The 538,224-nt window shown below is 41.2% G+C and overlaps 4 protein-coding genes, 7 long non-coding RNA genes, 2 other non-coding genes and 10 pseudogenes across 29 annotated transcripts, besides 29 other annotated features; 13 read left to right on the top strand and 10 right to left on the bottom strand.

The window, feature by feature from the left end:
• Positions 14,961-15,704: an enhancer, noted in NCBI's record as "H3K27ac hESC enhancer chr7:64428091-64428834 (GRCh37/hg19 assembly coordinates)". NCBI's record gives its function as "activates a minimal SCP1, AML or CMV promoter by ChIP-STARR-seq in naive H9 embryonic stem cells {active_cell/tissue: H9 hESC(naive)}" and the evidence as "EXISTENCE:reporter gene assay evidence [ECO:0000049][PMID:30033119]".
• Positions 15,705-16,448: an enhancer, noted in NCBI's record as "H3K27ac hESC enhancer chr7:64428835-64429578 (GRCh37/hg19 assembly coordinates)". NCBI's record gives its function as "activates a minimal SCP1, AML or CMV promoter by ChIP-STARR-seq in naive H9 embryonic stem cells {active_cell/tissue: H9 hESC(naive)}" and the evidence as "EXISTENCE:reporter gene assay evidence [ECO:0000049][PMID:30033119]".
• Positions 16,546-16,746: a silencer, noted in NCBI's record as "peak6534 fragment used in MPRA reporter construct". NCBI's record gives its function as "represses an SCP1 promoter by STARR-seq MPRAs in K562 erythroleukemia cells {active_cell/tissue: K562}" and the evidence as "EXISTENCE:reporter gene assay evidence [ECO:0000049][PMID:32103011]".
• On the bottom strand, positions 19,020-38,284 carry ZNF117 (zinc finger protein 117). The gene is made up of 4 exons (NM_015852.5): positions 37,195-38,284; positions 29,232-29,364; positions 28,635-28,730; positions 19,020-26,784 (listed from the first exon to the last, which is right to left on the bottom strand). The coding sequence occupies exons 3-4, from the start codon at positions 28,666-28,668 to the stop codon at positions 25,367-25,369; spliced, it is 1,452 nt and encodes a 483-aa protein (NP_056936.2). The 5' UTR covers positions 28,669-28,730; positions 29,232-29,364; positions 37,195-38,284; the 3' UTR covers positions 19,020-25,366.
• Positions 19,024-53,994, bottom strand: ERV3-1-ZNF117 (ERV3-1-ZNF117 readthrough). The gene is made up of 4 exons (NM_001348050.2): positions 53,789-53,994; positions 29,232-29,364; positions 28,635-28,730; positions 19,024-26,784 (listed from the first exon to the last, which is right to left on the bottom strand). Exons 3-4 carry the CDS (start codon positions 28,666-28,668, stop codon positions 25,367-25,369), a joined length of 1,452 nt encoding a protein of 483 aa, NP_001334979.1. The 5' UTR covers positions 28,669-28,730; positions 29,232-29,364; positions 53,789-53,994; the 3' UTR covers positions 19,024-25,366.
• Positions 20,165-20,472, bottom strand: VN1R43P (vomeronasal 1 receptor 43 pseudogene; annotated as a pseudogene).
• ERV3-1 (endogenous retrovirus group 3 member 1, envelope) lies at positions 37,604-53,935 on the bottom strand. Of its 4 annotated transcripts, none has more exons than NM_001007253.4 (2): positions 53,789-53,935; positions 37,604-40,662 (listed from the first exon to the last, which is right to left on the bottom strand). In NM_001007253.4, exon 2 carries the CDS (start codon positions 40,272-40,274, stop codon positions 38,460-38,462), a length of 1,815 nt encoding a protein of 604 aa, NP_001007254.2. In that variant the 5' UTR covers positions 40,275-40,662; positions 53,789-53,935; the 3' UTR covers positions 37,604-38,459. The 4 variants fall into 4 exon arrangements, 2 of the variants coding, with proteins under 2 accessions (NP_001007254.2, NP_001382991.1); NM_001396062.1 differs by lacking the exon at positions 53,789-53,935 and adding an exon at positions 46,369-46,690; NR_145414.3 differs by lacking the exon at positions 37,604-40,662 and adding an exon at positions 50,954-52,442.
• Positions 46,894-46,943: an enhancer, noted in NCBI's record as "active region_26069". NCBI's record gives its function as "activates an Ori minimal core promoter by ATAC-STARR-seq in GM12878 lymphoblastoid cells {active_cell/tissue: GM12878}" and the evidence as "EXISTENCE:reporter gene assay evidence [ECO:0000049][PMID:35858748]".
• Positions 46,894-47,213: a biological region, named in NCBI's record as "Sharpr-MPRA regulatory region 12375".
• Positions 46,919-47,213: an enhancer, noted in NCBI's record as "tiled region #12375; K562 Activating DNase matched - State 5:Enh". NCBI's record gives its function as "activates a minimal TATA promoter and a strong SV40 promoter by Sharpr-MPRA in K562 cells {active_cell/tissue: K562}" and the evidence as "EXISTENCE:reporter gene assay evidence [ECO:0000049][PMID:27701403]".
• Positions 53,866-53,925: an enhancer, noted in NCBI's record as "active region_26070". NCBI's record gives its function as "activates an Ori minimal core promoter by ATAC-STARR-seq in GM12878 lymphoblastoid cells {active_cell/tissue: GM12878}" and the evidence as "EXISTENCE:reporter gene assay evidence [ECO:0000049][PMID:35858748]".
• Positions 54,026-54,195: a silencer, noted in NCBI's record as "silent region_18197". NCBI's record gives its function as "represses an Ori minimal core promoter by ATAC-STARR-seq in GM12878 lymphoblastoid cells {active_cell/tissue: GM12878}" and the evidence as "EXISTENCE:reporter gene assay evidence [ECO:0000049][PMID:35858748]".
• LOC105375330 (uncharacterized) lies at positions 55,922-85,509 on the bottom strand. Of its 2 annotated transcripts, XR_927607.1 has the most exons (6): positions 85,442-85,509; positions 83,968-84,174; positions 78,124-78,212; positions 56,517-56,571; positions 56,234-56,373; positions 55,922-55,959 (listed from the first exon to the last, which is right to left on the bottom strand). It is a non-coding gene; the product is annotated as an uncharacterized LOC105375330 (long non-coding RNA). The 2 variants fall into 2 exon arrangements; XR_001744932.2 differs by lacking the exons at positions 55,922-55,959; positions 56,234-56,373; positions 56,517-56,571 and adding an exon at positions 77,106-77,396.
• Positions 67,608-67,815: a silencer, noted in NCBI's record as "fragment chr7:64480738-64480945 (GRCh37/hg19 assembly coordinates)". NCBI's record gives its function as "represses an EF-1alpha promoter that drives an FKBP-Casp9 reporter gene in an ReSE screen in K562 erythroleukemia cells {active_cell/tissue: K562}" and the evidence as "EXISTENCE:reporter gene assay evidence [ECO:0000049][PMID:32094911]".
• On the bottom strand, positions 70,452-70,558 carry RNU6-1229P (RNA, U6 small nuclear 1229, pseudogene; annotated as a pseudogene).
• On the top strand, positions 73,988-76,674 carry LOC105375329 (uncharacterized). The gene is made up of 3 exons (XR_927606.2): positions 73,988-74,126; positions 75,757-75,972; positions 76,495-76,674. It is a non-coding gene; the product is annotated as an uncharacterized LOC105375329 (long non-coding RNA).
• Positions 81,276-81,476: a silencer, noted in NCBI's record as "peak6535 fragment used in MPRA reporter construct". NCBI's record gives its function as "represses an SCP1 promoter by STARR-seq MPRAs in K562 erythroleukemia cells {active_cell/tissue: K562}" and the evidence as "EXISTENCE:reporter gene assay evidence [ECO:0000049][PMID:32103011]".
• Positions 85,240-85,549: a silencer, noted in NCBI's record as "silent region_18198". NCBI's record gives its function as "represses an Ori minimal core promoter by ATAC-STARR-seq in GM12878 lymphoblastoid cells {active_cell/tissue: GM12878}" and the evidence as "EXISTENCE:reporter gene assay evidence [ECO:0000049][PMID:35858748]".
• On the top strand, positions 85,350-85,827 carry LOC441241 (vitamin K epoxide reductase complex subunit 1L1 pseudogene; annotated as a pseudogene).
• On the top strand, positions 85,602-121,961 carry CCT6P3 (chaperonin containing TCP1 subunit 6 pseudogene 3; annotated as a pseudogene). The gene is made up of 11 exons (NR_033416.1): positions 85,602-85,813; positions 112,247-112,381; positions 113,501-113,674; positions 114,193-114,298; positions 115,704-115,858; positions 115,957-116,038; positions 116,909-117,005; positions 117,594-117,732; positions 118,157-118,290; positions 120,689-120,762; positions 121,026-121,961. The product of NR_033416.1 is annotated as a chaperonin containing TCP1 subunit 6 pseudogene 3 (transcript).
• Positions 89,945-90,457: an enhancer, noted in NCBI's record as "NANOG hESC enhancer chr7:64503075-64503587 (GRCh37/hg19 assembly coordinates)". NCBI's record gives its function as "activates a minimal SCP1, AML or CMV promoter by ChIP-STARR-seq in primed H9 embryonic stem cells {active_cell/tissue: H9 hESC(primed)}" and the evidence as "EXISTENCE:reporter gene assay evidence [ECO:0000049][PMID:30033119]".
• Positions 94,086-94,286: a silencer, noted in NCBI's record as "peak6536 fragment used in MPRA reporter construct". NCBI's record gives its function as "represses an SCP1 promoter by STARR-seq MPRAs in K562 erythroleukemia cells {active_cell/tissue: K562}" and the evidence as "EXISTENCE:reporter gene assay evidence [ECO:0000049][PMID:32103011]".
• Positions 104,379-108,744, bottom strand: LOC124901663 (uncharacterized). Its single transcript, XR_007060369.1, has 2 exons — positions 108,703-108,744; positions 104,379-107,209 (listed from the first exon to the last, which is right to left on the bottom strand). It is a non-coding gene; the product is annotated as an uncharacterized LOC124901663 (long non-coding RNA).
• On the top strand, positions 113,247-113,380 carry SNORA22C (small nucleolar RNA, H/ACA box 22C). Its single transcript, NR_145729.1, has one exon. It is a non-coding gene; the product is annotated as a small nucleolar RNA, H/ACA box 22C (small nucleolar RNA).
• SNORA15B-1 (small nucleolar RNA, H/ACA box 15B-1) lies at positions 117,786-117,920 on the top strand. Its single transcript, NR_145716.1, has one exon. It is a non-coding gene; the product is annotated as a small nucleolar RNA, H/ACA box 15B-1 (small nucleolar RNA).
• Positions 127,843-128,737: an enhancer, noted in NCBI's record as "H3K27ac-H3K4me1 hESC enhancer chr7:64540973-64541867 (GRCh37/hg19 assembly coordinates)". NCBI's record gives its function as "activates a minimal SCP1, AML or CMV promoter by ChIP-STARR-seq in primed H9 embryonic stem cells {active_cell/tissue: H9 hESC(primed)}" and the evidence as "EXISTENCE:reporter gene assay evidence [ECO:0000049][PMID:30033119]".
• On the top strand, positions 131,351-147,480 carry GTF2IP14 (general transcription factor IIi pseudogene 14; annotated as a pseudogene).
• Positions 157,878-170,270, bottom strand: LOC124901662 (uncharacterized). The gene is made up of 2 exons (XR_007060368.1): positions 170,204-170,270; positions 157,878-158,240 (listed from the first exon to the last, which is right to left on the bottom strand). It is a non-coding gene; the product is annotated as an uncharacterized LOC124901662 (long non-coding RNA).
• An 18,007-nt stretch (positions 170,271-188,277) lies between these two features.
• On the top strand, positions 188,278-281,470 carry INTS4P1 (integrator complex subunit 4 pseudogene 1; annotated as a pseudogene). Of its 2 annotated transcripts, NR_146906.1 has the most exons (18): positions 188,278-188,656; positions 197,501-197,589; positions 200,265-200,385; positions 214,997-215,068; positions 217,435-217,609; positions 226,540-226,745; positions 230,222-230,364; positions 232,638-232,753; positions 233,638-233,758; positions 236,228-236,385; positions 247,866-247,946; positions 249,765-249,885; positions 257,002-257,061; positions 259,521-259,680; positions 259,899-260,042; positions 278,234-278,376; positions 278,789-279,184; positions 280,313-281,470. The product of NR_146906.1 is annotated as an integrator complex subunit 4 pseudogene 1, transcript variant 2 (transcript). The 2 variants fall into 2 exon arrangements; NR_146905.1 differs by lacking the exons at positions 197,501-197,589; positions 249,765-249,885; positions 259,521-259,680; positions 259,899-260,042; positions 278,234-278,376.
• LOC124901661 (uncharacterized) lies at positions 266,811-299,664 on the bottom strand. Of its 2 annotated transcripts, none has more exons than XR_007060366.1 (2): positions 299,551-299,664; positions 266,811-267,247 (listed from the first exon to the last, which is right to left on the bottom strand). It is a non-coding gene; the product is annotated as an uncharacterized LOC124901661 (long non-coding RNA). The 2 variants fall into 2 exon arrangements; XR_007060367.1 differs by lacking the exon at positions 299,551-299,664 and adding an exon at positions 278,253-278,383.
• Positions 277,992-278,555: an enhancer, noted in NCBI's record as "NANOG hESC enhancer chr7:64691122-64691685 (GRCh37/hg19 assembly coordinates)". NCBI's record gives its function as "activates a minimal SCP1, AML or CMV promoter by ChIP-STARR-seq in naive H9 embryonic stem cells {active_cell/tissue: H9 hESC(naive)}" and the evidence as "EXISTENCE:reporter gene assay evidence [ECO:0000049][PMID:30033119]".
• Positions 290,387-291,023: an enhancer, noted in NCBI's record as "NANOG-H3K27ac hESC enhancer chr7:64703502-64704138 (GRCh37/hg19 assembly coordinates)". NCBI's record gives its function as "activates a minimal SCP1, AML or CMV promoter by ChIP-STARR-seq in naive H9 embryonic stem cells {active_cell/tissue: H9 hESC(naive)}" and the evidence as "EXISTENCE:reporter gene assay evidence [ECO:0000049][PMID:30033119]".
• Positions 291,024-291,659: an enhancer, noted in NCBI's record as "NANOG-H3K27ac-H3K4me1 hESC enhancer chr7:64704139-64704774 (GRCh37/hg19 assembly coordinates)". NCBI's record gives its function as "activates a minimal SCP1, AML or CMV promoter by ChIP-STARR-seq in naive H9 embryonic stem cells {active_cell/tissue: H9 hESC(naive)}" and the evidence as "EXISTENCE:reporter gene assay evidence [ECO:0000049][PMID:30033119]".
• Positions 297,509-298,102: an enhancer, noted in NCBI's record as "H3K4me1 hESC enhancer chr7:64710613-64711206 (GRCh37/hg19 assembly coordinates)". NCBI's record gives its function as "activates a minimal SCP1, AML or CMV promoter by ChIP-STARR-seq in primed H9 embryonic stem cells {active_cell/tissue: H9 hESC(primed)}" and the evidence as "EXISTENCE:reporter gene assay evidence [ECO:0000049][PMID:30033119]".
• Positions 307,848-308,395: an enhancer, noted in NCBI's record as "OCT4-NANOG-H3K27ac hESC enhancer chr7:64725505-64726052 (GRCh37/hg19 assembly coordinates)". NCBI's record gives its function as "activates a minimal SCP1, AML or CMV promoter by ChIP-STARR-seq in naive H9 embryonic stem cells {active_cell/tissue: H9 hESC(naive)}" and the evidence as "EXISTENCE:reporter gene assay evidence [ECO:0000049][PMID:30033119]".
• Positions 307,918-308,118: a silencer, noted in NCBI's record as "peak6539 fragment used in MPRA reporter construct". NCBI's record gives its function as "represses an SCP1 promoter by STARR-seq MPRAs in K562 erythroleukemia cells {active_cell/tissue: K562}" and the evidence as "EXISTENCE:reporter gene assay evidence [ECO:0000049][PMID:32103011]".
• On the top strand, positions 309,642-310,230 carry CLUHP7 (clustered mitochondria homolog pseudogene 7; annotated as a pseudogene).
• Positions 310,032-310,566: an enhancer, noted in NCBI's record as "H3K4me1 hESC enhancer chr7:64727679-64728213 (GRCh37/hg19 assembly coordinates)". NCBI's record gives its function as "activates a minimal SCP1, AML or CMV promoter by ChIP-STARR-seq in primed H9 embryonic stem cells {active_cell/tissue: H9 hESC(primed)}" and the evidence as "EXISTENCE:reporter gene assay evidence [ECO:0000049][PMID:30033119]".
• Positions 310,567-311,100: an enhancer, noted in NCBI's record as "H3K4me1 hESC enhancer chr7:64728214-64728747 (GRCh37/hg19 assembly coordinates)". NCBI's record gives its function as "activates a minimal SCP1, AML or CMV promoter by ChIP-STARR-seq in primed H9 embryonic stem cells {active_cell/tissue: H9 hESC(primed)}" and the evidence as "EXISTENCE:reporter gene assay evidence [ECO:0000049][PMID:30033119]".
• Positions 311,149-311,763: an enhancer, noted in NCBI's record as "H3K4me1 hESC enhancer chr7:64728796-64729410 (GRCh37/hg19 assembly coordinates)". NCBI's record gives its function as "activates a minimal SCP1, AML or CMV promoter by ChIP-STARR-seq in primed H9 embryonic stem cells {active_cell/tissue: H9 hESC(primed)}" and the evidence as "EXISTENCE:reporter gene assay evidence [ECO:0000049][PMID:30033119]".
• Positions 316,345-316,932: an enhancer, noted in NCBI's record as "H3K27ac hESC enhancer chr7:64733992-64734579 (GRCh37/hg19 assembly coordinates)". NCBI's record gives its function as "activates a minimal SCP1, AML or CMV promoter by ChIP-STARR-seq in naive H9 embryonic stem cells {active_cell/tissue: H9 hESC(naive)}" and the evidence as "EXISTENCE:reporter gene assay evidence [ECO:0000049][PMID:30033119]".
• Positions 316,622-399,070, top strand: LOC105375334 (uncharacterized). 5 transcript variants are annotated; one of them, XR_001744938.2, is made up of 7 exons: positions 316,622-316,786; positions 350,777-355,450; positions 356,645-356,832; positions 360,818-361,001; positions 364,695-364,814; positions 385,780-385,864; positions 397,307-399,070. It is a non-coding gene; the product is annotated as an uncharacterized LOC105375334 (long non-coding RNA). The 5 variants fall into 5 exon arrangements; XR_007060361.1 differs by lacking the exon at positions 397,307-399,070 and adding an exon at positions 385,965-388,794; XR_927613.3 differs by lacking the exon at positions 356,645-356,832 and having other exon boundaries at positions 350,777-351,050.
• LOC100419781 (zinc finger protein 267 pseudogene) lies at positions 338,871-340,024 on the top strand (annotated as a pseudogene).
• On the bottom strand, positions 382,250-382,965 carry RSL24D1P3 (ribosomal L24 domain containing 1 pseudogene 3; annotated as a pseudogene).
• Positions 403,201-404,537, top strand: LOC100533634 (zinc finger protein 737 pseudogene; annotated as a pseudogene).
• Positions 420,968-421,238: a silencer, noted in NCBI's record as "fragment chr7:64838633-64838903 (GRCh37/hg19 assembly coordinates)". NCBI's record gives its function as "represses an EF-1alpha promoter that drives an FKBP-Casp9 reporter gene in an ReSE screen in K562 erythroleukemia cells {active_cell/tissue: K562}" and the evidence as "EXISTENCE:reporter gene assay evidence [ECO:0000049][PMID:32094911]".
• Positions 420,968-421,533: a biological region, named in NCBI's record as "ReSE screen-validated silencer GRCh37_chr7:64838633-64838903".
• ZNF92 (zinc finger protein 92) lies at positions 421,103-448,384 on the top strand. 5 transcript variants are annotated; one of them, NM_001287533.2, is made up of 5 exons: positions 421,103-421,248; positions 435,150-435,276; positions 436,054-436,149; positions 437,101-437,222; positions 445,589-448,384. In NM_001287533.2, exon 5 carries the CDS (start codon positions 445,591-445,593, stop codon positions 447,121-447,123), a length of 1,533 nt encoding a protein of 510 aa, NP_001274462.1. In that variant the 5' UTR covers positions 421,103-421,248; positions 435,150-435,276; positions 436,054-436,149; positions 437,101-437,222; positions 445,589-445,590; the 3' UTR covers positions 447,124-448,384. The 5 variants fall into 5 exon arrangements, with proteins under 5 accessions (NP_001274462.1, NP_689839.1, NP_001274461.1 ...); NM_152626.4 differs by lacking the exon at positions 437,101-437,222; NM_001287532.2 differs by lacking the exons at positions 436,054-436,149; positions 437,101-437,222.
• Positions 421,134-421,533: an enhancer, noted in NCBI's record as "active region_26071". NCBI's record gives its function as "activates an Ori minimal core promoter by ATAC-STARR-seq in GM12878 lymphoblastoid cells {active_cell/tissue: GM12878}" and the evidence as "EXISTENCE:reporter gene assay evidence [ECO:0000049][PMID:35858748]".
• Positions 451,350-451,550: a silencer, noted in NCBI's record as "peak6540 fragment used in MPRA reporter construct". NCBI's record gives its function as "represses an SCP1 promoter by STARR-seq MPRAs in K562 erythroleukemia cells {active_cell/tissue: K562}" and the evidence as "EXISTENCE:reporter gene assay evidence [ECO:0000049][PMID:32103011]".
• Positions 487,407-487,580: a silencer, noted in NCBI's record as "fragment chr7:64905072-64905245 (GRCh37/hg19 assembly coordinates)". NCBI's record gives its function as "represses an EF-1alpha promoter that drives an FKBP-Casp9 reporter gene in an ReSE screen in K562 erythroleukemia cells {active_cell/tissue: K562}" and the evidence as "EXISTENCE:reporter gene assay evidence [ECO:0000049][PMID:32094911]".
• On the top strand, positions 523,332-527,623 carry LOC124901660 (uncharacterized). The gene is made up of 3 exons (XR_007060365.1): positions 523,332-523,663; positions 524,681-525,859; positions 527,520-527,623. It is a non-coding gene; the product is annotated as an uncharacterized LOC124901660 (long non-coding RNA).
• The last annotated feature ends 10,601 nt before the right edge of the window (positions 527,624-538,224 follow it).

A 538,224-nucleotide genomic window follows, 5' to 3' on the forward strand; every position in this document is an offset into this window, starting at 1 on the left:
CATTGGCTTGAGGCTGGCAAATGGAGTTTGCCATCCTCTGTCCTCTGACTGTAGCCATCCTGAGAGATGAAAATATACCCTCAAGAAGCAGCCCATTCTATTTCCACAGAGAAATACTGAGGTTTATTTTCTCTTATGGAGCCTTCCTATATTCGAAGGGCTTGAAGTGTGTTAATTCTTTGAGGCTTCCTCACCTTTGACTTAGCTGTCTGATCAGATAACCTGTTTCCTTTGGCTACTTCATCTGTTCTCTTTTGATGTTCCTTACAATGTGTCCCTGCCATTTTTCATGGAAGGAAAACTGAGGATAATAACCAGTTAATTTCTGGTGATATTTTATAGGAGAAGCATTAGTGGTAAGATTTCTTTCTGCTTTTTATTATAAGTTGTATTTCATACAGGTATTCAATTTATATCACCCTCCTTCATTATTTTAATATAAAGCCTTCTCCACTTTATATCAGTGGAAAACAGGCCACCTGGTGCCAGGAAAGCACATGGATTGCCATTTTAATGATGATGATGAAAAGCACTTGTTTGGGTGGTACTCACGTGCCAAACACTGTTATTTGGCTCAAAGTACCAGTTTTTTATTCTTCTCTAAATGTAGTGATAAAATAAAATAAAATTCTTAGTTAAGAAGACTTTATCTCATTCAAGTATGTATTATGAAATTTTGTTGACACTTAAGTGTCTCTGACTTACCTAGAATATTGAAATTTTTCATGAATTCAATTTGAACACTGTAAAGAAACTTTTTTTTACTAAAAGCCTTTGTGAGGCAGAATAAGATTTATGAAATGTCTTTATAATATGGAAAAATGTGTTAATGATGTTTGTAGTAATCCCTCTGAACACAGCATTCTCAATTCCCGGTATTCACCCTGAGTTACTCAGGGGAAATTGGTATCTCTGTAAACAGGCAGAAGAAAGTGCAGAGTGAAGGTGCACAACATAGCACAGAAATGTTTTCCACATGCACCTATTAGGGTCTTAATGTAATGGACTGTTATTTGCGTGGCTACATACTTACTGAATCTAGTCATGCTATTTTCTGGCAGCTAAAGGCATCTGTTACCCATTAATTTTATATAATTATTTTCTTGGTGGAAAAATAAATCCTTTTTAAATTTACTGTAAATTAAGAGATTAGATTTGTAATCTTCAATTTTTTAATGTTAAAGCAAATCAGAGAAAAGCCATGTGTGTATATTGTATGCATTTTCCTACCTATCGAAATTCTTGTACTGCCCTGAAATATCAAGGACTTAATAACGGAGCAAATCCTAAATCTGGTCTTTGCTTCTTGTTAGTAATCTGTCCATTTCAAAAATCATGGCAATTATGCTAAGCCATTGAAAAGATGTGGTTTTGACTAATTTTATCTGATTTTAAATGTTTTGTTACTTTTATTATGTTAATCTAAGAGCAAATATCCACATAACTGTTCATGCTTTCAAGAAATACTCATATTATGGACAGATGCAGTGGCTCATATCTGTAATCCCAGCACTTTGGGAGGCTGAGGTGGGTGGATTACTTGAGGTCAGGAGTTCGAGACAAGCCTGGCAAACATGATGAAACCTCATCTCTACTAAAAATACAAAAATTAACCAGGTGTGGTGGTGCATGCCTGTAGTCCCAGCTACTCTGGAGGCTGAGGGAGGAGAAGGGCTTGAATCTGGGAAGTTGAGGTTGCAGTGAGCTGAGATCACACCACTGCACTTCAGTCTGGGTGATGGAGTGAGACTCTGTCTCCAAAAAAAAAAAAAAGAAATATATATGTTGGATTACAGTATAGTAGAATCCTCTAAAATTAGCAGAAGTTCATTATTAAATTTATTGTTTTCAAAATTTTTCAATTGTGAAAATGAAAAATTAGGTATGCTTTTTCATGATAATTTTAATTCTAGGAGGGTACCTAGGATAATGTAAAACAGGGTCATCAGAATGGTGCAGACATGCTGATTTAATTAGAATGAGTTCAGCCTTTTTGGTAGACTATTGGTATCCCAGAGGCTGACCATTCACTACAGCTTACTAAATGTTGCCTCATAAGGCTGATACAAGAGTGCTTGGGTGGCTCACGCCTGTAATCCCAGCACTTTGGGAGGCCGAGGCGGGTGGATCATGAGGTCAGGAGATCGAGACCATCCTGGCTAACAAGGTGAAACCCCGTCTCTACTAAAAATACAAAAAATTAGCCGGGCGCGGTGGCGGGCGCCTGTAGTCCCAGCTACTCGGGAGGCTGAGGCAGGAGAATGGCGTGAACCCGGGAAGCGGAGCTTGCAGTGAGCCGAGATTGCGCCACTGCAGTCCGCAGTCCGGCCTGGGCGACAGAGCGAGACTCCGTCTCAAAAAAAAAAAAAAAAAAAAAGTGCTTGGGAAGGGAAGAGCATGGTCCGTTTAAATAATATGGAAGTGGGGAAGGGAACTGCTGGGTAGAGGAGGGCGCTGTCACTGGCCAGGGCTCCACCCCCACGGACCTAAGTGAGGACAGGCACTTCTGCCCTTGTGCCCAAATGTATTTTCCAGGACCACCCTGGCCCACCATGCCCCCATCCTGGGCCTATAAAAACCCGGGACTCTAGCAAGGCAGAGACACAAGTGACCAGATGTGGAGAGGAGCACATCGGTAGAGGAAGATGCAAGTGGCTGGTCCTCAAGAGGACGTCGAGAGGAGCACGCTGGCAGAAGAGCACACCCGCAGGCACCAGCACACCAGCAGGCTATCAACTGGTAGGACTAGGCTGAGTTTGGTCCGGGCAGTCGGAGGAGAGCCAGGGCCACCAAGCGGCCCAACTCCAGGGAAAGAACATCTCCCTTCTGCCTCCCCCATTGGCTGAGAGCTATGCCACTCAATAAAACTTTACACTCATTCTCCAAGCCCACGTGTGATCCGATTATTCTGGTACACCAAGGCAAGAAACCACAGGATACAGAAATCCCCCTGTCCTGGTGATAAGGAAGGGGGTCTAATTGAGCTGGTTAATACGAGCTGCCTATAGACGGCAAACTAAGAGAGCGCCCTGTAACACATGCCCACTGGGGCTTCAGGAACTGTAAACATTTACCCCTAGACACTGCCGTGGGGTCGGTCTGCCTATCTGTATGCTTCCCTAGTGCAGTGGAGCACCAAAGAAGTGAACCACACCCGCATCACACACTTTGTGAGGGGAACAAGGGAACCTTTCCCGTTTCAATGCCAGTGGGCTCTTTCTTTTCTTTTTTTTTTTTTTTTTTTTTTGAGGCGGAGTTTCGCTCTGTCGCCCAGGCTGGAGTGCAGTGGCGCGATCTCGACTCACTGCAAGCTCCGCCTCCCGGGTTCACGCCATTCTCCTGCCTCAGCCTCCCGTGTAGCTGGGACTACAGGCGCGCGCCACCATGCCCGGCTAATTTTTGTATTTTTAGTAGAGACGGGGTTTCACCGTGTTAGCCAGGATGGTCTCGATCTCCTGACCTCGTGATCCGCCCGTCTCGGCCTCCCAAAGTGCTGGGATTACAGGCGTGAGCCACCGCGCCCGGCCGCCAGTGGGCTCTTTCAACCAGACTGCCTTTTTCCTCTCATTGATGTGGTTGTGTTGTGGTCTCCTCTGTTTATCTTAAGCTATCTCAGATAAGGTGATTATTTATTGCATGACTAAGACCCCCCTTTTTTTCCTCTGCAATGGGATTCTCCTTGTCCTCCCTACTGGAAGCAACATGTGGGAGGCAGAAATGATGACAATATACAAATATATTTCCTGCCATGTGTCCTCCATAAGCAGCTTACAGCATGGCCCATGTAGAAGTCACTTATTTCCAGGCCAGCTGGGATGTTTTTCTATCATGTATCCCTTTCTCTTAAAAGCGCCTCTGATTCACTTTAGCCCAATCAGGATAATCTCCCTTTTGATGAACACAAAAGCAACACATTAACAATCTGATTTTATGAATGATTTTCCAACACAGTCACACATTCTTTTGCAATCAAGGAAAAAGGATTCCACAGCAGGTGTGCAACAGACTGGCAATCCTGGGGAATATCTTAAAATTTTGCCTACCCACCTGAATAGACCTTTAAAATCATCTTTTAGTTGCTTTTGTTAGCAAAGCAAAGATATCTGCAAATAATAATTAACTACTTTCCAATTTTATTCATTAAAATATTAACTAACATTTTTTCTGGCTTATTTCTTATGTACCATTTGATACATTCACAAACACGCAGAACAATGAAAATGTATCTAATTATTCAATTTTTGTTAATTTTTATTAAAAGTGAGTGTTAATTATTTCCTTTCTGGTTAAAGAGGGTTTTTATTGTTGTACTCAGAAGTGCTATCTCTGGAGACATATTTGCCTGTGTTTTAATATTCTACTATTATGAGCAAGTCATTTCTACCCATAGCTCTGGTTCTTTCTCTGCAAAATAAGGATAAGTGTAATGCCTATGTTATCCAGTTACTGTGAGAATTAAATTTATTAACACATAAGTAGTATTATGGTTAGTGCTCAGTACAAATTAGCTATTAAGATATGTGTATACTGAATTATATTAACATGTTCTTTAACACAGAAATATCCTTCCATGAGTTTTTCAATCAATAAATATATTTAATTTTTTTTTTTTTTGAGATGGAGTTTCACTCTTGTTGCCCAGGCTAGAGTGCAATGGCACCATCTCGGCTCACTGCAACCTCCACCTCCTGGGTTCAAGCAATTCTCCTGCCTCAGCCTCCCAAGTCACTGGGGTTACGGGCACCTGCCACCACACCCAGCTAATTTTTGTTATTTTTAGTAGATAGGGTTTCACCATGTTGGCCATACTGGTCTCGAACTCCTGACCTCAGGCGATGCACCCCCCTCGGCCTCCCAAAGTGCTGGGATTACAGGTATGAGCCACCACACCTGGCCTTTTAAATTCATTTTTTAAAAAAAATATTGGATACACAATGGAATATTGTTCAGCCTTTAAAAAGGGGTAAATCCTATCATTTGAAACAATATAGATGAATTTAGAAGACATTATGCTAGATGGAATAACTGTGGCACAGAAAGACAAATACTGCAAGAATAAAGTTTAACTCAAAAAAGTAGAAAGTGGAATAATCTTTACCAGAGGCTGGGTGTGGTGGGAAGAAAACAGAGAGTTGTTGATCAAAGAATGCAAAGTTTCACATAGACAGGGTAAATATGTTTTGATATCTATTGCAAAGCAGGGTGACTACAATAAACAATAATTACTGTATATTTTAAAATAACTAAGAGTAAATTTCAAGTGTCTCACCACAAAAATGATAGGTGAGTTCATGTGTTATTTAACTCAACATAATCATATTATGTACATATACTCAAACTTCACATTGTACCTCATAATGTATATAACTCTTATTTGCCAATAAAAATATTAATAGTTTTTAAAAAAAGGATAGTATCATAAACATTCGACTACTATTACAGCCCCGGACTGACTAGAATAAACATGAGTTACAAATCACTGATGTGGCCACCTTGTTTTCAGGCTTAATATTGATCATGATCTAACAGAATCAACAAATAAGAGCTAATAAATTTCCTGTACACTTGTTATGTGCTGGGCAAACTTTGGGTACCCTTATTTGTACTAATTGCTTTAATTTTACCAAAACCCTAGGATTTAGGCAGTATGATCCTCACTGTACGGATGAAGAGTCAAGCACAGAGAGGTCAAGAAACTGTATTCATATCGTACAGCCCATAAATGGCAGAACTGGAATGCAATCAGGAACCACCTGATTCTAAGTTTCAATCTTAACCATATGCCCAACACCCTCTCATCCAATTATTATTCCTGATCTAACATTTTGGCTTTTAATTTTCTAATTTAGTAGAAATAAAGAGGAATTTTAAAATCAGTTTTTTGACAAAAATAGCAGACAGGAGGCAGAAATAGATTGCAGCTCCCACTCAGAGCAGTGTGTGGAAACTCGCATCATGAACTTTTGCTTCAGAACTACTGCAGGAATGAACCAGGAAAGCTGAGAGAACCCACAGACTTTCTGAAGGAAGCAAATTTCTCCTGCAGGATCTCAGAGACAGCCCAAATACTATGAGTGCCCAAGATGTGAAAGTGGGAAAAAGGAATCATCTGCTCTCATACACACACCCTCACTTGGGAACCTGAAAGTCTAGATCATGGGATAAGGACCTGACCTTACCTCGAGCTGAGTCAATTTAGAGAGATGAGCTAAATACAGAGGTAGAGGAAGCAGAAGAAGCCCTGTGGGCTCTCTGGGTCTTCAGGAAAGCTTTTAAAGACTTGTTTCAAAGGGGTCCTTGGAGAGGGCTGTCAAGGGAAGTGGGAAAAGACCACAGGGAGAAGGAAACTTCCAGCTGAACTTTCTAACAATTCTAACCAAACATGAATTCACCTGGCCAGAATTTGCAGGAGGGCATGAATCAGGTGTGCAGACTGCAAAGTCAGCAGGCACAAAAGGCCTGCTCGCTTTTGCAGCTAGGAGGCTGGTAGCCTTGGGCAAGTTCTCAGCCCTGCTCACCCACTGCCTGAAAGAAAACTCGGTGCTCTTGGTGCAGAGCATGGTGGGAGTGAGTCTGGTCTTTCAGGTTGTGTGGGAGCTGGGTGAGGACTGTAACTGCTGGCTTTCCCCACATCCCTGACAACCTTCATGACAGCAGGGGCAGCCATAATCCTCCTGGGAAAATAACTCCATTGACCTGGGAACAATGCCACCATTTCCTGCAGCAGCTGCAGCAAGCCCCGCCCAAAGAGAGTCTAAGCTCAGATATGCCTAACCATCCCCCACCTGATGGTCCCTCCCTACCTACTCTGGTAGCTGAAGACAAATAGCTTATACTCTTGGCAGTCTTAGGGCCCCACTCACCACCTGATCCTCCCTATACTACCAAAGCCATGCTCCCTTGAAAGCACCTCCTCCTGGCAGGTGGCCAACCAGCACAAAAATAGTGCATTAAACAACCAAACCTAAGTACCCTCAAGAAGTCCATTTCACCACCTGCCACCTCTACTGAAGCAGGTGCTAATATCCACATCTGAGAGACCTGAAGACAATTTACATCACAGGACTCTGTGCAGACAACCCCCACTACCAGCCCAGAGCTTGGTAGACTTGCTTGGGGGCTAGATCCAGAAGAGAAATAACAATCACTACAGCTCAGCTCTCAGGAAGCCACATCCCTAGGAAAAGGGGGAGAGTATTACATCAAGGGAATACCCCATGGGACAAAATAATCTGAACAAACAGCCTTGAACCTTAGAACTTCCCTCTAACATAGCCTACCCAAATGAGAAGGAACCAGAAAAACAATTCTGGTAATATGACAAAACAAGGTTCTTTAATATGCCCCCAAAATTATGCTAGCTCACCAGCAATGGATCCAAACCAAGAAGAAATCTCTGATTTATCTGAGAAAGAATTCAGAAGTTCAGTTATTAAACTAATCAAGGAGGCACCAGAGAAAATGAAGTCCAATTTAAGGAAATCAGAAAACATACAAAAATGAGGGAAGAAATCTTCAGTCAAATAGATAGCATAAATAAAAAACAATCACAACTTCAAGAAATAAGGAACTCACTTAGAGAAATGCAAAATGTTCTGGAAAGTCTCAGCAATAGAATCAAGCAAGTAGAAGAATGAACTTCTGAGCTCAAAGACAAGGTTTTTGGATTAACCCAATCCAACAATGACAAAGAAAAAAGAATAAAAAAAAAAAAAACTTCCAAGTAGTTTGGGACATGTTAAGTGACCAAACCTAAGAATAATTGGTAATTATTAGAAATAATTAGAAAGAAGACATATCTAAAAGTTTGTAAAACATATTTGGAGGAATAATTGAGGAAAACTTTCCTGGACTTGCTAGAGACCTAGCCATCCAAATACAAGAAGCTCAAAGAATATCAGGGAAATTCATCTAAAAAAGATCATCACCTAGGCATACTGTCATCAGGTTATCTAAATTCAAGATGAAGGAAAGAATCTTAACAGCTGTGAGGGAAAAGCACCAGGTAACTTATAAAGAAAAACTTATCAGATTAATGCCGATTTCTCAGCAGAGACCCTACAAGCTAAAAAGAATTGGGGCCCTATCTTCAAGCCTCCTTAAATAAAACAATAATTAGCCAAAAATTCTGAATCCAGTGAAACTAAGCTTCATAAATGAAGGAAATATACTGTCTTTTCCAGAAAAACAAATACTGAGAGCAGTCACTACTACCAAGCCAGCACTACAAGAACTGCTAAAAAGACCTCTACATTTTGAAACAAATTCTGGAAACACGTCAAAACAGAACCTCTTTAAAACATAAATCTCCCAGGATCTATAAAACCAAAATACAATAAAAAAAGGTATATAGACAACAAATAGCAAAATAAAAGGAATAGTACCTCACATCTCAATACTAACATCAAATGTAAATGGCCTAAACGCCCCACTTAAAAGATACAGAATTGCAGAATGGGTAAGAGTTCACCAGCCAGTTATCTGTTGCCTTCAAGAGACTCACCTAACATTAAGGACTCACATAAACTTAAGGTATTGGGGAGGAAAAGGATATTCCATGCAAATGGACACCAAAAGCAAGCAGGAGTAGCTATTCTTATATCAGATGGAACTTTAAAGCAATACCAGTTAAAAAGGACAAAGAGGGACATTTTATTTCGATGCAAGACTTTTTCCAACAGGAAAATACCACAATCCTAAATATGTATGCACCCAACACTGGAGCTCTCAAGTTTATAAAACAATTACTATTAGACCTAAAAAATAAGGCAGACAGCAACACGATAATAGTGGAAAACTTTAATACTCCACTGACAGCACTAGACAGGTCATCAAGAGAGAAAGTCAACAAAGAAACAATGGACTTTAGCTACACCCTAAACCAAATGGACTTAACAGATATTTACAGAACATTATACCCAACAACTGCAGAATATACATATATTTTTAATAGACACGTGGTTTCACCATGTAGGCCATGCTGGTCTTGAGCTTCTGACCTCTAGTGATTGTCCTGCTGTGGCCCCCCTAAGTGCTGAGATTACAGGCATGAGCCACAGGGCCCAGCCTATAGATGCAAAAATCCTTAACAAAATACTAGCTAACTGAATCCAACAACATATTAAAAAGATAATCCACCATAATCAAGTAGGTTTTATAGCTAATGATTCAGGGATGGTTTAACATACCCAAGTCAATAAATGTGATACACCACATAAACAGAATTTTTTTAAAAAATTACATAAGTATTTCAATAGATGGAGAAAAGCATTTGACAAAATCCAGCATCACTTTATGATTTAAACCATCAGCAAAACTGGCCTACCAAGGACATACCTTAATATAATAAAAGGCATCTATGACAAACCTACTGCCAACATAATACTAAATGGGGAAAAGTTGAAAGCATTTCCTCTGAGAACTGGAACAAGACAAAAATGCTTACTCTCACCACTTCTATTCAACATAGTACTGGACATCCTAGCCAGAATGATCAGACAAGAGAAAGAAATAAAGGGCATCCAAATCACTAAAGAGGAGCTGAAACTAATTGTTTCCTTATGATATAATTGTATACCCAGAAAACACTAAAGCCTCCTTCAAAAAGCTCCTAGAACCAATAAATAAATTAAGCAAAGTTTCAGAATACAAAATCCATGTGCACATATTAGTAGCTTTGCTATATACCAAAAGCGACCACGCTGAGAATCAAATTAAGAACTCAACCCCTTCTACAATAGCTGCACAAAAAATAAAATACTTAGGAATATACCTAACCAAGGAAGTGAAAGACCTCTACAAGAAAAACTACAAAATGCTGCTGAAAGCAATAGATGACACAAATAAAAACACATCCCATGCTCATAGATGGGTAGAATCAATACTCTAAAAATGACCATACTGCCAAAAGCAATCTACAAATTCAATACAATTCCCATCAGAGTACTGACATTATTCTTCAAATAACTATGAAAAAACAATCCTAAAATTCATATGGAACCAAAAAAAAAGCTTGCATAGCCAAAGCAAGACTAAGCAAAAGAAACAAATCAAAAGGCTTCGTATTACCCAACTTCAAACAACACAATAAGGCCACACTCACCAAAACAGCATGGTACCGGTATAAAAATAGGGACATAGACAAACAGAACAGAATGGAGAACCCAGAAATAAACACAAATAGTTACACCCAACTGATCTTTGACAAAGCAAACCAAAACATAAAGTGGGTAAAGGACACCCTATTCAACAAATGGTGCTGGGATACTTGGCAAGCCACATGTAGAAGAATGAAACTTGATCTCATCTCTCACCTTATACAAAAATCAACTCAAGATGGATCAAGGACTTAAATCTAAGACCTGAAACTATAAAAATTCTAGAAGATAACATCAGAAGAACCCTTCTAAACATTGGCTTAGTCAAGGATTTCATGACCGAGAACCCCAAAGCAAATGCAATGAAGACACAGATAAATAGCTGGGACTTAATTAAACTAAAGAGCTTTTGCATGGCCAAAGGAAGTGAGCAAAGTAAACAACAACCCACAGAGCGGGAGAAAATCTTCACAATTTATATATCTGACACAGGACTAATGTCCAGAATCTGCAACAAACTGAAACAAATTAGCCAGAAAAAAAAAATCTCGTCAAAAAGTGGGCTAAGGACATAAATAGACAATTCTCAAAAGAAGATATAAAAATGGCCAGGAAACACATGAAAAAATGCTCAACATCACTAATGATCAGGGAAATGCAAATCAAAACCATAACGTGATACCACCTTGCTCCTGTAAGAATGGCCATAATAAAAAAATAAAAAAATAATAAATGTTGGTGTGGATGGAGTGAAAAGGAAACACTTCTACACTGCTAGTGGGAATGTAAACTAGTACAACCACTATGGAAAACAGTGTGGAGATTCCTTAAAGAACTAAAGGGAGAACTACCATTTGATCCAGCAGTCCTACTATTGGGTATCTACCCAGAGGAAAAGAAGTTATTATTTAAAAAAAAAAAAAAAAACTTGCACACGCATGTTTATAGCAGCATAATTTGGAATTGCAAAAATGTGGAAACAACTCAAATGCCCATCAATCAACAAGTGGATAAAGAAACTGTGGATATATATACATATATATATATATATATGTATGTGTATATATATATATATGTATGTATATATATAATTGAATACTACTCAGAAATGGAAAATCAAACATTGTATGTTCTCACTCATAATTGGGAGCTAAACTATAAGGATGTAAAGGCATCAGGTAAAAGACTACAAATTGGGTTCAGTGTATACTACTCAGGTGATGGGTGCACCAAAATCTCAGAAATCACCACTAAAGAATTTACTCATGTAACCAAATACCACCTGTTAAACAAAATTTATGGAAATAAAAAACTTAAAAAAAAAAAAAAGACTGAAAGCGAACTCAGTTCATCCAGCCTTGTTTTCTCATTTTGCAGGAGAAAGGTTGGAGACAGTGCCAACTTCACATAGCCTTTAAGAGATCAACTCCAGACCTCAAATCACACCCTCTGACCCCAAGCCAATGGTCCTTTTTTGCCTCCCAGTATTACTCTGTCTCTTCAAACAAGAAGAAAGAGCCAAGTTGAGAAGGAGAGTGGTCACACCCACACCTAGATTCTATTCTCCTGGGCACTGCCTTCCCTGTGGGACCTACCTATTTAATTCCAGTGCTCATGTTATGCCCAAACCCTGGAAGAATGTGACCTTTAAATCTCTGTGCACCCCAGGAACTAGCAGACATTAAAAGTAATAATAATGGGCTGGGCACACAGGCTTGTGCTTGTGGTCTCAGCTATTCGGGAGGCTGAGGAGGGAGAATATGTTAAGCCCAGAAGTTCAAGGCTGCAATGAGCAATGTTTGCGCCATTGCACTCCAGCCTGAGTGCAGAAAAAGTAATAATGACAAAATAAAAAGAGAAATTTACCAATTACTAAGGAAGTCTAGAAAGGCTAGGTGTACCCCCTCTAAATCTAAAATAACAGTTTAAAAATAAAAATATTTTATTGGTAAAAATAAATAAGATAAAAACCACTTTCTTTTTACCCTGAGATAGTATGTAGAACTTGATTTTTGGTTGAAAGCACTTATTACTAAGCCTAACACAAATAATTTGGCAAATGGGTTCTAACAATAATATGTCTCTCATGACTTAAAAAAGCCACTAATTTTACTTTTGAAATATATTTAATTTTTATATTAAAGCTAAGATGAACCTATTATTACATAGAAAATTTGTGGTCTGCATATGCCTCCCCATCCACTGAGTGGTCTACAGTTTCTGAAAGTTTCAGAAACACTAATATAAGAATACTTTTTCTGATTGAATAATTTAAGGATATTGTTTTCTCAGTGACTAAAATGAAATAGATTGGAATTACAAATCAGTCACTTACAATGTAATTTTAAATGTTATTTAATGAACACGTGAAGTTTTTTAAAACTCATCTGAATAACTTATTTCGATTGACTTTTTTCTATTAGAAAATATATTAAAATTTCTGTTACTACAAGCCTATGAATTTTATTCAAATCTAAATATAGTGCTAATCTTAAAAGATCTCTTTGTTTAGGATTATGAAAGCCTATTCTCTACATACACTCAGAAGATAAATAACCGCTTTCCAGTAAACTCAATGGGGCAACTGTGACTCACAATCATAACCTATTAAAATATTAATACTATTATCTAGGTAAAACTTTTAGGTATCTGCATGTTCAGGTTGTTTAACTTATATAATTCAGAAACTATAAATTTTTATAATCTATAAAAACATTTAAAAAGATAAAGTATCAATTTCTTTTTGTCAGTTTTGAAATACTGACATTATTTCTAGTTGACATAACACTAGAATTCAGATGCTGTGGCTGTAGAAAATAGAAATGTCATGGTTTACTTGGTTTTACTTCCTACCTTCCTATTTCACACAAACAAAGCAGCACAAGGGAAGCCAGAAATGCTACACCTTGATTGCAAAAAAACCAGAACCCTTCTAGAGACAATATATGTGTCAGCATAATAACTTGAAATTCATGGCATCTTTTGTTGAAGTAGAGGCTCCAACAAGAGGCTGAATTAATCAACAAAAGGCTGAATTAATTTGCATTCTCACAAAGACTGTGTAAACATTCCCTATTCTCCACAACATGCTATTTTTTTTTTTACTTTTTAATAACAGCCATTTTAACTGGTGTGAGATGGTATCACATTGTCATTTTGATTTAATCTCTTTAATGGCTTGAGATGTTGGGCAACTTTTTGCATGTTTCTTGACAGCTTTTATATCTTCCTTTGAGAAGTATCTATTGATATATTCTGTGCTTTTTTCCTATTACATTTCTTATAGATTTTGTATATTAATTTTTTTGTTGTATGCAGTTTGCAAATATTTTTCTCCATGCTGTAGCTTGTCCATTTACTTTGTCAAATTTCTTTTGCTGTGCAGGAGATCTAGTTTAATTAGGTGTCAATTTATATTTTTGTTGCATTTACTTTTAAGGTGTTAGTCTCAAATTGTTTTCAGAGGCCAGTGTCCACAAGAGTACTTTCTAGGTGTTCATATAGGATTTTCATAGCTTGAAACTTCATGTTCAGTTTTTAATCTATCTTGAGTTACATTTTTTATATGCTGAGAGGTAAGAGTTGTTTTTTTCTTCTGCATGTGACTAACCATATAGTCCATTATTTATCAGTACCATTTATCAGATGGAAAGTTATTTCCCCTTTATTTCTGTTGACTTTGTCAAAAATAAGTTGGTTGTAGGAGTGTAGCTTTATTTCAAGTCTCTCTCTTCTGTTCCATTGGTCTACATGTTTATTTTTGTCCGAGAACCATGCTATATTGGTTACTGCCACTTGTAGTACAGTTTGAAGTCAGGTAAAGTGAGGCTTCCAGGTTTATTCATTTTGTTTAAAGATGCCTTGGCTATTTGGGCTCTTTTATTCAATATGAATTTAAAACCATTGTTTTTAATTCTACAAAAAATTGCATTGATAGTTTGATAGAAAGAGCATTTAATTTACAAGTTGCTTTAGGCATCATGGACATTTTAATTATATTGATTCTTCAAATCTATGAGCATGGAATGTTTTCCATTTGTATGTGTTGTCCCTGATATCTTTCAGCAGTGTTTTGTAGTTCTTTTTTTTTTTTTTTTTTTTTTATTGATCATTCTTGGGTGTTTCTCGCAGAGGGGGATTTGGCAGGGTCATAGGACAATAGTGGAGGGAAGGTCAGCAGATAAGTGAACAAAGGTCTCTGGTTTTCCTAGGCAGAGGACCCTGCGGCCTTCCGCAGTGTTTGTGTCCCTGGGTACTTGAGATTAGGGAGTGGTGATGACTCTTAACGAGCATGCTGCCTTCAAACATCTGTTTAACAAAGCACATCTTGCACCACCCTTAATCCATTCAACCCTGAGTGGACACAGCACATGTTTCAGAGAGCACAGGGTTGGGGGTAAGGTCACAGATCAACAGGATCCCAAGGCAGAAGAATTTTTCTTAGTACAGAACAAAATGAAAAGTCTCCCATGTCTACCTCTTTCTACACAGACACGGCAACCATCCGATTTCTCAATCTTTTCCCCACCTTTCCCCCCTTTCTATTCCACAAAACCACCATTGTCATCATGGCCCGTTCTCAATGAGCTGTTGAGTACACCTCCCAGACAGGGTGGTGGCCAGGCAGAGGGGCTCCTCACTTCCCAGTAGGGGCGGCCGGGCAGAGGCGCCCCTCACCTCCCGGACGGGACGGGGCGCCTGGCCGGGCGGGGGGCTGACCCCCCTGCCTCCCTCCCGGACGGGGCGGCTGACCGGGCTGGGGGCTGACCTCCCCGCCTCCCTCCTGGATGGGGCGGCTGGCCGGGTGGGGGCTGACCCCCCCCCCACCTCCTTCCCGGACGGGGCGGCTGGCCGGGCAGAGGGGCTCCTCTCTTCCCAGTAGGGGCGGCTGGGCAGAGGCGCCCCTCACCTCCCGGACGGGGCGTCTGGCTGGGCGGGGGGCTGACCCCCCCACCTCCCTCCCGGACAGGGCGGCTGGCCGGGCGGGGGGCTGACCCCCCCACCTCCTTCCCGGACGGGGCGGCTGGCTGGGCAGAGGGGCTCCTCTCTTCCCAGTAGGGGCGGCTGGGCAGAGGCGCCCCTCACCTCCCGGACGGGGCGTCTGGCTGGGCGGGGGGCTGACCCCCCCACCTCCCTCCCGGACGGGGCGGCTGGCCGGGCGGGGGGCTGACCTCCCCACCTCCCTCCCGGACGGGGTGGCTGGCCGGGCAGAGGGGCTCCTCACTTCCCAGTAGGGGCATCCGGGCAGAGGCGCCCCTCACCTCCCGGACGGGGCGGCTGGCCGGGCGGGGGCTGACCCCCCCACCTCACCTCCTGGACGGGGCGGCTGGCCAGGCGGGGGGCTGACCCCCCCACCTCCCTCCCGGACGGGCGGCTGGCCGGGCGGGGGGATGACCCCCCCCACCTCCCTCCCGGATGGGACGGCTGGCCGGGCGGGGGGCTGACCCCCACCTCCCTCCCAGACGGGGTGGCTGCCGGGCGGAGACGCTCCTCACTTCCCAGACGGAGTGGCTGCCGGGCGGAGGGGCTCCTCACTTCTCAGACGGGGCGGTTGCCAGGCAGAGGGTCTCCTCACTTCTCAGATGGGGCGGCCGGGCAGAGACGCTCCTCACATCCCACACGGGGCAGCAGGGCAGAGGCGCTCCCCACATCTCAGACGATGGGCGGCCTGGCAGAGACGCTCCTCACTTCCTAGATGGGATGGCGGCCGGGCAGAGACGCTCCTCACTTTCCAGACTGGGCAGCCAGGCAGAGAGGCTCCTCACATCCCAGACGATGGGCGGCCAGGCAGAGACGCTCCTCACTTCCCAGACGGGGTGGCGGCCGGGCAGAGGCTGCAATCTTGGCACTTTGGGGGGCCAAGGCAGGCAGCTGGGAGGTGGAGGTTGTAGCGAGCCGAGATCACGCCACTGCACTCCAGCCTGGTCACCATTGAGCACTGAGTGAACGCGACTCCGTCTGCCATCCTGGCACCTTGGGAGGCCGAGGCTGGCGGATCACTCGCGGTTTGGAGCTGGAGACCAGCCCGGCCAACACAGCGAAACCCTGTCTCCACCAAAAAAATACGAAAACCAGTCAGGTGTGGCAGTGCGCGCCTGCAATCGCAGGCACTCGGCAGGCTGAGGCAGGAGAGTCAGGCAGGGAGGTTGCAGTGAGCCGAGATGGCAGCAGTACAGTCCAGCTTTGGCTCGGCATCAGAGGGAGACCGTGGAAAGAGAGGGAGAGGGAGGCCGTGGGGAGAGGGAGACCGTGGGGAGAGGGAGAGGGAGAGAGAATTACAGTTTTTAAAAAGTAGACTGTAGTTCTCCTTCTAAAGATATTTTACCTCCTTGAGTCAATCCATTCCTAGGTATATTATTTTTTGTTTGTGGCTATTTTAAATAGAGCTCTGTTCTTGATTTTGTTCTCTGCTTAAATGTTATTCAAGTGTTGAATGTTATTCAAGGTGTATAGAAATGCCAGTCATTTGTGTACATTGATTTGGTATCCTGACACTTTGCTGAATCATTTTTTAGGCTTGGGAGTCTTTGGGAGAAATCTTTAACGTTTTTCAAGTAGAGAATTATATCATCAGTGAAGATAATTTGACTTCCTCTTTTCTTATTTGGATGCCTTTTTCTTTTTTCATCTTGTTGGATTGCTCTGGCTAGGACTTCCAGAACTATGTTGAATAGGAATATTTAGAGTGGACATTGATCTTATTTTTATTTGTAAGAATGCATCAAGCTTTTTCCTGTTCAGTATAATGTTGCCTGAGGATAATGTTGCCTGAGGATGGCTCTTATTATTGTGAGGTATTTTTTTCAATGCCTTGTATGTCGCATGTTGAGAATACTTTTATGAACATTAAATTTCCTTTAATGATTTTTCCACATCTAGTGTAATAATTATATGGTTTAATCATTTTAATTATCTTTATATGGTGAGTCACACTTATTGACTTGCATATGATAAAACATCCTTGCATTCATGAAATGAAACTCACATGATTGTGGCAAAATAACTTTTTGATTTGTTTATGAACTCAGCTTACTAGTATTTCATGAAAGATTTTTGTTTCAATGTTCATCAGGCATACTGAACTATAGATTTTTTTGTTGTCTTAACTAAATTTTGGTATCCAGATGATGCTGATTTCATATAACAACTTAGGAAGGATTAGCACAAGCTCAACTTTGGATATGTGGTAGAATTTAGCTGTGAATTCATCTGATCCAGGGCCTTTTATACTATGTAGGGTATTTTTAATTACAAATTTAATTTTGTTATAAATTTTTCCTCTGTTCAAGACTTCTCTTTCTTCTTGGTTCAGTCTCGGGAGATTGTGTATATGAAGTTTATCTATTTTTTAAAAAATTTTCTAGTTTGCATGCATAGAGATATTTATAGTAGTATCTGAGGATGTTCTGTATTTATATGGATTAGTTGTGATTTCACAAATCTAACATTCAAATAAATACAGAATAAAAGTTTCAAAAAAATTCAACATTCCCTCACAATAAATCTCTGAAAAAAATAGGTACAGGACAAATGCATCTCAAGCCAATAAATGCCATGTATAATAAAAAAATGCAAAGCTAACAACATACTAAACAGGAAAGTGTTGTAAGCTTTTACTCTAAGAACTAGAACAAGACAAGGATGCCCACTTCCTTCAGACTTACTGAATGTAGTACTAAATATTCAAGACAGAGAAATTAGAGAATAAAATAAAAGGAATCCAGATTGAAAAAACCAAAAAGTTAAATTATCCCTCTTTGCACATAACATAATCTACAGTATAGAAAAGACTAACACTTCACTAAGAACCACTAGAATAAACAAATTTATTAAACTTGCAGAATTTAAAATCAACATTAAATAGTATCAGCTTTATACATTAAAAATTAACTACCTCAAAATGAAATTTAAAAACAATCCCATCTACAATAACTGTAGTAACTATACTTTGAAATCAATTTAATCAAAATGTTAAAACACCATATATTATAATCTAAAGAACATTAAAGTAAAAATTAAATAATAAACAAATGGAAAAATAGTACTTATTCACAAATTTGCCTTATTAATACACTAAATATCTTTATTACACAAAATGATCTACAGATATAGTGCAAACTCTATCAAAATACCAATGACATACTTAATAGAAATTTTTTAAAAATATCTAAAATTTGGCAGGGCATGGTGGCTCATGCCTATAATCCCAGCACTTTGGGAGACTGAGGTGGGTGGATCACCTGAGGTTGGGAGTTCGAGACCAGCCTGACCAACATGGAGAAACCCCATCTCTAGTAAAAATACAAAATTAGCCAGGCATGGTGGCACATGCCTGTAATCCTGGCTACTCGGGAGACTGAGGCAGGAGAACTACTTGAACCTGGGAGGCAGATGTTGCGGTGAGGTGAGATCATGACATTGCACTCCAGCCTGGGCAACAAGAGTGAAACTGTCTCAATAAATAAATAAATAAATAAATAAATAAATAAATAAACAAACAAACAAACCTAAAATTTATATGGTACCACAAAAGACCCTGAATAGCTAAAGCAACCAAACAGAAAAAAAATAAAAAAATAAAAATAGGCTGAAGGTATCACTATACCTGACTTTGAAATATACTACAAAGTATAGTAACCAAAACAGTATAGTACTTGAATAAAAACAGACACATAGGCCAATGGAGCAGAAAAGAGATCAGAAATATATCCACGTATTTAAGCTAACTTATTTTATAATTTCTTTTAAAAAGGACAGTCTCTTCAACAAATGGGGTTGAGAAAACTTTATATCCACATGCAGAGAAATAAAATGAGATCCTCTTCTCACACCACATATAAAAATCAACTAAAATTAGATACTTAAATGTAAGGCTTAAAACTCAGAAATTACCATAAAAATATAGATTGAAAGCCCATAACATTGATCTAGGCTGTGACTTTTATTATTTAACCTCAAAATCCAAGGAAATCAAAAGAAAAATAGATACGTTAGATTACTTGAAATTAAAAAGCTGCTTCATGGAATCTGATACAATCAACAAAATGAGACAACTGAAAAAAATGGGAGAAAATATTTGCAAATCATACGTGGGACAAAGGGTTAATAACAGAAACATATAAACAACTTAAATGACTATACAACAGAAGACAAATAACTATTAAAAATGAGCAAAAGGCTTAAATATTTTTCAAGAAAAGACAAATGGTCAAGATATATAAAAAATGCTCAATATCAACTATAATCAGGAAAGCAAAAAGAAAAACCAGGAGATTATCAACTCACTCCTGTTAGAATTACTCTTACTAAAAAGAAAAGAAAGTGTTAGTCAAAGTATGAAGAAAAGGAATGCTTGCACACTGTTGGTTTGAATGTGAATGAGGAGAGTCACTATGAAAAACAAAAATTTGTCAAAAAATTTAAAATTAAACCACAATACAGCAATTTTACTGTATATATCCAAAACAAGTGAAATCAGAATGAAGAAACATTTATGCTTCTATGTTGTTTGCAACACTCTTCACAATTACCAAAATACACAATCAACAGTTCAACATTTATGAGTAAATAAAGACAATGTGGTACATATACACAATGGAATACTCTTCGTCTTTAAAAAAGAAATTTCTATTATTTTCAATCACATGAATTAACCTGGAGGACATCATATTTGTCTACATGAGCCAGACACAAAGATTATTTTTCATGATTTTACTTACACAGGGATTCTAAGAAACTTAATCCCATTAAAGTAGAGAGTAAAGTGGTGACCACCAGACACCAAGGTATTTAGAAAAAAGGGGGGTTTTGGAAGATGTTGGTCAAAGAATACATAATTATAGTTTAATAGGAGGAATAAGTTTAAGAGATCTTTTTGTACAGCATAGTGACTACAGATCATAATAATGTAGTTGTGTTTTTGAAAAACATTGACAATGTCACATACTCTGACCACAAAAATGTTAACGATGTGAGGTAAAGCCTTAATTACCTAGAATTAAGCATTTGACAACATATACTTCCAAACATCATGTTTTGCAGAATAAAGTACACATTTATTTATTACAGATGGTAATGGCATGAAAGACACTAAAAGGGCAGCTGTTGCTTATGGTCTCATGACTGGCCACCCTGTGAACACAATAAATGAATTTGCATAAAAATAACAGAAAATGTTTAATCAAAAAGCTGCCATAATCTTCAAAAGTTTTCTAGAGAAAATGACCAAGAAGCTGACTATAGTTAGGTGACAAAAAGCAATAACTGTACACTCACCTTCACCCACTAAAAAAATAATGAGTGAAAAATTCCTCGGAATTGTAATATCAATATAAAAAAGAAATATCATTCCAAATATCAAATCCACAGAAGTCATTTTATTATTTTGCAACCTTTAAATTTCACATTTAAAAATAAAAGATTCTGCATGGAAATGTATGTTATGCTATATCATAGAAAATTAAATTTAAAATTCTTCACTTACCATTTGCTCTCTTATAACTTAATTTCTAAGATGTATTTTCTAGCAAATTTTATATTTGCCACAATATATTTGCACTCCAGCCTGGGCAATAAGAGTGAAACTCTGTTTAATAACTCCGTTTAAAAATTTAATAAGTTTTTCCTTTTACAAACAGAAAAAAATAATGCTAACTGATTTAATCCTCTCACCTGTGGACAATGTATGCCTTTTATCTTAATTAACTGATCAGAAAGTTATATTGATAAGTACTCTCCAATAAAAAGCAATTTTTGAGTGCATTAAAAATACCAACTTTCTCATCAAAACCTACAAAGTACTGTATAAAATGACATGGCATGAAGACAACAGTGAGCAAAGTGTAGCCATCACATAGAAAAAGAAGGAGAAGGGCTGTGATGAATACACAGAAGTCACATAATAAGACAAACAAAACTAAAGGTAATTAGGAAATAAAAGAACCAAAATTTCTTTTTAAATTCAGCAAAATTTAGCTTTGCAGCATGGAAAAAAAATGTTATCTGCACATGAAGAATCAATGTTATTTCTTCACTATTGGTATTTTCCATCTCTGACTTGAAGTTACAAACTAACTCCAGCAGGAATGTTTACAGGTTATTATGGAACATCTGTTACACAGCAAGCACTGTCATATTTGTTTGCCACATATATATATAAAAACATCCTCATGACTTATGAAGCATTCCTAGTTCTTACCTGAACAAATTGGCTCAATAAATAAATAAATTTACTTATGTCAATTATAACAAGAGAAAAGAATAAGAAATATAGGCTTATATAGGATTCTCCAATTAAAAGAACAAATGGAATGTTCTAACTAAATATAATTAATACACAATTTTGGAAATACATCTAAAACTTATCTTGTGTGCAGTACTGAATTTTATAAAAATCATTCTTATAATCCATGAACAGCTCACATAATACCTCATAAAGTATAAAAGAAAAAAATGGTAAGAAACAAGAAAATTATAGGTCTAGCATGACTAACAGGCAAGTAAAAACATAATTTGCATGGAGAGATTCTGAATCATAAGTCAGAAGATTTGGCAGTAATGAATTCAATACAAAGCAGAGTATACATTTACTTTCAGCATTTTTGAAGTTTTCAGTTGTCTAGTACATTACTTTATTAAAATATTTGTTTTGCTCCAATATTGCTCTTTTCTTTTGAAAATAGGTACAAACTCACACTCACACAAAAACAGTCCATAACTTTCTTGCACTTAACATTTATTTTTAGAGTAATATATGGGTATAGTTAACTCTATGTAAACCAATACTAAAATTCTGTTATGTTTGCAGGCAGAGAGACATGTTCAAAGAAAAATACATAACAAAATTTTTAAAATGTTTAAGCAGGACTCAGAATTTTAAGACTCAGGATTTTATTTATACTTGTATATAATTTTTATTATACCCATGAAAATGACCCTATAGTCAATAGCAATTTACTTGTACATTTTAAAGTAACTAAAAGTGTAGAATCGGTTTGTAATACAAATGATAAATGCTGGAGTTGATGGATATTTCATTTGCCCTGATGTGATTAATACCTATTCATATGCCTGTATCAAAATATGCCATATATGGCATAAATATATACACACACTATGTACCCACAAAAGTTAAGAAAAATATGTTTAAATAAGAAAAAGAATAAAAATTTAACCTATGGGAACAATGTTCTTTAATTAAGTTCTTTAGTTTAAAGTCACTGGCAAGAGAAATTATTAGAGATGTTAGTCCACTCTGTTATTAAATAGTACATTGTTACTATCTTTTACCAACACCCTTGAGTAAGGTGGGATAGGTTGAAGTTAGTGGCATGATAATACTTCACTGAATGCACAATTGGTCTTAACATGTTAAAAAAAAAGTTTAATTAAAAAATTAAGTTCACAATAATCTAAAATTTTTTAAATGTGCTGCATTTTATTACATAAAAGTACAGTTAGTAAAATGATATACTACTAATTTTAATTTAATTTTAACTAAAATAAAAGATATTTTCACTAGAATGCAGAATATTCCTCTGAACACTTCCCTCATACATCATTCAATATTATAAATTAAACACAAAGAGCCTCTCCACTTAGATTTTTATCATGCATCCTACATTGTAATGTCTTTACTCTTCCATAGAAAAGGTAAAAAATATTGCCCACCTAACAAAAAAGAATGTCTCATATCTTTGATGAAGCAGCAATTGATCACATGCTTTCACATGTGAATACAATAGAATGAAAAGCATGAAGTAATTTGAGTTGAATTACATCATTCACTTTTTAAAAATTTTGTAATTTTTTCAAAGAAAAAAGTATACTTTAAATGTAATTATAACTAAAAATATTTCTACCTCTTTTAAAGTTATATATAAATAATTTATCTACCAACTTTAATTTTGGATTATTTTCTGTACTCAGCACACTGATTAGTTCAATGTCTAAAATGTCAGTGCCTTAGATATTTCTACTGTGAATTCTCTGATATTTACACACACTTAATTTTGGATTAAATTTCTTTTATACTTACTGCATCTGCAAAAATATATTTTAGTATAAATCCCCTGGTGTTTTCTAAGCAGTAGTTTTTGAAAAATGTTTTTCCAAATATATTACATTTGCAGTTTTTCTCCAATATAAACTCCCTGATGTTGATCAAAGTTTGAGCACTGCTTCAGGATTTTCCTTTAGTACATAATGTGTACAATAAAATCTGTGATACAAATAAAGACACTACAACCCTCTTTATGTACCTAATGTTTGTCTTCAAAATGAAAACCTTCTTCTCTTTAAAGGCTTATATTTGTCAGGCACAGTGACTCACACCTATAATCCCAGCACTTTGGGAGGCAGAGGCATGTGGATCACTTGAGGTCAGGAGTTCAAGATCAGCCTGGCCAACATGGTGATAGCCAGTCTCTACTAAAAATAAAAAAATTAGCCAAATGTGGTGGTGTGTGCCTGTAGTCTCAGCTACTCTGGAGGCTAAGGCAGGAGAATTGCTTGAACCTGGGAGGCAGAGGTTGCAGTGAGCCAAGATCACACCACTGCACTCCAGCCTGGGTGACAGAGCAAGACTCCATCTAAAAAAAAAAAAAAAACTTTCATTTTCTGATTTTACACTAATTGCTTTTATAATGCTTTTATTAAGCACTAACTCTCTAATGTTGAGTAAGATGTAAGCAGATATTAATGGCTTTTCCACATTTATATTTGTACAATTTTTCTGAAGTGCTTTCCTGTGCTATAAGGTGTGAAAAATTAAAAGTTTTGCCACATTCTTCACACTTCTGGGAGTTTCCTCCAGTATAAATTATCTTACCTACAATCAAGTGTGACAACCATTTAAAGGCTTTGTACCATTCTTCATATTTTTAAGATTTCTCACCAGTATGATTTATTTTATGTTTAGAAAAGTTTGAAGGTGTTGTCAAAATCATTGTCACATCTTTCAGGTTTGTAAAGTTTCCAGTATTAATTTTCTTATGTTTAGTAAAGTTTGAGATTTAGTTACAAGCATTGCCACATTCTTCACATTTGCAGGGTTTCTCTCAAATATGAATTGTCTTATGTGGAGTAAGGGTTGATGATAGGTTAGCTTTGCCACATTCTTCACATTTGTAGGGTTTCTCTCCAGTACGATTTTTCTTATGTGCAGTAAGGTTTGAGGATAAGTTAAAAGCTTTGCCACATTCTTCACATTTGTAGAGTTTCTCTCCAGTATGAATTATATTATGTATAGCAAGGTGTGAGAACTGTTTAAAAGCTTTACCACATTCTTTACATTTGTACAGTTTCTCTCCAGTATGAATTACCTTATGTTTAGTAAGCGTTGAGGACAGGTTAAAGGCCTTGTCACATTCTTCACATTTGTAGGATTTCTCTCCTGTATGAATTTTTTTATGGTCTGTAAGGTTTGAAGATCGGTTAAAAACTTTGCCACATTCTTCACATTTGTAGCATTTCTCTCCAGTGTGAATTATCTTATATGTAGAAAGGGTTGAAGACTGGCTAAAAGCTTTAGCACATTTTTCACATTTGTAAGGTTTCTCTCCTGTATGAATTTTCTTATGTGTAGTAAGTTTTGAGCATCGACTGAAAGTTTTGCCACATTCCTCACATTTGTAAGGTTTCTCTCCAGTATGAATTCTTTTATGTATAGTAAGAGTTGACACTTGGTTAAAAGCTTTGCCACATTCTTCACACTTGTAGGGTTTCTCTCCAGTATGAATTCTTTTATGTATAGTAAGAGTTGACACTTGGCTAAAAGCTTTGCCACATTCTTCACACTTGTAGGGTTTCTCTCCAGTATGAATTTTCTTATGTGTAGTAAGGTTTACGTATAGGTTGAAAGCTTTGCCACATTCTTCACATTTATATGGTTTCTCTCCAGTATGAATTATTTTATGTGTAGTAAGAGTTGAGAACTGGTTAAAAGCTTTTCCACATTCTTCACATTTGTAGGGTTTCTCTCCAATATGAATTTTCTTATGTTTAATAAGGTTTGATGATCAATTAAAAGCTCTGCCACATTCTTCACATTTGTAGGGTTTCTCTCCAGTATGAATTCTTTTATGTGTAGAAAGGGTTGAAGATTGGTTAAAAGCTTTGTCACATTCATCACATTTGTGTAACTTCTCTCCAGTATGAATCATCTTATGTTTAGTAAGGGTTGAGAAATGGTTAGAAGTTTTGCCACATTCTTCACACTTGTAAGGTTTCTCTCCAGTATGAATTTTCTTGTGTTCAATGAGTTTTGAGGATCAGGTAGAAGCTTTGCCACATTCATCACATTTGTACTGTTTCTCTTCAGTATGAATTATCTTATGTGTAGTAAGTGTTGAAGATTGGTTAAAAGCTTTGCCACATTCTTCACATTTGTAGGGTTTCTCTCCAGTATGAATTCTCTTATGTCCAATAAGGGTTGAAGATCGGTTAAAGGCTTTGCCACATTCTTCACATTTGTAGAGTTTCTCTCCAGTATGAATTTTCTTACATGTACTAAGTTTTGAGGATAGGTGGAAAACTTTGCCAGATTCTCTACATTTGTGGGGATTCTCTCCAGTATGGATTATCTTATGTGTATTAAGGGCTGAGGACTGGTTAAAGGCTTTGCCACATTCTCCACATTTGTAGGGTTTCTCTCCAGTATGAATTACCTTATGTCTAGTAAGGTTTGAGAGTTGGTTAAAAGCTTTGCCACATTCCTCACATTTGTAGGGTTTCTCTCCAGTATGAATTTTTTTATGGTCAGTAAGATTTGAAAATTGTTTAAAAGCTTTGCCACATTCTTCACATTTGTAGGGCTTCTCTCCACTATGAATTCTCTTATGTGTAGTAAGGGTTGAGGACTGGTTAAAGGCTTTACCACATTCTTCACATTTGTACAGCTTCTCTCCAGTATGAATGTACTTATGTTCAGTAAGTTTTGAGGATCGGTTAAAAGCTTTGCCGCATTCTTCACATTCATAACGTTTCTCTCCGGTATGAATTAACTTATGTTCAGTAAGCTTTGAGGCTTGGTTAAAAGCTCTAACACATTTCTCACATTTGTAGGGAATTTCCCCAGTATGAATTATATTATGTGTAGTAAGGGTCGATGACTGGTTAAAGGCTTTGCCACATTCTTCACATTTGTAGGGTTTCTCTTCAGTATGAATTCTCTTATGTCTAATAAGGTGTGAGGTCTGGTTAAAGGCTTTGCCACATTCTTTACATTTGTAAGGTTTTTCTCCAGTATGAATTCTCTTATGTTTATTAAGGGTTGAGGACCAGTTAAAGGCTCTTCCATATGCTTCACATTTGTAGAAATTCACTCTAGTTTGGATTCTTTTATGTTGAGTTAGGTGTGAAAGCATGCAAAATGTTTTGCGACATTCTTTACATTTAAAATGTTTATTTTCAGTATGTCTCATCTTGTGTCTATTTGAATTTGAAATTTTATGGAAAACTTCTACATATTTATTACATTGAAATATTTTGCTCAAGGTAGTTTTCAAACATTGGTTAAGTCCACTATAATCTCCTTTGTGCTGTTTACACTCAACCACACTTTTACAGCCTTTTCTTAACTGTAAATTCTCATATCCACATTTTCTATATCTTCTTAGGGTCACTTTCTGGAAAGAATCTCTTATGTTCTGCTCTGGCCAAAGGTGTTGGGCAAAATAATAAAACATAACTGAAAGAAATAAAAGTAACAAACTACTTCACTTGCTCGACTCAGATGAATATACTTTACAAATCTAACCCATAAAGTTACAGAAACTACATAAGCAAGATGGCATAGCAAAATACCACAGGTTCTAATTCCTTCATAGACATATAAATGTAACAAGAGCATATTGACCAAAATGCATTTATAGAAAATTTATAAATGAGTTACGTGTGTGCAGTGTTCCAGGTTATCACAATTCCAAAAGCCACATGGAAGGAAGAGAAAAGTTGGTTACATTTACCCAACACAGCTCTTTCTGCTCCTCAGTATAACATAGTGTCTTTAGAAGTACATTACCAACTTTTGCTTTCTTTTTCAACAGACAAGAAAAATAACACACCCACATCTTTATTTCTGGCTTTATTAGGTGCTTTGGCGGACACTGGTTTCTGTCTCCAATGACATAAAGTGCTGAAATTAACAGTGGTATACTTTGGAATGACATTTTGAGTCTGCTGAGATCAAAGGTAAATGTTACAGCAGGAAAGAGACTGTACTACAGACAGGGAACAGTTGTGGCAAGTGATGACTATTAAGAAGAAACATGAATAAAGTCTTTTAACTAAAAAACAACTAGAACATTTCAGACAAGACACATCCTAAGAACATGTTTGAAAGACTCTCAGGATCTCTAGCTAAGACAAATGGTTTCAGACTTTGCCAGGACAAAGCTACATTATAGACACTGTGACAGGTAGCTTGTTTTTAATGTTCAAATTTCAATTAAAGATTACAATGCATACAAAATTTTAGGGCAACATAGCTCTATCAGATATTATAAAATTTTCAGAAAGCAACCATTAAAAAATTAATTTTAAAAAGTTAACATAAATTGAATAATACTCCATGAATGAAATAGAAACACAGACAACTATTAAAAATCATAAAAATTGGGATAACAAAAATATTAAAAATATCAAAAAACAGATATTGTGGAGGTAAAAAATATAAAAAAGGAACTGAAAAATTATAAGAAAAACTGATGTAAAAATTAAAAAGGTTAACAAAGAAACTAGAATACACACAAAGATATTTACAACAAGAACATATATAAGCACAATTTTAAAAGTCACAGACAAGAGAATATTGTGAGTTGCAAGATAAAAGTGATATGTTATTTATAAGCATAGTCTTATGAGGTAATGAGTGAATTTCTCAAGAAAATTTGCAGGCCAGAAGGGAACTAACTGTGTGACATTGTCCAAGTCCTGAAGAAAATAGCTGTCAAGTGAGAATAATACCAGCAGCAAATCTGTCCTGCCAAATAAAAAGAAAAAGCCAATCCAAAATAGCCAAATCCTGAAAAGGTATATTGGCACTGCATATGCCTTACATATGTAACTATATTTCAAAGCTATAGTAGTAAAAACAGAATGGAATATACAGAAAAATAAACAACAACAAAAAAACCAATGGAACAGAAATCACTACTCACACATTTCAGACTTGATGCAAAAAGAGAATTTAAAAAACTGTTTAACATAGAGTTTCTCAAAATTATGCATATTTGTGTGTCCCCCAAAACAACAACAAAAAAAAACCAGTCAGATTGTGCAGTCTTTTATATCCCATGAAGAGGATGTTGGCTTTCACTGTGAAATTGAAGACAGATCACTAAAGGGAAAGAGGAATCCTTAGAGAATTGAAAAACAATACAAAATATGTTCTATGTGAGAGAAAAATAAAAAAAAACTCGGGCTTTCCAGAAACTATTTCCTTTGGAACACAGCTTACCAAATCACATTTTAAGCTGTGGCCTTCTCCTTGGCCTTTGACCTCTTCTCTGTGCCATCTGTGTATTCACTCTCACTTACCTAAATGTTTAGCTACCATCTCATGTCTCTTCATATTCCAGGGCTCTTTTCCTTGCTCCAGACAGGTAATCAGGTCTGGCTTAGAGACAGCAATACCTGTTTTATTGAAAATAAATAACATAAATCTTGCACATATTCTCCAATTACCAACTTGGTAATGTGCTCAGTAAAGAGAATGCAATAGAATATTCTAGTAAATTAATCCCCAAATGCTAATTTATAACAAAAATTTCTAAAGATTTAGAAAATATTTTAAATTTGTAGTTTCTTAATTTCACTACCTGGTACTACTGAATCAAAACAATTGTTGTTGGGAGTTAGATTTTAAGGTGTGGGCAACAATATTTTATGCCAATAAATTTCTAAAATTACCACTAATCAAGACTGAATGATAAAGATCATCTCAGGAATGTGGAAAGTTATGGTAAAGATGAAACATCTTGAATAAACTATTTTCTACAATGACAAATCTAAAAGATTTTTTTGAAAACAGGGATCTGAAACTCAATTTATGCAAAGCATAAATCACCAAAAACATTCTACAAAAAAGAGAATTAAAACCTTTAGGGTATATTAGAAAATGTGTATTGAAGTTACCTTCACCCAAGAAAACCAGGTTTCTGTAGTTCTCTCACATCACATGCCTATATAAATTCTGCTGTGCAGTGTCCAGGCATTGCCACTCCTCCAAAGAGAATTCTATGGCCACATCCATAAATGTCAATGGTCCCTGAAAAACACAAAAACACACACATACACAAAATCACATACATTTACCAAGTGGCCATGGGCATAATTTTAAATTTCAAGGTAAAATAAAACAGTAAAGAAAACTGGTTCTGACTTATAGGAGTGAATGAAACTATCCATAAAAGAATTTTTAACACAGAAATATTTTCTAATGTATTATCTAACCCTGAGAAAAGAAAGTGGTATAAGAAGATCCACAACATCTGTGTATATATGGTACTTTTCTGGATAATAAAGTATAAATTAGGGCATAAACGCCAACATGTCTATTTTTAAATGCTATATCTGCATCATACAGAATGAGTTGTGTGTATTTTTGAGATGAAAAAGACATGTTGAGTTAAAAGGTACCTCGCAAGTTTTAATGTGTATGATAAACTTCAGATCTCGTTAATGCAGATTATTTTTTCAGAAGATCTGGAACAGTCTGATATTCTAAATTTCTAAAAAGCTCACCAATAATGTCAATGTTTTTGGCCCAAGAAGAGTATTTTGTCAAACATCTAGTAGGTGGGTGAGCCTGTGTTTTTCCCAGTTTTTCTGGCCTGTAAAAAGGGATGACAGCTTTCATTTTCCTAAGGCAGATATACGCACAGAAAACCTAAGAAAGAAAGGCAGCTGCCAGATTAAATGTGATGGTTTACATGCACATCAGCAGCATAAAGATACTTAATAATGAAGAGAAAAATAATTATAGTAAAGAAATCTGTCCAAGAGCTCTTTAACCAATTGAATCATTAACATCAACTGCACTAGGACAAATTTTTGTAATGTGCTGATGCACACAGAAAAATGCAGCTTCACTGCTGCGATATTGATCTCAAAAGTAAATTAGAGTTTGAATTTAACCATAAAAAATCAGTTTTATGGAAACTTCAAGATACAGATAATTCATATGTTCTGTAATTTTTAATAGTGATTTTAAGTAGTTTTTCTTCAGCACCCTAAAGAGCAGGTATCTATCTCCTAATAATTTGTTTCAGAACTTTCTGGGTAATAAATGCCATTCTGTTTGAAAAAGCATTTTATTAATCGTGTTCTGCATAGAGCTAATGGAGAACAGAGATGGTACCTCAACGTTACATGTTCTCCTTCTTTACTAAAGACCCTAGCTTTTCCCCAATAGGAATCTTGAGTAGTCACACCTTCCCATGTTCAACAGCCACAGAGGGAACATTTTTCATGTTGCAGATTATAAATTCATAATGAGATTTCTACGTGGCATATAAAGAGCCGTGATGTAGAGATGTAGAGAAGCCTCTGGTATGTAGGAAAAAATATTTTTCAGAGACCCTTGACTATCATAAGAATTTTAAAAAGTAGTTGAAACAAACTCATTAGGGAGAAACAACACAATTAGAGAAGTAAAGGTTTGCAAGAACTAAATGCATGGCATTCCAGGAGGCAGAGTGGACACAGCTCTCTATCTGAGACATATTAAGCTTAAAAAAAGGTCATGTCTTCCTCTTTCTCCTGTTTCTCTGGGATTCCTTTTAAGATGAGATTCTATGGACAAATTACACCTGCATGCTGAGAATATGCTTTTAAAAGTGTCAGCACCACCTGTTTACCTGCTACCACCACACCCACAGAGATAGACAGAGATAGCTCTAAGAGCTCTGTGACAGCCCACCTCATTCACAGACACCATGGGATAGTAATGGGGCCTCTAAAACAGAAACCAAAAGCATTCAAGAGAAAAACAGCTCTCACTCTGAGAAAAATTGTATTGAGAGAAAAACAGTTAAAAGCATCTTTTAAAAACACAAGCTAGATATAAGTTTGATCAAGTCAGCCAGAAAATATTCTGCTAATCAATTTTTCTAAACACCCAAATTGCACAGCTACTCTCAGCATGAGAAACGTGAGCATTATGAAGAAAGGGGTCATATTCTCAGCAGAATTTTATAAGGATTCTCTTCCATCTCTGCTGCTCTCTCTTCTCCTAGCCATTAAATGAGAGATCTATAATGGAATATATTTGACAATTTCCAAAGAACACTTTTTTTTTTTGAGACGGAGTCTTGCTCTGTCATCCAGGCTGGAGTGTAGTGGTACAATCTCAGCTCACTGCAGCCTCCACCTCCAGGGTTCAAGGGATTCTCATGCCTCAGCGTCCAGAGTAGCTGGGATTACAGGCATGTGCCATCACGCCCAACTAATTTTTGTATTTTTAGTAGAGACAGGGTTTCACCATGTTGGCCAGGTTGGTCTTGAACTCCTGACCTCAAGTGACCCGCCTGCCTGGACCTCCCACCACCATAACTTTCCGATGAAGAATTAGAATATTACTTTATTCATATAGTGGAATACATTTGAGTTTGCATCATGGTGAACTGTAGAGCTATTATGGTTTTTGGGTGGCCAAATCATTCTTGTTTACTTTTCCCGTAATAGCACCATTCCAATTTAGTGAAATGATAGACACTAAAATCATGCTTACCTATAATTAACTCTACTGGATAAATTAGTAAGCATGTCATACTAATATTACTGTAATAGTTTGGTAGTAAATTTCCTTTGAATATTAGATATAAATATCTAAGTATAAATAATGTACTAGTCATAATGTACATAGGATTTTTAAAAATTGTCTACAACCATAATTCAATTAAAACAGTTTATATTTCAAAAGTATGAATATAACATTATTTTTTGTTTGTTTTTTTGTTTTGAAACAGTCTCGCTCTATTGCCCAGGCTGGAGTGCAGTGGTGCAATCTCAGCCCACTGCAACCTCTGCCTCCCAGGTTCAAGCGATTCACATGCCTCAGCCTCCTGAGTAGCTGGGATTACAGGCACGCGCCACCACGCCCGGCTAATTTTTGTATTTTTTAGTAGAGATGGAGTTTTGCCATGTCGGCAAGGCTGGTCTTGAACTCCTGACCTCAGGTGATCCACCCACCTTGGCATCCCAAAGTGCAGGGATTACAGGCATGAGCCACCACGCCCGGCCGAATATAACATTATTAAAATGACTAAGGGATTCAAAGTAAATATTGTAGTGTTATATTCACACTAGTATATAAAATACTGTTTATATGAATGCAGTTTGTCTACAAACACTACATATAACTATGCTAATTGTACTCAAGTAATAAATATAAACCAAAGCACAACTACAGACTCCACTGTTCAGTTCATACACTGAACCATGCTTTTGCAATAAAAGTACTTCGGCCTGCAAATATTACCTGATTACCTTGGATAATCTGTATTCTATCAAAGGAACTTAGTATCTTTTAGTCTTTAGCATTTTTTATTGCTAAATTTAATCCTATCTTCATGCTCAACTTTTGTGTGCTCTTAAAACAAACTTTAATCTAAACAAATCTGTGTCTACCTTAAAAGACAACAAATGGAGAAAATAAATCTTTGCCAAAGCAATGAACCTGAGGTCCTAGACAAAGACAATCCCAAGTCAAAAACAGTGACAAAAGGTTTAACTGTTAATATGATTTACATATCTTTCAAACAACAGAGAAAAAATATACATAAAATTTAAATGCTTTAAGGAAAAATAAATTAAGAAAATATACTCCTGGCAGGGTGCAGTGGCTCACACCTGTAATCCCAGCACTTTGGGAGGCTGAGGCTGGTGAATCATGAGGTCAGGAGTTTGAGGCCAGCCTAGCCAACATGGTGAAACCTCATCTCTACTGAAGATACAAAAAATTAGCCAGGTGTGGTGGTGTGTGCCTGTAACCCCAGCTACTCGGGAGGCTGAGTACACTTGAACCCAGGAGGTGGAGGTTGCAGTGAGCCAGATCATGCCATTGCACTCCAGCCTGGGCAACCAGGTGAGACTCCATCTCAAAAAAAAAAAAAAAAAAAAGAAAGAAAGAAAATATCCTCCCTTTTTTCATGTGGAGAATAAGGCTTCTTATTTCTAATTTGTATTTTCCACTATAACAGCCAGGTCTCTGGACATGTTTTTGAACTACTGGACATCTTAATTTTGCATGCCATGTGCACTTGAGAAATGTTTATGGGAAAAAAGCAGAAGAAAGAAAGGTGTTATAAAAAAAAAATCCATGGGTGTATCAATCAAGAAAAATGACAAGAAAAGTCTCAATCATTTTAGGAGATTTATTTCCCAAAGTTAAGAATGCACAGCTAGGAAAAAGGCCTATGTCTTTCTCCCAAGAAAATTTTGGGGGCTCCAAATTTAAAGGAGAAAGAATGAGATACTGAGAAGTACAAAACTGTTATGTAAGAGGGAGGTAGGGAAAAACAGTCATTCATGTCATTGTCTGTCAGTGAATCTGCATTTTTTTTAACATAAGATGATGCAGACAAATGGCACAGACAAAAAATGCAGGTAATCTGCATTTTTACATAAGATAACATAGACAAAAAGGGGCAGGGGAACAATCAGATATGCATTTATGTCTGGTGGAACGTGTAAAGATAAGCCATCAATTTATATTTCCATGGTATAATTTTAACAGAAACACCTTAGGGTAAAGATCTTGCAGCTCACTAGAAATTTTCTTGTGGGCAAAATATGAGGGAGTCATGTAACTTTTCATCTTGTAGCCATCTTATTTAAGAACCAAAAGGATAGGTGGGTTTGTGTGACCCAGTTCCCAGCCTAACTTTTCTTTTTGGTTTAATGAGTTTGGGCTCTGAAGATTTCATTTCCTTTCACAGGTACACATGAATAAGACCAGTTCTAAGAGATTTATATTTAGATTCTGACAGAATAATTTTGGGAGACTACAACACCCCACAGACACTATTAGACACATTTTTGAGGCAGAAAATTAACAAAGATATTAGGACCTAAACTCAATACTTGACCAAATAATCATAATAGACATCTACAAAAGTCTCCATCTAAAAGCAATATAATATACATTCTTCTCATCACCAAGTGGCCCATACTCTAAAATTGACCACACAATCAGAAATAAAACAATCCTCACCAAATTCAAACATCCCCAAATTATACCAACCACACACTCTGACCACAACTTGATACAAATATAAATCAAAACAAAGAAAACCACTTGAAACCATACAATTATGTGGAAATTAAACAACCTGCATCTGAATAACTTTTGGGTAAATAATAAAATTAAGGCAGAAATAAAAAAGTTCTTTGAAACAAATGAGAACAAAGTACAACATACCAGAATCTCTGCAACACAGCTAAGGCAGTGTTAAAAGAAGAATTTATAGCACTAAATGCTCACATAAAAAAGTTAAAAAGATCTCAATTTAACAATGTAATATCATAAATAAAATGAGAGATGCAAGACAAAACCAATCCCTAACTAGCAGAGGGCAAAAAGTAACTAATCTGATCTGTACTGAAGGAGATTTAGATGTGAAAAACTATACAAAAGATCAAGAAATCCAGGAGTTAAATCTTTGGAAAAAATTAATAAGCTAAATAAACCACGAGCCAGATTCATAAAGAAAGAAGATTCAAATAAAGAGAATTAGAAATGACAAAAGGAACATTAACCCTGACCCCACAAGAATACAAATAACTGTTGAAGTCTACTATAAACACTTCTATGAACACAAACTAAAAAATCTGAAAGAAATAGTAAATTCAGCTGGGTGCGGTGGCTCACATCTGTAGTCCCAGCTCTCAGGGAGGCAAAAGGTGGGAGGATAGCTTGAGCCCAGGAGTTTGAGACCTGCCTGGGCAATATAGTGAGACCCCGTTCTCCACAAAAAGGAAAAAAAAAAAAAAAAGACCAAAAAAATAGAAATAGTAAAGTCGTGGACAAATATATCCTCCCAAGACTGAACAAAAAAGAAATCGAATCTCTGAGTAGACCAATAACAAACTCCAAAACTGAATTAGTAATGAATAGCCTAGCAACCAAAAAAAGCCCAGGACGAGAGAGATTCACAACTGAATTCTACCAGATGTACAAAGAAGAGCTGGTACCATTCCTTCTAAAACTATTCCAAAAAATTGAGAAAAAAACACTCCCCTTCAACTCATTATATAAGAATGTCATCATTCTGACACCAAAACCTGACATAGGTATAACAAAAAAAGAAAACTTTAGGCCAATATCCTTGATGACCATTGATGCAAAAATCTTCAACAAAATATTGGCAAATTAAATTCAACAGCACATCAAAAAGCAAATCCATTATGATCAAGTAGGCTTTATCCCTGGGATATGAGGCTGGTTCAACATACACAAATTAATATATGTGATTCATTACAAAAACAAAAATAAGGATAAAAACCACCAGATTATCTCAATAGATGCAGAAAAAGCTTTCAAGAAAATTTAACATCTTTCACGTTAAAAACCTGCAACAAACTAGGCATAGAAGATACATACTTCAAAATAATGAATTCTGTATGACAAACCCACAACAAACATACTGAGTGGACAAAAGCTGGAAGCATTTCTCCATGAAAACTGGCACAAGACAAGGATGTTTTCTCTCACCACTCCTATTCAACATAGAATTGGCAGCCCTCACCAGAGCAATCAGACAAGAGACAAAATAAAAGGCATCCAAATAGGAAGAAAGGAAGTCAAACTTCCCATTTTTTGCAGATGTAATTCTATATATAGAAAACCCTATAGTCTCCACAGAAAAGCTCCTTAAACTGAAAAACTGAACCAAACTTCACAATACAAAGCAAATGTACAAAAATTAGTAGCATCCCTGTACATTAATAACATCCAAGCCGAAAGCCAAATCAAAAACACAATCCCCTTCACAACTGCCACAAAAAGAATAAAACATCTAGAGATACAGCTAACCAGGGAGGTGAAAGACCTCTACAACAAGAATTACAAAACACTGCTTAAATAAATCATATATGACACAAATAAATGGAGATTTATTTTATGCTCATGGATAAAAAAGATCAATATCATTAAAATGGCCATACTGCCAAAAGAAATTTACAGATCTAATGTAATTCCTATCAAACTACCAAAAACATTCTTAACAGAACTAAAAACAACTATTTTAAAATTCATATAGAACTAACAAAGAGCCCGAATACCCAAGGCAATGTATACACACACACACACACATATATACACATATACACACACACACACATATATATAAACGACTCATAGAACAAGAAACAGAATAGATAGCCAATAAATAATGCCACAATGCCACACACCTGCAACCATCTGATCTTCAACAAAGCTTACAAGAGCAATGCAGGAAGAATTCCCTATTTAATAAATGAGGTTGGAATAACTAGCTAGCACTATGCAGAAGATTGAAACTGGATGCCTTTCTTACATGATATATAAAAATCAATTCAAGATGAATTAAAGACTTAAATGTAGAACTTAAAATTATATATATATATATATATATATATATATATATATATATATATATATATATATATAAAACCTGAAAATAATCTAGAAAATAACCTAGAAAATTCTAAGACATAAAAACTGGCAAAGATTTTATGATGAAGATACCAAAAGCAATTGCAACAGAAGCAAAAATTGACAAATGGGACCTAATTAAACTAAAGAGCTATTTTGCAGCAATGGAAACAATCAACTGAATAAACAGACAACCTACAGACTAGAAGAAAATATTTGCAAACTATGCTTCTGACAAAGGTCTAAAATCTAGCATCCATAAGAAACTTAAACAAATTTATTTTAAAAAAAAAGAAGAAGAAGAATAAGCCAGGATCTGTGGCTCATGCTTGTAATCCCAGCACTTTGGGAAGCTGAGGCAGATGGATCATGAGGTCAAGAGATCCAGACCATCCTGGCCAACATGGTGAAACCCCATCTCTAATAAAAATACAAAAATTAGCTGGGTTTTGTGTCACGCACCTGTGATCCCAGCTACTCAGGAGACTGAAGCAGAAGAATCATCTGAACCTGGGAGGTGGAGGTTGCAGTGAGTCGAGATCATGCCACTGCACTCCATCCTGGTGACACAGCAAGACTCCATCTCAGAAAACAACAACAACAACAAAAAGAAAACCAAAAACCTAATTAAAAAGTAAGCAAAAACATGAACAGATACTTTTCAAAAGAAGACATACATGTGGCTGACAAGCATATGAAAACAAAATTCACGTTGTTAATTATTAGAAAAATGCAGAGAAAAACCACAGTGAGATACCATCTCATCCAGTCAGAATGCCTATTGTTAAAAAGTCAATGACAGATGCGGGCTAGGTTGCAGAGAAAAAGGAATGCTTATATGTTGTGGGAATCAGGAGGCCGGAGAGATCACTGGGTGCAACAGGAAGGTTTTATTTAGGTGGCCACTGGCCCAGCGGATTAACATCCAAAGGCTGAGCCCTGAACAAAGACAGGGCTTGACTTTTATACATGCATCAGGCAGGGGCAAGTCGGGTTTTTGGCGCAAAACCTGCGAGGTGAGAAAGCAGTCTTACAGAAGCAGAACAAAGGCAGTTAATCATACCGTGACAGGTTTTACAACAGGATTTGCAACATGAGCCTACCTTACTTAAACATGTCTTGTGACCTTGCCATGCTACAGAAAGAAAAACAAGAACTTACAAAATCTTTACAGACTTGCAGAAATAGTTACAAAAATAGTTGTGAGAGCAGAACAAAGAATAATGTTATGGGGAGAGAATTTCAAACAGGGAAACTGATAAGGAGAACTTGTTTTTCTCATCCCTGCTCCTGGAGCCCACTCCTTCGGAGCCCCTGCCTGGCCTTGCAGATAATTATCATAGCTCCAGCAGGACTTTGGAGTGAGTCAGACTGGTCAGGAAAGGACTTGTTTTCCCTTTACTTGTTTTTCCTTTTATATTTCCTGCTTCATTCCCCCCTTTGATGCTTTTTATAAGTAAAGTTTAAGAGAAAGCATCACTATCTTCATTTACTTCAAGAGGAAGTAGCTCTTTTCTTGGCAGGGGTTAATACTTAGTTAGGGCCATTAGTCGTGTGGTAGTCCGTCTGTCCACAAGAGCCTCTATGGCTGTTTGGATATTTTTGACAATGAGGGGTAAGAGACAAGGGAGTATAAGGCAAACTCCCAATATGGCTAGGACTATTTGTACTAAGGTTTTAAATCCTCCAAGGGATGAGAACCAACCTCTGAAAAGGGAATCTGGAGACTATCCTTTCCAAGTCTGAACTGGGATGTGAGCTAACTTTTGGATTTTAGCAGTTATTTCTTTGATGACCTTTCCTTCGTCATCAAGTTCCAGGCAGCAGTTAGTAAGGTTGAACTTTCCGCATACTCCCTCTTCCTGGGCTAGGAGGTAGTCTAAGGCCAGTCTATTTTGATAAATGACATTTCTCATTTTTGTGGCTTGCTGGGCAAGCAGATTCAAGGCCCCTGCAGTTTCATTGGTAATGATTTCTAGTACTGCCTGCAATCTTATAATGCGGTTAAGCATGTAAACTGGGGTGCGGTATCCCCACATTCCATCTTCTGCCCAGGTGGCTGGGCCATAATATTGAATTATTCTTTCAGGAGGCCATTCATTGTCCTTCCAATCTCCTATAGTTATGCCTCTTTTGCTTTTCCTTTTAGTTTCATCATAGATGGGGTATCCTAAGGCTTCTCCCTGTTTTAGGGGCATTAGGAAGAAGGACGGCCTAATTGTCCCCAGTACACAGGCCCCTGACCATTTAGCTGGCAGTTGTCGATATGCTTGTGGCCCACAGATCCAGTAGAGGCCAGAGGGTGCCTGCCAGGTATTTGGAGCTTCAAGTTGGTACCAAGAATGGTTTAAAGATGGGAAACGAGAGAATGGGCTTGGGTGTGGTGATTCAGAATTATTGCTTTTGCCCCTCCATAAAGTCTTTCCTAGTGTCTCGTTGTAATATTGTTGTCCTAGGCAAGTTAACTCTCCTACTGGGTCTGTAAAGGCCTTTCCCCAGCGAGCAATACAGAATTTTCCAATAATGGAGGTTTTTAAGAACCAGATGCTCTGACTTGATGGTGCAGGTTCGAGGGAAGAGGCGGTTAGTGTGAAATTATCTTGGGGCATTAGTTCCCTTGCTTCCCATGGCCATTGGTCTCCCATGTTCATTCCCCCACAGACATAACATGAAGCAACGTGCAGGCTGCTGGCTATGTTTTCAGCCAGTTGGGCGAATAAATTACTGGCCAAGGGAGGGGGCTCAGGCAATTTCTGGTTAACATGCTCATAGAATGACTCAAAAACTCGGAACTGTTGGGTTGAGCGGGTCCGAGTTTTCTTTATGATATATAGATAGACATAGGCTCCTGGGCCAATTTCTTCACCGCTGACTCGTGCCCCTAGCGGTGCTTTTAAACCTGTTGTCCATATGGGCTGATCTGGCTCTAAGATGGTAAGATTTACAGAATTGCAAGTGCTTGTTTTACAATCTGGTTCTAATGGTATTTTGGTAAGCATAATTGGCCCTAGTGATTGTTGGTTAGTGGACCACGTTGTGCAGTCCCAGCAAGTTGTTACTGGGGAATCGGTGGAACAAGCAGGGTGTGCATACCTATTTTTATGGCAGCTACTATAGTACTCCATGGAACTGAAGATTACGGGAAAGAGTGAGCCCATGGATACTATCTGGCAAACATCAAAGTATAAGGATACGACATCCTTGCCAGAGGGAAATACCTTGGTTTGGTTTAGAAGATCCCCTTCCTTTGACCCGACATGAATTTCAAACCAGGTCCCAGGTGAAGACTTAGGGTCATAACACACATAAGGCTGGCCCCTTCCTGGGTCACAGACTGAGTAGGTTGTCTGGTTGTGAGTACAAGTTCCTAGGCAGGTCCCAGCACACTCATAATAAGTGTGATACAACAGGGTTTTAGTCATGATGTTCCCCGACCACGTAGTGTGGGTGCAGTGGAGGCATCCCTCCCAGGGTTCTCCTTTTAACATGGATAAGGGGAGTAGCAAGAACAAAGTGATGAGTAGCATGTTCATACCCAGCATGGACAGAAAAGGCTTTTTCCTGGGGGGAGAAGGCTAAGCAAAGTGACAGCTTAATAGCAAAGTAATTAATATGACAAGGAAAATTACTGGACTTCAGATTTCTAACCACATTTACTTCCCTGATGATGACTCAAGCTTCGGCCGTGCATAGACTAGTCAGCTTCTGGGGTGACTAGAGCAGGGCTGTTGTCTCCTCAAGCTTCAGCCGTGTGTGGACTGGTCAGCTTCCGGAGTGACCAGAGCAGGGCTGTTGTCATCTCACTGGCACCTTGGTTCCATCGTAGGATCAGCTGGGTTGCATGGTCTAGGTCCTGTTGGCTGGTCCACTTGTCCTGGGCTGCTGGTTTCAGCTGACTGGATGGATGGATCCAAGGCACAATTCCTGCAACTTTAACAACAGTGGGAATAGACAAGATTACAGTATGGAGCCCATCCCATATGGGTCCCAGAGTGGTTGGGTTTTATTTTTTGACCCAAAGAGAGTCCCTGGGTTTAAAGGGGTGTATTGGATCTATCAGGCTTATGGGCATTCTTTCCTGTACCCAGCCATGGACACTTCACATGGCTATCCCTAAAGCCTGCATTTGCCTCCTTAAAGTTAATTCCCCTAGTTCACGGAGATTACCCTTAATTTGACTTATGATTGGGGATGGCTTGCCGAACAGTATTTCATAGGGCGAATACCCAGTTTGTTTGGTGGGGGTGCACCTAACTTGAAGGAGGACCATGGGCAGGACTTGATCCCATCTCAGAGGGGTTTCTTGGCAATATTTCTTCAGTAGCTGTTTGAGTGTCCAGTTCATGCACTCTACTTTTCCTAAGCTCTGCAGCCGGTAGGCTGTGTGTAATTTCCATTTTATTTTTAACACTCGTGTTAGTTCCTGAATTATTTCAGCTAGAAATGCCAGCCTGTTGTCTGACCCTAGAGTCACAGACAGTCCAAATCTGGGGATAATGTTTCTTAATAGTATTTTAGTCACTTCTCATGAGTTCTTGCTTCTGGTAGGGAAAGCCTTGGCCCATCCTGAAAAGGTGTAGACAAGTACTAACATGTACCGATAGCTCCCTGCCTGAGGCAACTCTGTAAGTCCATAAGCAGGTTTTCACAGGGCATGGTTCCTATTTCCTGAATTCCTGGGGGCCGAGTGGGCCATTGTCATGGGTTGTTCTGGGCACAGGTTAAATATTGTTCACAAACAGCTTGGGTGATGGCAGTGAGTCGCGGCACATAGAAATGGCGTCCTAGTAGCGTTTCTAGTGCTGTTTTTCCCACGAGTTCCATGATGCAATTACTTCACAAATTTGGGGGCCACCATTTTGGGAATGGCCGACCTCCCATCAGAAAATTTCCACCATCCTCCTTCAATATATTTTCCAGTTTTTTGGGCAAAACAGGCCTTCTCATTCGGAGAGTAACTTGAGACCTCCTGGAGGGGAGGCTCTGGGAGGAGGGGCATAGCTAAGGCTTCCTTTTTAAAATGAGGTGTAACCATTGCTGCCCATTTTGCCTCCCTGTCTGCCTTTCTGTTTCCTTTTGCCTCTGACGTCCCTGCCCTCTGGTGTCCCCTGCAGTGCATAGCTGCTACTTTCTCTGGGATCCATACAGCATCTAAGAGCTGTAGAATTCATTCTTTCCATTTTATTTCTTTGCCTGTGGCAGTTAAGAGTCCTCTTTCTTTATATATAGCTCCATGAACATGCAGTGTGGCAAAAGCATATTTGGAATCCGTGTAAACACTGATCTTTTTGTCTTCTGCCAGCTGGAGAACCCTCGTTAGGGCTGCTAGCTCTGCCTTCTGGGCTGATGTTCCAGCAGGCTGAGGCTACGCCTCCACCACTGAGTCTAAGGTCACCACTGCCTACCCAGCCCAGCAGACCCCTTCCAGCACAAAACTGCTTCCATCTATGAAGTATTCTACATCTGGGTCCTTGAAAGGCTGGTCTGTAAGGTCTCCTCGACTGGAGAATACCTCGTCCACTGTTGCCACAGTCACGGAAGGTGATTCCCGGTTTGACTGGGAGCAGGGTAGCTGGGTTAAGGGTGTTCACTGTTTCTAAAGTTATGCGTGGATTTTCACATAGGAGCCCTTGGTATCAAGTCATCGTTGGGTTTGATAACCAATGCTGCTCTCTCTGATCCATTAAAGTTATAACCGCATGTGGTACCTGGATGGTCAATTGTTGCCCCAGGGTCAGTTTGTCAGCTTCTTGTGTCAATAGGGTGGTAGTGGCTAGTGCTTTACAGCAAGGAGGCCACCCTAGCACCACAGAGTCAACTGTTTGGATAAGTACACCACTGGGCGATGCCATGATCCTATGATTTGAGTCAGGACCCCTATAGCCATTCCCTTTAATTCATGGACATATAGAAAGAAAGGCTTAGTAGTATCTGGCAGTCCTAAGGCTGGAGCCTGAGTTAGGGCTTCTTTGATTTGTTTAAACACCTTCTTCTGGTCAGCCTTTCAGAGGAGGGGTTCCTTTTCACCCTCCCTTGTGGCTTCATATAAGGGCCTGGCTATAAGTGAGAAATTTGGGATCCAGATATGGCAGAACCCTGCTGCCCCTAAGAATTCCCCTATTTGGCGCCAGGTGGTTGGAGTTGGAAGTGCACAAATGGCTTGCTTTCATCCATGGCCAAGCCAGCGTTCCCCTTGGCTTACTATGAAGCCTAAATATTTAACCTTTTCATGGCAAATTTGGGCCTTCTTTTTGGATACTCTATACCCTGCTTTCCATAAGAGATGGAGGAGGTCCTGGGTTCCCCAGTAACAGTCCTCTTGGGTTGGGGCTGCCAAAAGAAGGTTGTCTATGTACTGCAACAAGGCGCAGTTGTCATTTGGTGGGGTGTATGCCTTGAGGTCTGAGGCCAGTGCTTCCCCAAAGATTGTGGGAGAATTCTTGAACCCTTGTGGGAGACTAGTCCAGGCGAGCTGTCCCCCTGTGCCTGTGACTGAATTGTCCCATTAAAATGCAAAGATGGGCTGACTAACTGGTGCCAGGTAGAGACAGAAGAAAGCATCCTTTAAGTCCAGGACTGTAAACCAGGTGGCACTTGCTAGAATAAGTCCCATTAAAGTATACAGGTTTGGTACTACTGGATGTATGGTCACCGTGGCTTGGTTTACAGCATGCAAGCCCTGCACCGGTATATACTCATCAGATCCTGGTCCAGGCAATGGTTTTTGTACCAGCAAAAGTGGAGTGTTCCAGGGTGACTGGCATTGGATTATGATCCCATGGTCACAGAGCCACTTTAAATGCTTATAAATGCCCCAAATATCCTCTTGGGAAAGTGGGTACTGACAAACCTGAACTGGAGTTGCTCCTGGTTTTAATTCTACTACCAGTGCCTGATTTACAGCCAGCCCAGGTGGCTTGTCTTCAGCCCATACTCCAGGAATTTTATCAATTGGCCTAAATAATAATTTCTCTTCCTCCTGCGTACAAGGCTGCATTGGTGCCTGTACTTCATGTATAGTCTCCATTCCTCAGCCTGCGGGATGGTGAGGGTTAACACCATGGCCTTTGGTTGAGTTAGGCTTAAAGTAATATCTCCTTGTGACCCAAAGGTAATCTGTGCATGCAATTTTTGGAGTAGGTCTCTTCCTAGTAGAGGCACTGGATAATTGGGGAGATACAGGAATTTATGTTGGACCTCTCATCCTCCAAAGACACACCTCCTTGGCTGACAAAATGGCCTCTTCTCTGGGACCCCTGTAGCCCCAACAATAGTTGTATGATCTTTGGATGATGGCCCTATGGGCTGGGTCACTACCAAGTGTTCAGCCCCAGTGTCTACCATAAAGTTCATTAGCTGGCCTCCTACTTCTAATGTGACCATGGGCTCCTGGGGGGCTAAAGAGAAGGAGCCCAGTCTGGCCTAATCTTCATATTCTCCAGTTCCTGCCAGCCTGATCAAGTAGGTATCTGACTCCCTTGGGACACAATAGCCCTTGGCTGGCAGTTTTCCAGTTTTATAGTCTCTGTCATTTTCTTCATTGCCCTCTGGACATTCACCTTTCCAGTGTCCCCTCTTTTTGCATTGCGCACATTGATTCCTACATAGTCTTGGTTGACTTTCAGGTCTCTGCCTGGCCTGAACCCCTCCATGTCCATGGCTATGTCCACACCCACTCGCGATGCTAGTTTCCCTTCCTGTGAGGACTGCCACTAGCAGATCGGCCTTTTTCTTAAGTCTGATCAGCCTCTCTTTGTCTCCTGGTTACGGTTAACATACACCTTGGTGGCCACTTCTAAAAGCTGAGTGGCATTCATGCCCGTGAAACACTCTAGCTTTTGCAGCTTTCGCCTGATGTCTCCCTGGGCCTGTCCTACAAACTCTGCGTTCACCATGCACTGGTTCTCAGTAGCCTCAGTGTCAAACGGGGTGTAAAGCTAGAATGCTTTACAGAGTCTCTCATAAAACTGACCAGGACTTTAATTAGTCTCCTGCAGCACTTCCAAGATTTTCCCCGTGTTGACTGCCTTTTTCCCACCTTCCTTTAGCCCTTGCAGGAGTGCCTCCCAGTACCTCTGTAGGTACTGTAATTGGGCTGCATCATTTGGGTCCCAGTGTAGGCTGGCTTCTGGGAATTGGCCCTGAGCATATATGCCTGGACATTAAGTGTGCCTTCTGGTGCATTGTGTTCCAGCCAGTGGAGGGCTGCCTGGGTCACCCTTCGGCATTCCTCGGTGTTAAACAGTGTCAGGAGGAGCTGTTTGCAATCTGGCCACGTTGGATTTTGTGTCTGAAAAATGGACTGCATCAGATCTGTGAGGGCTTGGGGCTTCTCTGTGTAGGAGGGAGTAGGGAGTATGGTGTTTCCAGTTTAGGAGATCAGTGGTTGAAAAAGGCTGGTAAATAAAAGTCGGTTGCCCCCCCTTGAACCTGCCCCTGTTCATCATAATAGATAGGTCCCCGTGTTTCACGGAGGGGCATCTGCCACACTCTGGTGTGGCCAGGTCGAAGGCGGCCTGCTTGATCATCCTGACTTTCCTTCTTGACCTCCTGAGGTGGGGGCTCAGATTTCCCCCTTTGAGGTGTAGCCTGGAGTGTGTCACCATCTGAGTCTGGCTGCTCAGGGGCCGTCCTTGGTAAAGGGGGATAGATTGGCACATAGGGAGGAGGGGTTTCTATCTCCTCTGCTGGTTCCTGCAAAACTGGTTTTTCTTGTGGCTTTCCTTTTGTCTCTGTAGCTGACAGTGAAGCTGATTTTTCTTTTACTTTAGGCTTGGCTCGAGCTATGAGCGTTTTGCAATAAGAAGCCAGGCAAGGCTGCAGCCATGCAGGTTGAGTTTGAACTATATTTAGCCATGAGTCAATATAAGGAAATTGGTCTGGATGCCCTGGCTGTCCTCCGACCCCAGTCACCACCTTAAATACACGGCCAATTTTTTCCCTATCTATAGTTCCTTCGGCCAGCCATCCAACATTGAAAGAGGGCCATTCTATTTCACAGAGAGTTCTCAACCTCTGGGGGGTCAACTTGATCTCATAATCCCCTGTATAATCTTACTTAAAGTTCCTTAACATACATTCTAATGGGATGGGTTTTGATGACTTCCCTCCCATTTCCTCCCAGTTATGGCAGAACCCACTCACTCTTCCTTTCATTTCAGACTGATTAGACCGTGTCCCTTGCAGGAGTATTTCAGACACTTCTTAGATTTAATGGAGGGTTCATATGAGTCCTGAACCCGGACCACCACAATCTATAAGTTGTGGGGCACCTCCCTAAGCCATATGCCGTAGCCCCAAAGGATGTTTGCCACTAGTCTCGGTCGGTTCCACACTTCACTCAGATGGTACAGTCTATGCTAAGAGACCTGTGGCTCCACACACGTCACTCAGCATGTTGGTTCCTTTTGGAACCATCTCTTTCACATTTATTCACACACCTCCCCACTTCCAGTTTCCTTTCTTAACCAACTTAGTGAGCCACTCTCACGTCCTGGGTCAGTTGGGGTGTAGGTTTCTTCCAACTTTGCGAGCCCCTCTCATGTCCTGAGTCGGATTACTAGGTACACCCCAGGAGGTGATCAGGCTCCCCTTCCATCCTTATGGGACGGGTCCTGCCTTGGGCCCAAACCTTACTGCAGTCCTGTAGCGTGAAGTCCTGGAATCGTCCTGTAGCCCCTTAGGTTCCAATGCACTGTCAGGGAGGGGCGCCGGGTCATGGGAGAGCCAATCTCCCCTCCGGGTTGAAGGTCTCCCAATGGTGCCTTGGGTCACGGGTCTCCCCCAGCCCGGGGCTCCAGTCCCACAGCCAAAGGAGACAGTAAACCTGTAGTCTCCCCTCCTGGCTGGCTCGCCAAAATGTTGTGGGAATCAGGAGGCTGGAGAGACCACTTGGTGGAACAGGAGGATTTTATTTAGGTGACCACCAGCCCAGCCGATGAACATCCAAAGGCTGAGCCCTGAACAATGACAGGGCTTGACTTTTATACATGCAACCAACAGGGGCGGGTCAGGTTTTTGGCATGAAACCTGTGAGACAGGAAAGCAGTCTTACAGAAGCAGAACAAAGACAGTTAATCATACCGTGACAGGTTTTACAACAGGATTTGCAACATGACCCTATCTTACTTAAGCATGTCTTGTGACCTTGCCGTGCTACAGAAAGAAAAACAGGAACTTATGAAATCTTTGCAAACTTGCAGAAATAGTTACAAAAATAGTTGTGAGAGCAGAACAAAGAATAATGGTATGGGGAAAGAATTTCAAGGCGGAAACTGATAAGGAGAACTTGTTTTTCTCATCTCTGCTCCTGGAGCCCATTCTTTTGGGGTCCCTGCCTGGCCTTGCAGATAATGTTATCATAGCTCCAGCAGGACTTTGGAGTGAGTCAGACTGATCAGGGAAGGACTTGTTTTCCCTTTACTTGTTTTTCCTTTTATATTTCCTGCCTCATATACACTGCCTGTAGGAGTATAACTTAATTCAACCATTGTGAAAAGAATTGTGGCAATGACAGAACTAAAAACAGAATTACCATTTGACCCAGGCACCTCATAATTGGGTTTATACCCCAAAAAATATAAATTATTCTATCATAAAGATACAAAGACATGCATGTTCACTGCAGCACTACTCACAATAGAAAAGACATGGAATCACCATAAACACCTATCAATGGCAGACTGGATAAAGAAAGTATGGTATGGCACGGTGGCTCATGCCTGTAATCAAAGCACTTTCTTTTTTGTTTTTTTTTGAGATGGAGTCTCACGCTGTTGCCCAGGGTGGAGTGCAGTGGCTCAATCTCTGCTCACTGCAAGCTCCGCCTCCTGGGTTCACGCCATTCTCCTGCCTCAGCCTCCCAAGTAGCTGGGACTACAGGTGCCCACCACCACGCCTGGCTAATTTTTTGTATTTTTAGTAGAGACGGGGGTGTCATCGTGTTAGCCAGGATGGTCTTGATCTCCTGACCTTGTGATCTGCCCACCTCGGCCTCCCAAAGTGCTGTGATTACAGGCATGAGCCACTGCATCTGGCCAATCACAGCACTTTCATAGGCCAAGGCATGTAGATTGCCTGAGGTCATAAGTTTGAAACCAGCCTGGGCAACGTGGCAAAACCACATCTCTACAAAAAGTACAAAAAGAAAAATTAGCCAGGCATAATGGTATGCACCTGCAGTCCCAGCAACTTGGGGGGCTGAGGTAGAAGGATTGTTTGCACCAGGGAGATTGAGGCTGCAGTGAGCCAAGATCACATCACTGTACTTCAGCCTGGGTGACACAGTGAGACCCTGTCTCCAAAACTGAATAAAATAAAATAAAATATTTAATAAAAACAAAATATGGTACATAAATACAATGAATACCGTGTGGCCATAAAAAAGAAGATTGTGTCCTTTGCAGAAACATGGACAGAGTTGGAGACCATTATCCTTAGAAAACTAATGCAGAAACAGAAGACCAAATGCATGTTCTCATTTCTAAGTAAGAGCTAAATAATAAGAACACATGGACACAAAGAGAGAAACAACGGTCACTGAGGCCTAGTTTAGGGTGGAGGGTGAAAGGACAAAAAGGATCAAAGAATACCTGTTTGGTGCTATGCTTAGTACCTCAGTGACAAAATAATCTGCATGCCAAACCCCCCGTGACACAATTTCACCCACATAACAAATCTGCATGTGTACCCCTGAACCAAAAATAAAAAATTCGTGGGTGGGGGATAGCATAATGTACGTGTAAGGAATGGTTTGTGCTACAGATAGTGGTCCAGGTGGGATTGTCCTCTGATTTATTTCTGTGTCCATGCAGGCAGATGAGATTATGAACAGGTGGTCCAGAATCCTAGATTGGTGGAGAGAACAGGTTGCTGCTGCAGATTCAGTGTCTGGGAATAGGAATATGTCAGGAGACTCGTAGACACTTTTGTGGGTTTTTGGCAAGAAACACCAGGATGAAAAATGCTGTGGTGAAATTCCTAAGGTGGTGCCTAGTCCTGGGAGGTGTGAACACATCAATGTCTAGTGGGTATGTTTGTGAGTGGGTGGAAATCCTGAGGTGGCAGTGGTGGGAAAAGGAGGTCTGCTATAAGAGCTCCTTTCCTCTAAGTTTTCAGTCCTCTCTCACAGTGGGAGTGGGAGGAGACCTCAAATCCCAGGACAATGGGCAGTGTGACAGCCTGTGTACAGGAGAGCAGAGTCTCTCATTCCCAGACACCCAGAGTTCCATTCCAGGCCAGGCCTCTGAGATGTCTTTCTTCTGGCACCAAAACTGTAATGTTTGCTGAACACCAAGCAATTCTTCAAAACCAACACATTGTCTAAAATTTGAATTATGACCCCACTTAAGAGTCAGCACAGACCCTGATCCAGGGCTCAATCTCACAACACTGTCTTCACTGCAGACACCAGTCACAAACCCTATAGGTCCATCTATGCTTTTGAGCTACTGTTTAAAAATTCAGGACTCCCATAAATCTCTCAAGTTCAATAATTTTATAGAGCTGCTCACAGAACTCAGCAAAATACTGTAGTTATGTTTACCCATTTATTATACAAAATACAACCCAGAAAACTCAAGTGGAAAAAATGTATAGGACAAAGAAAAGACGTGGGGAAAGATGAAGCACATAGATAATCCTGGTAAATAGCGTTAATAAAATTCTCTATCCTTTGTGTTCTCCAGGAACAGTTTATGGAAAGAAACATCCTTTCATTATGACTTAGATGGTGCTCTCTTGTCTGACTTATCACATAACCAGACACTGACTCTGCACATTTTCTTCTTTTTTGTATTAAAAAATTAGCTAAATTTGTCTTCAGTGGTCAAAATAAAATGCTTTTTTGTTTGTTTTTTGAGATGGAGTCTCACTCTGTCGCCCAGACTAGAGTGTAGTGGCACGATCTTGGGTCACTGAAACCTCTGCCTCCAAGGTTCAAGCAATTCTCCTGCCTCAACCTCCAGAGTAGGTGGGATAACAGGCACATGCAACCATGCCTGGCTAATTTTTATATTTTTTTTTAGTAGAGATGGGGTTTCGTCATGTTGGCCAGGCTGGTCTCGAACTCCCGACCTCAAGTGATCCCCCGGCCTTGGCCTCCCAAAGTGCTGGGATTACAGGCATGAGCCATTGTGCCCAGCCTAAAATACTTCTTAATCAAACTTTACTTAAGTTTATCTCCTTTCCACAGGCTCCTGAACTTTGAGCTACTCTCAGTCTGAGCCAACATACAGCCCCATTTTATGTTCCTCCTAAAAACTTGCTGACTTCATGGTAAAACAATTTCTGATCTAAAATCTGATTTTTTTTCATCCTCCATTTGCTATTCCCCTCTGACCTTCTAATCTTTTTTGCTCCTCCCTAAGAAAGAAAGCCTTTATCTGTTTAAACTTTGCAATCCTTAAAGCTCTTATAGTTGGTACTTCGTTCTGTTGCAACACTCTTTTAGAATTCAATTTTTTTACATAAACCTAATTTAGCTCATTTTACAAAGTCTAGAAACTGCCTCAAAACAGTAACAATTTCATCTGCAGTAAGACCCTCCCAGTCCCATTCCATCTTAATGTTAACTGCATCTGTCTGTGGGTCCCCAGCTTTCCAGGGCTCTGTCACTTTTTTCAGTATAAAGGCTTCTTCCATGGCTAGAGTGAGCAGGCTGGGACATCTGCAGGGAAGGTTTCCTAGAAAGAATGAACTGAGCCTTTAATACCCTCCCTCCCTGGCTGGGTGCAGTGGCTCACACCTGTAACCCCAACATTTTGGGAGACCAAGGATCACCTGAGGTCAGGAGTTTGAGACCAGACTGGATAACATGGTGAAACCTCGTCTCTACTAAAAATACAAAAATTAGCTGGGTGTGGTGGCACCTGCCTGTAATCCCAGCTACCTGGGAGGCTGAGGCAAGAGATTTGCTGGAACCAGGAGGCAGAGGCTGCAGTGATCCAAGATCTCACCACTGCACTCCAGCCTGGGCAACAGAGCAAGGCTCTGTCAAGAAAAAAGAAAAAGAAAGAAAGAACCTCCCCGCTTTTTGCAGGCTCAATATTAGCATTAGCTTGGGGTCACTGGGCACAAGCTTTAATTTCCATGTCAGAGTTATTCACTTGGTTTTTGAAACTGAAAAATTCAGAAAAATTACTCAAACACATTGTTTATATAAGGGAAGGAAATTTTACGGTACTTACATTTCATACCTCAATAAGAAATACAAAAGCATTTATTCCTTTAAGACAATATGTTATTATTTCCATTAAAAATCATGTAGTAAACAATTAGTCATATGGGAGCACTTCTAGGAGATACCAAGTTTCCTCTCATAAAATTTAGCATTAACATCACATATCAAGATGATAGAGTACAGAACAGAGGTATTCCCTGTAACAAATGTACCCTGCAAAAAGAGGAACTGATGTTTTCATGAATGTAACTCACCAATTATCTACCACATTTTCTTATGGAAATGTATTCATTTTCTACAGCCAAAATGGAAGAGAGATTTTCCCTATTTTTTTCCTTTGTAGCACTCTAAAAACTAAGCCTTGGAATTCTGTTGGATGTCACCAAGTCATTAAAAAAACACACCTGGCTGGGCGCGGTGGCTCACGCCTGTAATCCCAGCACTTTGGGAGGCAAAGGCGGGCAGATCGGGCAGGTCACCTGAGGCAGGGAGTTCAAGACCAGCCTGACCAACATGGAAAAACGCTATCTCCACTAAAAATACAAAAAATTAGCTGGTGCATGGTGGCACATGCCAGTAATCCCAGCTACTTGGGAGGCTGAGGTAGGAGAATCACTTGAACCCAGAGGCAGAGGTTTCAGTGAGCTGATACTGAGCCATTGCACTCCAGCCTGGGCAACAAGAGCAAAACTCCGTCTCAAAACAAAACAAAACAAAAACAAAAACACACACCTGAGAAAATTTCTAAACTCGGTCTGGGAAAGAAAAAGGTAAATGAGTTTTGTTTTTGTTTTTGAGACAGAGTCTTCCTTAAATGAGTATTCTTAAGAATGGAATATAGGATTAGATATTTATTTTCTTCTGAGCCCCACCTCTTTTATGCCCTTTGTAAATATTTTCTTACCTTTTAAGCCCTACTAATAAAATGCAAGTTACAGTTAAAAAACTGTAGTCAAAATAAGTGAACAAACCTTTTCAAGGTGACAAACCCAGGGAGCTACGGTGCTCATTAAAAAACAGATGTGTTTGACTCATATGTCAAGTCAGGCCACCCAATCCCTTGAGAGATTCTCCCACCCCCATCCTGCTCACTTAAGTGCTCAGTGACCACCCTCTCCAGAGACACTGTACTAGGCCCCATTGAGTGCCCCAAGGTGCATTTCACTTTGCAAGTTGCTGCACCATCTCACTGGGGCCAGGTTTGATTTTTTTTTTTTTTTTTTTTTTGTCTTTTGGGATACTATTTTCTCTTTCATAATTCTTGGAGAATCCAGGTGGCAGTAATTATTTGTTTTTCCCTCATTACCACCATCTGATTGGCTGACCAGCAATGTGTCTTCGAGAAATGGAACCCGGGTTGCTTGAAGACAATCTTAACTTCTCTAAGGGTTTGCTTTTCAAAGGAAGAGTACCCCAGGAGACTCCTCTCAGCCTCAGGGCATCCACCTGCTCCCTTGAGAGGCTACACTCCAACTTCAGGCTGTCCTGTCTCCCATTCCCAGATATGCGAAGTTTCATTCCAGGCCAGGAGCTGAAATTTACTAGACATTGTAGCATACACAGCCACAGTGGATATCTTGATTTATCCCCAGACAGTACTGAAACCCAGAACCAGGGAAAAAACTGAAGGGTGGCTGAGGACACATTACCTTATAAAGTTTCCAAAGGGAAACCCTGACCCAAAAATATTCTGATAAGGTTTCTGTGGCTAGAGGCAATAAAAGGAAAGGAGGCACAGAACATTTTTTACAATACAGTGTCAGGGGATTATTCTTTGCTTTCTTCTCTTGGGAAATCTTTACAAACAGAAAACAAATCTTTTTTAAAATGCCAGCCAATGCTTTGTCAAAAAATGATTAATTAAAATATGGTACCTAAAATGTACACTAAAGTGTACATTAAAGGACAAATAGTTGATAATGTGAATTAGGGAGGGGAAATTGGCATTTGGGAATGTCAGAAGGAACTGGAAATTTAGTATTTTACTGCAAGCCAGAGTTAGGCTGGAGGAATGGGAAATGGGGAGAAGTCTTGAGACCCTGCTTGAGACAGAAGTGAAAAATGCAGAGGAAAATCAGTGCCCTGTGGAGTGTGAAAATAATTAAGTGGCAGGCAATTAGACTGAGGTGGCTCCAGTCCTAGGGTTGCTACTTGCAAAAAAATCTAACTCGAATGATTTTTTTCTAAAGTATTACATTGGGGGAAAATAAAATTCAGGCTTAACCAACTATAAACTGCCAATTAACCTCTCATTACATGACCAGGGAATTTCCACCTTGATCGTACAAATTAAGAAACTACATAACTTTACCTAACCAATTATTGAATTTGCTTTCCTTTATCATGCACTTTATAAAAGTGTTTTCTTCAAGCCCCTTCCATAAACCACAAACTACAAAACATAGCTTGGTGCTCTACAATTCTTGAATTACTCTTTAATTAAATTCTTTAATATTTCTGCGGAGACTTCCACAAATTTTTAATAGAAAAAAAGGGGGACTGGGAACCCCGCAGACCAAAGCTCTTCCCATTCATGAACTCTGCATCCTGAGTCAGTATTCTCCCCTGACGACCGTCCAGTGGTCCCTGCACAATCGGGGAGAGCTGCGGCAGTGGGGGCAGAGCTGCCCACAGAGGACTCCAGAACAAGGCACAGTCACTGCGCAGGGAGGAGACAGGATGCCCGGGGTCCGAGCTGTCAGCCCGGCCGCCATCCTATGGCTGAAGGGGACTGAGGGCCGAGCTGCGCCAAGGAGAACTCGGGGCCGCGGATTTTGGAGCCAGCTGCGGGGAGGCCAGAGTCCCGCCACAGCCACTTCCCACCAGTTCCAACCAGCCCCGCCCCCTCTCTCGGGATGTCGGACCCGGCACTCTCACCATTTCTAGGCTTCCAGTGGGTCCTGGCGTCTTAGCTGTGGATCTCCCAATACCTGCAGGTAACGAGGCCACAGAAGCTGGGCCTCTAGGAGCAGAAGACACAGAGCAGTGAAGACTACACCAGAAGCTCCGGCTGCCGCCAGAGACAAAGGCCCCACCAAACCCGGAAGCCGTCCTGTCTGCTCCAGCTGAGTGCCTGATTGGACGGGTCCCAGCCCAGCGTCCCTGATTGGATAATGTTTAGGGCCCCACCCTCTCAGGCCTTGATTGACAGAAGACGTGCTCAGATGCTGGGCTGAATGTAGAGTGAACCCTAAGCCTTTTCAGGCAGAGCTTCCTCCCTGAGCTGACCCAGGCCCTCCCCAGACGGCATTTGCCTTGTAAGGCAACCGTCTGAAATAAAATGTGAGCCATGTGTGAATTCTAAATTTTCTAGTAGTTAAGAAGAAAGAAGAAACAGGTGAAATTCATTCTAACCATTTAATAACCCAATATATCCAAAATATTATTTTAGTATAGGAGCAATATGTAATTATTAATGTAGTGTATATATTCTTGGAACTAAATCTTTAAATCTAACCCTGTATTTTACCTTTCTAGCACATCGCAGTTCAGACCAGCCATATTCCAGCTATCCTGTAGCCACACATGGCCAATAGCCACCACATTGAAGTGCAGCTCTGATTTCATACTTCCTCTCTCTCTCTCCTCAAACCTCCTGTGCTTCCTTCCCTCCCTCCCTTCTGCTAAGCTGATGCTCACTTCTCCAACGTTACTAGAAGCCCTCAGAGTGAATGTTCTTATCTTCCCACCATCCACCGACTGTGTCTCTGTTCCTTCCACTGTCACTGTGTAATAATTGCCCTTCTGCGGCTGGGCATGGTGGCTCATGCCTGTAATCCCAGCACTTTGGGAGGCTGAGGTGGGAGGACTGCTTGAAGCCAGGAGCTTGAGACCAGCCTGGGCAACATAGTGAGACTCCATCTCTACAAAAAAGTTTAAAAATTAGCCATGGGCTGGGTACGGTGGCTCACGCCTGTAATCTCAGCACTTTGGGAGGCTGAGGTGGGCGGATCACCTGAGGTCAGGAGTTCAAGACCAGCCTGGCCAACATGGTGAAACCCTGTCTCTATAAAAATACAAAAATTAGCTGGGCCTGGTGGCGTGCACCTGTAATTCCAGCTACTTGGGAGGCTGAGGCAGGAGGGTCACTTGAACCCAGGAGGTGGAGGTTGCAGTGAGCCAAGAACGCACCATTGCACTCCAGCCTGGGTGACAGAGCGAGACTGTGTCTCAAAAATAAAAATAAAAGTTAGCAAGGCGTGTTGGTGTGCACCTGTGGTCCCAGCTACTCAGGAGGCTGAGCTGGGAGGATAACTTGAGCTCACGAGTTCAAGGCTACAGTGAGGCATGATTGGGTCACTGCACACCAGCCTGGGTGATGGAGTGAGACCTTATCTCTTAAAAAAAAAATGTCCTTTTGATTTATGAAGCCTCGGCCCGGCCTGAGCTGTGGTTCCTATTCCTTCTGGCTTTCCCAAGCTTTTCTTGCCCACTGGAAGTTTCACTGGAGGGTAGAGGACTGGCTCTGTAGTTGGGGACCTAATTGATGCTCTGTTTTCTGTAAAGAGGAATTTTTCTAATTGTCACTTAGCAGGGAGCCTGGCTAGGAATGGAATCTGGGGGCATTACTATTGGTTTACCCTCCTGGGGACCCCTCATCTTTGGTCCATGCATATTCTCCTTGGGGTGGCATCCTGTAATTAATGATCTCTTACATATCACAGCACCTCGAAGCTCCCCCAGACACATCCTCATCCAGCCTCTCACTCTGATGCCATCATTGTCTAGGGACACCTCCGCATAGGTCCATACCATGTCTCAAGCTGCTCATCTCAACAACATTTGTGCTCTAGGAGGTGGAGGTGCCCTAGGGGGCTCCTCACCAAGGGAGTGGGCAGGTGATCCCAGCACTTTGGGAGGCTGGGGCAGGTGATCCCAGCACTTTGGGAGGCCGAGGCAGGTGGGTTATTTGAGGTCAGGAGTTCATGATCAGCCTGACCAACATGGTGAAACCCCATTTCTGCTAAAAATACAAAAAAATTAGCCAGGTCTGGTGGTGCATGCCTGTAGTCCCAGCTACTCAGGAGGCTGAAGAGAATCGCTTGAACCTGTAAAGCGGAGCTTGCAGTGAGCCAAGATCATGCCACTGCACTCCAGCCTGGGTGACAGAGTGAGATTTAATAAAAGTGTATGCATTGAATCCATTGGGAGGTTTATCTGTTGGGGGAATGGGAATAACTGGGAATCACACAGACAGAGAGACAGGAGTGGGGCCTTCCATGGGGCCATGATGCCGTGGCCCGTGGGTCTGGGTGGGGGAATGTGATGCACTCTGCCCTCCCCCTAGGCCTCATCCCTCCTGTCTAACTCAGTTGTCCTTACCTGTGGCTCTCAGGCTCCCCTGCAAAGGCACATTGTGGCTGCAGCTTCCAGCTTCCTCAGAAGCAAACATACTTTGGTAATAGCCAAGAGGTCAGGCCGGGCTTGGTGGTTCACTCCTGTAATCCCAGCACTTTGGGAGGCTGAGGATCACGAGGTCAGGAGTTCAAGACCAGTCTGGCCAACATAGTATAACAGTATAATGTATAATAGTCAAATGCATAAAAAAAATTACAATGACAGCAAAAAACCAAAACAAGACCAAAAAAAGACAAATCAAACTTACCTTTCTCCAGTGCTAGATTTCTAGGAGGCCACACTCTTCTCTTCCTGTTCCTCCCCTAAATAAAAATGGAGCACAAAATTATGACTACAGATTTCTTCAAGAAAGACCTGTAGATTCTGTAAGAGCAAGATACTAGAAAGAGAGAATGAGGAAATGAACATTGAAGTCCAGACACAAAACAGGAAAGAGGGAGACTGGCTTCACTCTCTCCTGGTGGGACTGACACAAAAAAGAGTCAGAGGCAAAATTTCCTAAGACTGCTTCCTCTAGGTAATGCTTTATTTTTACCCCCTTCAAGCACTGCAGAGTCAGCATATTCTTTTCTGTGGCTTCAATTCTGCAAGATTCAGGTCTGATAGGAAATCATGTAAACCTGATTAGCAGAGTACAAAGAAAAGAGAGAGGGAGAGGGAGAGGGAAAGAGAATCTCTTGGGAGAACTAAATGCATAGACACAGAAGCAGACTCAGGTGGGCGCAGTACCTCACGCCTGTAATCCCAGCACTGGGAGGCCAAGGCTGGTGGATCACTTGAGATCAGGAGTCCGAGACAAGCCTGGCCAACATGGTGAAACCCACTTGCTACTAAAAATACAAAAATATTAGCCAAGTGGTAGTAGCATGTGCCTGTAAGCCCAGCTATTTGGGAGGCTGAGGAAGGAGAATCGCCGAACCCAGGGGGCAGAGGTTGCAGTAAGCCCAGAACACGCCACTGCACTCCAGCCTGGGCAATAGAGAGACACTCCGTTTCAAAAGAAAAAAAAAATTCACCGGATGTGGTGGCACATGCCTGTGGTCCCAGCTACTCGGGAGGCTGAGGCAGGATAATTACTTGAATGCCAGAGGTGGAGTTTGCAGTGAGCCAAGATCATGCCTCTGCTCTCCAGCCTGGGTGATAGAGCGAGACTCCATCTCAAAAATAAATAAATATATAAATACAGGGGACAGAGACAACAGCATTCCAAGATGAATCAGAGAAAGGATCTGCTGCCCAATTACAAGAAAGCAAAGACAACAGCTGTTTGTGTGTGTGTGTGTGTGTGTGTGTGTGTGTGTGTGTGTGTGTGTGTGTCTGAGACAGGGTCTTGCTCTGTCACCCAGGCTGGAGTGCAGCAGTGCAATCATAGCCCACTGCAGCCTAGAACTCCTGGGCTTAAGCAATCCTCCTACCTCAGCCTCCTGAGTAGCGGGCACTACGGATGCACACCACCATGCCCAGCTAATTTTTTATTTTTTGTAGAAACAGGGTCTCGCTATGTTGCCCAGGCTGACCTTGAACTCATGGCCTCAAGGAATCCTCCCGCACTGGCCTCCCAAAGTGCTGAGATAACAGCCGTGAGCCACCACACTGGGACTGCAGTTTCTTATAAAGTTAAACATATACTTATCATAGGACCCACCAAGGCTGGGCGCGGTGGCTCATGCCTGTAATCCCAGCACTTTGGGAGGCTGAGGCAGGTGGATCACCTGAGGTCAGGAGTTCAAAACCAGCCTAGCCAACATGGTGAAACCCCCGTCTCTACTAAAAATACAAAATTTCCAGGCATGGTGGCACATGCCTGTAATCCCAGCTACTAGGGAGGCTGAGGCAGGAGAATTGCTTGAACCCAGAAGGCAGAGGTTGCGGTGAGCCGAGATTGCGCCATTGCACTCCAGCCTGGGCAGCAAGAGTGAAACTCCATCTCAAAAAATAAAAATTAAAAAAAACCCCAGCAATCCCAATCTTGGAGTTTTATCCAAGAGAAATGAAAACATATTCATAGCAGCTTTATTTGTGACTGCCCAACACGACAAAAAAACCCAAATATTCACCAACAGATAAATAGCTAAACAAATTGTGGTATATCCCTATGATGGAACACTACTCAGTAATAAAAAGAAATGAATTACTGATACATGCTACAACATGGATAAATATTTTAAAAAATATACCAATAGGGCCGGGTGCGGCGGCTTATGCCTGTAATCCCAGCACTTTGGGAGGCCGAGGTGGGTGGATCACGAAGTCAGGAGATTGAGACCATCCTCACCAACATGGTGAAACCCCATCTCTACTAAACATACAAAAATTAGCCGGCCATGGTGGCTTGTGCCTGTAGTCCCAGCTACTCAGGAGGCTGAGGCAGCAGAATCACTTGAACCTGAGTGGTGGAGGTTGCAGTGAGCTGAGATTGGGCTACTGCACTCCAGCCTGGGTGACAGAGCAAGACTCTGTCTCAAAAAAAAATAAAAAATCTAGTTTATCTTCCCTTGAATATGAACTTAGTCCCCTGCTTCTATAAGTAGAATACAATGGAAGTGTTGCTCATGATCTGCCAAAGTTAGGTCATAAAAGATGTTTCCACTTGGCTGTCCTTCCTGGGATGGATGCACTTAGAACCCATTCACCATTTTGTGAGAAAGCCCAGGCCACGTATGGAGGTGATGTGTGGGTGTTCCACCAGATAGCCCCAGCTGAGGCCCTAGCTAACAGCCCACATTAACCAGGAGATATTTGAGCAAGGAAACCATTGAGACTATTCTAACTGCATACTGTTTGAAGGCAACCACATAAAACATACAAAGGCAGAACTGCCTAGGTGAGTCTAGTCAGCCTTCAGTATTGTGAGAAGACTAATAAGCATCATTGTAACTTTATACCATTACGCTTGGAGTGGTTTGTTACACAGCAATAGATAGCTGATATACAAAGTGATCTTCCAATACGAATATTATGTCAGTTCTCCACTTGACAGCATTTAATGATTTAGAATTGAGTGTAAAAGTCAAAACCCAATTCTGAATCCATCTGACAAGGGATTAATAACTAGAGTACATAAAGAGCTCAGGTGGAAAAAAAAATAAATGGGAAAAAATATAATAAACTGATTTTAAAATGGGCAAAAGATCAGAATAGATATTTCTCAAAAGAAGACATACAAATTGCAAACAGATATATAAAAAGGTGCTCAACATCATCGATCATCAGAGAAATGCAAATCAAAACTACAATGAGCTATCATCCTACCCCAGTTAAAATGGCTTATATCCAAAAGACAGGCAATACCAAATGCTATTGAGGATGTGGAGAAAAGGGAACCCTGATACACTGTTGATGGGAACGTAAATTAGTACAACCACTACGGAGAACGGTTTGGAGGGTCCTCAAAAAATGAAAAATAGAGTTACTTTATGATGCAATAATCTTACTGCTAGATATATACCCAAAAGGAAGAAAATCAGTATATTGAAGAAATATCTGCATTTCTATATTTATTACAACACTATTCACAATAGCCAAGATTTGGAAGCAATTTAAGTGTCCATCAACAGGTGAATGGATAGAAAAAATGTGGTATATATACACAATGGAATATTATTCAGCCATGAGAAAGAATATAATCCTGTTATTTGCAACAACATGGGTAGAACTGGAGATCATTATGTTAACTAAAATAAGCCAGACACAGAAAGACAAATTTTGCATGTTCTCAGTCATTTGTGGGTGCTAAGAATTAAAATAATTGAACTTATGAAGATAGAGAACAGGATGATGGTTACCAGAGGCTGGGAAGGGTAGTGGGCTGGAGGGGGTGCACAGGAATGATTAATGGGTACAAAAATACAGTTAGAATGAATAAGATGTAGTATTTGGCAGTACAACAGCATGACTATAGTAAACAATAATTTATTGTATATTTAAAAATAGCTTAAATAGGCCAGGTGTGGTGGCTTATGCCTGTAATCCCAGCACTTTGGGAGGCCAAGGGGGGCTGATAACCTGAGGTCAGAAGTTCAAGACCAGCCTGGCCAACACGGAGAAACCCCATCTCTACTAAAAATACAAAAATTCGCAGGGTGTGGTGGTACATGCCTGTAGTCCCAGCTACTCAGGAGGCTGAGGCAGGGGAATCACTTGAACTGAGGGGGCAGAGGTTGCAGTTAGCCAAGATTGTGCGACTGCACTCCAGTTCCGGTAACAGAGCTGGACTTTGTCTCAAAAAAAAAAAAAAAAAAAAGCATAATTGGAGATTGTTTGTAAAACAAAGAAAGGACAAATGCTTGAGGTGATGGGCATCCCATTCACCCCGATGTGATTATTACACATTACATGCCTGTGTCAAAACGTCTCATGCACCCCATGAATATATACACCTACTGTATATCCACAAAAATTAAAAGTAAAGCATTTTTTAAACCCCCAATCTTGGCCAGATGTAGTGTCCCACACCTGTAATTCCAGTGCTTTTTTAGGCCAGGATGGGAGGATCACTTGGGTCCAGGAGTTTGATACCCACCTAGGCAACATAGCAAGACTGTCATCTCTAATAACAATAAAAAAACTTAGCCAGGCATGGTGGGGCTCAGGCCTATAGTCCCAGCTACTTGGGAGCTGAGATGACAGGATCCCTTGAACCCAGGAGGTTGAGGCTGCAGTGAGCTATGATTGCCCCACTGCACTCCAGCCTGGGTGACAGAGTGAGACCATGTCTCTTAAAAAACAAACCAATCCCAGCATGATCGGACCCTGTCTGCCACCCTCTATTCCTTTCCTCTTGCTCATTGCGCATCAGGCATCTGGGCTTCTTTTCTGCTCCTGTAAATGCCAAGTGGTTTCCCTCTTCAGGACCTTTGCACATGCTCTCCCCTGCCCGAAATGGACTTCCCATACCTCCTGCCATAGCTGGATTTTTCTCATGTTTCAGACCTCAGCTCACACATCATCTCTGCAGAGAAATCCTCCCTCATCCTGTGAAGAGGGAATCATCATCCTTTTCATTGCCTCGTCCTGCCTGGTTCTCTCAAAGCAGATATCACACTCAAAAATCAACTTGTTTTTTATTGAACTGCTTGTCTGCATGTCCTCCTCCCAAACTCATGGCAAATCAGAACAGAGGCTCCCTATGGCAGGAGTCCTATCTTGTTCATTCTCAGAACCTAATATAGTACTTGGCACATAGTAGGCACACAACAAATGTCATTAGAATGAATAAGTATCAAGGGGCCAGGCACAGTGGCTCATGCCTGTAATCCCAGCCCTTTGGGAGGCCGAGGCAGGTGAATCACCTCAGGTCAGAAGTTCGAGACCAGCCTGGCCAACATGGTGAAACCTTGTCTCTGCTAAAAATACAAAAGTTAGCTGGGCATGGTGATGCACACCTGTAATCCCAGCTACTTGGGAGGCTGAGGCAGGAGAACTGCTTGAATTTGGGAGGCAGAGGTTGCAGTGGGCCAAGATTGGGCCACTACACCCCAGCCTGGGTGACAGAGTGAGATTCCATCTCAAAAAAAAAAAAAAAAAAAAAAAGAATGAATGCATAAGTATCAAGGAAGGGAGATTTTGTGATTTGCCACCTTTACATGGAAAGCCTACTTAACATTGACATTTTCTATTTGATGGTATTTTTATAATAGGAAATTGAAACTGAGCTAATTAAAAAAGAATAAGGCTGGGCATGTTGATTTATGCCTGCAATTCCAGCACTTTGGGAGGCTGAAGAGGGAGGATCACTTGAGGGTAGCAGTTTCAGACCAGCGTGGGCAACATACAGAGACCCCTGTCTCTGTAAAAACAACTTTTTTTTTTTTTTGAGATAGAATTTCGCTCTCGTTGCCCAGGCTGGAGTGCAGTGGCATGATCTCAGTTCACCAACCTCTGCCTCCCAGGTTCAAGCAATTCTCCTGCCTCAGCCTCCCAAATAGCTGGTACTACAGGCATGCACCACCACACCTGGCTAATTTTGTATTTTTAGTAGAGATGGGGTTTCTCCATGTTGGTCAGGCTGGTCTGGAACTCCCGACCTCATCTGATCCACCTGTCTTGGCCTCCCAAAGTGCTGGGATTACAGGCATGAGCCACCTCACCTGGCCAAAAATAACTTTTAAAAAATAAACCAGGTGTGCCAGGTGCAGTGGCTCATGTCTGTATTCCCAGCACTTTGGGAGGCTGAGGGGGGCAGATCACCTGAGGTCAGGAGTTCGAGACCAGCCTGGCCAGCATGGTGAAACGTCATCTCTACTAAAAATACAAAAATTAGCTGGGCATGGTGGCAGGCACCTGTAATCCCAGCTACTCAGGAGGCCGAGGCACAAGAATCACTTGAACCCGGGAGGCAGAGTTTGCAGTGAGCTGATATCAGGCCATTGCACTCCAGCCTAGACAACAAGAGTGAAACTCCATCTTGAAAAAAAAATTAACCAGATGTGGTGGCACATGCCTGTAGTCCCAGCTCCTCCAGAGGCTGAGGTGGGAGGATCACTTGAGCCCAGGAGATAGAGGCTGCAGTGAGCCATGATTGCCCCACTGTACTCCAGCCTGAGCAACAGAGTTAGACCTTATCTCTGAAATAAACAAAAACAAAAAAAAGGCCAGGCGCGGTGGCTCACACCTGTAATCCCAGCACTTTGAAAGGCTGAAGTGGGTGGATTACCTGAGGTCAGGAGTTCAAGACCAGCCTGGCCAACATGGTGAAACCCTGTCTCTACTAAAAAATACAAAAATTAGCCGGGCATGGTGGCAGGCACCTGTAATCCCAGCTACTCAGGAGGCTGAGGCACAAGAATTGCTTGAACCCGGGAGGCAGAGGTTGCAGTGAGCAGAGATCATGCCACTGCACTCCAGCCTGGGCAACAGAGCAAGACTCCATCTCAAAGAAAAAACAAAACAAAAACACTAAAAAGAACATTTCAGCTCTTGTCAAGAGACTGGACATGGAAGGGCAAGAGTTGGAGCAGGACATCTGGTGAGGAGCTGCCACATCAACATCTTTTGATCACCCCAGGCCACGTTTTGAGTGGGGCCTCTACTAGAATGTGGCCCAGCCTCAGATGCCTTAATTCTGACACTCAGTGCCGGTAGAGGCCCTGTGAGGTCACACTGTGGAGGCTTCTTGGGAAAGTGTTGGCTCTAAAATCAACATCTTGTTTCATTCCTTTGATGCTGGAGACAATGACCTCTGTCTCCTCATATGTCTGCTCAAGACTGTTACAAACAGGGTGGAGTGTCTCTTAGTCTAGGAGCTTGGGCTGCTCTGGAGTTTGCACAAACACAAATAATCATCACAGGCTCTCAGGCCATGTGTCTTGGTTATGACACAAAACAGCCCTTCAGCAGTGGACGTCTACATACTGGAAGTTCCCAAACACCTCTTTTTTTAAAAAAAAATATAGAGACAGGGTATCACTATGTTGCCCAGGCTGGTCTCGAATTCCTGGCCTCAAGAGATCCTCCTGCCTCAGCCTCCCAAAGTGCTGGGATTACAGGTGTGAGCCACTGAGTCTGGCCCTTTTTTGTTGTTGTTTTTAGACAGGGTCTTGCTCTGTCACGCAGGCTGGAGTGCAGTGGCATGATTACAGCTCACTGCAGCTTCAAATTCCTGGGCTAAAGTGATCCTCCTGCCTCACCCTCCTGAGAAGCTGGGACCACAGGCATACAGCCACACCCAGCTAAGTAAAAAAAAAAAAAAAAAAATTTCTGGAGACAAGGTCTCACTATATTGACCAGGCTGGTCTTGAACTCCTGATCTAAAGCCATCCTCCTGCCTCCGCCTCCCACCTTGAACCCCTCTTTTCCCCAGTTTGAAAATGAAATCCACACTTTGAGAAGGAGGAACAAATGGGGAAGACAGGAAGCCAAGAAGCCAACCAGGCTTGCCTGACTAAACACTAAATCCCTCACATTGGTTTTACTTCAATGATACAGCTAATTAAGGGTTGTTGATTTTTTTAAGTTCCTATTTGGCAAGTGAACAGTTTCTTCCTCAGTAAATTTGAACATCAAGTATCTGTTCTGTGATTGAATGAAGCAAATATTTTACACATGGGAAACAATTGTTAAATGATTGTATTATAGAAAGGGATGAACGGGACGGGGGCAATGCAGAGGCGGATGTCAGTGCCTGTGTCCCTGTGCTCCCCACCCACCTCCTCTGTCCCTGCTCCCCATGGTGTTTGTCAAGGGGCATAGTGCGCTGAAGGAGGGGTTACCAGGTGGAATATCCAGAAGACATCATTCTCGGCTACATGGAATCCACTTACTTTGATCTAATTTCTTTACTCATAGAATTCATTAAACATTCACATCAGCAGCTTCTGAATATCTAAGCCAATTGTTAAACATAGTGATGTTACTGGATTCTTAAAACAAGCTGGAGGCCGGCCGGGCACAGTGGCTCACACCTGCAATCCTAACACTTTGGGAGGCTGAGGGTGGATCATCTGAGGTCAGCAGTCAGAGACCAACCTGGCCAACATGGCGAAACCCCATCTTTACTAAAAAAAATACAAAAAAATTAGCCGGGCATGGTGGCAGGCCTGTAATCCCAGATACTCTGGAGGCTGAGGCAGGAAAATCGCCGGAACCCTGGGGTCAGAGGTTGCAGTTAGCCGAGATCGCACCACTGTACTCCAGCCTAGGTGATAGAGCGAGACTCCGTCTCAGAAAAAAGCAAAACAAGTTAGAGAAGGGTTTTTTTTTTAACTTCATTTTGAAATTGTGAAGACAGGCAGTGAGAGTGAGTGAGTTGTCCAAATTCAGGCCGCAAGCTGGAGAGCATGCGATTCCTGGCCTTTTGCAGCCAGAGTGTGTGGGCCAGCTGTGTGGTGGTGTGCACTCCCCTCTCCGTCTGGTATATGGCAGTATATATGGTATATACGGTATATGGCACTACCATATACCAGGTCTGGCCTTGTCACCTGGAGACCTGGGAGTCTTCTTTTGTTTTCCCTGACTTTTGTCACCAGATCTGCTTACTTACAAGTCCCGTTGGTTGTGCCCCTCCCAGCCTTTCCCGTCTTCCTCCTTTTTATCTTGGTCATTATTTCAACCCAGCTAGAATCATATCTGGCCCAGATTACTGCATTAGTTCCTAGTTGGAGTCCTTTAAACTCTCTTTTTTAAAAAAAGATGGCTGAACATGTGGTTCCTGCCTGTAATCCAAGCACTTTGGGAAGCTGAGGCAGGAGGATCACTTGAGGCCAAGAGTTCAAGACAACCCTGGGCATCAGAGTGAGACCCCCATCTCTACAAAAAAAATTTAAAGTTATCTGGGTAAAGGAAATAATGTATACAGTGGTCCATTTCCAAGACAAAGTGCCTTAAATCAGATTAGGTCAGCAAACTACAGAAGAAACAGGGTATACACGGCTCGGCATGGTGACTCACACCTGCAATCCCAGCACTATGGGGGGCCGAGGTGGGTGGATCATGAGGTCAGGAGATCAAGACCATCCTGGCTAACACGGTGAAACCCCGTATCTACTAAAAACACACACAAAAAAATAGCTGGGCGTGGTGGCGGACACATGTAATACAAGCTACTCAGGAGGCTGAGGCAGGAGAATGGCATAAACCTGGGAGGCGGAGGTTGCAGTGAGCCGAGATTGCGCCACTGCACTCCCACCTGTATGACAGAGCAAGACTCCATCTTAAAAAAACAAACAAAAAAAACCACCTAAAGCTCCTACCCAACAACCAATAGGTGACATCCAGGAAGATTGTGACCCCATAGTACTCAGCCTATGTATAAGGAAATGGGAGGGACCTGCACACAAGAGGATAAATTGCTTGTTGAAACTGTTCTGAGTGTGCCTGCCTATCAGACACCCGATCCTGCAAGACCATCGTTAAAAGTCTTACTTTCGCTCTTCTCTGGGTATCCGAGTCCATTCTTTGTGTTTGGACAGGGGAGATTGTTTCTCACACTGGGCGCGGTGGTGCAACCTCCACCTCCCGGGTTCAAGTGATTCTCCCTTCCTCAGCCTCCCGAGTAGCTGGGACTACAGGCACCCACCACCATGCCCAGCTAATTTTTGTATTTTTAGTAAAGACGGGGTTTTACCATGTTGGCCATGCTGGTCTTGAGCTCCTGATCTCAGGTGATCTGCCTGCCTCAGGCTCCCAAAGTGCTGGGATTACAGGTGTGAGCCACCGCCCCTGGCCCAGTTGTGAAGTCTTATACAGAGTATCAGTCAGTCAATGTTATTCCCTGGTTTTGAATGTATTTGTTTTACTTCAATAGTAAGTTGCTGGGCACGGTTGGTCACGCCTCTAATCCCAGCATTTTGGGAGGCTGAGGCAGGTGGATCACTTGAGGTCAGGAGTTTGAGACCAGCCTGGCCAACATGGTAAAACACTGTCTCTACTAAAAATACAAAAATTAACCAGGCACAGTGGTGGGTGCCTGTAATCCCACCTACTTGGGAGAGTTTGAGGCAGGAGAATCACTCAACCCAGGAGGCGGAAGTTGCAGTGAGCTGAGATCATGCCACTGCGCTCCAGCCTGGGGGATAGAGTGACACTCTGTCTCCAGGAAAAAAAAAAAGAAGGGAAGTTGTATCTAGAGGAATTAAATGAAATTTGATGCTAAGAGATAAAGGGAGAAAATTGAGAGTGTAAAGAAGCAACATTTAAAGAGTTTAGCTGGTGTTTTTATCAGAAATAGTGTTTCTTGGACTCTTCTCCATTAAAAAAGTGGCCAGGTATAGTGACTCATTCCTGTAATCCTAACAATTTGGGAAGCCAAGGCAGGAGAAAAGCTTGAGGCCAGGAGTTCAAGACCCAGCCTGGGCAACATAGCAAAACTCCGTTGCTCCAAAAAGGATGTTTTTCAGATTAGCCGAGTGCAGTGGCACACACCTGTAGTCCCAACTTCTTGGGAGGTTGAGGTGTGAGGATCACTTGAGCCCAGGAGGCAGAGGTTACAGTGAGCCAAGATCTCACCACTGCACTCCAGCCTGGGTGATAGAGCAAGGCCCTGGCTCTAAAGGAAATTTTAAAGATTGCCCTTGGAATTAAGATTAATATGTATTCCCTGTGGTTTCCAGGGTATCAAGAAAAAAAAAAAGGAGGCAGAAAGACAGAGAAGAAGAAAAGGAAAATTTGAGCAAGAATGGAAGAAGGGCTGTTTGTGGTGGCTCATGCCTATAATTTCAGCACTTTGGGAGGCCTAGACGGGCGGATCACCTGAGGTCAGGAGTTCGAGACCAGCCTGACCAACATGGCAAAACCCCATCTCCACTAAAAATACAAAAATTAGCAGGCATGGTGGTGGGTGCCTGCAATCCTAGCTACTCAGGAGGCTGAGGCAGGAGAACCATTTGAAAACAGGAGGCGGAGGTTGCAGTGAGCTGAGATCATGCCATTGCACTCCATCCTGGGTGACAGAGCAAGATTCTGTCTCAAAAAAAAAAAAAAAAGTTGTCTGAGCCCGGGTGCAGTGTTTCATGCCTATAATCCCAGCACTTGGGGAGGCTGAGGCAGGCAGATCATTTGAGGTCAGGAGTTTGACACCAGCCTGGCCAACATGGTGAAATCCCATCTCTACTAAAAAATACAAAAATTAGTTGGGCATGGCAGTGGGTGCCTGTAATCCTAGCTACTTGGGAGGCTGAGGAAGGGAGAATCACTTGAACCCAGGAGGTGGAGGTTGCAGTGAGCTAAGATCGCGCCATTGCTCTCCAGCCTGGGTGATGAGTAAAACTCTGTCTCGAAAAAAATTAAAATAAAAATAAGTCAGTAAAATAAATAAATAAAAATACAAAAATTAGCTGGGCGTGGTGGTGGACACCTGTAATCCCAGCTACTTGGAAGGCTGAGGCAGGAGAATCACTTGAACCCGGGAAATGGGAGGTTGCAGTGAGCCAAGATAGCTCCATTGCACTCCAGCCTGGGCAACAAGAGTGAAACTCCATCTCAAAAAAAAAAATTTTTTTAAATATATATATAGTGAGAGAGAGACAGAGAAAGTTTACCTCTACTTGATGAGCCAAGTCTCTTCAGTGTGTGAAAAATAAATGCTTTTTTTTTTCAGGCACCCCAGACTTCTGGGAAAGGACCTTGGAGCTGTGCCCAAGCATCCCAGCCTTTGCCCTCAATTGCAAACAGAGTGGAGTGTCTCTTAGCTAAGAAGTTTGTGCTGCTCAAGGGTTTGCACAAATACAAAGTTGAGAAATACTCCTTGCTGAAAGGGGTGTAAAAGGCAAAGGACAAACCGGTTGTCCTCTGAAGTGGAGACATTTCTATTCTATGTTGGGCTATGATCTTGGAGAATGCAGGCAAGGAACGAGTTTCGCTGGTTTTTCAGTGAGAGACCCCTTGTAGTAAGAGAGGCTCTTCTCTCTCTACCTGGTGAGTTATTTTCATCTCTTTGGTACCCATTTCCTCATGTTTAAACTTAGGAGTGAAACCACACGTCCCCTAAGATCCTTTTCTCTTAGCTGTTCTGTGAGTTAATTAATGAGATTTGTTTTCCCATTAGCATATATCCAAAAAGGTAATCAGGATAGGTTTTCCATGTTTCCTGGAATCTTGTAATTGCCCCAAATGAAGTGGGAGTATTTGGAGGAGAATCCCTTCCTTGCTTCCTTTATTTCATTTTTAGAGACAAAATCTCTCTGTCACCCAGGCTGGAGAGCAGTGGTGCAATCCTGGCTCACTGCAACCTCCAATTCTTGGCCTCAAGTGATGCTCCCATCCCAGCCTCTGGAGTAGCTGGGACAACAGGCTCACACCACCATGCCGAGCTATTTTTTTTTTTTTTTGAGACCGAGTCTCGCTCTGTCGACCAGGCTGGAGTGCAGTGGCGTGATCTCGGCTCACTGCCTCACTGCAAGCTCCGCCTCCCAGGTTCACGCCATTTTCCTGTCTCAGCCTCCTGAGTAGCTGGGACTACAGGCACCCGCCACCATGCCCAGCTAATTTTTTGTATTTTTAGTAGAGACAGGGTTTCACCATGTTAGCCAGGATGGTCTCGATCTGCTGACCTTGTGATCCGCCCGCCTCGGCCTCCCAAAGTGCTGGGATTACAGGCGTGAGCCACCACACCCGGCCAACCAGCTAATTTTTAAAATTATTTTGTTGAGACAGGGTCTCACTATGTTGCCCAGGCTGGTCTCAAACTCCTGGCCTCAAGTGATCCTTCTGCTGCAGCCTCCCAAAGTGCTGGGATTACAGGCATGAGACATTGTGCCTGGCCCTTCATTGCTTTTTAATAACCTTAATTCTTTTGAATATCTTTAGAACTACAGTGGTTTTGTCTTTTGAGGCTAGAGTTGATTTCCATAAATAGTCATTTTGAGCCAGGTCTTTTGAATAAAGTGAGTGGCCAGAGAAGATGCCACAACTTTGGCGAAAAGAGTTTCCCAAGGATTACACCATGAACTCTAAAATGCTGTGTGCCGGTCACTGGGCCACAGTTCACTCTTCTTGCCAAATTCAGAATTGCAGATGAGAACTTTATTTTATTTTATTTTATTTATTTATTTAATTTTTTAGACAGAGTCTTGCTCTGTCACACAGGCTGGAGTGCAGTGGTGTGATCTCAGCTCACTGCAACCTCCGCCTCCCGGGTTCAAGAGATTCTCCTGCTTCAGCCTCCCATGTAACTGGGATTACAGGCATGTGCCACCATGCCCAGCTAATTTTTGTAGTTTATTTATTTATTTATTTATTTATTTTTTGAGATGGAGTCTTGCCCTGTCACCCCAGCTGGAGTGCAATGGTGCGATCTCAGCTCACTGCAACCTCTACCTCCTGGGTTCAAGTGATTCTCCCTGCCTCTGACTCCTGAGTAGCTGGGATTACAAGTGCCCACCACCACACCCGGCTAATTTTTGTATTTTTATTAAAGACAAGGTTTCACCATGTTGGCCAGGCTGGTCTCAAACTCCTGATCTCAAGTGATCCGCCCGCCTTGGCCTCCCAAAGTGCTAGGATTACAGGCATGAGCCACGGCACCTGGCCTAATTTTTGGACTTTTAGTAGATACAGAGTTTCACCATGTTGGTCAGGCTGGTCTCCAACTCCTGACCTCAAATGATCTGCCCACCTTGGTCTCCCAAAGTGCTGGGATTACAGGCATGAGCCACTGTGCCCGGCCGATTTTTTCTGATATCAAAGGAATCACCAAGGTCTTCCCTTTCTTTTGATTCATTTATTTTCTTGGTTCTGAAATATTTTTTAAAATATGGAATGCTTCATGAATTTGTTTGTCATCCTTTCACAGGGACTATGCTTATCTTCTCCATGTCATGCCAATTTTTGTATATGTGCTGCCGAAGTGAGCACTGGTTCTGGATTGATTGATTGATTTGTTTGTTTATCTGTTTTTGAGACAGGGTTTCACTGTGTCTTCCAGGCTGGAATACTGTGGTATTATCGTGGCTCACTGCAACCTCTGCCCCCCAGGGCTCAAGCAGTCCTCCTGCATGGGCCTCCCAAAGTGTTGAGATTACAGGCATGAGCCACTGTGCCCAGCCTGGAATGTTTAACTGCTGACTTTGATGCCTGGTTTTGGTTGTACTAGACATTCCCACTACTTTTTTCTTTAAAAAGTACTGGTTTCTTTAGCTCCTTAAAAAGATCTTTGGTGTTTTATATATCAAAATATGTGAGGCCAGGTGTGGTGGCTCATGCCTGTAATCCCAGCATTTGAGGAAGCCAAGGTGGGAGGATCTCTTGAGCCCAAGAGTTCAAAACCAGTCTGGGCAACATAGTGAGACCCCTGTCTGTATAAGAACTAAAAAATTAGCTGGGCACGATGGTGCATGCATGTAGTCCCAGCTCTTGGAAGGCTGAGGCAGGAAGATCGCGTAAGCCCAAGAGGGTGAGGCTATAGTGAGCCATGATCATGACACTGCAGTCCAGCTTGGGTGACAGAGTGAGACCCTGTCTCAAAAAAAAAAAAAAGATTAATAATTGCAGAAACATTTTCTATGCTCCAGATTACTTTAAAAATTGGACCTAATCTTGGCCAGGCATGGTGGCTTACACCTGTAATCAGCACTTTAGGAGACCAAGGCAGGTGGATCACTTGAGGTCAGAAGTTGGAGACCAGTCTGGCCAACATGATGAAAGCCTGTGGGTGAAAGTAAAGTTGGGTGCAGTGGCTCTCCCTGGATTCCTTGATGCTTTTAATACCCTGAGTCCTCTACCCCACTCTGAGCCACACTGACACTTGTGCACCAAGGTGCGTGGTGTGGCCCCAGTGCCCACAGGATCGCTTGTAAGAACTGCTCCTTCAGCCCCCACCTGTGGCCTTTCCTCCAGGGTGAAGTCTGGTTCCTGATGTTCACACCATGCTCCTTCTCACCAGGGTGCACGGGCATCACTGCCTACAAAACATTTGATTGAAACCTGTTCCTTGGGGGGCCACCTTACCTGTCCAGGATGGCTTTCTCTGAAGCCAGTTCTCCCACCACAGTGGGAAGTAAAGAAAATTATGAAAATTGGCCAGGCATGGTGGCTCATGCCTGTAATCCCAGCACTTTGGGAGGCCAAGTGGGACAGATCACTCAAGGTCAGGAGTTCGAGACCAGCCTGGCCAACATGGCAAAACCTGGTCTCTAATAAAAATACAAAAAATTAGTCAGGCATAGTGGTGTGCACCTGCAATCCCAGCTTCTCAGGAGGCTGAGTCAGGAGAATTGCTTGAGCCTGGGAGGTAGAGGTTGCAGTGAGCTGAGATCATGTCACTGCACTCCAGCCTGTGCGACAGAGCAAGAGACTCTGTCTCAAAAAAAAAAAAAAAAAAAAAGAAAAGAAAAGAAAAAGAAAATTATGAACACTCTCTCTTGAATACATGGGCATCTCCTGAACAGGGAGGTGGTTGAGGGGAGGTCCTGGCAGGTGGGACAGGGAATCCTGGCAGAGCAGCAGCTGGGACTTCAGTGTATTCAGTGTCTGGACCACAATGGTTCCCTTTGTCACAAGTATCCATCTACATTCACTGACTTATATGGGGGAACCTGGGGAAAAACCAGTGATATGGTTTGGCTGTGTCCCCACCCAAATCTCATCTTTAATTTTAGCTCCCATAATCCCCACATGTTGTGGCAGGGACCCAGTAGGAGGTAATTGAATCATGGGAGTGTGTTTTTCCCATGCTGTTCTCATTGATAGTGAATAAGTCTCAGGAGATCTGTTAGTTTTATAAAAGGGCAGTTCCCCTGCACATGCTTTCTTGCTTGCCACCATGGAAGATGTGCCTTTGGTCTTCCTTTGCCTTTGGTCATAATTGTGAGGCCTCTCCAGCCATGCTGAACAGAGTCCATTAAACCTCTTTCCTTTATAAATTACCCAGTCTCAGGTATGTCTTTGTTAGCAGTGTGAGAATAGATGAATACAATCAACTTCAACAGCTTAAGTGGGTCTAGCCACCACTCCAGAAGAGATACAGGATTATAAACCATGGTGGCATCCACACAGTGCTAACTCAGCATATGTGCAGAGTATATGAACTGTGGGGCTATGGTGGGCTCCACCTAGATTTCTTTCTTTTTTCTTTTTGAGATAGAGTCTTGCTCTGTTGCCCAGGCTGGAGTGCAGTGGCTCGATCTCAGCTCACACTGCAAGCTCCACCTCCCAGGTTCACACCATTCTCCTGCCTCAGCCTCCCAAGTAGCTGGGACTACAGGTGCCTGCCACCACACCCGTCTAATTTTTTGTATTTTTAGTAGAGACGGGGTTTCACTGTGTTAGACAAGATGGTCTCGATTTTCTGACCTCGTGATCCACCCGCCTCGGCCTCCCAAAGTGCTGGGATTATAGGCATGAGCCACCGCTCCCAGCCCTCCACCTAGATTTCAAAACATGTATTGAACAGCTGGGTGCCTCAGGCAGAAGTTTGTCACAGAGGTGGAGCTCATGCCTGTAATCCCAGCACTTTGGGAGGCCGAGGAGGGTGGATCACGAGGTCAGGAGATCGAGACCATCCTGGCTAACATGGTGAAACCCCATCTCTCCTAAAAAAAAAAAAAAAAAAAAAAAAATTAGCTGGGCGTGGTGGCGGGCACCTGTAGTCCCAGCTACTCAGGAGGCTGAGGCAGGTGAATGGTGTGAACCCAGGAGGCAGAGCTTGCAGTGAGCCGAGATATAGCCACTGCACTCCAGCCTGGGTGACAGAGCGAGACTCCATCTCAAAAGAAAAAAAAAAAAAAAACTTAGCTGGGTGTGATGTCGGGCACCTGTAATCCCAGCTACTCAGGAGGCCAAGGCAGGAGAATCGCTTGAAATCAGGAGGTGGAGGTTGCAGTGAGCCGAAATTGTGCCATTGCACTCCAGCCTGGGCAACGAGCAAAACTCCGTCTCAAAAAAAAAAAAAAAAAAAAAAAAGTGGCCGGGCGTGGTGGCTCATGCCTGTAATCCCAGCACTTTGGGAGGCCGAGGAGGGCGGATCACGAGGTCAGGAGATCGAGACCATCCTGGCTAACATGGTGAAACCCCGTCTCTACTAAAAATACAAAACATTAGCTGGGTGTGGTGGCGGGAGCCTGTAGTCCCAGCTACTCGGGAGGCTGAGGCAAGAGAATGGCGTGAACCCGGGAGGCGGAGCTTGCAGTGAGCCGAGATCCTGCCACTGCACTCCAGCCTGGGAGACAGGGCTAGACTCCGTCTCAAAAACAAAAACAAAGAAAGAAAATGTCTGCCTTATATCTGTCCTACCATTGAATTTTGGAGGCACCTTTTTTTTTTTTTTAAATTTCACAGGCTCACAGCTGTTGCCTCAGAATGAATTGTGCGGTGGGTCTCATCCATATCTGATTTAGATAGGACTCTGAACTTTAAACTTTTGAGTTGGTCCTGAAACAAATTAAGACTTTTGCAGCTATTGGGATGGAATGAATGTATTTTGCAGGTGAGAAGGACATGAATTTGGGTGGTTGGGGCAGAATGCTATGGTTTGAATATATCCTCCAAAGTTCATGTGTTGGAAACTTAATCCCCAATGCAACAATGTTGAGCGGTGCAACCTTTAAGAGATAATTAGGTCAGGAAGACTTTGCCTTCAGGAATGGATTAATGTTGTTATGGTGGGAGTGGGGTTCATTATGATGCGAGCGAGTTTCTTATGAAGGATGAGTTCTGCCCCCTTCCTGCTCTCTCTCACCATGTGATACTTTCTGCCATTGTCTGATATAGCAAGAAGGCCCTCACCAGATGTAGCCCCTCTACTCAGACTTCCCAACCTCCAGAACCCTGAGTCAAATAAATTTCTGTTCATTATAAATTACCTGTTATAGCAGCACAGGATGAACACAAGTGCCTCTGAATTATTCACCCTGGAGAGAAGAAACTGGTTTAAAAAATGCAGATATTTTAGTGTCTCCCAGAGCTCTGAATCTAAATCTCTGGATATCTAAACCTCTGGACATGTAATTTTTAACAATTTTCCTGGTGATTCTTAAGCACTTCAAATTTGAGAACTGCTGCTCTATACCCAATATCATTTTAACCTGGAAAATATGCACTCACCAACCGTTCAATGTTATTACCTGAGTTTGCCTGATCTTAAAGGTCACTAGAGGGCTTGATAAAAAACCAAACACCGAATGTTCTCACTCATAGGTGGGCACTGAACAATGAGAACACATGGACACAGGAAGGGGAGCATCACACACCGGGGCCTGTTGTGGGGTGGGGGGAGGGGGGAGGGATAGCATTAGGAGATATACCTAATGTTAAATGACGAGTTAATGGGTGCAGCACACCAACATGGCACACGTATACATATGTAACAAATCTGCACGTTGTGCACATGTACCCTAAAACTTAAACTGTAATAAAAAAATAGAACTAAGAAGTTACATAGTATAATATGCCATGAAAGTAAATGTATTTAATAAGGGAAGAAATGGAAAATATCAAATAAAGCAATATAATAATTTCAAAAAAAATACATATATATATACATTGTTAGGTAGCTCTGCTGGTGGCAATCATGAATAAAACAAAGCCCAAGAGTTTACATTTATTTATTTATTTGCTCTTTTTGAAATGGAGTCTCTGTCACCCAGGCTGAAGTGCAGTGGTGTGATCTCAGCTCACTGCAACCTCCACCTCCTGGGTTCAAATGATTCTCTGGCCTTAGCCTCCTGAGTGGCTGGGATTACAGATGCCCGCCAACATGCCCAACTAATTTTTGTATTTTTAGTAGAGACAGGGTTTCACAATGTTGGCCAGGCTGGTCTCAAACTCCTAACCTCAGGTGATCCACCCAACTTGGCCTCCCAAATTTCTGGGATTCGAGGTGTGAGCCACCATGCCCAGCCAAGAATCTACATTTAAATGCAGTTGTTAAATGTTCTTCTAAGTAACTGTGTACACATTTATCTATTTTGTGGAATTACTGGAAGATAGATCACTTACATTTTGGATAGCTTTAGCCCAGTATGATAATTTTAGTTTTTGAATAGCAGTTTATTTTAAGCCATTGCTTCCAGAAGAATTTAATCTGATCCAATGTTGCATTTTTCTTTCACCCATAGAGACAAGAATGAAGATAATAGCTATAGCATTTATTGAACATTAACTATGTGCCTGTCACCATGTAACTGATTCTCCTCAAACCCTCAGAGGCATGGACCACTGTACTACTGCCATCCCCATTTTATGGAGAAGATACTGAGGCAAAGGGGAGTTAAGTACCTTGCTAGGCACAGGCAGTTATTAACGCGGTAGAGCTGGGATTCCAAACCATTCTTGTAAGCAACGCAACACTGCGTCTCTGGACTTAATCCAGACCAATTTCTCTGATGCTCAAAAGTTGCCTGCATTAAATGCGCTTTTGTGAAATTCCTTCCTTCCTTCCTTCTTTTTTTTTTTTTTGTTTTGTTTTGAGATGGAGTCTCTCTCTGTCACCCAGGCTGGAGTGCAATGGCACAAAGTCCGCTTACTGTAACCTCCACCTCCTGGTTCAAGCGATTCTCCTGCCTCAGCCTCCCGAGTAGCTGCAATTATGGGTGCCCACCACTACACTCGGCTAATTTTTGTATTTTTAGTAGAGACAGGGCTTCATCTTGTTGGCCAAGCTGGTCTCAAACTCATGACCTCAGGTGATCTGCCTGCTTTGGCCTCCCAAAGTGCTGGGATTACCGGCGTGAGCCACCACGCCCGGCCAAAATATATTTCTTATATAAAAGAGAAAGTTTTCCTTGTGTTGTGTTCTACTCATGGTTAAAATGTTCCTAAAATGGGCCTTGTTGTTTTCTCTTCTTCTTCTCTAGAGCAGCTAGAAAGAAAGACACTTGTTCTTAACCCAAAGAGGCCTCTTCTAAAAATGTTTTCTATATTGGTGAGACTAATTAAACTGGAAAAGTTCATCAACTAAATGATGAAACAAGGTAAAGCCTTTTGTTAATTATTTTTGAATAATTTATTCCTGGCCTGCCACCGTGGCTCACGCCTATAATCCCAGCATTTTGGGAGGCTGAGGTGGGAGGATCACGAGGTCAAGAGATCGAGACCATCCTGGCCAACATGGTGAAATCCTGTCTCTACTAAAAGTACAAAAATTAGCTCAGTGTGGTGGCACATGCCTGTAATCCCAGCTACTCGGGGGGCTAAGAAGGGAGAATCACTTGAACCTGGGAGGTAGAGGTTGCAGTGAGCTGAGATGGTGCCACTGCACTCTAGCCTGGCGATAGAGTGGGACTCCGTCTCAAAAAAAAAATTATTCCTGGGCTCCCTATGACTTGTTGAGGAATTGCAAGATACTGGGAAGTCTCTAATTAGGGAGTTTTAGAATAAACAGAAGTATAAACATTCATAGGAGTTAGATTTGAAGACAACTGCTTTTAACACACAGACCCACCAGGAAGTGAGCATCTTGGTGGGGTTTATTTATTATGTGTTTTACTTTGAACAGAGAACATGCACGTTCATTAGCTCAAAAGTGTTCTTGTCCTCGCATAGTGAAGGAAATGTGTGCAAGATAAGGATGAATGTGGTATGCAGGGAGATCCAGGCACGGCTGGCGTTTGGCTTTGCTGATGGCTGCAATGTGGACTGTGGACTGTGGGCAAATTAACTCACCACTTTTTGAATGGCCTTTAGAGAGGAAATCCTAAAAAGATTCCAGGACTTGCAGCAGCCACACAGGAGATTGAGTATTCAAGGGAATAGAATGCTGAAGAACACAGAGACAGTTAGGTTAACTAAAGAAGATGAAAAATTAGTCTGGGCTCAGTGCTTCATACTTGTAATCCCAACACTGTGGGAGGCTGAGGCAGGAGCATCACTTGAGCCCAAAAGGTTGAGGCTGGCCTGAGTGACATAGTGAGACCCCCATCTTTACAAAAAATAAAAAGAAATCAACTGGGTACGGTGGCACGCACATGCGGTCACAGCTACTCAGGAGGCTGAGGTGGGAGAATCGCTGGAGCCTGGGGAGGTGAGACCCTGTCAAGGAGGAAGAGGAGGATGAAGAGGAAGAAGGAGGAGGAGGGGGAAGAGGAGGAGGAAGAAGGAATAGAAGAAGAGCTGGGTGCGGTGGCTCATGCCTGTAATCCCAGCACTTTTGGAGGCTGAGGCGGGCAGATCATGAGGTCAACAGATCAAGACCATCCTGGCCAACATGATGAAACCCTATCTATACTAAAAATACAAAAATTAGCTGGGCATGGTGGCTTGTGCCTGTAGTCCCAGCTATTCAGGAGGTTGAGGCAGGAGAATCACTTGAACCCAGGAAGCAGAGGTTGCAGTGAGCTGAGATTGTGCCACTGTGCTCCAGTCTGGTGACAGAGGGAGACTCCATCACTAAAAAAAGAAAGAAGAAGGAGAAGGAGTAGGAGAAGAAGAAGAAGAAGAAATGGTCTCTGAGCAGCCATGAAGAGTAGGAAGATAACCCAACCTACCTCTCACTGGGTCTATGGGGAAAATATTGATTAAGGCAGAGCAGGTCTTCACAGAGAGACTAGGTTTGGTGAGTAAGAGATTCAAAAAGCTAGAAGGGAATGAGGATATTTAAGTTACTCTTATTGCATAATATATAACCACAAAACTTTAGGTGCTTAAAATAATCTTTTTTTTTTTCATGGTTCTGGGAGTTGACTGGGTTCAGGTAGGTGATTTTCACTCGAGGTGTCTCATGCTGTTGCAGTGGCTGGGGCTGGAATCTTCACAAAGCCTTCTTCAGTCCCATGTCTGGCAACTGATGTTGGCTGTCATCTGAAACCTGTGCTGGGACTGTTGATTGGAACATCAAAATGTGGCCTCTCCCTGTGATCTGGGCTTCCTCACAGCATGGTAGCTGGGTTCAAAGAGCAAGCATCCCAGGAAGACCACGGAGAAAAGATGTCTCCTTTTATGACCTACCTTGAATCACTTCTGCCAGTCACAGACCTTCTTGAATTCAAGGGAGAGGAGCATAGGCCTGACCTCACCATGGGAGCAATGTTAAAGTTATGTTGAAGAAGAGCACATGCTATTATTATTATTATGTCTTGCTCTGTCACCCAGGCTGGAGTCCAGGTGTGCAATCTCGACTCACTGCAAATTCCACCTCCCAGATTCAAGTGATTCTCCGGCCTCAGCCTCCCAAGTAGCTGGTATTACAGGCACATGCCACCACACCCAGCTAATTTTTGTACTTTTAGTAGAGACAGGGTTTCACCATGTTGGCCAGGCTGGTATCAAACTCCTGACATCAGGTGATTCACCCGCCTAGGCCTCCCAAAGTGCTGGGATTACAGGTGTCAGCCACCACACCTAGCACATGCTATTAGTAAAAAGTCAGAAAACAGTCAGGTGAGATGGCTTGCACCTGTAACCTCGCACTTTGGGAGGCTGAGGTGGGCAGGTCACTTGAGGTCAGGAGTTCGAGACCAGCCTCGGCAACATAATGAGACCCCCCCCATCTCTATAAAAATAAAAAATTGAAAGTCAGAAAACAAAAGATGTTGGTGAGGGTTCAGAGAAAAAAGGAACACTTATACACCGTTGGTGGGAATGTAAATTAGTACAACCATTACAGACAACAGTAGGGAGATTTCTCAAAAAACTAAAAATAGAACTGCAATCCAACCAGCAATCTCACTACTAGGTATCTACCCAAAGGGAAAGAAATCAATATATCAAAAAGTACCTGTACTCATACGTTTATCACAGCACTATTCATAGTAGCAAAGATATGGAATCAACCTAAGTGTCCATCAACAGATGACTGGATAAAGAAAATATGGTACATGTACGCCACGGAACATGACCTAGCCACATAAAGAATGAAATCATGTCTTTTGCACCACTGTGGATAGAACTGGAGGCCATTCTCCTCAGTGAAATAATTCAGAAACAAAGTCAAATACTGAATGTTCTCATGCATGGGAGTTAAACAATAGGTACACATGGGGAGCAATAGATATTGGAGACTCCAAAAGATGGGAGGATGGGAGGAGGGTGAGGGGTGAAAATTTCCTATTGAGTACAATGTTCACTATTTGAATCATGGCTACACACAAAGCCCAGACCTCAGCACTCCACAATATATGCATATAGCACTCCACAATATTTGCCCCTGGTCCAGTTGTGAAGTCTCATACAGAGTATCAATCAGTCAATGTTCTCCCTTGGTTTTGAATGTATTTCTTTTACTTCAAGAGTAAGTTGTCAAGCGTGGTGGCTCACACCTGTAATCCCAGCACTTTGGGAGGCCGAGGCGGGCAGATCACTTGAGGTCAGGAGATCAAGACCAGCCTGGCCAACATGATGAAAACCTGTCTTTACTAAAAATACAAAAATTAGCCAGGCATGGTGGCAGGCACCTGTAGTCTCAGCTACTCAAAGGCTGAGGCAGGAGAATCTCTTCAACCTGGCTGATGGAGGTTGCAGTGAGTCAAGATCACACCACTGCACTCCAGCCTGTGTGACAGAGCTAAAAAAAATTTTATAAAAATAAAAATAGCCCTCTCCCTCTCCCTCTCCCCACGGTCTCCCTCTCCCTCTCCCCATGGTCTCCCTCTCCCTCTCTTTCCACGGTCTCCCTCTGATGCCGAGCCAAAGCTGGACTGTACTGCTGCCATCTCCACTCACTGCAACCTCCCTGCCTGATTCTCCTGCCTCAGCCTGACGAGTGCCTGCGATTGCAGGCGCGTGCCGCCACCCCTGACTGGTTTTCGTATTTTTTTGTGGAGACGGGGTTTCGCTGTGTCGGCCGGGCTGGTCTCCAGCTCCTAACCGTGAGTGATCTGACAGCCTCGGCCTCCCAAGGTGCCAGGATTGCAGACGGAGTCTTGTTCACTCAGTGCTCAATGTTGCCCAGGCTGGAGTGCAGTGGCGTGATCTCCGCTCACTACAACCTCCACCTCCCAGCCGCCTGCCTTGGCCTCCCAAAGTGCCGAGATTGCAGCCTCTGCCCGGCCGCCACCCCGTCTGGGAAGTGAGGAGCGTCTCTGCCTGGCTGCCCATTGTCTGGGATGTGAGGAGCCCCTCTGCCCGACTGCCCAGTCTGGGAAGTGAGGAGCGCCTCTTCCCGGCTGCCATCCCGTCCAGGAAGTGAGGAGCGTCTCTGCCTGGCCGCCCATCGTCTGAGATGTGGGGAGCGCCTCTGCCCCACCACCCTGTCTGGGATGTGAGGAGCGCCTCTGCCCGGCCGTGACCCCGTCTGGGAGGTGAGGAGCGTTTCTGCCCGGCCGCCCCGTCTGAGAAGTGAGGAGCCCCTCCGCCCGGCAGCCGCCCCGTCTGGGAGGTGAGGAGTGTCTCCGCCCGGCAGCCGCCCCGTCCAGGAGGGAGGTGGGGGGCAGCCCCCGCCCGGCCGCCACCCCGTCCGGGAGGTGGGGGGCCCCTCTGCCCGGCCGCCCCTTCTGGGAAGTGAGGAGCCCCTCTGCCTGGCTGCCACCCTGTCTGGGAGGTGTACCCAACAGCTCATTGAGAACGGGCCATGATGACAATGGCGGTTTTGTCGAATAGAAAAGGGAGAAATGTGGGGAAAAGATAGAGAAATCAGATTGTTGCTGTGTCTGTGTAGAAAGAAGTACACATAGGAGACTCCATTTTGTTCTGTACTAAGAAAAATTCTTCTGCCTTGGGATGCTGTTGATCTATGACCTTACCCCCAACCCGGTGCTCTCTGAAACATGTGCTGTGTCCACTCAGGGTTAAATGGGTTAAGGGCGGTGCAAGATGCACTTTGTTAAACAGATGCTTGAAGGCAGCATGCTCGTTAAGAGTCATCACCACTCCCTAATCTCAAGTACCCAGGGACACAAACACTGCGGAAGGCCGCAGGGTCCTCTGCCTAGGAAAACCAGAGACCTTTGTTCACTTGTTTATCTGCTGACCTTCCCTCCACGATTGTCCTATGACCCTGCCATATTCCCCTCTGCGAGAAACACCCAAGAATGATCAATAAAAAAATAAATAAATAAAAATAAAAATAAATAAATAAAAAATTTAAAAAACACATGGGATGGCAGAACTTGTTGCAGCCACCTTGGAATATAGAATTTGCCACAGAGGGCAAGTAGAAAGTATGTCAGAGTTTAAGATTTCAGAAATCTAGCCATCCAAAAGGATCACAAGAGCCATTCCTGTGGCGGCTTTGAGGAGTGGAAGCAAAGGTCATCAGAGCTGAGAAAGACGTGGGATGATGAGTCAGGCGAATTGCATGCTCATCCACATGGATGCTGACATCCTCAGGAAAGCAGAAGGACTTCAGATAACAGAGGGCAAAACAAGATTTCATTCTTTTTTTTTTTTTTTTTTTAGAGACAGGGTCTTTCTCTGTCACCCAGGCTGGAGTGCAGTGGCGTGATCTTAGCTCACTGTAGCCTTGAACTCCTGGGCTCAAGCAATCCTTCCGCCTCGGCCTCCTGAATAGTTAGGGCTACAGTGTGTGCCCCCACGCCTGGCTAATGTTGTATTTTTATTTTTTGTAGAGATGGGGTCTTGCTATGTTGCCCAGGCTGGTTGATAACTCCTGGCCTCAAGCGATTCTCCCACATTGGCCTCCCAAAGCATTGGGATTACAAGCGTGAGCCACTGTGCTCTGCCTCAAAACACTCTTTTAAAAGCTTTTGTTTTTTTTTTCTGGAGTGGTGAAATAATTAATCTCTGTGGTGAGGACTTCCTTTTTATTTGGGAAAAGATATTTGCTGTGGGCCTATTGTTTCTGCAAAAATACTAGTAGCTAACATTTTTTGAGTGCCCATTCATTCATTCAAAATATATATATGGGGGCCAGACATGGTGGCTCACACCTGTAATCCCAAGGCCAAAGCGGGTGGATCACCTGAGGTCAGGAGTTCGAGACCAGCCTGACCAATATGGTGAAACCCCATCTCTACTAAGTACAGAAAAAAAAAAAAAAAGCCAGGCGTTGTGGCACATGCCTCTAATCCCAGTTACTTGGGAGGCTGAGGCAGGAGAATCACTTGAACATGGGAGGTGGAGGTTGCAGTGAGTCGAGATTACATCATTGCCCTCCAGCCTGGGCAACAAGAGCAAAACTCTGTCTCAAATTAAAAAATAAAAATAAAAATAAGTGAGGGCTTATGAGGCATCAAAGGTCATTTATAGAATGTTGTTAGCAATTTAATTCATGATAGCTAAAAATGGGCCAGATGTCCATCTGTAGTAGAATGGACAAGTAAAATTGTGGATATCTACTATAATGGACTATTATACAGTAATGAAAAATAACAATCACTATTTGCAATAGCATGGGTAAACCTCCCAGACCTATTGATGAAAGAAGCCAGATGATCAAGAGATCTCATCAACTGAGTAAAGGAATCTATAAGAAGGGAAGATGCAGGAGTCCACTTAGATTTATTAAAATCATTAGGGATGTAGAGTAAGGTTTTTGTTTTTTGTTTTTGTTTTTGTTTCTTAATCAGTGTGTCACTCTGTCATCCAGGCTGGAGTGCAGTGAGGCAATGTTGGCTCATTGCAGCCTCAGTCCACACCCCTGCCCCAAGCCCTCTGGGCTCAATCAGTCCTCCCCCTTCAGCCTCTCAAGTAGCTGGAACAACAGGCATGCACCACACCTTGCTAATTTTGTATATATTTTTGCAGAGACCAGGGCTCCCTATGTTGCTCAGACTGGTCTTGAACTGCTGGCCTCAAGCAATCCTCCTGCCTCAGCCTCTCAAAATGTTGTGAGCCACCCCACCCGGGCAGAGCGAAGATGTTTTTGAGGACTGTGGTAGATAGCTTCCTCATATTCATGTCCTGTGTAATCCTCTCCCTCTGAGCATGGGCTGGACCTAGGAACTATTTTCTTTTTCTTTCTTTCTTTCTTTTTTTTCTTCTTTTTTTGAGATGGAGTTTCTCCTTGTAAGCCAGGCTGGAGTGCAATGGTGTGAGCTCGGCTCACTGCAACCTCCACCTCCCAGGTTCAAGTGAGTCTCATGCCTCAGCTTCCCAAGTAGCTGAGTTTACAGGCATGTGCCACCACATCCAGCTAATTGTGGTATTTTTAGTAGAGACGGGGTTTCACCATGCTGGTCAGCTGGTCTCGAACTCCTGACCTCAGGTGCTCTACCCACCTCGGCCTCCCAAAATTCTGGGATTACAGGTGTGAGCCACCATGACTGGCTGGACCTAGAGACTATTTTCTAAGTAGCAATAGACTACGTAAAAGTGATGGGATGTCACTTCTGGGATTAGGTTTCAAAAAAGGACTGTGATCTCACTCTCATTTTCTTTTTCTGTCTCTTCCTCTTTCTCCTCCCTCTCCCCGGGGTAAGCCTGCTGCTTCTTACCAAGAGGTGGAAGTGGACAGGAAATGATGTCTCCAGCCAACAGCCAGAGAGGACCTCAGGCCTGCCAGCAGCAGTGGAAGTGAGTTTGAAAGAGGATTCTGAAGCCTTGAGAGAGCTGCAGCCCTGGCTGACAGCTTGATTGTATCCTCATGAGAGCCTGAGCCAGAGGACACAGCTAACCTCACCCAGATTCCTAGCCCATGGAAACTGTGAGGGAAAAAAAAGTTTATTGTTTATTAACTGCTAAATTTGGGGTGATTTTTACCCAAGAATAGATAACGAATACAAGGATATTGCTTATTACTCAAAATCACTATATAAAGCCCCTGAAAAATTGAAAGCTGCAACCAGGGAAACACTGAAAATCTCCAAGAACACTGTGTTTCTTCTTAAAGACAGTGAGAAAAAGCACATACATCTGTTTTCCTTTTAGTGTTGGCCACCAGGAAGCTCAGAGCCAAATTTATGATGCAATTTTAATAACTATGTAAGCCCCTATGGCCTGCTTATCTGTGTTCTTATTCCTGGCCTTTCATTTTATTCTGACTTTTCTTTTTCTTCATCCTGATTGTATTAGCTCATCTTTATTTTTCTATATTATATGAGTTATGGTAAGCAACTTCAAATTCAGCTTACGGAGAAGCAAGGCATTCGTAAATCTTTTTTTTTTTTTTTTTTTTTTTTTTCTGAGACTCTTACTCTATCGCCCAGGCTGGAGTGCAGTGGCACGATCTTGGCTCACTGCAACCTCCACCTCCCGGGTTCCAGCAATTCTCATGCCTCAGTCTCCCGAGTAGCTGGGATTAGAGGCGCCCACCACGACACCGGGCTAATTGTTTTTGGTTTGTTTTTTGTATTTTTAGTAGAGACGAGGTTACACCATGTAGGCCAGGCTGGTCTTGAACTCCTGACCTCAAGTGATCCACCTGCCTCGGCATCCCAAAGTGTTGGGATTTGGCGTGAGCCACTGTACCCGGTCCATGAATCATTTTTTAAAAATAGTTTTTAAATTTAAAACATAGTTTTGCACATTAAAAAAAAAAGTTTTGCACAGGTCGAACAGAGTGTCCCCGGAGGTGGTGGTGGGAAGATCAGGTCATAGGTGTGTGTCTCTGGAGCTCCAAGCACTGGCCAGGGTTGATTTGGATTGGGTCAGAAAAATACAACGAAAAAAGGAAAAAGGATGGCAATTGATTGCCATCCCCAGAGGGAGGGGCCGAGGGTTCGCCCAGTCACCCACAGTGGCATCCTTGCAAGGTGCTAGTTGCACCGCTCCTCTAAGTCCCTCCCGCACTGGCGCGCTCGGCCCCGCCCCTACCCTGCCCCGCCCCTGCCCCACCCCTTTCTCCCCCGGGCTCCACCCCTCGCGCGCGTCGCCTCAATCTCCGCCCGCAGATCCGGCCTCCCCGGCGGTTGCGCACTCCGCCCCCACCCTCCGCGCCCGCCCGCTCTTTCCCCGCCCCGTCCAGCTCACTCCTTTCGGGGCGGTTGGGCCGCGCGCCTGTGGGGGCGGGGCCCGGAGCAGGCGACCGAGCCAATGGGGCGCGGCGGCGGCCGCGGCAGCTGGGTCGGGTCCCGACGGGCGGCGGCGGCTGAGGTGGAGGCGGAGGGAGGCGGTGGAGGCGGAGGGAGGCGGTGGCGGCGGCGGCAGGATGGCGACGGCCGTCCTGCTGAGCGTGTCGGTGCCGCGGTGGGAGCGGGTGGCCCGGTATGCAGTGTGCGCTGCCGGAATCCTGCTCTCCATCTACGCCTACCATGTGGAGAGGCAGAAGGAGCGGGACCCCGAGCACCGGGCCCTCTGCGACCTGGGGCCCTGGGTGAAGTGCTCCGTCGCCCTTGCCTCCAGGTAGCCGGCTTTGGGGAGTGGGCCGGGAGCGGCCGAGCGGGGCAAGGGCGGAGTCTCGGGGTGGGGAGCGCGCGGCGGGAGCTCAGGCCTGGGGGCGGCGGGGACCGGGCCGCTGGGGAACTTACGGGGTCGGGTCGGGGCCGGGTGGGGGGTGGCGGCGGGGCGCTCCTGCCCGGGGGGCGGCATGAGCCCAGGCCGCGGGGCGGAGGTGGCGGGGCCGCGAGGCAGCCGGGGAGGGATGAGGTGGCAGAGTGCAGCCGGGAGGCCGGGGCGGACGCGGAGCGGTCGGGTGGGCCGGGGCCGGGCTGGGCAGGAGCGCGAGGGGGCTGCGGAGGGTGGGTGCAGGCTGGCTTGACAGGTTTCCTGGTTCTCGGGAGGCGGGCCGGGGGTGTGGGACCTTGTCCGCCGCACCCGTGAGACCAGCGGCAGCGGGCCTCTTGTTCCCCCGATCGCTGCAGCCGAGGCTTTGGGGCCGGCGCGGAGACGGGGTTGCCTTTCCCACTGTTTTCCTGGTGCTAGGACAGGTGTTTCCGTGGTCAGGCCTCTTTGCACTCCAGCGCTAGTGAGAATTTGCAGACTTACTGGGACGGTGACATTAGCTGGCAAACACAAATTTGACCCTACTGTGGAAGAAGATACCAGCACTTAACATATCTGATTTCTTGGATTCCCTCTCGTATGTTTCAGTGTGCCAGGAGAAGGAAATGGTCTGAGTTTGGGTCTAGTTTAAGCTTCATTGGAGTAAAGGACAAGTATGTTATGTATATGGCGGTGTTTTAGGCATTGGGATGACTTTTAAACGTTGTTGCCTATTAGTATAATAGGATACCCACAACAGATTAAAAACACACCCTTTGCTAAACTGGAGCGATTGGTTTGTGTTACTCATCATTTTAGTTTTTTCTTTAATGTTGTAATTGGTTTGTCTGTTATGTTTTATTTTAATGCATTACATTTTCCTAGGCAAGTTACTTTGAAAAAGGGGGGAATTTACTTTTAAAAGTGGCTGCTTTTTTTTTAATGGGGCGATTAAAAACATAAAAGTCGAAGGAATGATTTCAAAATGGATAGGTTACGATTTTAATAGAGACTATGTCTGATATTTAGATGTTTGTTAACAGTAGTCACATTTGAGCGATTTCTTCCCCTCCTGTTGATTGGTAAATTGGTATATATCAGAAATGTATAGCTCACTAGTTTATTTCAACTCATATATTGTTGATTACATGAACAAGGTAGCATTGGAGTTTCTCTTGTTATTGGTTACAAACTTCAGGGAACTGATCTTTCCACTTAGCCTTTTTCATGGACCAGATACTCTGTCTCATTTGCTCTTAAACCAAAATCCTTTCGCTTTTTAGAGGGGAAATAATTATCATAGGGCCAAATGGAACATTTTAAAAATGCATTTAAAATGTAGGTATCAGTTTACAGGGGAAAATGCATAGATGTGACAAAAAGCTCACATTTGTTGTTGGTTATTCAGAACAAAGTTAATAGGCTGATTAGACTCTCAGATACGCTTTGAGAACCATTGAGTGTCTTTTATGCAAACATTGTTATGTTATTTCCACTTTCAGAAAGGACTTTTAAACTTACAAGTACCTTCCACCCAAAGTTAGTTGAATGAATAAATATTTAAGGAAAACATTATGCAGCAGCACATTTCAAGTATTTTAAGAAACAAGAAGAACTAAAAATGACTTTTGATCCTAGTTTAATATGGAATTTAAGCAGAATTATTACCAATTTTAGATTTTTTTTTTTTTGAAACAAGTAGTCTATAATAAATGGACCTTTTAATATTGGGGCATGGAAAGAGTACTTACTGTATGCTTAAGTTCTTTTTTTTTTTTTTTTTTGAGACGGAGTCTTGTTCTTGTCACCCAGGCTGGAGTGCAATAGCATGATCTCGGCTCACTGCAACCCCCGCCTCCCAGGTTCAAGTGATTCTCCTGCCTCAGCCTCCCGAGTAGCTGGGATTGCAGACATCCGCCATCATGCCTGGCTAATTTTTGTATTTTTAGTAGAGATGGGGTTTCACCATATTGGTCAGGCTGGTCTCGAACTCCTGACCTCAGGTAATCCACCCACCTCTGCCTCCCAAAGTGCTGGGAATCAAGCATGAGCCACCGCGCCTGGCCTGCTTAAGTGCTTAAAATTGACTTGGCCGGGCACAGTGGCTCACGCCTGTAATCCCAGCACTTTGGGAGGCCGAGGTGGGTGGATCATGAGGTCAGGAGTTCAAGACCATCCTGACCAGCATGGTGAAACCCTGTCTCTACCAAAAATACAAAAATTAGCTGGGTGTGGTGGCATGTGCCTATAGTCCCAGCTACTTGGGAGGCTGAGGCAGGAGAATTGCTTGAACCTGGGAGGCAGAGGTTGCAGTGAGCCAAGACCACACCATGGCACCCCAGCCTGGGCAACAGAATGAGACTCCATCTCAAATAAATAAATAAATAAATAAATAAAAATAATTTAAAAAATTGACTTTTCTTTAAAAAGGTGTATTTAGCATACACTCTAAATATTCTCATAGTTATATCCTGCTAGAGCTGCGTGTTTGTGCATAAAACATCAAGTAGTATATTAAAAATATGTATAAGTACATGTAAGACTAAAGGTAACTGGATCTCTTTATAGTTTTAAATGTGAATTTAATATGTTGTGACTGAAAGTGATGTTTCATTGTGTAGCTGTGGACGTAAAATAGTTTAACTTAGATGCTTGCCAAAGGAGGGTAGGTAAAAATAAGATTTGCTAATAAGAAGAGTAGATAACTTATTTGCCATGTATACAGTGAAATTAAGAAATTTGTTCAATTTGATCAGCCTGTTTATAAACTACTTGCAAAAATCAAGTAGCTTATAAACTACTCATTTAATAAATGAATTTACAAATCAACTTGTTTTGCAGGTAGTTTATAAGCAGGCTGATCAAAATCACATATGTATATATATATATATAATCACATATATGTACATATATAGACTCATTTTCTTTTGGAAGTGCGTAGACAAAACATCATTGAAAGTTTTTATTTTGTCAAGCTGAAGGATACTTTTCTTTTTTTTTTTTTGAGACAGAGTCTTGCTCTGTCGCCCAGGCTGGAGTGCAGTGGCGCGATCTCGACTCACTGCAACCTCCACCTCCCGGGTTCACTCCATTCTCCTGCCTCAGCCTCCTGAGTAGCTGGGACTACAGGCGCCCGCCACAATGCCCGGCTAATTTTTTCTATTTTTGGTAGAGACGGGGTTTCACCATGTTAGCCAGGATGGTCTCAATCTCCTGACCTCGTGATCCGCCCTCCTCGGCATCCCAAAGTGCTGGGATTACAGACGTGAGCCACCGCGCCTAGCCTGAAAGAGACTTTAAATGAAAGCTGATTATTGGACACCTCAAGTTAGTTTCTTTTGAGTAGTGATTGCCGTGTAGCAGTAGTACTCAAATATGTAACTCTTTTAGGAAAACAAAGTTTAAGTCCAGAGGAAAGTTAACAGATAAAGATTCTGAAGAAAGTCATCTTCCAGGATCCAGAGTCAGCACGTGGTTTTGGATTGCTCAAACTCACTTTATTCTCATTTCACAAGCCCTAAGTGTCTTAATCCAAACACAATAAGGTAGAGATTAATGAGAGAATCTTGAGAGGCAGGTGTTATCTGTGTGTAAAGTCCTCTATTATTTTGGGGAGGCATAATGATGGAAAGTTCCAGATTTTATATTTCTAAAGAAATATTTCACTGAAATTAGTAGGCTACAATAGAAATGCTGATTTTTCAATTCTACCAGGTACAGCCAATAAAAACAATAACACACCACTATCTCCTGTCATCATCGTTTCATTTAACAAAAGGATATTTCCATTCAAACAATTTGAAAGAACAGAATCTCTCAGAATAGAAGATTTTTAAATGGAATCATTTAGCTATATGGAAAAGTTTACTTTCCGACCAGCCTGGCCAACATGCTGAAACCCCGTCTCTACTAAAAACACAAAACGAGCTGGGCATGGTAGCATGCACCTGTAATCCCAGCTACTCGGGAGGCTGAGGCAGGAGAATCACTTGAACCTGGGATGTGGAGGTTGCAGTAAGCCGAGATCGCGCCATTGCACTCCAGCCTGTGTGACAGAACGAGACTGTCTCAAAAAAAAAAAAAAAGTTTACTTTCGTGTCCTTACTTTTTCCCATTTTCCCATAAATCGGTGAAAACTCTGCTGCAAACCTGCACCAGCCTGCCAGCTAACATTCAGTTAGCAGTCCCTGCCCCTTGGTTTGGTACACTGAGCTCAAATCTAAGGGATCTGGGTGGGCTACCACCTCTCCCAGTTCTTAGGCTTGTGGCCTTATCTTCATGGTGCCTCAGTTTCTTATGTTAAATAGGGCTTTTAACACCTACTTAGGGCCTGGTGCAGTGGCTCACACCTGTAATCCCAGCACTTTGGGACGCTGACACCTGGCAGACCTCTTGAGCTCAGGAGTTTCAGACCAGCCTGGGCAACAGGGCAAAACCGTGTCTTTACAAAAAATACAAACGTTAACCGGGCATGGTGGCGCATGCCTGTATTTCCAGCTTCTTGGGAGGCTGAGGTGTGAGGATCACTTGAGCCTGAGAGGCAGAGGTCTGCAGTGAGCCATGATGGTGCCACTGCACTCCAGCCTGGGTGGTAGAGAGAGACCCTGTCTCAAAAAAAGAAAAACAAAAAAACCTACTTTGCCAGATTAGTGTTATGATGAAAAGTGATACATGTATGTTCCTGAAATAAAGCCTGTCCTCAGTTATAGCTGTTACCATTGATTGGAGATGTTCTTTTTTTTCCAGTGTTTGATAATAAATGCCTTTAAGTTAAGTTTCTTGTACATACTTGTTTATATCTTTAAACATTAATTGTTTTAATGTAGTTTATTGCTGACTTCATAGCATAGTATAAAGATGTGTTCATTTAAAACAATTTTGAAGTTGTGCAAGAGAAACTAATATGCAGAATATTCTTTTTTTTTTTTCTTTTTAGATATGGAGTCTCGCTGCTCTGTCACCAGGACTGGAGTGCAGTGGCATGATCTCAGCTCACTGCAACCTCCACCTTCCGGGTTCAAGTGATTCTCCTACCTCAGCCTCCCAAGTAGCTGGGATTACAGGCGCCCACCACCATGCCCGGCTAATTTTTGTATTTTTAGTAGAGACAGGGTCTTGCCATGTTGGCCAGGCTGGTCTTGAACTCCTGACCTCAGGTGATCTGCCTGCCTCAGCCTCCGAAAGTGCTGAGATTATAGGCATCAGCCACCGCGTCCGGCTGTAATATGCAGAATATTCTATGTAGGTATTTTCTATATATAAGACCCCCTCTAAGAAGGGTTTCTATGTAAGAATAGTACAAATGATCTGGAAAGGTTAATAGGCTTGACAAATCTACGTTTCTTAAAACTGTAAAAATAGTCCAGTTGTCCTATGGTATATGTAAAGAACATATACCATAGGGGATTGGTTCCAGGACCCCTGTTTTTACTGAAATCCTGGCATACCCAAGTCCACACTGTGGGCCCTGCAGAACCTGAATGTGAAAATTTGGGCCTCCATATATGCCGGTTTCGGTCTGCATTTGGTTGAAAAAGATCCACATATAAGTGAGCTCACGCAGCTTAAACCCGTGTTGTTCAAGGGTCCACTGCATTTGAAAATCAAGTCCATAAAAAAGTTGCCTTATTTTACAAAATGTTGGATTACTACCTCTCCCGTATCTTAAAAGTACCATCTATTTACTATCCCATTGAGATAATAAAACTTTTAGAATTAGAATAGAACCTAGGGCTGGGCATAGTGGTTCACGCCTGTAATCCCAGCACTTTGGGAGGCTGAGGTGGGTGGATCACCTGAGTTCAGGAGTTCAGGACCAGCCTGGCCAATATGGTGAAACCCCCTGTCTACTAAAAATACAAAAAATTAGCCGGGCGTGGTGGTGGGCACCTGTAATTCCAGCTACTCGGGAGGCTGAGGCAGGAGAATTGCTGGAACCCGGGAGGTGGAGGTAGCAGTAAGCCGAGATTGTGCCACTGCCCTCCTGCCTGGGCAACAAGAGGGAAACTCTGTCTTTAAAAAAAAAAAAAAAAAGAACCTAGAACTATTTACTGCTCCTTGCTTTGTCTGAGACTCAGAGGTTAAGTGACTTGCCCAAGGTAGCACAGGTAGTAGCAAATTGAGACTTGACACCTGGCTTCCAGAGTACTTATTTAAAGTCCCCTTTGCACCCCCATTTTAAAAATTAAATTCTTGGCCGGACACAGTGGCTCACGCCTGTAATCTCAGCACTTTGGGAGGCCGAGGTGGGCGGATCATGAGGTCGGGAGATCAAGACCATCCTGGCTAACATGGTGAAACCCCGTCTCTACTAAAAATACAAAAAAAAATTAGCCAGACATGGTGGCGCATGCCTGTAGTCCCAGCTACTTGAGAGGCTGAGGCAGGAGAATCACTTGAACCCAGGAGGTGGAGGTTGCGGTGAGCCGAGATCGTGCCACTGCACTCCGGCCTAGGTGACAGAGTGAGACTCTGTCTCAAAAAAAAAAAAAATTAAATTCTTGTCTAGGTAATGCATTCGCTGCTTCGGATTTGAAAGATAACAAAGCATGTACAGTGAAAAGTCTCCTTCATATCCCTTCCACCAAACAGACAGTTCTCCCTCTCAGTAGACCGCTGTGAAACTTTTCAGAGCCGTTTGACACATAGACAAACATCCATGTGACCATATGATTCCCTTTTTTTAACATGGGTGTATCGTGTATGCGTCCTTATTGATAGCCTGCTTTTTGCTTGGCATTTGTTCCATTGCTCCCATACTTTAAATGCTTATGTTCATATTTAGTGAAATGTTAATAACTGCTAGTACGTAAAAGAGAATTTGTTCTAGTAGTTTTGACTAACCAAGATAAATTTCAGAAATAAAATTCTTAACATTATCATTGTTTCTTGGTATGGAAATTTCAGAAGCAGGTTGAACTGAAAAGAGTCCAAGAGGAATAGAGAAATATCACAAGGAAGTGAATCTGGACTGTAGTAGAGATAAATGTTAATACTTACAGATAATGCTCACTATGTGCTAGGCAGTGTTCTAAATGTTTTGCATACATTATTGAAGTCTCTCAAGAGTCCCATGAGGCAGGTAGCTTTTATCACCATTTTACAGATGGGAAAACTGAGCCACTCAGACTAACATTTGATCCAGGTAGTACAGTGGCAGAGGCCTAATTCTAACCCACGCAGTCTGGCTCAAGAGTCCAAGCTCTTTACCACTACTCTTTCGTCTTCCTTTCTTCCTTTCCCTCCCACCCTCCTTCTTCCTTTCCTTTCCTTTCCTTTCTTTTCTCTCTTTCTTTTCCTTCCTTCCTCTTTAATTTTTTGAGACATTGTCTCACTCTGTCTCCCCAGGCTGAGTGCAGTGGTGCAATCATGGCTCACTGCAGCCTCAACCTCCCTAGGTCAAGTGATCCTCCCACCTCAGCTTCCTGAGTAGCTGGGTCTACAGTTGCGCACCCCACCATGCCTAGCTAATTTTTTCTATTTTTCATAGTGACCAGGTCTCACTTTGTTGCCTGAGTTGGTCTCAAACTCCTGGCCTCAAGCAGTCTTCCCACTTGGCCTCCCAAAGTGCTGAGATTACAGGTGTGAGCCACCACGCCCAGCCTTTTACCACTACTTTAAATTCCATTTAGATCTAATATTGATAGAGTGATAACCATATCAACCAGATTTTTAAAATATGCAAACGATGGTGCCAGTTTCTGTATCTGTGACAAAAATATATAGAGTTTGTATTATAGCTTTTACCTGTTTAGAGCACTCTTTGGAAAGGCAGGGAAATTACTGTGAAGGTATTGGTATTCCAGAAGTAAGTTCCTGGAGTGTTTTGCCTTCTAAGGTGTGAGGACGTGGTTTGTCACACCCAGTTAGCTATCAGATAGTGTAGTGAGCTATCCGGAAGACTTAGCAGGTTAGCCTAGGGAGGAAGGAGAAAGGGGTTCTGGGCACATGGAGGGAGGGGGAGGGAAAAGAGTTTGTTTTTGTCCTAGATTGGGGTAGCTTTTTCTGAGGGAGGCCTTGTCCTGTGGACCTGCTGCATATAAAGACAGGAGAATTGGACCTGAGGTGTGGTGCTAGCTAAAGCGCCACACAGATCTGGGAATTTAAGAGGAGTTCATTTCCTCAATCATTAGGAAGAACTTGAAGGGGTAGCAAACTGTGGTCATTTGAGAAGAATAGCAAGTGGTCATATTTGAATGTAACATACTCAACTGGGTTGGGAAAGAACCAGAATCTAGATCTTGCCCATAACAAGTGCAAAACCAGGCGTTCTTGTAAACCATGTACTCTTGTAAACACTGATAAGACATAGCACTGAGTCTTGGGCTTTTCTTCTATAAAGTTGTTGTACTGGTTGAGGATCCCTAATCCAAAAATCCAAAATCTGAAATGCCCCTGTGAGCATTTCCGTTGAGTGTCATATTGGCACTCAAAGTTTTGGATTTTGAACCATTTCAGATTTTGGACTTTCAGATTTGGGATGCTCAACCCGGTATATAATGCACATATTCCCAAATCTGAAAAAATCCCAAATCCAAAGTATTTCAGCTCCAAAGCTGTTTCAGATAAGGAATACTCAACCTGTACTACATTGTACTAGGCTTGTATTAGATTCCCAGTTTTCAAAATTTGTATCTCAGAATCCCTGTTCTCTGTCAATGAAACAGGGATTTCATACACCTTTGATTCACATTTTAATGTTTTAACTTTAAAATATTATAAATGTTTAAACACAGTCAAATGCATCTCATGCTAAATTTTAATATATTAGAGACAACTGATTTGTACTGCCAGGTTATCTCAAGAGAGTTATACTGAGTGAAAACAAGTGAGAACCCTAGAAGGTTATATACTGTATGATTGCATTTATGTAACATTATTGAAATAACAAACCTGCAGAGATGGAGAACAGATTTAGTGGTTGCTAGGAGTTAGGAATGGGAGGTGAGGGGTGGTGTGGTTATAAAGTGGTAGCATGAGGGAGCTGTGTAGGGATGGAACAGTTCTGTGTCTCAGGTGTGATTATACAAAGCTGCAAACGTGATAAAAACTTCATACAACCACACACACACATACTGCATATAAATCCTAGCGTACTCAAGTCCCATTTGCATACAAAACTGGTGAAACCTGAATAAACTCAGGATTGGAGGAATTTGGGCGAGGGTACTTGGGACCTCCCTGTGTACTTTTTTGTAAATTCCTGTGATTTATAGTTATAGTAATTTTAAAATAAAAAGTTGGCCAGGCACGGTGGCTCATGCCTGTAATCCCAGCACTTTGGGAGGCTGAGGCGGATGTATCACGTGAGGTCAGGAGTTCAAGACCAGCCTGGCCAACATGGTGAAACCCCATCTCTACTAAAAATACAAAAATTAGCCGGGCATGGTAGTGGGTGCTTGTAGTCTGAGCTACCTGGGAGGCTGAGGCAGGAGAATCACTTGAACCTGGGAGGCAGAGGTTGCAGTGAGCTGAGATCATGCCACTGCACTCCAGCCTGAGCGACAGAGCAAACTCTGTCTCAAGAAAATAAAATAAAATAGACTGGGTGCAGTGGCTCACGCCTGTAACCCCAGCACTTTGGGAGGCTGAGGTGGGTGGATCACCTGAGGTCAGGAGTTGGAGACCAGCCTGACCAACATGGTGAAACCCCATCTCTACTAAAAATACAAAATTAGCCGGGCATGGTGGTGCATGCCTGTAATCTCAGCTACTCGGGAGGCTGAGGCAGGAGAGTTGCTTGAACCCAGGAGGCGGAGGTTGCAGTGAGCCAAGATCACGCCATTGCACTCCAGCCTGGGCAACAAGAGTGAAACTCCATCTCAAAAATAAAATAAAATAAAATAAAAAGTAAAAAAGCACACACAAAAAAGTGCATTTAGAATATTTGAGAGAAAATAAGCAAAAGGAAGAAAATGTAAATTATCTATAATGCTTACACCCAGGACAACAATCCTTGGAATAGAGTGTCTCACTTTGTATATAGAAATGAAACTTTTAAAATGCCATTTTATTTTTTAATTAAAATTTTTTCTTTCCTTTTTTTTCCTCAGAGTTAGAAAGGATAAAAATGTTATTGATTAGTAAGACTGTATCTTTATGTTGATATTTTGAAATTTTAGGCTAGTGCTTGTTTGTTCATATAACATTATATAAGCACATTCAGTACTATTAGAACTGTTGCATTATGCAATAACATGACTGCCTAATGCATATATCAGGATTAGTACATATTGTAAAGTTTTTATTTTTTACCAAAATGTTTACGACTACCAAGTATTCATTCCTTAACACTATTACATAATTAATTTAGAAATGTTTTACTTTTAAAACTTCTGGATAGGTGTAATTAAATTCTTAGATAGCGTTAATGTACTATTTAAAAAACACACACAAAACATTATCATTTGTAAAACATGCTTTATCATCTATTCATCTTTGTGAATCCGGTTTTTCTTGATACCATGCCATCAAAACAAATTTGACATAAGACTGCCCAATCATCCATAATTTAAAGTTGGTGTTTGTCAGAAGAATTTTATTGTTCTCATTATACATGTTATACATTTGAGCTTTTTTTTTTTTTTTTTTTTTTTTTTGGAGATGCAGTCTCACTCTGTCACCCAGGCTGGAATGCATGCAGTGGTGCCATCTCGGCTCAATGCAACCTCCACCTCCCAGCTTCAAGTGATTTTCCTGCTTCAGCCTCCTGAGTAGCTGGAACTACAGGCACGTGCCACCATGCCTGGCTTTTTTTTGTGTGTATGTTTTTACTAGAGATGGGGTTTCACCATGTTGGTCAGGCTCGTCTCGAACTCCTGACCTCAAATGATCCACCCCCCGCCTTGGCCTCCCAAAGTGCTGGAATTACCGGCATGAGCCACCACACCCGGCCACGTTTGAGCTTTGAAATACATTGATAGAATAAAATACTGCTTTATTCTTTTTTTGTTTGTTTTTTGAGATGGAGTTTCACTCTTTAACCCAGGCTGGAGTGCAGTGGCAGGATCTCAGCTCACTGCAACCTCTGCCTTCCAGCTTCAAGTGATTCTCCTGCCTCAGGCTCCCGAGTAGCTGGGATTACAGGCACCTGCCACCAAACCCTGCTAATTTTTGTATTTTTAGTAGAGATGGGGTTTCACCATGTTGGCCAGGCTGGTGTCGACCTCCTGACCTCGTAATCTGCCCTCCTCAGCCTCCCAAAGTGCTGGGATTACAGGTGCAAGCCACCACACCCAGCCTAATCTGTTTCTTATGTTATAGATGCACATAAAATTTCATTTAGAAAAATGTTCTTGTACTACAATATTTAAAGCTATTGAATTATGATTCATAAGTTTTATTTTGTAGTTAGCATCTCTAGGGGAATTTCAGGGACACTGTTGGCTGTCTTGTGATTACCGATCCTTTTAAAAACTCGTTGTATTTGAGAAGTAAAATAGTAGAATATATATGACAAAATCGGGAATTAAAGTAGACAGTATACTCAATTCCACTGTGTTTAAAGAGTTTGATTAATTTCTATACATTGTGCCAGTGGTTAAGATCTGGGACTCTAGAGTCAACCTGAGTTGAAATCTTGGCTCTGTCACTTGATCTCTTGTCTCAGCTTCTTCCTCCATAAAATGAGGGTAGTAATAGCGTTAACTCATAGGATTATTGTGAATATGAAGTGTACCAGTACATGTAAATAGTCCTGGTGTCTGGCATAAAGGTACTCATAAAACATAGTTACTATTATTTTAGAACATGGTTTAGATCTTCCTGTATGTTTAATTTGTCTTTTCCTCACTTAACATATCACGGCAGGGCACGGTGGCCATAATCCCAGCACTTTGGGAGGCTGAGGCAGGTGGATCATCTGAGGTCAGGAGTTTGAGACCAGCCTGGCCAACGTGGTGAAACCCCATCTCTACAGCCTGGCCAACGTGGTGAAACCCCATCTCTACTAAAAATACAAAAATTAGCTGGGCATGGTAATGCACACTGATGGTCCCAGCTACTTGGGAGGCTGAGGCAGGAGAATTGCTTGAACTGGGGAGGCAGAAGTTGCAGTGAGCCGAGATCATGCCATTGTACTTCAGCCTGGGCGACAGAGTGAGACTGTCTCAAAAAAAAAGAAAATATTACCACTATTTTCCCATGTTGTTAAAAATTCCACCAGTAATGGAAGAGAATATTGGGTGCCCTGTGCCCTTGCCAAATTGGGCATTCTCATTTTTTAGATATTTGCCAATATGATTTATGAAAATTGTCATGTTATTGTTTTGATTTGCATTTTCCCCAAGCATCAGCAAGATTTAATGGTTTCACATTTAAAAAATTTATTTTTTAATTTATAATCACCTTGTTTGATAATGAGGTTTTCATGTTTTTATTAACTGTGTTTCTTCTCCTGCCTGGATAAATTTTAGAATTTTTCACATCGATTTAGACGAATGCTAGTACAAAGGTTTTTTTAAGTCTATGATAATTTTAATGATTTTTCTTGGTAATTTTTGTCTGTAGATTCAAGTTCAGACAGGCACTTCCCATTCTGATATTGTGTAAATATATGTAATTTGTTAGTTCTGAAAAACATGACTTCTTTAACCTCCTAGAATGTAGTTTACTGGGTGTTACATGAATCTACAACATAATTTTTGTACAGACAAAAATTTTGCATTTCTTCTGGATATTGCCTGTTCATACCTTTGCCCATTTTTTCCCTTTCTGGGTTGTTTATCTTTTCTTCTTATTGCTTTATAGGAGTTCTTTAGATGTCACAATGGTTAATCTTTTGTTATATGTGTTACACATTTTCTCTTCATTTGTTATTTGTCTTTTAATTTTGTGTTATGGTGTCTTTACATAGAAGTGTTAACTTAGGTGGTCAGATCTTTCACTTAAAAAAATTCTTCATTATTCAACTGGAAAATCTTTCACATATTTATAGTTTTTTTTTTTTTCTGGTTTAGCAAAATCTCTACCATCCCAAGATTATCTTTAAAATATTTTCATATACTTTATATGAAAAAATTTTTTTCACACTGAGCTCTTTTAGTTTGTATGGAATTTCCTTTTGTATCTAGTGTAAGGGTAGGGATCTAAATTTTTCCTAAATGGATAGGCTTTTGCCTCTCTCAGTTCATTGACTTGTTCATATTTCAAATGCCACAAGGCTTTTCTGCATACATAAGGCCTCTTTCTGGATTCTCAGTTCTGTTCCAGTGACAGGTCGGTCTGTGTTTATTCCATTACCACCCCTCCCCCGTGGCTTTTTATAGAAGTTTGATATCTGATAGGGCAAATATGCTCATTTCCAAATTTTTCTTTGCTATTGTCATGAATTTACTGTTTCCGGTGAATTTTAGAATAATTTTGATGAGTTCTAAGACAAATCCCACTGAGATTTTGATTAGAATTGTGCTAAATTTATAGACGAATATGGGAAGGAGTCAGTTCTCACTAGCAGGTCTTTCCATCAAGGAGCATATTGTATCTGTTTATTCTGGAATTGCCTCTCTGATAACGGTTTTAACTTAGATGCTCATTGTGGCATTGTTTTGTTCTAAACACATGTATTACAAAGATAGTGTTAGAGTAAATTAGTTGAGGGAAAAGCCTTATATCATCTATCCCTGTTTTCATTTCTCTTTTCACCTTTACTTTTGGTCTAAAGAGTCTTTATCATGATATATGGTATATGTATACTCAGGTTCTTGTAATAATCGGCAGTATATTATGATCTCTTTTTCTTATAGTCATTAATTTAATGATTAAGGACCATTTAATCAAGTTGATACCTGTACTTAACTCTTATTGTTAGATATGAAGGATGTTTCCAGTTTCTGAAGGTACACATTGAGATAGTGCCTTTACTTTTGTTTTATTTGAAAAATGTTTCAGGAGGGGTTGTTTTATTTTTTCAAAAAACCTCTTTGAGGTAATACGCAATTGTTGTGAAAATGTCATACAATATTGCAGCATATAAAGAAGAAGGTGCCTTTTGAGAAGGTGAGAGCTTTTTGTTTTTTTATTTTTTTATTTTTTTGAGATGGAGTCTCACTCTGTCGCCCAGGCTGGAGTGCAGTGGTGCGATCTCGGCTCACTGCCACCTCCGCCTCCCGGGTTCACGCCGTTCTCCTGCCTCAGCATCCCGAGTAGCTGGGACTACAGGCGTCCGCCACCACGCCTGGCTAATTTTTTATATTTTTAGTAGAGACAGGGTTTCACCATGTTAGCCAGGATGGTCTCAATCTCCTGACCTTGTGATCCACCCACCTTGGCCTCCCAGAGTGCTGGGATTACAGGCGTGAGCCACTGTTTTTGTTTTTTTTTTTCTGAGACAGAGTCTTACTCTGTCACCCAAGCTGAAGTGCAGTGGCGCAATCTTGGCTCACTGAAACCTCTGCCTCCCGGGTTCAAGCTATTCTCCTGCCTCAGCCTCCCAAGTAGCTGGGATTACAGGTGCATGCCACCACCCCTGGCTAATTTTACATATTTTTAGTAGAGACGGGGGTTTCACCGTGTTAGCCAGGATGGTCTCGATCTCCTGACCCCATGATCTGCCCGCCTTAGCCTCCCAAAGTGCTGGGATTACACGCATGAGCCACCATGCCTGGCCGGGAAGGTAAGAGTTTTGTTCTCTAAACTTTCAGTCATTGGAGTACCTCCTTGTTACTTTTGCCATATGCTTGTATCATCTGTACTGTTAATTCATAACACTTTTCTTAAAATTTACTAAAGAAACCCAGAAATCCTTAGTGATAAGAGCTGTGAACTCTTGATCTATATTAGATAAATACATAACTTTGATATTATGTACATTGCTGTATATTAAAGAAATATAACATTGATCCATATTAAATAAATGAGTTTTTCAAAAGTATGTATACTTTATGACACACTGGCACAGTGAGTGGAAGTGTAGGTTCTGAAATCAAGGTTTCGTGGTTTTAGATCCTAATTGTGCTATGTCCTCCCTCAGTGATACTAGATAATAAACTTAAGCCTCCACTTCCATTTTATTTGTTAAATGAGGTTAGTATGCCACCTGCCTTGTAAGGTTATTGTAAAATTAAACAGCAAGTGTACAAGCAGTCAGCACAGCCCTAGTACATAGGTGTTGCACAAATGCTATCATTCAATAGAATAATTTGTAAATACCTTGCGCCTCCTTCAAAGTTAGTTCTCACACAAGCATCTCATTTTTAAAGTGTTTACATAGTATATATTGTAAGAATGTATTGTGATTTATGAAACATAGCCTTTTTAAATTTTGTTTCTTTCTGTCATTTAAAAATAAAAGCAACAAATAACAGGATAGCTTCCTACTATGTATCACCATATTTCCCTCCCAAAGGACTGTACTAATTTGCTGTTCTGTCAGTTTAGACTTTATCACTTAAATATTTGGTGAGGGGTGATAGTGGGTTTAAAAATAAAAGTTGTTTTTGTTTTAGTTAACATTTTATTATTATTCACCAGCCATTAAGGAACACATTAATTACTATTTATTCTTTCTTGTTGAATCTGTGCAATTTTCTGAGAAGTAGGTAAACCCGCCCCTGTGTGTGTATGTGTCTGTGTGTGTGAGATGCAATTTGTGTGGTGCTAGAAATTGAGAAATTATGGTAATTTCTTATTATTCTGGTCAGGGATCCCTGGAATATCAAAATTGTCTGCAATCTATAGCCACTATTTTCAAGTCTATAGGGTCCCTGGGAGAAATATTTATATTAAATATTTGCACTGACAAATGGACAACAAAAGGACTCTACATTTTATTCTTAACTAGGACTTGGGCACCAAACTCCAGGGTAAAAGACTGGAATGAACCCAGCTGGTTCAGGTGGAAATGCTGTTTTTTTGGAATCTAGTTAAGCTTAAATTGTTTCAAACTAAAGCAGGCCATGAGATGAACCCTTTTCATCTTCCCAGTTCTCAAACACACTGAGATCTTCCCCACATTTCACTCCTTTCTGTCAGTTGCTTGAGGTCATGTAACCAGAGTGAGCCCATTTGCCCTGGCTGACTGCTGATCTGGCCTTGGACACCTGCCCTGGCCTCTTCTACCCAAGCTGCAGGTTTGGCCCTGTCTCTCCCTTACTGCGGTGGTGAGGGGGGTGCAGGGGGGAGTTGACAACCTTCTTAACCACTTCAGTCACATGAAAGAAGCAGACAAGTGAGCTCGCATCTGTGTACTGACCTTTTAACAGTGATGCTGCCCAGTACACTCAGACCCAATCAGTGTTCTCATATCTGCCTTCCTCCTTCCTGAGAATTAGGAGAAAGAAGAGCTCAGCCTTGATTTCTTACCTCAAAAGACAGCAAAAAAAAAAAACTTGCAGCCATTCTCAGAAATATTGGTTTTCTGTTGGGTTGTTGCTTGTGTCAAGTCAGCCAGAAAGAGGTGGAGTAAAAACTAGCCTGCTGAGTAGTACACATAATCCATGTCCCCCTCTAACCCCCCAACTACACATCAACCTGCAGGGAGTGACTTCTTACTCTTGAGACGCTCTTTCCTCTTGCTTAATGGTTCGTGACAGTTCTTCATTTTCCTCCTACCACTCTCAATTTTTTTTTTTTTTTGCTGGCTTATTCTGTATCTGGCCATTAAATGTTGATGTCCCACCAAGCAGCCTTAGGCCCTTCTGTCATTCTTCTTTCCCTTAACAGTCACAGCCATGTCCATGGTCTCACTCATGGGTGAATCCAACATTTTTATCTCTACCCCAACCTCTGCTATTGAGTACTTCATTTGCTAATATCTAATTGCCTACTAGACATCTCTACTTAGATGTCCCAAAACTAATAAATTCAGTATGTCCAAGATTTATTTCATACTCTTCCTCCAAAAATGCTGTTGGCTATCTCAGTGAAAGGCATCACCACCTAAGCAATTGTGCAAGTCAGAAACCTGGGACTTGTCCATGATTCTCTTCCTCCCCTCCCCCACCAAATTCAATCAATCACCAGGCCCCATTGATTGTTTTTCACGTTCTTTTATTGTGAACTATAACTTACAGAAAAATCATTGAGTGGTGCATCTTTTTGTTGTTGTAATCACCAAAGTATAACCCTGTAACCAACATTCCGGTCATTAAATAGACCAATGCCAGCACTCCAGAAAGCCCTCCCTTAACTTCCCCCTAATCAACTATATGCGTACGCCTTCTCAAAAGTTACCTCTGTCCTGACTTTTTATGGAATCATTTTCTTACTTTTCTAAGATCGCACCCAAACTTGGTAGTTTAGTTTTACTATTTGAACTTTATATAAATGGAGCCATTTAGTTTGTTTTCTTTACTTGGCTGCTTTCACTCAGTGTCATTTTGTGAGATTCACCTGTGTTTTATGGAGCTGTAGTTTGTGCATTAGTCATTGCTGAATAATACTCTATTATGAATATAACACAATTGATATATTCATTCTCTCTCTTTTTTTTGTTTTTGTTTTTGGAGACTGAGTTTCACTCTTGTCACCCAGGCTGGAGTGCAATGGCATGATCTCAGCTCACTGCAACCTCTGCTTCATGGGTTCAAGCGATTCTCCTGCCTCAGCCTCCCAAGTAGCTGGGACTACAGGTGCACACCACCACACCCGGTTAATTTTTTTTTTTTTTTTTGAGACAGAGTCTTGCTCTGTTGCCCAGGCTGGAGTGCAGTGGTGCGATCTCGGCTTACTGCAACCTCCACCTCCTGGGTTCACACCATTCTCCTGCCTCAGCCTCCCGAGTAACTGGGACGACAGGCTCCCACCACCATGCCCGGCTAATGTTTTTGTATTTTTAGTAAAGGCGGAGTTTCACCTTGTTAGCCAGGATGGTCTCTATCTCCTGACCTCGTGATCTGCCCGCTTTGGCCTCCCAAAATGCTGGGATTTCAGGCGTGAGCCACCACGCCCGGCCCCTAATTATTGTCTTTTTAGTAGAGATGGCATTTCACCATGTTGGCCAGGCTGGTCTCAAACTCCTCACCTCAGGTGATCCACCTGCCTTGGCCTCCCAGAGTGCTGGGATTACAGACGTGAGCCACCACATCCAGCCTTCACTCTCTTTTTGATGGATATTTGTCTCCAGTTTGCAGCAATTATGAATACTGCAGCTATAAACATTTTTGTATATCTTCAGTTTTACTTGGTAATGCCAGACTATTTTCCAAAGTGGTTGCACTAGTTTAGATTCCTACCAACAGTGTGTGAGAATTCCTGTTTATCCACCTCTTTGCCAAGGCTTAGAATTGTCAATCTGTTAAATTTTATTAACCATTCTGGTAGGTACATAATGGGTTTTTGTGTGTAACTGAGGTATATGTCATACACAATAAAAACAAAAATGTACAGCCTGAAGAGTATTTTACCTATAAATGTATCTATAACCACTACCCAGATGAAGATATAGGATATTTCCGTCACCCAGAAAGTTCTTTCATGGTAATTTCCAGAAAGAAGCTGCTATTCTAACCACACTGTTTTGACTTTGGCCACTATACATGCGTTTGGCCTGTTTTTGAACTTCATATGAATGGGCTCAGACAGTAAGGACTCTGCTGTGTCTGGCTTTTGCCCAGCATAATTTTTTTTTTTTTTTTTGCAATTTATCCAACTTGGCGGTGGTATGAGTTACTCTTTTTTTCTTGCTGAGTTCTGTTGTATGATTATATTACCCTTTGTTTATTCATTTTCTTATTGATTGTTTCTAGGTTTTGGCTATTGTGAATTAAGCTGCTATGAACATTCTCATATATACTAATTTCTCTTGTGTATATATCTAGGAGTGGATTTCTGGGTCATGGGATAGGTGAGTGTTTAACTTTATTAGAAACGACAGAGGCAAGAGGATCGCTTTAACCCGGGAGGCGGAGGTTGCAGTGAGCTGAGATCGCAACATTGCGCTGCACTCCAGCCGGGGCAACAGAGCAAGACCCCTCATCTCATAAATAAATAAACAAACAAACAGACAACCTAGACATGGCAAAAACTAGTATAAACAAAATTGGGACTCCAGTGATAAGCTGGGAAGAAATAGTTGCCATGCAGCATGTTCAAAGGGCTAATTTCCTTTAAAAAGCAAGATCGCTTGCTGATAGAAAAGACCAACAACTCAGTAGACAAGTGGGCACATTCAGAGACAGTTCAAAGGAAAGACAAGTGGCTCCTAAATGTATGAAATGATCCTCAGTTGCAGTCAATGTAAGAGTTAAGCAAATTGAAACTATACTGAAAGCATTTTAAAAATACCCGATTAACATGATTAAGAAGTTTGATTAGCTATTGACTAAGGTGTAGGAAGACAGCTACTTCCGTATATTAATGGTAAGTTTCTAAACTCTATGGAGAGCAGTTGAATAATATCCATTAAAATTTAAGAATGCACATACCTTATGTAGTGTAGTATAGTTTAGATCAGTTGTGATGTATTTACACAATGGGATATTATAGAGCAATAAGAATGAATGAATTACAGTTCACCCAACATGAATGACTCACAATCATAATGTTGGGTGAAAGAGCCAAACACAAATATAAATTCAAAAAAAGACAAAATTGTGGTGTTAGAAGTCAGGGTAGTATTACTCTTGGGGAGCTCACTGGATGGAGACATGAAGGGCTTTTGGAGGCTTATAATCTTTTTTTTTTTTTTAATCTCTGTGTTAGGTGTAATTATATTGAGAAAATTCATTAAGCTATGAACTTAAGAATTATGTACTGTTCTGAATGTATGCTATACTTCAATACACATTTTAATATAAATAAAAATAGTGTGTATACATCAAGTCACACATCACACACATCACACAATCACACATAAAGAATGCACATAACTTTTGTTTTAGCAGTTTCATCCTAGGCATGTAACATATATTTACACACACTCTTGTATATGTGGGGCTTAAAAATAGCATGAAGGTATTCATTGCTGTGTTTATAAGCACAAAAACTCATGCAAAACCTAATTACCCATTAGTAGGGAACTGGTAAAATAATTGATATAGTCATGCAGTAAATTTGTAGCAGGTTTTTTTTTTTTTTTTTTTTTTTTGAGACAGAGTCTCGCTTTGTTGCCCAGGCTGGAGTGTAGTGGCACGATCTTGGCTCACTGCAACCTCTGCCTCCTGGGTTCAAGCAATTCTCTGACTTAGCCTCCTGAGTATATGGGTTACAGGCACCTGCCATCATGCCCGGCCAATTTTTGTATTTTTAGTAGAGATGGGGTTTCACCATCTTGGCCAGGCTGGTCTTGAACTCCTGACCTCGTGATCCACCCACCTCGGCCTCCCAAAGTGTTGGGATTACAAGCATGAGCCACTACGCCCGGCCAGGTAGCAGCTCCTAAAAGGAGTAAGGCAGTTGTATATGAAGTAATTTAGAAAAGTCTCTAAGATACGTTAAATGAAAAGACCGAAGTGCATGAACAGTACGTGTAATATGCCACTGTTTGTGTATGGGTGTGTTTTATCTCTATAGGCATATATTTGCAAGCATATATAATTAGAATGTATTTCTAATGTATTCCCAAATGGAAAGATGGGAAGATATACTAACACTGGCTGTCTCTGAGGAGTGGAACCGAGTGGCCAGAAGGCAGAATTGGGTGATACTTTCTACACTAATTTGTGACTTAAAATTTTTAAAAATTTTTAATTGTGATAAAATACATGTAGCAAAACTTACTATCTTAAACATTTTTAAGGGTACTGCTCAGTAGTTTAAAGTATATTCATATTGTTGTACAACCAGCCTCCAAAACTTTTTCCTAGCCATTAAACAAGTACTTAATACTTCCCCTACCCTTGGCAGTCACCATTCTACTTTCTGTTTCTATGAATTTGACTACTCTAGATAGCTCATGCAAGTGGAATCATATAGTGTTTGTCCTTTTGTAACTGGTTTGTTTCACTTAGCACAATGTTCTCACGGTCCATACTATTTTGTGACTTTTGAATATTTTGTTTATTACCCATTTTCAAAAGAGCACTAAAGTAAAAAGACATGTCCTTATTCAGAGCTGGTTAATTACATGGTAAAAAGTTGATGGCTGGCATGTCTTATTCATTTCAACCAATATTAAATGCCAGTTTGGGCAGCAAAACAACTTTCTGCCAAAGCGCCATTTGAAGCCTAGTTTATGACATGTTTCTCCTTTTGTCATCTTTGGGTGCCACCCAAAATGCAGGCTCAAGGCCTCAGCCTCTTGACTCTCTTCAACAGTTTCCCCCCTTGGCTTATTGTCCAACTTTGGCCTACTCTTCCAAATCCACCTCTTTATCCCAGGAACAAGCGGCTTCTATGCCAAGGGCATGGCTTCCTCTTTGCAGATTGTCTCATATCTCTGACCTGGAAAAAAGGGGATTTTTCATTCTGCTAGCTGTTTAGTGCTGCTTTGAGATCATTATTCTAGAGCCCTCTGCAGTAATGTTTTTTCTCATGGATTGAAATTCATTGTTTCCAGTAGGATTTTTGACTAGATGTGGAAACAGAAGGACAAATTGAAATGACTCAAGCTTATGGGACGACTGAATATCATTAACTGGCACAGAGGGAGAAAGGCAGGCTCTAGGTGGAAGATATGTGACTTGCTTTTGAAAACAGTGGTGTGAGATTCTGGCCTGTGAAAACAGCTGGAGTTATGAGCTAGAAATGGGGACTTAAAAAATAGCTTCGTACCAGACATGGTGGCTCATGCCTGTAATCCCAGCACATTGGGAGGCTGAGACAGGCGGATCATCTTAGGTCAGGAGTTTGAGACCAGCCTGACCAACATGGAAAAACCCCATCTCTACTAAAAATACAAAAATTAGCCGGGCGTGGTGGTACATGACTGTAATCCCCGCTACTCGGGAGGCTGAGGCAGGAGAATCACTTGAACTCGGGCGGCAGAGGTTGCAGTGACCCAAGATCATGCCATTGCACTCCAGCCTGGGCAACAAGAGTGAAACTGTCACACACACACACACACAAAAATAGCTTCGTGTGTGTGTGTGTGTGTGCGCGCGCACGCACGCGTGTATGTGTATGTGTGTGTGTATTGAAAATACAGAAAAATAGCCAGGTGTGGTGGCTCATGCCTGTAATCCCAGCATTTTGGGAGGCTGAGGTGGGCAGATCACAAGGTCCGGAGATCGAGACAATCCTGGCTAACACGGTGAAACCCCGTCTCTACTAAAAATACAAAAAAATTAGCCAGGCGTGGTGGGCACCCGTAGTCCCAGCTACTCAGGAGGCTGTGAGGCAGGAGAATGGCATGAACCCGGGAGGGGTGGCAGAGCTTGCAGTGAGCTGAGATCGTGCCACTGCACTCCAGCCTGGGTGACAGAGCAAGGCTCTGTCTCAAAAAAAAAAAGAAAGAAAGAAAATATAGAAAAATAAAGAAAATGTTACCCACAAAACAGATCATCATTCTTAATACCTTAAGTGAATTAACTGCTGTTTTTTCCTCTGGTTGTATATGTATAAAACTACATATATAGCTGGGCATGGTGGCTCACGCCTGTAATCCCAGCACTTTGGGAGGCTGAGGCTGGTGGATCACTTAAGGCCAGGAGTTCAAGACCAGCCTGGCCAACAAGGTGAAACCCCATCTCTACTAAAAATACAAATATTAGAACTGGGTGTTGTGGCACATGCCTGTAGTCCCAGCTACTCGGGAGGCTAAGGCATGAGAATCGCTTGAACCCCAGAGGCAGAGGTTGCCCTGAGCCAAGATTGCACCATTGAACTCCTGCCTGGGTGACAGAGCAAGACTCTGCTAAAAATAATAATAAAAATAATAATAATAGAAGTACATACATAAATTTTAAAGTGTAGTAGAAATTATATTTTGTATTCACCCTTTTCCCCTCTGTGAATGAAGAAGTCCAAGGCCAGTCACGTAGACTTCTGCAAAAGAGGTTATGAATGAATTTGTGGGACTTGTTGAAATTTCACTGGTGAGATCCTACACAGATGGAGAAGAAAATGCGGCAAGAATAGGATTTTGGAAACTTGCCTAGAACTTTCAAGATTCAAGAATCAGAAATGATAATCAAAGAGGTAGGAGAATTAAGAGTTGAGTGTCAAACTAAGAAGAGCAAATTCCAAGAAAAAAAGGAGGAAAATTTTTTTTTGGTGTTATAAAGAGGTAGAGCTGGATGAAGGCTAAGCATTTAAATACTAAGTTGAGGGCATAGTGGCTGGCACGTGCCTATAATCCCAATGCTTTGGGAGGCCTAGGTGGGAGGATGCCTTGAGACCAGGAAATTGAAGCTGCAGTGAGTTATGAGCCAATGCACTCCAGCCTGGGTGAGAGTGAGACCCTATCTCAAAACAGCAACAACAACAAGATACAAATTGAGAAACTGTTACTTGATTTGCGATATATATTCTGTCCAGCAGTGATAGAATAACAAGGACTGGATTTACCTTGCTATTTTAAGCAACAATATATGAAATAGCAATTTGTGGGCATTGGGTAACAGGCAAAGCAAGACTGTGGTCACTGAAAGATGGGAAACAAACCTACTGAGCTCTATGGTTGCCCCAATTTATTATCTGGAGGTAGTTTTCAGGCTGCAGAGCAGGGATGGGGAAGTCAAATAGAGCATGGTGTCTTAGAATTGGGAGGACAAGATGGGGGTTGGCAGGAAGGGAAGGTTGTCATCATTCGTGGGGCAGAGTACCAGAGGGGTGGGAGTTGTACACAGAACTCCAGAGATAGGTGGAGGAGTCTCCTGAAATCTGGTTGAGTCCTGATCTACAGGTGCATGAGAGGAGAGCACCTGAGGCCAGAGAAAGAACCCCACTGGAAAGCAGCAGGCCAAACAATTCCTGGGACTCACACAGAGCTGGGAATAGTCTGTGTTCCCATTAGCCAGAGTATATGCAAGGGCATCAAAAGGGCATTGTAATGAGGCTAAATTCGCCCTAAGTTAAAGGCTACTCTGGATCTACTCTAACAATGAAAAAGCAAGTCTTGGAAGATACAGCCGATTTAAAGAATCTTACCTGTGTGTGAGAACAAAGTCCAGCCCTATTTAAAGAAAAACACAAAATCCAACACCCAAAACACAAAACTCATAATGTTTGGCATTCAGTAAAATGACCAAGCATGCAAAGAACCAGGAAAATATGATGTAATCAGGAGAACAATCAACAGAACTAGATCCAGAAATGACAGAGATGATGGAATTAACAGACGAAGACATGAAAACAGCAATTATAAATATGCTGTCAGTTCAAAAAAGTAGAGGAAATGGTTAACATAATGGAAAGAGAAGTGGAAGGTGTACTTTAAAAGTGACATGTAACAGTGACAGTAATAGTACTGACTGTGCCTGGAGTCTGACAGCCCTGTCTTTGAATCCCTGCTTTTTTGCCATTCACAGTCTGGGCTAAAGGACTGTAATTGTACATTAATTATAATAAAATTTGAAAAAGTAAGGGTGGTTGACACAATCACATGGGCAAAATGCATGAGGATGGTTTTTCTCTTTATGGTTTTTTTTAAAGACAGAATCTCACTCTGTCGCCCAGCCTGGAGTCCAGTGGTTCACTGCAACCTCCGCCTCCTGGGTTCAAGTGATTCTCCTGTCTCAGCCTCCCAAGTAGCTGGGATTACAGGCTTGCTCCACCATGCCCAGCTAATTTTTGTATTTTTTGTAGAGATGGTATTTCACCATGTTGGCCAGGCCGGTCTTGAACTCATGACTTCAGGTGATCCGCCTGAGTCAGCCTACCAAAGTGCTGGGATTACCAGGCATGAGCCACCACATCTGGCCAGGTTTTCTCTTTTTAAAACAGCAATTTCTCTGTTATGTCTCATCTCCATCTCCAACTGGAGGGGAGAGAAATCTCTTTGCTTTAACATTTTTAAAGTCTTAGGGGATGGAGAATATGAGATTATTGAAGGGAGTATGCATTTTACTCATCCCGAAATTCCCAAAACTTAGCAGTTCAAATCCAAGAAAGGGAAATGATTTCCTGCTGATTTGAGTTCAGAATAATTAGGGTTTTGCTAGTAGTATACCATGCTATCAACATCCAGATGAAATATCTTTAATAAAGACTTGCTAATCTAGGAGGTGTTTTTGTTTTTACTGGGTTCAGTGGTGGCCCATGTTAGCAGAAAAGTGGAGCCACGGTTAAACTTGACGTCAGAATTGTTTTGGGGCTGGGTGCAGTGGCTCATTCTTGTAATCTCAGCACTTTGGAAGGCCGAGGTAGGTGGATCACTTGAGGCCAGGAGTTCACGAACAGCCCTGGCCAACATGGTGAAACTCCGTCTCTACTGAAAATACAAAAATTAGCCAGGCATGGTTCTGTATGCCTGTAGTCCCAGCTACTCCAGAGGCTGAGGCAGGAGAATCGATTGCTTGAAGCTGGGAGGCTGAGGTTTCAGTGAGCCAAGATTGTGCCACTGCACTCTCCAGCCTAGGCGACAGAGTGAGACTGTCACCAACAACAACAAAAAAAATTATTTGGGTTTTAGTGTTTGAGAAATACAGCATAAGCACATAGAACATTTACAATTTAGGAAATAATTATGAAGTGGACACACACAACCACCATTGTAGTTAAGAAATAAATTGTTGCTACCACCTCAGAAGTCCCCTCCCACTGGAACCTCTCTCCAATCTCCAGAAGTCTGTTTTTCAGTTTTCATTGAAAAAATTACAAACCTGTGAAAATAATAATTATATTGTGTGTGCCCTTTACCTAGATTCACCAATTGTTTACATGTTGCTCCATTTCTTTTCTATTTTTCCTCTGAATCATTTGAAGGTAAGCTGCAGACATGTCATTTTACCTCTAAAATACAATTTTTTTCCGCTTTTTTTTTTTTTTTTTTTTTTAAGAGACAGGATTTTGCCATGTAGCTCAGGCTGGTTTTGAATTCCTGAGTTCAAGGGATCCATCTGCTGTGGCCTCCCAAAGTGCTGGGATTACAGGCATGAGCTAACGCACCTGACCTTTCCTTTTAAATTATTTGGCCATTGCAGAGTAACAGTGGAGGCTGCTGAGCTTTCATTTTAGGAGATACCTGGCTTATTGTCACTAGAGCCCTACACTTGCCTAAAGAGGCAAGGATGTAAAATTATCTGTTACTGTTAACTGTTAGCTGTCATCTTGAGTAAACTTTTACTGAGCCTCAAGCTTCCTCATCTGTAAAGTAGAGATAACCTGGGAAATAAATTACACATAAAAATGTTTCCATCATTATAATTTCATGCACGTGATAGCTAATTGTGACTTTTTAATCTTAGTAATTTGTAGCCAAACACTTGGGTAGCTTTTTCAAGTAGATAGTACTTAAAGAGGCCCTTCATGCATTTTATTTGTGGTATTTTTAGACTGTTTCATATTGTTTTAAGTGATTCATTCTTTTTCTACTTTCAGCAAATTCAACACCCAACAGCTTCCTTAATAGCAAAGGTAGCAACAGCCCAGGATGATATAACTGGTGATGGTACGACTTCCAACGTCCTAATCATTGGAGAGCTGCTGAAACAGGCGGATCTCTACATTTCTGAAGTATGCACAACTTTTTTTTGTTTTGTTTTTTTGAGATGGGGTTTTACTCTTGTTGTCCAGGCTGGAGTGCAATGGCATCTCGGCTCACTGCAACGTCCGTCTCCTGGGTTCAAGCAATTCCCAGCCTCAGCCTCCCGAGTAGCTAGGATTACAGGCATGCGCCACCACGCCCGGCTAATTTTGTATTTTTTGTAGAGACGGGGTTTCTCCACGTTGGTCAGGCTGGTCTCAAACTCCTGACCTCAGGTGATCCACCTGTCTTGGCCTCCCAAAGTGCTGGGATTAAAGGCGTGAGCCACCACGCCCGGCACACAACTCTTGTTTCTGTAATATTTTATTGTATATAGGATGTGTCAGATACTTATTTATACAAATTGATGTGTTAATACTAGCGGAGGCCATACAGTAGAATTAGGGGGCTTAAATCTGGGTCTTTGTCTTGGTCTAAAACAAATTTGTTGTGAGCTTGGACAGGTTATGGAAACTTTTTTGGCCTGAAAATAATTTTGTAATCAAGTTGAATTGCCTATGTGATTTGTATCTGTCTTTAGATTAATAATGGAGATTTTAAAATGGGATGTTTAGGACTAGGCATATTTATTTGTTAGGAAAAATACAACCAAAAGCTTACATTTAGATAAATTCCACTTTTTTAGCCCTGACTAGTTCCAAGGTTTAAAACAAACCTCAGTGACTACGAATCTATTGTCAGAATTTTCTGGTAAAAGAGAGCAGACAGTCTTTATTTATTTTTATTAGTAAATGATGTGAATTAGTTTGAGATTACCTATAGAAAAGATAGAATAATGCTACCATCTGTGAGTTGTTGGGACACAGTGTCGGTTTTGACATGATTCGGAGTGGTTTGCACAGTGAACACCCAAGTGTGCTTTATAGTTCCCTTGGCTTTGACCCTGTGCTAGAGCATTGCCTGCTCTTCTCCTCTGCATTGAAAGGAATATTTATCCCTTTAAATGTATTCAGAAAGCCAGCACATTATATTACCTCGTGTTCAAAGATATGATGATCAGAATATCCCTCCAAGAATTATCTGAACTTTATCATGAACTATAGTTGCACCTAATTGAAGATGCAAGTGTTATTGTGTGTTTACTGTAGGGCCTTCATCCCAGAATAATCACTGAAGGATTTGAAGCTGTGAAGGAAAAGGCCCTTCATTTTTTGGAAGAAGTCAAAGTAAGCAGAGAGATGGACAAGGAAACACTTAAAGATGTGGCCAGGGCATCTCTTTGTACTAAAGTTCATGCTGAACTTGCAGATGTCTTAACAGAGGTATGTATTAAATTTTGTCTGTGTCTCGTATGGTACACCTGTATAGAAAATCTCTGATAGTAGAAACGTGAATATAATTACCAATTTCAATCACAAGGTGCTATGTAGCTTCATTTTTGTGGCAGTGATACCTAATCTGTGTCTCTAAAAAGTAAAATGAGGAAATTCAAATAATAGTATACCTAACCGGGTTTTAAAAGTAAAATTGGAGCTTTCATTAAACGGTTTATAAAGTGGAGATTTTGTTATTAGAAAGCGTCCAGTTATCAGTATTTTTAATGAAACACCAGGAGGAATATTAATGTTAAGGAATGTTAATGTTTGGGAATTACAGATTGAGATTTCAGAAATGTAACAGCTGTTCATATATAATGTATTCTATCTGCTTATAGAAAAAGACTTATATCAGTGTAGAGATTATAAAATGAAGAAACTGTCTACTTTAGCCTTCTGAAAAGCAACATGTTTCTGCTGCTGCAAATTGAATTTACTTAATGGTTATCCTTCTCCTATTGCAGGCTGTAGTGGGCTCCATTTTGGCCATTAAAAGAAAAGATGAACCTATTGATCTCTTCATGATTTTGTGATCATTGACAAGAAACATAAATCTGAAACTGATACGAGGTAGGTGGTAGAAGACTATGAAATACTAACGGTGGGGCCTGGTGGCTCAGGCATGTAATCCCAGCACTTTGGGAAGCTGAGGTGGGTAGATCACCTGAGGTCAGGAGTTCGAGACCAGCCTGGCCAACATGGGGAAACCCCGTCTCTACTAAAATTACAAAAATTAGCCAGGCATGGTGGCGGGCTCATGTAATCCCAGCTACTTGGGAGGCTGAGGCAGGAGAATTGCTTGAAACTGGGAGGCAGAGGTTGCAGTGAGCCAAGACCACACCATTGCACTCCAGCCTGGGTGATAAGAGCAAAACTCCATCTCAAAAAAAAAAAAAAAACTAATAAAGTGTGTTTTGAAATTTAGGGGTGCTTTGTACAATATATATTGTTGGCAAAATTTTTAATATATTTGGATATAAAATGTTGTATATTTACCTGAAGGTATCAGTTGGATAAATTGCTCGGTGAAGATATAAGTTGGATAAATTGCTAGGTGAAGATTGTTTTTACTTTTAGTAATATTTTCTCCTGAAATAAGGTGAATGTTATGTTGTATTTATGGGTAGAATTATTCCGAAAGGTGAACAACATCAGTCATTTGGCGTTTATTGAATTGCTAGGTACAAAGCATAATGAGAAGCAGTAGAGGAATTAAAAAAATTTTTTTTTCTAAAGACTTAGTTAGAAAACATGTATATGTTCATTTTTCCTTTCTTTTTATGGAGAATGGAGTCTCCTTATGTTGCATAGCCTGGTTTTGAATTCCTGGGATTAAGGTGTCCTCTCACCTCTGCCTCCCCAAGTGCTGGCATTACAGGCACTTGGCAGAAAACATGTTTTTAAAAGATATCATCACAGTTTGACAGCCTATCAGGGAGACTATCTCTGCAGACTTTTCTGTACAGCATAGGATCTTCAAGTAATTCAAGAAACAACGCTGACTGCATGAAAATTATCAGTGCCTTCTCAGTTCGGTGTTTAACGTACACCCATCTGGAAATCAATAACCATAATTTTGTGTATGTTTGAACAGCTTAATCAGAGGGCTTGTTTTGGACCATGGAGCATAGCATCTTGATAGGAAGAAAAGGGTGGAGGATGCATATATCCTCATTTGTAACGTGTCATTAGAATATGAAAAAACTTAAGTTTATAGCCCCTTAACTTAAATGGAGGAGCTTCGTGTTTTAGGTGAGTTACTTTTTTGTGAAACTTCGTTTCCCACTCTAAGGACAATAATCCTCAAATTGGTTTGGGAGAGTTATAGGAAACAGCCTCTGAAGATGTGCAAGGGGTAGGATTGGAGCTCAGTGAGCTGTTTGTTAAATCTTAGGACTAATCCAGTTTCAGAAGCTATTTTCTCAAAAAATAAATGTTTCCCTGCTTTCTGTAACTTTTTTTTTTTTCTTAATAGAGAAGTGAATTCTGGCTTTTTTTACAAGAGTGCAGAAAGAGAAAAACTCATAAAAGCTGAAAGAAAATTCATTGAAGATAGAGTTAAAACAAATAATAGAACTGAAAAGGAAAGTCTGTGGTGATTCAGATAAAGGATTTGTTATTAATCAAAAGGTGAGAATGAAAATCCAGTGTATAAACTAAATAGTATGTATCATCCTTTTTACTTTTAAGGTGAAAGATGTTGAAACTAATTTTTATTTTTGTTATAGGGAATTGACCCCTTTTCCTTAGATGCTCTTTCAAAGAAGGCATAGTCGCTCTTCACAGAGCTAAAAGGAGGAATATGGAGAGGTATGAGTAGCAGATTTATCCAAGTAATTTGACTTTTACTTATTTTGCAAATGAATTGGGATTATTTGTTTTTCCTTATACTTTATTTTTGGGTTTTCAACTGTACAATTAATTGGCATTAACTATATTCGCGTTATTTTGCACCCATCAGCACTGTCCATCTCTAGGATTTTTTTTATCATCACAAACTGAAACTGTATACCCATTAAATAGTTACTCCCCATTTCTCATTCCCTCTATGCCCTTGTAAACATTATTTTACTTTTTGTCTCTGAATTCAGTATACTTTCTCCCAAAGAGCTCACCACAATAAAAGTTTTTTTAAAAATATTATTTTATTATTTTTTTGAGACAGTCTTGCTCTGTTGTACAGTGGCATGATCGTGGTTCATTGCAACTTCTACTTCCTGGGTTCTTAGGATTCTTGTGCCTCAGCCTCCCGAGTAGCTAGGATTACGGGTGTCTGCCACCATGCCCGTTGAATGTTTCGTTTTCGTTTTGCTTTTTTGGTAGAGGTGGGGTTTTGCCATGTTGGCTAGGCTGGTCTCAAACTCCTGGCCTCAAGTGATCCACCCACCTCAGCCTCCCAAGGTGTTGGGATTACAGGCGTGAGCCACCATGCCTGGCCAATAAAGAGCTCTTGTCCATCTTTAGATTTCATTTGCTGACTTGGGGAGAGTGGTTTAAATGGAGGGTTAAAAGACTGGTTTTCAGCTGGTTGATGGCAAATGAAAAGGCTTAGGTTAAAGTACATTTTAAACTGTAATTTTGTGTGTAATTCTGAAAAATTCCTTCCTAGAAATTACTGGTCTTCTCTTTGAACTTCACTGGTAACATTGCTTATTCATTTCCCTTAAAATGCTATTTCAGGCTGACTCTTGCTTGTGGTGGGGTGGCCCTGAATTCTTTTGAGGACCTAAGTCCTGACTGCTTGGGACATGCAGGACTTGTATATGAGTATACATTGGTAAGTGTATTTTCTTCCTGAGGGTAATAGAACTTTTTAGCTCATGAATTATTTTTGTTTTGTTTGAGATGGGTTCTCACTCCTGCCCGGGCTGGAGTGCAGTGGTGTGATCACAGCTCACTGTAGCCTCCTCATCCTGGGCTCAAGTGATCCTCCTGCTTCAGGCTCCTGAGCAAATGGGACCACAGACATGTGCTACCATGCCTGGCTAAATTTTTTTTGTAATTTTTGTAGAAACAGGGTGGTATTGTGTTGCCCAGGCTGGTCTTAAACTCTCGGGCTCAGGCTGTCCTTCACCCTCAGCCTCCCAAAGTGCTGAGATTACAGGCAGGAGCCACTGTGCCTGGTTCATGAAGTCTTTAGCAGAAAAATCAATTGAAATTCAGGATCAGATTTTTGTTTATATACATTTTGAAGGTTTATGTGTAGTAATGGGAAGCCATTTATATGTGATTTTTCAAAAAGATAATTTGGTTTGATGTGATCAAGTTTGTTCCTTATTAATATGCTGCTTGTCATTCTCTGTAAGTCCCTCTTCTCTCTTTGCACACATCGTGTTTTTGAAAATCATGTTTCTTCTACACAAAGGGAGAAGTTCACCTTTATTGAGAAGTGTAACAACCCTCGTTCTATCACATTATTGATCAAAGGACCAAATAAGCCCACACTTAGATCAAAGATGCAGTAAGGGATGGCTTGAGGGCTGTCAAAAATGCTGTTGATGATGGTAAGATCCTCACCATATTTCAATTCTATTAAATTGTTTTGCTGGTCTGAAAAGCATGGCTGAATACTGTGTTCTTTTATCAGTAGTTTACACAGCCAGACACCATGCAAAAGCAGTCTTCCCTTTAGAATGACTGATGGTATGCTAAGGTTTTTCATAGCATATCATTATTAAAGGTGAATACAAATAAATGAACTAATACTGATCTGCTGAAAGGCTGCCAGTGGCCAGTGAAGCCATTCTGGTTGGACCATTCTCCTATTTGATATGTTAGTCGCTTGTATTGTGGCTTTCACATGCAGTACTTAAATTGATGTGGTCATAGTGAATTTGTAAGAAATTAATGGCTTTCATATGTATATTTTGTTATTCATAATTAGTTCTACAGTTTTCTTAGCATTTTTCTTTTTCCCCCATCCAACAGGCTGTGTGGTTCCGGGTGCTGGTGCTGTGGAAGTGGCAATGGCAGAAGCCCTGAATAAATATAAGCTCAGTGTAAAGGGCAAGGCACAGCTTGGAGTCCAAGCATTTGCTGATGCGTTGCTCGTTATTCCCAAGGTGTGTATGCCTTAAACAGTCAATCTTCCAAAAGATTCAGCTGATCAAACCCTTTTGATAATGTAGGCTTTATTCATTCATAATACGGATTTTGGATAAACAGGATTGATCAGTTTTCTTCCTGACTCTGGAACATCCAAATGTATTTGGTTTCTCTGGGAGGCCTGAATAGCTGACGTTTCAGATGGCAAGAGAGAACCTGTAGCTTAATATTTGCAGTATTAGGGGTTATACTTGAGTACAAACTTGCTTTTTGTTTTGGTTTTAGCTAAACTGATATCATTGTTTTTTATTATATACTAATTTTGAAGTATAGCTTATGACTCGTGTATTGCTGCTGGGTTTGGGGTAGATGAGACAGTTGATCAGTAACTTGTGTCTGGTTATTCTCTGAAGGGAACATAAATGTTCTGTCTTCATGCAATGAGATTCTTTTTTTGTTTTGTTTTGCTTTTAAGAATTTTGAGAGTTTTGCTCTTGTTGTCCAGGCTGGAGTGCAATGGTGTGATCTCGGCCCACTGCAACCTCAGCCTCCCCAGTAGCTGGGATTACAGGCGCCTGCCACCACACCCGGCTAGGTTTCTTTTGTATTTGTAGTAGAGGTGGGGTTTCACCATGATGGCCAGACTGGTCTCATACTCCTGGCCTCAGGCGATCCACCTGGCTTGGCCTCCCAAAGTGCTGGGATTACAGGCGTGAGCCACTGCATCTGGCCGAGATTTTCTTTTGCTCTTTTTTTTTTTTTTTTTTTTTGAGATGCAGTCTCTTGTCGCCCAGGCTGGAGTGCAGTGGCATGATCTCGGCTCACGGCAACCTCCACCTCTCAGTTTCAAGCGATTCTCCGGCCTCAGCCTCCTGAGTAGCTGGGACTACAGGCACGTGTCACAATGCCCAGCTAATTTTTTGTATTTGTAGTAGAGACAGGGTTTCACCATGTTGGCCAGGATAGTCTCGATCTCTTGACCTTGTGATCCACCCGCCTCGGCCTCTCAGAGTGCTGGGATTACAGGTGTGAGCCACTATGCCCAGCCTTTTTTTTTTTTTTTTTTTTTTAAATATCAATTCTTCCTGTTTTCTCAGGAATTAAATTTGTTTACTTTAGGTTCTTGCTCAGAATTCTGGTTTTGACCTTCAGGAAACATTAGTTAAAATTTAAGCAGAACATTCAGAATCAGGTCAGCTCGTGGGTGTGGACCTGAACACAGGTAAGAGAATGCAACTGTTTGTAGAGGAAAAACTAGATGTAGTACATGTGAGTTGAAGCCAGGAAAGATTCAAAATGGGGACCAAAAAAAAAAATCTTTTGCTTTGCAATTTGACACCAGTACTATTAGGGAAGTCTGGGTTCTAAAATGGGATAAAATAGGATATTAATAAAAAATGGAATGACTAAGTATAATAATTAAGGGAGTAGAGTAGACTGAGTAATTTTGGTATAGTTTTGTTGGAGATGTTGAGTGGTGGTAGGTGGTTCAGATTAATGTTGAAGGATTTTCATATTGCATTTGCCTTAAACTCAGTTGTTTCTTTTTTTTTCTTTTTTTTTTTTTTTTTGAGACGGAGTCTTGCTCTGTTGCCCAGGCTGGAGTGCAGTGGCAAGATCTTGGCTCACTGCAACTGCTGCCTCCCAGGTTCACGCCATTCTCCTGCCTCAGCCTCCCGAGTAGCTGGGACTACAGGCACCTGCCACCACGCCTGGCTAATTTTTTGTATTTTTAGTTGAGATGGGGTTTCACCGTGTTAGCCAGGATGGTCTCGATCTCCTGACCTCGTGATCTGCCCGCCTCAGCCTCCCAAAATGCTGGGATTACAGGCGTGAAGCACCGCACCCGGCCACCTTACTCAGTTTTTAATCAAGTACTATGATAAGAAAATAGATTGGGTGATTATATTCATGGGTGAAAAACAGCTAAAGATAGCAAATAATGCCAGAAGAGGGGATCTAGAAATCTAATGAAATGGTGACAGCCCTGATCTTAGGCCCCTGTAACAAAACAACACAAATTAAGTACAAAGTAGGAGACAGATAACAGGTACATCCATGCAGTATGTGCAAGACCTATTGCTGTCAACATTATTATTTAATAAAAAAGATTTCTGGAATGAGGGAAATGATCAGTCCATTTTAGCCAGATTAGAGTTGCAGTGCTGTACTTTAGTATGGGTAAACAGAAATGTATCCAGAAGGAGAGAGGGGTGTTCAGGTCTTCTAAGTAGAAGTCAGACACTCCTCAAATATTGTGGACAGGGGTCATGGTTTAGAGTAGAAAATTGGGCTAACAGAGAAGCTTTGAATTCCCATAGTTAATACTGGAGGAAATGAGTCATCGGTGATAAGCAAAGCCACACACAGTATTGTTGGTTCTTATTGACTGAACTTACTTTGGTTGCCTTTTAGGTGAGCCCGTGGTAGCAGCAGAAGCAGGCATTATGGGATAACGATTGTGTAAAGAAACAGCTTCTTCATTCCTGGTAAGTTTGGGAAAATGAAAACTAAACTGTTAGAGAATCATCATACTCTTTTCATTTGGTGTTTTCTGTTTAGTCGCTCATTTTCCCCCATGAATAATGTAATCAGCTGAAAAGTATGGAAACCGAACTCGCCCTCTGATGTGTAGAGGGGAAGGGGGAAATTTAATTGGATGTTAACGTGTGCAGCTTAGTTGGAAGTGGGAAGTTGAGTCGAATTAGGGCTCCTAATCATCTGAGCTATCTAATTTTTATCCCCCTTTCAGCACTGATTGCCACCAACATTCTCTTGGTTGATGAGATCATGCGAGCTGGAATGTCTTCTCTGAAAGGTTGAATTGAAGCTTCCTCTGTATCTGAGTCTTGAAGACTCTGCAAAGTGATCCTGAAGAATACAGCTGTGGAATTTTTGTCCAAGCTTCAAATGAGTTTCAAGGGAATTTTCCCATGTGAAAAAAGGAGAGAACACTGGCATCTGTGGAAGTTCTGAAATTATAATTACAGTATTTTTTAAAAATTGCACTGAAGTGTACACAGATAAAGCAGGTCTTTCACCCAGTGAACAGGATGTTTTGCTTTAGCAGCAGTGACATAAAATTCCATGTTAAATAAGCATATATTACCTACCTTATTAAATATTCCTTGAAAAAGCAGATTTTAATGGTTTAATTTTATGTGGACATATGTTAAATTATTCAGCAGTACCCTATTGTTAAGCATCTGGTTTTAAAATTTTTATGCTAATATAAATAACGCTTAGTAATTTAAAATTTTGGAAGCATCCCGTTAGTGTAAATTTCTGAGTAAATTTATTGATCAGTTGGACTTTTCACGCTTTTGAAATAGCTTTGCTAAAATGCTCCCCCTACAAAGTTGTAGGAAATGGGAAGAGGAGTAAACTAGAGGCAAGGGAGTTGAGAGAGCTGGAAGGCATGGTGGCTAAGGGCTACGGTTATCAGGTGAAATTTGAGATTTGTAGGCTGACTATATTTTCAAGCTTCTGAACTTTTGCTTATGCAAAATATTCATCCCAAAGCCTCTAGCGTCATAGTTTCCTCACCCAAATTACTATGTTTCCACAAGATTTATATAGTTGGTCTATCTCTGCGGTCCTTGAAAGTGAAGTTGGTGTTACTAGGCTGTGGGTTTTGGGGGCTCAGCAGTGACCTGGAGTGTGCAAATAAATGTTAAGTTGAAACCTCCTTTGTGGTCTTGCAATGGTTTGACACACAGAAGCAATCTTAAAGGGAATGAAAGCTGTCCAAAGGTTCAAAAAGTAGTGAAGGGGCCTCTAGGGACCCTCAACCTGCTTTTCCTTACTTCCCTGGGCAGCCTTGCAGGTGGTATGGCCAGTCCTACACCTCGTGTCCGTCAGTTTCCCCCGCTGAACCGTTGGGTGAGGGGCGGTGGTGGAGCAGCATGCGCATGTGTGGAGGAGGCGACTGCCACCGTGGTGCGTGAGGGCGGATGAGCAGCGGGGCCGTGGGTGTGCGCGGCGTGGCGCGCCAGTCCTGATGCCAGCATGGGTTGTTCATCACCGCTGCTGTCCCTGCTGTCGCTCCTGGTTGGTGCGTGGCTCAGGCTAGGTCATTGAACCGCCGGCCACGCCGGGGGCGCTGGGAAAGGGGATGGGGCCCTCCGCCCTGGCGGGAGAGAGCCTGAGGCCCCTCTGCCCGCTTCCGGGATGCGCCTGCAGCCGCCGGCTGGGGAGGTCGCTCTCGGTGCGCAGGGTGCCTCACCGCCTTGTGCTTTCAACTTCTTGCTCTGGAATCTTTCAAACTTATAAAAGGGAAAGAGAGGCCGGGCGCGGTGGCTCATGCCTATAATCCCAGCACTTTGGGAGGCCGAGACGGGTGGATCACTTGAGGTTAGGAGTTGGAGACCAGCCTGGCCAACATGGTGAAACCCCGTCTCCACAAAAATACAAAAAATCAGCCGGGCGTGGTGGCGTAGGCCTGTAATCCCAGCTACTCAGGAAGCTGAGGCAGGGGAATCGCTTGAAGCCAGGGGGCGGAGGCTGCAGTGAGCCGAGATTGTGACACTGCACTCCAGCCTGGGAGATAGAGCGAGACTTCATCTCAAAAAAAAAAAAAAGGGAAAGAGGAGAATGTAACGAGGAACGACCCCTGCCCTCACGTACTCGTGGGCCACCTTAAAGAGCTGCCAGTTTGTGGCCAGTCCTGCTCCTGTGGAATCGCACTCTCCCCGTCTCCTGGAGCCATTTTGAAGTGGGTCCAGACATAACCCATTTTATTCTAAACCTTCAGCTGGAATAGTCAAAAGAAGTCACGAAAAAATAATTACCCTTTCTCAACTAAAAAACTGGCAGTGCTGCTTAATAATATATCCAATCTGTTCAAATTCATCTATTATCTCATAAAGGGTTTTTAACGTTTGCTGGCTGAATTAGGGACAAAATAAAGCTCATACATTGCAATTGTATGTTATTTCTTAATTCTGATTCAATCTGATTATTTCCCTACTTACTCCTTTTATTTATTTGTTTTTTTGGTGGGGCGGGGGGACAAGGTCTCACTGTGTTGCCCAGGCTGGAGTGCAGTGGTGCCATCATAGCTCACTGTGGCCTCAAGCAATCCCTGCCTCAGCTTCCCAAAGTGCTGGGATTACAGGCCTGAGACACCATGCCAGGATGATCCATTTTTTCCCCTTGGTGATATATTTGTTGAAGAAACTGAAAATAGGCCAGGCGCGGTGGCTCAAGCCTGTCATCCCAGCACTTTGAGAGGCCAAGGCGGGTGGATCACAAGGTCAGGAGTTCAAGACCAGCCTGGCCAATATGGTGAAACCCCATCTCTACTAAAAATACAAAAAATTAGCTGGGAGTGTTGGCACGCACCTGTAGTCTTAGCTACTCAGGAGGCTGAGGCAGGAGAATCGCTTAAACCCAGGAGACAGAGGTTGCAGTGAGCCGAGATCATGCCACTGCACTCTGGCCTGGGCAACAGGGCAAGGCTCTGCCTCAAAAAAAAAAAAACAAAAAGAAAGAAAAAAAATGGATGAAATCAGTGTGAATGTGTCAGAATAAGAGAGCCAAAGACAGGATCTTGAGGAACATCAAAAGACCAGGACTCTGCCTTGAAAGAAGTTACAGTGCTTAGACATCCTTTCTTGTAAAGACACTGAAGTGGTGCATCAAGCTGAAGAAGTGTGGCCTATTGGAAACAGTACTGTAAAGAGACCCGAATCTAGTCCTGTCAGCTGCTAACCAGCTCTTTAAGTCATATTTCTTTTTTGGGTCTTGGTTTCCTCCTGTGGAATAAGGAGTTTGAAGCACAGACCCTTTTTTATTTATTTTGAGACAGAGTCTCGCTCTGTCCCCCAAGCTGGAGTGCAGTGGCACGATCTTGGCTCACTATAACCTCCGCCTCCCAGGTTCAAGTGATTCTCCTGCCTCAGCCTCCCAAGTAGCTGGGATTACTGGTGTGCACCATCATGCCTGGCTTTTTTTTTTTTTTTTTTGAGATGGAGTCTCGCTCTGTTGCCCAGGCTGGAGTGCAGTGGCACGATCTTAGCTCACTGCAAGCTCCACCTCCCGGGTTCACACCATTCTCCTGCCTCAGCCTCCCGAGTAGCTGGGACTACAGGTGCCCGCCACCAGGCCCAGCTAATTTTTTTGTAGTTTTTAGTAGAGATGGGGTTTCACCTTGTTAGCCAGGATGGTCTTGATCTCCTGACCTCGTGATCCGCCCACCTTGGCCTCCCAAAGTGCTGGGATTACAGGTGTGAGCCACCGCACCCAGCCTAATTTTTGTATTTTTAATAGAGATGGGGTTTCGCCATGTTGGCCAGGCTGGTCTTTAACTCTTGACCTCAGGTGATTTGCCCACCTCTGCCTCCCAAAGTGCTGGGATTCCAGACGTGAGCCACCATGCCTGGCCGGTCCTTTTTAATTCTATGATATTTCTGAGGCATTCAAACAAGTCTAAAGGTGCTCATTTAACTATTTGGCGATAATCATTGCGCATTTATGGCAGGGACCAGGTATATACTGTCAAAAATATATATGTATTATATACTTCCCTTCTGGAGCATATAATGGTGAGAATCACCAAGAACTGTAAGAGTTCAGTAAATGGAGAGGAAGAGGCAGAGAAACAGCATGAGCAGAAGGATGGGTAGAAAGTGCTAGATGTATTTTAGGGTAGAGTGTCTAAATTCGCCTAGTTGGGGCAAGGGTTTGTGTAGAGGAAGAAAGAGGTAAGTGCAAATCTATCATGTGCGCAACATTTCACCCATGCTATTTTATTACTATCTTTTTATTTTTTATTTTTTGAGACAGGATCTCACTCTGTCACCCAGGCTGGAGTGCAGTGACATGATCATAGCTTACCGCAACCTTGAACTCCTGGGCTCAAGCAATCCTCCTGCCTTCGCTTCTGCACCCTGTCTCTGAGCCATTGAACCTGGTTCCATGTTACTTTAATTGATACAGCTACTACCTAAGAGATAGTGAGATAGTATCCCCATTTTTCATACTTATTTTTTTTTTCTTTTATGAACAAGCTACAGTTGTCCATAGGTATCCTCATTTTTCAGATGAAGAAATTGAATCTCAGCCGGGCGTGTTGGCTCACACCTGTAATCCCAGCACTTTGGGAGGCTGAGGTGGAAGGATCACTTGATCTCAGGAGTTTGAGACCAGCCTGGGCAACATAACAAAACCCCATCTCTACAAAAAATACAAAAATTAGCCAGGCGTGGTGGTGCACACTTGTGGTCCCAGCTCTTAGGAGGCTGAGGTGGGAGGACTGCTTGAGCCCACGGGGGCAGAGGCTGTAGTGAGCCAAGACTGCATGACTGCACTCCAGCCTGGGTGACAGAGTGAGATCCCGTCACAAAAAAAAAAAGAAAAAAGAAAAGAAATTGAATCTCAGATTAAGAAATTTGCCTAAGGTTTCCCATCAAACTAAGTGGCAGAACAAGAATGTGAAGGCAAACAAAATGCAAAAGGAATTTAAAGCCAGATTTTTAAACCTCCACATTTTTTGTTTTGTTTTGTCATACCATCATGAGTATTGCATACGATCCAAATATTACCACTTGTTTTATATATATGCATGTATTACCGATACCTCTCTTTTTTATCTGCAGGAAATGGACAGGCTACTAGCATGGTCCCACTGCCAGGTGGGAGATTCCTGATGGGAACAAATTCTCCAGATGACAGAGATGGTGAAGGCCCTGTGTGGGAGGCAACAGTGAAACCCTATGCTATCGACATATTTCCTGTCACCAACAAAGATTTCAGGTACATCAGGTGTTCTTCCAGGAGGAATGAAGGCCCTCTCTAATCTCATTCTTTTTTCCTTTCTTTTTTTTAGACTGAGTCTCACTCTGTCACCCAGGCGCTGGAGTGCAGTGGCGCAATTTCGCTCACTGCAACCTCTGCCTCCCGGGTTCAAGCGACTCTCTTGCCTCAGCCTCCCAAGTAGCTGGGATTAGAGGCGCCCACCACCACACCCACCTAATTTTTGTATTTTTAGTAGAGACAGGGTTTCACCATATTGGCCAGGCTGGTCTCGAACTCCTGACCTTGTGATCCACTCGCCTCGACCTCCCAAAGTGTTGGGGTTACAGGTGTGAGCCACTGCGCCTGGCCTAATTCTTAATATTTAAACGGAAACTAACTTGTTCACTGTCACGTGTCATCTTTGCAGTGTACTATGGGATAAGTGTTATCTACGTTATTCAGATGAAGAATCTGAAATCCAAACAAGTTTGACTGACTCTGTCAGTCAGTGGATGAGCTTGGCCTGGAACTGAAATCCCTGGGCTCTTGAGCCAGTCTGTGCCTTTTCCATTACACTGGGCATAGCACTGAGAAATATAAGCAAATGCCAGTCACTCAACAGAACCCTCTTCTACATGCGGAAAGGGATTGGGAGAAGGGACATCATAGTAGAGAGTCCCTTAAATTCCCCTTATAGGCCAGGTGTGGTGGCTCACACCTCCAATGTGAGCTTCCTTTAGGAACCCGAGGCAGGATTGCTTGAGCTCAGGAGTCTAAGACCAGCCTGGCAACATAGGGAGACCCTATCTCTGCTAAAATAAATAAGTATATAAATATACATATTATATATATAAATGTATATATAACAATCCATCTTACCCTGACAATCTGCCTGCTGAAACTTACTAAACCATACCAAACTATATGAATTTATTTTTATTGTTATTATTTTTTTTTGAGACGGGGTCTGGCTCGTCACCCAGGCTGAAGTTCAGTGGTATGATCTCAGCTCAATACAGCCTCTGCCTCCCGGGCTCAAACCATCCTCCCATCTCAGCCTCCTGAGTAGCTCGGACTACAGGTGTGCACTATAATGCCCAGCTTATTTTGTGCTTTTGATAGAGACAGGGTTTTGCCCTGTTGCCCAGGCTGGTCTCGAACTCCTGGGCTCAAGCAATCCTTCTGCCTTGGCCTCCCAAAGTGCTGGGATTATAGGTGTGACCCACTATGCCTGGCCTTGAAAATCCATTTTATTTTATTTTTTTAATTTATTTATTTTTTTGAGACGGAGTCTCGCTGTCACCCAGGCTGAAGTGCAGTGGCACGGTCTCGGCTCATTGCAAACTATGCCTCCCGGGTTCACGCCATTCTCCTGCCTCAGCCTTCCCAGTAGCTGGGACTACAGGCGCGCGCCATCACGCCTGGGTAATTTTTTTTTGTGTGTATTTTCAGTAGAGACGGGGTTTCACCGTGTTAGCCAGGATGGTCTCGATCTCCTGACCTCATGAACCGCCCGCCTCGGCCTCCCAAAGTGCTGGGATTACAGGCGTGAGCCACCATGCCCAGCCGAAAATCCATTTTATTTATTTATTTACTTATTTAGGTGTGACCCACCATGCCTCGCCTTGAAAATCTTATTTATTTATTTAGAGACGGAGTTTTGCTCTTGTTGCCCAGGCTGGAGTGCAATGGCGCGATCTCGGCTCACTGCAACCTCCACCTCCCGGGTTCAAGCAATTCTCTGCCTCAGCCTCCCGAGTAGCTGGGATTACAGGCGCCCGCCACCACGCCTAGCTAATTTTTGTATTTTTAGTAGAGACGGGGTTTCACCATGCTGGCCAGGCTGGTCTTCAACTCCTGACCTGGTGATCCACCCACTCGGCCTCCTAAAGTGCTGGGATTACAGGTGTGAGCCACCGCACCCGGCCAGTCCCTTATATAAATTTTTAAAAAGATGTTTTCTTCGTTTCCTAGCCCCTTCTACCCACCTACAAAGTTCCAAAGGCTTTAATGCTATTGCAACGGCAGTCAGAGGTCAAGCTGGTGGGGGTGCGGTGCAGCTCCCTAACGCGGGGCAGCCTCAAAGGGGGCCGACCCTGCCCAGCACGAATGGCACCGGGCGGTGGGGGACGCTCCCGAGGTCCCGGGAACATGGCTGGGGGAAGTGTTGGGGGGTGCACATACCCAGGCTCAGCTGAGGCGAGTGCGCGGCCAGGGCTGCAGCTGGCGCTGGCTGGCACTTGCGCCGGCCATTGAGGAGCTTCTGGGCGACCCTGCACTCGTGCCTACCAGGCGCCAGCCGGTAGGTGCGCAGCGCCTGCTCCAGCAGCGTCAGGCCTTTGCTGCGCGGACCCCTCAGGCCGGGAAGTCACGCAGGTGGTAGTAGTCCAGGTGGTCGTAAACTCCTCCTCATAGCTTATGGGTGGTGGCGGCTGGGCTGAAGACGGCGGACAGGACATCCCGCCCGGCCGCCTGTGGTCACCCTCCCGCGCAGGCGCTCTCCTGGAAGACCCAGCACCTGGAGTTCCGATTGGCTCTGCGTGAGGGGCGGGCCTTTGCGACATCTTGGGGGGCGCCTTCGGTGACGTCACAGGGGCGGGCCTTCTGTCACGTCACAAGGGCTGTACAGTGCCTGGAGCTGGGCAGTCTTCTCAGAGTGGAGCCTGGTAACCGCGACCTCCCCGCCAGTTCCTGTGTGTTGCTGGCTGGAAAGGGGTAGTTGACAAACTCCCACCCAGCACAGTATTTATGTCGGTCAAAAATGGAAAACTATGTGTCCGGGCGTGGCCAGGAAGGAGGATCCCTTCAGGCCAAGAGCAGCCTAGCAATATGGCGCAACCCCACCTCTGTAGTCCAACCTCAGCCTCCCAGCTACTTGAACCCCAAGATTCAAGGCTCCAATGATCTGTGATCTCACCACAGCACTCCTGCCTGCGAGACTGAGGTAAACCCTGTATAAAAAAATAAAAAAGAAAACTATGCAAGTGTACAACCGGGAGGGACTGCTTAAAGAACACATGAGGCTGCCTGGGCCGTGCTATCCCGGCACTTTGGGAGGCCGAGGCAGGAGGATGGCTTGTGTTCAGGAGTTCGAGATGCGCCTGGGCAACATGACGCAACCCCGTCTCTACGGAAGATACAAAGATTAGCCAGGCGCGGTGCACGCTTGGCCTAATTTTTGTATCTTTCGTAGAGATGGGGGGGTCTTGCTATGTTGCCCGGGCCGGTCTCGAACTCCTGGGTTCAAGCGATCTTCTCACCTTGGCCTTTAGAGTTGTTGGGATTACAGGCGTGAGCCACCGCACCCTCCTGGGCTAGGCTATTTAATAACATAAGAAAGTGCGGTGGCTCACGCCTGTAATCCCAACACTTTGGGAGGCCGAGGCGGGTGGATCACCTGAGGTCAGGAGTTTGAGACCATCCTTGCCAATATGGTGAAACCCAGTCTCTACAAAAAAATACAAAAATTAGGCCGAGCGCGGTGGCTCACACCTGTAATCTCAGCACTTTGGGAAGCTGAGGCGGGCTGATCACCTGAGGTTGGGAGTTCAAGACCAGCCTGACCAACATGGAGAAATCCCATCTCTACTAAAAATACAAAATTAGCCGGGCATGGTGGTGCATGCCTGTAGTCCCAGCTACTCAGGAGGTTAAGACAGGAGAATCTCTTGAACCCAGGTGGCGGAGGTTGCAGTGAGCCGAGAAGCATCACTGCACCCTAGTCAGGGCGACAGAGCAAGACTCCAGAGCTTGAGACCAGCCTGGGCCATGTAGTGAAACCCTGTTTATACAAAACAAACAAAAAAAGCCAGGTGTACCTGTGTCCACCTGTGGCCCTGCTACTTAAGAGGCTGAGGCAGGAGGATAAGTTGAGGCCAGGAGCTGAAGGCTGCAGTGAGCTATGGTCATCCCACTGCTCTCCATCCTGAGCAATAGAATGAAACCTTGTCTCTAGATAGCTAGCTAGCTAGGTAATTGATACGTAGTTTTCTATCGGAAATCTTTTTCCTAGACTTGAACATGTTTTTCTAAAGTAGCATTCAACACATCAGCATTTTACAGTGTTATTAGTTGTTAATATGATTATGTTTTTCTGAAATACAGTATTCTTTACCAAAGCAGTGTTGTCTTTCAAAGCACATACATAGGTCCTCCAGTGAATTTGTCTGATGTTGGCGACCTTCACTTTCTGGTGACTGAGTCAACAGTATCTGTTTCATAAATAATGTAGCCCTATTTTTTTTGAGACAGGGTCTTGTTCTGTTACCTGGGCTGGAGTGCAGTGGCATGATCTCTGCTCACCATAACTACCGCCTCCTGGGTTCAAGCGATTCTCCTGCCTCAGCTTCCTGAATAACTGGGATTACAGGCGCCACCACATCTGGCTAATATCTTTTTGTTTTTGTTTTTGAAACGGAGTTCGCTCTTGTTGCCCAGGCTAGAGTGCAATGTCGCCATCTCGGCTTACTGCAACCTCCACCTCCCGGGTTCAAGCGATTCTCCTGCCTCAGCCTCCCGAGTAGCTGGGATTACAGGCATGCGCCACCATGCCTGGCTAATTTTGTATTTTTAGTAGAGACAGGGTTTCTCCATGTTGGTCAGGCTGGTCTTGAACTCCCTACCTCAGGTGATCCGGCCACCTCAGCTTCCCAAAGTGACAGGTGTGAGCCACCGCGCCCAGCCTAATTTTTGTATTTTTAGTAGAGATGGGGTTTCACCATGTTGGCCAGGATGGTCTTGAATTCCTGACCTCAAGTGACCTGCCTGCCTTGGCCTCCTAAAGTGTTGGAATTACAGGCATAAGCCAACATGCCCGGCCAACCCTATTTCTTTAAGCATATACATTTTGCACTTGTTAAAAGTATTTGAACATAAAATTATCCAGCTTCCCTTGTTTATGTATGTTTGAATTTTGTATAAGCTTAAATATTTTTTCCAATCTAAGCTTAATTATATTCCCTTTCTTCTATATTTGTATAACTTCAGGTGACTGTCTTTGTTGAAAGTTTTTTCTGAAAAGCCTTAAAACAATATAGTTATTGGCAGCAATTTCAGAGTTACTTGAGGGCAAGGGAAGATTTATAATGATGATTCAAATGAAGCAAACTAAAAAGTAATGAAGCAAGACAGAGGATAAAGCAGTATTCACTTGAGCACATCCCAAAAGAATAAAATTTCAAATGTAACTAGAAAAAGGCATGCTAAAGATCATAGTACAGGAATAATTATTAATATTCAAAATAGCTTTAAAGCTGCTCACCTTTTGAATGTTGGGAATTGACCAGGAGGTGGCTGTAACCTAGGATTGTTCCTTCATTAATGACCATTTTCTTTTTCAACATGATGATGATTCTCCACCTTCTAAGAGACCAAAGACCAACGAACTACCACAGCTGGCAGGCAGTGACACACAGCCTGTTCCGGAGCCTGCCAATGATGGGCAGTTCCGGAACCTGCCAATGATGGGCAATGGAAAGTGAGGGAGTTCAACTCTGGTAAGTTCTCAGTGAAATCCACAACCTTTTCCCTCATCTTCTGGACTCTCAATGTGGCTGATGAAAGTTACAACATGCTCATCTGCAGGGGGAAATGCTTTAGCATGTATTACTATGTTATAATCTCACCTTTGTAAAGCCAGGAGCTTTTTGAAAGTCACTTTATAGCCATTGTTTAAACATGGTTTGAATTTACCAAAGCATAGGACGTTGTTTCATCTCATATTAATTAGTTGGCTCAAAATTAGTGCTAATGACTTAGTAATTCAATGGTTTCTCTTAGCTTTAAAACTTTCTTTATTTCAGAACTATTTCACCTGTTGGTTTTCGTTTTTGCTGTGTGTCACTGCCTGCCAGCTGCTATTGTGTTAACTCCCAGTGGATCATGTGTCCTGTGAAGGGACTGAATGAGATATTAATGGCAAATTATGTTGATGATTCATATTTTGAATATAAATAGATCATTAAGCTTGTATACATTTTGAAAATAGTATGTTAATATTCTGTTGTGTCATAGTCACAATGATTGGCTACATATTGAATTTATATGTACATTAAGTTGTTGTATGTTTATGTTCTTTAACATTCTAACTTGCAACTGTATATCTGTTAAGTCTTTTTTTTTTTTTTCGAGAAGATCAGACTCTGATTTATTGAGGCATCTGTTTGATGCCAAGTTAAGTGGCCCAGGCTCTGTGTAGGGGGTGAGGTTAACGCAGGAAGAAAGATGGTGAGGGGCAAGGGTGCAAGGATTATGTTGGAATGAGGCTCCCCAAGTTTCCCTGGCCCTGGCTGGTTGTGCTGCTGGCCTGAACATCTGATGAGCTTGCAAGGGTGACTCCGAGAGGTGGGTGGTCCAGGGGCTAGGGCAGGGATTTTGGAGTCACGCTGTTGGCTTTGAATCCAGACTCCTACACTTGGTAGCTGTGACCTTTCCATGCCTCAGTGACCTGCAGAACTGAGCTCTGTCTGAGCCAGGTCCCATCCAGGCACTGCAGATCCATCCAGAGTTAAACCACCCCAGGTTGCTGACTATCTGCTGCCTTCTCAAGCAGATCCTTGTCTCCTTGGAGGCCTTCACAATCCAGTGGAGGAGGCGAAACTCATCTGCCTCTGTCCCTCTGGGTGCGCCTCATGCCAGGTGCATCTGTGGGCACGGGCCATGCTCCTGGGCTTCCAAAGCTGGAGAAAGTTGCCAGGCTCAGGTGGCTATATCAGAGCAGCTGCTACCCTCTGGACACAGTGACAAAAGAACACTCTGGGCCTAGAGTCCTGGTCTGGGGCACTGGGCAAGGCTCTTGCACCTCTCTGAGCCCGTTTCCCCATCTGGAAAGTGTGCTGATTGAGTCTCCCTTTGGGCACTGAGGGCTCAGTGTTAGTTTGAGAGCCAGCATCTGGGGTTTGGGCTGTAATTCCCCTTCAGCCCCATAGCTGGGGGGAGACAGGGACTTTGTCGGGATTACCCTAGGCATCAGTCCAGCTTCCTGCTCCTGGCTTGGGCTCAGCATCTGAAGTAGTTTGGGGGGCAGGTGGTCCTGGTGGGGGTTGGGGCTTTTCCCCAGACTTAGGTCACACCCAGAGCCAGAAATCTTGGCACCTGCTCTAGGCTAAGGATGCATCTGGCCCCCAGGGTGCAGGTAACTGCCCACCTTTCCTGGTTTCTGCCTGCCAGGGCCAATCTTCAGACCTCAGGACTTCCCAGCCTATCCCATCTCCCTCTCTGGCCAGCCTTGAACCCTCGTGGGTCCAGCACTTTTTCCAGGCCGTCTCCTGGTTGTCCTCCTGCCCCGAGGCCTGGCTCATGCTGCTCCCCCTCCCACTCACCATGACCCACAAGGACCACTCCACACCCAGCTCAGCCCCAACCCCTTGGATAGTCCTTTCTCTTTCCTCAGGTGACCAGGTGCATATCTTGGTGTCAGGACCTTCCCTGCACCTGGGAATGCCTACTGGTCACCTCGGTCACAGAGACCAAGGCATTTACTTGATATGGGTGCCTTTGGTTCATTGTCTACATGGCCAGGGAGGGAGTCAATGTTAGGCTTTTCACTTGCTGCAAGGGCCAGTTCTCCTGGCCCCATGGCCCTAGGAATGGAGGATGCTGCAGGATACACACCCCTCACTTCCCAGCTGAGTGCTGTGGGTCATCTCAAGGCGATTTCACAGTCCCACATGCCCCACCCCCTCAGCTCTGCAAATACCAAGCAGCACAGCCTACCTAAGGGACAGTGGGCTCAGGACTGCCCAGGTGGGCTCAAGACTGCCCAGGTAGTCCCCAGAGTGCCCTTGGCAGGCCCCTCACCTAGCTGCTCCCACAGCTCTGTAGCAAGAGTCTAACCTTTTTTGAGTGTGGAGCCTGCTGAGAATGAGAGCTGTGGGCTGTTTTCCCGGAAACGCATGTGCACACTCTCCACACAAAACCTTGCATCGTTTCAGGGGGCTCACACCTCCCTAAGGGCCCAGTTATTGAACCCCTCGGACCTGAGAATGAGAAACCTTGCCTCAATAGAGTCTTGCTCTGTTGCCCAGGCTGGAGTGCAGTGGCCCAACCTCAGCTCACTGCAACCTCCGCCTGCTGGGTTCACGCAATTCTCCTGCCTCAGCCTCCTGAGTAGCTGGGACTACAGGTGCGCACCTACCACTCTCAGCTAATTTTTTGTATTTTTAGTAGAGATAGGGTTTCACCATGTTGGCCAGGATGGTCTAGATCTCTTGACTTCGTGATCCGCCTGCCTCGGCCTCCCAAAGTCCCAGGCATGAGCCACCACGCTGAGTCAGGGTCCCTCTTAAACTTGTATTTTTAAGGTCTGGTGTCCCTCTTACTTAATCTTTTTTTTTTTTTTTTTTCTTTTTTGAGACAGAGTCTTGCTCTGTCACCCAGGCTGGCAGTGGCACGGCCTCGGCTCACTGAAACGTCCGCCTCCTGGGTTCAAGTGATTCTCCTGCCTCAACCTCCTGAGTAGCTGGGACTACAGGCACCTGCCACCATGTCTGGCTAAGTTTTGTATTTTTGGTATAGACGGGGGCGGAGGCAGGGGGTTGGGGAGGGGAGGGGGGATTTTGCTTTGTTGCCCGGAGCTCGAAGTGATCTGCCCACCTCTGCTCTCAAAGTGCTAGGATTACAGGCCTGCACCACTGCACCCAGCTGCTGTAAAGCCTTATTTCCACACAGCTGAGACATGTTTTAGGAAGTTTGCGAAAAGGCCTCTGGAGACCTCCTCATTGTGGCCTCCCTGTTGTCGTGTTTAATTTGATTGATCTTTTCTGCCCTCCTGCTTTTCAGAAATTAAAGGCTAAAAAGAGGCATTAAACTTTAAAACTTCTCTTGTAGTCTCCTATTAAACTAATTCTAAGAACCACCAAAAAAGGGAAAAATGTTTTCGAAAGCAGTAAAATGATATGGACTGTTAGTATGTAAAATATAGGAAATAAGTCATTATATATTAGTGCTGCTCTGACATAGGGACATATTATTGAGAATCAACTTTTGCTCAGTTTTCAGAGAAATGGAATAATCATATCGCTGATCTATGTAAACAAGTTGAAGAATTGTCTGACAGAAAATACGGTATGTTTAAATTGGAAAAGTCCTGTAATACTTTGTTCATAAGCATTTACACAATGGAGTTATTGTTCATCATGGGGGTACTGTGGACAAGCCCAGGGCTGCTGGTGAATCTTGCCATCCTTACACGTCTCTCCTTGTAAGGTGCTTTGTAGTTTCTGTCTAAATATTAGAAACATTCTTTGTTTCTAGATTACTGCAAAACTAAGGAAAAGTTTTATTTCTTTAGCATTTCTTTTAAACTTTCAGCATGGATATTGGTGATTTATTTACATATTTATTGCAAAGCCCTGGATCTTAGAGATTTAATGGAATATTATTTTTTGAAACTAATTGTTTCTCTTAATCTGCTTTGTTAAATTCGGTATTCACCAAGATGCCCCTATTGTCTCTACTTTTATCCTTTTTTTTTTTTTTTGAGTTAGAGTCTCACACTGTTGCCCAGACTGCAGTGTATTGGTGCAATCTCAGCTCACTAAAACCTCCACCTCCTGGGTTCAAGCGATTCTCCTGCCTCAGCCTCCCAAATAGTTGGGATTACAGGCAATTCTGCTGCCTCATCCTCCCAAGTAGCTGGGATTACAGGGGTGTGTCACCAGGCCCAGCTAATTTTTATATTTTTGTAGAGACAGGGTTTCACCATGTTGGCCAGGCTGGTCTCGAACTCCTGACCTCAAATGATCCATTCTCCTCGGCCTCCCAAAGTGCTGGGATTACAGGTGTGAGCCACAACACCCGGCCTATGTTTTTATTATATTGTTAATTTAGTACTATTCTGAGTAAAAATAATTTGCTATTACAGTTTTATAAATTGACTATGACAATTTTATAAATGTCAGTGCTTTTTATAAAATGAAACAGATTATGTTGTGGGGCTCTTGTTGTGATGGTGATTTACTATTTAAAGACATTAATATTCAGTTGTTGTGAAACTATAAAAACAATCTTCACATTTTATATATATATATATTTTTTGAGACAGTTTCGCTTTTGTTGTTCTGGCTGGAGTGCAATGGCGCAATCTCGGCTCACCGCAACCTCCGCCTCCCAGGTTCAAGCGATTCTCCTGCCTCAACCTCCAGAGTAGCTAGGACTACAGGTGTGCACCACCACGCGCAGGTAATTTTTGTACTTTTAGTAGAGACAGGGTTTCACCATGTTGGCCAGGATGGTCTTGATCTCTTGATCTCTTGATCTACCTGCCCCGGTCTCCCAAAGTGCTGAGATTACAGGCGCGAGCCACCACACCTGGCCCACATTTTGTAATTTTAAAGCAGTATTAATGGTAATTGCCTTAGAGAAAGATACATTTGTTGTGATATATAAGTATGATATTCAAGTATAGTGTACAGCAAAGGACATTAAACCTAAGTCAGCACTAATGTGTTATAGGATACACTTGAAACTTTAGTACAAATAGTAATGTTTAGCAAATAGACCTTAACACATAATGATAGCAAAAAAATGGAGCTGTTCAGATGAGAGACCATTGGTTATGTCTGTTTTAATACTCCCTATGCTCTTGACTTTTTCTTTTTTTCCTTTGAGACAGAGTCTTGCTTTGTCACCCAGGCTGGAGTGCAGCAGCGTGATCATGGCTCACTGCAACCTCCACCTCTCAGGTTTAAGCGATCCTGCCGCCTCAGCCTCCCTAGTAGCTGGGACTACAGGTGAGAGCCACCATGCCCAACTAATTTTTGTATTTATAGTAGAGACGGGGTTTTGCCATGTTGGCCAGGCTGGTCTCAAACTCCTGACCTCAGGTGCTCCACCCGCCTTGGCCCCCCAGAGTGCTGGGGTTACAGGCATGAGTCACTGCACCTGGCCATCACTTGACTTTTTATAGTTGTTGTAGTATTTTAATCATGAGTAAATAAATGCTAGTTGAAATGATGCAGTTCAGGAGAATCTTCTGCTTCTCTTACTAAAAAAAAATATTTTTTTAAGTCCAATAAAGTTACACTAATGTTTATGTGTGGAAAATATTACCTTTTCCAGCCAGGTGCGGTAGCTCACACCTGTAATCCCAGCACTTTGGGAAGCTGAGGTGGGTGGATCACCTGAGGTCAGGAGTTCAAGACTAGCCTGACCAATATGGTGATACCCAATCTCTACTAAAAATAAAAAAAACTAGTCGGGCATGGTGGTGGGCACCTGTAGTCCCAGCTACTCGAGAGGCTGAAACAGGAGAATTGCTTGAACCCAGGAGGCAGAGGTTGCAGTGAGCCAAGATCGTGCCATTGCACTCCAAGACTCTGTATCAAAAAAAAAAAAAAAAAAAAACACGAAAATATTACCTATTCCATTTAGTACTATATATTTTAAATGATATTAGCTGGTTTTTTTTTTGGGGTTTATAATGTGGTTCAGATTTCTGTAGAAATTCTGGCTGTATCTACATTGCCTTAAAGTAATGGGATATTTTTTTTTTTCTTTTTCTTTTTTTCTTCAGCTGGAGTTCCACTGTTGTCGCCCATGCTGGAGTGCAACGGTGTGATCTCGGCTCACTGTAACCCCTGCTTCCCAAGTTCAAGTGATTCTCCTAGCTCAGCCTCCTGAGTAGCTGGGATTACAAGCACCTGCCACAATGCCTGGGTAATTTTTGAATTTTTAGTAGAGATGGGTCTTACCATGTTGGCCAGGCTGGTCTCGAACTCCTGACCTCATGATCTGCCTGCCTCAGCCTTTCAAAGTGTTGGGATTACAGTCATGAGCCACCGTTCCCAGCCTGTCTTTTCTTTCCAAAGCCACCCTTGGTGATTAAATGTTAAATATGTACTAGTGGATATTACTTTGCTGAATATTGCCTAGTGAATATTAAGTATTTATTCTCACTTACAGACATGAACTTGTGAATTCAACAAGTGAAGATTTACAACTTGATAAACCAGCTGCAGGAGGTAGGTCTTCAGTCTTAAGTCAGATTAGAAGATTATGTGAAATAATTATTTAATGCTTAACATTGATTTTTTAATGGTATCTTCCACATGAAATAATATTCCTCTAACATTTAATTACATGCCAGGACAGGAGAATTCATGTTGTCAAAATTCTAATACTCTCTAGAACAGTAAACTCATTTTATTTGTATTAACCCATTATAAATACATGTAAATGTTGCATTTATGGGTAGACAGAACTAAAAGAACAATATTTTTCCTACTTTTGAGATGCAGAATTTGTCTGGCATAATGCATTGAACAGGTTATTATTGAAGCTTGCACCAGACAACTGAACAAACATTCCTCAAATGTCCATGATACCCAGGACATAAGAGGCTTCCTTTTAGAGTATGGAGCCATGCATATCATCTCTTAATTGTTAGATGTGTTTTGAAAGAAATAGAAATATAACGGATTTTCTTATTTGTTTTGGCTCTGGAGTAGAGTGGGGACAAAACAGAATGGAATCACACTGTTTAGATTTACTAAAATGGAAGGATTGCTGCAAGATTATATCCCTAGTCTCCCCATAGCAAATGGCACCTGCTAGCTGTTTTTTGTTTGTTTGTTTGTTTGTTTGTTTGTTTGAGATGGAGTTTTGCTTTGTCGCCCATGCTGGAGTGCAGTGGTGTGATCTCAACTCATTGCACCCTCCACCTCCCAGGTTCAAGCAATTCTTCCTGCCTCAGGCTCCCACGTAGCTGGGATTACAGGCACCTGCCACCACGCCTGCCTAATTTTTGTATTTGTAGTAGAGCTGGGGTGTCACCATGTTGGCCAGGCTCTTCTTGAACTCCCAACCTCAGGTGATCTGTCCGCCTCAGCCTCCCAAAGTGCTGGGATTACAGGTGTGAGCCACTGCACCCGGCCTGCTAGTGGTTCTTGAGCACACTGAGTTCTGCTTTTTCCCAGCTTTCATGAATGTCTGGTTCTTCCTTTTTTGTGCAGTGTGTGTCAGCATTGTTTCAGTAATAAATACATTCTGGATATTAGAAATAATTTTAGTCACAGGAAAAGAAAAAATAATACTGTCTATTTTATAATAATAATATTTAATAACCCAAGCTATTAAGCCCATTAAATTGAGAAAACTTGTATTCCTGTGATTTCGACAGTAAAGGAAGAATGGTATGCCAGAATCACTAAATGAAGAAAGATGGTGGATCAGCTTTTCTGCAAAAAAATTTGGTAAGTCTCTTTTTTCCCCTTTCAACTAAAGTATATTACTGAGTAATGTTTTTTATAATGTTGTTTTATTTTAGGAAAGTAAATATAATGAGCAGGACTCAGCTCCAGTTTTTTCTTACTGTTTTGTTTTTGAGACGGAGTTTCGCTCATGTTACCCAGGCTGGAGTGCAGTGGCGCAGTCTCAGGTCACTGCAACCTCCGCCTCCCAGATTCAAGCAATTCTCCTGCCTCAGTCTCCCAAGTAGCCGGGATTACTGGCACCTGCCACCATGCCCAGCTAATTTTTGTATTTTTAGTAGAGATGTAGTTTCACCTTGTGGGCCAAGCTGGTCTCGAATTCCTGACCTCAGGTGATCTACCCACCTCAGCCTCCCAACGTGCTGGAATTACAGTTGTGAGCCACCACGCCCAGCCTCTGTTACTATTTTTTTTTTTTTTTTTGAGATGGAGTCCAGGCCGGAGTGCAGTGGTGTGATCTTGGCTCACTGCAACCTCCGCCTCCTGGGTTCAAGCAATTCTCCTGCCTCAGCCTCCCTAGTAGCTGGGATCACAGGTGCATACCACAACACCCAACTAATTTGTTTTTGTATTTTTAGTAGAGACGGGGTTTTACCACGTTGCCAGGCTGGTCTCAAACTCCTGACCTCAGGTGATCCACCTACCTTGGCATCCCAGAATGCTGAGATTACAGGTGTGAGCCACCGCACCTGGCCAGGAGTGGATTATTTTTATGGTTCCCCTTTTTAGACCATATAGGGTAACTTCCTGATGTTGCCATGGCATTTGTAAACTGTCATGGTGTTGGTGGGAGTGTAGCTTTGAGGACAACCAGAGGTCACTCTTGTCACCATCTTGGTTTCGGTGGGTTTTGGCTGAATTCTTTACTGCAACCCATTTTATCAACAAGGTCTTTATGACCTGTATCTTGTGCTGATCTCCTCTCTCACCCTGTGACTTAGAATGCCTTAACCATCTAGGAATGCAGCTCAGTAGGTCTCAGCCTCATTTTACCCAGCTTCTATTTAAGATCGAGTTGTTCTTGTTCAAACACCTCTGACAGTATTGCTGCTTTCTTTAAGTTTCCTGAAAGGGAGAGAGGAAATCTTAGGTTTGTCATTGCTGGGAACCACTGCAAGTATTCAGGAAATATTCACTACTTCCAACCTCATAATCCTGAAGTCATTTGGCACCTCTGAGTCAGGTGCGGGGGGAACTGGGCAGTGCAGAAGACAGTGGCCTGCCCCGTGCATTCTGGAGCATTCAATCTGGTGGGGAAATGTGTAGTAAGTAGGAGATATTTACTCTGTAAGAAGGTATAAGGTCTGGGAAAGAATTAAGTGGATTAAGGGAAATGGGGAGGCAGGGGGTGTGATTGGGGCAGCCTTGATGATATGTGATGAGCACGTTCTGTAGTTGGCCTCGCCTCTTTCTAAACTTCCACTTTTCACTTTCAACTCCAATTGGTTCTTTTTTATTTTATAAAAACTTTGTTAGAATTAGGTTTATATATTTCCTTGTTGAATTAACAGAATAATTTTATTTAACATCACTCTCTAGTGTGACTGAAAGCCTCTAATCCTTTACTATGATTTGTTTATGGGCATATTTCTTTTTACAGCTATGATAATTATTTCATTTTGTGTGGTTTCTCAAAAATACATGTGTTTCTGATCTCAGAGAGTTCCTGTACTAGAGCCCTTCAGATTTGGTGCTAATATCATGAAGTTAGAATTTAAGACAAATCTCGAGATGTTAGAGGAAAGCCAATCTAAGAACAAAGACATTAATTATTAATAAATAATTAAATTATTTATTAATTAATTTCAAGTTGACATTTAAGTTGAGGCGTGGAGGTGAAGGAGACAGTTGGATAAATAAGTCTGGAAGTAAGGAGAAAGATCTGGCAATAGACATAATTTTGGATTTTGTTTTTTTGTTTTTGTTTTTTTGTTTTGTTTTTTTTGAGACGGAGTCTCGCTCTGTCGCCCAGGCTGGAGTGCAGTGGTGCGATCTCGGCTCACTGCAAGTTCCGCCTCCTGGGTTCACCCCATTCCCCTGCCTCAGCCTCCCAAGTAGCTGGGACTACAGGTGCCCACCACATGCCCGGCTAATTTTTTTTTGTATTTTTAGTAGAGACGGGGTTTCACTGTGTTAGCCAAGATGATCTCGATCTCCGGACCTCGTGATCCGCCTGCCTCAGCCTCCCAAAGTGCTGGGATTACAGGTGTGAGCCACAATGCCCGGCCTATAATTTTGGATTTTATAGTTGTGTTTTGATAGCAATTGTTGATATCACCAAAATAATTCATCAGTGAGCTCCCTGACAGCTCCCTGACTTTTCTTTTTAAAGAAACAGGGTCCACTGGGTGCGGTGGCTCACACCTGTAATCCCAGCATTTTGGGAGGCTGAGGTGGGTGGATCACCTGAAGTGGGGGGTTCGAGACCAGCCTGACCAACATGGAGAAACCCCATCTCTACTAAAAATACTCAGTTAGCTGGGCATGGTGGCGTGCGCCTGTAATCCCAACTAGTTGGGAGGCTGAGGCAGGAGAATCACTTGAACCCAGGAGGCAGAGGTTGCAGTGAGCCAAGATTGCACCATTACACTCCAGCCTGGACAACAAGAGTGAAACTCCATCTCAAAAAAAAAAACAAAGAAAAAAATAAAAAGAAAAGAAAAGAAACAAAGAAACAGGGTCTTATGTTGTCTGGGATGGACTAGAACTCCTGGGCTCAAGTTATCCTCCTGCCTCAGTCTCCTAAGTAGCTGGGGCTACAGGCACATGACACCATGCCCAGCTTTGAGCCACTCCCAACCATCAGGTTACAAAATATTTAAATGTTACATACAGGGGTGCAGGGGAGATCTATATATAAATAGCACGATATAAATTGCTTGAATCTTTCTTTTTAGAGTTTTGTTTGGATGTGGCTTCAGAGCAGGGATTAGTCAATTCATTTTTACTTTTCTTTTTTTTGGTGGATTCTCACTCTGTCACCCAGGCTGGAGTGCAGTGTCACGATCTTGGCTCACTGCAGCCTCTGCCTCCCAGGTTCAAGCAATTCTCTTGCCTCAGCCTTCTGAGTAGCTGGGACTACAGGTGCCTGCCACAACACCCAGCTGATTTTTTTTTTTTGGTAGAGACAGGCTTTCACCATGTTGGCCAGGCTGGTCTTGAACTCCTGACCCAAGTGATCCACATGGCTCAGCCTCCCAAAGTGTTGGGATTACAGGCATGAGCCATCGCTCCTGGCACTTTTTTTACATTTTTAAATTACAGTTTTTATACCTATTCAAAAGTAGAGAAAATAGTACAGTGAACACTAAAATACCCATTCCTCAATTTCTGTGATCATTAAGATTGTCCTACGTTTTGTTCTTCTATTCCTTTACCTCCCTTTGCAGGAATATTGTAAAGCAAATCAGTCATCACCATCATTTTATCTGTTCAGTGTGCATCCCCGAACAGCATTAACATTTTCTTACACAGCTACTATCTCATCACATCTGACAAAATTACAATGATTTTTTGGTGTCAGCTCATCTGTAACCCTTAGTTGAGTTTCCTCACTCTTTTTTTTTTTTTTTTTCAGACAAAGTCTTGCTGTATCACCCTAGGCTGGAGTGCAATCTCAGCTCACAGCAGCCTCTGCCCCCCGGGCTCCAGCAATTCTCCTGCCTCAGCCTCCTGGGTAGCTGGGATTACAGGCGCACGCCACCATGCCCGGCTAATTTTTGTATTTTTAGTAGAGACAGGGTTTCACCATGTTGGCCAGGCTGGTCTCGAACTCCTGACCTCAGGTAATCTGCCCACCTCGTCCTCCCCAAGTGCTGCGATTACAGGTGTGAGCCACTGCGCCTGGCCAAGTTTCCTTACTCTTACCTGAACAGTATCTCATTTCCTCATTATCTGAAAAATTTTGCTTTAAATCTGGGTCCAAACAATCTTCATGTGCTAACTTTGGTTGTTATGCCTCTTTTAATCAAAACTGGCCTCTGCTTACTATTTTTATTTCCCATTTCATGAATTCTTTGTGGAAAGTTATTTCTTTTAAAACAGCATACTCATGAGGTTGAAGGGGTAAAGAACATTGATCTTGTGGTTGCAGTGTGGATGAAAATTCAGCCTGAAATATGCCTGTTTGCAGCAGCCAGTGGAGGAGGGTTATTAATTTCACAAGCAGATAGTGGCAAAAGGCTGCTTCCAAATAGTATTTGCAGGCCAGCTGCGGTGGCTCACACCTGTAATCCCAGCACTTTGGGAGGTCAAGGTGAGCAGATCGCTTGAGGTCAGGAGTTTGAGACCAGCCTGGCCAACATGGTAAAACCCCATCTCTACTGATAAGTACAAAAATTAGCCAGGCATGGTGGCGGGCACCTGTAATCTTAGCTACTCAGGAGGCTGAGGCAGGAGAATCACTTGAACCCAGGAGGCGGAGCTTGCAATGAACTGAGATCATGCCACTGAACTCCAGCCTGGGTGACAGAGCGAGACTCCGTCTCAGAAACAAAACAAAACAAAACAAACAAACAAAAAAAAACAAATAGTATTCAGGTTGTGTTCTTTATTGTCTATAATTTTTTTCTCTTCTTCCTAAGAATATTGAAAAACAAAGTTTAATCTTTTAAGATCTTAGAGTTATTAAGATTGTCTTAGGATCAGGACACTTAAATCTGCCAAAATCTGATTGGTAATGATGGGTCATTTATTTTTATTATTTTTTTTAATTTTTAAAATTTTTATTTCTCAGCCTTGGGATTCTGATATGTAAAAATGCAAGTATCTTCAAAGATAGAAAACATATACAGATATCATTAAGATGGCAGAACTCAGTATATACAATCATGGAGCAGTGCCTTCTACCAGCCCTCCAGCTAACTGCAGCTGCAAGCATGATTCTCATGCTGTCTTGTACTTAGTGTTCAACTAGTGACCCAGCTTCCTCAATCATAGGGAAGGGCCATCAGCAAATGGCACTCAGACATGGGGGCTTGAGAAAAGATCCCACACACTCGAGGCCATGTTAGACATTTCATGAAAGGATTAGGTGTGTTATCCCCGGCTTTCTCCCCCAGAGTTTATCGAGAGTGATAATAAAGTAAATGCATTATAAGCCACACATACAAGTTGTGGAGTCAAGGAAACAGAGTGACTTTTCTGTGTGTCCTATTTTATAGGCTTTAATTAAATTATTTGTGGCCTTGGATTGGGGGCAGGATTTGGTTATTATTATTTTTTATTATACTTTAAGTTCTGGGGTACATGTGCAGAACGTGCAGGTTTGTTACACGTGCCATGGTGGTTTGCTGCACCCATCAGCCCATCATCTACATTAGGTATTTCTCCTAATGCTGTCCCTCCCCTAACCCCGCACTCCCCGACAGGCCCTGGTGTGTGATGTTCCCCTCCGTGTCCATGTGTTCTCATTGTTCAACTCCCACTTATGAGTGAGAACATGCAGTTGTTGGTTTTCTGTTCTTGTGTTAGTTTGCTGAGAATGATGGTTTCCAGCTTCATCCATGTTCCTGCAAAGGACATGAACTTATCCTTTTTTATGTCTGCATAGTATTTCATAGTGTATATGTGCCACATTTTCTTTATCCAGTCTATCATTGATGGGCATTTAGGTTGGTTCCAAGTTTTTGCTATTGTGAATAGTGCCGCAATAAACATACATGTGCATGTGTCTTTATGGTAGAATGATTTATAATCCTTTGGGTATATACCCAGTAATGGGATTGCTGGGTCAAATGTTATTTCTGGTTCTAGATCCTTGAGGGATCATTACACTGTCTTCCACAATGATTGAACTAATTTACACTCCCACCAAAAGTATAAAAGCATTCCTATTTCTCCACATCCTCTCCAGCATCTGTTGTTTCCTGACTTTTTATTGTTTCCCATTTTAACTGACATGAGATGGTATCTCATTGTTTTTGATTTGCATTTCTCTAATGACCAGTGATGAGCATTTTTTCATGTTTGTTAGCTGCATAAATATTATATTTTAGATTATTCCTGCTTTCTCTTGTGGGCATTTAGTGCATTAGTCACTTAGTGCTATAAATTTCCCTCTAAACACTGCTTTAAATGTGTCCCAGAGATTCTGATATGTTGTGTCTTTGTTCTTACTGGTTTCAAATGACATCTTTATTTCTGCCTTAATTTCGTTATTTACCCAGTTCTCATTCAGCAGCAGGTTGTTCAGTTTCCATGTAGTTGTGCGGTTTTGAGTGAGTTTCTTAATTTTGAGTTCTAATTTAATTGCACTATGCAGCGAGAGCCTGTTTGTTATTATTTCCATTCTTTTGCATTTGCTGAGGAGTGTTTTACTTCTAATTATGTGGTCAGTTGTAGAATAAATGTGATGTGGTACTGAGAAGAACATATATTCTGTGGATTTGGGGGTGGAGAATTCTGTAGATGTCTATTAAGTCCGCTTGGTCCAGAACTGACTTCAAGTCCTTAATATCCTTGTTAATTTTCTGTCTCATTGATCTGTCTAATAATGGGTCATTTATACTTGCCTTTGCTTTAAGCCTGCTTCAATAGTTAGTAAATATGTTTCTAGACTTTTTCCAATTTAAAAAAATTGACCTGCACCTTGCTTTGGATTGTACTAAAATCTGATTTCAACACAAGCATAGTCTCCTGAATTGCTTTGGTTTTGTTCAGCTGAGGCCTTGGGGAGCGCTGAGGCCTTGGGGAGCACTGAAGCCAAGGCTCTACTGTACCAAAAATTTGAAGGCCATGCGAATGATCTGTATGTGGAAGGACTACCAGAAAACATTCCTTTCAGAAGTCCCTCGTGGTATGGAATCGCAAGGCTGGAAAACATCATTCAAGTGGGCAATCGAATTAAATTTCTTATTAAAAGGTAAGATGATAATCTGCAGAAACAAATTCAGTGTCTTCCCTAAGGAGAGATTAATTCGATGAGGAAGGGCCTTTTGTTCCCCTCTCATTATGACTTCCTTATATTTACAATTAACATTTAGATTCACTTATTGAACAAACATGTATTTAGTATAAGTATCAGATGTGCAAAATTGGGTCTAGCAAGAACCCTGTCCTTGGGAGGCTTAATATTATGAAAAATGCAATGAAGAGTTATTGAGCATTTTTAGGGGAGAAGGCAAGGATGGCATACCCAGATCAGTCATTTGTGCATCCAGAAGGGAGGGAACGTGTTCCAAATATGAGTAAAGGCAGGGAGATGTCAAATATGCCCACATATTCACATACCTCACCCATTCTGTGTGGAGTGAGGAGTGCCATGTGGGCATGGTGGGATTGCATAGACTTGGGTGGCCAAATGGAGGAAGGCCTTAGATCCTACAAAAGCAGTGGCAGTCATTAAATGGTCTCATAGCAGTTCCCTCTTAAAATAATTTGGATCTGCCCTTTAGAAAGGTTATTCTGGCTTAATTTTGAAGGGTAATACATGGGTAGTTTGAGTGTTGGGGATAGGAACAGAAGGCCTCTCTCTACTCATGAAAGGAATGTTGAAGTGGGTTGAGTCTTGCTTACTGATTGAGGTTGTGCATCTGTGTATATTCATTGGGAATGAGTTGTATATGGAGAGGAAAGGTTTAAGATGATACAGCAAGCTGCTTCTGGCTCTGCTGTGACACAGTTCATCTAAGATTCAGAAACAGAATTGAGCTGGTTTGGGGGAAATGTGACTCTTGCATATTTATCTTTAAAAAAGATGACTTTGGAGACATCCAGCTGGTCTCACCTGAATATCTGAAAATTGCTATTTTCAAAATTCAAGTCACCAAAATGATTATTTTCACTATAAAATGAAGGCAGAATGGATTATGTTTAAAAATTGGCCAGGCACAGTGGCTTACGCTTGTAATCCCAGCACTTTGGGAGGCTGAGTTGGGTGGATCACCTGAGGTGAGGAGTTCGAGACCAGCCTTGCCAACATTGCAAAACCCCGTGTCTACTAAAAATACAAAAATTAGCCAGGTGTGGTGGCGTGTACTTGTAGTTCCAGCTACTCGGGAGGCTGAGGCAGGATAATTGCTTGAACCTGGGAGGCGGAAGTTGCAGTGAGTCGAGATCGCACCACTGTACTCCAGCCTGGACAACAGGATGAGACTCTGTCTCAAATAATAATAATAATAATTAGCAGTGCACAGCTGTGTGAGAAAGGCCTGTAAATTTCTTCTAAATGCTTTATTATAATATTAATATCAACTATGTATTTATGGTCCAGAACTTCTTACTCACAATACAACTGTAGTTACTCAGCCAAGAACAAATACAACAGGTAAAATAGTTGTGAAATCCTTTTTAAAAGTACAGATTAATCTTGAAGCTTTTAAAAATTAATCTTTTAAAATGATGGAACTGCTCCTTCCTTCACCTCCCCAAAAAATCTTTTGCAGAAGCTCAATACAGGCACTTCTTGATTTATCAATATGCACATATGCAGTGTAGGGATAACTGAAGCTTTTTTTCTTTCTTCCTTTTTTTGATACAGAGTCTCACTCTGTCACCCAGGCTGGAGTGCAGTGGTGTGATCTCGGCTCACTGCAACCAGGCTCAAGCAATTCTCCTTCCTCAGCCTCCTGAGTAGCTGGGATTACAGGCGTGCGCCACCATGCCTGGCTAAGTTTTGTATTTTGTGTAGAGACAAGGTTTCACCATTTTGGCCAGGCTGGTCTCAAACTCCTAGGCTCAGGTGATCCTTCTGCCTGAGCCTCCCAAGGTGCTGGGATTATAGATGTGAGTCACCACACCCGGCATTAAGCTTTGAACTTTGGCCAGTGGTATCCAAGAGAAATACAATGTGTGCTGCAAATGCAAGCCACATACATAATTTTACATTTTCGAATTCAACCTGAAATCATTATAAATAAATACACAATGAAGTATTTCACATTCTTCACTTCATTTGCATATGTTCTTTTTGTTGAGAATTGATGTGTCTTTCATACTCACAGCATATTTCAGTTTCAAGTAGCCACACAACTGTTCAGGGATAGCAGTTACTGTCCGCATTTGAACCTTAATGTTTATTCATATGAGCCCTGTTCCTAAAATGGCAAATACTGTAACTCTGGCCTGCACACGAATATCACAGCCTAATAGGAAAGATCTAAGAAGTCCCCATTGAACAAATAATGTTCTTTTCTTTCTTTCTTTTTTTTTTTTTTTGAGACAAAGTTTTGCTCTTGTTTCCCAGGCTGGAGTACAATGGTGCGATCTTGGCTCACCACAACCTCCGCCTCCTGCGTTCAAGCAATTCTCCTGCCTCAGCCTCCCAAGTACCTGGGATTACAGGCCTGTGCCACCATAATTTTTGTATTTTTGGTAGAGGCAGGGTTTCGCCATGTTGGACAGGCTGGTCTCGGACCCCTGACCTCAGGTGATCTGCCCACCTTGGCCTCCCAAAGTGTAAGATTACAGGTGTGAACCACCGTGCCCAGCCTATTTTCTTTGTTAGAGCTCTTTATTAGAGCTTTCTTTCTTTCCCATCTTTTTGTTTGCCATTGTGCACTGTCAGAGTAAGTGACCACAATTTGTAGATTATCTACCACCTTAGGAACTTAAGTTGCCAAGAACCAATAACTAGCCATTTAGTATGAAGTTTTGTATTGTCAGGAAATAAGTGTTGGGAATCAAGTATGAATTATGTGTGCATATTAGGTGTTTACAAATTTGTGCAGTTAATCATTCTCATTAATACTACAGTGAATAAATGTTCTCAAGTTGGGTTAATGGGTGTGTCCTGAAATATTGCTCCTTCAGCTCTCACAGTACCTTGGGGCAATTAGTGAAGGTCAGTCAGTGTGCCCAATAGATTTTGTGTGGATTATGGCATGGAAAGTGGTTGAGAAATTCTGTAGTAGGGTAAGAAAATAATCCTTGTCCAGGAGTCCTGCAGTGGAGAAGACAAAACTCAGTGCTTAACTCATAGGTTAAGCATGTTTTTTCTTTCTTTTTTTTTGTTTGAGACAGAGTCTTGCTTTGTTGCCCAGGCTGGAGTGCAGTGGCATGATTTTGGCTCACTGTAACCTTCACTTCCTGGGTTCAAGCAGTTCTCTTGCCTCAGCCTCCCAGTACCTGGGATTACAGGTGCACACCACCATGCTGGCTAATTTTTGTATTTTTAGAAGAGATGGGGTTTCACCATGTTGGCCTGGCTGGTCTTGAGCTCCTGACCTTGTGATCAGCCTGCCTTAGTCTCCCGAAGTGCTGAGATTACAGGTGTGAACCACTGTGCCTGGCCCTCAGCATGCGTTTGATTTAGCCAAAGAATCAAAGCATTGGTGAAGAATTGAAGATTGGAAGTTACACATTTTTTGCTAAGGGAAGTAATAGAGAAAGAAAAATATTCCTGGAGGTAAATCTTCAGTTTGGATTAATGTGAACATGAAGAAACCTGTAGAAACCTTCATTTCTCAAGACAAAGCTCAAATTCAAGGTTGTGAGGAATGCAGTCACTGCTTTTGTTAGGGGCAGTTGTGACAGTGATTGCAGAAACTGAGATTGCAAAGCCCGTATTATATAAAGAATGTGCAAGTGCCATAGAAGACACTGCAAGGATTGGGTGCTGGAGCAGTGCTGGACCTGCCGTCATCACCAGAGTGCAGCAGAGAGAATCTCCTCCTTTGCCATCACTAACCCAGCACTTGACTTTGTCCCACTCCTAAAAGATCTTGGAAGGAATTAAAGGTGCTTGGTGGTTTCTCATTCCAGCATAACCTTACTTGGCCTGACCATGAACCATGCATTAGTCTTTGGACAGGGCAATTCAAATCACAGACCACATAACAAAAGAATTTTGTGGCCATCAGAACTGTCTCCTTAAACACACCATGGGTGCACTGTGTCCTCAGCTTGGTGAAAGGTAGATGTCACACGCGAGAAGGTGGTGGAGCCAGGCACGTGATGGAGCCTCGAAGAGTGGGAGGTGGCAGCTGGCTCTGTGAGGAGGGTGTGAAGTCCTCCCTGGGAGGAGCAGATGCCAGAAAAGGAGGTGAGGGTGGGCAGAAGAGGAGGCTGAGCAGCAAGTGAATAGACGTGCTCGACCTCAGAGGAGGAGAGTCCCGTGTCTTTATTGGTAATATTTAAATGTGGTTGATACCAGAGTTATTTTCTGTGGCTGAATGGTTCAACTACTCTGAAATCCATGGGGAAAAACAAAACAAAACAAAACAAAACAAAAACTCATACTAAAAACCCTTGAGATGCTAAGTTTTAAAGTAAAGGAAATGTTACAAGATTTTCTGAAACCACCAACCTTTAGCAGTATTTTCAGACCTTCTCCAACATTTTCCACTGCCTTTGTCAGCAATCAGAGATGACCTTCACACTGAGGCAATCTTCCACTTCCCTTACCCTTTTCCTTTTCTCTCTCTTTCTCTCCTTTCCTCATCCAGTAACTCCAGTCAAACTCCATTGTCTCCAAGTCGACTTTCGTCCTCACCCACAACTCCTCCACACAAGCCCTGAACATGTGTCCATGTAAGTGACATCCTTTATGTCTTTATTTTTGTATTTGATTTGATTTGATTTGATTTTGAGTGCAGTGGCACAATCTTGGCTTACTGCAACCCCCAACTCCCGGGTTCCAGCATTTCTCTGCCTCAGCCTCCTGAGTAGCTGGGATTACAGGCACCCACCACCACACCTGGCTAATTTTTGTATTTTTAGTAGAGACGGGGGTTTCACCATGTTGGCCAGGCTGGTCTTGAACTCTTGACCTCGTGATCCACCCGCCTCAGCCTCCCAAAGTGCTGGGATTACAGGCGTGAGCCACCGTGCCCGGCCCATGATTTACTATTTATAAGAACATGGGCTTACTACTTGTGTAATACTTATCCCTGTATTTTAGGTGGGAGTTGCTGAGGTTTGGTGACTACATCTGGCCTCTCAGGGAAATGGCCAAGTTGTTCACATCTCACCTGTATAATGTGAAGTTGTTTGTCAGCTTCATTGGTTACTACTGTGAAATGAGTTATAAAGGGAAATTTTTATTTTTATTTTTTTATTTTTAGTAGAGATGGGGTTTCACCGTGTTAGCCAGGATGGTCTCAATCTCCTGACCTCATGATATGCCCGCTTCGGCCTCCCAAAGTGCTAGGATTACAGGCGTGAGCTACCGTGTCCGGCCATAGTAAGGGAAATTTTTTATAAAAAGAAATAGATTTAGGCTGAGCGCTGTGGCTCACACCTGTAATCCTAGCACTTTGGGAGGCCAAGGTGGGTGGATTGCCTGAGCTCAGGAGTTTGAGACCACCCTCGGCAACATGGTGAAACCCCATCTCTACTAAAATACAAAAATCAAAACAAAACAAAAAAATTAGCTGGGCATGGTGGTGAGTGCCTGTAGTCCCAGCTACTGGGGAGGCTGAGGCATGAGAATTGCTTGAGCCTGGGAGGCGGAGGTTGCAGTGAGCTGACATTACGCCATTGCCAGCCTGGGCGACAGGGAAAGACTCTGTTAGTAAAATATGTCTAGTACCAGATGCTTTTTGGTCTCCTAATGACCTATCAAACTGCAGGTTTTTTGGCTTTGTAATATATTCAGTTCCACATTTATTCAAGAATTGAGGACTTTTTATATCTTCATTATGTGCCAAGTACTGGGTGGGACACTAGGTGACAGAGATGAACAAATCCCTGATCCCAGGATTTCACAGTGGATGTTGGAATTTAGTGCCATTTAGCTTCATTCAATTCTGCAGAAGTCCCAAGATTTTCCAAGATCATCCTGTCCTCCAGTGTCCTGTTGATTCAACTTCAGAATATATCCCAGAGTCTGTCCCTCTTCATTCCTCACTGCTGCCACCCTGGACCCATCTGCCATCATCTCTCACCTGGTTTATCTCAGTAGTCTCCTAACTGGTTTTCTTGTTTCCATGCTTGCCTCCTTCAGTCTATTCTGTCTTTTTTTTTTTTCTTTTTTGAGACAGAGTCTTGCTGTCTCGCCAAGGCTGGAGTACAATGCTGTGATCTCTGCTCACTGTAACCTCCGCCTCCCAGGTTCAAGTGATTCTCCTGCCTCAGCCTCCCTAGTAGCTGGGATTACAGGCACGAACCACCATGCCCGGCTAATTTTTTTGTATTTTTAGTAGAGACAGGGTTTCGACATGTTGGCCAGACTGGTCTTGAACTCCTGGCCTCTAGTGATCCGCCTGCCTCAGCCTCCCAAAGTGTTGGGATTACAGGTGTGAGTCACCGCACCCAGCCTGTCTACTCTCAGTACAACAGCTAGAACAGTCCTCTTTCAGTGGAATTTAGATCATGTTTACCCCTCTGTTCAAACTCTCCAGTGGCTTTCTGTTTTCTACATGATCTTGCCCCCTACTACCTGTCTCACTGTGCTTCCTGCTATTCTCCTGCTCTTACTCCTCTGTATAAACATTTAACATGCCAGGCATGCTTGTCTCTGTCCTGTCTCTGGGCCTTGCTGTTCCCTCTGCCTGGAACATTCTTCCCCTAGTGTCTGCATGGCTCACTGTCTCACTGCTTTGGATTGAGGCTCAAAAATCACCTTATCAAAAGTGCCTCCAGGGTGCTCTGCATAAAATGTATCCTCAACTCATTTCCTATTTGATGTCTGACACCCCCACTCTTCTTCACTAAAACGTAAGCTCCATAAGGAAAGGGATTTTGTCTGTTTTGTTCTGTTGTATCCCTAAATACCTAGAAGGTTTTCAGTAATATTTGTTGGTTGAATGACTAAATCAGCCTATTATTGAATCAGTCAATGTCCTCTGTAGGAGGGACTTCTCATACCAGTGGTGCATATCTGTATATTAGCTGGTGTAGGGAGGGACATGGTCAGAATGGCCCTGTCTGTGTGGAATAGTTTTGTGTAGCATAATCCCAGCAGGCTCCTATTGGGGTTAAGCCACAGTTTTAGCCTTATTAGTATCACTCTTTAATCATAAAGTCAGAGGATGTTAAAATTGAAAGGGATTTGGGAGACTATTCAGTTTGCTTTCTCATTATTGATGTGAGAATAACAGAGCCTAGCAAAAGTAAGTTAATTACTCACAATCATAAAGCTGTACAGGTCAATCTGAAATTAGGCTTCTGACATCACTCTGTAGTCTTTCCTACGTGTGTTCTCCCCTGGCTGAGACAGTTCATGGGCTTTCAGGTTTGACAATTTTCTCTCCAGTCACTAAACAGGAGCTTTTATCTGGACATTCTAGGTTAGCCTAGATGGATGATGACCCTGTGAGGTGTGGAAAATCCCAAAGGTTGACCACTGTGAATAGGAACTACCCTAGATGTGTCAGGAGCACCGCAGGCACACTCACTCCTCCATTTGCTGGAGCCGTGTAGGGTGGAAGGAAACCCACATCAAGACCATTTGCTGTTTCAGTTCTTTTATTGCATGTGACAGTCCAATGTGTCTCCATTTAAATTCAGATTTTTTGATGAATGGTCAGACCAGCTGCAGGCCCTTTGGGCCAGAAGTCTTGATCTCGCCAACTGTTCATATTCTTTTCTTTTTTCTTTTCTTTTCTTTTTCCTTTCCTTTTCCTTTTTCCTTTTTCTTTTCCTTTCCTTTCCTTTCCTTTCTTTTCCTTTCCTTTCTTCTTTCCTTGGTCTTGAACTCCTGATATCAGGTGACCCACCAAGCCTCGGCTCAAGTGAATTGACACACAGGCTCAAGAAATTGGCAAAAAAACCCACAAATATCCACCTTGGGGATGAAAGTGTGATTCTAAATTTGGTAATCCAATAATATTAATAATCGTATTGCTTAGCCCAAATAAAAAATAAATAGGGTATTCTCAGTACATGCAAAAATATATTTGTCAAAAGGTAATATTCATGTCTTTAAAGATTTTAAATGCTATAAAGAGTCTGATATTCTATATGCAAACATGTGTATGTCCATTAGAAGAAGAGAGGCCTGATTTTCATATGTTACTACATAGAGATAGAGAAGTGGATAGATTAATTTGCATATGCATAGAGAAAGCATAAAATAGAAATTTACTATCATACTTAAAGGAATTTAAATTCAACAATAAAATAATTCAAAGGTACAATTTTAAACATTTTTAACAGTTCCGTTATTAATATTAGATATTTATAATAATTGTGAAAATATTCAATGCTAAAATAAGATAGAATGTCTAAATCTCAGTATTAAAACTAGTATAAATATTTGTTTGTTTATACAAGGAAAATTCAAGCTCAACCTAAAATTATATAGGAAATAAAAGAAAAATTTTAAGGGAGCTCTTTAATAACACAAACAAATATATATACACACACATATAACATGTATACATGTTATATGGGATAGATATAGATTTAACATGTTATATCTATATTTGTATCTATCTATAACTACAGCTGTATGTATCTACATTTCTATATATTTACTCAGTGATATAAATATAGACTGGAATAAATATAAAGGCACATATGATTCTTGGATAAAAAGGATTTAGTATCATAAAGACAAATTCTTTCCAAATTCACCTATGAATTCACAACAATATATAGTTCCATTAGTATAATTTAAAATTTTTAAATAAATTCCAAGATTCATTTAAAGGAATATACATGTATACCAGCAGTAAAGAAAGAAGCAAGAGTGCACTAAACTAACTTGCTATTAAAATACATTTTTAAACTTAGTAACTAAAACTGAGCAGTACTGATTTGGAGTACTGGAATTTAGGTATATGGGATCTCAAAAGCACAGAGCTCAAAGGAGACCCCTGTATGCACCAGAGCTTAGGATGTGCTTTAGAAGGCATTACCAAACCACGGGCAAAGTTACTTTAGTGTCTTAGTCTTACTAGGTTTGAAAAGCCAGAGAAAAGACTCAAGGCCACCATATAAGAGCAAAACAAAAGGACAGGGAGAGAATGTGAAGATACTGAAACATTTTACATAAAGTTGTATAAAACATACTTTAAAGAAAATGTAAAGTTTAGGATATACATCAAAATCAGCAGAACCACTAAATAAATAGGCACTGTAAAATAGCAAGAGAAAATTTAAATGGATTTCTAAAAAATATTGACACCTATGATTTTTAAAATATGTTTAAGAAATCCTGTATTTCACAGGGCAGCCTTTCACAACATAGAAATATTAGGACATAAATTTTTAATTTACTAGCGTTTATAGGGTTAAAAATGTCTTCTACCCTTGTCGTTTGTCTGATGGTGCAAAAAATTTTCATAAGCATGTAATTCTGAATGCCTGATGGATTGACATATATAATATGCTGCCAGTATTAAAATATGTGACAGAAAACGCATCTAATCTTCTCACTGTTTACATAAATTCTAGGTTTCTCCTATTTACCTCAAGCACGTATGGAGTGAATTCTTACCTTTTAATATTGCCATGGCATTCACATTGAATGTAAGTTGAACTCTCTCATATGGTAGCTGGGTTCAGATTCCCTTGACAATTTCCAGTTCTAACCCTCACAGTTCCTCAGTGTGGCTGGCCCAGATACTGACCCTACACAGTTGCCTCCCCCTGGTGACTACCCGCCATGGAACCGTTGGATACAATCTGCATGACTCACCCCACAGACCTCACAGCCCACTTGGACAGCCCCCACACGCCAGAGTGACCTGCTCAGTTGCAGCGGAAGCCAAGAAATGTGCCTGCTGGCACTCACCCCACCGACTAGAGCCCCGTGGAAAACTTATTTGGGTACTGTTCTGGGCCCAATAAAGGCTGGAGTCCCACAGACCCCTTTTCTCTCTCTTGCTCCCCACTCATCTTCTCCGTTTTGTTCAGCCCTATGAGGTGTGCTACTGTATTTGTCCATTTTCACACCGCTGGTAAAGACATGCCCGACTGGGTAATTTCTAGAAGAAAGAGGTTTAATAGATGCACAGTTCCACATGGCTGGGTAGGCCTCACAATCATGGTGGAAGGTGAAAGGCAGTCTCACATGGCAGCAGACAAGATGAGAGAGCTTGTGCAGGGAAACTCCCCTTTGTAAAACCATCAGATCTTGTGAGACTTATTCACTATCAGAAGAACAGCATGGGAAAGACCTGCCCCCATGATTCAATTACCTCCCACCTGTTCCCTCCCACAACATGTGGGAATTCAAGATGAGATTTGGCTGGGGACACAGCTAAACCCTCTTCTCAGCTACCCTCTTCTCTCTGGATCTGTGAGTAATTAAACTACTTCTGTGATTTCCCATGTTTGGTCCTGTGGCCTCCATGTGTCTGATCTGACCTATACTGGAACCTAACTCTCCTCCTGGCCAGGGTCTCTGAGAGTGGCTCTTGTCAGAAATACACAGGACACAGGTCAGGCAACAGTCACCAGGCATCTCCTAGTCTCAACAGATGTTCTGTGAGAGGGAGGCCTGGTTGTGGGATGGACACCTGGCCATTGCTGGGGTAAGGAAGTGTCCTGTGAAAGGCACATGTTAAGCATCCACAACCCCCTGCCCAGAACCCCAGAAAGGCAGGGCTCCAATTGACAGTCACTCTCCAGAGACAAACCTCAAGCCCTAACTGGAGGAAAATAAAACAATGTAAAAATTTGAATTTATCTTACTATTTCAATGATCCAGTAAAGACATTCTATGCCTGTACACCACATATTTTCGTCGATTGTGGATATATTTTAGATAGAATTTTATGTCTGGCTTTCACTTAAGCCTGGTCCCTATCTCAAGCATAAGGTAAAGATTTTCCATGGGTTCTTTTCTGGTACTACTACCTGCCAGTGTGGGGTCATGTCCTAGTCTATCTTCAGGGAACCCCCCTATTCATTATTGTCAGAGTGAGACTGTTAAGTCTTGATTTCCCTGGACAACTTCATTGCATGACTTTTAATATGATTTTTAAATATAACCTTTACTGGACAATAAATTATATAGTTATCTGAGTAAGAGATATGGTCAGGAAGAGGCATTGCCTCATTCAGCTTTTCTGTTTGGTGAACTCGCATATGTTCTCCTCACCCACCAGTCACCTCTAAACCGAATTGTTCCAAGACAACAAACAGAACTCGAGTGTGTATCTTTCACCACTGGATTTGTCTTTGCTCCATAAAGCTTAATGCTTAATAGGGTTTCTGTTAGCATTTTCTCTATTTTCCCATAAAATATCACAGGCCTTCTTAATGTGGAATTATGGGTGATTTCCTTCAATCTGCATCATATCAAGTTGAGGTTCATGTTGATGGAAAGTAAAACATCCGTTTAAAATATCAGTAATGATGTTTTCCCCTCCTTTTTAGCACATGTGCTTGTGATACAAGCACATTGTAATACAATTCTAGTCTCATGCTTTGATCATTCCTAAGATGAAAATAACATTTTTAGATAAAATATCTGAGTTTTATGAGGCCTTTAGTATATGATGTGATAGAATATCAGAAGACCATACTTTTTTCTAGTTTTCCATGCAATTCTATCATTGTTTCATCTTTTCTCCTACCAGAGTAATTTTCCAAAATAGATATCTTGTCATTCTTCATGTTGTTATCAGTAAATAAGTGAAACGAAAAGCTAGATTATATAATTTATGTAGAACAAGAAAGTAGAATTGAATCTATATTCATTAATGAGACTAACCAGTCAATTACACAGATAGGCATTTTACATTTTAAGATCATATGGGCCCGTTGTCAGATATATTATTATTTATGTCTATATGGACATCACCTGTGCATATTTATGCAGAAATCAATGAGAGCTGATTTTTATTTTTATTATATATATTTTTTGAGATAGGGTCTTGCTTTGTTGCCCAGGCTGGAGTGCAGTGGTGCAATCACTGCTCACTGCAGCCTCAACCTCCCAAGCTCAAGCAATCCTTCCACCTTGGCCTCCCAAATAGCTAGGACAACAGGTGCACATCACCATGCCGACCTTTTTTTTTTAACTTTTGATAGAGACTGGGTCTTGCTGCGTTGCCCAGGTTGCTCTTGAACTCCTGGGTGCAAAGAATCCTCTCATTTCAGCCTCTTCAACTGCTGGTATTACAAGCATGAGCCACCATATGGGCTGGAAGCTGATTTTTAAAATACTGAGATCATATAGATGACAGCACCTGAAAAGTAAACACCAAGCTTTATGTTAAAAGGTGTGAGGGTATAAATATTGTTGTGGCTATTGGGGAGGAAAACATTAGTAAAACCAGTGAGTTAAAGCTGTTGCTTTAAACTTTGGTTTTAATTTAACAAATGTTCTCTGGGGCGACAGTATATATGTAACCATGCTATGGCCATTTACAGATGCAGTAGAGGGAAGAATTTCTCAAAGACAACTGTTCTAAAATTGAAATTAAACCATACTGGGTTTGAAAAGAGAAAGTCCAGAAATTACCAAGTATTTTAGATGTCAGATAAAAGAGAATGCCAGGTATGCGATGATAATCAGCAATGGTTGTTCACACAATACATCAAATCAGGATTTGAATTAGCTTTTGAATTACAAGGACAAATGGATAAATTCTTGACTCTTTAGTAGATAAATCTTATTAGGCTGAGATGTGTTTTCCCCTGTTTTTCCACAAGGAGATTACAAATTTGCAAACCTCAGCTGCTCTCATTTTATGCTCTCACCAAGCCAAAAGCTGAAGTTCATAAATCAGTGTGTCTAAGTGTTCACCAGTTATATAACATTTTGTAGTTTAAGCTAACTTTCCAACTTCCTAAATCATCACCTTCATTTGATCTTGTTTTTTTCCACTATCACTTCTTTATTGACCATATAAAGAATATAAGTAAGTTCTTATTTTGTTATTGTTCATTTTAGTCTAATTTCATCAAAATATCATAATCCTTTAATTTCATTTTAATTTCAAAGATTAAATGAAACCTACATAGAAATGAAAGATTTGCATTTGCGTTATTTTGGCATCAATTTGCTATCCTCCCTCATTCAGATAGAGATCATTTCCATGTATGTGATTTCAAACATCCAAGTGCAGTATTAAAAGCAGTTGTAAATTATGGTTCTCATTTTCATGATACAATTACTATATAAACTTCCTCTTGCTGCTGTAACAAAGTACCACAAACTTCATATCTTACAATAAATTGACTGTTAAGCCTGCAGTTCTGGAGGTCAGAGCCTTAACTGAGACTCACAGGGCTAACATCAAGTTTTGGGCAGGGCTGCAGTCTTTCTGAGGGCTATGTGGCAGAATCTATGTACTTGATATTTTTCAGCATCCAGAGGCCACCTTTATTCCTTGGAACATGACTTCATTCTTATATCTTTTTTTTTTTTTGAGATGGAGTCTCCTTCCGTCACCCAGGCTGGAGTGCAGTGGCACAATCTCAGCTCACTGCAACCTCTGCCTCCCAGGCTCAAGTGATTCTCCTGCCTCAGCTTCCTGAGTAGCTTGGACTACAGGCACGTGCCACCATGTTCAGTTAATTTTTTGTATTTTTAGTAGGGATGGGGTTTCACCATGTTATCCAGGATGGTCTCAATCTCCTGACCTCGTGATCCATCCACCCCAGCCTCCCAAAGTGCTGGGATTAGGCATGAGCCACCGCGCTGGGTCCTCATTCTTGTATCTTAAAAGTCAGTGATGTTGAGTAATTTCTCATGCTGCGACCTCCATGGTTGCCTTTCTTCTGCCTTCTTCTCTCACTTATAAGGAAGCTTGTGATTTCGTTGATCCCACCCATTTAAGATAATCTCTCCATCATTTTATTGCAACCTTAATTTCACTTGAAATCTAATTTCCCACTGCCATGCAACCTAACATATTTGTATGTTAGACTCTGGGAATTAGGACATGAACATTTTTGGGAGGCCATTCTTTTGTCTGCAGCAGACATAATCTATTTACCTGCAGATTAAAGTGTTCTTTATTTTTCTGCCTCCCCCTCTTAATTTTTTTTAAATAATATGAATTGTAGTAAAGAGAAAGAAAGAAAAGAAAAGAAAGAAAAAAGAAGGAAGGAAGGAAAGAAAGAAAGAAAAGAAGGAGGAAATGAGAGAAGGAAGGGAGGGAAGGAGGAAGGGAGAAAGGCAGGAAGGGACTAAAAAGAAAGCAAGAACACAAGAAAGAAAGAGAAAGAAAGAAGAGAAAGTGAGAAAGAAAGGAAGGGAGGAAGGAAAGGAGGAAGAGAGAATGGGAAAAGGGAGGAAGGCAAAGAAACAAAGAAAATAAATAGAAGGAAGGAAGGAAAAAGGAGGAAAGGAAGGGAGCGAGGAAGGAATAAAAGGAGGGAGGGAGGAAAGGAGAAAAGGAAAGAAAACAAGAAAGTGAGAAAGAAAGAATAAGAGAAAAGAAGGAAGAAAAGGGAGGGAGAAAGGAAGGGAGGGAGGAGGGAAGGAAGAATAAGAGAAAAGGAAGGAAGGAGAAAAGAAAGAGGAAAAGAAAAAGGAAAAGAAAAGGAAGAGGAAAAGAAGAAAGGAAGGAAGGCAAGGGAAGGGAAGAGAAGAGAAAGGAAGATGGAAAGAAGGAAGGAAGACCGCAAATATTAGAAATTCTGGGTTTGTTAGAGAATATGCCATACTGTTTTTTTTTTTTTCACTTGAAAGAGTATCTGCCATTGAAGATTGGATGTCTTGTTGGTGATATTGTTGTTCTTATCTTCCATATGATTACTGAGTTTGTGCCTAGTCTGTCCATTACTAAGACAAAAGTGTTGAAGTCTGCAAATATAATTTTGGATTTTTCTAGTTCGCCTTTGATTTCCTTCCTGTTTTGCCTCATGTATTTGGAGGTTCTGTTGTTAGCTGCGTACCCTAATTAGTAGGATGTTTACATCTTCTTGAGAATTGATTATTCTATTATCTATTATCTCTCATCTCTGATACTATTTCTTGTTCTGAACTCTGTTGTGTCTAATATCAATGTAGTCTTTCCACAGCTTTATTTTAGTGTTTCCATGATATGGCTTTCTCCATATCTTGATGATAACCTATTTATATCTCTATATATTTGGAGCAAGATATAAAATTTAGACTTGATTTTTTAAAGATTTTTCAAGATGTAATTCTTATTTATTTTTGTTCTATTTGACATTCTCTGAGTTTCCTATATCTGAAGTTTGATTTTCTGTCACTTCTTTTAGAATATTTTTGGCAGTTATTTTGAAAAATATTTCTTTTGCTCCGTTATTTTTTCCTCTTTTCTTTTTGGGATTTCAATTGTAACTAGGGTAGGTAATTTCATCTCAGTCTTATGCAGGTACTTTTTCTCAGGGTCCCAGGAATGTGGCCTTCTCACACTTCTGTTCTTTTCCTGGCTGTGTTGGTGAGCTCAGTGGTATTCCTCCTTCACCTTCAAGAGCAGTTTTGTTTTTCCTGTTTTCATACTCCCAGCATCAGGAGTATTCTAAGTGTGGCAGTTTTTGTTGCCTTCCCCTATATATTAAGTGGAATATCTTGGTCTATTTGGACTCTTATAACAAAATAACATGAACTGGGTGACTAAAAAACAACAGATATTTCTTTTTTCACACTTCTTGAGGCTGTAAGATCTCAGGTCAAGATGCTCACAAATTCAGTGTTGATGAGAGCCCATTTCATGGTTCATAGATGGTGCCTTCTTTCTATGTCCTCACATAGTGGAAGGCACACAAGAACTCCATTGAGCTTCTTTTATAAAGGCACTAATCCCATTCATAAGGGCTCGGCCCCCAAGACCTGGTCACCTCCCAAGTGTTCTGCTCTCCCTGATCTGTATCATATACAGACTCTCTTGGATTCCTTACCAATTGCTTGAGAGATCACAGTGGGTTTGGGGGGAAAAGTTTTCAAGATGATGGATCTTTCCCAACTTCTGCAGCTGTCAGCGGTCTCCCAATCTGACCGGCCCCACTTTGTCTTCAGGAATTTATTGATTATTCCAGCTTTACTTGTCATAGTGGTGTCTATTTGCATCTGTCCTATGTAAGTGCATCTGTCCTCTTTCTCCTTGCAGGTGCTTGTTTTCCCTCACATTTTGACTCAGTTCTTGGCAACCTGGTTGCTATAAAAATAAAGTCATGACTTTGAAGTTAGTTGGGTTCTTTCATTGTTGTAAGGTTAGGAGCCCTATTCCATCCCAGCTCTCCAAAACCCAGAATTTTTGGGGGGTTGAAATTTTAGGCTTTCTCTTTGAATTGTAGTTTTATCTTATTTCAGTTACAATTTGCATTTCCATAATGATTAATGAGACTAAGCTTTTTTTGTGTAGTTGACTGTACCTTTGGATTTTTTTCCCAAATCCCTTTTCATTTCTTATTTTCTTTATGGTTTTAGAAAATGTAGTTTACATAATTGCAGCTGGATTTTTTCCTCAGTTAATGGCATGCTTAGTGGAGAGAAAAAAGATTAACTATATTTCCCTTTTTAATTACTGTGCTTTTTTCTTTTTTAAGGTAATATTTCATTACATTAAATTTTAGTGTTATTCTACTGAGCTATTCCTTAAATATTATAGTATTTTGGATTTCACATATAAATTTGTAACACATCTTGAGTTTATTATGTATAGAGTAAGGCTATTTTCTTTTTTTTTTGTTTTTTAAGGTAAAAATCACATAGTATAAAATTAATAACAACCATTTTAAAGCATACAATGCAGTTGCTTTTAGTATATTCACAATGTTCCAGGACAATTTCATCATGTCCCTTCTAAAAACCCATTATCCATAAAGTTGTTACACCCTATTCTGCTTCCCTGAGCCCTAATGACCACTAATCTGATTTATATCCCAATTGATTTGCCAATTCCTGATGTTTCATCTGAATAAAATCAGGTAATATTTGTCTTTTTGTGCACTTAATGCTTTCAAATTTCACCCACATTATACCATGTATAAGTACTTCTTTCTTTGTTATAGCTAAAAATTGGGTGTCCATTTATGAGTCAACAAGCATATGGATTGTTTCCACTTTTTGACTGTATGATTATTACTGCTGTAAATATTCATGCACATGTTTGTTATTTGAGCACCTATGTTTTGTAAGATTAACAGCTGACTTAACAGAAACAATGGAAGGCAAGAGGCAGTAGAATAATATATTCAAAAGATGCAAAGGAAAAAAAACTGTCAGCCACCAATTCCTTATCCAGCAATTATTTTTCAAAAATGAAGATAACACAAAGACTTTGCCAGATAAACAGAAATATTAACTGAAGTTGTTGCTGCCAGACCTATCATACCAAAAAAAAAAAAAAAACCAAAAACACCAAAATAAATTCCTAAGGCTAAAAGCAAGTTACACAAGACAGTCATTTGAATCCACATTTTTAAAAAAGCACTGGTATAGGTAATATTAACATTATAAAAGACAGTAGAAATGCATGTTTTCTCTTTATCATAAATTGTTTATAAAATAATATGTGTATAATGGCCGGGTACGATGGCTCACGCCTGTAATCTCAGCACTTTGGGAGGCTGAGGCGGGTGTATTACGAGGCCAGGAGATCGAGACCATCCTGGCTAACACAGTGAAACCCCGTCTCTACTAAAAATACAAAAAATTAGCCGGGCGTGATGGCGGGCGCCTGTAGTCCCAGCTACTCAGGAGGCTGAAGCAGAAGAATGGCATGAAGCCGGGGGATGCAGCTTGCAGTGAGCGGAGCTCACTGGAGTGGCACTGGAGTGCCACTGCACTCCAGCCTGGGTGACAGAGGGAGACTCCGTCTCAATGATAATAATAATAATAATATGTGCATAATGTATTGCTGAGTATTTGACATGTAGAAATGTAATATGTCTATAACATATTTCCCAGTAACATCAAAAAGGAGGTGGTTGGAAGAAAAATGTATCGTGATAAGATAATCACTCTAGATGGTAAAGTGATAATTACTAAAATGTATTGTTGGCTTTGTAACTTTAATAGATGTAATGTGTAAAGTGATAATACTTTCAAATGGAGGAAATAAAAGAGATTTGTATAAGAATGATGTTTCTATGTATTACTAAAAGTTTACTAGTATAAATTGGAAGATGATTTGAGTAATTAATTTTCCATATACCTACATGGTAAACTTACAACAACAACAAAAATTCTCAAAAATATATAGTAAAATATTTCGTTAGTAATCTAAAGTTCCCTATTTTAGAAAATATTCATTCATTGCAAAATAAAGCAATAAAGAAAAATATTTGAGAAATATACAAAACAAATAGTAAAATGGCAGACAAATAGAATTATACCAATTATAATATTAAATGTGAGCAGATTAAAATCCAATCAACAGGCAGAGATTGTCAGACTGGATTAAAACAAGTGATCCCAATATACGCTGAGATGCAAGGATACTAATGGATTGAAAGTAAAAAGATGACAAAAAATATGCAAAGAGCAATCGTAAAAACACTGAACTCATTATACTCATAACACAATATAGACTATTAAAAATGTGAATAGGATTTTTAAAATTTTTATTGTAGGAATAAGGGGGTCAACGCTTTAGGAAGACATAGCTATTACAATCATGTATGCACAGATTTGAGCTAAATTGTTTCCTCTATACAGATGCTGAAATCCTAACCACTGAATATGACCTCATTAGGAAATAGGTTCCTTGCAGGTGATCAAGTTAAGATAATATGAGATGAGCCTGAATTCAATATGACTGATGTCCTTATAAAAAGAAGAAATTTGAGTAGAGGGAGACATACACACAGGGAGAGTTCCATGTGATTATGAGGGCAGAGGTTAGCCAAGGAATGCCAAAGACTGCCACAAAACCACCAGAAGCTAGAAACAAGGCATAGAACAGACTTTCTCTCGTAGCCCTTGAAGGGACCATCCCTGCCGACACCTCAATCTCAGACTTTTAGCTTCCAGGACTATAAGGCAATAAATGTATGTTGTTCAAGGCACCCAGTTTGTGTTACTTGGTTATGGCAGCCCTAGAAAACTAATACATGAACTAATAACAAAGCATAAGAACATGAAGCAAAAATTCACAAAAGAGGAGCATCAGCAAAATGGCAGTGGAGACAGCTGCAATCTTTCATTTCCCCACAGAAACATCACACAACTAAGAGAAACTGTCCGAATAAACTTTGCCAAAACTCTGGAAAATGGTCAAAAGATTACAACAACCAAGTGAAAGCAGACTCAAGGAAAAGACAACTGGAAAACTTTACGACATTTTTAACTTGCCTTTGCCCCAGCAAATTGGCAGTTCTGAAGTGTCAGAAGCCCACGTTCCCAGTGAGGAAGCCTGGTCCATCGCCCAAAGGAACAAGAGAAGATCTTACCCGCAAATTATTATGTGTCTGTTCTGACTGGTCTGGGGGATACCTGAAGGACTAGTGAAAGGCTTTTTTTTTTTTTTCTGTGTTGCTAGAATACAGAACAGATAAGGAATGGACATTATTAAGAAACTCAGCAAGGAGACCTAACAAACCACAGACGCTTAGGGCAAAAATTAGAGTTTACACATATAGTAGATCACCTTCGGCACAGGAAGAAAAGTTGGAGAAGAGTATTTGGAAAACTAAGACATTCAAAATCATTCACGTACATGGGAGAGTCTAGAAAGTCACATGTATGCATAGGTTAAGCCACATGATGACAAATGTCATAAGAAGAGCCTACACTTTTACCTTGGCCGATTCCTCCCCTCAGTGCAAGCTCTGTGCAAGAGTGAACTTGAACTTCACTCAGTGCAAGAGTGAACATACACTTTGTGCCGGCTTTAAAGAACCCAGCACAAAGCCAGTCTGCATGGCCTAGAGACATATTTTGCTGGCTAATGATTACTTGTTTTTCTTTTTGTTTTTGTTGTATTTGCCTGTTTGCTTAGTTCCTGACATACAAGAAAATCACTGTCAAAACATTAGCTTAACATTTGTTAAGGAAACAAAAAGACTTCGGTGACCGCACCTTATAAAGCAAACAGTTTTGTAAATCACTTTGGAAAATTTCACTAAAAATAGAAACTTTAACAATATAATAAGTAAATAAAATTTAGAACCACAAAACATTAGTGTGTTTGTAGGGGGGGGTCTGCCCAGAGTAACCACATAGTAATTATAATTATTATAATGTCCAGTTTTCAAAAAAAGTTACAAGGCATACAAAGAATGGGAAAGTATGGCTCATTCAAAGGAACAAAATAAGTTGACAGAAAATATCTCTAAGGAAACCCAGACATCAAACTTACTACACAAAGACTTTTAAACAACTCTCTTAATTATACTCAAATGTCAAAAAGAAAACATAAACAGAGAAATAAAGGAATTAGAAAAAATATTAAAAAGTAGGAATATCAACAAAGAGATAACAGAAATTCCTGAGTGGAAAACTACAATGATAAAAATTAAAAAATCAACAGAGGGATTTAAGAGTACATTTGCACACGCAGAAGAAGTCATGAACTTGAAGATAAGAAAATGGAAAATACTGACTCTGAGAAACAGAAAGAATAAAAAATAAAAAATGAGCAGAGACTAAGGAATCTGTGGGACACCATCAAATAGACCAACATTCATATTCCAGAAGGATACATTATGTTAAAAACTTTACCATTCTTTCTTTCCACCTTTCTTTCTTCCTCCCTCCCCCTCCTCTTTTTACTTTTCTTCCTCTTCCTTTCTCTTCTTCTCTCCTTCATTATCCCTTTCGCTCTGTTTCTTTCTCCCTTTCTCTTTTTTCTTTTCTTTCAACTTTCCCAATTACTAAGAGATGTTTAAATACCCTTACCATGTTAGTAGATATGGTTATTTCTCCCTTTAGTTCTCTTTTGAGATTTATAGTCATTCTAAGTAAAGAGATAACCCAAACATAAGCCTCACAAACAGGCTTCCATACCATTCTTAATTTGGTCCTGTAATTCTTCATTGCTGTATTAACTTTCTGATGCTTTTAAGGATGTTTTATAACAAATTGTTTAGTTTTTTCCAATGGAATGTTTATTCTGAATTCTCTAATTCATATTGTACGTATATAGGGAGTTTAATATAAAATTATTCAACTAACACTTCTGAAAGAATGTATTTGTGCATTTAACAAATATGTTAATCCTCAAACTGTTATTGGGCAGCTGAGCATACAGCAGTAAAAATAGCATAATTTTTAGGTGTACAATATTTATGGAATACATTACTGGAACAAATAAATAATTTAGTTAATGACATGACAAAGAACAGTTGTATACACTATAGAGCATAGTAATGGAATAATGAGTGATTACAGTTATTAATATTAGGTAGAAAATGAAGGGTATCTTTGAGAGCAGAACTCAAGGAAGCAAGCAATTCACCTTGTGAGGAAAGAGTTACCTGTGGATAAAGAAGAAACTGAAAAATTTACAAGTCAAGACTTTTTGAACAAAAACAAAAATATGACTATTAGTCACCAATTCAGTACAGTGAAAAAAAATTTGAAGAGATATCTTGGAAGTAAACCATGTTGTGGAAGAGCATGTAGGGTTTTGATAATCATGGGATGATTCTGAATTAATTTTAAATGCGATAGGAATGTATGAGATAATTTCACCAGAGAATAACATGATTGTGTTTGCATTTCAAAGGGGTGTATCTGGTGCACTGTGTAGAATAAATGGTTATGTGAGCAAATAAATTGGGAGGCTATTGTAATCCAGAGAAAAAAGGTAGTGACTTAGGTGAGAATGCTGTGAGTATGAGTGGTATTAGTGGTGAGAAGTCGTTAGGCCAGGATGTATTTCATAGGACTGGCCAAGAGAACTGCAGCTAAATTGGAGTGTAGGGAGTGAAATGGAGAACTCAAAGATGACTCTCAGCACTGGAAGGTGACATCTGTCACTGAAGCATGCTGATGCCTCTTATTAAGAGAGTTACTTGGGAATGGCAAGATCAAAACTTCTCACTTTCAATTTTATGAAAAATATTGTTTTCAGAATGAATGACTTTGGGATCAGAAAGCCATCATTCTAATTGATGGTTCCACGACTACACAGGCTCACACTCCTAAGAGCAAAAGTAAATCATCACAAAGGTGCTTCCTGATAATTCTAGAGAATGGAGAATTACTGTAACATCTTTCTGATTTTAGGAGAGGTAGCAGTTCCCTTTTTAGCCTAAACGCTATTTTTTTTTAAAGCTCAGCCAAGAGACTCCATTGTAATTTTCAAATATGTGTAACTTAAATTCTCATATTAAATACCACTATGCTTAAATTAGTCAAAACATTTTCCCCATCTACAACTCTATCTTTTCACTGCAATCATTTTCACAAAAGTGACTGCAGCTAACAGACCCTAAAAGGGGAAAATCTAGGGTAGGTTATCTGATCTAGTTAGTTTTGAAGACAGGATCTAGAGATTATTTCACATGAAATAGGTCACCTGAAATGAAGTGTTTACTGAAAACAGCTTGGATCAGCCCAGTTTTCTACCACTGAACCATGCATTTGGTTTAAAAAACACAACAACTCTAGGGAATATTTGCTGCTTCCAACTGTGTTGAAGGTGTAAAAGAAAAGAGCATAAAATTATAAATGATCGTCTGAGGGCTTTATAGTCTTTGCTCAAGAGACTAGAGTCTTCCATTCTTAACGAAACACCCAAATATCTTAATAATCGGGCAAAATCTAAATATCAGAGAGATAATTTTATCTTGAAGATTGTTAAATTATAATGGTGATTCACTACCTTGCCACGTCTCTGAGTCAAAAATTAGATCTTTGTTTAGGAATCAATAGTACTCTGCAACTTGGAAATAGGAAGATTTTAGAAGACTCAAACATTGACTTTCTTGTGTGCAAAAAAAAGACGTATTGAGATAAGACAAGTCTTTCCTTGCAAGGATACCTCTAATGCTCATACACCACCTCCCCTGACGTTAATATAACTTCCAGATCACTAACCAGTGTCAGAGAGCAGCCTATGCAACTACAAATTCAAAAGATGTCGAACACAGGGTCAAGCCTAGAATAAGAAGTCTTAGCTAATTAAGTATGCTTTTTTCCCCAGATCCATATTAACAAAAACTTGGATATGTCAGAGAATGCATTCTAAGTTCACTCAACCTAGGAGGGACAAACATAATTTTAAATTAAGAGCTGAAGCATTCTTGTCCTAACAAAAAGCAAGGAAAACGAAATATCACACCGCAAGAGGGATTTCACAAGTTAGTGTCAACATCCAAACCTTAAAATAGGCAAGGAAAATGCAGATTCACAATTAACTCTTGTACTTGTTTTGTTCAGAGAAGAGATGGTTCTGAGAGAATGACAGTGAATTAACCCTAGCTGGTTTAGTTGGTACTTTCAATTGCTGCTTCTGATAAACTCCTTTAGCTAGAATAAATCTATGAGGATTTTGGCATGTGGTATTAGAGATGGTTATTAATTTTTTCCTCTTATTTGCATTGTTCAATGTAGTAAATACTAGCTGTATATGGCTACTTAAATTCAAATTAATTACAATGAAATATACTTAAATATTGAATTTTTTAGTCACTGTCGGTTCATTACTGAATATCTTCAGCTAAGATTTCCCAACTAAATACACTAAGAGGTGGCTTAGTTAACTGGTCCTCCACAAATATCGAGGCTGTTGTTAACTCCTGATATATTCTCTGCAAATAGTATATTCATGAACAACCTCCTGAAACCAGCAGCCTAGAGATAATTTTATAAATTGGACACAAGTTGGAAATCTATACTCTTAAAGTTTTTGAAATATCAGCTTCCCAGGGAAGACAATCAAATTCATAAGATATGTTAGGACAATTTAACTCAAGATGTTCAAAACTGAAATGACATATTCTACAATTTGTGATAAAACCACCCCCTAACAACTTAAAGCAAAACAGGGATTGACCTTAAAGACCTGCCTTTTCCTCATCCCCTAGCCAATCAGTTTTCAAATCTTGCATTTTATTTTGAAAGGTCTTTATTCCCCTAGTCTCTTGTTTCTAGACTTGGCACATGTTTAAGTTTGTTACCTCTATCTACTGACTTTCCTCTCTTCAAACAGTATCTATGCCTGCCAAATGTGAACATACAAAAAACAAATCAGAATGTGCCATTCGGATTTAAACTGCTTATTAGTTAATACCCTCAAGATAACATCTGGGTTCTTAGCTGCACTGAGTCAAGCCTACTTACATCTTTTTTTGTCTTCGGCTGCACTTTTCCTATCACATCACACTCCAGCAATGCCAAGCCGTGCCGGCCTTCTACCCCATTTCCACTATTTTGCCCCCGCCGCCATGGCTTTTTGCCCCCACAGCCGCGGCTTTCTCCCGCTGCGGCTTTCTGCCCCCACACCGCGGCTTTTGCAGCTTTTTGCCTCCGCCGCCGCGGCGTTTTGGTCCCCGCCGCCGCGGCTTTTTGCCCCCGCCGCCGCGCCTTTTTGCCGCCGCGGCTTTCTGCCCGTCGCGGCTTTTGGCCCCCCGCTGCCGCGGCTTTTCGCCCGCTGCGGCTTTTTGCATTTTCTAAAAAATTATTACCTTATTAGGGTTTTTTTTTTTTTTTTTTTACCCTGCAAGAACATGAGCTTTATGTAGGAAGAGATTTTGTTTCATTCACAGCTGCATCTCAGTGCCTTGGGTGGCATCTGGCACAAATAGGCTTCCTTAAAATATTTGTGGAATAAATGAAAGAATTAAATTCAGCTTATTTTCTGCTCTTTGTCAAGCACTAGCTATTAGATGTCAAGGACATGTTCGTGAGCAAAACGAAAATGGTTATTGTCCTCATGGGGCTTATAGTCTAATTGGGAAGGTGAATAATTTAGCACAGTTCCTGCAATGCAATGTGTTATGTTAACTGAATAGCCAGCATATAGCAGGGAGAACTGATGTAGCCTAAGGGCGAAGATGGGTGTCATTGAAGTTGAGACTAAAATATGAGCAGAATTAAGAAAAAGAGGTTATCAGTAGTAGTATTATTTTAACCAGAGGGTGGCACAAAGAGCAGTGGGCAAGAGAAAGGATGGCAGTTGTAGAGACTAGGAGAGGGGGATAGTAAGAGAGTAAGGATAGAGACCTAGGCAAGGGACAGATCATATAAGACTTTATATGTGTCAAGAGGCAGTTGAAAAATGTTTTGAAAGTCAATGAATGGGCACCAGAAGGTATTAAGCAGAATAATAGAATCACCATCTTAGAAAGATTATTCTGGCTGTAGTATGGATAATGTATTGGTGAGGCATAACACTGGAGGAAGGGAGACCCATGAGATACTACAGTAATTTTCCAGAAATGATAGTGGCCCAGCCTATGATGGTTGCACTGTACTAGGAATGGACAGAAGTAGATGGATATATTAATAAAAAGACATTTTAGGGATATATGTAGGGCTTGGCAATTAATTGGATGTTTAAGGAGAGGACAAATCAAGGATGATGCCTTGATTCTTGGCATGGGAAATTCGGTCATTGATTGAAAGAGCATTCCTGATATAATGAATGATTGGGGAAGAGGGGGAAGGAGGATGATGAATTTTGTGGGATATACTGAGTTTAAGGAGCCTATGAGATATACAGCTGCAGATGTCTGGGAAAGGTTAGTTGGTTATGTGAGTCTGAAGCTAAGAATACAAGGTCTTGCTGAGACAGAGAATTGGGGCCTCACTAGTATATTAATGGGACTTGGTGAGACAGATTCAGAAAGTATGTGGGGTGGAAATTGCAGAGGGCCTGAGATAGAGCCTTGAGGACTCAGAAATGTGTTGAAGGAGAGGACCCTGGCATTCCAGTTTCTCTAGAAATCGTTTTCCCTGTCCATAAGTGGAGCCCCTCCGGCCATGTCTCTATTCTACAACCCTGATCCTCTCCCTGGTGTCTCTTCAGCCACAACTGATTGATTTAACACTGAGCTCTTCACTAAAGCTAAATTATCAGAGTCCTTCCGAGTAATATCTAAAATGGGAGTGAAAGGAGGAGGATCATTCTCTCTCAGGGGGTGGGAGGCAGTAGTTTGAGGCTGTGAGATATGAGGCTGGGAAGTTTCCACCACAAGGGGGAAGCTGACCTGGAAGAATAATACTGACTTGTGCAACAGAATAAAGGTGGCAGATGGAAAGAGTTCTGATGGTGATGAGGACCTTAACCAGGCTTTTCTTGTAGATATGTGAGATAGTTCAAGGTTCTCCTAATTATGTTTTCCCATTTTTAGCTAGCAACCTAGAGTCCAGACTAGTACATTATAATAATAGTTGCCTCATAGAGCGGTTGGGAAGTTAAAGGAAATAATATGCATAAAGATTATTGCCTGCTACATAGGGAATATAACAGATACTGTTGCTTACTGATTTAACAACTTCCTTTTCTTTGAAGCCAGCACTGTCTAATAGAACTTTCTGAGGTGAAGAAGATTTTTCCATATCTGCATTGTTTAATAGAGCAGCCATTAGTGACATGTGGCTATTGGTCACTTGATGGAATATGGCTAGTGCAAACTGAAAAAATTGAATTTCAAATTGTATTTAACTTTAATTACTTTACACTTAAATGTAAATGTAACTTTGATTTCTTTACATTTAAATGTGGCTAATGACTATCATATTGGACAGCAGAAGTCTAGGGTGATAGACCTAAAGAACAACAATTTTTAAAGCCATTTTGGATTGGATTTTCTATCATTTGCAGCTGCAAGCATCCTAACTAATACTATGTATTAAAAATAAGTGGAAATGATTTATTTAACATGGCATGAACATCCCTCATTTTAAGATGATATTAAAGAATTAAATTTTTGTTTTTATATAGAAATTCTGAATTAAGTCAGAAGGTGAATGTTTGCCATACACACAAATTATTAAAGTAATTTCTCACAGGTTTCCTAAATACCAACTTCTCAGTCAGTGAATATAAAATGTGACTCGATTTATTAAAATTAAAATGATATACAGCTTTTCAACAACATTTCATTCAGATATATTTCTACATAAGTTGCAGAATTATAAAACACACATACTAGAGATTGTCCCTAACTTTATCAAAATAATTCTCCTTTGGGTTCCTTTAACAACATGCCCTCTAGTCTACCAAAATATTATTTTACAGATGGTGGGGGTGTGCTACTTGCAACCCAGACAGACAATAATTCAGCTAAGCATTTTTCTTTGCAGTAAGTGAAAATCTGTTCAAAGTGCTGGAAGTTTTATCAACTGGACCATAAGACCCAAGAGGAACTAAGTGTTTCTGTTACGCTTTCTGTGTTTAATAATTCCCAGCCTTGTTAGTAGACACTCAAACACTGCATCCTAGCTGTGGAATCTTGGGTAGGTAACATAGTCTCTGAGAAATTTTGATAAATGCTAATTTTCCGTGTTTTTAGATTTTGGTGGTGAGACTGGTGGTTGCTACCTCTATGCCTGTCTTTCACAAAGGTCACTCAAATTGCTCTGGTTTCTTTTTATGTTACCAAAATGCTCTATAGCTAAACTATTGAGCTTAAATGTCAAACTTGCATTATGTTTAGAAATGGGTACTTATCTCTTTATGCACCTTTCCCTTACACCCCAACGGTGGGCCGACACAGGATATGGTAGAGGAGTTAGTATTCTGACAAATAGGTGATGTCATTCCACCCATGTATCACTTTCCATTAAATCTTCGACCCGTATATAACCTTTAGCTGCAGGTTTGTTTGCTTACATCACTGTGATCAAATGGTTAGAACTGTAGATTTTCATTTGGGAAAATGATGATTATTTTTTATTAAGGACATTATTGCTGGTTTGAATTATCCTTTTGTTCATGGTTCATGCACAACAAAGCTTTCCCTAGCCCTTCTGTGGGAGGTGGAAAGATGCTCTACACCTGCCTCCTACCCAGATCTTTTTCAGAAAGAAAATAGACAGTGCTAGCTAAGCCGTTGGATGGGAGCAATATTCAGTTCTTTGCCAAGAGAGATCCTAGACTCCGGATACGCCAATTCAGCAAACCTCAGGGAGACTATCTAAAACTGAAAAAGGGCTCAAGAATCCATCAGAATATGAGATAATTTAAATAAAATTTGAATCCTACTCGCCAACAGAGAACCAGAGGACATTAGAGAAGGAAGGAAACTTGGAGGTCATCGTGTCCGATATTTTGCTGAGCGTCACCTCTCTGGCTGATGTAAAATGAGGACAGGGAGTACATAGAAACATTTCGGTTTTTCTGATTCAGTAGTACTCTTGAAGGCCGTTATTGGTGGTGCAAAATGAGGCTTTCTCATTGACTCTAAATAGGCTTATTAGCAGCACACAGAAGGATTTCCACTGTGATCTTTTCTTTGTCCCTAGTCAGAGTGAAGGCATAGGTCTGAAGCAGGCTGATAGCTTTGGAAGTGAAAAGTACTGGCAGGCTGAGGGCACAGAACGGGCTGGCTGCCAGTGTTGGGTCCAGCACCCTGAGGAGTGTCATTTGTCGGAGCCACTTTTATGAAACAGAAGCCCTCTTTTGTGTATTTGTACCTGTGAAAGGGAGCAGTGGTATAGCTGATCCAAAGTAGCAGAAAAACAAACAATTCATATTGACTCAGGATGCTCACCTACCCCCTCTTTTGCAGGAGTGTTAGTTTGCGTGTCAGTACATGGCCAGCCTCCTTGGATTCTGGCATGATGCTTTCCATAGGGGTTTCATTAATTGGTGCAAAAGTTTATTTCAGTAGAGTCCAGGAAACTGTTAGCTTTTTGTTCTCTGCCTAATGACAGAAAATGTCCCTGTGACTGATTTCTTTGTGGGACCAGTCTGCATCATTCCTAAGACTGACACAAAGCCCCGCTCGAGCGTGTGGGATGAACGGCATGACTCACACATTCCCCTGGAGGACTGCAGGTTTGATTAAATGTTTAAATGACATTTTAGGACAGATGATTATGAGGATGGGCAAACAATTTGTTCTTTTAATTCTTAATAACTTCAGTGTGTATTTGGGCGGGGAGGTATATGTAGACAGTTTGGAGGAGTGTGAACAAGAGACTTGGGTAATCACTGGAGATAAGGGTGATGATGATGATAATTTGATATAAATAAGCAGAGAGTAAGATTTGTCAAAAAGGGGCAAACTCATTGCTGTTCTCAATATCTCCCTTCTTTCACTTCAAACACAGACACTCACAGCATGTTCTGTTTCTGATAACTTCCTAATCACACAGGAGCTCCAGGATTTCTGAAGGACCACAGCCCTGTGGCCAAAAATCTTTTTTCCTTGACTGTTCTCTGGGCAGCTCAGTAGTATCTTTAACATGGCAAATATAAAGATAGTAGATTCACTACAAGGACACTTCGAGAAAAATACTACCTGCCTTTGTAAACCATACACAGTCTTATTATTCAATTTGTCTTTATGGAAGCTATCAGTTAGCTACAGGTTTCCTTTCCTATGTCTGATGTACCTATCTCTAGTTGATTCTTTCTCTCTAACTCTAGTTCTTGAAACACTCTCTGCTGGTTTGATTTTCGGGTGCATTCATCCTCTTTTCAGATTCCAGAATGAAAACTTCCTTTTTGAGACACCCAGATAGACTACCTCTTCCTTAGTCCACCTGGCCCTTATCCACATCCCTTGAATGAGTTTTCTTTGTCTGGACACATTTCTGAAGTAATGCTTCTCTGCACTCCCAAAATATAGCTCTTCCTTCTTTCGGCCTTTTGCTGTGTTTTATTACATTATTTCATTGCCACTCAGAATAAGCACTAGACAGACGTCTAAGGTTTAACTTTACATTTTATATATTTTATTATATCAAAAACTGGTCACATATAAACTATAGTACTTGGGAATTGAGGGTATTTCTTGAGTATTACAAGAAAGTATTACTTTCTTGAGAAGATATTACTCAAAAATATATACATTTTGGATAAAGAAATTTTGATAGTATAAGATGAATTAGCAATGATGCTTTTCAGAAAACACGTATGCAGTAACTTCATTTATATGACCATGTTATTAATCGGTAGACATTAATGGATTTATGTAGCCTGTTCAGAAATTAATGAAGCCTGTTTATTCTGTGGATTTTGTTATTAGCTCCTTCCCTCTTCTTTTGTCTTCTTGGCATCACTGTTGACATCACTGATGGGAATCCCACTACTGCAGCCATTGCAAGTGTTTTTGGTGATTATTATCCACTTAGGCACCTTTGTGCACTGGATCTCTGATCAAATTATTTTGAAATTTTAATATGAAATACATAGGAGAAAAAATTGAAAATGTGTAGAGGTAGGCAAGCTTTTCTTTGTTAAAAAAGCGTAATTTAATAGAGTAAGAGGTGTGAAATATGTCAGGAATTTTACTAACATAAAATTTCATCATTTGTCCAGTTGTGTACTTAATGGATTCATGTTAAGTATACAGTAATTCCTGGCAATAATGTGGGGCAGCTCAGATTTACTTTTCAGTGCATGTTAGTATGTAAAGTGACCCCTATCTTCAATATCTCTATGTTTTAACACCTGCTTTGTTTTTACAATAGAGGCCCTTGTTTGGAACAAAGCCACTTAAGTTAAGCTGAACATCATTGTACCTGCACAGTTACCTGGGTTATCTGTGGTTGTGATGAAAATTACACCACCATAATCACCCCAGGCTACTTACAAGCCACCTTCACAGAAATGATACTGTGCCAAGTGCCACAAAGAATATCAAAATGCAGCCCCTGCTTCAGGCACTTATGTTTCCAAGGGGAAAAAGAAACTGGCCTTTGGATTTAGATAAGAAACTTTATTGTGATTACAAATTGGATTTCCTGTCTTTATTTCAGGAAAGTTGTAGAAGATAGCTAGAATTGCCCTTTCTCTCACCCCCGGAGGGTTTGAAACCATTCTTGAATGAGTAAATGTATTCAAAAATTTAAAATTAAATCAGATTTGTTATATGGAATCATTTAAACCTAATTTCTTAATTAAAGGCATTTTAAGTTCACTTTCTGTTCCTTAGGTGTAAACACCTCAAGCTACAAAAAACAAGAATAGATTCCACTGCTGGGGTGAAAAGCCACGACTTTTCTTCCTGTGTTCTGTTTCCCAGGCCTATCAAAGATATTTAAGTACTGAGTTAGGTCTGGCCAGGGAACTCCCCTGACTTCTTTAGGGGCACAGATGATAGGGAAGAAAAGAGTAGACTGTGGGGTTAGTCTTGGATTGATTTCTATACTCCCCTTTGATGTTGATAGCTGCTTCCTGTTAGGAACTTCTGTTGGAAGCATACTTCTTACCTGAAGAAAGTTCTGAGTTGAGACAGTTCTACCTTGACTTATTTACCAAGGCTCCTAAACCATATAGCACATCACTATGAATACATTCAGGGTGGGGGCAATGGATCCTACCCAGATCCCTGTAAAGCCAGCGTGGTTCTGCAACCATCATTCACGGATAAGGACCAAGACTGAGCTGCTCTGGTTGAAGAAGCTGTTGGATGATACGGGGTTTGTGCCACAGTGTGGTGAATTCATTTTCCATGATATGCTGGGCTCACTCTCAGCAAGGCCAGCTGAAAGCTGAGTCTGCTTTGGATGCAGAGGTACGTAGTCAGTGGCTGTGCACAGGACGGGACTTTGGGATGTACAGGAGGATATATTATCCTTACAAATACTTCCTTCACCTGTTTGCCGATGAGCAAGACTCCAGGAATAGGATACAAGGCCCCTAACTTGTCTTAACTCTCTGATTAGGTCAGATCTCCCTACTGTATGCCCATAGTGCACCATACTCATTTTAGCTTTTATTACAGTTACAGTTGTACATTTATTTGTGGGGTTGTTTGATGGATATTTATCTCTTATTAAATTGTAAGCTCCATGAAGATAAGGAGCATATCTTTTTGCTTATCTTTGTGGCCACTGCGCCTGTCACATAGAAGGCACTGGATAATCCTTTGTTAAATGAATAACTAGACCTAAAAAATACTTCAAGGTAGGTGATGCAGTCATTAAGTTCACACTACAATGAAAGACAGTTCTTCCCAACAGGACATTATATGTTTTTTCTACTGTCATTTCTATTTGCTAAATTGACTTTGAGTTTGAGAAATTGGGCTATGACGCAATATGTGCATAAAATGTTCAACAAATACTGTGTTCCATTTTTTTAAAGCAAGGATAAGGATGAAAAAAATAAAACGATGAAAGAGTTTATTTAAGCTACTGATATCCAGTTGTTGGTTGAAAAAATATGTGGCTGTTTGCATTTTGTTTAGCCACAGAACTCCCATATAAACATTTCTATCTTTGACAAAGGTTTACGCAATTGATCTGGCTGCTCATTTTTCCCCCTTGATTTCCTTTTTTTAATTCACAGGTGAATGACATTTAGTTCTTGGTTGTGGAAAATGCTCTTAATGCCTCCATCTTTTAAGGAGATGTTCCTATAGCTCAGTTACTTTGAATATAGTTTTTTGTTTTCTTTTTAATTTATGGCATCAGCAAGTGATTTACACCATAGTGTTAACCAGTGCTCCTGAGGATGCTGATTTTAGCAGAATCCTAGGGAACTAACAGAAAAAAATCACAGCTAATTTTAGTATTTGTAGGGCCTTGTGACAGATATATCTGAATACTATTATTCACCCTTAATAACTTCTTGCTAAGTTATCTGTATTGTCTCCTGTCTAATTTTATTTCTTTCCTGAATACACATATTTTATACATCTGATATTTCAGAAAATGTGCTTAAAAAATGTCTATTTTTCCATTTCTCCATTGATTATCAGTTTATCTAATCTGTGTATCATCCATCTCTAAACCTAATTTTTGAATACATATACAACCAATAGACGTGGGATATACCAACAATATAATTGCATGATAGTCTTAGTTAAAAAGTTTAGTCTGTCTCTGTGAATTTGATTGTTCTGCTTTGCATGATTCTGGCTGAGTCCTTTCATCTGGTGCTGGTTTTTGAATACATATTAGGCTGCTTCCAATCCATCTGAAATGCAGTCTCATGAGAACATAGGTCTACAATCTAAAAAAATATACTTTGATTATTCTTGATACATATAACAATAGCTATTTTTATAGAGTTAGAAGGAATATTAGAGATTATTTATCTTATATCCCTTTTTTACAGATTGAAAAGCTGGAATCAATTGGAGTAAGTAACTTACAAAAGGGACAAAGAAAAGAACCAGGATGAGAAATTCCATATGTCTTCTTATCATACAATTCAATCCTGTGAATTGTTGATTATTTGCTTTACTACTCTAAATGACTTATGCATGTCGTTTTATTTGTCTTTCTACCATCAAAATAGAAGAAGGCCTATTTCTTCTTCTTCTACCAGTTGCAGAGTTAAAATGAGGCTGAACATTCTCTTGTAAATTCAGGGTGTTTACCTAGCCCAGGAAAATCAGTCCTAAGCAGACAAAGGAGACTTGGAATGATTTATCTAAACACCTAAATTAGTTACATCATTATTTATCTGCGAAGCTTCTTGAGTTTTGTTATCATACTCTGGATGGAGGCCAATCAGAAATGACCCTTAAGATCTGACTCTGTCTAGCCAGTCTCCCCTTGACCAAGGAGAACATCTGGGCATGAACTGTAGTTTTCATTGTCCTCTGACCAACTCAGATTAGAAACAGCTACCTGAGGCCAGCCTTTAGTTCTATTTTGATCAAACTGTCTTATAGACACAGCCTTCAGCCTTCCCCATGACCTTTGAAAACTGCCCCAGGGTAAAGGCGAATTACAAATACTATTAAGGTTGATGAGTAATCAACTCAGTAATGAGGATACTATTTCACATTCTTAGGGGTAGATGCTTTTTCTCTGTGGGATGCCTGAGTAGGAAATTTTGATGGCTCCAAATGTGGCCACAACAAACATCAGGAGGCTCTCCTATTGTAGAGATTTCCCTGAAACTGAACTCTGGAGGATGAAACATTTGGTGTAGATACTTGACCTTCTGAAAATAAAGCTTTATGTATGTGTGTATCTATCTATTATTCTCATAGCAGCAATTAGTCTGAAATCTAATGCCTTGTCAGTGAACATAACAATTTTTGTAAATGTTCTCCTCTTAGCTTTTAAGGTTTTTTTTAGCGATGAGTCAAATTTTACTCAGATTTTTATAGGTTATCCCTAGTATTCTTGTTTCTTGTTATTGAAGATATTCAAATGTTAATATATGGTAATAAGAAGTAGCTCAAAAAGAGCAGAATGACCTCTTCCTTACCCCCTTAGTGATACAGACAAATAGAGTATTTGTTCATGTTATATTTTGGCTTTTATTGTTAAATCAAGGAGGTTGAATTAGAGACAGAGCAAAATAAGCAAAAACCTGAAGCTATAAATTTCTAGGTCAATCCAAATACATAAAGCATTAAAAAATGTCAGATGCGAAGCTAGATGCAAACTGACAGGGAAAAAAAAAAACCTCTTTGTGTACTTAAAGCCCCAAACCAAAAGCAAAATTAAAATTTGTGCTGACCCTTCTCCCTTGGGGCTGCAGATGTCACTGCTGTCCAGGGCGCCGTCTGTTACTGAGTGGAAGGAAGAGGAATGGCATCCAAGTCACTAGTGTAAAATAAATCATCTGCCTGCCAAATCCTGAAGATGTCCTGCCATATTTGTTAAGGCCAGGGGATGGAGGGTAGAGGTGAGCAACAAAGGTGACCATTAACACTCATTGATTCTTGTCTTTTATGACTCATTCTTTTATTATTACATGTTTTGTAAGAGGTTTTATACTTATACATATATAATTTTTATTTAGTCAGTCACAGCAGTAGTTACAATTTATTTAGCACTTATGGGACAAGATATTTTATACACATTTTTTCACTGGATGTCCAGGACTATTATACAAACTGAGTATTACTCTTATATTAAAGGTAAGGAAATAGCTTCTAACTAAGCAAAGTTGCTCAAAGTGGCACATAGAGTGAGGTCTGCGGCTGTTCTCTTACTCCAAATGTGGGGTATCTCAGAAATTGCCATCCTCCAGAAGGCTACAGTCTAGCTCAGACTGTGCAAATTGTTCTCCATTTGCCATGCCCCCATGCACTCAACACTATTCCATGTCTTCCGTGTGCTCTGGGAAGCTGACCCTTGTCATTTGCATGACTGGGACTCTCTGCTCTCTGTGTTTGTCTTGGGTGGGGCCTATGGAAGGCTTTAGCAGGATATTGGAGGGCAGGAAGAGAAAGAAGTCAGGGTATTTCTTCTTCATGTCCTACTTCGGCCCTGTGCGCTGGCCGTGATCATGTCCTTTCAGGATATAACTCCCTTCGCCCTGTTCTCCTCTGTACCTCTTCTGATGCAGGGCTTCTAAGGAAACACTGCTCCTTTTCCTTGACTGTTTATCCCTAGGGGTAGTATTATATTCTCACCATTGCTATCCTTTGGGTGCCCTGCCACCTTGTTTGCTCCTTAAGTCTGTCTACAATTAATGCAAATAACTCCTTTATTAAAATCTCTTTATTTGAACACTCTGGGATGAATTCTGTTTTTTTCTGGGACCCTGACTAATACAGAGGCTGATACTACACCCATATGAAAATACATCAAAGATAATTTGCAAAGCATGTTTGAAAGCTCTACGTTAGGATCACTAGCACTGGCATGCCAAAAGGCACAGAAAAGAAAATACAGGGCATAGCAAAATATTGTTTCTTCTTAATAGAGAAACTGCCTCAGGGAGAGACTAGGCTGGTGAGAAGGGGGAAAGACTTTAAGAGTCTTATAGACCAGGCATTAGAGAATTGTGATAGGTTTTTGAGCCTGTGATAAAAGCTGTGTTTGGGGAAGATTTTTCTAGCAACCATTTGTAGGAGCAGTGGAATTAGGAAAAAAGGGTGACAGTAAGGAGAACAGTTAAAAGGCTTTTAAAATAAGCCAGTGTAAAGTGATTGGAGGCAGGTTCACAAAGTGGCAACAAGTATGAAAAATAAGGAATGAAATAAATAGTGAAAGAAACATTATTACTATTGGAATTTGCATTCTTGCTCATGTGATGCATTTGCTTCAAATTGGTGTAAGCTCTTCACATGCAGAGGGCTCATGTGCCTTGATGTAACATTAGATCAAGTGGCAGAAGCTAAATTTGGAATTAAGGCAATATTTGGTTGTAGGGAACATCATTCTCGTTTCTAGCTCTTGGACTTTATGTGGAAGCACTTTAAGTCCTAAGAGGCTAATTTTAGTTCAATCTATTTAGTTAACAATATTTCAGATCCTTAATTTTTAGTTTCCAGATGATCAGACTCCTCAGCTTGAAATGCAAGGGCATTATAGACTTCAAGCAAATTGCATGTGCATTAAGACTATCGAACTTGGGACGAGTAATCCTATAAAAGCAAAATCATTGCTGAAGCATTTTTGTAATCATGTATTCCTCCTGCATGTTCATTTGAAAATGTTCTCTTTTGGTGTGGAGGCAAATGAGCTGATTATATTGAGCTCCGTCCACCAATTTATTTATTTATCTAATAAACATTTTAATGAAGGGGTATCAGGCACGTTTATGTTTTACCCAAGAGACTTATTTAACAGTCATTCAACCATTTGGTCATTAATAGTGAAAAGGTCACAGGCTTTGGCATGAGGCAGGCCTGGGTTTGAAACAGATCTTCGCCATTTCCTAGAAGGGTTGTCTTAAGGCAAATTATTTTTTTAGACATGTTTTCAGTTTTTCTGTTAAAGGAAAAATTGTTTGTAAAGACTGCATTGTGACTGAGAAAGGGCACGCAAACTAGATGAGTTTAATCCTATCTCTCACTCCTGACTAACCTTATATGTATACACAAATACAAAATGCTCCAAGTTGGATGTGAAACAAATGGTGGTATAATACTCGCCCTTAAATATAATTGCAGATAGCCACAAAATATAAAACCATTTACGGATGTGAGAAAATTAGTATAATAAAGAAGAAAATACAGAATAACTTTTTCTTCTGTTATTTAACTGGTGTAAAATTAATTCCTTGACTCTCATATTTGTCAACAAATATGATAATGTATGTGGTGATGTACTGTTTTGCCTTGAGAAGGAAAAAATTATAGCCATAAAATATTTAAGAAAATTCTGGAAATAAGAGTAATAGAATTACTTTTTTCAGACATTTCCCAAATGTGTTTTAAATGGCTTTCCTGAAGGAGAAATAGAGAGGGAGAGAAAAAAAGAGAACATTTAGATATAATTACAGATAAGACCTATGCATAATATTAGTGGACTTAAAAATAATCATGCATATTCATAACTGAATTGCTAATTAACATTCTCAGAATTTTGTTTAATGTAAGCAAGTTATCCTAATAGGGTTAGGGCAAAAACAATATGATAAAGATTGAAATCTGTGGCTATTTAAAAGCACTGAAAACTTGACTAAATTGCCTCTCCCCCTCCCTTAGACATAAACACTTAAGCCTCATCATGTTGTTTTTTCTTCCCCGCCGCCCCCTCCCCCCACCCCACCCCAAGACAGAGTCTCACTACTCTGTGGCCCAGGCTGGAGTGCAATGGCGCCATCTTGGCTCACTGCAACCTCCGCCTTCTGAGTTCAAGCAATTCTCCTGCCTCAGCCTCCCGAGTAGCTGAGATTACAGGGGCCCACCACTGCAATCTCAAAAAATACAAAAACTAAAAATAATTTTTGTATTTTTAGTAGAGATAGGGTTTCCCCATATTGGCCAGGCTGGTCTCGAACTCCTGACCTCAGGTGATCCACCTGTCTCCACCTCCCAAAGTGCTGGGATTACAGGCGTGAGCCACCGTGCCCGGCCTCATCATGTTTTTTAAACAATAAAAAGGGCAAGTTTTAGAAGACAGTATCTTAAGGCTGGGTGCGGTGGCTCATGCCTGTAATCCCAGCACTTTGGGAGGCCAAAATGGGTGGATAACTTGAGGTCAGGAGTTCGGGAACAGCCTGACCAACATGGTGAAACCCTATCCCATCTCTGCTAAAAGCACAAATGAATTAGCCAGGCATGATGGCGGGTGCCCATAATCCCAGCTATTCGGGAGGCTGAGGCTGGAGAATCGCTTGAACCCAGGAAATGGAGGTTGCAGTGAGCCGAGATGGCGCCACTGCACTCCCGCCTGTGCGACAGAGCAAGACTCTGTCTCAAAAAAACAACAAAAAAGACATATTAAGATACAATAACACTTTGAGCCTTTGCTGATTGTTGATGAGTTTCAAACTCACAGAGGGTTTTGAAGAAAGGCTGGCAGAACTTGAAGGCAGAACACGTGGGCTGAAGTCCTGTCTATGCCTGTTACTAAATAGCAATGTGAGCTTCTGGAGGACTCTGAACTCTCTCAGCCTCTGTGAAATGGAGATAACATTTCCTGTGGAGCTGCGTCAGAGATGTTGGGGAAATCATATGGAAATCAAGTATAGCTGTCAACAAGTTTTGTGAATTGTAAATGACCTTAAGCATACGAAGTATTAGTCATCTATTCACTCATCACACATGGAGCATGCCTAGTGTTAGGAGGCACGTGGTGGGGTTGGCGGGGGTGTGGTCATTAACATGGTGAATGAGATCTTCAGAAGCAGTGTGTTCCCCTGGGTAAGGGCATGGGCTTTGGAGTTAAACCCACCTAGAGTAATTCAGGGCTCATCACTCCGTGACCTCCTGTCCTGAGACCTTAATTTGTCCAATGTTACATCATTGTAAATCCCAGTTTCTTTAACGCGGATATGAAAAAACACCATATATTTCACAGGGGAGTTATGAGGATGTGAGAACTATGATCAAGCACTTAACTTCACATGTTCAAAGTGCTCAATGACAGTTGGCAACTATCAATCAACTCTTCACACATTATATCTCTAATCAAGGAAAGCAGGCATTTGCACCAATAATGACAGAACAAAACAACATGGGGGAGAGTAGTAGTATAAACAACTTTGAGAGTTCATAGGTGGGCTGCCATACTTTCAGCTAGAGTGATAAGTAAAGACTTTGGAGACAGGTAAATATTAAGAATAAATCTTGAAGAACGAGTCATACCTCAATAGGAAGAGATATGATTGGTGGACAGCATTTTAGGTAGACAGAGAATAGAATGAGCTAAAGTGTAGAGATGAGAAATTTGAGTACTCCAGTTGTCTAGACTAGCACTGTCTGATAGAACTTTTGTCCATGAAGGCAATGTTGTATGAACGTTCTGTCCAATATGGTAGCCACTAGTGGCTGTTGAACACTTGACATGTGGATAGTGTGACTGAGGAGTTGAATTTTTTATTCTATTTAATTTTAATTAGTATACATTTTAAAACCACATCTGACGAGTGCCAGCTCAAATCATAGGATACACGGAGAGGAGTTTAGTGTGATAAGTTCCAAACAGATTGGCAAATTTCGAAGAACTTTACTGCTAGGCCAACAAGTTTAGATTCCAAAATAGAACAAACATATTTAGAAGCAGGCAAAACAAAAGAATACGTTTATGAAGGAGACCAAAAAGTTGCAGAGAGAGAAATAGGAAGGCCAGGAATCCAACAAGGAATGGGCATTGAAGAAAGACTTGCCTCGTACTGTTAGTTAGAAGCCAATGGATATGGGAAGAAAATTTGTTAGATTTGGTAATTCAGAGCTTCTTTGTGACTTTCAGAAAAAAAGTTTCCCCTGAGTGGTAGAGGTGAAGAGAGTATTGCAGGAAATTAGGAGTAAGGTATGCTGAATAGAGGCAACATGGAACAGCCTTTTTTTTTTTTTTTAAATGTTTGTATTCCTAGAGTTATAGGATAAAGCATTACACACTAAGTTAGTCTCAGCAAGTACTGTATATTTGCCAAGTAAGTGGAGTTCTTGCAGGCAAACTAGGTAGTTTCAATGCCAGGTGTGAAATTATAATGGTTTAGATAAAATTTTGAAGCAATTCTACAAATAAGTACTCTGAGTCATGACATTTTTAGGCCACATTGAAAACGCTAGCTGAAAGAATACAAACAATGTTGAAATCATATTTAAGCCCCTTGCTGAGTTTATATTCTGAGCTAAGGATAGATTAGCCTCATGCCCTTATATGATGAAAAATTGTTTTGTTTTTCTTGCACAGCACAGTTAGGTATCAGATAAAGGGGGAGGAGTATCCTCATGGATACCTCAAAAACAAGTAACCCATGGACGGAGGACAGAGAAATTTCATGCAAAGACAGATTTTCCTATCTCTTATGATTAAATTCTCTCAGTTTCCTCATTATGAAAATCATTTGGGATACCTGATAAATGTACAAAATCTTCTGCCTCAATTCATACTGGTCAATATAAATCTTAGCTTGGCGATCTGAATTTTTAATTAGCACCTGAGCGATTCTTAGTATCAGGCAATTTTAGGAAATGTTTATTTATTCATCCTTTGAACAAACACCAGTGGAGTGTTTTTTCCATATTGCAGACATTCAGATACTAGGACACAAAGATAATTAAGACATGGTTTCTAGTCTTAAGAAATTGTTCTAGGAGAGGAGACAGTAAATGCCATGTAAGAAATGGCTTGGTAGCTGTTGCAAAAGGACCACAGAGAAGGGCAGCTCAGCATTGAGGAGACCATGGAAAACTGTGCTTGGGGAAGGTAAAGTTTGAGTAGGGTATTCAAGGATAAGCCAACCAGATATACAGGGAGTGTGAGAGAAAAGCACTCTTTTCAGGATAAACGTCACATTAAAGACAAGAAGAGATTGTGTTGGGTCTATGAATACTACTGAATTCAACACAGCTGGAAAACAGGTTTTCCATGAGATAATGGCCTGTGTGGCAACAGACAAAGGCATTTTTTGTACCAGAGCACAAAAATAAGAGCCTAGTTATTTTCAAGGTAATGTGAAATCATTAAAGGGTAATCTGGGGTTGGTGAGATTGGAGATAGGGAGACCCATTAAAAACTTAATACATTAATTCAGGTGAGAGGTGATGGTGTCTGACCTAAGGCAATAACCACAGAGGTAGAATGGAAAGAACAGTTTTTGATAAATAGTTGGTGCTTTGTTGTGTATGACATAATCAGACGATAGTTCTTTTGATCCTTTTATTAATATTGTCTCAATGAAATGAACTGAATTGCTGAATAATTGATTTTGTAGATGGCTCACATATGGCTCACATGATACATTTAGCCATGATGGGGAACATATAATTGTTTGCTATTTATACCTATGGTGACTTCTTAAATTGGATTGCTATTGGACAAGATTTTCAGTATTTATCCCATTGATTTAAGGAGACACCAACACAGAGGATGGTCTCAGAGGTTTTCACAGTCGCTTCTGTGGGTATCCCAAACTCTTTGATATTATATAGGTGAGGAAGTATGTATTGCTTACTACTTTTTAAGTTCTTCCTAGTATTCTGGCCCTTTGACAGTTTATTCTGTTTGTTTGTTTTTCCTTCTTTGATTACTTACAGTTGTAATACCTTTTAAAGACATTTTATATCTCTTCCTTGACTTATTCCAAATTTAAATTAATACATAGAATATGTATATTTACAAAATATGTTAACTAAATGAATTATTTTTGAATTATTTTGAGACTTTCTAAAATAGTTTAAAGTATCTTGAGTCGTCATGAAACTAACTTTGAAAGGTGCTGATTTAAAGTGACAATATTTGTGGCCATGCAAGAAAAGAGGCACTGGACATTTTAATAAGCAGTTTAATAGAATTTAAATATATGACATCCAATTACCGACAGAATACAAAGCATCATAAAGTATGATTTGCAGACATATTTTATAAATTGGAACACCTTAAGGATTCATGGCATTTGTGTAAAATGTGTGGTCGTTAACACATTTTAATACATTGATTCTATTGTGGAAGGTCGTGTGACATGGAATGTTAAACAATTAAAATGGTCAAATGTACTTCCATGTTTATGTGATTTGCATTCACAGGAAGAAAATGGGTAATGCCGAAGGAACATTGGCCTAGAGAAGCTTACTGAAGCAAGGGAATTTGGAGTGAGACTTTCTCCCGCTGCGGCTTTCTGCCCCCACACCGCGGCTTTTGCAGCTTTTTGCCTCCGCTGCCGCGGCGTTTTGGTCCCCGCCGCCGCGGCTTTTTGTGGTTTTTTTGCCCCAGCTCCCACTGCTTTTTGTCCCCCCCGCCGCGGCTTTTTGCCCCCGCCCCGGCGGCTTTCTTCCGCCGCGGCTTTTTGCCCCGCCGCCGCGCATTTTTGCCGCCGCGGCTTTTTGCCCCCGCCGCCTAAGCTTTTTGCCTGCGCCGCCGCGGCTTTTTGCCCCCCGTCGCCGCGGCTTTTTGCCGCCGCGGCTTTCTGCTCCCGCCGCCACGGCTCTGAGGGCGGGAGCGGCAGACTCCGCTGCCAGCTCTACTGGCGTCCTGGCAAGGGCAGCGCCGAGGGGCGCTCCCGGTCCAGCTCTCCCGGCTCGGGGGTTCCTTGCCTAGGCGCCAGAGCCCCGGGCTCCCTGCCTCGGCCGCTGTGGCCTGCATAGAGCGGCACTGCGCGCGGAGGCGATGGGAGAGAAGAAGGAGGGCGGTGGCGGGGGTGATGCAGCGGCCGCTGAGGGTGGCGCAGGGGCCCCGGCCAGCCCGGGGCTGCAGCAGTGCAGACAGCTCCAGAAGCTCATCGGCATCTCCATTGGCAGCCTGCGCGGGCTGGGCACCAAGTGCGCTGTGTCCAACGACCTCACCGAGCAGGAGATACGGACCCTGGAGGTAAGGGGTTTGGGGACCCGGGCTGGGCTCGAGGAGCGGCCCGGACACCTCCCTTGAGGCCCCAGTTCACTCCTGGCCGAGTTGCATCCTTGAGCCCGCGTCGCGCCCTTGGAGGCTTCCCCTCCCTCCTGCACTCGCTGATGGGGCAGCCGAGAGACCCGGGACCAGCCCTCACCTTGGGCAGGATTTGTGGGGCGAGTGCTTGGTGGGAACTGGGATGGAGGCTCTAGGGTCCCGTGGGGCGGGGAGGGTGGGGGTGGGCTGCGCGCGGACATCCCCTTACCCCCGAATTTCCATCTGGTCCGGCCCTCTCATCTTGTAGGTGAGGAAACCAAAGGCCTGAGGGAGAACTGACTTGCCAGGAACCCCTGTTAAGGAGAATTACCAAAGTGTGGTTATTAAAGGAGAACTGAGTTGGGAGTCAGACCTGGAGTCCCACACCCTTGGTTAAGTCATTATACCACCTTGAGTCTGGCCTGTTGACTGAGGGTGAGCCACTCCATCCTCGTCTGATTGTGGGGTCTTGACCTCAAGGGGTTTCGTGCAGGAAGAAGCAAATGGGTTTGCTTTCCTAGCTCTGTCCAGTACCTTAGGGACCCTGAGGACTGAAGCGATTCTTGGAGAGCCATCTGGTGTATGTCATGCGTGGGCCTTTCTTGAAGGTCTATCTGCCCAGTGGGCTGGCTCAGCCCGAATGAACTGTCTTGAATCTTTGGAGTTGTCTGTGTACTTTTAAGGGCTTCTCATCCTTGCACCAAAAGATCCCCTGGAAATTAGGTGGGAAAACCTTACCTGTTGTGGGGCCTTGTGTTTGTCTTAAAAGTTCGTGCACATGACCAGGTGTGGTGGCTCACACCTGTTATCCTGTCCTGGATCCCTTGAGTCAAAGAGTTTGAGACCAACCTGGACAATACAGTGAGACCCCGTCTCTACAAAAGATAAAATATTAGCCAGGGGTGGCTGCGCGCATCTGTAGTCCCAGCTAGTACTGTGGCTGAGGCAGGAGGAGCACTTGAGCCTGCACTGAGCTGTGATCTCACCAGTGTACTCCAGCCTGGGCCACAGAGCAAGACCTTGACTCAAAAACAACAACAACAACAACAAAAATTCTTGAAGATTTTGCATTCTGTCCCACTATCCATTGGTTTTCATGTCAAGATAATGTGAGAAATTCTTTACAATTGCTTCCAGAAGGAATAGCCTTTTGATTTAGTGCACAGGTGTCCAGTCTTTTGGCTTCTCAGGCCCACATTGGAAGAAGAATGCTCCTGAGCCACACATAAAATACACTAATGCTAACAACAGCTGATGAGCTTAAAAAAAAAAAAAAAAAAAGGTTTGTGCAGAATTTTGATGATACCCACCACCAAAGATAGGCGGAAAAGTCCTTGTAGTCACAGGGTTGGACACGGCTGATCTAGTGTCTTGTCGTCCGTTTTGGCTTTCTCCCGGTTTCCAGAATGCAGGTAGAGATGTAGAGACGTGCTCTCAGGACAGATGTTGAGATAAAAAAATTCGTTGTCATTTATTCCCAAGGACAGCTGTTTGTCATTTGCATTGAAAAAGTCTCCATTCAAACTGCTGTCACATATAAAATCTATTTATATAAGTCTGTATTTTTCTGTTGTCTTGGCCTTTGTGGGCAGTAGTGTGTTTTAACCGAGCAAACTGTCCTTCCAAATAATGAAGCCGAAGTCAGCCTGCCTGCTTGCCATTTTTCTTCCCCTTCCATTTTTCTAACCCCAGGATAGTTGTAAGAATGAATTAAGATTTGTGTTTAAGGCCGGGCACAGTGTCTCAGGCCTGTAATCCCAGCACTTTGGGAGGCGGAGACGGATGTATCACTTGAGCTCAGGAGTCCAAGACCAGCCTGGGCAACATACTGAGACTCCGTCTTGTATAATTAAATTAAAATTTAAAAAAAGAAGAGAAAAAGACCTGTGCTTAAAATTTAAAAAAAGGGGGGAAAGTGTAATGCAAAATGTGGACTATGCCAGCCATGATTGGGAAAAATAATTTTTCATACAGCATTATCTGTAGACTTGTATTAGCAGCATACTGGTCATAAGCGTTTTGCTTTCCTCAAATATGATGAGGTAAGCTACTTTAAAGTGTGGTGGGGCTTTCTTCCATGTGGCTCCTGGAGGTGTTGAGTCCCAATTCAGCCAATTAATTTGGGTTTAGTTTTGATATGGATAAGGGAATCCAGCTTCATTCATGGTGCACACACAGTTTTGCCAATAAGGAAAAAAAAAAGCCACCTGAATGTTCCTACTCATTAGATGCTATCTGGAGAGCTCCTTCCCCACCCGCACCAAGGCCTGGGCCCTTAAAAAGACTCAGTGCAGCCTTTCTGTATCTCATACTGTATTCTGCAAGATGCTCCTGTGAAAGAAAGTTGTGCTGCACCAGCCATCTCCCTCCTGAAGATCCCTGCGGATGAGGATTTGTGTTTTAAAGGTTCTGAGAAGTCCTGCAACAACAGTTCTCAAACTTATTTGTCCAGGGGATCTTTTCTTCCACTGAACGTAGTTGGGGAGACACGGCCTTAAGCCTTGAGCAGAGAAAGAGACAAGAAACTGTTGGCTCACTTACAACCAAGTGTTGTGTTTATGTTTTAGGTTTTTATGAAACTGAGGTGCTGTTTGAGGTTCTAAATCAAACTGGGTGGTTGAAGAGAGGCTGGTATCCCTGTAGACTTAGCCAGCCATGAGAGGTTGCCTTTTGTTGAAGGAGGTGTTTTACAAAGGGAAATAGGGTGTCTCCTGGGCATCACATTAGCACTTAAATACATGTATCACTGAAATGAAATGAAATGATGAAATGATGAAATGATCAAATGAAGAAACGAAATGATGAAATGATGAAATGAAATGAAATGATGAAATGATGAAATGAAATGATGAGATGAGATGAAATGAAATGATGAGATGAAATGACATGATAAAATGATGAAATGAAATGATGAAATCGAATGATGAAATGAAATAATGAAATGATGAAACAAAATGGTGAAATGAAATGAGGAAATGAAATGAAATGATGAAATGAACTGATGAAGTGAAATAATGAAATGAAATGATGAAAAGAAAAGATGAAATGATGAAATGAAGAAATGATATGAAATGATGAAATGATGAAGTGAAACAATGAAATGAAAAGATGAAATGATGAAATGAACAAATGATATGAAATGATGAGATGAAATGTAATGAAGTGATGAAGTGAAATGATGAAATGATGAAATAATGAAATGAAATGATGAATTGATGACATGAAATGATGAAATGAAATGACGAGATTAAAAGGTGAAATGAAACGAAATGATTAAATGAAATGATGAGATGAAAAGATGAAATGATGAGATGAAATGAAATCATTAGATGAAATGATGAAATCATGAGATGAAGTGAAATGATGAAATGAAATGATAAGATGAAATGAGAAATGGAATGATGATGAAATGGTGAAATGAAGTGAAATGAAATGATGAAGAAATGATATGAAATGATGGAATGAAATGATGAAATGAAGTGAAATAATGAAATGATGAAATAAGGAAATGAAATGAATTGACAAAATGAAATGATGAAATGAATGACGAAATGAAAAGATGAAATGAAATAAATGAGATGAAAAGATGCTATAAATTGATGAGATGAAATGAAATCATGAGATGAAATGATGAGATGAAGTGAAATGATGAAATGATGAGATGAAATGATGAAATGAAATAATGAAAGGATGAAATGATGAGATGAAATGATGAAATGGAATGATGAAATGAAATGATGAAATGGTGAAATGAAATGAGGAAATGAAATGAAGAAATGAAGTGAAATGATGAAATGAAATGAAATGATGAAATGAAAAGATCAAATGATGAAATGAAGAAATGATATGAAATGATGAAGTGAAGTGAAATGATTAATGAAATAATGAAATGATGAATTGATGAAATGAAATGATGAGATGAAAAGATGAAATGAAATGATGAAATGAGATGAAAAGATGAAATGAAATGAGATGAAATGAAATCATGAGATGAAATGAAATCATGAGATGAAATTATGAAATGATGAGATGAAGTGAAATGATGAAATGAGGAAATGCAATGATGAGATGAAATGAAATGAAATAATGAAATGAAAGGATGAAATGAGATGAAATGATGAAAGGATGAAATGAAATGATGAAATGATGAAATGAAATGATAAGTCAAATGATGAAATGATGAAATGGAAAGATGAAATGATGAAATGATATGAAATGCAATGATGAAATGATATTAAATGATGAAATGATGAAATGAAGTCAAATGATGAAATGATGAAGTAAATGAAATGAATTGATGAAATAATGAAATGATGAGATGAAATGATGAAATGATGAAATGGAATGATGAAATGATGAAATGGTGAAATGAAATGAGGAAATGAAAGGAAGAAATGAAATGATGCAGTGAAATGATGAAATGAAATGAAATGAAAAGATCAAATGATGAAATGAAGAAATGATATGAAATGATGAAATGAAGTGAAATGATTAATGAAATGATGAAATGATGAATTGATGAAATGATGAGATGAAAAGATGAAATGATGAAATGAGATGAAAAGATGAAATGAGATGAAATGAAATCATGAGATGAAATCATGAGATGAAATTATGAAATGAGATGAAGTGAAATGATGAAATGAGGAAATGCAATGATGAAATGATGAAATGAAATAATGAAATGAAAGGATGAAATGAGATGAAATGATGAAAGGATGCAATGAAATGAAATGATGAAATGAGGAAATGAAATGATGAAATGAAATGATAAGTCAAATGATGAAATGATGAAATGGAAAGATGAAATGATGAAATGATATGAAATGATGAAATGATATTAAATGATGAAATGAAGTCAAATGATGAAAAGATGAAATGAAATAAGTGAAATGAAATGAATTGATGAAAAATGAATTGAGATGAAAAGATGCAATGATGAAATGAAATGACGAAAAGATGAAATAAAATGAGATGAAATGAAATGATGAGATGAAGTGAAATGATGAAATGTTGAGATGAAATGATGAAATGAAATGAAAGAATGAAATGAAATGATGAGATGAAATGATGCAATAAAATGATGAAAGGATGAAATAATGAAATGAGATGAAAAGATGAAATGAGATGAAAAGATGAAATGAGATGAAATGAAATCATGAGATGAAATGATGAAATGATGAGATGAAGTGAAATGATGAAATGAAATGTTGAGATGAAATGATGAAATGAAAGAATGAAATGAAATGATGAGATGAAATGATGAAATGAAATGATGCAACGAAATGATGAAAGGATGAAATGAAATGAGGAAATTAAATGAAATGATGAAATAGATGAACCAAAAATACTTATTCATTTTTTTTCTTGGCATCCTTCTAAGAGTATTTTAGTGAGGTTAATTTCTAAAACTAAATTGCTATTCAATGGCTTTACAGTTGGCCTTTGCACCACAGGGGTTTGAACTGTGCAGGTCCACTTAGCAAAACCAACAATTCTACATCCTTCTCCACACCCTGCCCATGAAAAGGATGAGGATGAAGACCTGTTTGATCATGTACTTCCATTTAATAACTAGTAAATATATTTTCCTTATGATTTTCTTTTTCTTTTCTCTGGCATGTTTGTTAAGAATACAGTATATAAGACATATAACATATTAAATATGTGTTAATTGACTGCTTGTGTTATTTGTAAGGCTTACAGTAGGCTATTAGTAGTTAAGTTTTGGGGGAGTCAAAGTTATAGTGGATTTTCTACTGTGTAGGGGGGCCAGCACCCCAACCTCTGTGTTGCTTAAGGGTCAACTGTACATGTTATTTCCTTTCCTGTAAGAGAAAAATGATGAGAAGGTCTTTTCTCCAATAAGTGTATTCAAAATGTAGCAGACTTGAAATGTGTTGGCGCCACCATTTTGCGTCTCACTTTGAAAACTTATTATTAAAAATCGTACTAAAGCCTTACTTTTCCAACCTTAGAAAAAATGTTACAAAGAAAAGGAGTGAAACCATGCTAGTTTGCCCTGAAATTTGAAATTATCTTGTAAAAATATATTTTTACATTAATTGCTTCCAAAATAGAGATCAGTTGCATACAAATGGCAGGTCACCCTAATCCACCCTATGACTGCACTTAGATTCATGAGGAATTGTGCCATCTAGAAAGGGCAGAGAAGAGGAGCCACATGCTTTGATTCTGTTGTCACTGTGTACTTACTGCTAGGAAGAGGGCATGTTTGTGTATTTTTATGCTAATTATTATGCAAGTTGTTAAGGATTTAGGCTTTCAGAACCATATAAAGGTTTTTTCCTTTCAGATATAAACTATCTTGCATTGTTCTTCTGATCATATGAGGGATAAATTTGCCTAAATATTCTTCAGACCATAATGTTATGTCCATATAAATGCCAGTAGCAAGAGTAGAATCAACCACAACTGCCTTTGTAATTATTAAAAGCATGTGTGCCTATAAGTAATTGGCATTTTATATAATCAAGAATCTTTGATATAATAATCTCTCAACTATTTGAAACATGGCTCACATATATTAATTTTATATGCAAATATATGTATAATATCATTGTATATGAAACTAAATTTTGGACTGTAGAACAGCTTCTTAGAATCTTGACTTAAATGTCCACAGTAATATTTGACTGAAAAAAATTTAGCACACTGTCACTATGATGAAAAAATTACTATAAAATTATTTTAAAAATTTTCCACCCTAACGTTTAGAACATTCTCACATTTGTGGTTAAAACCTATTGTGATTGTTCCTAGAATTTAGATAAAAAATGTTCCAGAAAGTTTGAAGAGAAGCACTTTAGTCAATTTGTATTTGTTCAAGCATGAAGAAATGGCATTTCATTGACATTTTAAAAACTATTCAGATTCCCTCTTTGAATTCAAGTGTTTCAAAGATATCTTATTTTTAAATACCAAAATAGGAATAGAATATGAAGGGCTGGTTATGAGTAATATGATACACTTTTATGAGAGGATGAGATTACAATAACAATACCTCCTCTCATAGAATAGCCAGCAAGTCTCCACTAAATAACAGTGCCTTGATTTTATAGATGTTTAATCTTGGATATTGAGTTAATGTGAACCATTTGTAGACACAGGAGTTTATTAAAGAGTTATATAATATCTTTCAAGTATTTAGAATAGTGTTGAAATTAAGCCTGCATCCCCACGATTTTCAGAGGTGCTGATGCCTAATAAACTCAACCCCTTGCATGCCAAAATTGGCTTAAAGCCCACCCGTTACCCAAGCTACACTTCAAGCATCAAGGCTCAAAAATGTAATTTTAAATATGCAAGAGTTTGAGGAATTCACTACTCACACTTTCTTGAACAGTCTATCCAAGTGCATCAAGCAAAATGTGAGTAAAGAAATTTTGACCAAAGGATTGATAGTAATGTTGAATACTTTTAATAGTAGATCTAAGATTAAAAGGTGAGAGTGAGGGTGAGAAGAGTGTATGAATGCTTTGTGTTCTGACAAAGAGAATGTAGCACCCATGTCCTACGTGCTCGGTTGCATTGCCAGTGCCCACGGTAGGCTATTTTATCCCAGTTTTTAGTTTTTTTTGTTTTGTTTTGTTTTTTTCTTTTCAGGAGAATTAGTCCAAGACCAATAACTCCATAACTGGTAGAATTGGAAGACTTCAATAGTGCTTAACATTTTGTACATAGCTTTATAACAGTTTTCTTTTTCTTTTTTTCTGAGAGATTCTTTTCAATATACCCAATCATGGTCGAACTCAAAGTCATTGCTTATTTAAAATCTACAACTGCTGACGTTTTGTATCCTTCACATTCCAGGTAATTGGTTTTTTTGTGCATTTTCTGTATTTTTCTCCATCAATCTGCCTAGATATTTGTTAGATTTAATATTTTAATATTTTTCTGAAAAAGTGAGCTTTTGCAGTTTTAAACATATACTCAGTTGTTTTAATTCTGCTTTTTCATGTACTATTTCCTCGTTTTTTTTTTTTTTTTTTGATACTATGTGGGAAGCCAAATAATTTAAAGGAAACTTGGATAGTAAGGACTCAGAGGAACGGAAGTTAGTTGGCTGATTCAGATGTTTGGTGGCATAAGACTCTGTTAGTAATCTAGGCAAGCAGTAATGACAGCATCAAGGGAGTGAGGATGGACTGATAGTGTAGAATTTAAGATATAAGGTAGAATTTGCTTCCTTAATGAGTTCAGGTTTGCGTGTGTTGGGTACAAAAGTTTGATGGGACATCCGTGAAGAGAATTCCAGCCATAAGTAGTTATAAAGGTCTGGAGATCAGGAGAAATCAGAGCTAAGGGTAGGTATTCGGAGCCATCAGTATTTAGGGAGAAATGGGGCTACCCAGAAAGAGTGAGTGGATTGAAACAGAGGCCATTGATTTCAGACCAAGGTAAACAGAAGTGTGCGCTTTGATTTTTACAGGGGGAGGAAAAACCCATAATTGGTGTTTGAGCCTGTGAGAACAGTACTGTGGGCTCCCAGCATGCTTTGCTGGGTTTGATCTGTTCTAGATGTTTTTATGCTGTCAGTCTGTGATTCTCCTTCCAGACGTGGGGTAGAGTGCATAGTCAGAATATAGCCAGAGCAGCTGACAGAGGTCAAGATTCATTTTTAAGCAAAGATTCAAGAAGTTAAAAACCACACACAAGTGTTTTACTGGGCATCCTTATCCAACTACCCTATATCTTCACTTTGAAAATAGTTTAAACATTGCCTGAGAGGACACAGAACTAATAGACTTTTGGAATTCTTCTTTGCAGGCCTGTAAATTACTCTCTGATGACTATGAACAAGTGCGCAGTGCTGCAGTCTAGCTTATCTGGGTTGTCAGTCAGCTCTATCCTGAAAGGTCAGTGCGGGTGTAAGCTGGCTTTTGTTGATTGTGAAGCCGTTTTCCTCTCCTCTCACCATGCAAAAAGCCCACTTCTAGAAAAGAAATGTTGGTTAGATTTTTGGAAGGCAATGGGGAGTAAGGGAAAAGCACAGGCCCTGAAAATCAGATTGCCTGGTCCTCATTTTTCATCTCTGATAGGAACTTTCTGTACACCTTCGGAAAGACACTTCTTTTGTCCTAATCTTCTCATCCATAAGTGAAGAAATTGGAATATCTTTCTTAAATGGTTTTCAGTACTTTACAATAAAATCTTTAAAATTGTTTGGGACCCATTTTAGTTTGGCTTGCGCCAAATGCCAAAGATACCAGATGAGTTTGAGAATAATGATCTCTTATGTAGTTTTCCTGGTTAAAAATATTTTCACAGCAATTAAATTAACCACAGTGATTCTTTGAGGAGGTAGGCAATATTATTTATTATATTTTGTAAGATAGAATATTATATTTATAAATATTTATCTTTTATTTATAAATATTTATAGAATATTTTATTTTTCCTTGTATAGGAAAAAGAGGTGTTTTTTCCTCTTCATTAAACTGCCAAAATTTGAAAACCAGAATGGATTAATAAACCTGTAGGAGTAGGCTCCATTTGTAGTAGACTCCATTTTAGGACTTAGACATATACAAAGAAAAGGGCTAAGTGGAAATTGTCTCTTCTTTTAGGACTGGATTGATAAGTAAGTTTTATATTGATTTATTCTGAGATTTAATGTATTTATAGAAGTTCAGTCTGGACACGGTGGTGCCTGTAATCCCAGCACTTTTGGAGGCCGAGGTGGGCGGATCACCTCGGGTCAGGAGTTCAAGACCAGCCTGGCCAGCATGGTGAAACCTCATCTCTACTGAAAATACAAAAATTAGCCGGGCATGGTGGCACACGCCTGTAATCCCAGCTACTAGGGAGGCTAAGGCAGGAGAATCGCTTGAACCCGGGAAGTGGAGATTGCAGTGAGCTGAGATCGCACCACTGCACTCCAGCCTGGGTCACAGAGCAAGACACTTTCTCTCAAAAAAAAAAAAGAAGAAGAAGAAGAATTTCAGTTACAGAAGATAATAAACTTAAGGATATGAAATATTCGGTGGAAGCTAGTTTTTGATAATTTCATAAATCTTTGAACCTTTGGTGGGTTACGTACTTTTTTTTTAAGGCAGGGTCTTGCTCTGTGGCCCAGGCTGCAGTGCAGTGATGTGATCTCGGCTTACTGCAACCTCCAACTCCTGGGTTGAAGCAATTCTCATGCCTGAGCCTCCCAAATAGCCGGAATTACAGTTGCGCCCCACCACACCCAGCTCATTTTTTGTATTTTTAGTAGAGATGAGGTTTTGCCATGTTGGGTAGGCTAGTCTTGAACCCCTGGCTTCAGGTAATCTGCCCACCTCAGTATCTCAGTGTGCTGGGATTACACGCCTGGCTGAACCTTTGGTGGGTTACACACTTTTATTCAATACATTGAAAATTTGCACCTGATTGCAGTGGCTCAGCCCTGTAATCCTAGCACTTTGGGAGGTGAGGCGGGCGGATTGCTTGATCTCAGGAGTTTGAGATCAACCTGGGCAACATGGTGAACCGTCTCTACTAAAAATATAAAAAATTAGCTGGGTGTGGTGGCATGCTTTTGTAGTCCCAGCTACTCAGAAGAGTGAACTGGGAGGATCACCTGAGCCCAGGAAGTTGACACTGCGGTGAGCAGTGCTCATGCCAACTGCACTCCAGCCTGGGTGACAGAAGTGAGACCCTGTCTCAAAAAAAAAGCATAATTTGCAATGCAACTGAAAGAGTTGGTTTGTACTCCTAGAGTGATTTGTTTATTTCAAACTGTATTTAATCATTCTAGGATTTGAACTATTCAATTATCATTTTTGTGTGTGTCAGTCTTCATTGACTGTTCTCAGTTTATTGAGCCTGCAGCCTTACTTACTTATGTATTTATTTGTTTATTATTATTATTATTATTATTATTATTATTATTATTATTATTATTTGAGATGGAGTCTCGCTCTGTTGCCCAGGCTGGAGTGTAGTGGCACTATCTCGGATCACTGCAACCTCCACCTTCCAGGTTCAAGCGATTCTCCTGCCTCAGCCTCCTGAGTAGCTGGGATTGCAGACATGTGTCACCGTGCCTGGCTAGCTTTTATATTTTCAGTAGAGAGGAGGTTTCACCATGTTGGCCAGGCTGGTCTCGAACTCTTGACCTCAAGTTATCCACCTGCCTCAGCCTCCCAAAGTGCTGGGATTACAGGCGTGAGCCATTGCACCCAGACTGTATTTATTTTTTGAGACAGGGTCTTGCTCCGTCATCCAGGCTGGAGTGCCGGGGTGTGATCTCAGCTCACTGCAACCTTCACCTCCAGAGCTAAAGTTATGTTCCCACTTCAGCCTCCCAAGTAGCTGGGACTATCAGCGCATGCCACCATGCCTAGCTAATTTTTGTATTTTTTTTGTAGAGATGAGGTTTTGCCATATTGCTCAGGTTGGTCTTGAACTCTTGGGCTCAAGCAATCTACCTGCCTGGGCCTCCCAAAGTGTTGGGATTATAGATGTGAGCCACTGTGCATGGCCTGAATCTGCAGACTTAGATTCATGTTTTGTTCTAAGTGATTTCATTTCTTTTCTTTTAATTTAGCATTGTCCCAATTCCTTCTTCTAATGAAGAAATACGCTTAGTTGATGATGCGTTTGGAAAAATTTGTCACATGGTCAGTGATGGCTCTTGGGTGGTTCATGTTCAGGCAGCAAAACTGTTGGTAAGTTATACTTTTTATGTATGTATGAATGCATGTATATATTTATTTGTTTTCTTTTCTGTAGAAATGAGGCCTGTGTGGCCCAGGTTGGTCTCAAACTCTTGGCCTCAAGCAGTCCTCCTGCCTCAGCCTCCCAAAAGACTGGGATTATAGGCTGGGTGCGGTGACTCACACCTGTAATTCCAGCACTTTGGGAGGCGAAGGCGGGTGGATCACGAGGTCAGGAGATTGAGACCATCCTGGCCAACATGGTAAAACCCCGTCTCTACTAAAAATACAAAAATTAGCTGGGGCATGGTGGCGCACGCCTGTAATCCCAGCTACTTGGGAGGCTGAGGCAGGAGAATCGCTTGAACCCGGAGGTGGAAGTTGCAGCGAGCCAAGATCACGCTGCTGGACTCCGGCCTGGTGACAAGGAGGAGACTCTCATCTTAAAAAAAAAAAAAAGGCTGGGATTATAGATGTGAGCCACTACACCCAGCCAATAATCCTTTTTTTAAATGAACACATTGCTTGTTAAGTTTTTACAAACATTTTGAGAAACTACAGATGGGGCAGTGTGACCTGAATTTAAAACCCCAGAATTTCTTTTTCTTTTTCTTTTCTTGAGACAGGGTCTTCCTCTGTTGCTCAGGCAGGAGTGCAATGGGGCAGTCACGGCTCACTGCAGCCTCGACCTGCCAGGCTCAAGCGATCCTTCCACCTCAGCCTCCTGAGTAGCTGGGACTACAGGCATGTGCCACCCTGCCTAGCTAATTTGTATTTTTTGTAGAGATGGGGTCTTGCTTTGTGCCCAGGCTGGTCTTGAATTCCTAGGCTCAAGTGATCCTTCTGCCTTGGCCTCCCAAATTGTTGGGATTACAGGTTTAAGCCACTACTCCCAGCCCCAGAATTTCTTAATATAGAAAGAAATAGTTCACTCTCCTGTTCACTTTTAGAACTAGAAAGAATCTTAAAACATAATTCTATTAACCCTACTAGGAATTAAGATAGCCGGAGCCTAGAGAAAAAGGAAAACAATAAAAAAAAAGTTTTTCCCATTTATTAAGCACTTGTTATGTCCTAGTTCAGGAGGCTCAAACCCCCAGGCTGTGGACCAGTCCTGGTCCATGGCTTGTTAGGAACCAGGCCACACAACAGGAGGTGAGTGGTAGATGAGCAAGTATTACTGCCTGAGTGCTGCCTGCTGTCAGATCAGCAGCTGCATTAGATTATCATAGGAGTGTGAACCCTATTGTGAACTGAGCATGTGTGGGATCTAGGTTTCATGCTCCTTGTGAGAGTCTAATTCCTGATGATCTGAGGTGGAACAGTTTCATCCTAAAACCACCCTGCTTCACCACCCTCTCTGGTTTCTTCAATGAAGCTGAACCCAGATGCCAAAAAGGTGGGGGACCACTATCTTAGATAATTTGAAGGAGGCCCCTTACATATATTTTCTCATTTTCTCTTTACAGTAATCCTGCAAGATAGATGCCATTATCCAGTTGGGGCATGGTGGCTCATGCCCATAATCCTAGCACTTTAGGAGGCCGAGGTGGGTGGGTCACTTGAGCCCAGGAGTTCAAGACCAGCCTGGGCAACACAGCTAGATCCCATCTCTATTTTTCAAAAAATAAAATTTTAAAAAATTTAAGAAAAATTTTTTTAAATGCTGTTATCATTTTCTAGATGAGAAAACTAAGGCTCTGAGGAGTTAAGTAAGTTATCCAGCTTATACAGACAGAAAATTGTAGAGTGAGGTCAGATCCTGATCTTGCATCTTTTAGCCTGGTACTTTTCTGTTTTCTTTTTGAGGACTCAGCACATTTATTGAAAATTTTTAACTTTTGTGGCTCACGCCTGTAATCCCAGTACTTTGGGAGGCCAAGGTGGGCGGATCACGAGGTCAAGAGATTGAGACCATCCTGGCCGACATGGTGAAACCCCGTCTCTACTAAAAATATAAAAATTAGCTGGGCGTGGTGGTGCACGCCTCTAGTCCTAGCTACTTGGGAAGCTGAGACAGGAGAATCGCTTGAACCCGGGAGGCAGAGGTTACCCGGGAGGCAGAGGTTACCCGGGAGGCAGAGGCGCAGTGGCTCACACCTATAATCCCAGCACTTTGGGAGGCCGAAGCGGGCAAATCACTTGAGGTCAGGAGTTCGAGACCAGCCTGGCCAACATGGTGAAACCCCATCTCTACTAAAAATACAAAAACTAGCCTGGTGTGATGACACACACCTGTAGTTCCAGCTATTCTGGAGGCTGAGGTGGGAGAATCACTTGAACCTGGGAGGCAGGGGTTGCAGTGAGCTGAGATTGTGCCATTGCACTCCAGCCTGTGCAAAAGAGCGAGACCCTGTCTCAAAAAAAAAATTGTTTAACTTTTAAGGGATAAAATTGTTTTGTAATAGAGTGTTGGCCTAATAGCCTTATTTTATATCTGTGTTACCTTGTATATGTCACTTGATATTAGTCTCAGTTTCCTCATCTGTTAAGTGGGGTTCTAATATCTCTCATATTTACCTGACAGTGTTGTCATGATGCTCAAATGAGATACAGTCTATGAAAATGTTTATAAACTAAAAAGTACTATACTATGTAGGGTGGATGGGGGCATAGTATATAACTATATGTGTGTGTAAGTATCTATAAAAATTTGTATACGTGTCACAGCAGGAAAATCTGTGATTCTTTTTGGACACTTCCCCTTTGAGTGCCCCCAGCCCTGCCACTCTTGGTGAGACTGTTGGCTGAATGCTTTGTTTCTGACTGTACTGGACACTGATCCAGTGATAGCTTTAGTCCTGTGACCAGTATTTATGGGAGTACTTGCTGAAACCTGTGTGAAGCATTTTCATGAGATATAGTAATGGATGATTGGAGTATTTCCACTCTTGTGCATATTAGAGTTAAACAAGCCAGCTGTTACTGATTTTATTTCTGAATTCATATTTTAAAACTTTCTTTTGGGTTATGAATGTTTTAAAATTCAGAACAGTCTAATCATTCATCAGATCCTTTCATTTGGCATTTACAGAGGATCTACAACGAACTCTAGGTGGGAGTGGGGAAGAGAAAGATGTTTTAGAGGAGTAAATTAATGATATATCTTTACCTGAATAGGCAGTTTTAAAAAGTAATCCTTAAAGTAAGAATCATTCAAAATTTTCAGTTTTGTACTCTATAGGATCTGAAATTTATTTGCATAAAGTTGTATGTATAACATATGGTACATTGAAAGGATTTCTACTTGAATGACTCTAACTTGAGTCACATGCCTTGTGTTATAATTCCATGTTAAATCCAAACAGCTTCAAATTATATAAGTAATTATGTTTGTATTCAGAAATAATAATCATTCTTACCTTGCTGATAATAATAATTACTACTATGTATAGAGTTCCTGGCCTACTAAATGAGGCATTTTTAGTCATACATACACACATAAATACACACATATTCACATATAAATATTAACCCACTTCTTTATATACAAGCACACATGCCTAACTCATTTGCATACTTTTGCAAGTAACTTTTAATCTTTTTAAACTCTCTGAGGTAAATGTATTACTTATAAATAACAAAATTAAAATTTAGGAATGTGGTATAATTTTTCTGAGACCACACAGATAGTAAATGATAGATGAGGACTTCAAACTTCATAATCTAAAGCCCATGTATAATCCTTTCCTGGTGAGTATCCAGTTACACATTGGGATTGGCCAGTTAAGGCCCTGCTGGTTTATTAGTATCTCTGTGCAAGCTAAGAGGTAAAGCTGCCCTACTCCAGCTCTCCAGTAGATGAACCTGTGATCAAGTGATTTGTGTATAATCTTTCATTAAAAATTAATTAATTTTTAAAAATTGACACATTGGTTGAACTAGTTTACAGTCCCACCAACAGTGTAAAAGTGTTCCTATTTCTCCACATCCTCTCCAGCACCTGTTGTTTCCTGACTTGTTAATGATCACCATTCTAACTGGTGTGAGATGGTATCTCATTATGGTTTTGATTTGCATTTCTCTGATGGCCAGGGATGATGAGCATGTTTTCCTGTGTCTTTTGGCTGCATAAATGTCTTCTTTTGAGAAGTGTCTGTTCATATCCTTTGCCCACTTTTTCATGGGGCTGTTTGTTTTCTTCTTGTAGATTTGTTTGAGTTCATTGTAGATTCTGGATATTAGCCCTTTGTCAGATGAGTAGATTGCAACAATTTTCTCCCATTCTGTAGGTTGCCTGTTCACTCTGATGGTAGTTTCTTTTGCTGTGCAGAAGCTCTTTAGTTTAATTAGATCCCATTTGTCAATTTTGGCCTTTGTTGCCATTGCTTTTGGTGTTTTAGATATGAAGTCCTTGCCCATGCCTGGGTCCTGAATGGTATTGCCTAGGTTTTCTTCTAGGGTTTTTATGGTTTTAGTTCTAACATGTAAGTCTTTCATCCATCTTGAATTAATTTTTGTCTAAGGTGTAAGGAAGGGATCCAGTTTCAGCTTTCTACATATGGCTAGCCAGTTTTCCCGTCACCATTTATTAAATAGGGAATCCTTTCCCCATTTCTTGTTTTTGTCAGATTTGTCAAAGATCAGATGGTTGTAGATATGCGGCATTATTTCTGAGGGCTCTGTTCTGTTCCATTGATCTATATCTCTGTTTTGGTACCTGTGGCGATTCCTCAGGGATCTTGAACTAGAAATACCATTTGACCCAGCAATCCCATTACTTGGTATATACCCAAAGGATTATAAATCACACTGCTATAAAGACACAAGCACACGTATGTTTATTGTGGCACTATTCACAATAGCAAAGACTTGGAACCAAGCCAAATGTCCAACAATGACAGACTGGATTAAGAAAATGTGGCACATATACACCATAGAATACTATGCAGCCATAAAAAAGGATGAGTTCATTTCCTTTGTAGGGACATGGATGAAGCTGGAAACCATCATTCTCAGCAAACTATCGCAAGGACAAAAAACCAAACACCGCATATTCTCACTCATAGGTGGGAATTGAACAATGAGAACACATGGACACAGGAAGGGGAACATCACACACCAGCGCCTGTTGTGGGGTGGGGGGAGGGGGAGGTATAGCACTAGGAGATATACCTAATGTTAAATGACGAGTTGATGGGTGCAGCACACCAACATGGCATATGTATACATATGTAACTAACCTGCACATTGTGCACATGTACCCTAAAACTTAAAGTATAATGAAACAAACAAACAAACAAACAAAAATTGACACATTGTATATATGGGGCACAAGTTGATGTTTTGATACACATCTATGTTGAATATTAATCCAATCAGGATAGTTAGTATAGTTATCACATCATACATTTATCATTTCTTTGCCATGAACTTTCAACAGCCTCTCTTACAGCTATAATATTGTATATTTTGTAATATACAATATTTTACTGTTAATCATAGTCACCTTTATGTGCAGTTGAACACCAGAATTTATTTCTCTTAATTGTGACTTTGTATCTGTTGTCCAGTCTCTTCCCATTCTCTCCTACTCCCTCCCCTCCCCAGTGTCTGCTAACCACTGTTATACTCTCTGCCTCTATGATATCAATTTTTTTCTGAATACTTTAAGTTCTGGGATACATGTGCAGAACGTGCAGGTTTGTGACATAGGTATACATGTGCCATGGTAGTTTGCTGCACCCGTCTACCTATCATCTACATTAGGTATTTCTCCTAATGCTGTTCCTCCCCGAGCCCCCCACCCTCTGACAGTCCCTGGTGTGTGATGTTTCCCTCCTTGTGTCCATGTGTTCACATTGTTCAACTCTCACTTATAAGTGAGAACATGTGGTATTTGGTTTTCTGTTCTTGTGTTAGTTTGCTGAGAATGATGGTTTCCAGCTTCATCCATGTCCCTGCACAGAACATGAACTCATCCTTTTTTATGGCTGCATGGTATTCCATGGTGTATATGCGCCACATTTTCTTTGTCCAGTCTATCATTGATGGGCCTTTGGGTTGGTTCCAAGTCTTTGCTGTTGTGAACAGTGCTGCAATAAACATACGTGTGCATGTGTTTTTATAGTAGAATGATTTATAATCCTTTGGGTATATACCCAGTAATGGGATTGCTGGGTCAAATGGTATTTCTGGTTCTAGATCCTTGAGGAATCGCCATGCTGTCTTCCACAATGGCTGAACTAATTTACACTCCCACCAACAGTGTGAAAGTGTTCCTGTTTCTCCACATCCTCTCCAGCACCTGTGGTTTTCTGTCTTTTTAATGATTGCCATTCTAACTGGTGTGAGATGGTATCTCATTGTGGTTTTGATTTGCATTTCTCTAATGACCAGTGATGATGAGCTTTCTTTCATATGTTTGTCGGTCACATAAATGTCTTCTTTTAAGAAGTGTCTGTTCATATCCTTCACCCACTTTTTGATGGGGTTTTGTTGTGTTTTTTTTTTTGTAAATTTGTTTAAGTTCTTTTTAGATTCTGGATATTAGCTCTTTGTCAGATGGATAGATTGCAAAAACTTTCTCCCATTCTGTAGGTTGCCTGTTCACTCTGATGATAGTTTCTTTTGCTGTGCAGAAGCTCTTTAGTTTAATTAGAACCTATTTCTCAATTTTGGCTTCGTTGCCATTGCTTTTGGTGTTTTAGTCATGAAGTCTTTGCCCATGCCTATGTCCTGAATGGTATTGCCTAGGTTTTCTTCTAGGGTTTTTATGGTTTTAGGTCTTATGTTTAAGTCTTAGATCAGGCAGTATTTGTCTTTCCATGTCTGGCTTATTTCACTTTACATGATGTCCTCCAGGTTAATCGATGTGGCAAATTACAAGATTTTATTCTTTTTTTATTTTCTTTAAGTCAGGGTCTTGCTCTGTTGCCTAGGCTGGAGTGCGGTTCCACGATTGCACAGTCATAGCTCACAGCAACCTCAAACTCCTGGGGACTCCATCCTGGACAACAGCAAAACTGTCCCTAAAAAAAATTAAAAACCAGATTGTTCTTCTTTTTTGATGTAGCCATTTATTGCTGTATACTTATCTCTTAGAACTGCTTTTGTTGCATACCATAGGTTTTGGTATATGTTTTGATTCTTGCTTGTGAAGCGTGTTTCTTCTAGGCAATGTATACTTAGATTTTGTGTTTTAATCTATTCAACCAATGTATACCTTTTTTTTTTTTCTTTCTTTGAGACAGGGTGTCTGTCTCTCTGTTGCCCAGGCTGTAGTGTACCTTTTAATTGAAGAACTTAATCCATTTATATTCAAGATTTTTTTCTACTTCTTCTTCTTCTTTTTTTTTTTTTTTTGTTTCTTTGAGACAGGGTCTCACTCCGTCACCTAGGCTGGAATGCACTGGTGTGATCTCAACTCACTGCAACCTTCACCTCCTGGGTTCAAGTGATTCTCGTGCCCCAACCTCCCCAGTACCGGGATTACAGGCATGTGCCACCATGCCCAACTAATTTTTTTGCATTTTTATTAGAGACGGGTTTTGCCATGTCGGCCATGCTGGTCTCAAACTCCTGGCCTCAAGTGATTCGCTTGCCTTGGCCTCCCAAGGTGCTGGGATTACAGGCATGAGCCACCATGTCCAGCTATATTCAAGATTGTTATTGATAGATAAGGTCTTATTCCTGCCATTTTGTTAATTACTTTTTGGTGGTTTTGGAGATCCTTTGTTCTTGTCTTCCTTTCTTGTTGTTTACCTCTGATTTAGTGGTTTTCTGTGGGGCCAAGCTTTGTTTTCATTCTCTTTCTTGTTTGTGTATCTGCTGTAACTTTTTTCTACATAGACTATAGAGTCTTCAGTTAGGCTGGTGTGGTGGCTCTTGCCTATTATCCCAGCACTTTGGGAGGCTGAGGCAGGCAGATCGCTTGAGCTCATGAGTTTGAGACCAGCCTGGGCAACATAGTGAGACCTCGTTTCTACTAAATAAAGAAAAAAGAAATCAGCCGGGCATGGTGGCACACACCTGTAGTCTCAGCTACCCAGGAGGCTGAGGTGGGAGGACCACTTGAGCCTGGAAGATTGAGGCTGCAGTGAGCCATGATCAGGCCACTATGCTCTAGCGTGGGCATCAGAGTAAGACTGTCTCAAAGGGGAAAAACAGTTACAATAGAATGTTTTAAGCTGATAGCAACTCAACTTTGGTTACATAAAAGGACCCTAGGTTTTTTCCCTCCCCCCTTCAATTTATATTTTTGTTGCCTTAATTTTCTTCTTCATCTGTTATGTGTTCCTTAGCTACTATTTGTAGCTGTTGTAGTTTTTGACCATTTTAAATTTAACCTTCATACTAGCAGATTGAATATTTTATATGACATATTGTATCACTGGGGTTTGATCTGTTTGATTTATGAGTTTACCTTTACTGGTGAGTTTTATACTTTTGTGTGTTGTTATGATAGTGATTATTGTCCTTTTGTTTCTAGTTGTAGCATTCAATACCTTGAATATATTAATTCTATCCCATTCTCTGCTGGTCTACAAGGTTTCTACTGAGAAATCTATTGATAGTAATGGAGATTCTCTTGACAATTTTCTCTTGCAGCTTTGAAAGTCTTACTCTTTGACTTTCGATAGTTTGATTATAATGCACCTTGGAGAGGATCTTTTTGGGTTGAATGTAATTGCGAACCTTTGAACTTCCTGAATCTGGATGTCCGTATTTCTCCCACTACTTGGCAAGTTTTCAGCTATCATTTCATCAAATAGGTTTTCTGCGCCTTTCTCTATCTCTTCTCCATCAGGCAGTCTTCAATGCAAGTATTTGTTTGCCTATTGATGTCCCATATGTTCCAAGGCTTTCTTTTTTATTCTTATTTGTTTTTTTTTTTCCCTCTTAATGGGTTATTTCAAAAGACCTGTCTTCAAGGTCAGAAATTCTTTCTTCTGCTTGATCCTAGTCTATTGTTGAAGCTCTCAACTGTATACTATTTTTATTTTTTTCATTGAATTCTTCAGTTCCAAGATTTCTGTTTGGTTCTTTTTTATGATATTGATTTTGTTGAATTTCTCATTCGGATCATGAATTGTTTTCCTGATTTCATTTAATTGTTTGTCTGTATTCTCTTGTATCTCACTGAGTTTCCTTTAGATCACTATTTTGAATTCCTTTTCAGGCATTTTGTAAGTGTCCTTTTCTTTGGGGTCTGTCATTGGAGACTTTTTTCCTTTTTTTTTTTTTTTTGAGACAGGGTCTTGCTCTGTCACCCAAGCTGAAGTGCAGTGGCATGATCTCAGCTCACTGCAACCTTCTCCTCCTGGGTTTAAGTGATCCTCCCACCTCAGCCTGCTGAGTAGCTAGGACTACAGGCGCATGCCACCACACCCGACTAATTTTTTTATATTTTGTAGAGACGGGTTTTGCCATGTTGCCCAGAATGGTCTTGAACTCCTGAGCTCATGCTATCTGGCTGTCTTGGCCTCCCAGAGTGCTGGGATTACAGATGTGAGCCACTGCCTCCAGCCAGGAGACTTAACCGTATTCCTTTGAGGGTGTCATGTTTCCTTGATTTTCATTTATCGTGTGCAAGATACTGGATGTTGATATGTGTGCATTTAGTAGCGTAGTTGCTCTTTTCAATTTTATTGAGTAGCTAGTATATAGTAACAGTCTTTTTCTGTAGATGGTTTTAGGGTATTAGCTGGGTATGGTGTGTTGCCTTTGGTTCTGGGTGGACTCAATGGGTGGTGTAATAATCCTTGTCAGCTTCAGCTGTAATCTTCAGCTATAATCCTAGTCATTGATGTTTGCAATTGCCTCAGTTGCCTAGGCTGTGGGAGTTTGTGATGGCAATGCTATAGATGAGGGTACCGAGCTGATTTTTGGCCAAGACATGTACAGGCTAAAATGGCTGCCGGGCTGTCTATCTGGTTTTCCAGGGAGGCGGTAGTTACTGCTGTGGTGGCTGTCGTGCTGGGCTCAGGCCTTTGCTGCAGCGGCCTGCTGGGCAGCTCTGTGGCTACGTAGGGAGATGGGGCTACTGCCTGGTTGGCTGTTGCTTTGGGCTAGGCTCAAATGCTTTTGTGCAGTGGGGCTGGGCAGTTTGGCAGCAGTCTATGGTAGGGGGCCAGGGCTACCACAGGACCAGTTGGACTGTGTGCTGTGGGACTGTGGGACTCTATTGTGGCCTGTTTTAGGGGACAGGACCACTGAATTGCCAGCTATCAGGCAGGGCGTGGGCAGGTGGTTCTGTGATGGGTTGTGAGGAAGTAGGGCTGCCGCAGGATTGGCTTTTTGGCTGAGTACTGGCGCATGCATACTTGGCAGCCCAGATGGTTGTATGGAACAGGGGTGTTGGGTAAAGCGCTGCCAGCTGTCTATTTGATGGCTTCCTTGCTGTGCAGGTCTGCCTGTTTTCTGGGTGGTTGGTAGCGCTGTGTGGGGTCTGATGCTGAAATCATCGTCACTCTGTTTGACCTAGACTCTATGTGGATGGGGTTATGGTGCTGCAGGCCATCGTGTGATCACGGTAAAATGATGGCTGGTTCTCAGGGATGAAGAGAGTCAGTTGCTACTGGTCCCCAGGGCAGGATGCACACTAGTAGTGAGTCTAGCTTCAACTTGGTGCCATGCTACAGCAGCTTAGGACAAGGTGGGCTCCCACTCTGAGGCAATACAGCTGAATGATCTCTTGGCTACTCTCCAGACTGGATTTGTGGCCACTGAGGACTTAAGGACTGTCCTTTATCAAGAATTGCTGGTGCCTGTGGCAGCAGTGGGGACCACTGATAGGTATCTCCAGCTTACTCTTTCCCTGTAAGAAGTTCCTCTGATTTTAAGCTGATTTTGGCAAGGGAGACAATGTGGCAGGTAGGAAGCCTCACCCTGTGGTGCTATCCTGAGGCTTCCATGTTCCACAGGGATTTTGCCCTTTCTCTGGTGCTCTGCAGCATATATCTACAGTCATTTTAGTTGAAATATAGTTATTTGTTATTTTGGTCTCTTTTGTTGTGGGTGATGTGTGCCAGGTAACTCTGGTGAGCCATTTTTTTTAAACAAATCTGCATACAGATTGAGTATCCCCTATCCAAAATGCTTGAGACCAGAAGTGTTTTGGATTTTGTTTTGTTTTGTTTTGTTTTTGGATTTTGGAATATTTTATTTGTATTAGACTTACTTGTTGGGCATCCCAAATCTGAAATATGCTCCAAAATCCAAAATCTGAAGTGCTCCAGTGAACATTTCCTTTGAGCATCATGTTGGTACTCAAAAAGTTTTGGATTTTGGAGCATTTTGGATTTCAGATTTTTGGAATTGGGATGTTCAACCTGTATAATCTTTAGATCACCTGTTCAGCAAATCGACAAACACCGAGGACAGTTTCTGTCTGCAACGAAGTTGACAGTCAGGTAGCCAGGGATAGCTAATCAGTGAATAACAATACCTGGTACTGGTAGGAAAGAGCACCAACCACAACCACAGAAGCCTTCTTGGAGGAGCTGATCTCTGAACTGAGTTTTGAAGGATGAGTAACTAGGTAGCAATGCAGAGAAAGAGAAAATATGAGCAGGGATATAAAAGCAGTACATTATCATGCATAGCAATATACTAAGCTGCAATATCATACTAAACTACAAGCAGTCTAGTGCTTTCTAGTTGGGGGGTAATGTTCAATATAGGGGATCTGTAATGAGGTAAGTTGGAGAGGAAAACAGAAGCCAGGTTCTGCAACAACTTAGCTTTGTAGCCTCGAGTCTATCTTGCTTAAAAAGTGAATAGTTTCCAATCCCTTTGGCTTATAGCGTATGAAAAATTTTCTGATATGTGTTATATCAGAAAATTCAAAACCATGTAAAAGAGGTTAGCTTTTACTTATTTATAACTGCCCTCTTTGTGGGGCAAAGAAACTTGAGGTCCCAGTAAGCAGATTCATGGGACTATTTAGAATACAATCACTACTTTTATAAGCCTTAAGAAGTCATTGACCTTGAAAATTACAACATTTTCAGACTGTTAGGTTATAGACTTTTATGCCTGTAAGTCTGCCCATGACTGGTCTTTCCCAGGGTAAATGCAGATATTCCTAGTTAGTGGCAGTTTTATGTCTGATGTACTTATCACCCAGTTGCATAGACTTATGTTATTTATACCAGTTGAGCAGTTTTTGCTCTTCAAGCAGGTGTGATAATTGTTAAATATCTTGTATCTAAATTTCACATACATTTAATAAGGCTCTCAAGTGAAATGGTTTTCTCAGTGTTAAGTAAGGTTTTCATAGCATTAACTACCTAAATTTAGGTTGTTAAGTAGTGCTAGTAGTACAGTTGGAGAGATTCCATCTTAATCTAAACATATTTGTCTTGGTTAAAGTATACCAGAATGTAGCTTTTTTTCTCATTGGTGAGGTGCACTTTATAATGAACTCATTATCTTTTTGGTCCAAATCTGTTTCTCTATGTTTTCGTAAGTGATACTATCATCTGCTAAGTCATGAACCAGAGGAATTTAGGAATAGTTTTTCTATGTCTTACATCCATTGAGTCACAACTCATATCAGTTCTTCCTTCTTGACATCCCCTAAATCCATCCCTTCTCCATTTCCACTGGTCCTGCAGTAATAGACATCTCACCATTTTTCAAGTGGATTACTATGCTATAGGACTCTGTGTCTGTGGACTTAAAATGGAAAGCTTCACCTATTCTTAGGTGACATTGAAAATTTATTTCAAGTAATGATATTTAATTTTGGGGGGCACAAATTTGCATAGTACTCCCTCTGTGCTGCTGTGTTGGTTGAGCGTGCAGCTGAGGGCATTGGAGGAGGGCACTGGGAATTATGGATGAAGCAACTTACTGTGAAGTCATGAAAACTTTTATTCTAGTAGAAAAAAGCCAACAGCTAATGCTGGTGGTAAAAGTAGAGAGAGATTTAGGAGGTCTTAAGCGTTTATAGTTCTTATTTATAAAATTGTTGTTGGGATTTAAAAAATGGATGTTAGATATGACATTGACTCAGATCTGTGTAACAAAAGAAAAAGTGGTTTTGAAACTACTTTAGTCAAAATAGTACAGCAGTTGTTTTTGTGGAATCATAGGAAAGGTGTTAACTTGAGTAAGGACATTCCCCAGGAACATGTCATTTTCTGTGAAAAATTTGGTTAGAGAAAAGATCTGAGCCTGTATAAGCATTTCCGCATTTATTAACTTAGGAATTAGAGAAGATCTCAGATAAATTTCTTAACGTCTAGGACCTGCTCCAACAGCCTCTGAAACTAGTCTTTTTGCTTTCATTTTGATTCCTTATGGTCCATTAGTCATACTGTTGCAAGATGGGCTTTATGAAATATAAATCTATGTTCTCCCTTACTTAAAATGAGTAAGTTGACTAATCTCAGCCTCGTTTGTCATCTAGAAAATGGGGATGAGAGGTATATGGGATTATTGGGAAGAATAAATTGGAAAAATATAAGTAAAATATTTTATACATTGTTAAGCTCATTAGATGTTTAACAGGGATTATGTAATAATTATTTATAAGGCAAACCCCTTACTATGGCAAATAAGGCTCTTTATTATCCTATCTCTACTGCCTCATTTTCAGGAGCCCTATCTTACGTTCCATTCGTAAAACCACTTAATATTTCCCACTTGGCATTTGCACTGTGATTTTCATTTCTCCAAGTATACCTCTCCCTGCCTGTACCTTAATACTGCTTGTTCTCTCCATTCCCGTGTCATCATTCATAGATGTGTATTACAGCATTGCATACCTTGTCAGTTTCCCTTACTAGTCTGTGAGATTGTTGAGTGTACAGCTGTTGTCTTTTTATTTTTGTATTCTTGTTCCTGGTAACTGTAGACATATAATTGAATGGTTGCTAAATATTTGTTTAATTGAATGCATGAATGAATGAACAGATGAATGGAAAGAAGAATGAAAAGGAGTGGAGAGTAGTCGTTAAGGGAAAGGATTTTGGAGGCTGGATTTATCTCCTAGCTCTGGAATTTATTCTTTGTGACCGTCAATATGTTATTTAATCTTTTTGTGTCTTTTCTCCATATATAAAATGGGACTAATATAGTATTTACTTCTCAGGGTTATAGTGAGGATTTAAATGAGTTAATATACGTCTAAAGCCCTTAGAATAGTACATGACACATAGTGGCCGGGCGTGGTGGCTCACGCCTGTAATCCCAGCACTTTGGGAGGCCGAGGCAGGCAGATCACCTGAGGTCAGGAGTTTGAGACTAGCCTGCTCAACGTGGTGAAACCCCGTCTCTACTAAAAATACAAAAAAATTAGCTGGACATGGTGGCGGGCACCTGTAATCCAGCTACTCAGGAGGCTGAGGCAGGAGAATTGCTTGAACCTGGGTGGCGGAGGTTGCAATGAGCTGAGATCATGCCACTGCACTCCAGCCTGGGTGACAAGAGCAAAACTCCATCTCAGGAAGAAAAAAAAGAAGAAAGAAAGCACAGTAGGTGACACATAGTAAGCTCTATTTAGGTGTTAGCTGCTGCTAATATTTTTATTTTCCTGCTGATTCAGAACCCATAGCATCTTTACTGTCATGAATAATATTATCTTTATGCACTTAAATTGGCTATAGACTGAATTTTAAGATAATGTTCAAATCATAAAAGTTGTTTTATATGCTCTGGATTTTTCTTTTTATAGGGCTCTATGGAGCAAGTCAGTTCTCATTTCTTGGAGCAGACCCTTGACAAGAAGCTGATGTCAGATCTGAGGGTACCTTTTATTCTTCGTTGTTTAAACTGGGTTTCTGTAACCAATGTAGGGGGGCAGTATTGTGAGTTGTGTTGATTTAACTTAGCAGCATTTGTTAAATTAACGTATGAGAACTGTATTACATTTTAATTTAAAATCTTAGTAAATTGAAGCAAATAACAAGTGACTTCATTAAATTTCGTATTATTGTAATGAAATACTTTGCACAGGTTATGCTTTACAAAAAAGAGGCAAGATTAATTTTCTAAGCCAGGTGCAGTGGCTCACACCTGTAATCCCAGCACTTTGGGAGGCTGAGGCAGGTAGATCACTTGCGGCCGGGAGTTTGAGACCAGTCCGGCCAACATGATGAACTCCGTCTCAACTAAAAAACAAAAATTAGCTAGGTGTGGTGGCATGTGCCTGTAGTCCCAGCTACTTGGGTGACTGAGGCAGAGAATCACTTGAACCCTGGAGACCAGAGGTTGCAGTGAGCCGAGATCGCACCACTGCACTCCAGCCTAGGCAACAGAGTGGGACTCTGTCTCAAAAAACAAAACCCAAAAAACAACAACAAAAAACCCCCAGAAAACCCCAAAAGATTAATTTTCTATTTGTTAGGAACTACAAAGGCCCATTCTCATTTTGTGAGATGGTATGACATTTTAGGACTCCTTTTCAGCAGCAGTTACCATGGAAGACTGAGTAAAGCCTTTCTCCAAACAGTAACAAAATACCCCCCACCCCACGCCATTTTTTCTTCTTTTTTTTTTGAAACTGGGTCTCACTCTGTTGCCCAGGCTGGAACGCAGTGGCACAATCATTACTCAATGCAACTTTGATCTCCTGGGCTCAAGCATTCCTCCCACCTCACCCTCCTGAGTAGCTGGGACTACAAGCATACCTCACCATGCCCAGCTAATTTTTTTTATCTTTAGTAGAGATGAGGTCTTGCTCTGTTCCTCATGTTGGTCTTGAACTCCTGAGCCCAGGCAGTCTTCTTGCCTCTGCCTCCCAAAGTGCTGGGATTACAGATGTGAGCCATTGTGCCCGGCCCCAAATGCCTCTTATGAAATGCCCTTAAGCTTTGATTGTGATGGTTCACTAACGTGGTTTGCAGAACCAAATTTGAGTCTGAGAAAATAATATGTACATTCATTGTTAGTACCTCAATTTTGAAATTATAAAAGTGATATTATAGAGTTGTAGAATTTTTGATAAGGGAAAGGAAAACAATTTACCCATATGCCTGCTACCCTAATATAATGACTTTGGTCATTTTGGTATATGTCTCTCAGCTCTTTTTCTGGTGCGTGGTTTTTTTGTTTGTTTGTTTGTTTTGTTTTGTTTTGTTTTGTTTTGTTTGAGACAGGGTCTCGCTCTGTCGCCCAGGCTGGAGTGCAGTGGTGCGATCTTGGTTCACTGCAACCTCTGCCTCCTGGGCTCAAGTGATCCTCTCACGTCGGCCTCCTGAGTAGCTGGGACTACAGGTGTGTACCACCACACCCGGCTAATTTTTTGTAGTTTTTTAGAGATGGGGTTTCATGAGAGGCTGATGTATAAAGCAGAGTGCCAGGTCATTCATTTGTGATGAGAACCATAACTGTCAAGTGGACTGGATACACTAACCGGTATATTCCACCTTAGGCAATCTCTGTGTAAAGTGAGTTTACTAGATTATTTAGTGACTGTACTGTAGCTGAAATAGAACGCAATGTTGCCAAATAGAAAAATACTTTTACTGGGACTGAAGATAATTTTTTTTTTTGAGGCAGAGTCTCACTCTGTCGCCAGGCTGGAGTGCAGTGGCATGATCTCGGCTCACTGCAACCTCCACCTCCTGAGTAGCTGGGACTACAGGCACGTGCCACCACGCCCAGCTAATTTTTGTACTTAGAGTAAAGATGGAGTTTCAACATGTTGGCCAGGATGGTCTCAATCTCCTGACCTCATGATCAGCCTGCCTTGGCCTCCCAAAGTGCTGGGATTACAGGTGTGAGCCACCTGCTCCCTGCCCGATAATTGTTTTCTTAGAGTCAATGTATTGTCTACCCAAGATGGTTTTTTGGAGGGGCACTGCCATTATTTGCCTCTCTGGCTCTCTCTTTTCCTATGTTGCTGCCACAGCAAACATAACCAACTTTCTTAACACATTCTTCAGCTATCTTTATCCTCTTTAATTAGGTACTTTCAGCTATTATAGACCAGCAAGGCTTTGGTTTCATTTTAAGTTGAATTTGCATTTCTCTTGTATGAACTACTGATAATTTTTACAAACGTAACTCTCAAAGAGCAGTTTTATTTTCTGCCTTCCCATGTTCTCAGGGTTCATCTTAGTGTTCCTTCATGAACCTCCTACAATTGGTAATTGTTGTTGTCCTCTGCAGAGGAAACGTACTGCACATGAGCGTGCCAAGGAACTTTACAGTTCAGGGGAGTTTTCCAGTGGCAGAAAGTGGGAAGATGATGCTCCCAAGGAAGAAGTAGATACCGGGGCTGTGAACTTGATTGAGTCAGGAGCTTGTGGAGCTTTTGTTCATGGGTTGGAAGATGAGATGTATGGTAAGTATGACTGTATAATAGCAATAGCACTCTTTAAGTGACTGCTGTGTGTCAGGCATTGTACTGGGTGATACACATGTATCGTTTCATTTAGTCCTCACAGTAACTCTGGGAAGTACTTACTATGCTTTTTATTTTACACACAGAAGAGACTGAGGCCCCAGTAGTATGAGACAATGGTAAAGAGCAAGAGATTTGGGTTCAGTCAATCTATATTTAAATTCCAGCATTTTTATAAAACAGGGATAATAATAACTATCTTTCTGAGTTGTGAGAATTAAATGAGGTTCTGTATACATAAAGCACTTGGCATAATACATGTGCCTATTTATAATAAGCACTTAATAATTGGTAATTAAAATTGATATTAATAAAAATAATAACTTGATATTACTTACCCAGCTAGTAAGAGACAGAGCAAGATTTAAACCTAGGTATGTCTGACTGCCAAACCTTTATATGACTGATGAATATTTTATTTCACCTTCATTTTTGAAAGATATTTTTGGGCCAGGCGTGGTGGCTCACACCTGTAATCCCAGCACTTTGGGAGGCTGAGGCTGGAGGATCACTTGAGGCCAGGAGTTCAAGACCAGCCTGGTTAACATGGTGAAACCCTGGATCTACTAAAAATACAAAAAATAGCTGGTATGGTGGCATGCACCTGTAATCTCAACTGCTAGAGAGGCTCAGACACAAGAATCACTTGAACTCAGGAGGCAGAGGTTGCAGTGAGCTGAGATCGTGCCACAGCACTCCAGCCTGGGCAAGCAACAGAGCAAAACTCTGTCTCAAAAAATAAATAAATAAATAAATAAATAAATATAGAAAGATATTTTTGTGGGAATCCAATTCTAGATTAATAAGTTTTTTTTTTCCAAGAGACTTTTTTGTTTTTTGAGACAGGGTCTCACTGTGTCACCCAGGCTAGAGTGTAGTGGTGTGATCACAGCTCACTGAAGCCTTGACTTCCTGGACCCAAGCAATCCTCCCACCTCAGCCTCTCGAGTAGCTGGGACCAGAAGCACATGTCACCATGCCCGGCTAATTTTTTAATTTTTTGCAGAGACAGGGCCTCCCTATATTGTCCAAGCCAGTCTTGAACTCCTGGGCTCAAGTGATCCTTTTGCCTTGGCCTCCTAAAGTGTTGAGATTGCGGGCGTGAGCCACTGTGCGTGGCCTCTACCAGTCTTTTAATGATATTGCTCCATAGTTTTCTGTTGAGAAATCTGCTGTCGTTTTTATCTTCCTCTGTATATAATGTGTCTTTTTATCTCAAGCTGCTTTTAAGATTTCTCTTTATCACTGGTTTTAAACAATTTGATTATGATATGCCTAGGTATAGTATAGTTCATGTCATGTTTCTTTTGTTTGGAGTTTGTTGAGCTTCTTGAATCAAATAGTTTTCATCACAGTTGGAAATTTTTTTTTGCTATTATTTCTTTCTCTCTCTTTTTTTTTCGGGGGGTGTGGCGGGGACAGAGTTTTGCCCAGGCTGAAGTGCAGTGGTGTGATCTTGGCTCACTGCAATCTCTGCATCCTGAGTTCAGGCAATTCTCGTGCTTCAGCCTCCCCAGTAGTTGGGACTGCAGGTGCCCACCACCACTCTCGGCTAATTTCTGTATTTTTAGTAGAGACGGGGTTTTGCCATGTTGCCGAGGCTGGTCTCAAACCCCTGAGCTCAACTTATCTGCGCGCTTCAGCCTCCCAAAGTGCCGGGATTACAGGTGTGAGCCACCATACCCAGCCACTATTATTTTTTTAAATTTCTCTGACTCTACAGGCCCTTTGGCGACTTTCATTACACATGCATTAGGATACTGACATTGTTTTGCAGCTCACTGATGTTCTATTCTTCCTTCCTTCCTTCCTTCCTTTCTTTCTCCAGTTTTTATTTTCTCTTTGTGTTTGATTTTGGATAGTATCTATTGCTTTGTCTTTGAGTGTTGCAAGATATAATCTGATGTTAATCCCACCCAGTATATTTTTCATCTCGGACATGTAGTTTCTGTCTCTAGAAGTTTGATTAGAATTTGGGTTTTTTCCACCCTGGACCACATAAGGAGACCCTATCTCTACAAAAAATTTAAAATTAGCCAGACATGGTTGTGCATTGCCTTTAGTCCCAGCTACTTGGGAGGCTGAGGCAGGAGGATTGCTTGAGCCCAGGAGTTAGAGGTTGCAGGGAGCCATGATCACACAAGTGCACTCCAGTCTGGGTGACAGAGCAAGACCCTGTCTCAAAAAAAAAAGAAGAAAGAGTTTGGGTCTTTTTAGTATCTACCATGTCTTTCTTAACATACTTAATCTTTCCTCTAGCTTTGTCAACAGATAATATGTTTATAATTGTCTTACTATCCTTGTTTACTAGGACTATTATTTCTGTGATTCCTAGGTTGGTTTTGATTGATTTTTTTTCCTCCAGTATTATATATTCATCCTGTGTATATTCCATCCTGTGTCTTTTCATGTCTGATAATTTTTAATTGGATGCCAGACATTATAGATTTCACTTTATTGGATACTGAACATTATTTTATTCCTATAAATATTTTTGAGCTTTGTTCTGGGATCCATTTTTTCAGGTCTTATACTTTGTTAGGCAGGATTAGAGTAGCATTTAGCCTACAGCTTACTTTTCTCCACTAGTGAAGCAAAAAACTCTTCTTTTTCACTACTTGAAGCACAAAACCTCTTCTTTTCTTTTTTCTCTCTCTCTTTTTTTTTTTTTTTTTTTGAGACAGGATCTTGCTCTGTTGCCCAGGCTGGAGTGCCAAGGTACAGTCACGGCTCGCTGCAGCCTTGACCTCCTGGGCTCAAACAACCTTCCCACCTCAGCCTCCTGAGTAACTAGGACCACAGGTGGGCACCACCACACCTGGCTAATTTTTGTATTTTTTGTAGAGATGAGTTTTGCCATGTTGCCCAGGCCAGGCTTGAAGTCCTGGCCTCAAGCAATCCGGCCACCTCGGCCTCCCAGAGTTTTAGGATGACAGACATAAGCCACCACACCTGGCTGCAAAATTCTTCTAAGTTAACTGTGGTTTTATAGGCCCTGTGTGACCTCTGGAGATTGTTTCCTCTCATTGTTTTGAGTGGTTCTTTTCCAGGCCTCAGATGGTCTCTGTCGCACAGATCAGAATTCAGCTGAAGACTTGAGGCGACCATCTGCAGATCTCCCAAGCTCTCTGTCTCTCTGTGTAGTTCTCTCCTTTCCAGAAATTTGCTCTATGAACTCTAGCCACATTGGACTTCCCAAACTCCTAGCTCAATCTTCTCAACTCAGGGAGAGAAGACCTAGTGCCTGGAGTCTCTCTAAACGGAATTGTAATCATTGAGATCACCTCATTTATTTCCCATCTCTCAGGGATTGCAGTCCTTTATTGCCAGATGCCCAGTGTCTGGAATGCTGTTGTTTCATATATTTTGTCTCTGTCTCATCCTTGGAGGATAAAGCCGGTCCTCATTACTCCATCTTGTAATAGACATCCTATAAAGCCCATGTGATTTCCATATGCTGTCTGTCTCACGTACATCTCAGAATTTCAGTGCTTTGAGATGATTGACTCCAGCCTCTTCATTATCAGCAAGGGTAACAGACCTGGTGAGGTAATGTTGATTGTCCACGTTTTACAGTAAATTTGTGCCAGAGACCTGTGCCAGGTCTTAAAAATGCCTATACAATCATACCTCAGGATAGAACTGCTTCTTAGAAGGGCAAGAATATTATTTTTGAAAGAAAGTTTTTCATCAGTAGATGTAAGAATTGGGTTATCCTATCATTTGTTCTAAAATGTTCCATATGTATAGAAAGTAAATCTACCTCTGCTTTTTGATTCTCTATGAACTTAAAATATGAATTACAATTTAAATAATATTGGATAATAAGGAAGTCCAGTTATTAAAACCTATTTTACTCTAAAATGAGTAACTGAAACCTATTTTGTTTCTGTTAGCATTTTTGCTTTGTTTTGTTTCTACAACTGAATTTCATCACTTTTAACATTTATATGATTTAGTTATACAGTTTTCAGTTTGCCATTAAGATTTTTTAAATACTTTTTTTTATACTTTTAAGTTCTGGGGTACATGTGCAGAACGTGCAGGTTTGTTACATAGGTATACACGTGCCATGGTGGTTTGCTGCACCCGTCAACCCATCATCTACGTTAGGTATTTCTCCTAATGCTATCCCTCCCCCAGCCCCCCACCCCCTAACAGGCCCCAGTGTGTGATGCCCCCCACCTGCAGTGTCCATGTGTTCTCATTGTTCACCTCCCACTTATGAGTGAGAACATGCGGTGTTTGGTCTTCTGTTCTTGTGCTAGTTTGCTGAGAATGATGGTTTCCAGCTTCATCCATGTCCTTGCAAATAACATGAACTCATCCTTTTTTATGGCTGCGTGGTATTCCATGGTGTATATGTGCCACGTTTTCTTTATCCAGTCTATCACTGATGGGCCTTTGGGTTGGTTCCAAGTCTTTACTATTGTGAATAGTGCTGCAATAAACATATGTGTGCATGTGTTTTTATAGTAGAATGATTTATAAGGCTTTGGGTATATGCCCAGTAATGGGATTGCTGGGTCAAATGGTATTTCTGGTTCTAGATCCTTGAGGAATCACTACACTGTCTTCCACAATGGCTGAACTAATTTACACTCCCACCAACAGTGTAAAAGTGTTCCTGTTTCTCCACATCTTCTCCAGCATCTGTTGTTTCCTGACTTTTTAATGATTGCCATTCTAACTGGTGTGAGATGGTATCTCACTGTGGTTTTGATTTGCATTTCTCTAATGACCAGTGATGATGAGCTTTTTTTAATATGTTTGTTGGTTGCATAAATGTCTTCTTTTGAGAAATGTCTGTTCGTATCATTTGCCCACTTTTTGATGGGGTCATGGTTTTTTTCTTTTTTGTGTGTGTGAATTTAAGTTCCTTGTAGATTCTGGATATTAGCTCTTTGTCAGATGGATAGGTTACAAAAATTTTCTCCCATTGTGTAGGTTGCCTGTTCACTCTGATGATAGTTTCTTTTGCTGTGCAGAAGCTCTTTAGTTTAATTAGATCCCAGTTGTCAATTTTGGCTTCGTTGCCGTTGCTTTTGGTGTTTTAGTCATGAAGTCTTTGCCAATGCCTGTGTCCTGAATGGTATTGCCTAGATTTTCTTCTAGGGTTTTTATGGTTTTAGGTCTTACATTTAAGCCTTTAATCCATCTTGAGTTAATTTTTGTATAAAGTATAAGGAAGGGATCCAGTTTCAGTTTTCTGCATATGGCTAGCCAGTTTTCCTAACACCATTTATTAAATAGAGAATCCTTTCCCTGTTGGTTGTTTTTGTCAGGTTTGTCAAAGATCAGATGGTTGTAGATGTGTGGTGTTATTTCTGAGGGCTCTGTTCTGTTCCATTGGTCTATATATCTGTTTTGGTACCAGTACTATGCTGTTTTGGTTACTGTAGCCTTGTAGTATAGTTTGAAGTCAGGTAGCGTGAGGCCTCCAGCTTTGTTCTTTTTGCTTAGAATTGTCTTGGCTATGTGGGCCCTTTTTTGGTTCCATACTAGTATATATATTTAAGGGGTACATGAGATGTTTTGATACAGGCATGAAATATGAAATAATCACATCATATAGATAGGTATCCATCTCCTCAAGGATTTATCCTTCGTGTTGCAAATGTTATTAAGATGTAATCAAATTAACTTAAGTTTAAAAAGTGAGTATACCATAACCAGGTATCAGGTATGACAGCTTTCTAATTTTATCACATTTATACAATTCTGGGAAAATTTGGGTTTTAGGGGTGCATTGCTGGGAATGAAATGGAGCCTTATTTCGCTGGCTGTTCACTCTAGTGTAGTGCCTCACATACTTCTAGTCTTCTAATTTATCCATCTTCTCTCTCCTTTTTGGGACTTTGTGCATGCAGCTTTTCTTCTAGAAAGGCCTTTTTCTTTCTTTTGGCTTAGCAGCTCTTTTAGTTATTGTTTTTAGGGATCACGTATTACAGAAAGCCACCTCTGATCCCATTGATTGGGCTATATTTCTTCATATGCATTTTCTTACATTCCCTGTGCTTTTCTTTTTTTTTTTTTTTTGAGACGGAGTCTCGCTCTGTCGCCCAGGCTGGAGTGCAGTGGGGCGATCTCGGCTCACTGCAAACTCCGCCTCCCGGGTTCACACCATTCTCCTGCCTCAGCCTCCCAAGTAGCTGGGACTACAGGCGCCCGCCACTACGCCCGGCTAATTTTTTGTATTTTTAGTAGAGATGGGGTTTCACCGTTTTAGCCGGGATGGTCTCCATCTCCTGACCTCGTGATCCTCCCGCCTCGGCCTCCCAAAGTGCTGGGATTACAGGCGTGAGCCACCGCGCCCGGCCTCCCTGTGCTTTTCCATGGCAACAGTCATCACTCTGTAATGCAATTAACTGTTCTTATTTGTAAGCCTGGGGGATAGTCTTGCTTTTGTTCATCTTTGTGTCTTTAGTACTAAGTACAAACCTAATAGGTAGCTAAGTCTGGACCCAATTATACATGTGCAGATGCTGAGGATCAGTCTTTTTTAAAATATAGTATAGTAGATTCCTTTTCTCTGCTCTGTACCCATGGGGAATCTGTGACATATTATTTATTTATTTTTAATTAACTTTTTTTATAGAGATGGGGTCTCACTATGTTGCCCAGGCTGGTGTTGAACTCCTGGGCTCAAGTGATCCTCCTGCCTTGGCCTCTCAAAGTGCTGGGATTACAGGCGTGACATGCCTGGCCGACATATCTTCAACATTCCAAAAAGTTCAGTGGAAAATGTCAATTTTCTTGCTTATAGTCTGGCCGTTCAGGCAAAGTAAAATACCACATTTCTTTGCTTCTGCTTGGAACTGTATCAGCTGAGGTCACACTGATTATCTCTTTCCGATCAGAAATTCCTTCCTGATTGCCTTGGTGGACTTGCAAACGTTACATATGAGTCAGTGTGGTGTAATGGTTAAAATTCTAGGAGGAAGAGCCAGCACTTAACATGTTTGGGTTTATCTCTAGCTTGCCTTATAATTAGCAATTTCATGTTGAAATTATATTATTGTGAAGTGAAGAAAATTGTTCTCTTCTGATGAAAAGGAGGAATTCATAACTACCAAGAAAAACCTGAATCATCTGTCTTTACTGTAGTAACTCTACTTTTAACATGTCTATAAAACCTTTCTTTATACAAAGAGGAAATTGTGTTTGTGAGTTTTAACCACAACTTTAGGTACTTATTGTTTTGTTTGTTTTGGAATAGTCCATTTTGTTACAGAAGCATATGGGAATCACTAGAAAAAAACAACCATGTATAGAAGTCTTGTGAGCATTTTCTGTGTCTTACTCATTTCTCATCTTTGTATCCTAGCCCTTAGTACTGCACCTAGCATATAGTATGTGTTCAGGACCCATTTATTAGTGAATGAAGAAAGGGCTTCCTCGGATCAGTGGCTTTATTGTTTACATGTTCTGAGCATGCCAAGGGGTGGAAAACATGCCTCTGTTTTCAGGGTGCTTACAGAACCCAAACCTATACCCTAGGTGATACTTACTGAGCCCTTAAAATATGCCAGGCAGAGTCCCTATGTGCTTTACCTGTATTATCTCATTTAGTCCTAACAACTCTGTAAGGAAATGAGTATTATGTCCATTTACCAGGTGAGAAATTTGAGGTGCCAGGAAGTTGAGTTACTTATTCAAGATCACCCTCCAACTTAGTGGAGGGATCATTCACTACAGTGTGCTCTGAGACCTCTATCATTCCAAGCATGTATCCTTAACCACTATATGATTTTAGCCTACAATCAACAGACCTGAGTATTGGTCCTATTCCTGCCCTCATTCACTTTGAGGCAAGTTAATCCACGTTGCTGAATCTTACCTGTAAAATTCGAACAATGATATTTAGTCTACTTTAATCTTAATAATAATGATAACATTATTTACTAACTGACTTTCTAAAAAGTACTGTGGTCGGAATACTGAGATAAGTAAGACAACTTAATTTTCAAGAAGTTAATGTAGACAGACATGTAGACAGACTCATCACATATATGTGGAGTCAGATTTAAGCCATAGTCCTTGTGATACTAAAGTCCATGTTCTTAGATCGACGTTAAGGTGGGTGGTATGTGAAACTGTGGGCATAGAGATCTCCCAGGGAGAGTTTATAGAATGAGAGGAGTAGAGAATAGAAGACAGCCTGAAGGAGAATGAATCCATCTTGGACTTTTCCCATGGCTCTTAATTTGATATGAGTTACTTTATATATATATAAAATATGGGGCTTCAGTGTGTTGCTCAGGCCGGCCTTGAACTCCTGAGCTCAAATGATCCTCCCACCTCAGCTTCCCGAGTAGCTGGGACTTTGGTGTATGGCACTGCACCTGGCTGATGTGCAGTTTTTGTTTTTTTTGTTTTTGGAGTTTTTTTTTTTTTTGAGACAGGGGCCCAGTCTGTCACCAGGACGGAGTGTAGTGGCACAATCATGGCTCACTGCAGCCTCAAACTCCTGGGCACAAGTGATCTTCCTGCCTCAGCCTCCCAAGTAGATGGGACTATAGGCGTGCGCCACCACACTTGGCTAATTTGTTTTTTGTGTGTTTTGTTTTGAGATAGGGTCTCGTTCTGTCACCAGGCTGGAGTGCAGTGGCACGACCTTGGCTAACTGTAATTTCTGCCTCCCAGGTTGAAGTGATCCTCCCATCTCAGCCTCCCAAGTAGCTGAGAGAACAGGCGCACACTACCACAGCCAGCTAATTTTTTAATATTTTTGGTAGAAACAGAGTTTTACCACATTGCATAGGCGGGCTCAAGTGGTCTGCCTACCTTGGCCTCCCAAAGTGTTGGGATTACAGGCATGAGCCACTGTGCCCAGCCTGATGTGCAATTTCATTTGTTCTTTTTTCTAGAGGTTCGTATTGCTGCTGTGGAGGCCCTCTGCATGTTGGCCCAGTCTTCACCCTCTTTTGCTGAGAAGTGCCTTGATTTCCTAGTTGACATGTTCAACGATGAAATTGAGGAAGTACGTCTGCAGTCCATACATACCATGAGAAAAATCTCTAACAACATCACCCTCCGAGAAGATCAGCTTGACACTGTCCTGGCTGTGCTAGAGGTGAGTGTTCCTAATTTGTTACTCATTTCTTCATCCCTCACCCCCCCCCCCCCCGTTAAAATCAGGTATTGGTGACAGAACAGTATATCGGGCAGCACAGTTCTGTTTTCTCACCATACCCCTCCCCTAAGATGGAAGAAATTGACTGTGAAACAGGAAATTTGAATAAGCTTGGTCTTTCTGTGATCAAGAAAGGATAGGATGCCTAGGGAATACATAGTGTCTAACCTGAATTGGCTGAGGTGAGGTTGGGAAGAAGGAGGAAGTGCTGTAGTGGACACTTGAAGGAGGAATAGGACTTAACTGGGCTTTTTTTTTTCCTTCTTCTTTTGAGACAGGGTCTCACTCTGTCACTCAAGCTGAAGTGCATCTTTTTTAAAGGAGAAGTGACACCGGTGGTAGGATGAAAGGGTACCAGACAGAGGGAACAATGTCTAAAGATGCAGAGATAAGACAGAATATGATAATTCAAGGAACTAAAAAGAGTTTATTATAATGATAGCGTAGAGTTGAAGAGATGGAAGAGTGGAAGAAGTGGCTATAGATAAGGTAGGGGCTAAATAATGAAGAGTTCTTTTCAACCTTTAATTTGATTTTATTCTTGTAGTGAATCATAGGCTGTTACAGCAGCAAGTGCTCTTAGGGATTGATTCATTCTACCCTGGGAATTTTATAGAGAAAAAATAAGTTGTCTGAGTTAGTGGCTGAACCAAAATGTAAACACAGAGTTGCTTCCCAGGCCGTACAGCTCTAGGTAGTTCTTGTATTATTTTTCTAAAATGTCTGGATTTTAATTGCAACTACTCAAGTTCTTCAGAGTATTCATAAATGGGGTTTGTCCTCTGGTTTCCTTTTTGGGGAAGATGGGGTTCAGATGTGAAAGGGATAGTAATTAGGTGCTTAGTTTTTAGAACACTTGTAACAGATTTCTACTGCATACTTTAAAGAATAGCTGGTGCTTTGGTTTTGAAGGTCCCTACCATTCTCTCAGCTGCTTAGCACTTCTACTAAGATTTTTCCTGAATTATAAATCTTTATAATTTTTTCATGTATTTTTTCCTAAAAATAAGTTTACATTCTATGTGTGGTTCTTCATAGGTGGCCTCATACATAGCCTAGCCACTCCTTTCCTTTTTAGCTTTCTTTTCCACCATTCCTCACCTTGAACTTTATGCTGAAGTCACTTTCCTACACATATGGCTTTTCCTCACAATTTTACCTTCAATGTAATTTCCCCCTCAGTTTGCAAAACTGCCACTTTAACCCAGGAGACGTCCACTTATTCCCACAGCCTATATTAGGTAACATATCCAGGAAGCCTTCCCTAACTGTTACTCCCAGCCCTGGGTGGGCTAAATGCCACCACTCTATTCCCATAGCACTCTGTGTATACTGCTCTAGCATTTTTCAGTAATTCTCTATTTCATAAGACTGTGAGCTCCTCAAGGTGTCTTGACTTTTCTTTTCTCTTTTGTTTTCCTTTCCTTTCCTTTTTCTTTTCCTTTTTCCTTTCCTTTCCTTTTTTTTTTGTTTTTTGTTTGTTTGTTTGTTTTTTGCTTTTTGAGGCTGAGTCTCGCTCTGTTCCCCAGGCTGGATTGCAGTGTCGCGATCTTGGCTTACTGCAACCTTCACCTCCTGGGTTCAAGCAATTCTCCTGCCTCAGTCTCCTGAGTAGCTGGGATTACAGGCACGCACTACAATACTAATTTTTATATATTTTTTTTAGTAGAGATGATGTTTCACCATATTGGCCAGGCTGGTCTCGAACTCCTGACCTCAAGTGATCCACCCACCTTGGCCTCCCAAAGTGCTGGGATTATGGTGTGAGCCACCGTGCCCAGCTGACTCTTCATTTTTTTATTACCAATGTCTTGCAGCAGTGTCTGGCACAATTAGGTGCTCGGCAAGTGTTTGCTGAGTAGCTGAGCTATGTTCCAAGCTATGTTTTGATGTACAGAATTGTTCACAGGTATGCTTATTTGTGAGTACTTATGTATATAACTCACAAAGAATCCTTGCTTTTTAATTCTTTTCAGGAGTTCAGACCCATATAAACTTACAGTAGACTATTCTTCCACCCTGCTGTGCACTGCTCCCTTATATTTTCTGTGTCACTGTGCTTCATTGCTTTGAGCCTTACCTTGCTGACCCTTCCAGGTGGAATTTGCCTTTTTTTTTTTTCCTGCTATGTCAAGATCCTACCCTGCCTAGAAAAACTCACTTCTTTATTCAACAAGCACTGTCTATGTATTAGAAATATAGGGATATCAAAACAGACAGGATCCCTGCTGTCATAAAACTTATATTCTAAAGAGAGGTGGAGTAAACAAACAAAATGATTTCAGATGGTGATAAATGTTTTGCAGAAGATAAACAGTATGATGGAGGAATGGGGAATTTCTCTGTAATTTGAGTGGTTAGTAAAGACTTTCTGAGGAGATGATGTTCAAGTTGAGTCTTGAATGGTAAACAGAAGCTAGCTATGTGAAGACTGGGAGAATAACTTCAGGTAGAGGCAACAGCTAGTGGGAAGGCTCTAAAATACAAGTGAGCTTTGTTGTGTTTGCAGAATAGAGAGAAAGCCAGTAGGAGTGAACCACAGTGAGAAAGTAGAAATGTGGCATGAAATGAAGTCTGAGAGGGGATTAGGGAGAGGTGGAGAGCCTTGTAGGCCATTTTAAGATGTCTGGATTTTATTCTAACATTATGGAAAACTGTTGCAGAATTTTATGGATAGGAGTGACATTTCGATTTGCCTCTCTTTTAATATTTCTCATTCTTGAAATCTTGAAATTCACTTCAGATAGATCGACTTTTCCCTCACTCCTCCATTTAGCACATACAGGTATACCTCTCTTTATTGGGCTTTGCAGATATTGTATTTTTTTAATAAATTGAGAGATTGCGGCAACCATGCATTGAGCAAGTCTATCAGTGCCATTTTTCCAATAGCATGTGCTCACTTTATGTCTGTGTCACATTTTGGTAATTCTTGCAATATTTCAAACTTTTTCATTATTACATCTGTTACAGTGATCTGTGATCCGTGATCTTTGATGTTACTGTTGTAATTGTTTTGGGATGCCACAAACTGTGCCTGTATAAGATGGCAAACTTAATAAGTGTGTGTGTTCTGAGTGTTCTGCTAACTGGCCATTCCCAGCCTCTCTCTTAGCCTTTCTTCTTAGCCTGTCCTTTTTCCTAGTTGCAAAAAGGCTCTTGTACCTTCAGCATCATGATTGAGTTCCAGATAGGATGGAAAAGGAAGGTTAAAGAAGAAAGGGGATAAAGCTACTGCCTCTGGTCCTTTATCAATAAAATGAAAGATATTTCAGGAATTTCAGCCAAAAAACTTCCACATACTTTGTTACATGGCCACCCCAGATGGGAAGGTGGCTGGGGAGAAGGGGATGGTAGATAGAGGCTGAGTCTGCTAACCAACAGTAACTACTATTATTATTACTTTTTTTTAAAAGGATTCATCCAGAGATATTCGAGAGGCTCTTCATGAACTCTTATGCTGTACTAATGTTTCAACCAAAGAAGGGATTCATCTTGCATTGGTGGAGCTGCTGAAAAATTTAACCAAGTACCCTACTGATAGGGACTCCATATGGAAGTAATGACTTTTTTGCCCATTTACTCACTGAGTCGCATAATGTGGTAAATGTACGATGCTGACATTTGTTCCGTCCTTATAGATTGAGGGTAGTACGGCCCTGAATTTTGCCTTTACTTTAGAAACCTGATTGAACTTAACCGCTCTCAGGAATCTGATTCCTAAGCTGAATATCACATTTTAGATTACTTACTAATTTGTGCATCTATCCACCTAGCAAATATTATGTGCCTGCTGTGTGCTGACTACGCACCAACCCTTGTGGTAGCTGTTACAAGTATAGAAATAAATTAATTAGATTTCCTCTTTCTCCTATATAGTGTTTTGTTTTGTTACTTTTTTTTTTGAGATGGAGTCTCGCTCTGTCACCCTGACTAGAATGCAGTGGCGTGATCTCAGCTCACTGCAACTTCCGCCTCCTGGGTTCAAGCGATTCTCCTGCCTCAGCCTCTCGAGTAACTGGGATTATAGGTGCACGCCACCATACCCAACTATTTTTTGTTTTTTTTTTTTTTTAGTAGAGATGGGGTTTTACCATGTTGGTTAGGCTGGTCTTGAACTCCTGACCTCAGGTGATCCACCTGCCCTGGCCTCCCAAAGTGCTGGGATTACAGGCATGAGCCACTGTGCCCGGCCTTATTATTTTTTATTCATTAAGTTCTGGTTTAGAAGGTGCACTTAATTGGCTGGGTGCAGTGGCTCACGCCTATAATCCCGGCACTTTGGGAGGCTGGGGCGGGTGGATCACCTGAGGTCAGGAGTTCAAGACCAGCCTGGCCAACATGGTGAAACCTCATCTCTACTAAAAATGCAAAAATCTGCTGGGCGTAGTGGCACGTGCCTGTAATCCCAGCTACTCGGGAGGCAAAGGCAGGAGAATCGCTTGAACCCTGGAAGCAGAGGTTGCAGTGAGCCGAGATTGTGCCACTGCATGCCAGCCTGGGCAACAGAGCAAGACTCAGTCTCAAAAAAAAAAAAAACCATAAACAATAATAAAAATATATAATTACCTTGCTTGTATAGTTCCTTATAGTTTATAAAGGGCCCTCAGGTAGTTATAATAGCTAACATTGAGTTCTTACTATGTGACAGACACTTCGCTGAGTACTTTATGTTAGTTATTTAATGCATATAGCAACTCTATGAAGTAATGACTTTTAATCTCATTTTGTAGATGAAAAAATTTACTTGCATAAGGCTACTTAGTTTCAGACAGATCTGTGATTTCAGGACTTCACCCAGGATATCAATTAGAATGTTTTTGCCCACAAGTAAAAAAGACAATCTGATTAAAAATATCTTAGCCAATAAGTCTGTTTTTTCATAACGAGGTCAGAAGGTTGGTTTCAGGATTGGTCATTCAACAGGTTACCAGGGCTCTCTTTGGTTTCTCTGCAGTTCTCTTGGCTCTTTTTTTTTTTTTTTTTTTTGAGACAGAGTCTCTCTTTATCGCCAGGGTGGAGTGCATTGGCATAATATCGGCTCACTGAACCTCCGCCTCCCAGGTTCAAGCGATTCTCCTGCCTCAGCCTCCCGAGTAGCTGGGACTACAGGCCCGTGCCGCCATGCCCAGCTAATTTTTGTATTTTTAGCAGAGATGGGGTTTCACCATGTTGGCCAGGATGGTCTTGATCTTTGACCTCCTGATCCAGCCATCTTGGCCTCACAAAGTGTTGGGATTATAGGCATGAGGCACCGCACCCGGCCGGCTTTCTTCTCATGGTTGTAAGATGGCTGCCTCATAAGATAATATCTCAAGACAGAAAGGAAGGGTCATTCCCTTTCATGCATTGCTCTTTTGATTTGCAAAAACATCCCTGAGAAGCTCCCCAGCCAGCATAGTCTCGTGCTCCATTGTCTAGAACTGGCTTACTTGCGTACCAGCAAACCAGTCACTGGAAAATGGGAATGGGATTGCCATGATGGGTTTAGACCAATAGTGGTTCAGCTCTTGGGCTGGACCTGCCTTTTCCGAGCACTTTGCTGCCTGCCTGATACCTGAGTAAAATCAGGGCTCTCTCAGGAAGAAAGATGGGGGAAATGGCTGTTGGTTAAATAAACAGTTCTTTTATCTTTATAATAACCAGTTTTTTTAGATGAATTAACCAAGTTCCAGAATAACTGGGTGACTTATCTGAAGTCATAGAGTTAGCAAAAGTATATGGTTGAGAATTTCCAATTCCAGTTCAGGTTTTCTGATTCCAGTTCCTAGTACTTTTCAAAGGACTAACTTTACTAATTTGTTGATGTGCATTCTTATTTGTTTGTTTCAGGTGCTTGAAGTTTCTGGGAAGTCGGCATCCAACCCTGGTGCTTCCCTTGGTGCCAGAGCTTCTGAGCACCCACCCATTTTTTGACACAGCTGAACCAGACATGGATGATCCAGCTTGTATCCTCTGTGCTTAGGATGGGCCCTGATGTGTTGGCAGGCAGCTTTGGCATCTCCTTCTGCAGTGTAGCTAGGGTGGTCTGAGTTTTCTTTTCTTTGCTTTTCTTTCCTTTTTTTTTTTTTGAAGACAGAGTCTCATTCTGTCACCCAGGCTGGAGTGCAGTGGCCTGATCTCGGCTCACTGAAACCTCTGCCTCCCGGGTTCAAGCAATTCTCCAGCCTCAGCCTCCTGAGTAGCTGGGATTATAGGTGCCCGCTACCACACCCAGCTAATTTTTGTATTTTTAGTAGAGACAGGGTATCACCATGTTGGCCAGGCTGGTCTCAAATTCCTAACCTGTTGCTTGGGCTGGAGTGCAGTGGCACCACCCCAGCTCACTGCAACCTCCGCCTCCCAGATTCAAATGATTCTCCTGCCTCAGCCTCCCAAGTAGCTGGGATTACAGGTGCCTGCCACCACTCCCGGCTAATTTTTGTATTTTTAGTAGAGACGGGGTTTTACCTTGTTGCCCAGGCTGGTCTCAAACTCCTGACCTCAACTGATCCACCCGCCTCAGCCTCCCAAAGTGTTGGTATTACAGGCGTGAGCCACCATGCCTGGCCAGTATGTACTTTGATAGGCTAGGCAATATAGTTGCTTACTTTATAGGCAAAATCATTTCCATTTTCTTGTATTCTTGGCAGTCTCTGGCATTTTTAAAAACCTTTGGTAATTGGGGGTGTGGGTGGAGTAGGGGAATGTATTTTGTTGTTTGTATTTGCATTTCTTTGATTATTAGAAAATCATAGTCTCTTGATGGAGATTTTGGAGGTGGAAAGTGAGAGTGCCAGAATCTGGCCAACCTTTTATACTTCCAAGTTTACTTAACCCAGTGATCTATCAGATATTGCAGTTTTGGTACTTATTTTCAATGCTGCTAAAACCTGTCCAACAATGCGAGCATTGTTCTCAGGCACTATGCCTACCTCCGAGACAGTCTTTCTCATCTTGTTCCTGCCTTGAGGGTATGTTGAAAACATCTGTTGTCCTTGTTTTTATTTTGCACGGGGTAGGGGTATTTGTGTTCATGTTTTCCTTTGAGATGGGGGTCTTGTTATGTTGCCCAGAGGGGTCTCAAACTCCTGGGCTTAAGCCATCCTCCTGGCTCAGCCTCCCAAGTCGCTGTGATTACAGGTGAGCACCACTGTGTGCAGCTTGTTTTTGGCTTTTTATTTTTTGTGCTTTGTGGTTATTAAATAGTAGAAAGCAGTCCATATATTCTCTGAAAACTTGTTTGTTCATTCTCCTTCTCTCTTGGGCTCTTTGCCATTGTTTTATACTTTTGCTTTTGTATCCTTTACCTTTTAAGATGATTCATTTTTTTTGGTGTCCCTGGATTATTGATATTAGGCAAGAAGAAAGGAACCTGGAACAATAGATTATATTTTAGATCAAGAATTTAAATTGTTATATATATATATATTTTTTTTATTATTATTACCTTTTGAGACGAAGTCTCGCTGTGTCACCCAGGCTGAAGTGCAGTGGCGCGATCTCGGCTCACTGCAAGCTCTGCCTCCCAGGTTCACTCCATTCTCCTGCCTCAGCCTCCCGAGTAGCTGGGACTACAGGCACCTGCCACCACACCCGGCTAATTTTTTGTATTTTTTAGTAGAGACGGGGTTTCGCCGTGTTAGCCAGGATGGTCTTGATCTCCTGACCTCGTGATCTGCCTGCCTCGGCCTCCCAAAGTGCTGGGATTACAGGTGTGAGCCACCACACCCAGCCTAAATTGTTATATTTTAACTATTACATATAGCCATGATTCTCCACAAGTGCTTATTTTTTTTTTTTTTTTTTTTTTTGAGACGTAGTCTCGCTCTGTCGCCCAGGCTGGAGTGCAGTGGCGGGATCTCGGCTCACTGCAAGCTCCGCCTCCCGGGTTCACGCCATTCTCCTGCCTCAGCCTCCCAAGTAGCTGGGACTACAGGCGCCCGCCACTACGCCCGGCTAATTTTTTGTATTTTTAGTAGAGACGGGGTTTCACCGTTTTAGCCGGGATGGTCTCGATCTCCTGACCTCGTGATCCACCCGCCTCGGCCTCCCAAAGTGCTGGGATTACAGGCGTGAGCCACCGCGCCCGGCCCACAAGTGCTTATTTTTTAAAAATAAAACCTTTACTATTTTTAAAACCTAGAGATATAAAGAAGAAAATTTAAAAATGGATCATAATAATAATAGCAAAGACTTTGTGAATGCTGTGGCCCAGGTACTCTTCCAATCTCTCTATTTGCATTAACTCATCCCTGCTTGGGTGACTCCAAATCACTTTATTTGGAGTAATATACAAAATGAGGCCAGGTGCGGTGGCTCATGCCTGTAATCTAAGCATTTTGGGAGGCTGAGGCGGGTGGATCATCTGAGGACAGGAGTTCACGACCAGCCTGGCCAACATGGTGAAACCTCATCTCTACTAAAAATACAAAAATTAACTGGACATGGTGTTGGGCACCTGTAGTCCCAGCTACTCGGGAAGCTGTGGCAAGAGAATTGCTTGAACCCAGGAGGCAGAGGTTGCAATGAGCCAAGGTTGTGCCACTGCACTCCAGCCTGAGCGACAGAGTGAGACTCCATCTCAAAAAAAAACAAAAAACAAGTAGATACAAAATGAAAAATGAAATACTCTTTGCTCTCTCCTCCCCATCCATCTTAAAAGGTAACCACTTTTAACAGTAAGAATAAGTATATCTGAAGGGCTAGGCCAAAAATAAAAAAAAATTATTCTCATGAAAAAATTGTATGCTATATAAGTTTATTTGGGAATAAATCATTACTCTTCCTTCAAGTGAAAGATAAGATAGTGTTTTAAAGATAAATGTGGCCGGGTGCAGTGGCTCACGCCTGTAATCCCAGCAGTCTGGGTGGCTGAGGCAGGCGGATCACCTGTGGTCAGGAGTTCGAGACCAGCCTGACCAACATGGAGAAACCCTGTCTCTACTAAAAATACAAAATTAGCTGGGTCTGGGGGCGGCCACCTCTAATCCCAGCTACTCAGGAGGCTGAGGCAAGAGAATCGCTTGAACCTGGGAGGTGGAGTTTGCAGTGAGCCGAGATGGTACCATTGCACTCTAGGCAACAAGAGTGAAACTCTGTCTAAAAAAAAAAAGATGTAGCAACAGTTTAATTTTTAGTCTCCTTCCTATGGTTGGCCCATTTATTTCAGTTAACAATAGAAAATATTATACCTTTTCTGTTTTTCTCCTGGCAGCTGTGGCTGTATTGGGTAGACCATGTTTGCATTTTGTCTCTTTCTCTTTAACTCCCAATTGTTGCTGAGGAAGGGGAGAAATGTTATTTATAGAATCTCCTAGCCTTTTTTCCCCTTTGTTTTGTTTAGCTCACATTTTTAATGTGCTTTTATGTGTTTGTGTGTGTGTTACCAAAAGCTGAGCCACCAAACTTAATGACTCTATAATCCCACTGTGTTTGCTTAGTTGCCAGGTAGAAAACTGGTGTCATCAGCTGTTTCTCCCAGCATCATACCTCAAGAGGATCCTTCGCAGCAGCTCCTGCAGCAGAGCCTTGAAGGAGTGTGTAGTCTTCAGCACTTGGACCCTCAGGGAGCCCAGGAGCTGCTGGAATTCACCATCAGGTAGGGTAATCATCCCTTCATCTGACAGAGTTAGTGCCGTTACACTCAGCTTGACTGTTCTGAATTCTGGTGTTGGTTACTAGGCTTGATATTCTGACTCTATTGGTCTACATTCACACACGGTTTTATGGTCTGTTTATATTTGGATTAGATTGTGGTTTGAACATATTTTTTAAAAGAGCTCTTTATATTCATGACTCGATTGATGATTAGTACACAACAGAAATAGTTACAAAGAACCTGTTTTTAGTTTTTTAATTTTATATATTAGGATGAGTGACCAAAATGCAAAGTAACAGTGGCTAAAACAGGAGCAAAGTTTAATTCTTCCTCATAGGCAGGACAGGGCTGAGATGACCATCAAGGATCTAGGCTTGCTCATTCTTTTTTTTTTTTTTTTGAGACAGGGTCTCACCCTGTCACCCAGGCTGGAGTGCAGTGGCATAATATCAGCTCACTGCAACTGCAGCCTCCTGGGCTCAAGTGATTCTCCCACTTCAGCCTCCCAAGTAGCTGGGACCACAGGCATATGCCACCACACCCGGCTAATTTTGGCTTTTTTTTTTTTTTTGTAGAGTTGAGGTTTCACCATGGTGGCCAGGCCAGTCTCAAACTCCTGAGCTCAAGTGATCCTCCCGCCTCGGCCTCCCAAAGTGCTGGAATTACAGGCGTGAGCCACTGTGCCCGGCCTAGGCTCATTCTTTCTTGTGTCTTCATCTTCTGCATCAAGCAGCTCTGCTTAACAATTCAGAATCTAACTGTCCCCCCTGTATTCCATCCTGTGGGGAAAAGGAAACGGGGAGAGAAAGGTATCATCTCCACCCTGTGGTTTGTTTAAAGACACTTCCCAAAAGTTGTACACTCTAATTTTACTTGCATTCCATTGACTAGAACTTAAGTCACATGGCCATCTCTCACTTCAAGGAGCGAGGACATGCAGTCTTTATTCTGGGTGACTAATGCCTGGTTTACATGCGATGACTCTAATACTCAGGAAGAATGGGAGAAAGATATTGGGGAACAACCAAAAGGCTCTGCCAGACCTTCCTCAAAATGGCCTGAATGATATGAAAAGAATTTAAACTCATTTGCTTTTAGCAAAAGCAGTATTGTTTGCTCTTAAAAGATTAAAAAATCATGTATTTTAAGAGCAAACAGTACTGCTTTTGCTAAAAGCAAATGAGTTTAAATTCTTTATTGTTTGCTCTTAAAAGAGAAAAATATTATATCGGCCAGGTGCAGTGGCTCATGCCTGTAATCCCAGCACTTTGGGAGACCGAGGCGGGAGGATCACTTGAGGCTAGGAGTTCAAGACCAGCCCCACTGAGTGAAACCCCGTCTCTACTAAAAATAGTAGCCTGTAATCCCAGCTACTTGGGAGATTGAGGCACAAGAATCGCTTGAACTCGGGAGGCGGAGCTTGCAGTGAGCCAAGATCACGCCACTGTACTCCAGTCTGGGCAACAGAGTGAGACTCCATCTCAAAACAAAAAAGAAAGAAAGAAAAATATTATATTATATCATTTGTATCTTGGTTGAGATCTCTTTTGATCTGCCCGGAAGAGTATTTGGCACCAGCCACATTCAACTAATAATTTTTAGTGGATGATTTCATTCCATACACTAAGAAACAAGCTCTGTGCTAGATACAGATCAGCTAGCTAGGATTCTGCCCTTAGAGAGCCCATGTAGACAAGATGGATATAGACAAAGACTTATGATGGTGGATAACAGCGCTTTGTACTTTGTTCATGCTTTCCTGTCCATTATTGCATCTTAACATGTTATAAAGCTGGCCAACTGAACCATCCTCCAAGTTATGTTTTCCCATTACATTAGGTCATTCATTCACTTAGCAGCATTAACTATTTGTTTATTCTAATAAGCCAGTTGCTGAGGGTAGAGAGAAATAAGAAATGACATTTGTTCTTAAGGTACTCACTGTTTATTACAGGACGCAGAAATCATCAATTTGATAAATGATACAGTGAAGAGAAGCATAGATGCTGTGGAAAAACAGATGAAAGGCCCTGACCCATCACAGTAGTAGTGGTGAGGGATGCTTCACAAAGGAGAAGATCCTTTAGCTAGTATGAAATGATAACTGAGCATGTCAGTTTCGTAGTCCATATGCAGAAGAGAATTCCAACTTCAGCAGACATTAGAAGAGCTGGGAGACCTGAGGGAGAACAGCCTCCCAGAACTGCAGTGGTGTAGTATAGAGATTGAGTGAATGGAGCTTTGAAGGCAGACTCATTTTGGTTAACGTCTGAGCTAATACAGTCATGCACTAAATAACAACGTTGTGGTGGTCCCATGATTATATTTTTACTGTACCTTTTTTATGTTTAGATATACAGATATTTACCATTGTTTACCATATTTACCAATATTTACCATTGTAACCAGTGTTACAGTTGCCTACAGTCTTTAGTACAGTAACATGCTGTACAGATTTGTAGCCTAGGAGCAACAGACTATCCCATATAGCCTAGGTGTGTAGTAGGCTATACCATTTGGATTTGTGTAAATATACTCTATGATGTTTGTGAGACAAAATCACATAACAGCGTATGTCTCAGAATGTATCTCCATCGTTAAACAACGCATGACTTGTAGTTGTTTGATCTTAGTCAAGTTTATTGCTCAGGGTTCATTTGCAGAAAACAAAAGAGGCTTTTAACTAATTTAAGCAGAAAGAAATTTATTACAGAATGTTACATGGCTCACAGAGTTGTTGGGAAGGCTAAAGAAACAGACTAGGTGGAATATCCAGGAATGATTTCCAGAGCCACACAATGAGTGGGCCACCAAGGAGGCTGATGTTCCTGCTATTATCAGGAAAGCTGCCTATTGAGTCAGGATGCTACCAATAAAGCTGCTGGCTCCAGAACCGTGTCTTGCATTCTGCCTTTCTTCCGACTTAACATTGTTCCCTATACAAAACTCATGCGAATGTGTTTGATTGACTGATAATAAATCACGTCTGGAACCTAGCTCAAGGGAATCTGAGAAATGCAGTTTTTAACTTTGCAGCTTATGTAGTCCAGGAAGATACAGTAGATGAAGATAGGAATACCACGTGTGAGTGAGCCAAATCCAGTATATGCCGTAAGTACCAACTGCTGTTAGCTCCAGTTTACTCACCTGGGGGACTTGGTGACTTGCTGGGTGCAGGGGTGGGAGTGAGGAACTGAGAGATAAATGGGTGGTCTGATACTCTAGTAATCCACTAAAAAGTTGAGGGTGTCCTGGGCTCCCCTGGGAGTGCCGTGGGCTTGGGCTGGACAGGTCGTGGGGAGAATGCTGGGTAGGTGGGTGCAGCTGCAGCCACAGGGGAGCCAGAGTGTGCAGCATGTGTCCAGCGTGAGCCTCCCGAGCTTCCACCTGGGTCACATAGTCTTTGTGCCCCTGGGAAGCCTCTAGAAGCCACACAGAGGCCCATAGCAACTCTCATGCCCTGGAGTGTCTCACCAGCCACTCCAGTGATGGGCCCTCCAGTGGCTCTGGGACCCAAACAGGGATGATTCACAAAGTCCCTACCGAGCACAGGCCTTCACAGTTCAACAAGAAAATCCTACTGTTGACTGGATTTTTAAAAATCAGTGGAGGAGGCCGGGCGCGGTGGCTCACGCCTGTAATCCCAGCACTTTGGGAGGCCGAGGCGGGTGGATCATGAGGTCAGGAGATCGAGACCATCCTGGCTAACAAGGTGAAACCCCGTCTCTACTAAAAATACAAAAAATTAGCCGGGCGCGGTGGCGGGCGCCTGTAGTCCCAGCTACTCGGGAGGCTGAGGCAGGAGAATGGCGTGAACCCGGGAAGCGGAGCTTGCAGTGAGCCGAGATTGCGCCACTGCAGTCCGCAGTCTGGCCTGGGCGACAGAGCGAGACTCCGTCTCAAAAAAAAAAAAAAAAAAAATCAGTGGAGGAGATCACACTAGAAATGATAGATACTGCAAGAAACAAAGCTTGAGTGAAAGCTTGTTACCGTAATGAATGGACTCACACATATCACTGCTTTGCAGTGATAGCATCAGCCAAAAGGGCTGCGAACATGAATCATTAACAAGTTGAAATATGTCAAAGATGGCTGTGTGGTGTGAAGAAGCTGCATCAGCTGCACAGGCTAAGCCTAAATGATATTCCAAATGGCAGAGTGTCCACCTGAATACCATCACTGTAATCAGTAACAATAAAAGATAGGGAAAACTGAATTATTTTTAAGGTTGAAATGATTTTAGCATGACAGTTTGTTCTCTTGCCACCGTACATTGAATCATATACTTGATGTTTATTGTGTGCCTGTGATGTGCCAGTAACAGTACTCTCAACTAGGAGTCACCAAACTACAGCCTGTGGACCAAAGCTGGCCTGTTGCCTGCTTTTGTATGTAAGATCTGATTGAAGCACAGCCACGCTCATTTGTTTAGGTATTGTCTATAGTTGCTTTCATGCTACAATCACAGAGCTGAGTAGTTGCCACAGAGACCATAAAGTTACTATTTTACCTTTTACAGAAAAAATTTGCTGACCCTGCTGTAAGTTCTGGGCAGTCCACAGCTCTGTAAGCGGAGATTCCAGTCCTTTCTATATCTCTTGTGGAGCGATTTCTCTTCTCCCTCAACAAAGTGTTTAGTTTTGGAGGCCACTGAATGAGGTTGTTGGCCCTGAGCCCAGTAAAATAAAGTCTACTTCCTGACTCATCCCCACGTAAATAAACATTTAGATTTTGTCCTTGACAGTTTTATCCTGTTGGCACTAAAGCAAGTGCAAAAGGCACAAAAGCTAGCCAATTTGGTGATCAGCTGCAGTGCTGGCTCTTAGAAGGTACTCGCCTTCATGGTCTGGGTTTCCTGAGATGATAGTCTTGCTAGGCAGTGGCCGGCCAGATCACTGTCCTAAGTTCGGGGCTCTGTGTTTCTAGCTTGAGTGTGTATTCAGGAGCACAGGCAGAATGGTGAAAAATCTGGAAAGGGAAGCAGATGGACCATAGCAGTGCGGGCACCTGCGACGCTTTACAACCATCATTGCAGACATGAAGTAATTTGCTAAGAAGAGGCAGAACGAGGATTTGAGTTCAGCTTTGTCAACTCTAAAATCCATATTCTGTGATGTGCAGTGATTTACAGGGGATTCCTGTATCACATGAGATTAGATCAGTTGACCCCTGGGGTTCTCCACAACTTACACTTTCTGAGTTGTTATGGAGTGAAATGTTAGCCTTTCATACAGAAGGTTCTCTGATGAGGACTGGAGCCATGTATTTGTTAGTATGAGTGTAAAACAAATTTCACTGTCATACACAGTGCCCTGTTTTGTAATCCAAACAGCCATTTAACCCAATGAAGAGCTCACCTATGAGCCAGATGCTGTGGCTTGCACCTGTAGAATTGTTGTGAAGATGATTGTAATGATATGTGGTAAAAGCATTTTGAGAATATCAGTTACATAGATAATAGTTGGACATTTATGGCTGTTTGCTTTAAAATTTAAACTAACTGGCCGGGCGCGGTGGCTCACGCCTGTAATCCCAGCACTTTGGGAGGCCGAGGTGGGCGGATCACGAACTCAGGAGATGGAGACCATCCTGGCTAACACGATGAAACCCTGTCTCTACTAAAAATACAAAAAATTAGCCAGGCGTGGTGGCGGGCGCCTGTGGTCCCAGCTACTCGGGAGGCTGAGGCAGGAGAATGGTGCGAACCTGGGAGGCAGAGCTTGTGGTGAGCAGAGATCACACCACTGCACTGCAGCCTGGGCGACAGAGCGAGACTCCATCTCAAAAAAAAAAAAAAAAAAATTTAAACTAACTATGGTTTATTTAACATACTGGACATGCTCTTGACATTTTGTAACTAAATCAAATTTTATAAATGTAATCATGTTTAAACTCACTAGCAGGGTTGAAGGGGATTGTCTTTTAAGGAATGCTGCAGTCATTTGTCTGCTATTTCTCAGTATGAATAGTGACCTCCTGTTTTTCAAAGTTTACATTTTTGTGTTAAGTCCATGAAAGTGCTGTTGCTATACACACTGTTGTTTCAGGAACCATATCACCTTAGAAGTGTTCCATAATAGAGAATTGTTCTTTTGGAGTAAAATAGCTCATTATAACCTGAAACAGAAGGGGCTTCATTTATCAGAGATAGAAAGAAATGTACTACTTTTCTTATGGGAATTCTTTTACACACTAACCATTGAAGAACATGGGATTTTTTAGTTGAATTCTTTAAAATCCTCTTTTTGCTTTGAAACTTTTATTGTCTTTAGGGAGAGTGCCTATTGTGTAGTATTGGAACTGGTCTAGTAATTAAAGAGTAGAAATACACGTTTGTAATCTGTCATCATCTAGGTGCAGGAATAAAGATGGCGTTTTAGAAGTCACCAAGACTTTGTATTTATTTTGTATTTCCTAACATTCCTTTTTGCTCTACTAAGCTACTAAGAGACATAATTATAAATTTGATTTTTAGAGATTCTAAGAGATTGAAAAAAATAAACTGCATTTGATTTGCACATCCAGAATCTTTTTGACTATCTTTAATAGTGATTTAAATAATTAATTCAGCCTATTGTGTAAGCTTAAAAAGAATCACTCTATGTAAATGTGTTTACACATAGTGGCATAGTGGCATCATATAGATTGCTAATGTGTGTGTTCCTGGGAGGAACTGTTTTGCTCTGCCTGATAGCATCTAAAGAAAAGTGGCCCAGTGTATCCAGTTGTTGTTTTTTTTTTTGGAGATGGAGTCTCCCTCTGTCGTTCAGGCTGGAGTGCAGTGGTGCGATCTCGGTTCACGGCAACCTCTGCCTCCGAGGTTCAAGCAATTCTCCTGCCCCAGCATCCCGAATAGCTGGGACTACAGGCGCGCTCCACCAGGCCTGGCTAATTTTTTGTATTTTAGTAGAGATGGGGTTTCACTGTGTTGCCCAGGCTGGTCTCGAACTCCTGAGCTCAGGCAATCCACCCACCTTGGCCTCCTAAAGTGCTAGGATTACAGGTGTGAGCCACCGCGCCTAGCCGTATCTAGTTTTAAATTAGTTTTGGTCTCATCTGTGTTTGATGTAATTAATAAATAAATGAAAAGAGTTTAATAGCAAATAAATAAATGAGATGCAATATGATATGGTTAAAAAAATACTTTTGGAGTCAGAGCTGACTCTGTCTAGTTCATGTCGTTTTGTTGTTTATTCTGTGACCTTAGGCAAGCCACTTAAATTCTGATCTTTAGTTTCCTGTTCAGTGAAATAGGATTAATTGCAATTCATATTGTGAGGATTAAGTGAGCTCAAGTAAGGAAACAGCTAGCACAGTACAGTGCACATAGAATGTGCTCAGTGTACCTTTCTCATTAGAGCCCGTAGTCTCCTGATGGATGTCTAGACTGAGGCTTCCTAAGAATTGTGAGCATAAAGTGACAAAGAGAGGAAACACTGGGACACAGGATTTTTCCCAGAGCTAACAAGTTTCCATTTTTGTTTGTACAGAAGTTCAGATTTCTTATGGCTAATTGTGTTGGATTGGGTTACATCTTGTTCTGTGCACTTCAGAACAACTGCTACAATTCTGGGGCAGGGGAATAAAATAACATTTGGAATCAGTTAGTTAATGTACAGTCAGTTGGTCTGTATTCTGTATAATTGTCGTAGAAGGCAGAATCTTCCTGGAGAGGAAACACAAATGCTTCTGAAGTAGAATACTTCAGGGCTGTCTCTTACAAGAGAAAAATCAGAGAAGTGAAAGGAAGAGACCATCTGGCCACCAAACTCATACTTCACAGTTGGGCTTAGCTAGTCTATGGTCTTGGCTTTCATTGTGCTGGGTTCCCATGCTTTGGGTAGGCCCTCCAGGACCAGTTCAAGCAACCCAAATGAATAAGAAGTGATATATATCATACATTAATTCTTCAATCACTTTGAGAGTAATTTACTCTTTGCCCCTTTGTAGGCATCTCCTTCTTGATGTCAAAGTCCCCAGGAGGCATCGTTAACTATCATAACGTTACCCACCAAGCATGAGATGGGAGGAAGTGGCATAGTCCAGTGGACAGTTTTTTCCAGGCTACTGTGAAACCTGATGTGTTATGCCGGCTCTGAAACAGACAGCTTCCCAAGTGACTCAGACCTTAAGGTTTCCCACAGTTTCCATTTCTATTCAGAATTTAATGTTGCTATTAAAAAGTAATGAGGCAGCTTTCTATGAATGCTGAGATGGTTAGGTAATACACAAACACACACACACTCACATTCCTCCCCTAAAAAAGAAGAAAGCAAAGAAAACCAGTACTTTTTGTAAATGCATGGCATATCTCAAAATTCAAAAGAAACTGGTAATAGTAGTTGCCTCTGGGAAGGTATACAGGGTGGCAGGGCTACAGGGCACAGGCGTAGGAAGGGGGACTAATTTAATTTAATTTAATTGTATATCCTTTGAATGCTATACCTTAAGTATGTATTAACTATTCAAAAAAACTAAATTTTTTTTTAAAGAACATCTGTTCTTTAAAGTCATAGAACATTTTCATCACTCCAAGAAGTTCCTTCTTGCCCCTTTGCAAAGTTGTTTGGCTTTTCCAAGCCTCTGTGAAACCCCAGGAATTCAAGGAGGCCATGGAGAAGAATCCACTTTTCTATAGTAGCAAAATATGGTGAGGAAAGAGAAGTGATTACTCCTAAAAAGAACACATAATTGTTGGTTATTCAATGACAAGGAGTGACAGTGTAGGTAAGGGGCCCAGAGCCAGAACCCAAGGCAAGTGTGTTTAATAACAGGAAAAAAGCTAAATAACTTTTGGTACAGCTACCTAGCAGTATATTCTGCAGTCATTAATTCTTTATGAAGAATTATACAACAACATGACAAAATACTTAGGGTGTAATGTTATGTACCGAAAAGAAGGGGAGCCAATCATAATCCCAAAAGATAGTCCAGAACATCATAGTCCTAAACTGTTTAAATTCCAAAAGACTAAAATCCCTAAAGTCTAAAATCCGAAAACCACAGCCCAGAAAATATCAAAATCCCCAAAATATAATTATGGAAGAAATAGTTTTAAAAACTTAAAGATATTTATTTTTTAAAGGGGAACTTATTTGAGAAACATAAAAACACAACAGAATACTTTATACACCACTTAATATAATAAAACAGACAATAATAACATACATTTTTGCAAGCATAAACACTCAGGTTACTAATAACATTTGGGTGGGTCTAACAGTTATGAGCAGATGAGCCATATTTATAAAGAAATTGGTCATAAAGGGAAAGGTATAAATGCATATCCCTTTGGTTGTTAATTGTGTATACCCAGCTTTTTAACTCTGGTCATCTGAAATACTGTGCCCAACAACCTCAAGTCTTTTGATGAGATTGATGGAAACTGTGCTGGGTCACCACTGCATATGCAGTCACCCAAAGAGCTGAGATCTCAAGAAATTTTATCTTTCACAAATGCAGATGTACGAAAAGGATATCTCATTTATCGAGGAAGTTTCAACATTTTATGTACACACTCAATGCTTATACACAAAGTCAGTATTGTGATAATGCACTTTCATGGAGTCAGATTTCTGATATCCAAGCAGCAGAACCCAGAGAGTCCGTTTTGCTATTTTGCGTTTTTTTTTTTTTTTTTTTTTTTTGAGACAGAGTCTCAGCTTATCACCCAGGCTGAATACAGTGGCTTGATCTTGGCTCACTGCTGCGACCTCTGCCTCTTGGGTTCAAGCAATTCTCCTGTCTCAGCCTCCCAAGTAGCTGGGATTACAGGTGTGCACCACCACGCCTGGCTAATTTTTGTATTTTTAGCAGAGACAGGGTTTTGCCATGTTGGTCAGGCTGGTCTCGAACCCCTGACCTCAGGTCATCCACCCACCTCGACCTTCCAAAGTGCTAGGATTACAGGCATGAGCCACCGATCCCAGCCCATTTTGTCTTAAGTATTTGTTCTCTCCTGGCCACTGGCTGATTGGATGGTGCCCGCCAACATTGAGGGCAGATAGTCTCCACCTAGTACACTCAGATTTATACACTAATCTCTTCGGAAACACTCTCATAGACACACCCTCAATGTGTAAAACAAAATAATGTTTTACCAGGTTTCTGATATTCCTTAATCTGGTCAAGCTGATACCTAAAATTAGGTCCACAAGTCCACCCCTTGTCAGCTTGGCACTCATACGCATCTCCTTAAGCCATATTTAATTTCCAAATAAAGACAATAACATGGTAATAGTTGTGCCTAACATGATACAACTGACATGATGCAACTATCCTGCATGCAAGCCAAAACACACTAATCACTTCCCCAGAATTTGGATGTCAGGATTTCAACATTTGTGATTGTATGTTTTGGGATTATGATCTAATCCCCAAACTTAATTCTGCTTTCTGACTACAACTGTCAAAAAACATGCATAGAAGAAATGATTAGAAGTAAATATTCCAGAAATTCCTATAGTTTATCTGTAGTTGAGACCTACCACTGTTTGATAGCCACCAGATACATGGGACTCTTGAGCACTTGAAAAGTTGTTAGTCCAAACTGAGATGTGTTATTAAGTGCAAAATACACACTGGATTTCTCAGACTTAGTATGAAAAGAAAATGTAAACTATCTAATTAATAATTTAAAAAATACTGCGTGGTGAAATGTTAATATCTTGGATATACTGGGTTAAATAAACTTTTTTAAAAAATTAGTCTTTGTATCTTCAAAATTAACTTACATCTTTGTAATTTAAAAACTGTGGCTATGAGAATATTTAAAATTATATATAGCTCATGTTATATTTCTATTGGACAGTGTTAGTCTAGGTTTTCTGTAATGTCATTTGATTACATCTGTAATTCAGAAGGACTGAGAAAATAAGAGGCTGTCACAGAAGTTTGTGCAAGAGATGAGGTCATGTGGATGGATAGGTGAGGAGAGAGATGGAAGGTAAAATCGTGGCTCTTAGTGGTGGTTTTGAATGTAGAAGATTGAAAGAGGGAGAAATCTAGGAAAGCTGCTTGATTTCTAGTTGAATATGTTGGTAAAGTGGTTGGGGCTTATAACATAATGAGCATAGGGGAAAAGAAAAAAGAACCACAGTCAAGGAAGAAGTATCTAGGTGGCTTGGGTTAGTCCAGTGGCTCTGGGAACAAGGAGTGCCTAGAGCCCAGAAGGAAGCTGGCTTGCCTGCGCATTCTGGTGAAGGTTTCATGGTTCCTGTCCTCTGCTTCCAGAAGCACTGATCTGGGACACAGAGCCTTTGGGCCAAGAATTGGATCAAATGGATGGGAATTCATTTAGCCCAAACCATTAGTCTCATCTTTCTCCATAATAGATACAGCTTATTGGGTTAAAAGAATAAGATTAATTGAGAAGTCCTGTTCATGGTAGACTTTCAAAGGAAAACAAAAATGTAAATTCCAAATGATATGCCAGTCTTTGTGACGTCGGTATTCTGTTCCCTCCTGATTTGTCTGTGTAGGCCTTGCAGGAAAAGTCGTGGAATGTAGCTGCCCCTTCGTATTTGAAGCAGAGTGATTTGGCCTCAGCAGCAGCGAAACAGGTAAGCTTATTCAGACCTTCCCTTCAAACAGGTCTCTGTCCAGGAATTGTCTGGTCCAAGGCGGAGCCAGAGGCCTTCCTGTAGCTCTGTACCTCTGCTGTGGCCTCCCTAATTTTAGGCTATGACAGAAGTTAGTGATATGAGAAGGAGCATAACTAGGGGACGCAGCACTCACTGTGGACTCAGGGGACCTGGGTCCTAGTCCCAGGTCTTCCTCTGATTTGCTGAGTGATATTGAGCAAGTTACTTAAATTCCCTAGATTTTTTCTCTTCTATAAAATGTGGCAGTTGGGCCAGGTGCGGTGGCTCACACCTGTAATCCCAGCACTTTGGGAGGCTGAGATGGGCGCATCACTTAAGGTTAGGAGTTTGAGACCAGCCTGGCCAACATGGTGAAACGCTGTCGCTACTGTCATGAATCTTTCATCTGAAAATGTAGCCCAACTCAGTTAAGGTTGTTTATATCTTTAGCCTGTACCATCTCTTCAACGTTAAAAGGTCCTGGGTAGTTCATTAAGTAGGCTTTAATTTTATTTGTCTCTAGTTTATTTCTTTTTAGCTTTGAGCCGTTCCCCTTTGCACCTAAGTATTGAGACTTGGTGATCTCTTGCAGGTCAAGTCTTCCAAATAGGAAGTCTGTAAATGACCCAGGAGAAAGCTAATGATGGTGACTGTTATTGTTACATTACAGTTCACTAAATGATTTCAAGTCTATTAGCTTAATTAACCCTCATAATAATCCCATTAGATAGGAATAAGTATTAAGTCTATTTTAGAGATGAGGCAGTTAAGGCTCAGCAAGGTTAAATTCATAGAGCTATAGGTAATACAGTCAGGACTTGAGACCAGATCCTCTGATACCCAGAATCTGTTTTCTACTACAGTGCTGAACTCTTATCTGATCCAGACTCTTTCTCAGACCTGGTATGTGGCTTATTGTAGAAGAGTAGCATTTAATGACTAGAACCCGATAATTGAGCCACATTGGAAGGATGGGACCAGGGAGCAATAATTTGGAAGGAAAAGAGGAAAGGAATTACCATTGCTGTATACCAGATACTGTGATAAACACATTGCATGCTCCATTTGATACTTGAAACTTCATGATATTGGTACTGTTTCTTCCCTGTTTACAGAAAGGGATTGAGACAGTCATGTAATTTAACTTGTCTTATTGCCAATTGTAAGAGAGTCTGGAGTCGTTTCCGTGACCCTAGAGTGTTCACTGGGAGGCAAGCACAGAAGAAAAAGAGAAGCATCATTTTGATGAAAATCGCTTATTTGGATGGAACCAAGCAAGATCGGGGACTTGATCTGGGGTCATAGACAATGTTTTCTTGCACTTATTTCCGTCCCAAACTCCCTCAGACCAGGCCCATGGAACAGTCTGTCAGGATAACTAACATATGGTTAATAGTTCCTGATGCTTAATTCTTGAGGACTTTGTGGGGATTGGGTTTCCATACATAATATATATTAATTTGTTCCCACAGCAGAGTGGGCTTCATTTAGGGTAAGAAGCAGTGCTTTCAGTGCTTTGCAGTTTGCTTAGTGATTAAACTTTCTTATCTTCACATCATCAACTAAGATGATTTTATTACCAGGTCAGTCTTCTTTTTAAATAGGCAAAATAATTTATTCTCTTTTTACAAGGCATACTATACTAATTTCTTTCCACACTTAAAAGCATAGGGATGTAAAATCTCAGTTAAGAGTTTCACCTAAGGTCATTTAACAGTAGAATTCTATGCTGCTCTCAAGTAAGACTATGATATTTTTATTGATTGTTAATTATCTTTTCTTTATCGATTATGGAAGAGACCTACAAAATGGAATTCATGTAGAGTGGTGTGGAGAATAAGCAGGTGGTGATTATACATCACATGAGGCTGCAGGCCAAAGCTTTGCAACTTATAATAACAGCACGAACTACACGAGGGTAAGATGTGGGGTTGGCCAAAATATGTGGCATGTTCCTTTCAAAGATACTTCGAATGCATTCAGACATCACACGAAAGTTAATGATAAGTAAAATGAAATTTAGGAAAGACTAGCTAAGGAATGTGTGATCTATTCATTTTTTTCAGATATTACAAATTCTGTTGTTGGATCAGATTAGACCCTTGGAAATCCAATTGTGCGTCTCCCTTGCTGAAAACCCTCTGGTGACTCTCCATTACATATAGCACAACACTGGACTTTATCTGGCAATAAGGACATTCTGTATCCTCCTACTTGATAGATTTCCTCAAGAATTTAGTGCCAGGGACCACTTTTTCTGTTCTGAAGGGACTAATAAGCTTTTTCTCAGGCAATAAGGATAAATTAAGAGGATGTACTGGGAAGTCAGACTACTTTGTTCAAATCTTGTCTTTTCTACTTACTAGTTGTTTGGTTATGAACCTTTCTGTACCTTGTTTCCCTGTACAAAATGAAAATGAAGACAGCATCTACCTCATGGCATTTCTATGAAGAATAAATGAGATAATACAATATAAAAACACTTAGCATGGTACTTGATACGTAATAAGAGCTCAGTATAATTATAGCTGTAAGACTTTCAGATAACTGGAATTGCCACATTTCATTGATTCCAAGATACACATTTTTTATTATTGTAACTTCTCTGAAATCAGATATTTTGATGGTGTTCCATAGTGTTTTTTGTTTCTTACTATTTCATAAAATAAAGGTGCATCTTAAGAATGATGGCATCATAGATTTGATACAAAAAAGTACTTAGGTGACTCATTGCCAGCTCACAGACATGTTTGATGCTCAGTCCAGCTGCTGTGTCAAAAAAAAGTGGCATAGAGATATAAATATGAATGTTTAAACACAGAAACATACTAGGTCAGAAATAACATCCTGAAAAATAAAATATTTTATTTCTTCACTTATCTTGATAGTGACCTCATAAAGTCAAAGAATCATTTAATCGTAAAGATATTCATATGTGGCCGGGTGCGGTGGCTCACACCTGTAATCCCAGCACTTTGGGAGGCCAAGGTGGGCAGATCACGAGGTCAGGAGATCAAGAGCATCCTAGCTAACATGGTGAAACCCTGTCTCTACTAAAAATACATAAAATTAGCTGGGCGTGGTGGCATGCACCAGTAGTCCCAGCTACTCGGGAGGCTGAGGCAGGAGAATCTCTAGAACCCGGGAGATGGAGGTTGCAGTGAGCCGAAATCACATCACTGCACTCCAGCCTGGGCAACAGAGCAAGACTCCATCTTTATAAAAAAAAAAAAAAGATATTCATATATTCATTTAACAAATGTTTAATCCCTACTATGTGCCAGTTATAGCTGAAAAAACAAAAGTGCTTGTGATGGCATCTATACTGTTTTTTAAAAAAGATTTTTTTTAGTTTATATATAATTGTTACAAAAATTAAAATATTACAGGGTAAGTGAAGGTTCTCTGGTAATTTACCACTTCGAAAACAGCTGCCAACATTTCATGTGTATACTTCCAGATTTTCCCAAACCGTATAAACATAGGTTATAAAGATGTGTACAATAACATAAAGGGGATCATACCATACTTTGCTGTTCTGCCTCCTATTCCTTTCACCCAACATTATAATATGCTTATCTTGTCGTGTCATTATATAAAGATACTAATGTTTTTAGGTCTTTATTCATGCTATAATATTTTATATTTTTCTTTTTTTTTTTCTTTTAGACAAAGTCTCGCTCTGTCGCCCAGGCTGGAGTGCAGTGGTCCAATCTCAGCTCACTGTAACCTCTGCCTCCTGGGTTCAAGCGATTCTCCTGCCTCAGCCTCCCAAGTAGCTGGGATTACAGGCATGCAACACCATGCCCGGCTAATTTTGTATTTTCAGTAGAGACGGGTTTCACCATGTTAGCCAGGCTGGTCTCGAACTTCTGAACTCAGGTGATCCACCCGACTCGGCCTCCCAAAGTGCTGGGATTACAGGCGTGAGCCACCGAGCCCAGCCTATATTTTTCATTTGTATGCGTTCCTGTTTTTTTCTTTTTTTTCTTTCTTAAGTTTTGCTAGATTGTTTTCTTTTGTCCTCCAGGGGTTTGAAAGTTATGCACCGTAATTCTAAACACTTCAAGTGAGAGGCAGTAGAACATACTGGTTAAGAGGGCTGTGGTGCCACACTGCTTGGGTTCACATCTTGACTTTACCATTTGCAAACTGAGTAACCCTTGGACAAGTTACTTAACACTTCTTGGCCTCAGTTTGTTCCCATAAGTTAAACTGAGATAATAGTAGTACCTGTCTCTTCCTCACAGGGGTATTGTAAGGGTTATTGAATTATTATATGCAAAACCATTTATTTATTTTATTTATTTATGAGACAGAGTCTTGCTCTATCACCCAGGCTGGAGTGCAGTGGCACGATCTCAACTCACTGCAACCTCTCGTTCCCGGTCCAAGCAACTCTCATGCCTCAGCCTCCCAAGTAGCTGGGACTACAGGCCCATGTCACCACACTCAGCTAATTTTTTTATTTTTAGGAGAGATGGGGTTTCACCATGTTGGCCATGCTGGTCTCAAACTCCTGGCCTCAAGTGATCCACCTGCCTCGGCCTCCCAAAGTGCTGGGATTCCAGGCGTGAGCTACTGTGCCTGGCTGGATTATTATATGCAAAGCCTTTAAAATAGTGTCTGTCACATCCATTATAAATACTTGATACATGTTAACTAATATTAGTTTTAGTAATACTGTTATTACTTATATTTTTAATGAACATATTGAACTTATATTTATCAGCATAAAAAGTTAAACAGAATTTATGGTCACCTCTCTAAGATCAAGGTGATCTAAGAGATCAAGATGATCTAAGATGAAGATGAAGATTTTAGTATGCTTTTGTTTGTCTCTTACTGCTTAAGTAATTTGGGCCAGTTGGCTGGGTGCAGTGGCTCACGCCTGTAATCCCATCACTTTGGGAGGCCAAGACAGGTGGATCACGAGGTCAGGAGTTCAAGACCAGCCTGGCCAAGATGGTGAAACCCCATCTCTACTAAAAATACAAAAAATTAGCCCGGCGTGGTGGTGGGCGTCTGTAATCCCAGCTACTCGGGAGGCTGAGGCAGAAAACTGCTTGAACCCAGGAGGCGGAGGTTGCAGTGAGCCGAAATCGTGCCACTGCACTCCAGCCTGGGTGACAGAGTGAGACTCCATCTCAAATAATAATAATAATAATAATAATAATAATAATAATAATAATTCAGGCCAGTTAAGGTCTCTTACTGAGCAAAAAATAATAATAGCAATTTGGGCTAGATGCAGTGGCTCATGCCTGTAATCCCAGACTTTAGGAGGCGAAAGCAGGAGGATCGCTTGAGCCCAGCCAGGAGTTTGACCCCAGCCTAAGCAACATAGTGAGACCCTGTCTCTAAAAAATAAAAATCAAAAATTAGCTGGACATGGGTGGTGTGCACCTGTGGTCCTAGTTACTTGGGAGGCTGAGGTGGGAGGATCCCTTGAGCCCAGGAGTTCGAGGCTGCAATGAGCTATGATCATGCCATTGCACTCCAACTTGGGCAACAGAACAAGACCCTATGTCTTAAAAATAATAATATGGCTGGGTGCGGTGGCTAACGCCTGTAACCCCAGCACTTTGGGAGGCTGAATCGGGTGGATCACGAGGTCAGGAGATCGAGACCATCCTGGCTAACATGGTGAAACCCCGGCTCTACTAAAAATAAAAAAAAAATTAGCCGGGCGTGGTGGCAGGTGCCTGTAATCCCAGCTATTCGGGAGGCTGAGGCAGGAGAATGGCATGAACCCAGGAGGTGAAGCTCGCAGTGAGCTGAGATCCCACCACTGCACTCCAGCCTGGGTGACAGAGTGAGACTCCGTCTCAAAAAAATAATAATAATAATAATTAATAACTTGGAGGTTTGTTTCAGCTGATTATGTTTTTATAATGTAGCTTATATTAATTTTTATGTTTATAAATATAATCTTTTAAAGTTATAAGTACATAATCCTTGTATATCCTTGTTTATTTTTATTTTTAATTTTTTTATAAAATATTTTTTATTTTTAAAAATAGTAGAAACATGGTTTCACTGTGTTGCCCAGACCAGTCTTGAACTCCTGAACTCAAAGTATCCTCCCACCTCGGCCTCCCAAAGTGCTAGGATTACAGACGTGAGCCACCACTTATAATCTTTATAAGTTTAGCTCCAACTTTGCCACCACTGTTCTCTGTCACCTTTTAAATTCCTTTGCTCTCATACATAAATGGAATTCTTTTCCAATATTTCCATATTGCTATGGTGCCTTTATTTATTTATTTTATTGGGCAACCCCCGCCAAACCAGAATAGGTTCATAGAGACTCTCTGCCTTTGCTATGTTCCCTTTTAGTATTTAATGTTACAGTTGAATGTTTTATGTCAGTCTGGTTCTCTTCCCTACAGCTTATTTTTCATGCTCAAACCTTTAAAATTTTCTTTCTTTCTTTAATTTCACCAGGATATATCTAGGTATGTGTTTTCTTTCAATATTCTTGCTGACCTTCGGTGGGAGTTTGAAGTATCAGCTGTTTTTAGCTCGGGGATTTTTTTTTTCTCCATTATTTCTTTACTTCTTCTATACACTCTAGTCTGTCATACTAAATGTTGGATTTTCTGGATCTATTTTTCCTATACCTTTTCTTTTGTAATTTCAATTTCTTTGTTTTTCTATTCTATATTCTGAGTAAATTCTTTTTTTTTTTTTTTTTTTTTTTTTTTTTTTTTTTTTTTTTGAGATGGAGTTTTGCTGTTGATGCCCAGGCTGGAGTGTAATGGCACAATCTCAACAATCTCAGCTCCCTGCAACCTCCACCTCCCTGGTTCAAGCGATTCTCCTGCCTCAGCCTCCCAAGTAGCTGGGATTACAGGCATGTGCCACTGCACCCGGCTAATTTTGTATTTTTGTAGAGACAGGGTTTCTCCATGTTTGGTCAGGCTGGTCTTGAACTTCTGATCTCGGGTGATCCGCCTGCCTCAGCCTCCCAAAGTGTTGGAATTACAAGCATGAGCCACTGTGCCTGGCCAGTAAATTCTTTAATATGCTCTTTTTAGTTTATCATTTCAGTTTACATTGTTGTTGATTCCACTGTTCTTAACTGTTGAGTTTGATTTCATTATTATGTGTTTTATTTCCAAGTGTGCTTCTCTACTATTTTTTTCCTTTTTTTTCTGCTGTATAGTTTCTCTTCTTGTCATCTGCTGTTTCTGTAGCAGTTTCTCTTGCTTTGTCAATGTAATATCCTTTTAAATCCCTGTTAACTCTCACTGAGGTTGTTGATTAGAATTTTTTAAAAAGTTTTCTGTGCTTTCTTGCCTTGACTTAACTCTTTTTGAGGACTGCTTGGTCTCCTTTACAGCTCCTGATTGTCATTTATAACACCTAGTCATTTTCCATTGTCTTTGCCTACTTACAGTGAAAGTCTAGACTAGTTTAAATTGGTAATTTGTATTCTTTAATGATTGTTAGCCCCCGAGTGAGCCTCACTTTCATAGCTTTCCTTCCCTCACACCAAAGGAAAAGTAGGAGATCTTAGTATTAGAGGCCTACTTCATGTATATGGCCTGTTGATGAGGATGCCTGCTCTTTTTTGACATCTGGGGAGAGTTCCCAAATCTTTTTGTATTTTACTTCCTGGAGTCTCTCCAAGATGATTCTCTATATAATCAGGCAAACAAATGAGGAAATGTCACTGCTTGGCCAAATTGCTTTCCTTTGTGCCCTTGCTTGGCTGGAATTCTCCCTTCTAGCCCTCTCACTCCTTGTGGTGTTTGGTGGGTAACCTCACTATGAAATTTCACTTCCATTTCTGGTAGAAGATTAGTTTAAAAACTTTCAAGTGCTACTTTTTTTTGTTGTTTTTTTTTTTCAGGAAAAGAATTAGAATGAATGTTGCTTCCAGAGTAGGTTTCCATTTGCCATCTACCCCCGGCCCCATTTTTTGTTCATTCAGCAAATACTTATTGAATGCTGCCTGTGCTAGGAAATATATGATGAAGAATACAAAGTCTACTCGTGGAGACTATATTTTAATAAAAAGACGAAACTTTGACATCATTCTCTTACATATTTTTACATAAGGAAAGAGTATTTGTTTTATCTTGGTGGGAAATTTTATTCCTCCAATGAATAATATATTAAAGAAAACAAGTGGGAAATTTCATGCAGAAATTACATACAAGAAATAGGAAGAAAATATACAAAGGTCAAAACTTAGTAAGTCACATTGACCTAGCATGTTGCCTGGATTATTTAGGTATGCAATAACTTTTTACTGAAATGGAATGTTCTCAAGTACTGTGAGGCCAAGTAATTCAAGATAGAGAGGAAGGAACACCATCCATGTCTGTCGGCAAAATAGTAGCAAAACCTTTTCCCCTCTTGCATAGGAATTTAGTTAACTTTTTAGGTATGTTTCTTGGAGCCCTTACAGTATCAACTACATTAGTAGGCTATACCGCTATGGAAAAAATGATCTCTGAGTAAATTGCATGTAGACCAGAAGGAAATATAAATGAACTAGTTTCCAGATGCCGATACAATGGCTGTAGGCTTCATTGAGTGCAGTGATTCTTGAAACTGGGTAGATCTTGCAGCAGTCCACACAGCTATCTGGGAGCTTTCATCCCAATGCTGACAGCTCATGTGCAAGGAGATGAGATCTAAATCAGATAGGTATAGAGACCATGCTAGCTGAGATGCTAATGAAGCAAGGACTCCTGAAGAAGGGGAACTTGACACTGTGCTGCCCACATGCTATGCTTCTCTTCTGTATTCGTAGTGAGTCTAGTGCCAAGTGTAGCCTCTGATAGTCTTTGATTTTTAATATTCTTTGAGCTTAATGGGCACTGCAGTGGTTTAATCAGGTCTTGGGATCCCGACAGGTGTTTCCCCCAGGTCCATTAGGAGTCTTCTGTTACTTTTAGAGATCGTTTTTATAGTGTAATATACTAATTTTCCTTTAATTTAGGCTCAGGTTTCTGGGACTTTTGGTCCTCCTCAGTTTGCAGATTTCACAAGCAAATTATTTTACGTTTCTTTTCTACAGACTTTACCCCTTATTTGGGATGTGTGAAAAATTTTTACAGGAAGTAGACTTTTTTCAGAGGTAAGTATTTTATAACTCTTCCGGCTTATAAAATCTTGGTTACACGGAGTATAGCACTTGCAGGCAATAGGAACAATCACAAATCACATTCCTTGGTTTAGCTTGTACAGCCAGGCTATCATCTGTGGCCATGTCGTTAACCTTAAATTAGGAAAAAAAAAACTAATTTGGTTTTTTTCTTAATATTATAGAAACTTCTTTGAAGTTGGAGCTTCAAAACTAAACCTACCAGGAATCACTTGCATTTAGCACTCAGCTAGGCCATAAAAACACAAGTAATATGAAGAAAACGTGTAAATACGTTTGTTGAAAAAAATCATTAGTCATCTGTTTTTTTAATACTGTTCGTTCACACCATTCTTATTTATTTATTTATTTATTTATTTATTTATTTATTTATTTATTTGAGACAGAGTCTTGCTCTGTCACCCAGGCTGGAGTGCAGTGGCGCAGTCTTGGCTCACTGCAGCCTCTGCCTCCTGGGTTCAAGTGATTCTTCTGCCTCAGCCTCCCAAGTAGTTGGGACTACAGGTGCCTACCACCACACCTGGCTAATTTTTGTATTTTTAGTAGAGACGGGGTTTCATCATGTTGGCCAGGCTGGTCTCTAACTCCTGACCTCAAGTGATCTGCCTGCCTTGGCCTCCCAAACTGCTGGGATTACAGGCATGAGCCACCACCGCGTCTGACCTCATTATTATTTTTTGAGACAGGGTCTCACTCTGTCACCCAGACTGGCACAGCTCACTGCACCCTTGAATTCCTGGGCTAAAGCTATCATCCTACTTCAGACTCCTGAGTAGCTAGGACTACAGGCATGTGCCACCATGACTGGATAATTTTTAATATTTTTTTTTAGAGATGGGGTCTTGCTGTGTTGCTCAGGCTGTTCTCAAACTCCTGGCTTCAAGAGATCCTCCTGCCTCTGCCTCCCAAAGTATTGGGATTACAGGTGTGAACCACTGCACCAGGCCCACACTGTTCTTATACTTGCATATTTCTCTGTAATCTACAATTGTTTTGTAATTCTGTAGGTAAATTTTATTTTGTAGAATACATATATTTTTTCAGAGTTTTATATGGAATGAATCTGTTAAAGCACATGCAGTAGTTGAATGGAAAGCTTGATGAAGAAATAGGAGTCAAGGGAGTGACCAGACTTCTGGTATGCTGGTAGAATAATACTGGGAGAAGACATAGGATCTTAAAGCACTGATGAAGTCTGTTTCATTTCTTCCGCTCATTGTCTCTGCCCTCATGAAGTTCACCAAACCTGAGGTTTTTGTGACTCTGTACTTGTCATTGGGGTGATGATAGCTTCTTACAGGGCTGAGTTGCAACGCTACCTTCACCAGCAGGTAATGCTGTCTAGCAAACTGTACCATCTAGCTTGGCTTTTTAAGATCCTAGTTTTGAGGCTGGGCGCGGTGGCTCACGCCTGTAATCCCAGCACTTTGGGAGGCCGAGGCAGGTGGATCATGAGGTCAGGAGTTCGAGACCAGCCTGGCCAACATAATGAAACCCCGTCTCTACTAAAAAATACAAAAAATTAGTAGGGCGTGGTGGTGGGCAGCTGTAATCCCAGCTACTCGGGAGGCTGAGGCAGGAGAATTGCTTGAACCCAGAAGGCGGGGTTCCAGTGAGCCGAGATCACGCCATTGCACACCAGCCTGGGCAATAGTGCGAGACTCCTTCTCAAAAAGAAAATAAAAAATAAATTCTAGTTTTGAATCTGAAATAAGTTCATGCCTTACTTTTGGCTTTAGATTCTTTAAAGTAGAGAGTCTGTTTTTGCACAGTTGGGTTGAAAAGATTTTTGGGAAGATGATAGCTCTGAATCCCCAAAGTTCTTCATCTGATGTTCTTAATTCATCCTTTGAGTTCCTGCACAGATATCACCTCCTCAGTGAGATATTTTTTGACTATCCACTGGCACGAGGCCCAAAATTGGATCAGTCTGAGCCAGGAGTAACGTACTTAACTTTTCTGAGCCTCAGTGAGGCATCATCCCCTCTGAGTCTCAGTGTTTTCTGCCACTTGAATGTAAGCTCCATTGAAGCAATCGTTTTGTTCTCTTTTGTTCACTGTGTTTCCAGAACCTAAAATAGTGCTTGGTGCTTCGTAGGTCTTAAAAATGTATTTGTTAAAATAATTAATGAATCTATAATATGAAAATAAAAATTCTAATGATGCTTAGGATTGCTGGGAGTTAAATAAGATCATGTAAAACACTTAAGAGTATGCCTGGCACATAATGGTTATCAATAAACAGAGGCCTTTCTGATGATCATGTGACTGAGGCATGATTGTATAGGTACCAGTCTATCTTGGTCGTAAATTGCAAGCTCTTCTCACTTCATCATTCTTCCTACTTCAGGGTTTGGTAGGTGTCTGGGGCCCAGCCTGTGGTGAACGTGTGCACAGTTGAATGAGTCAGTTGCTTCTGTTTGTTCCTCCAGGTATTTCATCGCTGATTTGCCCCACTTGCAGGACAGCTTTGTGGACAAACTCCTTGACCTTATGCCCCGATTCATGACATCCAAACCTGCAGAAGTGGTCAAAATTCTACAGACCATGCTGCGACAGAGTGCCTTTCTGCATCTCCCACTTCCAGAGCAGGTCAGGGTCTATTTGGCCCCTGTAGGCCAAATCTGTCCAGACGGTCAAAAATCTTTACCTTGGTGATCTTCTTTGACCAATGGAGCAGCTGGGCTAGGCTCTTCCTCTGAGTGGCTCCCACATGCCCACTCATTAGATAAGGAGACAGAAAAAAGATGTGTTTTCTTGTCCAGGAATGACCTGGCTTTAGAATCATAGGATTTTCCTCTTGCTTACAGATCCACAAAGCCTCAGCCACCATCATTGAGCCAGCAGGCGAGTCAGACAACCCTTTGCGGTTTACCTCTGGGTTGGTGGTTGCCCTGGATGTTGATGCAACCCTGGAGCATGTGCAGGATCCTCAGAACACTGTTAAGGTCCAGGTCTGTCGGGTTTGGGTCCTCGTGGAGCTTCTAGACTGACCTTGTGTTGAAGTATTTAATGTTAGTACCCCTGTAGTCTCTACTTGAGGGACAGAAACTGGGACAGGAGAAGAAATGAGCTTCTGTGGGAAAGAACCTAGGCTTGAATCTCAACTACTGCTGAGTGTGGTTTGGAGCAAGTTACTTTAAACTCTGAGTCTCAGATTCTACAACTGACAAATAGGAGGAGTTGACATAAAGAGATAATGTATTTAAAGCCCCCAGGACCCAGTAAGCGTTCAGTAAATGATAAGACCTTTTCTAATCTTGTAATGTGACGTTAAGATTTGGTCTTTTGTTACAGAAAACTATAATAAACAAGTTCCTTTCAGGCTGTGAGTCAGTCAGCTGGCAGATAAAATTTATGGATGGGAAAAAGCGATTACTAGGAAATATTCTTTCCCAAGTTACATAGATGTAATAGAGACACATGAGAAATGTAGTAGAGACACTAATCAATTCAGACAGTGCAGTTAAGCCCCACAAAGAGTACTACTCCTTCATTCATCCATCTGTCCACTCATTCATCCTTCCTTCCATCCATCTGTGCAATCGTGTTTACTCTATTGCATGCACTAAGTGCTGTGGTTGCCAAGGTAAATATGTCACAGTTCTTCCTCTCAGGGTGTGCACAGTTTCACTGAGAGACATACAAATGGGCAGGCAATTATAAAACAGGGTTTGGTGAGTAGACATGCACAGGATGGGTCATCTCCTAGACTGTCTCCTAAAAAACCCTTTCAAAGCACCTCTATCACATGCAGGGCTAAACCTTTTAGAGTATTCAATTTGGAGTGTGGTGGAGGCTCAGGAAAGGAAAGGAGAAGGGCACAAGGGATATGAGAGAAGGGCCAAAGGGATATGAGTCAAAGCAGGGATGCAAGCACTGGCAGGAAGTACAATAAGGGGACAGAAAAATAGGCTGGAACAGGCAGAGAAGGCTTCCTGGAGGAGGTAAGGATGAATCAGGCCTTGAAGATTACGCTTTTCGGCTATGGTGACAATAAAGGACTGGGCCTTCTGGCTTCCAAGCAGAAATTATTATAAATTATGAGACCTGCAGAGAACTAGTTCTGAGCTAGCTGTGAAGTTGTATTGCATATTGGAGTGTTTTTGTTTTGTTTTGTTTTTTTCCACATTAGTGGTTGTCCACCTTCACTGCACTTTAGGATTACTCAGAAAGCATTAAGAACAGATGAATAGGTGTCAGCCTACATTAATTAAATCAAAATCCTGAGAATAGGGCCTATGGACACTAGTGTTTAAGAGTTCATAGGTGATTCTAATACGTAGTCAGTGATACCAGCAGAACTACTGTTTTACCTTGTCCCTGAAAAAAAACTTCACTGATCACCTGAGTGTAAAGGAGATTGTGGGCAGGTTACTTAAGGGTCATCTCCTAGACTGTCTCCTAAACCCCCTTCAAAGCACATCTACCACACGCAAGGCTAAACCTTTTAGATACCTTATAGGTAGAGGGACAGGAAACTCACTGCCCCATCGTGGGACAGGTCCAGTGCTTTGAAAGTGCCATCCAGTCCAGTCACCACACCCTGAGTCATTCCTCTGTTCCAGGCACTACTTCAGGTGCTCGATAGAGATATAGCAGTAAACATGCCTCAGAGATGACACTGAGATTACATTCCCCATTAAAATACTGTAGATCTGTTCTTTAAAGCAAAGCCTGCAGAACTCCATTCATTAACTATTTATTTTATTTTATTTTATTTTATTTTATTTTATTTTATTTTATTATTATTATACTTTAAGTTTTAGGGTACATGTGTACAATGTGCAGGTTTGTTACATATGTATACATGTGCCATGTTGGTGTGCTGCACCCATTAACTCGTCACTTAGCATTGGGTATATCTCCAAATGCTATCCCTCCCCCCTCCCCCCACCCCACAACAGTCCCCGGGGTGTGATGTTCCCCTTCCAGTGTCCATGTGTTCTCATTGTTCAATTCCCACCTATGAGTGAGAACATGCGGTGTTTGGTTTTTTGTCCTTGTGATAGTTTGCTGAGAATGATAGTTTCCAGTTTCATCATGTTTTATGGCTGCATAGTATTCCATGGTGTATAAGTGCCACATTTTCTTAATCCAGTCTATCGTTGTTGGGCATTTGGGTTGGTCCCAAGTCTTTGCTATTGTGAATGGTGCCGCAATAAACATACGTGTGCATGTGTCTTTATAGCAGCATGATTTATAGTCCTTTGGGTATATACCCAGTAATGGGATGGCTGGGTCAAATGGTATTTCTAGTTCTAGATCCCTGAGGAATCGCCACACTGACATCCACAATGGTTGAACTAGTTTAGAGTCCCAACAACAGTGTAAAAGTGTTCCTATTTCTCCACATCCTCTCCAGCACCTGTTGTTTCCTGACTTTTTAATGATCGCCATTCTAACTGGTGTGAGATGGTATCTCATTGTGGTTTTGATTTGCATTTCTCTGATGGCCAGTGATGATGAGCATTTTTTCATGTGTTTTTTGGCTGCATAAATGTCTTCTTTTGAGAAGTGTCTGTTCATATCCTCCGCCCACTTTTTGATGGGGTTGTTTGTTTTTTTCTTGTAAATTTATTTGAGTTCATTGTAGATTCTGGATATTTGTCCTGTGTCAGGTGAGTAGGTTGCGAAAATTTTCTCCCATTTTGTAGGTTGCCTGTTCAGTCTGATGGTAGTTTCTTTTGCTGTGCAGAAGCTCTTTAGTTTAATTAGATCCCGTTTGTCAATTTTGGCTTTTGTTGCCATTGCTTTTGGTGTTTTAGACATGAAGTCCTTGCCCATGCCTATGTCCTGAATGGTATTGCCTAGGTTTTCTTCTAGGGTTTTTATGGTTTTAGTTCTAACATGTAAGTCTTTAATCCATCTTGAATTAATTTTTGTATAAGGCGTAAGGAAGGGATCCAGTTTCAGCTTTCTACATATGACTAGCCAGTTTTCCCAGCACCATTTATTAAATAGGGAATCCTTTCCCCACTGCTTGTTTTTGTCAGGTTTGTCAAAGATCAGATGGTTGTAGATATGTGGTGTTATTTCTGAGGACTCTGTTCTGTTCCATTGATCTATATCTCTGTTTTGGTACCAGTACCATGCTGTTTTGGTTATTGTAGCCTTGTAGTATAGTTTGAAGTCAGGTAGCATGATGCCTCTGGCTTTGTTCTTTTGGCTTAGGATTGACTTGGCGATGCGGGCTCTTTTTTGTTCCATATGAACTTTAAAGTAGTTTTTTCCAATTCTGTGAAGAAAGTCATTGGTAGCTTGATGGGGATGGCATTGAATCTATAAATTACTTTGGGCAGTATGGCCATTTTCACGATATTGATTCTTCCAACCCATGAGCATGGAATGTTGTTCCATTTGTTTGTATTCTCTTTTATTTCACTGAGCAGTGGTTTGTAGTTCTCCTTAACATCTGTTAAGGAGATTAATTAACATCTGTTAATGAGAACTTTCCTCGATTAAATATTCTGTCATTGGAGATTGGTACATTTCTTTGTCAAGGGCAACAGTTTTTAAGCCATTCACATACACACGTTCCTGGGAGAAGTGACACTGGGGAGATTTTTTTTTAACCCCTGAAAATGAACATATTGGAGAATACATTCATGATCTCTCCACAGGCTCTAATAAAGGGGGGGAGACCTGGGTTCTGCACCTGGCCTTGTTGTCGTGGTTACGGTTGCTTTCAGGCAATGGCACCTGTTCTCCAGGTGTGTCTGGACTTGTACTTGCTTTAGCCATATATGGCCACCAGGGGGAGGAGTCACCCCACAGTTGCCTGGAGCGCCCTCGCTCTCCAAATTCACAGCTTGAAATGTCACCTGTGGCCGTCCTGCGGTCATCCACGGTTTTCTTTCTTACCTTTTCTTTCTTTCCTTCCTTCCTTCCTCCCTCTCTCCCTCCTTTTTCCTTCGTTCCTTCCTTTTTCTTTTTTTCTTTCTCTTTTCTTTCTTTCTTTCCCCCTCTCTCTCCCTTCCTTCTTTCTTTCTGTCTTTCTTTCTATCCTTCCTTCCTTCTCCCCTCCCCTCCCCTCCTCTCCCCTTCCCGACAGAGTTTCGCTCTTGTTGCCCAGGCTGGAGTGCAGTGATGTGATCTCAGCTCGCTGCAACCTCTGCCTCCTGGGTTCAAGCAATTCTCCTGCCTCAGCCTCCCAAGCAGCTGGGATGACAGGTGCCCACCATCAAGCCTGGCTAATTTTGTATTTTTAGTAGAGACGGGGCTTCCCCATGTTGGCCAGGCTGGTCTTGAACCCCTGACCTCCGGTGATCCATCCTCCTCGGCCTCCCAAAGTGCTGGGATTACAGGCGTGAGCCACCACAGCTGGCCATCCATGGCTATTTTCACCATGCCTCGCTTTCCCCTGTTGGTTCAGTCACCCTCAAAGGACAGAGCCTCTGTGCTATAGGCCTCCCCCCCGGATCTGTGCATTGCCTAATATGACTGGACCCTCCTCCCCACCCCCCATCCTGCCCCAGCTCCTCTGATGACATCATCGGCTCTGGAGCCACCACTCAGCTTTTTGCAGGAGGGTCCCCTCCCTCCAACCCCACTGGCCCCTCAGGACCCCACATCCCCCGGCACCGTCTGGTGCAGGGACTCTTTTTTCTCCTATACCCCACGTACTGTAGAATCTAAGGTAGGGTCTATATCCTTCATGGTTCCTGTGGTCGTGTCCAAGACCTTTCTCTTTCAAAGGCAGCGGAGTCACCTGCTGTCCCTCTCAGTGACTGCTGTCTGCTGGTCTTCCGCTTGCACCTCGTCATCCATTGAGGACTTGTGTTCCTGGCTGACTGCATTCTCATCCTTCTTGCCGTCTTGTAGAGCAGCAACCCCTCTACATTCCCCCAGCAGGTTTGCAACAGTGATTTCATACAAGACGTTGGTGTCGTCACCCACGTGGACAGGCCAGGCTACTCCCCGTCTCTCTGGGCACTTAGACTGCTGAAGCTCCAGTGAGCTTTTCCAACTTGCCTCTCAGCCACCACTCCCTGCCTGCGGTCACACCTGGGACCCTCCATCACCCAGAAAGGAGACTTCAGACAGCTCTCTGCTGACCTCTCTTCTCTTGCTCCAGAACTCTCCACTTGGCCTCCCCACCTCATTGTCACTCTCTCTGTGGTCATTGCCTTCCTTAATCATGGTTCATAATTAAAATCAACTCCTGCAGGGCGAGGTGGTTCACGCCTGTAATCCCAGCACTTTGGGAGGCCGAAGTGGGTGGATCACTTGAGGTCAGGAGTTCGAGACCAGCCTGGCCAAAATGGCAAAACCCCTGTCTCTACTGAAAATACAAAAATTAGCTGGGTGTGGTGGCAGGCGCCTGTAATCCTAGCTACTAGGGAGGCTGAGGCAGGAAAAATCGCTTGAATCCGGGAGGTGGAGGTTGCAGTGAGCCGAGATCACACCACTACACTCCAGCCTAGGCGACAGAGGGAGACTCCATCTCAAAAAAAGAAGAAAAAAAACCTCCTTTTTCTCTCTCTCTCCTGACATTGTTCCCCTGGGCAAGGGTGACATGAACAGGCTGGATCTCTTGCATCTGCATCTGGACAGCCAAGCATCACTGGGAAAGCACACACTCAGCTGCACTTTCACTTTATTTATTCATCTATTTATTCATTTACTTATTTATTTATTTATTTATTTTAGTGACAGGGTCTCACTCTGTCACCCAGGCTGGAGTGCAGTGGTGTGATCAGAGCTCACTGCAGCCTCCACCTCCTGAAGCGATCCTCCCATCTCAGGTTCTGTGGGAGCTGGGATCACAGGCGTGCACCACACCATGCCCATCTAATTTTCTAATTTTCTATAGAGATAAGGTCTCGCCATGTTGCCTAGGCTGCTCTTGAACTCCTGGCCTCAAGCAATCCTCCTCACCTCAACACCCCCAAAGTACTGGGATTACAGGTGTGAGCCACCATGTTTGGCTGTACTTTGACTTTTTTTTTTTTTTTTTTGAGACGGAGTTTTGCTCTTGTCGCCCATGCTGGAGTGCAGTGGCGCAATCTCAGCTCACTGCAACCTCTGTCTCCCGGGTTCAAGCAATTCTCCCACCTCAGCCTCCTGAGTAGCTGGGATTACAGGTGCCCACAACCCTGCCCAGCTAATTTTTATATTTTAAGTAGAGATGGAGTTTCACCATGTTGGCCAGGCTGGTCATGAACTCCTGGCCTCAGGTGATCCACCCATTTCAGCCTCTCAAAGTGCTGGGATTACAGGCGTGAGCCACCGCGCCTGGCCTGGCTGGACTTTCACTTTAAATTCAGACTTCAAGTGGGCTTCCTGGAAACCCCTCTACATTCCCCCAGGAGGTGAAGGGCCTGAACATCCCTTTTCTGCCAAAGGTGCGGCAAGAGCCTCTCCCTACCAACATCTCTCTTCAGTTCCAAGGATGAAACAGATAGTGGCCATAAAAAGAGCAGAGGACAGCAGGAATAAAATTACCTCAGGTACTGAGGTTACAAGCACTGCTGGCCACCAGTTGCTCACCTTTCTTCAAGAGATTAGACATGAACAAAGAATGATGAGGTCACAGGATAAGCAAACTCTATGTCTTTAGATCTGTACACAGTATAGGCCTCCAATGTTTAGAAACAGAGAAAATAGAAAAAGGCAAACTCATGTTGCTATTTGGCCTCGGCCCTAATGGTCAGGCTGTGGTTTTCTGTTTTCTCCTGTTGTATGTGGTGCTGTGTGAGTATAATCACCAATCACATGTATACATGTCCACATGTATTTCTGCATTTCTCAACATTATCTTACAAGACATTCAACTTTAAATCAGGGGGAAAAAATTAGTACTTTTAGGGTGCCCACTATTAGAAGGTAACTAGTAATCAGGCTGTCATTGAAGCCTGGCATCTTATCTGCACTGGGTGCATGTATTAGTTAGCTGTTACAGTGTAACAAACCATCCAAAACTTATTAGCATCATAATTGAGATGGTCAGGCATTTAGGCTGGGCTCAGTGGGACCATTCTTCTGGTCTCAACTGAGCTCTTTCAGACATGTATTATCAGCTGCTTGTTGACTAAGCAGCTGTGCTTCTGGGAGTGAGCTTCTGCTTCTGGGGCTGTCAACAGAGGCAACTTGCTTCTCCTCCCCATGGTATCTTGTCTGGCTTACATGGGCTTTTTTTCATAGAGATGGCAGCATTCTGAAAGAAAAACAGAAGGATTCAATACCTTTTGAGCCTACGCCTCAAACTAGCACACTGTCATGTTCACAGGTTTCCACTGCCCTGAGCAAATAAGGCCAGCCAGATCCAGGGATTGGAAAACAGATTCTGGATCTCAATGGGAACAGCTGTAAAAGCACCTGGCAATGGGCATGGATACAGGAGGGATAAAAAATTGCTACCATTTTTGCAATAAGCATCATTCTGCCTTTTTTTGCGCATGTAGTTTATAGAACTCTTCCACATCAATAAATTGTCCAAAGACCCACAGCTACTAAGTGGCTGGGCTGGGACTCAGGATCAACTCCGTGTGACCCTTGAAATCCTGGAGAGTGACATTTCTAAAATAGAAGTCAGATTTCTTTTAGATTTGTGCCCATATAGTACTGTTTATTATTAGAATAATCTTAAAATGGCTGGGCATGGTGGTTCACACTTGTAATCCCAGCACTTTGGGAGGCCGAGGCAGGCAGATCACGAGGTCGGGAATTTGAGACCCAGCCTAACCAACATGGTGAAACCCCGTCTCTACTGAAAATACCAAAAAAATTAGCCAGGCTTAGTGGTGGGTATCTGTAGTCCCAGCTAGTTGGGAGGCTGAGGCAGGAAAATCTCTTGAACCTGGGAGGCAGAGGTTGCAGTGAGCAGAGATCACGCCACTGCACTCCAGCCTGGGTGAAAATAAATAAATAAATAATCTTAAGGAATTGCAGAAACACATGGCGGCTCACACCTGTAATCCTAGCACTTTGGCAGTCTGAGATGGGAGAATCACTTGCACTCAGGAGCTCAAGTGCAGCCTGGGCAACATAGTAAGATCCTGTCTCCATAAAAATTTTTTTTAAAAAATTAGCCAGGCATGATGAGGCATGCCTGTAGTTCCAGCTCCTCAGATAGCAGAGGTAGGAGGATTACTTTACTTGAGCCTAGAAGGTCAAGGCTGCAGTAATCCATGATTGGTTACACAACTGCACTGTAGCCTGGGTTATAGAGTCAGACCCTGTCTCAAAAAAAAAAAAAAAAAAAAAAAAAGAAGAAGAAGAAGAAGCAGAAAAAGAAAGAAATTGCAGGAGCATTTGAAAAGGACATAGAATAATTTGGAAAAAGTAGCTAAAGGATGAGTTGAGAAAATCAAAGCCAAAACCACACATGACTTATTTTTTATCATAGAAAAAAATTGAAAATTAAAAAAAAAACTCTAGAGAAATTAAATGTTACAGAGTTTAATTGAACAAAGAATGATTTGCAAATCAGGCAGCCTGTGGAGCCAGAGTAGGCTCAGAGAAACTCCAGCACAGCCACATGGTAAGAAAATATTGATGAACAGAAAAAGCAAAGTGACACACAGAAAATGAAAGTGAGGTACAGAAACAGCCAGATTGGTTATAGCTTGGGATTCGCCTTATTTAAACACGGTTTGAAGATTTGATATCCTTTTAGTGGGAAAATCACAGTGGTTAGTACAGGAATGCGTTACAGTTAGGTTTCAGTTTACTATGTACAAAAAGAAAAAAAAAACTATTGACCAAAATTAAATGAAAGGGGACAGCTTCAGGCTATAACTAATTTAACAATTTCTCGCTTTTGGTTATCTTCTCAAGTTTGAGAGACAGACCAAAACTTTATACATTATATTCTGCCATCATCAAAGATATACTTATTTAGTCTCAAATCTCACTGTGAAATAGCAGAACTGTGAGTTTTGTAAAGTGGAAATGAGAACTTGAGGATATTAATTTTTTAAAGAATTACAGTAGAGGGGACCTCTTTATGTTAAAATTTGCTGCTTACAGAATAAAAACAAAACCTGGCCTGTTTTAGCATCTACCTATTTTCTTAAATTTTTAGTTTGAGTATGTCATATTTAGCATGAGTGACTCCATTTTGGTTTGGTTTGGTTTTGTCTGTTTGGGCCTGGTGCGTAAGCTCAGTCCAGAATAATAGCCTCCAATAATTTCTTTTAAAAATTCCCCCGTTTTGGTTAAGTTTTCACATACGTCAGAGTGTGACCAAAACTTAGGGCCTTAGTGCCTCTCTCAGTTTCCATTATTTTGGGTTTTTGTTCTTATCATGTCATTTATAGGTTATGGTGTCCTCATGGTCGCATATATCTTTGAGTTTTCATCATTCCCATTAAAGAGAGACCATTTGACATTCTAGAGATGACTGCATGCAAACATTTATAACTTTTGAGAGAATACAGTGCAATAGGGAGACTACTATTTTGACTATCAGGAGGATAACACCAAGAGTTTGAAGTATGCTTTTTAACCAGGGTCCCCATGAACAAACCAACTAAAATTAAATAGATCAAATAATTAGCTAAATAATTGGTCTACTCATTTCAACCAAGGAGTCTGTTTCTTTTTTCTTTTCTTTTTTTTTTTTTTTTTTTTTTTTTTGAGATGGAGTCTCACTCTGTTGCCCAGGCTGGAGTGCAGTGGCAAGATCTTGGCTCACTGCAAACCTCTGCCTCCCGGGTTCAAGTGATTCTCCTGAACACTAAACACAAAAATTAGCTGGGCATGGTAGCGCATGCCTGTAGTCCCAGCTACTAGGGAGGCTGAGGCAGGAGAATCGCTTGAACCTGGGAGGCGGGGGTTGCAGTGACCTGAGATCATGCCACTGCACTCCAGCCTGGTGACAAAGTGAGACTCGTGAGACTCTGTGTCAAAAAAAAAAAAGACCAAAAAAAAAAAATTATGTCGTCTTACATACCAGGACTTTTTCTCCAATTTATGTGCATAGCACTGATAACTGAGTGGTTCTCATAGGTAATTTTACTTGGACCACAGAGTTTATTTAAAGAGCACATTTAAAAAATTTCAGTACTTGCTGATTTAGCGTAAAAATGTGGCAGAGTATTTTTCTGATATTCAATTAATTTTTGTCTTGCCTGGGCTCACAGTTTTATGAATCCGTCTTTTCATGGGAATGCTCATGATCCTTACCCAGTTCAAACAATATGATCCTAAAATTATCAGAAACAGGACTCAACTTGTCTGGTCACTTTCCATCTTTTCATGAACCTCCTAAAGACACAATACTCTGGGATTTTGTGTGCTTTTGAGGTTTTTAGAAACTAAATAAGAATTAAACCATTAACTGTGAAAATTACTTAAATGGTTATGAAAAAACAAATAAAAAATTGATTATATCTGTTGCCTATATTTGTTCATAATAAACATAATTATGACTAATAGCATATAAAGAGATATATATTAGATTTTTAGAAATTCTATAAAATTTTGGAATAAATATTAATAACATATTCATTAAAATATAAGTTGAAGGAGGTCAAACATCATTTTTTTTTTTTTTGAGATCGAGTCTCACCCTATCGCCCAGGCTGGAGTGCAATGGCATGCTCTCGGCTCACTGCAACCTCCACCTCCTGGGTTCAAGTGATTCTCCTGGCTCAGCCTCCCAAGTAGCTGGGATTTACAGGCATGTGCCACCATGTCCAGGTAATTTTTTGTATCTTTGATAGAGACGGGGTTTCATCATGTTGGCCAGGCTGGTCACGAACTCCTGACCTTGTGATCCACCTGCCTCAGCCTCCCAAAGTGCTAGGATTACAGGTGTGAGCCACCGCGCCTGACCCAAACATCATTTTTAATTTGACCGTGCTTCCCATGCAATTTAACATATCAAATAATCCTGTTTATCACTCTCTTGGATGTTGCATTGGCTCTCTGTAGCATCTAAAAGTTAGGGGTCAAAAACCAATAATTTTAAGGTTGGGCATCGTGGCTCATGCCTGTAATCCCAGTACTTGGGGAGGCCGAGGCCAGCGGATCACTCGAGGTCAGAAGTTCGAGACTGGCCTGGCCAACATGGTGAAACGCCATCTCTACTAAAAGTACAAAAATTAGCCGGTCATGGTGGCACACGTCTGTAATCCCAACTACTTGGGAGGCTGAGGCAGGAGAATCTCTTGAACCCAGGAGGTGGAGGCTGCAGTGAGCTGAGATCAGGCCACTGTACTCCGGCCTGGGCAACAGAGCAAGACTTTGTCAAAAAAAAAAAAAAAGTCTTTTTTAAACAATTTCACTCTTGTTGCCGAGGCTGGAGTGCAGTGGCGTGATCTTGGGTCACTACAACCTCTGCCTCCTAGTTTCAAGTAATTTTCCTGCCCTAGCCTCCTGAGTAGCTGGGATTACAGGTGTTTGTCACCATGACCAGCTAATTTTTTGTATTTTTAGTAGAGATGGGGTTTTACCATGTTGCCCAGGCTGGTCTCAAACTCCTGACCTCAGGAGATCCACCCATCTCGGCCTTCCAAAGTGCTGGGATTACAGGTGTCAGCCACCATGCCCGGCCACAAAAAGACAATTTTTAAGCTGAAATTTGATTTTAGAAAGACTGTCAAATATGTCAGAGGGTTAAAATACTTGACCAAAATAGGATCACAGGTCACCGTAAAATAATAGTCATTCATTTAGCCAAAGTGATGATTAAAAGATTTTTAAAAACAAAACATTTTACTGTTTGATGCAGGAGATTAAGTTTTTCAATCAAAAATCTGAAAAAAGGCAGTATGAGAAAAATTCTACCTCTCTTTTAAAATTTATTCAAAAGGTAAACAAAAATACATTACTGTGTCATATTAATAATAATACATAAAATTTTGTTCAAAAGAAAATCAGCTTTTACTTTTGTATTAGTATATTATCAATACTAAAGTTAATTTTGGTGAAACTTTAAAAATAAATCCATCAAATATATTATTTTTGTCCACTCTAGATTTCTGTACATATTTTATAATATTTTTAACTTCTAATATTTTAATCTACATTCATCTTATTTTTTCAATTTGAGACAACCTTTAAGTAATTTCAAACTAGACAAAATGTTTCTAACTTTCTTCATGAAAGCATGCTTTGTTTTTGTTTATACACTCTCTATACCAAATTGTTATTCCTTAAATCTAGTAGTTTTAAATATACATATTAATTACATTAACTCTGAGCAACCAAATTTTTAGTGAAATTTCCAGGAAGTAATTTTGAATGTTTTGTACCATTATTTTTAGATAAAAACCATTTTGTATTTTAATAAAAATATTTTCTCAAATTTTCTGTTAACTAACAGATCTAAATATATTTAACTTTTCTATATCATGTAAAAATAAGATTCTAGTCATGCATGGTAGCTCATGCTTGCAATCCTAGCACTTTAAAAAGCCAAGACATAAAGACTGTTTAAATCCAGGAATATGAGACCAGCCTGAGCAACATGGCAAAACCATATGTCTACACATAATACAAAAATTATTTGGGCATGGTGGCCTGCACCTGTAATACCAACTATTCAGGAGGCTGAGGAAGGAGAATTGCCTGAGCCCGGAAGGCTGAGGCTGCAGCAAGCCATGATCAAGCTACTACACTCCATCCTGGGTGACAGAGGGAGATCCTTTCTGGGAAAAAAAAAAAAAATTGGCCAAAACATATAAACTTAAACTTAGGGAGTTGTTTGTGTTTTTTGTTTTTATCATTATTATTTCAAAAGAGGTGGTGTTTGGTTACATGAATAAGTTCTTTTGTGGTGATTTGTGAGATTTTGGTGCATCATCTCCCCAGCAGTGTATGCTGTACCCAATGTGTAGTCTTTTATCCCTCACCACCCCCCGCCCTTTCCCCAAGTTTCCAGAGTCCATTATGTTACATAATTCTTATGCCTTTACATCCTCTAGTTTAGCCCCCACTAAAAAGTGAGAACATACAACGCTTGGTTTTCCATTCCTGAGTTACTTCACTTAGCATAATGATCTCCAACTTTATCTAGATTGCTGTGAGTGCCATCGTTTTCTTCCTTTTCATGGCTGGGTAGTATTCCATAGTATATATACATATACCCTATTTTCTTTATCCAGTCGGTTGATGGGCATTTAGGCTGTTTCCATATTTTTACTATTGCAAATTGCGCTGTTATAAACATGCGTGTGCAAGTGTCTTTTTCATATAATGACTTATTTTCCTCTGTGTAGATACCCAGTACTGAGATTGCTGGATCAAATGGTAGTCCAACTTTTAGTTCTTTAAGGAATCGCCATGCTGTTCTCCATATTTATTGCACCAGTTAACATTCACATCAGCAGTGGAAAAGTGTTCCTTTTCATCACATCTATACCAACTTTTTTTCAATTATATATAAATATATATAATATGTAATATATATTTTTATATATATTATATAAATATATTATATTTATATATTATATTTATATATTATATTCATATATTATATTCACATATTATATTTGTATATTATATAAATACATATTATATATTATATATTATATTTATTATATAAATACATATATATTATATTTATATATTATATAAATACTTATATTTATATAACATAAATACATATATATTATATTTATATGACATATAAATACATATTATATATTATATTTATATAACATAAATACATATTATATATTATATTTATATAACATATAAATACATATATATTACATTTATATAACAAATACATATATATTATATAACATAAATACATATATATTATATAACATAAATACATATTGTATATATTTCTATAATATATACATATTGTATATTATATTTATATAGTATATACATATTGTATATTGTATTTCTATATTATATACATATTGTATATTTATATATTATATAAATACATATATATTTATATATTATATAAATACATATCATATATATTAATATATAAATACATATCATATATATTATATTTATATGTATTAATATATATCATATATATTATATTTATATGTATTAATATATATCATATATATTATATTTATATATTATATTAATATATATCATATATATTATATATTATATAACTATCATATATTTACATATTACATAACTATATATCATATATTTATATATTACGTAACTATATATCATATATTATATTTGTATATTATGTAACTATATATATTATATTTGTATATTATGTAACTATATATTATATATATTATATTTATATATTATATAAATATACATTTATATATAATATATAAATGTATATTTATATATTACATAAATTATATATTTATATATTACATAAATTATATATTTATATATTATATATTACATATTTATATATTATATAAATATGTAATTTATATATATTACATATTTATATAATATATAAATATATATTATATATTAATATATAATATATATTATATATTAATATATAATATATAAATATATATTATATATTAACATATAATATATAAATATATATTATAATACATAATATATATAATATATAAATTTTATATATATTATAATATATATTATATTTATATTATATATTTATATTATATTATTATATAAATATTTATGTAATTATACATTATATATTATATATTATACAATTATATAAATATACATTATATATTATATAAGTATACATTATATATTATATAAATGTACATTATATATTATATAAATATACATTATATATTGTATATTATATAATATACATTATATTTATATAATATATACATTATATTATATATTATATAATATATATTATATATATTATATAAATATATAATATAATGTATATATTATATAAGTATATTATATATTATATATCATATAACTATATATTATATATTATATAATATACATTATATTTATATAATATATACATTATATTTATATATTATATAATATATGATATATATTATATAATATATAATATAATGTTTATATATTATATAAGTATATTATATATTATATTATATATCATATAACTATATATTATATATTATATATTACATATTTATTATAAACATGTTATATAGTATATGTTATATATTATATATTTATTATATAAATAATATATATTATATAAGATATATTATATATAATATATAATATATTTATTATATATTATATAATATATTTATTATATATGTTATATATTATATTATATAAATATATATTATATATATTATATACTTATTATATAATATATATTTATTACATATATTATATATTTATATATAAATTATGTTTTATAAATTTATATAAAATATTTATGTAATTTATCATATTTATAAATATATAATTATTATATAATTTATTATATATTTATAAATATATAATAAATTTATTATGTAATTTATTATATATTTATAAATATGAATATATATTTTCATATATAATCTTATATATTATATATTATATTTTATATATATTTATTATATAATATATTATATATAGTTATTATATATTATATATATATTATATAAGATATATATAATTATATCTTATTATTATATATAATATATTATTATATATATTATATATGTAAAATATATATACTATATATTATATAATATATATATTATATAATATATATTTATTATATATTATATATTTATTATATATAAGTATATATAATATATATTTATATAATATGTAATATAATATATAATAAATATATATAACATATAATATATAATATATATTTATATAACATATATAATATATAATTAATATATGTTATGTGTATTATATATAATATATATTATGTATTATATATTATGTAATATATATTATGTATTATATATGTTATATATTATGTATTATATATTATAATTAACATATTATATATTATATGTTATATATTTATTGTATATTATATATTTCTTATATAATATATATTTATTATATATTATATATTTAATATATTATATATTTAATATATAATATATTATGTATTTATTATATGATATATATTTATTATATAATATATATTAATGTTATGTATTTATTATATATGTTATATATTATATATATGATATATATTATATGATATATTATATATGATTATATATTATGATATATATTATATATGATTATATATTATATGATATATATTATATATTATGATATATTGTGTGATATATTATATATTATATATGGTATATATTATATGATATATATTATAGATAATGTAATATATATATTATATATAATATATATTATACATATTTATTATGTATAATATATATTTATTACATATATTATATTTTTATTATGTATATTATATATTATGTTATGTATATTACATAATTATATTATAATAAATATATATTTATTATATTTATATTATATATATTATTTATATTTATGTATATTGAGAAGGAGTCTCACTCTGTCACCCAGGCTGGAGTCCAGTGGCAAAATCTTGGCTCGCTGCAACCTCTTCCTCCCAGGTTCAAGCAATTCTCCTGCCTCAGCCTCCCAAGTAGCTGGGACTACAGGTGCACGCCACGTCGCCTGGCTATTTTTGCATTTTTAGTAGAGATGGGATTTCACCATGCTGGCCAGACTAGTCTCAAACTCCTGGCCTCAGATGATCTGCCCACCTCAGCCTCCCAAAGTGCTGGGATTACAGGCGTGAGCCACTACACCCAGCCTGATTTTTTAATCATAGCCATTCTTTCAGGAGTAAGGTGGTATCACATTGTGTGTTTTTTCTGTTTTTTGTTTTTTGTTATTTGTTTGTTTTGTTTTTTGAGACAGAGTCTCGCTCTGTACCCGAGTCTAGAGTGCAGCAGTGCAATCTCAGCTCACTGCTACCTCCGCCTCCCAGGTTCAAGCGATTCTCCTGCCTTAGCCTCCCGAGTAGCTGGGACTACAAGCGCCTGCCACCACACTCGGCTATTCTTTGGTAATTTTAGTAGAGATGGGGTTTCACCGTGTGAGCTAGGATGGTCTCCATCTCCTGACCTCGTGATCCACCCGCCTGGGCTTCCCAAAGTGCTGGGATTACAGGCGTGAGCCACCACGCCCGGCCCACATTGTTTTGATTTGTATTTCCCTGATAATTAGTAATGTTGAGCATTTTTTCATACATTTTTTGGCCATTTGTATATCTTCTTTTGAGAATTGTCTATTTATGTACTTAGCCCACTTTTTAATGTGATTATTTGTTTTTTTCTTGCTGATTTGTTTGAGTTTCTTGCAGATTCTGGGTATTAGTCCTTTGTTGGATGGATAGTTCGTGAATATTTTTTTCCCTCTCTGTGGGTTGTCTGTTTAATCTTCAGATTATTTCTTTTGCTGTGCTTTTTAGTTTAATTAAGTCACATTTATTTATCTTTGTTTTTGTTGCATTTGGTTTTGGGAACTTGGTCATAAACTCTTTGCCTAAGCCAATGTCTAGAAGAGTTTTTTCTATATTATCTTCTAAAATTTGTATAGTTTCACATATTAGATTTAAGTCTTCAATCCATCTTGAGTTGATTTTTCTTTAATGTAAGTTTTTTTTAGACAGAGTCTCATTCTGTCACCCAGGGTGGAGTGCAGTGGTGGTATCTCAGCTCAATGCAGCCTCTGCCTCCAGGGTTCAAGAGATTCTCATGACTCAGCCTCCTGAGTAGTTGGGATTACAAGCATGTGCCACCACATCCGTCTAATTTTTGTATTTTTTTTTCTTCAGATGGAATCTTACTCTGTCACCCAGGCTGGAGTGCAGTGGTGTGATCTTGGCTAACTGCAAACTCCCACTCCTGGGCTCAAGCACTTTTCCCTGCCTCAGCCTCCTGAGTAGCTGGAATTACAGGTGCCCACCACCACGCCCAACTAATTTTTGTATTTTTAGTAGAGACTGAGTTTCTCCATGTTGGTCAGGCTGGTCTCGAACTCCCAACCTGGTTCAGGTGATCCACCCGCCTCGGCCTCCCAAAGTGCTGGGATTACAGGCGTGAGCCACCATGACCAGCCATTCCTGAGGTTTTAATAACCTGATGTTTCTCTCCTGTTGGAGACAACCCTGAAGATCAGTTTTTACCCCAGAGGACTGACCAACAAGAGGTCAAGGTGTGCTTGAAAAAGCTGGTGTAGGAGTTGGTTCAGGAAAGGTCAGGCTGTCCAAGCATTCAGGAATACCTGTGTGACTCTCCTTGTAATTAGCACTCAGGTCCCAGAGAGCTACTCACTGCATGTGTCTTTGACCTGCTGTTGATTCATCTCCTCTGCTAAGAAGGTGGCTGATGGCTGGGCTATTTACACCTAGGAGGGTGTTCCAGGCCAGGCCCCAGGGAGCCTAAAATAATCAAAAAGGTCAGAATCTAATTTGAAAATAATGTCTTCAAAGTAAAATATTGAGGGTGGCCACAAGGAGAATAGATTTAAGTTGACCTGAATATACATTTCAATTAACAACTGTTAAAAGTGGGTATTTTTGAAAAAAACAACAAGGCAGTTTCTAAGTTGTTTACCAATAATTTACATTGAATTCATAAGCTATTGATTGGCTACATGTTTTTCTTTGTTTTACAAATTCCCAGAAAGAGAAATAATGGGTGAGACAGCTAGTCCAAAATGAAACTTTTTAAAGCAATTGTCCCTGGGCACAGGTGTGGGGTGAGACTGAAGTCCCATACTTTCATTTCTGTGTGCTTGATAAATTTTGCAGCCCTCACAGACCTGAGACTGTTCTGAGATATTTTTCTTCTCTCACCTCCTTGTTCAGGACACATGAACCATTAACAAGAAAAATATTTAAATAAGAAACTCACCAAGCCAGGAGAATAATGAATACCTGGATGTGCCCCCTAGGAATCTGGATCTCTTCTCTTTTCCCCACCCTGCCCTCAACTCCCCTTACATACATACAGCCTGGATCACAAGACCCAAGAAAACCATTCCACCAGCTGCTGAGAGAAGAGCCACAAAAGGACCCAGAACTTCTCCATGGCTACCTTAGAGCACCCTAAAATGTGCTAACAGCCATTGTTAGCATTCAGGAGCTGTTTATTCCCATTTTCACACTACACTAAAGAATTTTAAACAATCACAAGATAGACTGGCTGGAAGTTGGTGCTTGGAACATCCCACGTCACCTAAAAGCACAGTGCTGCAATCTCAGGTACACATCTGCCCATCTGCTACCCAAATAAAACAATTGTTATCAAGAAACCAGAGCCCATGCAATGGCGATGCATCAGCTGGGTGTGGTAGTGGCCAGCTAGCAGGGCCTTGGCTGTGTGAACTAAAGGGTATCTAAGACAGGTCTCAATCAATTTAAAAAGTTTTTTTTGCCAGGGTTAAAGACATGCCTGTGACACAGCCTCAGAAGGTCCTGATGACATGTGCACAAGGTGGTCGATGTAGAGCTTGCTTTCATATATTTTAGGAAGACATGAGACATTAATCAATATGTGTAAGAGGTACATTGGTTCGATCTGGTAAGGTGGGACAACTGCAGTTGGGGGCTTCCAGGTCATAAGTAGATAAGAGACAAAAGATTACATTATTTTGAGTCCTTGATAAGCCCTTCACTGAATACAAAATTGTCTGCCTCAGTGAATCTGCATTTTTACATAAACAATAGGGCAGAGGAAGAAATCAGATATGCATTTGTCTCAGATGAGCCTCAGAGGGATGACTTTGAGTTCTGTCTGCCCTTTGTTGACAAGGAATTTCTTTATGGGCAAATTGTGAGGAAAATATGTAGCTTTTTATATTTGTAGCTATCTTATTTAGAAATAAAATAGGAGGCAGGTTTGCCTGACATAGTTTCCAGCTTGACTTTTCCATTGGCTTAGTGATTTGGGGGTCCAGAGGTTTATTTTTCTTTCACAGTGGGGACCACTTTTATTATCTAGTGTATATGTTTAAACTAGACAGAATAAAACATGATATATATTCATAAGTAATAAATATAGGTTAATAAAAAACTTGTAAACGCAAATGTAACTAATGCTACGCCTTTCAGAATAGCCCATCCTAATTCTTCCATTTCTCATTGACTATAATTCCAATAGACTTTTCCCATAATGTTGTAGTGGATCTTAATGTCAGAGGCATTCAAACGATAGGGACAGGAGGCAGAGAAATTTGGGGAGGGCAGATCCCTGGTAAGGGCCCCACCCTCATGCCAAAAAGCCTGATAGCACTGCTCAAAGTGAAAATTTACATCTCTGTTTTCCCGCTTGAATGTTGCCTTTTCCAAAACCACCCATGTCCCACCCCACCCTGCTTCTTGTGCCCACAGAAACCCCAGGCTCAGCCAGCAGAGAGAGGAGAAGCAGCTGGACATTGGAGACTATGATTGGACATTAGAGAGAAGGAGCTTGACTTCACAGAGAAAGCATGATGGAATAATTTCAGAGAAAAGTCTGGCCAGGGATGACCAGACTTCAGGGGAAGATAATCTTGCTCAATATCCTTTTCTGCTCCCCTTCCTGCTGAGAGTCACTTTGATTGGCAATAAAATATCTCACATTTACCATCTTCAATTTGTTCTTGCAACCTCATTCCTCCTGGATGCCAGACAAGAACTCAGGTGCCATGAGTATGGGTGCAAAAGGCTATCACACTGTCCCTCCACTGAGCTGTTAACACTTAAGCTATCCATGGACAGCAAAGCTAAAAGGGCACTGTAAGAGTCCTTCTGGGGTTTCAGAAGTCATGAGCATCCCCCAGATGCTGCCATGGGGCCAGTACAGAGTTTGCTCCTGCCAGAGTCCAAAAATGTCTCAGCTCCTGCACCCAGTCACCTGCATGCTCCCCCTCCCACAAGTGGTGGAGCACAGTGGGCTGAGTGAGTGGAGTTTGCCCCTGCCAGCACCCGTGCACTCCAGTTCCCACCTGTGAAGGTGTCAGAGAGATATTCTGCTTAAAAATCAGAGTGACTCCATCTTAAATAGCAGCTGGGTGAGATAAGGCTGAGACCTACTGGGCTGCATTCCCAGGAGGTTAGGCATTCTAACCTTCTATCAGGATGAGATAGAAGGCCAGCATAAGATATAGGTCACGAAGACTCTGCTGATAAAACAGGATGTGGTTTAAATAAATGCCAGCCAGAACCCACCAAAACCAAGATGGTGATGCTCATTCTCACTGCTCATTATATGCCAGTATAATGCATTTGCATGCAAAAAGACTCTACCACCAGTGCCATGACAGCTTACAGATGCCATGGCAAGATCTGGAAGTTACCCTGTAGCCTCTAAAATGGGGAAGAACCCTCAGTTCTGGAAAATTTCTGCCCCTTTCCTGAAAAACTCATGAATAATCTACCCTTTGTTTAGCATATAATCAAGAAACAACTATAAGTATAGTCAATCGAGCAGCCAATCTCACCGCTCTGTCTATGGAGTAGTCATTCTTTTATTTACATCTCTAATAAAATTGCTTTCACTTTACTGTATGAACTCATTCTGAATTATTTCTTATGGGAGGTGCAAGAACCCTCTTTTGGGATATGGATTCAGACCCTTTTCCAGTAACGTTAAGACAAGTTTGGCTAGGCACGGTGGCTAACGCCACGGTGGCTAACCCCAGCACTTTGGGAGGCCGTTGGCAGGTGGATCACCTGAGGTCAGGAGTTCAAGACCAGCCCGGTTAACATGGCAAAACCCCATCTCTACTAAAAATATAAAAATTAGCTGGGCGTGGTGGCGTGTGCCTGTAATCTTAGCTACTCAGAAGGCTGAGGCAGGAGAATCATCTGAACTCGGGAGGTGGAGGTTGCAGTGAGCCGAGATTGCACCATTGCACTCCAGCCTGGGCAACAAGAGTGAAACTCTGTCACACACACACACACACACACACACACACAAAAGAGAAGATTATGTGTGGGATTCTTTACTCAAGGAATTCTTTACTCAGTGAGTGAATTCAGAGAGTACAAAGTTGCAGAGGGAGAAAGAAATGTCTTTGAAAGGATTATGAGGAACAAAAGTCACAGAAATGCTTCCCATTGTTATTTACTGGCACATATATTCTCACTTTGGGAGGAAATGCATCTAATTTCAGACCGTGGTTTATAGAAGGTGCTATGAACCAGCAGCAAGTTCATATCCAGAACTGCTCACTACAGAGGGTTTTGTCTCCTGGCTGGTATCATAAATTTGTCTTTCACTGGCTCCTTTAAAACTTCTATAATGGTGGTAGATTTCAGTAAAGTGGAGCCCCCACAATCCAGCCTGTTATAGGTAGATAGATAGACATGATAGGGGCAGGAGAGGGCTCTCCCCTACCTCACCCACTAAAAATGTTAGGTGATGGTTTGGCAATTATGGCATTGCCTCACTAAAAGTGATAAATTGGCAGTGAAAGCCAGGGAGAGGCCAGTTCCCAATGGTCCACACCTGTTAACATTTAAGTGTTAATTAATGGCAGGCCCCAGGGAAAAGCAACTTCCTGGGCATGCACACTGACAGACAAAAAAGGCAAAGTATGGTCTTCTGGGTACACTCCACCAGAGAAAAGAAAGCCTCAGATGGGCATGCGTTTAAGTTCCTAAACTTACATACATACATACTGCATGTACTCAATTCCCAAGGGTAAGGAGGGCATCACATCTGCAGAAAGCCCACCCTAGGGGAAAGAGGTGAGTCTATAAAGTCCCGGGATCAAAGTTAAAGACCCCCTTTTTTTCCCTCTTTTTAACCTTCAGGCACCCACTTGGATCTCTTCCAAGCGTTCTTTCCTGCTCTAAAGCCTTTTAAATAAACTTCCATTCCTGCTTTGAAACTTGCCTTGGTCTCTTTTTCTGCTCCTTCAGTCGAATTCTTTCTTCTGGGGAGGCAAAAATTGAAGTTGCTGGAGACCCACACAAACTCGCCCCCCAGTAACTCGGATCTCTTCCGTTGGTAACAAGCCTGCCCACCCCTTGCATCCATCCAGCAGCGACATCCACCTTGAGCATGCTGAGGTACGGCATGCCGTCGGTGCCCACCTTCCTGCTGTTCACCTCCCCATGCTAAGCCACTTCACACCGCACAGTGGAGCTCCACCTCACTGCCCAGCACCACCATCTGGTTGAGCAGCAGCCATGTATGTAGGATGGGCCAGTGAGGACAGCAATGTGTAGGGGCACACAATAGCTGGACAGATTCCTCACTGCCTGACTCTGCCTGCAGCCCTCGCCCAGCACGTCCAGGCCATATGCCTGAAGGTTGCTGCCTGATACTGTTTTGCTCTGTGTCTCCATCCAAATCTCATATCAAATCGTGATCCCCACGTGTTGGAGAAGGAGCTTGATGGGCAGTGATTGAATCATGGGTGTGAACTTCACTTCCCCCTTGCTGTTCTTGTGATAGTGAGTTCTCATGAGATCCGGTTGTTTAAAAGTGTGTGGCACTTCCCTCTTTACTCTCTCTTCCTCCTGCTCCATCCATGTAGGATAGGTCGGCTTCCTCTTCACCTTCCGCCACGATTGTAAGTTTCCTGAGCCTCCCCAGCCATGCTTCCTGTATAGCCTGTAGAACTGTGAGTCAATTAAACCTCTTTTCTTCGTAAATTACTTAGTCTCAGGTAGTTCTTTATAGCAGTGTCAGAATGAGCTAACACAATGGGGAGCTTATTCTCCACTAGGCTCTCCATGACCAGGCTCCACAGCTGGTGCCACTACTGTGGGTGGATCCTCAGGTGAGAGGACTGGATCACAGGCCCTGCCCTGCAGAGTCCTCCACCCTGGACCCCACACTCACACTCGCCCAGGTCCAAAGGTCATGTCTCCACCACCAGGCTGACCTTGATGCCCTGATGTGATGCACTTCATGGACTTCCTTGTGGTTCTCCAGCCAGGAAATGGAGAGTGTTGGATTGCTGGTGGCCACACAGCAAAAGTGAATGGGTTCAACAGCTGGCGTGGCCAGCAGCTTTTTGTCCATCTGCTGGGGCCGAGTCCAGTAGGGGAACCCTGGCACATGAAGGCCACAACAGAGGTGAGGAACAGAGGCCCATCTGACCTGACCCCTTCAATGGGTCCTTCTGGCTAACTCCAGACTCAGTTTCCTCTTCTGCGGAGGGAGAATGTTGGCCTTTTGAGGACTCCTGCCTGGGCTGGACTAGACTCCCATGAGCATCACCACGATGTCCCACAAACCCTGGACATTCTCAGGGCCGGGCTGTGTGTCTCCTCTCTTCTCTGTCTGCTTCCTCCAAGCTGCCACTCCTGTTGAGAGGCCCAGTGTGCTCCAATCTGAACTGGAGAACTTCAAGGCATGAGGGCATCTTCCAGGGAAGCCCCTACCCTCCAAAGGAGGCACACAGAGGCAGGCCCACAGGGGCATGGTCCAGAACCCAGCGGGCATCCCAGCTGGGTGGATGAGCCAGGACAGGCATTTGTAGCAGTTTTCCAGGAGGGTGAACTCAGATGCCCACAGTGTGGAGAACCTAGAAGGCAGTGGGGTGGTGTCTGCCCACTAGAATCTGAGGCCTTAGGCCACCCTATGCAGTGTTTCAGGACCTGGTGGGCACCTAATAAGGATAGAGTTCTAGAGGCTTGGCCTCCTGCCTATCTTGGTGTCTAGGGCTGCTGCCACCCCCTCCCGCACAGCCCAGTTGGCTTTCCTTTTTCTTGGGGGCTGTGGTGGGAGCTGCCTTCCTGTGAAGATTCATGGGGTGTCTGGGCCAGCATCTGTCAGAGGGAGGCACCAGGGGCCCAGGACAGAGGAGGGAGGGAGCCCCTCCCCATGGTAACCTCACTGTCATCTACTTGCAGAGACACATCCATCCCTCAGAGGAGGACACTGAGGCACGGGTGGGAGCAATGTGGGCAGAAGGTGGGAAAAGGCACCTCCCAGAGCTCTGAGCTGCCCTCCCAGGCCTCCCAGGGTGGGTGGTGGCCCACAGGGTGATGGAGAGAGCCCAGCAGGCTGTGGCAGAGACTATTTCTGGACCTGAGAGACCACAATGACAGTCTGCCCACTGCCAGACGGTGCCTTCTGAAAGGTGGCCTGCCAGTGACCCTCACAGCCCAACCAGACATGGGGCAGAAACCCAATCACCTGCCTGGGATAGCCAGATGGGCAGGAGCAAGAAGGGACTCAGGGCGAGAAAACCAAAGTGTGTGTTCCAGGGTAGTGGCCGAGGGCTCAGCTGAGCTGAGAAATTTAGATCCTCTTTCAGGATCTGCTCCTCTCCTGGGATCTGGGAAGGGACATGGAGCAGCCCAGAGGCCAGCCATGACTGGAGCCTCCACCACTGTAGGGTGTTGAGTGAGGAAGCACCCTGCAGCATGTGAAAGTGGGTGGGGGAGGGGGTGGTGAGAGTCTCTCCCTGCCCTGAGTCTCTTGACCCAAGACTGATGTCCATGAGGCTATGCCAGGCCAGCCTCCTGGGGAGGATCACATTTTCTGCTGGGGAACCTTGTTCCCAATTCCAGGTCACTACAGTTAAGGTCCTCCAATGCATTGGGGGAGGCATGGGGTAGTATGGAGGGGGAGCAACACTCCATCATAAGGGCTTTGGGTCGGCCCCAGAGAACAAAAATCAAATTTAGACTGCTGTCTGAAGCTGACCACCCTAAGGGATTTTAATTTGGAGGTGAGATGAGGCCCTGGGGTCAGGAAAGGAACCCATCTTGTTTTGGACTCTTCAGCTGTCATGGGTAGGAGATTTGTTGCCAGCTATGTGCTTTAATTGAGCCTAAGGGGAGGGGGCACCCAGAAGGGACTCTGAAGCCAAAGGTGAGAGTCCTGTCTTCCTGCCTCCCCACCTCACTCCCCAAGAGTACACATTGGGCAGTAGAGTTTCCTTACAAAGTCAGGAAAGAAAAAATCCAGAGACCAGGCAGGCTAATAAATGCTCACCAGAAATATCTGGCCTAATAATCAAAACAGCTCTGCCATATTCATTGTCTGGGACAAGGAAGAAAACTGAGGTTCAAGGTGGACACCAAGAGTCTAGCCAGGCAACTGGCAGCCTAGAGCCCTAGAGGTCCCCGCAGACATCGCCCTCCAAGCCCACCCACACGCAACGTTTCCGCCAACGGGATGGCTCCACTCCCAGCTTAATCACCTTTAAATCACTCAGGGACCCCCTGGGCCACCTGCTCCACTCCAATCCACCTCGCTCACCCGTGAAGGGCCTCCCTATGCATGGTCGCCAGGCTGGGGGTGGGGGTGTCCGTGCCCCCCTTGCCCAGGATGGGGGTTGCCTGTTTCCAGGGGAACAGGCTCTTGGCAGTCGCCCTCCAGGCCACCCCTCTCTAGTTGGTAGCCGGGAGTATGGTAGCGCGTGTGCAGGGCAGATAGCACACAGAGCGCTTGGCGATTTGGTTGGGAGTCGCCAGCGCCACACCTCGGGGACAGCGTCAACTTTCCAAGGCGGGCCTGGGGCACCCTCTCCTTCTCTGGCCTCGGGGCGCCTCCTAGAAGGCCCTCCTTTTCTCGCAGGCCCCTGACTGTCGGCGGTCCCACACTTCTGGGACATCTCCCCCATTACCTCTCCCTAGTGATGGGTGTGCACCCCATGGGGCAGACAAATCTCTTAGCCCACCAGGCTTGAGAGTAGGGTAGGGGCAGTGGTGGCACTAAAGTGTCACCGCATCACGCTGGCCACTTGCGGGCAGGGGCTGGGCTTCAGTTGACTCCTGCACATCCACCCTCCAAATTCCAGCCTCTGGCTTTGGGGCCTAGGGGCAGGGTCTGTGGACACCACGGGCCAGGCTCCCCGCCAGGGCGTCGCACTTGGGTGGTGGCCCTGCAGCTCCTGGCGCCACACAACCGCTGTCCCGGCTCAAGCAGTGATCTTCTGAAGGAGTGGCAACAGAAGCCGGGACTAACCTGGCAGTGCCACTTACACGCGGCGCCTTTTCCCCATCCAGTCCCCTGTGTCCAGTTCCCCAGCGTCCCCTGCAGGGCCCCGAACCCTCCTCGGTGCCCGCGGCCTCCTTCCCCGCCTGCTGCTCACCACACACCGCGCTGCCCTTGCTCAGGGCTCCAAGGCGGTGCTGGCCACCACGGTCACCGCCAGGCTGAGCGCGAGGGCGGGGCGGGGCGGGGCGTCCATGGCAGGGGCGGGTGTCCTGGCGTCCTCAGTCTCCCAGAGGGTGGCGACCCCCGCGTCCCGCTCCGGCACCGGCGGGAAGAGAGCGCCTCCCGGAATCTGGTGGACAAAGAGGGCGGCTCCTTACGTAGGCGGGCAGAGACAGAAGCTGGCGTGGCCGGGCTCCTGCTCCCCTATTCTCCGACCCCCGCCACCTAGCCCGCGCCACCCAGGGCTCCTGGATCGTCTGGCTCGGGGCCTCCTCCCCGCTGTGTTCCCTCCCTGGCGGCTGCAGAGCCCTCCTGGGCAGCGGAAACAAACTTCCCCGAGCAGGAAGCCCGTGCCCCAGCCTCCTCTCGGCAAGGACCAGCCCGCGGAACACCCCGGCCCCTCGGCGCCTGCCCTGTCCTTCTGGCTACGGGTCCAGGAGGGCTGGCATGAGACCAATCGCGACCCTGCGGTTCCAGAGCCTGCGTCCCGCACTGCCGAGACCACACAGTCTCCTCTCTTAGGAGCCTTGACATGGCCCTCTTGACGGGTGGTTGGGGGACCAGGGTGTGTGTATATGGGGGACAGTTGGTCAAAAGTGGCTTTTTGTTTCCCCAAAAATAAAGACCCCTTTGAAATTTAAGGTATTTTCTTTTTTACTTAAAACCAGTAGGGTCTAATTATTTAAATGTACCCATGATCCTGTCAGTAAATTTGAGCACACTTTTATTCGTTTTTGTCAGTTAGTCCTTTTGCTTGTTTCTGTCTTTAAGGAGAATTTAAAATTCCACCTGAAATCAGTAAAGTATCTTCAGAAAAATTGTATTGAGAAAAGAGGCTTTTTCAGGAGGAACTGATATCTCTGGCGAATTTTCTGTCCCCTTGTTAGAGTTTATAAGTCAGTTATTTTATTAAAACTTAATTTCAGTAAAAATTTCCTATAGTCGGTGGAGCAATATAAAAAAATCTGGTGCAGTGGCAGTAGAGCAGTCTTTAGAATTCTTAGACATTCTGATGTGTCGAATTGAAGCCATGCCTGAAAAATTCATGTCACAACTATTGTTATTTTTCAGTGCCACTCTTTGCCCTTGAGGGAAGCAATGCATTCCTTATAACTCTAGCAGCCCAAAGAGCTGTCTATGGCTACAACACCCTTCAAAGATTACATTTTAATGAAGTAGACCATGAATACAAAAAAGCCTTAGCTTTTTTTTTTTTTTTTTTGATGGAGTTTCCCTCTGTCCCCCAAGCTGGAGTGCAGTGGCTTGGTCTCAGCTCACTGCAACTTCCACCTCTCAGGTTCAAGCGATTCTCCTGCCTCAGCCTCCCGAGTGTCTGGGGTTACAGGTGCCTGCCACTACATCCAGCTAATTTTTGTATTTTTAGTAGAGACAGGGTTTTGCTAAGTTGGTCAGGCTGGTCTTGAACTCCTCACCTCAGGTGATCCACCCCCCTTGGCCTCCCAAAGTATTGGGATTACAGGCATCAGCCACCACACCTGGCCTCTTTTAGCATTTCTTGTGCCTTTACATATGTTACTTAAAGAGCGTTCAGAAATTATAATTTGGGTATGTTAGGATTTCATTCTGTTGGGGATTCTAAAAAGTAATACATGTGGCCGGGAGCAGTGGCTCATGCTTGTAATCGGTGGTTTACAATCTGTGGCTTGTAATCTGAGGCTCAGCACTTTGGAAGGCCGAGGTGGGCAGATCACTTGAGGTCAGGAGTTTGAGACCAGCCTGGCCAAGATGGTGACACCCCGTCTCTACTAAGAATACAAAAAAATTAGACTGGCGTGGTGGCAGCTGCCTGTAATCCCAGCTACTCAAGAGGCTGAGGCAGGAGAATCACTTGAACCTGGGAGGTGGAGGTTACAGTGAGCATGGAGATCGTGCCATTGCACTGCAGCCTGGGCCACAGAGTGAGACTCCGTGTCAAAAAAATGAAAAATAAATAACATATGTAATATAAAATATATGTAAACCATGGCAGTTCTTCATTTCTTGTTGTTGACTTCTAAGTGTTTGTTATATATCTAGATAATATTTCTTTTTCTTTTTTCTTTTTTTTTTTTTTTTTTTTTTTTGAGACAGAGTCTCGCTCTGTCGCCAGGCTGGAGAGTGCAGTGGTGCAATCTTGGCTCACCGCAACCTCCGCCTCCTGGGTTCAAGCAATTCTCCCACCTCAGCCTCCCAAGTAGCTGGAATTACCGGCACCTGCCACCACACTCAGCTAATTTTTTTGTTATTTAGTAGAGATGGGTTTTCACCATGTTGGCCACGATGGTCTCGATCTCTTGATCTCATGATCAGTCTGCCTCGGCCTCCCAAAGTGCTGGGATTACAGGTGTGAGCCACCGCGTCTGGCCATTAGATAATATTTCTTTCCAGACAGATATTTTGAAAATATTTTTCTTCCAGTCTGTGTCTTGTCTTCTTATTTAAATGAGAAGCAATGTCTTTCACAGTTTTTGTTTCTTTGTTTTAAAATTTCAATGAAGGGTGGCATATCATTGCTGTATTCGGAGATCCAGATCTTTTCCTGTTTTCTTCTAATTTTATAGTTTTATGTTTACATTAAGGTCTATGATGCATTCTGAGTTAATTTTTGAGAGGGGTGTAATGACTATATCTATATATTTTTTTTTTTGCATGTGGATGTCTAGTTGTTACAGTACCATTTGTTGAAGACTATTTTTTCTCCATTGTATTGTCTTTGATTCTTTGTGAAAAATCACTTAACTATATTCGTGTGGATCTATATCTGAGCTCTGCATTTGTTCCTCTGATCAATTTGTCGATGATTTTGCCAATACAACGTCTCATGATTACTATAAATTTATAATAAGTATTGAAGTTGAGTAATAACAGTCCTCTTACTTTGTTCTTTTTCAATACTGTGTGGGTTGCTTGGTTTTTTCTTTATATAATTGTTAGAAAGTGTTCTCAATATCCATAAAATAATGTTTTTTGTTTAGATTAGGATTCTGTTGAATCTATAGGTGAAGTTAGACAGAAATGACATCTTGACAATACTGACTCTTCCTATATATGAGAAGGAACTATTTCTCCATTTATTTAGTTACTAATTTATTATCAGAATTATGTAGTTTTCATCAAATAGATCTTGAATGTATTTTGTTAGATTTATACGTGTTTCATTTTGAAAAGTGCTAATTTAAATGTTAACGCATTTAAAATTTCAAATTTGACTTGTTCATTGCTTCTATATAGAGAAGAATTTACTTCTGCACTGAAGGGGTGGGTTGCCCCTCCACACCTGTGGGTGTTTCTCCTAAGGTGGAACGAGAGACTTAGGAAAGAAAAAGACACAGAGACAAAGTATAGAGAAAGAAATAAGGGGACCTGGGGGACCAGCGTTCAGCATATGGAGGATCCCGCCAGCCTCTGAGTTCCCTTAGTATTTATTGATCATTCGTGGGTGTTTCTCCGAGAGGGGGATGTGTCAGGGTCACAAGACAATAGTGGGGAGAGGGTCAGCAGACAAACATGTGAACAAAGGTCTTTGCATCACAGACAAGGTAAAGGATTAAGTGCCATGCTTTTAGATATGCATACACATAAACATCTCAATGCTTTACAAAGCAGTATTGCTGCCCGCATGTCCCACCTCCAGCCCTAAGGCGGTTTTTCCCTATCTCAGTAGATGGAACGTACAATCGGGTTTTATACCGAGACATTCCATTGCCCAGGGACGGGCAGGAGACAGATGCCTTCCTCTTGTCTCAACTGCAAGAGGCATGCCTTCCTCTTATACTAATCCTCCTCAGCACAGACCCTTACGGGTGTCGGGCTGGGGGACGGTCAGGTCTTTCCCTTCCCACGAGGCCATATTTCAGACTATCACATGGGGAGAAACCTTGGACAATACCTGGCTTTCCTAGGCAGAGGTCCCTGCGGCCTTCCGCAGTTTTTGTGTCCCTGGGTACTTGAGATTAGGGAGTGGTGATGACTCTTAAGGAGCGTGCTGCCTTCAAGCATCTCTTTAACAAAGCACATCTTGCACGGCCCTTAATCCATTTAACCCTGAGTTTGACACAGCACATGTTTCAGAGAGCACGGGGTTGGGGGTAAGGTCACAGAATCTCAAGGCAGAAGAATTTTTCTTAGTACATAACAAAATGGAGTCTCCCATGTCTATTTCTTTCTACACAGACACAGTGACAATCTGATCTCTCTTGCTTTTCCCCACACTGCACCCTTATTATAATCACTTATTAGTTCTAGATTTTTTTACGTTGACTATTTTGGATTTACTACATAGACAATTCAATCGTGAGCTCCAGGAGCTCCACCTCCTGTCAGATCAGCAGCAGCATTAGATTCTCATAGGAGTCCAAACCCTATTGTGAACTGCACATTCAAGGTACCTAGGTTACACACTCTTTATGAAAATCTAACTAATGCCTGATGATCCGAAGTGGAACAGTTTCTTTTCTTTTTTTTTTTTTTTAGACGGAGTTTCTCTCTTATTGCCCAGGCTGGAGTGCAATGGTGCGATCTCGGCTCACTGCAACCTCCACTTCCCGGTTTCAAGCAATTCTTCTGCCTTAGCCTCCCGAGTAGCTAGGATTACAGGCGCGTGCCACCACGCCAGACTAATTTTTTATTTTTAGTAGAGACGGGATTTCACCATCTTGGCCAGGCTGGTCTTGAACTCCTAACCTTGTGATCCACCTGCCTCGGCCTCCCAAAGTGCTGGGATTACAGGCGTGAGCCACCGCGCCTGGCTGTGGAACAGTTTCATTTCCCTCAGCCCTAGTCCATGGAAAAAATTGTCTTCCGTAAAACTGGTCCATGGTGCCGTAAAGCTTGGGGACTACTGCCTTAGTGAACATCAGAGAACTTATACTACAGAAGCTCTATACACATCTATATACTACGGAAGCTATATACTACATTCTATATACTACAGAAGCTCTATAATGAATGTGGAAAGAGTTTTATTCAAAATGTACACCTTGGAAATTACCAGTATTCACAGAAAAAAAAAGCTTTATAGATGCAATAAATTTGAGAAAGTAATAAAAAAAAATCAAGCTCAGTGTCTCATGCCTCTAATTCTAGCACTTTGGGAGGCTGAGACAGAAGGGTAACTTAAGGTTAGAAGTTTGAGACCAGCGTAGGCAACATAGCAAGACCCCCATCTCTACAAAAGGGAAAAAAAGCATTATAAAAAATTAAGTCTAAATAAACATCAGAGGATTACACAAAAAAGTACTAACACTTTAAAGTTTTCTGTTAAACAGGAGTACTTAAAATAGGGAACTCAAAGTCTAAACAGTAAAATAATTTAGTTGTATGTTTTAAAGAATCAAGACAGATCAGGCTTGGTGGCTCACGCCTGTAATCCCAGCACTTTGGGAGGCCAAGGTAGGTGGATCACCTGAGGTCAGGAGTTCAAGGACCAGCCTGACCAACATGGTGAAACCACGTCTCTACTAAAAATACAAAAATTAGCTGGGTGTGGTGGTGGGCGCCAATAATCCCAGCTACTTGGGAGGTTGAGGCAGGAGAATCGCTCAAACCCAGGAGGCAGAGGTTGCAGTGAGCAGAGACCGAGCCACTGCACTCCAGCCTGGGCACCAGAGCAAGACTCTGTATCAAAAAAAAAAAAAAAAAAGTAAATAAATAAATAAAGAAGCAAGACTTTGATGTTTAGACAGATGTATTTATATTCAATGAATACTGGTTTTGTATTGACAGTATTGGAAATTTTCAATTATTATGTAATTAAACTCTCAAAAATTGGTTGGTGAAATGCCTAAATTCCTTGTGTTTATAAGAAAACATGTGGCCCACTGTTGCTGCCTCAGGATATGAGAGGCCATTCTGTATTAGGTGGGCATCATTAGCATCAGTTTTTTTATGGAAGCTTAGTGGGAAATGGAGGATGCTCTTTGTTGTTGACTTAACAGTGATGTGCTGGGTGCAGTGACTCAAGCCTGTAATCCCAGCACTTTGGGAGGCCAAGGCGGGAGGATCACCTGAGGTCAGGAGTTCGAGATCAGCCTAGCCAACTTGGTGAAACCCCATCTCTACTAAAAATACAAAAATTAGCTGGGCATGGTGGTGGGCGCCTGTAATCCCAGCTACTAGAGGGGCTGAGGCAGGAGAATCGCTTGAACCTGGGAGGCGGAGGTTGCAGTGAGCCGAGACTGTACCATTACACTCCAGCCTGGGCAACAAGAGTGAAACTCCGTCTCAAAAAAAAGAAAAAAAAAAAAAGAAAAGAAAACAAAATCTCTAAGATCACTAAATCAGAAAAAACCTAATGCTTCTTGTGTGCTTGACCAAGTAGCATATAGTGAATTTTAAAATGTCTTATTTAGACAATGTGTGAGCTTAATTTAACTATGAAAACTAAATGGTTTCTCATGTTTTAACACTGAAGTGCAATGAATCAAATGTTATCTTTTCCATGGTAACCTATTCTACTTTACTTAACATTGGAGGTAACAGATAATAACAATATACTATTAGGTAACACAATGGAATTACTTCTTTAGTAATTTTCTTTTTAAAAGAGAATTGAAACCCTAAATCATTTGGAGACTAATGTTCTCAAGAGATATATTTTATATTGTTTTCTCCCTGCTACAACTACTGGGACATTATGATAGTTACAATAAAGATTATGTAGAAGTAGAATTAGAAGCCATGGTTTCTGAATTCTGAATCATTAGTTATAAAATTGTATCCAATACTTTTCTTTGCATATTTTTTATTCCTGAGCCAATTGAACACATAATTTTTTTTGGTTTGATTTACATTACATGAAATATACCAATATATTAAGCTAAAGATAAACTTTAGTTATAAGAGATATATAGAAGAAAAAATGTATTTATGCGTGCCTATGTGTGTGTGTGTGTGTGTGTGTGTGTGTGTGTGTACACCTTTTCAAACTGGAAATGAAATAGTGGACCCAAACAGATACTTTCAGAAGAGTTGATGATTTACTAGCAAACAAAATCCTTACAAATTCTTAAAGCAGAGGCCAGGCACAGTGGTTCACACCTGTAATCCCAGCACTTTGGGAGGCTGAGGCGGGTGGATCACCTGAGGTCAGGAGTTCGAGACCAGCCTGGCCAACACGATAAATCCCTGTCTCTATTTAAAATACAAAAGTTAGCTGGGGGTGGCGGTGGGCACCTGTAAAAGTAGATGAAGAGGGGTTGGGCGCCCCCACAGATTCACCACATTTAATGAGTCCTCTATGATTGGGTATAGAAATTTTGTCAATTAGAAGTAAAACTGTGATGCAATCTCTCTAGCTGTTTGGTATCTTTAATTATATTGAAACCTATTTCCCTTTTCCTTAAGTCAAGTTCCAAGAAGTAGAATTACTACATGGGTCTAAGAGTATGCACATTTCTAAGGCTATTAAAACGTGGGTCTCCAGGAAGCTTGTAGCAAGACCATGCCATCTGTTCCTTTAATTAGCCCATGTTCCACCTGAACACTTCCTTACCACGAAGGGATAAATAAGTTCCCTTTTATCTCTTATTTTAGTCCATGATTTCCCCATTCCTGACTTCCTGTGGAAATACAGACAATGGAAGGGTCCCTCTGAGCTCTTAGTTTGCCAGCCTGTGAGATGAGCTTATGACCCATCTCTCTCCTTGGTAGCTGTGAGGCATGAGGACAGCAGTAGTGGGCAGAGCCTTCCATGAGGACATGGGCCTTGGTCCAGTCCACTCTGGGATGCCCTTGGCTAAAATCAGCTCCCTGCGAGCCTCATGCACCAGAGGCAGTGCACTACCTGCTCCCACAACTAGGGAACAGTGCTATTCTCCCCCGTTTGTTGGCGTCCACCTCTAGAATGCCCATCGGGTTGATTATGATGTTTCTGGACATCTTCTTGTACTTCCCAACCCACAGTGAGATGGTGAGCTGGCTGGGGCACCGTGTGTACATGAAGGTCTCACTGTCCCACTTTTTCCATTCCAAACACCTACAATCACAGGACAGAGGCTAAGCTGGCCCCACAAGGGATCCCAAGAGCAGCTCACAGCCCTGCTTTCAGAAAGAGGGAGCTGGGAAACAAACCCAAATCCAGGCACTGGGAGAAACAAAACAAGGAAGAGTCCCCCTGTTACTTCCTTGGCTAATGAGGCCTGCAGAAAAGCTAACAAGTTGCTACACCACAAGGCAGAATGAAGAAAGAACTAGAATATAAGAGCAAGGTGTTTTGAAAACATTAATTCCTTTTTTTTTTTTTTTTTTTTTGAGACAGAGTTTTGCTCTTGTTGCCCAGGCTGAAGTGGAATGGCGTGACCTCGGCTCACTGCAACCTCTACCTCCGGGATTCAAGTGATTCTCCTGCCTTAGCTCCCTGAGAAGCTGGGACTACAGGCATGTGCCACCAAGCCCGGCTAATTTTTTGTATTTTTAGTAGAGACGGGGTTTCACCATGTTGGCCAGGTTGGTCTTGAACTCCTGACCTCAGGTGATCCACCTGCCTCGGCTTCCCAAATTGCTGGGATTACAGGTGTGAGCCAAGGTGCCCAGCCTGAAAACATAAATCCTAACTGGGAAGTTTGAAAAAGGTTTTGTAATGATAGTAGTGATTGTAAAAAAACATTACCACTACTGGGTATCCTCACTGTGCTATGTGTCTACTGCACACTGTCTTGTTTGATTCTCACAACAATCCCAGGAAGTTAGGATGACACCATTTTGTAGATGAGGAAACTCAGTGGCAAAATAACTTGATCAAGGTCACATAACTAGTAAATGGCAAAGCCCAGATTCATAGCCAGGATTGTTGAATTTCAGGTCTGGAAGAATCGATGGGCTCACGGTAATAGTCCATAGGATAATAGCTAACACTTATTGAGGCTTGTTACATGCCAAGCCCTGTTCTAAACATTTGTATGTGCTAACTCATTTATCACCTTGAGGGAAAGAAAAGGGGCAAGGAAGGACCACCAAGCCAATGAAAGAAAGAGCTTTTGCAAAACCTCTAATGTAAGTGACTAGAGCTCAAACACAGAGAACAAATGTCCCAGGATGACAAGCCCATTAGGAACACGGAAGGAAGTGTTCCCTTCCTACTGAGATGAACAAGAGCAGGAAAAGTGGAGATCTGTTGTTTTGACCTGTGACCACCCATTTTTTTTTGAGACAGGGTCTCACTCTGTCATTCAGGCTGGAGTGCAGTAGGGTGATATCAGCTCACTGAAACCTCCGCCTTCCAGGTTCAAGAGGTTCTCTTTCCTCAGCTTCCCGAGTATCTGGGATTACAGGTGTTTGCCACCACGCCTGGTGAATTTTTGTATTTTTAGTAGAGACAGGGTTTCTCCATGTTGGCCACACTGGTCTTGAGCTCCTGACCTCAAGTGATTTGCCCGCCTCAGCCTCCCAAAGTGCTGGGATTACAGGTATGAGCCACTGTGCCCAGCCCCTCTTCATCTACTTCTAACAATCCCTGTCTTCCTTTGGCTCAGGTAAGGCTAATTCTACTCACTGTGCCCCAGAAGGCACATGACTAAAGGATGATTTTATCCTCCTGGCCACAGAGACAGGTTTAGAGACAGGCCTATGACCCAAATCAAGCCAACAAGACTGGTTCTAGGAAAGGCACTCTGCCTTTGTGGGAGTTGCTAAGCTGGTTGACTGTAAGCCAGGAAACTTCTGGGGCCTCTACAGGAAGACAGGCTGCAAAGAATGAAGTCAACCTAGAGAAAAGCAGAGACAAGAAATGGCAGATGTATGAAAAGATGGAAATGGGGAAGAGAAGGATCCTGGATCCAGCCATGCCTGATCCAGTTTTACTCCTGGACTTTAAAATCCCTTCTTGCTCAAGCAAGTATGATTTTAGCTTCTTTTACTTGCAACCAAAAGTCTGGTCAAATACTGGTCAGGCCTCCTAGAGAAAATTGCACTGGAGCTGGCCAGGCAAACAGCTCCACATGGAAAAGGGCTTTCCTACTATAAGAGGCCAGGGAGCTGAGAGGGGGCAGGTGTTGATGAAGGGATTCTTGTGAGTAAGGGGTGAAGGAACAAGTGGTCGAATTCCATGGCCAAACATGCCTCCCTTCCCATCTCTGCAGTCCCAGGACTTGATACAACCCCAGAGGTGGGAGGGACTGAGTTGGGGCACTGTATTTAAGCTGGAGAGTCACATGAAGTGAATGCAGAAGTCAGAAAGCCTGAGGCACTGGGTGGATTGGATCCTGACTAGAGCCAGCCAAGATTTTAGGCAGGGAGCCAATGCCATGAAAGCCCACTCTTGGGACTATGTGTAGGTCAAAGAGAGGTGAGAGGTACCTGGAAAAAGGGCAACTGGTCAGACAGCTATTACAACAGGCCAGGGATGAGGCAACAGGACCAGAACTACAGGAGGGAAGGGAATGGATGGGAAAAAATCGTCAAGAATTTTGGCTCTGAAATCAGGGTAATCTGGATTCCAGCCCCATTGACTAGCTAGGCCATCCTGGACACACGACTCACAGCCAGAAACTCAATTTTCCCCATTTGTAAAACCGGCACAAGACCTACCAGGGTTGCTGTGAGCATTAGAAATAATGGACATCAATGGCTCATGGCAGGTCCAGGGCAGTGGCTAGTCCAGCTGGGACTCTTGTCTTCCTGCCCACAGTGAACCCTGCAGTTTAGTTGAGGTTAAGAAGTGCTGACTAGGCTGCTTGGAGCCAGGCCTCATTGGCCAGAGGTGAGTCAGATAAGTGTCCCTGATTTCCAAGAGCTCATACTCTGATGGAGGAGACAGGAAGAAAAATGGAGAATCTAAACTCGTGGAAATAGCTGGGAAAGAGGATGCAATTGAGGAGAAAGGGTAGGCAGGGCACTGGGGCTAAGACTGTGACCGGCAGAACCAAGGGCAGCAGGCAAAGCGCTTCGAGACTCTGCCTTCCCCCAACCAGATCCGAGGTCTCATCCCTCATAGAAGCGGCTCTCCCCATCCATGTTCAGGCTCTTGCTGCAGCACCCGAAGCGGAGCTCACAGAATACAGAGGCTGCTATGCCTATGGAAGGGTGGCAGCAGGAAACAGAAGCTCTCTGCAACCTGATGCCAGCAAGAAAGGAACAGAAGGAGGGGCAGCGGGAGCCAAGAAACAGCCCAGGACCCAAAACCAGGCCAGCCCTGGACGCAGAATAGGCTCCAGCTGGGACATGGAACAACTGCACCTGTCAAGGAGTGAACCCTCCATCACCAGAGACGGTGAGGCTCTTCCCTCCGGATCCTGGGCTGAGTTCCACCTTTTAACTTTAGTCCTCTCCTCTAAACCCGACAGAAGCACCTTGCTCAAAACTCAAACCTGGCAGCAAGGCCCCTCTCCAACCTAGCTCCAAGCTGGCTTTCGAATCTTCTCCTCCTCCTGCCCTACGCTTTCTCCTTTCCCGGCCTTTGCTCATACCATTCCTTCCACCCACACACCTTCGCCCAATCATTTCCTCCATTTCCCAATCGCTAGGCCCAGTTCCGCCTCCCGGAAGCCTTTCCTCCTTCTGAGACGCTGGGGCCTGGTGAGTTACCTGACTGTTGGGCACCTTTCTGTTAAGATTCTTGTTTTTGTTTTTTGTGTTTTTTTTTGAGAAGGAGTCTCGCTCTGTCGCACAGGCTGGAGTGCAATGGCGTGATCTCGGCTCACTGCAACCTCTGCCTCCCGGGTTCAAGCGATTCTCCTGCCTCAGCCTACCGAGTAGCTGAGATTACAGGCGCCCGCTACCACTCCCAGCTAATTTTTGTATTTTTAGTAGAGACGGGGTTTCACCATGTTGGCCAGGCTGCTCTCGAACTCCTGACCTCGTGATCTGCCCGCCTCGGCCTCCCAAAGTGCTGGGATTACAGGCGTGAGCCACTGCACCCGGCCTATCTTAGCATTCTTTATATCCGCCCCAGGTACCCGCACATGCCCTGCACACAGCTAACATCGGGGCAATGTTGTGCTCCTCTGTTGCCTTTGCCTGTTCTGTTCCCCCCGCACCTTTTTTTTTTTTTTTAATTTATTTGGTTCCAATCGCCCTCCAATGCCAGCTCTCCATGAAGTCCTGACTCCCTCCTGCACCGCACCTCCCTTGCTGCCTTAAGTCCCGCTGTCCCTGTCACCCGTGTTCCCGTGGCTCTGGGCCCCTGCCACGCCAGGCGTGCTCTTCTGTTTCTGGCTGTCCCACCGGCGATGCTGCGCTTCCACACCACCCGGCGCACAGGCGTTGGTAGATGTGGAAGGTACCAAGAGCGGCAGGAGGAAGGGGCGCGCGGACACCCAGCCCCTTCCCGCGCACCCAGAGCAGGAAGAGCAGCGCGCACCCGGTCAGCGACGCGGCGGGCTCCACTGTGGCGCGCGCACTCCGAGCACGGAGGGCTGCAGGCTCACGCCACCTGGCTCCGCGCCCATCCCAATCCGCACCCGCCGCCCAGGAACCGGGGCTCACCCTCCGCCTGACAATTGTCTCGGGGTGCCGAGGGTCCGTGGCCCGTTGCCCGGGAGGTGACCACTGAGGAGTCGCGCTGGGGATCGGACCAGGAACTCACTGCTTTCATTGGCTGCGGAGGTCAGACCGTCCCACCCTCTTCTCCCCGCCGCCGCGGCAAGGCCAGGGCGAAAGGGACAAGTGCGCTGCTGGGGTCCTCTGCGCTGTGCGGGTCCGGGACTCAGGGTTCCCGGCTGCTATCAAGGCTGCGTAGCTTCCCCCTCCCCTCCTCCTTAGGTGGCAACTTGTGGACACACCCATTAAGCGGTCAGGCGTCAGGTTTCCTCCCGAGAGGTGGGAGGCGCCCTGGCCTTGATTCATCGTGAAGCTAGGCAGGAGATTTCCCAGCCACGGAGGGTGGAAAGCTTGCCTTGACCTCAGCAGGTCATGTCACTCCGTGTGCACAAGGCCTCGAGAGGCACTTTTTAAAAATTTTTTGAGGCGGTTTTCTTTTTTGTCTTTGTCTTTTCTTTTTTTTCTGAGACAGAGACAGAGTCTCGCTCTGTCGCCCAGTCTGGAGTGCAGAGGTGCTTTTCAAAAATTTATTTGAGCTGCGCGGCAGTCCTGGGCGGTAGGTAGTGGTGAATCTCATGTATTCCCGTTGCAATGCCCTACTCCCAAATAAACATCTTTTCTTTGAGAGAGCCTTTCTCTGTTTGTTGTTTAGGTTGAGAGTTTAAAAACAGATAATAAAGCCGGGCGCGGTGGCTCACGCCTGTAATCCCAGCACTTTGGGAGGCGGGCGGATCACTTGAGGTCAGGAGTTCGAGACCAGCCTGGGCAACATGGCGAAAACCTGTCTGTACTAAAAATACAAAAATTAGCTGGGCGTGGTGGCAGGCGCCTGTAAACCCAGCTACTCAAGGAGGCTGAGGCAGGAGAATCGCTTGAATCCGGGAGGCAGAGGTTGCAGTGAGCTGAGATTGCACCATTGCACTCCAGCCTGGGCAGCAAAGGGAGACTCTGCCTCAAAAAAAAAAAAAAAAAAAAGAAAGAAAGAAAAAACAAAGAAAAGAAAACCGATAATAAGGAAAATTCACTGAAACCTTGCTCATTGTAATGAATGTTTGGAGGTAATTTAAATGTCTTTTAATAATAGACTAATTGAATGAATTAAGCTACACACAGATTAATGTGCATACACACACATTTATACACAACTAGTGTGTGTGTGTGTGTGTGTGTGTATATATATATATATATATTTTTTTTTTTTTTTTTTTTGAGACGGAGTCTCGCTCTGTCGCCCAGGCTGAAGTGCAGTGGCACCATCTTTGCTCACTATAACCTCGGTCTCCCGAGTTCAAGCAGTTCTCCTGCCTCAGCCTCCTGAGTAGTTGGAATCACAGGCATGTACCACCACATCCGGCTACTTTTTGTATTTTTAGTAGAGACGGGGTTTCACCATGTTGGCCAGGCTAGTCTTGAACACCAGATCTCAAATGATCCACCCACCTCAGCCTCCCAAAGTGCTAGGATTACAGGCATAAGCTACCACACCTGGCTTAATCCTATCTATCTGTCTATCTATCTATCTACCTATCTACCTACCTCTCCATCCATCCATCTTTTTAGAAGAGATGTGATCTTGCAGTGTTGTCCAGGCTCTGGGCATATATATTTCTTTTTTAACTTTATTATATTATTTTTTAATAGAGTTGTCATCTAAGATGTTGCCCAGGATAGTCTCAAACTCCTGTCACTTCATGTGTATTGAGTTTTAGTTTTGCAAGAGAAAAAAATTTTACAGATATGTTGCATAACAATGTAAATACACTTAACATGACTGAACTGTATAATAAAATATAAGATTCTAAATTTTATGTTATGTATTTTTACCACAATCACAATTTAAAATGACAACTAAAAGAGTTATAAACTTGTTCAAAATTTACCTACGAACCACAAAAGTATTTCTCTCACACTAAAATAATATAAACAATAAATAGATTTTAAAATTAAGACAATTTCCATGACTACTCACCTAGACAGAATCAAACATTATTGGCCACCAGCCAAGAATAAAAATATACAAATCATAAACAAAATGGGGTAATATTTATACAAGCAAACAAACACATAGATAATTATATTGACAATAGACATAGGGCTGATTCATATTTGACTTTTGTCCCACACTGTCTTAAGGTGTACAGAGTTGAATATTGTCATACAAAATTATAATATATAAATTAAAGCTAAAAACACAATAAGCTGATGTGAAGTGGACCACCCTAAAACACAAAATACAGAAATACAAAATTGCAAAACAGAGTTAAAACAAACATTAATCCAAAAAATTCTGATTTGTATACTGTAATTTGTAGAAACCAGAAACACAATGAACTCATGTGAGGCAGCCTACTCTAAAAAAAATACAGAAATATAAAATTACAAAACATAATTAAGATAAACTTTAACCCATAAAATCCTGAGTAAACATAGTGTTTATTCTAGATAACTACTTGTTTTTTTTTTTAGACGGAGTCTTGCTCTGTCACCTAGGCTGGAGTGTGGTGGCAGGATGGCAGCTCACTGCAACCTCCACCTCCTGGGTTGAAGCGATTCTCCTGCCTCAGCCTCCTGACTAGCTGGGATTACAGGCACCCACCACCACGCCCAACTAATTTTTGTATTTTTAGTAGAGACGGAGTTTCGCCATGTTGGCCAAGCCGGTCTCGAACTCCTGACCTAAAGTGATCCACCCGCCTCGGCCTCTCAAAGTGCTGGGATTACAGGCGTGAGCTGTCGCCCTGGCCAGATGACTACAATTTTCAATTTTGCCTGTGCAGCCATGAAGAGCATGAATTTTGAATCATTAGCCGACAGTTAGGGCAACAACATTTCAGAGAAAACACATTATAATTATTCATAAAGAGCTTTGATGAGAAAGTTTTAAGGAATAAAAATGTAAATAATACTAGAGAAACTTAAATTATACTGTTGATACATTGCTGCTCTTCTTACATAAAATAGTAAGGCTGTAATCTAGCCTTTAGAAGAAAAGTCTTACATTTCTAAATACAAGGACAATATAAATATAGTATGTAGGGTATAAAACATCGATATATAAAAAATAAGGAATAAGTTGTACTAACATTCAGATAAAGGTTTAGGAACATGGATGGAAATGCTAATAATAATATTCTGCCTATAATTAATTACACATACAGCCAAATATCTTAATAAATTATTAATTATATGTTACTTCATTTTAACATATACATTCAAGCATGTTATTTTAGCACTTTTGAAACCAAAATTACAGACAAATGTGACATATGACAATTCAGAAAGTGAAAACACAGCCATGGTAATCTTCATATTAAAGAAGACAGAAGTATAAAATAATAATTGAGAAATAAGGTAACAATTGGGAATTTACTATATGTATAACAATGTTCTAAGTTTTCTTATGACAAAAGTTTTTGCAGGAAATCTATGAAATGAGTACATGTAGTAAACTCCCTATAGTACAGGCTGTTGGCATATAGAGTTTAAATTTCCAAGATTAGGTCCTACTAGGAAAGAGAAAAATTTTAAGTAAATAATTTAATAAGACACTTTGTGCACATAAAATTTTTTAGTCTAATTTTTTTGTAGATTTATGTTTTAAACCTCCATAGGACTTGAAATTATATAGCAGAAAATGTGTCATCTGTCCCTGGTGTCCTGGAATTTCTTTGTTTCTTTTTTTGGACGGAGTTTTGCTCTTGTTGCCCAGGCTAGAGTGCAGTGGCACAATCTTGGCTCGCTACAATCTCGGGCTCCCGGGTTCAAGTGATTCTCTTGCCTTGCCTCCTGAGTAGCTGGGATTACAGGCGCCCGCCACCACACCTAGCTAATTTTTGTATTTTTAGTAGAGGGGGGTTTCACCATGTTGGCCAGGCTGGTCTTGAACTCCTGACTTCAGGTGATCCACCCCCTTCGGCATCCCAAAGTGCTGGGATTACACGTGTGAGCCACAGCACTTTCTTATGTTATTAAATCACCAGATTTCATTTAAAAAAAAATCACAGGGCATATAGAGAAGGCAGAAAATAGGCCCCACTTGAAGGAACAAAATAAATCTCCAGAAATTGAATCTTAAGAAGTAAAGATTTTTGCATATCTGATAAAGAATTCAGAATTATCATCTTAAGCATGCTCAATGAACAAAAAATAAAACACAAATAGACAACTAAATGAAATTTTAAAATAATGAGCAAAATGAGATATCAATAAAGAGATAAAAATTATTTTCAAAAAGCCAACAGATATTGTGGAGTTGAAAGATGCAATAACTGAGTTTTATAAATTCACTGCAGACACAACAGCAAACTTAATGAAGCAGAAGAAGGAATCAGGAAATTGAACATTATTCACAAGTATTGAGTCCTGGAAGCCAATTTTAAAAAATGATGAAAAAAATAAGGATGAAATATGAGACTTACTGGATACCATCAAGTAGACCAATATATTTATAAAAAGAGTCTTATGGCCGGGTGCGGTGGCTCACGCCTGTAATCCCAACACTTTGAGAGGCCAAGGTGGGCAGATCGCGAAGTCAAGAGATCGAGATCATCCTGGCCAACATGGTGAAACCCCATCTCTACTAAAAATACAAAAAGTGGCAGGCGTGGTGGCTCATGCCTGTAATCCCAGCACTTTGGGAGGCCAAGGCGGGTGGATCACGAGGTCAGGAGATCGAGACCATCCTGGCTAACACAGTGAAACCCCGTCTCTACTAAAAATACCAAAAAAATTAGCCAGGCATGGTGGTGGGCACCTGTAGTCCCAGCTACTCGGGAGGCTGAGGCAGGAGAATGGTGTGAACCCGGGAGGTGGAGGTTGTGGTGAGCCGAGATCGTGCCACTGCACTCCAGCCTGGGCAACAGAGTGAGACTCTGTCTCAAAAAAAAAAAAAAGAAAAAATACAAAAAGTGGCTGGGCATGGTGGTGTGCGCCTGTAGTCCCAGCTACTGGCGAGACTGAAGCAGGAGAATCGCTTGAACCTGGGAGGTGGAGGTTGCACTGAGCTGAGATCATGCCACTGCACTCCAGCCTGGCGACTGACTAAAAGTCTGTCTCAAAAAAAAAAAAAGTCTTATAAAAAGAATAAAAGAGCCTCTCCCTCTCCCTCTCCCCCCCTCCCCCTCCCCTCCCCCTCCCCCTCCCCCTCTCCCTCGTCTCCCTCTCCCCACGGTCTCCCTCTGATGCCGAGCTGAAGCTGGACTGTACTGCTGCCATCTCGGCTCACTGCAACCTCCCTGCCTGATTCTCCCACCTCAGCCTGCCGAGTGCCTGCGATTGCAGGCGCGCGCCGCCACGCCTGACTGGTTTTCGTATTTTTTTGGTGGAGACGGTGTTTCGCTGTGTTGGCCGGGCTGGTCTCCAGCTCCTAACCGCGAGTGATCTGCCAGCCTCGGCCTCCCGAGGTGCCGGGATTGCAGATGGAGTCTCGTTCACTCAGTGCTCAATGTTGCCCAGGCTGGAGTGCAGTGGCTGATCTCGGCTAGCTACAACCTCCACCTCCCAGCCGCCTGCCTTGGCCTCCCAAAGTGCCGAGATTGCAGCCTCTGTCCGGCCGCCACCCCGTCTGGGATGTGAGGAGCCCCTCTGCCCGGCCGCCCAGTCTGGGAAGTGAGGAGCACCTCTTCCCGGCCGCCATCCCGTCTAGGAAGTGAGGAGCATCTCTGCTTGGCCACCCATCGTCTGGGATATGAGGAGCCCCTCTGCCTGGCTGCCCAGTCTGGAAAGTGAGGAGCGCCTCTGCCCGGCCGCCATCCCATCTAGGAAGTGAGGAGCGTCTCTGCCCGCCCGCCCATCGTCTGAGATGTGGGGAGCACCTCTGCCCCACCGCCCTGTCTGGGATGTGAGGAGCGCCTCTGCTGGGCCGCAACCCTGTCTGGGAGGTGAGGAGCGTCTCTGCCCCGCCGCTCCGTCTGAGAAGTGAGGAAACCCTCTGCCTGGCAACCGCCCCGTCTGAGAAGTGAGGAGCCCCTCCGTCCGGCAACCACCCCGTCTGGGAAGTGAGGAGCGTCTCCGCCCGGCAGCCACCCCGTCCGGGAGGGAGGTGGGGGGGGTCAGCCCCCCGCCCGGCCAGCCGCCCCGTCCGGGAGGTGAGGGGCTCCTCTGCCCGGCCGCCCCTACTGGGAAGTGAGGAGCCCCTCTGCCCGGCCAGCCGCCCCGTCCGGGAGGGAGGCGGGGGGGGGGGGTCGGCCAGCCGCCCCGGCCGCCCCTACTGGGAAGTGAGGACCCCTCTGCCCGGCCAGCCGCCCCGTCCGGGAGGGAGGTGGGGGGGTCAGCCCCCCGCCCGGCCGGCTGCCCCGTCCGGGAGGTGAGGGGCGCCTCTGCCCGGCCGCCCCTACTGGGAAGTGAGGAGCCCCTCTGCCCGGCCAGCTGCCCCGCCCGGGAGGGAGGTGGGGGGGTCAGCCCCCCGCCTGGCCAGCCGCCCCATCCGGGAGGGAGGTGGGGGGGTCAGCCCCCCGCCCGGCCAGCCGCCCCGTCCGGGAGGGGGGAGGGGGGGTCAGCCCCCTGCCCGGCCAGCCGCCCCGTCCGGGAGGGAGGTGGGGGGGGTCAGCCCCCCGCCCGGCCAGCCGCCCCGTCCGGGAGGTGAGGGGCGCCTCTGCCCGGCCGCCCCTACTGGGAAGTGAGGACCCCTCTGCCCGGCCAGCCGCCCCGTCCGGGAGGGAGGTGGGGGGGTCAGCCCCCCGCCCGGCCGGCTGCCCCGTCCGGGAGGTGAGGGGCGCCTCTGCCCGGCCGCCCCTACTGGGAAGTGAGGAGCCCCTCTGCCCGGCCAGCTGCCCCGCCCGGGAGGGAGGTGGGGGGGTCAGCCCCCCGCCTGGCCAGCCGCCCCATCCGGGAGGGAGGTGGGGGGGTCAGCCCCCCGCCCGGCCAGCCGCCCCGTCCGGGAGGGGGGAGGGGGGGTCAGCCCCCTGCCCGGCCAGCCGCCCCGTCCGGGAGGGAGGTGGGGGGGGTCAGCCCCCCGCCCGGCCAGCCGCCCCGTCCGGGAGGTGAGGGGCGCCTCTGCCCGGCCACCCCTACTGGGAAGTGAGGAGCCCCTTTGCCCGGCCAGCGCCCCGTCCGGGAGGGAGGCGGGGGGGGGGGGGTCGGCCACCCGCCCCATCCGGGAGGGAGGTGGGGGGGTCAGCCCCCCTTCCGGCCGGCCGCCCTGTCCGGGAGGTGAGGGGCGCCTCTGCCTGGCCGCCCCTACTGGGAAGTGAGGACCCCTCTGCCCGGCCAGCCGCCCCGTCCGGGAGGGAGGTGGGGGGGACAGCCCCCCGCCCGGCCAGCCGCCCTATCCAGGAGGTGAGGGGCGCCTCTGCCCGGCCGCCCCTACTGGGAAGTGAGGAGCCCCTCTGCCTGGCCAGCCGCCCCGTCCGGGAGGGTAGTGGGGGGGTCAGCCCCCCGCCCGGCCAGCCGCCCCATCCGGGAGGTGAGGGGCGCTTCTGCCCGGCCGCCCCTACTGGGAAGTGAGGAGCCCCTCTGCCCGGCCACGACCCCGTCTGGGAGGTGTGCCCAGCGGCTCATTGGGGATGGGCCATGATGACAATGGCGGTTTTGTGGAATAGAAAGGCGGGAAGGGTGGGGAAAAAATTGAGAAATCGGATGGTTGCCGGGTCTGTGTGGATAGAAGTAGACATGGGAGACTTTTCATTTTGTTCTGTACTAAGAAAAATTCTTCTGCCTTGGGATCCTGTTGATCTGTGACCTTATCCCCAACCCTGTGCTCTCTGAAACATGTGCTGTGTCCACTCAGGGTTAAATGGATTAAGGGCGGTGCAAGATGTGCTTTGTTAAACAGATGCTTGAAGGCAGCATGCTAGTTAAGAGTCATCACCACTCCCTAATCTTAAGTACCCAGGGACACAAACACTGCGGAAGGCCGCAGGGTCCTCTGCCTAGGAAAACCAGAGACCTTTGTTCACTTGTTTATCTGCTGACCTTCCCTCCACTATTGTCCTATGACCCTGCCAAATCCCCCTCTGCGAGAAACACCCAAGAATGATCAATAAAAAAAAAAAAAAAAAAAAAAAAAAAAGAAAAAGGGGCCCAGGGGACAGGCATTCAGCATATGGAGGATCCACGCCAGCCCCGGCTGCTGCGTTCCCTTAGTATTTATTGCTCATGATCGGGCGTGACAGGATAATAGGATAATAGTGGAGAGGTCAGAAGGTAAACACGTGAACAAATGTCTCTGCACCATAAACAAGGTAAAGAAAAAAGTGCTGTGCTTTTGATGTGCATATACATAAACATCTCATTGCCTTAAGGAACAGTATTGCTGCCAGCATGTCCCACCTCCAGCCCTAAGGCGGTTTTCTCCTATCTCAGTAGATGGAATATACAATCAGCTTTACACCCAGACATTCCATTGCCCAGGGATGAGCAGGAGACAGAAGCCTTCCTCTTATCTCAACTGCAAAAAGGCGTTCCTTCCTCTTTTACTAATCCTCCTCAGCACAGACCTTTTACGGGTGTCGGGTGTCGGGCTGGGGGACGGTCAGGTCTTTCCCTTCCCACGAGGCCATATTTCAGACTCTCACATGGGGAGAAACCTTGGACAGTACCTGGCTTTCCTAGGCAGAGGTCCCTGCGGCCTTCTGCAGTGTTTTGTGTCTCTGGGTACTTGAGATTAGGGAGTGGTTTGAGATTAGGGAGTGGTGATGACTCTTAACAAGCATGCTGCCTTCAAGCATTTGTTTAACAAAGCACACCCTGCACAGCCCTTAATCCATTTAACCCTGAGTTGACACAGCACATGTTTCAGGGAGCACAGGGTTGGGGGAAGGGTTACAGATTAACAGCATCTCAAGGCAGAAGAATTTTTCTTAGTAGGGAACAAAATGGAGTCTCCTATGTCTACTTCTTTCTACACAGACACAGTAACAATCTGATCTCTCTTTCTTTTCCCCACAATGTGGTTTTGGGCGCCTGTAATCCCAGCTACTTGGGAGACTGAGGCAGGAGAATTGCTTGAACTTGGGAGGCAGAGGTTGCTGTGAGCCGAGATTGTGCCACTGCACTACAGCCTGGGCGAAAAAAGCAAAACTCCGTCTCAAAAAAAAAAACAAAACACTTGTGATTTGGGGGTTTTGTGGAAATTTAATTACGATGAAAAATCTGTATCTTTTTTGTAATGTTGGCATACTTGGGTAATTTTGTGGCAAATATATTTCCCAGTGGACCTTTTGTTGGTGGCACTAACTGCAAGGTTGCTGGGAAAGTGGAGTCTGTTTGGTGGATGAGCTCTGACTGCCGTTTTGGAACCTCACCTCTACTCATGCTGTCTCAAGTCCTTGTCTCATTCTCCAGCTCTCAGTTCAAATAAAGTTATTTCTCCTGGGAAAAAAAATTCCGTGAAACGCACACTGGATGACAGTGCTGAAGTTGGGTGCCCTGGGAAGTCCTCAGGACACCCCTGCATGAAGGCTGCCCCAGGAGAGCAGCGCAAGGTTGTGGAGGTCTCAAAGCTCTGAAGAACCTGCCTACCGAAGACAGGAGTGCCCACAAAACAGTTGGCCCATGGGCTCCCCAAGACCTACGTGTACCTCGGAGGCATTTGGCAGAAGATTCTTTGTGAACAAAAATCTCTGCCCACTAGGAGGCAGGAGTGTGTGTGTGTGTGTGTGTGTGTGTGTGTGTGTGTGTGTTGAAACCAGAACTCCACCTTATGTGTTCATTGTGGAATTTGAAAATGGAAGCCTAAAGTTGAAAATTAAAATCACCCGTGATAGCTGTAAACTATTTTCTGTGCTAGATGGGTTGTTCCAGGGTGCGGGGTCCTGGTAACACCCTTCTTTCTCCCTTCCTGAAAGAGTTACACATACTGCTCAAGGCCTGAATCCACAGGTACCATGTCCAAGCCCTGCTCAAGAGCCTGGGCCCATCTGCCACCTTCAGCAGAGTTGACTGAAGCTGCTTGTCCTTCTTGAGCATTTTCTCCAATGGTGACCTGAGAGGGGTGGGAGGTATTGGTGTCAGGACTGAACGGAGGGAAAAGGAGCATGGAGGCCAGGGGCTGAAGACCAGGCCTTCCAACCTGGAGGGGCCTGGCCCTGAGACACCCAGACCAGGGTCACATTTAGGTAGAAAGACAACTGGCCCTGGGTGGCCCTGTGCTGACCACCAGCCCCGGGTTCCTCACAGATATACAGTTATCATAGATATTCAAACAGTGGGAATTGGAAGAATGGCTTGGAGATGGGCCCTGTCAACTGTGGGTCACTGAGCACATCCTGCCAGGGACCCAGGAGGGGCCATTGTGTCTCTAGAACCATGACTGGAAGGTGGAACTCCCACGGTGAGCAAGGAAGAGGGTCCTCGTTGGGTTGGAGGGCCACACACCAACAAGCCTGGCTTATTCAAGCTTGGCCATTCCTGAAGCACTTCCAGTGCCTACCATGAGCAGTAGGAACCCACCCACTGGGAACTGCAAGATGCATGGAGACCTCATGTATCCGTTTGTAATTACAGCCAAGGGCCAGTGAGGCAGCATCACTGCATCCACATGGGGCTTTTACTGCAACCAGTAAGTCTCTGCCAGCCCCCCACAGGCTCCTGGGATGCCACTTGTTCTGGGTCTGTGGACAGACAACCAGGGCACTTACTTAGTGCCCACCCACTCCTTGTAGGCCCATAGCCTATCACTCAAACCCGAGCCCACCAGCCCCGGCTTCCCAAGCCATTCCCACTGGAGCTGCTCAACCACATCAGCCTGAACTTTACAAAACCCTTTGTCATGCCATAGAAAAAAAGGTGATGGCTTTGTCCCACTGCCCCTGCCTTGTGTCATGTCATGTGGGGGTATGTGATGAACTGGCCAGCCTAACTCCAGTGCTTCTGCCCAAAAAACTGCCCCCACTGCCTGAGTCCCCTTCTAGGGAGCTGTCAGTCAATGTGGGAGAGAGCAGCCCTGGGAGGGACCCCATCTGCTTCTGACTTCAGTGCCAAGAAGAACCTAGAGCAGGTAGAGGTGTCAGAGAAGAAGCCTGCGGCAGGGCTCTGAGCTTGGTGGGCTGTGTATCTCCCTCTCCACTGCCTGCCATGGGGCCTAGCACCACACATTCAAGAGGAAAACCATCCCATTCCAGGTGTGCAGCTGGACTGCTCCCCGGGCAAGGGCTCCCATGACACTGCGTGCTCACAGAGGATGTCTACACCTTGAGGCTGAGCTATGAGGAGAACATTCCTGAACAGGTGCATGCAGACTGGCCCTGCCCTCACTGGGAACCCCCTTCCTCCTGGGTGCCAGACAGAATTCTGTGCCCTTTTATGGAGGCTCCATGCTGGTCAGTTCATTTGGAAGTCTAAGGCTATCAATGAAGAGGTTAAAAAAAAAAAGAGAGAGACAGACTTCTCAGAGCAGGTTGTGGGGCACAGCCTGAGCCCTTGTCTTCCTGGTCCTTCTGCAGACCTGGGATTGGAAGAAGGAGCTGCAGATAATGAGGGAACTGCTCTGCCAGAACTGGCCTAAGCAGCTGCTTCAAGAAAGAGCCATAATCAAGGTGCTTATATCCCCTGGTGACTGACTGGCAGCCTCAGGCCCACCTGCCATCTGCGGGCAGGCTTTCTTGTGGACAGGATGAAAGCAAGGAAAGCTGGAATGAGCCCAGCCCTCTCAGGCATCCTGAATGCTGTCTAGGGTTTCCTGCAAGGCCTTCTAGCCTTCTGCTTCCTGGCAGGCCACCCATGCACCTTTTTCTGGCCTCTTTGAGACCTTGATTCCCTGGAAGGAGAGGACTGTACTTCCACTGTGCTGAGTGGCCAGGGCCATCCAGCTTCCCACCCTCTACTAGCAACCATGGGGCTCTCACTTGGGCACACACTGCCTAACCATGCCCCTTCCAAGGCAGAAGCTCATTTATCTTACACTTTCAGCTTACTAGAACTTAAAAGTTATCAATGCTGTTATTAAGGTAGAGAAATGATGGGGGGAAGGTTACTTTCTGAGTATTCCCATGTTGGGTGCAGGGAGTAGGGAGGCAAGTCAGGGCCTGTGGTTGTGCCTTTTGCTGTGCCTGAGGGCAGGCAGGCAGGCCAGGGCTGGGCACATGAATGTCTGGGGGTCCACCACTGCTGACTCCCTCCCCCTCACTCGGAGCTATAACCAGGCCAATCCATAATCTTATCATGGAGATCATCAGCACAGGTGGGGCTGCCGAGGATGCTGGGGGAGAGTTCCCAGCCTGTCCTGGCGGCCAGTCCTTGCCAGGGGTGGCTCATAACTCAGCCTCTGAGAGAAGCAGGCAGACATCTCTGCAGGAAGCTGGGCGGTTGTGGCTCAGGGCAGCCCAGCCCCCACTGATGGTGGAGTGGAACTACCTCCCATCAGGCTGTGTCTCCACAGCCCACCCTTGGAGCCAGGAGGTGATTTCCCGTGTGTGCAAAGCAGTCAGCTCCATCAGATGCATGGCCTTCAACATTCAATTCAACTCGGACATCTCACCAGAGAAGCAATGGGGACCGGCCAGTGTAAAAGCCCTGCAAAGTTGGACAGAGCCTCACGCTGGGGGGTCTGGGGTCCTCAGTGCTGGCGGGCCTGTCTGCCCATCTGAGCACTGCTCCGTGGGACTGTGTTCGCGGCCTCCTGAAGGAGGGCTGTGGGCTCCTCAGTGAGGTCCTGAGCCTGTGGAACATGCCTGAGGCCACGCTCATGGGGACTTGCACCTACGTGCACCTCCTTGACCATCCCACTACATTATGAGTGACTGTGCCAAGGTGGGTGTCGAGCACCCTCTGGGCTGTATCAGCAAAGGCCTTTGGGCCTGGCCTGGGATTGAAGGATGGCAAATGAGGGGTCTGGGGTTGCATTGTCACCCCACATGGTAGCAGGAAATGAGAGCGTCCAGGCCTACAGGACTGGAACCTTATCGAGGGGGTTAGGAGGCTGTTCACTTCCCCCCCGGGCCCATGTGGAAGATCGGAGGGAGTCTAGGGGGACCCTGGGGAGACACTTGTTCTGTCTGGCATCCCCCAGCTCCACCCTTTGATAACCATTTCCTTGGGAGAGCTGAGGAACCTCTTGTGCTCCATTGAGGCAGGGCCTCACCTCACACGGTATTGGCAAGGAGGCATTCTGAGACTCTGAATGAGAAGCTAGCACAGTGCCTGACAAGTACTCATGGGAGCTGTCATCCTCTGTAACCATCACGTGGCCTTATAGTGTTCAGACTGCCTGGCCTGGGGCTTGGTGAGGCTGTTTGGGGATCAGCTAATTTAGGCTCCCACTCTTTCCTCAATCAGTGTCTCTGTTTGGTGTTTGTTTATTTATGGGTTTTAAAAAACCTAAGATTTCATTTATAGTAGTTTCAAGCTTGTATGTATTTGTATAGATTTTATTAGAAGGAAGAGGGCTTAAGGAAACAACATTTTTGGCCATGCGTGGTGGCTCATGCCTGTAACCCAGCATTTTGGGAGGCTGAGGCATGCAGATCACCTCAGGTCAGGAATTTGAGACCAGCCTGACCAACATGGAGAAACCCCGTCTCTACTAAAAAAAATACAAAAATTAGCTGGGCATGGTGGCACATGCCTGTAATCCCAGCTACTCGGAGGCTGAGGCAGGAGAATTGCTTGAACCTGGACGGCAGAGGTTGCGGTGAGCCGAGATCACGCCATTGTACTCCAGCCTGGGCAAGAAGAGTGAAACTCTGTCTCACGAAAAAAAAAAAGAAAACAGAAAAAGAAAAGAACATTTTTAGAAGTTCTCAGTGGGGCATAGACTTCCATGTCACAAATGCTAATGTTGACCTTCTCTTGCTGCCTTTGTGCAAAGTATATATAGGAAGTGCAGCCAGAGGTGACAAGGCTCAGTGTCTAGAGCCGTGCTGCTTGGGCTTGCTTGCTGGCCTGCGACCAGGTGAACTCTGGGTGTGAGGCCGTGCCCATCCTGGATCTACAACCCCCACTCCCTCTCCCAGGCCCTGTGTAAACAACACAAGGCAGTGCTAATGAGCAGGCTAGTAATGGGCCTCAAGCACCCCAATACCATCCAGGAAGATCTGAATGCCATCTGTGGCTGGGGCTGTGTGGAGACAGGGGCTGTGGCTGCCTTGGCTTGTCATGGCCCACCACAGACGCACCTGTCCTGTGCTGCTTCGCCAGCAGCCAGCTGTCCATGGCCCTGAGCCTGTCACACCATGCTTGCTACATCATGCTGCTCTTGTGTGAAAAAATTATCCTGAGATGGCGCTGCTGGATGTTAGTGCTGGAAAGGCGGCAGCACCTTTGTCCTGGGGGATCAGGAACTGACCAGATCCTTCCTGACTGCCCCCCAGAACAAGTGGGGGCTGGTGCTGCATTGAATGATGACCCCCCCGAAATGCGTTTGCACTGGCTCAGTGAATACACAATGCAGAGGCCTAAAATGAAGACACATGAATCGTATTATGTGGAGATCAGCTTGCAGCTGGGAAACAGGTGGCTCTCAGGTATCTCATCTTCCCCAGCAAGTGTGGAATGTGTCCATGCCCATGGTGTGTGATCTGCCCTTCTTAACTTGTACACAACTCCAGGTCAGTTCTGAGTGAAGGACATGCAGATGAGATTTCTCAGGTCATTTGTATGTTTGACATTATGGCTGCTGCTTTTGCTGCCACTGCCCCTAGGCCCAACCTGGCTTAAAGTCTAGGCTTTAGGTAAAAAAGGTGGAGGGCTTCCTGTATCCTGTGATGGGAAGTCAGATATCCCTGGGGGTTGGGGTGCACTTTAGTTTTGTGGCAGGATGAGAGCTGCAGTGATTTTATTAATTGTGATTGGCCTGGCCAGGGTGTAGCTCTGGGTGAGGGGGAGGGAGTCAGCGGTGGTGGTCCCCCAGACATCCATGTGCCCAGCACTGGCCTGTCTGCCCTCAGGCACAGCAAAAGGCACAACCACAGGCCCTGACTTGCCTCCCTGCTCCCTGCACCCCAGATGGGAATACTCGGAGGCTACAATCTGAATGTATTTTTCTCCCGTTTTAATCCGAACTGCCTAACACACCGTGGAGATAGGATGGGTGAGGGGCTTTGGGGGAACCAGGGCAGAATCATGGATCCTGGGGGAAAGTTAAAGATACAGGAGTGGTTTTCACCTCTCTGTGGAGCCCAGCTCTCTACCTAGTCATTGCCACACAGCACCTTTACAGAGACTAGCTCTGCGGTGATTGGGAATCCCAACAGCCCCGGGCTGCTCCCTGTCCCCTGCTGCCTGTGCTCCTTCCCTTGCCCTTCAGAGCCCACATGAAGGAGGAGGTTGCCACCCTGTGAGCCTGAGAGAGCTGTGTCTGATTGGAGCTTCTGCCTGGGGTATTGCAAAGAGCCACTTATGGGTATAGTGTGTCCAGATACCTTGTTTCAAGAAGAATGGATGCAAGCTAGCAAGTGTAGCATCCCCACAGCTGATAAATATGTGTTTCTTATTTTTAAACCATCACATCTTTATATCACATTAGAATAAAGTTTTTAAAACCTGCTGCTCCAGCCTCACCTGTGTGTTCTGTAACCCAATCTCACAATCAAACTGGGTTTGATTGTGAGTGCTGTTGTTAGAAATGTTACTAAGAGAGGAATATGTATAAATTAGATCAAATTTAAGGTTATTCTTATAATGCCACTTGAGTGGAAAGTAAGAGGGTGGAGTCACAGGCACTCAGTTGGGGTTTACCCACCTTCCAGTTACTAGACTCATGAGGGTGTGGCACAGGTGAACCTGTCATTGGTGACAAAAGGAAAAAGGCTGGTGGGGAGGGGGTGCTAGGCTGTGGGGCTAAACCCTGGGCATGTTGGACCTGTGAGGTCCCTAAACATCTAACTGGCTGGGTACCTGCCCTTGTCAAGGTACCCTCGAGGGTACCTGCCCTCAGGTGAACCTGAGGGACAGAGCCTGTGAAGTAAGAGGGACTGTGTGGAGGTGGCCTGTCCCTATGAGAGGGGGAGTTTAAGGCTCATTACAGCTGGTGGCTGCTGCTCAGCCATCCCTCTGAAGAGCAGGCAGGTCCTCAGCCGCATATATAGTTCAATGCCTTTTAGAGTGTTTAGAGAGTCCTTCATGTTTTAGAAATTCTAAAAACAACAACAACAACAAATTCCAATTCTAATGTCTGTTATTTTCCCTGTGCCAACTGGAAAAAAGATGTCCTTCACCTTGAAGTCTTAAGTGACACCCAAGGATAGCCATCAGTGTCTTGGCCATTGAAGCCTCACGTATGCTCTCTTCCACCAGTTTGATTTGCAGCCTCATGGTTGTGTTGTACTAAATATACTTTCCTCTGGCCTTGTCCACATATATAGGTGTGTGTGTATATATATGTGTGTGTATATGTGTGTGTGTGAATATATCTTAGTCTTTCTAAGATGAGCATATTGCCTGGTCGTGGTGGCTCACGCCTGTAATCCCAGCACTTTGGGAGGCTGAGACAGGCGGATCACTTGAAGTCAGGAGTTCAAAACCAGCCTGGCCAACATGGCAAAACCCTGTCTCTACTAAAAATACAAAAAAGTTAGCTGGAGGTAGTGGCAGGCGCCTGTAATCCCAGCTACTCAGGAGGCTGAGGCAGGAGAATCGCTTGAACCCGGGAGGTGGAGGTTGGAATGAGCTGAGATCAAGCCACTGCACTCCAGCCTGGGCAACAGTGAGACTCTGTCTCAAATAAAAAAAAAAAGAAAAAGAAAAAGAAAAAAAGAAAAAAAAAGCATATTTGGGCAACATAATTCTTGCTTATCCGTTCCCAGCCCCCGCTGCCCCTCCATTTCTAATAGCCATCCCACGTTGTGGTCAGCAGTGTGGTACAGCATGCTGAGAGAGGAGCTCAGGGATGGGATAAGGGTCTTTCCTGCATTATCCAAATGATTAGAAAGTTGTTAAAAAGGTGTCCAATTGTTCTACTTTCTACTTTTAAATAGCTAATAAGATGCATTATACAAGCAGACCCAGGTAAGGGAAAAAGCAAGTGCATTTCAAGGCTCAGCTCACTTCTTAATTAGCTGTGATACCCGGGGCGTGTGACTCCGCCTACAGGATCCTGTTTCCCTGTCCATAAAGCGCACTAATGCTGGGGACGGTGGGTGTGGGGGAGGGTCCTGGAGCCTTATTCAATCTGTCAGAGTAGGAACCGTCCTATCAGGCACGCAGTTGGGGAGGAGGGCGTGGCTTCCAGCGTTTGGCGCGGCCTTTGTCTCTGGCTCAGGCCGGAGCCTGAGATCCATCTCTACTGTCCCGCGTGTTGCCCCTCGGGAGCACTAGGTGACTTTGTCACATCCTCTGTTGCCCTGAGATCTGGAGGTACTGGGAAATGCATAGCTAAGATGCCAGGACATCCTGGAAACCAGGAAATGGTGAGTACGCGGGGTTGGGCATCCCAAGAGGGGAGAGTGGGCTGGTTGAAACCAGCGGAACCGGCCTCCCCACGGTCAGCTCCCGGGTCCACAGACCTGAGTCCCCGTTGGCGCAGCTGGGCCCTCAGTACCCCCGGAGAGTGGGGTGGGGGGCGGTGCAAGACGGCAGCTGAGCCAGCGGACTTTGACCCCTCACCGTCCTCTTCCCGCGCCGCGACCTGCCTGAAACTCTCTGGGCAGCGCTGCACCCGCAGCCCCGACTCTCTCCCAGATTGTTCAGGGATGACAGAGGGTCATTAGAGCAGAATCCCGACTCGGTGGGTGCGTGGGAGGAGCTGCGGCCAGTGGGGTCCCCAGTGTCTCCTGTTAAAAAAATTTTTTTTTGAGATGAAGTCTCGCTGTCACCCAGGCTGGAGTGCAGTGGCGCGATCTCGGCTCACTACAACCTCCACCTCCCAGGTTCAAGCAGGAGGACATTGTACAGTGCCTCCTGGGAAGGAGGACACTCCTTGAGTAATTTAATGGGCAGGATGGGGATGGGAGAATGTTTTGAGGGATACCATGGTCTGACTTGACAGTTGAGTCAGACATGTTTGTGTTCCCATCAGCGCTGCCGCTCCCTGAGTTTGTCACCTTGGAAAGACTTTTTCACTTGTTTCCACTTCAGTTTTTCAATAACTGTAAATTACGTTTCGTCAATAGAGCTGAAAATTTTTTTAAAAAGTCAAAGACCATGAAAGGTGGATTTCAGAAAAATCTAGTCATATATTTTATTTGTTAAAAATGCTTCTTTACCTTTATCTTCCTCAGAGTGAGTGTAGTAAGTTTGTTATGTCCGTTCTTTTTGGGTGGTGATTTCAAACAGGATTCCAAGGCTTTGTTTGGGAATGCTACCAGGGAAAAGAAATAGGAAAAATCACTTTTTCATTATGGCTATAGAAAGTGAACACATTTCCCCAAGAAAATGTGAAAGATTAATTGATGAAGTGCATATATTTGTCAAAACATCAGCTCCCCTTTTTTGCAGGGTCTAAAATTTGTAACAGTAGATAACTCTGTTGTGTATTCTGTTGTCTAAATGTCCAAGTTTAATGTTAAATTTTATGAGATAGAACTTGGCACCTTCTAGAAATGTTCATATATGGTTGTTTATTAAACTATTTATCATGAAAGTATGTAAGTGGCATGCTTAATGTCTGAAAGAGATAGAGACTTCAGCTTTTCCTGTTGAGGTATAAAATTTAAGTGCCTTACTATTTCCTTACAATATTCTATAAACACTGTGTTTGAGTGATTTTGCTGTTTTCTTTAAACACTGGGCATTAGTTTTAAACTAAGATTAGTCAGAAAAGGGCTTTCTTTCATAAGGAGGAGCAAACTACTAGAAGGTGAGAAAAAAATGTGGGAGGGGGAGGAAGGGATAAAACATGGTGAAATCAGATCCTAGATCAGAGAGTGTTTTACCTAGAAGTCAGCCTGTTCTTAAGAGGGACATAAGGAGGGGTTGTAAGGTTGGGTCAAAGTTTGGGGGCCTGGGGAAGGAAAGAAACTTAAGAAAAGTTTGGTTAACAAGTAGTTTGTTCTGTCCACTAGAGACAAACTTATTTAATTGTTTATGAGACAAAAAAATAAAAATAAATGGGAATTTAGAGAGTCTCTGGCTTTGGGATATCAAAAACAGGAAGGGTGTTTCTTAGCAGTGAGATGCTCTTGAAAAGCACAAAGAATGGGGGATTTCTTTAATCACAGCTGCTATCTACCCACCCCATCTTCTCCCACCACTTTTCCTTGCCTTGTACTTTTTTTTCATTTGGCTCTTGTTGATTTGTACCTTTCATAATAAATTGGTAAATGCAAGTATAGTGTTTTGCTGAATTCTGTGAGTAGTTGTATCAAGTTATTGAACTTGAGAAGGAGGTTATGGGAGCCCCCAATTTATATCGGAACTCTCCCTCCCTCCACCCCTCTAACAGGCCCCAGTGTATGTCGTTCCCCTTCTGTGTACATGTGTTCTTATTGTTCACCTCCCAATTATAAGTGAGAACATGCAGTGTTTGGTTTTCTGTTCCTGTGTATTAGTTTGCTGAAGATAATGGCTTTCGGCTCCATCCATGTTCCTGCAAAGAATATGATCTTGTTCCTTTTTATGGCTGCATAGTATTCCATAGTGTGTAAAGCAATTGCAACAAAAGCAAAAATTCACAAATGGGATCTAACTAAATTAAAGAGCTTCTGCACAGCAAAAGAAACTATCATCAGGGTGAACAAACAACCTAGAGAATGGGAGAAAATTTTTGCAATCTATCCATCTAACAAAGGTCTGGTATCCAGAATCTACCAGGAACTTAAACAAATCTACAGGAAAAAAAACAACCTCATTAAAAAGTGGGCAAAAAACATGAAGAGACACTTTTCAAAAGAAGACATTTATGTGGCCAACACACATGTGAAAAAATAGCTCAACATCGAGATTATTAGTGAAATGCACATCAAAACTGCAATGAGATAACATCTCATGCCAGTCAGAATGGCGATTATTAAAAAGTCAAGAAGCAACAGATGTTGGTGAGGCTGTGGAGAAATAGGAATGCTTTTACACTGTTGGTGTGAATGTAAATAAATTTAATCATTGTGGAAGAGAGTGTAGCTATTCCTCAAAGATCTAGAACCAGAAATAACATTCGACCCAGTGATCCCATTACTGGGTATATACCCAAAGGAATATAAATGATTCTATTATAAAGATACATGCATGTGTAGGTTCATTTCAGCACTATTCACAATAGCAAAGACATGGAATCAACCCAAATGCCTATCGATAGACTGGACAAAGAAAATGTGGTGCTTTTTTATTTTTTATTTGAATGCCTTTGTTTTCTTCTTTTTACCTGATTGCTCTAGCTTGATTCCTCAGTACTATGTTGAAGAGAGGTGGTGAGATTTGATATCCTTGTCTTCTTTCTGATACTAGAGAAATAATTTGTTGCATTTCACTCTTGAGTATAATGGGATCTGAGGCCTTAATGTATATGGTCTTTATTGTGTTTTAATGCATGCTTTTATATGTACATTGTTGGGAGTTTTTATCATAGAAGTGTATTAAATTTTGTCGAATGCTTTTAATAAATTTTTTGAGATAATTATATAATTTTCATTCTTCATTTTGTTATTGTATATTATTTTTAATGATTTGTGTATGTTGAAACATTCTTGCATCCTGGGGATGAGTCCTACTTGATCATAGTGTATGATCCTTTTAATATGTTGTTGAATTCAGTGTCTAGTATTTTGTTGAGAATTTTTTCTGTATCTTCAAAGGGATATTTGCTTATAATTTTCTTTTCTTGTAGTGTCCTTATCTGGCTTCAGTATGAGGGTACTAATGGCTGCCTCAAGTGAATTTGGAAGTGTTTTTTCTCTTCAATTTTTGGAAGAGTTTGAGAAGGACTGACATTAGTTCTTCCTTAAATGTGTGATGCAATTCACCCATGCAGTCATTTGGTCACGGAATTTTTTTTTTTTTTTTTTTTTTTTGAGACAGTCTGGCTCTGTCCCCCAGGCTGGAGCGCAGTGGCACCATCTCAACTCACTGCAAGCTCCGCCTTCCGGGTTCACGCCATTCTCCTGCCTCAGCCTCCTGAGTAGCTGGGACTACAGGCACCCGCCACCACGCCCTACTAATTTTTTTGTATTTTTAGTAGAGACAGGGTTTCACCATGTTGGCCAGGATGGTCTCCAACTCCTGACCTCGTGATCCGCCCACCTCGGCCTCCCAAAGTGCTAGGATTACAGGCTTGAGCCACCACGCCCGGCCGGTCATGGGATTTTTCAAAATTGGAAGTATTTGGTTACTGCTTCAATCTCCTTCCTCATTATTGATCTGTTCGGTATTTCTTTTTTTTTATAATTTAATCTTGGTGGGTTTGTTTCTAATAATTATTTCTTGAGTTATCAAATTTGTTGTCATATAATTGCTCATAGTAGTCTCTTATTATCTTTTGCATTTCTGTGGGATCTTTTGAAATAACTTAATTTTTTATTTATAATTTTTTTAAGTCCTCTCTCTTTTTGTTCCCTGGGTTAATATAGCCAAAAGTTTGTCAATTTTGGTTCTTTAAAAAACTCAGCTCAATTAAAAAAAAATTTCTATTGTCTTTCTAGTCTCTGTTTACTTTCTTTTTTCTCTAATTCTTGATATTTTTATAATTAAGCTAACGTTGGAATTATTTTGGTCTTGTTCAAGTTTTTTGGGAGTTAAAGTTAGGTTGTTTACTTAAATCTTTCTTTTTTTATTAGTGTAGGAGTTTATTATTATAAACTTCTCTTAGAACTGCTTTTGTTGTATCCCAGAAATTTTGGATCCTTGTGTGCTCAATTTTATTTGTATTGGGGTGCTTTCCTTTTTCCCTTTTGACTTCTTCTTTGAACCCCATTGGTTGTTTAGGAGCATGTTGTTTAATATCCACATATTTGTGAGTTTTCCAATTTTCTTCTTGCTATTGGTTTCCAGTTTTATACCATTATAGTCAGAATAAAAACTTGACATAATTTTAACCTTCTTAAATTTGAAACGCTTGTTTTTTATTTTTGGTTTAATATATAATCTCTCCTGGAGAATATTTTATGTATTTTTGAGATAAATGTGTATTCTTATACTGTTGGGTGAAATGTTATATTTATATCATCTATTTAGTCTATAGTGTTATACAAGCACACTTCTTTTTTTGAAGATTTCTGTTTGAATAATCTGTCTGTTTCAAGTAGGGTATTAAAGTTTTCTGTTATTGTATTCCTATCTACTTCTCCCTACAGTTCTGTCAATATTTGCTTTATATATTTAGAAGCTCCAGTGAGAATATATAAATTCTTTTTTTTTTTTGAGACAGAGTCTTGCTCTGTCACCCAGACTGTATGTAGTGCAGTGTCGCGATCTTGGCTCATTGCAATCTCTGTCTCCTGGGTTCAAGCAATTCTCCTGCTTCCGCCTCCCGAGTAGCTGGGACTACAGGTGTGCACTGCCATGCCTGGCTATTTTTTGTATTTTCAGTAGAGACAGGGTTTTGTGTGTTGGCCAGGCTGGTCTCAAACTCCTGACCTTGGCCTCCCAAAGTGCTGGAATTATAGGCATGAGCCACCGCGCCCAGCCAAGCATATATATGTTTAATCATAATATCCTCTTGACAAATTAGCCTCTTTATTATTATATGGAGAACTCATTTGACTCTTGTGGTAGATGTTGCCAGGAGGTCTATTTTGTCTAATTTAAGCATAACTACTAATACACTTCTTTGGTTATTACTTGCATGGAATATCCTTTTCCATCTTTTCACTTACAGCTTGTGGTTGTCCTTATAGCAAATGCTAGTCTCTTGTAAGCAGCATATCATTTGTCTTTAAAAAAATTTATTCATCCTGTTTTAGTCTATTTTGTGCTGCTATACCAGAATATCACAGACTAGGTAATTTATAAAGAGTATAAGTATTTGGCTTATGATTCTGGAGGCCAGGAAGGCAAAGAGCATGACACTGACATCTGTTAAAGGCCTTATTGCTGCATGATAACATAGCCAAAGGTATGAGGGAGAGAGAGAGCTTCCTTTTATAATGGACCCCCTCTTGTTATAATTAATAAATTCCCGTGATAAGGACATCAATCCATTCATGAGGGCAGAGTGCTTATGGCCTAATCAATTCTTTTTTTTTTTTTTTGAGATGGAGTCTTGCTTTGTTGTGTAGGCTGGAGTGCAGTGGCACAATCTCAGCTCACTGCAACCTCTGCCTCCTTGGTTCAAGCTATTCTCCTGCCTCAGCCTCCAGAGTAGCTGGGACTACAGGTGTGAGCTGCCACGCCCGGCTAATTTTTGTATTTTTAGTAGAGACGGGGTGTCACCATATTGGCCAGGCTGGTCTCAAACTCCTGACCTCATGATCTGCCTACCTTGGCCTCCCAGAGTGCTGGGATTACAGGCGTGAGTCACTGCACCTGGGTTTTTTTTTTTTTTTTTTTTTTGAGATGGAGTTTCAGACTTGTCACCAAGGCTGAAGTGCAATGGTGTGATCTCGGCTCACAGCAACCTCCGCCTCCTGGATTCAAGTGACTCTCCTGCCTCAGCCTCTCAAGTAGCTGGGATTATAGGTGCCCACCACCACGCCTGGCTAATTTTTGTATTTTTAGTAGAGACAGGTTTTCGCCATGTTGGTCAGGCTGGTGTCCAACTCCTGGCCTCAGGTGATCCACCTGCCTCGGCCTCCCAAAGTGCTGGGATTACAGGCGTAAGCCAGTGTGCCTGGCCAGGCCTAATCAATTCTTAAAGGTCCTGCTTCTTAATACTATCATAATGGCTATTGAATTTTAACCTAAAATTTAGAGATGACATTTTCTGTAGCAGTGTCTGTTTATTGGATAATTTAATCTCTTTATATGTAAAATAGTGATAGATTACTATTAATAAGTTTCCATTAATAAGTTATTATTGTGGTTTTGTTGTTTTCTGACTATCTAAAATTTGTTTGTTTTTTCTTGTCTTATCTTTCCTGTGGTTTTGTTCATTTTTGTTGAGACAGGGTCATGCTTTGTTTCCCAGGCTTGCGTGCCTGGCATGATCATAGCCCTCTGTAACCTTAACATCCTGGGCCCAAGCAGTCCTCCCATCTCAGCCACCAAAGTAGCTGGGGCTACAGGCATGTTTCACAACACCCAGCTATTTTTTTAGAGATATGGTCTCCTTATGTTGCTTGGGCTGGTCTCAAACTCCTTAGCTCAAGTGATTCTTCCACTTCTGTCTCCCAAAGTGCTGGGACTACAGGAATGAGCCACTGCACCCAGCCTTAGCTTTTTGGGTTTTTGTGTTGTTTTTATATGCTTTAGTTACTTTCTCTTTTTCTTTTGTGTATCTACTACAGTTTTTTCCTAGTGGTTATCATGGGACTTACATAAAACATCTTATATTTTAACAGCCTAGCTTAAGATGATAACAATTTAACTTCTGTGCCATAGAAAAACTACAAATTTTCTCCTTTCACACATTTTATACTATATATGGCACTTTAGAACGTTTTATATTGTACATTTAACAAATTATTGTGGCTATCTTTCTTTTTAATACTTTTTAATAGATCTTACATTAGAGTTAAAAGTGATTTATGCAAAACCATTGCAGTATTAGAGTATTCTGAACTTCACTACATACCATTTCCAGTGACATTTATACTTTATGTCTAATGTATAATATAATGTTTTTTGTATTGTTAGTTAACATTCCATCATTTCAGTGTGAAGAATTTCTTTTAGCATTTCTCATAAGACAGGTTGAGTGGTGATAAATTCCCCCAACTTTTTTGTCTTAAAATGTCTTGATCTCTTCTATGTCCAAAGGACAGCCTAATTAGATATAGTCTTAGTTGTCAGGTTTTTTTCTTTGTAAAGCATTTTAAATATATAATTGAGTCTCCTAGCTTGCAAGGTTTCTGCTGAAAAATTCACTGATAACATTATAAAGGTTCCCTTGTATGTGAAGAATCTCTTGTCACTTACTGTTTTCAGGAATTGTGCTTTATCTGTGAATTCTGAAAATTTAATTATAATGTGTTCTAGGGCAATCCTTATTAGGTTCTTTTTGCTGTAAGTATATTGAGCTTCATGAAACTGGATGTTCATATCTTTTTCTAAATTTGGGGAGTTTTTGTTCTTGTTGTTTTTTGTTTTTTTTTTTTGAGACAGGGTCTTACTCTGTCAGCCAGGCTGGAGTGCAGTGGCGTGGTCTTGGCTCACTGCAACCTCTGCCTCCCAGGTTCAAACAATTCTCCCACCTCAGCTTCCCAAGTAGCTGAAACTACAAGCATGTACCACCACACCTGGCTGACTTTTGTATTTTTTGTAGAGATGGAGTTTTGCTATAATGCCCAGGCTGGTCTCAAACACCTGAACTCAAGCCATCCCTGCACCTTGGCCTCCCAGAGTGCTGGGATTACAGGTGTGAGCCACCATGCCTGGCCTAGATCTGGGAAGTTTTTAGACATTATGTCTTTCAATCTCTTTTTCTTTTTCTCTCTCCCTTCTGAAAATTCTAAAATGTGTTGATTTGTTCACTTTATGATTGGTCACTTTCAAATAGCCTATCTTTGAGTTCGCTGATTTTTTTTTATTTTATAATTGAGTCTCCTGTTATAGTTTTCTATTATGGTTTTTCAGTTCTACCATTTTTTTTTTTTTACTTTAGCTGCAGGATTTCTGTTTGGTTGTTTTTTATGGTTTCTATTTTCCTATTACTTTTTTTTTTCTTTTTTTTTTTTTTAATGAGCGATCTTGCAATGTTGTCCAGGTTGGTCTTGAACTCCTGGCCTCAAGCAATCCTCCTGTCTCAGCCTCCCAAAGTTTTATTATTACAGGTGTAAACCACCATGCTTGGTCTACTTCTTTATTATATTTCTCACTTTGTTTCTGTGTTGTTTTCTAAAATTTTTTAGTTGTCTATTTTGTTCTTTTGCATCTTATCGAAGTTTCTTAAGATGATTATTTTCAATTCTTTGTCAGACAATTCTGAGATCTCCATTCTTTGTAGATGTTTACTAGAGCTTTATTAGTTCTTTTGGTGATGCTCTTGTTTTCCTGATTCTTTTTCATCTATGTAGCCTTATGTTTGTATCCCTAAATGTGAAAGAACAAATCTTCCATTACATAAGTTTTTGTAAGATAAATAATTTCTTTTATTGGGTCCTTGGGCTGATGAGATTTCAACTGATATTGCATTTGAGTTTGCTGGAGCCAGATGACATGACTTCTTACTTGGCCTTGAGTGGGTTTCATGGTTGGCTGACCTGTTATCAGGACATCAGTCCTAGATTCTGTCTACTACTTAGGAAGACGGGGGCAGAATCTTTATTATCAGGGCTGTTGTTGAGATAAGAAATTTCACTTGTTTCCGCATATAGGGGTGCTTGACTCCTACTGGATCTCTGGTCTAACCTAGTCATTAGACAGTTCACTGGATGGGCAGGACTGACCCCTGATCAAACCTGAGAGCCACTGGAACTGATTCATAGGGCTGCTTCAGGATACACAGCTGAGACTAAAAATCTTCAGTTTTGTCTCTGGGTCCATGATATATTTCCCTCCGGGTTTCTAGGTGGGCAGGACTGTTCCCAGACACTGGCTGACGGGGATTAAAACTGGGTTACAGGCCTTGCTTTAAGATTCACAGTGAGACTGATGTCAGCAGGCCTGCCTCAAGGGGCACAGACTTGCATGCTTTTAGGCAAGTCCCAGGTTGAGCAAAACTGCTCCTGAACTGTGGCTGCATGAAACCAGAGCCAGGTTGCAGTGCCATTTCAAGAGCCAGGTTACAGTGCCATTTCAAGACTCCAGAATAATGTTGATTGTCCTACATCGAGGGGCACAGATGGATGTTTTTCCTTGGGGGTCCCTTAATTTACATATGAATTAGCTATATGCCTCTTGCCTATAGAAATATCTATGTTTTTCACCTATGTTGCCCCTACTTTATGACATATTTTTTCTTGGCTTTCTTTTCTTTTTTTTTTGTTTTTTGAGATGGAGTCTCACTCTGTCTCCCAGGCTGGAGTGCAGTGGCATGATCTCGGCTCACTGCAACCTCCACCTAGTGGGTTCAAGCGATTCTCCTGCCTCAGCCTCTCAAGTAGCTGGGATTACAGGAGTCCGCCACCATGCCTGGCTAATTTCTTGTATTTTTTAGTAGAGACAGGGTTTCACCATGTTGGCCAGGCTGGTTATGAACTCCTGACTTCAGGTGATCCACCCGCCTCAGCCTCCCAAAGTGCTGGAATTACGCACCCGGCCAGTTATTTGTTTTTTTCTTGTAAATTTGTTTAAGTTTCTTATCGATGCTGGATATTAGTCCTTTGACAAATGCATAGCCTCCCAGAGTGCTGAGATTACAGGCGTGAGCCACCACTCCCGACCTTTTTTCTTGGTTTTCAATGATTATTTTATTCTGTCCAGGTGACAGTCAGGAAAATAATCTTAAATTCATAATCTACTTATAGTTTGAATATATATGATTGTGTGAAAGGAACATTTTTGTTATTTGAAGGTAATTTAAAAAAAATTTTGTAACTGTCTCTTAGGTAGTCTTAAGTGTTTAATTGTGGTTAAAAACATACAATTGTCATCTTAAACATTATTAAGTGTACAGTTTAGAATTCTTAAGTACAATCCTATTGTTTTGCAAGAGGTTCTAGATAATTTTTGTCTTACAAAAGTAAAAGTGAATACCCATTAAACAACAAATTGTCCTTTCTACCTGTTTCCAGTTCCTGAAGAACACCATTCTACTTTCTGTTTCCATGAGTTTGACTAAATATTTTATACAAGTGTAATTATACAGTGTCTCTTTCTTTGTGACTATCTTATTTTACTTAACATAATGTTCTAAAGATTTATCGTTATTGCAGTACTTGTCAAGATGATTGGCTGACTTGTTATCAGGACATCAGTCATAAATTCTGTCTATTACCTAGAAAGATTCAACTTTCTTCAGAGTCTTTATTATTACGGCTGGTGATGAGATAAGAAATTGCACTTGTTTCTGCATATAGGAGTGCTTGACTCCTACTGGATCTCTGGTCTTGTCAAGATGTCCCCTTTTTAAAAGACTGAATAATATTCCATTGTATATATGTGCCACATTTGTTTAATCTACTCATCCATAAAGAAACATTTGCTTCCAGGTATTATTTTTTGTAATGCTGCAACGTACCTGAATGTACAAAATATCTATTCCATGTTCTGCTTTGACTATGGGATATTTTAAATATACTGAAGTAGTACCATGTATATGCTCTTGATTTTGTCACCTGATCCTTTACGTTATATCCCCCAAATCATTGCCAAAACCAGTTGTCGTGAAACTTGCCCCTTCTGTATTGTTCTAGGAGTTTTACAGTTACAGGATTTATGTTAAAGTCTTAGTTCATTTTTTTAAATTGACACACGTAATGTTACATATATTGGGGTACAATTATATATAGGTTGTATAATGATCAAATCAGAGTATTTAGTGTATTTATTACCTAATGCAATTGTTATTTTTGTGGTGAGAACATTCAAAAGCCCCTTTTCTAGCTATTTCATCTTATCTTTGTTTTTTGGGTTTTTTTGAGACAAAGTCTTGCTCTGTCACCTAGGCTGGAGTGCAGTGGTGTAATCTTGGTTCACTGCAACCTCCACCTCTTGGGTTCAAGTGATTCTTGTGCCTCAGCCTCCTGAGTAGCTCGGATTACAGGCATGCTCCACCACACCCAGCTAATTATTGTATTTTTAGTAGAGATGGGGTTTTGCCATGTTGGCCAGGCTGATCTCGAACTCCTGGCCTCAAGTGATCCACCAGCCTTGGCCTTCCAAAGTTATGGGATTACAGGCATGAGCCAACTTGCCCGACCTTATTTATTTATTTAGAGACAGAATTTTGCTCTATCACCCAGACTGGAGTGCAGTAGTGGAATCATAGCTTACTGTAACCTCAAACTCCCAGGCTCAAGTGATCCTCCCACTTTAGCTTCCCAACTAACTGGGACTACAAAAACATGACACCATGTCTGGCTAATAATTTTATTTTCTGTAGAGATGGGGTCTTATTATGTTGTCCAGGCTGGTCTTGAACTTCCGACTTCAAGTGATTCTCCTATCAGCCTCACAAAGTGTAGGGATTACAGTCGTGTTTCACCACACTTGGTCTCTTCTAGCTATTTTGTACTACTGCGTAGCAGAAAACCAGAACTTATTTCCCCTGTCTAATTGTAACTTAATATTTGTTAAGTAACCTCTTCCCATCCTCCCCATTTACTCTCTTGTGATCCCTGTTGTATTCCTTTTTTTTCATATTACTCATAAAAGTGAGATTATAATGTTGATTGTCATATATCCAGGGGCACAGATGGATGTTTTTCCCTGAGGGTCCCTTAATTTGCATATGAATTAGCTATATGCTTCTTGCCTATGGAAATATCTGTTTTCTTTCAGGGTTTTTATAGTTTTGGGTTTTACATTTAAGTCTTTAATTCATCTTGAGTTAATTTTTGTATATGATGTAAGGAAGGAATTGAGTTTCAGTTTTCTGCCTATGGCTAGCCAGTTCTCCCAGCATTATCTACTGAACAGAAAATTCTTTCCCCATTTCTTGTTTTTGTCAGCTTTGTCAAAGGTCAGATGGATGTAGATGTGCAGCTTGATTTCTGGCCCTCTATTCTGTTTCATTGAGACAAAGAAGGGCATTACATAATGGTAAAGGGTTCAATTCAACAAGAAGATGTAACTATTCTAAATATAAATGCACCCAATCCAGGAGCACCAAGATTCATAAAGCAAGTTCTTAGATACCTACAAAGAGACCTAGACTCGTATATGATAACAGTAGGAGAGTTTAACACACCACTGACAATATTAGACAGATCATCGAGACAGAAAATTAGCAAAGATATTCAGGACCTGAACTTAGCTCTGGATGAAGTGGACCTGATAGATATCTACAGAACTCTCCACCCAAAACAACAGAATATACAGTCTTCTCATCACCACACAACACTTACTCAAAAATTGATCATGTATTGTAAGTAAAATAATCGTCAGCAAATGCAAAAGAACTGAAATCATAACAGTCTCTCAGACCACAGCATAATCAAATTAGAACTCAAGATGAAGAAATCCACTCAAAACCACACAAGTACATGAAAATTGAATAGTCCGTTCCTGAATGACTTTTGGGTAAATAATGAAATTAAGGCAGATATCAAGAAGTTCTTTGAGGCTGGGCGTGGTGGCTCACGCTTGTAATCTCAGCACTTTGGGAGGCCGAGGCGGGTGGATCACGAGGTCATGAGATCGAGACCATCCTGGCTAACACGGTGAAACCCCGTCTCTACTAAAAATACAAAAAATTAGCCGGTCGTGGTGGCGGGCGCCAGTAGTCCCACCTACTCGGGAGGCTGAGGCAGGAGAATGGCGTGAACCCTGGAGGTGGAGCTTGCAATGAGCGGAGATTGCGCCACTGCACTCCATCCTGGGTGACAGAGCAAGACTTGTCTCAAAAAAAAAAAAAAAAAAAAAAGAAGTTCTTTGAAACTGAGAACAAAGACACAATGTTCCAGAATCTCTGGGATACAGTTAAGAAGTGTTAAGAGGAAAATTTATAGCACTAAATGGCCTCATCAACAAACTAGAAAGATCTCAAGTCAACAACGCTAACGTTTCCACCAAAAGAACTGAAGAACCAAGACCAAATAAAACCTAAAGCTAGCAGAAGACAAGAAATCACCAAGATCAGAGCCAAACTGAAGGAGATAGAGACATGAAAAACCCTTCAAAAATTCAAAAAATCTAGAACCTGGTTCTTTGAAAAATTAATAAAATAGATAGACCACTGGCTAGACTAAAAAAGAAGACAAGAGAAAAGAATCAAATAAACACAATCAGAAATGATAAGAAGGATATCAGCATTGAGCCCACAAAAATACAATCATCAGAGAATATTATGCGTACATAAATTAGAAAATGTAGATGAAATGGATACTTTTTTTTTAAACATAAACCCTCCTAAGACCGAACCAGAAAGAAATTCAATCCCTGAATTGACCAATAACGTGTTCTGAAATTGAAGCTGTAATAAATAGCCTGCCAACCAAAAAAAAAAAAAAAAAAAAAACAAAAAACCCAGGACCAGATAGATTATTCACAGTGGAATTCTACCAGAGGTACAAAGGAGAGCTGGTACCATTTCTACTGAAACCATTCAAAATAAAATGAAAAACAGGGACTCCTCCCCAACTCATTTTATGAGGCCAGCATCATCCTAATACCAAAACCTGGCGACATACAACAAAAAATGAAAGTTCCAGGTCAATATTCTTGATGAACATTGATGTAAAAATTCCCAATAAAATACTGGCAAACCAAATCCAGCAACACATCAAAATGCTTATCCACCAGAAAGAAATTGAATCCCTGAATTGACCAATAATGTGTTCTGAAATTGAAGCGTAATAAATAGCCTGCCAATCAAAAAAAATCAAAACAAAACAAAACAAAAACCCGGGACCAGATAGATTCACAGTGGAATTCTACCAGAGGTACAAAGAGGAGCTGGAACCATTTCTACTGAAACTATTCAAAAAAATTGAAAAGGAGGGACTCCTCCCTAGCTCACTTTATGAGGCCAGCATCATCCTAATACCAAAACCTGGCGACATACAACAAAAAAAAGAAAGTGTTAAGTCAATATTGTTTATGAACATTGATGCAAAAATTCTCAATAAAATAATGGCAAACCAAATCCAGCAACACATCAAAATGCTTATCCACCATGATGAAGTTGGCTTTTTCCCCAGGATGCAAACTTGGTTCAACATATGCAAATCAATAAATGTGATTCATCACATAAACAGAACTAAAGACAAAACACACATGCATATTTTAATAGATGCAGAAAACAAACAAACAAAAAAGCTAAAACTAAAAACCCTACAAGAGACCAAGCATGGTGGCACACGCCTGTAATCCCAGAAGTTTGGGAAGCCAAGGTGAGTGGATCACCTGAGTTCAGGAGTTTGAGACCCGCCTGGCTCACATGGCAAAACCCTGTCTCTACCAAAAGTACAAAAAAATTAGCCAGGCATGGTGGCACACACCTGTAATCCCAGCTACTTGGGAGGCTGAGGCAGGAGAATCACTTGAGCCAGGGAGACAGAGATTGCAGTGAGCCAAGATCACGCAACTGCACTCCAGCTTGGGTGACAGAGTGAGACTCCATCTCAAAAAACCAAAAACAAAACAAAAAAGAAAAAACCCTAGAAGAGAATGTAGGCAGTACCATTCAGGACATAGGCACAGGCAAAGATTTCATGGCAAAAACACCAAAAGCAATTGCAACAAAAGCAAAAATTGACATATGGGATCTAATTAAACTAAAGAGCTTCAAGTAACTATCATCAGAATGAATAGACAACCTACAGTACGGGAGAAAATTTTTGCAATCCATCTGACAAAGGTCTAATATCTAGAATCTACAAGGAACTTAAACAAATTTACAAGAATAAACCAACCTCAATAAAAAGTGGGCAAAGGACATGAACAAACACTTCTCAAAAGAAGGCATACATACAGCCAACAAACATTAAAAAAAAGCTCAGGCCGAGTGCTGTGGCTCACGCCTGTAATCCCAGCACTTTGGGAAGCTGAGACGGGTGGATCACCTGAGGTCAGGAGTTTGAGACCAGCCTAGACAACATGATGAAACCCTGTCTCTACTAAAAAATAATACAAAAATTACCTGGGCATGATGGCGGGTGCCTGTAATCCTAGCTACTTGGGAGGCTGGGGCAGGAGAATTGCTTGAACCTGGGAGGTGGAGGTTGCAGTGAGCCAAGATCGTGCCACTGCACTCCAGCCTGGGCGATAGAGCGAGAGTCTTTCAAAAAAAGAAAAAAAATAAAAGCTCAACATCACTGATCATTAGAGAAATGCAAATCAAAACCACAATGAGATACAATTTCATGTCAGTCAGAATGGCTTTTATTAAAAAGTTAAAAACAACAGATCCTGATGAGGTTGTGGAGAAAAGGGAATGCCTTTATGCTGTTGGAGGGAGTGTGAACTAGTTCAGCCATTGTGGAAGACAGTGTGGCAATTCCTCAAAGACCTAGAGGCAGAAATACCATTTGACCCCAGCAATCCCATTACTGGGTATATACCCAGAGGAATATAAATCATTCTATTATAAAGATACATGCATGCATATGTTCATTGCAGCACTGTTTACAATAGCAAAGTCATGGAATCAACCTACATGTCCGTCAGTGATAGACTGGATAAAAAAAATATGATACATATATACCATGAAATACTATGCAGTCATGAAAAAGAACAAGATCATGTCCTTTGCAGGGACATGGACAGAGTTGGAAGCAATTATCCTCAGCAAACTAACGCAGGAACAGAAAACCAAATACCAAATGTTCTCACTTATAAGTGGGAGCTGAATGATGAGAACACATGAACATATGGTGGAAAACAACACTGGGCACCTGTTGCCAGGGGAGAGCATCAGGAAGAATAGCTAATAAATGCTGGGCTTAATACCTGGGTGATTGGATGATCTGTGCAGTAAACCACCATGGCACATGTTTACTTATGTAACAAACCTGCACATCCCGTACATGTAATCCTGAATGCAAAAGTTAAGGAAAAGTTGAAGAAAGTTGAAGTGCAGGCAGATAAGAGGCAATAAACAAGAGGAGAGGGAAAGAGAAGAGAAGATGGAAGGGAAAGAAGAGGTAGCCTGGAATAATGAAAGGATCCCTAGGTGGTGTCAGAACACGAGGGCCAGAGGCCTGGCTTTGCCTCTGTCTAGCTGTGTGGACTTGAGCAAGTCCCTTGGCCTCTCCAGGCCTCTTTTGTAAAAAGGGATAAGTAAGATAACTGCTTGCAATATTGTCATGAGATTTGTATAAAGTATTAAACAAAGAGTTTTCTGTAAGCAACTTGAAAAGAGCTGTGTCATTCTGAGGACTGGTGACCTGCGGTCTCAGGGGGATGTCCCAGGGCACCTGCCAGTTCCAGGCATTAGATTTGTATAGTCCTGATGCCCAGAACAAGCCTTCACTCATATTTCTTGCTATGAAAATGTGTTGGCCATCTTTATTATATAATGCACAGTAGGTTTCAATTTCCTAAGCTCTTTTTTATCCCTGTTATCCTGTCTGCCCTTGACAAAAAACTGAAGGTCAAATAGGGCAACCCCAGAATCAAGTCAGGCCCTCAGCTGCTCACACAGCAGCCAGTTCTAACTGGAAGGTCCCATCCTGCCAGGTCTTTGCCTAGTTCCTCAGCTCATGTCACCCTCAGCCTCACTCTCTGCTTTTAGAACATGTCATGCTTCATCCCACCTTGAGGCCTTTGCCCATGCTGGAAACCCAGCGCCTGATAACAGTATCTTTCATGTAGTAGGTTCTTAATAAATATTTAAATTTTAAAAATAATAATTTATTTTATTTTTTAGCTCCACACTTTGCTTCTGTTTTTATGGTTTTAATCTCGTTTTCTTCATGCATTGTTTTCCTCTTTTGTTTAGTTTTCTGTTTTTTCATTTAGCTGACTAAGCATCTTTAAGATAGATGTTTTAGCCAGGCACAATGATGTGTGCCTGTAATTGCAGTTACTTTGAAAGCTAAGGCAGGAGAATTGCTTAAGGCCAGATGTTTGAGACCACTCTGGGCAATATTGTGAGACCCTGTGTTTAAACATATTATTATTATTATTATTATTATTATTTTTGAGATGGAGTTTCACCCTTGTTGCCCAGGCTGGAGTGCAATGGCATGATCTTGGCTCACCGCAACCTCTGCCTCCCGGGTTCAAGCGATTCTCGTGCCTCAGCCTCCCAAGTAGCTGGGACTACAGGCATGCTCCACCATGCCTGGCTAATTTTGTATTTTTACTAGAGACAGGGTTTCTCCATGTTGGTCAGGCTGGTCTTGAACTCCCAACCTCAGGTGATCCACCCACCTCGGCCTCCCAAAATGCTGGGATTACAGGCATGAGCTGCCATGCCTGGCCAAAAATATTTTTAAAAATTAGTCATGTGTGGTTACATGTTCCTGTAGTCCCAGGAACTCAGGAGGCTGAAATGACAGGATTGCTTAACCCCAGGAATTTGATGCTGCAGTGGGCTATAATTATGGCATTGCATTCTCGCCAGAGTGAGAGAGTAAGACCTTTTTTCTTGCCTTTTTATACTTTAATTTTAATTTTACATTCGGGGGGTACCTGTGCAGGTCGGTTACATGGGAATATTGCATGATACTGAGGTTTGAAGAATAAATCATCCCATCACCCAGATAATGAGCATAGTACTCAATAGGTAGTTTTCCAGCCCTTGGCCCCCTCCCTTTTTCCACCCTCTATTGCTTTCATTTTTATGTCTATGTATGCCAATGTTTAGCTCTCACTTGTAAGTGAGAACATGCATCTTTTGGTTTTCTGTTTGTGAATTAATTTGCTTAGAACAATGGCCTCTAGCTGCTTTCATGTTGCTGCAAAGGACAAGATTTTGTTCTTTTTTTATGGCTAAGTAGTATTTTTTGGTGTAAAATACCAATGGTAAATCCAATTTACCATTAATAGACACCTAAGTTGATTCCATGTCTTTGCTATTGTGACTAGTGTAGTGATGAACATAAAAGCGCATGTGCTATTTTCATAGAATAATTTATTTTCTTTTGGGTATGTACCCAGTAGTGGGATTGCTGGGCTGAATCTTAGTTCAACTCTCAGTTCTTTGGGAAATCGCCAAACTGCTCTTCATGGTGGCGGAACTAGTTTACATTCCCACCAGCCGTGTATAAGTGTTTCTTTTCCCCTGAAACCTCATCCACATCTGTTTTTCTGTTTTGTTTTGTTTTTTAATTTTTTAACAAAAGCCATTCTGACTGCTGTAAGATGATGTTTGAGTTTCTTATAGATTCTCTATATGCTTAACACTGCTTTTGCTGCATCCCAAAGATTTTGGTATGTAGTGTCTATATTTTCATTTATTTCAAACATTTTTTAAATTTCTGCCTTAATTATGTTCTTTATCCAAAAGTCATTCATGAGCAAGTTGTTTAATTTCAATGTCATTCTGTGGTTTTGAGAGATCTTCTTTGTATTACTTTTTATTGTTGTTTTTTGTGGCCTGAGAGTATGGTTGGCATGATTTTTATTTCTTTTGAATGTCTTGAGATTTGCTTTATGGCTGGGATGTGGTTAATATTAGAGTATATTCTGTGGGCAGATGAGAAAAATGTATATTCTTCAGTTGGTGTGTGGAGTATACTGTAGATGTCTATTAGTTCCAATTGGTCAAGTGTCAAACTTCAGAATTTCTTCATTTAGTTTTCTGCCTAGATAATCTATTAAACACCGTCAGCGAAATGTTGTATTCCGCTACTGTTGTTGTGTGACTATTTAAGTATTGTTGCAGGTCTAGAATTACTTCTCTTACGAATCTGTGTGCTCCAATGTTAGGTGCATCTATATTTAGGCTAGTTAAGTTATCTTGTTGAATTGAATCCTTTATCATTATGCAATGCCTTTCTTTGTCCTGTTTTACTATTGTTAAAGTCCTTATTTCTTTAAAAAAAAAATGCCAGGGGTGGTTGCTCATGCCAGCACTTTAGGAGGCTGAGGCAGTAGGATCACTTGAGACCAGGAGTTTGAGACCAGCCTGGGCAACATAGCAACATTCTGTCTGTACAAAAATTAAAAACAACTATCCAGGTGTTGTAGTCATATGTACTCAGGAGACTTAGGTGGCATGACTGCTTGAGTTCAGAAATTTGAGGTTATATTGAGCCATGATTGCACCATTACCCTCTGTTCTGGGAGACAGAGCAAGACCCTGTCAGTGTGGAAAAACAAAAATAAAAATATTTAAACTTTTTAAAAATTAATTCATAAATTTTCACTTTTTAGGTTCACTTGAATATATATTTTGTTCCTTTGACTGGGCTGTGTTTCCTGGTTACTTTTATGTATTGCGATTTTGTTGAGATTTTGGCCAATTAAGAAACAACTACCTATTCATCCCTTGTGGAATGGCTTTTCACAGGGGAAAATTGACAACATTTAGCCACACTAATCATTCTGGGAGCTTTTCTAACCTATTAGCAAAACTGTGTCTTCTCTGGACTACTGTGTGTATTTTCTTGTTAAAAAGGTTTACCTCAGCTGGGTGCGGTGGCTTACTCCTGTAATCCCAGCACTTTGGGAGGCCGAGGCGAGTGGATCACGAGGTCAGGAGATCGAGACCATCCTGGCCAACATGGTAAAACCCCGTCTCTACTAAAATACAAAAAAGTAGCTGGGCGTGGTGATGTGCCTGTAGTCTCAGCCACTCGGGAGGCTGAGGTAGGGGAATCCCTTGAACCCAGGAGGCGGAGGTTGAGTGAGCCATGATCGCGCCACTGCACTCCAGCCTGAGTGACAGAGCAAGACTCCGTCTTAAAAAAAAAAAAAAGAAAAAAAAGGTTTACCTCTGTTTCTGCTCAAGAGCTTTTAATCTCTTCCCTTGGTCACTCTTACAGGCACTACAGTCTCTCTGTTGTTGTAGCAAGCATTTATCTTCATTTTTCTTGACCAAACCTCTCATTTTAACTGTATCTTTATTCTCTTCAGCAGGAGGTGTTAAAGGAAGCAATAACCAGTCTTTGTATAGCCCAAGAATAACTCCGTAACTCAGAAATTTGGATACACATTCCACTTTTTTAGTTTTTCCTCAGGGAGAAACAGAAAGTGGGAAGATTTGTTTAACTGCACGGTGCTGTAGTGCAGAATGTAACAAATCTTCTAAATGTGGTTATTCTTGGCTTTCTGCTCACATGAGGTGTTGCAAACTCAACTGGTTTTGTTCACCCTGTTGTCATTAAAGTTAATATATTGGCTGGTCACGGTGGCTCACGCCTGTAATCCCAGCACTTGGGAGGCCAAGGCAGGTGGATCACTTGAGGTCAGGAGTTCGAGACCAGCCTGGCAAACATGATGAAATCCCATCTCTACTAAAAAATACAAAACTTAACTGGTTGTGGTGGCAGGCGCCTGTAGTCCCAGCTACTCGGGAGGCTGAGTCAGGAGAATTGTTTGAACCCGGGGGCAAAGGTTGCAGTGAGCCGAGATTGTGCCACTGTACTCCAGCTGGGGTGACAGAGTGAGACTCCATCTTAAAAATAAAATAAAATAAAAATAAAGTTCATATGTTGAGAAAAAAGGATCTCAGGTTTTTGATTCAACTATTATGGTGCTGTTCGCAGCTGGCCTAGTTTTGTGTATTTATGTAGTATATTTACTTCAATCTAGTAATTGGAAAATTTAAAAATATTTTTCAGATATGTTTTCTCATTATACCTGAGATATGTTGAGAAAGCACTGCATAGAAGCTTTTTTCTTTCTTTTCTCCCTTCCTTCCTTCCTTCCTTCCTTCCTTCCTTCCTTCCTTCCTTCCTTCCCTCCTTTCTTTCTTTCTCTTTCTTTCTTTTCTCTCTCTCTTTTTCTCTTTCTCTCTTTTTTGATGGAGTTTCGCTGTGTCGCCCATGCTGGAGTGTAATGCCGTGATCTCGGCTCACTGCAACCTCCGCCTCCCGGGTTCAAGCGATTCTCCTGCTTCAGCCTCCTGAGTAGCTGGGATTACAGGCGCTGGCCACCATGCCTGGCTAATTTTTTGTATTTTTAGTGCAGACGGGGTTTCACCATGTTGGCCAGGCTGACGTTGAACTCCTGACCTCAAGTGATCCACCTGCCTCAGCCTGCCAAAATGCTGGGATTACAGGTGTGAGCCACCACGTATGGCCCTAGAAGCTTTTTTTCAAAAAGTAGTATTGGGAAGATATGGGAACCGTGGCCTTGAGAATTTACCCTTAAGGAGAGTGGGAGAGTAAAGGGTAAGTGTGAAGAACACAATAGATGTTACGATGGCTATACCAAATGTAGGACAACTACCTATACCAAACATACCACTGCTAAAAGAGGTCAAGAACATAAAGTATTCCGAAGACAGCACAATTTATGTCAATTGCTTTTTCTGTACTGTATGTGTGCGTGTGGTTTTCTTGTTTTGTTTTGTTTTGAGATGGAGTCTTGCTGTGTTGCCCAGGCTGGAGTGCAGTGGTGCCGTCTGGGCTCACTGCAAGCTCTGCCTCCTGGGTTCACGCTATTCTTCTGCCTCAGCCTCCCAAGTAGCTGGGATTACAGGCATGTGCCACCACTCCCGGCTAATTTTTGTGTTTTTAGTAGAGACAGGGTTTCACCATGTTGGTCATTCTGGTCTCGAACTCCTGACCTCGTGATCCGCCCACCTCAGCCTCCCAAAGTGCTGGAATTACAGGTGTGAGCCACTGCACCTGGCCCCGTACCATGTGTTTCTACAAATATTAATATCAATTTTGAAACATATTTTTCTTTGAAATAAAACTTAGAAAATCTAAATAGTAATCTAGACTATGTTCAAAATAATCATATGAACGAGTTGAAATATAAGACTGGATTAAACATTAAAATATTTCTGAAAAGCAAATATTTCAAAATGAGAATATTTCTAAATATGATCAGTTTAATGGGTCCTTGTTAAAAGGTGTTCACCAAGAAAAAATACCTTCTTCTGCCATAATCTGCAAATTTTGTCAATATGAGAAGGTCTTTACCCATTAAGTATTACTTAGCCAATATCATGGAATAGATAATTGTGGAAAACGTCACACATATAATACAACTTTGACAACCAGTAGGGAGGGCTCTACGCTATATATTTACCAAGATATTTTTATTGAAGAAAAAAATTAGCAATGCAATAAATCGATAAAACCTTGAGCCAAAGCTTAATCCCTAGAAAACATTAGAAAATTCATTTTCTAGAGAACCACTACAAATGTAGAAAGTGTGAGAAAGTCTTTTATTAGTTCTTCATCTTTATTATACATCAGAATACCAATGTTCAGAGAAGTCATACAAATATAATAAATGTGTAGAAGTTTTTAGCCAGTTGTCAAAACATACTCAGCATTAGAGAATCTATATTGGATAAAACTCAGATACAATAAATGTGAGACAGTTCTTAGTTAATAATCAAATCTAAAAAAACATGAGATAGCCTGGCGCGGTGGCTCACGCCTGTAATCCCAGCACTTTGGGAGGCCGAGGCGGGTGGATCACGAGGTGAGGAGATCGAAACCATCCTGGCTATCACGGTGAAACCCCGTCTCCACTAAAAATACAAAAAATTAGCCGGGCGTGGTGGCGGGTGCCTGTAGTCCCAGCTACTCTGGAGGCTGAGGCAGGAGAATGGCGTGAACCCGGGAGGCGGAGCTTGCACTTGCAGTGAGCCGAGATCGCACGACTGTACTCCAGCCTGGGTGACAGAGCGAGACTCCATCTCAAAAAAAAAAAAAAAAAAAAAAAAAAGAGATAATCCGTAATGATGAGAAAACTTACCAATTGAAAGAATGTGGCAAAACCTTTAACCATAGTTTACACTTTACTCAACACCAGAGAAATTCATACTGGGGAGAAACCCTGCAATTATTGAAATGCCACAAACTATTTGGTTGCTACTCAACCCTTACTTAACATAAGAGAATTCATATTAGAACTCTATAGAAGTAATTGATGTGAAAAGAGTTTATCTAAAATATGGAACTTAGAAATCACCATAGAGTTCACACAGAAAGAAACTTCACAGATGTAATAAATGTGATGAAATATTTAATAAAACTCGAGTATAAATGTGTCAGAAGATTTACACAAGAAAGGACTAAAGCACGAACATTTTCAGACTTTACATCAAACCAGAGTATTTATTACAGAGAATAATATAAAGTCAAGGCAATTAGATAATTTATTTGCTTATTTCTTTCAATCAAGCAAGAACATTGATGTTCTGTCATATTCAATGGATATATTATTGACACTGGCAGTACTTGAAATTTTTGAAAAGCAAGTATTATTGATATAATTCAATTCTCAAATAGTCGATGCTATATATTAATTCCTAGTGTTTATATAAAAATATGAGGTCTGTTTTTTCTGCCTCAGGGCCATGAAAGGCCATTCTATATTAGGTAAAAATTATTAATGTCAGTTTGTTTTAAGGAAAGTTTAATGGCAAATGTAAAATATATAAAGAAAATATAAAGAAAAATACTTGAATATAAAACAGTAATGCATGTAAAAATATATATGTTCAGATCATTATTCTTCTATATTAAAGTACAAGGAATATTCTGAAGTTTCCAAATTATTTCACCAATTGCTCCTTAAGTATAATAAAATGGTCAGGTTTTTAAAATACTGACATATCTTTGTAATGTTGGGTACTTTTTGTGATGGAAGACATAGAAGACAAATATTATTTGATAATTCAGATATCAGAAAAGTGAAAATAACTTCTATCAGAATAATTGTAAGTTTATTCAAAAGTAATGTTTATTAGATAGCCTTATGCTTTAAAAATGGAGAAAGCATGACTCCATAATCATGGTACTGGAAAAAAAAATGCTCCTTCAGTGTTCGTAATTCAGGGAGCATATAGGGGATTGTAAATGCTTCATTTAGACTATGCGTGAACTTAATTTGGGGTTTCAGTGTTACTATTTTTTTATTTCAATAGGTTTTTGGGGGACAGGTAGTGTTTGATTACATGAATGAGTTATTTAATGGTGATTTCGGTGTACCTGTCACCTAAGCAATGTACACTGTACCCAAATGTGTAGTCTTTTATCCCTCACCCCCCTCCCACCCTTTGCCCTAATTCCCCAAAGCCCAATTGTATTATTCTTATGCCTTTGCATTCTCATAGCTTAGCTCCCACTTATGAGTGAGAACATATAATGTTTGGTTTTCCATTCCTGAGTTACTTCACTTAGAGTAATGGTCTCCAATTACATCCAAGTTGCTGTGAATGCCATTAATTTAATTCTTTTTTATGGCTGAGTAGTATTCCATAGTGTGTGTGTGTATATATAATATACACCATATTTTCTTCCTTTTTTTCCTTTGAGACATATTCTAGCTCTGTCATCAAGGCTGGAGTGCATTGGTGTGATCTTGGCTCACTGGAACCTCCACCTCCCATGTTCAATCAATTCTCATGCCTCAGCCTCCTGAGTGGCTGACACTGCAGGCGTGAGCCACCATTTCCAGCTAATTCTTGAATTTTTAGTAGAGATGGGGTTTTGCCATGTTGGCCAGGCTGGTCTCAAACTCCTGGCTTCCAGTGATCCGCCCATCTTGGCCTTCCAAAGTGCTGGGATTACAGGTGTGAGCCACCACACCCAGCCACATTTCTTTTATCCACTTGTTGATTGATGGGTGTTTGGGCTGGTTCCACAGTTTTGCAATTGCAAATAGTGCTGCTATAAACATGCGTGTTCAAGTGCCTTTTAAGTATAATGACTTCTTTTCCTCTGGGTAAATACCTAGTAGTGGAATTGCCGAATTAAATAGTAGATCTATATATCTCCACACTGTTTTCCGTAGTGGTTGCACTAATTTACATTCCCACCAGCAGTGTAAAAGTGTTCCCTTTGCACCATACCCATGCCAACATCTATTTTTTTTATTATGGCCATTCTTGCAGAAGTAAGTTAGTATCCCATTGTGGTTTTGAATTGTATTTCCCTGATCATTAGTGATGTTGAGCCTTTTTTTCATATGTCTGTTGGCCATTTCTGTATCTTCTTGTGAGAATTGTCTATTCATTTCCTTAACCCACTTTTTAATGGGATTGTTTTTTTTCTTGATGACTTGTTTGATTTCCTTGTAGATTCTGGATATTAGTCCGATGTTGAATGCATAATTTGTGAAGCTCTCCCACTCTGTGAGTTGTTTATTCTGCTGATTATTTCTATTGCTTTGCAGAAGCTTTTTAGTTTTATTAAGTCCCATCTATTTAACTTTGTTTTTGTTGCATTTGCTTTTGGATTCTTGGTCATGAAGTCTTTACCTAAGCCAATGTCTAGAAGAATTTTTCCAGTGTTATCTTCTAGAAATTTTATGGTTTCAGATCTTAGATATACGTCTTTGATCCATCTTGAGTTGATTTTTGTATAAGGTGAGAAATAAGGATCCAGTTTCATTCTTCTATGTGTGGCATGCCAGCACCATTTGTTGAATAGGGTGTCCTTTCCCCACTTCATGTTTTTGTTTGCTTTGTTAAACATCAGTTGGCTGTAAATATTTGGCTTTATTTCTGGGTTCTCTATTCAGTTCCATTGATCTACATGCCTATTTTTATACCAGTACCATGCTATTTTGGTTACTATGGTCTTATGGTATCGTTTGAAGTCAGATAACATAATGTCTCCAGATTTGTTCTTTTTGCTTAGTTTTGCTTTGGCTATGCAGTCTCTGTTTTGGTTCCACATAAATTTTAGGATTGTTTTTTCTAGTTCTGTGAAGAACGATGGTGGTATTTTAATGAGAATTGCATTGAATGTGTAGATTGCTTTTGGCAGTATGGTCATTTTCACAGTGTTAACTCTACCGATGCATCCATGAGCATGAGATGTGTTTCTGTTAGTTTGTGTCATCTGTGGTTTCATTCAGCAGTGTTTTGTGGTTTTTCTTGTAGAGGTCTTTCACCTCCTTGGTTAAGTATATTACTGAGTATTTTATTTTATTTTTGCAGTTATTGTAAAAGGGCTTGAGTTCTTGATTTAATTCTCAACTTGGCCACTGTAGGTATATAACAGAGCTATTAATTTGTGTACATTAATTTTGTGTCCTGAAACTTTACTGAATTCATTATGAAATCTAGAAGCTTTTTGGATTAGTCTTTAGGATTTTCAAAATATACAATTATGTCCTCAGCAAACAGCAACTGTTTGACTTCTTCTTTACTGATTTGGATGCCCTTTATTTCTTTCTCTTGTCTGATAGCTCTGGCTAGGACTTCCAGTACTTTGTTGAATAGAAGTGGTGAAAGGGGCATCCTTGTCTTGTTCCACTTCTCATGGGGGAATGCTTTTAATTTTTTCCCATTCAGTATATTGTTGGCTGTGTGTTTGTCATAGACAGCTGCTATTACCTTAAGGAATTTTCCTTCTATGCCGATTTTTCTGACGGTTTTAATCATAAAGCAATGCTGGATTATGTCATATGCTTTTTTTCTGCATCTATTTTGACGGTTATGTGATTTTTGTTTTTAATTCTGTTTGTGGTGTGTTACTTTTTTTTTTTTTTTTTTCTGAGATGGGGTCTTGCTCTGTCGCCCAGGCTGGAGTGCAGTGGCGCGATCTTGGCTCACTGCAAGCTCTGCCTCCTGGGTTCATGCCATTCTCCTGCCTCAGCCTCCCGAGTAGCTGGGACCACAGGCGCCCGCCACCACACCTGGCTAATTTTTTGTATTTTTAGTAGTGACGGGGTTTCACCATGTTAGGCAGGATGGTCTCGATCTCCTGACCTCATGATCCACCTGCCTCGGCCTCCCAAAGTGCTGGGATTACAGGCGTAAGCCACCGCACCCGGCCAGTGTGTTACATTTATTGACTTGTGGATGTTAAACCATTCCTGCATCCCTGGTATAAAACCCACTTGATCATGGTGGATTACCTTTTTGATATGCTGTTGGTTTCAGTTAACTAGTATTTTGTTGAGGATTTTTGCATCTATGTTCATCAGGAATATTGGTCTGCAGTTTTCTCTTTTGTTATATCTTTTCCTGGTTTTGGTATTAGAGTAATACTGGCTTCATAGAATAATTTAAGGAGGATTTCCTCTTTCTCTATCTTTTGGAATAGTGTCAATAGGATTGGTACCCATTTTTTTTTTTTTTTTGAATTGTCTTATAGAATTCAGGTATGAATCGGTCTGGCCCTGGACTTTTTTTTGGGTAACTTTTTAATTACCATTATAATCTCGCTGCTGCTGCTGCTTCTTTTTTCTTCTTTCTTCTTCCTCATCCTCCTCCTCCTTGTTCTTCTTCTTTCTTTCTTTCTTCTTCTTCTTCGATGGGGTCTTGCTCTGTCACCCAGGTTGGAGTGCAGTGGCACGATCTCGACTCACTGCAACCTCCGCCTCCTGGGTTCAAGCAATTCTGCTGCCTCAGCCTCCCAAGTTGCTGGGATTACAGGTGCCTGCCACCACGCCTGGCTAATTTTAATAGAGATGGGGTTTCACTATGTTGGCCAGGCTGGTCTTGAACTCCTGACCTCAAGTGATCCACATGCCTTGGCCTCCCAAAGTGCTGGGATTACAGATGTGAGCCACTGCGCCCAGCCAGAATCTTGAATTAATTTAAAATTTTTAGTGAGACACCACTCCAGAGTACAGAGGGTGGTATGCACAATAAAAAGTTTTAAAAAGCAGCCATACGTTAAAAGTACAATAAACTGTTTGCCCAGTGAAGTGCATTTCTTGGTCTCTGGAAAGCTCAGAAGAAACTCCCCAAGAAGAAATTGTACAAGACTTAATATGGTCAGATTAAAGATGCAGTTGTCAAAGAAATTTGGTCATTTTCTTTTTTATTTTACACAGTTTACTCAAAAGGTGAACCCCAGGTCTTTTATTATTGCTTAAAAATACTTCACAAAAATTCTGTTTAAAAAAAGAAAACTGAATTGTATCCCATGTTTGATACAATTGATTGTATGATTAAAATTAAAGCTAATTTCAATAAAATCTCATAAACAGATCAGTGTAATCTCAGTCAGCTTTGACCGCTCATAATAAGATTTTTTTTTTTTTTTTGAGATGAAATTTTGCTCTTGTCGCCCAGGCTGGAGTGCAGTGGTGTGATGACGGCTCACTGTAACCTCCACCTCCTGGGTTCAAGAGATTCTCCTGCCTCAACCTCCCAAGTAGCTTGGATTACAGGTGCCCGCCACCACTCCCAGCTAATTTTTGTAGTTTTAGTAGAGATGGGGTTTCACCAAGTTGGCCAGACTGGTCTCAAAGTCCTGACCTCAGCTGATCCACCTGCCTCGGCCTCCCAAAGTGCCGGGATTATAGGCATGAGCCACCATGCCTGGCCCATAATAAGATTTTTTATAAAACTTTGGTTTTTCTATTTGTTAGTTTTTGGAGACAGAGTCTCACTGTGTCCCCCAGGCTGAAAGTGCAGTGGTGTGATCATGGCTCACTGCAGCCTCAACCCCACCAGGGGTTCTCCTACTTTAGCCTCCCCAGTAGCTGGGAATATAGACATTCAACACGATGCCCAGCTAGTATCTAAATTTTTTTTGTAGAGATGTGGTCTCCCTATGTTGCCCAGCCTGGTCTCAGACTCCTGAGCTCAAGCAGTTCTTCCTCCTCAGCCTCCCAAAGTGTTGGAATTACAGACTTGAGCCACCATGCTCCTCTATAAATCGTTTATAAACTCTTATAATTTTTTTCTATTCTTTTTCTTTCTTCAATTTCTATACCCATTTAATTGTTCTATCTCATTTTTTTCTTTTTTCAATTTAAGAAAACATTTAAATAATTTCTACATTAAGCAAAATTACTGTTTCTTTAAGAAAAACCACAATCCTCATGTCTTTTTCAATATGATCTTTTTTCCAACAGACATATCTTATTTTCTTTATACACACTGTATATAGAATTGTTCTTTATTTCTAGTTTCAATCACCATGTTAGTAAGAATTTTAAATCCTAATGATGTTCATTCATAGTATAAAAACCTAAGAAGTAAGAAAGTTTAACTCCTTCTATAATCCCAGCACTTTGGGAGGCCGAAGTGGGCGAATCACGAGATCAGGAGTTGGAGACCAGTCTGGCCAACATGGTGAAACCCCGTCTCTACTAAAAATACAAAAAATTAGCTTGGTGTGGTGGCGGGCGCCTGTAATCCCAGCAATTTGGGAGGCTGAGGCAGGAGAATCGCTTGAACCTGGGAGGTGGAGGTTGCAGTGAGCCGAGATTGTGCCACTGCACTCTAGCCCAGGCGACAGTGAGAGACTCTGTCCCCCCAAAAAAAGAATTTATAAATACACATTTTATAATATTTAGAAACATAATTCTAGTTGGACAGTTTTTCAGTTTGGAACAAAACATATTTACTAATATCTAGATAGCTTTTGTTTCTCTGAAATAAAAAGCCAAAAGTATATGATTATATTTAGTAATTAATGTCAGTAGTGTTAGCTAATGTCAGTAATGTTAGCTAATTTCATATTACTGTATGTTAGGCAAGTATTATAAGAGGCAATAGCTTTACAGTGAAATACACGCATATTTTGCTGGTAAGTCAGAAGCTAATTGTTTTTATTAATGCAACAATATTAAACTAATTACATTTACCAAATAATTTGCTCAAGTAGTGTGAACTTGAAAAATATTTGGACTTATTTATTTAATTTACAAACCCTTGTTTATCTTTAAGTTAATTTGGTACCATATGGATACTATACAAACAGAGGTATAAACATATGCATATATGTAGATACAGTACATAACTTATGTGTGTACACATGGATGCATTTAAAATTCAAAGAGATTGAGGAGTTCAATTAAAAATATACTAGAGCTTACACCTAAGAGGAACCTTTCCACCTGCACAAGCCTTGGAGCTCTGTGAGAAAAAATAAAAGTACTCTGCCAAAACAGAGTCCCTTATGTCCTTTCTGTCTTCTTCAAAGGGTCCCTGGGCCTCTAGAAATTTCCTTTAGGGCCCCTTATATGGTGTCAAAAGTGGCAAAAGGAAGGACTGACAGAACATAGTAAATGAAAAAACTAATTCTAGAGCAGCCAGTTTGAAAATATCTTCTTTATCAAAAAGCCAATAATGTTTTAGATTATCCTTGGCAAAAAATATGTCAACAAGAGGATAAATGAGGAGTTCATATAGATAGCAGGAGTTTAAGAAGTGGTAAATTTAGTTGACTGAGAAGCTTTTATGGAGAGAACAGAGACCTCAAATAAATGTATGTGTCCATATATAGTCTAAATATCAGTTTCAATTAAGTAAACTTTTGACTATAGGGTTCTTAAAATATTTTTGCCGGGTTTTAGCTGCATAAATAGCAAACATTTCTGTTTCTTGGCTATTTTATTCTGAAATTTACACTACTAATAAATAAGTTTTGGAGGTGGGGCATATTTCTTTACTAGAGGTGTAGGATAGTCGTTATTTAAAACTGTTTGCCTTTGAATTTTTTTTTTTTTTTTTTTTTTTTTGAGACAGAGTCTCGCTGTCACCCAGGCTGGAGTGCCGTGGCACAGTCTCGGCTCACTGCAAGCTCCGCCTCCCGGGTTCATGCCATTCTCCTGCCTCAGCCTCCTGAGTAGAAGGGACTACAGGTGCCCGCCAATATGCCCGGCTAATTTTTTGTATTTTAGTAAAGACAGGGTTTCACCGTGTTAGCCAGGATGGTCTCGATCTCCTGACCTCGTGATCCGCCCGCCTCAGCCTCCCAAAGTGCTGGGACTACAGGTGTGAGCCACTGCGCCTGGCCCGAAATGTTTTAATTATTTTCTCTTTGGATATATATCTTATTTAGCTTAGGAGAGAAGTCTATACAAACAATTTTTTTAATCACATTCTTAACATATATCAAAATTTTAAATCAAAGGGATACCTTAATAAATGTCTCAGAACTACACAAATAAACACACGTGAGACCACAACCAAGAAGTCCTTTATAGCTGTAATTAAGGTCTCCAAAAAAGAAGCAAAAGCTATAGCCCTTCTAAGATCCACATCTCTCTGATTGACAGCTTAAAGAACATTCGGCTAGCTGCAAATGGGGTACAACCCACATCTGTAGGCCATATATTTTAGGGTCCCGGCTTCTCAGCTGACCATCTACACACAAAGGCTAAATGGAATATTAAAAGATACAGTTGGTAAAACAAGAAAATAAAAGCTGTTCATTGGTATGGAAAAGCTTACAAATGTAATAAACCTGACTTGGAAGTTAAAATAATTAATGTAGAGTAGTTAACTGAGATAACAGTCATGATAAGATTATGCCAATAATTGAACTGGATGAATTAATAGTTTAGTAGGATCATCAACATCTTAATCCTACAGCAAATAAAATTTACATCTTTCTATTTACTCTTTGCATAACTACTCACTTGCCCTCCATTACTTAATTACTAAAACCTAATTCTCAGCGAGGCTTTCCTGGGACCACCTAAGCTTCAGTCCTTAACCACACTTGCATCAGCCTTCCCTCTTCTCCTTATCTTGCCTGGTGCAAACCACAGTGGTGCTCTGCTTGTCTGTTTCTTTGTATGTGTTTGCATTAAGACAGCTGCCTTCATGTCAATTCTAACCAGTTACAGCTATGAGATTTTTTTCACAGCATATAAAATGGTTATTTTCTCATTTAAAATCTTGCACATGTTGACCACAGTATCGTCACTCTTTTGAACTAAATGTTTCTAAAAATACCTTAGATATAAAACTTTAGAACACAGCCAAGAAGTAAAATTTTTTGCAACAGAAATATTAAACTATAATGGTATTTTGAGTATAAAATCTTTAGATAATGTTTTAAAGAGTCATTGCTTTCAAAGTATATTTGAAAAATAAAATTTTTTAAAAATTAGCTTAAGCAATAGATCTTTTTTGGAGACAGAGTTTCACTCTGTCTGGCTGGCTGCCTGGCTGGGTGCAATGGTACAGTCTCAGCTCACTGCCACCTCCACCTCCCAGACTCAATCCATCCTCCCGCACTCAAGCAATACTCTCACCTCAGCCTTCCAAGTAGCTGGGGCCACAGGTACACACCATCACACCCAACTAACATTTGTATTTTTTCTAGAGATGGGGTTTCACCATGTTGCCCAGACTAATCTCAAATTCCTGGGTTCAAGCAGTCCACCCACCTCAGCCTCTTAAAGTGCTGGGATTACAGGCATGAGCCACCACACCTGGCCCTAGACTTTTTTTTTTTTTTTTTTGAGATGGAGTTTCACTCTTGTTGCCCAGGCTGGAGTGCAATGGCGCGATCTCAGCTCACCACAACCTCCGCCTCCCGGGTTCAAGCAATTCTCCTTCCTCAGCCTCCCAAGTAGCTGGGATTACAGGTGTGCGCCACCATGCCTGGCTAATTTTGTATTTTTAGTAGAGACGGTTTTCTCCATGTTGGTCAGGCTGGTCTCGAACTCTCGACCTCAGGTGATCCACCCACCTTGGCCTCCCAAAGTGCTGGGATTACAGGCGTTAGCCACCGTACCTGGCCAGCCCTAGACTTTTAAATGAGAAAATACAAGGACTTAAAGGGGATATATTGTAACATAATAGAAAAAACACACAGAAAGTAAGCAAAAACAACAGAATCACATTTCGATGGTGCTATAATCTAATTTGTTACTTGACATGTTTCACAACTTGCTTTGTGTATCATCACTGCATAATGGCATCTTTGTTAAGGGCTTCCATCCATTCCAACCAGATGTTATTAAACCATGCTCCCTTGTTGCATTCTTGGATAAAAACACCTTCATTCTCATGTGGAAATGATTCCTGACAGTATGCCCTGAGAAATACCCGAAAGAAAGGCAGTTAGTTTTTGTGCTCAGGCTTCTGAGATTTGGCCTAAGTGTCTCTAGTGAGATACATTAGGGGAGGTAAGAACGTGTGGTTGCCTGTGAGTCTCGACCAGTGCTTTTCAGATGGGTGTCTGGGCTGGGGGTAGACTCCGGGTGTCTCATGGAAGGGAGGCTCTGTTCTCCTGCACAGAGGCTGTCACACTGAGAATTGTCCTATGATTCTGTTTCTCTCCCAGGGTCAGTGGAGACTGAGAACCATCAACTTAATATAATCAAAAAGTCAGAATCTTGTTTAGAGTTTAGGTATGGCAAAATTTAGGGTGGCCACAGGGGAGCACAGATTACAGTTTCCCTGAATACACACTCCTATTAGTGTGACAGGCCAATTTTTTTCTAGCAGTCACACAGACAGGCCTCCATAGCACTCAAGTTATACAGGCAAACTTTCACAGCATCTGCCTTAACATTAAGTTAGTACTTAACCCTAGAAACATCAATCCCTGGACACCAAAGCCAGAAATGAAATATATGTTTGGTAAGAGTCTTGCGCAAGTTTCTCCTAAAACCTGGGGCAAGTCAAGATAATGAAGATAGCCCCACATTCCTTGTACCAGGACCCATCTTGGGTCAAATAAATTTATTGGGCATCTGAGGCAACTCTCCAGACCCAAACCATAGGTAATATAAGATAGAACTAATCACTCCTCTACCAGGGCCCTCACAGATTAAGTAGAGCAAAAATAGGGGACATTTCTTAATCACCCTAGTACCAGGGCCCTCGTAGATTAAGTAGATTTAGGGTACATTTCTGGTCTCTGAGCTTTTAGTTAAAATTATTTACCTGTAGACATAGGTCAGTATGATACTGCACATAAGCATACAGTTTGAAACATATATAAGCAATGGAAAAATGTTTGTTAGTCTTGAGTTGGTCTGGGGAATTATCTTTGACCTCCTCCCTGTACTTGTTTACAGAAATAAACTCTCTTCTTTCCCAGTTTGTCTGCATCTTGTTATTGGGCCACAAGAACACACAGCCAGACCCAGTTTGGTCCAGGAACAACATCTGGCAAGCTAGCCAAGAGTCACTGAAATGGTGCTGCACTCAGTGGCCCGTGATTGTGGCGAGATGGTCATTTGGAGACTCCCAGAAGCTGCTGGATAAGATTGTCCTGGGGACTCTCCCAGGGGCTATTCCATGTGCAAAAACCACATGTCCCTCTCACCACTGGGGAAGAATGGTGATCAGGCAGGAGTGGATGCACTCAAAGGGTGAGTAAAACTGGATCATATGCAGGAAGCCTGTTATTTTCTTATCTGGGCTTATTAAGCCGTTTGGTCTGATACCGTCAGGAAAATAGTAGGGCTCATTTTTATACTCAGTTGCTATTTGGTTAGGAGTAAACCTGAAGCTGATTTCAGATCTGTTTTACCCAAGTACGCTTCCTTTTGTGTTTGTCTGAAACTGTCTCCATGTTCATGTCTGTGGTTTTGTCAGACTTAAAATGGAAAGTGCTGCTTTCCTTCCCTCAGGGAGCCCTCTGGGAAAAATGCTGTCAGATTGGAAATAGTACGAGGTTACCCCCATGACTAAGAGGAAAATGGTTTACTATTGTAATATGGTTTGGCTAATGTATGCTTTAGGATCCAAAAAATGGTGGCCAATTTTGGGGTCTTTAAGCTATTATATCTTTCAGTTACAGCTGTTTTGTCAATGTTTGAGGAAATGGGAGGAAGCGTTTAAAAATTCCCCTACATTCAGGCACTTATGTTGCTACATAACCAAGAGGTTAAAGGGAGTGAGTTAATGTTGCATTACCCAGACAAAGTGTCACCTGACCCTGAGGGAGAGGAAGAAAGAAAAAGAGCTAGAGTCAGCAATTGCTATACATGCCTAATCCAGTAAAAGCTAGTGTCCCACCACCTAGTCAAGAGAGTGAAGAGTCACCACCCCCAAAGTTCAAAGAGGCTACAGACACAGTCTCTCCCTCCTGAACTGGGCAAGGCACTAATTTTGGCTGAGGAGCTACCAAGCCTGGGGCAGGACAATTTCCCTTCTGACAATATCCCACGGGAGTTAATCAGCAAGAGCCTCTGGCTGGATATTACTGAGCATGAAGCCCTTTTCCCACATCTGATTTACTGAATTGGAAAAGTTCCAGTCCTTCCTACAGGGAAGAACCCCAGAAGATGACTGAACAGTTACCACTATTTTTGCCACCCATTGCCCTACCTGGGCTGATGTGCAAGCCCTCCTAAATATTATGCTTACTGCAGATGAGAGAAGGCTAGTATTAGACAAAGGAGAAAAAAAAGCACTTTCATGATGAAAGCCCTGATGATACCCTAGACCCTGATGAGCTGATTCCATGCAGTGACCCAAATTTGGACCCAAATGAGGCCATTGTAGCTGGAGATAATTGTCTGTAGCATTGTAAAAGGTGTATTCTAAAGGACATTAGGTAGGGGTGCTGAGACCTAAAAGTCTGAACAAAGTGCAGGAACTTCAGCAGAAACCTAATGAGGACCCCTCAGAATTTATGGAACAGATCTGTCAAATGTATAGAAAGTATACAGACTTAGATCCACAGGACCCCAAAAATGTCAGAATGGTAAACATGACTCTTACAAGGCAAAGTGCCCCCAGACATCAGAAAGAAGTTCCAAATGTGGAAGGGGCTATGGGAATGAATGCTTCTCAGTTAATTGACATTGCATTCAATGTCTACAATAGCAGGGAATCCAAGGAAACTAAGGCTCTATGGCAGGCAGCAATACTTAGAGCCACTGTGGTAGGAAACCCGAAGAAAAAGGGACCCCTGAGGCAGAAGGAAAATATAGGAAAGGATCAATGCACTTACTGTCAGGAGACAGGGCATTGAAAGAAAGACTGCCCCAAGTTGATTAAGAAGGAGCTTAGGTCACTTATGGCTGTTAAGCCTGAAAACGAATCCAAAGAGGACTGAGGGGCCCAAGACTCCTGATGGCTCCAACCCTGTCTGACGTTAAGATTTTCCCTCAGGAGCCTTGGGTAAATTCGACAGTGGGGAAATGAAAATTGGACTTCTAAATCCATATGGGTGCTGCTTACTCGTCAATTAATATCCCAATTACTGAACCTTTTTTGAGACTGAGTTGCTCTATCGCCCAGGCTGGAGTGCAGTGGCATGATCTCAGCTCACTGCAACCTCTGCCTCCTGGGTTCAAGCAATTCTGCCTCAGCCTCCCAAGTAGGTGGGAATACAGGCATGCCTCACCATGCCCAACTAATTTTTGTATTTTTAGTAGAGACAGGGTTTCACCATGTTGGCCAGTCTGGTCTCGAACTCCTGACCTCAAGTGATCTGCCCATCTTGGCCTCCCAAAGTGCTGGGATTACAGGCGTGAGCCACAACACCCGGCCTTACTGAACTTTTTGACACCTCTGTCAATATAGTTGGGGTGAGCGGAAAGCTGAAATCAGAATAGTTCTTTCACCCTCTATCCTGGAAGGTGGGAAATGGCTTAATAACTCATTGGTTTCTTTTTTCCTTTTGTTTTTTGAGACAGGGTCTTGCTCTGTCACCCAGGCTGAAGTGCAGTGGTGCGATCTTGGCTCACTGCATCCTCCATCTCCCAGGTTCAAGCAATTCTCTGCCTGAGCCTCCCGAGTAGCTGGGATTACAGGCACCTGCCACCGCGCCCAGCTAATTTTTTTGTATTTTTAGTAGAGGCAGGGTTTCACCATCTTGGCCAGGCTGGTCTTGAACTCCTGACCTCGTGATCCACCCGCCTCGGCCTCCCAAAGTGCTGGGATTACTGGTGTGAGCCAAGGTGCCCGGCCTCATCAGTTTCCATATGTGCTGGACTGCTCGATGTCTCTGCTTGGTAGAGACCTCTTATGTAAGTTACAGGCATGAGTTGTCTTTGACCCAGAGATGCGCCAGATGTGCCTCCAGGTACCCTCAGAACACAGATTGTGGCGACAGGCCCTCCTGATGAAATCGGAGACTTCACACCTTAAGGTAGAGATGATTCCACAGGAAGTCCTCAACAAGGTAAAGCCGAAGTATCAGCATCCAACCAACCAAGGCGGACAATTAATGTGAATCCAGTAGAAATCAAGCTGAAGGAAGGGACCCAACCTGTTCGAAAGGAACAATACGCCTTAAAGAAAGAGGCCCTAGAAGGCATCCAGCTGGTACATTCTGATTCTTGTGGCATGTCTTAATAAGACTTTGTCAGTCTCCATAGAACATGCCCATTCTTCCAGTAAAGAAATCTCATCCATGCAAGTACAAATTCATGCAAGATATAAGGGTGATCAGTGATACTGTAGAAGACACCCACCCCACTGGGGCCAATCAATACACTATTTTTATCTTCCTGTCCAGAGACCATGAATGGTTTAGAGTATTAGATTTGAAGGATGCTTTCTTTTGCATACCAGCGAATGCAGAAAGCCAATTATTGTTTGAGTGGACAGACCCTGAAACAGCCACACAATTTCAATATTGTTGGACAGTGCTTCCTCAAGGGTTTAAAAATTCCCCAACTGTATTTGGGGAAGCACTGGCTCAGAACTTAAGAGACTTACAATTGGAAAATGGGGTACTGCTACGGTATGCGGATGATTTGCTAATCTCCAGCTCCTTGAAGCAAGAATGTCAGGATAACACTGTAAAAACTAAACCATTTGGCAGCCTGTGGGTACAAGGTCTTAAGCAAAAGGGCACAGGGGTACAGATATGCAAACAAACTATGGGATACCTAAGATTTCTGTTACAGAGAAACCAGAGCCCTGACGGTGGAGAGGCAAAATGCAGTTGCCTCTATCATGACACCCACAACCAGAAAGCAGCTAAGGGGCTTCCTGGGAAGGGCAGGGTTCTGCAGAATCTGGATTTCCAATTATGGCTGAAGGTAAAGCTGCTATATGAAGTGATAAAAGGGGCCAACCACAACCCCTTTAAATGAGAGCTGTAACACCAGAATGCGTTTAAACAATTAAAGCTTAAGATGACATCTACCCCATCTCTGAGGCTGCCAAATCCTCATAAACCCTTGCAACTTTACGTGCATGAAAGACTGGGTCTGGCACTCGGGATCCTAACACAAAAACTAAAAGAAATATTGCAACCAGTGGCTTATTTCTCAAAAGGATTGATACAGTGGCAATGGGCTGGCCCCCTTGTCTCAAAGCAGTAGCTGCCGCCTGCTTGTTGCTCAAGGGAGCTGAGAAGCTGACTTTGGGTCAGCCCATCGTGATTTATGTGCCCCATCAAGCCTGGTGTTATTTGAGCAGAAGGGTGGCTACTGGCTGACGGTTGTCAGATTAGGCTGATATCGGGCCATCCTGCTTGATAATCCCGCAGTAAAACTGCAGACCACTGGAGCCTCAAACCCTGCCATTTTGCTGCCACCTACTGGGGAACAAAGGAACTAGTACACAACTGCCTAGAGGTTATAATCAAGTATTTTCTGGTCTCCCAGATCTAAAGGATGCAGCCCTCCCCTATGTAGACTGGTTGCTGTTCATGGATGGAAGCAGCTTAGTCACCAACAAAGGAGAAATGCTGCCTATGCTGTAGTAACTCTCTTGGAGGTAATAGAGGCAAGAACACTCCCGACAGGGACTTCTGCGGAAAAGGCTGAGTTAGTCGCTTTTACCAGAGCCTTGCAACTGTCCCAAGGTGAGAGCACCAATATCTACACTGATTCCAAATATTCCTTCATGATAGTTCATGCACACAGAGCTATTTGGAAGGAAAGGGGACTGCTAAAAGCTGATAATACTGAAATTTAATATGCTAAGCAAGTGTTGGAGCTGTTGGAAGCAGTAACAGCGTCAAGAAAAATAGCTGCTATGCATTGTCCAGGCCATAAGAGCAGCGATTTCAAACCAGCTAGGGGGAACACCTTCACCTACTGCACAGCCAGGCATCTAGCCAGCACCAGTGCCAAGGTCCAGGCACCTTTGATTTCCCAAGTAGATTTGGCAGCTTTCAAACCCCAGTGTAGTTTGAGGATGAAAAGATTGCCAAGGACAAAGGGTTTATTTAAGACAAGAAAGGCTGGAAAGTAAATAACAAGGGCCTGGTTTGGGTGCCAGCACACCTTCCTTCAACCCAATGCTAAAATATATTCATGATAGCATGCATTTTGGATGAGATGCCTCGTTAACTTTTGTGCAAAAATATAGGAAGGAAAAGGCTCACTTAAGAAGTATAATACAACATTGCTACCTTTGCGCTGAAAATGAGACCAATAACTATAGCAAAGGACAACCCAGACAACAGGCGAGAGGGAAGCATCTACTAGAAAATTGGCAGATTGACTTTGCTCAAATGCCACTTGCCCCTGGAAGGTACAAATACCTCTTAGTTGTAGTGGACACTCTCAGGCTGGGTGGAAGCCTACCCATATCATACCGAGTGGCCAACAGAGGTAGTTAAAGTGCAGCTAAAGAACATCATACCCCGATATGGGCTCCCTGACATTATCCATAGTGACAATGGGCCTTCATTTACCTCGGAAATAACCCAACAAGTAAGCAAAACAGTAGGAATAAAATGGAAGCTGCACTCGGCATGGAAGCCTCAATCCTCTGGACAGACTGAAAGAATGCATCATACTTTAAAGACAATTCTTGCTAAGCTATGTCAGGAAGCTCAGTTAAAATGGATTCAGGTACTTGGGATTGCACTACTCTGGGTAAGAATGGCCCCCAGAAATGGGATTAAGTTAAGTTCTTATGAAATTATTTTCGGGACGCCCTTTGTAGCCTTGTCCTGGGTTGCTAGAGTGTCACTGGATACAGAATTAGCTATTAAAACTTATGTCACTCAGGACGAACTCTTAATGATTTGCATAAGTTTGCTTCTTAGAGGAATGACACAGATTTTGCAGGAGACCGCCACCCATTTCAGCCTGGTGATCAAGTGCTGCTGAAGGAATGGAGGGAAGCTGATCCTGCCCAACAACTACAGGAAAAATGGAAAGGGCCCTACGATGTGCTGTTGACTACTGACTTGGCACTGAAGCTGACAGGCATCAAACCCTGGGTTCATCATATGTGAGTGAAGAAATTCCAGTCACCTGGGGTATCCACAATGGAAACACCTGCAACCACTCAATGGGAAGTGGAGCCCCTAGAGGACTTAAAGTTTCTATTCAGAAAATGATACAGATTTCTTTTATGCTGTGCTTCCTTTTATACCTCTTACTGTTTCGTTACACACTTGTAACCTCTGTCTACAATGGGCGCAGGACTATGCAGACAGCCTCCAGCAGGATTCCTGCTGGGTCTGTGGCCTGTTACTGCTTTCTAGTACCACAGGTCTGCCTTGGTGGGTCTCACCTGTGCAAGGAAAAGATTGGGTGTACCTACAAACTTTTCCAGGAAATTCGAAAACTGGATTGGGTTGCAAATGACTGGGATAACTAAAGCAAATGTGTCAGAATGGCCCATAAATGAGACTTTAAGTGACCCAGGACACAAAAAGCCATTCTCTTTAATAGAACAAGGGACAAAGTTATAGCATTAGCTACTCCTTTATTAGATTCAAAAGTGCCCATCCAAACCTTCAAGCCCCAAAATGTTTGATACAAGAATGGCTTTCTTCAAATCTGGGATGGGTGCATTTGGTTAACTGCTTCTACTGGACATTTAAGGCAAATAGCTTCCTTGTTCTGGGAGCAATGAAAACATTTCCTTGACCATTGGCCTAATGCAACTCAGATTATAGGATGGATTCCTTCTCAGTGGTACCAATATATTATAGTACTCCAGCAGAGGGATGTGTTCACCATAGATTGGTCTTAATGGCCTGGCCTAAATTGGTATCCTCCCAACAGGACTTTGCAGCACCAACCTGTGGCCGCGGCTTCCCTTGGGCTGGTAGGGATGTTGCACTCTAGGCTTCCCATAGGCATAAGGTTGTTAGGTAAAAACCATACAAAATCTGCCCAATCTTCCACATATGATTAACAGATGGACCAGGTCAGTCTTTCACTGGTACAACCATCAATCTGCAATATTCATGCTCTTAATAGGATTAGAAAATGTTATATGGCACATAGAGGCATTAGCCAACTTTACTCAGTGGGCTCTAAGTGACAGCTTCCAAAGCATCTCTCTTATAAATACTGAAATGTATCATATGTGAAAGGCTATTTTGCAAAATCGAATGGGCTTAGACATTCTTACTGCAGCCCAAGGGGGATCTCATGCCCTCATCAAAACTGAATGCTGTGTGTATATTCCGAATAATTCTAGGAACATCTTTCTAGTACTAAAGGGTATACGTTAGCAAATTATAGCCATTTCCAGCCCAGTTATCACGAAATGATTGTCTCGCATCATGGCTCAGCACAGAATCTTCTTGCTGGCAGGAAGTCCTGGCATTCTTTGCTATTTTCCTAGGCTTAAGTATATCTCTGTGCTGTGTAATGTATTGCTGCTATGCGCTGTGTGCTGTTTCACAACATTCCCAAAACTCATGCCATTATGTTTCAGCAGGTGCTGCTGCTAAAAGCCTGAGGCCAATAGTATTTCCAAGAGCAAATGAACCTCTGCCACTCCAATCCCATGTTCACTGCCCCCTAACAGTGACCCCCCTCAGCAGGAAGTAGCCAGAATGATCATGACGTCCCACATCCCTGCAGTCCCTCCAGCTTAGGCATGATAGAAATCATGCGCAAATTGACAGTGGGGATTGTGGCAGGCCAATTCTTCCTAACAGTCACACAGACAGGCCTCCATAGCACTCCAGTTATACATTCAAACTACCACAGCATCTGCCTTAACATTAAGGTAGCAGTTAAACCTGGGGAAATTGATGCCCCAACAGCAAAGCCAGAAATGAAACATATGTTTGGTAAGAATCTTGCCCAGGCTTCTGAAACTTGAGGCAAGTCAAGATAATAAAGAAAGAAAGCCCTACATTCCTCGTACCAAGACCCATCTTGGGTCAGATAAATTTACTGGGGGTCTGAAGCAACTCTCCAGACCCAAACCATAGGTAAGACAGGATGGAAGTAATCACACTGGTACCGGGGCCCTCACAAATTAAGTAGATTTAGGGGACATTTATGGGCTCTGATCTTTTAGTTAAAACAAAATTAATCCCCCATAAACTTAGGCGAGTATAATATTACACGTAGGCATATAGTTTGAAATATATATAAGCACTGGAAGAACTTTAGAATCTTGAGTTGGTCTGGTGAATTATCTCTGACTTTCTCCCTGTACCCAGTTACAGAAAAAAACTCTCTTCTTTTCCAGTTTGCCTGCATCTTGTTATTGGGTTGCAAGAACATGCAGCTGGACACAGTTCTATCTGGGAACATTAGCCAAAGTTACATATGGCTTTGCAAAGGGAAATAGCAAAAATAGTTTATAAGTTGTTTTCTAAGCATTACATTAAAATAACATAAGCAGCCAGGCGTGGTGGCTCATGCCTGTAATCCCAGCACTTTGGGAGGCCAAGGCGGCCGGATCACCTGAGGTCAGGAGTTCGAGACCAGCCAGGCCAACATGGTGAAACCCCATCTCTACTGAAAATACAAAAATTACCCGGGCGTGGTGGCAGGCACCTGTAATCCCAGCTACTCGGGAGGCTGAGGCAGGAGCATCGCTTGAACCCGGGAGGCAGAGGTTGCAGTCAGCTGAGATCACGCCATTGCACTCCAACCTGGGGGACAAGAGTGAGACTTAGTCTCAAAAAAAAAAATTACAAAAAATAAAATAACATAAGCTACTGGCTAAGCGCAATGGCTCACGCCTGTAATTCCAGCACTTTGGGAGGCCTAGATGGGTGGATCACTTGAGGTCAGGAGTTCAAGACCAGCCTGAGCAACATGGTGAAACCCCGTATCTACTAAAAAATACAAAAATTAGCTGAGCAAGGTGGCAGGCGCCTGTAATCCCATCTACTCGGGAGACTGAGGCTGGAGAATCTCTTGAACCCAGGAGGCAGAGGTTGTAGTGAGCCGAGATTGCACTACTGCACTCCAGCCTGGGTGACAGAGCGAGACTCCGTCTCAAAAAACTAAAAATAAATAAATAAATAAAATAACATAAACTATTGATTGGCCGTGCATTGCACTTTGTGTCACCAATTTCAGGAACACGAAGATGAGTGAGATACTAGTTGGGAAGAAAATATCTAAACAATTGCTTCCAGGCATGGGTGGGGTGGGATGACTTAAGTTTCATATTCATGTCTCTCTGAGTGTGATTGATTTTGCATATGTCACATAGACAGCTCTGAGCTATTTCTCTTGTCTCACAACACAGAATAAATCAATTCTGAGGACAGACCCCTCTTTTCTCCCAGCTGCCACCATGTTATTTTCACCCACTCACGCACATGTGCTCTAGCTCTAGGTAACGACAGGGCCCTGCTTCTCCCAGGACAAACGTACAAACTCAGGAATTGCACCCACAGTGCTTTTGCTCTGTGGGAACCTAGAGGTTTCCACCAAAAACCCAAACATATGCCTAGAGAACTCCTGGAATATCCTTGCCCCAACACCCTGAATCAGTGGCAGTAATGTGGTCCCTTTATGCACCTAGGCTTCTGGACCACTTGATTATACTCTCATCCTTATGGAAACAGAAATAAGTCAGAGCATAATCCTGCCTAGGCCAGTATTTGTAGCACAAACCAGTCCTTCCAGCAACTCTTCATTGTCCCTCACACGTCTGTCCTAAATAGCATTTTTTTCTCTTCTGACATTTTATTTTCCACAGACTTTATTTCAAGTGCATACAGTGTGGCCGAGGCTACCCCTCAGGTGCCTGAGTCCAGACTTACTGGAATTCAAATACCCATGAGTTTAAGACCAACTTCCCTGGACTTGGCTGTTGAAAGCATAAGTACAAATTAGAAATATAAGACTTAATTTTCCAACTTGAAAGTAAGAGTAGAAAATTTGCTCTCCTTCCTTAAAGCATTTAATTCAGAAAACTTTTATATTTAATTTTTTCTCTGCCTCTTTGACATATGTGTTAATATTTTTAATGGCTGAACAGTCCTTTTGTTATTTTTTTCTAGGAAAAGTCTTTCTCTAGGACCTGGAAATGATTGCTCGGAAATGTAAACAGCAAAAAAGTTAGAGCCCTATCGCACAGCTTGCTCCAAGTTTCAAAATTACCTTCTGTCCCTCCTGGACTTGGGACCATTATTTTTCCTTCAGATATGCCAGTCAGCAACCACAGATGGCCTCCCCAATTACCAGGTGAATTTAGGATAAACTGTATATGACACATGGTGCTGTGAAGTGTCCTACTTGAGGACTAATTATGTCTTTCAGTCTGTTATGAGGTTACCTGTAATTTAAATCAGATTCTGGTCTAACTGTGTAATAATAATTTGCTTTCTATTCTACTTTGGCGAGTGTTTGGGGGAGTTGGAGACAATTAAGTTTTCAGTTACATTTTATGAACACTGTCCAGAATTGCCAGACACACTATAAACATATGAGGTGCCCACCAGGCTTCACACTAGAGGGGTCCTTTCCACTCAGTAACTCACAGTTGTGCAGCAACATGCATGCTGCCCCCAAAATCTGCAGGTAGAGTGGTGTCTCTGCCTATTTGGGATCCACAGTCATGTCAGAGCAGTTAGAGCAGGTTTCCACATAAATAACTTCAGAGGACAGCAGTCAGCCAGTCTACCTCTTTTTATGCCCTTGGCATTCTTTATACCTGAAACTGGTTCAGAGACCATGGGGCCTCGAAACCCATCCAGGCTCACACATGTGCAATAAGTAGCTTTGAGAATCTTAATTCCCCTCATTTTCCTTCTGCCATAATGCTTAGGGAGGCACAGAGTTCACCGCTGCATCCTCACCCTGCTAAGACCCAAATTGGCATCTTCAAATTCTGTATATAGGTCCTAAAAAATGTAAGTTTCATCTGAGAAATGCAAGTAACTTTAATTATCAGGCCCATAGAGACATTAAAAGGAGATTATAATCATGTCCTGCTCCCCTCTTTGAGCTACGTATTTATTTATATATTTATATATTTATTTATTTATTTTTTTGAGATGGAGTCTCACTCTGTTGCCCAGGCTGCAGTGCAGTGGTGTGATCTTGGCTCACTGCAACTTCCGCCTCCTGGGTTCAAGTGATTTTCCTGTCTCAGCCTCCTGAGTAGTTGGGATTACAGGTGCGTGCCACCACGCCTGACTAATTTTTGTATTTTTAATAGAGACGGGGTTTCACCATGTTGGCCAGGCTGGTCTCAAACTGCTGACCTCAGGTGATCTGCCCACCTCAGTCTCCCAAAGTGCTGGGATTACAGGTGTGAGCCACTGCACCTGACCTATGTATTCATATCTTGAAACTGCTTGCTTTTGCTACAAATGACTATACATTAACTAATAATACCACACCTGAAATCGTAGCCTACACCCTATGTAAGCCAATCACTAATCAATATTATTTCTGTAAATCAATAAGATGTCCTGACAAATAACTTTGTGACAGCCCATGTCCCGTCCTCAATTTTTGCGTTTAAAAATCCACTTGTAACTGCTGCTAGTCAAAGTGCATATTCAGGGAAACTTGAATCTATGCTCCCAGGTTGCAATCCTCAAACTTGGCCCAAATAAACTCTCTACTTGTATTACTTTTGCCTCATCTTCTTCCTTAGAATGTGTTACAGGAGTCTCCATGAGGGAATCTCTCCTCTGCTTTTACTCCACTTGCTGTAACCCCCCAAAATGCAGAGACAGGTGGATCCCATCTAAAATCTGCACACCTGGAATTTACAAGATAGGGTCAGATTTTGGATTGAGGATGTACAGAAAACCCATGGGGCACATTTGTTTCATCATGAGAGAACAACGTAGAAATCTTAGTGCTCTTCTTTCAGGGTGAGGTCCTTCAAATTTTCCAGATAATGTTTAGTGACTTGCTATAGTTGTGTGATATGTTCCTGGTGTAAACAGAATCTGGTAGCAGAATCTGTAAGTTAAACAAGCACCTTAGCAGAAGGATGTTAGGGCCACACAATATCCAGAGCTATGACCACAATTAACCCACCTGTAAACTGTGTTTCTGTAGTAGAGTATTCTTGTTCTTTTTCTTACCCAAGAGTGAGCTGATCACAAACAAGTGATATCACACCTGGATCCAGGGTCTGCAGCTCCACCAGGGCAGGTTTATTCTTTATTCCGATCATGCAGAGTTAGCTTGAGTCTCTCCTGCCTGGATAACCACGGGGGCTTCAGTCCAGGCTCACTGGGGACCTTCTCACCAGCACCTGGGAGTCTTTGAGACATTTGGGGATGTGCTGTGCAGATTGGCACAGCTGTGTCAGGCTGACAGCAGGGTCTAATTCTGTTCCCATTTCAGAGGAAGGGGAATGAATCATCCAGGATTTTTTCCTCCCCTCACAGAAGGAATCTCCTTGGTTGGTACCCAGATGGGTGTTTCTCCAGTTTTCTGGGTAATGAACGAGGAGCTCTGGAGACAGATCGATAAATCAATTGCTTCCATTAAAAATGAGCATTAGAAAAAACAGATAAGGCAGTCGCTATCTCTACAATCCTGGCAGTTTCAGCCTAGAGCACATGGATAAATGGTTGAATTCAGAATTATGGGGTCAGTACAAAGAAGGGAGGTGTACAGGAACTTGGGCTTCCTTTGGGGCCAATTCCCTTACATTGTTCAGAGTTGTTATGTCACCAGCTGAAGGGCTATTGATGCACAGAACGGTTGTTATTGTTATCATTATTTCTATTGCTTTTACCTTGCTAAGAATACATGTTTAGCTTATAATTGTGCTAGAAAACCATAGGGGTTTTTGGTTAAATTAACATGTATGTATGTTATTATATGTTATAAAACAGACAGAAAATTGGCCAAAATAGATGACAATTCTACAAACTTCAAGTCAAGTTTCCCTTGGACAGACTTAGAAAAGACAGACCTGGAAATACCCCAGCAGCATAGAGATGAGAATCCTGTGGCCCCCTCGTTACTCTAGGGCTGCTTAACTCCATCCTCTTCTGAGGCCTCATCCAGGTCTTGCCTCACCCTGGAATCTCCCCTTACAGACTGATTAAAGGAGATCAGAGTTTTGAGTGGCGGCTTCTGCTGCCTCTCTAGAGCTGCTGCTCACAATTTCCTGAAAGCTAAAAGCAGATAAATGAAAGAGAACTCTCTCTCTTTTTTTTTTTTTTAAATTAAAACAAGTATTTCTAGAGACATATGCCACCTAGCAACCCGTTCTCTATTCCTGGAGATCCAGTAGTTGCCATGCAAGTCACAAAAAAGTAAATATAAATATAACAATTCCTCTAAATTAAGCTTAACCATTCTTTTCTGTATCTCTCCTACTTGTCTAGTTAAAATTTTATTATATACATTTTCTTTTTAAAATCAGTGTTAGGGCCAGGTGTGGTGGCTCACGCCTGTAATCCCAGCACTTTGGGAGGTGGAGGCGGGTGGATCACGTGAGGTTAGGAGTTCGAGACCAGCCTGGCCAACATGGTGAAACCCCGTCTCTACTAAAAATACAAAAATCTGCCAGGTGTGGTGGCATGCGCCTGTAATCCCAGCTACTCAGGAGGCTGAGGCAGGAGAATCACCTGAACCGAGGAGGTGGAGGTTGCAGTGAGCCAAGATTGTGCCACTGCGCTCCAGCCTGGGTGACAGAGAGAGACTCTGTCTCAAAAAAATAAATAAAATAAAATAAAATTAATGTTAGGAAAACAGAAGAAGAAACAGAAATGCTGGGCTTTTTATCTAAATTCTGAGAATCATGGGACACTTAGTACCCACCTCCCATGGTATTATGAGGATTCACTCACATAATGTGAGGTTCCCAGCACTGTGCTCTGTAGCATACTGTTGAGCACACAGCATATTCTCAGTAAATACTGCACTGATGCATGTACATATGTTCTTTTCCAAATGCAGACTCACTCAGACATTGCTGCCTTCTCCAGCCTCTTTAAACTTTAAAGGCCAGCAGAGAATGCTATGTTTCAGGATGGTGATTGGTGGTTTTCACTTTGGACCATAAGCATCCGTATTGTGGTAAGAGTGTTGGGTTGAGTGACTCAGTGCTGTGCCTGCTTTCTCCACCTGAGTGCTACTGATGATGGGTCTGGGGGAGCAGCATGAGCATTAACAGGGGACTTACTAAAAATAGGAAGAATAGGAAGATACAGACAAATATTTCTTATTTGTCTCACGTGTATGAGGAATCTAAAAGGTTGAACTCCTAGACGCAGGGAGTACAAAGGTGGATACCAGAGCCAAGAGGTAGGGAAAATGGAAGATGTTGTTTAAAGGGTACAAACTTTTAGTTATAAATAAGGTTCGTGAATCTAATATATAGCATCATGATTATAGTAGATAATAATGTTTTTGTATACTTGATACAATAAAGGAAACTATGTAAGATGATACATGTATTCATTAACTTCATTGAATTAATTATTTCACAACTGGCAGGGCACAGTGGCTCACGCCTGTAATCCCAGCACTTTGGGAGGCTGAGGCAGGCAGATCACCTGAGGTCAGGAGTTCGAGACCAGCCTGGCCAACATGGTGAAACCCCATCTCTACGAAAACTACAAAAATCAGCCAGGTGTGGTGGTGGGCGCCTGTAATCCCAGCTACTCGGGAGGCTTAGGAAGGGAGAATTGCTTGAACCCAGGAGGCGGAGGTTGCAGTGAGCTGAGATGTGCCATTGCACTGCAGCCTGGGTGACAGAGCAAGATTTCGTCTCAAAAAAAAAAAAAAAACAGAAGATACAAAAAATTAGTGTGCCTTGTAATCCCAGCTACTGGGGAGGCTGAGGCAGAAGAATCGCTTGAACCCAGGAGGCAGAGGTTGCAGTGAGCCAAGATTGCGCCATTGCACTCCAGTTTGGGCAACAAGAGTGAAATTCTGTCTCAAAAAAAAATTATTTCACAATTTATATACATATTAAGTGCTCATTTAATATGGGCACAGGATGGGCATGGTGGCTTATGTCTATAATCCCAGCACTTTAGGGGGGCCAAGGTAGCCACATCACTTGAGATCAGGAGTTTGAGACCAGTGTGGGCAACATGACAAAATTCCATCTCTACAAAACTAAAAAAAAAATAAGCCAGGTGTGGTGGCTTGCACCTGTACTCCCAGCTATTTAGGAAGCTAAGGTGGGAGGATCAATTGAGCTTAGGGGATTAAGGTTGCAGTGAGGCATAATCACACCAGTGTATTCCAGCCTGGGTAACAGAGCCAGACTCAGTCTCAAAAAAATCATTATATTGTGTACAATAGTTATCCATTTTTTATTTGTGAAAAAATCTAAGTTGGCCGGGCACAGTGGCTCACGCCTGTAATCCCAGCACTTTGGGAGGCCAAGGCAGTCAGCAGTTCGAGACCAGCCTGGCCAACATGGTGAAACCCCGTATCTACTAAAAAATACAAAAATTAGCTGAGCGAGGCGGCAGGTGCCTGTAGTCCCAGCTACTCGGAAGGCTGAGGCAGGAGAACCACCTGAACCCGAGAGGCAGAGGTTGCAGTGAGCTGAGATTGTGCCATTGCACTCCAGCCTGGACAACAGAGCAAGACTCTGTCTAAAAGAAAAAAAAAGAAAAAGAAAAAAAAAAACAGAAAGAAAGAAAATAGAGAGTAAAAAGAACTGGCTCTGACGTATATGAGTGACTGGAGTTGTCCAGTAAAATAATTTTTAACACAGAAATACTCTCTAATTTATTCTCTAATGCTGAAGAAGAATGGCAAAACATCCACTAAACTAGAGTAGTGAGTATCCTTTTGTGGATGAGACAGCATAAAATTTAGCGCATTAACCCATGCATATATATTTTTTACTGATATATTTACATTATACAGGCTAAGTTATGAATTTTATTTTTAATGTTTTGAGACAGAGTCTCGCTCTGTCACTCTGGCTGGAGTGCAGTGATGAGATCTCGTCTTACTGCAACCTCTGCCTCCTGGGTTCAAGCAATTCTCCTGCCTCAGCCTCCTGAGTAGCTGGGACTACAGGCGCCCAACACCACACCTAGCTAATTTTTGTATTTTTAGTAGAGACAGGGTTTCACCATGTTGGCCAGGATGGTCTGGATTTCCTGACCTTGTGATCCACCCGCCTCGGCCTCCCAAAGTGTTGGGATTACAGGCGTGAGCCACCAAGCCTGGCTGAATATTTCTTATATGAAGAAGTTATGGTCGGTTAGAAGGTATGCCTCAAATTTTAATGTGTAAAACAATGAACTGGAGATCTTGTTAAAATGCAGGTTTTGATTCAGAAGATCTGGGCTCAAGCCTGAGTTTCTGAATTTCTAATAAGCTACCCAGTGATGCCGATGCTTTTGGCCCAAGGAGAATATCCTGTCAAATATTAAGTACATGGCAGAGCCTGGGTTTATCCCAGTACACAAAGGTGAGAACTTCCATTTTCTAAAGCAAGCCATAAGCAAGGAGAATTTGAAAAGAATTGGGAGACTCCAGATTACATGTGATGATTTATGAACATCAGTTGGTAAATCTCCTAAAGTTACTTATTAATAATAAAGAGAAAAATCATTAACTCTACAGTTAAAAAAATCTGTCAGCACCTTATCCAACAGAATAAAATTAACATGAACTGTAATAGAAAGAATTGGTATAAGTGCTAATGCACACAGAGGGCACAATATCACTGCTGTAATTTTTTTTTTTTTTTTGAGACGGAGCCTCATTCTGTCAACAGGCCAGAGTGCAGTGGCACAATCTTGGCTCACTGCAGCCTCCACCTTCCAGGTTCAAGTGATTCTCCTGCCTCAGCCTCCCGAGTAGCTGGGACTACAGGTGTGCACCACCACGCCCAGCTAATTTATATATTTTCAGTAGAGATGGGGTTTCACCATGTTGGCCAGGATGCTTTTGATCTCTTGACCTCGTGATCCACCCACCTCGGTCTCCCAAAGTGCTGGGATAACAGGCGTGAGCCACCGCACCCAGAGCTGTGATATTATTGAACACAAAGAAGTAAATTACAATCTGAATCTAATTATAGAGATACATTAGTTTTATTCAAAGATTAAGCTACAGAAATATCCCAGGTTCTGTAATCTTTAGTAAATGTAGTTAAATATTTTTTCTTTAGCATCATAAAAAGTAAGTGTCTTCTAAGTATTCTTTTGTTCAAAACTTTCGGAGAAATTCTGGGGAATTAATGCCATCCTCTTTCCGCATTTCCTTAATTCTGTTACGCATGGAGCAGATGGAAGCATCCAGATGGGACCTAAAGAGCATGTGTTCCCCTTCTTCACCAATATCTGAGGGCATGACCCTATCCCCAACAGAAATCTTGGGTGTTCATGCCTGCTCTTGTTGATCTGTCACAAAGGGAACCTTCTTTTGAGACAGGCTGTCACTCTGTCATGTAGGCTAGGTACATTGGCATGATCATGGCTCACTGCAGCCTCAGCATCCTGGGCCTAAGTGATTCTCCCAACTCAGTCTCCTAAGTAGCTGGGACCACAAATGTGTGACATCATGTCAGCTAATCTGTTTTATTTTTGTAGAGGCAGGGTTTCCCTATATTGCACAGGCTGGTCTCAAACTCCTTGACTCAAGAGATTCTCCCATCTCAGCTTCTCAAAGTGCTGGGGTTACAGGTGTGAGCCAGCATGGCTAGCCAAATGGAACACTTTTAATATTGCATGCAATACATTCATAGTGAGGTTTGGTCATGGTGTGTATAAAGCCTGAATGGAGAGAGTAGAGGGAAGGTTCTGGTATATAGAGGAGAGAAATTTTGCAGAGCTCTTTGACCACCACAGGAAGAAAAGGGGAAAATGTAGTTGAAAAAAAAAACACATAGGCAGGAATATCACAAGTAGAGAAGCAACGGTTTTTGAAGTTCTAAACATGTAACATTCCAGGAGGAAAAGTGGACACAGCCTCTGAACTGGGACACATTTACCCAAAACCCAGTCATTTTATTCTCTTTTTTACTTATTCTCTGAGATTCCTTGTCAGGCGAGATCCTCTGGAAAAAATAAAACTTGCTTCTTTTTTTTTTTTTTGAGACTGAGTCTCACTCTGTCATCCAGGCACCCAGTGGTGCGATCTCTGCTTACTGCAACCTCCGCCTCTCGGGTTCAAGTGATTCTCCTGCCTCAGCCTCCTGAGTAGCTGGGGTTACGGGTGCGCACCATCATGCGTGGCTAATTTTTGTATTTTCAGTAGAGGCTGGGTTTCACTGTGTTGGTCAGGCTGGTCTCAAACTCCTGACCTTGTGATCCGCCCACCTCAGCATCCCAAAGTGTTGGGATTACAGGAGTGAGCCACCATGCCCGGCCAAAACTTGCATCTTGAGAATATTCCTGTAAAGGCATCAACACAACCCCTTCACCTGCTACCACTGCACCCACAGGCAGAAGGATGTAGAAGTGCATAAAAAGTCACACTTCTCTGTCTTTTATCCCAGGAGAGAGTCAGGAACAGTGAGCTCCTACATAAAGATCAACATTTGTTTCTCCTTTCCCTCCTGCAAGTGCCTGTCTCTGCCAAAGATTTCAGTAATTTCTGCTGCAGCAATGGGAATAATGGCTGCACTGGCCTGCTTCTATCAAACCCAAGCAGAGCAGGGTCTGCAACTTCCCTTTGAAACAAGGGCTGACGGGAGGCGGAGGTTGCAGTGAGCCGAGATTGCGCCACTGCACTCCAGCCTGGGTGATGACAGCAAAACTCCATCTCAAAAAAAAATAGAAATAAGGGGCGAATTCAGTTCTCAAGAATGTCTCTAGGAGCCCTCAGGCATGATCCTGACCTCACATTAGAACCACAAGGGCACTTAATTAAAACAACATAGACGCTCCCATCCAGATCAACAGACATAATCTGTGAGGAGGCATGGGTGATGGGACTTTTTTAAAACTGGCTATGTAATCCTAATTAGAAGTCTGGGCTAAGAGCCACTTAGCTAAGCATTGCCTCTCAAGCTTCAATGTGCATATAAATCATTTGTTATTCTGGGGCCTACTCTAAGTGATGAGTAGGTGAGTCCATAAGTTAGCTTTTTTAGTATCGTCCTATTTCAATTAGCATATTTTTCTTCAGGTTTATCCATGTTGTCAGACTGACTAATACTTCATTGAGTATATATACAACATGTTTTGTTGATCCATTCAGCATTCAACAACATTTAGATTGTTTTTATATCTTGGCAATTTTGAATAATGCTGCAAGTAACATGGGGATCCAAATACTCAAGATACTAATTTTATTTCTATATATTATATATATACACAGAAGTGGGACTGATGTATTGTATGGTAGTTCTGTGGGGTTTTTTTCTAAATAATCTCCACACTGATTTTTATAATGACTACCAATTTATAACTCATTAACAGAGTACAGAATTTTTTTCACACCCTTTTCAAAACATTATATATTTTTTTTTTTGTATAAACTCTGGGAGCACAAGTGTAATTTTATTACATGAATAGATTGCAGTGGTGAAATTAGTGCTTTTAGGATATTCATTACCTGAGTAACATACATGTCTCATTTTTTTTATATTAGCCATCTTAACAAGTGTGAAGTGATAGCTCATCATGATTTTAATTTGCATTTGCCTGATGATTGGTCATGCTGAGCAGTTTTTCATATATCTGTTGGCCATTTCTATGTCTTTACTAAAAAAAATTATTCCTTTACCTATTTTTATTTTTTTATTTTTTGAGACAGAGTCTCACTCTCTTGCCCAGGCTGGAGTGCAGTGGCATGATCTTGGCTCACTGCAACCTCCGTCTCCCAGGTTCAAGTGATTCTCTTGCCTCAGACTCCCGAGTAGCTGAGATTACAGGCGTGCACCACCACATCCAGATAATTTTTGTATTTTTAGTAGAGACAGGGTTTTGCCATATTGGCCAGGCTGGTCGCTAACTCCTGACCTCAAGTGATCTGCCCACCTCAGCCTCCCAAAGTGCTGGGATTACAGGCATGAGCAATGGCGTGATCTCAGCTCAACTGCAACCGCCGCCTCCCGGGTTCAAGTGATTCTCCTGCCTCAGCCTCCTGACTAGCCGGGGTTACAGGCACGTGCCATCACGCCTGGCTAATTTTTGTATTTTTAGTAGAGATGGGGTTTCACCATATTGGTCAGGCTGGTCTCAAACTCCTGACCTCGTGATCTGCCTGCTTTGGCCTCCCAAAGTGCTGGGATTACATGCGTGAGCCACCGTGCCCGGCCTCCTTTACCTATTTTTAAATCGGGTTATTATTATTATATTTATTATTGTTGTTTTCACCTTTGATTTGTATGAGTTATTTATATATTTTGGATATTAACCACTTAACAGATATATGGTTTGCAATTATTATCTCCTATTTTGTGATTTTTCTTGTTGCATTCTGTTTAGAAACTTTTAAGTTTGATGTAGTCCAAGTTGTTTATATTTGCTCTTGTTTTTGTACTTTTGGTACCATTTCCCAAAAAATTACCATCAAGACCAATATAGAGGAGGTTTACCATATGTTTTCTTTTTGAATTTTAAAGGATTCATGTGTTTTATTTAAGTCTTTATTTTATATTGAGTTAATTTTTGGGTATAATTTAAGAAAAATGGTCTAATGTCATGCTTTTGCTTGCAGATATCCATTTATTTAGCACCAAATATTGAAGAGACTATGCTTTCTGCATTGTGCATTCTTAGTACCCTTATTGAAGATTAACTGACCTAATATAAATAGGTTTTTTTCTGGGTCCTCTACCATGTTCCATAGGTTCTTTTGTCCACTTTTATGTGCATGGCATCACGTTTTTATTACTGTAGTCTTGAAATATAGTTTGAAATCAAAACTATAATGCCCTCAACTGTTTTCTTCTTTCTCAAGATTGCTTTAGCTATTCAAAGTCTGTTAGAGTTTCATATAAATTTTAAGCTTATATTTTCTATCACTGTGAAATAGGTCACTAGAATTTTGATAGGAAATTCATTGAATCTATAGATTGCTTTGGATAACATGAAAACTTTAACAGTATGTATTCTTCCAATCTATAAATGTGGCACAATTTTACATTTGTGTGTTCTCCAATTTTTATTAATATCTTTTATTTTTCATCATAAAGGTCTTTTATCTGGTTTAATTTCTAAGAAATTTATTATTTTGATGCTTTTTTAATTTTTTTATTTATTTTTGGAGATGGAGTCTCGCTCTGTCACCCAGGCTGGAGTGCAGTGGTGTGATCTCGGCTCACTGCAACCTCCGCCTCCCAGGTTCAAGCAATTCTTCTGCCTCAGCCTCCCGAGTAGCTGGGACTACAGGTGCATGCTACCACGCATGGCTAATTTTTTTGTGTTTTAGTAGGGATGGGGTTTCACCATGTTGCCCAGGCTGGTCTCGAACTGCTGAGCTCAGGCAATCTGCCCACTTCAACATCCCAAAGTGCTAGGATTACAGGCATGAGCCACCACACCCAGCCTTGATACTATTTTAAATGAGATTATTTTTTTCTTTTTTATTGGATAGTTTGTTGTTAGTGTATGAAAACAATTGATATTTGTATGCCAATTTTATATTCTGCTAATTTACTGCATGCATTTATTATGTTAAACAGCTTTCTGGTGTACTATTTATTGTGTTGTTTTTTTTTTTGAGATGGAGTTTCGCTCGTGTTGCTCAGGCTGGAGTGTAATGGCGTGATCTTGGCTCCCGGCAACCTCTGCCTTCGGGGTTCAAGCGATTCTCCTACCTCAGCCTCTCAAGTAGCTGGGATTACAGGCATGCACCAATATGACCAGCTAATTTTGTATTTTTAGTAGAGATAGGGTTTCTCCATATTGGGCAGGCTGGTCTCGAACTCCCAAGCCCAGCTGATCCACCCGCCTCGGCCTCCCAAAGTACTGGGATTACAGGCGTGAGCCCACTGCGCCAGCTATTTATTGTTTTCTATATATAAGAGTATGTCATCTACAAACAGTGACATTTTTCTTTTTTTTTAATTTCAGATGGCTTTTTTCATTTTATTGCCACATTGTTATACCTAGGATTTTCAGTAATATGTTAAAATAGAAGTATTTGAATTAGACATAATGTAGTCTTCTTGTAAATCCTTTCTTATTTTGAGCAGACTTTGCTTTCAGAACTTTGTTTTGTGGGGCAGATACCAGGGCAGGGTTCTGCCGTTGGGTTCACATAAGGTAGGCCTGTTACAAGATGTGTAGATGAGTGTGGCTCCTTCTGAGTACCTGGGAGGGTTTCCTTGGGTCTCTGTGTAGGTTCCCAAGTAGGCAGGACTGTCCATGAACTGTGGCTAAGATGGCTACGACTGAGTCACAGACCTGCTTCAGAGGTCACAGTAAAGACTAAAGACCAAGTTCTGTAGGCCTGCCTCCATGACCATGACTGAGTGTCCTGAGGTCTCCGGGAAGGACTGCTTCTAGACCGTGGCTAGAAGGCATCGGAGATGATTACAGAGTCACTTCAGAATATTCAATGTGACTGAGTTGAGTGAGTCATTTTCTGGTCTGTAACCAAGATCAGGAGCCCTCAAGTTTGCCACCTGAATGAGGGCCTGCCTTCCCAATACAGCCCTCCTCAGTCTTGGGCTTTTGCAGGGCATCACAGTACTCTCCCTGGATCCCAAAAGTCTCATAAAGGCACTTTTGTCCATGGATGGCAGCAAAATTATTGTTGCTCTGGCAGGATAAACAAGAGTGACCCCCCTATTTCCACATTCCTGCTGATGTCACTCTCCCAATATGGTTTCACTTTCTATTTTTCTGTCTTTCAAATTTGTCTGTAATTTTAGATTCAAAGGTTCAAAACAATATACTGTAATTTACATGTTACGTAAGAAGTTAATTAGATACTAGGCACTCCTTATTTATTAAAATGTTCATTTGTAAGTTTTATAGTAGCCAGAAATACATCAAGATTTTCATTTTCTCAACCTATATCGAAATTATTATATAATTTATTCCAAAATTTTTATTTTATATATCAGTGACTCATGTTTTCAACATACACATTTTTACTTTATTTAGAAGTCTAAGGCTTTTTTTTTTTTTTTGCTTCTAAAGACTGGATTGCAGACTTTTAATTTTGTGTAAAGATAGCATCAGTATATTAATAGTAAGAAATTATCTTTACTGTCTTTAAATGCTTATTAAAATTTTCTTATTAGAGCATTTTCTTATTGACTGTAGTGCATTTTCTGTAAAATTTTACTGCCAAAGCAGGATTTAGACTATGATATAGCTGTTAAGTGCTGTTGTCATTTCCTGTGCTCAAAATAAAGTTGTTTCTTGACCGGGCATGGTGGCTCATGCCTGTATTCCCAGCACTTTGGGAGGCCGAGGCGGGTGGATCACCTGAGGTCAGGAGTTCAAGACCAGCCTGGCCAACTTGGTGAAACCCCCATCTCTACTAAAAATACAAAAATTAGCCGGGCATGGTGGTGGGCACCTGTAATCCCAGCTACGTGGGAGGCTGAGGCAGGAGAATCACTTGAACCTGGGAGGCGGAGGTTGCAGTGAGCTGAGATTGTGCCATGGCACTCCAGCCTGGGCGACAGAGTGAGACTCCATCTCAAAAAAAGATAAATAGGCCAGGTGCGGTGGCTCACGCTTGTTATCACAGCACTTTGGGAGGCCGAGGTGGGCAGATCAAGAGGTCAGGAGATCGAGACCATCCTGGCTAATACGGTGAAACCCCGTCTCTACTAAAAATACAAAAAATTAGCCGGGCGTGGTGGCGGACGCCTGTAGTCCCAGCTACTCTGGAGGCTGAGGCAGGAGAATGCCATGAACCCGGGAGGCAGAGCTTTCAGTGAGCCGAGATTGTACCACTGCACTCCAGCCTGGGCAACAGAGCAAGACTCTGTCTCAAAAAAAAAAAAAAAAGATAAATAAAATAAAATAAAGTTGTTTCTTAACTATACCTGTCTGCTATTCTCCTGTAGCAACCAGGGATGATTGGTTTCATACATGTTAAAATAAATAAATAAATCAAGAATAAAAGGGACCAGGTGCGGTGGCTATCATGCCTGTAATCCCAGCAAATTGGGAGGCCGAGGCAGGTGGATCACTTGAGGTCAGGAGTTTGAGACCAGCCTAGTCAGCATGGTAAAAGCACATCTCTACTAAAAATACAAAAATTGGCCAGGCGTGGTGGCACGCACCTGTAATCCCAGCTACTTGGGAGGCTGCGGCAGGAGTATGGCTTGAAACCAGGAGGCGGCAGTTGCAGTGAGCTGAGATCCTGCCCCTGCACTCCAGCCTGGGTGACAGAGTAAGACTCTGTCTCACAAAAAAAGTATAAAAAAGAAAAAAAATTACTGCCATATGGTAGACACCAATTATTGCAAATGTGTCCACTCCAGAAGTGCACAAGCACATTTGAACACTGTAGTTATCTAGCAAAATTATTTCTTAATAGTACATCAATGTAGCCTACAGAATTTTATGGGTAAATGTTTCTCTTATTTTTGTTGTACAATTCATATTACTGGGTTTCTCTTTTAGGGTAGATTCCTTGACATCAGTTTATTGTGTTTTTGGTTTTACTTATGCATTATAGCTTTGGATGACAATTTGCAACTCTATATATGCACTTTAAGTTAATGTGGGGCTTAATTAGAAAATGAATCCACCAGATGGCTGTCATTCTTAAATTACACATATGAATGTGCATGTTGTCTATAAATATGACCCCAACTTTGTTCATAGCTTATCTTATATATTTTTTCTTGGCTGATCTTTTATGTTTTTTTATCTTGTCTAGGTGAGTAGTCAGGAAAATAATCTTAGTTTTACTGTGTGTTTGTTGATGAATTTGTATTTTCTCTATGTGAAACAATTTTGTGATTTGAAGGTAATTTTTGGATAGCTTTATAACTCTGATTTTTTTAGTTATCCTTTAAGAAAAATATTGTGGTAAAGAACATAACATCGAATTTACCATCTTAAATCTTTTTTTTTTTTTTTTTTTTTGAAACAGAGTCTTGCTCTGTCGCCCAGGCTGGAGTGCAGTGGTGCAATTTTGGCTCACTGCAACCTCCACCTCCTGGGTTCAAGCAATTCTCCTGCCGCAGCCTCCTCAGTAGCTGAGATTACAGCATGCACCACCATGCCCAGCTAATTTTTTTGTATTTTTAGTAGAGACAGGGTTTCACCATGTTGGTCAGTCTGGTCTCGAACTCCCCACCTCAGGCGATCCAACTGCCTCGGCCTCAATCTTTTTAAGTGTATGTTTCAGTTGTGTTATGTATAGTCACATTTTAATGCAAAAGACCTCTAGAATGTTTACATCTTGCAACACTAAAACTCAATACCCCTTATATAACAACTGCCTATTTCACCTTCTCTCTACCCCTTGACTAATGCCATTCTACTTTATGTTTCTATTTGACTACTTAAGATATTTCATAAAAATGAAATCATACGCTATCTGTCACTTTGTTACTGGCTTATTTCAGTTTACATTCTCAAGATTTATTCTTAGAGAATGTGACCAAATTTCCTTTTTAAAGGCTGAATAACGCTATTGTGTGTATATGTGTGTGTATACATATGTTGTGTGTATATATATATACCCACTATAGTGCACATATATGTGTGTATATATATTTGGCATATATATAGATAGATAGATAGATATACACCACATTTTTTTAATTGCTCATTAGGGACATCTGGGTTGCTTCTACCTTTTGGATTTTGTAAACATTGCTATAATAAACAAATATTGTGTGTGTGCAGATATGTCTTCCAGGTTATGTGTCTTATATTTTGTGTGTATACTTAGATGTGGAATTGCTGGATACTATGACAATTCCATTTTTAATTTTTTGAAAAACTTCCATATTGTTTTTTATACTGGCAGAGTCATATTTCCCCAGCAGCAGTTTACAAATTTTCTCTCTCAAGTCTCCACATTCTTGACAGATTTTTTTTGTAGTCATTATTCTAATTGGTGTGAGATAATATCTCATCGTATTCTGCTTTGCATTTTTGTAAATCATCCTTTCAAATGCTTATTGGCCATTTGTATATTTTTCGAGAAATATCAGTTCAATTTTGTTCTCATTTTTAATTTTGTTCTTCACTTTTTTGTTGTTGAGTTTTAGGAACTGTTTATATGTTCTTGATACTAACACCAATCAAATATGTGATTTGCAAATATTTTTACCTTTTTCTACTTCACCATTTCCTTTGACCTTTAGAAATTTGGAATTTGATATACTCCCATTTTTCCGTTCTTTGTTATTTATACATTTAATTCCATACATAAGAAAGTGCCAAGACTGATGTCATTATATTTTCTCCTATACTTTTTCTAAGAATTTCATTAGTTATGTTTTTTACGTTTAGTTAATCCCTTTAAAAGATTGTTTTGTATCTGGAGAAAGGAAAGGATCCAACTTTGTGGTGTTTTTAATGAAGATATTCAGTTTTCAATATTATTTGTTAAAGACATTCTTCTTTCCCCACTGGATGATCATGGCTACATTGTGGAAGTTCATTTAATCATATGTAAAAGGGTTTGCCTCTGGGCTTTCTGTTCTGTTCCCTTATATAATTATCTGTCTTTATGTCAGTACTACATTGTTTTTATATCTGTAGCTTTGTTATATGTTTTGAAATCAGGAAGTGTAATGCCTCTTTGTTCTTGTTTTTTGGGAATGCGTGCCTAGTCATTGTCCCTAACAGAAATTTTAGGATTCTGAAAATACTTCTGCAAAAAAGTACCATTGGGGTTTTGATATATATAAAATTGAAGTTGTACATAACTCTTGGTAGTATTAAAGTCTTAAAAATATTAAATTATTTTACCCTTGAACAAAAATATGTTCAAGCATGTGTTTAAATAATTCCAAGTAATTTGGGATTTGCCACTTTTTCTTCTTTTAATGTCTAGTTTCATTTTATTTTGGTCAGAGAAGATATATTTCATGATTTCAATCTTTTACAATTTTGTATGTCTTATTATGTATCCTAACAGAATTTGCCATGTGCAATTGAGAATATTGTGTATTCTGCCAGTTTTGACTGAAGAGTTTTGTACATGTTTATTAGGTCTATTTGCCTATAATGTTCAAGTTTTCTGTTTTTTTAATTGACCTTATATTTGATTTTTCTATTCATTATTGAAAGTGGGGTCTGGTCTAGAAGTACACAATTATTGTGTTGCTATGTATTTCTTGCTTCATTTCTGTCAATATTTGGTGTAATATACACACAAAAATATGTAAATTTATATAACTGTTACAGATTCCTGGTAAATAGATTTTTTTTATTTTTTAATTTTGTGGGTACATATTAAGTGTATATATTAATGTGTTTCTTGAGTTTTTTTTTTTACAGGCCTAAAGTGTTTAATAATGACACCAGGGTAAATGAGGTATACATCACCTCCAGCATGTACTATTTTTTTGTATCATGAATATTCCAATTATACTTTTTTAGTTATTTTGAAATGTACAATAAGTTATTACTTACTGTAGTCACACTGTTGTGCTATCAAATACTAGATCTTATTCATTCTAATTACAATTTTGTACTCATTAATCATCCCTCCTCACTACCCTTCTCTGCCTCTGATAACTATAATCTACTCTTCATCTTCATGAGTTCAGTTGTTTTAATTCTTAGATCCCACAAATAAGTGAGAACATGCAGTTTTTGTCTTCCTGTACCTGGCTTATTTTACTTAATATAATATCTTCCAATTCCATCCACTTTGTTGCAAATGACAGAATCTCATTTTTTATGGCTAAGTTGTACTTATTGTGTGTACACAATAATATTGTGTGTACACAATAATATTGTGTGTGTGTATGTAGTACATTTTCTTTATTCATTTCTCTGTTGATGCATACTTAAGTGGATCCCAAAACTTTGCTATTGGTAATAGTGCTGCAATAAACATGGGAGGCCAGATATCTATTCAATATACTAATTATTTTTATTTTTTAGTATGTATACCTAGAAGTGTGAATGCTGGATCATATGGTAGTCCTATTTTTAGTTCTTTAAGGAACCTCCATACTGTACTTCATAGTCACTGTATTAATTTATATTCCCAGAAACAGTGTATGAGAGTTCACTTTTCTTCACACTTTCAGCAACATGTATTATTGCCTGTCTTTTGGGGAAAAGTCATTTTAGCTGGAGTGAGATGATATCTCATTGTAGTTTTGATTTGCATTTCCCTGACAATCAGTGATACTGAGCACCTTTTTATATACCTGTTTGTCATTTATATGTCTTCTTTTGAGAAACAATTATTTTATCCAATCTTAATGGAATTAATGCATTTTTTTCATAGCATTTTTAAGTACCTTATATATTCCTGTTATTAGTCTCTAGTCATATAGATACTATGCAAATAGTTTTCCCATACTGTGGGTGGTCTCTTCACTTTGTTGATTGTTTTTTTTTGCAGTGCAGAAGCTTTTTAACTTGCTGTAATCCTGTTTGTTCCTTTTTTTTTTTTTTTGAGACAGAATTTTGCTCTTGTTTCCCAGGCTGGAGTGCAATGGCACAATCTCAGCTCACCACAACCTCTGCCTCCCGGGTTCAAGTGATTCTCCTTCCTCAGCCTCCCATGTAGCTGGGATTACAGGCATGTGCCACCATGCCCAGTTAATTTTTTTATTTTTAGCAGAGATGGGGTTTTACCATGTTGGCCAGGCTGGTCTTGAACTCCTGACCTCAGGTGATCCACCCACCTCAGCCTCCCAAAGTACTAGGATTAAAGGCATGAACCAGCACGCCCAGCCCTGTTTGTTCATTTTTGCTTAGTTGCCTGTACTTGTGAGGTACTACTCAAGAAATTTTTGCTCAGTCCAGTGTCCTGGAGAGGTTCCCCAGTTTTCTGGGATTTTTTAGTAGCTTCATAGTTTCACATCTTAGATGTAAGTCTTTAGCCCATTTTGCTTTTATTTTTGTATATGCTAAGAAATAGAGATCTAGTTTTATTTTTCTGCATATGGATATTTAGTTTCCTCAGCATAATTTATTGACAAGACTGTCCCTTTTTGCCAATGTATGTTCTTGGCACCTTTGTTGAAAATAGGTTCACTGTAGATATACAAATTTTTTTCTGAGTTCTCTATTCTGTTCTATTGGTCTATGTGTCTGATTTTATACCAGAACCATGCTGTTTGGGTTACTATAGTTCTGTAGTATAATTTGAAGTCAGGTAATGTAATTTCTGATTTTGTCCTTTTGCTCATGATGGCTTTAGCTGTTCTGGGTCTATTGTTGTTCAATATAAATTTTGGAATCTTTTTTTCTATTTCTGTGAAAAATGTCATGGTATTTTGATACGAATTGCATCAAATCTCTAGACTGCTTTGGGTAATGGGAACATTTTAACAGTATTGCTTCTTCCAGTCCATAAAAATAGAATATCTTTCCATTCTTCTGTTTTATAGTTTTCATTATAGAGATCTTCTTGTTTCTTTGGTTTAGTTTATTCTTGGGCATTTCTTTCTATTTGTTGCTATTGTAAATGGGATGACATGCTTGATTTCTTTTTCAGATTGTTCACTGTTGGCATTTAGAAATGCTACTCATTGTTTTTGAGATGGAGTTTTTTTTATTATTATTATTGTTATTTTGAGATGGAGTTTTGCTCTGTCACACAGGCTGGAGTGCAGTGGTGCGATCTCAGCTCACTGCAGCCTCTGCCTCTTGTGTTCAAGCAATTCTTCTTCCTCAGCCTCCCAAGTAGCTGAGATTATAGGTGTCTGCCACCACACCCAGCTAGTTTTTGAATTTTTCGTAGAGGTGGGGTTTTGCCATATTGGCGAGGCTGGTCTCGAACTCCAACCTCAAGTGATCCGCCCCCTTTGGCCTCCCAAAGTGCTGGGATTACAGACTTGAGTCACCGTGCCTAGCCACAATGCTACTACATTTTGTATGTTGATTTTGTGTGCTGCAGTTTTACTAAATTTTTTTATTAGTTCTAATAGTTTGTTTTGATGGAGACTAGGTTTTCCAAATATAAGATTATATCACCTGCACGCAATATTACTTTGACTTCTTTCTTCCTTATTTGAATGCCCTTTCTTTCTCTTGTGCGATTGCTGTAGCTACAACTTCCCTGACTATGTTGAATTAGAGTGGTAAAAGTAAGCATCTTTCTTTTGTTCCAAATCTTAGAGGAAAGACTTTCAGTTTCTCCCCACTTAATGTAATTGAGACGTGGTTCTATCATATATGGCTTTTGTCATGGTGAAGTGTGTTCTTTCTATACCCAGTGTTTTTAGGGTTTTCTTATGAACCAATGTTAAATTTTATGACGTGTATTTTAAGCATTACTTAAAATGTTCATAAGGATTTGTCTTTGGTTATGTTCATATAATGTATCACATTGATTGATTTGTGTATGTTGAACCATCTTTTTATCCCTCGAATAAATTCCAATTGGTCATGATGAATGATCTTTTTATTTATTTGTTTATTTTTATTTTTTTTTACTTTAAAAGTGGTTTTATTTTATGTGCAAATAATGAACAGATATTGTACCCATAAATTCTACTTTACAAAAACAGGAGTTTTTTTTTAAAAAGAAAACCAGATAATAACTTTTAGAAGGCACTGGGATTCCTCTGCTTCTAGATCATTGCTAGACTAGAAAAATAAAGTTTGTTCTGCCAGGAATCACAAGTTAGAACTGAGTATCCTCCAAAGTGGAAAGTCTAGAGTGTAGTGCCATTTATTCAGTTCTCATCCCCAACTTCCACAACTACCTATCAGAACGGTTAAATCAGGTCAAAACAGTCCAGCATAATTAGACTTCATCAAACAATGCCGTTATGCTTTTCTAAGATGCAAATAAACCAGAACAGGATATACTAAAATCAAAATAATATTTGACACTGTCATACAAATTGTTAGTTCCTTATCCGCCCCCCACTTTTTTTTTTTTTTTTTTTGAGACAAAGTCTCACTCTGTTGCCCTGGCTGGAGTGCAATGGGGTGATCTCGGGTAACTGCGACATCCGCCTCCTGGGTTCAAGAGATTCTCCTGCCTCAGCCTCCAGAGTAGCTGGGATTACAGGTGCCCACCACTGCGCCTGGCTAATTTTTTGTATTTTTAGTAGAGACGGGGTTTTACCATGTTGGCCAGGCTGATTTCGAACTCCTGCTCAGGTGATCTGCCCGCCTCTGTCTCCCAAAGTGCTGGGATTACAGGTGTGAGCCACAGTGCCCAGCCATATCCCCCCTTTTATAACATTAATAAAGGGAATATTTTACTGCAAAGAATATTTTATTTTATACATCGCTAGCCATGAATTTTTGCCATTAGTTATTACACAAATGCCACCTAGTGCCACTGTCCAAATGGCAGAACTATTTTACGTCTACAATTCACTTCTATAGTTGTAAGTAGAATTTTCATGGTTTACATAAATACATCTATCAGTGAAGATTTAACACTGGAATGCAATCTAACATCCGTAATATCTGATGTTTTGTAGATAGCAATGTAGGAAAGATATATTTTAATCACTTTTCATTTAAGTGACCTTATGTAAAAAATAAACCAATTTAAGTGACCTTATGTAAGTGACCTTATTTAAGTGATCTTATGTAAAAAAGAAACCATTTAAGTGACCTTATGTAAAAAATAAACCAATATCCATTTTCAAATGTATATAAATGGTTACAGAGATTTTTAAGAAGCATCTTTCATGTCCACATCCTCTTGTAACTGCTGTACCATTTTCTCTTCCAGCTGCTTCCCTTTGCCTGCAAGCCTCAGATAAGATGGATGTTTTGATTGACTTCTTTGATGTCCTGAACTTTCTGTAGCTCTTTCTTTTTCTTCAATCTGTTCATTATAAATTTAGCTTAGTGTTTCTGTTTGATCATCTCTTTAACTCACTTTATTGCATCAATAGTTGTATTCCATAGCTCTCGCTGGTATTTGATAGGTTCATTTCTACGTTTTTCAAATTCAAATTAACTATCCACTGTAAGCTCTTTACCAGCTGCTTTCTGAGTGGAATGCTTTGGTCCACCTAATTTTGCGAGGATTGCACTTCTTTTTAAAGTTTTTATGACATTTAGATTTACGAAATCTGAACACCTTGCAATCATTGCGGATGAACATCATGCCATGGCCAGGGTAGGTGGGCCCCAAACAGAAATAACATATCTCGACATGCATGTCGAACCCGCGGGTCCCTACCGACCGAATGCCAAGCTTGAGAGGAAGTTGAATGATGTTTTTAATGTGTTGTTGAATTTGGTTTTCTAGTATTCTCTTAAGGATTTTTACAATGATGTTTATCAGAGATATTGGCCTCAGAGATATGTCAGTTTTCCCTGCTCTTGCACAGCCTTTCTCACCTGTCACTATGTAAGATGTGCCTGCTTCCTTTTCTGCTGTGATTGTAAGTTTCATGAGGCCTTCCCGGCCATGCTGAACTACGAGTCAATTAAACCTCCTTTGTTTATAAATTTCCCAGTCTTGGCCGGGCGCGGTGCCTCACACCTGTAATCCTAGCACTTTTAGGAGGCTGAGGTGGATGTATTACCTGAAGTCAGAAGTTTGAGTCCAGCCTGGCCGACATGGCGAAATCCCATCTCTACTAAAAATACAAAAATTAGTCAGTCATGGTAGCGGGTGCCTGTAATCCCAGCTACTCAGGAGGCTGAGACAGGAGAATCACTTGAACCTGGGCGGTGGAGGTTGCAGTAAGCCAAGATTACACCACTTCACCCCAGCGTGGGCTAAAGAGTGAAACTCCGTCTCAAGAAAAAAAAAAATTACCCAGTCTCGGGTAGTATGTTTTTTGTTTGTTTGCTTTGTTTTTGAGATAGGGCCTTGCTCTGTCACCCTGGATGGAGGGCAGTGGCATGATCTTGGCTCACTGCAACCTCTGCCTCCCAGGTTCAAGTGATTCTCCTGCCTCAGTCTCCTGAGTAGCTGGGACTACAGGTGTATGCCGCCATGCCCATCTAATTTTTGTATTTTTAGTAGAGACAGGGTTTTGTCGTGTTGGCCAGGCTGGTCTCGAACTTCTGACCTCGGGTGATCCACCTGCCTGACCCTCCCAAAGTGCTGGGATTACAGGCATGAGCTACTGTGCCTGGCCTCAGGTAGTATCTTTATAGCAGTGTGAAAATGAACTAATACAGGAAATTGGTACTGCATAGAGTAGGGTACTGCTATAAGGATACTTGAAAATGTTGAGATGACTATGGAACTGGGTAGTGGGCAGAGGTTGTAGGAATTTGGAGAGCTCAGAAGAAGACAGGAAGATGTGGGACAGTTTGGAGCTTCCTAGAGACTTGTTGAATGATTTTGACCAAAATGCTGATAGTGATGTAAACAATGAAGTCCAGGCTGAGGTGGTCTCAGATGGAGATGAGGAACTTATTGGGACCTAGAGTAAAGATCACTCCTGCTATGTTTTAGCAAAGAGGCTGGTGGTATTTTGCCCCTGCCCTAGAGATGGTGTGAAACTTCGAACTTCAGAGAGATGATTTAGGATATCTGGTGGGAGACATTTCTAAGCATCAAAGCATTCAAGATGTGACCTGGGTTATTCTGAAAGCATTCAGTTTTATGCATTCACAAGGAGCTCATTTAAAATCGGAACTTCCCAGCACTTTGAGAGGCTGAGGCAGGCGGATCACCTGAGGTCAGGAGTTCGAGACCAGCCTGGCCAACTTGGCGAAACTCCGTCTCCACTAAAAATACAAAAATTGGCCTGGGCACAATGGCTCACGCCTGTAATCCCAGCACTTTGGGAGGCCAAGGCAAGCGGATCACAAGGTCAGGAGATTGAGATTATCCTGGCTAACACTGTGAAACCCCATCTCTACTAAAAATACAAAAAAAATTAGCTGGATGTGGTGGCGAGCGCCTGTAGTCCCAGCTACTCGGGAGGCTGAGGCAGGAGAATGGCGTGAACCCGGGAGGTGGAGCTTGCAGTGAGCTGAGATTGTGCCACTGCACCATCCAGCCTGGGCAGCAGTGCGAGACTCCGTCTCAAAAAAAAAAAAAAAAAAAAGAAAAACAAAAATTAGCTAAGCGTGGTGGTGGGCGCTTGTAGTCCCAGCTACTCAGGAGGCTGAGGCAGGAGAATTGCTTGAACCCAGGAGGTGGAGGTTGCAGTGAGCCGAGATGGCGGAAATGCCTAGCTGTCTAGGCAGAAGTTCACTGCAGAGGTGGACCCCTCATAGCAAACCTCTGCTAGGGCAGTGTGGAAGGGAAGTTTGGGGTTGGAGCCCTCATGCAGAGTCAGCACTGGAGTACTGCCTAGTGGAGCTGTGAAAAGAGGGTCACCATCCTCCAGACCCTAGAATGCTAGATCCACCAACAGCTTGCACCACGCACCTCAAAAAGCCAAAGACACTTAATGCCAGCCTGTGAAAGTAGCCAGGGGGCAAGGGCTGTACCCTGCGAAACCACAGGAGTGAAGCTCGCCAAGGCTGTGGGAGCCCATCTCTTCTTTCCTCAGTGTGACCTGGATGTGAGACACGAAGTCAAAGGAGATTATTTCAGTGCTTTAAGATTTAATGACTGCCCCACTGGATTTCAGACTTAAGTGTGGCCCGTAGCCCCTTTGTTTTAGCCAATTTCTCCCATTTGGAATGGGAGCATTTATCCAGTGCCTGTACCTCCATTGTATCTTGGAAGTAACTAACTGGCTTTTAATTTTACAGGCTGCTGGGCAGAAAAGACTTTCCTTTTCTCGAATGAGACTTTGGACTTGGACTTTTGGGTTAATGCTGGAATAAATTAAGACTTTGGGGAACTGTTGTGAAGGCATGATTTGTTTTAAAATGTCAAAGAGATATGAGATTTGGGAGAGGCCAGGAGTGGAAGGATATAGTTAGGCTTTGCATCCCCACTCATATCTCATCTTGAATTGTAATCCCCAGGTGTTTACGAAGAGACCTTGTGGGAAGTGATTTGATTATGGGGTGGTTTCCCCCATGCTGTTCCTGTGATAGTGAGTGAATGCTCATGAGACCTGATGGTCTTATAAGGCAGTTTTCCCTGTTCTTCCATGCTCTAGCTCACCTGCTGCTGTGTAAGACATGCCTACTTCTGCTTTCACCATGATTACAAGTTTCCTGAGACCTCCCCAGCCATGCAGAACCGTAAGTCAATTAAACCTCCTTTGTTTACAAATTACCCAGTCTTGGTTAGTATTTTTATAACATTGTGGGAATGGACTAATACTGTCTGTTTTGTTAAAAGACTAAGTTTCAATTGGGAGCCAAGATGACTGACTAGACACAGCCAGGGGAAACAACTGACAAGACACTGAGACATTGAAATTTCCATCCCATTCTGAGCCTATCTTCAGATGAAATGCATTGCAAGTGGGCAGAGGGAGGACACAGATGCTGGAAACCCTTCATGGTGTACCAAGTACTAGGAACTTAAGTCCACTTTTTCTGAGCCCTGCAAAACATCAGAACTTGCTCAGGGATTGCCATCATTGTGATCTAGACTGCCGGGGTTTTTTGTGATTTTTTTTTTTTTTTTTTGAGACGGAGTCTTACTCTGTCACCCAGGCTGGAGTGCAGTGGCGTGATCTCAGCTCACTGCAACCTCCGCCTCCTGGGTTCAAGTAATTCTCCTGCCTCAACCTCCTGAGTAGCTGGAATTACAGGCATGTGCCAGCACGTCCGGCTCACTTTTGTATTTTTAGTAGAGATGGGGTTTCACCATGTTGGTCAGGCTGGTCTCGAACTCCTGAACTCGTGATCCACCCGCCTTGGCCTCCTAAACTGCTGGGATTACAGGCTTGAGCCACCGTGCCCCGCCTAGACTGCCTTTTATATTTACTTAAAATTCCAGAGCACTTTAGCCTGAGGGGCTAGCCACAACTCAGGTACCAAGTGCTGGGATAAATAATTTTCTTCTGTCTGGGGCTGATCAAAGTGCTCCCGCCATGGGCAATGGCCAAATTCTGCCTTGGATTACTTCCTACTAAAACAGGGCAGCACTGAGTTCCAATGCAAAGTTCAACAATCCCTTGCTGTCCTTCCCCTAAGCACACAAATTCTCTCTTTGTGCCACATATTTACTGCTGGGAAATGAGGGATAAGTGGTGTAGGAAATTCTAGACTGTCTTTCCTACCCTCTTCAGTACCTCTATTTTGTTAAAACTGGGTACTGTAATTACTCACCTAATTTTTGGTTGTTGTGAAGGTGCTTTCTTGTGTGAATAGTTGTTCAATTTGGTGTTCCTATATGGGATGATTGCTAGAGGGTTCTAATCAGCCATCTTGCTCCACCTCTGTCTCTCTTCCTTTTTACCATTATGAAATGACAATCTTAGTCTCCTGTGACAGTTGTTTACTTAATGTGTATTTTGTCTAATATAATTAAGACTACTTTACCAAATTGTGGTTATTATTTGCATGGAATATGTTTTTCCATCCTGATACTTTCGGCCTATTTAACTCCTTAGAGCTAATGTGACCCTATTGTGGAAAGCATATTGTAACATCTTTTTTTTTTTTTTTTTTTTTGAGATGGAGTCTCGCTCTGTCACCCAGGCTGTAGTGCAGAAAATATTTCTTTATTTGTTTGTTTGTTTATTTATTTATTTATTTATTTATTTATTATACTTTAAGTTTTAGGGTACATGTGCACATTGTGCAGGTTAGTTACATATGTATACATGTGCTGTGCTGGTGCGCTGCACCCACTAACTCGTCATCTAGCATTAGGTATATCTCCCAATGCTATCCCTCCCCCCTCCCCCCACCCCACAACAGTCCCCAGAGTGTGATATTCCCCTTCCTGTGTCCATGTGATCTCATTGTTCAATTCCCACCTATGAGTGAGAATATGCGGTGTTTGGTTTTTTGTTCTTGTGATAGTTTACTGAGAATGATGATTTCCAATTTCATCCATGTCCCTACAAAGGACGTGAACTCATCATTTTTTTATGGCTGCATAGTATTCCATGGTGTATATGTGCCACATTTTCTTAATCCACTCTATCATTGATGGACATTTGGGTTGGTTCCAAGTCTTTGCTATTGTGAATAATGCCGCAATAAACATATGTGTGCATGTGTCTTTATAGCAGCATGATTTATAGTCATTTGGGTATCCTAAAACCATAAAAACCCTAGAAGAAAACCTAGGCATTACCATTCAGGACATAGGCATGGGCAAGGACTTCATGTCTAAAACACCAAAAGCAATGGCAACAAAAGACAAAATTGACAAATGGGATCTAATTAAAATAAAGAGCTTCTGCACAGCAAAAGAAACTACCATCAGAGTGAACAGGCAACCTACAAAATGGGAGAAAATTTTCGCAACCTACTCATCTGACAAAGGGCTAATATCCAGAATCTACAACGAACTCAAACAAATTTACAAGAAAAAAACAAACAACCCCATCAAAAAGTGGGCGAAGGACATGAACAGACACTTCTCAAAAGAAGACATTTATGCAGCCAAAAAACACATGAAAAAATGCTCATCATCACTGGCCATCAGAGAAATGCAAATCAAAACCACTATGAGATACCATCTCACACCAGTTAGAATGGCAATCATTAAAAAGTCAGGAAACAACAGGTGCTGGAGAGGATGTGGAGAAACAGGAACACTTTTACACTGTTGGTGGGACTGTAAACTAGTTCAACCATTGTGGAAGTCAGTGTGGCGATTCCTCAGGGATCTAGAACTAGAAATACCATTTGACCCAGCCATCCCATTACTGGGTGTAACATCTTGTTTGTTGTGAATTCCTTTAGCTATTGTATTTCTTTTCATTAAAGATTTTAGTCCATTTATATGTAACATAATCTCTAATGGAAAAGTTACTATTACCATTTGGTTTGTATTTTCTTTCTGTGTTTCCTGTGGATATGTTTTTCTTCATTTGCTCTGTGTCTTCATTTTTTTTGGCGATTTTGTAGTGACATGCTTTAATTCCTTTCTCATATTTTTGATATACTTTCTATAAGATTTTTATGATCATCTTAAGAAATGCAAAGTATATAAAACATTAAATTTATAACTATATTCTAATAAAGTTACTTCAATTAAATCATAACTATACATCTTTACATCTGCCATTTTATTATTAATGTCACAAATATTTTATTTCTTATCAACAAAGATTTATGCTTTTTTTATTTTTTCAAATTCTGTAACATTTTAAAAACTTTATGCACCATTATTATAATAGTAGCAAATTTTTTATCTGTCTAAATATTTCCCTTAAAAAAGAGTGTTATATTTTCCTATGGTTTTATGACACTGTCCTGCATTATTTCACTTTTCAACATATTTGACTCCCTTTAACATGTCTTCTAGTACTGTACTAGTTGCGAGGAGCACACTCAGATTTTGTTTATCTTGGAAAGACTTTATTATTACCTTAGGGTTTTTTTTGTTCTTGCTGTTGTTGTTGTTGTTGTTGTTGTTGTTTTTTGAGACAGAGTCTCTCTCTGTTGCCCAGGCTGAAGTGCAATGGTGCGATCTCAGCTCACTGCAGCCTCTGCCACCCGAGTTCAAGCAATTCTCCTGCCTCAGCCTCCCGAGTAGTTGGGGTTACAGGCACCCACCACCACGCCTGCCTAATTTTTATATTTTTTGTAGAGATGGGGTTTTGCCATGTTGGTCAGGCTGGTCTCCCAAAGTGCTGGGATTACAGGCATGAGCCACTGTGCCCGGCCTAAGATCTTTATTTCTTAAAGGTAAATTTCTAGAAATTCTTTTTTTTTCTTTCACGGGGGACAAGTTTTTGGTTTCTCTGTATGCACAGTGATCTTTTGATGAAACTTGGTTATTTATAAAACAGCTGTCTAACGTAGTATTTATAGACTGGCTTATTATAGGGCAATACTCACAACAGTCAGCCAGGCTATCAGTTCTGGGTGCTTTATGAACATATCCTCAGATATATCTTCTCTGGACTTCTGTGTGTGTTTTTTGAATTGAAGAGATTTTTTTTCATTTCTTTTTCAAATCCTGTAATATTATGCTTTCTTTGTTTACTTCCTGTGGTATTCCAGTTTCTCTAGTAATATAATAAGCATCAACCTTCTTCTTAGCAGAAATAAACTGTTTTCTTCATTACTTCATCATTTCTTATAATGCACCATGTAGGGGAGATGGAATCTAGCCTACAGTCAGTCCTGGAGAAAGATAAAACTTTAAACACATCTTCTATTGTTCTAATTTTCTCCTGAGACAGATAATGGGAGTTTTTTGTGTGTGTGTTTTTTTTTTTTTCTGAGTCCAGTTAATATTGTGGAAAATATGAATGGGTCTAATGGACAGTCTTTAAACAAGACCTGGTTACTTTGTACAGCAACAGGAATATACATGGAATGTAAAAAGAGAGGAGACAATTGCCATAAATCCTGATGGGTGGGAAGGAATGAACAGATAACACATGTGTGAAGTCCAAAGGTCAATGGAAAACCAAAGTTTTAAATGTAGCTTGGGAAGCTCTGCTGCAATAGAACTGATTCTCTTTCTCTCAAACAGGGTATTGCTCTGTCACCCAAGCTGGATTCTCATAATCTCAGCTCACTGCAGCCTTGACCTCCTGGTGTCAAGCAATTCTCTCACCTCAGTCAGCCAAGTAGCGGGGATTACAGGCATGCACCATCACACCTGGTTAATTTTGTTTATTTTTTAAGTAGAAATGAGGTCTCACTGTGTTGCCTAGGCTGGTCTCAAACTCAAGCAATCCTTCTGCCTTGGCCTCACAAAGTGCTTTGGTTACAGATATGAGCCGCTGTGTTTGTCCTGGAATTGGTTCTTGAGAATTTGAGCTTTATTTCTCTTGTGGCCACAGAGAAAAATTTTCTACCTATGCTTATAATGTTCTTAAATCCTTAAAGGTTTCTCCTGTCCATCCAATGATTTTCCAGTGCATACACTGTTAGAGCCAAAGTCCTCTTCTTATCTTGGGAGGGCCTGCATGATCTGACTGCCCTTCCATTGCTTTTGGAGATCTGTGGCAATCTGTGCATATTTTCTGAGACCTGTATGTTATTTTTAATGTTCTGTTTGTGCCTTACGTCAAAATCGTTTGAGGAATAATGGAGAAATTGAGATTTCACTCAGAAATTCCAGAAACACCAGGGACAGATGTCATATGTTTTTATCTTTGTAATTTCCACTTAATAGAGTTTTCATATGTGATCTTAAAGAAAATCAGACTTTGACTTTTCATCATAGCACAAAGCATCTTACTAAATGTGAGAATAATTATCAATTTTATTTAAAAAATTTATATTAGAAGAAACTCAGCTTAGAAATTTAAACTCCATATGTTTAATCCCTCTAGTGTAGAATATTTTTATGTCTACTCACCTCAGGAAATTCATAAAGAAACTAATGTCAAAGAGGAACTTGGATGATTACCCAGCATATAGTAAATTTTAATTGTTACTTATTTATAATAACTTTATTTTAAAATTATGTTGGCTGGGCATGGTGGCTTACACTTGTAACCCTAGCACTTTGGGAGGCCAAGGTGGGCAGATCATCTGAGGTCGGGAGTTCGAGACCAGCCTGGCCAACATGGTGAAACCCCGTCTCTACTAAAAATACAAAAATTAGCCAGGCATTGTGGTGTGCACCTGTAATCCCAGCTACTTGGGTGGCTGAGACAGGAGAATCACTTGAACCTAGGAGATGAAGGTTGCAGTGAGCCAAGATCGTGCCACTGCACCCCAGCCTGAGCGACAGAGTGAGACTCCATCTAAAAAAAATTAACAAAAATAAAATCATGTCTTCTTTAACATAAATATTATCAGGATTATGTGCTATATTTGTTCACTTTGTAATCTGAACTATGCCAGATTTGCCTGTAATTCTAGATTTAAAAGTTCTGAAATAAAATTGTTGATTTTACATGCTTTTTTAAAAAATTATTTTACTTTAAGTTCTGGGATACATGTGCAGAATGTGCAGATTTGTTACATAGGTATACATATACCATAGTTGTTTGCTGCACTTATCAACCCATCATCTAGGTTTTCAGCCCAACGTGCATTAGGTATTTGTCCTAATGCTGTCCTTCCCCTTGCCTCCCATCCCCTGACAGGCCCCGGTGTGTGATGTTTCCCTCCCTGTGTCCATGTGTTCTCATTGTTCAGCCCCCACTTTTGAGTGAGAGCATGCAGTGTTTGGTTTTCTGTTCCTGTGTTCGTTTGCTGCTGCTGATGGCTTCCAGCTTTATCCATATCCCTGCAAAGGACATGATCCCATTCCTTTTTATGGCTGCATAATATTCCATGGTGTATATGTACCACATTGTCTTTACGTAGTCTATCATTGATGGGCATTTGGGTTGGTTCCATGTCTCTGCTATTGTAAACAGTGCTGCAATAAGCGTATGTGTGCCTGTGTCTTTATATATTCCTTTGGGTATATACCCAGTAATGGGATTGCTGGGACAAATGGTATTTCTGGTTCTAGATCTTTGAGGAATCACCACAGTGTCCTCCACCATGGTCAAATTAATATACATTTCCATCAACAGTGTAAAAAGCATTTCTATTTCTCTACAGCCTTGCCAGCATCTATTGTTTCTTGACATTTAATAATTGCCATTCTGACTGGTGTGAGATGATATCTCATTATGGTTTTGATTTGCATTTCTCTAATGATCAGTGATGTTGAGCTTTTTCTCATATGTTGGCTGCATGAATGTCTTCCTTTGAGAAGTGTCTGTTCGTATCCTTTGCTCACTTTTTGATGGGGTTGTTTTTTTCTTGTAAGTTTGTTTAAGTTCCTTGTAGATTCTGGATATTAGACCTTTGTTGGATGGGTAGATTACAGAAATTTTCTCCCATTCTGTAGGTTGCCTGTTCACTCTGATGTAGTTTCTTTTGCTGTGCAGAACCTTTTTGGTTTAATTAGATCCCATATGTCAATTTTGGCTTTTGTTGCAATTGCTTTTGGTGTTTTTGTCATGAAATCTTTGCCCATACCTATGTCCTGAATGGTATTGCCTAGGTTTTCTTCTAGCGTTTTTATGGATGTTGGTTTTACATTTAAATCTTTAATTCATCTTGTCTTAGTTTTTGTATAAGGTGTAAGGAAGGGGTCCAGTTTCAATTTTCTGGATATGGCTAGCCAGTTTTCCTAGCACCATTTATTAAATAGGGAATCCTTTCCTCGTTGTTTGTTTATGTCAGGTTTGTCAAAGATCAGATGGTTGTAGACGTGTGGTGTTATTTCTGAGGTCTCTGTTCTGTTCCATTGGTCTGTCTGTTTTGATACCAGTACCATGCTGTTTTGGTTACTGTTGCCTTATAGTATAGTTTGAGGTCAGGTAGCATGATGCCTTTCTTTTTGCTTTGGATTGTCTTGGCTATACAGGCTCTTTTTTGGTTCCATATGAAATTTTTTTTTTTTTTTGAGATAGTTTCACTCTTGTTGCCCAGGCTGGAGTGCAATGACGTGATTTTGGCTCACTATAACCTCCACCTCCTGGGTTCAAGCAATTCTCCTGCCTCAGCCTCCCAAGTAGCTGGGATTACAGGCATGTGCCACCATGCCCAGCTAATTTTGTATTTTTAGTGGAGACGGGGTTTCTCTATGTTGGTTAGACTGGTCTCAAACTCCTGACCTCAGCTGATCTGCTTGCCTTGGCCTCCCAAAGTACTGGGATTACAGGCGTGAGCCACTGTGCCTGGCCATGAAATTTAAAATATTTTTTTCTAATTCTGTGAAGAATGTTAATGGTAGTTTAATGGGAATAGCAATGAATCTATAAATAACTTTGGGCAGTATGGCCATTTTCATGATATTGATTCTTCCTATCCATGAGGATGGAATGTTTTTCTAATTGTTTGTGTCCTCTCTTATTTCCTTGAGGGGTGGTTTGTAGTTCTGCTTGAAGAGGTCCTTCACATCCCTTGTTAGCTGTATTCCTAGGTATTTTATTCCCTTTGTAGCAATTGTGAATGGGAGTGCATTCATGATTTGGCTCTCTGCTTGTCTATTATTGGTGTATAGGAATGCTTGTGATTTTTGCACATTGATTTTTGTATCCTGAGACTTTGCTGAAGTTGCTTATCAGCTTAATGAATTTTTGGGTGGAGACAATGGGGTTTTCTAAATACACAATCATGTCATCTGCAAACAGGGACAATTTGACTTTCTCTCTTCCTATTTGAATACCCTTTCTTTCTTTCTCTTGCTTGATTGCCCTGGCCAGAACTTTCAATACTATGTTGAATAGGAGTGGTGAGAGAAGACATCCTTGTCTTCTGCCAGTTTTTAAAGGGAATGCTTCCAGCTTTTGCCCATTCAGTATGATATTGGCTATGGGTTTGTCATAAATAGCTCTTATTATTTTGAGATATGTTCCATCAATACCTAGTTTATTGAGAGTTTTTTTTTTTTTTAACATGAAGGGATGTTGAATTTTATTGGAGGCCTTTACTGCATCTCTTCAGATAATCATGTGGTTTTTGTCATTGGTTCTGTTTATGTGATGGATTACGTTTATTGATTTGTGTATGTTGAACCAGCCTTGCATCTCAAGGATGAAGCTGACTTGATCGTGGCGGATAAGCTTTTTGATGTGCTACTGGATTTGGGTTGCCACTATTTTATTGAGGATTTTTGCATTGATGTTCATTGGGGATATTGGCCTGAAGTTTTCCTTTTTCACTATGTCTCTGCCAGGTTTTGGTATCAGGATGATACTGGCCTCATAAAATGAGTTAGGGAGGAGTCCCTCCTTTTCAGTTGTTTGGAATAGTTTCAGAAGAAATGGTACCAGCTCCTCTTTGTACTTTTAGTAGAATTCAGCTGTGAATTAATCTGGTCTTGAGTTTTTTTGGTTGGTAGGCTATTAATTGCTGCCTAAATTTCAGAACTTGTTATTGGTTTATTCAAGGATTTAACTTCTTCTTGGTTTAGTCTTGGGAGGGTGTATGTGTCCAGAAATTTATCAATTTCTTCTAGATTTTCAGTTTATTTGCATAGAGGTGTTTATAGTATTCTCTGATGATAGTTTGTATTTCTGTGGGATCAGCAGTGATATCCTCTTTATCATTTTTTACTGTATCTATTTGCTGCTTTTTCTTTTCTCCTTTATTAGTCCAGCTAGCGGTCTATCTATTTTGTTAATTTTTTCAAAAAAACAGCTCCTGGATTCATTGATTTATATGAAGGGCTTTTCGTGTCTCTATATCCTTCAGTTCTGCTCTGATCTTTATTTCTCGTCTTCTGCTAGCATTTGCATTTCTTTGCTTTTGCTTCTCTAGTTCTTTTAATTGTGATGTTAGGGTGTTGATTTGAGATCTTTCTTTCTTTCTTTTTTTTTTTTGAGACAGAGTCTTGCTCTTGTTCCCTAGGCTGGAGTGTAATGGTGCAATCTCGGCTCACTGCAACCTCCACCTCCCGGCTTCAAGCGATTCTCCTGCCTCAGCCTCCTGAGCAGCTGGGACTACAGGCGCCCGCCACCACGCTTAGCTAATTTTTGTATTTTTAGTAGAGATGGGGTTTCACCATGTTGGCCAGGCTGGTCTCAAACTCCTGACCTCAGGTGATCCGCCCACCTCGGCCTCCCAAAGTACAGGGATTACAGGCGTGACCCACTGCGCCCAGCCGATTTGAGATCTTTCTAGCTTTCTGATTTGGACATTTTGTGCTACAAATTTTCCTCTTAACTTCACTTTAGCTGTGTCCCAGAGATTCTGGTATGTTGTCTCTTTGTTCTCATTGGTTTCAAAGAACTTGATTTCTGCCATAATTTCATTTTTCACCCAGTAGTCCTTCAGAAGCAGGTTGTTCAATTTCCATGCAGTTGTGCGGTTTTGAGTAAGTTTCTTAATCCTGGGCTCTAATTTGATTGCACTGTGGTTATAATTTTAGTTCTTTTGCATTTGCTGAAGAATGTTTTACTTCCAGTTATGTGGTTGATTTTACAGTAAGTGCCATGTGGCACTGAGAAGAATGTATATTCTGTTGATTTGGGGTGGAGAGTTTTGTAGATGTCTGTTAGGTCCCCTTGATCCAGAGCTGAATTCAAGTTCTGAATATTCTTGTTGATCTTCTGTCTCATTGATCTAATATTGACAGTGGGGTGTTAATAACATGCTTAAGTTTATATGTCATATAAAAAGTAAATTAAATAATTTTTATTCACCCTGCACCTATTAAAATGTTCGCTTCCTATGTTTATTGCATGCAAAACATTATTAGCATTTTTCATCCACTTTTTTTACCCTTCACATAAATGATAATACAATTTATTCTTAATTGTTCCTTTAATATATGTTTCATACTGTATTTTATAATATTCATAGTGCTTCTGCACTTCGAAATAAAAGGCTTTTAGTTACTTCTTAAGGCTGGATTATAGCCTTTCCAGTTTGTGTAAGAAAAGCAGCAATATATTAATAACAAAGAAGTTTTTCTGGTATCATTTTATGCTTATTCTTTAAAATTTTTTTATCAAAGTTTTTACTAAATAATCATAATGCATTTTGGTGAAATGTTATTGCCATCACTGTGATATTAATAATTTAAAAACTGTGCTCTATTTTTGTTTGTTTGTTTTGTTTTTTGAAATGGAGTTTCTCTCTGTCACCCAGGCTGAAGTGCAGTGGTGCAATCTCGGCTCACTGCAGCCTCTGCTTCCCGGGTTCAAGTGATTCTCTTGCCTCCGCCTCCTGAGTAGCTGGGAATACAGGCATGCACCACCACACCTGGCTAATTTTTGTATTTTTAGTAGAGACAGGGTTTCACCATGTTGGCCAGGCTGGTCTTGAATTTCTGACCTTAGGTGATCCACCTGCCTTGGCCTCCTAAACTGCTGGGATTACAGATGTGAGCCACTACGCCCAGCCAAATCTGTGTGCTCTTTATGCATTACCAGTCATAGTGGAAAATTGTAGTTATCTAGAAAAATTTTTCTAGATAAAATCTTAAGTAGTACACTATTTTAATTTAGGTTTTTATAGTTTAAAGTTTCTTTTAAATTTGTTTTGCAATTTTATATTTCTGTGTTTCTAATTTCAGTGTGGGCCACCTTACATAATTTGTGTTTTAGTTTTTATTTATATATTATAGTTTTAATAGAAATATTCAACTTTGTATATTTTAAGAAAGTGTTGCTGGGCACGGTGGCTCACGCCTGTAATCCCAGCACTTTGGGAAGCTGAGGTGGGTGGATCACCTGAGGTCAGGAGCTCGAGACCAGCCTGACCAACATGGTGAAACCCCATCTCTACTAAAAATACAAAAATTAGCTAGGCTTGGGTGGCGAGCACTTGTTATCCCAGCTACTTGGGAGGCTGAGGCAGGAGAATCGCTTGAACCCGGGAGGCGGCAGAGGTTGCAGTGAACCGAGATCAAGCCATTGCACTTCAGCCTGGGTGACACAGTGAGACTTCATCTCAAAAAAAAAAAAAAAAAAAAAGGAAAAGAAAAAAAAGAAAGAAAGAAAAAGAAGGTGTTAAGAAAAAGTTAGATATGCATGTCATATGTCACTTGACTTATGTTCCTTGACTCAAATTGTCTGTTGGCAATTTAACTATCTATGTTTTTGTTTGCCTGTATAAATATCCTCTCTTTTTTTATAGTGTATTATTTTCGGTTGCTGATCAATGGTTGTTCATCCTGTCTAGGTAAGTAGTCATGAAAGTTGTCTTAGTTTCCACATCTGTTTATTGGACAATCCATATTATTTTTGTAGAAGAGAAATATTTTGTGATTCAAAGGTAATTTTTGAAAAGTTTCATAATTCTGTATCTTTTTAGTTTTTATTGTTTATTTTCAATAGTGTTCAAAACCATATAAAATTTATAATCTTAAATATTTTTAATGTGTAGTTCAGTCATGTTAAGTATAGTGACATTATCATGCAACATATCTTAGAACATTTTTATCTTCCAAACCAAAATTCAATACACGTGAAAAAACTACCCATTGTTTTTCTATTACCTAGACCTTTCCAAATATCATTTTATTTCTTGTTTATCGATATCTCTTATAAGTGGATTCAGACAATATCTGGTTTTTGTGACTACCTACTTTATTTAACATGTTAAGATTTATATTTTTTACGTTACCTTTTCTGCTTTTGAAAAGCTGAGTAATATTTTATTATTTTTATATTCCAAATTATATTTATTCATTCATTTGATGAGGAAAGTTTGGGCTTCTTTGACCTATCTCCTTTTGCAAATAATGCTGCAATAAATATGGGTATGCAAATAACTCTTGACTGCATATGGGAAGCTTTATTTCTGAGTACTCTGTTATGTTTTGTTGTTCTGGTTGTCTGCCTTTATGCTAGTATCAAACTGCTTTAGCTATTGTAGCTTCAGAATGTATTTTAAAATCAAGAATTGTAGGCTGGGCATGGTGGCTCACGCCTGTAATCCCAGCACTTTGGGAGGACAAGGGAGGTTGACCACTTGAGGCCAGAAGTTTGAGACAAGCCTGGTCAACACGGCGAAACCACACCTCTACCAAAAATCCAAAAATTAGCTGGATATAGTGGCACACGACTGTAATCCTAGCTACTCGAAAGGCTGAGGCATGAGAATCACTTGATCCTTGGAGGCAGAGGTTGCAGTGAGCTGAGATCACACCACTGTACTCCAGCCTCGGTGACAGAGTGAGACTCCATCTCAAAAAAAAAAAAAAAAGTGTGATGTCTCCAACATTGCTTTTGATTTTTGAAAATTGTTTGGCTCTTCATGGTCACTTCATATTCATATGATTTGGGGGTTGATTTTTCTATTTATGCAAAAATAAAGTGAGAATTTGAAAAGGATTGCATTGAATCTGTGGCTCACTTTAAGTAGTATATCATCTACCTAAAGACATCTTCATAATATTGTCTTCCCACCCTTAAAGAAGAGTATGCTCAAGAGTGTATTGTTTAACTTTTATATATTTGTAAATGTTTCATATGTCCTTCTCTTATTTTATTCCATTTTGGTCATAAATAATAAACAGTAAGTTTTCAATTTTTAAAAATTAGTGAAGACTTGTTTTATGACCTAACGTGTAGTATCAAGAAGAATGTTTAATGAGATATTGAGAAGGTTGTGTATTTTGTTGGGTGGAGTGTTTGCTATACATCTATTAGGTGTGATTTTACAGTGTTTCAAGTCTTCTGCTCCCTGTGTGTTTTGTACTTTAATTTTGTCAATGTTTACTTTATAAATTAAAAACCCTGATGTGAGATATAAATGTAGATATAGATATATGCTCACATAAACACACAGACAGACACAGATATACAATTGTCATAGGTTTTCAATGAATGAACTCTTTTATTAAAGTCTTTTTTGCCTCTTGTAGTTTTGAATTAAAGTATATTTTATGAAAGATGACAAATTTTGACTTAAAATGTATTTTGTCCAATTAATTGCGATCTCTTATGCTCTCATTCAGTTAACATTTGCATGAAATATCTTCTTGTTTGTTTGTTTTTGTTTTTTGAAATATCTGCCTTTTTTTTTTTTTTGAGATGGAGTCTTGCTTTTTCTCCCATACTGGAGTGTAGTGGCATGATCTCGGCTCTCTGCAACCTCCACCTCCCAGGTTCAAGCAATGCTCATGCCTCAGCCTCTCGAGTAGCTGGGATTACACACACTCACCACCACGCTCTACTAATTTTTGTATTTTTTGTAGAGACAGAGTTTTACCATGTTGGCCAGGCTGGTCTCGAACTCCTGACATCAGGTGATCCACCCACCTTGGCCTCGCAAAGTGCTGGGATTACAGGTGTGAGCCACTGAGCCCTGCCTGAAATATCTTTTTTTATACTGCCACTTTTAGTCTATTTTTGTCATTAGATCTAAAGTGAAACTGTTGTATGCAGAATATAGTTGGAGCTTTTAATGCAATTAAAAAAAATTTTTTTATAATATATGATTGTTATTTGGGAAAGTTAGTTCCTAAATATTTAAATAATATTCTGAAAGAAGATGACTTACTATTGCCATGTTATTAATTTTTTTATTTGATTATTGTAACTATTGTGTTCTCTTTTTCTTTCACTTTGTCTTCTTTGCTGTCTCATTTGTTTTCATATTGACAGATTTTAGTTCCTTTCTCATTTTTTATGGAATATCTTTCTAGGTAGTTTATTTATGTTTACCATGGACATTACATAAGACCTCTTAAAGTTACAACTATATATTTTAAACTGGAAAGATCTTCAGTTGCATCCAATTTTTTTTTTTTTTTTTGAGATGGAGTCTTGCTTCTTCACCCAGGCCGGAATGCAGTGCGATCTCAGCTCACTGCAACCTCCGCCTCCTGGGTTCAAGCAATTCTGCCTCAGCCTCCCGAGTAGCTGGCATTACAGGCACGTGCCAACACACCCAGCTAATTTTTGTATTTTTACTAGAGACTGGGTTTCACCACGTTGGCCAGGCTGGTCTTGAACTCCTGACCTCAAGTGATCTGCCCACCTTGGCCTCCCAAAGTGCGGGGATTACAGGCGTGAGCCACCGCGCCCGGCCCCAATTTTTTTTAAACTACATCTGCCCTCAACTTTGTTATTGATGTCACTAATTGTATCTTTTTATATTAACAGGTGTTTATAATTACATTTGTTCTTTTGTCTATCATGTTTATGAGTACAGTCAGTGTTTGCTGCATCATCATTTTATCACTGCACAGTTTTATATGTGTGTTACGTATATGGCTTTTCCAGAGAGTTATGTATTTTCATATGATGTGTTGTTTTCTAGCATTTTATTTTCAATGGAAGGGACTCCCTTTAGCACTTTTAGTAGGGCAGGTCTACTGGCGATGCACTTATTTATTTATTTATTTATTTATTTATTTATTTATTGAGACAGAGCCTTGCTCTGTCACCCAGGCTGGAGTGCAGTGGCACTATCTCTTCTCACTGCAAGCTCCGCCTCCTGGGTTCACACCACTCTCCTGCCTCAGCCTCCTGAGTAGCTGGGACTACAGGCTCCCGCCACCACGCCCGGCTAACTTTTTGTATTTTTAGAAGAGACGGGGTGTCACTGAGTTAGCCAGGATGGCCTCCATCTCCTGACCTCGTGATCCACCTGCCTCTGCCTCCCAAAGTGCTGGGATTACAGGCGTGAGCCACTGTGCCTGGCCAATATTTATTTATTTTGAGACTCATTTAAACCCGGGAGGCAGAGGTTGCGGTGACTCAAGATAGTGGCACTGCACTCCAGCCTAAGCGACAGAGCGAGACTCTGTCTCAAAAAAAAAGTTAAAATACAGAATTTATTTTTATGTAAGACTAAAGGAAGCAAGAGTTTGATTTTTGAAGAGTTGTAATTATATTTAAAGTTTATTGTTCAATAGCAAAGACTTGGAACCAACCCAAATGTCCATCAATGATAGACTGGATTAAGAAAATGTGGCACATATACACCATGGAATACTATGCAGCCATAAAAAAGGATGAGTTCATGTCCTTTGTAGGGACATGGATGAAGCTGGAAACCATTATTCTGAGCAAACTATCACAAGGACAGAAAACCAAACACCACATTTTCTCACTCATAGGTGGGAATTGAACAATGAGAACACTTGGACACAGGGTGGGGAACCTCACACACTGGGTCCTGTCGTGGGGTGGGGGAAGAGGGGAGGGATAGTATTAGGAGATACACCTAATGTAAATGACAAATTAACAGGTGCAGCACATCAACATGGCACATGTATACATATGTAACAAACCTGCACGTTGTGCACATGTATCATAGAACTTAAAGTATAATAATAATTTTAAAAAATAAAAAATAAAGTTTATTGTTTTACATGGAAAGAATTTTAGATTTTTTGAAATGTGAATATTAATGAGCATTTGGTTATCTTGTAATTTTTTTTTCATTTTGAAGAAGAATTTTTCTGGTTATAGTATTCTTCCTTGGAAATTTTTCTCTTTCAGGACTTTAACTGTGTTTCTCAACTTTTTTTTCTGGCCTGTAGGGACTCTGTGGATAAAACCACTGCCAATCTCATTGTAACAAACTTACAGACAACACGTTAGATTTCTTTTGCTGCTTCCAAGATTCCGTATTTGTCTATGACTCCTCTCCTCTCCTCTCCTCTCCTCTTCTCTTTTCTGACAGAATCTCATTCTGTTGCCCAAGCTGGAGTGCAGTGGTGCAATCTTGGCTCACCGCAACCTTCACTTCCCAGGTTCAAGCAATTCTCCTGCCTCAGCCTCCCGAGTAGCTGAGATTAAAGGTATTATTAGTAGAGACAGGGTTTCACCATGTTGGCTGGGCTGGTCTTGAACTCCTGACCTCAGGTGATCTGCCTGCCTCAGCCTCCCAAAGTGCTGGGATTACAGGCATGAGCCACCACACCCAGCCTATCTATGACTTTAAAATTTTTGTTTATAATCTGTCTTGTTATGAGTCACTTTGTGTTTATCCTAAAGTATGTTAAGCTTCTTGATTTTTTACAAGTGTTTTCTTTATGTTTGAGGATTTTTCAGTCATTATATCTTAATATATTCTTCAGCTCCGTAGTTTTTGTTTCTTTTTATACTTTTAATCTTTTGGCTGATATTCTCATTTTCCTGCTTTCATTTACTTGTCTGTTTTCCCATTTTATGCATTGAACATCACTCAGATAGTTATTTTGAATTTTTCAGGTAATTGGTATTTCTCCATTTCTTTAGGGTTGATATATGGATATTTATAGAGGGTTTTGAGGGCCATATTATGGTGAAACTTTGTATATGTTATAAACTTTTATTGAAATTTGTGCATTTACAAAAAGCTTTTTGTCACAGTATTTATAAAGTGGCTTTGTCATGAGGGAGTCTGATACCAGTTGACCAAGCTAGAGATTCTAGAACCCTCTCAAACTTGTTCTTCAGGATGTGTCTACCCTGGGATTGTTTGTACATTTTTTAAATTAATGAAGTTTGTCTGTGTTTCTTCTTAAGAGACTATAATCACTTGCTATACCTGTTGTTTATTTGTGATACTGACCTCTCTGTACTGCTGTGAGAATTATTTATCTTTGCTCTCAGCAGAAGCAGCCTGTCATTCAAAGTATAGCACCATTCCTTTTAGCACTTTATGTTATAGGAGACAAAAATCAGTCTTTAAAAAGTTCCCTAAAAGCTAGAAGTATGGACATCTCTGCCAGTATTTTCTTTCTCTCTTGAGGGAGAAGTCAGAAATTTACTTCTAGAGGCATCATGCTGCATTGGAGAGGAAGAAGGGTTGTAATGGGTAAATGTAATACACTTTCCTTCTTCTATTTGGCTCTTGGCATTGTGCTAACCTGTAGTGCTGCAAACTCTTAATTTTTAGAATTATTACAATGGAATTTCATTAAGTATATTCTTGTTACGTGTGTATGTATATAAAGACCTGTGGTATTTTATTATGCCATCTTGCTCAGGTACTTGGTAGAACTTTATACATTAGATGTGTAAAGCATATTCACCTGAGTCTAGTAAGTGGGATACTTTTTTTTTCTTTCTTCCAATGGTGTCTTCTATTTCACTGAAGATAAATTGCCAAAGCAAAGCAAAATACATTAATTCCAAAGTGTAATACTGAGAAGACATGGAAACTGCAATCTTCAGAATTTACATGTAAGAAAAGACTGAAAAAGTGTGGGTGAGTGTATGGGGCATGTTACAATGGACTTAACCAATGTTCATCCACTATTCATAGCAAAATCTTTCAATGTAATAAATGTGTGAAAGTCTTTAGTAAATCTTCAATAATAAATAGACATAAGACATGCTGGACATATTGGAGAGAAAGATTTTAAATGTAAAAAAAGTAACAGATTATTTTAAATGTCTTAAATTGTAAGTCAACATCAGAGAATCAATACCGGATGGAATCCCCACAAATGTAAATAATGTGCCAAAGGCTTTAATAAGTGCTCACACTTAACTGAAAATAAGGGAAGTCATATTGGAGAGAAACATTGCAAATGTAATGAATGTAGCCAAGTGGTTAAATCTTGCTCTACCCTTTCTATTATTAAGAGAATTTATGCTGAAAAGAAACCCAACGAATGTGAAAGATGTGGCAGAGTCTTTAAGTGGTCCTCATCCCTTACTCAACATAAGAGAATTCATCCTGGAGAGAAATCTATAAATGTGACAAATGTGACATAGTCACAGTCTTCAAATTTTACTAAACGTGTAATACTTTGTAGTGGAGAGAAACCCTACAAATGTGAAGAGTGTGGCCTTTAAATTGTTGCTATACTTTACTCAACGTAAGGACATTCATACTGCAGTGAAACCATATAAATGGGTAATATGTGGCAGAGCTTTTATATGGTTTTCATACCTTACTAGACATCAGATAACTCATCCTGGAGAGAAATTCTACAAATGTGAAGAATGTGGCAAAGCCTTTAATCAGAGCTCACACCTTAATGAACATAAGAACATTCATACTGGAGGGAAACCCTGAAAATGTAGAGTGGGACAAAGCCTTTAACACTCAAATCTTGCTAATCATAAGGCAACTCACACCAAATAGAAACCATACAAATGTAAAGAATGTGCCAAAGCCTTTTACCAGTTCTTACACCTTACTGTACATGAGGAAATTTAAACCTGAGAAAAATTTTACAGATGTGAAGAATGTGGCAATGTCTGTAATACCTGTTATCTTACTTGATATGGAAGAGTTCATACCGACTAGTAGTGTTATAAATGTAATTACTGTCTAAAGACATTTTACAAAATACAAGCCTTAGATTGCAAAAAGTTTTAGTGAAGAACAACATTGCAAATACAAAGACGAGTTCAATGCCTTCACTTATATCATTGATCTTCTTGTACACAGGAGAAATTATACTGGAGAGAAATCCTCAAACAGTTGCTCACACTTTATTCAACTTTAGAGAATTTGTATTGGAGACAGACACTACAAATACAATAAATGAAGAAAAGCTGTTCTAAAAATATCAGAAGACATCAGAGTGTTCACATTAAATGATGTTTTTAGAAAACAGCAAAATGTTCACATTAAATGAGATTTTTTTCAGATTCAGTAAATGTAAAAAAATAAATATAGCCAAAGTAATCATCAGATAATTCACAGTAGAAATCACTAAGGCACACACAACACTTTAGACATTAAGCAGAGTGTTGATTATAGAGATTAATCCAAAGTTAAGGCTGGGCTCGGTGACTCATGCCTGTAATCCCAGCACTTTCGGAGGCCAAGGCAGGTGGATTACTTGAGGTCAGGAGTTCAAGACCAGCCTGGCAAACATGATGAAATTCTGTCTCTACTAAAAATTAAAAAAATGTAGCCGAACCATAGTGGTGTGGCGCCTGTTCTCCCAGCTACTCGAGAGGCTGAGGCAGGAGAATCATTTAAACCCGGGAGGCGGAGGTTACGGTGACTCAAGATAGTGCCACTGCACTCCAGCCTAAGCGACAGAACAAGACTCTGTCTCAAAAAAAAGTTAAAATACATAATTTATTTTTATGTAAGACTAAAAGAAGCAAGAGTTTGATCTTTGAAGAGTTATAATTATATTTGAAGTTTATTGTTTTATATTGAAAGAATTTTAGATTTTTTGAAATGTGAATATTGATGTAATTAAACTCATCACTTGATGCTATGCCTTCATTTGTAGCATTTATTAAAAAGCATTCGATCAATTGTTGCTGCATTAAAGCTATGAGAAGTTCTTGGCATCATTCATATTCTTTTTCATGAAATATTATGGATACTGAAATTTAAGATGCATGATCTTTATTAAACACAAATGACAGAATAAGAAATATAATCATCAGATGTCATCAAATCACTGCAATGCATCAACAATTTATTAGAAATTAAACTTAGTATTGGGTCTAACTGAAAACACAATTCTTGCTGACAAACATATTGCTAATTTCAAAACACTTAATTCTCAGATGCCCTAGGAAAAAGCATAGGCAGGGGAAGTATCACTGCAAAAGTAGCACACAGAAAGACTCTGGAGGGGCTTGGTCACAAATACTGTGTTGCCAATATTAGAAAACCCTAACAATCCTAATGGAAGTTTCTCTCTCTCTCTCTCTCTTTTTTTTTTTTTTTTTAAGACAGAGTCTCACTCTGTCACCCAGGCTGGAGTGAAGTGGCTCAATTTTGGCTCACTGCAACCTCTGCCTCCCGGGTTCAATTGATTCTCCTGCCTCAGCCTCCTGAGTAGCTGGGATTACAGGCATGCGCCACCACGCCTGGCTAATTTTTGTATTTTTAGTAGAGATGGGGTTTCACCCTGTTGGTCAGGCTAGTCTCGAACTCTTGACCTCGTGATCCACCCGCCTCAGCCACCCAAAGTGCTGGGATTACAGGCGTGAGCCACCACACCCGGCCAGTTTTTTGTTTCTTTTTGTTGTTGTTGTCGATTGTTTTCTGGTCATCCCAACTAAGATATTAGTGAATAAACACTTTTTTTTTTTTTTTGAGACGGAGTCTCGCTCTGTCGCCCAGGCTGGAGTGCAGTGGGGCGATCTCGGCTCACTACAAGCTCCGCCTCCTGGGTTCACGCCATTCTCCTGCCTCAGCCTCCCGAGTAGCTGGAACTACAGGTGCCCGCCACCACGCCTGGCTAATTTTTTGTATTTTTAGTAGAGATGGGGTTTCACCGTGTTAGCCAGGATGGTCTCGATCTCCTGACCTCGTGATCTGCCCGCCTCGGCCTCCCAAAGTGCTGGGATTACAGGCGTGAGTCACCGCACCCGGCAATAAACACTTTTTTTTATCTAAAGCCTTCCAATATCCTTTGTCATCATATCCATGTGCATAACAGTAAAGAGATAATGAGAGTCATACTAACCATGTCAAATATTAAATTTGGAGAGATATTTCCAAGTTGGAAATGTACACTGAAAGTAGTTGAGGTTCTTTTCTCTCTGACATTACTATCTCTAAGTGCACAAAACAAAGACACACAGAATTAAAATGCCTTATCGAATATTAAGACGCTTATGTGATTACATAATTTTGTACTGTTTAATTTTCTTAACAATTTTATGCCCTCATTGGTCACAAATAAACAATTATTATCAATATTTTGTCTTTTGATTTCAAAGTACCCTTACTTCATACTGTCTTTCATTTTAAGAATCATAGACAATAAAAGGACACTATCCCTACTGAAATAAAACATTAACGTGTACATTTTATTAACAAAATTGAAACATACTTTTCAAATTTGTGAATATATCTTAAAAAGCAAATTGCAAATTTAAAATTTTATGAGACTGTATGAGTAAAAAATTCAGAGGTTTTTTTTTTGTTGTTGTTTTTGTTTTTAAGACAGAGACTCACTCTGTCGCCCAGGCTGGAGTGCAGTAGTGCCATCTCGGCTCACTGCAGCCTCTGCCTCCCGGGTTCCAGCGATTCTCCTGCTTCAGCCTCTTTAGTAGCTGGGATTACAGGTGTGTGCCACCATGTCCGGCTAATTTTTGTATTTTTAGTAGAGACGGGGTTTCACCATGTTGGTCAGGCTGGTCTCGAACTGTTGACCTCAGGTGATCCACCCGCCTCAGCCTCCCAAAGTGCTGGGATTACAGGCGTGAGCCACCATGCCCGGCCCAGAGTTTTTTTTAATAAAAAGGGGATGCTATCTTCTTCAATTTTTGCAGATTATTATTCTTTTATTGCTAAAAAGTGTTACCCAGCCGATTAATATGAATAATATTTTATAACTTAGTTTTGTGATGAGATATGAAATACTATAACTGAATTTATGTTTATAATTATGCTTACTATTAAAAGCTTCTATATCTGTTATTTAGTAACTAACTCCACAAAAATTTAGTAAATGCCAAATGCAGATATTTCTAGTTTATAAAAACTAGAACATTTTTGTATTAGCAATTGCTGTAACAGAATTAAACATTTTTTATGGTTATCTGCTACAAGCTAATAAATGAGAAAGGTTGAATAATAATCTTATGGTTTACTACATTTCAATTTTAGATGGTTGTAAAGAGTATAAATATACTAAAGTATTTCCAATTCTGAAAAAAAATGGGCGGGTGCTGTGGCTCACACTTGTAATCCTAGCACTTTGGGAGGCCGAGGCAGGTGGATCACCTGAGGTCAGGAGTTAAAAATACAAAAATTAGCCGGGCAAGGTGGCAAGCGCCTGTAATCCCAGCTACCCAGTAGGCTGAGGCAGGAGAATCGCTTGAACCAGGGAGGCGGAGGTGGCAGTGAGCTGAGATCACCCCATTGTACTCCAGCCTGGGCAACAAGAGCGAAAATCTGTCTCAAAAAAAAAAAGGAAGAAGAAAGAATGACTGAATTCTGAACAAGTTCCGCTATCTTTTATAATAACATTCAAAATTTTAGTTTTATATATACTGTAAATTAAAATTAGAAAAATGATAAAATGTAAAATGCAATTCTAATTCAAAGGTAATATTACAAATTCTTTCAAAATTTTTAAAATCCTTTCAAAATTTATAGCCTAATAAAATTCATGAAATTGATCTTTTAATTTGGAAACTTCTACTGCATTTAGCTATTACTCACTAAGATATATTACTGAAATTATTAGAAGGGAATTATTTTAGCATTTTATTGAGAAAATTCTACCTCATTCAATCACTTACCTGAGTCTTGAACTCTCACTTTTAATAATGCTGACAAATAGACATTTACCCAAATGAGTCCTGAAGTGAGTCTATGCATGAGGGATGAGGCCCCCAATATATACTTACAAGGAAGCCATGCCATTAGCTCATCCCCCTCCAGACCCATAATTTTAATGTAAACTCTATAAGAATGACAAGTCCTAGCTTTCTGATAATTAGAAATGGAGCCACAAAAGGAAAAACTGAACAGAATTACTGGAAAACACAATAGGAATAACTGGGTTTTAAATTATTCTGTGTGAGCTCACTTTTCCCGATAACTTTGGCCTGGTAGATTGTGTGGTCTTAGTCTTTGGCAGCAAAACCAATACCTCCCAATAACCAAAACATTACAATAAATAGAACACAATGCCAGATTTCCCAATGTATGCCCGTGGTTGAAGTGATTCAGGGTGTCTTCTACATATATTCTCCAGTGGTCTCTAGTTTTTTCACAGTCAGAATTAGACCAAAAGCACCTTTGTGGGAATTAGAAAAATGCTACCTCTATCAGACTTACATATGCAAAGTCCTCTGTCTTGCAGACAACACATCTGTAAGCCAGCGGACCAGACATGGGAGCAAAATACAGGCTGCTTTTCACCTCTTCTCTCAACTAACTTGTTGAGGTGCGTTTACTAAGAAGAGCAGAATGCCTCCATTTTAAGCTCCTTGAGTTTTGAGATAACCTGTCTTCAAGAGATCTTGGCTGGGTGCTGTGGCTCACGCCTGTAATCCCAGCAGTTTGGGAGGCTGAGGTGGACAGATCACCTGAGGTCAGAAGTTCAAGACCAGCCTGGCCAACATAGTGAAACCTATGTTGAACCTAAAAGTTAACCTTTTAGTCTCTACTAAAAATATAAAAATTAGCTGGGTGTGGTGGCGGGCGCCTGTAATCCCAGCTACTCGGGAGGCTGAGGCAGGAGAATCGCTGGAACCCAGGAGGTGGAGGTTGCAGTGAGCCGAGATTGCGCCACTGCACTCCAGCCTGGGCAACAGAGCTAGACTCCGTCTCAAAAAAATAAAATAAAATAAATAATAATAATAGCTCCTCATTTGACCTCAGTCAGAACTACTCACCTTATATACTTTTTCTTTTTCTTTGTTTTTTTTTTTTTTTTTTTTTTGAGATGGAGTTTCGCTCTTGTTGTCCAGGCTGGAGTATAGTGGCGTGACCTCGACTCACTGCAAATCCCGTCTCCCGAGTTCAAGTGGTTCTCCTGCCTCAGCCTCCCGAGTAGCTGGGATTACAGGCGCCGGCCACCACGCCTCGCTATGTTTTTGGATTTTTAGTAGAGATGAGGTTTCACCATGTTGGCCAGGCTGGTCTTAAACTCCTGACCTCAGACGATCCACCTGCCTCGGCCTCCCAAAGTGCTGGGATTGCAGGCATGAACCACCATGCCTGGCTCACCTTATATACTTTTATTGTCCACAAGTTTTATTCTCACTGCTCTCTCCAACCCAATTTAACATATTATCTTCTGCCATTGATAGGCTTTCCTATGTTAACCCAGTTGGCGTTTTTAGGTATTGATTTGTCCTCTTGAAAGGCCTTTCAAGTTTAACTGAAATTTGTTTCTAGTTTTCAAAGAAAAACTGTCATGTAAAAATCCTGTACTAAGAAAATATATTTATTAAAACTAAAGCCTTTAATAACTAAGCTCTTAGTTATTAAAACTAAAAGGCTTTAGTTAGTAAACTATATAAGCCTCAGTTATTAAGGCTTTAATTATTAAGACTAATCACTCTTGAAAGCCTTTCACGTTCAATTGAAATTTTCTTATTCCTCAAAGAAAAATTGTCATGTAAAAATCCTACATTGAGAAAATATATTTATTAAAACTAAATGTAAAATAAACACATTCCAGAGCAAAAAAACTGAGAAAATTTGGTGCTAGCCAGCCCATCTTACAGAAAATATTAAACGAAGATAAGGCTAAAATCAACTGACCACAGATAATAATTTGAATTCACATAAAATGACAGAGTATTGGTAAAGGTAATTATTACAAAAGAAAGTATAAAAGAATATTACTTTTTCGTTATTATCTTACTTCATTTCAGACAAACAATTGTATAAAAATATGAATATAGGCTGGGTGTGGTGGCTCATGCCTGTAATCCAGCACTTTGGGAGGCCAAGGCGGGCAAATCACGAGGTCAGGAGTTCGAGACCAGCCTGACCAACATGGTGAAACCCCGTCTCTACTAAAAATACAAAAATTAGCTGGGCGTGGTGGTGTGCGCCTGTAATCCCAGCTACTTGGCAGGCTGAGGCAGGAGAATCACTTGAACCTGGAAGGCTGAGGTTGCAGTGAGCTGAGATCACACCACTGCACTCCAGCGTGGGGGACAAAGCAAGACTCTGTCTCAAAAAAATAAAATCTCTTGATAATAAATTGATTCCACTGGAATAAGTAAATAAAACAACTAATAAAAGGATGATTATCAAAAAAGACGTAGATATGTAATTACCTTTTCCTTAAAATAAATAAAATTATATAAAATAAGTGTAAAAATGTGTCAAATTTATAACATGTGGATATAATAAGTGTAAAATTAATACAACAAAAATGAGAGGAACAAATAATATAGAACCAACATGTTTTGTATTTCATTAGTATTAAGTTTGTATAAATGTGAAACACATTCTAATGACATAAGATGTATATTGTGGGGCCGGGCATGGTAGCTCATGCCTGTAATTCCAGCACTTTGGGAGGCCGAGGCGGGCGGATCACCTGAGATCAGGAGTTCGAGACCAGCCTGACCAACATGGTGAAACCCGTCTCTATTAAAAATAGAAAAATTAGCTGGGCGTAGTGTTGGGTGCCTGTAATCCCAGCTACTCGGGAGGCTGAGGCAGGAGAATCGCTTGAACCCGGGAGGCAGAGGTTGCAGTGAGCCAAGATCGCACCATTGCACTCCAGCCTAGGAGACAGAGTGAGACTCCGTCTCAAAAAAAAAAAAAAAAAAGTATGTTTTAGGCTGGGTACGGTGGCTCACACCTGTAATTCCAGCACTTTGGGAGACTGAGGCAGGCGGAACACAAGGTCAACACATCGAGACCATCCTGGCCAACATGGTGAAACCCTGTCTCTACTAAAAATACAAAAATTAGCTGGGCATGGTGGCCCACGCCTGTAGTTCCAGCTACTCCAGAGGCTGTGGCAGGAGAATCACTTGAACCCCGCAGGCTGAGGTTGCAGTGAGCTGAGATCGTGCCACTGCACTCCAGCCTGGCGACAGAGCGAGACTCCATCTCTAATTGTAAGAATTAGAGAAACAACTAAGGGTATAATTCCAAAAATATGTGAAGAAAATTATGAAAGAAATTAGAATGTTACATAATAATTATGCTCTTAATGCAAAACAAAGCAGTAGAAGTAGAAAAATATAACAAAATGCATGAGATTATAGAAAAGAAAATAATATAACAAATATAAGCACAGCTATATAAATAATAACATTACATATAAAAAGATTAAACAGGGCCAGGTGCAGTGGCTCACGCCTGTAATCCCAGCACTTTGGGAGGCCAAGGCAGGCGGATCACTTGAGGTCAGGAGTTCGAGACCAGCCTGGCCAACATGGTGAAACCCCATCTCTACTAATAATACAAAAATTACCTGGGTGTGGTGCTGCACGCCTGGAGTCCCAGCTACTCAGGAGGCTGAGGCAGGAGAATCTCTTGAACCCGGGAGGTGGAGTTGCAGTGACCCAAGATCACACCAGTGCACTTCAGCCTGGGCGACACAGTGAAACTACGTCAAAAAAAAAAAAAAAATTAAACAATTAAGGAAAGCTGAGATTTAAAAAATTAAATATAGAAAAATCTAATTGAATGCTGTTCACAATACATGCACTTTGGATACAAAAGAACAAATACTATAAAAGTGAAAAGGCGGAAGCATGCAAATAGCTACCATAAGAAAGTTGTATTTGTTGGCTGGGCACGGTGGCTTATGCCTGTAATCCCAGCACTTTGGGAGGCCGAGGCTGGCGGATCATTTGAGGCCAGGAGTTTGAGACCAGCCTGGCCAACATGGTGAAACCCCGTCTCTACCAAAAGTACAAAAAAATTAATCAGGCTTGGTGGCATACGCCTGTAGTCTCAGCTACTCAGGAGGCTGAAGCAGGAGAATCGCTGGAACCCGAGAAGCAGAGGTTGCAGTGAGCCGAGATCATGCCATTTCACTCCGGCTTGGGCGACAGAGCGAGACTCTGTCTCAAAAAAAAAAAAGAAAGAAAAGAAAAAAGAAAGTTGTAGCTGTTATTTTAAAATTAGAATAAGCAGAATTTAAAACAAAAATATTTAATAGACATAAAGTAGGACATTTGATAGAGATAAAATGGATAATAAAAAAGATAATAAAAAGGATGGCATGACAATTATAAACATATATACACCAAGAAATAATCGGCAAAATACATAAAGTCAAAACCGAGAAAAATGAAGAAAAAATAGAGAATTCAACGATGATAATCGAAGACATACATATCTTTTAATAATCATTTAAAAAGCAGTAAGAAGATCAGCAAGAAAATGAAGCACTTGAAAAGAAAGGTAAAAATAACTAGACCTAGCAGACATGCTTAGTATGCCCCCAGGAAGCACCTGCAGGTTATATATTCTCCTTAAATGCATGTGGAATCTTCTCTAGGAGAGAATATACTCAATGCCATAAAAATAAAAAATGCAATTTAAGTATTTAACAAATGCAATGTGTGTTCTCTAACCAGAGTGAAAGAAAATTAGAAACTGATGATAGCTATAAATCTGTACAGATATGTAGACATTTCTCCTTGAAGGTGAAAAGAAAATTATCCTAAATAAAGTGTTTGTAAAAGTACACCCTCAGGTAAAGCAGGCTTGCTACTTTGTCAGATGTATCCATGCTTAGTCCAGCCTTAGAGAATTTTTTCTTTGCTCTATTTCTTAATAGGCTCCATGCTGAACTCAGTAATTATAGCCAAGGAACAGTAGCAAAGTTAGAAAGACCACCTTTTGAACTAAATTACGACTTCCTGAAATTTATCTTGAAATCCTTTTGTTTAAAAAAAAAATCTATGTCTGTAAAGGAAATCTCTATTTGTAAGGTGTCTGCAATACATTAAAAATATTTGGTCGAACGTTGTGGCTCATGCCTGTAATCCCAGCACTTTAGGAGGCCGAGGAGGGTGGATCACTTGAGCTCAGGAGTTTGAGACAAGGCTGGCCAACATGGTGAAACCCCATCCCTACTAAAAATACAAAAAAATAAAAAAATTAGCCAGGCATGGTGGCAGGCGCCTGTAATCCCAGCTACTTTGGAGGCCGAAGCAATAGAATTGCTTGAACCCAGGAGATGGAGGTTGCAGTGAGCCAAGATGAGGCCATTGCACTCCAGCCTGGGTGACAGAAAAAAAAAAATAGTATTGTTTTAAATTTACACAAGTCATACATTTAATATGCTTTTCTGACCATCTTCTCTTAACTAAACTTTTACTTACACTATATTTTCATTGGTCGAAAAAATAATACAACATTTTAGCCTAAATTGTTAGCTCTGTGCTTTAGAAATATACGTTTCTTGTTTCACCTAAGTTGTCCCATTAGAAACGCAAGCTTGTTGCCTAGACAAAAATTGCTTAGAGCAATGAAACAGGTAACTGGAAGTTTGATAGGCTAAATGGGAAAAATGAAAAGTATTTAAAAGCCAGCAGATGAAAATTGTTTAGAAAAGCTATAAGATCTGCTTCTATATGTTTGTCCTTATGTCTATACGTGTTATGTGTATGTGACCATACTTGGTAAATAAAGGTAGTTTTTAAATTGTTGGTTAAATATAAATGGCTTTGTAGGCCCGGTGCAGTGGCTCACACCTGTAATCTCAGCACTTTGGGAGGCCAAATCACTTGAGGTCAGGAGTTTGAGACAGACCTAGCCAACATGGTGAAACCCCGTCTCTACTAAAAATAAAAAAATTAGCTGGGTGTGGTGGTGGGTGCCTGTAGTCCCAGTGACTTGGGAGGCTGAGGCAGAGAATCACTTGAACCTGGGAGGCAGAGGTTGCAGTGAGCCAAGATCACACCACTGCACTCCAGCCTGGGCAATAACGTGAGACTCCATCTCGAGGAAAAAAAAAAGGCTTCATAATAATCATTTAAATATAATTCAATACTTGAGCAAATTTTTGGTTTTGAGCCTGTGGACTCAGGTGTCAGGTTGGGTGGCCGTGTTGAGGCCTGGCAACAAATTCTCAGTGCCTACACTGGCAGCTACCAGACAGAATCAAGCCCAATATGGCCCCTTCTTCTCTGTTCCAGCTTTGCTCCTCGCTTTTCTTTAAGAGGATGGAGGCCGGGCGCGGTGGCTCAAGCCTGTAATCCCAGCACTTTGGGAGGCCGAGGCGGGAGGATCACGAGGTCAGGAGATCGAGACCATCCTGGCTAACACGGTGAAACCCCGTCTCTACTGAAAATACAAAAAAATCAGCCAGGCGTGGTGGCCGGCGCCTGTAGTCCCAGCTATTCGGGAGGCTGAGTCACGAAAATGGCGTAAACGCGGGAGGCGGAGCTTGCAGTGAGCCGAGATCAGGCCACTGCAAAAAAAGAGGATGGATTTTTCTTCTGCCCTGTGCTCCACACTTGGTATATAAATTCACGACTTACTCAAAACCTGACTTTTATACCCATCTTGGGTGCCGCATGCTTACTTAAGAGCCAAGATGACTGCGAAATACAATGAGAATAATGCCTGTTTCATAGTTTCAAAATCCTTTTCTATAATTTAAAATATTAAAATCATATTACGGTAATTCAATAATCATCATAACATTTCTGAGTCATTTGTGTGTTAAAATACTAAAATATTGGCCGGGTGCAGTGGCTCATGCCTGTAATCCCAGCACTTTGGGAGGCCGAGGCAGGCAGATCACAAGATCAGGAGTTTGAGACCAGCCTGGCCACATGGTGAAACCCCATCTCTACTAAAAATACAAAAAAGTTAAAAAGGTAAAAACAACTAGACCTAGCAGACATGCTTAGTATGCCCCCAAGAAGCAACTGCAGATTATATATGTTACACCGTCTCAAAAAAACTAACAAACAAACAAACAAAACATACAATCCTGAGAAGAAAACTGAAACTTCGTGTACATTTCTGCTACATGGTGGGCCAGTTAAACGTTTGTACAGATATTTTACTGTAATTTTTAATGCATGTTTTCTGGTATTATAAAAGCTTTCTTATGCAAGAAGGCTGATGTTATAACAGTAGCTTAAAGGATATTAGGAAACATGTTTTCTTCACGGGACATTTCTGAAAAAGTCTCCAATGATAAGGATACTTATTTCATTAGAATAGTTGTAAAACGGTTAAATAAGGTATTATAGATCCACTAGTATTGAGCAAAGCTAAGTAAATTGATTGGATTGCTTTTGTAGTTGCAGATTGATGACAATCAGATCCACTTAGAGGGGAAAAAATGTGTTGACCCTTATAAAATAGTCATTGGAAGTCCTATGCACCTAATAATAGAACCTCATGCATCTTCTGCTACCGAAGTCTAATTATCACTAAATTCAGCAAGGCTTTAGGGCATTATGGCCAAGCATATTTTCACCAGGTAAAGAAAGCTAATAGTCTACTGACTGAGGATAGTAAAACCCTTTATACTCTAGAACCCAGAGATTGAGTCTGGTTGCCATCTGCACTGCAGCAAGACTTGAGGACCTTGAACCTTGATTTCATAATCTTATAACTCAGAAGGGGCCCTCCAATCTCTTGCAATTGTATACCCATTGGAGATTTTAAGGTAAAGTTAACCAGGGAAGATTCTCCTCAAAAGAAGATGGCAACCTTGATGTAAATAGCTGTTTACACAAGATAAAAAATCAAGACATCTCTGCTATCATGACACTCTTAGTTCACAGATTTTTTTTAATGGCTCTGTAAATAACAAAAATAAAAAAGGGGTCTCTTGTGTGCACTTATGGGGTATACTTTTATATGTAGAGAATTTTGCACCAAACCTTATATATGAACAAACTTATGCCTTGATAGGTAAAAGATGAAGGGCCAATGTAGGTGAGAAATTTTAATGGGACATTTGTTGCCTCATAATACCAGAAACAGAATATTGGTCCACTGCTCTTAACCTACTTCATAAGTTAAAGAGAACTTATTCAGAATTGGTTAGGGAGCATTGCCAGGAAGCCATTACTCCTCTGAATGGGCATAATTTTTAGGTCTTTTTTCCCATGGTTTAGAGTAAATGAGGCAATGGTTAGAAATTTATCCCCTATAATTGGGTCTGTAGCAGATTTTACTGTAAAGGCTATGGTTACACGATAGACTTTAAACTTTCTTATTAAAGTTGTGCTAAATGATGAATTTCTCTAGATTACTTACTGGATAAACAGAGAAGTATCTGTGCAGTTGCTAATACTTGTATTTGCACTAGAGAAATACATTGGATATTACAGAGATTCAGTTACAGGAGATTAATGAACAGGATGCTTGGTTGAAATGAATAGATCATTTATCTAGCTAATTATTTGATTTATTTAATTGTAGTTGGTTTGTTCATGGGGACCCTGGCTAAAAAGCGTACTTCAATCTCTTGGTATTACCCTCCTGATGTCAAAATAGTAGTCTCCCTACTGCACTGTATTCTCTCAAAAGTTATAAATGTTTGCATGCAGTCATCTCCAGAATGTCAAATGGTTTCTCATTAACTGGAATGACAAAAACTTAAAGACATATGTGACCATGAGGACACCATGACCTATGAATAACATAATAGATAAGGACAAAAACCCAAAACAATGGAAACTAAGTGGCACGAAGGCCCTGAGTTTTGGTCAAAATCTGACCCACATGAGAACTTAACCAAATGGAGGGAATTTTTAAAACAAAATTATCGGAGGCCACTATTCCTGACTGAGCTTGTGCACTAGGCCCAAACAGACCAAACCAAACCAAAATGGAGTCACTCATGCTAAATGTCACATAAACTGAAAATTTAAGGAAAGAGGTAGATCCTTAAGATCTATAGGCCAGGTTTTGTTTTTCATGTGTAAACAGTAGATTTCAACACAAGGAGGTCCTCTTACTGTAAGCCTTTAAAAAAATAACCTGAAGGCTTTATTTCCACTTTACGAAACCCACAGTTCTGTTACTTCACAGTGGGATTTGAAACTAAATAAGTACATTTTTAATGGTGACAGACTGATATCAGTGTCTAAAGTTTTGGTCTACATCTGAAAATTGAGAAGGTAACCAAAAGGGAAAAATTGTTAAATTAATTATAGCCTAAACCTGCCCCCTTTCCTGTATAAGTTTGGTCAATAGGTATTTTTCAAGATAGTAAACTGAAACCTAACTAGATATGTAAGTAGACTGTAACACATTCTTGTACCAACCACTGTGTTTTTGCCAATAAAAAAGTTAACTGTTCAAACAATGTTCAAATAAGGCAAATCCCAAGCTGTAATCAATCCGGCTGTTTCAGTACCTCACTTTCATTTTCTGTGTGTCACTTTGCTTTTTTTGTCCATAAATCTTTTTCTACCAGGTGGCTGTGCTGAAGTCTCTCTGAGCCTACTCTGGATCCACAGGCTACCTGATTTGCAAATTATTTTTTGCTCAATTAAACTCTGATAAATTTAATATCTCTAAAGTTGGTTGTTTTTAAGTTTTCAAATTTTTTACAATAAAAAATAATGTGTTGGGCTTTGATTTTCTAAACTCATCCCTCAGCGATTTTCCCAGATTATTCTACGTTCTTTCAAAATGCTTCTGCAATTTCTTTTTTTAAAAAAATTTTCGAGATAGGGTCTCACTGTATCACCCAGACTAGAGTGCAGTGGTGTAACCACTTATGGCTGACTGCAGCCTTGACCTTCCGTGCTCAAGCAATCCTCCTGCTCCAGCTCCCCGAGTAGCTGGGACTACAGGCATGCACCATTATGCCATTATGCCTGGCTAATTTTTTTAACTTTTTTCATGAAGACAGGATCTTACTATGTTGCCCAGGCTGCACTTGAACTCCTGAGCTCAAGTGATTCTCCCATCTCAGCCTCCCAAACTGCCAAAATTACAGACGTGAGCCACCGTGTGCATCTGCAGTTCTTGAGAGTATTAGCAATAATTAAACAGTACTATATGGGCATAAATTTGAAAGAATCTGGCATCTATTCTAGAAGGGTCACTCGCCAGGATTTCAAGGGTCTAAGGCAGTTACTTTGGTAGTGTTATTTATGGAGGTGCATTGGCTTTGGGGTCAGACAGAGTTGATCCTGAATCTCAGCCCAGCCACTTAGTAGATGTGGGTCTTTGGACAAGTTTCCTGATGTACAAGAGTTCTATAAACCACATATGCAAAAAAAGGTAGAATGATACTGATTGCAAAAATGGTAGCAATTTTTTATCCCTTCTATGTCCACGCCCGTTGCCAGGGATTTTTACAGCTGTTCCCATTGAGATCCAGAATCTGTTTTCCGAAACCTAGATCTGGCTGGCCTTGTTTGCTCAAGGCAGTAAAAACATGTGACCATGATAGCGTGCCAGTTTGGGGCTTAGCAGTCTTGAATGCTTCTGTTTTTCTTTCACAATGCTGCCATCTCTGTGAAAAAAAGCCCATGCTAGGCAGCTGGAGGATGACATACCATGGGGAGGAGAAGCAAGGTGTCCCTGTTGACAGCTCCAGAAGCGCACATCCAGAAGCACAGCTGCCTAGTTAACAAGCAGCTGATAACACATGTCTGAAGGAGCTCAGCTGAGATCAGAAGAATTGCTCCACTGAGCCCAGCTTAAATGACTGACCATCTCAATTGTGAGCTAAGAAGCCTTAGCTGGGTTGGGCGCAGTGGCTCACGCCTGTAATCCCAGCACTTTGGGAGGCCGGGGTGGGCGGATTACCTGAGGTCAGCAGTTTGAGACCAGCCTGACCAACAAGGAGAAACCCCATCTCTACTAAAAATACAAAATTAGCCAGGCGTGGTGGCGCATACCTGTAATCTCAGCTACTCAGGAGGCTGAGGCAGGAGAATCACTTGAACCCAGGAGGCGGAGGTTGCGGTGAGCTGAGATCGTGCCATTGCACTCTAGTTTGGGCAACAAGAGCGAAACTCTGTATTTAAAAAAAAAAAAAAGCCTTGGTTGGTTTGTTATGCTGCAATACCTAACTAATACGTGCACACAGTGCAGATAGGATGCCAGGATTTAATGACAGGTTGATTACTGGTTGTTATAGTTACCTTCCAACAGTTGGCACCCTAAAAGTGCTGATTTTTTTTTCTGCTCTAAAGTTGGATGTTTTGTAAGATAATATTGAGTAATGCAGAAAAATATGTAGGCATGTTTGCATGGGATTGGTACTTGTACTCACACAATCCCCACGCCACAGGAGAAAACAGATAAACACACTCTGGCCACTAGGGCCAGGCCAAATAGCAAAATAAGTTTACCTTTAATCTGTTTTCTCTATACTTAAACACTGGAAGTGATGACTGTGGAGAGATCTGAAGACATAGCGTTTAATCTCCTGTGGCCCCATCATCTTTTGGTTACTGTCTGATCTCTGGAAGAAAGGTGGGCAACAGGTGGCCAGCAGTGGTGTACCTGTGGTTATTTTATTCTTGCTGCCCTCTGCTCTTTCTATGGTGACTATCTTGTTCCACCCTCAAAACTGTAGAAAGATGTTGGTAAAGAGAGGCTGTCCCCTCACTTCTGGCAGAAAAGGGGTGTTCAGACCCTTCACCCTCCTGATGTCAGGGCTGCATTTCAATGTGGCAGCTATTGGCCATGTGTAGCTACTGGCTGCCTGGAATGTGGCTGGTCTGAATTGCAATGTGCTAGAAAGGTAAAATAGAGTTAATTTCAAAGATTCAGTTCCAAATAAATATATATACTTTATTAATAATTACATATCACTCACATATTAGAATAAGGTTTTAGATATATTGGGTTAAATTGTTACAATCAATTTCACCTGTTTCTTGTTTCTTTTTAAAGTTTGGCTGCTAAAAAATGTACAATTCACGTGTCGCCCACATTTTATTTTAGAGGATTGCCTTCTTTTTAAAATTTCAGGCTGCCTGCTTAAAAAAACAGAAGTTGGCCGGGCTCTGTGGCTCACACCTGTAATCCCAGCACTTTGGGAGACCGAGGCGGGCGGATCACAAGATCAAGAGATCAAGACCATCCTGGCCAACATGGTGAAACCCCGTCTCTACTAAAAATACAAAAATTAGCTGGGTGTGGTGGCGTGCGCCTGTAGTCCCAGTTCCTCGGGAGGCTGAGACAGGAGAATCGCTTGAACCTGGGAGGCGGAGGTTGCAGCGAGTTGAGCTCGTGCCACTGCACTCCAGCCTGGCGACAGAGCTAGACTCTGTCTCAAAAAACAAAAACCAAAAACAAAACAAAACAACAAAACCAGAAGCCAGGAAGGTCATAAAATCTGAAAATTTTGAATAATTGGTATTATATTCTTTGCATTTGTGAATAGACATATAATATACTATTTATAAATGCATATGGCCTTATTCACAAGGTTAAATGCAAATACTGTCTGGGGTGGGCCTGACTCAGCTCAGGGAGGAAGCCCCGTCTGAAAAGGCTGCAGCTTAGGCTGTCACTCTTCCTTCAGTCCAGCATCTGATCACATCTCCCGTCACTCAGGGCCCGAAGGGGCGGGGCCTTAAACGTTATCCAATCAGGAACGCTGGGCTGGGAACCATCCAATCAGGCACGCAACTGGAGCGGACAGCACAGCTTCCGGGATTTGGCGGGGCCTTTGTCTCTCGCTGCAGCCGGCGCTCCACGTCTAGTCTTCACTGCTCTGCGTCCTGTGCTGATAAAGGCTCGCCGCTGTGACCCTGTTACCTGCAAGAACTTGGAGGTTCACAGCTAAGACGCCAGGACCCCCTGGAAGCCTAGAAATGGTGAGCCTGCTGGGTCCCACATCCCGAGAGAGGGGGAGGGTCTGGCTGGAACCGATTGGAAGTGGCTGTGGCGGGCCTCGGGCCTTCCCGCAGTCGGCTCCGAGATCCGCGGCCCGAGTTCTCCTTGGCGCAGCTCGGCCCTCAGTCTCCTTCAGCCATAAGATGGCGGCTGGGCTGACAGCCGGGACCCCGGGCGTCCTGTCTCCTCCCTGCGCAGTGACTGTGCTTTGGCCTGGAGCCCTCCCTGGGCAGCTCTGCACCCGCAGCGTCGCATCTCTCGCCGAGTGTGCAGGGACGACGGGAGAATAGTAAAGAGAAGAATCCTGACTCGGGGTGCGGGGTTTATGAATGGGAAGAGCTTTGGTCCGTGTGGTTCTCAGGTCCTCTTTTTTCCTATTAAAAATTTATGGGAGTCAAGGTAAAAATATTGAAGAATTTAATCAAAGAGCGATTCAGGAATTTTAGAGCACCCAGCTATGATTTGTAGTTTGTGGTCCGTGGGAGGGGCTTGAAGGAAACACTTTTATAAGATGCATAATGAAAAAAAACAAGTTTAATAATTGGTTAGGTACAGTTACGTCGTTTTTTAATTTGTATGATTAAGGTAGAAATTTCCTGGTCATGTAATCAGAGATTGTCAGTTTATAGTTGGTTAAGCCTGAATTTTGTTCCCTCGGTGTTATTTACCCTCCCCTCCCCCCGCCAAAAATGCATTTGAATTATATTTTTTTTAAAGTAGGAACCCAGGGACTAGAGCCACCTCAATCTAATTGCCTGCCACTTAATTATTTTCACATCCACAGGGGACTGATTTTCCCCTGCAGTTTTCACATGTGTCCCAAGCAGGGTCTCAAGTCTACCCCCCATCCCTCATTCCTCCAGCTTAATTCTGGCTTGCAGTAAAATACTAAATTTCCAGTTCCTTCTGACATTCCCAAATGCCAACTTACCCTCCCTAATTCGCATTAGCAAGTGTGTTTCCTTTAGTGTACATTTTCGATGGCATATTTTAATTAATCATTTTTGGCAAAGCATTGGATGGCACGTTTTAAAAGATTTGTTTCCTGTTTGTAAATATTTCCTATGAGAAGAAAGCAAAGAATAATCCCCTAACATTGTATTGTAAATCTCTGTGCCTCTTTTCTTTTTATCTTCCTTAGGCACAGAGATCTTATCAGAATGTTTTTGGGTCATGGTTGCTTTCCCTTTGGAAACTTTATGGGGTGATGTGTTCTCAGCCACCCTTCAGTTCTTTTTCTGGTCCTGGGTTTTAGTACTGTCTGGGGCAAGATACCTACCATGGCAATGTCGCTAGAGTGTCTAGTAAATATCAGCTCCTGGGTCATTTTCTCTCGTAGAATAACCTGAAGTATGGAATGTAGCTTCTCAAGGGAGCAGGTGGATGCCCTGGGGCTGAGAAGCATCTCCTGGGCTACTCTTCCTTTGAAAAGCTTACCCCTTGAGATATTAAGATTGTCTTCACTCAACCCAGCTTTCATTTCTTGGAGAAACATTGCTGGTCAGCCAATCAGATGCTGGTACTGGGAGGAAAACACCAAAATTATTTCTGTCCCCAGGATTCTCTAAGATTTGTGGAAAAAAAAAAAGTATTCCAAAAGATACAACAAAACCTGACCTGGAGATCGAGACCATCCTGGCCAATATGGTGAAAGCCGGTTTCTACTAAAATACAAAAAATTAGCCAGGCATGGTGGTGCATGCCTGTAATCCCAGCTACTCGGGAGGCTGAGGCAGGGGAATCGCTTGAACCCGGGAGAGGGAGATTGCAGTGAGCCAAGATCATGCCACTGCACTCCAGCCTCGAGACTCCGTCTCAAACAAACAAACAAAAACAACCTGATCCCAGTGAGATGGTACAAGAACTTGCAAAGTAAAATACACCTGGGGTATAGTGTCTTCTGAGAGGGTGGTTATTGAGTCTCCCTCTATTGCCCAGGCTGGAGTGCAGTGGCGTGGTCTCGGCTCACTGCAACCTCTGCCTTCTGGGTTCAAGAGATTCTGCTGCCTCAGCCTCCCGAGTAGCTGGAATTACAGGCACGCACAACCACACCCGACTAGTGTTTTGTATTTTAGTAGAGACTGGGTTTCACTCTGTTGCCCAGGCTGGTCTCAAACTCCTGAGCTCAGGCAGTCCACCTGCCTTGGCCTCCCAAAGTGCTAGGATTACAGGCGTGAGGCACCACGCCTGCTGACAAATCTGTTTTCTGATCAGCACTGCTACTTCCTGGGTTTGTCACCTTGAAAATATTTTTTTTTACTTATTTTGACTTTCATTTTATTAGGGCTTGAAAGGTAAGACATATTTACAAAGGGCATAAAAGAGGTGAGTTTCAGGAAAAAATTAATATCTAATCACATATTCCATTTGCTAAAAATTCTTTTACCTTTTTTGTTTTTCCCAGAATGAGTTTAGGAATTTTCTCACTTGTTTTTGTTGTTTCTTGAGACAGACTCTTGCTCTGTCACCCAGGCTGGAGTGCAGTGGTGTGATCTCAGCTCACTGTGACCTCTGCCTCCCAGGTTCAAGCGATTCTGCTGCCTTAGCCTCCTGAGTAGCTGACATTACAGGTGCGTGCCACCATGCCTGGGTAATTTTTGTATTTTTGGTAGAGACAAGATTTCACCATGTTGGTCAGGCTGGTCTTGAACTCCTGACCTCGTGATCTGCCCACCTTGGCTTCCCAAAATGCTGGGATTACAGGCGTGAGCCACCGCGCCTAGCCCACTTGTGTTTTTTATGGCTGGGTAATTACAAACATAATTCTAAGGCTTAGCTTTTAGAATGCTACCAAGGAAAAGAATAGAGATAATCTCTCTTCCATTTTGGCTGTAGAAAATGAATACATTTCCACAAGAAAATATGGTAGATAATTGGTGAGTTACATAGATTCACTTTGCAGAGTAAATTTGTTACAGCGAATATGTCTGTTCTATACCATGTTATCTTGATGTCTGAGTTTCACGCTAAATTTTACGAGATTAAACTTGGTACCTACTAAAAGTGTTCCCATATGACTACGTGATTTTTAATGGAAATAATAAAATAATAAATCTGTTGTCTGAAGGTAATAGATACTTTTGCTTTTCTTATTGAGGTGTGAAATGTAAGCACCTTAAAATTTCCTTCCCTCGTATTTATACTGTGTTTGAGTAATTTTGCTGGATTTTTCAAACACTTAGTTTCAAAAACCAAGAGAATGACTCTAACATGGAAATTAAAGCTTCAGCCCAATGACTCCAAGCTATGGCTATTATTGAGCCTGCAAAAGGAGGTTATTAAAGGCCCAGTTAGGTTCTTTTTGGGGAGCCTCCCCTGAAGATGTCCCAGCCTGCTCACCCCAGCCATAGAAGAAGTCTTTATACTGAGAGAAGCTACAGAGCCCTGGAAAGCTGGGGACCCACAGGCAGATGGAGTTAACATTAAGATGGAAGGGGATTGGGAGGGTCTTACTGAAGATAAAGCTGTCATTGTTTTGAGGCAGTTTCTAGAGGCAGTTTGTTTTGAGGCAGTTACTTTTTATTTGTTTATTTATTTTTTTTGAGATGGAGTCTTGCTTTGTCGCCAGGCTGGAGTGCACTGGCGCGATCTAGACTCACTGCAACGGCGCGATCTAGACTCACTGCAACCTCCGCCTCCCGGGTTCAAGTGATTCTCCTGCCTCAGCCTCCTGAGTAGCTGGGACTACAGGCTCGTGCCACCACACCCAGCTAATTTTTGTATTTTTAGTAGAGACGGGGTTTCACCATGTTGGTCAGGATGGTGTCCATCTCTTGACCTCATGATCCACCCACCTCGGCCTCCCAAAGTGTTGGGATTACAGGCGTGAGCCACTGCGCCCAGCCTGGCAGTTACTTTCTAAAATAAAACAAAGTTAGAATTATGTAAAAACATTTGAATTCCAAAGGAGTATTGCAACAGGAGGAAGTACCAACTACAAGATCTTTAAGGATTGCAAAGTTTAGGCAGACAAGGGCTTTCTTTCATAGGAGCAAACAAGATTAGAAAGAAGGTAGGCGGGGAACTGCAAATGGAGGGAATCAAACTTTAGGCCTGGCATGGTGGCTCATGCCTGTAATTCCAGCACTTTGGGAGACTGAGGTGGGCGGATCTACTAAAAGTACAAAAATCAGCTGGGTGTGGTGGCGGGCGACTGTAATCCCAGTTACTCAGGAGGCTGAGGCAGGAGAATCCCTTGAACCTGGGAGATGGAGGTTGCAGTGAACTGAGCGTTACTGCACTCCAGCCTGGGCAACAGAGCCAGACTCTGTCTCAAAAAAAAAAAAATCAGATTTTAGATGAGAGAATGTTTTACCTTGAAGTCAGTATATTCTTAGAAGGGACATAAAGTGAGGTTGTATGTTGGCTCAGACTGAAGGTAGCTCAAAGCGCAGGAGTTGGTGGGAAGGAGATAAGTAAAGTCTGATTAAGAAGTATTTTTGGCCGGGCGTGGTGGCTCACACCTGTAATCCCAGCACTTTGGGAGGCCGAGGTGGGCGGATCACGAGGTCAGAAGACCGAGACCATCCTGGCTAACATGGTGATACTCCATCTCTACTAAAAATACAAAAAAGTAGCTGGGCGTGGTGGCGGGCGCCTGTAGTCCCAGCTATTCGGGAGGCTGAGGCAGGAGAATGGTGTGAACCCGGGAGGCAGAGCTTGCGGTGAGCCGAGATCGTGCCACTGCACTCCAGCCTGGGCGACAGAGCAAGACTCCGTCTCAAAAAAAAAAAAAAGTATTTTTCTTTTGACCACTGAAGCCAAATTCAGCTGATTTTTTAAATGAGAAAAATAAAATGTGCAGTCTTTATCTGACTATGTGATAGGTAAGAAAAGAGAGCACCATCTAAGTCATAATGGTAAGAGTGGTTCTTTCCATAAACTGTTCCTGGAGAACAGAAAGGATGGAGAATTTTGTTAATCACAGCTATTTACCAGGATTATCTATGTGCTTCATTTTTCCCTGCTTCTTTTTTTTGTCCTATACATTTTTTCCATTTGACTTTTCCCGGGTTGTATCATTTATAATAAACTGGTCAACATAACTACAGTGTTTTGCTGAGTTCTGTGAGCAGCTCTATCAAATTATTGAACTGGAGGGAGGTTATGGGAGTCCCCAGTTTTTAAGCAGTAGCTAAGAAGAATAGATGGACCAATGAGGTTTTTGACTGACATCGGCAGTGAAGACAGTGTTGTGGGACTGAATCCTGAATCAGGGTCCGTGCAGACTCTGGATGGTGTCAGAATTCAAATGTTAGAAAATGAATTGGTGTTGGAGAATTGCTTGGTGTTCACCAATCTACAGATCTGGGGACAGAAGAAAGATATCACGGAGGCCTGGCCTGGAATGGAACTCTGGGTGTCTGGGAATGGGAGACTCTGCTCTCCTGTACACAGGCTGTCACACTGCCCGTTGTCCTAGGATTCCAGGTCTCCTGCCATGGTGAGAGAGGACTGAAAACTTAGAGGAAAGAAGCTCTGATAACAGACATCCTTTCCCCACAGCTGCCACCACATGATTCCCACCCACTTACAAACATACTCACTAGACATTGATGTGCACACACTCCTCCCAGGACTAGGCACCACCCTCAGGAATTTCACCGCAGCATTTTTGAACCTGTTTCTTGCTCACAAAATTGTCTACAAGTCTCCTGGCATATCCCCACCTCCACACTGAATCTACAGCATCAGCCTGCTTTCTCCACCAACCTAGGGTTCTGCACCACCTGTTCATAATCTCATCTGCCTGCATGGACACAAATAAATGAGAGGACAGCCCCACGCCACTATCTGTAGCACAAACCAGTCTTTCCATCTACAGTGCACTCTCCCCCACCCATGGATCTTTTCTGTTTTGTTTTTGGTTCGGGAGTACACATGCAGGATTGTTCTATAGGTAAAATTGTGTTGTGGGTGTTTGGTGTAGACTATTTTGTCTCTGAGGTACTAAGCATAGAACCAAATGGGTATTTTTTTCCTGATCCTCTTTGTCCTGCCACCCTCTACCCTCAACTAGGCCTCAGTGTCTGTTTTTCCTCTTATTGTCTCCATGTGTTGTTGTTATTTAGCTCTTATAAATGATAGCATGCATTTGGTTTTCTGTTTCTGCATTAGTTTTCTAAGGATAATGGTCTCCAGCTCCATCCATGTTGCTGCAAAGAAAATGATCTTGTTCTTGTTTTATGGCCACACAATATTCCACTATTTTTATGTACCATATTTTGTTTTTATTAAATCTTTATTTTATTTATTTCTGAAGACAGGGTCTCACTCTGTCGCCCAGGCTGGAGTGCAGTGGTGTGATCTTGGCTCACTGCAGCCTCAATCTCAATCTCCTGGGCTCAAGCAATCCTCCTACCTAAGCCCCCCAAGTAGCTGGGACTACAGCGTGCACGACCACGCCTGGCTAATTTTTCTTTTTGTATTTTTTGTACAGACAGAGTTTTGCCATGTTTCCCAGGCTGGTCGCCAACTCCTGAGCTCACGCAATCCACCTGCCTCACCCTGCCAAAGTGCTGGGATTACAGGCGTGAACCACTATGCTCAACCACAATGTATTTTCTTTATCTAGCCTACCATTGAGGGTATTTAGGTTAATTCCATGTCTTTGGTACTGTCACTAGTGCTGCAATGAAGATGCATGTGCATGGGTCTTTATGATAGAATAATTTGTATTCTTTGGGTATATACCTAATTAGGAGGTGGGTCAAATGGTAATTCTGTTTTTAGTTTTGTGAGGAATTGTCACACTGCTTTTCACAATGGTTGAACTAATTTACACTCCCACCAGCAGAGTATAAGCATTCTCTTTACCCTGCAACTTTGCCAGCACATCTATTATTTTTTTGACTTTTTTGGTAATTGCCATTCTTACTGGTGTGAGATGGTATCTCATTGTGGTGTTTTTTTTGTTTGTTTGTTTGCATCTCTCTAATGATTAGTGATGAGCACTTTTTTAATATGCTTGTTAGCCACATGTATGCTTTCTCTTTTTTTTCTTTTCTTTTTGGAGATGGAGTCTCGCTCTGTTATCCAGGCTGGAGTGCAGTGGCACGATCTCGGCTCACTGCAACCTCCATCTCCTGGGTTCAAGCAATTCTCCCTCAGCCTCCCAAGTAGCTGGGATTACAGGCACGCCCCACCATGCCTGACTAATTTTTGTATTTTTTTTAGTAGAGACGGGGGTTTCACCATATTGGCCAGGCTGGTCTCGAACTCTTGACCTTGTGATCCACCCACCTTGGCCTCCCAGAGTGCTAGGATTACAGGTGTGAGGCACCACACCCACCTGCTTTCTCTTGAAAAGCGTGTGTTTATGTCCTTTGCCTACTTTTTAATAAGGTTTTTTTTTTCTTGTAAACTTGCTTAAGTTCCTTATGGATTCTGGATATTAGACCTTTGTCAGAAGCATAGTTTGCAAATATTTTTCTTTATTCTCTAGGTTGTCTGTTTACTCTGTTGATAGTTTCTTGTGGGTTTTGTTTTTGTTTTCTGTGAAGATGCTCTTTAGTTTAATTTGGTCCCATTTATCGATTTTTGCTTTTGTGGCGATTGCTTTTGGTATCTTCATCATAATATCGTTGGCAGTTTCTATGTCTGGAATTGTATTTCCTAGGTTATCTTCCAGGGCATTTTATAATTTTAAGTTTTACATTTAAGTCCTTAATTTATCTTGTGTTTATTTTTGGATATAGTGTAAGCAGGGAGTCCAGTTTTAATCTTTTACATAGTGCTAGCTATTTATTACAACACCATTTATTAAACAGGGAATCTCTCCTACATTTCTCTTGTCAGCTTTGTCAAAAATACGATGATTGTAGGTGTGCCACATTATTTCTGGGCTCTCTATTCTGTTGCATTGGTCTCTGAGCCTGTTTTTGTACTGGTATCATGTTGCTGTGGTAGTGCTCAGAGTAGAGAGCTATTGCTTTAAAATGCAAATAGCCAAAAAGAGAGCACTATATTCAACCATTTCTATAGGAGAGTGAGAGCCTACCTTCAGCAGGCACCTGGCTTCAAATTGCAAAACTACCTCCTGTCACGAAGATGTGAAAAGTTTATTTTGTCATTGAATATAGCCAATTAGCTTACACGGATGGCCTCCCCAGTTGCCAGGTGAATTTAGGATGAACTATGTATAACATGGTACTGTAAATTCTTCTACTTATGGACTAATTATTGTGACCGTCTTTCTGTCTTTGCAGTCTCTTAAGCAGATTGTGATGCGTGTCACATTCTGGTGTAATTGTGTAATAAAACAGTTTTCTTTCTGTTTTATCATTGTGGAGTTACTCTGGGGCTGGAGAAAACTTTCCTTTTAATTATATTTTCCAAACACTGTTTAAACTTACCACACATGATATAAACATATAAGGTGCCAACCAAGCTTTAATCTAGATGGGCCTTTTTGTCTCAGGCTTCCAGTCAACTCATGATTGTGCTGCAAAATGCATGCTGTCCCCTGAATATGCAGGCAGAATCGTGCCTCTGCCTATTTGGTATCTAGTCCTGTATAATCACATCTAGAGAGGCTAGACCAAATTTCTAAATACTTCACAGAACAGCAATTAACCATTTTACCTCTTTCAATGACTCTTGTATCTTTAGACCTGAAACTGATTCAGAGACTGTGGGGCCCGTTAGAGTAACATGCATGCATTGAGTAGACATGTAGGCATGAGAATCTCCACTTTCCCCTTCCTTCTCTTTTTAAAATGCCCACAAATGTGCAGGTAACACTTACTGCTATTCTACCCATCCAGGACCTAAACTAGCGGCTCCACATTCTGAATCTGGGTCTTGCAGTAAACCTTTTATCTGAGAAATGCAAATCCTTTTAGTTATAAGGCTCAAAGAGACATTAAAACGAGACCACAATTGTGTCTTTCTCTCTCCTTTGAGCTATGTATTTATCTCTTGAAACTGCTTGCTATTGCCACGAGTAGCTATAAATTAAACTAATAATGCTACGCTGAACACTATAACCCACACCCTATACAGCTTAGAAATGTATGTCAATCAGTAATCAAGGTTGTTTTTAGTAAATAAGTAAGATTTCCTGACAATTTTGTATCAGCCCACTCTCTATCTCTTTTTGCCTTTAAAAATCCACTTGTAACTGCTGCTAGATTCCAGGCAACTTGAATCTTTGCTCCCAGTTTACAATCTTCAAGCTTGGCCCAAGTGAACTGTCTACTTACATTTGTGGTTCCTCAGCTTTTTCCTATGAAGGAGGAAATTAAGGACATATTATTTAGAATGTGCCAGAGCAGCCTTTATGAGGGGATCTCTCCTTTGGTTGTACTTTTGCTGTAACACCCAAGAATGCAGAGCCAGGTTGACCCCATCTAGAATCTTCACATGTCTGGCCTGGGATTTGCAAGACAGGAGCAGACTTTGGATTGAAAATGTACAGAAAACCAAGAGGAGGCATTCTCTGCATTGTGAGATGTCAACATAGACATCTTAAAGCTACCTCCTTTGAGAGTGTGGCTATTTGAGCTTTTCAGATCTTGTTCAGTGACCTGTTACTGTTACGTGAGAGGTGCCAGGTATAAATAGAATCTGATGGCAGAATCTGTAAATGTAAACAAAGCATCTTAGGAGTGAGAGATCAAGGCCACAAAGTATCCAGAGCCATGACTACAACTATACCTACCTGTAAAAAATGTGATACTGGAGTAGAGTATTCTTGTCCTTTCTCTTACCCAAAGACTACCTGATCAGGACAGGTAATCCAGGTTCTGGAGCTCCACCAGGGCAGTTCTGTTTTCTATTTAGAATCAGCCTAAGTCTCTACTGCCTGGCTTACTACTGGGCCATCAGCCCAGGATCACTGAGAACCCTCTCACAATCACCTAGGCATCTTTGAAACATTTGAGGATGTCCAGAGTAAAACTGTGTTAGGCTGACAAGAGTGGTTCATTCTGCTTTTGTCTCAGTGTAAGAGAAATGAGTCACGCCAAAAAATGGGGGCTTCATTTGGGCCGCTTCTTTATATTGTTGTGACTTCTGAGGTCATCATTTGAATGGATGTTTATGGACAGAAGAGTTGTTATTATTATTTCTGTTTCTTTTACCTTGTTAAGAATACATATTTATCTTCTAATACAATTATGCTAGAAAGCCCTAAGAGATTTGTTTAAATTGCTTATTAGTATATGTTATAAAATTGACAGGGCAGTGGCTAAAAAAGATTAAAATTACACAAACTGTGGGATTTAAGTTTCTCTTAGGTAAGCTTAGGAAAAACAGAACGGAAATACCCCAGTGGCATAGAGAGCAGAATTCTACATAGTGTCCTCTCCCTGCCCCATTTCTGTTCAGATTCACCCTTTTTGGAGGCCTTATTGAAGTCTGGCTTCACCTTGGAGTCTAGCCTTACAGAACTGATTGAAAGAGAAGTGTTTTGGGTGATGAATTCGGCTGCCTTTCTAGAGCTGTTGCTCAGGATTTCTTGAAATCTAAAAGCAGATAAATGGGAAAAATAAAATAATATTTTAGGGCCTTAATTTCTTAATTTTGTATTAAAATCAGTGCATGCAGAAACATGCCATTTAGCAACTTATTCCTTATTCTATTCCTGAAGACCCAGTAGTTGCTCCACAAGCCACAAACAAGTAAATATAAACACAATAAAAATTCCTCCAAACTACGTTAAACTCTTTTCTTTATTCCTCTCATCTGTCTATATGTAGCTTTTATTCTGTACATTTTTCACAAAAAAAATGACAAATATAAATGCTGGGCCCTTTTTCTAAATTCTGGCAATTATTAAACAAAACCAACTCCCAGGGTGTTACGAGGATTAAATCACGTAATGTTTTATTCCTAGCAGTACTCTGTAACATACTCTTGAGGACATAGTACCTGTTTAATAAACATTGCATTAGTGCATGTGTAAATGTTGTTTTCCAAATGCAGACTTATTTGGACATTGCTGGCCTCTGTTTCCTCTGTAAACTTTAAAGAGCCAACAAAGAATATACTTTAGGATGAAGATTGGTTGTCTTTATTTGTACCAGAAGTATTTGTATTTTGACAAGAGTGCTGAGTGTAAGGGATTCTGTGATGTGCCTGCTTTGTCTAACTAGTGCTAATAATGAGCGCAGGGGGAGCAACATCAGCATCTATAGAGGACTTGTTTAAAATACCCTTTCATGGACCATTTTCAAACCTGCAGAATCACATTACATAGAGTGGGGCCAAAATCACCAAGTGATTTATAAGCTTATCAGTGCTTGAGAGATAATAATTAGCTAAGCGTTTATCAGCCCAGGCTTCTGATTAAGATTACATAGCCAGTTTGCAGAAATCTCTATTTGTGCCCTCCCCACAGGTTCTGTTCTATTGTTCTGGAAACATCCATATTGCTTTAAGGGCCTCATGTGACTCTAAGGTGAGGCCAGAATCAAGTATGAGGGATTCAAGATACATTCGTGAGTGTTAAGTTCTATCTTCGCACTAAAGGGTGGTCACAAGGCCTGTTTTCTTTGGGTTTGGTAGGGACAGGGCAGAGTGCCCCATATTTCCATTACTTTAGCAAAAATTGTTGGTGTCTGTGGTAGCAGAGGGCATCTGAGGACGGGAAAGGAGATATCATTATCTCCATAGAGCAGCTTATTTTTCCTGAATCTCTTCTGTTATAGAGGACAGAAATGGGTGGACTTTTTCTGCAGGTCTTGGACCTTCTGCCTGTGGGTGTGGTGGTAGCAGGTAAACAGGTGGTGCCGACACCTTTAAAGCCATATTCTTAAGATTCAGGTGTAATTTCTCCAGAGAATCATCTGAGAAAGAATCCCAGAGCAGGAAGAGAAAGAGGAAAAAATGGCTATTTTTCCGCTAAAAGTGTCTCAGATCAAGAGCTGTGTCCACTGTGCCTCCTGGAATGCCATGTGTTTAGTACTTATAAACCTTCTCTACTTGTGCTTTTCCTCCCTAATGAGTTTGTTTTAACTACTGTAAAAAATTTTCATTATAGTCAAGTATCTGAAAAATTTTTATTTATTTATTTTTGAGAAGGAATCTCACTCTGTCACCCAGGCTGGAGTGCAGCGGCATGATCTTGGCTCACTGCAACCTCTGCCTCCCGGGTTCAAGCAATTCTCCTGCCTCAGCCTCCTAACTAGCTGGGATTACAGGCGCGTGCCACCATGCCCGGCTAATTTTTGTATTTTTGGTAGAGACGGGGTTTCACCGTGTTGACCAGGCTGGTCTCGAACTCCTGACCTTGTGATCTGCCTGTCTTGGCCTCCCAAAAGTGCTGGGATTACAGGCATGAGCCACCGCACCCAGGCAAATATTTCTTCCTATATACTGGAGCCTTCTCTACATCATGGCTTCTTATATGCCATGTAGAATTCTCACCATGAATTTATGATCTTAAAAATGTTCCCTTTGTGACTATTGAATATGGGAGGATGAATATACTCAAGATTCCTATTGGGGAAAAGCTGGGGTCCTTAGTCAAGGAGAACATGTAATATTGAGGTTTCATCTGTCTTCTCCATTAGCTCTATGCAGAACAGGATTAAGAAAATGCTTTTTGAAACAGGATGGCATTTACTACCCAGAAAGTTCTGAAGAAAATTATTAGGAGATATATGTTGTCTAGGGTGCTAAAGAAAGACTATTTAAAATTACTATTAAAAATTGCAGAACATGGGAGATATCTGTATCTCAAACTTTGCATAAAATGGATGTTTCTTTATGGTTAAATTCAGGCTATAATTTACTTTTTGGGGAAGTAATATCCCAGCAGTGATGCTGTGTCCTTCTGTTCATCAGCACATTATAAAAATTTGTCCTAGTTCAGTTGATATTAATGATTCACTTGGTTAAAGAGCTCTCTGACAGATTTTTTCACTATAGAGTTAGTAATTTTTCTCTCGATTATTAAGTATCTGTTTTCTTTCTTCTTTTTTTTTTTTTTTTTGAGACGGAGTTTCACTCTCGTTCCCCAGGCTAGAGTGCAATGGCGCAATCTCGGCTCACTGCAACCTCCGCCTCCTGGGTTCAAGCAATTCTCCTGCCTCAGCCTCCTGAGTAGCTGGGATTACAGGCACGCGCCACCATGCCCGGCTAATTTTTTGTATTTTTAGTAGAAATGGGGTTTCACCATGTTAGCCAGGCTGGTCTCTGAACTCCTGACCTCAGGTGATCCGCCCACCGCAGCCTCCCAAACTGCTGGGATTATAGGTATAAGCCACTGGGCCCAGCCAGTTATTAAGTATCTTTATGCAGCTGATGTGCATAAACCATTACAGTTAATCTGGCAGCTGCCCTTCTTTATTAGGTTTTCTTTGCATATATCTGTCTTTGGAAAATGAAGGCTCTCGTCTTTGTTTATGGGTCAGAAAAACTGGGAAAACCCACACTCCTCCCCCTTACTGGATGCTTGACAAAATAATCTTCTTGGGCAAAAATCATTGGCATTATTGGTGATCTTCTTAGAAATTAAGAAACTCAGACTTTATTCCAGATGTTCTGAAAAAATATATGCATAACAAGATCTTCAGTTTATCATACACATTAAAATTTGAGAGGTCACTTCTAACTCCATGTCTTTTCCATCTGAAACATATACACTCAGAAATGTACGTTTGTGTTCATGCCCTTAATTTTATACTTTATCATCCAGAAAAGTATCATGTATACACTGGTGTTATGGATCTTATGTCATTCTCTTTTCTCAGAGTTAGAGAATACATTAGAAAATATTTCTGTATTGAAAATTATTTTATTGGATCATTTCAGTCACTCCTGTAAGTCAGAACTTGTTCTCTTTACTCTTTCATTTCACCTTAAGTCAAATAAAAAATTCTGCCCATGGCCACTTAGTAAACATATGTGTGTTTGTGTGTGTGTGTGTGTTTTTCAGGGACCACTGACATTTAGGGATGTGAAAATAGAATTCTCTCTAGAGGAATGGCAATGCCTGGACACTGCGCAGCGGAATTTATATAGAGATGTGATGTTAGAGAACTACAGAAACCTGGTCTTCCTTGGTGAGGATAACTTCAATACACAATACACAATGCTCTAAAAGTTTCATTTCTCCTCTTTGTAAAATGTTTTTTGGTAATTTATGCTTTGCATAAATGAGTTTCAGATCCCAGTTTTCAAGAAAACAGAGATTTGTCAGTATAGAAAAGAACTTCTTCAAGATGTTTCATTTTGACCTGAACTCTCCACATTCCTGAGCTGATCTATATCCTTCACTCTAAATTAGTGGTAATTCCAGAAATTTATTGGCATAAAATATTGTTGCTACCACCAATTTTTCATTTAGTAGTACTGGGCAGTATTAAATAAAATTAAAGATCTACAAATGTAGGCTGGGCGTGGTGGCTCATGCCTGTAATCCCAGCACTTTGGGAGGCTGAGGTGGGTGGATTACCTGAGGTCAGGAGTTCGAGAGCAGCCTGGCCAACATGGTGAAACCCTGTCTCTACTAAAAATAAAAAAATTAGCCAGGCGTGTTGGTGGGCGCCTGTAATCCAACTACTCAGGAGGCTGAGGCAGGAGAATCGCTTGAACCCGGGAGGCAGAGATTGCAGTGAGCTGAGATCGTGCCATTGCACTCCAGCCTGGGTGACAGAGTGAGGCTCTGTCTTTAAAAAAAAAAATCTACAAATTTAAAATATTTAGATATTTGTCATAAATTAGTATTTGGGGATTAATTTACTAGATTAATCTATTGCATCCTCTTTACTGAGCATATTACTATGTTGGTAATTGGAGAATATGAGCAAGATTTATGTTATTTATTTTTAATAAAACAGGTATTGCTGTCTCTAAGCCAGACCTGATCACCTGGCTGGAGCAAGGAAAAGAGCCCTGGAATCTGAAGAGACATGAGATGGTAGACAAAACCCCAGGTAGGTGACAGTTAATACAACAGACAACACAAATGAGAGGTCCAAAAGTCAAGGAGAAGGCCAGTCATTTTTTCTTAGTCGGAGTTTTGACCTTGTTGTCCAGGCTGGAGTGCAAGGGTGTGATCTTGGCTTACTGCAACCTCTGCCTCCCAGGTTCAAGCGATTCTCCTGCTTCAGCCTCCCGAGTAGCTGGGATTACAGGCACCCACCACCATGCCTGGCTAATTTTGTATTTTTAGTAGAGACGGGGTGTCTCCATGTTGGTCAGGCTAGTCTCGAACTCTCGACTTCAGGTGATCCGCCCGCCTCAGCCTTCCAAAAGTGCTGGGATTACAGGCGTGAGCCACTGCGCCTGGCCTCAGTCTTTAAAATGTAATTTGGGAAGCTGTTTCCAAAAAAAATAGTTTCTGGGAAGCCTGAAACTTTTATTTTGCTCTCACATAGGGGCATCTTCTGTCTAATGCTTTTAAATTTTCTAAGGTGATCTTCTTCAAGTTTACAGTGAGAGCCAAAGTCCTTTTCATGGGAGGAAGAGACTGCACAATCTGACTACTTTTCCATTGCTTTTGAGGACACACAAATAGCTGCATAATTTTGAGAAACTCTGTTAAACTACTTTTCTTTTTGTTTTTTTGAGACAGAGTCTCGCTCTGTCGCCAGGCTGGAGTGCAGTGGCGCGAGCTTGGCTCACAGCAACCTCTGCCTCCTGGGTTCGAGCAATTCTCCTGCCTCAGCCTCCCGAGTAGCTGGGACTATAGGCATGCACCACCACGTCCAGCTAATTTTTGTATTTTTAGTAGAGATGGGGTTTCTCCACGTTGGCCAGGATGGTCTTGATCTCTTGACCTTGTGATCCGCCCGCCTCGGCCTCCCAAAGTGCTGGGATTACAGGTGTGAGCTACTGTGCCTAGCCCAGAAATTTATTATTAATATTACTATTATTTTTCTGAGACGGAGTCTTACTCTGCTGCCCAGGCTGGAGATCAGTGGTGCAATCTCGGCTCACTGCAAGCTCCGCCTCCCGAGTTCACACCATTCTCCTGCCTCAGCCTGCCAAGTAGCTGGGACTACAGGTGCGAACCACCATCCCTGGCTAATTTTTTGTATTTTTAGTAGAGATGGGGTTTCACCATGTTAGCCAGGATGGAGAAATGTATTATTTTAATGGTATTACAAATAAGATTGTTTTTTTCCTCTTTTATATCATGTAGCTTATTTTAAGTGTATGGAACCATAACTTGTATGTTAATTTCATATTGTGCTGATTTATTATTAGTTTAGACATGTTTAAATGTTTATGATTTTCTCTATATAAGATTATGTGATCTACAAACAGCAACTTTTTACCTATCTGTCTTCAATGTCAATGGCTTTTTAAATTTTTTAAATTCTTTTGCCACATAATTCCAGTGCTATGTTAAAATGGAAGCATTGACATTGGCACAATATAGTTTTGCATTGGTGTCTGTAAATTTGAAGGAGCAAACAGCTCTTCAGGTTTTTATAAACTGGTTTTAGAAGGTAAAGATCTTTTGTTGGGTTCCCACGGTGATGGGATGCCCTCTGGGTTTGTAGTGGAGAGGGGTGTAGCTTGGTCACAAGGCTGCTGGGTCTACACTAGGGTCCACCTTTACTGGCTTATTACAAGGGGCTTGGGTATTTGTAATTTCCATTTTATTTTTAGACAGACTGAATATCCTCCAGGACTTTGCTCTGTCGGGCAGACACTAGGGCAGGTTTCTGTAGTCGGGTCTGCATATAATGGACCTTGTATCAGGATGTGGATGAGTGTGGCTTTCACTGAGTACCAGAGAGGATTTCCCCAGGCCACTGTGTAGGTTTCTGTGTAGATATAACTGGCCATAAACTGTGGCTCAGAGAGTTGGAACTGAGTCATTAAACTGCTTCAGAGACCACAGTAAAGGCCAAGGTCTGCAAGCCGGCCTGCCTGCATGGCTATAAATGGTTGTCTTCCTCCAGGCCGCTGGAAGGGCAGGACCTTTTCCAGACTGTGGCTGGGAGAAGTTTGGGATGGTTGCAGAGTAAGTTCAGAATTCTCAGTGGGACCAAGTTTGGTGGGCCATTTTCTGGTCTGTAGCCAAGAACAGGAGTCCTTTAGTTTGCCGCCTGAATGAGGGCCTGCCTTCTAAAAACAACACTCCTCAATCTTGGGTTTAGCATTTCACAACTCCCTCCCTGGATCTCAAAGCTCTCTTAAAGGCGCTTATTTTTGAGATGGGGTCTTGCTTCATAACCCATTCTGGTCTTGAAATCCTGGCCTGAAGCAATCTCCAACCTCAATGTATGATAAAGCTTTCATTACAGGTGTGAGCCATGATGCCTGGCTCTCTCAAAAGGCCTTTTTATGAGGGATGGCTGACAAATTTTCTTGCTGTTGGAGGATAACAAAATAAGGCAACTTTTATTGTCCTATCTTCCTGATGTCACTCTTCCTATACATTTTTACTTTCTATTTTCTATTTCAAATTTGTCTGTAACTTTAGAATCAGACCTTTGGGACAATATGCTAGAATTTACATGTTATGCCTGAAGTAAATTAGATAATTTACTCCATAATTACTAAAATAGTTACTTATAAATTTAAGTTTGCGGCAGGCAAAAAGGAATAGTATTTTCACCCACTTTTTAGCCTATATCTAAGTAATAACATAATGTATCCCCCAAATATTTGTTTTATCTATCAGAGGCACTAACCATATTCAGCAAAATAAAAATTTTTTCTTTATTTGGCAACGTAAGGCTATTCTTTGCTTCTATAGTTGGATTGCAGCAGTTTCATCTAGTGTAAGAATAGCATATATTTAAAACATAAAAATTATCTCAATTTTTAAAAATGCTTACTTATTAAGTTTTTTATTAGAATCTTCTATGTATGGTTATACTGCATTTTCTCTGAAATTTTACTGCCATACAGTGCATGCCAGTGATTCAAATACTTGCCTTCCATGAGTACACAGTTACACTCAAATATTGCAGTTATCTAGACAAATTCTTTTTAATGGTACATCAATATTGCAAACCAGGTTTTATGAGTAAACATTTCTTTTAATGTTTTACAGTTCCATATTAGTGTTTTTTGTTTAGTGTAGGTTTCTTATCAGTTTTTGTTTCTTGTTTTTACGGTTTTAGCAATTTGCACTTCTGTTTGTACACTTTAAGTGAATGTTGGGTTTAACTGGGAAATAAGTCAGCCATATGTCCATCATAGTCTGATTATATATGTGTGTGTTTTTATCTATTAATATGACTTTAATTTTGGTTATGGCATATCTTGTGTATATTCTTTCTTAGCTGATTTTCAATGGTTGTTTTGTCTAAGTGAGTAGTCATGGAAATAGTCTTTCTACCATGTGTTTAATGATAAATATTGTATAATTTCCTTTGGGTAAGAGAAACATTTTTGTAATTTGAAGGTAATTTTTGGAAATATTTGTAATTCTATTTTTTTTTTTTTTAGTTTTTCTTTTAAAAAATAATTGTTGTAAAAACACATAACCTAAAATTTACCATCTTAAATCTATTTAAGTTTACATTTCATTGCCAGGCATGGTGGTGGCTCACATCTGTAATCCTCAGATTTTGGGAGGCCAAGACAGGAGCATCACTTGAGCCCACATTTTTTTTTTTTTTTGAGATGGAGTTTTGCTTTTGTTGCCCAGGCTGGAGTACAATGGTGTCATCTCAGCTCACCGTAACCTCCGCCTCCTGAGTTCAAGTGATTCTCCTGCCTCAGCCTCCTGAGTAGATGGGATTACAGGCATGTGCTACCATGCCTGGCTAATTTTGTATTTTTAGTAGAGACAGGGTTTCTCCATGTTGGTCAGGCTGTTCTCCACCTCCCGACCTCAGGTGATCCACCCACCTCAGCCTCCCAAAAGTGCTGGGATTACAGGAGTGAGCCACCGTGCCCGGCCAGAGCCCAAATGTTTGAGGCCAGCTTGGACAGCATGTGGAGACCCTCTCTCTACAACTTTTCAAAAAAATAGCCTGACATGGTGGTTGTCACCTGTGGTCCCAGCTACTTGGGAGATTGAGGGGAGAGGATTACTTAAGCCTGGAAGTTTGAGGCTGCAGTGAGCCTTAATTGTGCCACTGCACTGCAGCTTGGGTGACAAGTGGGACCCTGTCTCCAAAAAGCTGTACATTTCAGGCATGTTGACTATATTCACATCATTATGCAAAAGACTTCTTGAAATTTTACATCTTGTAAAACTAAAACTCAGTACCCGTTAAGCAATAACTGCCCATTTTACCTTCTCTCCAGCCCTTGACAAACACCCTTCCACTTACTATTTTTATGAGTGTGACTGTTTAAGATATCTCATATAAGTGGGATCACACAGTATCCATCATTTTGTTACTGGCTTATGTCAGGTGACAAAATATTCTCAAAGTTTATCTTAAAATGTGACAATTTTCTTTTTTAAGGCTGAAAAATATTCCACTGTATTTGTATGTTATATTTTTTGATGTGTTTATAAATCAAGAAGACAGTTGGGTTGCTTCAGCCTTTTGGCTTTTGTGAATACTGGTACAATAAACATAGATGTTCAAATATATTTTTAAGATCCTATGTTGCATAGTTTGGATATAGATTCATAAATGGGATACAGTAATAACAATTCCATCTTTAATTATTTGAGAAACATGTATATAATATTTTAAAATAATGGCTACATCCTTGTTTTTCACCAAAAAATAACATGGGTTTTATTTTCATTGCATCAACAGATTTGGTGCCTTTTAAAAAATGTATAGTGGCTATTCTAACTGGTATGAGGTGATTTTGTTTTTCATTGTGCTTTTTATGCATTTCTCTATAAGTTAGTAATTTTGTCTGTCCTTTCAAATGCTTTTTCCCATGTATATATATCTCTTGATAAAGATTCAATTATTTAAAATTCAATATTATTGAACTTTATATGATACTTTATATGATAAACTTTATATGATAAAGTTCAATTATTTCTTCATTTCTGTTCTTCATATCTTCATTTCTCATCAAGTTATTCAACTTTATTGTTCAGTTTGAAGAGTTGTTTATATATTCTGAATATTAGCTCCTATCACATGTGATTTGCAAACATTTTCACTTATTTCCTAGGGGACGTTGTCACTCTCTTGAATGTTTTCTTTGATGTGTAAAAATTTTGAAGTATAGCGTAATTCAGTTTTTCTGTTCTTTTCTTTGTTGCTCATGCATTAATATCATAAGTGGTGCCAAGACCAATGTAATGTCTTTCCTCTATATTGTTCCTAAGAGATTTGTTAGTTTTTTTTATGTCTAAGTATTTTATTTAAAATATTTTTTGTATATGGTTCAAGGAAAGGATCAAACTTTATAAGTGTTAATGTCCAGTTTCACCATTATTTTTTGAAGAGACTATCTTTCCTCTATTGTGTGCTCATGGCAACTTTGGAAGATCATTTGATCATATATAGAAGGGTTCATTTCTAGGCTCTCTATTCTGTTCTTTCATCTCTTTATCTGTCTTTGTGTCAGTACCACATTGTTTTTGTTATTGTAGATTTTAATATGTTGTGAAATCAGGAAGTATAATGGCTGTTTGTTCTTTTTCATGGGTGTTTGGATAGTTATAGATTTTAATCAAATTTTAAAAATTTAGACAATATTTCTGTTAAAAACTGTGCTATAGTATTTTTATAGAGATTATGTTGAATTTCTTTACCACTGTAGGTTGTATTGACATCTTAACAAAATGAAGTTTTTTTGTTTGTTTTTTGAGACGTTGTTTCGCTCTTGTTGCCCAGGCCAGAATGCAATGGCTGGTGCGATCTGGGCTCACTGCAACCTCTGCCTCCCAGGTTCAAGCGATTCTCGTGCCTCAGCCTCCCAATTACAGGTGCCTGACTCCACGCCCAGCTAATTTTTTTGTATTTTTAGTAGAGACGGGGTTTCACCATGTTGGCCAGACTGGTCTCAAACTCCTGACCTCAGGTGATCCACCCGCCTTGGCCTCCCAAAATGCTGGGATTGCAGGCATGAGCCACTGTGCCTGGCCCAAAATGAAGTTTTTTGACCCTTGAGCAAAAATATGTTGAAGAATGTGTTTTATTTTCACATTTCTTTTAATTCCTAGTTTCTTTCAGTTTTGGTCAGAAAACATACCATTTATTATTTTGGTCTTAAGTTTATTTATTGTTGTTTCTGAGACAGGCTGGAGTGCAGTGGCATAATTTTGTCTCACTGCAGCCTCAGTCTCCTGTGCTCAAGTGATCCTTTTCCTCAGCCTCCTGAACAGCTGGGACTACAGACATGCACTACCATGCCTGGCTAATATTTTGATCATTTGTAGGGACAGATTCTCACTGTGTTGCCCAGGCTGGCCTCAAACTTCTGGCTTTAAGTCATCCTCCCACCTTGAAATCCCAGAGTGTTGGGTTATAGGCATGAGCCCCTGCACCCAGCTGGTATTCTTATATTAATAAGACTTGGTATGTGTCCTAACAGAATACACCAGCTGCAAATAAGAATATTGTGTATTCCCTTGCTTTTGACTAGAAAGTTTTGTACATGTCTGTTAAGCCTAGTTGGTCTATGATATTGTTTGGATGTTCATGTTCTTCAAACCTCATGCTGCGATGTAATCCTCAATGTTTGATGTGGGACCTGGAGGAAGGTGCTTGGGTCATGGGGGCAAATTCCTTATGAATGGCTTGGCACTATCCTCTTGGTAATCAAAAAGTTTACACTCCATCAATTCAAGTGAGAGCTAGTTTATTAAAAGAGTAGACAGTTATGGTAGTTATAGATTCCTGGTAAATTGACCCGTTTTACAATTATATAATATCAGTCTTTATCTCATGCTGGTACTTGACTTAAAGCATATATGTCTGATATAATTATGACTGCCTCACCCAATTGTGGTTGCAATTTGTATAGATATAGATCTTTTTCATTCTGTTACTTTCAGCCTATTTGACTTAGTGCCAAAATGGATCTCTTTTAGGCAGTATATTGTATGCTTTCTTATTTATTTATTTTTGAGATAGGGTCTCACTCTGTCAACCAGGCTGGTTTGCAGTGGTGTGATCATGGCAATGAGCTGCAGCCTCAACCTCCCAAACTCAGATGATCTTCTCATTTCAGCCTGTCAAGTAGCTGGTTACAGGCATGTGCCATCATACCCAGCTAGTTTTTTGTATTTTCTGTAAAGACGGTTTTGCCATGTTGCTGAGGCTGGTCTCAAACTCCTGCAGTCAAGTGATCAGCTCACCTTGACCTCCCAAAGTCCTGGGATTACATTTCTTTTTATTAACTAGTTTATATTTAAAATGATTTTTTAAAGAAATGATGTTACTATTACCAGTTTCATTGTTATTGTTTCTTGTGTTTTTTAGATATGTTTTTTCTCATTTCCTGTTTTACTCCTTGAATTTTTGTTTAATCTCATAGTGACCTGCTTTATTTTTTGTTTTGCATAGTTTCTATAAATATTATCTTTGTAATCATCTTGAAAAATGAAGATTATATAAAACATCTTAAAGTTAAAACATTTTCTAGTTTGTTACTAATACTACAAATTATATTGTGTTTCTATTAACAGATTTATTCAGATTTATATTTTGTTTCTCATATTCTATAGGAGAACTTTAAGGGTTTGATGCTCCATCATTATGATAGTAAAGAATTCTGTGTGTGTCTATATTTACATTTAATAGAGAGCTTTATATTTATATATGGTTTTATGATGCTGTGCAGCATTATTTTATTTTTCAACATAATGGAGTCATTTTAGCATTTCTCTTTTTGTATATGCAATGTCTCACTATGTTGCTCAGGCTGATCTTGAACTCCTGGTCTCAAGTGATTGATTGCCTTGGCCTCCTAAAGCTGTAGGATTACAGGCATGAGCCATGGTGCCTGCTCACCATGTAGCATTTCCTGTAGGACTGTGCAAGGGATAATAAACACCCTTACCTTTTATTTTGGAAAATCTATTTTTTTCTTGTTTTTAAAGTAAAACAATTTCTAACCAAGTTATTGGTTAGGAATATTTTTTCTCTTATTACGTCAAAATTTGAAAGTTCTCAGCCTTTTTTATCTTCAAGTATCCTCTGTACTACTTTTTTTTTTCTATATTCTTCTAAGATTTCTCCCATGAATATATTGATTTAATTGATGGTGGCCAGTAAGTTTTACCTTCTGTGTTATAATTTTGTTTTGGACTTTGACTACATCACACAGTTTCTTTATGGCCTGCAAAATTTTTGTTGACAGTTCACTGGTTATCTCGTAAGAGTATGCACATAAATGATGCATTACTTTTATCTTGCAGCTCCCAAGACTCTCTTCTTGTCTGTAACTTCTGAAATTGTGCTTATATATGTGTTTGTTATAAGTATCTTTTTGTGTATCCTAGTTTGTCTAGCTTCTTCATGTTTTATTTTTCAGTTTCTTTTTGTATTTTTTACCTCCACAATTTCTGAGGGGGTGTCGATATTTTGAATATTTTTGTTATCCTCATTTATCTGATTTTCAGAAATCGTCTGTGTTTCTGTTTCACTCATTGAATATTATTCAGTTTATTTTCAATTTCTTTATAACTTTATTTTTTATGGTTGCTTTCTAAAAATTTTATATTTTTTTGACAGGGCCATGTTGCCCTAATATTTTGTATACATTGTAATGTTTGATTGAGATTTGGACATTAAAAAAAAGCTGCCTATTACAATCTTTATTATGTAGCCTTGTCCTGGCATAGTCTTAAACCAATTGTCTTGGCTAGAGATTCCGGGAGTCTCTCAAACATGTTCTTAGGATGTGCCTTGTCTGAAATTTTGTGTTTACTTTTTAGTTAAAGGAGTTCATTTGTGTTTTTTGTTAAGTCGGTAATCAGTTGCTACACGTGTTCGCTGTCTGTGGTGCTGCTGCATTCTCTCTGCTGCTGTAATGTTTACCTTTGGTCTCAGCAGACAAACTGTCATTCCAAAGTATACCACCATTTCCTTCAGCACTTTATGGCATGGGAGACAGAAACCAGTGTCTTGAAAGGCCCCTAGAGGCCAAAAATAAAGATGTATGTGCCAGTATTTTTCTTGTCTTTTAAAAAGAAACCGGGAGTTGGCAATTTGTTGCTGAAGACACTAGGTTATTGAGGAGCAGGAAGAGCTGTGTTGGGTAAATGTAACACAGTTTTCTTTTCCTTCTATGTAGCTCTTTGCATTGTTCTCACCTGGGGCACTGTACACATTTAACTCATTTATAGCTTTTCCACAAATGTATTTTGGTCAGTATATTTTTGTTACATTTATATTTCTGTAAGGAATTAGGGCTTGCATTTTGCTATGCCATCTTGCTTATGTTGTAGTTTGTACAATTTTATAGGTTAAATTTGTAAAGTATATTCATCTGAGTCTAGTAAGTGAAGTAACTTGTTATTTTTATTTTTTTCAGTTATGTGTTCTCATTTTGCCCAAGATGTTTGGCCAGAGCACAGCATAAAAGATTCTTTCCAAAAAGTGATACTGAGAACATATGGAAAATATGGACATGAGAATTTACAGCTAAGAAAAGACCATAAAAGTGTGGATGCATGTAAGGTGTACAAAGGAGGTTATAATGGACTTAACCAGTGTTTGACAACTACTGACAGCAAGATATTTCAGTGTGATAAATATGTGAAAGTCTTTCATAAATTTCCAAATGTAAATAGAAATAAGATAAGACATACTGGAAAGAAACCTTTCAAATGTAAAAACCGTGGCAAATCATTTTGCATGCTTTCACAATTAACTCAACATAAGAAAATTCATACTAGAGAGTATTCTTACAAATGTGAAGAATGTGGTAAAGCCTTTAACTGGTCCTCAACCCTTACTAAACATAAGATAATTCATACTGGAGAAAAACCCTACAAATGTGAAGAATGTGGCAAAGCTTTTAACCGGTCCTCAAATCTTACTAAACATAAAATAATTCATACTGGAGAGAAACCCTACAAATGTGAAGAATGTGGCAAAGCTTTTAACCGGTCCTCAACCCTTACTAAACATAAAAGAATTCATACAGAAGAGAAACCCTACAAATGTGAAGAATGTGGCAAGGCCTTTAACCAGTTCTCGATTCTTAATAAACATAAGAGAATTCATATGGAAGATAAACCCTACAAATGTGAAGAATGTGGCAAAGCCTTTAGAGTATTCTCAATTCTTAAAAAACATAAGATAATCCATACTGGGGAAAAACCATACAAATGTGAAGAATGTGGCAAAGCCTTTAACCAGTTCTCAAACCTTACTAAACATAAGATAATTCATACTGGAGAGAAACCCTACAAATGTGATGAATGTGGCAAAGCCTTTAACCAGTCCTCAACCCTTACTAAACATAAAAGAATTCATACGGGAGAAAAACCCTACAAATGTGAAGAATGTGGCAAAGCTTTTAAACAGTCCTCAACCCTTACTGAACATAAGATAATTCATACTGGAGAGAAACCCTACAAATGTGAAAAATGTGGCAAGGCCTTTAGCTGGTCCTCAGCTTTTACTAAACATAAGAGAAATCATATGGAAGATAAACCCTACAAATGTGAAGAATGTGGCAAAGCCTTTAGTGTATTCTCAACCCTTACTAAACATAAAATAATTCATACTAGAGAAAAACCCTACAAATGTGAAGAATGTGGCAAAGCCTTTAACCAGTCCTCAATTTTTACTAAACATAAGATAATTCACACTGAAGGGAAATCCTACAAATGTGAAAAATGTGGCAATGCTTTTAACCAGTCCTCAAACCTTACTGCACGTAAGATAATTTATACTGGAGAGAAACCCTACAAATATGAAGAATGTGACAAAGCCTTTAACAAGTTCTCAACCCTTATTACACATCAGATAATTTATACTGGAGAGAAACCCTGCAAACATGAATGTGGCAGAGCCTTTAACAAATCCTCAAATTATACTAAAGAGAAACTACAAACCTGAAAGATGTGACAATGATTTTCACTACACCTCAAACTTTTCTAAACATAAACCATATTGGTGCCCTAGAAATGTGAGGAATATGACAAGGACTTTAAATGGTTGTCACGCTTGATTGTAGGTAAGATAATTTATATTGGAGAAAAATCCTCCAAGTATGAAGAATGTGGCAAACTTTTAACCAATCCTCACACCTTATTGCACAGGAAAGCATTTATACTTGAGAAAAATTGTATAAAGAATATGGAAAAGCCATTTATATCTGCTCACATGTAAAAACATCAGTTCATACTTAATAAAATGCAATTACCGTCAAATCTTTCAGAAAATATAAGCCTTTAATACGAGGAAGAGTATTCTTAAGATGAACATTACAAATAGAAAGAGGGTTGTAGTACCTTTAGTTTTATGATAGATCTTATTGTACACATTTTGTACCAGAGGAAAACCCTAAAGCATTAGTTGCTCAAACTTTGTTCGACATCAGGGAATTTGTATTGGAGAAAAACCCTGCAAATGTAATAAATATGGAAAAACATTTTTTCAAAAACTACAGCTTGGAAAACATCAGAGAGTTCATACTAAAATATATTTTTGCAGATGCAGTAAATATGAAAAATATTTAATCCCAAATTAAGTCTATGTAAATATCAGAATTCACAGTAGAAATCATAAGGCATAAGGCACTGATACTTCAGACATTACACTAAATTAGAGTGTTGAGTATAGGAGATCCAAAACTAAAATTGTTAGGTAAGTTATTTATATATAACTTTAAAAGAAGTAGAAGATTTTTTGGAGATTTATAATTACATTCAAAGTATACTTTTTTCTTGAAAAAAATTACAGATTTTTTGAAAAGCAATTGATGTAATTTAACTCTCAAATTCATGTTTTTCTTCATTCCTATTATATTCACATGTGAAAGCAAGTGATCTGTTGTTGCTGAATCAGAGATATGAGAGATTCTTTTTTATAGGTGGGCATTATTTATGCCCCTTTCTGTGGAAGAGTAAGAAAATTAAAATACAAGATGCATGAGGAAAATGTAGAGATGCTCTTTGTGATTAACTTAGAATATTAAGTGCTACTTGAGGTACATGTTCAGACTAACATTCTTTTGCAGTATAGTGAGAAAAAAACATTTTAAAATTAATTATCATTTTGTTGATTGTGCTTTTATGTAATAAAATGCAGTACTTTAAAACATTTAGATTGTGTGTGAACTTAATTTTGTAATTAAACATTTTTTTTAGCATGCTAAGACTAGTGTATTCGATGAAGTGTTATTATGCCACTAACTTTAACCTTATCCTACCTTACTCAAGGGTGTGGGGTAAAAGATGGTAACAGTATATTATTTGGTAACATAGTGGACTTACATCTGTGGTAATCTTTTCCAGTGGCTTAAACTGCAAATACATTAAAGAATATTGTTCCCATAGGTTAAATTTTTATCTTTTTAAAATTTAAATTTATTTTTCTTAATTTTTGTGGGTACATAGTGTGTGTATATATTTATTGCCATATATGCCATATTTTGATACAGACATACAGTATGTAATAATGACATCAGGGTAAATGAGGTCTTCACCTCTAGCATTTATTCTTTGTATTACAGACAATCCAGTTCTATCTAAAAATGAGGAAAAAATTATTTTAATAAGGTGACTAATTTACTAGAAAACTAAAAACCTCAAATATGTGTAAGGCAAATCTATACACTGCTTTGTATTGAATTCATGACTATAAGATCTTATGGCTTATGGTTCATAACCTCCCCAGGCAATTTCTCTGTTTTACTTGCCTGGTGCTCATGCTAGACCCATAATTTTTTTGTTTCTTATAATTATTTTGTTTTATAGTTTTTGAAGTATTCATTATGTGAGCTCATCAGGGATTATAAGAATTATTTTTATAAAATTTAGCGCATGCAAAATTTTTAGATGTAATTGCACAATTAGTGTATTTTATTTAGTTAGAACATTCCATTTTGTTATTTTACTTGGAGAACCCTATATAAGCCTACTTTTGAGACGGAATTTCGCTCTTGTTGCTCAGAATGGAGTTCAATGGTATGATCTCGGCTCACCGCAGCCTCCGCCTCCTGGGTTGAAGTGATTCTCCTGCCTCGGCCTCCCGAGTAGCTGGGATTACAGGCATGTGCCACCATGCCTGTCTAACTTTGTATTATTAGTAGAGACAGGGTTTCTCCATGTTGGTCAGGTTGCCTCGAACTCCCGACCTAGGTGATTCGCCTGCCTTGTTCTCCCAAAGTGCTGGGATTCCAGGTGTGAGCCACTGCACCCGGCTGTAAGCCTACTTGTATTTAGTTATTGCTGCTTTCAGATTTTTTTTTTTTTTTTTTTTTTTTGAGACGTAGGCTTGTTCTTGTTGCCCAGGCTGGAGTGCAATGGCATGATCTTGGCTCATTGTAACCTCCACCTCCCGGGTTCAAGCAATTCTCCTACCTCAGCCTCCTGAGTAGCCAGGATTACAGGTGCCCACCACCACACCCTGCTAATTTTTGTATTTTTAGTAGAGACAGGGTTTTGCCTTGTTGGCCAGGGTGATTTCAAACTCCTGACCTTGTGATCTGCCTGCCTCGGCCTCCCAAAATGCTGGAATTACAGACGTGAGCCACTGTGCCCAGCTGCTTTCAGATTTTTTAATTGACATAAGTAAATTTATGTATTGAGCCAATTTGTTCAGGTATGTACTAGGGAGGCTTCATAAGTCAGGATTTTTTTTTTTTTTTTTTTTTTGAGACAGAGTCTTGCACTGTTGCCTAGGCTGGAGTGCAGTGGCATGATCTCGGCTCACTGCAACCTCTGCCTCCCAGGTTCAACTGATTCTCCTGCCTCAGCCTCCCAAGTAGCTGGGATTACAGGCACCCACCACCAAGCCCAGCTAATTTTTTGTATTTTTAGTAGAGATGGAGTTTCACTATGTCAGCCAGGCTGGTCTCAAACTCCTGACCTCGTGATCTGTCCCCCTTGGCCTCCCAAAGTGCTGGGATTACAGGCGTGAGCCACTGCACCCGGCCAGGATGATGTTTTTATACATAAGTGCAGCAAACAAACATGACAGTGCTTGCTGTATAACAGTACACTCGTCTTGGCTCACTGCAACCTCTCACCTCCCAGGTTCAAGCAATTCTTCTGTCTCAGCCTCTGGAGTAGCTTGGTCTACAGGCACACACCATTACACCTGGTTAATTTTTTGTATTTTTAGTAAAGATGGGGTTTCACCATGTTGGCTAGGGCCTGGTCTTGGACTCCTGATCTTAAGTGATCTGCCCACCTCAGCCTCCAAAAACACTGGGATTACATGCATGAGCCACTGTGCTCAGCCTTCAGTGCCATTTTTTATAGATTTAGAAGTAAACTATTTTAAAATTCATATGGAATAATGAAAGAGCCCAAATAGCCACAGCAAGTTTAAACAAAAACAATAATCCTGGATGTCTCACATTACCTAACTTCAAATTGTACTACAAGCTACAGTAACCAATACAGCATGGTTCTGGTACAAAAATATAGGCTAATGAAACAGAGGAGAGAGCCCAGAAAAAAAAGCTACACTTCTACAATCAACATATTGGTGACAAAGTCAACAGAAATAAACCAAGGGAAATAATCCCCTATCCAATAAATGGTACAGGGGAAAACTGGTTAGTCATATTCAGAAGAAAACTGGACCCCTACCTCTCACCATATAAAGAATATAACTCGAGATTAAAGGCCAGGTGTGGTGGCTTACGCCTGTAATCCTAGCACTTTGGGAGGCTGAGGTGGGCAGATCACGAGGTCAAGAGATCGAGACCATCCTGGCTAACATGGTGAAACCCCCATCTCTACTTAAAGAAACAAATACAAAAATTTAGATGGGAATGGTGGCAGGCGCCTGTAGTCCCAGCTACTCAGGAGGCTGAGGCAGGAGAATGGCATGAACCCGGGAGGCAGAGCTTGCAGTGAGCTGAGATAGCACCACTGCACTCCAGCCAGGGCGACAGAGCAGATTCCATCTCAAAAAAAAAAAAAAAAATTGTACTTAAATAGTAAGGGGATTTTATGTCCAGAAGTTTAACCAGAGTCCCTGCCTAAGAATAAATACTGTAGTCCAGGCCATAATAGCAGAATATAGAGTTCAATCCAGTACATTTCCTCCATTAAAGGAGCCTTGCCCAAATACAACTGGTACATAGTCTTTCCTGAGATTTATCTATTGGGGAGCCACACAGATCACATAAACCAAGGAAGTCAAAGGCAAATCACCAATAAAGGACTAGAATTGTATGGGTAAGCATGACTTACCCCATTGCTTAGTTCCTCTGGATCCATGGCTGAGTGTCACACCTGCATCCATGGGTGACACCTTTAACAAGTGCTGTGGCTCAGGGGACAAAGGAGGACAAACGGGGGACACCCCACTGTCTTCCCCTCCATACTGGGCCATTCCAAAGAAAAGGAGACTAAAAAGAAGAATTTTTCTCACTTATCTTTCTAGATGGGTAACAGATCATCCTTGACCTGCACTACTCTGGAGTGCATTCTGAAGCATTGGGATGCCTTTGACCCCAAGAGTTTAAAAAAAAAAAAAAAAACCAGCTGATTTTCTTTTATGCAAGGGTTTAGCCTTCTTACCATCTTGAACTAGCCTGGCCCATGGAGGGAAGCCTTGGTTTTAATACCACCTAACAATTAGATCTTTCCTGTAAATGGGAGGGGAAATGGTCCAAGATCCCCTATGTACAGGTGTTCTTTTCCCGGCAAGACAACCTAGACCTTTGCAAACATTGAACAATCAACTCACCTCTTTTAGCAGTCATATCAGGCAGGCCCAAAAAAGAGATTCCCCAAAACTAGAGAATAAACTTCCAGGGGAATCATCTGAGGCAGCTATAGAGTGTCTGGGCCCTTCTTGTTCCCCTCATTTTGGGCCCCCTCCAACCATGCCATCAGTTCCTCCAGCTCCACCATTTCCAAAACTCCCCACTCCCCCAGCTTCAATCTTATCCTTACAGAAAGTGCCCAATGGAGGTGATGCCACTAGGATTCAAATTCCTTTCACATTGCAGGACCAGGACCTTAGGCAAATAAAGGGAGACTTAGGCCAATTTTCTGATGACCCCAATAGGTATATTGAAGCTTTCCAAAATTTAACTCAGGTGTATGACCTCTCATGAAGGGATGTTATGCTGCGCCTAAGCCAAAACCCTAGCCACAGCTGAAAAATAGACAGCTCTGAAGGTGGCAGAGAATTTTGGAGACGAGCAATGTGTCTCCTGTAGTAGTCCAAAAAGAAAAAGAGAAAATAGGAAAGGTGAAGATTTAGGGGAACCATCATATCCAATAGTAAGAAAGGCAGTACCTCTTTATAACCCTGATTGGAACTCCAATGAGTGCATAGATGAATGGAAAAGAAAACATTTTGTAATGTGTGTATTGGAGGGCCTACAAAGAACTAGAGCCAAACTTCTGAATCACTCTAAACTGTTTGTGATAGACCAAAAGCCAGATGAGAATCCCTCAGGCTTTATGGAAAGGCTGAGAGAGGCACTAATAAAACATACCTCCTTATCCCCTAATTCAGTTGAGAGACAGTTCATCCTCATCCTAAAGGGCAAGTTTATTACACCGGCGGTTCCCAATATTCGAAGAAAACTGCAAAAACAAGCTGTAGGACCAGATAGCACCTTGGAAAACCTCCTGAGGATAGTCACCTCAGTCTTTTCTAATAGGGACAAGGAGGAGGCTCAAGAGAAAGAGAGAAAGCAAAAGAGAAGGATATAGCTGCGTTGCAGACTTGCAAAGCCCAGGATCCCCAAGGCGCATCTACTAGTTGCTACTGGTGTGGCAACTCAGGGCACTTCAGGAAGGAGTGCCCAGGCAGCAAGAAGAAGCCATCTTGACCTTGTGCAGCTTGTGGTGGGAATCACTGGAGATTGGACTGCCCCCAGAGATGGAGGTCACTGGATTCAGAACCAATCTCACAGTAGTCCAATGGGACTGACAGGTCCTGGGGCTCAAATTCCTGGCTCCAGTGGCTCAAAATGCCATTACTGCATAAGAACCCCAGGTGATTATAGAAATTGAAGAAAGGAGGGTGGACCTCATAGACACTGGAGGTAGCCTTTCTCTTCTCCTCTCTAGTCCAGGCCTCCCCGTCCTTGTAGCATAACCATGATGAGTGTCTCAGGAAAGGTGCTAACCTCATATTTTTCTCAACTTATTAGTTGTAGTTTGGGGGGCCTATTATTTACACATGCCTTTTTAATCATGGCTGAAAGTCCTATTCCTTTATTAGGTAGAGATATTTTAGCGCACTTGGGGGCCAGCATCTTTATAGCCCCAGGACAAACTCTTTGTCTCCTCCTGGTGGAAGCTAATCTTAATCCAGAAGTGTGGGCAACACAAGGAAGAATTGGTCAAGCTATAACTGTTTGGCCAGTCTGGATCCATCTTAAGGATCCCACCTCTTTTCCTAACAGAGACAATAGCCCCTAAAGCCAGAGGATAGGAAATGGCTAGAAGCCATTATTAATAACCTGACAATGTGGGGCCACCTCAAACCCTGTAACAGTTCCTGCAACACCCCAATATTAGGAGTGCAAAAACCTAGAGGGAATGAAGGCTAGTTCAGCACCTTGCCTCATTAATGAAGCTGTAGTTCCAATCCATGCAGTGGTACCTAATCCCTATACCTGAGGGAACTAAATGGTTCTCAGTATTAGATCCAAAGGATGCGTTTTTCTGTATAACATTACATCCTGACCCTCAATAATGATTTGCTTTCGAAGATTCCTCTGGCCAAACAACCCAGTTAACATGGATGGTGTTGCCGCAGGGATTTTGATACAGACCTCACTTATCTGGCCAGGCACTGTCAAAGGACCTCTCTGAGTTTTCCCATTCTCAGATCAGGGTCTTGCGATCTGCAGATGACCTACTGCTCTGCTCATTTTAGTATGCAACCTGCATTGCTTTAATATATTATTCCTTCAGTTTTGATCCTCCAGGATATGATTCATTTCTTCAGGATATGATTCAGTTCTTCAGGATATGATTCAGTTCTTCAGGATATGATGGTGATGTACAGATGGGGTTTTGGTGAGGATGTCCTTTCTGTTTGTTAGTTTTCCTTCTAACAGTCAGGACCCTCAGCTGCAGGTCTGTTGGAGTTTGCTGGAGGTCCACTCCAGACTCTGTTTGCCTGGGTATCAGGAGTGGTGGCTGAAGAACAGTGGATATTGGTGAACCGCAAATGCTGCTGCCTGATCGTTCATCTGGAAGTTTTGTCTCAGAGGAGTACCTGGCTGTGTGAGGTGTCAGTCTGCCCCTACTGGGGCGTGCCTCCCAGTTAGGCTACTCGGAGGTCAGGGACCCACTTGAGGAGGCAGTCTGCCCATTCTCAGATCTCAAGCTGCATGCTGGGAGAACCACTACTCTCTTCAAAGCTGTCAGACAGGGACATTGAAGTCTGCAGAGGTTTCTGCTGCCTTTTGTTTGGCTATGCCCTGCCCCCAGAGGTGGAGTCTATAGAGGCAGGCAGGCCTCCTTGAGTTGCAGTGGGCCCCACCCAGTTCGAGCTTCCCGGCTGCTTTGTTCACCTACTCAAGCCTTGGCAATGGTGGTCGCCCCTCCCCCAGCCTCCCTGCCGCCTTGCAGTTTGATCTTAGACTGATGTGCTAGCAATAAGTGAGGCTCCGTGGGCATAGGACCCTCCGAGCCAGGCACGGGATATAATCTCCTGGTGTGCCATTTGCTAAGACTGTTGGAAAAGTGCAGTATTAGGGTGGGAGTGACCCGATTTTCCAGGTGCCGTTTGTCACCCCTTTCTTTGACTAGGAAAGGGAATTCCCTGACCCCTTGCACTTCCTATGTGAGGCAATGCCTTGCCCTGCTTTGGCTCATTCTTGGTGCACTGCACCCACTATCCTGCACCCACTGTCTGACACTCCCCAGTGAGATGAACCCAGTACTTCAGTTGGAAATGCAGAAATCACCTGTCTTCTGCATCACTCATGCTGGGAGCTGTAGACTGGAGCTGTTCCTATTCAGCAACCTTGGCTCCACCCCACCTTAACCTTCCAGTTTTATGGATGCTGGTAGAAGGCATGAGACACTGAAGTATGACAAAATCCCTACTATTTACTGTATAACTGAAGGCCAAACTTCATGTTTGTATTTGTCCATGCTACTTTTTTTTAGAGGGATTTCAAAAAGCTCAAGTGGACATTGCACATGGGAAAGATTTGTGTCACAGCTGAGCAATCTTAATATTAAGAAACCCCAATCTTTTTAAAGTAGGTTACATGCAAACCTGTCCAACTTTTGCCTCACAGAGAAAAATTGTCTTTATTACATTAGTTGAGTAATTTATCTGTCATTTACCTGAAGATAAAAACGACTACCCTTCTTTCCAGGCTATTTGTGTACAAAAATCTTTGAAAAATAACCTGGAATAGGACAGATATGTCATGTAATAAATAACAAAACAACAACTCTAAGAGACTTTTGGAGAATTATATCTCAGCAGCATGCATCTTTTCCGTTAAATGTTGCACTAAATAATCCTCTGATGAAAAAGATCCGTTGAAGATTTTTGACATGAAGACTAACTTTGGTTGTTTTGTGTTGTGGGATTGCTAAAGATTGAAAGATACAGGGAGAAATAGAATTACCAGGGACTTTACAGAAATGGAAGTTCTATGTGTGGAGTAATGTAATTCTGGGTGAGTGAATGACAGGTGAGAGTTAGTGAAAATAAAACACAATTTAACATTTTTACATATTAAGAACATGCTGAAATTGGTTAGCTTATTGGAAAAATTTAAATGACTACCTATGTATACAGCATATTTATTCTGAATGAATTGCTAATCTAGATTTGAAAGACAAAATAATTATTTTTACAACATCAACTGCATTTCCATATACCAACAATGAGCAATTTAAAAGGAAATTAGGAAAACATTTTAAGGTTTGCAACAACCTTAAAAATATAATGTTTAGCAATAAATTTAATAAGGAGGTAAAAAAAACTGTGCAATGAAAACTACAGGATCAGACTATTTCTGAAATAAACTGAAAAAGACTTAAATAAGTGGCAAGGAATTCCGTGTTCATGGACTGGAAGACTTAATCATGTTAAGATGACAACACTACCCAAAGTAGTGTACAGATGTAAAGCAATCCCAATTTTTAATTTTGTCCAACTATTTTCTCTCTATAAACAGAATAGCCCATTCTAAAAGTCATATGGAATTTGAAGGTACCCTGAATGGCCAAAATAATCTTAAAAAGAAGAACAAAGTTAGGGGCTCACAATTTTAAATTTCAGAACATACAAAGCTATTATAATTAAAACAGTTTGATACTGGCAGAAGAACAAGTATAAAGACCAAAAAAACCCAGAATAGATAACCCAGAAAAAACCCTGGCATAAATTATTAATTGTCTTTTGACAAGGGTGCCTAAACCATTATGTAAAGGAAAGGACAGTTTGTTCAACAAGTGATACTGGGAAAACAAGTCCGCATTTAAAACAGTAAAGTTGGCTGGGCACAGTGGCTCTCGCTTGTAATCTCAGCACTCTGGGAGGCTGAGGCAGGCAGATCACCTGAGGTTAGGTGAAACCTGAGGTTGGCCAATGTAGTGAAACCCTATCTCTACTAAAAATACAAAAATTAGCTGTGCGTGTTGGCAGGCATCTGCAATTACAGCTACTTGGGAGGTTGAGGGAGGAGATAGCTTGAACCACAGAGGTGGAAGTTGCAGTGAGCCAAGACTGCACCATTGCACTGCAGCCTGGGTGATGCAAAACTCCATCTCAAAAAAAAAAAGTTGAATTTTTATCACATTCCATGTACAAAAACCAAATAAAATGCATTCCAGACATAAAAATAAGTGTTAAAACTTTAGTGGTTTCTGATGGTTGTCTTATTTCTGTGGGGTCAGTGTTACTACTATGAACACCTCTATACACACAAACTGGAAAATTTAGAAGAGATAGATACATTCCTGGACACACAAGCCCTCCCAAGACTGAGCCAGGAAGACATTGGTTCCCTGAACAGGCCAATAACAAGCTTTGAAATTGAATCAGTAATAAATAGCTCACCAATCAAAAAAAGTCCCAGACCTTATAGATTTACAGCCACATTCTATCAAATGTACAAAAAGGGCTGGTACAATTCCTACAGAAACTATCCCAAAAAATTGAGGAGAGTCTCCTCCCCAACTCATTCTATGAGGCCAGCATCATCTTGACACTAAAACCTGGCAGAGACACAACAAAAATAGAAAACTTTAGGCCACTTGATGAACACCAATGCAAAAATTCTCAACAAAATACTTGCAAACCGAATTCAGCAGCACATCAAAAAGATAATCCATCATGATCAAGTAGCTTGCCTCCTTAGGATGAAAAACCACAAAGAGATATCACTTTACACCACTAGAGTGGCTATATAAAAAATAAAACAACAAAAATGAAAACAAGTATTGACTAGGATGTGGAGGAAGTGGAACCCTGGTGCATTGCTGGTGAGAATATAAAATGATTTATTGACTGAAAAATAGCTTGGCAGTTTATCAGAAAGTTCTATGTAGAATTACCATATGTTCCAGCAACGCCATTACAGGTGTATATCCAAAATAATTAAAAGCAGGGACTTAAGCTGCAACCTCTGCCTCCAGGGCTTAAGCAATTCTCGTGCCTCAGTCTCCCGAACAGCTGGGACTACAGGCATGCACCACTATACCCAGTGAATTTTTGTATTTTCAGTAGAGACAGGGTTTTGCCATGTTGCCTAGGCTGGTCTCAAACTCCTGAGCTTAAGTGATCTGCCCTCCCCAGCCTCCCAAAATTCTGGGATTACAGGCGTGAGCCACCATGGCTGGCCTGATATTCAATCTAAGAACTGCATGCAGAGATGTGTTCAGGTTTTAAAATTTTATTCGCTTATGCACTGATACTTTCACATCAATTTTTATGGAAGCATCATTTACAGTACAAAATGTAAAAACAAACCCAGACATCTTCTAAGAAATAAGCAGATAAAATATGGTATATACACACAATGTAATATTATTTAGCCTTAAAATGATTACAATGCTGATGAGTGCAGTGGCTCATGCTTATAATCCCAGAACTTTGGGAGGCAAAGATGAGAGGATCTCTTAAGCCTAGGAGTTTCAAACCAGCCTGGGCAACATAGCAAAATCTCATCTCTACAGAAAGTACAAAAATTTGCTGGGCTTGCTGGTGTGTGCCTGTAGTCCTAGCCGCGGGGGAAGATCATCTAAGCCTGAAGAATCACCTGAGCCTGGAGAGTTTGAGGCAGCTGTGTCATGATTGCATTGCTGTGCATTCCAGCCTGAGTGAGACTCCATCTCAAAAAAAAAAAAAAAAAGCAATGCTGATACATGCTGCAACATGGATGAACCTTGAAGACATTGTGTTATGTAAAATAAGCAAAATAAAAAAGGATACATATGTAATGTCAAATTTTGTGTGTAGGGGAATGTCATATGGGGCTGGCCCATTCTGAGCAGGAACAGATTGTTGGGAGGTTAGAGTCCTGGTGGCTCATGATGTTTACACATGAGGTCATGGCTGGCAAAGTAGGGAGGCAAGTGCTGGTGTGGTACCCATCCACACCAGTGACTGTTCTGAGCCCTAGAACTGTTATCTTGTGCCTTCCAAGGCTGAAGGTCTGTGTAGACATAAGTCTATGCTTGATCTGGGGGGCAGAAGGCTGCATGGGGTATAAGGAGCAGCAGTGATGGCCAGGAATAGCTCTGAGGCTTCCAGGTCTGTCTGCCACTTACTGTCTTTGCAGAGCTCCACACAGAAGATTGGCAAAAAGGTGTTAATGGGGTAGCGCTCTGTTTCCTTTGGTGAGGGGCAGAAGCTTGCTGCTGCCAACAAGGGCCAGCATTGAAATGAGGTGAATGGAGGAGCAGAGGGTTTTCCAAATCAGCCCAGAGAAGGCTGACAAGGGCCCCCTGCCCAGACACCACCATGGCAACTGTAAAGGACTCTGTCCCAATATTAACATATGTACATAGATGAACAAACATACCAAGATATAGTATAGATGTAGATGTTTATTCTGTTGCTTCTATTTCTCTGAATAACTTGAATGCAAACTGTAGCAAGTAAAAGACTGCATAAGTAATAAAAAACACACTAACGAAGAAAAGTCCAGAACCAGATGGCTTCACTGATAAATTGTTTTAAACATTAAAAGGTGTAACTCCAATTTTTCTGAAACTCTTTAAAAATTGCAATAAATCAATGCAATATACCAACTCAATAGAATTAATTTTAGAAAAATACATGATTATCTCAATTGATAGAGAAAAAATTTGAGATAATCCAAAAGTCTATTATATTAGTAAACTAGATATAGACTAATACTTCCTCAACATAATAAAAGGTACATGTAAAAAAACTCAAAACTACCATTATATGCAATGATGAAAGACTAAATGCTTTCTCCATAAAATCAGGAATGAGACAAGGATACCTGCATTCATCACTTCTGATCAACATTGTAACAGAAATCAGGCCAGAATAATTGGGCAATACAAAAAAAGAAATGCTTCAATTGGAAAAGAAAAAGCTTATTTTTATATACAGATGATATAATTTCATACATATAATTAAAATCCTAAGTAATAATCATAAAACTGTTAACACTAATGATCAGATTCTGCAAAGTTGTAAGATACAAGATCAATACATACACATTAATGGAATCTAATTAAGGGTCAGGAAATAAATCCATACATGTAATTTTTTGACATGGACTTGGCAAAGCTGCAGGAATTATTGGAAACCACTTATTTCATGTATTTTAGCCCCATTTTAGGAGATCCTTCCTTATTGGGGAATAGTTAATAACTTTCCATCCGTGGGCAGAAAGCCTATTACTAGAATATGTAATTTTCAAAGAAAGCTTCCATTTTAAGATAAAAGTGAATTTAAGACAAAGTTTGAAAGATACAAACAAACTTTCTTTACTACTTTAATGAAAAAACAGTGTTTGGTGTTTTATTTTGTCCAAATTTGAAATTAAATGTTCATTTCAATTCTTCCAATAGGCATAAAAAATAAACAGGTTATTGAAAAAAATTCTTAGAACATGTTCAAATGTTAATTTAGTATTAAATAAGTTTACAAAATATGACCTGGGTCCTGATCTATTTATATTTCTAGTGAACCCAGGGAAGCATAAATGAGCTGGAACACATTTATCTATCAGGAAAATAACTTCGGCCTAGTTGCACCAAGACTAGCAGCAATACTGACTACAGGTGTGCACCTGCCACCAGGTACAGATACTACTCTCATGATTCCACACGGTGGAGGTAAAATAATGTTATCTTTGGTGATGTTGATCAGCTCTTTCACCTGCAACCTTACTAAAGCCAGCATCTCCATTTTGTTCACAGAGGTAATGTAGCTTTTCATCTTGTCTTCTTTCCTTGCAGAAACAGATATGAAGAATTCTGTGACAATAAACTGGGGACACAGAGTGATTTTTTTTTTTTACATAGAGTCTCACTCTGTCACCCAGGCTGGAGTGCAGTGGCTCAATCTCGGCTCACCGCAACCTCCGCCTCCCTGCAACCTACGCCTCCCAGGTTTAAGCGATTCTTCTGCCTCAGGCTCCTGAGTAGCTGGGACTACAGGTGTGCGCCACCACGCCCGGCTAATTTTTGTATTTTTAATAGAGTTGGGGTTTCACAATTGACCAGGCTGGTCTTTTTTTTTTTTTTTTTTTTTTTTTTTTGAGATAGAGTCACGCTCTGTCACCCAGGCTGGAGTGCCGTGGCACAATCTCGGCTCACTGCAAGCTGCGCCTCCCGGGTTCACGCCATTCTCCTGCCTCAGCCTCCCGAGTAGCTGGGACTACAGGTGCCTGCCATCATGCCTGGCTAATTTTTTTGTATTTTTAGTAGAGACGGGGTTTCATTGTGTTAACCAGGATGGATGGATCTCCTGACCTCGTGATCCGCCCGCCTCGGCCTCCCAAATTGCTGGGATTACAGGCGTGACCCACTGCGCCCAGCCCAACCAGGCTGGTCTTGAACTCCTGACCTCATGATCTGCCCACCTTGGCCTCCCAAAGTGCTGGGATTACAGGCGTGAGCCACCGCGCCTGGCCCAAAGTGAATGTTTTACAGTTCCACCTGTGTACAGACAGAGATCTCTTTTTAGTTTACAGGCCAGTCTCTCTCAAGCACTTGAAACCTCTCTGCAAATGACTCTTGACACTGGCTAAACTGAGACAAATGGGATATTAAATTCTATGAAGGCAGGAGTTCCTGAGTTCCCGAATGACCATGTAGAGAGGAGGTGCCTTTTCAACTTGGTCTCCCAACAGCACTGTTATGTGTGTTAAAATATGCTGTTAATCTACTGCAAATTAGGGTGCGGTAGTATTTGACACTTCAGTATAACCTAAACCATGCACTTAAAAACCTAATCACTGAATTAATTTAAAAGGCATTCTTATAGTATATTTAAGATGACAAATGTTAAGTTGGTCTTGCAATTTTTACCCTTCCATTTTGACCATACTATGTTATGTTAGAGAACTTGAACCACACAAAATAAGTGCTGGGATACAGGTGTGGCTTCCCAAAGTGCTGGGATTACAGGTGTGAGCCACCATGCCCACCTAAAAACTGTTTTTATACTCAAACATCCTGTTGGGCAAATGCCAAATTAAAAAATTGTGACATTTGTTAAAAATTGGGAAGAAAGACTTTAATACAATTGCAGTAGATGTTATGGCCATTGTAATAGGATTCAGAAATTGATCATAACTCTGAACACAGATGACTCAAGATTTATAGTCAATAAGCAGATAAGTCAGTGGATAAAAACTTACTGAAGGGGTGGAGCCAAGATGGCCAAATAGGAACAGCTCCAGTCTACAGCTCCCAGCGTGAACGATGCAGAAGACGGGTGATTTCTGCATTTCCAACTGAGGTACCGGGTTCATCTCACTGGGGATTGTCGGACAGTGGGTGCAGGACAGTGCGTGCAGCACACGGAGCATGAGCCAAAGAAGGGCGAGGCATTGCCTCACCCGGGAAGCACAAGGGGTCAGGGAATTCCCTTTCCTAGCCAAGGAAAGGGGTGACAGATGGCACCTGGAAAATTGGGTCACTCCCACCCTAATACTGTGCTTTTCCAGTGGTCTTAGCAAATGGCACACCAGGAGATTATATCCCGTGCCTGGCTTGGAGGGTCCTGCACCCACAGAGCCGCACTCATTGCTAGCACTTCAGTCTGAGATCAAACTGCAAGGCGGCAGTGAGGCTGAGGGAGGGGCGCTCACCATTGCTGAGGCTTGAGTAGGTAAACAAAGTGGCCAGGAAGCTCAAACTGGGTGGAGCCCACCACAGCTCAAGGAGGCCTGCCTTCCTCTGTAGACTCCACCTCTGGGGGCAGGGCATAGCCAAACAAAAGGCAGCAGAAACCTCTGCAGACTTCAATGTCCCTGTCTGACAGCTTTGAAGAGAGTAGTGGTTCTCCCAGCATGCAGCTTGAGATCTGAGAATGGACAGACTGCCTCCTCAAGTGGGCCTCTAATCCCTGAGTAGCCTAACTGGGAGGCACGCCCCAGTAGGGGCAGACTGACACCTCACACAGCCGGGTGCTCCTCTGAGACAAAACTTCCAGAGGAACAATCAGGCAGCAACACTTGCTGTTCACCAATATCCGCTGTTCTGCAGCCTCCGCTGCTGAGACCCAGGCAAACAGGGCCTGGAGTGGACCTCCAGCAAACTCCAACAGACCTGCAGCTGAGGGTCCTGACTGTTAGAAGGAAAACTAACAAACAGAAAGGACATCCACACCAAAACCCCATCTGTACGTCGCCATCATCAAAGACCAAAGGTAGATAAAAACCACAACGATGGGGAAAAAACAGAGCAGAAAAACCGAAAATTTAAAAAATCAGAGTGCCTCTCCTTCTCCAAAGGAATGCAGCTCCTCACCAGCAATGGAACAAAGCTGGATGGATAATGACTTTGACGAGTTGAGAGAAGAAGGCTTCAGATGATCAAACTACACTGAGCTAAAGGAGGAAGTTTGAACCCATGGCAAAGAAGTTAAAAACCTTGAAAAAGGATTAGATGGATGGCTAATTAGAATAACCAATGCAGAGAAGTCCTTAAAAGACCTGATGGAGCTGAAAACCATGGCACGAGAACTATGAGACAAATGCACAAGCCTCAGTAGCTGATGCGATCAACTGGAAGAAAGGGTATCAGTGATAGAAGATCAAATGAATGAAAAGAAGTGAGAAAAGAAGTTTGGAGAAAAAAGAATAAAAAGAAATGAACAAAGCCTGATTGGTGTACCTGAAAGTGATGGGGAGAATGGAACCAAGTTGGAAAAACAGTCTGCAGGATATTATCCAGGAGAACTTCCTCAATCTAGCAAGGCAGGCCAACATTCAAATTCAGGAAATACAGAGAATGCCACAAAGATACTCCTCGAGAAGAGCAACTCCAAGACACATAATTGTCAGATTCACCAAAGTTGAAATGAAGGAAAAAATGTTAAGGGCAGCCAGAGAAAAAAGTTGGGTTACCCAAAAAGGGAAGCCCATCAGACTAACAGCTGATCTCTTGGCAGAAACTCTACAATCCAGAAGAGAGTGGGGGCCAATATTCAACATTCTTAAAGAAAAGAATTTTCAACCCAGAATTTCATATCCAGCCAAACTAAGCTTCATAAGTGAAGGAGAAATAAAATCCTTTACAGACAAGCAAATGCCGAGAGATTTTGTCACCACCAGGCCTGCCCTACAAGAGCTTCTGAAGGAAGCACTAAACATGGAAAGGAACAACCGGTACCAGCCACTGCAAAAACATGCCAAACTGTAAAGACCATTGAGGCTAGGGAGAAACTGCATCAAGTAATGAGCAAAATAACCAGCTAACATCATAAAGACAGGATCAAATTCACACACAACAATATGAACCTTAAATGTAAATGGGCTGAATGCTCCAATTAAAAGACACAGACTGGCAAATTGGATAAAGAGTCAAGACCCATCAGTGTGCTGTATTCAGGAAACCCATCTCACGTGCAGACAGACATAGGCTCAAAATAAAGGAATGGAGGAAGATCTACCAAGCAAATGGAAAATGAAAAAAGGCAGGGGTTGCAATCCTAGTCTCTGATAAAGCAGACTTTAAACCAACAAAGATCAAAAGAGACAAAGAAGGCCATTACCTACTGGTAAAGGGATCGATTCAACAAGAAGAGCTAACTATACTAAATATATATGCACCCAATACAGGAGCACCCAGATTCATAAAGCAAGGCCTTAGAGACCTACAAGGAGACTTAGACTCCCACACAATAATAATGGGAGACTTTAACACCCCACTGTCAACATTAGACAGATCAACGAGACAGAAAGTTAACAAGGATATCCAGGAATTGAACTCAGCTCTGCACCAAGTGGACCTAATAGACATCTACAGAACTCTCCACCCCAAATCAACAGAATATACATTCTTTTCAGCACCACACCACACCTATTCCAAAATTGACCACATAGTTGGAAGTAAAGCACTCCTCAGCAAATGTAAAAGAACAGAAATTATAACAAACTATCTCTCAGACCACAGTGCAATCAAACTAGAACTCAGGATTAAGAAACTCACTCAAAACCGCTCAACGGCATGGAAACTGAACAACCTGCTCCTGAATGACTACTGGGTACATAGCGAAATGAAGGCACAAATAAAGATGTTCTTTGAAACCAATGAGAACAAAGACACAACATACCAGAATCTCTGGGACGCATTCAAAGCAGTGTGTAGAGGGAAATTTATAACACTAAATGCCCCCACAAGAGAAAGCAGGAAAGATCTAAAATTGACACCCTAACATCACAATTAAAAGAGCTAGAGAAGCAAGAGCAAACACATTCAAAAGCTAGCAGAAGGCAAGAAATAACTAAGATCAGAGCAGAACTGAAGGAAATAGAGACACAAAAAACCCTTCAAAAAATCAATGAATCCAGGAGCTGGTTTTTTGAAAGATCAACAAAATTGATAGACCGCTAGCAAGACTAATAAAGAAGAAAAGAGAGAAGAATCAAATAGACGCAATAAAAAAATGATAAAGGGGATATCACCACTGATCCCACAGAAATACAAACTACCATCAGAGAATACTATAAACACCTCTACACAAATAAACTAGAAAATCTAGAAGAAATGGATAAATTCCCCAACACATACACCCTCCCAAGACTAAACCAGGAAGAAGTTGAATCTCTGAATAGACCAATAACAGGCTCTGAAATTGAGGCAAAAATTAATAGCTTACTAACCAAAAAAAGTCCAGGACAAGATGGATTCACAGCCTAATTCTACCAGAGGTACAAAGAGGAGCTGGTACCATTCCTTCTGAAACTATTCCAATCAATAGAAAAAGAGGGAATCCTCCCTAACTCATTTTAAGAGGCCAGCATCATCCTAATACTAAAGCCTGGCAGAGTAACAACAAAAAAGAGAACTTTAGACCAATATCCCTGATGAACATCGATGCAAAAATCCTCAATAAAATACTGGCAAACCGAATCCAGCAGCACATCAAAAAGCTTATCCACCATGATCAAGTGGGCTTCATTCCCGGGATGCAAGGCTGGTTCAACATATGCAAATCAATAAACGTAATCCAGCATATAAACAGAACCAATGACAAAAACCACATGATTATCTCAATAGATGCAGAAAAGGCCTTTGACAAAATTCAACAATCCTTTATGCTAAAAACTCAATAAATTAGGTATTGATGGGACGTATCTCAAAATAATAAGAGCTATCTATGACAAACCCACAGCCAATATCATACTGAATGGGCAAAAACTGGAAGCATTCCCTTTGAAAACTGGCACAGGACAGACAGGGATGCCCTCTCTCATCACTCCTATTCAACATAGTGTTGGAAGTTCTGGCCAGGAAAATCAGGCAGGAGAAGGAAATAAATGGCATTCCATTAGAAAAAAGGAAATGAAATTGTCCCTGTTTGCAGATGACATGATTGTACATCTAGAAAACCCCATTGTCTCAGCCCAAAATCTCCTTAAGCTGATAAGCAACTTCAGCAAAGTCTCAGGATACAAAATCAATGTGCAAAAATCACAAGCATTCTTATACACCAATAACAGACAGAGAGCCAAATCATGAGTGAACTCTCATTCACAATTGCTTCAAAGAGAATAAAATACCTAGTAATCCAACTCACAAGGGACGTGAAGGACCTCTTCAAGGAGAACTACAAACCACTGCTCAATGAAATAAAAGAGGATACAAACAAATGGAAGAACATTCCATGCTCATGGGTAGGAAGAATCAATATCGTGAAAATGGCCATACTGCCCAAGGTAATTTGTAGATTCAATGTCATCCCCATCAAGCTACCAATGACTTTCTTCACAGAATTGGAAAAAACTACTTTAAAGTTCATATGGCACCAAAAAAGAGCCCGCATCGCCAAGTCAATCCTAAGCCAAAAGAACAAAGCTGGAGGCATCACGCTACCTGACTTCAAACTATACTGCAAGGCTACAGTAACCAAAACAGCATGGTACTGGTACCAAAACAGAGATATAGACCAATGGAACAGAACAGAGCCCTCAGAAATAATGCTGCACATCTACAACTATCTGATCTTTGACAAAGCTGACAGAAACAAGCAATGGGGAAAGGATTCCCTGTTTAATAAATGGTGCTGGGAAAACTGGCTAGCCATAAGTAGAAAGCTGAAACTGGATCCCTTCCTTACACCTTATACAAAAATTAATTCAAGATGGATTAAAGACTTACATGTTAGACCTAAAACTGTAAAAACCCTAGAAGAAGACCTAGGCAATACCATTCAGGACATAGGCATGGGCAAGGACTTCATGTCTAAAACACCAAAAGCAATGGCAACAAAAGCCAAAATTGACAAATGGGATCTAATTAAACTAAAGAGCTTCTGCAACAGCAAAAGAAACTACCATCAGAGTGAACAGGCAACCTACAGAATGGGAGAAAATTTTCACAACCTACTCATCTGACAAACGGCTGATATCCAGAATCTACAATGAACTCAAACTAATTTACAAGAAAAATACAAACAACCCCATCAACAAGTGGGCAAAGGATATGAACAGACACTTCTCAAAAGAAGACATTTATGCAGCCAAAAAAACACATGAAAAAATGCTCATCATCACTGGCCATCAGAGAAATGCAAATCAAAACCACAATGAGATACCATCTCACACCAGTTAGAATGGCCATCATTAAAAAGTCAGGAAACAACAGGTGCCAGTGAGGATGAGGAGAAATAGAAGCAGTTTTACACTGTTGGTGGGACTGTAAACTAGTTCAACCATTGTGGAAGTCAGTGTGGCGATTCCTCAGGGATCTAGAACTAGAAATACCATTTGACTCAGCCATCCCATTACTGGTTATATACCCAAAGGATTATAAATCATGCTGCTATAAAGAGACATGCACAGATATGTTTACTGTGGCACTATTCACAATAGCAAAGACTTGGAACCAACCCAAATGTCCAACAATGATAGACTGGATTAAGAAAATGTGACACATATACACCATGGAATACTATGCAGCCATAGAAAATGATGAGTTCATGTCCTTTTTAGGGACATGGATGAAGCCGGAAACCATCACTCTCAGCAAACTATCGCAAGGACAAAAAACCAAACACCTCATGTTCTCACTCATAGGTGGGCATTGATCAATGAGAACACATGGACACAGGAAGGGGAGCATCACACACTGGGGCCTGTTGTGGGGTGGGGGAAGGGGGGAGGGATAGCATTAGGAGATACACCTAATGTTAAATGACTAGTTAATGGGTGCAGTACACCAACATGGCACATGTACCCATATGTAACAAACCTGCACTTTGTGCACATGTACCCTAAAACTTAACGTATAAAAAATTACTGAAAAAAATTGATAACATATCAAAGGAAGAGGCCTTTTTAAAAACAGAATTCTGTCTACAGGCAAGTTAAGGACTTAAATATTAAGGAAGAGGAATTCGAATTTTAATAGATGTAAAGGATATGTTGATTTTTACTGAGCAATCTTAGCAGGATTTCTGAAAATGAGCTTCTCAAATCAGGAGCTGGGCAACAAGTCAAGGTTGGCTTAGTCAAAGAGAGAGTTCAGTTAAGCCTGACTAACCTTTGGTCATAAAGGGAGTGCTTGTCAGAACCAAGACTTTTTCCCATCTGGTCTGAAAATAAATATACACCAAAAGAGGCTTTGTTTGGAAAATAAGTGCCCATTTCACCTGAGAAAAAACTCCACCTTCTCCTGTTTATCTTTGAATTTAGTGTAGAAAAAGAGAACTCATCATTGCCACAATTTTTACTTTGCTTTCATTCTTAAAAACAGAGATTCAGTTTTATTCAAACAGCAACTTACCAAGCACAAAAATTATAGTTTCTGACCCCTATTGAAGCTAACAATGACTAGAAGATGTTCAAGACAATTGGGTGTAACCAGAAGTATTGATGGGACTTCAGGGAGACTCCTCAGATGGAGCTGACTCAGCTGTGTGAGCCACTTCGGCCTTGCATCTTTCCTCCTTCCTGCTCTTTGAAAGGCACATGGTTGCTGGTACAGGCTGGTGTTCCTGTAGACATCTTGGGTCATGAGACAACCTACAGGGTAAAAACCATCTATGGAAATATTGTAGCAGAGAAGGGTGCCAGGATGGCTGATTGGAAGCAGCTACCATATGTGGCTGTCATGGAAAGGAACAAAGGGGGATAGTAAATACAACACCTTCAACTGAAACACGTAGGTATTTGCACTGGGACTAATGAAGGAAACAGCTCAACCCACCGAAAATGGAGAAAAGCAGGGCATGGCAACCACCCACCCTGGAGTGACACAGAGCCAAGGGAACCTACCTTGCTCAGGAAAGTGGTGACTGAATATGTGACCCTGGGAAACCACACTTCTTCCATGGATCTTTGCAACCCTCAGCTCAGGAGATCTTCTCATGAACCCATTCCACCAGGGCCTTTGTTCTGACACACAGAGCTGTGTGGTCTTGGCAGAGCAACTGCTCAGACACAAAGAGAATCTCAGGAGCTTTACACACTCTGGCTCCAGGATCTCCAGCAAAGGTGACTGCAACTCAGACAAGGCAGGAAGTTGGACCTCCATAAACACCGCTAGAAAGGAAGCTGAATCATGTGGCTGAGCAGCATCAGTCTGTGGGCCCCAATACCATGGCACCTTATAGGATAAGACCCACTGGCTTGGAATTCCAGCCAACCCCTAGTAATAGTATTGCACCTACCTGGGATGGGACAGAGCTCCTGAAGGCAGAGGCAGGGTCGATATCTGTTGTTTGGATGACTTAGCCATTCCAGTCTGTAGGTTTAGGAGAGTCCAAACAAAGCTGATGGCAGATAAAAGGAACCCCAAGCACAGCACAGTGGTTCTACCAAAATGTGGACAGACTGCTTCTTTAAGTGGGACCCTGACACATTTTACATCTCAGGGTGGGGCCTCCTACTGGGGACTCCAGCTAGCCCCTTCCATATTCTCCAGCAGACAGAATTTTGATTTCTCCCTGGATGCAGTGCCCAGTGGGAGGAGTAGGCCACCATATTTGCTGTTTGGATAACTCAGCCATTCCAGCCTGTGGGCTTAGGAGAGTCCAAACCATCCAGGGGCAGAAGAGATCCCTCAGCACAGCACAGTGGCTCTACTATGATGTGATCAGACTGCTTCTTTAGATGAGACCATAATAAGCTCCTCATCTCTGGGTGGGTCTTCCCAACCAGGGCCTCCAGCCACTCCCACTGATGTTCTCTGGCCAACAGAGAACTTGAAAACTTTCTGGGACAGAGTTCCCAGAGAGGTTGACCACCTTCTTTGCTGTTTCAGCAATTTAGCTGTTTCAGCAATTTAGCTGTTTCAGCCTCCAGGCTTTGAAGAGCCCAATCTGATGAGAGGCAGAAATGGTACCCCAGCACAGCATGGCTGCCCTATGAAAGTGGGGCTAGACTGTTGTGGGAAGTCAGGGACCCTGAATGGAGGGACCTGCTGAAGCCATGTCAGAAGAATATAAATTGTGAAGATTTCATGGACATTTATCACTTCCCCAATCAATACCCTTATAATTTCTTATGCCTGTCTTTAATCTCTTAATCCCATCATTTTAGTAAGCTGAGGATATATGTCACATCAGGACCCTGTGATGATTGCGTTAACTGCACAAATTGTTCATAAAGCATGTGTGTTTGAACAATATGAAATCTGGGCACCTTGAAAAAAGAACAGGATAACAGTGATGTTCAGGGAACAAGGGAGATAACCATTAGGTCTGACTGCCTGGGAGCCAGGCAGGACAGAGCCATATTTCCCTTATTACTGAAAACAGGTAAGAGAAATATTGCTGAATTCTTTCCCCAGTAAGGAATATTAATAACAGCCCTGGGAAAAGAATGCATTCCCAGGGGGGGCCTCTAAAATGGCTGCTCTGGGGGGTTGTCTGCCTTATGCAGTTGCAGATAAGGGATGAAACATGCCTTGGCCTCCTGCAGCGCCCCCAGGCTTGCTAGGATTAGGAAATTCCAGCCTGGCGAATTCTAGTCAGACCGGTTCTCTGATCTTGAACCCTGTTAAGATGTTTGTCAATGACAATGCATACACAGCAGGACATGCAACTTCATTAGTAATTCTAGTTTTGCCCTGACCTTGTGATCTCACCCTGACCTTCTGCCTTGTGATCTTTTGCTGCCCTTGAAGCATGTTGTCTCTGCGACCCACATCTTATTCATACACTCCCTCCCCTTTGAAAATTACTAATAAAAACTTGCTGGTTTTATGGTTCGGGGGCATCACAGAACCTGCCAACAAGTGATGTCTTCCCTGGACACCCAGCTTTAAAATTTATCTCTTTTGTACTCTTTCTCTTTGTTTCTCAGACCGGCTGACACTTAGGGAAAATAGAAAAGAACCTACGTTGAAATATCAGGGGCTGGTTCCCCTGATACTAGACTGCTTCTTTAAGTGGGTCCCCAATTCTGTTCCTCCTGGCTGGGTGAGACCTCCCAACTGGGGTCTCCAGTCACAGCCTACAGGTGTGTTCAAGCCAGCGGCAGGTCTGCACCTCCCCTGCAATGGAGCTTCCAGGGAAAGAGGTGGGCTGTTATCTTTGTTGTTTCACAGCACTCACTGGCAAACCCTCCAGATACTGAAAAATCCGAGATGACTAGAGACTGGGGCAGATGCCCAACAAACTGCAGCAGCCCTGCACAAAATGGCCAAACAGTTAAAAGGAAAACAAGCAAACAAACAAAAAACCCCATTCAAAGGTCAGCAACCTGAATGATTAAAGGTAGATAAGCACACAAAGGAGAGAAAGGATCAGCAGAAAAATACTAAAAACTCAAAAAGCCAGAGTTCTCTCCCTCCTCCAAATGACCACATTACTTCTCCAGCAAGAGTTCAGAATGGGGCTGAGGCTGAGATTGCTGAAATAACAAAAGTAGACCCCAGAATGTGGATAAAAATAAACTTCGCTGATGTAAAGGAGCATGTTCCAACTCAATGCAAGAAAGTTAAAAATTACAGTATAACATTGTAGGAGCTGACAAACAAATTGGCCAAGATGGAGAAGAATCTAAGCAACTGAATAGAGCTTAGAATTCAAGCTCTGTCTGCAGTGAAGCTCTATCTGTATTTCTGAAATAAGACAGGCAGACAAAAATAGAAAAAGAAAAGAATGAAAGAAAAAGAAAATAATGAAAAGGAATGAACAAAACTTCTGAGAAATATGGAATTGTATAAAGAGACAAAAATCTATAACTGATTAGTGTATCTGAAAGAGCTGTGGAGAATGGAACAAATTTGGAAAACATATTTCAGGATATCATCCATGAGAATGTCCTCAATCTTGCTGTACAGGCCAACATTAAAATTCAGCAAATGCAGAGAACCCCAGTAGGATACTCCATGAAAAGATCATGCTCAAGACATATAATCATCAGATTCTCCATAGTTGAAATGAAAAAAAAAGGGCAGCCAAAAAGAAAGGCCAGGTCACCTACAAAGGGATGCTCATCAGACTACCAGCAGACCTCTCAGTGAAAACCCTACAAGCCATGAAAGATTGGGGGCCAATATTTAACACTCTTAAAGAAAATAAATTGTAACCCAGAATTTTATATCTGGCCTACCAAGCCTAAGCTAGGGATAAATAAAATCCCTCTTAGACAAGCAAATGCTGAGGTAATTCATTACCACCAGATCTGCTTTTCAAGAGCTTTTGAAAGAAGCACTAATTTGGAAAGAAAAATTTATTACCAGCCACTACAAAAACACCTGAATGACACAGATCACTGACATTATGTCAACCACTTAAACAAGTCTGCAAAATGAAGAGCTAGCATCAAGATGACAGGATCAAATCTATATATAATAATACTAACCTTAAAAGTAAATAGGCTAAATGTCCCAATTACAGCACACAGAGTGGCAAGCCAAGACCCATTGGTATGCAGTCTTTAAAACATCCATCTCACATGCAATGACACACATAGGCTAAAAACAAAAGGATGGAGGAAATTTTACCAAGCAAATTGAAAACAGAAACAATCAGGGATTGCAATCCTAGTTTTCAACAAAACAGACTTTAAACCAACACAGATTAAAAAAAAGAGAGAGGCATCACATAATGGTAAAGGGTTCAATTCAACAAGAAGAACTAACTATCCTAAATACATATGCACCCAACATGAGAGTACCCAGATTCATATAACAAGTTCCTAGAGATCTTCAAAGAGACTTAGACACCCTCACTTTAATAGTGAGAGATTTTAACACACCACTGACAATATTAGACAGATCATTGAGACAGAAAATTAACAAAGATATTCAGGACCTGAACTTAGCTCTGGATAAAATGGATGTGATAGATATTTACAGAACTATCTACCCCAAATAGCAGAATACATTCTTCTCATCACCACATGGCACATTTGCTGAAATCAGCCACATAGTTGGAAGTAAAACACTCCTCAGCAAATACAAAGAACTAAAATTATAATAAATAGTGTCTCAGACTGCAGCACAATCAAATTAGAACTCAAGACTAATAAATTTACTGTAAACCATAAAATTACACGGAAATTGAAAAACCTGCTCCTGAATTAATTTTGAATAAATAATGAAATTAAGGCTAGTATCGAGAAGTTCTCTGAAACCAATGAGAACAAAGACAAAACATACCAGAATCTCTGGGACACAGCTAAGGCAGTATTAAGAGGAAAATTTATAGCACTAAATGCCCACATTAAAAAGCTAGAAAGATCCCAAGTTAAGAACTTAACAACACAACTAAAATAACTACAGAAAAAAGAGCAAAGAAATCCTAGAGCTACCAGAAGACAAGAAATAACTAAAATCAGAGTTGAACTCAAGGAAATAAAGACATGAGAAACCATTCAGAAGATCAACAAATTCAAGAGCTGATTTTTTTAAACCAATAAAGTAGATAGACCACTAGATAGACTAACAAGAAAGAAAAGATAAAAAATTCAAATAAACACAGTCAGAAATAATAGAGGTTACCACTGACTCCACAGAAATAAAAATAACTATTAGAGAATATTATAAACAACTCTATGCACATAAGCTGAAAATCCAGTAGAAATGGATAAATGTCTGGCCACACACACCCTTTCAAGACTAAACCAGGAATAAATTTAATCCCTGAAAAGACAAAAAACAGGCTCTGAAATTGAGGCAGTAATAAATAGCATAACCACAAAAAGCACAGGACCAGAAAGATTAATGGTTGAATCCTACCAGATTTACAAAGAACTGGAACAATTCCTACTAAAACTATTTCAAAAACTTGAAACAGAGGGTTTTCTCCCTAACTCTTTCTATGAGACAAGCATCATCCTGGTACCAAAACCCGGCAGAGACACAAGAAAAAAAGAAAACTTCAGGCCAATATTCCTGATGAACATTGATGCAAAAATTCTCAAAAAAGTACTGGCAAACCAAAACCAGCAGAATATCAAAAATCTTATCCACCACAATCAAGTAGGCTTCATCTGTGGGATGCAAGTTTGGTTCAACATCTACAAATCAATATGTGATTCATCACATAAACAGAACTAAAGAAAAAAATCCCACATGATTATCTCAATAGATGCAGAAAAATCTTTCAATAAAATTCAACATCCATTCATGTTAAAAACCCTCAATAAACTAAGTATTGAAAAAACATACCTCAAAATAATAAGAACCATATATGACAAACCCACAGCCAACATCATACTGAAAGGGCAAAAGCTGAAAGCATTCCCCTTTGAAACCCCTATAAGATAAGGATGCCCTCTTCCACCACTTCTATTTGAGATAGTATTGGAAGTTACTGGCCAGAGCAATCAGGCAAGAGAAAGAAATAAAAGGCATTCAAATTGAAAGAGAGGAAGTTAAACTACACCTGATGTTACATAACATGATCCTATATCCAGAAAATCCTATCGTCTCAGCCCCAAAGCTTCTTAAGCTGATAAACATCTTTAGCAAAGTCTCAAGATACAAAATCCATGTGCAAAAATCACTAGGATTCTTATACACCAACAACAGTCAAGCTGAGAGTAAAATCGTAAATGAACTCCCATTCACAATTGCCACAAAAGAATAAAATACCTAGGAATGCATCTAACAAGGGAAGTGAACATTTCTACAAGGAGAACTATAAACTCAGATAAATCAGATATGACATAAACAAATGGAAAAACATTTCATGCTTACAGATAGGAAGAATTCATATTGTTAAAATAGCCATGCTAACCCCCAAAATTTATAGAGTTAATACTATTCTCATTAAACTACCACTGACATTTTTCACAAAACTAGAAAAATCTATTTTAAAACTTATATGGAACCAAAAAATTGCCTGAATAGTCAAGACAATCCTAAGGAAAAAAGAACAAAGCTGGAGACATTATGCTCTCCAACTTCAAACTACACTACGGGGCTATAGTAACCAAAACAGCATGGTACTGGTACAAGAACAGACACATATACTAATGAAAAAGAATAAAGAATGCAGAAATAAGACTGCACAGCTACAACTATCTGATCTTTGACAAACCTGACAAAAACAAGCAATGGAAAATGACTACCTATTCAATAAATGGTGCTGGGATAACTGGCTAGCCATATGCAGAAAATTGAAACAGAACCCCTTCCTCCATCATCCTCAGCAAACTAACACAGGAACAGAAAACCAAACAGCACGTTCTCACTCATAAGTGGAAGTTGAACAATAAGAATACATGGACACTGGGGTGGGGGGAAAACAATACACACCGGGGGCTAGTCGGGGGTTGGGGGTGAGGGGAGGGAGAGCATTAGGACAAACAGCTAATGCATGCAGGGCTTGAAGCCTGGATGATGGGTTGATAAGTGCAGCAATTCACCATGGCACACATATACCTATGTAACAAACCTACACGTTCTGCACTTGTATCCCAGAAATTAAACTAAAATTAAAAAACAAAAAAGAAACTGAATTCCTTCCTTACACCCTATAGAAAAATTTACTCAAGATAGTTTAATGAGTTAAATGCAAAACCTAAAATTATAAAAATTTTAGAAGACAACCTAGGCAATACCATAGGCATGGGCAAATATTATATAATGAAGATGCCAAAGCAATTGCAACAAAGGAAACATTGACAGATGGGTTCTAATTAAACTAAAGAGCTTCTGCACAGCAAAAGAAACTATCAACAGAGTAAACAGACAATATACAGAATGGGAGAAAATTTTTGTGAACTATGCATCTGACAAAGATCTAATTTTCAGCATCTATAAGGGACTTAAATTTACAAGAAAAAAACAACCTTATTAAAAAGTGGGCAAAGGACATGAAGAGACACTTTTCAAAAGAAGACATACATGCAGCCAATAAAATTTCACCATCACTGATCATTAGGGAAATGCAAATCCAAACCACAATGAGATACCATTTTATAACAATCAAAATGGCTATTACTAAAAAGTCAAAAAATAACAGATGCTGGCAAAGTTGTGGCGAAAAAGGAACGTTTTTACCCTGTTGGTGGAAGTGTAAATGAGTTCAACCATTGTGGAAGACAGCGTGGTGATTCTTCAAAGATCTAAAGACAAAAATACCATTTGACCAAGCAATCTCATTACTGGGTATATACCCAAAGCAATATAAGTCATTCTATTATAAAGACACATGCACACACAAATTCATTGGAGCCCTATTCATAATAGCAAAGACATCAAATCAACCCACATGTTCATCTGTAATAGACTGGATGAAGAAAATGTAGTACATATACACCATGGAGTACTATGTAGCCATAAAAAAGAACAAGATCATATCCTTTGAAGGGACGTGAATGGAGCTGGAGACCATTATCCTTAGCAAATAAACACATGAACAGGAAACCCAACACCACATGTTCTCACTTATAAGTGGGAGCTAGATGATGGGAGAACACAGACACATAGAAGGGAGCAGCATGCACTGGGGCCTATCAGGAGGTGGAGGGTGGGAGGAGGAAGAGAAACAGAAAAAATAACTGATGGTTAGTAGGCTTAATGCCTGGGTGATAAAATAATGTGTACAAACAACCTTTATGACACGTTTAACACACACATTTAAGTTACGTGTCAGGTGGCACAGACGTGTCACACGTGTCACTCACATGTCGGTGAAGTGTCTCACATGTCACACATGTGTCAGTCATATGTCACACGTCAGTCACTTGTTAGTCACGTGTCATACATGCATCACCCATGTATTATTCACGTGTCTGTCACATGTTGGTAATGCGTGTTACACAAGACTGTCATGTGACTCGCATGTGACATGACTGACATGTGTGATGTGCGTGACACATGGGTGATACGTGACTGACATATGTGTGAATGGGCTTGACAAGTGACAGACACGTGACTGGTATGTGACTGACGTGTGTGAATCGTGACAGACGTGACAAACACGTGACTGACACGTGATAGATGTGTGTGACATGTGACTTAGACGTGTGACACATGACTGATACGTGACTGACACCTGTGAGACAAGTGACTGACACATGATCAACACATAAATGATATGTGACACATGACTGACACGTGACTGAGACCTGTGTGACACGTGACACTTGTGTGACACCTGATAGGCACATGTGTGAAACCTGATTGACGCGTGTGACACCTGTGTGACACGTGACTGAAATGTGTGTGACACCTGACATGACTTACAGGTGTGTGACACCTCTGTGACATGTGACCAATATGTGTGTGACACATGATGGACATGTGTGTGACACGTGTTTGACTCGACCAAATTTTTTCACACCTGGCTGACACTGTGCGAAACCTGACGGACATGAATGAGACATGTGTGTGACATATGACTGACACGTGTGTGACATGTGACCAACACGTGGGTCACAAGTAATTGACGTGGTGGACACGTGTATAACGTGACATGTGACTGACAGGTTTGTGATGTGACCAACACGTGACTGACATGTGTGACATGTGATTGATGTGACACGTGGCTGACATGTGTGACACGTGACTGACACATGACTGACGCGTCTTTTAAAAGTAACTGACGTAATAGACATATGACTTACACATGTGACACGTGAAAAATTAACACGACTGACACGTTTGCGACATGTGACTGAAACGTGATGGATACATGTGTGACCCCTGACTGAAGTGACACACATTTGTGACACGTGACTGATACGTGACATGAGTGACACTTGTGTGACATGTGACCAACGTGTGTAACACAGGATGGACATGTGTGATACACGTGTTTGACTCTTGACCAAATTGTGTCACACCTGACTGACACTTGTGTGAAACCTGACATGAGTGAGACACATGGCACATGACTTACAAGTGTGTGCATGTGATCAACGTGTAACTGACATGTGTGACATGTGATAGACAAATGTGTGACATGTGTCTGACTTGTGTGACACGTGACCAACGTTACTGACACATGTTTGACATGTGACTTGAGATGTGACTGATGTGTGTGACATGTGACTTACACCTGACTGACACGTGTGTGACACATGACTGTGTGACACTCAACTGACATGGGTGTGACACATTAGTGACAACCAGTTTTTAAGTTTACATGTGATTGCCATTTTATATACTCACCACTTCTTGCATCTTAGAAAGACCATTAAAGCATATATTCTAAGTTTTTATTTAGTTAGTTATTTTTATAGAGACAGGGCCTCTCTATGTTGCCCAGGCTGGTGTCGAACTCCTGATTTTGTTTTTAAATTTAACTTTCATTTTAAGAAATTCTATTTTTCCAAAATCTACCTGTTTATTCCTAATAGTACCTTACTGCTTCTTCAGCTTAGTTATTATCTTTTGTTCTATAATCTGTATCTAACAATTGCAATATCTTTTTCCTTAGGTAGCTAGAACTCTTTTGTATTTCCTGGTTCCTAGTTGACCCTTTCTTATAATGTCTTACCTTCTTGTGTAATTTTAATTGTGAGCTCATTATTGATCTTAAACTGTGGGGGTCCCATGGATCTAAATTTGGGAAACTTTTCTCTGGAGTGGATATGATTATCCTTCTGCATGTGGTCATTGGACACTATTCTCTCAGAACAATTCAGCCCATTGGATCTCAGGTGAAAGAATGCCAGGCTCAAACTTTTCTACTTGCACTGGCCAAGGCTTAGTATCCCGATCACAGTGCTGCTGCAGCTATCTTCTCTAGTGGGGATGCTATAAATCCTGGATGTCCATCGCTCAGGCCCACGTTCCCAGTTCCTTTGTATAATCTATTGGCTAATCTACCAACATGTTTTGGTTTTTATTCTATTGTGTTTTTCATTTCTGTATGCTCTATGTGCTTCTTTTTCAAATCTGTTTATTTCCTTTCAAACTTTTCTTTTTAAAGATAAATAAAACATTTTCAATTGTTCCCCTTTCCCTTTCTTTCCCCAGGCCCCTGACATTTATTACGGCAGCTTTTTAACCAGTCTCCCTATTTATATGTTCAAGGAATGACCAGTGGAAAATAAGATAGGTAAGATAGGTTGTGGTTAGATTAGGGAGGGCTTTAAATGCAGGTTTTAAGAGGTTGGCCTTTACTCTAGAAGCAAAGAGGAGCTATTGACTCTTGTTGAGCTGAAGAGTCATATAACCAGAGCTATGTTTTTAGGACATTTGTTCTGGGTAAGATAATTTGGAGAGGGGTAACCGCTTTCTTTCATACATCATGTATAAAGAGTTTTAAACTACTTAAACATCCATATTTCATTGATTCTCAAATGCATATTTTCCTTACATGTTTGAAATTGGGATGAGCCTTACAATCACTATCACCCTTGCTGCATTCGTGATGTAGTTGTCATGTGCACATGAGTAAACTTAATCCAAATATCCTCTGGGACGTTCTGGTAAGATCAAGAAAGCACTAACATCCAGATTTGCAGAATAAGTCTGAACAGCTTGGAAGATAATTCTAGAGAAAATAGTAAAGCATTCCTTTAGCCTCCTCAATGCTCTTGATGGGACAGAGGATGATACCATGTGGAAAATCACAGAACTCAATGGCTATGAGTCAAAAAGACTCAAGGAAGTTGGACTTAATGAAAAGGAGTTTTAGAAATATAATAACTTTATTTTGCTTTGTCTATGTCTAAAGTCTAAAATAACTCTTTCATTAAATATAGAATAAAAATTCTGTGTGAATAGAAAGCATTGAGTGTTTGTTTCATTGGCAGTCTTTATCTTTTCTTAGTGTTACATAAAGGTAAAATGTGTCTTATAATCATGGATGTCCTAGATTCTCTGAAATTTAGTACTTGCTATTCTTTTTTTTTTTTTTTTTTGAGATGGAGTCTTGCTCTGTTGCCTAGGCTGGAGAGCAGTGGTGCTATCTTTGCTCACTGCAAGCTCCGCCTCCCAGGTTCACACCTTTCTCCTGCCTCAGCCTCCTGAGTAGCTGAGACTACAGGCACCTGCCACCATGCCCGGCTAATTTTTTGTATTTTAAGTAGAGATGGGGTTTCACTGTTTTAGCCAGGATAGTCTCAATCTCCTAACCTCATATTCCGGCCAACTTGGCCTCCCAAAGTGCTGAGATTACAGGCATGAGCCACTGCACCTGTCTGTACTTGCTATTCTTATATACTCCTCAGTGAACTTTCCATGCAGTGGGCCATGGAGTTCAAGACCAGCCTGGCAACACGGTGAAACCCTGTCTCTACCAAAAACACAAAAATTAGCCGAGTGTGGTGGTGGGCACCTGTAATCCCAGCTACTCGGGAGACTGAGGCAGGAGAATCGCTTGAACTCAGGAGGTGGAGATTGCAGTGAGCTGAGATTGTGCCACTGCACTCCAGCCTGGGTGACAGAGTTAGGTTCTGTCTCAAAAAAAAAAAAAAAAAGTTGAAGGGGTTGAAATTATTTGGTTTGGGGCCTGCCCATCTCTCACATGATCTCTCATCACTTCCTGCTTTGCACTTTGTTACAGGAATACTGAAATGCTTGTAGCATTTTACATCCCTTCCAATCTTTCTGTGGTATTTCTCACCATCATGCCTATGTATCATGGTATCACTCTACTCATAGCACCTCTTTCCCCACATATCCATCCTTTACTAAGAGTCAGCACTGCCTGGGCTCTTACTTGCTATCCAGCTCCATGTTAAATATCTTAAATCCAGTAGTTTATTTAATGCTCACAGCAACCTTCTAAGGTGGATACTGTTACCCTCATTTTACATATGAGTGAACTGAGGCTTAGAGAAAGTATGGTAACTTGCTTAAGGCTGCACAGCTAATAAGGGGAACCAGGATTTAAATTATGATATTTCTGATTTCAGAGTCTAACTTCTAATGTTAGTCTGGGTCCTCTGAGAAGCAGAAAGCAAAAAGGAATTAAATGTTCAAGGATTTCAGTAGGGGAAACATCGATATGAGAGCAAATGGTGGGGGGAGCCAGAGAAGGCAGAGACAGCCATTAGACTGATGTAAATCTGACACCCCTGGTGAAGCGGGAAGGAAGAAATGGTGGGTGGGAGCATCCTAGCCTGCCACACAGTCAAAGAAAGGTTTGGTAAGGTTAAGTCCTTGAGCCAAACTCTGCATCTCCCCACAATAGTACTGCCTTAGTATCCCTGCTCTGCTCAGTCCCTTGGCTAGAAGCAGCCCACGGGAAGTGTGGCATTGTGCAAAAACAGTGATGAATTTCAGACCACAGCAGTTGGGGCTCTTGATCAATGATGCTCCTGTAATTTAGTGGTTCTCAACCAGCCGGTTTTTCCCCGCAGGGGACAGTTGGCAACAGCTGGAGACATTTTTGCTTGGCACAGGTAGGGGAAGGATGGCTCCTGGCATCCAATGAGTAGAGGCCAGGGATACAATGAGTATCCCTGGCATCCGATGAGTAGAATTGTATCCTACAATGCACAGGCCAGCTCCCCACATCAAAGAATAATCTTGTCCAAAGTGTCAATAGCGACAAGGTTGAGAAACCCTGCCACAGTTGGAGGCTTGCATGGTGTGTTCTCAGGGCCACTGTAGTTCTCCACCTCTCTGTCATATTGCCTCTACCAGTAAGCTTTCCCTGCCTTTCTCCTTTACACTCATTCCAAATTAGATGTCCTTCCTCTCTTGCCTTCATAGCACTCTGCATACCTCCATCATAGCACTTATCAAACTGCATTATTGCATATTGACTTGTCTGTCTCCCTCTAAGGATTGTGAGAACCTTAAAGGCAGGAGCTTTGTCTTACTTTCCTTTGTATCCTTTGCACCCACCATAGGTGCTGGCACCTAGTAAATGCTTATTAAATGAATGAAAGTGAGAGAAGACTCTGAAACAGTTTAGCACCTTTCTACACTAGTGGCTCCGATGACCCTCTGCTTAATGTCTACCAGTAGGGAAAATTCCCTACTGACGTTTTCACTTGAAAGTCCCATAGTAGCTGAAACTCAGCATGTTCCTTACAAAATGTGTGCTTCTCTTCAATTCTGTGGAGACTTGCCATGTTCTCTTTATCTGTGAGTGGCCCCATAATTTATCCTATTATTGAAACTAGAGGCCAGGCACAGTGGCTCATGTCTGTAATCCCAGCACTTTGGAATGCCGAGGTGGGAGGGTCACTCAAGCTCAGGCGCTCAAGACCAGCCTGGCCAACATAGTGAGAGCCCTGGTTTTTTCAAAAAATTTTTAAATAAATTATCTGGGTGTAGTAGTGCACACTTGTGGTCCTAGCTACTCAGGAGGCTGAGGTGGGAGGATAGCTTGAGCCCAGGAGTTCAAGGCTGCAGGGAGCCATGATTACACTTCTGCACTCCAGCCTGGGTGACAGAGTGACACCCTGTCTCAAAAAAAAAAAAAAAAAGACTCAAGCCTGTAATCCCAGCACTTTGGGAGGTCAAGGCAGGTGGATCACCTGAGGTCAGGAGTTTGAAACCAGCCTGGCCAACATGGTGAAACCCCATCTCTACTAAAAATACCAAAAACAATTAGCCGGGCATGGTGGTGCCTGCCTGTAATCCCATGTAATCCCAGCTGCTTGGGAGGCTGAGGCAGGACAATCGCTTGAACCCAGGAGGTGGAAGTTGCAGTGAGCCGAGATCGCACCACTGCACTCCAGCCTGGACAACAAGAGTGAAACTCCATCTCAAAAAAAAAAAATAGAAAAGAAAAGAAATTACAAACCTGAGAGTCACACTTTTTTCCGTATTCCCTAATATCTTTAAATCACTAACTTGTAAGCATTTGGTTTTTCCTAATATCTCTTAAACCTTCTTCCTTCACTCCATTCCCACTGTCATTGCCTTAACACTGCATCTCATTGCTTCTCTTGTAGATGATTTCAAGAGTCTCCTAGCTCATCACCCTGTTTCTAGTCTCGCTACACAACCCCTTCAAACTTATACTCTGCACCGCTGCCAGAGTGATATTCCTAACACATATCTGAGTATATTATCCTCTTGCTTGAAATCCTTCAAGGGGTCCTTGTGATCTTTAGGATAAAGTCCAAACTTCTTATCACAGCACACATGACTCCCATGACCTGGACCCTGACTGGCTTTCCAACCTTATTTTTCATCACTTTCTCACACATATCTTTGGCTCTATTTCTCAACTGGGGGCAATTTTGTCCCCTAGGGAACATCTTGCAATGCTGGTGGTATTTTTGGTTGTCACAACTCAGAGAAGTAAGGTGCTACTGACATTTAGTGAGTAGAATTCAGGTATACTGATGGTAAACATGCTGCAGTACACAGGACAGCCTCCCACAACAAAGAATTATCCAGCCCCAAATATCAGCAATAACTGTATTAATACTTTGTATTAATACAAAGCATTAATACTTTGTATTAATTAATAAACTATTAATTAACAATTAATAAATGATTAATTAATAATTAATAAACAATTAATTAATAATTAAATAAAATACTGTAATAATACTTTGGAAGCATGCTGCTTTTACTTGTGTGTGTCCAAAATGTGCTTGGAATGCCTTTCTCCCCCTTTTGCATTAGGCTCACTCCCACTTGCCCTTCAAAACAACATTAAATTCTCACCTCTTTTGGGAAGCCTTCCCTGACCTCCCATCATAAATTAGATGTCCCTCCTTTGTCTCTTATGGCCCTCAGTGCCTGCCCTCCCATAACAATTATTAGATAGCGTTGTAATTATTGTAATTATTTTATTGTCTCTTCCCTGGAGAGACTGAATTCCTTGACAGCAGATATCACAGTTTATTCATCATTGTATCCCCTGTATGTGGCACATGGTACATGTTTCAATAAATGTTTGTTACATGAATGGCCACAGAACCCATACAAATGACTGCTTAGATCCCAAAGAGTAGAATTTGTTGCTTGTCATCACCTTCACCACTGGTGTGTCTTTAAAATGATGCCTAAAATATTTACGGTGTTGCCGGGCTAACACCTGTAATTCCAGCACTTTGAGAGGCGGAGGCAGGCAGATTGCTTGAGGTCAGGAGCTGGGGCAACAGTAGAATAATGAAAAGCTCACTAATGCAGAAACAGTTAAGGTTCATAGAAACAGTTAACATTAACTTTGGCACTGTGTGTCAAGCGAGGCCTAGGCCTGTTATCTCCTTCCCAAGAGTCTCTCAAACTCAACTGTAACACTAAGGTAACCAAATGCAAAGAGGTAAATCTCTACATTTTAAAAAGTGTTCTAATGATATTTATTCTACCTAATTGAATCGCTTTAGGCTGAACCAATGCTAGGAAAAGACTCATTTAGACTGCGATTGGAAAAAATGTTATGAGAAAGATAAACTTTTAAACTTCAGTATGAGAGACCATGCGAGGACAGTATCCTCCAGATGCCCAGAGAAATTTCCGATTGAGATAACATCAGGAGGCTGGGCGCAGTGGCTCAAGCCTGTAATCTCAGCATTTTGGGAGGCCGAGGTGGGTGGATTATCTGAGGTTAGGAGTTTGAGACCAGCCTGGCCAACATGGTGAAACCCCATCTCTACTAAAAATATGAAAATTAGCCAGGTGTGGTGGCATGTGCCTGTAATCTTAGCTACTTGGGAGGCTGAGACTGGAGAATCACTTGAACCTGGGAGTCGGAGGTTGCAGTGAGCCGAGATCGCCCCATTGCACTCCAGCCTGGAGAATAAGAGCAAAACTTAGTCTCAAAAAAAAAAAAAAAAAAAAAAAAAGGAGATAACATCGGGAGATTTTATGGAGTCTCTGGGCAGCAGAGGAAACCTCCCATTTCATTGATCTATTAATTTAACAAGTATTTATTGAGCACCAACTAAACACCAAGCACCTGGGTACTAGACATGCAGCACTGGGGAGGAGAGGAGCAGACAAAAATCTCCAATTTAATGGAGATACTGTTGGGTGCACATTTGGTGAACAAAAGTAAACTGCTCTGCATATGTGTGGGAGTGCCTACTCTGTTCATGTTCAGCTCCCCAAGGAAGATCTGGCAAGTAGAGATGCTGGGTGCCTTCCAGATTCTGTAACTTGTGGGGAGCTACGCTAGATGGATATATCAAATCACGATGAAACTGCTTTGACCCTTAGGAGCAGTTTGAGTTTTCCCCCAAACACCTTTCAGGACTTAGTGGCTGTAAATGGAATCATTCTGGTTCTCAGGAACCATAATTAAGCTCCTCTGGTTGCATGTTCAAATCTTGAGGATGCCCCTTGGGCATTTGGAGAGCATTTACCACACTCAGCAGCCTCTGCAACCGAAGCCAAAGTGGCAGCAGGAGGGTATTCCATAAAAGCAGCTCTCTTCCTAAAGTCTGTTATTAGAATATGTTAACTACGTCCTCTTTGCATCTGATACATGGCAATTCAAGGGTGACAGAGGCAGAATGGAAAAGGGACCCATAAAAATGTTCTGCTATCTGTAAAGTTAATAAGTTGGTCTTTATTCTCACTTGTCCCCTGGAAATCAGGTTTTTTTCTGCCTGAGTATTAGATACTTATGGAAGCCACACTATTCTCAGAGTGAGATATTATATGCAAACCACTTACTACAGTTACTGGCAAATCATAAGAATTCAACAAGTGACAGCTATCATCATCAACATTATCATCCTTATACCAGCACTTCACCATCTTACAGAGAAAAAGGCACTATAGAAGAAAACATTTTGGATTGAGATTTAGAAGTTCAGGTCTGTAATCTGGTTTTGTGAGTAATTAGTCATGGGATCTGTGGGAGCTCACTTAATTTTCAGACTGGGATGACTCATGTGGCATGATAACGAGCTGAGTCTTTGGCAGTATGAGTTAAGGAGGAGGGTGGAAGTGGAAAGAATCATGAGTAGGGCAGATTGGGGTTAGGAAGTAAATCATCCCATTGCATAGTGTTACTGGATGTTCAGAGCCACTCTTCAGCCTGCCCTGTGCCACTGCAGGCTGATCTATATGGATACGTTAATGGGCTCCCTTGCTTCCTGACCCCTGATTATGTTTGGCACCAAATGGAGATCAGCGGGTAGGAGGAGAATGAAGTTGGGGTGTTTATTCCCCAGGCTCTTTCTTGATGGGCCAAGTATTGGCAGTGGCTGCGTCCCTCTACTGAAGATCACAGCTCTTATAAAGCCACCCTCTTCATACTGTTCCCTCTTCTTGGCCCTCCAGGCCTAGAGGGGTAATGGCTCCCTGCTGTTACTATCTCTAAGGTACCACCCCATCTCTTGTGGGGTTCCTATCCTCTACCCACACTTTTCTAAATAGCCTCTTTTTGAAATGCTCCCCAGATTACTCAGTTTGAGTGTGCCATCTGTTTCCTGTCCAGACCTTGATGGATAAACCTAGGTGTTTTTAAACTATATCCCAAGCCCCTAGCACAGTGCTTGGTACATGGTAGGTACGCAGTAAAGATAAGTTAGATCAATATATTAATGAACTTTGATTAGGATAGTGGAGTGGTCCAAAGGACATAGGTAACTCAGGTATAAGTCTGAGTATCATTAGTTCTAGGAGGACCAGTCTGGTAGATGGATCCAGCTTTCAGAAGAAAGCTGGAAAAAATTGAGTAAGTATAGTATTTAGGATCCTAGTCGCAGACTGGGGTTCAAGCAGGGCCCAATTATGTGTATTTAAGGCCAGAAAAAGCAGCAACGCAGAGTTCAACTTAACCATTGGGGTTTTGAGGGGAAAAGAGTATCCTGACTGGTCAACTTAATGTCTGGGATCTATGGTGAAGGGACGACAGAGTCTAATTCACTAGGCTAGCATAGTTTGAGGACTCTAAAGTATTCATTCATGTAAGATATTTATTGAGTTCTTTGTTCTGATTTTGGCACTCATCAAACAATCTTCAGGACCTCACTCAGTTTCCATCATCTTCCTTCTTGGGGAAAGAAAGCACAAAGTAGCCAACAGCTCTCTTTTTCAGTATAAAACAATGAGGGGCTGTGAGTGTAGGTGTTAAGGACATTGGCATTAGAATCAGACAGACTTTATTATAAGAATCCCAACTTGACCAGCTTGGGCAAGTCATAACCTTTCAGAGCCTCTGTTTATTTAAAAACTGAAGGTGGTAATACTACTTTACTCACAGTGTTGCCATGAGTGTTAAATGAGATAATTCATGTAAAGTACTTAGAACGTCTCTTGGCATATACTAAATACATAGTAAATCAATTTTAGTTTATTTTTATTTATTTATTTATTTTTGAGACAAGGTCTTGCTCTGCCGTCCAGGCTGGAGCGCAGTGGCGCAATCACGGCTCACTGCAGCCTTGACCTCCCGGGCTCAAGCAATCTTCCCACCTCAGCCTTTCAGGTAGCTGAACTACAGGCGTGTGCCACCAGGCTTTGCTAATTTTTGCATTTTTGGTAGAGATGCAGTTTCACCATGTTGCTTAGGCTGGTCTCAAACTTCTGGGCTCAAGTGATCTGCCTGCTTCTGCCTCCCAAAGTGCTAGGATTACAGGTGTGAACTACCATGCCCAGCCCCTAGTTTATCATTTATATTAATATGTGTCTTTTTGATTTATCATGGGTCAATCCCCTGAATCTGATTAGCCCTACAGCAACACATAAAATTAAATTTCTAAATGTGCAAAACTGAGAAGGAGCCCCACCACCTGTGGCAGCATCTTCATGGTGCTACTGCAGTCTTTCCCTGCCATATTCCTGGGCCAATCACTAGCACTGGCCAGTGGAGAGCAGTTATCTATCCCCTGGGCTTCCCCAAGCCTTTGGTTCATGCTTCTGTAACAGTGCTTATCACTTTTTATGTGTCCGTTTTACCTACTGGGCAGGGCTAGGCACAAGAATAAGGGCTCAGAAATGCTTGAAATTTTTTTAAAATAAATTTTCATTTGCACACATCTTCCTAGGTCCTCAGCTTCTTCTGAATAATAAGCTGGGCACTTCAGTCAGGATGTTGGGGCACCTGCTTTTCTCCTCTTATTCTGATCCCTATTTCTTCCATCCCCAGACACCTGCCCCCTGCACTGAACAAGTGTTGGAAAGCAAATATGGCAGAAATAAATACCAGTCAAGCAGTGCCTACACTGCAGGGAGCCCATAAAAGGAGAAGGCCCCTCTAAACTGGAAGATATGTTTATTTTACAATTAGCAAAAGGTCAGTAGGCCTGGTATAGAATCCAAGTGTTACTCTGCTGTGTTAGCAAGAATTGTGGGGTTGGGAAGTTACTGCTGGGGATTTGGAATTTTTATTATTAATTCCAGGAAACCAGTGGTTTCTGAGTAATACATGAATCACAGAAAAGTAGTCTGCCATCCTTTGACAAAAAGCTCCTTTTTGGTGACATAACAAGGTCAATAGGTCATGGGAGCTCTTCTGGGTTACCTTAAAATGACCCCTTTTGAGGATGTAACAGATTATTAATTAAGAGCCATATCAAGGAGCTATGGCTAGGCGGGGGCAAGCCTTCAATCTTTGATTTAGAAGCTGGGAATTTTCAGTTCTCTTTAGTCTGCAGAACCCTAAATTGGCCTTACAAAACTCTAATAGGAATATTTGTTTAGCTGTTGCTCTTTTCATCACAAGGAATCATGGGATATCATCCATTCCAGAAAGTTTATTGAGCACCTATTATGTACCAGGTATTGAGCTAGGGTGGATACATACAAATCAAAAAGACCCTGTCCTCAAAGTACTTAAACTCTAGTGGGGCACACAGACATGAAAACAAAAGGATACAATCAATTGTCACAGGTGACATGATGGAGTATGTTCGGCATATTGAGACCTAAAGACTGGAGTAGCCCACTGTAGCCAGGGAAAGAGTGAGGAACAGGAAAGCCTTCATAAAGGAGGTGGCCCATTTCAACTGTACAAATAAAAAGAACCATTTCAGTAAGAAAAATGCCTCCCTAAGATACACTCACACTTGTTTTGGCCACAGCATCTTTGATTCTGCATTTATTTGAGCCCTCTTCTACTGAGTTAGATCTACTTGTACTTTGAAAATTAGTTTTGAAGTCTTAGTTGTAAGATTGTGCATCTCAAATTCATTGAATTTGCCTTTGAAGCGAAAATGCCAATGCTCTTCTATCCCTCAGTTAATGCATATATTTGGTTGCTTGACAACGGAACATTTCTGTACTGCCTGTGTCATCTCAGACTGGAAACTTCTTGGAAGGGGAATCCCTTTGTTTTTATAAACAGCCTGGTAAGCTTTGAAAGCTTATTTCAGGAGGTGCATGGTGGGAGGTGAGGGATTAGAAAGTATTTGGGCTGCAAAGCTCACTTCAGAATATCTTCCTCCTAGCTCCAAACTGCCTCAGACTCTCAGTCACATTTTTTACCTGTTGCGAGCCAGGGATGTTCATATCACCACAGCCTTGACATTCCCTCTCTATTGATGAGAATGAGAACCAGAGCAGTATCTCTGTTCCTATTTTCATTCCTGGGTCTCTCAAAAGTTTTCTCAATAGCAAGTCACCATTCCTGTGATGAAGAAAGCAAATGCAACTATGAATCAATATGTATATAGGAAGCCAAAGACCTTTTATAGTTTCTGAACCTAGCTTGATATCTTTCTGGGAAACTAACTGTTCCACACAAACTGGAACGCTTGGCGTGATGGGCTTCTACAGGCTTTACAGCTGAAGTGCTCTTTATCTGATTCAAAAAACTAGATTATCATTTAAATATTCTCTTTCCACATGTCCCTCAAATTGATCATAGCTATATTTTCTTAAGCATGTGGCTTATAGCTTGATGATCTTGGAAAATATTCAAAAGTAGCACATAACAGGTATTGTAACCAAGGGAGGTTTCAAAGAGAGTGACTGGTCAGAGCATCTTCTAGGATACTTCCTTTTTAAAAAAAAGTTTTGGAAAAAACTTAATTCACAAATAAAAAATGTATGTATTCAAGGTGTACAATGTGAGGATTTGATACACATTTACATTGTGTACTGACTACTGAAGTCAAATTAACACATCCATCACCACCAGTAATTGTCATTCTGTGTGGGGAGGTGGGGTGAGGACACTTAAAATCTGCTCTTTTACCAAATTTCAAGTAAACAGTTCAGTGTATTATTAACTGCAGTTACCACGCTGTATGTTAGATCCCCAGAACTTATTCATTTCATAACTGAAGGTTTGTACCCTTTGAACAACATCTCCCCATTTCCCCAAACCCCAGCCTCTGGCAATCATTGTTCTACTCTCTGCTTCCATGAGTTCAACTGTTTTAGATTCCACATATAAATGCCATCATACAGTATTTGTCTTTCTGTGTCTGGCTTATTTCCTTTGACATAATGTCCTCCAGGTTCATCCATGCTGTGGCAAATGACAGGATCTCCTTTTTTAAGGCTGAATAATATTTCATTGTATATATATATATAATATATATTAATTATAATTATATATTATATTAATATGTTATAAAATATAATATATAATATAATATATATAATATATTATATATATGTCAGATTTTCTTTATCCATTCATCCTTCAATGCATGTTTAGGTTGTTTTCGCATTTTGGCTGTTTTGTATAATGCTGCATGAACATGGGTTTGCTAATATTTCTTTGAGATACTGATTTCATTTCTAGGATCCTTCTAAGCCATCCCACTGGTGAGTATTTGTGCTTCCTGTACATGCTGAATGTAAACTAATTTATTTTATTTTATTTTTTTAAGATGGAGTCTCGCTCTGTCGCCCAGGCTGGAGTGCAGTGGCGCGATCTCGGCTCACTGAAATCTCCACCTCCCGGGTTCACACCATTCTCCTGCCTCAGCCTCCCCAGTAGCTGGGACTACAGGTGCCTGCCACCAAGCCTGGCTAATTTTTTGTATTTTTAGCAGAGATGGGGTTTCACCGTGTTAGCCAGGATGGTCTCGATCTCCTGACCTCGTGATCTGCCTGCCTCAGCCTCCCAAAGTGCTGGGATTACAGGCATGAGCCACCGCGCCCGGCCAAGCTAATTTAATTTTACATTAGCCTAATAATGACTTTCATGAAAATGAAAGAGAGTCAGTCTAAGGAAAACAAAGCTGTTGAGCACTAAGCAAGAAAGTCAGCATCCATTCTTGTTGCAATTTAACTTTGTAGTGAAAACGAAGGTAAATAATCAATAGAGAGAAATTGTCACCTATTGATCCTAATAATAAGATGTCAAGTGATGTGTTTCAGATAGAGAGACAGAGAGAGAGGCAGAGAGAGAAAGAGATCCCCTCTTTGTGTTTACCATTTGCAAACTACTTGAAAATCTGTCTCAGCAAAATCTCATCTATTTGGACTAATGGGGGTTGGGGGCAGGCAGACCAATGTGAATTAGTGACAGGTTGGAATTCTAGAATGTTTTAAAACATGACCTTTCATTAGTTGAAGTCTATGTGTACCATAACTCAAACTAACTGCACACAGTGGTTCCCAAGAGAGATCCTCAGAGATTGGCTTTCATGAATAGATAAGACCCATTGGTTACTAGCAGTATTCATTGACTCATAAACAATGTGCTAAAGTCCTTAGAAACAGTTTGTTTCTTTAAGATGAAAAGGCCTTTGTGATGTGATTTAAAGAATCCTGCCCAGCAAACTTTACCCTCATGGAGAATGCAAAGATCTCTCTCTCTAGAATCTCACACACACAGTTGGCAGCACCTGAGGGATTGAGGTGTGACTGTACTGATGCGATAAGGTAAAGGGGGTTCACCCTGCTGTCTCTGTTAAGAGATGCATAGAATGTAAAGTTGGGAGAAACATCCTATCCCCACCTCAGCCTCTGCTGGTGTACTTCTGGCAGCAGGAATGGAGACCATTACCTCTGGAGGCTGGTCAGTACTAATGTTTGGAAATGGTTTTCCTTGACTCTCCATTATTTGATGGGCCAACAGGTCCTCTAAGTCTGTGAGTGTGGACTTGATACATCAATATCCCTTGCCTCTCCAGCCTCCTCCACATGGGTGTGAAAGGGGGAAGTTGATCTTGGTTGCCCACCCGTCTCCTTTCTTCTCCCATTGCTTCCTCTCTCATCTTGGACCCCTATAATAAAAAAAAAATGGGAGGCCAACTGTTAGCTAGAAAATAATCTTGCCCCTTTCTGGTTTCTTTGTCTACTCCTAAGGAATTGCAGAATTTCCTAATCCTTAAAGAGTCAAAAGAAAGAGCTAAAATTTCAGAACATATGACAAGCAATGGAGTTGATATATTTTTGAGAAATGGATCACCAGTAGTATTTAGTCAAGTCACACTGTGTGGACAGCCTGCCCTCCCTCCATCCTAAAATGCACTCATCTTTGCTCTGTTGGGTAATGTAAATATTCAGCTTCCTCTCCGTATCTAGGCTGAATGTTTGTCTTCTCTTGTCCGTATGGCCTTGACATGCCTGGCCACATCATGAAGGGTCTGTATTACAATGTAAACTCCAGCAAAGGGTTCGTGTTTGTTAATCTTTGTACAATTCTAAAAAAAAGAATGTTTAATAAGTGGCTTTAAAAATTTTCTAATTGTGGCAAAATACACATAACATAAAATTTATCATCACAACCATTTCTAAGTGTACAGTTTAGTAATGAGAAGTATATTCACATTATTGTGGAACCAATCTACAAAACTGTTTCATCTTGCAAAACTGAAACTCTATACTCATTTCACAGTAACTCCCCATTCCTTCCTCCCCCCAGTCCCTGGCAACCCCAATTCTACTTTCTATCTCTATGAATTTGACTACTCTAGATAACTCATATAAGTGGAGTCATATAGAATTTGTCTTTTTGTGACTGGCTTATTACACTTAGCATAATGTTCTCCAGGTTCATCCATGTTGTAGCATGTGTCAGAATTTCCTTCCTTTTTAAGGCTGGATAATATTTCATTTTATGTATATACCATATTTTGTTTCTTCATTCATCTGCTGATGGACATTTGGGTTGCTTCCACTTTTTGGCTACTGTGGATAATGCTGCTATGAACATTGACATAGGAATATTTATCTGTTTGATTTTATGCTTTCAACTCTCTTGGGAATATACCTAGTAGTGAAATGGCTGGATTATAGGTTAATCCTATTTTTATTTTTAGTAGAGACAAGGTCTTGCTATGTTGCCCAGGCTGGTCTTGAACTTGTAGGCTCATTATTCTATTTTTAATTATTTGAGGATAATGATGTTTTTCAATGAGACTGAGAAGGAGAAACATAAGCTATATGCATTATTATATTAGAGTGTCTCCCATTTCCCCACATATCTACTGAGTACCTATTATGTGCTTAGTGCTGTTTCTAGTAGGATTTGGGACCCTATGGTTCCTTCTTTTCTGTCACTAGAATATGACCTCCATGGGGGTAGGGATTTTTGTCTATTTATTTCTTCTTTACTGATGCATGGCCAGGACCTAGGATAGTGTCCAACATTCATTCATTCCTTTGTTCAGCAAATACTTATTGAGTACCTAGTATGTACCACATGCAAAACGATTATGAAAGTGATTATGAAAGTCAATTAAGAAACCAATATTTCTTTTCTGCTTGGCTAATGGGCAGAGTTGATGAAAGGAAGCAACAGGTCTTTCTGATCACTTTGTGCTCCATCAGCTAAATGTTAATGACCCCTTTACTTGCAAAGGAGGGATAGGGTTAAATTTAGGACTGTGTAGGGTCCAGCCCCACAGGATTGGTGGGTTTTCTCCCCATGTGCAGAGACAAGAGAGTGTAGAAATAAAGACACAAGACAAAGAGATAAAAGAAAAGCCAGTTGGGCCCAGGGGACCACTATTACCAAGACGCAGAGACCAGTAGTGGCCCCAAATACCAGGCTGCATTGATATTTATTGGATACAAAACAAAGGGGCAGGGTAAGGAGTGTGAGCCATCTCCAATGATAGGTAAGGTCACGTGGGTCACATGTCCACTAGACAGGGGGCCCTTCCCTGCCTGGCAGCTGAGGTAGAGAGAGAGATGGAGAGAGAGAGACAGCTTATGCCATTATTTCTGCATATCAGAGACTTTTAGTACTTTCACTAATTTTGCTACTGTTATCTAAAAGACAGAGCCAGGTGTACAGGATGGAACATGAAGGCAGACTAGGAGTGTGACCACTGAAGCACAGCATCACAGGGAGTCAGTTAGGCCTCTGGATAACTGTGGGTGGGCCTGACTGATGTCAGGCCCTCCACAAGAGGTGGAAGAGTAGAGTCTTCTCTAAACTCCCCCGGGGAAAGGGAGACTCCCTTTCCCGCTCTGCTAAGTAGCAGGTGTTTTTCCTTGACACTGATGCTACCGCTTGACCACAGTCCACTTGGCAATGGGCGTCTTCCCAGACGCTGGTGTTACTGCTAGACCAAGGAGCCCTCTGGTGGCCCTGTCCGGGCATAACAGAAGGCTCGCACTCATCTTCTGCTCACTTCTCACTATGTCCCCTCAGCTCCTATCTCTGTACGGCCTGGTTTTTCCTAGGTTATGACTGTAGAGTGAGGATTATTATAATATTGGAATAAAGAGTAATTGCTACAAACTAATGATTAATGATATTCATATATAATTATATCTAACATCTATAACTAGTATAACTATTCTTATTTTATATATTTTATTATACTGGAACAGCTTGTGCCCTTGGTCTCTTGCCTTGGCACCTGGGTGGCTTGCTGCCCACAGGACTGGAAGAGAGCAACTCAGCTAGAAGAGAAGATCAGTGGAGGCAAAAGCCTTTTCCAACTGATCCCGGATGGACAACTGCTCATTCACCAATACTGAAGCCATTTTTGAATTCAGAGGAGAGCAGAAAGTGGTGCCTGATTAGCAGCAACTTCAAATTAGAAGACTGAACAAACTCACCTAAATCTTACCTGGTACCCAGTCAATCCCGCTTAGTTCATTCAATAAGGTGATATTTAAAGAATATTCCCAGAGCTCTCTGGAGTTCACAAAATGGTGCATTCAGTTAACAACATCCATTTAAGTCTCCTCCTTTAAACTGCCATGAGATATGCTATTGGAGAAATTCAGCAGGTTAAGGGGCTGGCAGGAACTATCTAGGATTCCTTCCAGTTAGGCCCTCAAAGGCATTTTGCAGTCCCACGCTGGCCCCCAATATGCCAGTGTGGGACTGCATGCTGTGAACATATGAAAAGCCCTTCTGTGAGCCCCAGAGATTGTTTTTCTCTCCCTTCTGTGAGCCCCAGAGATTGTTCATGTCTATCTTTCTACTTTAAAACCACTGCCACGTACCATTTCTTAGGGTCCTTTTCATCTCCAGACTGGCCTATGTGGTAGGACGTAAACTTGCCAGCTACCCTCTCCTCACTGTCCTCCCAAGTAACACTGATACCATGGAGAAAACAAAGTTACAAATATGGGAAATAGTTATACAGACTTGAGACATTTCACAAAAGTTCCTGTAATCAATGTCCGTGCTTCTTTTGATTGAAGGTACTCTGAAGCTTCAGTGGTCTGCTCTATGCTATCTGTGAGAGTGGTGCTCTTTATTGCTTATAGGCTAAGGCTACACTAATTAGCCTGCCATTCAAGGCCCTCTCCAAGCAGACTATGGTCTACCATTCCATTATTACCTCCTACTCATCTTCCAGTCCACACAAACTGTCTGCTCCCATCAAATGGCACACTAACTATTTTCTCCCAAACTATTTTCATTAATATTTCCTGGTCTTTGTTCACATTAATTCCCTCAAACTCTCTACCCTTTCTTTGGGGCCTGGAGCCCTACCTTTTGTGACCACCCCCGGCCCTTGGGGCAGAATTGCTCCCTCCTTGGAATTCTGATAATCTTTCTAGTCTGCACCACTTCTCTGGATTTGACATATTGGAGTATATGTGTGTGCGTGTGAGACTAAAAGCAGGCACATTTTTATATTTCTAGGGCTAACACAGTGCCACACACTGAGTAGGGACTCAGAAAGCATTTATTTTTTAATGATGATGTCATGTTCTTGAGGCCTATTCTTTCTTTCCCTAGGTAATGTTTACTAATGTGAATGAAGTGCTGCTGAGGCTTGCTCATGTTTTTTAAAAAGATGAAGATGGTGATGACTCAGTGGCAAGACCTTTTGGCAGAGAATTCATCTTGAAAATACTTGTACTATCCTAGCAACACATGTGTAACAAGGGGAAACTGTCAGAACAGCCCTAAGGTAAAAGCAGGGCAGATTGTAGGATTTTAATAGGTAGGATTCTCTTCTCTCCTCTCCTCTCCCCTCCTCCCCTCCCCTCTCCCTCCTCTCCTCCCCCCTCCCCCCTTCCCTTCTCTTCTCCTCTCCTCTCCCTGTCTCTCTCCCTCTCTCTTTCTTCCATCCTTCCTTTCTTTTTATTTATTTACTCTCTTTTTCTTTCTTTCCTTCTTTTCCATCCTCTCTCCTTCCCTCCCTCCTTTCCTTCCTTTCTTCCCTCCTTCTTCCCTCCCTTTCTTCTGTCAAAGTAATTAAACTTTGGAATGAGTTATGGAGGGAGATTATTGAGAAAATTTGAACAATTTACTCATTCATTCTAAGAAAAACTTGGAGACAAAGTAAAGGAAAGGGGAAAAGTTTAAGTAAGAGGGATTTGGCATTTATCCACAGAAAACAAAGGAAGGCAGATAAAACCTTCCTTCCTTCCTTTCTACCTTCCTTCCTTCCGTACTTTTTGGTCTCAACTCTGTGTGGCTTCCCCAGCAGGATGAAGAACGCTGTGGTGGGTGGGGCTACTTCTTCACTGTGTTGTAGAGCCATCAATCAGGCCAATAAAAATTTAAAAAGGCACAGATGGTTTTCTCTGTGAAGAAGTGGCTGAAACAGTTACTGAGTAACTATTTCTCTTAATGTGGATATACCTTCATTCCCCAATTGACCCAACCAGGCCAACAATTTTAGCTCTTAAATACTTTACCCAAAGCAGTGCTGGAGTGATGGGTGGGAAAAGACCTGTTATTGCCTCAGGAGTTGGAAAAAGACAGACTCCCACAAGTGGCAGGACAAGAGGTAAGGGAACAACCAAAAAAAAGTAGCAGAAAAAGTTACAAAAGGGAAACAAGGAAACAAAAATTGAAATGTTAAAGGGACACTAACTACATAGGAAGCAAGTGTGGAAATTTGTCTGTGATTAGATTCTTGGAGAAAAGTATAGACAATGTGGTATAAAATACTTTAGTCCCAGAAACACCGTTCTAGAGCTATTCATTTATAAAACAATTTTAGGTGTGTAAGACTAGAAATCTGGGCAGGGCGTGGTGGCTCACACCTGTAATCCCAGCACTGTGGGAGGCCAAGGTGGGTGGATCACGAGGTCAGGAGTTCAAGACCAGCCTGGCCAACATGGTGAAACCCCATCTCTACTAAAAATACAAAAATTAGCTGGGCGTAGTGGCAGGCTCCTGTAATCCCAGCTACTTGGGGAGGCTGAGGCAGGAGAATCACTTGAACCCAGGAAGTGGAGGTTGCAGGGAGCTGAGACTGTGCCATTGCACTCCAGCCTGGGTGAAAGAGCGAGACTCTGTCAAAAAAAAAAAAAAAAAAAAAAAAGACTAGAAATCTGTATTTTTTAAAAAATAGAGATGGGGTCTCACTCTGTTGTCCAGGCTGGTTTCAACTCCTGGCCTCAAGCAATCCTCCCACCTCAACCTCCCAAAGTTCTGGGATTACAGGCATGAGCCACCACACCCAGCTGAAATTTGTATTTTTAGTAAGTGCTTCTGCTGATTCTTAAGATCGAGTAAGTTTGGGAAGCACTAGCCTGTAACATAGTAGAAGGAGTTTCATTAAAGTGCAGAAACAGCAGCAAATAATTTGCTTGAAAGACAATTCATGAGACAGGAAGAAGAAGACGGGAGATAAAGATCAAACTTTGAAATAGGAGAATAAATAATTATATTTCTCTTTTGCACCTCTCGCTCCTGAAATAATTTAAAGTAGCAATGTTATAATATGAATAATGAACATATCTTGAGTGCTTACTGTTGGCTTGGCACTACACGTGCATTTTCTCATTTAACACTCACAACAACTCCATGACTACTATTGTGTTTTTCATTTTACAGATGAGGAAAATAAAAGGTTAAGATAGGAAAGGGCAGAGCTGGGAGCCAAGTGTTAAGTATTTTAGTCCCCAGAGTCTCTGCTCTTGCCTCACTATATTGCTTCCAAACATCAAAACAAACAGAAAACCAGAAAGCCCAGAAACAACAGGAAAGCCAAAAAGCACAACTAAGTGAAGAAACTTAGATGAAGGAAAAATAAAGGAAGACAAACAGGTGAAGCTGAGGTGAGGTCCCGTGCATTGATTAGAAGGGGGTGGGGACACACATTTGGCTGTGGGCTTTCCAACAGCCAAAGCAAAGAAGGAAGAGTGTCTTGATGCAGGGTAGTCACAAGATAAAAGCAAACCCTCTTTTTAGAAGAAACATAGCAATTTCTGGTAGCATTTTCTGGGAGAAATGACCCTTGTAATACTTCAAAAAGAGGAGAAATGATTCTATTGAAAGGATTTGAAAGGATTTTTTTTCAAAGAACTTTGCTGTTCATTAATTTTTTAAAAATTGGGTAAGCAAATGTTTTAAAAAGGAAATCATTTAAATATAGATGATAATATTATTCCCTTGTAAATATGTTTTACAGTTCACACTTTTATAATAAAATAACTGCATGTGGAGTTTTTGTCCTTGGAGATCTTAAAGAAAAGAGTGGCTATTCCTCTGGCTCAGATGCCCGAAGGCAAGGACAGGCTTAAGGGGGCTCCTTCCAACTCTGAGGCTGCGATTCTATACTTTGGGAGCTGTGCAAACACTTCTACCTGCGGCAGCTTAACTAGTCTCAAACCTAAAGACTCAGCCACAGCAATGGCAATGAAGGCTTCCATTGTGGAAATCCTTTCTGATAAAATAAGTGCTTAAAACACACACACACAGACAATAAAACAAAACCTCCTCAACACTTGGGATTAAGACACACTCAAGTAAGACATTTGCAGAAACAAAAGTTTTACTTAGTAAATGCTTGTAACTGGGGACGGAGAATCAGCACTTAGGCACCACTGATTTAACTCTGAGAGTGTTTGCTGAAGTCCTCTGTGTCTTAGACATCAAAGAAATATTTTCTAAGAGTGCCATCAGCACCACCTCAGGGGTGATGTTTTAAGTCTAATATGAAAAAAGAGAACTTTGCTGAAATTTCTTACATGATTAACACGGCTGAATGCCCTTTATGACAAAGCATGAGGAGCGCAAATAAAATTCTCTTCAGGAGGAGACCTTTTCCCTGTTTTTTTTCTTCTTAAATCATTTTTTAGTAATGTAGCACAAGAAAAGAATGTTCACATTTTGGGGTGGGAGAAGGAAGTCCAGAGAGGTATAGCTGTGCCGTTGAAACTGACCGAACTCATTACATATTGGGTCAAATGGCTCACAGGAGGCTTCCTTGCTGAATGTCATCCAAATGCAACCCATAAAAGGTGAGAATCAAGTTACCATCATTGTGTGCATTAGGAAATGTGGTGCAGCAATGGCTAATAAAAAAACATTGGTTCTTTATAGAGTCTGTTGGGATCTTTGGCCTTCTGGCTAGCATGGGGCATCCAGGAAGAAGGCACACAGGTGGCTTCTCTAAGAAAGAACTGGCTGGGCATGGTGGCTAATGTCTGTAATCCCAGCACTTTGGGGGGACAAGGTGGGTGGATCACCTTAGCACAGGAGTTTGAGACCAGCTTGGCCAACATGGTGAAACCCCGTCTCTACTAAAAATACAAAAATCAGCTGGGCATGTTGGCAGGCACCTGTATTCCCATGCACTTAGGAGGCTGAGGCAGGAGAATCACTTGAACCCAGGAGGCGGAGGTTGCAGTGAGCCGAGATCATGCCACCGCACTCCATCCTAGGTAACAGAGCGAGACCCTGTCTCAACAACAGAAAAAAAGAAAAAAAAAAAGAACTGAGGTGCTTGCCTCTGCAAAAAGGGGCAGAGTTATGTTGCTGTCAAGTGAAGGACTTCATCCTTGCCACAGAATGCGTCACCTTCTGGAGGGCTTGATGGACTGCTACCCGACCAGGTTTCCCCTTTATAAACAGAGTCCAGCCACCTTGGCCTTATCTCCTGGATTCTAAAATAGCTCATCAATTTAATAGCACTCAGGTTGTTTATGCACACACAAGACCCTTTGAAAATAACCATTTTCCTGTCACCAAACAGGCATTTTGAAATCAACTAATTGGATGGTTTTCTGAATTCAACTCATTGTTTTAAAAATAACTAGTTGTTCCACCCAATTACATTTTTTTTTTTTACCCCCAAGCCAATTGGTGTGTGTAGACAGAGTTTGAGTTGATCCAGGTGTCTGGCTGCATTTTTGACCTGAACTGATTGACTGCATGTTTTGTGGTCAGATATATACAGCTCTTGATAGCCACAGGGGAAAATGGAGTAGAAGGGAAGGAAGGTGTAGGAAAGTTAGGAGAAATTATATCAACAAAAGTTTCCATCTTGAGTGCTGTGGATCAAGCCATTTTCTGCAATCAATCCTCCCTCCCCCTCAAAACACATGCACGCACATGCGCACGCACACACACACACATGCACACACACACACACATAGTTAAGAAAACAAAAATAAAGTAATAACATCCCTCCCAGCTGGCTCTGCTCATGGCTGTGGGTCTTTTCTTTCTTTCTCTCCATGAATTTCATTACTGTTTGTGTGGCCTGTGGAGGGATTCTGGCAACTCAACTTCATAGGTTTCGCTACCACTTAAGCTGACTTTTCCTTCCTGTGGGGAGCTCTCCTTTGACGGGCTCAGTGTTCCTCTCAGTCTGCTAAAGGCAAGGCAGGAATGAGAGGGCTTCGGTCAGACCTGTACCCCGTAATTCCAAGCATGAGGCCTGACACTGACCCATGTAACCACTTTTCCTGAGGGAAGCTGGGAGTTTCCTGTTATGCGTGTAACCAGTTCTCTCCACCCAGACAATTACCGGTACATTTTGAGAAATTCAGAGTTTTGTACCATCTATAGTTTCCATAATTAGTTGTCAAATTCCACTGGCCTGAGGAAGTGCAATTCAGATGCTTTCAAAGGCTACTTCTTTCAGACTTATCATTTTGATTTCTTCATTTACCTTACTGATAACATGATGAAAGTAGAACAGAGACAGACTTTCCTTGAATGACTTATCCTTAGGTTTTTCACTTGTGAGCAAGAAAAGGTTCTCTAAACATTTACAATTGAACTGTAAGGGTGATCTTGAAGATGTCTTCTGCTTTTATTTTCACAAATTCTGAATGAACTGTATGACATAAACTCATTTTTCTACTGCCCACAGTACTTTTCTATCTGCAGTGCAAAGGTCACTGCAGTGAAGAGAAGAGCACAAGAAATATTCTGAAATTTGACCCATTTATATTGTTCTCAACTTTTCTCTCTCATCTAGTAAATCCCAAATTGGCATTTTTCATAACATATCATTTTTCCTGCCTGGCTCTTTAAGGTGAGTATTGATTCCCATAAGCCTTCCATAGACATCTGGATAACATTCAAAGTTTTTGCCTATGACATTTAGGTTTTAAAGCACTGCCACATGGCTTGTTGGGATTTTTTCTTTTCTTTTAGACTTGGGGTATGGTTCTGTCTTCATTGCTGACCAGCTATGTGACTTTGGTATTGCCACTTTATCTCTCTCAATCTCAGAGGGTTTCCTATGAATATTAAGGGGGTAATAATACTTGCTTGCCTGGTCTATCTGATAGGGCTGCTGGAAAGAACAATCAGATAAGGTATGAGGAAGTCCTTTGTGAGAAGTAGGAAGTTTTAAACAAATACAAGAGGTTCTGAAAGGAGACAATTTAACTGGGATTATTAGCTAGTCCTGGAAATATGGCTCTTCTTTCTCAGATTAAGAGGTTTGTTATCAGGTCCCCAAATTTTACTATGTGTTACCATTACTGTAATCCTTGTTTGTTGAATTGAAACACCCCAAAAGATCAAATTCTAAGGAAAAAATGCTATGAGTGGATATACTGACTAAGATTTGAGAATCAATAATATTAGTACAGGAATAAGGACATTTGGCAGGGTTGAATTTTTTTAATGTTAGTGATACTATGAATATGTTATAGTGCATCAGTATTATGAGTTCTGTTTGTAGCAAAACTAGGATGAGAAATAGAGATCTCTCGATTTCAGAATTGTGGCTGTTTCAGGTGTGAATACAATACAGCTCATAGGCTGGGCCAGGTGGCTCACACCTGTAATCCTAGAGCTTTTGGAGTCCGAGGTGGGTGGATTACTTGAGGTCAGGAGTTCAAAACCAGCCTGGCTTACATGGTGAAACCTGATCTCTACTGAAAAAAAAATAGCTAGGCATGTTTGTGGACACCTCTAATCCCAACTACTTGGGAGGCTGAGGCAGGAGAATCACTCAAACCCGGGAGGTGGAGGTTGCAGTGAGCTGAGATCACGCCATTGCACTCTGACCTGGGCAACAAGAGCAAAACTCCATCTCAAAAGAAAAAAAAAAACTGAACTGCTCATAGAACAATACTGTGCTGATCTTTTTATATTAATGAGAACTAAACCATTTTTTTTTGTGAAAATACACAGAAAAACAGTAGGTGATTCCATCCTTCATTCTTTGATGTTTCTCTTTAACTGGCTCATCCTTGAGTGGTGTAGGGCATTTGATAAGCCCCAGATGGTTTAGAAGCACACAGGTAATATATCTGCTTTTTATTATCATCTTGTCTAGCTGCTTGCATGTGATTAAATGACCTCTTTGCCATAAGACCAGTTACACCAAGGAAGATGAACTTTCTCTTCTATATGTGAGATAACTGTTTTCCCTCCACACCATAGAGTATTAGCTGAGAGACTGACATTGTTTCCATTTACTGGCCTTTTTCCTCTGAACAAGAGTCACTTCATTACCTAGTACCAAGCAGAAGAAAAGAAAGTAAATATGGCATGATATTTCCATAAGGTGACAAATTAGAAATGGTATGAATATATGTGAGTTTGATGGTGAAGTTGAAAACTGGGGTAGATCTGGCTGTAAGCTCAAGTTTGAAATCTTTTTTCAGAGGTGAATTTAAGCTCCTGTAGTTACATCCAGGAAATATGAACCATTACTAAGATCTGGGAATTGAGGGTAAGGCCAAAAGATAAAACAGGTCTGGAAATGTAATTGTAATTGGGGAGGCCAAATGACAGAGGTTAAGCCCTGAGAAATGGAAAGGCAAATTGGTGTCTGAGAATTCCTGGGCCTTTGGCAGGTCTCTTGCTGGATCCAGGCCAGCACTGAACACTTCTTAGCTCCCGTACTCTCCACACGGACTTGTTTTAAGGAGAAGCTGGAGGAAGACTAAGCAGGATCCAACACCGTGAAGTTAAAGGAGACCCTCTGAGGGCATATGCCTGCCTTCAAACTTACAAATCTGCAAACCTTTGGTAAGCTGGCACTCCCAAAAGCTGGCATTTGTGGCAAACCTGCCAATGAACTCACAACTAAAGACGCAAGATCTGTCATTTCTGATCACTCTGGAGGTTAAAAACAAACCTGGCTAAGGACCATGAGGATGAGAATTTTACCCTCATCACTGTATCACCAGTGCTTAGAACACAGTGACTGCTGAATAAATGTTAGTAATAAATGAAAGAGAAAGAAACAAGTAAATAAAGTAATGTTTGTTAAAACAAACAAAGCCAAATCTGGCTTTGATGGCCTTTAAAAGAAGTAGCCTTAAGGTTCAAACAATAATGTGAATACCTGCAACATGCCAGACACTTTACCTATATGATCTCTGGTCCCTTCAAAGATTTGGCAAGATTGTATTTTTCTTAGCATACAGAGAAGTTGTACAATGCATTGTAATATATGTGTAATATCACATGGGTCTATGTATCCATCCATTCACTGACCAAGATTAAGTTTAAAAAAATTGTGATAAGAACGCTTAACAAGAGATCCCCCCTCTTAACAAAATTTTAAGCATATTATACATTATCATTGACTATGGGTACAATGTTGTACCCATAGTACAAATTTATAGAGCCTATTCCTCTTGCTTGACTGAAACTTTATGTCCTATTCTTCCTTATCCCCAGTCCCTGGTAAACACTATTCTACTCTTTGTATCTATGTATTTGAACATTTTAGATACTTTTTGTAAGTGTAATTGTGCAGTACTTGTCCTTCTGTATCTGGCTTTTCTCACTTAGCATAATGTCCTCCAGGTTCATCCATGTTGTTAGAAATGGCAAGATTTCCTTCCTTTTGAAGGCCAAATAGCATTCCATTACATGTGGATACCTCATTGTCTTTTTAAAAAACTTTTATCAAAACTTCAGGGTTATATGTGCAGGATGTGCAGGTTTGTTACATAGGTAAATGTATGCCACGGGGGGCTGTTGTACAGATTATTTCATCATGCATGTATTAAGCCTAGTATCTATTAGTTATTTTTCCTGATCCTCTCCCTCCTCCTACCTTCCACCCTCCAATAGGCCCTAGTGTGTGTTGTTCCCCTCTATGTGTCTGTGTGTTCTCATCATTTAGCTCCCACTTATAAGGGAGAACATGTGGTATTTGGTTTTCTGTCACATTGTCTTTATCTATTCATCTGTCCATTGTCATTTAGGTTGTTTTCACTTCTTGGCTATTGCAGATACTGCTGCAGTGAACAGGAGAGTGCTAATATCTGTTTAGGATCCCGATTTCAATTCTTTTAATGAATACCCAGAAGTGGGATTGCTGGATCATATGATAGTTCCATTTTTAATTTTTTGAAGAGCCTCCATACTGTTTTCCATAGCAGTTGCACCATTTTATATTCCCATCAACAGTATACAAGTTTCCAGTTTCCACATCCTCACTAATACTTGTGGTCTTTTTGAAGGTTAACTTTTTAATCCTCATTGTAAGTGAAGGCTTAGACCGATAAGGCTACTTGCCCAACGTTATCTAGCTAACAAATAATAGAGTTGAAATTTGGACCTAGGACTATCTGACTGTGGAACTTATGTCCATTCCACAACACTGTCCAGCTCTCGTGATCACTGTGTTGCAGCATAAGTTAAAGCAAGTCATCTGGAGAGTGAGTTGAAATAGCTGTTATTGAAAATGATTGCTGTTTAACTGAGGTTAAACCAAACGAACGACCTAGGAAGGGCTACTTTAGCCTTTCATTCCAGAATTACAGTTTTTAAAAAGCAGACCAATGCAGGACAGCCTGTATCTGTATATGCTGAATCATACATTAAAGAGGAAGAGAAAACTTATTTCAGAGGATTTGTTGTTATTTTTTAAAAATCAAATTTCATGATGTGTAGTAGGCCCAATACAGACTCAAGCTCATTGTCTTACCATTTTTGTATATTTACAAAATCCTACAAAAATTGAATATGCTAAAACAGAGCATCAAGGATAGGTTATATTAGATTTCATATGCTTTGTTTACTAAGGCAGAGAAATAGGCAATACATTTTGGAAGGATTTCCATAGAAGGGACTGACACAGGTTTTCCAATAGGAAAAAATTAATAATAAATCTTCCTAAAACATTACTATAATCATTTCCAAACAATAAAATAATCAATTAGACCCCCATACAGTGAGATTTAGATAAATATAGTCTCTCACCTTTAGTATTTTATAATCTTGAAGAATCAATATCAAAGCCTTGGTTATTTAAAAATGTTAATGAATTAACTTTTAAAATCTCTGACTTAGATTTCTGGAGATAAAGAAAATATGATAGAGGTATGTCTGTTTATATCTCCACTCTTGCAAAATTGCTTACAACAAACATTACTATCTTGCTTATTAGGAGAAAATTTAATATTTTTTTGAGATGTCTCGCTCTGTCACCCAGGCTAGAGTGCAGTGGTACAATCTTGGCTCACTGCAATCTCTGATTCTTGGGTTCAAGTGATTCTTGGGCCTAAGCCTCCCAAGTAGCTGGGATTACAGGCACACGCCACCATGCCCAGATAATTTTTGTAGTTTTGTAGAGACAGGTTTCACAATGTTGGCCAGGCTGGTCTCAAACTCCTGACCTCAAGTAATCCACCCGCCTCAGCCTCCCAAAATGCTGGGATTACAGGCATGAGCCACCATGCCCAATCAGGAGAAAATTAAAGTTTATAATGTTATTATATGGTACTTTGATTAAGATGAGCACTGATCAATGACTAATATTTCTTGAGCATCTCCAATGGAGCCATTACTGGGGTCTGTGTCATGAGGAATACGTTTTGTCATGTCTTCAACAGTATGTATTGGGGGCCTACTGCATTCTAGGCAAAGTTCTGGAGGCTATATGCAGAAATATAAGATTCCTTCCCTCAAGGAGTTCACTGACATAGAAACACAGATGGTCAGAGGTAGAAGGAATTTTACAAAGTACGTAGTCCACCATTCTCAATTTACAGTTAAGGAGGCTGTAGTCCAGAAATGTTAAGTTACTGATCCAGAGTTGCAATGCTCAGAGTGGCAAAACAAGAACTAGAAATGAGTTCTTTGACTGCTGGTCTGCCATTCTTTTCATTATTCCAATCTACTTGGGAAGGTGGGATACTCCCACACGAAACAACTGCTAACTTCAAAACAATACCAGACAAAAAACTGCTAACAAAACATATGGTATTAACCATAAGTTTAACAGGAGTTACGGAAGAACTGGAGACATCCAACAGAGCATAAATCTTCTGAGTAATGACATGCAATGTATTTACGGCAGGGGAGACTTGCTATGCTTCTGACATGTTGTAAGGATGAATGAGATGAAGGCATTCCAAGGAAGCATTACTTCCTGCTGGATCTTATCATCTTGCTCCTAAAATGATATGCTTTGGTACACAGGCTAGTATCTCATTTACAACAGAAAACATGATATAAATTAGGAGGGAAATAATCGACAAAATAAAATACAAAGGCTATGGAATTTAACCTCTGTAATTTACACCAAGATCTTCTGAGATGCACGACCTCATGCAAGCCATAGTTACTCTCTTCTGAGTGTTTCTTCAATAAAAGTGAGCTGAAGAAGAAAAGCATTCTTACTTGATAATTTTCATAGCAGGACTACGTTAGCTAGAAATTTATCTTTAAATAAGCCACTTATTATTAGAAAGTTTTTATATGTTATTATCTTAATAGAAACTCTCCATAAATCAAGATGTGTGGATTTATTTTTGCAAAGAAAAGCATCACAGGGTTTCATTGAAAAACATTTACTAAGGGACTACTGCAGACCAAAGTACTATGCATATACTAGGGCAATGCTTCTCAAACTATCTATAGTAAAATCAGTTTATTTTATATTATTTTTATTTTCTATCTGACATAGAAAAACACTTTGGGAAAACATCATAAAAATGATTTACTGGAAAAACTGAAAAAGAAATACAAAATATAAGGCCGTTAAAAAAATTATTTGCCTCAGTAGTGTGGCCAATTCTTCATGTGCTTACAAGTGGCAGCAATATAAAAATGCTATAAAAGTTTCTAGGGGCCGGGTGCAGTAGCTCATTCCTGTAATCTCAGGACTTTGGGAGGTGGAGGTGGAAGGATCTCTTGAATCCAGGAGTTCGAGATCAGCCTGGGCAACATTGTGAGACCCTCATCTCCGCATAAAATAAAAAAAATAATTAGCCAGGCATAGTGGTGCGTGTTTGTGGTCCCAGCTACTTTGGGAAGGGTGCTGAGGTGGGAGGATTGCTTGAGTCCAGGAGGTCAAGGCTGCAGCAAGCCAGGATCACACCACTCCAGTACAACCTGGGCAAGACCCTCTCTCAAAAAAAAAAAAGTTTCTAAATGTTTACTTGGTAGCAGTCACAGATGCACAGACTGGTAGCAAACAGGGCACCGACCAGCACAGGTACACAGACTGCACTCTGAGTAGCACTGTACTACAGGGAGTACAGAAAAGAAGCATATGAATCCCTACTCATTTAAAGCTGTCAAGTTATTGTGGAGATACATATACAATGTGGTGAGTGTAGTGGTCACCCCAATATTGGTACCGCAAGTGAGGCAGCCCCTGGGCCTGGTTGGTAGGGTATGGTGTGGTTTGGACCTGCTCTCTCTTTCCTTTGACTGCAGGCCCCAACCAGACTGCCTCTCAAGAACACAGTTCTCACTTGGCGCGGTGGCTCACCCCTGTAACTCCAACACTTTGGGAGGCCGAGGTGGGTGGATCATAAGGTCAGAAGTTCAAGACCAGCCTGACCAACATGGTGAAACCCCGTCTTTACTAAAAATACAAAAATTTGCTGAGCATGGTGGTGCATGCCTGTAATCCCAGCTATTCAGGAAGCTGAGGGAGGAGAATTGCTTGAACCCAAGAGGTGGAGGTGACAGTGAGCTGAGATCGCACCACTGCACTTCAGCCTGGGTGACAGAGTGAGACTCCGTCTCAAAAAAAAAAAAAAAAAGCAGTTCCTGAGGGATAATCTTTATAGTAACTACAGAATTACAGGTGGTGCTGGCAATGGCATTTTCTTATGAGATGCTACTTTTGAAATTCCACAAGACTTAGGAGTGTCTGTAAGAGTTTGGGAAGGGGAAGGGAGAAGTTATCAAAAATATGAGTTGTTATCTGTGATGGTGGCTGTTGATTTCCCATCATATGTTGCTTGAAATTCAGGGAGCTCTGGTGATAGGAAAGGACCTTAATGGAAGCAAACACTTGGGGTGTCAACTGTTAAATGCTAGTTGGCTTACTGGGGACCCAGGGTCCAGAGCATAAAGACCCAGAAAAAAACTTAGTGAAATAAAGATTCTATACATCATACATCAAAATAGATATATTACGTTACCTGAACCACTGTGTTTTTTGTTCCAAAATCATTCAAAGCAAAACAAAGTATGTGTGAATTGCCATGTGGCACATAAAGCCATGTCTCAGGCATCACCGGCATTTGGATTTAAAGCTACCATGCTCTCAATCACCAAACTACAAATCCCTTACATTTTTATAGAAAATTAGATATCCTATGCAAGAGACACAAAATGTTAGATTTACATACAGTGTATCTGCCCACCCAAAAAGAAAAATCAATGGACTGGGTTTTGAAGAAATATGTTAGAAATCTAGGTCAATATCCCTTATACAAACAAACACAGAATAGAATAATTTTTTATTTGTGGTAACCAATATGATGCTACAAATAAAATTTTCAATAGTTTTTTCAAGCCTTGGACTCTGACTTACAAGAAGCTCAGTATATTTGGTGGATTTACTGAGGTCAAAGCATAGTCCCTGGTCTGAGGAGAGGCTACCCATCTACAACTCACAATGCAAGCATCTCAGCTGGCTCTATTAATTTTCCATACACACGGAGCCAAATTCTTCCTGGGATTATTATGCAATTTTCAAAATGGCTCTAAGTCTTTCAACTTACAAAGTTACTATTTATATTGCACTAGCCTGCTGGCTGGGATGAATAAATGAACACTTTTTCCCAAAGGACCATAATTCATTCTCTGGTCATAGCTTATATATTTGGGAGCACTGGGATCAGTGTGCCTGGTGCCTCCCCTCCCGTCTGCCCCACAAAGGAGTCATACACTGTAAGAGAAGGGGAGAGAAAGTGGCCGTGTGCCATAGAGTGCAGAGGTGTGGCCAGGGAGGTGTTGACTGTGAGCAGCACCAGTCTCACATATAAGCAACTGTCTACATGATGTGATTTCAGGTGCACCAAACAAGGCTTCATTGCCCCTCCATTTAAACACTCCCTTCCCACTGGTGGATGCCTGGAATGCCACAGTTTTTAGAGCTCTGTTCCTTTGGTTAAAAGTTTTGATCTTGTTAAAATACTCATACCCCTGGGTAGGCAGCCCCATTATAACCTATCAACCATATACACTGTAAGCAGATGAGTTTTAAAGTGTCTTCTGAAAGTAGGTTTTGAGAGTGTGGTTCAGGGCAGAAGATACTGTGTACCTAAGGGAGATAGGGAGAGGAGAACATCACCTGGGGGGCAAAGGAAACTGGGCCCAAGTCAAACAATATGTGTGTGTGTGTGTGTGTGTGTGTGTGTGTGGCTGTGTGCATGGCTGCGTATGAGCTCCTCCCATGGCAGCAGCTGTTGAACACCCTTTCTTAACCCTCTTCCAGAAAACTTGATTTTTGCTGCTTTTGGAGTCATAGAACCAGACTCTCCTCCCAGCCACAGCAAGATAATAGCTGCTGGCTACAGATGTGAATTCTCGAATTCTTTCAAACTGCAGACTAGGAGTGAAAGGTGAAAAAAGTTCTTCTGGGCCTGCTGCGCTAGTTAGCCTTCCTCTGGGATCCAAAGAGAAAGATGGGGCCCAATGGTGCTACCTAAATGCTTCCAAATGGGCCTGAAAGCACAGAATCATAAATTGTCAAATGTGAACACTGGCTCAATCACCACATCCTTTTGTGTTTCTAGACTGATTGTTTCTTTTTGTGTCTCTACTAGCTGACGAGTAAGGATGAATCACTGGCCTTACTTCTAACACAAGGAAGGGAGCCTTGAAAGGTAAGACAGTTGTTTATGTACAGGAAGAAAAGAAAACCCAGTCTTAATTCACAGTCGCCAATATGGGCAGTATATAGTATGTAATGTAACAGATTGTATGCTTTGGTTAAGGATCTGGATTTTCATCAGTAAAATTCCAAGTTACTGGGTAGGCAGAGCAGACAGCTGCTCATGGCTTTCCTCAACCTCAGTTTAAATTCCACTATTAGAGTCATCGCTTAGGGACTGGGAGGTTAGAAAATCTTTGAGAGGCACTTATAAAAATGGAACCACTCCTTAAACCTAGCAAGTTTTATTAACTCCTACCTTAGGTTGGCTAAAAGCTCTGAAGCAGCTGCTCGGAGGGGCAGCAGAAGCCTTTAGGCCAAAGAAATATTTTTCAAAACCTCAGGGCCAGATTGCCTATGACATAGCCCAAATCCTAGTCATTCACATACCACCCCACACTTTCTGTTATATCTTCACATTCCCTTTACTATTAAATATTTTTTCTTCAAACCAGCTCCCATTTTAATTGAAATAAATTTATCATGGCACCAGCTACTTAGCTTTGTCCTAACAAAATCATGGGTTGGATGTACTAGTTACATATATTTTTTCTTATCCACCATTAAAATAAATATTTATTAAAATGAAAAGCAAAAACTTCATTGGTCCACTTCAGTGAACCCAGAGATTCACACACTTCACTATGGGAAGCACTGCCCTAGATCATACAAAGTGTATTAGATGTAAAAGCATATATTAAAAATAAGTCACAGTCTCCCTTTTCCAGGTACTCAATACCCAGTAGTTGAGAACAACTACTGTATCTGTAGTTAGTTGCATGAGCTCTGGAAGATCATGAATTTATGGGAGGTCATGTCTTCCTCTGTAAGGTCATGAAATTCAATCAATGCTTGCCTTCTAATCTGCCCTTTTGTCACAGGGCTCCACAGATGGAACATATCAAACTCACCAGCCAAATTATGACTCTTAATTGGTGTTTCTTTTTCTTTTTCTTTTTTTCCACCTTCCTGCATTTTTTATTTATTTATTTTATTTATTTATTTTTTAATTTCATTATAATTACACTTTAAATTTTAGGGTACATGTGCACAACGTGCAGGTTTGTTACATGTGTATACATGTGCCATGTTGGTGTGCTGCACCCATTAACTCGTCATTTAGCATTAGCTATATCTCCTAATGCTATCCCTTCCCACTCCCCCCACCCCACAACTGTCCCCGGTGTGTGATGTTCCCCTTCCTGTGTCCATGTGTTCTCATTGTTCAATTCCCACCTATGAGTGAGAACATGCGGTGTTTGTTTTTTTGTCCTTGTGATAGTTTGCTGAGAATGATGGTTTCCAGTTTCATCCATGTCCCTACAAGGGACATGAAATCCTTTTTTATGGCTGCATAGTATTCCATGGTGTATATGTGTCACATTTTCTTAATCCATTCTATCATTGTTGGACATTTGGGTTGGTTCCAAGTCTTTGCTATTGTGAATAGTGCCGCAATAAACATACGTGTGCATGTGTCTTTATAGCAGCATGATTTATAATCCTTTGGGTATATACCCAGTAATGGGATGGCTGGGTCAAATGGTACTTCTAGTTCTAGATCCCTGAGGAATTGCCACACCGACTTCCACAATGGTTGAACTAGTTTACAGTCCCACCAACAGTGTAAAACTGCTTCTATTTCTCCTCATCCTCACTGGCACCTGTTGTTTCCTGACTTTTTAATGATGGCCATTCTAACTGGTGTGAGATGGTATCTCATTGTGGTTTTGATTTGCATTTCTCTGATGGCCAGTGATGATGAGCATTTTTTCATGTGTTTTTTTGGCTGCATAAATGTCTCCTTTTGAGAAGTGTCTGTTCATATCCTTCGCCCACTTGTTGATGGGGTTGTTTGTTTTTTTCTTGTAAATTTGCTTGAGTTCATTGTAGATTCTGGATATTAGCCCTTTGTCAGATGAGTAGGTTGCAAAAATTTTCTCCCTTTCTGTAGGTTGCCTGTTCACTCTGATGGTAGTTTCTTTTGCTGTGCAGAAGCTCTTTAGTTTAATTAGATCCCATTTGTCAATTTGTCAATGGCTTTTGTTGCCATTGCTTTTGGTGTTTTAGATATGAAGTCCTTGCCCATGCCTATGTCCTGAATGGTATTGCCTAGGTCTTCTTCTAGGGTTTTTATGGTTTTAGGTCTAACATGTAAGTGTTTAATCCATCTTGAATTAATTTTTGTATAAGGTGTAAGGAAGGGATCCAGTTTCAGCTTTCTACTTATGGCTAGCCAGTTCTCCCAGCACCATTTATTAAATAGGGAATCCTTTCCCATTGCTTGTTTTTGTCACGTTTGTCAAAGATCAGATAGTTGTAGGTATGCAGCATTATTTCTGAGGGCTCTGTTCTGTTCCATTGATCTATATCTCTGTTTTGGTACCAGTACCATGCTGTTTTGGTTACTGTATCCTGGTAGTATAGTTTGAAGTCAGGTAGCAGGATGCCTCCAGCTTTGTTCTTTTGGCTTAGGATTGACTTGGCAATGCAGGCTCTTTTTTGGTTCCATATGAACTTTAAAGTAGTTTTTTCCAATTCTGTGAAGAAAGTCATTGGTAGCTTGATGGGGATGGCATTGAATCTATAAATTACCTTGGGCAGTATGGCCATTTTCACGATGTTGATTCTTCCTACCCATGAGCATGGAATGTTCTTCCATTTGTTTGTATCCTCTTTTATTTCATTGAGCAGTGGTTTGTAGTTCTCCTTGAAGAGGTCCTTCACATCCCTTGTAAGTTGGATTCCTGGGTATTGTATTCTCTTTGAAGCAATTGTGAATGGGAATTCACTCATGATTTGGCTCTCTGTTTGTCTGTTATTGGTGTATAAGAATGCTTGTGACTTTTGCACATGGATTTTGTATCCTGAGACTTTGCTGAAGTTGCTTATCAGCTTAAGGAGATTTTGGGCTGAGACAATGGGGTTTTCTAGACATACAATCATGTCATCTGCAAACAGGGACAATTTGACTTCCTCTTTTCCTAATTGAATGCCCTTTATTTCCTTCTCCTGCTGGATTGCCCTGGCCAGAACTTCCAACACTGTGTTGAATAGGAGTGGTGAGAGAGGGCATCCCTGTCTTGTGCCAGTTTTCAAAGGGAATGCTTCCAGTTTTTGTCCATTCAGTATGATATTGGCTGTGGGTTTGTCACAGATAGCTTTCATTATTTTGAGATACGTCCTATCAATACTTGATTTATTGGGAAGTTTTAGCATGAAGCGTTGTTGAATTTTGTCAAAGGCCTTTTCTGCATCTACTGAGATAATCATGTGGTTTTTGTCTTTGGTTCTGTTTATATGCTGGATTACGCTTATTGATTTTCATATGTTGAGCCAGCCTTGCCTCCCAGGGATGAAGCCCACTTGATCATGGTGGATAAGCTTTTTGATGTGTTGCTGGATTCGGTTTGCCAGTATTTTATTGAGGATTTTTGCATCAATGTTCATCAGGGATATTAGTCTAAAAGTCTATTTTTTTGTTGTGTCTCTGCCAGGCTTTGGTATCAGGATGATGCTGGCCTCATAAAATGAGTTAGGGAGGATTCCCTCTTTTTCTATTGATTGGAATAGTTTCAGAAGGAATGGTACCAGCTTCTCCTTGTACCTCTGGTAGAATTAGGCTGTGAATCCATCTGGTCCTGGACATTTTTTGGTTGGTAAGCTGTGAATTATTGCCTCAATTTCAGAGCCTGTTATTGGTCTATTCAGAGATTCAACTTCTTCCTGGTTTAGTCTTGGGAGGGTGTATGTGTTGAGGAATTTATCCATTTCTTCTAGATTTTCTAGTTTATTTGTGTAGAGGTGTTTGTAGTATTCTCTGACGGTAGTGTGTATTTCTGTGGGATCAGTGGTGATATCCCCTTTGTCATTTTTTATTGCATCTATTGATTCTTCTCTCTTTTCTTCTTTATTAGTCTTGTTAGCGGTCTATCAATTTTGTTGATCTTTTCAAAAAACCAGCTCCTGGATTCATTGATGTTTTGAAGGGTTTTTTGTGTCTATTTCCTTCAGTTCTGCTCTGATCTTAGTTATTTCTTGCCTTCTGCTAGCTTTTGAACGTGTTTGCTCTTGCTTCTCTAGCTGTTTTCATTGTGATGTTAGGGTGTCAATTTTAGATCTTTCCTGCTTTCTCTTGTGGGGGCATTCAGTGCTATAAATTTCCCTCTACACACTGCTTTGAATGTGTCCCAGAGATTCTGTTATGTTGTGTCTTTGTTCTCGCTGGTTTCAAAGAACATCTTTATTTGTGCCTTCATTTTGTTATGTACCCAGTAGTCATTCAGGAGCATGTTGTTCAGTTTCCATGTAGTTGAGCGGTTTTGAGTGAGTTTCTTAATGTTGAGTTTTAGTTTGATTGCACTGTGGTTTGAGAGACAGTTTGTTGTAATTTCAGTTCTTTTACATTTGCTGAGGAGTGCTTTGCTTCCAACTATGTGGTCAGTTTTGGAATAGGTGTGGTGTGGTGCTGAAAAGAATGTATATTCTGTTGATTTGGGGTGGAGAGTTCTGTAGATATCTATTAGGTCCACTTGGTGGAGAGCTGAGTTCAATTCCTGTATATTCTTGTTAACTTTCTGTCTTGTTCATCTGTCTAATGTTGACAGTGGGGTGTTAAAGTCTCCCATTATTATTGTGTGGGAATCTAAGTCTCTTTGTAGGTCACTAAGGACTTGCTTTATGAATCTGGGTGCTCCTGTATTGGGTGCATATGTATTTAAGATAGTTAGTTCTTCTTGTTGAATTGATCCCTTTTACCATTATGTAATGGCCTTCTTTGTCTCTTTTGACCTTTGTTGGTTTAAAGTCTGTTTTATCAGAAACTAGGATTGCCACCCATGCCTTTTTTTGTTTTCCATTTGCTTGGTAGATCTTCCTCCATCCCTTTATTTTGAGCCTATGTGCGTCTCTGCACGTGAGACAGGTTTCCTAAATACAGCACACTGATGGGTCTTGACTATCCAATTTGCCAGTCTGTGCCTTTTAATTGGAACATTTAGCCCACTTACATTTAAGCTTAGTATTGTTATGTGTGAATTTGATCCTGTCATTATGATGTTAGCTGGTTATTTTGCTCATTAGTTGATGCAGTTTCTTCCTAGCCTTGATGGTCTTTACAATTTGGCATGTTTTTGCAGTGACTGGTACCGGTTGTTCCTTTCCATGTTTAGTGCTTCCTTCAGGTGCTCTTGTAGGGCAGGCCTGGTGGTGACAAAATCTCTTAGCATTTGCTTGTCTGTAAAGTATTTTATTTCTCCTTCACTTATGAAGCTTAGTTTGGCTGGATATGAAATTCTGGGTTGAAAATTCTTTTCTTTAAGAATGTTGAATATTGTACCCTACTCTCTTCTGTCTTGTAGAGTTTCTGCCGAGAGATCAGCTGTTAGTCTGATGAGCTTCCCTTTGTGGGTAACCCGAGCTTTCTCTCTGGCTGCCCTTAACATTTTTTCCTTCATTTCAACTTTGATGAATCTGACAATTATGTGTCTTGGAGTTGCTCTCTCAAGGATTATCTTTGTGGCATTCTCTGTATTTCCTGAATTTGGATATTTGCCTGCCTTGCTAGATTGGGGAAGTTCTCCTGTATAATATCCTGCAGAGTGTTTTCCAACTTGGTTCCATTCTCCCCGTCACTGTCAGGTACACCAATCAGACGTAGATTTGGTCTTTTCATATAGTCCCATTTTTCTTGGAGGTTTTGTTCATTTCTTTTTATTCTTTTTTCTCTAAACTTCTCTTCACGCTTCATTTCATTCCTTTCGTCTTCCATTGCTGATACCCTTACTTCCAGTTGATCGCATCAGCTACTGAGGCTTGTGCATTCATCAAGTAGTTCTCGTGCTGTGATTTTCAGCTCTGTCAGGTCCTTTAAGGACTTCTCTGCATTGATTATTCTAGTTAGCCATTTGTCTAATTTTTTTTCAAGTTTTTCAACTTCTTTGCCATGGGTTCGAACTTCCTCCTTTAGCTCGGAGTAGTTTGATAATCTGAAGCCTTCTTCTCTCAACTTGTCAATGTCATTCTCCATCCAGCTTTATTCTGTTGCTGGTGAGGAGCTGTGTTCCTTTGGAGGAGGAGAGTTGCTCTGATTTTTAGAGTGTCCTGTTTTTCTGCTCTGTTTTCCCCCCATCTGTGTGGTTTTATCTACCTTTGGTCTTTGATGATAGTGACCTACAGATGGGTTTTTGGTGTGGATATCCTTTCTGTGTGTTAGTTTTCCTTCTAACAGTCAGGAACCTCAGCTGCAGGTCTGTTGGATTTTGCTGGAGGTCGCTCCAGACCCTGTTTGCCTGGGTATCAGCAGCGGTGGCTGCAGAACAGTGGATATTGGTGAGCAGCAAATGCTGCTGCCTGATCATTCCTCTGGAAGTTTTGTCTCAGAGGAGTACCCGGCCATGTGAGGTGTCAGTCTGCCCCTACTGGGGTGTCCCTCCCATTTAGGCTACTTGGGGGTCAGGGACCCACTTGAGGAGGCAGTCTGCCCATTCTCAGATCTCAAGCTGTATTCTGGGAGAACCACCGCTCTCTTCAAAGCTGTCAGACAGGGACATTGAAGTCTGCAGAGGTTATTGCTGTCTTTTGTTTGTCTGTGCCCTGCCCCCAGAGGTGGAGTCTACAGAGGCAGGCAGGTGTCCTTGAGCTGTGGTGGGCTCCACCCAGTTCGAGCTTCCTGGCCACTTTGTTTACCTACTCAAGCCTCGGCAATGGCGGGCACCTGTCCCCCAGCCTCGCTGCCACCTTGCCGTTTGATCTCAGACTGCTGTGCTAGCAATGAGCAAGGCTCCATGGGCGTAGGGCCCTCCGAGCCAGTTGCAGGATATAATCTCCTGGTGTGACATTTGTTAAGCCCATTGGAAAAGTGCAATATTAGGGTGGGAGTAACCCGATTTTCCAGGTGTCATCTGTCACCCCTTCTTTGACTAGGAAAGGGAAATCCCTGACCCCTTGCACTTCCCAGGTGACGCGATGCCTTGCCCTGCTTCGGCTCATGCTAGGTTCGCTGCACCCACTGTCCTGCACCCACTGTCCAGCACTCCCCAGTGAAATGAACCCGGTACCTCAGTTGGAAATGTAGAAATCACCCGTCTTCTGTGTCACTCATGCTCTGAAGTTCATGTTTCTAATGGTAACTTCCCTACTAGACTGTGATCGTCTTGAAGATATTATTATTATTTTGTATCCCAGTGTCTAGCACAGTAGAGGATACAAATAATGGGTACTCAATATATATTTATAGACTAAATGAATGAATGAACAGAGTTAGAAATGTATTGCAAACATAATATTTTCATAAAGCCAATATTTAAGTAGTTGATTTATTTTTACCAATGTACTAAGGTTTCTAAAGAAGTAACCAGTTTTTTAAGGTCAAAAAACCATTTGTTTTTTATAGGTAAGTGATAAAGGATATTGGTTTAATTCATTTGGCTCTACCATAACTCTCTGGAAGAAGTAGACTAGTCAAATCTTATAAGATGTGAGTATTTGGTGCTTGCTTATAAGATATTATAATTTCAAGATAAATTAAAGATATATTGTACATGTATATATAAATGCATATGTTTATCTTCGCCTGACATACCTGTGGTATTGTTTGTGAAAATAATGCAACTTGGTGCCAGTTATGGGAACATACACTGAATGTATGTAAGTTTTTCTTCAGTGTTTGGTGTTTCTTACCTAAGACATCAAGTTTCATAAATGTACATTTAAACGGACATAATCCAGGCTGGGCATGGTGGCTCACACCAAGGCAGGTGGATTGCTTGAGCCCAGGAGTTCGAGACCAGCCTGGCCAACATGACAAAACCCCATCTCTACTAAAAATATAAAAATTAGCTGGACATGGTGGTACATGCCTGTAATCCCAGCTACTCAGGAGGCTGAGGAAGGAGAATTGCTTGAATCCCAGAGGCAGAGGTGTGGTGAGGTGAGATTGCTCCACTGCACTCTAGCCTGGGCAACACAGGAAGACTCCATCTCAAAAAAAAAAAAAAAAGACATAATCCAAAGTGGATTTTCAAACATGGAAATTTCATTTGCGTAGGATAAAGGGCCTCATGAAAGTTCTCTTAATTTCTGTCTGCATTAGGCCAAACTTTCAAGTAGTTGCCTAGGTCAACTAATTGAAAGTTGAAGGAAAAGTTCTTCCAAATAGAGGCCTAAGTAGGAAAAAGGATAAAAAAGAAAGGGATGACGTTCATTGGAAAACAAAAATCAGAATTCTATTTGCATACTCTTCTCCTTAATTACGGCTCTGCTGCCTGTCTTCCAAACCCTGCATATCAGTACTTACAGTGTGTATCACGTGACCCTGGGATTCTTCATTGCTCTTTGTCAAATTTTGTTTTGAGTGATTGAAGCTGATGGAAACGTGGTGAAGAGAGGAAGAGTTAGGGTGACAGATATAGGGAGGTGATTAAAAGCCTTCACTTGGTATATATTAGAAAGTTAACTGGCACATGACAGATGCAAAGGATTGGAAAATATTTGAATACAGAAATTTGCATGTGTGCAGAGATAATATAGAAGGGTGTCCCAATTGCACTGGGTTCAGAGAAATACTTTATCTGTACTTGTCACTTAGTATCCACGTTTTTTGAAATACGTAGCTTATTCATGGCCTCTTCCAGACTCTATGCTTACTGAATGCAGGAGCCATGTTTGATTCATCGTGATATCCTCTAGAGTGGTGAGTAGAGTGCCGTGTACAGAGGTTTTAATGGAATTAATTAGTTTGAATGAATGTAAGACTAAACCCCTAAAGACATAGTCTAGAGAACTTGACCACTGTCCAGTGAGATCCTGGGGTGGCATATCGCTGAAGAACATTGATTCTCTGAATGTATCATTGTCTAAACTGATTGGCAGCAAAGAATGAAGAAGGGGTGGTGAATTTGAAGTATATTTATTTATTCTCTGTGGCCCTGGGAGCCTTGTTGCCCCTCTTTTATTTTTTTCATTATTGTTTTTGAGACATGAGTCTCTTTTTTTGAGACAGAGTCTCACTCTGTTGCCCGGGCTGGAGTGTGGTGGCACAATCTCAACTCACTCCAACCTCTGCCTCCCAGGTTCAAGAGATTTTACTGCCTCAGCCTCCTGAGTAGCTGAGATTACAGGCACTCACCACCACACCCAGCTTATTTTTGTATTTTTAGTAGAGATGGCGTTTTGCCATGTTGGCCAGGCTGATCTTGAACTCCTGACCTCAGGTGATCCACCTGCCTCAGCCTCCTCCCAAAGTGCTGGGATTACAGGTGTGAGCCAATTTTGTGCCCTGCGAGTTGCCCCTCTTTTAAAACTGAAGATTGAAGAGGAGGTGACAAGTAAAGAAATATTTTTTAAACTATAACTTTACCTAGTGTGGTGTTTGTATATGTTTTATATATTTACATACATAGATTTTATGTATGTATATAAAGATTTCATTATTTAGACAGCAATAATTAATAAATATTTCTGTTATTTAATATTTGAAAATTAATTGTTACTCTAAACAGTAGGTGGTCTTTCACAATCATACTTTACATTTGTCTCATGAAAGCCTTGTTTTCATATATCTCATGTACACACAAGGAAACCGCTCATAAAGTGTCTGTCACTTCTGACTTCCAGCAACCTGCCTGGTTCCAGCACACATACACACACATATTTGTACACTCATACATACACACATATAATATCCCTACATCTTTATGCCTTTAATAATCTAGAGACTAAGCCTAATTTATGCTTGGGGAGATCTAGTGGGTACAGTTTTCTGCGATTGAAAAAGCCATTTTCAGCAGGATTAGCCTGAGACTGTTGCAGAGCTAATTGTCACTGATCTCATAGAGCTACCACTCTTAAAATCAAGTTCCATCATTTCCCCAAGTACACAGATGTTATCCTTGTTAAGTAGTGACAGTCACCAGTAATGTGAATTTGGCCCACTTTGGAGAACTACTTCTAGCACTGGCAGCTTTACATGTTGAGCACCATAGAAATGAGAATGTGACCCAAGAAGCAGTTTCCAGGTTAGGTTTCATGGAGTGATGGCACTGAGGACCACAGTTATCTGTTTTGGAAAACAGATGGAAATTTGCAGAAAACAAACTCACTAATAATGAATTTTATATGCCATTTCTGCATAAATATTTAAAAGTTTTTAAAATGTATTCTTTACTTCAACCAACATTTATTTAGTGCTGATACTATGCCAGGTACTGAGCTAGGAGCTGATGAACTAGATAAAATCACTGCCAGCAAGGAGCTCCCTGCCTAGTGAGGGATCCAGACAAGGAAAAACATAGATGTCAAGGCTGCACGACTGTGGCCTGCCATAGAGCTGGGCACCATGTGAAGGCCTGAGGGCTCTTGAGCTGTGGAGGAAGTATGCCTAGTTGTCTTAAGAGGGCTGAGTTCAAAGCTGCAGTGAGCTACCATCATACCACTGTACTCTAGCCTGGGTGGCAGAGAGAGACCCTGTCTCAAAAAAAAAAAAAAAGAGGGGGCTATCATGTAAGGCATGTACAAAGGTACAGAGTTAAGAGACAAAATGACACATTTATTGGACTGGAATAGTTGGGATTGCTCTGAGCACAGATGTGGAAGTAGAGGGAAGATGAACTAGAAAAATAGATGGGAAATGCTGAGGAGTTTGGGTTACATCCAAGGATGATGTGGAGTATGGAAAACATTTTAAGAAGGGAAACATTATTCATCTGGAGGATGACTGGAGAATGAGCGGTGGCAGGGAGTTTTAGTAACACAGATGATAGGGCAGGGGACCATAAATAGGAGAATAAAAGCTAAACTTGAGAGAATAGAGGGAGTACAATAGACATGACTTAGTGACTGGATATGAGGACAGAAGGGAGAATCTAGAACTTTTGGTTTTTCTGGGTGGTGGTGCTGTGGCACATAATAAGTGCTTAGTAAATATTTGTTGAACAAATGAGTGTGCTTAAAATATAGGAAGAACATGCTTTGAAGGGCTGAAATAGTCAGTTTGGTTTCAAGCAGGTTGAGTTTGAAAGGTCCTTTGATGGAGGTAGAAAATGTCTGCTATGTAGTTCACGTTGTGTTTTGGATTACGAAAGAGAGGGAAATCAGGGATGGAGATATATACTTGGAAATTATCAGCATATAAATGGTAATTGAAGCCCTGGGAACAGATGAGATCACTGGGAAAGAGTGTATATATTCTTCTGGAATTAAGGAGAAGCACATAGTTGGGACTCATCAGCATATAGGCTTAAGTTGGAAGTCATGAGTGTGGATGATATTTTCCAGGCTTTTGCATGTGACATGTATTAAAATGTATTTTGCCAACATCTAATGATTTAAGAAAAAACTGCTAAAGACTTCAAGAACCCTCGTGATTAAGAGAAAGTATGAGTATATGTTGTCATGATCCAAGACTCTGCAAATAAGATAATGTGCTAGCAAATACACACACATGCATGTGCACACGTGCATACACACACATCTGTATGTAGAGGAATATATTAGAATCAAAGAATCAGACTTCTATTATTCTTGATAGTAATAATGGATAATTATGCATGTTATTTAAACTGAAAGTCTGGGTGTGGTGGCTCACATCTATAATCCCAGCACTTTTGAAGGCTAAGGTGGGAGGACTGCTTGAGCCCAAGAGTTCAAGACCATGGAAGCTTGGGCAACATAGTGAAACCCTGACTCTACAAAAAATACAAAAATTAGCCGAGTATGGTGGCTAATGTACCTGTAGTCTCCGCTACTCGGGAGGCTGAGGTTGGAGGATTGCCTGAGCCCAGGAGGCAGAGGTTGCAGTGAGCTGACATCATGCCACTGCACTCCAGCCTGGGTGACAGAGAGATACTCAGCCTCAAAAACAAACAAACAAACAAAAAAACACCTGAAAGTTGTTAGCTATTACTCTTAGCAGTAGGTGGTCTTTCAAAATTGCACATTACATTTGTCTTGTGAAAGCCTTGCCGTCATATATCTCATGTATACACAATGCAACCACTCATAAAGTATCAAAGAATCAGACTTCTGATATAGTATTCTGTAGCTTCTGAGTTCCAGCAACTTTAGTAGTTCCAACATGGTGGCCCCTCTGTCCCTCCTCCAGGGGAGTATTCTCCCAATGTAAAGAATGAAAACTAACAATGTGTAGCTTTTGGAACTCTGGTCTGTATTCTACTTCAGACTTGGCCCTGCTGGCTGGTCTCTGAAACATGTGGCTCCAAGTAAATGCTAGGAATACTTGTGTAATTGAGCTGATCTTTCATAAGTGTCTATGGAGATGTCTTATTTTTTGGTTTGGGGGTTGGGTGTTAGGGTCATCCCGACCAGACTGTTCCCCTCCCTTCCCATGGGTGTTATAATGCAGTCCTTTGTGACCTCTGCACTGCTTCCCCAGGGCTAAAGACAAACACCCCTTCACCGACCCCTCCAGTAATTGTTTGTCCAGGCAGTTACAGGATGTGGTTAACATGTCTGTTGACCTCGCATAACAAAGCTGGCAAAAACATCTCCAGGATGTGGTCAAGACACCTGCACCCTCAGCTCAGCTCCCCCACCCCAACTCAGCCCTCCTGCACACCCAACTCAGCTGCCCCACCCTGACCCAGTTACTCACCTTATAAAGCCCTGTTGTAGTCTGTAAGAGGGGCTGCCTCCTCTGCTTTTGTCAGGAGGTAGCCCGGCAGGACTGACAATAAATCAGCTTGCCTGAACTTGGGTCTGCTGGCCTCACTCCTTTCTCGGCTGTCCTTCCAATTATACCTTATGTCTTGGTGCCGAAACCGGGAAGGTGGTAGAGTTCGGCCTCCTTTTCTCCCTTTATCCTCCCCCTGCTCCTTCCCCTGGCCGAACTCCCCCTTCCAGAACCTGCTAGAGACCCAAGGATCTCATACATCTTTTCCATTGCTGGCGAACACATCCAACACCAGGGACACCTCAGGAGTGAGTAAAGGAGACATACCTTCCGTCCGGAACCCTTGTCCGCTCTTTCCTTCCCAAAAGACCCAGCGCTGGGCCAAAGGTTTCCTCGTCCCAGCCTCCAGGAGACCCTCGATGTCTCCCTATCAGTGATGCCTGTACGGGGGATTATCGTACCTCTCCGACTTAAACTGTGGGACAGGGGACGCCTTCTCCCGCCATCCTTGTCTCTGGCCAAGTCTTCCATCTCTACCCCTCTCTCATTCCACTATGGGAGCCTCCCAGTCCACTCCCTCAAAGGCATCCCCCCATCGGGTGTCTCCTCCGTAACCTTAACACCCTTAACCTCCATTCCAAAATTTGGCCAAAAAGGCTCATCTTTCATTGTAACACAGCCTGACCTCAGTATAAATTGGGCAATGGCTCCCAGTGGTCTAAAAATGGCACATTCGATTTTAACACCCTCAGGGACCTGGACAACGTTTGCCATCGCAATGGAAAGTGGTCTGAAATCCCTTATGTTCAGGCCTTTTTTGCCCTCCGTAGCTGCCCCTCCCTTTGTCAGCCCTGTTCTGGTTTTCAAATCCTCCTTGCCCGCTCCAAGCCAGACTCATCCTCAGCTCCCCTTCCTTCTGACGATTCCTCCTTCTTTAACCCTGCTGACTTTTCCTCTCCCTGACAACACCGTAATCCTCCCCCAAATCATCACAATCCTCCACCATATGCTCCCGCTCCTGCCTTACCTCTTTCCCCTCCTCTCTCCAACCACCCAGATTCTGATTCTAATTCCTCCCCATCTCCACCTCCAGCAGGCCCAGCAGTCGGCCCCCTTACTTCCCCTGCGAGAGCTGGCAGGGGCTAAAGGAATTGTTCACGTCCACATTCCGTTCTCCCTCTCCAACCTTTCCCAAATTAAGAAACGTCTCAGATCCTTTTCCTCCAATCCTGACACTTATATCAAAAAGCTCAAATACCTCACCCCATCTTACAAATTCACTTGGCTTGATCTCCATATTATCCTCTCTTCTACTCTCTTCCCAGGAAAGAAAAACAAAACAAAACAAAGTGTGGCTTGCAGCTCAGTCGCATGCCAACGATCTTCATCGGCAAGACCCTACTAAGCCCCTAGGGGCCGCTGCAGTTCCCCGAGAAGACCTTCCTGGGAGTACCAACCCACATAACCTGGCCAGGCATCTCATAACCATGTGATTACTTGCCTCATCACAGGCCTTAACAAAGCAGCCCATAAGGCCATAATTTTTGAAAAGCTGAAAGAAATCTCCCAAAGAGCAAATGAAAACCCTGCTGAATTTCTTTCCCGCCTTACAGAGGCCCTCCAAAAATATACCCTTGTTGACCCCACCTCCCGGGAAGGAACCATTGTTCTGTTTTTTTTTTAAGATGGAGTCTCGCTCTGTCGCCCAGACTGGAGTGCAGTGACGCGATCTCGGTTTACTGCAAGCTCCGCCTCCTGGATTCATGCCATTCTCCTCTCTCAGCCTCCCGCCTAGCTGGGACTACAGGCACCTGCCGCCATGGCCGGCTAAATATTTTTTGCGTTTTTAGTAGAGAGAGGGTTTCACTGTGTCAACCAGGATGGTCTCGATCTCCTGACCTCGTGATCCGCCCGCCTCGGCCTCCCAAAGTGCTGGGATTACAGGCGTGAGCCACCACTCCTGGCCCTGGAACTATTGTTCTTAATATCCATTTCATCTCTCAGTCTGCTCCTGACATACAAAAGATGGCCCTCAAACCCCTCAACAAGACCTCCTTAACCTGGCCTTTAAGGTCTTCAACAACAGAGATAAGCAAAATAAATTAGATAAAGCCCAACGAGATGGTAATAAATACCAGCTCCTAGCAGCAGCTATTTGTCAGCCTACCCAGGCTGCCCAGGGGCACAAAAGACCTGATAGCAGTGACCCTCCCAGGCCCTGTTTTAATGTGAAAAAGAAGGCCCTTGGGCCCAAGCATGCCCTAACCCACAAGTGCCAAAAACTCCTTGCCCAGCCTGCCAACAAACCGGTCACTGGAAGTCCGATTGTCCTCTTAAGCAGACTAACCGGCCGGTTCCTCAAGGCCCTGGCAAAGCAAAGAGTGAAAAATCATTCACACCCCCACAGCTCCTTGGCCTTGCCACTGAAGACTGATGGAGCCCAGGGACCCTGGCCCCATCTGCCGTCACTGCATTGGAGCCCAGGGTAACTCTGCTAATAGCAGGTAAGCCGATCTCTTTTTTTAATCAATAGCTGGGCCACCTACACGGCTTTACCTGAATTTTTAGGACCCACTTACCCTTCCCAGGCCTCTGTGGTGGGGGTTGATGGACTTGTCTTCTGTCCACGTGCTACTGAATCCCTTACTTGTTCCCTATTTAATACTATTTTTTCACACTCCTTCCTTATCATGCCTCATTGCCCCACCCCCATCCTAGGCCGAGACATTTTAGCCAATTTTGCAGCTTTTATCACCTTTTCCTGTCCCCCTCAACCAGAAGTCCCTCCTGCTTCTCTCTGCTAGTCCGGCATCTGACCCCCTCTCCAGCACCCGCTACCCACCTCTCTCGTTAACCCAGTAGTGTGGGACACCACCACCCCTGCCATAGCTGCTCACCAGGACTGCATCAAAATCCAGTTAAAAGACCCCTCTAAATTTCCCGACGTTCCCCAATATCCCATTTCCCTAACACACCAAAGGGCTTACAACCCACCATAAACAAGCTCTGCTCACACAGTCTTCTTAGACCAACACACTCTCCATATAACAACCCCATCCTCCCTATTAAAAAATCCAACGGCTCATACCAACTCATTCAGGACCCCTGAGCTATCAATCAGGCTGTCCTCCCTGTTCATCCTGTAGTCCCTAACCCCTATACACTTCTCTCTCTCATCCCCTCCAACACAACCCACTACACTGCAATTGACCTGAAAAATGCCTTCTTCACCATTCCCCTACACCCTGATTCCATAAACCTCTTTGTTTCACCCAAACTGACTGCAACACCCTCCAGTCACAACAACTCACGTGGACTGTCCTCCCTCAGGGCTTCAAGGATAGCCCTCATTTCTCCAGGCAAGCCCTAGCCCAAGACCTCGCCTCCTTGGATCTTTCCCCCAGCCACCTTCTTCTATATGTAGAGGAACTCCTCCTCTGTAGCCCCTCCCTAAAAGGCTCCCAAACTCACACTGCAGCCCTTCTCAATTTCCTTGCTAATAAAGGCTGAAGCTCCCAGCCAAATAAAGCTCCTTCCTTCTTTAACATGGTGTCTGAGGAGTTTTGTCTGTGGCTCATCCTGCTACATCATAACTAGTTGGAAAGTACTGCCTTTGCTGCCTTAGATGTGTAGAACCTTTAGTCTTGGCCTTGGCTTAATTTAATGTGACCTCTGCAGCTAAGAACAATAGTTCCAGGGCCAGGAGCGGTGGCTCACGCCTGTAATCATAGCACTTTTGGGAGGCCGAAGTGGGCGGATCATGAGGTCAAGAGATTGAGACCATCCTGGCTAACATGGTGAAATCCTATCTCTACTGAAAATGCATGATCATTTGGCTCTTCTGAGATCTGAGATCATTTGGCTCTTCCCCTAGGGAACTAATGGTTTCCCACTTTTTCTTTTGCTGGCATTCTGGGGTATATCTTACTTGGCCATCTCCAGAAGTCAGAGTGGAACTACTGAAGAGTTTCAAAGAGCTGTGGAAGAACTGTGCTCAGTGTTTAAAACAGTCCTTTCCGTTTTCAGAAACAGGTTTTCTGCTTTGTTTTCAAACTTCAAAATTTATTTCTGAAACAAAGATTTATTTTCCCTGTGGTATTCTGAAGGTTTTATACAACTGTTAATTTCTAAAACCTAAGTCATTTCTTGGTTTTAAAACTTCAGTGCTGGCAGAGTGGAGCCAAGATGGCTGAATAGGAACAGCTCCAGTCTACAGCTCCCAGCATGAACGATGCAGAAGATGGGTGATTTCTGCATTTCCAACTGAGGTACTGGGTTCATCTCACTGGGGAGTGCCGGACAGTGGGTGCAGGACAATGGGTGCAGTGCATCGTGGGTGAGCCAAAGGAGGGCGAGGCATCACTTCACCCAGGAAGCACAAGGGGTCAGGGAATTCCCTTTCCTAGTCAAAGAAAGGGGTGACAGACAGCACCTGGAAAACAGGGTCACTCCCATTCTAATAGTGTGCTTTTCCAACAGGCATAACAAATGGCACACGAGGAGATTATATCCCGCACCTGGCTTGGAAGGTCCTATGCCCACGGAGCCTTGCTCATTGCTAGCACAGCAGTCTGAGATAAAACCACAAGGTGGCAGTGAGACTAGGGGAGGAGTGCCCACCATTGACAAGGTTTGAGTAGGTAAACAAAGTGGTCGGGAAGCTTGAACTGGGTGGAGCCCACCACAGCTCAAGAAGGCCTGCCTGCCTCTGTAGGCTCCACCTCTGGGGGCAGGGCACAGACAAACAAAAGACAGCAATAACCTCTGCAGACTTCAATGTCCCTGTCTGACAGCTTTGAAGAGAGCAGTGGTTCTCCCAGCACGCAGCTTGAGATCTGAGAACGGGCAGACTGCCTCCTCAAGTGGGTCCCTGACCCCTGAGCAGCCTAACTGGGAGGGACACCCCAGTAGGGGCAGACTGACACCTCACATGGCCGGGTACTCCTCCGAGACAAAATTTCCAGAGGAATGATCAGGCAGCAGCATTTGCTGCTCACCAATATCCACTGTTCTGCAGCCACCGCTGCTGACACCCAGGCAAACAGGGTCTGGAGCGACCTCCAGCAAAATCCAACAGACCTGCAGCTGAGGGTCCTGACTGTTAGAAGGAAAACTAACAAACAGAAAGGACATTCACACCAAAAACCCATCTGTTGGTCACCATCATCAAAGACCAAAGGTAGATAAAACCACAAAGATGGGGAAAAAAACAGAGCAGAAAAACTGGACACTCTAAAAATCAGAGCAACTCTCCTCCTCCAAAGGAATGCAGCTCCTCACCAGCAAAGGAACAAAGCTGGATGGAGAATGACTTTGACGAGTTGAGAGAAGGCTTCAGAAGATCAAACTACTCTGAGCTAAAGGAGGAAGTTCAAACCCATGGCAAAGAAGTTGAAAACCTTGAAAAAAAAATAGATGAATGGCTAACTAGAATAACCAATGCAGAGAAGTCCTTAAAGGACCTGATGGAGCTGAAAACCATGGCACGAGAACAATGTGATGAATGCACAAGCCTCAGTAGCCGACGCGATCAACTGGAAGAAAGGGTATCAGTGATTGAAGATCAAATTAATGAAATGAAGTGAGAAGAGAAGTTTAGAGAAAAAAGAATAAAAAGAAATGAACAAAGCCTCCAAGAAATATGGGACTATATGAAAAGACCAAATCTACATCTGACTGGTGTACCTGAAAGTGACAGGGAAAATGGAACCAAGTTGGAAAACACTCTGCAGGATATTATATAGGAGAACTTCCCCAATCTAGCAAGGCAGGCAGACATTCAAATTCAGGAAATACAGAGAATGCCACAAAGATACTCCTCGAGAAGAGCAACTCCAAGACACATAATTGTCAGATTCACCAAAGTTGAAATGAAGGAAAAAATGTTAAGGGCAGCCAGAGAGAAAGGTCGGGTTACCCACAAAAGGAAAGTCAACAGACTAACAGCTGATCTCTCAGCAGAAACTCTACAAGCCAGAAGAGAGTGGGGTACAATATTCAACATTCTTAAAGAAAAGAATTTTCAACCCAGAATTTCATATCCAGCCAAACTAAGCTTCATAAGTGAAGGAGAAATAAAATACTTTACAGACAAGCAAATCCTGAGAGATTTTGTCACCACCAGGCCTGCCCTAAAAGAGCTCCTGAAGGAAGCAGTAAACATGGAAAGGAACAACCAGTACCAGTCACTGCAAAAACATGCCAAATTGTAAAGACCATCAAGGCTAGGAAGAAACTGCATCAACTAATGAGCAAAATAACCAGCTAACATCATAATGACAGGATCAAATTCACACATAACAATACTAAATGTAAATGTAACAAGCTTAAATGTAAATGGGCTAAATGCTCCAATTAACAGGCACAGACTGCCAAATTGGATAAAGAGTCAAGACCCTTCAGTGTGCTGTATTCAGGAGACCCATCTCACATGCAGAGACGCACATAGGCTCAAAATAAAGGGATGGAGGAAGATCTACCAAGCAAATGGAAAACAAAAAAAGGCATGGGTGGCAATCCTAGTCTCTGATAAAACAGACTTCAAACCAGCAAAGATCAAAAGAGACAAAGAAGGCCATTACACAATGGTAAAGGGATCAATTCAACAAGAAGAACTAACTATCCTAAATGTACATGCACCCAATACAGGAGCACCCAGATTCATGAAGCAAGTCCTTAGTGACCTACAAAGAGACTTAGACTCCCACACAATAATAATGGGAGACTTTAACACCCCACTGTCAACATTAGACAGATCAACAAGACAGAAAGTTAACAAGAATATACAGGAATTGAACTCAGCTCTCCACCAAGCAGACCTAATAGACATCTACAGAACTCTCCACCCCAAATCAGCAGAATATACATTTTTTTCAGTGCCACACCACACCTATTCCAAAATTGACCACATAGTTGGAAGCAAAGCGCTCCTCAGCAAATGTAAAAGAATAGAAATTACAGCAAACTGTCTTTCAGACCACAGTGCAATCAAACTAGAACTCAGGATTAAGAAACACACTCAAAACCGCTCAACTACATGGAAACTGAATAACATGCTCCTGAATGACTACTGGGTACATAATGAAATGAAGGCAGAAATAAAGATATTCTTGGAAACCAACGTGAACAAAGACACAACATACCAGAATCTCTGGGACACATTCAAAGTAGTGTGTAGAGGGAAATTTATAGCACTAAATGCCCCCACAAGAGAAAGCAGGAAAGATCTAAAATTGACACCCTAACATCACAATTAAAAGTGCTAGAGAAGCAAGAGCAAACACATTCAAAAGCTAGCAGAAGGCAAGAAATAACTAAGATCAGAGCAGAACTGAAGGAAATAGAGACACAAAAAACCCTTCAAAACATCAATGAATCCAGGAGGTGGATTTTTGAAAAGATAAACAAAACTGATAGATCTCTAACAAGACTAATAAAGAAGAAAAGAGAGAAGAATCAAATAGACGTAATAAAAAACGACAAAGGGGATATCACCACCAATCCGACAGAAATACACACTACCATCAGAAAATACTATAAACACCTCTACGCAAATAAACTAGAAAATCTAGAATAAATGGATAAATTCCTTGACACATACGCCCTCCCAAGACTAAACCAGGAAGAAGTTGAATCTCTGAATAGACCAATAACAGGCTCTGAAATTGAGGCAATGATTCACAGCTTACCAACCAAAAAATGTCCAGGACCAGATGGATTCACAGCTGAATTCTACCAGAGATACAAGGAGGAGCTGGTACCATTCCTTCTGAAACTATTCCAATCAATAGAAAAAGGGAATCCTCCCTAACTCATTTTATGAGGCCAGCATCATCCTGATACCAAAGTCTGGCAGAGACACAACAAAAAAAGGGAATTTTAGACCAATATCCCTGATGAACATTGATGCAAAAATCCTCAATAAAATACTGGCAAACCGAATCCAGCAATACATCAAAAAGCTTATCCACCATGATCAAGTGGGCTTCATCCCTGGGATGCAAGGCTGGCTCAACATATGAAAATCAATAAACGTAATCCAGCATATAAACAGAACCAAAGACAAAAACCACATGATTGTCTCAATAGATGCAGAAAAGGCCTTTGACAAATTCAACGACACTTCATGCTAAAAACTCTCAATAAATCAAGTATTGATGGGACATATCTCAAAATAATAAGAGCTATGTATGACAAACCCACAGCCAATATCATACTGAATGGACAAAAACTGGAAGCATTGCCTTTGAAAACTGGCACAAGACAGGGATGCCCTCTCTCACCACTGCTATTCAACACAGTGTTGGAAGTTCTGGCCAGGGCAATCCAGCAGGAGAAGGAAATAAAGGGCATTCAATTAGGAAAAGAGGAAGTCAAATTGTCCCTGTTTGCAGATGACATGATTGTATATCTAGAAAACCCCATTGTCTCAGCCCAAAATCTTAAGCTGATAAGGAACTTCAGCAAAGTCTCAGGATACAAAATCCATGTGCAAAAATCACAAGCATTCTTATACACCAATAACAGACAAACAGAGAGCCAAATCATGAGTGAATTCCCATTCACAATTGCTTCAAAGAGAATACAATACCCAGGAATCCAACTTACAAGGGATGTGAAGGACCTCTTCAAGGAGAACTACAAACCACTGCTCAATGAAATAAAAGAGGATACAAACAAATGGAAGAACATTCCATGCTCATGGGTAGGAAGAATCAATATCGTGAAAATGGCCATACTGCCCAAGGTAATTTATAGATTCAATGCCATCCCCATCAAGCTACCAATGACTTTCTTCACAGAATTGGAAAAAACTAAAGTTCATATGGACCCAAAAAGAGCCCGCATTGCCAAGTCCATCCTAAACCAAAAGAACAAAGCTGGAGGCATCCTGCTACCTGACTTCAAACTATACTACCAGGATACAGTAACTAAAACAGCATGGTACTAGTACCAAAACAGAGATATAGACCAATGGAACAGAACAGAGCCCTCAGAAATAATGCTGCATACCTCTAACTATCTGATCTTTGACAAACCTGATAAAAACAAGCAATGGGGAAAGGATTCCCTATTTAATAAATGGTGCTGGGAGAACTGGCTAGCCATAAGTAGAAAGCTGAAACTGGATCCCTTCCTTACACCTTATACAAAAATTAATTCAAGATGGATTAAAGACTTACATGTTAGACCTAAAACCATAAAAACCCTAGAAGAAAACCTAGGCAATACCATTCAGGACATAGGCATGGGCAAGGACTTCATGTCTAAAACACCAAAAGCAATGGTAAAAAAAGCCAAAATTGACAAATGGGATCTAAGTAAACTATAGAGCTTCTGCACAGCAAAAGAAACTACCATCAGAGTGAACAGGCAACCTACAGAATGGGAGAAAATTTTTGCAACCTATTCATCTGGCAAAGGGCTCATATCCAGAATCTACAATGAACTCAAACAAATTTACAAGAAAAAAACAAACAAACTCATCAACAAGTGGGCAAAGGATATGAACAGACACTTCTCAAAAGGAGACATTTATGCAGCCAAAAAACACATGAAAAAATGCTCATCATCACTGGCCATCAGAGAAATGCAAATCAAAACCACAATGAGATACCATCTCACACCAGTTAGAATGGCGATCATTAAAAAGTCAGGAAACAACAGGTGCCGGAGAGGATGTGGAGAAATAGGAAAACTTTTACACTTTTGGTGGGACTCTAAACTAGTTCAACCATTGTGGAAGTCAGTGTGGTGATTCCTCAGGGACCTAGAACTAGAAATACCATTTGACCCAGCCATCCCATTACTGGTATGTACCCAAAGGATTATGAATCATGCTGCTATAAAGACACATGCACACGTGTGCTATTGTGGCACTATTCACAATAACAAAGACTTGGAACCAACGCAAATGTCCAACAATGATAGACTGGATTAAGAAAATGTGGCACATATACAGCATGGAATGCTATGCAGCCATAAAAAATGATGAGTTCATATCCTTTGTAGGGACATGGATGAAACTGGAAACCATCATTCTCAGCAAACTATCACAAGGACAAAAAACCAAACACCGCATGTTTTCACTCATAGGTGGTAACTGAACAATGAGAACACATGGACACAGGAAGGGGAACATCACACACTGGGGACTGTTGTGGGGTGGGGGCAGGCAGGAGGGAGAGCATTAGGAGATATACCTAATGCTAAATGACGAGTTAATGAATGCAGCACACCAACATGGCACATGTATACATATGTAACAAACTTGCTCATTGCGCACATGTACACTAAAACTTAAAGTATAGTAATAGTAATAAAAAAAGTAAAAAAAAATAAAGTAAAAGGAAGGTTTAACTGTGTTAGATGAATCCACACTTAAGAAGAAGATTCCCAGATAATTTCTTTCTAGTTTTTATCTGACTATATTCGGTTTTTCTCCTGAGGTTTCAATGGGCTGAAATATTCTTTTACATATTCTACAAAAAGAGTGTTTCCAACTGGCAGAATCAACAGAAAGGTTTAACTCTCCAAGATGAATCCACACATCACCAAGCAGTTTCACAGATAGTTTCTATCTAGTTTTTATCTGTGGATATTCAGTTTTTTGCCATAATAGGCTCTTATTTTAATAGGCTTCCAAATATCCTTTCATATATTCTTCAAAAAGAGAGTGTTTCCAACTGGTGGAATCAACAGAAAGATTTAACTCTCCAATATGAATCCACACATCACCAAGAAGTTTCACAGATAGTTTCTATCTAATTTTTATCTGGTGATATTCAGTTTTTTGCCATAATAGGCTCTCATTTTAATAGGCTTCCAAATATCCTTTCATGTATTCTTCAAAAATTGTGTTTCAAAAATGCTGAAGCAAAAGGAAGTTTTAAATCTGTGAGGTGAATCCACACATCAACAAGCTGTTTCACAGATAGCTTCTTTCTAGTTTTTATCTGGGGATATTTCAGTTTTTCCCCATAGGCCACAATGGGCTCCCAAATGCCCCTTGGCAGATTCCCCAAAAAGATTTTTCCAACCTGCTGAATCAAAAGAAACGTTTAACTCTGTGAGATTAATTGACACATGACAAAGCATTTTCACATATAGCTTCTTTTTACGTTTTATCTTGGGATATTCTATTTTACCTCATAGGCCTCAATGTGCTCCCAAATGTCTTTTTACAGATTGTACAAAAAGAGTGTCCTCAACCTGCTGAATCGAAAGAATAGTTTAATTCTGTGAGATGAACCCACACATCACAAAGCAATTTCACAGATAGCTTCTTTCTACTTTTATCTGAGGATATTCAGGTTTTTTTATATAAACTTGAACGGACTCCCAATTTTCCCTTCGCAGATTTTACAGAAGAAGTGTTTCCAACATGCTGAATCAAAAGAAAGGTTTAACTCTATGAGATAAATGCAAAAATCATGAAGCCATTTCAGAGATAGCTTTTTTCTAGTTTTTATCTTGGTGTGTTCAGTTTTTTTCCATAGGCCTCAATGTGCTCCCCAACCTCCTGTTGTACATTCTAAAAATACAGTGTTTCAAATCTGCAGAAAAAAAACCCGTAACTCTGTTAGATGAATCCACAAGTTACACAGATAGCTTCTTTCTAGTATTTATCTGGGGATATTCAGTTTTTTTCCCTTAGGCTTCAACTGGCTCCCAAATGTACCTTCGCAGATTCTACAAAAGGAGTGTTTCCATCCTGTTGATTCATAGCATAGGTTTTACTCTGTGAGATGAATCCACACATTACCAAGCTGTTTCATGGATTGGTTTTTTCTAGTTTTTATCTGGGGATATTTTGTTTCTCCCAATAGACCTCAATGAGCTCCCAAATGTTCATTTGTAGACTCTACAAAAAGAGTGTTTCCAACCTGTTGAATAAATGAATGGTTTTACTCTGTGAGATTAAATCACACATCCAAAAGCAATTTCACAGATAGCTTCTTTCTAGTCTGTATCTAGGGATATTAGTTTTTTTCCCATAGTCCTGAATGGGCTAGGAAATACCCTTCACAGATTCTGCAAAAAGTGTGTTTCCAACCTACTCAATCAAAAGAAAGGTTTAGCTCTGTGAGATGAATCCACATACCACAAAGTAGTTTCACAAATAGATTTTTTGCAGTTTTTATCTGGGGATATTCAGTTTTTCCCGAGGCCTCAGTTGGCTCCCAAATATCCCTTCACAGATTCTACAAAATGATCATTTCCAAACTGCTGAATCAAAATAAAGTTTTAATTTTGTGAGTTGAATCCACACATGACAAAGCAGTTTGACAGCTAGCTTTTTTCTAGTTTTTATCTGAAAATAATCAGTTTTTCCTCCTATGCCTTTAATGGGCTCTCAAATGTCCCTTTGCATATTCTACAAAAAGAGTGTTTTCAACCTGCTGAATCAAAGAAAGTTTAAACTCTGTGAGAGGAATCCACAAATCACAAAGCAGTTTCACAGATAACCTCTTTCTAGTTTTTATCTTGGGATATTCTGTTTTCCTCTATAGGCCATTAATGGACTGCCAAATGTCCCTTAGCAGATTCAACAAAAAGAATGTTTCCCACCTACTAAATAAAAAAAAGATTGAATTCTGTGAGATAAATTTATACAACACAAAGCAGTTTCACAGATAGCATCTTTCTAGTTTTTACCTGGACATGTTCAGTTTTTCCCCACAGGCCTCAAGAGGCTCCCAAATATCCCTTTGCAGATTCTGCAAGAAGAATGTTTCCAACCTGTGGAATCAAAAGAATTGTATAAATCTGTGAGATGAATTGATACATCACAAAGCAGTTTCACAGATAGCTTCTTTCTAGATTTTATGATTCCATTCGATTCCATTCAATGATGATTCCATTCGATTCCATTTGATGATGATTCCATTCGATGAGGATTCCATTCGATGATGATTCCATTTGATTTCATTTGATGATTCCATTCGATTCCATTCAATGATGATTCCATTCGATTCCATTTGATGATTCCATTAGATTCCATTCGATGATGATTCCATTCGATTCCATTTGATGATTTCATTTGATTCCATTCGATGATGATTCCATTCGATGATTCCATTCGATTCCATTCTATGATGATTCCATTCGATTCCATTCGATGATGAGTCCATTCGATTCCATTCGATGATGATTCCCTTCAATTCCATTTGATTGTGATTCCATTCGAGTCCCTTCGATGATGATTCCATTCGAGTCCATTCATTGATGATTCCATTCGAGTCCATTCCATTCCATTCAAGTTCATTCCTTTCCATTTGAGTCCATTCCATTCCATTCCAGTCCACTCCACTCCACTCCAGTCCGTTCCATTCCATTTAATTCCATTCCATTCCATTCCACTCCACTGCACTCCACTCCATTCCACTAGACTCCCCTCCACTCCATTCCATTCCACTCCACTACATTCCATTCCATTCCATTCCCCTCCATTCCATTCCATTCCACTCGATTTTACTCCACTCCACTCCACTCCTCTCCACTCCACCCCACTCCACTCCACTGCAGTCCATTCCATTCTACTGCATTCCATTCCACTGCATTCCATTCCATTCCTTTCTTTCGAGCGTATCTCAGTCTGTCACCCAGCCTGGAGTGCAGTGGCACAGTCTCAGCTCCCATTCCATTCCATTCCATTTGATTCCATTCAATTCCATTCTATTCCATTCTATTCGGTTCGATTCCATTCCATTCCATTCCACTCCACTCCACTCCACTCCATTCCATTCCATTCCATTTCACTCCATTGCATTCCATTCCTTTCTTTCGAAAGGATATCACTGTGTCACCCAGGCTGGAGTGCAGTGGCACAATCTCAGCTCATATTACATGTCCGCTTTCCATTGCATTGCATTCTATTCCATTGCATTCCATTCCATTCCATTCCACTCCATTCCATTCCATTCCACTCCATTCAATTCCATTCCATTCCACTGCATTCCACTCCACTCCACTACATTCCATTACATCCAATTCCATTCCACTCCCTTCCACTCCTCTCCACTCCACTACACTCCACTTGACTCCTTTCCATTCCATCACTTTCTTTTTTTTTTTTTTTTTTTTTTTTGAGACGGAGTCTCGCTCTGTCGCCCAGGCTGGAGTGCAGTGGCGCAATCTCGGCTCACTGCAAGCTCCGCCTCCCGGGTTCATGCCATTCTCCTGCCTCAGCCTCCCAAGTAGCTGGGACTACAGGTGCCCGCCACTACGCCCGGCTAATTTTTTGTATTTTTAGTAGAGACAGGGTTTCACCGTTTTAGCCGGGATGGTCTCGATCTCCTGACCTCGTGATCCGCCCGCCTCGGCCTCCCAAAGTGCTGGGATTACAGGCGTGAGCCACCGCGCCCGGCCCATTCCATCACTTTCTATTCCGCTCCATTCCACTGCACTCTACTCCACCCCACTCCACTCCACTTCATTCCATTCCATTCCATCCCATTCCATTCCTCTCCATTTCACTCCACTCCACTCCAGTTCACTCCATTCCATTCCATTGCATTCCATTCCATTCCTTTCTTTCGAGAGTATTTCACTCTGTCACCCATACTGGAGCGCAGTGGCACAATCTCAGCTAACATTTCATTATTCCATTCCATTCCATTTCATTTTATTCCATTGCATTCCATTGCATTGCATTCCATCCCATTCCATTCCATTCCACAGAGGAGGTCAAAGTATATATCTTATTCTTATCTCTGACCATAGTGGGAAATTATCCTTTCTTTCACCACTAAGTTGAATGTTTGCTGTTGGCTTTTCACAGGTGCCATGTATCTGGTGTAGAAAGTTCTCTATTCCTGGTTCATTGAGTTTTTATTTTTATTTGTAATCATTAAAGCATTTGGATTTT

Source organism: Homo sapiens, chromosome 7 (assembly GCF_000001405.40).
Source record: "Homo sapiens chromosome 7, GRCh38.p14 Primary Assembly".
Taxonomy (NCBI): domain Eukaryota; kingdom Metazoa; phylum Chordata; class Mammalia; order Primates; family Hominidae; genus Homo; species Homo sapiens.

Coding starts and splice junctions, on each gene's coding strand:
- ERV3-1-ZNF117 (NM_001348050.2), bottom strand. CDS start 28,668: ATGAAGAGACATGAGATGGTAGCTAAACATTTAG. Junction 26,785..28,634: donor GATGGTAGCTAAACATTTAG/GTAAGTGAGAGT, acceptor TATTTCTTTCAG/TTATGTTTTATTATTTTGCC.
- ZNF117 (NM_015852.5), bottom strand. CDS start 28,668: ATGAAGAGACATGAGATGGTAGCTAAACATTTAG. Junction 26,785..28,634: donor GATGGTAGCTAAACATTTAG/GTAAGTGAGAGT, acceptor TATTTCTTTCAG/TTATGTTTTATTATTTTGCC.
- ERV3-1 (NM_001007253.4), bottom strand. CDS start 40,274: ATGCTGGGTATGAACATGCTACTCATCACTTTGTTCTTGCTACTCCCC.
- ZNF92 (NM_152626.4), top strand. Junction 435,277..436,053: donor CAGAAACCTGGTCTTCCTTG/GTGAGGATAACT, acceptor TTAATAAAACAG/GTATTGCTGTCTCTAAGCCA. Junction 436,150..445,588: donor GATGGTAGACAAAACCCCAG/GTAGGTGACAGT, acceptor TATTTTTTTCAG/TTATGTGTTCTCATTTTGCC.